The sequence below is a fragment of the Geotrypetes seraphini genome, chromosome 8, assembly GCF_902459505.1.
Source record: "Geotrypetes seraphini chromosome 8, aGeoSer1.1, whole genome shotgun sequence".
Taxonomy (NCBI): domain Eukaryota; kingdom Metazoa; phylum Chordata; class Amphibia; order Gymnophiona; family Dermophiidae; genus Geotrypetes; species Geotrypetes seraphini.
The window spans coordinates 191,752,914-192,233,432 of NC_047091.1; the positions used below are offsets into that span (position 1 = coordinate 191,752,914).

The window sequence follows — 480,519 nt, forward strand, 5'->3', positions numbered from 1 at the left end:
CAGAGCACCGCGCTGATTCGTGTCCCCGTTGTGCGACTCTACAACCGTGGGCTCTTTGTCGAAGGGTGGCCAAGATTCTCCAACTCTTTGGCTCCATGGATCCTGCGGGGCAGGCCTCGAGCTCGACCTCGGCACTCTTGTTGGGCGCCTCAGCCTCGAAGTCCTCGGCCTCAGCTCCCTTGTTGGGGGCCTCGGCCTGAGAAGTCCCCGTTGGCCTCGAAGGTGCCGACTTCGGCACATTCTACTACTCCGGCCTTGGGTAAGTCTCCTCTTTCCTCCTCAGGTTTGGCGGCAAAGAAGCCTTCCTCTGAGTTTCATATTGGCGCCTTCGAGACATCACTCTAAGCATGCCTCCTCACGTAGGGAATACTCTTCCTTGAGGTCGCCCCCAAAGGAGCGCACTGCTGCACCTCCGACCCACCTTTCTTTGGTCTCAGTGTCTATGTTCGAGGACATGCTTAAGGCTATTATTGCCACGCAGTTTTCCTCAGTGGTGAGCCAACTAGTCCCGACCTCGACGCCTGTGGCCTCGGTTTCGACCCAGTTGCAGTCTGCCCAGCCTGAGCATCCCCTCGTTCGGGATCCTCTCTCTCGACGCATTGTCGTGACTCCTTCGTTGAAGTCTCTCCGTTGGTGGATGCTCTTTTCCAATCTTTCCAGAGGTTTTCTGTTCCATGCTCCTCCTCCGCAGAAGGTCCTCACGATGGACTCGTCAACCTATGCTTGGGGGGCTCATCTGGACGGTCTGCGCACCCAGGGTCTTTGGTCCCGTGCTGACCGCCTTTGTCACATCAATCTTCTGGAGCTTCGTGCGATTTTCCTCGCTCTGAAAGCTTTTTGTCACCTTCTCCGCGACTGAGTGGTGCTGGTTCGCACGGACAACCAGGTCGCCATGTATTATATCAACAAGCAGGGGGGCACGGGGTCCAAGTCCCTATGCCAGGACGTGTTGCAGCTCAGGGATTGGGACGTCCGCCGCAACATATTAATTTGTGCTGTCTATATTCAGGGCCAGAGGAACTGTCTGGCGGATAGGTTGAGTCATCTGCAGCCTCATGAGTGGTCTCTCCACTCCGTGACCCTGCGCCAGGTTTTTGTTCGTTGGGGGACTCCGAACGTCGATCTGTTCGCGACCCCCTCAATCACAAGTTGCCCCGCTTCTGCTCCAGGGTTTATTATTATTTTATTTCTTATATACCGCCAAAGCCGTAGTAGTTCGAGGCGGTTTACAATAAAGAAGGGCTGGACAATCAGCGAATAGGTACAATCAGTGAATACAGATATGCGAATAGTTACAATCAGTGAATACAGATATAACAAAGAATCAGCGAATACGATTTACAACAGAGAAGGGCAGGTCAACAGCGAGATGTTACAGTCAGTGAATACAGATACAATAAATATGCGTGTGCGGGGAACGGGAGAAATATGAGGATCGAGGCGGACGCCTTCCTTCTGGATTGGACAAATGCGTTCCTGTATGCGTTCCCTCCATTCTCTCTGATTCTGAAGACTCATCAACCTCAAGTCTTCGCGTGCCACCATGATTCTGATAGCTCCTCGGTGGCCCCGATGACCTTGGTTCTCCCTTCTGTTACAACTCAGTTCCAGGGAGCCTCTTCCTCTGCCTATTTTTCTTCTCTGCTTACGCAGAGTCAGGGTTCTCTGCTTCATCCCAGCCTCCAGTCTCTGCACTTAACGCCTTGGTTCCTCGAGACTTAATTCCCTTGTTCCAGCTCTCCCAGCCTGTCCTGGATGTCCTGGAAGCGTCTCGGAAGGAGTCCACTTGCCAATGTTACCATCAGAAGTGGACCCGCTTTTCTTCCTGGTGTGCTACTTGACAGCTGGAGTCTCTGCCTCCTTGTCTGCTGTCATGGATTATCTATTATCTGCTACACTTATCTGGCACTGGACTCCAGTCCTCTTCGGTTCGAGTCCACCTTAGTGCCATTGCTGCTTTTCATCAGCCGATTGACGGGAAGCCTATCTCTGTTCATCCTGTGGTTTCCCGCTTCATGAAAGGACTTTTCCACGTTCATCCACCCCTTAAACCTCCTCCGGTGGTTTGGGATCTAAACGTGGTCCTTGCACATTTGATGAAACCCCCATTCGAGCGGCTAGCACGGGCTCACTTGAAGTATCTTACTTGGAAGGTTGTGTTCCTTATTGCTCTCACAGTGAGCTTCAAGTCTTGGTTGCGGATCCCTCTTTCATTGTCTTCCATCATGATAAGGTGGTCCTCTGCATCCATCCTAAGTTCTTGCCCAAAATTGTTTCTGATTTTCACATCAACCAATTCATTGTTCTCCCTGTGTTTTTTTCTGAAGCCCCATTATCATCCTGGAGAAGCGGCTCTGCATTCTCTTGATTGTAAGCATGTGCTGGCCTTCTACTTGAGGCGCACCGCTCCTCACCGTACTGCTCCCCAGCTGTTCATCTCTTTCGATCCCAATCGCTTGGGTCACTCTGTTTCTAAGCGGACCATTTCTAACTGGTTGGCCGCTTGTATCTCTTTCTGTTACGCTCAGGCTGGTCTCTCCCTGCCGGGTGAAGTCACGGGCCACGGGCCACAAGGTCAGAGCGATGGTGGCGTCTGTTGCTTTCCTCCGCTCGACTCCCATCAAGTAAAGCTGTCACTTGGTCCTCGGTTCATACGTTCATCTCGCACTACTGTCTGGATGCTTTCTCCAGGCGTAATGGCCGCTTTGGCCAGTCTGTTTTGCAGCATCTGTTCTCCTAAATTGCCAACTTTCCCTCCATCCCATTATGGTTAGCTTGGAGGTCACCCACATGTAGAGAATATGCTGCCTGCTTGTCCTGGGATAAAGCACAGTTACTTACCGTAACAGGTGTTATCCAGGGACAGCAGGCAGATATTCTCGCAACCCACACACCTCCTTTGCTTCTATCTGAACTGAGGACACGCTGAGGAAATGCATGCCCTAGGCAGGGCGGGAGGGGCACGCGTGCATGCACAGGCCAATCGCAAACCTGAAGGTCTTCGAGCAAGTCTGCTTGCGAAAATGACCGCTAGGGGGCTCCGTGGTGACGTCACCCACATGTAGAGAATATCTGCCTGCTGTCCCTGGATAACACCCGTTAAGGTAAGTAACTGTGCTACGTGTGTGCCCACTTTGACCCAGACTGCCCACAAAACAGCTGGCTCCGCTGCTGCTCAGTATCAACAGATCAGCCCAGCCCAAGTGACTTAAGCAGCCACGAGCCTCAGATGAAAATTGACAAACGTGAAGAGTTGAGAATCCGGAGCATTTCTCTGCTCCAATCAGCTCCCTCCCCAGATATAGTCTCAAAGACAGTGAACAATGTATTAGTTTCAAGTCAACCCATTTCTTGGCTAAATCCTGGAAAAGCAGCCCTTTCTTCCCTTGCATCCACCTCTCAGTTTCATGTCTTTTCTACACTAACGACACCTAAGGGATGCAAATGTACTGTATACATTTAATTCAACTGGGAAAAGATATCCAGCATTGGAACTTCTGGCACAGAAACGGTTTTTTGGACCCTTATAAACCTGAGCTCTTGGGGAGAACGGGATGGAAAATAATTCAAACAAATACAAACTGCACACAGAAAACAACACACTTCACCCATTCCCATCCCACCCAAATCCCATCCAATCACACCCACTACTCACCCCAAATTATATATTCAACAAGTAACTATGGGCTCTGTGATGAATTGTGTTCCAAATAGGTGTTCAGGATCCCGATGCACTAAGAGGATTGGTAAGACCGTGTGGGTATTGATGCATAAGAACATAAGAATTGCTGCTGCTGGGTCAGACCAGTGGTCCATTGTGCCCAGCAGTCCGCTCCTGCGGCAGCCCCTACATCAAAGACCAGTGCCATAACTGAGTCTAGCCTTACCTGCGTACGTTCTGGTTCAGCAGGAACTTGTCTAACTTTGTCTTGAATCCCTGGAGGGTGTTTTCCCCTATAACAGCCTCTGGAAGAGCGCTCCAGATTCCTATCACTCTCTGGGTGAAGAAGAACTTCCTTACGTTTGTACGAAATCTATCCCCTTTTAACTTTAGAGAGTGCCTTCTCGTTATCCTTACCTTGGGGAGGGTGAACAACCTGTCTTTATCTACTAAGTTTATTCCCTTCATTATCTTGAATGTTTCGATCATGTTCTCTCTCAATCTCCTCTTTTCAAGGGAGAAGAAGCCCAGTATCTCTAATCTCTCGCTGTATGGCAATTCCTCCAGCCCCTTAACCATTTTATTTGCTCTTCTCTGGACCTGTTTTGAGTAGTACCGTGTCCTTCTTCATAAGAACATAAGAAATTGCCTCCGCTGGGTCAGACCAGAGGTCCATCGCGCCCAGCAGTCTGCTCCCGCAGCGGCCCATCTGGTCCCTGACTTGTAAGGTGATCGTTGTCTAAACCCTTAAATCCCCTTATCCAATCTAAACCCTTAAATCCCCTTATCCTATCTTTCATAACCTATCTCTACCTCTAACTGTATCCCTCAATCCCCTTGTCCTTCAGGAATTTATCCAATCCTTCCTTGAAGCCCGGTAGGGGACTCTGCCCTATCACAACCTCCGGAAGCGCAGTCCAAGTGTCCAGCACCCTCTGAGTGAAAAAGAATTTCCTGGCATTGGTTCTAAACCTGTCCCCTTTCAATTTCTCTGAGTGCCCCTTGTTCTTGTGGTTCCCAACAGGCTGAAGAATCTGTCCCTTTCTACCTTCTCTATGCCTTTCATGATCTTGAAAGTCTCTATCATGTCTCCTCTGAGACTGCGCTTTTCCAGGGAGAAAAGCCCCAGCCTTTCTAACCTGTCTGCGTAAGAAAGGTTTTCCATCCCTTTTATCATTTTCGTCACTCTTCTCTGAACCCTCACAAGTATTGCCATGTCCTTCTTGAGGTACGGTGACCAAAATTGGACACAGTACTCCAGATGCGGGCGCACCATCGCGTGATACAGCGGCATGATGACTTTCTTTGTCCTGGTCATAATACCCCTCTTAATAATACCCAACATTCTGTTTGCTTTCTTTGAGGCTGCTGCACATTGTGCCGTTGATTTCATTGTTGTATCCACCAGCACACCCAGATCTTTTTCAAGGTTACTTTCCCCTAGCACTGATCCCCCCATTTCGTATCTGAACATCGGGTTCTTCTTCCCTATATGCATGACCTTGCATTTGTCTATATTAAAGTTCATTTGCCATTTATTTGCCCACTCTTCCAGTTTGTTTAGGTCCCTTTGTAGGTCTTCACATTCTTCCGTGGTTCTAACTCTGCTACAGAGTTTGGTGTCATCTGCAAATTTTATAACTTCACACTTCGTCCCCACTTCCAGGTCATTTATAAATACATTGAACAGCAGCGATCCGAGCACTGACCCAATGTAATGTAATCTGAACCTCAATTCTGTAACCTGTATTAGCAATTTTCCAATGTAATGCATCCTCCTAGAAATGTCCAGCTCTCTTCCACTGTAATCCGCTTTGAACCGCAAGGTATAAGCGGAATATAAATCACTAATGTAATTTTGACTTGGCCATGAGGTGTCAGGTCAAAACCGCGGAAGACAAAGGCGCGCGCCGACAACTGAGCGTAGTGCGGAGGCGAGTGCCGAAGAAAATAACTGTTTTTAGGGGCTCCGACGGGGGGGTGTTTGGGGGGAACCCCTCACTTTACTTTATACAGATCGCACCGCGTTGTGGAGGGTTTGGGGGGTTGTAACCCCCCACATTTTACTGAAAACTTCACTTTTTCCCTAAAAACAGGGAAAAAGTTAAGTTTACAGTATGAGGGGGGTTACAACCCCCCAAACCACCCACAACGCCGCCGCGATCTGTATTAAGTAAAGTGGGGGGGTTCCCCAACAAAACCCCCCATCGGAGCCCCTAAAAACTGTCATTTTCTTCGGCGCGTGCCAACAACTGAGCGCAAGACGGAGGCGCGTGCCGAAGAAAATGACAGTTTTTAGGGGCTCCGACGGGGGTTTTTGTTGGGGAGCCCCCCCACTTTACTTAATACAGATCGCGGCGGCGTTGTGAGTGGTTTGGGGGATATAACCCCCCTCATTATACTGTAAACTTAACTTTTTCCCTGTTTTTAGGGAAAAAGTGAAGTTTTCAGTAAAATGTGGGGGGTTACAACCCCCCAAAACGCCCCCACAACGCGGCGTGATCTGTATAAAGTGAGGGGTTCCTCCCACACACACCCCCGGCGGAGCCCCTAAAAACAGTTATTTTCTTCGGCGCTCACCTCCGCACTGCGCTCAGTTGTCGGCGCGCGCCTTTGTCTTCGGCGGTTTTGACCTGACACCTCATGGCCAAGTCAAAATTACATTAGTGATTTATATTCCGCTTATACCTTGCGGTTCAAAGCGGATTACAGTGGAAGAGAGCTGGACATTTCTAGGAGGATGCATTACATTGGAAAATTGCTAATACAGGTTACAGAATTGAGGTTCAGATTACATTACATTGGAAATTATTTCTGGTTACGTTACAAAGAAGATTATCCAGTTACCTTACATTACATAGGAAATTACATTACATAGGAAGTTACATTACATAGGAAATTATTTCTGGTTACATTACATAGAGAATTATCTGGTTTCCTAACGATGTTAGGTAGATGGTTTTAATAGGAGATATTAGGAATCAGGTTGATTACTTGGGTTACTGATTACTTTTTTGGGACGTTGAGAAGAAGGTACCAGGGAGTGGACTATACTTGGGAAAGTTATAGAGGGGATAGGAGGAGGGGGAGTTTAAGTAGATTGAATATACTTTTTGAATAGGAGAGTTTTGATTTCTTTATGGAATGCTTTGAGGTCAGATGTTGTGGTTAACAATTTGGAGATGGAGGGTTCGAGTTTTGCTGCTTGTGTTGCTAGGAGGTTATATAGCTTTTTGCGCTGAGTGCCTTTGAGTGTTGGGTAGGAGAATGGGGTCTGTGATCTCCTTGTTCTGGTTGGAAGGATACTATTTAGGCGATTGTTTAGATAGGCGGGAGCCGTACCGTAGATTACTTTGAAGAGTAGACAGTATAGTTTGAATTGAATTCTAGTTTGAATCGGTAGCCAATGTGAGTCTAGGTATGCATTGGTGATGTGATCAAATTTACAGAGAGAATAGATTAGTCTGAAAGCTGTGTTCTGAACGGTCTGTAGTTGTTTGATCATGTTATTGGGGCATGGTAGATAGAGGATATTACAGTAGTCTCCAAGACCTAGAACAAGGGATTGAACTATAATCCTATATTGTTCTTTGTCAAAGAATTTTCTAATTTTTCTTAGATTGCGCATTGTGAAGAATGCTTTTTGGGTAGTTTTGTTGATTTGAGTCCACATTGTACAGCATCTGTCTATCAGCACTCCCAGGATTTTGAGAGAAATCTGTATTGGATATTTGGTTGCTTTAATTTCCAGGTCTGTTATGGATGGATTTTTGTCCGATTCTAGCATTAGGACTTTGGTTTTGTCCGCGTTCAGCTTCAATTTGTGGTTGGTCATCCATTTTTCTACTTCCTCCAATATTATTTCCAGGTGACCTGATGAGGAGAGGTCTTGGGTATTGTAGGGGAGGAGAATGGTTATGTCATCTGCGTAGCTGAAAGATGTTACTTTTAGATTGTCTAAGGTGGTACCGAGGGAGGATATGAAGAGATTAAATAGAATGGGTGATAGTGGAGACCCCTGAGGCACTCCGCAAGGGTTTGACCAAGGGTCTGATTTAGTATCTTTTACCTTAACTCTATAAGTTCTTGTTTTGAGGAATCTTTGGAACCAGTTATAGACCCCGCCAGAGATCCCTATGGCATCTAGTATCTGGAGTAGAATAGTGTGGTCAACTAGATCGAAAGCGGCTGAGAGATCTAGTTGGATTATTAGGATCCTGTGACCTTGGCTGAGGTATTGTCGGGCTATCTCAAGCAGTGTTGCTAGCAGTGTTTCCGTGCTATGATTTGTTCTAAATCCTGATTGAGAGGAGTGTAATAGGTTGTGGTCATCTAAGTAGTTGGTGAGGTATTGTGCCACAAGACCTTCAATCAGTTTGATCTACCAACAATAAAATTTTAAAAACACAAAGCACACTGTATGCAGAGAAAATGTTAATTATCATTTATATTCCGCGGGTTTTCAAAGAGGTCAAGGCAGATGACTTTATGCAATGTCACCTCAGTAACAACTATACAAAAATAGACAAATATACCCCCTTCCCTTTATACTAAACCGTGATAACGGTTTTTAGTGCAGGGAGCTGCACTGAATGCCCCGCACTGCTCTCAATGCTCATAGGCTCCCTGCGCTAAAAAACGCTATTGCGGTTTAGTAAAAGGGGGCCAAAGTGCAAAATATAGACAGCATATATAAATTCTCAAAACGGACACATTTTGATCACTAAATTGAAAATAAAATCATTTTTCCTACCTTTGGTAATTTCATCAGTCTCTGGTTGAACTTTATTCTTCTGACTGTGCATCCAATATTTCTTCCCTTCTTTCAGCCTCCTGTATGCTTCCACTCCTCCAGACCTCATTCCCTCCACAAACTTTTTCTTTATTTCACCCTGTCCCATTTCTTTCTCTCTCCATGCCCCCTTTCTTTCTGTATGTCTGTCTTTCTCTCTCTCTCTCTTCGTGCCCCATTTCTTTCTTTGTTTCACCCTGCCCCCTTCTTTCTTTCTTTCTTTCTCCATGCCCTCTTTCTTTCTCTCTGTCTGTGTTTCTCTCTCTCCGTGCCCCATTTTTTCTTTTTCTTTGTTTCACCCTGCCCTCTTTCTTTCTGGCTTCCTGTTCCCCCCCCCCATTTCTTTCTTTCCCCCTCCCCTCCCCTATGCCACCGCCATTGGGAAAATGCTGCCACCGCCGCTGGGGAATAGGCTGCCACTGCTGCCATCGGGAACAGGCCGGCTCCGAGTTTGCCCTGCTTCTCTTCCCCGCGGGGCCGACCAACTCTTTGCTGCCCAACATCAATTCTAAAGTTGGAGAGGACGTTCCAGGCCAGCCAGGCAGTGATTGGCTGGCCTAGAACGTCCTCTCCGACGTCAGAATTGACATCGGGTGGCGATTGTTGGTCGACCCTGCAGGGAAGAAAAGAAGGGAGAACTCAGCCGGCTTGTTCCCGATGATGGCAGTGGAAGCCTTTCCCTGGCGGCAGCCTATTCCCCGGTGGGTGGGCAGCTGTGCACCCGGGGCGGACCGCCCCCTCACTTGGTACGCCACTGGTCAAGTTGAAGAACGATCATGCCACCATGATCCTGATTGCTCCTCGGTGGCCGAGACAACCTTGGTACTCCCTTCTACTTCAACTCAGCAGCAGGGAGCCATACCTTCTACCAGTTTTTCCTTCTCTGCTTACACAGAGTCAAGGATCTCTGCTTCATCCCAACCTGCAATCTCTACACCTGACAGCTTGGTACCTCTCAACATAACCCCTCTTCAGTTTTCTCATTCTGTAAGAGATGTTTTAGAAGCTTCTAGGAAGCTTACCACTAGATCAGTGGTTCCCAACCCTGTCCTGGAGGAACACCAGGCCAATTGGGTTTTCAGGCTAGCCCTAATGAATATGCATGAAGCAAATTTGCAAGCCTATCACTTCCATCATATGCAAATCTCTCTCATGCATATTCATTAGGGCTAGCCTGAAAACCCGATTGGCCTGGTGTTCCTCCAGGACAGGGTTGGGAATCACTGCACTAGATAATGCTATCACGAAAAATGGACTAGATTTTCTACGTGGAGTTTTTCTCATCATAAGGAGCCTCAGCATTCCTCCTTATCTTCTGTTTTGGACTACCTTTTGCACTTATCCAATTATGGCCTAAAGTCTACAACTATCCGAGTCCATCTCAGTGCAATTGCGGCTTTCCATCAGCCTATTGAGGGGAAACCCCCTCTCTGCTCATCCGGTGGTTTCCAGATTCATGAAACGACTTTTCAATGTCAAATCTCCTCTCAAACCGCCTCCTGTGGTTTGGGACCTCAATGTTGTCCTTGCTCAACTGATGAAGCCTCCATTTGAACCAATTGATAAGGCTCATCTGAAGTATCTCACTTGGAAAGTGGTGTTACTCATAGCCCTCACTTCTGCTCGACGAGTCAGTGAGCTGCAAGCTTTAGTTGCTGATCCACCTTTCACTGTGTTCCATCATGACAAGGTGGTTCTTCGTACTCATCCTAAATTCCTCCCTAAAGTGGTCTCGGAATTTCATCTCAACCAATCCATTGTTCTTCCAGTGTTTTTTCCAAAGCCTCTTCTCATCATGGAGAAGTTGCTCTTCATACTCTGGACTGTAAACGTGCTTTGCCCTGTTTGTCCAAGAAGATATAGAGACTGTTAGAGAGGGTGAGACAGAAGCAAATGGTAAACTAGAGTCACTCTGGATAAAGATTCCTGGACAGAAGGAAGTAGACATACAAATTGGACTTTATTATCAACCCCCGGGACAGACTGAAGAAACAGACCAAGAAATGATGGAGGAAATTAAACGAAGATCTAAATCAGGAAATACGACAATCATGGGAGATTTCAACTTTCCGGGGATCAACTGGAAATTGGCAACATCAAACTGCAGCAGGGAGTTAAAATTCCTTGAATTGTTAGGAGATTGCTTCCTTGAACAAATGGTAGGAGAACCGACAAGAGGAAATGCAATCCTGGACTTGGTCATAAATGGCATTGCTGGTAGGGTAGCAGATATAGAAGTTATGGCCCCGCTAGGGACAAGTGATCACAATATGATCAACTTTACCATTGGCATCGGAAAGGGGAAACCAATTAAGACTGGAACTACGACCTTTAACTTTAAAAGAGGAAATTACGACAGCATGAGAACTATGGTTAGAAAACGGCTCAAGAAGGGCAAAGTAGACATCCAAACAGTTGATCAAGCATGGTCTCTACTGAAAAACACCATCATAGAAGCACAGAATCTTCACATACCAAAGATATCCAAAGGAAGGAGAAAAAAGAACAAAGGAGAACCAGCTTGGTTATCCAAAGAGGTGAAAGATGCAGTGAGGGAGAAGAGGAACTCTTTTAAAAAATGGAAACAGGAGAAAACGACGGAAGCCTGGAACTGTCACAAAATCGACCAAAAAAAGTGTCATAAAGTGGTAAGAGACGCCAAAAAAGGATATGAGGAAAAGATAGCGCATGAAGCCAAAAATTTCAAGCCTTTTTTTAGATATATAAAAGGAAAGAAACCAGGAAGAGAGGCAGTGGGCCCTCTCGACGACCAGGGAAGGAAAGGGTCAATTAAAGAGGACAAACAGGTTGCCGATAGGTTAAATTCATTCTTTGCATCAGTCTTCACAAATGAGGACATTTCAGCAGTACCAACCACAGGGAAGATATTCACCGGGGCCATAGAGGAAAGACTCACAACAGTTAATGTGACGTTGGACATGATACACTTTCAGATTGACAAACTAAAAAGCGACAAATCCCCTGGACCGGATGGAATTCACCCAAGGGTATTAAAGGAACTTAAGGTGGAAATTAGTGAATTATTACAATCCGTAGCTAACATGTCTATTAGAACTGGGCAAATACCAGAAGACTGGAGGATAGCAAATGTCATCCCAATTTTCAAAAAAGGATCAAGAGGCGATCCAGGAAACTACCGACCTGTGAGCCTCACATCGGTTCCAGGGAAGATAATTGAAACACTAATAAAAGATAACATTGTACAACACTTGGAGGATCACAATCTAATAAGGGCTAGTCAACACGGCTTCAGAAAAGGGAAGTCATGTTTGACAAATTTACTACAATTCTTTGAGAAAGTGAACAAACAAATGGACAGGGGAGATCCAGTGGATATAATTTACTTGGACTTCCAGAAAGCGTTTGACAAGGTTCCACATGCAAGGCTTATGAAAAAACTAAGCCATGGAATAGGAGGAGAAGTACACAGATGGATCGGCAATTGGTTAGAAAGCAGAAGGCAGAGGGTTAGAATAAATGGGAAATTCTCGGACTGGGAGAAAGTGACTAGCGGTGTACCTCAGGGCTCGGTTCTTGGGCCTATCTTGTTCAATATTTTTATAAACGACCTAGAAGAGGAAACAACATGTAATATAATAAAGTTTGCGGATGATACAAAACTATGTCGGGCGGTTGGTTCTCAAAGGGACTGCGAGGACCTCCAGAAAGATCTGAACCAGCTGGAAACGTGGGCGACAAAGTGGCAGATGAACTTTAACATAAGCAAATGCAAGGTGATGCATCTAGGAAAGAAAAACAAGGAACATGAGTACAAGATGTTGGGGGTGACATTAGCAAAATGCGAACAAGAAAGAGATTTAGGGGTACTGATTGACAATACCCTAAAGCCATCGGTACAATGTGCGGCGGCGGCGAAGAAAGCAAACAGGATGTTAGGCATAATTAAGAAGGGGATCACGAGTAGATCGGAAGATGTCATAATGCCACTTTATAGAACAATGGTCAGACCGCACTTGGAATATTGTGTCCAACACTGGTGTCCATACCTCAAGAGGGATATAATTCTGTTGGAGAAAGTGCAGAGGCGAGCCACGAAACTCGTCAAAGGAATGGAGCATTTGAGCTACAAAGAACGACTCGGGAAACTGGGACTGTTTACCCTCGAGAAGAGAAGACTGAGAGGGGATTTGATAGAGACTTTTAAAATATTAAAAGGATTTGATAAGATAGACCAAGAAGCAGAAATGCTATCATTTTCAGATGTGACACGGACAAGAGGTCATAGCCTGAAACTGAGTGGTAGCAAGTTTAGGACAAATCTCAGGAAGTTCTGTTTCACTCAGCGAGTGGTGGGTGCTTGGAATGCACTCCCGGAGGAGGTTGTGGCGGAGACTACGATACTGGGATTCAAGCGCAAGTTGGATGCACACCTTCTTTCATATCATATTGAGGGATACGGTAAAGTCGGGTCTCCAAAAAGGAGTACCTAATTTGGCCGCCGCATGTGCGAAACACCGGACTAGATGGACCTCGGTCTGATCCGGTGGGGGCATTTTTTATGTTCTTATGTTATGTTCTATTTGGAACGCACCAAACCACACACAACTCCTCAGCTTTTTGTCTCCTTCGATCCAAATAAGTTGGGACATCCTATTTCTAAGCGTACCATCTCCAGCTGGATGGCTGCTTGTATCTCATTCTGCTATGCCCAGGCTGGATTACCCCTAACCAGTAGAGTCACAGCCCATAAAGTCACAGCAATGGCAGCTTCAGTGGCTTTCCTCAGATCTACACCTATTGAGGAAATTTGTAAGGCTGCTACTTGGTCCTCGGTTCATACTTTCACTTCTCACTCTTGTCTGGATACTTTCTCCAGATGGGATGGACAGTTTGGCCAAACAGTATTACAAAATTTATTCTTAAATTGCCAACTCTCCCACCATCCCATTCTGGTTAGCTTGGAGGTCACCCAAATGTGAGAATAGGCTGCCTGCTTGTCCTGGGATAAAGCACAGTTACTTACCGTAACAGGTGTTATCCAGGGACAGCAGGCAGCTATTCTCACAACCCACCCACCTCCCCTGGTTGGCTTCTCTGCTAGCTATCTGAACTGAGGAGACGCACCCTGCGCTGGGCTGGAAGGCGCATGCGCGGTGCGGTCGACTCGAAACTTCAAGCAAGTCTGCTTGTGAGGCGTCCGCATCCGGGCTCCGTCGATGGCGTCACCCATATGTGAGAATAGCTGCCTGCTGTCCCTGGATAACACCTGTTACGGTAACTGTGCTTTATACACACATTTTGGAGCATGCAACTGCATTGGGGGGGAGAGTAGGTCAGTTGGTTGCTCCTCCTACTGCTAATCATTTTTATAGTGCTATTGGACCCTTGCAGCGCTGTTCACATTATATGCAAGTACTTCCTCTGTCCCTAGAGGGCTCACAACCTGAGGCAGGGAAAGCACACGTGTAGTGGGGAAGTGTACATGTGTGAGGGAAGCCTATGGTCCATTCAGTGGCCAATCCAGGTCACAAGTACCTGACAAGATCACAAAAGAGTAAAACGGGTTTTCTACTGCTTATCCTAGAAAAAACTTGTTTTGTACTTAGAACTCTGCTCAGAGACATGAAGGCTGATTACTCCGCCTCACCCACCAATCATTGCAGTGTTCAAAAAAATGTTTTTATAAGATTTTCAATAAATAAAGTGCTAGCTTTGACAGCTATGCTAACGTTGTAAACGCTTCCAGAAGTTTTGTATTTGTAAAGTGTAACTTAACTTTGACTAGTGACTGGTTCCGACGTGCCACGTTTCGTTGCTGCGTCAGGGAACCGACAATACAGCTAGATTTAAAACTGGAGGTGAAGTCACATGAGATTGAAAAACTGGTTCACTCAACAATACGTTTCTTAAATGTGGATCTTTTAAGAAATTAGCCAAACCTTTTTTAAACGCTTCTAAGCTAACTGCTTTCACCACATTCTTCTTGTGTTTGGGCAGCAGTTCCAGAGACGTTCTCGATCTCTGTTGTTTAGACTTTTACTCAGCGATACATTCAGCATTGCTGGGGTTTCTCAAGATGAGTTGGGAGAAGAGGAAAGGTAAATATTAAACTTTTACCTGCCATTGATTTTTGAAAGTTCATTAGCACTTTGTCCCTGAAACAAAGTCAACAAACCTAAACACTGAGCTGCTGTGTAGGGCTATGAATTTGTCAGCAGACTGGATAAGCCATTTGGCTTTCATCTACTTTCATGTTTGGTGGTTAAACTCAGTTCTGTCATACTAATGTGAGCCCAGCTTTGGGGTAGTTAATGGGCAGTAAATTTACTTCTGCTGGCACTGCAACTGGATTGGGATGTGCACAACAAACATTTTTGGTACAGTTTCTGTTCTTGAGATTGTTCTGCTCAATTGCAGATAGTGGGGCAATTCTGCAGTGGGATTTCCATCCATTTTAATCAGGGCATCTACTCTGCACTGCAGGACATCGAGAATAGCATGAAGGCATCGATGTGGAGCCTTTTCTCTAAAGAGTCTCCCTGGGTACATACTTTTAGGTGTGTGAGCACTCAGACCAGCTACAGACTTTGTGTAAATGTTTACATTGAGATTTGAAGGTGTCTGGGTAATAAAGTACAGTATTCTATAAATTATGGCCATAAGGGGGTGCCCGTGACCATTTCCTGCCCAGGCTCTGCTGCTGTGAAGTGCAAGTTATCAAAGATCTGCATGCTTACAGAATAATATTCAATATAAACGTCATAATTTCATGGTGTAATAATAAAAAACAAAGTCACTTATCTGAAATGTCCGGCATGTTAAGGCCATTTATAGAATAGCTCATAGCTGAAATGATTCTTCTTCACATATGCAATAAACAACCATATAGAGCTATTTTTATCACATGACTCCACCTCTCTTATGGAAACTTCACATCACCATCAGTGGAATGAAGACGCCACGAAGAGGGGCAAAGTGACAGAGTTAATAGGAGACCCCCCAAATCTGGACACAGGACAGGGGTTCAAGAACATCACTTAGAAGGACTGGGGCCCTTTTTCCAAAATGCAACCTAAATGTTCAGCTGTATTCTGTCCTGTAGTCACAACGAAGCATCTAGGACAATAAAAACAGTCGGTTGATCACCTCAAGGCACTGGAAGAGGGGTAGCAAAGCGCCAAGGTTTGGCCATTTGTGCTTGGAGTGGAGGGGCAGTGTCTGTCAAAGATTTGGCTATTGGGGTTCAATGGTTAGGCTAGCATGGAGCTTTTTAAGCTACCTAAGAATAACTACGGTACATTGGGGCCGACTAATGGTCCAGTCTCCTGTTTCCACAGTGGCCAATCCAGGTCACTAGTACCTGGCAGAAACCCAAATGGTAGCAGCATTCTATGCCACCGATCTATGCAGTGGCTTTCCCCATGTCTGTCTCAATAACAGATTATGGACTTTTCCTCCAGGAACTTGTCCAAACCTTTCTTAAAACCAGCTAAGCTATCCGCTCTTCCCACAACCTCTGGCAATGCGTTCCTCTCAACTGAGGAACAATCAGCAAAAGAGGAAGTCCTATATTAGGGGTCAAATGGTCAACAGGAAGCTCACGAGCTGAAACAGAAGCCTATTTGCTGGATTTTGTTCACATTAAATGACATTTTAAAGACAATTACGTGACTACAGATGTACAGTGCGGTGCGGCCTCAGCACCCTGGGGTTGTGGGTTCAAATCCCACGCTGCTCCTTGTGACCCTGGGCAAGTCACTTAATCCTCCATAGTCCCAGGTAGGTTAGATAGGTTGTGAGCCTGCCAGGACAGATAGGGAAAATGCTTGAGTACCTGATTGTAAAACCGCTTAGAAAACCTTGATAGGCGGTATATAAAATCCTAATAAACTTAAACAGTAGCTCAGACTCCTAGGACTCTTAAGAAATTTAAGGCTCATTTTTTAAATTGGCTTTGAAGCTCACTCCGGTGGGAATTCAATGATCCATTAGCGCTTATAATCAGTTTTGGAGACAGATTAAAATGTGTTTTCTATTTAGTATGAGTGGAGCTTGTGTGTGTTTGGCTGGGGGGTTTTCTCTTTATTTTATGGAGTTCCTTTTTCTTTTAATGTAATTTTGTACACTGCCTGAATCCAGACAGGCTCGGTCATATATTACATTTTAATTAATATTACTTAATTTCTACATCTATCAACTGTGATATTTTAAGCAGTTTCTGAAGATAGCTTAAAAGATTCAGCATGCAACACTATAATTTGCTCACTAGTAGTTTGTAATGTTTGTAAAAATAAAAATGTACCCCTAAAATTTATACGCCCTACTATCACTCTATATCCCCAAACCTTGAAAATAGATGGCTAGCTTTGATTCAGTTTGAAGAATACACTTCAGGAGGAAACCTGAGTGGGTCGGAGTCGCCATGGAGGAAACTGGAAGGAATATGCAAATGTAAGTAATCACAAATTCATTCACTCATTTACCCCCACCCCCACCCCCTTTCTTTTTTACAAAACTGTGCAAGAGTTTTTTCCGTGCTGGCTGATGCACTGCTCTGACAGTCCAACAGTTCCTATGAGCATCGGAGCAGCTCAGAGCATTTGGTGCACCGGCCAGCACTAAAAACCTCTTGTGTGGTTTTGTTAAAAGGGGGAAGCCATTTAAGGCAGGTTAAATGCCCACCTTCGGTGCACACATCTCCCCTCTGCTTTTCAAACTCCCCTTCCAGTACTTTTTCATCCTTCTGTTCCTGAATCTGTGCCTGAATGCAGCCCAGCTCACCCTGATTTATTTTATGGTGAAAGTTTCTACGTAGAAGGAGCATCTCCACATGGAAGAGCCTTCTCTTTTGAGAAAACCCCCAGCCTATCTACCCCCAACATGAGAACAATATCGTATCTCAGTGGTTAAAGAAGAAAACCACAAAGCATGATCAGACCTGGGATGGATGGATGGCTCTATGAATCACTCATGATTTTTGTAGATCTTTATCAGGTCCCCTTTTGGTCATCTTTTCTTCATAGTGGAGCCGTTCCATCTCTGTACCTTCTCTAGTTCTGCGTTTTTGGGGTTGGGGGGGTTGAAATGCAGCAACTGGAACTCAAGATGTGGCTTTTTATTTCTTTTGATTCCATCTACCTCCTTATCTGCTGCTGCTACACAGTGAACTGAGGAATTAATATTATCACAAAGACGCCAAGATCCATTTTCTGCTGTGGAACTCATCGGTGTGTACTGATAATTTGGATGTGTTAAATTTCATCTGCCATTATATGCCCAGGCCACAAGGTCCTCCTGTGGTCTGGAGATCTGAATACCTTGCGTGTCACTCCCTTTTCCAGTCATTAGCGAGCATGTTAAACCCCACCACTCCCAGCAGAGCCCTGGGGCACCCTGTCTCCACTTCCTACATCCTATCTATTAACCAGTAGGACTTTTATTTTAAATATCTTTATTAGATTTAAAGTAATAGAGAAGTCATCCCAGTTACAGCTGAGACATTGAGTAGGAATGAATACAGGTGGGTGATTCGGGATTGAGTGACTTTTGTGTGTGCCTTATAGGGCAGTCAAAGAAGGCATCGTCAGTTATCAAAGTTAAATTTAAGAGGGAGAATGTGTGTGTTGTGTGGCAGAAAATTTAGGAGCATGACTTTGAGGGGGATATCGATGCTGAGGCATGGGGTAAAAGTTTGTAGGCCTCTCTCATGTTCTAATTCTGTCATATGTTGTTTGGAATACAGGTTGGCACAGAATTATTCCATGTTGAGCTGACTTATAAAGTTGTTATTCTATGGTCAGCTGCAAAAGAGAAAGGCTAAGTTATTGGGTCTGGCAGAATTAAAGTTGCTTTGCCCTTTCATGCATGGTGGGCTGGGGTCTTCCTTGCACATAAACTAATATGAGGTAGTGTTGGTGGGTTTTGGGCTCCTTTGGATAAGGTTTCCTCACTTGTTATCCCATGACTTTTTCATTTCCTCAGGAGGGCCTTTGTAAAATATAGATAAGTGAGTCAGTATTGCAGCTTGTTTATTCTTACAGGACCCAGAGGAGAGTGTTAGAGCCTGAGGAAAAGTACTTTATCTCTTCAAAGCCTGTGTGCTCAGAGCTCTCATACGATCAGTTCTAATGTATGACAGCGAAGGGTTAATTTTCCCCTCTCTTCTCCTCCCCCTCCCCCCTAATGCAGTTGCCAGGCTCCTCCAGCAGAGGGCGCAGGCAGGGCTCCAATCTGGGCACCTGAGGCTGGACTCACAGCCTGGGGTGAGTCAGGCAACTTCACTAGTGTTCCTCCAGAGCAGAGCCATGGAGAGGGAAAAGCTGCTGGCAGGTAAGTGGCTCTTATACCCAGGGCAGACCCTCACTTTACTGCCCCTTTCAACCCCATTGTGGAGAAATGCTGGAAAGACACAGGATCACTTCAGCACAGAACACTTCTTTTTCTGAGCTGTACCTAGAAGGGAGGCAGAGACTCATTGGTGATAGTGGCTGTTTGAGATGGGTCCAGGTCAAAGGAGTCCGCTTTGGGTGAAGACCTTTTGGATGAAGGGCTGATCCTCATAGGGGGAGTAGCCGCTTCCCTTGTGCCCTCTTTCCCAACACAGAGCAAGCTCCTTCACTGAGTCCAGGGAGAGGTAATTCTTTGGCACCCCCAATCATTTGGAAATGTTGGCTCCTGTGGTCCAGGTTGTGAGGCACAGACTGATCCCGCTCCTATGCTTTGATGGACTTTTTCCTCTTTTTTTCCTCATTGCCAGAGGTTGTGGTAAGAACAGATAGCGTAGCTGGTTTTAAGAAAGGTTTGGACAAGTTCCTGGAGGAAAGACATGGGGGAAGCCACTGCTTGCCCTGGATCAGTAGCATGGAATGTTACTACTCTGAGTTTTGGCCAGGTACTAGGGACCTGGAGTGGTCACAGTGAGAACGGGCTACTGGGCTTGATGGACCGTGGGTCTGACCCAGAAAGGCTATTCTTATGAACTGTGTGACAGAGCCCCCCCCCCCTCCTCACCCTGACACGTCCCAAGTCATACCCTGACTGATATGAAAGATAAATGATTACAGAAGCAAAGAAACATTTCCCCCCTCCCCCCGTGTGAGAGGATCTGAAAAACGAATCGGGTACATTCTGAGGAAGATAAGGCAGGGCTATCCTGACCCCACCACCAGTGGCTACTAATGACTGTTCCGTACATGAGTCTTACATGAATATAAAATGTTCTGCAGTAGATTTCATTGTGGCTATTCTCACCTCCCCCCTTCCCATGACCTTTGTCCTGTCCATTCCCTCCCTCTTCGTGCTGTATCCCTTGATTTCCTTTCCTGTCATTTTCTATTTCCTTTCTGCTTGTATGTTTTGATTGTAAACCACCTAAGCATGTCCGTTTTACTAGAGGAAAGTGAGCCAATAGCTCCATCATGTCACTTGGGACCAGCTGTTCCAAGTTTCCCAGTTTTAGGGGCAGAGTTTAGACCAGTTTTTGATTTGCAACAACCCCATCCTGAATTAAGTGCTTACTTTATGAAATAGCCCCCCCGCCCCCCATGGGGCCTTAGTATAAATGCAAAAGTTGTAGTTAGGTGATAGAAAAGCTGCCCTTTGTCTTTGTGCTTTGGTTGAAAGACTTCATCTCACTATTACATAAATAATAATCCTTTCTTAGGAATATATTTATTCATGGAGTAGGATTAGGGTTACCATATTTGTTCATGCCAAAAAAGAGAACACGTGGCCCCAACCCTGACCCCACACGAACATCCTCTCCTTCAGTGAGCTTGGGGCCATGTCTGGAAGGTCTCCGAACATAGTGATGCAGTCCCGCACTCCTAAATGTGAACAAATTGCCATGTTTTCAAAAACCGCCGGACATCCAGACAAGCCTCTAAAAACCTCAAAGACATGGCCGGGTAAATCCAGACATAGGGTAACCTTAAGTAGGATTCGGGAATTAGTAAGGTCACTAGGCGGCATGATAACCCTTTGCTGGAGGTGAATTATTTCATAGTTTTAAACACATATACTGGGTTTTTTAAAATTTATTTAAAAAATTTATATTCCGCATATCCTGCAATTCTATGCGGAGTACAATAAGACATCCAAATGAGAAATAACAAATTACAACCTTTAAATGTAACACTAAATTGAAGAGAAGCTAGAAACCTCTATGAATACTCATTCAAAACAAAAAACAGGTTTCTGTACCACAACTTAAAAGTTATGTTGAAGTTGAGAGGAAAGGTCTCAGATATCCTGCTGTGTTTAATGGATGAACATTGGGTTGACCAGTGCAGGAAGGATTATCGTTCATCAACCAAAAAAACTCTCACTCATTCGTTTAAGTCATATATATATATACTAGTCTTATAGCCCGTTACATTAACGGGTGCTAGAATATATGTGTGTGTGTGTGTCTCTCTATTTCTTTCTCTCTCTCTCCTTAGCCGCTTTCTTTCTTTCTGTCTTTCTTTTTCCTTGGCTGTCCATCACCACCCCTTGCCTGCTCCCCCTGTCCATTCTCCCTTCCTTTTACCTCCCCTGTGTCCACCACCACCCCTTCACTGCTCTCCTTATGCAGCAGCAGCCCTTCTCCCTTTGTTTTACCTCCCCCCTGTCCAGCAGCACCTTCCTTCTCCTCCTGTCCAACATTAGGCCTCCGTTCCTTTTTCTTCACCCCCCCCTGTCCATCAGCACCTCTTTCCTTCTCCCCCTGTCCAGCAGTAGGCGTCCCTTCCTTTTTCTCCCCCCCTCCTCCTTCTTATCCCTATGATACACTTACCTTGCTCTGCCCCTGATCAGAGGTTCCCGACAGCCGCCCAGTTGCACCCATTGGAAAAGTTCCCTCTCCGGCATCCCGCACACCTCCTGACGCGACTTCCGCTGTCTTTCTTTCTGTCTGTCTCTGTCCCTGGCCCCCTTTGTCTGTTTGTCTTTCTGTGTATCTCCCTCCCCTGTGTCTTTCTTCTTTTCTTTCTGTGTCCCTTCCTCCCTCTGTCTGTCTGTCCGAAGCAGCATTCCCTCCCCCTCCATTTCCCTCCCCCCACACCAGTTCCCTGTGCACCTGCCCCTGTGTCTTTCTTCTTGTCTTTCTGTCTCCCTTCCTCCCTCTGTCTGTCTGTCCAAAGCAGCATTCCTTCCCCCTCCATTTCCCTCCCCCCACACCAGTTCCCTGTGCACCTTCCCCTGTGTCTTTCTTCTTGTAGCGTTTCCTCTACCCCCTTTCCCTTCCCACAGTCGCGACTACAAACGCGAGCCCGAGTCCTTTGCGCCCCCCCTTCCCTTCCGTTACCGCGGGCCCGACTGGCGATTTAAGCAGCGTGTCAGCAGTCTTCACACGCTGCTTCGGGTCCTTCTACTGCCCTGATTTACTCTGGCACGTCCGGAGCAAATCAGGGCAGTAGAAGGGCCCGAAGCAGCGTGTGAAGACTGCTGACACGCTGCTTAAATCGCCAGTCGGGCCCGCGGGAAGGGAAGGGGGGGCGGCAAAGGACTCGGGTCCCGGGCAGCGGAAAGTTGCAGGGCTCCTCGGTGGGGGCGCTGAGTGGCCGCGAACCCTCTCCTTCCAGACCCCCCCCCAGAGGAACGGAGATCGGCGGCTATAGCCACTGGCTTCTGCGTCTTCTATCCACTGCGGCCAACCCTAGCAGAAACAGGAAATAGTTAGAGAGGGCGGGCCGCAGTGGACAGAAGACAGCAAAGCCAGCGTTAGCGCGGTGCAGCGCTTTTCTCTTCATTGAAAAGCGGGTGAGCCGGCGAGAAGGAGGAGGTGGTGGTTTTGGCAGTGAGTGAGGGCAGGAGGGGGGGAGTCGCCGGCTGTGCTTTCCCAATCTGTCCGCCGCATACACACTCTGGCCACGGACCTACAGATCACGGATCAGGGATTACAGATCACGCTGGTCTGAGTGCGCATGCGCGGCTAGCTTTTTATTATATAGGATATATATATATATATATATATATATATATATATATATATAGGTAAGGAGTCTAAGTTCCCCGCTCCTCCCCCTCCTCCCAGCACGAAAAAAACCTGCCACTCCCGATCCAGCCGGGACTCAAAGGGAGAACCATTCCTTCTATTTAACACTCCCAACCAGACAACAAAAATGAAGCTCTCCATGCAAACACACACTCTAGCCACCCTTTTGATAATCCTCCTCATTTCTAGTTGGAAAGCAGCAGCAAACAACTTACCCACCACAACCACATCCTCCAGTACAACCAACTTCCAACTTCCCAACAGAAGAATACTCACATCAAGAAACTCGAACCACCACGCCAGCACTCAACACTCCATCACTGTTACCTGGAGAAGAAGATCAACACTTCCGAAAACAAAATCTCATCTATCTCCCACAACACTCATATACCCGGAAACAACTCACATACCCCAGGCTGACACGACCTCCCTCACATGTGCCTATGTTAACATCAGAGCACTAGGACCCAAAACAGAAAACATAAAAAATTGGATAAAAACAGAAAAACTTGACTGCCTATTCCTCACTGAAACCTGGTTAACCTCAGACACAGACCCTAGAATAAAAGAAGTTTGCCCGCCGGGATACAAAATAACAGTAACCTGCAGAGAAAAAAAAAGAGGAGGAGGACTAGCAATAATATTCAAGAACTCCCTAACTCTAAACATACTTGAAAAAACATCCACTCCGCAAATGGATTTCCTAGCGTGTCACCTCACAAACCCAACACTAAAAAACTCACTAAACTGCTTGCTCTGCTACATAACACCAGGAAACTGGACCACAGTAAAACCTGAATTTGAAAACTTCATCTACCAAAACTCATTAACAGCCGAATATAACCTCATCCTAGGAGACCTAAACCTGCACCTAGAAGACACAACCTCCACACCAGCAAATAACTGTCTATCCTTCCTCAATGCCTTATCCTTCCAGATCCTAAACCCACAAACCACCCATGAAAAAGGTCATCAACTGGACATTGCTGCATTCATGACTCACCAACCATCCAATCCAGCAATCCAAATTCCTAACGGAACATGGTCTCCATCCCTATGGTCAGACCACTACACATACAACTTCAACATCAACTGGACCAAGACCAAACACACACATCAAGCTAAAAAAACCACATATACCACACGCAAACATATCGACCCAACCATTTTTTGGTCAAATGTAGACGAAACTATCCAAGACTGTGACCCAAAAAACTTCATCTCCCACTGGAAAAAAGTGTCCACCAACATCCTTGATGATCTGGCCCCCCTACAAACCAAAACCAGAACCAGCAGGAAATCAGACCAATGGTTTGACAATGAATTGCTCCAACTCAAAAGACAGTGTAGAAGATTAGAAAGAAAATGGAGAAAAAAGAACCAAGATCAAACAAAAATCGACTGGAAAAAAATCAACAAACAATACAAAAATCTACTAAGGGATAAGAGGAAAAGCAACTATACTAATCTCATAGGCACGGAAACCCAAGATTCCAAAAAAATATTCCAAATCCTGAAAGAACTAACAGACACCAAACCATACACAACCACCACGAACACCCCCCCACCATCACCCACCCTCTTAGCAGAACACTTCAAGAACAAAATTACAAACGCCAGAGCCACTCTCATCACTAACCCATCCCATCAAAACACAATCACAATCCACCCTTCAGGAAAAGAGGCAACTGCTGCAGACAGAATTTGGACTCAATTCCCCAACATACAATGGTCAGAATTCAACAAATTATACAAAAAATACAGTCATGCCTCCTGTGACCTCAACCACTGCCCCTCATATCTCCTTACCACCTCTAGTGTAAAATTCCGCACCATAACTCTACAATGGATTCAATTCACGCTCACAGAAGGCACATTCCCTGCTGACCTCAGGGAAATCATCATCACCCCAATCCAAAAAGACCCAAAAGCACCACAAAACCACCCATCTAACTTTAGACCTATAGCCTCAATTCCGCTATATGTCAAAATTATAGAAGGCCTAGTAGCCAAACTCCTCACCAATTACATAGATGACCACAACCTACTCCACCCCATGCAATCAGGATTCAGAACAAACTTCAGTACAGAGACACTACTAGGCTCCCTTATGGATACCGTCAGACAACACCTTAGTACAGGGAAAAAAATGCTGCTCATACAACTGGACCTAACTGCGGCATTCGACTTAGTGGATCACAACATCCTTCTACAGATCTTAGACGCAATAGGCATCTCAGATAAAGTATACTCTTGGTTTGAAGGATTCCTAAAACTCAGAACCTACAGTGTAAAATCTAACAAAGAAAAGTCAGAATCCTGGTCAAACCCTTGCGGCGTACCACAAGGATCTCCACTATCCCCTACCCTCTTCAATCTCTACACTGCTTCTCTAGGAACGCATCTGGACAATCTAGGCATAACCACCTATAGTTATGCCGATGACATCACCATCCTCATCCCATACGATCATTCTAAACCTACCATGACAGACAAACTTCACCAAACACTTGAAACAGTCACAACCTGGATGAAAAACCACAAACTCAAACTCAACCAAGACAAAACCAAATTCATCCTTCTCGAAAATGACAAGGTCCAAACCACAATCAACCTAGATATAAACGCAATCAAATACCCCATCCAAACCACCATAAAACTACTTGGCATGACCATAGACAGACGCGGCACTATGCAACCGCAAATAAATAAAACAATCCAGAAATCATTCGCAATCATGAGAAATCTGAGACAAGTCCGAAAATTCTTTGAAAGAACACAATTCCAACTTATAGTGCAATCCCTAATACTAGGTATATTGGACTACTGCAACATCCTCTTCCTTCCTTGCCCTGCAACGACGATTAGACAACTCCAAACAATCCAAAATACAGCTTTGAGACTCATCTATTCATTGAGAAAACATGATCACATCACTGAAGCCTTCATCAACTCACATTGGCTTCCAATCCAAGAAAGAATCCAATTCAAATTCTACTGCATATTATTTAAAACCCTACACGGAGACAGCCCATCATACTTGAACAATCGCCTCATCCAAGCACCCACTACCAGACACAGAAAAACGCACTCCCCATTCATACCCCCCCCCAATCAAGGAAGTGAAAAGAACAAAACTACACGACGGCCTCCTAGCCACTCGAGCCGCAAGACTGGACAACCAAATCTCCAACCTTCTGATGACCACCCCAGACTATAGGACGTTCAGAAAAGAAATAAAAACCATACTTTTCAAGAAATTCCTGAAGCAGCAATAACATCACGACCTCTTAGTAACTCTAAAACTGACATTAGATCTACCCATTACCGCACTAATAATAACAAAAGAACCTCCACTGTGACCACCTTTTAATTCTTTTACAAACCACCTCACCCACAACAACACGTTAAATGTTTATAAGATCTACAACTTACCTCTCTAGCTAATCATTGTAACTCTGCTTTTTTAAATTAACCTTTTGTAATCCGCCTTGAACCGCAAGGTAATGGCGGAATAGAAATCCCTAATGTAATGTAATGTAATGTAATATATATATTTTTAAAAAACGTACTTAATAGATATATAAATAATGTGAAATCAGCAAAAATGCACTTAATACATTACAGATTTCTATTCCGCCATTACCTTTCGGTTCAAAGCAGATTACAAAAAGAGTTATGGAAGAAGGGTTACAAAGTTAGATCAGAGATCGTTTCCAAGAGAGGGTTAAGTAGGATCAGGGGTTAGGGAGGGGATGGTAAGAAGGAGGTATTTGTGATATTAAGCTTTATTCAGGGATTTCTTGAAGAGTATAGTTTTTATTTCCTTTCTGAACATCTTGTAGTCTGGGGTTGTTATCAATAGATTGGAGATTTGGTTATCTATTTTTGCTGCTTGAGTGGCTAGTAGGCCGTCGTATAGTTTTTTTCCGTTTTACTTCTTTGGGGAGTAAGTGAATGAGGTGTGTGTGTTTCTATGCCTGGTAGAGGTAGTTTGGATGAGGCGGTTGTTTAGGTAGATTGGGCTGTCTCCGTTTATAGTTTTAAATAGTATACAGTAGAATTTAAATTGTATTCTTTCCTGGATAGGAAGCCAGTGTGAATCGATGTATGCCTCAGTAATGTGGTCATGTTTCTTCAATTAGTAGATGAGTCTCAGAGCTGTATTTTGAATTGTTTGTAGTTGTTTAATCATTATTGCAGGGCAGGGGAGGTAGAGGATGTTGCCGTAGTCCAGAATACTTAGGATTTGAGATTGTACTAGGAGCTGAAATTGTGTTCTTTCGAAGAATTTTCGGACTTGTCTAAGGTTTCTCATAACTGCGAAAGATTTCTGTATTGTTTTGTTTATTTGTGGTTGCATGGTGCAAACTCTGTCAATAGTCATACCTAGTAGTTTTAGGGTGGTTTGCATAGGGTAATTGATAGAGTTGATTTCTAAGTTGGTTGTGGTTGGGACTTTGTTATTTTCTAGGAGGATGAATTTAGTTTTGTCTGGGTTGAGTTTCAGTTTGTGGTCTTCCATCCAAGTCGTAACTGTAACTAGAGTTCAGTGAAATATCTTCTAAAGTGCTTTAGTGCATTGAAATGTTATTGACCTGACGGGGCCCATTTCGCCAATCGATAATGGCTTTCTCGGGAGTTTTTTCAAGAAAATGTTGACAGCTAAGACATACACTTTCAAATGGAGCCCTGAACCGAAAATGTCACTTTCCGGTGACTCAAATGTTTAACCACAGACAGGGAGGGCACCTCAAGACAGAGCTGATATCTAGAGCTTAAACTCCGTGCCGGAACGTAAAAGGATTTCTAAAGATCGGAGAACTAAAGGCAAAGGAAAACCGGCATGGCTTACCATACAGGTGAAGGAAGCCATAAAAGAAAAGAAGGACTCTTTCAAAAAATGGAAATGCACAAAGACAACCGAAGCCTGGAACAAACATAAAGATGAACAGAAGAAATGTCACAAGGCGGTGAGGGATGCAAAACAGGACTATGAGGAAAAAATAGCCCGGGAGGCCAAAAACTTCAAGCCCTTCTTTAGATACGTGAAGGGGAAAAAACCTGCAAAAGAGGCAGTGGGACCCCTGGACGACAAGGGAAGAAAAGGGTACATCAAGGAAGATAAACAGATCGCAGACAAACTAAATTCCTTCTTTGCGTCCGTCTTTACGAAGGAGGACACCTCAACAATACCTGAAGCGGAGAAACTGTTTACAGGAGAAATAGAGGACAGCCTCACCACAGTTGAAGTGAGCTTAGATCAGATATACTACCAGATCGACAAACTTAAAAGTGACAAATCCCCTGGACCGGATGAAATTCACCCAAGAGTCTTGAAGGAATTGAAGGTTGAAATCGGAGAGTTATTGCAAAAACTTGCAAACCTGTCAATCAGAACTGGTCAGATACCAGACGACTGGAAGAAAGCGAACGTCACGCCAATTTTCAAAAAAGGATCGAGAGGAGAACCGGGCAATTATAGACCTGTGAGTCTTACGTCTGTCCCAGGCAAGATGATTGAATCACTGATCAAGGATAGCATAGTTCAGCACTTGGACACACACGACTTGATGAAACCCAGTCAACATGGATTCAGGAAAGGGAAATCGTGTTTGACGAATTTACTCCAATTCTTTGAGACCGTGAACGAGCAAATTGATAGTGGAAAGCCGGTGGACATAATATACTTGGACTTCCAGAAAGCGTTCGACAAAGTTCCACACGAAAGACTTCTCAGGAAACTACAAAGCCATGGCATAGAGGGAGATATACAAAGATGGATAGGCAAATGGCTGGATAACAGGAAGCAGAGAGTGGGCATTAATGGGAAGTTCTCCGACTGGGAGATAGTGACTAGTGGTGTACCCCAGGGCTCAGTACTTGGACCGATCCTTTTTAATATTTATATCAATGACTTGGAAAACGAAACATCCAGTGAGATCATCAAGTTTGCAGATGACACAAAACTCTGCCGGGCAATCAGATCGCAGGAGGATAGTGAGGAACTCCAGAGCGATTTGTGTCGGTTAGAAAAATGGGCGGAGAAATGGCAGATGAAGTTCAACGTGGAGAAATGCAAGGTAATGCATTTAGGCAGTAAGAATAAGGAATATGAGTACAGAATGTCAGGTGCAAGTCTGGGAAAAAGTGTACAAGAAAGGGATCTGGGTGTACTGATAGATAGGACCCTGAAGCCGTCAGCACAATGCGCGGCAGCGGCAAAGAAGGCAAATAGAATGTTGGGCATGATAAAGAAAGGAATCTCGAGTAGATCGGAGAAAGTTATAATGCCGCTTTATAGGGCAATGGTCAGACCCCACTTGGAATACTGCGTCCAACATTGGTCTCCCTACCTAAAGAAGGATATAAAACTGCTGGAGAGGGTGCAGAGACGAGCAACCAAACTAGTGAAGGGTATGGAGAAACTGGTATATGAGGATCGACTTAAAACACTGGGATTGTTCTCCCTTGAGAAAAGGAGACTGCGTGGGGATATGATCGAGACCTTCAAAATACTGAAAGGAATCGACAAAATAGAGCAGAGAAGATTATTTACATTGTCCAATTTGACACGGACAAGAGGACATGAAATGAAGCTAAGGGGGGACAAGTTCAGGACTAATATCAGGAAGTTCTGCTTCACACAGAGAGTGGTTGACATCTGGAATACTCTCCCAGGGGAGATTATTGCAGAATCGACAGTCCTAGGCTTCAAAAGCAAACTAGATGCATATCTCCTTGAGAGAGGCATATAAAGATATGGTTGGCTATAAAATAAACCAGGTGTATACCTGGCAGGGCCTCCGCGTGTGCGGATCACCGGACTTGATGGACCGAAGGTCTGATCCAGAGATGGCGCTTCTTATGTTCTTATGTTCTTAAGTGCACCAGTGAACCATCTGTCAAAAGTTTCAAAGTTAAACATAGAATCTTAAACTCGATGCAACCAAAGCAAATCTTTCAAAACTGGTGTAATATGCCACCAGACGAGCAGCGGTGCTTTGAGCAAGTTGTAAGGACCTAAGAACACGTTGAGGTAAACCTAGATACAGAGTATTGCAATAATCCAGCACTATGGTGGTTTTAAAATTATCCTCAGAGATAATCTCTCAATCTACGTAAAATGCGAAGCCGATAGAATACCCCCGAGACCAGTGCTTTTATTTGCGCCTTAAAAGACAATGCGGAATCCAGTATGACAGCCAAATATTTGCATTGCCGCAACACAGGGACAGTAACATTATCTAACATGACCTCAGAGGGAAATGCTTGTAGCTGATTCTGGCGACCGAAACAGAGAATCTCTGTTTTAGAGACATTCTGCTTTAACTGATTGCTATACATCCACCTTTGAATCACCTGAAATGCACTATGAAGCACTCCCAGGGCCTCGGTCAGAGAGCCCTTTCCACTCTGTGTCAAGCAAAATATCAAAAGTAAATTGTATTTTGAGTAGAAACCAATTTATAGCTTCAATAAATAGTGGATGATCAGATGGTCAAGGGGTGAAAAAAACCTATCACAAAAGATATAAAACACATGTATGAAATCCTTAGTAAACTACCTGATGCACTTGTAATAAGGAATCTTTTGATTCTCTGTGTTCAAGATTCCCTATATATGGGGCTGGCTTTTGACCAGAATTTAGAACATGCCTTTCGATATATTAATAAACAATTGTTAAACTCAGCAGAGTAGTGTTTCTTTATTTACCATTCTACAGTCTTTTATTTTAACAAGTGGAGATGGGGACAGGAGGTTGCAGGAACTCTGGACCTAAAATTCAGGGCACAGGCCCCTGGTGCCAATGGCTATCAACATCCCTGGTGAGGGCACAGCAGCAGGAATGAACATTTCTGTCCAAGGAAAAGTAAAACCCAGGACCTGCCAACGTGTCCCTGTGAGCTGGAGCTCTGAGCCAAGTCTTCCCTGACTGCCATAAAAGCAAAGGTCAAAAAGAGCTGGACCTGTTCACCTTGCACTTAAGAACATAAGAATTGCCGCTGCTGGGTCAGACCAGTGGTCCATCGTGCTCAGCAGTCCGCTCACGCTGTGGCCCTCTGGTCAAAGACCAGCGCCCTAACTGAGACTAGCCCTACCTGTGTATGTTCCGGTTCAGCAGGAACTTGTCTAACTTTGTCTTGAATCCCTGGAGGGTGTTTCCCCCATAACAGCCTCCGGAAGAGCATTCCAGCTCTCTACTACTCTCTGAGTGAAGAAGAACTTCTTTACGTTCGTATGGAATCTATCCCCTTTCAACTTTAATAATAATAATAATAATTTATTTCTTATATACCGCCAAAGCCATAATAGTTCTAGGCGGTTTACAATAAAGAAGGGCTGGACAATCAGTGAATGGGTATAATCAGAGGAGGGGGTGGGACCGCGGCAGAGAGAAACATAGAAAGAAACATAGAAAGATGACGGCAGAAAAGGGCTACAGCCCATCAAGTCTGCCCACTCTACTGACCCACCCCATTAAGTCTGAGTGCATATGACTTAGTTCCTTAGCTCGACCTTCGTAGGGATCCCACGTGGATGTCCCATTTATTGTTAAAGTCGAGCACGCTGGTGGCCTTGATCACCTGCACCGGAAGTTTGTTCCAATGATCCACCACCCTTTCTGTGAAGAAGTACTTCCTGGTGTCACTGCTAAATTTCCCTCCTCTAAGTTTAAGTGGGTGCCCCCTTGTGACCGAGGGTCCCTTGGAAACGAATATGTCGTCTTCCAGCTCTACACGACCTGTGACGTATTTAAATGTCTCAATCATGTCACCCCTTTCCCTGCGTTCCTCTAGAGTATAGAGCTGCAATTTGCCCAGTCTTTCTTTGTATGAGAGACCCTTGAGTCCAGAGACCATTCTAGTGGCCATCCGCTGGACCGACTCAGCTCGAAGTACATCTTTACGGTAATGTGGCCTCCAGAATTGCACACAGTATTCCAGATGAGGTCTCACCATGGCTCTGTAAAGTGGCATTATGACTTCAGGTTTGCGACTGACGAAGCTTCTCTTGATACATCCCATCATTTGCTTTGCCTTGGATGAGGCCTTCTCTACTTGTTTGGCAGCCTTCATGTCTGCACTGATGATTACTCCCAAGTCCCGTTCTTCTGAAGTCCTAGCTAGTGCTTCTCCATTCAAGGTGTATGTTCTGCATGGATTTCTGCTGCCGAGATGCATGACCTTACACTTCTTAGCGTTGAAGCCCAGCTGCCATGTCGAGGACCAGTTTTCCAACGTGATCAGATCCTGCGTCATACTATCCTTGAGATTGCTTTCACTTACTATGTTACACAGTTTGGCGTCGTCGGCGAACAGTGCTACTTTACCCTGAAGCCCCCGGGTCAAGTCCCCTATGTTGAAAAGGGATGGTCCCAGGACTGATCCCTGCGGCACTTCGCTAATCACCTCCGATGTCTCAGAGAGGGTGCCGTTGACCACCACCCTCTGAAGTCTTCCACTCAGCCAATCATTGACCCATGCATTTAGTTTCTCACCCAACCCCATCGATTTCATCTTGTTTAATAGTCTACGGTGCGGGACACTGTCGAAAGCTTTACTGAAATCCAAGTACACTATGTCCAGAGACTCTCCCGAGTCTAGTTTTCCTGTCACCCAGTCAAAGAAGCTGATGAGATTGGATTGGCATGACCTGCCCCTAGTGAATCCATGTTGACAGGGATCCCTCAGATTACCCTCATCCAATATCATGTCTAATTTGCCTTTAAGTAGAGTTTCCATGAGTTTACACACTATTGATGTGAGACTCACTGGCCTGTAATTCACAGCCTCTGCTCTGCAACCTTTTTTGTGCAGAGGAACAACGTTGGCTGTTTTCCAGTCCAGGGGGACTCTCCCTGTACTTAGGGAGAGATTGAAGAGCATGGCTAATGGTTTCGCCAGAACATCGCATAGCTCTCTGAGCACTCTTGGATGCAAATTGTCCAGTCCCATGGCTTTGTTCACCTTGAGTCTCGACAGTTCTCTGTAAACATCAGCTGGTGTGAACTCAAAATTCTGGAATGGGTCTTCTATGCTTTGCTTTGCTTCCAGCCGTGGCCCGTGCCCTGATGCCTCGCAGGTGAAGACTGAACAGAAGTAATCATTCAGCAGTTTGGCCTTATCGGAATCTGTTTCCACGTAGTTCCCTTCTGGCGTTCTAAGGCGTACTATCCCGTTTGCGTTCTTTTTTCTGTCGCTAATGTACCTGAAGAAGGATTTGTCCCCTTTCTTAATGTTCTTCGCTAGAGTTTCTTCCATTCGAAGTTTGGCCTCCCTTACTGCTGTTTTGACCGCTGCAGACTTTGTCCTGTATACAATGTTTGCTTCTTTTTCCCCCGTGCGTTTGTATACGAGAAATGCTCTTTTCTTCTCTTTGACGAGGTACGAGACCTCATCAGTGAACCATTGGGGTTTCTTTTTTCTTTGCTGTCTGGTTACCGATTTTATGTAGCGTTTAGTTGCCTCATGAAGGGTCGATTCAAGGTAGACCACATAGTTTCCACATTATCAGTTACTTCTTGAACCTGCAGCATCTGATGGACGAAATCTCCCATGCGTGCAAAGTCAGTGCCTCGGAAATTGAGCACTCTTGTTTTTGTTTGTGATCTAGGGAAGCCTTTCTTAAGGTTAAACCATACCATGTTATGGTCACTGGTGGCTAGCTTTTCTCCCACCGAGACCTCCGAGACGCTTTCCCCGTTCGAGCCTTACTCCCTTCATGGACGTTAATATCCTCCTGCTATCACAGGTTGTTGCTGAGAGTGTGTTCCAGTCTACATCAGGCATGTTGAAGTCTCCTAACAGAACGACGTCCCCCTGTAAGAAGACAGCTCGGAAGACCCGATGGCAGCTTGCAAAGATCGATAACACTAGTGATCTTATGCAGGCTGATTAAATGAGGTAAATCAATGCTGGGAGGACAGGGGGAACATGCAGGCTTACCGGGGAGGGGGGTGCAGGCTTCGGGGGTTGTACAGGCCTTCAGGGGGGACAGGCAGGCCTTGGGTACATACCTTCAGGGGGGGACAGGCAGGCCTTCAGGGGGGGGACCGGCAGGCCTTGGGTGCAGGCCTTCAGGGGGGACAGGCAGGCCTTTGGTACAGGCCTTCAAGGGGGGACAGGCAGACCTTAAGGGGGACAGGCAGGCCTTCAGGGGTGGGGTATAGGCCTTCGGGGGGTGCAGGCTTTCAGGGAAACAGACCTTCAGGGGAATGGGCCCTGGTGTAGAAGTACACGGAGGGAGGGAGGGAGGGAAGGGGGGGTTCAAAGAGACGTGCATATGCCAGACTTTGGGGGGAAGAAATAATGGGTCTAAAAATAGAGGAGAGGGAGAGAGATGATGGGCAATGGGATTTAAGGAGGGAAGGAACAGAAAGGGAAAGAAGTTGGACACAAGGGATGGTGTGGAGGGGGATAGAGATACTGGATAGGAGGGTAGTTGGGAAAAGAAAGGGAGAGATGGTGGACCCTGGGGTGGTTGGGAAGGAAGGATAGATGCTGGATGAAAGGGTAGTTGAGAAAAGGTGAATGTGTGATTGGAGACGAAAAAAAAGGAAAGATGCCAGACTTTGGGGGAGGGAAGAGAAACGGAAGGGGAGGACAGAGATGGCAGATGGATGGTTAGCACAGAGAAAGAAGAATGAAGGAGACCCTGGCAAGCAAGTTATCAGAAGACACCCAGAGTCTGGGACCAACAAAAGGTAGAAAAACTAATTTTATTTTCTGTTTTGTGATTATAATATGTCAGGTTTGAAACGTGTATCCTGCCAGAGCTGGTGTTAGACCGCAAATATGAGCTAGGATTTAACAGAGAGAGGAAAAGTTTTTTTTGTTTGTTTACACCACAGTGCCAATGTGGTTAGGAGAAGACAAACGGGTTGAAGAGGTTATAAAAGTGGTGAAGATGTTATAAAATAAACCCACCAGGATGTTTTAAAAAAACCACCCAATTGGGCAGGAAAATCGAATCGAAAAATCAATTCAATAGGCTGAATCAAATCAAAATTTTTTTTTCCTGAATCGGGCAGCACTACTGTGTATATCCTCTTCTGTAAATACAGATGAAAAAAACGCATTCAGTCTGTCGGCGATTGCCTTAAGAACATAAGACTAGCCTTACTGGGTCAGACCAGTGGTCCATCAAGCCCAGTAGCCCGTTCTCACGGTGGGCAATCCAGGTCACTAGTACCTGGCCAAAACCCAAAGAGTAGCAACATTCCTTGTTACCGATCCAGGGCAAGCAGTGACTTCCCCCATGTCTTTCTCAATAACAGACTATGGACTTTTCCTCCAGGAAATTGCCCAAACCTTTCTTAAAACCAGCAACGCTATCCGCTCTTGCCACAACCTCTGGCAATGCGTTAACTATTCTCTAAGTGAAAAAAAATTTCCTCCTACTGGTTTTAAAAGTATTTCCCTGTAACTTCATCACGAGTCCCCTAGCCTTTGTAATTTTTGACAGAGTGAAAATCGATCCACTTGTACCCGTTCTACTCCACTCAGGATTTTATAGTCTTCAATCATATCTCCCCTCAACTGTCTCTTTTCCAAGCTGAAAAGCCCTAACCGTTTTAGTCTTTCCTCATATGAGAGGAGTTCATCCCCTTTATCATCTTGGTTGCTCTTCTTTGAACCTTTTCTAGTGCCACTATATCTTTCTTGAGATAAGGAGACCAGAATTGAATGCAATACTCCAGATGAGGTCGCACCATGGAGTGATACAGGGGAATTATAACTTTCTTAGTCTTGTTAACCATCCCTTTTTTAATAATTCCGAGCATCCTGTTTGCTTTTTTGGCCGCCGCCACACATTGGGGAGAAGGTTTCATCATATTGTCTACGATGACACCCAGATCGTTTTCTTGGGCACTAACCCCCCAAGGTGGACCCTAGCATCCGGTAACTGTGATTCAGGTTATTCTTCCCAATGTGCATCACATTGCATTTGCCCACATTAAAATTCATTTGCCACTTGGACGCCCTTGTCCCACCGCTTCCTTCGCGGGTTGTTGCACAATTTCCCTTCGCAGGTCATTAATTTAATATATGAAATTATAGCTCACTACTTTGGGCAATCCACTGCATGCCTCAGTAACAGAACTCAGCTGGTCACCTTCATCTCTACATTTCTAGGTCTTTCTCTAGGACAATGTTGTCCAAGTTGGTCCCCCCCCCCCCCTTTGCCAGTCAGGTTTTTGGGATATCTTCAATTAATATGCATAAAAAGATTTGCATATAATGGAGGCAGTCTATGCAAGTCAATTTCATTCCTTGTGGATATCCTGAAAACCTGACTGGCAAGTGTATGGGGGTGGGGGGGAACTCCTGGACCAATTTAGGAAATACTGTTCAAGGAGATTGCTATATGGAAATAGCCCTAGCCTGTTCCTGTGCACTAGCACAGTTGCCTCATCACAGGAAGCCAGGGCTCCTTAAAGGTCGGACTGATTCCTGTTTTGGCCCAGCACTTGATGCTCTGAAAGCTCAAATCATCACAACTGGACTGGCCCACTCCTTCTGCTGCAGCCCTCACCTGGGATGCTGATAGCTATCACCATGTTCTCCCCAGAAATTTGTGCCAGTTGAGTAGCATGAAGAAATAGCCAGATGGGGTCGGGAGAGTCCTGCACAGTATTATCACATTTCTATTGTTAGCTGGGTGGTCAGGTGAAGCCTTTATGGACAGAGAGCCTGCATCCTTAATCTTGGGCCAGTGTGTCTGCAAGCTCCTGTGCCCAGCCCAGCATGCTCAGAGATACCTACGTGAACTCTTATGCACTCCACCTTGTAGAAATCAAAAGTGGCTAATTAAGAGTTTAAATAAAACTAAAAGCCCAAAAGTTGAACATGGACCACTACTGAAGGAAGTCTTGCTCTCCACCTTCTGGATCTCTGTACCTTGGACGTCTGTCAGCAGGGGAAGGCAGTGAGCAGGGCTCATTACTTGTCGCTACCTCCTCTGCCAACTTCCTTCTGAAATCGTTAGTGCAGGAGGCTGGCAGATCTCAAGATAGGGCCCCCAAACAGTTCTGACTTTCAGAGGAAGTGACTGGGGAGGAGAGGGATCAGAATGTTGTGATGCCAGGGTGTGTGTGTAGGGAGGAGGCAAATAAAAGTGCTGAAGCTAACAATGGCCTCCCCTCCCCCACATCATAAAATCCCATGGGTGAATCCATATGAAATACTTATCACTGTGTTATGAGGGGGTGCTGAAAAGTTCTTAGCACTCAGAATTTAGGAAGTCGATCGGGCTATTTTACCACTGTAGCTGAAAAGGGTGTTACCTTATTTCATTAAGTGCCAATTAGCAGAATCATTATGCTATGATTTGTTGTCATTTCAGATCATTGATTGAACCACATCAATGAAAAGTGTGGGAACTTTGAGCTGTCATGAAGTTCCTAATCCTGCAGAAGAAAACTCCAAAGGAAATCCATCAACGTATGATGCAACCATTAAGTGACAAATGCTCATCATACTCCAAAGTGAAGATGTGGTGTGCAAACTTTCAGAATGGAGATTTTGAGACCGAAGTTGCAGCAAGATCTGGTGTAAACTCCTAATTTGACCATGTCCATGACCTGATTTTGGAAGATCAGTGAATATCATTAGAACATATGAATAGCCTTACTGGGTCTGACTAATGATCCATCTAGCATAGTAGCCTGTCCTCACGGTGGCCAATGCAGGTATCATATCGATTTTAGTGGAATATTCTAATGTGTTACTAGATTGGTAGCATGGAATCTTGAGACTATTTGGATTTCTGTCAGGTACTTGTGACTTGGAAACAAGATGGACCATTAGATGGCTATTCTTAGGTTGTTTTGCTATTGAGAGAGACTTAGGGAAGCCACTAGTTGCCCTGGTATCGGTACCATGGAATATTGCTACTATTTGAGTTTCTGCCACATACTTGTGTCCATGATTGGCCACTGTGGAAAAAGGAGACTCAGCTAGATGGACCACTAGTCTGACCCAGTATAGACATGAGAACATAAGAATAGCCTTACTGGGTCAACCCAACGGTCCATCTAGCCCAGTCTCCTGTTTCCACAGTGGCCAACCCAGGTCCCAAGTGCCTGGCAGAAACCCAAAGAGTAGCAACATTCCAGAGCTGAGATTGTGATGTCATAATGCCTCATTCCACCAGTGTCTAAGAGCCAACATCACCAGTGATGTCACAATAGCTTGATTGTCCAATACTTGGGTCACATAAGAATAGCTATATTGTGTCAAACCAATGGTCCATCTAGCGCAGTACCTGACAGAAATCCAAACAGTATCAAGATTCCATGCTACCGATCTAGTAACACATTAGACTATTCAAATAACATAGATATGATACAATACCAGCGAAACATCCAATAAGCACTCATTAGAACATTGGAAGAACATCGATATGATTCTAATACTATTGCTACAATACAATGAAATATCTTACTATGTAGCTGATGCTGGTATATTGAGGGGACAAGATGGGATAAATAAATGGTTGATTAAACTAAAGACAAATTATTTGTACAATTAAACAAGATATAAGGAACTGGTCTAAGTCCAGGAGAGATTAGATTAGATCCCTTGAAGTATTCCTCAACTTTAGGAAAGCAATAAAAACATACCTGTTCCTGTAATTCTCCCTCCCACGACCGATAAATGGATACATGACCTTCAATAGGTGTTACGAAAAATCTGGCTCTGTAACTGACTAATTCAACCAGGGAGTGTGTGGCCAAGTAGTTAAAAGCCACGCCTCTGTTTGTGACCCTGGGCAAGTCACTTAATCCCCCCGTTGCCCCAGGTACATTAGATAGATGGTGAGCCCACCGGGACAGACAGGGAGAACGGTATAGAAAAAATGGAATAAATAAATATATTATGGACATTGATAGTAGATCCCTAGTATGTGATGAGTTAGGATAATAACTTTATATTATGTATTAGGATAAAACTTGTACTGTAAACCTTATACAGTAAGGAAACTATGGCAATTTGTAACCAGGAAAACTGAATATTATGTATATTAATAAGGCTAGGATCAAAACTTGTACTGAAATTGTTCTGAGCTATTTGGGGACAACGGGATAAATTAAAACAAAACAAATCAAAACAATAACTTGTCATCCCGTGTGTTGGAGAAGAGAGTCGTAGTATCGAGTTAGACCTAGTCCCTCAGGGAGTGATGTCCCGAGTTCAGCAGCTTTTTCTTCATGTTTGTTCTTTCTATCTAATTTTCTGGGTTTTTTTCAGCCTTGCTCAGTGAAATAGTAATTTTGGCCCTGTCGGAACTCTGTGCTGCAATACTGATACCTACATCTGCCGACAGTCAAAATACAGAACATCCAAAAATGCCGTTGCCTGCAGTGGAACATACAGCTGTGCCCAGAGGACATCCCAAATCCTTTTTTCCCTATTGGCCTTTGCACATGACATCCAGATCTTCCAGAGATAATGAGACTGACTGGCCCAGACCAGCAGGACCTTCTGAAGTGGAGATCTTAGCCATCGTCATGGGATCTTTCATTCTCACTTTTTTAATCAGTAAGTTCATTTGATTCATCATTATATAGCCCGATATTCATTACATTAGTATATTCCTCCACTGCAGAGCTTACTTCATATACACATTCCTGCCTGGCTTTAAGAATAGTTTGGACAATTTCCTGGAGGAAAAGTCCATAGTCTGTTATTGAGAAAAGACATGGGGAAGCCACTGCTTGCCCTGGATCGCTAGCATGGAATGCTGCTACTCCTTGGGTTTTTTCCACAGTGAGAATGGGCTACTGGGCTTGACAGACCTTTGGTCTGACCCAGTAAGGCTATTCTTATGTTTCTCAGGAAGCCATCATATGTGGCTTTCTTCCCATCTGGTTCTTTGGAGGGAGCCTTCAGGTGTAGCATCTCTCCTTACTGTATCCTATTAACTCTCTCCTGGACCTGCACCCTTCTGGCTGGGTTATCAAGATTATCACAATTATTTGCATGTCGTGGGTCTCCAAAGCCTCCAGGGTAGGGCTGAGATTAGCCACTGTTGGTTGCAGGATACTTGGCTTGATGTACTTTTGGTATGACCCATTGTAACATTTATAATAATGATGACAGATAAAAGATCTGTACGGCCCATTCAGTGTGCCCAACAAGATAAACTCATAAGGTTTGATGTGATACTACATATGCAGGCTTGATTTGTCTTGGCCATTTTCAGGGCACAGACAGACCACAGAAGTCTGCCAGCACTGCTTTGCTTCTCAATTACTAGTATCTCCATCCAATCACTGCTAAACTTGTTTGGTTAAAAACATAACAATAGCCATAATGGTCCATTCTTCTTCCAACAGAGCACAATCCAGGTCACAAGTACATGGTAGAAACCCAAATAGCATTCCATGCAACCGATCTCAGAGCAAGCAGTAGCTTTTTCCATGATTGTCTCAATAGAAGGCTATGGACTTTTCCTCCAGTAACACATCCAAACCTTTTTTAAACCCAGCTACACTAACCACTATCTCCTATTTGTTTAAAAGGTATTTCCATGTAACTTAATTGGGTGTCTCCTAGTCTTTTCCAATTTTTAAAAGAGTAAAAAAAATCAATTCACTTTTACCCATTCTACACCACTCAGGATTTTGTCAACCTGAATCATATCTCCCCTCGGTTGTCTCTTTTCCAAGCTGAAGCGCCCTAACCTCTTTGGTCTTTCCTCATATGAGAGGAGTTCCATTTCTTTTATCATTTTGTTTGATCTTCTTTGAACCTTTTCTAATGCCACTATATTTTTTTGAGAAATGGCAATTAGAATTGAACACAATACTCAAGGTGAGGTTACACCATGGAGTGATACAGAGGTATTATAATCTAACCTAATCTAATCCTTAGGTTTGTATAACGCATCATCTCCACGTTCGTAGAGCTCGACGCGGTTTACAGTAGGAGAAATAGGAATGAACTACAACAGAGGGTTAGAGGTAGAAGTGTGAAGAAAATTTAGAGGACTTGGGATGCCAAGATATAAGAGTTTCCTTGATTCCTAAGTTGGAGGGAGACTTACCTTGAAAAATTCTCAATACTGCATGGATATCAATCAGGATTCTGTACCCACTATAGCACCGAAACAGCCATAGCCTCCATTGTGGATTACATTTCCCGTGTACTCAGCTCAGGAAACTTTGCACTAGTTCTCCAATTCGACCTGAGCAGTGTGATCGACCTGGTAGACCACAACATACTACTAAGCTGCCTAGATGCCATAGGCATCTCTGGCCACATGTTAAATTGGTTCAGAGGCTTCCTGAAAAAAACGATTCTACCAAGTCATCAGTGAACAAGTTACTCTCGATCATGGACCAACTCAAGGCTCCCCTCGATCACCAACCTTGTTCAATCTATACATGTCTTCACTAGGCCATGAACCATCCAAACGAAATCTCCAAACATACATATATGCTGATGACATCACAAACTATCATCCCCTTCTCTACACTATTGACTGAAAAAACCAAAATATTCATTGCCACCCCAACAAACAAATACCATCAATCAGTTTATAAGGGAGAAACTTTCCTATTAACCCCACCATAAAAATCCTAGGAGTGACCTTAGACCACACCAACATCTTAGTAAAAAAATGCTTTTGCCTATTATGGAAACGACGTACAATAAAACCATATTCGATTTCCCATATTTCAGACTGTTAGTACAATCACTGCAACATCATTTACCTAGGATTCTTCAAAAAAACTATCAAATCCAAAACACTGCCATACGACTCATTTTCCAACCTGAAAAAATCCCACCACATCACTCCATATTTAAAAAAAACTGCACTGGCTACCAGTCGAGGCCAGAATAATTTTCAAATTTGGCTGCCTATGCTTCAAAACACTATTCAGTACTGCACCCTCCTATCTTCTGAAACACTTTGTTCTCCAAAATAACTCCGCCTCTCATGCAAAACACTATTATTTGCCTTTCTGAATCCCAAAGGATGCCAATTCAAAAGATTCCTTGACAAGACACTTTCCTTCCAAGCAGTAATCTGGAACAATCCTCTAAGTGACTTACTCCTTAACTCATTGTCATACCAGTCATTCAGAAGATCACTGAAAACCCATTTGACAAATTCATTTAAACTTCCTCAAACCATTTCCTCTACGTCTACTTGCCTGCTCCTGCCTTCTGATATATATAATTATGTTACACGCCTGTTTGTTTATTCCTACTTCATGCTCATGATGTAAGTTCGCTGCATTCCTGCAGCCTCTCTTGTTGCAAACCCTCTTGAACTGAAAAGTATGACGGGATATAAATAAAGCTATTATTATTATTATTGTAGTTCCTTCCTATTTCTCCTACTGTAAACCACGTCGAGCTCTACGAACGTGGAGATGATGCAGTATACAAACCTAAGGATTAGATTAGATTAGATTATTATTATTGTAGCAAACCGCCCAGATAGTTGATTTTTTTAAAAGTAGTCAGTCACAGCTAATTCACTATTGCAATTGCCATTTGCTCAAAATCCAATTTGGTTGTGAATTCTAATAAGTACTGTACTTAAGAGAAAACTTCAAAGGAACTCCCAGTTGGGTGTCAAAGCAATTAGTTCAGATAATTGTTCATAACTGTCTGTGACAAGTGAGGCATTTATGTAAAATATAAAAAAAATTCCAATAACAGTCTCATGGAGAAAGCTAGGGGTAGATGGAGGTGAAGGTGGGGGTTAAATGTTGTCTCTGTGTTCCTATTTCTAATTTGTGATCACTTATTCTGTATGTGTCTACTTGTATGACTTAGAAACCAGTCATTAGAAGGCTAACTCGATCCTCAGATGCACCACTCCACGTTCAATCATGATATGCATTATCTTCACTGGATCAACTTTGGTTTTATTTTGTATTTATTTGTTATATTCTTAATCCTTTTTAAATATTTTCAATGTTTTAAATACTTAATAAATATATAACTTAGTTCTTATGACTTAGCTTTGATGTTAGGGACTTTCTTTCACCAACATGTTTCGCTACAAAAAGCTTTTTCAAGGCTGGGTCCCTGTACGGAAACACAGTATTTTAGCGAAATACACATCATCTAATATTATACAGTGAACTAATAATTGTATATTATCACCTAATGAATTCATTACCTAATAGTAACACATCATCATTCTCGACCACACTTCTCAGTAGATGAAGATGGCAGCAGTTTGGTTTCTCCCCTTTTCATACCTCACATACCGGATCAGCTGAGCGAGATGTGCCTAACATACTGACATCATCACTCAAATGTACTCATTAATCCACAGAGACTTTTTAGAAAATACTAATACTGCTTATCAGATAGAAAAAGAGCTCCCTAAGGATGACATCAAAGAGAACCTTCCCATATAAGCATGTAACATAGTAGATGACGGCAGATAAAGACCCGAATGGTCCATCCAGTCTGCCCAACCTGATTCAATTTAATTTTTTTTTCTTCTTCTTAGCTATTTCTGGGCAAGAATGTAAATATATTTAACATCATATTGCTCTCAAGGTACTCTCAAGGTGGTTTAGATAATTCATAACTCCTATGCTTATATGGGAAGGTTCTCTTTATTAAGTATTTAAAACATTGAAAATATTTAAAAATGATAAGTCAAATAAATAAAAAAATAAAAACAAAGTTGATCCAGTGAAGATAATGCACATCAAGATTAAAGTAATGAAAAAAGTTTGAATGTGGAGTGGTGCATCTGAGGATCGAGTTAGCCTTCTAATGACTGGTTTCTACAGTGGAACAAGTTAAACAGAAGGTCATTTATGAATGTTTATATAGTTTATAGTAAAGAGTGCAGTAATATCAATTATACCTTTTTGCACGCATTTATAGGTTCTGGGCCTGATAATCAGCTCATAAGAGGCAGCACAGCTTCCTCCCAAGTGTCACGGCGATCTTGGATATTCAATGCCAGGGGTGAATCCAGCCCCAGCATTGAATATTCAGAGCAAAGTTCAGTGGCTCATGCTTTTTCATTGGCTGGCCAGTTAAGGCAAAATCTATGTCCCGCTGAATATTGGCAGGTGGCCAGCCAACGGGACTTCGATGGATGGGAGCTGTTCCCAGCCAACTAAATCCCACTTGTTTTATGGATGGTGTATTTTATTTGAGTTCACTGAAATATTTACAGGACTGTTTCATTCAAATTTGCAGAGAGGGAATATTGAGGCCAAAAGGAGAGCCAGTTGGTGGTGGGCAGGGGACATTGAGGCCACACGTTGGGGATTAATGAAGAGGGATAAAGTTTATATCTGGATAGATCACTGAAATAAATCTCAGCCTTTGTTCTTTGGGAAGGACTATGCTAATGTGCATTATATTCTAGTAAATGTTCATCTTTTTTTGCTTTCCTGCAGGTTCCCTTTCTTATCAGTTGATTGTTTTTATAAGAAAGAGACACTTCTTGAAGAGAGACAGCACTGTCTGCATAATCCAGAATGAGATCCACAAATACAACCAGGAATCAGAAACCAAGCTCTAGTGACCAGGCCAGAGAAGAAGACTCATTCCAAGTGTCTATCTCACTTTGCTTCTTTTGATTTTTCTGACCTAGTTCCAAAGTGGATGCTCATAGTTTCATAAAACAGGTACTGGGACTTGAAATCAGGCCCTTTGCATATGATCCAAACCTAGTAATTGGAAATTTTAAATTTCCCAAATTTACACTAAGTTAAAGCTGATAATTTAAAAAGTCTGTATCACATTTATTAACTAAATCAAAAAATACAATTTAATTCCTAACAGACAAATGGGTCCTTCAGTAGAACAATGTTTCATGTCTTAGCCCTAAAGATACAGGCAGTAGGGTTAGGTTAGTGTTACGGAAATGTTTCCAGTCTTCCAAATGGCCCATTTCACCTCCACACATCTTATTCGGCAATCTCCCTTACCAAGGATTTGCAGTACAATCTTGTTAGATGTCCTCTTCCTTAGAACTTCAACTGGACATAGGCCCACCAGCAAATACTGGGCTGCAAGTCCTCTTCCCCCCCCCGCAACTATTCCTGACTTCAGTGAATGCTCTTCTGCCACTCCTCTCTCCCAGTTCTTTCAATCAGTTACAGGCTCTGTGCAGTTTTCCTCTCAACCTTCTTCCAGATGTAAGGAAGTAAAACGTTTAAATGCCAATTTTGGGGGCAAATCATTTTTTGACTGAATTTGTATTTTAGGTTCCACTCTACACTACTTTTTTGCTCTCCACTTCTGGGAAGCAGAAAAAAGTCAAACATTATTTATCAATTCAGTGGCCTCATAGTTCCTCCCTCCTCTGTATGTACATTCCCACCAGGCAGCAGAAGCAATGCAAAGGGAAATAATAATAATAATAATAACTTTATTTTTGTATACAGCAATACCACAAGCAGTTCAGAGCGGTTTAGAGGAAGAGACTGTATATAGTCTATCTCCTACCCCTACCATCACAGTAATGAACAACTAGGACCCCATTTCATAGGAGCCAACTTTTCAAAATGATTTGGGGTGCTCAAAAGCCCTGCCACAGACCCCATCCAAACTCCACCCCCTGACCCCACTCCCATAATAATAGTACTAAGTGTAATGCCATTTTTTCCATTAATTTTTCATATATGCACACAACATAATCTTATTTACAACACAAAGCACACCGTATACTTGTCAATATTCATTCCTACCAGAACACCTCACCTTGGTCACACATAACCCTTATGCAAATACGGAACCACAAACTAAAAGCACTAATATACACAAACGAAACCCTAAGGCGTCAGACTCTACATGTGCTTTGTTACATTCCCTGGTTTTCTCTAAACTTGATTATTGCAATTCCATTCTTATTGGTCTTCCCAATGATCAGCTGCAACAATTACATTTAGTACAAAATACTGCACTAGAACTCCTTTACCACCACTCAACAGCCCCCCCACCCCCACTTACAAAACCACGCAAGAGGTTTTTAGCACCAGCCAGCTGAATGCTCTGCACTTCTCCAACAGGAAGAGGCAAACGGAGCTGCAGTCAACGCAAGGATGAGGCACTGGTGTGAGGAAGCAGGATTCCACTTTGTGTGCAACTGGATGACGTTCTGGGGGAAGAGCAAGCTATACAGGAAGGATGGACTCCATCTCAGCAGAGATGGAACAAAGCTACTTGCAAGCAACATCAAGCAAGAAATTGAAAAATTTCTAAACTAAGAAGGGGAAAGCCGACAGTCGACCAAGAGTCGATGGTTTGGAAAAAGGTATACAAGTCCATGCAAGAAGATTGCAGGGAAGACACACCGGATCATAGGCAAGATAGAAATCCTGACGGATCGACAGGGACGGAAGAGAGGGAGACAGAAGAGGAAAGAAAATGCAAAAAAGTAACAGGCCGCAAACTTAAGTATGTACACGAATGCAAGGAGCCTAAGGAATAAAATGGGGGAATTGGAAGCTTTGGCACAAAAAGATAACCTAGATATCGTCAGCATCACGGAAACATGGTGGAACGAGGAAAACATCTGGGACACTGTGCTACTGGGATACAAGCTATACAGCAGAGACAGAGTAGGACAAAAAGGTGGGGGTATTGCCTGATACATAAAAGATGGAATTGAGTCTACCGGAGAGAACACGTCGGAAATGAAGAATAAGGTAGAGAAACTATGGGCCATAATAGCGGGAACAAATGGAACAGAGACGAAGATCGGCATCTACTACTGACCTCAAGGGCAGTCCAAAAAGACTGATGGAGAAATGACGGATGAGATTAAACATAACTGCAAGAGAGGCAACGCAGTTATCATGGGCGACTTCAATTATCCGGGGATAGATTGGAACCTAGGCACCTCCGGCCGCAGTAGGGAGACCAAGTTCCTGAATGCTGTAGGTGATTGCTTCCTGGAACAACCAGTCAAGGAAAATACGAGAGGAAATGCAATTCTGGATTTAATTCTAAATGGACTATGAGGACCGGCACAAAGTATAGAAATAGAAGGGACGCTAGGAAACGGTGATCACAATATGATCCACTTCAACCTGAACACAAGAACAAAAAATTGAGCCAGAACTATGGCCATGGCACTGAACTTCTGAAAAGGGAACTACAAAGAGATGAGAGTCATGGTGGGGAAGAAGATTAGGAAGAGGATAAGCACTGTAAAAACGCTAGAGCAAGCATGGTCCCTTATTAAGGACACAGTCACCGAGGCACAAAATCTATATATACCGCATATCAACAAGGGTTCCAAGAGGAAAAAGAACAAGGAACCGGCATGGCTCACTGTAGCGGTGAAGGCAGCAATCAGAGACAAAAAGACTTCGTTTAAGGAATGGAAAAGGATGAAAATAGATGAAAACTGGAAAAAGCACAATCATCAAAGCAAGTGCCGTGGTAAGAGGTGTCAAAAGAGACTATGAAGAAAAAATAGCCAAGGAGACAAAAAATTTTAAGATGTTCTTTCGATATATTAAGGGGGAACGACCCGCGAAGGAAGCAGTGGGGCCATTAGATGACCATGGAATAAAGGAGGACAAAGCCATCACTGACAAACTGAACACATTTTTAGCGTCTGTATTTACTGAAGAGGATATATCCAATATACCAAAAGCCGACAGGCTATACACAGGAAACGATGACGGGAAACTGACAGGGTCAATGGTCAGTCTAGAAGAGGTATGCAGGCTTAAAAATGATAAATCCCCAGGACTGGATGGCAAGGTCAATGGTCAGTCTAGAAGAGGTATGATAGGCTTAAAATGATAAAACCCCAGGACCAGATGGCATCCATCCGAGGGTAATCAAGGAACTGAAAGGGGTTATAGCTGAACTGCTTCTACTAATAGCCAATCTGTCGATCAAATTAGTAAGGATTCTGGAAGACTGAAAAGTGGCAAATGTTACACTGATCTTCAAAAAAGGTTCAAGGGGAGATCCTGGAAACTACAGACCAGTAAGTCTGACTTCAATACTGGAAAAGATGGTAGAGGCGCTGATAAAGGACCGCATCATTGATCACCTTGACGGACACAATCTGATGAGGACCAGTCAGCACAGATTCAGCAAAAGAAGATTTGCTTGACAAACTTACTGCACTTCTTTGAGGGAGTAAACAGGCAGATAGACAAGAGTGCCCCAGTTGACATTGTATATCTGGATTTTCAGAAGGCGTCTGACAAGATCCCGCATGAACGACTACTTAAAAAAATTGCGAACCATGGAATCGAGGGTGAAATACTCATGTGGATTAAAAACTGGTTGGCGGATAGGAAACAGAGTGGGAGTAAATGGTCAATTCTCGGACTGGAAAAGCATCATGAGTGGAGTGCTGCAGGGTTTGGTGCTTGGGCCCATGCTCTTCAAGTTATTTATAAACGACCTGGAAATTGGTACGAGCGAGGTGATTAAATTTGCAGATGATACAAAGTTATTCAGAGTAGTGAGGACACAGAAGGATTGCGAAGACCTACAACGGGACATAAACACGTGCGAGGAATGGGCTGCGAAAAGGCAAATGAGCTTCAACGTGGATAAGTGCAAGGTGATGCATGTCGGTAACAAAAATCTTATACACGAATACAGGATGACCGGTGTAGTACTCGGAGAGACCCCCCAAGAAGACTTGGGAGTACTTTTAGACAAGTCAATGAAGCTGTCTGCGCTATGTGCGATGGCGGCAAAAAAGGCGAACAGAATGCTAGGAATGATTAAGAAGGGGATCACAAACAGATCGGAGAATGTTTTCATGCCGCTGTTCTGGGCCATGCTGCGCCCCTACCTGGAATACTGCATCCAACACTGGTCGCTGTACATAAAAAAGGAGATAGTACTACTCCAAAAGGTCCAGAGAAGAGCATCAAAAATGATTAAGGGACTAGAGGAGGCTTGAGAAACTGGGCCTCTTCTCCCTTGAAAAGAGGAGACTGAGAGGGGACATGATCGAAACATTCAAAATAATGAAGGGAGTAGACTTAAGTAGATAAAGACAGGTTGTTCACCCTCTCCAAAGCAGAGAGAACGAGAGGGCACTCTCTAAATTTAAAAGGGGATAGATTCCGTACAAACGTAAGGAAGTTGTTCTTCACCCAGAGAGTGGTGGAAAACTGGAACGCTCTTCCGGAGGCTGTTATAGGGGAAAATACCCTCCAGGGATTCAAGACAAAGTTAGAAAAGTTCCTGCTGAACCAAAATATACGCAGGTAAGGCTAGACTCAGGGCACTGGTCTTTGACCTAAGGGCAGCTGCGGGAGCGGACTGCTGGGCACAATGAACCACTAGTCTGACCCAGCAGCAGCAATTCTTATGTTCTTATGCGCGGCTGGTGCTAAAAACCTATTGCAGGATTTTGTAAAAAGGGGGGAAAAATTTGATCCTGTAAGCCTCCTCTTGAAAGCTGAACATTCCCTTCAAGTACAATATTCTTTCCTTTCAGATTCAGTCATCTAGTCTCCTTTCTTGTTTAGTCTTTTGGTTGTTCCACTTCTTTTTTCCAACAGTTACAGAAATTCATCCTTCTCACTTATGGCCCCAAACTTGTGGAACTCTCTCCCTTTTTATCTCTGTACTTAAAGTTCTTTTTCAAGATTTAAAGCCTTATTAAAAGCCTATTATTTTGCACAAGCCTTTAACGACTAGCTGTTCCTTTCCCTTGATAGGATGCCAACTAAAAATATCCCTATGTTTTGTCCCCCGCCCCTTGGACCCTCAAAAGTTATTGTATTTTTCCCATATTAGTTTTTTTCCAAGTGTTTATTAGTCTTGTATCATTTTTTGTTTTCTTGCAATTTTTGTTTGTTCCCCTCCTTTTTATACTTTTATTGTAAACCACATAGATTTTAAATATTTTTGTATTTGTGGTATATCAAATAAACTGAACAAAAAATGGTCAGAGTCTAGAATCATTGGTCCTTTCCAGGTAGTGGAGTAAAACTCTTTATACATCCAGCTTCTGCAATATCTTATCTTGCTTAGTTGAACCCGTACGATGAAAAGCGGGCAAACAAACTTCTTGGCTGATGTGGAAGACTAACACAACATTCAGTAGAAAGGAAGGTATTATACGCAGTGAAATCCCAACCTCTGTAATCCTGAGGAAGGTCTCTCTGCAGGAAAGAGCCTGCAATTCTGAGACCCATCTTGATGAGACTATTGCCACCAGAAATACAGTCTTCATCGTGAGATCCAGAAGGGACGCCTCTTGGAGAGGCTCCTAAGGAGGCTTTGAAAGGACCTTCAAGACGATATTAAGATTCCAGGACAGAAAAGGCTGGAATAATGGAGGCTGCAACCTGAGTGACCCCTTCAAAAACCAGATCACATTTGGGATGAGATGCCAGCGATAGCTTTCCTCCTTGAGAAACACAAGGGGCCTGCTACGTGAATTATGAGAGACGCCACCACTAAGCCTTTTTCTAGGCCAGCTTGTAAAAATGCCAGGATCATAGCAATTGGTACCTCAAAAGGCTCTACTTGATCTTTGGCCCACCTTAGATTAAGCCACAAACATCGATGGCTTTTTTGCTTGAAGAAGAGTCTAAATGTCAGCTGAATATTGGGCCCTTCATCTCCATTGGGAGACCGTTCTGTAAAAAAAAGTATTTCCTTAGGTTAGTTCTCAGTGTCTCCGCTTTCACCATTATCCTATTACCCTCATTCCAGAGTTTTCTTTCAATTGAAAGATACTCGCCTTGTGTACATCTGTTGTATTTCCCCTCTCCTGTCTTTTTTCCAAAATATACAGACTGTTCCTATATGTTTTATGATAAAGACCAAAGACCATTTTAACTTAAAATGTTTATTTTTCCAAAATATTACCATCAACAAACAGATATCAATTAACAGAGGCAGACGCTGTCCTAATAGTTTTACACATCCTTGTTTTTGCACAGGAGACCTGAAGTTATGATGCCGTTGTACAGAGCCATGGTGAGGCCTCACTTGGAGTACTGTGTTCAGTTTTGGAGACCACACTACTGAAAGGACGTGCTGAGGATCGAGTCGGTTCAGCGAACAGCCACCAGGATGGTCTTGGGGCTCAAGGATCTCACGTATGAAGAAAGATTTAAAAAATTGCAGCTGTACTCACTTGAGGAAAGAAGAGAATGGGGAGATATGATTGAAACATATAAGTACATCACGGGACGCATCGAGTCAGAAGATGATATCTTCTGGCTCATGGGACCCTCGACCACCAGAGGGCATCTGCTGAAAATCAGGGGAGGGAAGTTTCATGGCGACTCCAGGAAGTACTTCTTCACCAAAAGAGTAGTGGATCATTGGAACAGACTCCCACTCCAGGTGATAAAGGCCAGCAGCATGACGGATTTTAAGAGAAAATGGGATACTCATGTGGGATCTTTAAGGGAGTAAATTCAGGGGAGGGGATACTTGGAATGGGCAGACTTGGTGGGCTATAGCCCTTTTCTGCTGCTTTTTTCTATGTTTCTATGTTACTTAACCAGGAGATATAGTAGAAGATCAAAGAATCAACCCTGTGAGTTGCATCAAACATACTAATAAACACTAAACCTAAAAGAGAAAAAAGAATGGGTTCTTGTCTCAGTAAAGCATTTTGTGTAGTGAAGGGGGAGGGGAGGGCAGGAACAAATGACTCCATTTATGTGAAGCCCGTTTCCCGTCAAGAAGTTTGCAGGCACTACCATGCACCTCAATAGTGGAAGCCATTCTCTGGTCCATTTCTCCAGTTTATGCTGCATCCCTCCTTCCACAAGGATGTGTATTTTTTAAATCCAATCCAGTAAAGTGGGGGGGAGAGCTGTCCTTCCGTTTAGTCAAGATAGCTAATCTTGCTGCAAGGAGCATGAAACTGAAAATACTATGATGGTCCAAAAGTAAAACCTCCAGGTCAGCGCTCACATGTAACAATGGTAAAGAACAGGATCTGACCAGACTATTTCCTGGGATTTGAAAATGTAAGGTCCAAAGTTTATTTCAGAAGTCTTTCACTACTGGACAGCCCCACCAGATGTGATGAAATGTTCTCACCTCACCCCATAAAAGCTGCCATACTTGGACAGATCAAAGGTCCTTCAAACCCAGTATCCTGTTTCCAACAGTGGCCAATCCAGGTCACAAGTAGTTGGCAGATCCCAAAAGATTTTATGCTGCTTTTCCTAGAAAAAGACAGTGGCTTTTCCCAAGTCCATCTTAATATTGCTTATCTAAACCCTGCTAAACTAACTGCTTTTACCACATTCCCTGGCAGCTAATTCCAGAGTTTAATTACACATTGAATGAAGGTAATATGTAGAAATAAAACAAAAACAAAGGGGAAAAAATATATTTTTTATTGGACTAACAATGTATTTTTTTTCCTTTATGCTTTTATTTCTACATATTACCTTGAAGAGTGGACTAACACAGACACAATATTTCACATTGAATGAAGAAATAACTTTCTCCAGTTTGTTTTAAATTTACTACTTATAGTAGCCAAAACAAGGAGAAAAATTGCAGATAAAATTTTTACACCTTGACATCGTATCTTTATTGGAGAAAATACAATGTAGCAATCCAAAAACTATGGTTCTCTTGTATGAATACACAGGACCCAACACAGTGTGGGTGTAAATAGTGTGTACATTCAGCAGGGAGTGAATAATTATAAATAAGTGAACAGATGTGAAAAAAACTTGCAACCATGAAGATGGAACCAATCCGCAAAGATTCATAGGTGCAAGTTTTTTCACATCTGTTCACTATTATTTATAATTATTCACTCCCTGCTGAATTTATACACTATTTACACCCATATTACATTTCATATTCTCCCTATCACAATCTTCCCATGTGACCCCTGAGGAAGGAGTGTTTTCCAAAACATGGACCGTGTTGGGTCCTGTGATTTCATATAAGAGAACCATATTTTCTGGAATGCTACATTATATTTTCTCCAATAAAGATAGAATTTTTCTCCTTGTTTTGGTCGTTTGACTTTTTACTGCAGATCGGTTGGATTGTTTTTTGTTTTGGTTTTGCGCATTGATATCTACTTATAGTAGCTTCATAATGGACATCCCTGGTAGGCTTCTCTCCTCCAGTAAAACTGTTCAGTCAGAGGCTCATTTATTCTAAGCCAGGGATCTCAAAGTCCCTCCTTGAGGGCCGCAATCCAGTCGGGTTTTCAGGATTTCCCCAATGAATATGCATTGAAAAGCAGTGCATGCACATAGATCTCATGCGTATTCATTGGGGAAATCCTGAAAACCCGACTGGATTTCGGCCTTCAAGTAGGGACTTTGAGACCCCTGTTCTAAGCCATAGTTCAGTCTGTCCACTCAGACACCAAGAATCACTACTCCGCTCTTATCAAACTCTTTTTCCGCAAGGAAAGGCACCAGAGTCTGCTGGTTAGTATTCAGAGATTGAAATATGTTTAGGACCTGACCCACATTATCAGATATCAACCTTCCACTGATAAAACCTGTTTGATCTTTATGCATGACACAGGCAAGAGAGGGTTCAAGTCAAGTACCATAAATTTCACTAGAAAATTAGCATCCATATTTATTAGATTGATCTGCTAGAGCCATAGTACAGTAAGTTTTCAAAAGAATGGTGATGACTACCTGGAAAAAGGTAGCTAATGTCTTGACAGATTAAACAATCCTATCTAGGACTTTCATCTGAAGATGACAGTTGCTACAGCTTCAAGTCAAGTGGGATAAGCTGAATGTACTTCTAATTTCCCTAAGGAAAAATAAAAATATGACTTCTCTACATCTGCAGTGGGGTACAACAAGTCTATAATCAGTCTGTCCCCCTGACATGGAGTCCATTGGTTCTCTCTACCTAAGGAAGACTTTTTGTGCATTGAAAAGGGAAATGAAATCTAGAGTATGGTAACCAATTGCAACAGCATGGAAATGCAACTGAAATAATATTAATTTCAAATAGCTTTTTATTGTATGTGTGTATCAAAATTGGTTACAGTTCCTATAGAATCAGGCCATATGTTATCATGACATTACATGCTGCATGACATTACATTTCTGTAATAAAACATGACTGTTATTTGCTTCCTTAACTTCAAAAATATTCCCATAGACATGTTGATTATTTTTAATAAAGTGTAGTCTGTTCATGCAGACTATGATACGCTGCCTGTATCTGTGAAATAATGTTGGACATTTCTGATTCTAGTGACCAGAAAAACTGTGTGAAGAAAAAACACAGCGAAAGCTAAGGAGCAATTAAGTTGTCCAAACATCATTCAAACAAAAAGCAACACCTCTTCACTTGATTATTAAAGCAGGCCATCAGCAGATCTAGAAAGTTTTATTGCTTTTTTTTCCAGATATAAAGCAGCCTTGTTAACAAATAGAAGCTGGAGTCAGATTTAATAAGGCCAACCTGTTACATCCCTATTTGTTCCAAAATAATAAAGCAATGAAGTAGTAAGCAACTGTGGGACTTGGGTGAAATCTTGTTCCACCCTTTCCAATATCAATAAATCAAGCCGTTTTCTCCATCCAGCTCATGAACTTTTCCCAGAACTTCCCCCCTTCTGCCCTCGTGTGGCACTGGTCTGCCGAGGCATTCTTTGGCTTGAGCCCTCTCGACTGCTGTTGCGCTCTGTAGATATCTGAGTCCCACTGACAGCCACACTGGGCTTATTTCTTCCTGGATGGGAAAAACAGAATGCTTAGCTTTAATGTCATGTAGGAGTTGCTAGTGTTCCTGGAATGAGTATAATCAATATTTAGTAATCACCAAATTAAAGTATTTGCAGATTAATGTGCTGTGGATTGTTTTAAAAAACAGAAAATAAATAAAACCATCATTAAAACTGTGCCAGTGACATTCTGAGAGAGACATACAAGTCATAGGAGCCCAGGGGCACAACCCATCCATCAAACAGCTGCAGAGAAGAGTTGGAGGACTAAAAGGGAGGATTTTTGTTTTTTAAACACCCACTGATGAACTAAAACCAGCAGAATTTTCAGGAGGCAAAGGATAAGGAAAGAAGCCTCTCTAGATTCTAATGTGTAGGATTTGCAACTCTTTTTTTCATGCTTTGGAGAACCTCAAAGTATGATAATTACATTTTTGCAGTAAGAAGCAAAAACACCTCTGCCTTTCTCCTGCCACTTTTGTTAGCTACGCTGCTGAAGTAGTAAGAACTGCTGCTAAGAATAATGAAAGGAGGAAGGAAAAAAAAATCAAATGGCTAAGAAATTGCAGTCCTGGAAGGCAAATGCTTGTCGCTGGGACTCAATATACTGAGTATTTTACCCCGTCACAAAATGACAAAATCTTTTTAGCTACACTTGATTTTATGCCACAGAATCCTGGAATAATCCTTGAAGAGTCCCCCACTTCAACCTTTACATAGCCACACTTGGCACATGCTTAGACAAACAAGCTATAACGCCATACAGCTACTCAGACGATATCAACATCCTCCTGCCTTTTGACCAAACCACCCCCAACATAACGAACAAACTACACATTGCACTAGAAACAGTGTCAAAATGGATGAGAGACCACAAATTAAAACTGAACCAAGACAAAACCAAATTCTTACTTCTAGAAAGAAACAAAACCTCAACCATAACAAACCTAGGAATAAACTCCCATCACATATCCCCTACAACCCAACCTAAAACTGCTGGGAATAATGATAAACAAAGGCTGCACCGTACAACTTCAAAACAGCAAAATGGTTCAGAAGACATTCGCAACCATGCGCAACTTAAGACAAATCCAAAAATACTTCCAACAACGAACAATTCAAACTCATAGTACACAAGCACTAATCCTAGGACTCCTGGACTACTGTAAAATACTTTACCTGTCATGCCCCGCCCCGCTAAAACAATTACAAACAGTCCAAAATACAGCCTGAAATACATACTCGCTGAAAAAATACATTACCTCAGCTTTCCAAGACTCGCACTTGCTCCCAGTACAAGCACGCATACAACACAAATTCTACTGCACCCCCCCCCCCCCAATCAAAGCCCTAAATGGAAATGGACCAAGCTATCTGAACAACCGCCTAATCAGAAAAAACAAATCCAGACCAAGGAGAACTCAAGCACACTTTACCCACCCCCCAAAGACATGCAAAGCAAAAAAAAAAGATGTCTACTAGCTACCAGAACAGCAAAAATAGACCGCCACCTCTCAAATCTGCTGACCACGATGCCCAACTACAAAACATTCAGGAAAGAACTGAAAACCATACTATTCAAGAAATTTGTCAAATGATCTAACCAAACCATATCGACCCTTCTCAGATCCCGATGCAAACTATAGCTATCAACCTTGTAATCTCCCTGGGAATGCCCAGGCTAATTTCTAGTTGTATACCACCTAGAACTGAAAGGTATTGGCAGGATAGAAGACACTGATGTAATGTAATGTAAAAGGGAAACCAACAGATGGTAAACCTGACAGCTTCTGTATAAGGAAAAGCAGTGGCCTTTCAGAGGGGGGAGGGAACCCCCAAAAGACAAAAATGAATAGATCAATAATCTGGAGTTCTTTCTGATATGAGTGGAGCCCTAAAGCTGAAGTTACAGCAATGCTGACCCAATCCTCTATTTATTATAATGAATTTTGTAACCAGATGCCTAAGTGAGAAACCCAAAAAGGTATCTATTTTATGAAAGGTAACAGGTGCTTATCTGCTTTTATAAGATAAACTCCTAGATCCAGCCCTAATAGAGTGCAACTACCAATATGCAAGCAAAAATTATGGCTTACCTGATCATTTTCTTTCCTTTAGCTCTACCAGACTAGTCTAAGCAAGTGGGTTATATCCATCCACCAGCAGGATGAGACAGAAAAACAAAATAGTTCCAGGTGAATTGCCCCCTTAAGGGAATAGTGCAGCTATAGAATGTTCAGTACATCAAATAACCAAGAAGTGTCAAGATTTTATTGTACGTCCATAATGCATATGTAAAGAAACGTGCATACTTCATAAATGTTTTTAGCAACAAGTAACGTAGATATTCAACTGGCATGCAGAAATTTCACTGAGTGAGGAGAATGTCAAACTATTCTGAAAGCAGAAGCAGTGAATCCTGGAAGGAAACAAAAAAACTGCAATCAGGGAAGGATTTGGGACTAGTTTGATAGGATTAAAGGAAAGAAAATTATTTGGTAAGAAATATTTTTTATTTTTTGCCTGAACTGGTCTGGTATGGATGACAAGTGAAATGTAGCAAAGCAGTACTCCAGAAATGTCCCAAAAACAAGTGGACAAGAGGTTGCAGACCACAAAAAGACTGCAGAAAAATATTTATTGTACAAGAATGGAAGGCTTTGAATAGAGCTTGACTTGGCCAAATGACTACGGCAGGGGCTAAAATAACTATTATAAATATAATAAAATCCACACAATTACATAAATAGTTTAAAAAATGCAGCAAAATAACATGTAAAATATTAGTAACAAAAAACTTCACTAGCCCAACCTTCAACATTGTATATCAGATTAGATCATGCATTTAACAAATCTAAAAAAAATCTTGCATACGCCTAATAATTTACAAAAATGAAGTTTGGCAACAATGAGAAATACATGAAAACAGGAATGCATCAGATCTAACTCAATTCTACTCATAATCTCTCAAACGCTTGTGTCATTGCTATTTAACTTATTGTAACGACGAGCAAGGTGATTATCTCCCCCTTCCCTCCCCTCCCCGTTTTATCAAGCTGCACTAGAGGGTTTTAGTGCGGACTGGAAAGTTAAGTGCTCAGACGCTCATAGGAATTCCACAAGCGTCAGAGCATTTATCGTGCTTGACCGCACTAGAACCTCTAGCGCAGCTTAATAAAGAGAGGGAGGGAGGGGGGTAAATTTGCGGATAACATTCAACTGTTCAAAGTTGATAAAATGCATACAGACTGTGAAAAATTGCAGATGAAATTGAATGTGGACATTGGGAAGAATAACCCAAATCCTAGTTAGCAGATGCTAGGGTCCACGCCCAAATTGCCCAATGTGCGGTAAAGGGATGGTAAACAAGACTAACCCCCTCTTTTACAAAGGGCGCTAAATGCTAACACGTTCATAGACTAACACGCATGTTGGTGGTTAGCGCGCATTAATACGCTTAGCATGTCTTTGTAAAAGGAGCCCTAAGACTGTGTAATGATTGGGTATGTTTCAGGAAACAACTGAAAACTCAATTGTTCGCTGATGCATTTATGTAATATGGATTGACTGTATGTTGGCATAATTTAGCATCATACTGCCTCAATGGGTAAATGAAGGGATGTTGAGAGATAAGTAAGAGTTTTAGTTTCACCGTTCTGCTATGTAGATGTAATTATGTATGCTACTTTGTACATCACTTCGATTGTAAGTGGTTTATAAATCTTTTAAATATATAAATGTTATAATGCCTCTATCACTCCATAGTATGACTTCACCTTGAGTACTGTGTTCAATTCTGGTTGACATATCTCAAAAAAGATATAGTGGAACTAGAAAAGGTTCAAAGAAGAGCGACCAAGATGATAAAGGGGATAGAACTCCTCTCTTATGAGGAAAGACTAAAAAGATAAGGGCTCTTCAGCTTGGAAGAGAAGGCTGAGGGGAGATGATCGAAGTCTACAAAATCTTGAGTGGTATAGAACGGGCACAAGTGGATTGATTTTTTACTTCATCAATTACAAAGATTAGGGGACACTCAAAATTACAGGGAGATACTTTTAAAACCAATAGGAGGAAATATTTCTTCATTCAGTGAATAGTTAAGCTCTGGAATACACTGCCAGAGGATGTGGTAAGAGTGGTTAATGTAGCTGGTTTAAAAAAAGGGTTTGGACAAGTTCCTGGAGGAAACGTCCATAGTCTGCTATTGAGATAGACATGGGGGAAGCCACTACATGCCTTGGATTTGTAATATGGAATGTTGCTACTACTTGGGTTTTTCTAGGTACTTGGGACACTGGGCTAAATGAACCATTGGTCTGACCCAGTTAAGACTAATCTTATGTTTTATAGCAGTGGTCTCAAACTCGCGGCCCAGGGACCACATGCGGCCTGCCAGGTACTATTTTGAGGCCCTCAGTATGATTATCATAATCATAAAAGTAAAATAAAATAGTTTCTTGATCATATGTCTCTTTAGCTATAAATTAAAATATTATTAAGACTTAGCCAAAAGGAAAGATTTATAAACTACTAGTGTTTAAGCCCGTTACATTAACGGGTGCTAGAATAGATGTCTGTCCTTCTTTCTGTCTCTCTCCCTGCCCCTGTCTCTTTCTTCCTTTCTTCCTGTCTCTCTCCCTCCCGCTGTCTGTTTGTCTTTCTTTCCGTCTGTCTCTCTCCCTGGCCTCCTTTGTCTGTCTGTCTGTCTCCCTGCCCCTGTCTCTTTCTTCCTTTCTTTGTCCTCTCCCTCCAGCTATCTTTTTTTCTCTCTCCCTCCCGCTGTCTGTCTTTCTTTCTCTCTGTCTCCCTCCCTGTCTTTTTTCCCCTGGCCCCTTTTGTCTTTCTTTCTGTTTCGCTCTCTAGCCTCCTTTGTCTGTCTTTCTTTCTGTCTCTCTCCCTGCCCGCTGTCTTTCATTCTCATGCGCTGCCTGCCTGTCTTTCTGTCTCTCTCCATGGCCCCCTTCTGTCTCCCCCCAAAGCAAACCAAGATTGCTCCCTGCCCCCCAGTACAACCCTCCCCCAAAGTAAAGCACATTCACTCCCAGGCCCCCTTTCTCTGTCCCCCCCCACTTCCGTGTGCAGCAGCAGCATTTCCCTCCCACCATTCCCTGTGCAGCAGCAGCATTTCCCTCCCCATCCTTCCCTGTGCAGCAGCAGCATTCCCTCCCTCTCCATTTCCCTGTGCAGCAGCAGCATTTCCCTCCCCCACCCCACTTCCCTGTGCTGCAACATTTCCCTCCCACCCTTCCCTGTGCAGCAGCATTTCCCTCCCCCAACTTCCCTATGCAGCAGCAACATTCCCTCCCCATTCATTTCCCTGTGCAGCAGCATTTCTCTCCCCCCACCCCACTTCCCTGTGAAGCAGCAACAGCATTCCCTCCCCCTCCATTTCCCTGTGCAGCAACATTTCCCTACCCCCACCCCACTTCCCTGTGCAGCAGCATTTCTGGCCGGCTCGCTTACCCTTGCTGAAGTTATTTTTTAGTTCGAAGCCACCGCCATGGCTCCTCTCACGATCCGCGCCTGTGTAGGAAGCCTTCTCTCTGACTTGACATCAGAGAGGTTTCCGACGCAGGTGCGGCTCGTGAGAGGAGCCACAGCGGCGGCTTTGAACTTAAAAATAACTTTGGCAAGGGTAAGGGAGCCAGCCAGACCACGAGCCGCAGAACAGTTCCTGGGGGGCCACGAGTTTGACACCGCTGTTAGACGGAGTGAGGGCAGGAGGGGGGAGTCGCTGGCGTGTTACTTGCCTCCGTGTTTGAAAATTGAATTTGGCATGGACCCAGAGACCACAGTGGCAGGGAACACGCCATTCGAAGTGCGCATGCGCGCTTAGGGTTTTATCATACAGGATAAAGAGTTTTATTTCATGCAAAATGGTCATTTCTTTAATAAGACATTAACTATTTTTTTCTGAGGCCTTCCAAGTACCTAGAAATCCAAAATGTGGCCCTGCAAAACGTTTGAGTTTGAGACCACTGGTTTATATCATTCAAACTCTGCACTGTTGCCAGCCTGTAAGCATTCACCATGGCCACACGATCTTGATTCCTATAGACTAAGAGACTTAAAAACATTTTAAACATTCTTTTAATTCATATCATAGGTATTTATGGTACCAAAAACATACATAATTTTATATATATATATTTTTATAACCGGCCTGTTTTGGCAAGAAAAGAAAAACAGACCTAAAGCCCAGCGGACCAGGCACCATAAAGGGTCACCAAGCTCTAACAAATTAATCATTAATTTTAAAGGAACATATTGCTTCAGATGATAACTCCCTGCTCAACTGACTGAGCAGTAATGGCGCTCGTTCACTGTGGGGGACGCTATAATGCTTTAATGGAATGGATAGTGTACAGGATATATTGGTGCAGTATTTTGTGGATTTTTTTCTACATATAACGCCTACTTTTTGTATGGTTCTGGGTAACTCTAGTTAGATACAAGGATATGTGTTAGTTAAGGCCATGCCCAATAGAAGCGTACGAAAATTTGGTACAAATATAAAATTCTGAATATGGATTGCAGCTAAGGGTGGAAAAATACTACAGATTAATATTAAGGAAAAGCATAATAAGATTCTCTTTATGTATTTTGCTGGATTACGTTAGATCATGGAGGAAACCATATTAAGAACTCCATCTTGTATTAATGACTCCATCTTGTTTTCTGTCTTTCTGTGTATCTCTTCTTCTTGGGGTAAAAACATACTGCAGTTTTCCCGCTTAAGAAAAGGCCTGTGATTCTAGTGTTTTTTGTGTGAACAGCTATGCCCAGGGGGAAGAGAAACCTCATGGCTTAAGTATTAACAGATGGTCCAGACATTCCAATGCTGGGTATAGAAAAAAAATATTTCTTGAATAGGGTTTGAATGCAGTATTGCTTAGGAATGAAATATGAGTGTAGCGTGTGGGTGTGAGTGAAGGGATCCCTATGTATGTTAGAATGTGTGAGAATATGTGTGATAGAATGATTTGTATTTAATTACAAATGTTCTACATATATAAGATTCAAGAAACTTTAAGGAGAAATCCTGAGAGGCACATCTAAAATTTGACCTGTCTGACCTTTCAGCTAGCCTACTATAGAAACATGTGAAGGGAAGGCTGTTCAGCCCACAGTAAGGGGGGGTCTGGGTTCTTCTGTTCTTGTGTGTGTTAGTGAAACTTGAAACTGTCAGTTTTTCCAAAGCAAGTTTTCGTCTGACACAGAAAGGCTGTTTGATTTAAACTTTTTGAGACCTACAAAGGGTTCATTGGGTATGTTATAATGTGCATTTAGAAATTGATGTAAATAAAAATATGATTTTAAAAAAACTTGTCTGAGTTTGTAACTATGTAAGAGGAAATTTCTTTGTTCATACCTAAGGACAGCCTCTGTTGGCTGATCGGTTGGCAGGAGTGATGTCATACTGGTCAGTGTGACAGTATAAAAGGAACGCACCAGTATAGACTCTTGGGGGGCCATGTATGCTTCAGGAGAGGTGCAAATTTCACACCTGGCGGAGGTCCCCCATTGCACGAATGCCTAACGAAGGTTGTTTAAGTCAAAACAAATAAAAAATTACCCGACTGGAAAATATTCGTGCAAGTGTCATAATTCTCGGGCAACTAAGGGCAGGGTTTGGTAAGGTCCCTGCTCACTGATTCAGGAGCTTGCTAAGAAGCACCAAGAAAAGGGTATACTGTTCATCCACCAATCACTGAGTGAAAGAACATACTGAACAATCCTTTACGAGGCAATTGATTCACTTGGAACTATTTTATTTCTCTAGCGCCTTCTGCTGGTACATGGACACAATCCACTTGTCTGGACTGGTCTGGTAAGGATGACAAGGAAATTAATATTTAAATTTGTTTATTAATTTTCAGAAAACAGATGGTAAATTTCCATAAAAATGCAATTAAAGCAATATAATTAAAGAGCTACAAACAGATTTCTTTTTCATCACAAATAAGAGAACAATCCTAACCCCCCCATCTCCCATCCCAAAATATGTACTACCACATATACTCCTGCACACCACTACTTTGGGAAATTTTGATCCTTCCCTGGCTCAAACTCCCCATTTATAGTAATGGACAGATATTTGGATTACAATGCACAATTCAGAACTAAAGGGAAAGGGAATAGGACTTGTATACTGCTGTTTTGTGGTTACACATTCAGCACAGTTACTTACCGTAACAGGTGTTATCCAGGGACAGCAGGCAGATATTCTTAACGCATGGGTGACGTCACCGACGGAGCCCCGGTACGGACCTTTTTAACTAGAAAGTTCTAGTTGGCCGCACCGCGCATGCGCGAGTGCCTTCCCGCCCGACGGAGGAGAGCGTGGTCCCCAGTTAAGATAAGCCAGCTAAGAAGCCAACCCGGGGAGGAGGGTGGGACGTAAGAATATCTGCCTGCTGTCCCTGGATAACACCTGTTACGGTAAGTAACTGTGCTTTATCCCAGGACAAGCAGGCAGCATATTCTTAACGCATGGGTGACCTCCAAGCTAACAGAGAGGGAGGAGGGATGGTTGGCCATTAGGAAAATAAATTTTGTAACACAGATTGGCCGAAGTGTCCATCCCGTCTGGAGAAGGCATCCAGACAGTAGTGAGTAGTGAACGTGTGAACTGAGGACCAAGTGGCAGCCTTGCAGATTTCCTCGATGGGCGTGGAACGGAGGAAAGCCACAGAAGCAGCCATAGCTCTGACCCTGTGGGCCGTGACAGCACCTTCCAGTGAGAGACCGGCCCGAGCATAACAGAACGCAATACAGGCAGCAAGCCAGTTGGAAAGCATCCGTTTAGAGACAGGACAACCTAGACGGTTAGGATCGAAGGTCAGAAAGAGCTGAGGGGACGAGCGGTGAGCCCTGGTACGGTCAAGATGAGAATGGGGTTTAGGGAAAAAGACAGGCAACACAATGGACTGGTTGAGGTGAAAAGCCGAGACCACCTTGGGAAGGAATTTAGGATGGGTACGCAGAACCACCTTGTCATGGTGAAAAACAGTGAACGGTGGATCGGCGACCAGTGCATGGATCTCACTAACCCTCCTGGCAGAGGTGATGGCAATGAGGAAAAGCACCTTCCATGTTAGAAGTTTGAGCGAAGTTGTGGCAAGAGGCTCAAAAGGGGGTTTCATGAGGGCTGATAAAACCACATTCAGGTCCCAGACGACAGGAGGAGGCTTCAGAGGTGGATTGACATTGAAGAGGCCTCTCATGAACCGGGAAACCAGTGGATGAGCCGTGAGAGGTTTTCCGAGGATAGGCTCATAAAACGCAGTGATGGCACTGAGGTGGACTCTGATTGAGGTAGACTTGAGGCCAGCGTCGGACAGAGAGAGCAAATAGTCCAGTACAGTTTCCACCGCTAATGAGGTGGGATCGTGATGATGCAATAGACACCAAGAGGAGAACCTGGTCCACTTCTGATGGTAACATTGGAGGATGGCCGGTTTCCTGGAGGCATCCAAAATGCGACGGACAGGCTGAGACAGATTCTCTGGAGAGGTCAGCCCGAGAGAAACCAAGCTGTCAGGTGGAGCGAAGACAGATTGTGATGCAGTAGAGACTGACGTTGCTGTGTAAGTAGAGTAAGAAACACAGGAAGAGGAATGGGCTCCCTGGAGCTGAGCTGAAGCAGGAGGGAGAACCAGTATTGGCGAGGCCACCGAGGAGCGATGAGAATCATGGTGGCCCTGTCCCTGCGGAGTTTGGATAACGTCCGCAACATCAGAGGTAGTGGAGGAAAGGCATAGAGGAACCGATCCGTCCAGTCGAGCAGGAATGCATCTGGGGTCAGACGATGAAGAGAGAAGAATCTGGAACAGAACTGGGGTAGCTGATGGTTGTGAGGCGCTGCAAAGAGGTCCACCTGCGGAGTGCCCCAGCGAGCAAAGATGGAGTGGAGTGTTGAAGGGTCCAGAGTCCACTCGTGAGGTTGAAGGATGCGGCTGAGATTGTCAGCCAGGGAGTTCTGTTCGCCCTGGATATAGACAGCCTTGAGGAAGAGATTGCGGGCCGTGGCCCAGGTCCAGATGCTGAGAGCCTCCTGACAAAGGAGGCGAGATCCAGTGCCGCCTTGCTTGTTTATGTAGTACATGGCGACTTGATTGTCTGTGCACAGGAGAAGGACCTGAGGGCAGAGAAGGTGCTGGAAGGCCTTGAGAGCATAGAACATGGCTCTGAGTTCCAGGAAATTGATGTGATGTTGACGCTCCTGAGGGGTCCAGAGTCCCTGGGTGCGTAGATCTCCCAGGTGAGCTCCCCACACATAGGGGGAGGCATCCGTGGTTATGATCATGGAGTGAGGGGGTAGATGAAAGAGTAGACCCCTGGAAAGATTTGAGGAGTTCAACCACCATTGAAGAGATTGCTGAAGAGACGATGTCACAGAGATGGGATGAGAAAGAAGATCCGTGGTCTGTGACCATTGGTTGGCAAGAGTCCATTGAGGTGTCCTGAGGTGGAGTCGCGCCAGAGGAAGCACATGGACCGTCGAGGCCATGTGGCCCAGGAGGACCATCATCTGTCGGGCAGGAATGGAGTGATGAAGGAGCACCTGACGACAGAGGTGGAGCAGGGTCTGTTGACGGTCGGAGGGGAGAAACGCCCTCATTAGTGTGGTGTCGAGAACTGCTCCAATGAACTGAAGTCGCTGTGTGGGAAGCAGATGCGACTTGGGGTAGTTGATCTCGAACCCCAGGAGATGGAGGAAAGAGATGGTGTGATGAGTGGCTTGTAGCACAAGTGGAGACGTAGGTGCTTTCACCAACCAATCGTCCAAGTAGGGGAACACCTGGAGGTTGTGAGACCTGAGGAAGGCCGCCACCACAATAAGGCACTTGGTGAACACCCTGGGCGATGAAGCGAGGCCAAAAGGTAGCACTTTGTACTGATAGTGACGGTGCTGTATCTGAAACCGTAGGTAGCGACGTGAAGTCGGATTGATTGGGATGTGAGTGTAGGCCTCTTTGAGGTCCAGGGAACATAGCCAGTCGTGTTGAGAGAGAAGAGGGTAAAGCGTGGCAAGGGAGAGCATTCTGAACTTCTCCTTGACCAGACACTTGTTGAGGTCCCTGAGATCGAGGATGGGACGAAGGTCTCCTGTCTTCTTGGGAACCAGGAAGTAGCGGGAGTAGAATCCCTGACCCCTTTGGTCCGGAGGCACTTCTTCGATGGCATTGAGAAGAAGGAGGGATTGGACCTCCCTCAGGAGGAGGGGGGTTTGGGAGGAGTGAGAAGCAGACTCTACGGGAGGATTGTCTGGTGGAAGAGTCTGGAAGTTGAGAGAGTAGCCGTGGCGAATGATGTTGAGGACCCATTGGTCTGATGTGATGACCTCCCAACGGCTGAGGAAGACTTGGAGGAGACCTCCGATAGGCTGAGGAAGAGGCAATGATGATGGGAGACTGGCTATGCCCTGGAGGAAAAAGTCAAAAGGACTGAGATGGTTTTGACGGAGGGAGAGGCTTGGCAGGTTGGTGAGACTGTGAGCGAGCCTGAGATTGATGCTGTTGACGAGGTCGGCGAGGTTGCTGTTGAGGCGGGTTGAGAGGTCTGGCCGAGAACCTGCGCTGGTATGAAGACTGCTGTCTGTAGGTGCGAGCAGGTGGAGTCTTCTTTTTAGGTTTAATCAGAGTGTCCCACCTGGTCTCATGTGCTGAGAGTTTCTGGGTTGTTGAGTCCACGGACTCTCCGAAGAGTTCATCACCCAGACAAGGTGCGTTAGCCAGGCGATCCTGGTGGTTAATGTCCAGGTCAGAGACTCCGAGGAAGGGTCCGGTGGTGTTGATGTCGTCGGGGTCGACTTTTGTGGTGTCGTCGATGTCGCCGCCGGTTCCATGGCAGATCTGGTACCAAACAAAATATTTTGCTGGATCTGCCGATTTTTCAAAGTACGCTTTTTAAGCGTAGCACAGCCGGTGCAGGTGTCAGCCCGATGCTCTGGACCCAAGCACTGGAGGCACCAATTGTGTGGGTCGGTGAGGGAGATCGGGCGTGCACACCGCTGGCACTTCTTAAAACCCGGTTGAGGGGGCATGAAGGGAAACACGGCCTCCGCAAAATCGAACCTGGAGGCCTGTATGGTGGCAACAGGCCCCGCCGGGGCCGGCCTGAAAAAATAAGGAAAACTCGATGAGTTTTTTTTTGAAAACAAAAATAAAGGGAATCCGATAAGAAAAAAGGAAAAAAAGTGAAAAAATACGCGAGCGGGAAGGCAAAAATTAGTTTTTCAACGGCCGTTGAAAACACATGCGTCTTCTTCGCTCCGCGGAAACGAAGAAACTGGGGACCACGCTCTCCTCCGTCGGGCGGGAAGGCACTCGCGTATGCGCGGTGCGGCCAACTAGAACTTTCTAATTAAAAAGGTCCGTACCGGGGCTCCGTCGGTGACATCACCCATGCGTTAAGAATATGCTGCCTGCTTGTCCTGGGATAAAAAGTGGTTTATGTACAGTATATACAGGTATTTATTTCTAACTGGGGAAATGGATTGGGTGACCAACCCAGAATGACACAGGGACAAATTTTTCCCCGTCCCCTCGGTAACTCATTTTTCCATTTCGTCCCTGCGAGTTCTTTTCCTGTCCCTGCCCCATTTCTGCAAGCTCTGTCCTCATCTGTACAAGCCTCAAACACTTTAAAATCATAAGTGTTCAAGGCTTGTGCGGTTAAGGCAGAGCTTACAGGAATGGGACAGGGACAAAACTTGCAGGGACAGGGAAATTGAGTTCCTGCGGGGACGGAAAAAAATTTGCCCAGTGTCATTCTCTAATGTCTATCATTAGGCCATTCCTTACCTGCTCCAAAAGGTGTAAATGTGTGCATGTACTTTCCACATGTATGCTATAAAATATAGGTGTGCCTCTGCTCCACCCAAGCAGGTACACACTTTCTGTGCGTGTACTGTGTGTGTATGCTGGCCTGTGATCCACACAGAATTGTACAAGTAATTGCAGAATATACGTACTTTAATATAATTTAATAAAATATATGCATACATCCCAACTTCACCCCTGCTCCATCCAAGCAAGTACACATACTTTTTACACATGAATGCAGTTGTGAAAATTTATTTTTTTTAAAAAAGCTTCTTTCTGCATATTAAAACAGATATTACACAGGAAAGATTTTTATAAAAACTGCCACCATATTTTTCTCAGACACATTTTATCCACCAATGCATCATTGCATAAAAAATGCACACTTTTTTAAAAATTTACATGTTTTATTTTTTTTTCAAGTATTTCTTTACAATCCTTCAATATAGTCTCCCTGCTTTGTAATGACCAAGTTCCAACATCCGGGAAGCTTCATTATTCCATCCAAGACACCGTTTTTGTTCAGTTGCCGAATGGCTCAGGTACCGGCAGAAAAAAGCTCTTCCTGAGATGCAAAATGATGTCTACGCATAGGTTGTTTCAACTTTGGAAGTCTGGTGGACTCATGTCTGGACTGTAGGGAACATGAGGTAACACCTCCCAGCAGTATTTGCTTAGTTTTTCAATTATGACATTCCCTATGTGCAGACAAGCGTTGTCGTGAACAATGAGTGGCCCAGCCAAGAGCAACTGAGGCTGGGTTTTGTGCATTTTTCTCCACATTTTTTTTGCAAAAAATCACAATAATACACTGCTGTGACACTTCTTCCATATGGAACTTTGTCTGTAATGATGAAGCCTTCATGATCATAAGCAAAAATCATCATTTGTTTGACTTTTGATTGAGCTCGTAGAAATGTTTTGAACTGTGGGGAAGATGGAGCTCTCCACTTGTCATTGAAAAACTACACAAACATGGCTGGGAGGTGTTACCTCGTGCTCCCTACAGTCCAGACATGAGTCCAGACTTTGACCTTTTTCCAAAGTTGAAACAACCTATGTGTGGACATCATTTTGTATCTCTGGAAGAGCTTTTTTCTGCTGGTACCCGAGCCAGTCGGCAACTGAACAAAAAACAGCGTCTTGGATGGAGTAACGAAGCTTCCTGGACATTGAGACTCGGTCATTGCAAAGCAGGGAGGCTATATTGAAGGATTGTAAAGAAATACTTGAAACCCCCCCCCAAAAAAAAAAACCATGTACATTAAAAAAAAGTGTGCATTATTTATGAAATGACCCTTGGACAAATGGACAAATCTACAAATTATACAATAGTGCTTTGAAGCTCTTGCAATTATAATACATACAGAGAAGTCAAGAAAGAATCCACTGTATAAAGTGCAAAGTGCGTGGAGTCCTACCAAGTCACAAATTATTCCTTGGTTAGGAAACCCTATAACAGGGGTGCCCAATACGTTGATCGCGATCGACCGGTCGATCGTTCAGGCAACCCCAGTCGATCGCAGAGCTGGGTTCCCTTCCCTTCTTTTTTTCCCCTCCTGACTGGCCCGCCTCTTGAAGAACGCCGGCCAATCAGAGTGCTGGCAGGGCGGGGTGAAGGTCGGTGGGGGATGAAGCTTAGCACAGTACAGGAGAAAGAAGCCTGTTGAGGTAAGAGCCAAGGACTTCTTAGTGCTGCCTGATTTGAATTCATTCACATCGGGTGAATCGATACGATTTAAAACCTCCCCCCCCAAAATCGGCCTCCCTATTCTGTGATTGACCCTCCCCCTTCGCCCCCTAAAGCAGGATCAGCAGCGCTACCTCTTGCTAGCTGGCCGCCGCCGCTCCTGCTTTAGAGGGTGAAGGGGGAGGGTCAGTCGGGAAGTCAGCTCGTTTAGTCCCCGCCGCGCCCCACCACCCTCCGGGCCCCCCAGGCTGTCGCTGCTGGTGGAGGAGGAAGGAGTCCTCGGTGCAGAGCAGGTGGCTGGAGAGGGTGGCGGAGGGGCGTAACGCGCTCTCGTCCTTCTGGCGGTGGACATGCTTGAAGGAGCGGGGAAGGGAGAAGCAGGAGTAGATGGGCTTGTGCAGGTCGTCGGTTGGGTTTAGGTAGCAATTAGGAGGGGTGCTGGTCGTGTAGCTGCTGGCCGGGGACATGTTGATGTAGTCGGCGTAGGGCAGCTTGCCCTCGCTGCTCTCTACGGAGAGTTTGGGGTTGGCTCCATTGGTACACATCTTGCCGTAGCCGTTGGGAGAGCAGCTGCCGCTGGGTGACATTCGGCTTTCTCTCTGGCCTCCCAGTACTTTAGCAATTCTTGCAGGTTGCCATAGGCCTCAGGAGATGTCTTCCCTCTGCCGCGGTTCTGCCCCTTCTCTGAGTCAGAGGCAGGATCAGGGCAGAGGGAACACAGCTCCTGAGGCCTATGGCAACCTGCAAGGACCACTAAAGTACCAGCGATCCTCTCTGCAGGAATTAGGTAAATGGATGTGGGAGGGCAGGGAGGAACATGCAGGCCTTACGGAGGGGCAGGCCTTCAAGGGGGGTGCAGACCTTCAGGAGGGACAGGAAGGCCTTCAAGGGGTAGTGCAGGCCTTCAGGGGTGGAGTGCAAGCCTTTGGGGGTGGGGGGCCCTGGTGTAGAAGTACACGGAGGGAGGGAGGGAGAGAAGGGGGGTTCAAAGAGACATGCATATGCCGGACTCTGGGGGGAAGAAATAATGGGTCTAAAAACAGAGGAGTGGGAGAGAGATGGTGGATTTAGAGAGGGAAGGAACAGAAAGGGAGAGAAGTTGGACATAAAGGATGGTGTGGAGGGGGGGAAAGAGATACTGGATAGGAAGGTAGTTGGGAAAAGAAAGGGAGAGATGGTGGACCCTGGGGTGGTAGGGAAGGAGGGAGAGATGCTGGATGAAAGGGTAGTTGAGTAAAGGTAGATCTGTGGATGGAGACGAAAAAAAGGAAAGATGCAAGACTTCCAGGTGAGGGAAGGGAAACGGAAGGGGAGGACAGAGAAAGAAGATGGATGGTTAGCACGGAGAAAGAAGGAGACCCTGGCAAGCAAGTTATCAGAAAATAATCAGAGCATGGGACCAACAAGATTTGAATAATGACCAGACAACAAAGGTAGGAAAAATGATTTTATTTTCAATTTAGTGATCAAAATGTGGCTGTTTTGAGAATTTATATCTGCTATCTATATTTTGCACATTGGCCCGCTTTTAGTAAACTGCAATAGCGGTTTTTAGCACAGGGAGCCTATGAGCATCGAGAGCAGTGCAGGGCATTCAGCACAGCTCCCTGTGCTAAAAACCGCTTTGCAGTTTAGTAAAAAGGGAGGGGGTATATTTGTCTATTTTTGTATAGTTGTTACTGAAGTGACATTGCATAAATTCATCTGCCTTGATCTCTTTGAAAAAAAACCCAGAATATAAATGATAATTAACATTTTCTCTGCGTACAGTGTGCTTTGTGTTTTTTAAAATTTTACTGTTGGTAGATCATTTTGACTTGGTCATTTTAAAAGTAGCTCAGAAGCCCGAAAAGTGTGGGCACCCCTGCCCTACAATATTTCTTTCAATAAAATACATTTAGAACACCAAGAGTTCAAAGTATAATGTCACTTTGCTACAGCAATACACAGATTTAACCACAGGATTTTTAATGATGGTTTTGGGTAGTTCAATTTCTAAAATATGGTAGAAATTCATCAATAATATGTCTGCGATTTAGAGAAGAGGAACACAAGCAAAATTAGATGGGAATTTTAAGAAAAATCAGCAACAAGATGCTATTATAGCAGCAGTACTAAACTATGACAGTGCGAGGTGGGGAATAATCTACAGCCAAGCAAGTCAGCAGCCCTGGCATCCCCACAGCTCAAGCCCAAATCAGCCCCAGAAGCACAGCAAGAACTATTAACAGGGTGTTACATAGACTGCAAGAGTAAGGACTCATCTGCAGAAAGGCCAGCTACATACCCTGAGAATCAGAGATGTTCCCTAGAGAGAGATACCCAACTTCGGGAGGAATACCAGGCAATCAAAAAAACACTTAAACCAAGCAAGTTACCCATGCTGTCCTGGCTTTCAAGTGGCATCTCTAGCGCTATCTATGATGAAAGCAGGGATCACTGTCTGGCCAAACTGGGCAGCTCTTATAGATCCATATCCCTTCTAAATAAGAGGGCCGATTGGAAAGTAATAAGACTGTCTCTGGTTTTCTTTCCAAGAAGTAGACGTGGCAACGCTGTGCTTGTTCTTGTGAAGCTGCAGTTGGACAGTGCAAGTCTTCAGTGTTGGGTCTTAGCGAGAGGAAGATATGTCTGAGAGAGTACGCAGCTCGGCTAATTGTTTCACCACCATAACATTTCAAGAGTTTCATTCCTGCTCTTTCCAAAATTCAATCACGTACCTATGGCGTATTCTCTCAGACAGACACGTCTTCCTCATCTGCCATGACGAAACGTAAAGTTCTTCCTCTCGCTGAGATCCAACAATGTGGGATAACTCAGGCTCTTTTCCCTTAGCAGCTCTTATTAGGTTAGATCTCAATATCACGTGTTTAAAATTTCCTTATTTCTGCCGACTGTGATAGGGTGGCAATAATTTGTGGCTCCAAGTGAATAAAGGCAGTCTCTCGAGCTTCTTAATCTCTCTTTAGATTCTTCCACAGCACAGAAGTTAAAGTCTGCATTTCCTTTTTATTTCTATTAGCATTTATACACCCCTTATAGCCTAAGTGGTTTACATTCAGGTACTCAGGTATTTCTCTAATCTAATCTGAATTTCTGTATTGCACTTATCCAGTACAGGTTCAAGGCAATTTACAAGTTAAGAGGCCCATAAGGTACTATGGAGAATGTTAACGTCTCATCAAGGAGTGAAAGCAATTATTCATTGTGGGTAAAAGGGCAAAGGGAGGAAGAGTTTAGATTTGCACAGAGGATAGGGATAGACAGTAGCTGGGAAGGGCAACTGCAGATTCACAAATGAGATAAGGGGCTCATAGCAATCAAGTCAAAAAAGGGTGAAAGAATGGACAAGCAGGTTGAGTTACCGAGTTGTAAGAAATTGATCAAATAAGTACATTTTTAGTCTTTTCTTGAAGGAGAGCTAGTTTGTCTCTCTCCTTATAGATGTGGGGAGGCTATTCCAGGTTCTCATGGCTGTATAAATGATCAGGGTATTGAATATTTGTTATATTTCACTCCTCTGAATGAGGAGATGATCAGTTGATGAGTGCTGTTGATTCTGGAAGATTTGAAGGAGTCGGAGAATAAGTGGATTATTTGTTCAGGAGAGTTGGAGTCAAGGGTGTGGTAGATGTTGCAGGATAGCTTAAACAAAATCTGAGCATTTATGGGTAGCTAGTGAAGCTTGGGATAGTAGGCAGAAACAGGGACATATTTCTTTAAACCAAAGATCAGCCTGATTGCAGTGTTTTGAATCACTTGGAATTTGCACATATTGGAATAGATTAAGCCTGCATAGAGGGAGTTGCAATAGTTGAGTGAGGATGAACATTTGAACCAATATAGCAAAGTGGTTGCTGTAGATTGAAAAATTAGGTTTCTTAACTCTGCTAATCTTCCTTCTTGTAAATCTCCTCTGGAGGCTGAACTCATGGAATCTTGTATCTTCTTTAGCCTCAGCTGCAGGGCTAATAAAACTTGTTCCCTTCCCTCTAGTCCAGTGATGGCTAACCTTTTTGAGCCCGAGTGCCCAAACTGCCGCACAAAACCAAAGAATTTCCTCAAAGTGCCAGCACGTCAATTAAACCTTAATAACAAGATTTTAGTATCTAAAAACTCTTTATAAAGTTGCCTGAACTATGTAACATCATTTTTAAAGCTTGGAATCTTTGTATTGTCAGAGAATCAATTTGATTCACAATCCTTTGGTTTTCATTTCAATTTATTGGCAATTTATAATGTTTTAATGATTTCATTCAATTTAATGAATTTAGGAAGAATTTGATTCAGTTACACAATATATTTTAAATGTATTATTCACATAACATGTCAAATGTATCCTGAGTAAAAAAAAAGATAAACTTCTTAAAACTGTTAACTGTGTCAAGACTCGGTGTGTATTCCCAAAGAGTCTATATATGTTTTTTTGTAAAATTTACAATCAAATTAGAAAATAGTTAAATCATTACATTTCTAATAATATGATGTAAAGAAAACAAAAGAGCTTTCAATTAAACCAACCATTTTTATTGGAAATTCCAGATTGGAATACAACAGGGCCATGTAAAGTCCCTTTTTTAAATAACATCTTTAAATAATATTTAAATAACTTAGAAAGTGTCTTATCTGCAAACTGAAAACACTGCTTCATGTAAACATATGCATTGGGCATGCTCTGAAAAAAATTAATGTGATTTTTGTTGTTGCATGCATGCTGATAACTTGTCAATCCTTGGCTCATAGTGCGTTAATTTCAGAGCAACACATGCAGCACTCATGTCATCCGTTAATCTGTTTCTAGCATCAGATTTTATATGATTCAAAGCCGAAAACAGCTGCTCACAAGCATAGGATGACCCAAACAAAGTAAGAAGAGCAATCCCAGGTGCTTTCATGGACTTAAAATTGTCTGGCAGAGAATTCCACGCTTTTAGGATTTCATTTTCAGAACTGCTAGCAGTGATTTCATTTGTCACCCTTTCACACTCAATATGTTCAAGAGCCGCACGCAGGTCATTGAATTTACTTTTCCAGATAGAGCTTTCTTGAAATTCCAGTAGCTCCATTTCCAAATTTTGAATATCCAACCACTGTAAGCAGGAAAGATCAAGATCTTCAAATGTGGACTTTTCTGGGGAAGTTATAAATGAAAGGGTTGTCTCCATCTTACGGAACTGAGAAAATCTTTTACTAAAATTCTCCTTTGCTTCGGCTACAATGGTGGAATATGCTTTGTGGATTTCCTGGTGTTTTTTATGACTGTCCACAAATGTTGTAGAATTATCCAAATGTATTTTTAGGTTGGGAAAATATTTTAGCTGTCCACTCTCAAGGTCTTTTTCAAAAACATGCAATTTTCTCTCAAAAGCTTTGATGTCACTAAACATGCTTTCTGCTGTTTTTCCCATGCCTTGTAATTTTTTGTTTAGTACATTAAAGTGGTTAGTAAAATCTGTAAAGAACATGAGGTTGGTAAGCCAGGCCATGTTGGTGAGTTGAGGATAGTCTTCCCCCTTTTCGTTCATAAATAGCCTAACTTCTTCCAAGCAGGCCACAAATCTCTCTTAACACTCGTCCTCTGCTCAGCCACCGGACATTATTGTACATCAGTAAAGTGTTATATTGTGTCTGAACCTCATCAAGAAGGGCTTGAAATTGTCAAAAATTAAGAGCACGCGCCATGATGAAGTTCACCATTTTTGTTACATCTTTGAGGACATTGTCAAGTTTTTTGCTGCTTTCTTTGGCACAGAGAGCGTCTTGATGTATTATGCAGTGAAATTGAATCAGTGGATGTTTTGCTTCCTTAGCAAAGAAATGAATGAATCCTGATGTTGTCCCCACCATGCTAGGTGCTCCATCGCTAGTAACTGAAACCACTTTTTCTGGACATGTCTAGTGATGAAAAAGCCTCCATCACAGCATTGTGGATATCTATCCCTTGTGTTCTTCCAGGCAAAGACAGCAGTTTTACCAGCTCTTCTCTCATGATGTCACCAGTAGCATAACGCAAAATGAGCGCTAGTCTTGCATGGTTAGTAATATCTGTACTTTCATCCAAGCACATGGAATAGAAGGGTGCTTTTTGTAAGTCGCAAGTAAGCTGTTGACTAACATCAGCAGCCATTCGCAGAACCCTATCTTTTGCAGTATTTCTGCTTAGCGGCATCTCAGAGATGCGCTGCACAATTTTATCCTTGTTTTGGAAATCATGGAAGAGTGAATTACTCCCAGCCAAAATTGCCTTTTTAATAAAATCTCCATCAGAGAGGGTCTTACCATGTTTTGCCATGCACAGTGAAATTTGAAAGCTGGCAACTGTAAGATGATTAGTTTTTGAAAGATAGTTGCTAAAACTAAGAGACTGGGAGTGATATTTCTTTAATTTTCCTACAAGGAACTCTTTTCTTTGAGCTAAACCAAGTTCAGCAACACTGTTATGGTTGGTCTCAAAGTGACGTTTGACACTTGATGTGCGAGACACAACACTTTCATTACACATAATACACAATGCTTTCCCACTGCGTTTAATCACTCCATATGTCTCTGTCCAGGCCTCTTGGAATGGTCTTTCACTATCTGTTTTTGCTTTTTTTGCTGTACTCATTTTCTTTGTTCAAGACTTCAAGTCTACAAAAAGATAAAATTTGTATAATAAAAAAAATCTAATGAAGTGCTGTATACAAATCCGTCCCCATAAAAAAATATGTGATTGGGGAATTTTACTAATTGTAGACATCCGTTTTGGTCAAAAAATATACTGTCCGGGTGAAAACCGGACTTGTGCAACCTGAGTGTATGGGAAAAGGACTTTTATTTTTCATTATTGGAGCCTTTGTTATTTTATTATGATGTTTACAAAAGCACTGTGAAGGGCCACATATACACTTTACTGTTTTTTGCTATATTGAGTTTTCCATAAGGTACAGCGCAGAGGATTAGTGTGTTGGTTGTTCACAGAGAGCCCAGCCCTCCTCTCAGCTTACTGAACTTCTCTATGCAATCATCATAAGCAGCTTTTTTATTTCCTCGAATTTAGCATGTCCCCCATGGAAGATACAGAGGTTTTTACAGAGGAGCACATTATTAGACACATTAACATCCCCCCATATCCTCACCTCTCTAGCATGGGAGCACTAGGAACTGTTCCTGATTACAGATGTCACATGTGGAGTCACACTACAGCCTCACTGAGTTCCTGTGACAGACTCAGTGTGAAGCTTCTCTTCCTCCCCCCACTTCCCCTTCACACACTGCCTGGCTCATAGGATACTAAGGGGAAGACAGGCAGGCTAAACATCCACTCACAGGACTGCAGCCAGCACAGGAGGATGGGCCGCGGCCCACTGGGACAATGCCCAGTGGGGGGCATTGTCCCAGTCCGGCCCTGTTGCCAGGTGAGCTGCAAAGCAGACACCGGCACACTCGCCTCCCGCCGCGCCGCGTATCTTAATTGCGGACTAGAGAGTTGCGTGGGGACAGAAATCCCACCCGTCCCCGCCAAAGTCTCACCCGTCCCCATGAGGAATCCCACCCGTCCCCGTGAGGAATCCCTCCGTCCCCACCCGTCCCCGTGAGGAATGTCCTCCGTCCCCGCCCATCCCCGTGAGGAATCCACTCCGTCCCCGCCCGTCCCTATAAACTTCAGAAATAGTTATTTCATTTAATTATGCTACTGAATTAAAGGCTCTGGTAGAAACCCATTTACAAATAAGCAAAAAGACTTTATTAATTTGGAAATATTAATTGGGAAGAATACACACTTTGTAAACGGGTTTCTACCAGAGCCTCTTTTGTTTATAAATTTTTATCAACACAACTAATATACTACTTTATCCTGAAGCAAAAAAAAAAAGAAAAAAAAAATAGAATTCTTTTCCTACCTTTGTTGCCTGGTTTCTGCTTTCCTCATGTTCTCATTCAGTTCCTTCCATCCACTGTCTCTCTTCCTTCTGCGTCTTCCATTTGCTCTGTTACTGTGCCTCTCCCTTTCTCCCCCCTTCCAAATTGGTCTTCTTCCTATCTTCTTCCCTCCGCTCCCCCCATAGTCTGGCATCTCTGTCTTCTTCCCTGCCAGCGTCTTCTCCCCATTCTCTCTTTCCCATTTCCTTTCAGCATCCTTCTTCCCCCCATCTTCCCCATGTCCTGTCAGCGTCCTTTTCCCCCCTCGGTCTTCCCCATGGCCTTTCAGCGTCCTTCTCCACCCCCCCCATCTTCCCCATGTCCTTTCAGCGTCCTTCTCCACCCCTTTGTCTTCCCCATGTGCTTTCAGTGTCCTTCTCCCCCCCGACTTCCCCATGTCTTGTCAGCGTCCTTCTCCCCCTTCTGTCTTCCACAAATGCTTTCAGTGTCTTCCCCCCACCCCGTCTTCCCCATGTCCTTTCAGCGTCCTTCTCCACCCCTTTGTCTTCCCCATGTGCTTTCAGCGTCCTTCTCCCCCCCGTCTTCCCCATGTCCTGTCAGCGTCCTTCTCCCCCTTCTGTCTTCCACAAATGCTTTCAGTGTCCTCCCCCCCCGTCTTCCCCATGTCCTGTCAGCGTCCTTCTCCACCCCCCCCATCTTCCCCATGTCCTTTCAGCGTCCTTCTCCACCCCTTTGTCTTCCCCATGTGCTTTCAGTGTCCTTCTCCCCCCCGTCTTCCCCATGTCTTGTCAGCGTCTTTCTCCCCCTTCTGTCTTCCACAAATGCTTTCAGTGTCCTTCCCCCCCCACCCCATCTTCCCCATGGCCTTTCAGCGTCCTTCTCCACCCCTTTTGTCTTCCCCAGTGCTTTCAGAGTCCTTCTCCCCCCTCCTTCTCTCCCGCCCCAGGTGCAGCACAACCGGCCAGGTCCCCTTACTTTTGTGGCGCTTCCCCGATCGACAGACCGACAACAGCTCCGGTCTGACAAACCTCCCTGCCCTTAATCGTGAATCTAAATTTCCTTCTTACAGCTGCTGTAAGAAGGTAATTTAGATTCACGGTTAAGGGCAGGTTGGTTTGTCGGACCAGGGCTGTTGTCGGTCTGTCGGTCGGGGAAGTGCCACAAAAGTAAGGGGACCTGGCCGGCTGTGCTGCACACGGGGCGGGGCGGACCGCCCCCCTCCCTTGGTAGTACAAACACAAGGAACCACGGCCAAAAAAGGCCAATTGTTTGGGGTACTTTTTGTTAGATAAGAAATAGAAATTTGAACATGTACAAATTGCAAAATAGATAAATCCACCTAATATAGATGGGGCCCCACCCAGGAAATTCAGATGGGGCCCTACCCAGGAACTCGGCAACCCTTGAACCCAACCTAAGTGAACATGTATAGAATTCTTACTGAATCTTACCAGTAACTGAACAGGCGATCTGCAAATCGGACAAAACAGATGGGTGGGAGTTCAGCCTCCAGAGGAGATTTACAAGAATGTTGAACAAGGACACTGTAAAAGAGGGCTCAGGATTGAGTGGGAAATTTTTGAAGAAGGACCAAAGGACAAATTGCAGGGGTCTAGGGCACAAATGAAATTGGCAAGCAGGACTAAGAGAGAACAACGGAATCCAGAGGGACAACCAAAAATGGGGAAACAGGCTAAGGACGAAACAGACACTCCACAGGAGGAGGATGACCGAGACAAGGCTTGGGGACTGGCAACTCATGAGGGGGTCGCCAGGAGTGCCAAACCACGAGGAAAACCAGCAAGAAAGGTGAACAACCGGGACTTACATTGCCTATACACTAATGCTAGGAGCCTAGGGGCTAAAATGGGAGAGCTGGAAGTCTTAGCCAGTAAAAAGGGCCTAGACATAATTGGAGTCACAGAAACGTGGTGGACAGATGACAATAAATGGGATGTAGCTTTACCAGGGTTCAAACTCTACAGGAGAGATAGGTCACACAAAAAGGGTGGAGGAATAGCGCTATATATAAAGAATTCCATACCTTCAACCAGGATGGAAACACCAGTAAGGGCGAATGACTTGGAATCACTATGGATTAAGCTATCCGGAGGAACTGAAGCAGACATAAAATTGGGTCTGTACTATCGCCCACCTGGACAAACGGAAGAAATCGACCAGGATCAAGAGGCTGAACTGAGGCAGGTATGCAAAAACGGAAGTGTGGTGGTGATGGGGGACTTCAACTACCCGGGAATAGACTGGAGTATCGGGCACTCAAACAGCATGAGGGAGACCAAATTCCTGGAGGTCATGGAACAGCTGGTCACGGAACCAACACGGGGAGATGGCCACTCTTGAACTAATCCTCAACGGACTAGGGGGACCTGCTAAGGAGGTGGCGGTACTAGCCCCACTAGGAAACAGCGATCACAATACGATCCAGTACAGGCTAGAAATTGGATCAGCAAAGGTGAAAAGAACTACGACGACAGCACTGAACTTCAAGAAAGGGAATTATGATGCTATGAGGAAAATGGTGGGAAAGAAACTCAACGACACCGCAAGGAAGATGGAGTCCGTAGAAAAAGCCTGGACCCTACTTAAGGGCACGGTGCACAAAGCACAAAACCTGTGCGTCCCCAAGTTCAGGAAAGGGTGCAAAAAAAATAGAACAAAAAACCCAGTGTGGATAACAAATGCAGTGAAAAAGGTGATAAGTGACAAGAAGGCATCATTCAAAAAATGGAAAAAGGACCAATCAGAGGACAACCAAAAGGAACATAAAAAACACCAAAAGGAGTGTCACCGAGTGGTTAGGAAAGCAAAAAGAGAATATGAAGAGAGACTGGCGGGGAAGCAACAAACTTCAAATCATTCTTCAGGTACGTCAAGGGGAAGCAACCAGCAAGGGAGGAAGTGGAACCCCTGGATGATGGAGACAGAAAGGGAGTAGTAAAAGAGGAACCAGGAAGTCGAGGTCCCAAAGGACAACCTCCACAGGATCTGAGTTTGGTAGGACATGCCCATGCCACAAAGGAAGTAGCCAACGCAGCTCGCACTCCCGCCGCAGCGAAATCAAAAAGACGCTTCATGACAAAATCCATTCTTCTGTCTTGGACATCATTCAGGACAAGCCCTCCATCTGAGGGCAAAGAGATACATTTAGTGACCTGAGAAACAGCTGAATCCACCTTCGATAGGACTAAATGCTTGGAAAATTCTGATGCCATGGGATACATCTTAGCCATGGCCCTAGCGCACTTCAGGGGACCCTAAGGGGCTTCCCAAATCTCCAAAAGCATTTCCGCCAAGTCCGCGTGGTCTGGAAATGCAGCGGAAAGCAAGGACTTAGAATTCATGACGGAACACTCTGCCTGAACTGCTGAGTCTGAATCAAGTTTCAATGTCTGCAGGGACTCGGAGATAAGATCAGGAAGGAGGCTGGACTTAAAGAGCCTGTGCACCGCCTGATCCTCTCCCAGATTGCGGAAATCAGTGTTCTGAGAATCCCCTAGATCTGCTAAGTTAGCTACATCAGCTGATCCCGCCGAAGAGCCATGCGATAGCAACGGCATATAAATGGACGCAGGCACCGAGGCAAAGGCAGGGAGCTGCCGCTTGTTTTCAGGTGGATCAGCAAGGGAGCAAATGGACATGCTGGAATCCAAAGGCTGAACAGACTGCTGCCCTTTTTTTCCTGAAAGCCTGATACATCATTATCTACAAATTCCAGTGGAAAATAGTCACCGGCGGCAAGAGCCAATCCGCGGGACTCAGATTTGGAATGTTTAGAAGACTTATGAGACTATTCCCTGGAACTGCGCTTGCATTTTGCAAAAGCGCCCTCCTCACCCAATTTTGGTATCCTGGATGCTGGAATTGCATCTCAGGCAGAATTGAAGGATAGTGCGGAATCCATGCACAGTTCACGCCCTCACAGGCTGTGGCGCATGTAATACAAGGTTGCAAATCCGCCAGCCATCTGCCGCATTTACAGCATGAATCCATGCCATCCTGTCCTAAGGTGACAAGTTCAAGTTCAAGTTCAATTTTATTTGATGTATCGCCTATAACAGTTTCTAAGCGATGTACAATAAAATATCATAAATGATAACAAATAGTGTTAAAACAATACTTCTTAAAATTTTTGAAAGGCAAAAATTTATAACATACAATGTTAGAACTTTAAGGAGTTACTTCACAAACTTGATACATTAGGGAAAAAAGGGAAAAAGGGAAAAAGTTACAATATTCTCAATCTAATATGGGAAAAACATTAAAGTTACATACATAAGGAAGGGGCAAAAAATTAAAATTAAAAGATTAAAAATTGAGCTTGAAAAACAAGGAATATATAAACCAAGTATAAAATTAAATGGTAAAAGCATCTTTAAATAAAAAAGTTTTCAAAGATTTTTTAAAAGAATTGAGGTCTTTATCTTTTCTTATGTAAAAGGGCAGGGAAGTTAGGAGCAAAAACGAAGCTTCTAAGTAAAAGCTTCTAAGTAAAAAAAAAAAATATATACTTTTGAAAACTTTAAAGAAAATCCAAGATGGTGGGTGACGATTTTGCCCTAAAACTGCCCGGGAAAAAAAACCTCAGGGAAACTGCAAAAAATGGCGATTTTACAGGTTGGTGAGGGGACCAAGGCATAGAGGGAAACCACCCAAAACTCCGATTTCAGCACCCCCTCCCCCAAAATCGCCCAAACTCTGTGACTCACAGACACCACAGAGAAATGTGCTGCAATGAAAGTCTATGGCAGCCTGCAATATACAGTATAAGCAAGGAGATCAGTACAGTACCTCAGGAGCTGATTAAACTGGATTTTTCAGGTCTTCTAACCACCTCACCTTCTCTGTCACCACAGATCACAACCACCAGGACCCCTCAGGGAAATTAGGGAAGACACGCTGTCCAATTCCAGTGTACCTCCACGGAACCACAGCAGCCTGCGCTCTACCCCTTTGCTGATGAACCAGGGAGAGACGGCTCCCGATCCCAGAGACCCAATCCAATCTGCAGGCTGTATAGAGGGCTTACTGCAGTTTAAACTTACAGAGCACCCTCCAGAAGCAGACAAAACTTACAATGTCTGCGATCTCCCGCCAAAAGATCACTCCCACAGAGTTGATCAGCAGCACTTGGGCAAACCCGCAAAATAAATCAAAGACTAGGAATTGAAAAGAAATCACGAGCAGAAGAGACAGATTTCACCCATGCAGCGAGGCTGCAGGAACAAACTGAGCATGACAGGAAGCTACCAGGCAGATAGCCTAGAGGGGAGGGAACAAGTTTTATTAGCCCTGCAACTGAAGCTAAAGCAGATACAAGATCCCAAGAGTTCAGCCTCCAGAGGGATTGTACAAGAAGTAAGGTCTGATCAGCCTTATTTGCTTTAAGATTTAGAAAGTTGTTTTGATTTTTTACCAGAGGCTGGATATTTGGGTTTCAAAGGAGAGAGTGGAGTCTAACATGGTTCCAAGTACCTTGGACGTTTTTTCCATGTTAAGTGTTGTGTCTGAGGGTAGGGATAGGGTTGTGGGAACAGTCTGTGTGGCAGTGTGAAACCACAGGTAGTTTTGTTTTTGTGGTGTTTAATTTTAGCTTATTGGAGTGTGCCCAAGAATAGATTTTTTTCAATGCCTTTGGACACTTATGGATGCTTTTTTGATATTTCTCCCCATCCTATCATGGTGGACTCACAATTTGACTAACGTATCTGGAGCAATTATATGCAGATAGGATGTTTAGATCATGTCAAGATTTACAGGCTGATTATGCTATCGAATGTAAGGATTTCTATCTTTACTTACAAATAAACGACCTGTCACATCTCAAAACAAGGTTGAACGAGTCTATGACCCCCTCTTTTGAAGAACTTTTCATTAAAATGATATCTCACACCTATATGATATACTAGAAGGTACAGAGCCCTCTATACCTAGGTCATTTTGAATTGGAAATGGGATCTAGGGCATGCATACACAAATCAAGATTAACATAGTACATGACAGCAGACAAAGACCATCTGCCCAATAGTCACATTTTATCAAGGCAATGTTGAACCAGCAATCCAGTATATTATTATATAAAGGTGTTTTGATGGATGAGCACCCAGAGTTTATCGCCTAATCAGATAGAAATGGGGTTACATCTCTTAACTGATGATGCCATCCCTCCCCTGAGAGAAGCATGCAATTTGATAGGGAGGGAGGTAAGTGCTGGAGAGGTTGTGGTCAAGCAGGCATGCTATTTGCAGATTTGGTGGGAATGTAGCTTTACACATGCCTTATGGGATTCTTGTGCTGTCTTATTTACAAATATGTCTAAATCTGTCCTAGCTGGTCCTGCCTTGTTTCTTATAAATGTGCTGCATGGGGGAGTACCACCTAACATTGAAAAAGTACAGCAGTAATTTGCTGAGAGGTGGCCAAAAGCGGAAATGATTCTAATGGATTTTTTGTTGAGAATGAACATTTAATATATATTTTTGAAAAAATCTTTTTGGATATATTTTATTTTACTTTTTTTTTAAATACTGGATTGCACTATAGGGATTTTTTCATATTTGCTGGGAATATCGGACAACAGAACTGTATATTGAACATTGATCACAAAACCCCCCAGGAAAATAGAGTCAATCATCATCAGAGATAAGTGACTTTTTTCATAGTTTTGATATACAGTACTTTTATATATTATATATTGAGTGCGATGATGTGTGGTATTATACTGCTTATCACATGCCGTTGACGGTATACAGTGGTGTTTTTCTACTGAGCACTATCATTATTTAAATGTATTTTTGTGTGTTTGTTTTGATGATAGGATTTCTTTTTAAATTGTGTGTATAGAGGTGAAAAATCCTGCTTACTATATTCTCCCATTTTTTTTTTTTTTTTGTAGTGAACAAAAGCTGAAATGTCCAAAGTTGGACTTAGATGTCCTTTAGAAAATGCCTCTTTTTTTCTGATTTTTATACCATCTGAGTAATTGTGATACACATCTCTCCACTACTAGGCACACTGTGAAATAATGCAAAATCTAAAAAAAATCGTAACTCAACATACATGAATCCTACCTATGAATTGACAGCATTGCAAATATTAAATGGGGTGCCAGAAAACCAATACATCTACTCTGAGTAAAACAGAACAAGTGAGACTTGCTACAGAATCTTATAGAAAAATTACATGCAAAAACAACATACAACACACAAATCGGTCTTCACCAAATGCAGGTCAAGGGATCACAAAATTGAAATACAAATATGAAGATAGAAATTGAACTGGGAAGTCTAAGTCATCAAATTAGGCATGCACCACAACATAGGAGAAATAAAACCAGAAATGCATTTCCAACAAAATACAAGGACATTTGTGATACACATTTTCCAAAGCTAACTTATCCCACCTAATAAAATTTAAAGTAAAACACTATTTTTCTACATTTATCATCTAGGTATTTTAATTTTCCAAGCATGTTGGTCCCAATTTCTCTTTTCTGGTCACTTATCTGTCCTACTAATATAAATATATAACATTAGATCACCAAATACAAGTGTGGAAGGATCATATAATACACAAACCCCCTTCTACTCAAAAAAACACTCCAAAGAAAAGAGAAAATAAAGTGGAAGCAAATAATCAACTTTCTGTCAATGCAAAGGCTTTACAGACATCTAAGCCAACCAATATGAGAGGTTACAAAGGAAAAAGCCTCAGAGCCCCTCCCACAAACACCGTAATGAGTGAAACATTAAGTGGGAAAATATTTCAGGGGTAAAACTCGTCATAGGCATAAAAAATCTTATACATTGGGAGATGTTATAAGCCTTAGGCAATGTCATGAAGAGAAAAAAATGAACTGGTACTTATCCCACATGTTCTTCCTGCATTGCCTAAGGCTTATAACATCTCCCAATGTATAAGGTTTTTTATGCCTATGACGAGTTTTACCCCTGAAATATTTTCCCACTTATGTTTCACTCATTACTGGAAGCTTGACCTACACGGGCCATGTTTCGGTGAAAAATGCCTTCCTCAGAGGTCCTATGTCTGTATCGGGATAGCATTAGGTTCCATGAGAGATGGGAAGCAATGTTAGAATATCAAGCTGAGGAAAAGTCCTTCTGACAAGCCGAAGAGCTTTTTTTTTTTTTTTTCATCCTATGCCCTCTCATTCCAGAGCTTCCTTTCAAATGAAAGAGACTCGACTCATGCACATGTCTTTATCATATCTTCCCTCTCCCGCCTTTCCTCTAAAGTATACATATTGTGATCTTTAAGTCTGTCCCCATATGCCTTATGATGAAGACCACACTCCATTTTAGTAGCCTTCCTCTGGACCTACTCCATCCTTTTTATATCTTTTTGAAGGTGTGGCCTCCAGAATTGCACACAGTCTTCTAAATGAGGTCTTGCCTTTTCCTACTGGCCATACCTCTAGCATCCTTCTAGCTTTCGCTGTTACCTTGTCATCCTGTTTGGCCACCTTAAGATCACATACAATAACATCCAAATCCCGCTCTTCTGTTGTGCACATAAGTTCTTCACCCCCTGAACTGTACCGTTCCTTCAGGTTTTTGCAGCCCAAATGCATGACCTTGCATTTCTTAGCATGAAATTTTAGCTGCCAAATTTCAGACCATTCTTCAGTGCATCTACATTACCGCATACTAACTTGAATGGGCAAGTACCAAGGTATGTGAAACAAACAATGTCCATATATTTGCCTTGTAGGAAGTTAAGATCTGAGACAGCCATGAGGTTGATCATTGACAATGTAAGATATGTGACTACAGGTCAGTTTGTGTTCTCTGTGTGGAATGGACTGCCAGGTAGCTTACGCTTATATGTAAAAGCATAGAAGAGTTTCACAGATTGCTTAAAATTCACTTATTTGTATAGGTTTATCTATTTTTTAATTATGCAAGTCTGGATTGTTAGATGTTGTTTTTATGTGATGCAAATGAGATATGATTTTGTGTGTTTTATTGTAACTCGCTTAGGTTTTAGGCGAGAAAGATAGTTAGTTAGCTATTTAAAAAATAACTAAGTAAATAAATGATGAGTGCAGGGTATCAGTAAGTGCTCCCGAGCTAATGGCAACATTAGCACATGGTCATTCATTCATTAAGGGGTCCTTTTATTAAAGGCACGCTAAATGCTAAGGCATTCAATAAATTCTATAGGCGCCTGCTAAATCGGTTAGCACACCTTAATAAAAGGACCCCTAAATTTAGCATATGGAAAAGTTCTGCATAAGAGCAAGTTAAGGCCACTTTTTAGCAGAATCTAGTAAAAGAATCCCAAGCATTACCACACAAGAGACCTGAATTTTAATCATGTGGAGACACTGAAAAAGGTCTGTACAGGCAGGTTCAGTTAATCTGCTGATACTGTAAACAGTAATTCAGATAACGTATATAAAATAGACACAGACATCTACATATCTAATTTAACAAACTACCTGTTAGCAACACTAAAATATGGATTAAGCAAAGTAAGTTATTTTCTACAATATAAGAGCAAAAAAATCCATGCTAGATCAGGTTCTTTTAATTTTGCAGCAGGACCATAAAAAGCCCAGTTCAAAAGGCACAGAATGGGAGCAAAAAGCTGAAAACAGAACCCAAAGACTGCAATTTAACTACTAGGGGGTGGGGCACAGGTTTTAATTGATATTTATTTTGTAAAACAGAGAGATTTGAAATAGTGCTAAGTTATAATCAGCTGTAAAATGCAATCTGTAACTTTGCCATTCATTGAAATCATTTGTAACGCGATTCCTGCACCAACCCCAGTAGATAAACTAATAAACGCAACCTGCAAAAGGAGAGAACAGGCAGCAAGAAAACTGGAAGGAACCAGGGGGACCTGGAGAGAGAGGTGAGCAAACGTCAGCAGGACTGTAGACTACAATCTTAGAGGCCTTTAGTCTTGGAGGTCGAAGGGCAGAAGAGGAAAAGGAGTGTGTTGAGACCTCTATTTCAAAAGAGAGACACAGAAAGAACATTACAAATACCATAATTCTAACATGAAGCAAACTTTAAGGGTGAATGTTAGCAAATATTCAAAAATTGAAATTCCTACAAAAATGGCTTTGGGCTGATATTTGAAAGCTTGAAAGAATTCATTTTCCTTGCAGTCCAATGAAATGTTTAACATGCAAAATGAAGAAACTTTTCTACCAATCCAGAGATGACTTGAGGCTTCTTTTCTAGCATCACAGGGTGACTTTATAGTGCTTGGATAATTGGAGCGCATACTCTGCCTAGTGGGCAACTAAGATGAACAGTAAGACTAAATCCCCCCTTGATTACTTGATATGCCAATGATGTGCCCCCTCCCCTACCTTTTTGAAGGGTATGGAGTAGTCTTGGGGTATTGAATTAACACTACGGTGTCCGAGGTCTTTCTGGATGGCCAGATGGTCTGCAATATTTTAGTTTGCCACTGCTGGATTTACTCAGCTAGAAGTTTATGTCCACCCAATGGAGGGAAATCCCCAAATTAAGAGCCCTTTAGTGCAGACATGTGCGACTCCAGTCCTTGAGGGCCGGAATCCAATTGGGTTTTCAGGATTTCCCCAATGAATATGCATGAGATCAATTTGCATGCACTGCTTTCAATGCATATTCATTGGGGAAATCCTGAAAACCCAATTGGATTCTGGCCCTCGAGGACCGGAGTTGCCCATGTCTGCCTTAGTGAGTGGACTGCCAGAATTGCTGAATTAAATGAAGAAGTTGCCATAGCTGCTTGCAATTTGCCTGTGCAGATTTTTCAATAGCTGCATTGTGGGTTCTATTTGGAAGGGGAAAGCTCCCAGGATTGGTTTGGAGACCCAGAACTGATTGTAAGGAGGAGAAGGTAAGCAGCTTCCTAATCTTAAACTGTATTACTGAGCAACAAGAAGGTACTGGCAGAAGGTCTGGAGGATACCTGGCTGCAGTTGGAGGCTGCAGGCCTATACCACAGACTCAGAAGTGTTGTTTGCCACAAACAGAGGCTATTCTGCAGCTATGGAGAGTGACCAAGCTGAAAAGGTTTCTGCAATTGCCCTTTGTATGAGGCCACTGTCCAGAAGGGAGGGAAGGAAAAAAGGGTATTTTCAAGACCCAGTTACTCTATTGCATGGGCTGTTTGTGCTGCTGGCAAGCTCCCTTTTCTGAGTGGGGGTGGGGTGAAAAACCCAGTTAATCCATGCATCCATGATGACCATTGCTCAGTATTGGAAGACCAGGTTATTGTTTGCAGCTTGGGAACAATGTTGCTGCCATTGTTAAGATGGAGTGCTTGACCTCTTCAAGAAGGGATGTGTAGGAAAACTTTATTGGAATGGTTGGTGGCTGTCAGTGAGTCAGTGGGAATGTTCAAAGCATACTGCGCTGGGGATCCTTTGGATCAGTGTAAATGTATGTAACATGGATCAGTTAAATAAAATACTTTGTAGTCATATAATTTCGGACAACACAGCATTGGCTATGGTCACTTCTGAATGGAGATGCTTGAACATTGCATGACATTTCCCAGAAGGGTGGAAGAACCAGTGACAACTTTGCCAGCACTACCCAGAACTTAGGGCTCCTTTTACAAAGCCGTGCTAGGGCCTTAACGCCTGGAATAGCGTGCACTAAATTGCCCTGCGCGCTAGCCGCTACCAGATTCTTTTGAGAAGATGCTAGATTTTCGGCACACGGGTGCGTGCGTTAAAACTGCTAGCGCGGCTTTGTAAAAGGAGCCCTAAGTCAAGAATTTAATTTTACTCCTAATTTCATTTTTCCTCCCTGATGGGCATCTATTAACTGGCTCCTGGTTTAGCGACAGAATGGAGAAACTTTCTAATTTTCTTTCCTTAAATCCCTCCAGATCAGTCCAGACAGTTGGGGTTTTCCCCCTCCTGACCAATGACATCACACTGGAAGTATCTTCTGCAGTCCCAATCCAAAAGAGACATCAACAAAGATTTTCTAAATTGAAGGGGTTAAATGATGATGAGAAAAGGAGTAAATCAGATTGAACAAAGTAGCGACTCCCTTAATGCAAGTTCGATTTGTAAGAAAGGGATTGGTTGGCTGAATACCAGCCTGGATGTTTCCTTTTCATGGCAACATGGTTTAATACTTCAGAGAACCTAGTCATCAATGATTTATGTCCATTAGGTTATTAAATGGTCTCCCCCTCTCAGGAGAAGAAAGATGGGGTGTTTTAAATTTTGAGAGAGATTTTTGTAGTAAAAGTTTTAGATTCTTTTATTAATTCTGATTTATTTATTTATTTATTTAAGGGACTTGTAGATCACCTAATAACGAAGCGGATTACAACCATACATACATAAAATATTCAATATAGTATACTTAGAAATTTTCCCTTGCCAATTGAATGTTAAGTCTATCTCCCTTAATTGGGGTTTAAAAAAAAAATTTATTGTCCACCTGGGAGATAAAAATCATTTCTTAGCCAATATCTATCCTTCAGAATTTTATGCACTCAAATAATCTGATTCTAGGTGATATTAATCTTCACATATAGGATAATACTGATGTTGAGATTAAAAAAAAGAGAAATTAGGTTCTACACTTCTCCCTCTGAATGAAGTCTGTTATAAGGGAAAACATTCTCCAGGGCTTCAAGACAAGGTTGGACGAGTTCTTGCTGAACCAGAACGAATGCAGGTTGGGCTGGTCTCGGTTAGGGCACTGGTCTTTGACCTGAGGGCCGCTGCGTGAGCAGACTGCTGGGCAAGATGGACCACTGGTCTGACCCAGCAGCAACAGTTCTTAAGGGCAGAGCCGGCCCGCAAATATGGAAAATTCACAAATAACTTTTGGGGCCGACTCTGACCCACCCCTGCCTCCCTCTTGCGTCCCGGACCTTACCTGATGGTCTAGCGGTGACGTGGGACAGGAGCGATCTTCCTACGCTCCTGCTCCGTGCAGTGCACTTCCGTGAGTTCCCGTTGTAGTCTCGTTAGATCAGGGGAACTCACGACAGCCATTTTTGATGAAGGCTGTGCACGGGGCTGGAGCGTAGGAAGATCGCTCCTGCCCTGCGTCACCGCTAGACCACCAGGCAGCTTTTAAAACTTAAAACATCAGGAGGAAAATAAATTGTGAATAACCGAATTCGCAAGTATTAAACACGAGAATTCGGAGGGAGAAGTGTACCTGCTAATTTTCTCTCTTTTAGACTCTCCAAACCAGTATAGTTCACTGATGGGTAATAGCTCACCATAACCAGTCTGCCGAATAGCCAAGCAGAGCTAAGAAGTGCTAATTATAACAGCACTCCTAGCAGGAATAACAACTAACATAGAGCAATACTGTTGGAAATTGCATAGAAGAAGCCCCTTCAGCAAAAATGACCCCACAGCTTGCCAACTAAGCTAAAGCTGCTATTCTTTTGATCGCCCTGACCCTAAAAAAATACACACTCTTCATGCAAATCCCATAAGAATGTGGAAAAATGCAAGGTAATGCATTTGGGCAGAAAGAACAAGGAGCACGAATATAGCATGTCAGGTGCAACCCTGGGTAAGAGCAAACAAGAAAAGGACCTGGGTGTACTGATAGATAAGACCCTGAAACCGTCAGCACAATGTGCGGCGGCAGAAAAGAAAGCAAATAGAATGGTGGGCATGATAAAGAAGGGAATCACGAGTAGATCGGAGAGGGTCATAATGCCGCTTTATAGAGCAAAGGTCAGACATCACTTGGAATACTGTGTCCAACACAGGTCTCCCTACCTAAAGAAGGATATAAAACTGCTGGAGAGGGTACAGAGGCGAGCAACGAAGCTAGTAAAAGGTACGGAGAACTTGAACTACAAAGAACAACTTAGAAAACTGGGACTGTTCTCCCTTGAGAAGAGGAGACTGCAAGGGGATCTGATTGAGACTTTTAAAATAATAAAAGGAATCGACAAGATAGAGCAGGATAAAAAGTTATTTACGATGTCAAATGTGACTAGGACAAGAGGTCATGGACTGAAGCTGAGGGGGGACAAGCCCAGGACAAATGCCAGGAAGTTCTGCTTCACACAGCGAGTGGTGGACACCTGGAACGCTCTCCCGGTGGAGGTTGCTGCGGAACCCACCGTTCTAGGATTTAAGGGCAAATTAGATGCACACCTCTTCGAAAGATGCATAGAAGGATACGGGTGACTAAGTTTTTGCCAGGTTACACCTGGATGGGCCTCCGCGTAAGCGGATCACCGGACCCGATGGACCTAAGGTCTGATCCGGAGATGGCAGTTCTTATAAGAACAGACAGACAGGGTAGGGTCTGCAGAGTCTAAAAGAAAGAAAATTAGCAGGTAAGAACCTAATTTCTCCTTCTTTAGCATCTCTCCAAACCAGTACAGTTCACTGATGGTGAATACCAAAGCAGTACCTATCATGGATGGGACCCCCCGGAGGGCTGCCACCAGAACACGCTTACCAAACACCGCATCCAATATGCCTGAATGTCTACACGGTAGTGTTGCACAAATGAATGCAGAGAAGACCAAACCACAGCTTTACAGATATCCACTGGAGGAACCAAATAACATTCAGCCCCAGAAGCTGCCTGACCCCGAGTGGAATGAACCTTGAGAAAATCTGGAACTGGTTTCTTCTTCTTTCCCTGACCATCGGAGGCTGGGGGAATCCCTGTGTGGGCGGTGAGGGAAGCCCAGGCTTCTCCACTGTCAGCTGCCAGCACGTGAGGCACTCACAAAAGGGATCCCTGGACACCGGCACCCGAAGCCGATGAGGATTCCCCTTTGCAGTGGCAGGTTTACAGCAAGCACAGGTCGGCTGCATCAACCTCGCGTCTGGAGAACAATGAGTACTTTTTTCCTTTAAAAGTGCTCACTGCACAATACAGGACCAAGCTAAGGGAAAAAGTGCCGGTCAGCAGTAAAAAGCAATAACAATGAACTGAAGGCTCCCTTCAGACCAGCACTGCCTCAGGATTTTTTATTTTTCGGTCAGAACAGACTCTACTGGCTCTCTAAGCCATATGTACAAAATAGTGATGACTGTGGCCATTGTACAAAATAGTGACGTCTGTGGCCATTGTACAAAATAGATGACCATAGAATAAAGGGAGTACTAAAGGAGGACAAAGCCATCGCTGACAAACTGAATACATTTTTTGCGTCTGTACTTACCAAAGAGGATATATCCAATATACCATATGCCAACAGGCTATACACAGGAAATGACGATGGGAAACTGATAGGGTCGACGATGGTCAGTCTAGAAGAGGTATGCAGATAGACTGATAGGCTTAAAAATGATAAATCCCCGGGACCGGATGGCATCAACCCCAAAATAATCAAGGAACTGAAAGGGGTTATAGCAGAACTGCTTCAAGTAATAGCCAATCTGTCGATCAAATCAGGAAAGATTCTGGAAGTCTGGAAAGTGGCAAATGTTACACCGATCTTCAAGAAAGGTTTGAGGGGAGATCCGGGAAACTACAGACCCGCAAGTCTGATACCAGGAAAGATGGTAGAAGCGCTGATAAAGGACTGCATCATCGATCACCTTGACGGACACAAACTGATGAGGATCAGTCAGCAGGACTTCAGCAAAGGAAGATCTTGCTTGACAAACTTATTGCACTTCTTTGCGGGAGTAAATAGGCAGATAGATAAGGGTGACCCAGTCGACATCATATTTCTAGATTTTCAGAAGGCGTTCGACAAGATCCCGCATGAAAGTCTACTTCGAAAAATTGCGAGCCATGGAATCGATGGCGATATACTCACGTGGATTAAAAACTGGTTGGCGGATAGGAAGCAGAGTAGAAAAGCTTCACGAGTGGAAAGCTGCAGGGTTCGGTGCTCATGCCTGTGCTCTTCAACATATTTATAAAAGAAATTGGCACGATGAGAGGTGATTAAATTTTCGGACGATACAAAGTTATTCAGAGTAGTGAGGACACAGAAGAATTGCAAAAACCTATAATGAAACATAAATATACTCGAGGAATGGGCTGAAAAATGGCAAATGAGGTTCAACGTGGATAAGTGCAAGGTGATGCATGTCGGTAACAAAAATCATATGCACAAATACAGGATGTCCGGTGCTACACTTGGAGAGAGCCCCCAAGAAAGAGACTTGGGAGTACTTGTAGACAAGTCAATGAAACCGTCCTTGCAATGTGCGGCGGTGGCGAAAAGGGCAAACAGAATGCTAGGAATGATTAAGAAGGGGATCACAAACAGATCTGAGAAGGTTATCATGCCGCTGTACCAGGTCATGGTATGCTCCCATCTGTAATACTGCGTCCAACACATGAAAAAGGACATAGTACTACTCGAAAGGGTCCAGAGAAGAGTGACAAAAATGGTTAAGGGACTGGAGGAGTTGTTGTACAATGAGAGGCTAGAGAAACTGGGCTTCCTCTCCCTTGAAAAGAAGAGACAGAGGGGACATGATCGAAACATTCAAGATAACGTAGGGAATAGACTTAGTAGATAAAGACAGGTTGTTCACCCTCTCCAAGGTAGGGAGAACGAGATGGCACTCTCTAAAGTTGAAAGGGGATAGATTCCGTACAAATGTAAGGGAGTTCTTCTTCACCCAGAGAGAGGTAGAAATCTGGCACGCTCTTCCAGAGGCTGTTATAGGGAAAAGCACCCTTCAGGGATTCAAGAAAAGGTTGGATAAGTTCCTGCTGGACCAGAACATACGCAGGTAAGGCTAGACTCAAATAGGGCACTGGTGTTTGACCTAAGGGCTGTCGCGTGAACGGACTGCTGGGCACGATGGACCACTGGTCTGACCCAGCAGCAGCAAATCTTATGATCTTATGAGTGCTCCTTGGACCTTTTGCGACTCTCGCATTTCATCTGCACCAGATGCCATTCCTCCAGCTGTCCAATACAGTAAACACAGCACTTAACTGTGACCACTTGGCAGGAGTGGCACTGCACAAAGTCTTTGGCACAGCCATGTGTAATGCAGCCTGAGCCACCGGACAACTCCCCAGCTCTGGTGCAAGCAAATGAGTTTGAGGAGTCTAGCAACTAAGCCTCTACTGCTGTCATTTCTCACCCCCCTCAAATGACTCCTGTGTTTAATAAAAAAAGAAACAACTGGTTTGGCTGTCCATCACAAAATGCTGTTTTCTCTCAAACCCTTAAAAAAATATAAATATATTGAGGATGGTTCCCGGGGCTCTCATGGGACCTCTCCCTCATGTAGGAGAGAAGGACTGGAGGCCAGGCAACCTAGCCAAAGACAAATGAAAATGTCATGGGGTGGAGGAGGAAGATCCGGGTATGACACTCCAATCCAAGATGATCTGAAACTCAGCAGAAGCATTTTTTTCTTAACATTTAAATCTCATAACAATATAATTTTAATCTAGAAATAGCCACATTTGACCTTCCTACTTGACCAACCCAGACTGCACAGGATGCCCATCTACCATCTGCTGAAGACTTGGGACTGCACAGGATACTTAGTGCTTCATTGGCAGCTGCGCCAGACACAGCACCGTTCATGTATACACAGGAATTCGTTTGCTCCACGGCATTATAGGTTTTGTGGTTTTCATCACTCAGGACCCAAGGAAGGTCTTTCTGACCGAAACACGAACCGTGTTGTGTCCCCACCACAATCTCCTTCTGTGTTTCATTTGAGATGACTGCACCTAGTGTACAGATCAGTCTTATGAAGAACTTTGAATAAAGCTTGAAATCAAGATCGTCTCCACAGTCATTGTTTTTGTATTAGTCAATAGCTCCCAGTTTCCATCTGCTGGTAGGAGACAAACCTAACTGTCTGAACTAATCTGGTGAGATAAGGAAAACAAGAGATTAGGTTCTTACCTTGATAATATCTTTTCCAGTAGATAGGGATAGTATGCTGAAGCATACATATTGCAAGCATATTGCAGAAGATATCAATCACAACTTTTCAACTCCTCCTCCATGGTCTCTGCTGCCCCCTTCAATTTTTACCAAGGCTGGCGAGAGCTCTACAGAAGATGACAGGAGAAGGAAGAAAATGAGGTATTCCATGAATCCAGGTGTCTGATCTGCTCAGATGATGTTAAAACAAATTAATGAAGAAGCAGTAATGTAGTTATAACATTAACAAGCCTCTGAGAAGAACAATTAATCCAAGAAAAAACACAAATTACACAAGAAACAAACAGCCTCAATGTTTATGGAGTTCAAACATTCCTCCCTTGTAATCCTATATACAGTCTCTTCCTAATCTAATAATCTGACAGTGAAATCTTAGCTATGGAGCTGACCATTAAACTTGAGTCAGTAAATAGGCGCATCAGATAAATTGCTAGGCGGAAAGGTGGGGTGGGGGGTTCAGCATACCATCCCTATCTACTGGAAAAAATATTATCAAGGTAAGAACCTAATCTTTTTTTCCAGTGCAATAGGGATGGTATGCTGAACCACAGGGATGTACCTAAGCAGTCCCCAAACTCTTGGGTGGGACATATGAGCCTGCTCGTAGTACTGAGGATCCAAAAGTGGTATTCTCCTGTGCTGCAATATCCAACCTGTAGAATTTGGTGAAGAAATGGACAACCAGACTGCTAATCTACAAATCTCCTCGGGTTGGAATTGTCTGAGCGTCTGCTCAAGATGAGGCCAACCCTCTTGTCGAATGCCCCTTCAATGAGACAAATGGCTGTTTGCCGCAACTGATGAATGCAGAGGATATTACTCTATTAATCCATCTAGAGATGGTGGCCTTGAAAGCGGGTCTGCCTCATCTCGCCCAATTGGTTAACATGAAAAGATAAAATAGTAACATAATACCACAGTAGATGATGGCAGATACTCCACCCTACACAATCTGGTTACAGAACCAACTACAGAGACACTACTAGGTTCCCTCCTGGACACAGCCAGACAACACCTCAGCATAGGTAGAAAAATGCTGATTATATAGCTGGATCTCACCGCAGCATTTGACCTGGTTCACCACATCCTACTACAAATACTAGCAATAGGAATCATAGACAAGGTACACACATGGTTTCCAAGTTTCCTACAATCCAGAACTTACAGAGTGAAGTTAAACAAAGAAAAATCAGAACCATGGTCCAACCCCTGCAGCATACCCCAAGGATCTCCACTGTCCCCAACTCTCTTCAATCTCTACATAGCATCCCTTGGTACCTGCCTGAACAAATCAGGCTTAACCTTCTACAGCTTTGCAGACTACATCACCATTCTCCTTCCTTTTGACCAACCAACGTCCTCCATGACAGACACACTACACAGGACAATTGAAACAATTGCAACATGGATTAATAATTGCAAACTGAAACTGAACCCAGACAAGAAAAATGTAAGGTCATGCATATAGGGAAAAGGAACCCGAGGTACAGCTACAAAATGCGGGGAACATTGCTGGGGGAGAGTAATCTTGAAAAAGACTTGGGTGTGCTAGTGGATACAACCATGAAATCATCAGCGCAATGTGCAGCGGCCTCGAAGAAAGCTAACAGAATGCTGGGCATCATTAAGAAGGGAATTACAACCAGGACGAAGGAAGTCATCATGCCACTGTATCGTGCAATGGTGCGCCCGCATCTAGAGTACTGCGTCCAATATTGGTCGCCGTACCTCAAGAAAGACATGGCGATACTTGAGAAGGTCCAGAGAAGAGCTACGAAAATGATAAATAGTATGGAGGACTGTTCATACGCTGACAGGCTGGACAAGCTGGGGCTCTTCTCCCTGGAAAAGAGGAGGCTTAGGGGGGACATGATAGAAACTTTCAAGATCATGAAGGGCATGGAGAAGGTAGACAAGGATAGATTCTTCAAACTACGGGGAACCACAGGCACAAGAGGGCACTCGGAGAAACTGGAAGGGGAGAAGTTTAGAACAAATACCAGGAGGTTCTTCTTCACACAGAGGGTTGTGGACACATGGAACGCGCTCCTGGAGGAAGTGGTCAGGCAGAGTACGCTACGGGGATTCAAAGAGGGATTGGATGGATTCCTGAAGGATAGGGGGATTGAGGGATACAGATAAGGGTAGATAAGAGTATGGAAAGAGTATAGATAAAAACAAGGGGGCTATAGGGCTAAATCAAGATAACATGACAGGTCATGGACCTGATGGGCTGCCGCGGGTGCGGACTGCTGGGCACGATGGATTTCTGGTCTGACCCAGCGGAGGCAAATTCTTATGTTCATTCTCCTCGAAAATAATAAAACCTCAACTATAACAAATCTAGTAATAAACTCAATCACATACCCCATACAACCCACTTTAAAACTTCTAGGAATGACAATAGACAGATGCTGTACCATGCAATCACAAATCAACAAAACAATACAAAATCATTCGCGGTCATGAGAAACTTAAGGCAAGTTTGAAAATTCTTCGACAGAAAACAATACCAGCTCTTGGTCCAGTCCCTAGTCCTAGGTCTTCTAGACTACTGCAACATACTCTATCTCCCCTGCCCCACAACCATGATAAAATAACTACAAACAGTTCAAAACACAGCGCTAAGACTTATCTATTCCCTGAGGAAACATGATCACATCACGGCAGCATACCTCGACTCACACTGGCTCCCAATACAAGCAAGAGTGCAATTCAAATTCTACTGCCTACTATTTAAAGCCATAAATGGAGATAGCCCAGCCTACCTAAACAACCGCCTAATCCAAACTACCTCAACCAGACACAGGAGAACACACAAACCTTTCACGCATCCCCCAGAGACGTCAAACGAAAAAAACCGTACGATGGCCTTCTAGCCACTCAAGCAAAACTAGACTACCAACTCTACAATTTACTGATAACGACTCCAGACTACAAATCATTTAGAAAAGAAATAAAAACCATCCTATTCAAGAAATCCTTGAAGACAAAAACTAACACCACAAGACTCATCCCAATTCTCTAAAGCAACTCACTCTACTCTTCAATTCCTCTGGAAATGGCCAGATAACTTCTTTTGTAATCCGCCTTGAACCACAAGGTATTGGCGAAATAGAAATCAATAATGTAATGTAATAAAGACCCGAATGGTCCATCCAGTCTGCCCAACCTGATTCAATCTAAAAATTTGTTGGGGTTTTTTTTTTCTCTTAGCTATTTCTGGACAATAATCCAAAGCTTTGCCCGGTACTGTTCTTAGGTTTCAACTACTGAAGTCTCCATCAAAGCTCACTCCAGTCCATCTACACCCTTCCAGCCCTTGAAGCCCTCCCCAGCCCATCCTCCATCAAACGGCCATATACAGACACAGACCATGCAAGTCTGCTCAGTACTGGCCTTAGTTCTTCAATATTTACTATTATTTTCTGATTCTAGATCCTGTGTTCATCCCATGCTTTTTTGAACTCAGTCACTGTCTTCATCTCCATCACCTTGGGAGCGCATTACAAGCATCCACCACCCTCTCTGTAAAGAAGAATTTCCTTACATTGCTCTTGAGTCTACCACCCCTCAACCACAAATTATGCGCTCTGGTTTTACCATTTTCTTTTCTCTGGAAAAGATTTTATTCTACGTTAATACCTTTTAAGTATTGGAACATCTGAATCATTTCTCGGGCCACTTTGTCCCCTCTGATTCTAGCAATTCCTTGAGTATTACAGGGTGTGGAACTATAGGAATGCCAGTTTAGGGTTATTCATCGGGGATACGTTTCCCAAAAACAAGCTTTTCATTTTGGGTGTGCCCCTACACTCAAATGTAATAGAACGGACAACTCCCTAGCACATAGCTTATGGTCCTGTCCAAAGATCTGTGCCTTTTGGCTAGATATGCGTTTGTATCTTCAGTCCCTAGTAGGCTATGCCCTCCCTTGTCACCATGAGGGAATTATTTTTCTTGCTAGGGGTTATTTGGAGGGACATTCTGCTGGGGATAATTTTACTCCTTAGGAAAGGCTATGTCCTGGGGAAGAAATGCATTCTAAACCATTGGTTATAGGACTCCCCTATAACTAGAGAAATACCAGTAAATTTCATCTTTTAATGGTTTGGGAATCTGTTGGCCTATTTCTCTAGAAGCTGGAGTAGTAATAACTTTATTCTTTTATACTGCCATAACCAAAAGTTCTGTGCGGTTTACACTAAAAAGAACTGGGCAAGCAGCGAAATACAATAATACAGTAAAAAATACAAATATTTGTAAAATAGAATTTCAGTAATAAACTCACTAAGTAATAAACTTATTGAACAAAATGGTCTTAATTAATTTCCGAAAAATGCAATAGGAGGGAGTGCTAAAGGAGGACAAAGCAATTGCCGACAAACTGAACACATTGTTTGCATCTATATTTACTGAAGAGGATATACACAGCATACCGGAACCATCAGTCTATATGCTGGAAATGAAGACGGGAAACTGACAGGGTTGATGGTCAGTCTAGAAGAGATATGGAGGCAGATCGATAGGCTTAAGAGTGATAAATCCCCGGGACCGGATAGCTTCCATCCGAGGGTCATCAAGGACCTGAAAGGGACTACAGATGAACTGCTTCAACTAATAGCCAATCTGTCGATCAAATCAGGAAAGATTCCCGAAGACTGGAAAGTGGCGAATGTTACGCCAATCTTCAAAAAAGGTTTGAGGGGAGATCCAGGAAACTACAGACCGGTGAGTCTGACCTCAGTACCAGGACAGATGGTAGAGGCGCATCATTGATCTCCTTGACAAACACGGTCTGTTGAGGACCAGCCAGCACGGTTTCAGCAAAGGAAAGATCTTGTTTGACGAACTTGCTGCACTTCTTTGAGGGAGTAAACAGGCAGACAGACAACGGCGACCCGGTCGACATTGTATATCTGGATTTTCAGAAGGCGTTCGACAAGGTTCCACATGAATGATTACTTAGGAAAATTGTGAGCCATGGAATCGAGGGTGAAATACTCACGTGGATTACAAACTAGCTGGAGCATAGGAAACAGAGAGTGGGAGTAAATGGACAATACTTGGACTGGAAGAGCGTCACCAGTGTGGTGCCGCAGGGCTCGGTGCTTGGACCCGTGCTCTTCAACATCTTTATAAATGATCTGGACATAGGTATGACGAGCCAGGTGATTAAATTTGCAGATGATATGAAGTTATTCAGAGTAGTGAAGACGCAAGAGGATTGCGAAGATCTGCAACGTGACATAATCAGGCTCGAGGAATGGGCATCGACATGGCCGATGAGGTTCAACGTGGATAAGTGTAAAGTGATGCATGTCGGTAACAAAAATCTCATGCACAAATACTGGATGTCTGGGGCGGTACTTGGAGAGACAAGTCAATGAAGCCATCCACGCAATGTGCGGCGGCGGCAAAAAGGGCAAACAGAATGCTAGGAATGATAAAGAAGGGGATCACGAACAGATCAGAGAAGGTTATAATGCCGCTGTACCGGACCATGGTGCGCCCTCACCTGGAGTACTGCGACCAGCACTGGTCACCGTACATGAAGAAGGACACGGTACTACTTGAAAGGGTCCAGAGAAGAGTGACTAAGATGGTTAAGGGGTTGGAGGAGCTGCCGTACAGCGAAAGATTAGAGAAACTGGGCCTCTTCTCCATCGAACAGAGGAGATTGAGAGGGGACATGATCGAAACATTCAATGTACCCAGCAGCGGCAAAACAAGGTGTTTTGGAGAAGTTGAAGAGTTTAGAAAAAAAAAAAAAAAAAACATTGGAAATCCAAGATGGCCGCCATGGCAGCGTTTTGGCGCCAAATGACTTCTAAACACTTCAGGGCTTACCAAATAATTACAAAAATAGGATTTTAGAGGGTGGGGACCAGTGTTCCCTCTAAGCGGGCGGGTGTTGTGATCAAACTTTTTTCACTGTGAGCTAAAAATATCGGGCGCCAGCAAGTTATGAGCCAAATAAATATGTTGCTTTCTACCACAGAACTTTCTTACGTTTGTATGGAATCTATCCCCTTTCAACTTTAGAGAGTGCCCTCTCGTTCTCCCTGCCTTAGCTACTAAGTCTATTCCCTTCAGTACCTTGAATGTTTCTATCATGTCCCCTCTCAATCTCCTCTGCTCAAGGGAGAAGAGGCCCAGTTTCTCTAATCTTTCGCTGTACGGCAACTCCTCCAGCCCCTTAACCATTTTAGTTGCTCTTCTCTGGATCCTTTCGAGTAGTACCGTGTCCTTCTTAAAGTACCAGTGCTGGACGCAGTACTCCAGGTGAGGGCGTACCATGGCCCGGTACAGCAGCATGATAACCTTCTCTGTCTCTTCAGTCCAGCATCTGCCCCTTCCATTCACGTCTGTCTTTCCCTGCCATCTCTCCTCCTGCCCCCCCCCACCCCCCAATTTGGTCTAGCATCCATCATCTTCCTTCTGTTCCCCTCATGGTCTGGCATCTCTATCCTTCCCTCCCCCCTGTGGTTTTTAGCATATCTCTCTTCTCATTTCCTCCACTCAGATCTGATCATTCTCTGCTCTCTCTTCCCTTTTCTTCTCTGGTCTTCCTTCTCTATTTTCTGCCTCCATCTAAATTAAATTCTTTCTTACTATTTAGTCCCGTTTCCCTCTTTTCACTGTGTCTACACACAGCTTGTCACCCCTTTCCCTCACCCCTCCATTATCTTACTATTTTCTTCCCCCTTTATTTATCTCCTCCTTCCATCCAGTATGTGTTCTTTCCCCACTTCCATTCAGCATCTGCTCTCCCTTCTCAACTGACATCCATCTGCCTTCTGCTCTCTCTCCCTTCTTCTCACTTCCATCATCTGTCCCCTTCTCTCTCTCTCTCATCTCCTCCATTCCATCATCTGCCCCTTCTCTCTCTCTCTCCCCCCCCCCCAACTTCCATCATCTGCCCCCCTTCCCCTCACCTTTGTGGGTCACTTTCTTTCCCCTGAGGGTGGCTCATGTCACAGGGGAAGCTTTGGCCGAGCAGAACCGCTTGATTGACAGTGGAACTTACTTGATTGATGTCGATGCTGGGGCCCGTTGCCGTTTGAAGGAAAAAAAAAAAGGTGGAAAAAAGGAACCTGTAAAGGTGAGAGGAAGGGAAACCTCCAGGACAGCTGCTTTTTGCCCTCCTTCAGCGGCCCAAGAGTTCAGACCAGCAGCGGCAGCTGTGTATGCTTTTAACTTCAGCACAGAGCTGCCCCTAATCAATAGTTTAGCGCGGTTTCATGAGGCAGCCTCGGGGCCTTTGATAGCCGGCCCGCTTCGATGATGCGATGTGGGCTGGCCTAGCAAAGGCCCCGAGGCTGCCTTATGAAACCGCGCTAAACTATTGATTAGGGGCAGCTCTGTGCCGAAGTTAAAAGCATACACAGCTGCCGCTGCTGGTCTGGAGGTGCGGAGACAAGGCAGGAGGCAAACGCGGTGGAAGGCAGGAGTCCCGGCGAAGGCAGGAGTCCCGGCACAGCGACTGCAACAGGAAGTTGCAAGTCAGCTGACGCCGGCCTTTCGTTGCGGCGGGGACAGAATCCTTCGCGGACCGGCAAGATTTTGTTTGCGGACCGGCGGTTGAAGAACTGTGCTCTACACTGTGTGCGCTGTGACGAGAAACTTGTGCGCTGCGAGGTAATATTTTGTGCGCCAGCGCACCCCAGCGCAGCTTAGCGGGAACACTGGTGGGGACCATGGGTCTAACTGCAGAAATAGTCAAAAAACACTTTTCAAGACCTACCAGATTTTCCCCATAGGCTGTCACAACCTGACTCACAGACCATGTGCTGGAGAAATGGTTGTGCAGCCTGCTTCAACTCTTTTAAAGTGTAGCTGGATCTGGAGAGATTCTTTGCCTCAAGCCACCAATTTAAGCTGTGCAAAAACAAAATCCATCAATATGTCAAAAAAACACTAAAAAAACAAAGAAATAAACAGAGCAGATCAGAGAAATATCTTCATGCTCGCTTCCAGAAGGAAGAACTTAAGGGGACAGCAGAGACCATGGAGAAGGAGGAGGTGTTGGAGTTGAAAAGCTGTGATCGACATTTTATGCAGTATGCTCGTGAGCACAGATGGATAATCCCTATGGTTCAGCATATCAACCCTATTGCACTGGATACATGAGTTAATTTAAGACACCTGTTCAACAAAATTTGTCAGCAGTAGCATATTACAGAGGTAATACCTCAGTCTTGGGAGGTAGAGGCCCAATAGTTGTACTGCATAACTGGCATTCACAGCTGGTACCATAGGGAATGTGGGATTGCGAGTGGCATACCTTACAACATTTAAGAAGGGGAAATTAAAACAGTACTAGAAAAAGTGAAAAAGCAACAGGAAGAAAGAACAAGTTAAGTGTGGGTCCGTTACAGAGAACATGTTTGACAAAAGGCCACAACATGCCAAGAAGATCTGGAAAGGTGCAGTGTTACCTTCATGGCTCTCTCTGTAGGATTTAAAAAAAAAACCCAAACCTACTCTTCTGTATTACACAACTAAAATATTTGTTCTACAGTTTCCTGAACTGCTCGCATTTATATAGATTAATTATTTACTAAAGTATTAAAATTTAGAGAATAACTCTGCAGTGCCTTAATATATCTTTGTATAAAACAGTAATATGAAAACTAATTTTGTTTAAAGGAAATAAGTCAGTATCCTAACCTCTTGTATCTGACAGGGTAACAGGTGGGGCAGCAGTGCTAGTCTCAGAAGTGGTGTCTGCTAATCTGTGTCCAGCACACATAGACTTGAGCATCTGGAAGACTGCCAGAGGTGCCACATTCATCTTCAGTAAATCCACTAAGATTCTGTGAAAGACAGCAAAACAACATTATCACCAAGGAAGACATTCAGTTTCCGGCTAACTCTACGCTGTACAAATGAGTTATATGCATCCAAACTATGTTAACAAGTGATGAAAGCATTTAGAACATGGCTTGTGGAATTCTCGCTTTCCAACCCCTCTGTGTGTGCATTGCTTATCTGTTGTCTGTGTGTGTATGCTGGTGTGTTGGCACATGTGTCCATGTTGGTTTTTTTTTATAGCACAGTTACTTACCGTAACAGGTGTTATCCATGGACAGCAGACAGATATTCTCTACATGTGGGTGATGTCATCCACGGAGCCCCGACGCGGACAGCTTTTCAAGCAAACTTGATTGAAGATTTCAAGTTTGCTGGTGCTGCACCATGCATGTGTGTGCCTTCCTGCTCCACTAGAGGGCGCATCCCCTCCTCGTGGTCTTCAGTTCAGATAGCTAGCAAAGAAGCCAACCGCAGGGAGGTGGGAGGGTTGCGAAAATATCTGCCTGCTGTCCCTGGATAACACCTGGACAAGCAGGCAGCAAATTCTCTACATGTGGGTGACTTCCAAGCTAACCAAAAAAGGACGGAGGGAAGTTGGCAATTCAGGTAAAAAGATTACTAAACTAAACTAAACCTTAGGTTTATATACCACACCATCTCCATAGACGCAGAGCTCGGCACAGTTTACAGGATTTAGGATGAGAAAGGAACTCCAATGGAGGGTTTAAGGATTAGGTGTAAGAGGGTGGGGATGGGTGGGAGAGGCCAAAGAGGGGGAAGTGTTACAGTTTTGAGAATAGCCAAATTTTTAGGTGTTTACGGAAGAGTTGGAAGGAGCTTGAGGTTCGGAGCGGGGAGGTAAGGTTATTCCAGAGCTCAGCGATTCTAAAGGGGAGGCCAAACCGGCCGTCGCTTCTGGACAAAGTATCCAGACAATAGTGAGAGGTGAAGGTATGAACCGAAGACCAAGTGGCGGCCTTACAAATCTCAATTGGCGTGGACCTGAGGAAAGCGACAGAAGCCGCCATCGCTCAGACTTTATGCCCCGTAACCCGACCGCGCAGCGAGAGACCAGCCTGAGCGTAGCAAAAGGAAATACAAGCAGCCAACCAGTTGGACAAGGTGTGCTTGGAAACAGAACGTCCCAACCGATTAGGATCAAAGGATAAGAAAAGTTGAGGAACCCTCCAATGCGACTGGGTGCGTTGAAGATAGAAAGCCAACGCCCGCTTACAGTCAAGACTATGCAAAGCCACCTCCCCAGAATGAGAATGGGGTTTGGGAAAAACACCAGAAGAACAATAGACTGATTAAGATGGAAATCCGAAATCTCCTTAGGCAAGAACTTAGGATGAGTACGCAGGACCACCTTGTCATGATGAAATACAGTAAAAGGCGGGTCCGCCACCAGCGCCTGCAGCTCACTGACTCTGCGAGCAGACGTGAGTGCAAGCAGGAAGATCACTTTCCAAGTAAGGAACTTCAGATGAGCTTTATCCATGGGTTCAAAGGGAGGTTTCATCAACTGAGCAAGAACCACATTAAGATCCCAAACCACAGGTGGAGGCTTGAGGGGAGGATGGACATGCAAGAGACCCCTCATAAAACGAGAAACCACAGGGTGAACAGAAAGCGATTTCCCATCAAGTGGCCGATGAAAGGCAGCAATCGCACCGAGATGAACATGAATCGCATTTGTCTTGAGACCAGATTGAGACAAATGAAGCAAATATTCTAGAACCGAGGACAACGAAGCAGACAGAGGTTCCACATGATGCGAAGCACACCATGTGGCGAAACGAGTCCATTTCTGAGAATAGCACTGCCTCGTAGAAGCCTTCCGAGAAGCCTCAAGGACATCTTGCACTGACCAAGACAACCCAAGAGAAGGGGTTAGGAAGAAAGGAACCAAGCCGTCAGATGCAGAGAATGCAGATTGGGATGCACTGCGAACCCCGACTCTGAGACAGCAGAGAAGGAAAAACAGGCAGAAGTAGAGGGTCCCTGACACTGAGTTGTAGAAGCATGGAGAACCACGGCTGCCGAGGCCACCGAGGAGCAATCAGAATCATGTCGGCATGCACCAACTTGAGAAGCACAAGCATCCTTAAAATCAGAGGGAAAGGCGGAACGACATAAAGGAATCTGCCCTCCCAATCCAAAAGGAACGCATCCGTCTCGAGATGGTCCGGGGAGTACATCCTCGAGCAGAATTGAGACAACTTGTGATTGAGGGGGGAGGCGAACAGATCAACCTGCGGAGTCCCCCAGCGAACGAACACCTGACGCAGAGTCTGGGAATGGAGAGACCACTCGTGCGGCTGCAGAAGGCGACTCAACTTGTCCGCCAGACAGTTGTGCTCCCCCTGGATATAAACCGCATGAAGAAAGATGTTGTGGCGGAATGCCCAATCCCAAAGGCGAAGAGCCTCCTTGCAGAGAGACAGGGAACCTGTGCCCCCTGCTTGTTGACGTAATACATAGCCACCTGGTTGTCCGTGCGCACCAGGACCACCCGGTCCTGAAGCAGATGACGAAAAGCGACCAGGGCAAGGTAAATGGCCCAAAGTTCCAGCAGATTGATGTGACAACAACGACCTTCACTCGACCAAAAGCCCTGAGTCCGTAGACCATCGAGGTGAGCCTCCCCAGGCATACGCCGAAGAGTCCATTGTCAGGTCCTTGTGATGCAGAGGCTCGAGAAAAAGCAACCTTCTGGAAAGATTGGAAGAGTTGGTCCACCAACGGAGCGAGCGTCTCAAGGAAGGAGTCACCGCAATGTGCTGGGAAGCGGAAACCCGGTCCTGCCGTCATTGAGACGCCAAGGTCCACTGAAGATGCAGCCGGGCGAACGGCGTGACATGGATGGTGGAGGCCATGTGACCCAGCAGAATCATCATCTGCCTGGCCAAGACCGAATCTTGCAGGGAAACCGACTGGCTCAGCCGAACCAGAGTGGCCTGACGAGGAGGCAGAAAAGAGCATAGGCGAACCGTGTCCAGCACAGCCCCGATGAACTGTAGAGATTGAGTGGGGCACAGCTGAGATTTTGGGAAGTTGACCTCGAACCCCAGACTTTGGAGGAATAAAATAGTCCGATGGGTCGCTGAAATAACACTCACCCTCGACGGGGCTTTGATCAGCCAGTCGTCGAGGTACGGAAAGACTTGGAGTCCTTGGGACCTGAGGGCCGCAGCCACCACTACGAAACACTTCATGAGGGGACGAAGGGGACGAAGGAAGCCCGAACGGGAGAACCCGATATTGAAGATGCAGGTTCCCCACTTGAAACCGAAGGAACCGGCGACAAGCTGGATGCACCGGAACGTGAGTGTATGCTTCCTTCAGATCGAGGGAACACAACCAGTCCCCCTCGTCCATCAAGGGGTACAGGATGAGGAGCGACAGCATCCGGAACTTCTCCCGAACAAGAAACTTGTTCAGTTTCCGGAGGTCCAGAATAGGCCGGAGGTCCCCGGTCTTTTTGGGGACCAGGAAATAGCGGGAGTAAAACCTCCACCCTGCTGACAAGGGGGAACCTCCTCCACCGCCCGAAGGCGAAGAAGAGCCCGAGCCTCCAGAAGAAGCAACGGAAGCTGCACTCGGTTCGAAGGAGACACGCCAGAAGGACAGTCTGGCGGCAACTCCCGGAAATTTAGAGAATACCCCTCTCTGATCACCGAGAGAACCCAAGCATCCGAGGTGACGCTTTCCCAGACCGGATAAAAGGCGCAGAGGCGGCCCCCAATAGGGAGAGGAACGGGACCCAGCGCGGAGGATGCCAGCCCCCTCCTGGCCATCCCGTCAAAAGGACGGCGCGGGTTTAGTCGCAGCCGGATTCAAAGGGAGCCGTAAGGATTCTCGAGGAGGACAGGGTAGATCCATCTCCTCCAAAAACTCCTTGGTGTACTTGGAGTCGACTATTGGAGCGCCTTCCCCATGTCCTGGACAGGTTATTGAGGCCAACAGCGTGCCTGATTTTAAGGCCAAATGGGATCTATTCACAGTGAAAGGTAGGGGAGGGTCATTGGGGTGGGCAGACTAGATGGGCCGTGGCCCTTATCTGCTGTCTATTTCTATGTTTCTATGACAGACAGTGGGAGGGAGGGAGACAGAAAGACACAGGGGCAGGGAGAGGGACAGAAAGACAGACAGAGAAAGGGGGCCAGAGAGAGAGTCAGCGGGAGAGAGAAAGGGGGCTACTTTGGGGGGAGGGGTGTGCTTGGGGCAAACAGTTTTGCTCTGGGGGGGAAGACAGAAGGGGCCATGGAGAGACAGGGAGAGGGAAAGGGGGCTGCTTTGGGGGGAGGGGTGTGCTGGGGGAGACAGAAGGGGCAATGGAGAGATAGGGAAAGGGGGCTGCTTTGGGGGGAGGTGTGCTGGGGATAGACAGCTTTGCTCTGGGGGGGAAGACAGAAGAGGGCCATGGAGAGACATTTGGGGGGGAGGTGGGTGCTGGGGGCAGACAGCTTTGCTCGGGGGGGGGGGGGAGGGGGAGACAGAAGGACACAGACAGCGGCCAAGGAGAGAGAGATAAAGAAAGACAGACAGACACATCTATTTTAGCACCCGTTAATGTAACGGGCTTAAAGACTAGTAAAAGAATAAAGTTATTATTATTATTACTACTCCGGCTTCTAGAGAAATGGGTCGACAGATTCTCAAACCATTAAAAGATGAAATTTACTGGTATTTCTCCAGTACCAGATAGTGAGTGGGGAGTACTAAAACCAATGGTTTAGAATGCATTTCTTCCCCAGGACATAGCCTTTCCTAAGGAGTAAAATTATCCCCAGCAGAATGTCCCTCCAAATAACCCCTAGCAAGAAAAATAATTCCCTCATGGTGACAAGGAAGGGCTTAGCCTACTAGGGACTGAAGATACAAACGTATATCTAGCCAAAACGCACAGATCTTTGGACAGGACCATAAGCTATGTGCTAGGGAGTTTTCCATTCCGTTACATTTGAGGCATTTAGGTGTAGGGGCACACCCAAAATGAAAAGCTTGCTTTTGGGAAACATATCCCCGATGAATAACTCTAAACTGGCATTCCTATAGTACCACACCCTGTACTACTCAAGGAATTGCTAGAATCAGAGGGGACAAAGGGCGACGAAAATGATAGGAGGCTTGCGCCAGAAGACGTATGAGGAGAGACTGGAAGCCCTAAATATGTATACCCTAGAGGAAAGGAGAGACAGGGGAGATATGATTCAGACGTTCAAATACTTAAAGCAGGGGTGCCCAACGCGTCTATCGCGATCGACCAGTAGCTCAGGAAGGCAACTCGAGTCGATCGCACTCGTGTTGCCGTCCTGATCTACCGGCCGATCAGCCTTCCTCTCCAGTGTTCTCCCTAGGGCCTTTTAGCCACCCAGCTGTCATCTGCCGCTGCTGAACATTAAACCCCCCCCCCCAAAAAACCGGCTTGGAAATTTCAGCCCCTAGCGAACTTATGCTCCGGGCTCTAACGTGTGCGTGCAGGCTTCTCTTCTCTTCCCTCCGAAACCGGAAGTTATGTCCGGGGGGGGGGGGGGGGGGGGAAGAAGGGAAGCCTGCACGCACATGTTGAGAGCCCTGAAGCAAGCGTTCGCTACGGGCTAATGCGGGAGACAGGTTAGTGAAGCATTTGTTCTTCTTCCTGCCGGGTCCTGCCTACTTTCTGTTTCCTTGAAGGCAGGACCCGGCAACAAGGAATGCCCGAAGCAAGTTGTAAGCTTCCCTCCGTTGCTGACCTATGGAAGATAGCTCAGCGATGGAAGGAAGCTTACAATTTGCCTAGCGACTTTGCCGACGGATGTGTGAGCTGGGAGGGAAGGGGCAGCTGGGCGGGGCTGATGCTGTTGATGCTCATCTCGCCGCCCTTGTTCTCGTTGCACGGCCGGTGGCGGAAACAGTGTAGAGCTAGAGCTTGTTGCCGTGGACCGGGAGTGGGTGTTGCTGGCTCAGCGGCGGCAGTTGCATGTGGTTTTTACACGCTACGGCGACAACAGCTCGCTGACAGTGCAAGGCTTTTGGCAGCTCCTGCGCAGCATCAGTTTGGGGCAAGTCAAGTGGAAGAGGATGAGGAAGATGCCCGGCACCGGAGCTGGCACCACGGCAGCCATGGCTCTGGCTGCCCAGCTCCTGTTGCCCACCGCAGCTTGGCTCTGGCAACGCCACAAGCCCCAAACCGCTAACCAGACACAACTATCCCAAGGCCGTTACAGCCGGAGCCCCAGGAGGTGAGACTCCGAGTGCCACTGTGACTAAACTGATTCATTATTTGCCTGTGACTTTCTGGTATTTAGGATTAAGTCTTTCCATTCAATCCTTGACTTTAAACACACAAGTCTGGAAGTCTAAGCACATTTATTTATGTTTATAGGTATTTGGGAACATAAAACATAGTGAAAGCTACTTCCAACTGGTGATAGGACAAAAGCGCACGAGACTTCGGCGCACCCACATTTCAGCACAGACAAATCAGCGCAAGACCCCAGCGCGCCGCCTAAAAAGTTACTTTTAAAGAGCTTACGGGGGTGTGGGGGGGGGAACCTCCCCACTTTACTTCATACTCTTCGTGCTGCCGTTGGAGGGGATGTCGTTATATAGAAAACTGAACTTTTTCCTTAAAAAATCAGAAAAAAGTTAAGTTTACTCTATAATGGAGAGTTCCAACCCCACAACCTCCCCCCAATGGCAGCGCAAACAGTATGAAGTAAAGTGTGTGTGGGGGGGGGGGTGTTTTCCCCACTCACACCCTGCGTCGGAGCTCTATAAAAGTAACTTTTTAGGCGGCGTGATGGAGTCTTGTGCTGATTTGTCTGCGCTGAAATCCTGTGTGTGAATGACTATGAACCGTTGCAACGTTGCCCCCCACCCCCGAAAAAAAAAAAGATATTATTTAATAGAGCTTGAAGAATGTGATCATTTTTAAGTGCCCAATGTGAGCTGTAAACAGTATATAAGCGATATGAGGTTTTAAGGCATTATGGTCTTAGATATGCTGATCTGTTGGAGGCAAGGGATGGCAAAATGTTTTTGTGCTTAGTTTTGTAGTTTATGTGTAGCAGGTTGGTACAGCATGGACAAGGATGCCTGGCGTAGACAAGTGCATTAGACTATGACATCTGTGTTTTGAATGGTGTACAAAGTGGTAATGTGGAAGGATGGGCATGTTTTTTTCTTTTTCTGAGTACCATGAATAGAACTAGTGTGCATCTGTTTTCTCCTTAGTATCCTTTGACTTATTCAAGGAAGGTATCGTTTTCCTAGTATGGTAGTCCTGGGGTTATTGATGCAGTTGCAGTGCTGTAGAGAAACACTGGGGGAGGCTTATCCTTGCTTTTAAAGTTGGACTTATAAATGCATTCTTATTATTTTTGTATGAATAGGATTTTTATCATTTTGACATTGGGGAGGAGTATTTTAAGGGTTGTGTGTCCATGAAAAATGAATGGAAGAAATTGCATTCCAATTAATGGGACTGTTGGTATTTGTTAGACTTAGGGGGGTAAACATTGGTCTCTAGGTGCCTAGTATGGGGTCCCTGCACCAAAGGAGCCCTAAGGCAGGAACTAGTGTAAATTGGCGGGATGCAAAGCGTGAAGTGATTGAACATGAGTTTGCATCGCTCGTTTCCCCGGGTGACCTTTTCCCTCCGCCTTTGCACTCACTTGAACACCTCGTGGTCGAGGCGGATTCCAGCGGCCTGAGCCAGTTCGTAGAGCTCGGCCTCGTCCGCATTCAGCACCTTCTTCTTCTTCAGGGCGTATTTGTGCAACGAAGCGCTGCCCGTCGCCTGCTCGGGGGGCAGCGCCATCGCCCTCGCCCTCGCCCCGCCCCGCCGCTTCCTGTTTCCGGTGGGGCGCGAGAGTCCGACGGTAGCAGAAACAGCCCCATAAGAATAGCCATCTGTCCCAACGTCATCCACGTCCCCTCAGCCATGGACCTTAGTGTTGCTCAGCAGAATTGATGCATTTGCTCAACTGCTTCACATAACTCATTTGGGCCATTAGGCTATTCCACTGGGCCTCATCCATCCCACATTTGGGACAGGCGAGCAAATAAGGGAGTGACAGAGCAAAAAGCAGAAAATGAGGTTCAACCTTTATTTGCTACAACTCACACTTACCCAATGTGGCCTCCTAAGGAATACAATACAATAAAGACACACATTGTATGAAACTAATGAGAATAAAACCATCCATCCCAACAGCTGCTTTTCCATCATTTTCACAAAGAAAAAGGAACTCTTACCATCCCATTTTAACTTTCAATGAGTACAAAATCTGCAACATCAAATTTTAAGACAGCACAAATAGTTGGATCTCATTTCTCATGGCCACATTATCCTCAGTTGTAAAATCATATTTACAGTTTTCAATCTCTTTTCTCATTATCCAGTCAGATTGCTATTTTGTCTCAGTTTTTCCTCTAATGTGCTGCTTCTCCGCGGTCCCTGCTTTCTTCACATTCTGTAGTTCATCACTTCCCAGGTCTCCTTTATTTGTCATTCATCCAACTTCTCTTTGAACCTGATTTGAACAGCAGCAGTAGCAATAATGAGAATATGAAATGAAATGCAGAATACTCTGGTGGTAAAAAGAGGAGACGAAGAGCGTTGCCTTATCTCCCAGAAGTGTGAGTTAGAAAGTCCATGTCTCAGAGCTGGATCACAGGTCTTCACTTTCTGCCACTTGTACATAAGAAGTGGGGAAATGAGAGCCCCTGGAGCTCATGCCTCTGATTGAAGAAGAGAAAAAAAGCAACATGAGATTTGAAGGCATACAACAAATGAAAACCAGTATATTATAGCTAGGTGGAACTAGAGGACACCCCATGAAATATTCAGTTCTTTCTTAAGAAATGTTCACATATCGATGTCAAATTAATTTTTTTTATTTATCTCTGGAAAAGAAAGCAATGTAATTGCAGGTAAACAACATTTTTCTAGATTTACTCAGAATGGGTCACAGTAGTACATTCACAGTGTTTCGGGTACAGGAGTAGTGGTACATTCTATATTATAGGGTAGAAACAATACAAACACATAACGTTTTAGAGGTAATGGTTAACAGTGTGAATACAGTGTACTGGGAGGGCAGAGGGCATTTACAGTAAGGGTAAAGCATCAGGGTATATACATCAGATGTTGAGAGGGGGAGGGTTGGAAGGAGCCTCTCTCTTGGCAGGGGCATTAGGTTTGCAAGGATACCCAATCAGTAGTGGTGGTAGCCGTGATATATAATGCAGACTGGATTATGTCAGGTCATATACTCGGTCAATAGCATCAAGGCCAGGTCCATGAGTTTGGGGCAACAGCAATAGAGAGAGAGAGGGAATGTCCGTAATTGGAGGGTAGAAGGCATTCGTTGCGATCAGCACCTTGTTACTGGTGGTGTGCTGTTGGGTTAGAGTGCAGTTAGGGTTTATTCCCTGTTTCAGTACAGGAGTGCCATGGTTTGAGAACAAGATGGTTTTTATTGCTTTTCAGAAAGGTAGGTCATCTATAGCTCAGATGTCTGGGGGGAGCTGGTTCCATAGTTTTGTCACGGTGTGAGAAAAGGAACATTTCCAGGCGGTTTCCATGTGGAGTTGATGTGCTGGTGGAATGCACAGTCTGTTCGTGGCTTGATCTGAGCGGTCTGGTCAGATGGTAGATAGGGAGTTTTTCAGTTATATATTGAGGGGTCTTGTTGCAAAAGCGTTTGAAGGTGATAGTTAATTGAAGATGATCCATTTCTCTATGGGTAGCCAGTGTGCTTCGGTTAGTGCTGGGGTGTTGGGATCGAAGGAACCGAGGTTTTTCAGTAGCTGAATTGCGGTATTTGGACTCTTTGTAGTTGACATTCTTTCGTAGGGAGGTCGACGTATAAGCTGTTACAGTAGTCCAAGCGCGAAAGCACAAAGGCGTATAGCAATTGGGAGAAGTCCGTTTCTGAGAAGTATTGTTGGATATGCTTTAGCTGGCATACGCGGTAGAAAGATGAGGATACTACCTTGGAGATCTGTGCTGCAAACGAGAGGTTGGCATCTAGGATGATGCCTAGGCTGAATACTTGGTCTTTGGGTATGAAGGTGGTGTTATCCCAGATGAGGAAGGGTCGGGGAGTTGTGTAGCTCTCTCTATGGAACCACAGTAGTTTGGTCTTGGATGGGTTTATTTGAAGTTTCTTTGATGTCATCCATGATTTGATCTCATCTAGGCAGGTTGTCAGCTTTCCAAGATGGGTATCTGTGTTGGACCCAGTGGGATGTGGAGTTGAATATCATCAGTAAACGAATATATGTAGATCCCATCAGCATCACCGATGGATCAAACACTGGCTGGCAGGCAGGAAGCAGAGGGTTGGAGTAAAGGGCCATTACTCAGACTGGCAATGGGTCACGAGCGGAGTTCCACAGGGGTCGGTGCTGGGACCGCTCCTGTTCAAAATATTTATCAACGACCTGGAGACAGGGACGACATGTGGGTTATCAAATTTGCTGATGACACCAAGCTTTGCAGCAGGGTTAGAAACACGGAAGACTGTGAAGTCCTGCAAAGAGACCTAACAAGACTGGAAGAGTGGGCAAAAAAGTGGAAAATGAGTTTTAACATAGAGAAATGTAAGGTCATGCATGTAGGGAAAAAGAACCCGATGTTCAGCTACAAAATGGGGGGATCACTGCTAGGGGTGAGCAACCTTGAAAGAGACCTGGGGGTGATGGTGGACACAACATTGAAAGCATCAACACAGTGCGCGACGGCCTCAAAGAAAGCGAACAGAATGTTGGGTATCATTAAAAAGGGTATTACGACCAGGACGAAGGAAGTCATCATGCCTCTGTATCGTGCAATGGTGCGCCCACATCTGGAGTACTGTGTCCAGTACTGGCCGCCGTACCTCAAGAAGGACATGGCAGTACTAGAGGGGGTCCAGAGGAGCGCAACTAAACTAATAAAAGGTATGGAAAACTTTTCATATGCTGACAGGTTGAAAATGCTGGGGCTCTTCTCCCTGGAAAAGCGGAGACTTAGAGGAGACATGATAGAAACCATCAAAATCCTGAGGGGCATAGAGAAAGTGGACAGGGACAGATTTTTCAGACTGTGGGGAACCACAAATACAAGGGGTCACTCGGAGAAATTGATAGGAGACAGGTTTAGAACAAATGCTAGGAAGTTCTTTTTTACCCAGAGGGTGGTGGACACATGGAACGCGCTTCCAGAGGTTGTGATAGCCCAGAGCACATTGAAGGGTTTCAAGGAAGGTTTAGATAAGTTCCTAAAAGATAAGGGGATTGAGGGTTACAGATAAAAAGAAGAGGTAGGTTACAGAAATGGACAGGAACCACATCACAGGTCATAGACCTGATGGGCCGCCGCGGGAGCGGACCGTTGGGCGCGATGGACCTCTGGTCTGACCCAGTGGTGGCAACTTCTTATGTTCTTGCGGCAATCTCGATCACTGGTTTAAAGTAGAGATTGAAGAGCCATGTGGATAGTGGCATTCCTTGGGATACTCCATATTTTGGAAAAGTTGGAGTTGACAAGTGAGAGTTGGTGAGAATACGTTGTTGTCTGTTTGTCAGGAAGGACTTGAACCAAGATAGTGCTGTGTTGTTTTTTCCGATCTCAGTTAGTCTGGAGGCTGTTATAGGAGAAAACACCCTCCAGGGATTCAAGACAAAGTTAGACAAGTTCCTGCTGAACTGGAACATATGCAGGAAAGTACGCTTGTCTCAGGGCACTGGTCTTTGACCTAAAGGCAGCCACGTGAGCGGACTGCTGGGCAGGATGGACCACTGGTCTGACCCAGCATCGGCAATTCTTATGTTCTTATGAGAGTAGAATGTTGTGATCAAGTGTGTCGAAGGCCGCACTCAAGTCTAATAGAACAAGAGCACATCCATGCCTTTGTCCAAGTAATTCCAACAGTCATCTAATATGTTATGAAACAAAAGATATCCACAAAACTCTGTATTCTGAGGAATAAATTAGGACACCCTAATAGCTAGTGTTACCCCCTTTGCCTGAAATAACTGCAGTTAGACGCTTCTTGTAGCCATCTACCAGTCTCTGACATCGGTCTGAGGAAAGTTTGGCTCACTCCTCAATGCAGAATTCTTTCAGCTGTGAAATGTTTGAGGGGTTTCTTGCATGTACAGTCCGTTTCAAATCACCCCACAGCATCTCAATGGGATAAAGATCAGGGCTTTAACTCAGCCACTCCAGGACTCTCCATTTCTTCATTTTCAGCCAGTCCTTGGTGGATTTACTATTATGTTTTGGGTCATTGTTGTGTTGCAGGGTCCAGTTCTGCTTCAGCTTTAATTTTCTTACAGATGGTCTCACATGTTCCTCAAGCACCCTCTAATACACAGTAGAATACATGGTGTACGCCAAACATGTCCACTTTTCTGGTGTCCAGCTAATTCAGTTTTAGACTCATTTGTCAATAGAACACTATTCCAGAAGTCCTGGTGGTTGTCTACATTCTCTCTGGCAAACTTCAGTCTGGCCTTGATGTTTCGCTTGGAGAGCAAAGGTTTCCTCCTTGCACACCTCCCATGCAAGTTAAATTTGTGCGGTCTCTTTCTGACTGTAGAGGATGTACTTTCACATCAACAGTAGCAAGAATCTGCTGTAGGTCCCGTGATGACATTTTAGGATTTTTGGAGACTTCTTTTAGCATCTTGCGGTCTGCTCTGGGAGTCAATTTGCTTGGACGGCCAAACCTGGGCATGTTGGCATTTGTACACTATTTTCCGAACTGTAGAATGGTTAATGTCAAATACTTTTAAGATCTTTTTAAATCCCTTACCAACCTACAAGCTGCTACAATCTTCTTTCTGAAGGCCTCAGACATTTCTTTTGATTTCACCATGGTGTTCACTCTCACTGTAGCAATCATGAGCACACCAAACTAAATGTCTGAGGTTTAAGTAGGGCAAACCTCCTTCAAAATGCTAACAATGTTCTAATGTGCACCTGATGTGATACGAGCCACTTTAAGTGGGAGGATATGTGGGGGGTGTCCTAATTTATTCCTCAGAATACACATTTCTGTGGATATCTTTTGTTTCATGAGTAAATCAAAGAATATTTTTGTTGTTTACCTGCAATTACATCACTTTCTTTTCCATACATTTTAAAAAAAGATTTGACATCGATATGTGAACATTTCTTAAGAAAGAACTGAATATTTCATAAGGTGTCCTAATTTTTTCACATGACTGTATATTGAGGGTTGAGGATGGTAGATTTATGAGTAATGTTAGGGAATTCTTTTTCACTGAGAGGGTGGTGGATGCATGGAATGTCCTCCTGAGGGAGCTGGTGGAGAGGAAAACTGATGGAATTCAAAAAAGCATGGGATGAACACACATCATCGCTAATTAGAATATGAATGGGCTAACTTTCACGGTTTGAATCCCACATATGAGATGGTTTGGGTAGGCAGGCTCCAGTAGTTGGAACATAAGGTCAATACGGGGTGGACTTCTAAGGTCTATGGCCCAGAAATAAAGAAAAAAGACAATTTCATCATGAAATTGTGATTTCAGGGCAGACTGGATGGACCATTCAGGTCTTTAGCTGCCGTCATTTACTATGTTACTTAAGCAAATATGCTTTTGTGAACCCTCATTTACCATTCCTCTCCTTAGAGATTTCTATTTCACAAATAAGTCACTATGAGGCTCATTTTCAAAACACAAAAAGGGGCAGGAGAATGTGTGTGATGGGGTTTCACCAAAACATCCAAATTGCTATTTTCGAAACCTATTTAGAAACCTGTCTACCATGCTGTTCCTCTGAAGTGTTGGGGATTGTTTTGGGCAGGACTAGGACAGGCTTATGAATTGGATGTTTTTCTGCAATAACAGACTCAAAACACATGTATACTCGTTTTTTTCAGAACTCTGCTTTATTTGTGTGGTGGTTTGACATGCACGTATTTTGGCCTAAGTGGCCTGCCACAATATATTTTGTGGAATAAAGTGTAACACAGGTAAGAACAACAATTCAAAGGACAGTGGGAGAGGCACTGGAATTGACTTTCCTTTAGTGCATTCTCTACTTTCTTTTCCCTGTATGTAATGTGGAATATAAATAATAAACTATCTGCCAGCAGTTTACATTCAGGTACTCAAGTATTTTCCCTGTCTGTCCCGGTGGGCTCACTATCTAATATACCTGGAGCAGTGGAGGATTAAGTGACTTGCCCAGGGTCACAGGGTGCTGAGGTTGTAGCTCTAACCACTATGTCACACTCTCCTTTCATGTTTCTAAGTGCCAAAAAGATGCTCAAACTGACCAGATGACCACTGAAGGGATAAAGGCATAACCCCACCTCACTCCCCCAGTGAATACTGACCACCCCCTCCCACCCCCCAAAGATGTGAAACAGTACTTCTTTATTGTCCCTCCAGACTGGCACAGAAACAGATGGGTTTATGTTTCTCTGCCAGCAGGTGGAGACAGACATTGACTTTTGGCTGTAGTATAAGTAGGCTGTGCAGTCCCAAGTACAATCAGTCTGTTCTGAGTCTCCAGCAGATGGAGGTGGTAAACCTGTACAGTCTCCCTGGTTTAGTGTAGGGCTGTTGGATTTGTTTAGTGGCCTTCTTGTCCCTGTTATGGGTGCAGGATTGAGCTTAGGAGACCCTTTCAGGAGTCCGTCCGACCTCAGGGGTGCCACATTTGACTGGCGGGAGAAAGGAGATATGATAGAGACGTTTAAATACCTACATAATATAAATGTGCATGAGTCAAGTTTCTCATTTGAAAGGAAACTCTGCAATGAGAGGGCATAGGATGAAGTTAAGAGGTGATAGGCTCAGGAGTAACTGAGGAAATACTTTTTTATGGAAAGGGTGGTAGGTGCATGGAACAGTCTCCCGGAAGAGGTGGTGGAGACAGAGACTGTGCCTGAATTCAAGAGGGCCTGGGATAGGCACATGGGATCTCTCAGAGAAAAAGAGATAATGGTTACTGCAGATGGGCAGACTAGATTATCTGCTATCATGTTTCTATGTTTGAGTCCCTCCCCCCCATTTCCCCAAAATTTTTTACCTTAGAGGTGCCTCAGCTATAAGCCTTGCCACTAATATTCAGCTTTGAGAGCCAGTGGGGTCTGCTCACTTTAAATTAAAGTTGTACGGAAAAAAAAATATCCTGAGGCAGTGCCAGTCAGCAGGGAAGTCTAATTGATTTTAATTGCTAACCAGCACTTTGTTTTGTCTTCTAGCAGTTTTCGTAATGAGCTCATTGTGCTCCAGGTGCGCGGTTCATGCCTCACTATCAGTTGGGTTGTTGGGGGGGGGGGTTTTCTTGGGCGTTGGTGAAGAGTTGGTTTGTAAGGGTAAACAGTTGTTTGGCTGGGACTTTCTGTAGGGAGTAGGCTTTCTTTGCTTCTAGGATGGCGGCTTTGTAGATGGTAGATGTGTTTTCCCATTAAGCTTTGGATTCTGAATTTGGGTGTTTGATCCAGTTTCTTTCTGCTTTCCTCAGTGATCTTTTTATGGATTGGAGGTCACTGGTGGAGCAGGTGTTTTGTTGGTGGATAAAGGGACTGGATGTTAGAGTGCCAGGTGGAGGCTGCTAGGTCGATAGAGTGGGGATGTTAGATGTAGGTTTTGTTTAGATTGCAAATGGGATAGGGCCTTTTAGCGGGGCTGGGGTAGTGTTGAGTGGGGGTTGGAACTCAATGAGGTGGTGGTCTGACCATGGGACAGGTGTAGTGGTACAGATTGTTTGCTGGGGCTCTGCAGTCAGGTCCCTGTGGGTGAAGATTAAGTCTAAGGTGTTGCCTGCTGAGTGTGTGGGGGTGGTTACAACTTGGTAGCACAAATCGGATGCCCACAGGGTCCTTCACGCTTATATTCAGCGGACCCAGAAGTTCCATCAGTTGGATCATCTTTTTGTTCTTTTAGACGGTCCTCGTAGGGACAGTGCTTCCAAGGCTACGACTGCATAGTGGATCAAGGAGGCTATTACTTCGGTGTACCTTCTTCAGAAGTAGCCTGTTCCGGATTTTCTCAAAGCTCATTCCACTTGGGGGCAGGCAGCTTCTTGGGCTGAGTCTTTTCTTGTGCCTCTGGTAGATATCTGTAAGGCTATGGTTTGGTCTTCTCTCCATTCCTTTGTTCATCACTACTGTGTGGATGTTCAGGCACGTCAGGAAGTAGTGTTCAGTGAGCATGTGCTTGTGGCGGCCCTTCAGGGATCCCACCATGATGAGTACTACTTTGATATGTTCCATCCATTTCTGTGCCGGCCTGGAGGGGGCGATAAAGAATCAGAAATTAGGTTCTTACCTACTAATTTTCTTTTTTTGTGTCCCTATAGACTGGCAAGACCCCACCCTGTCATTTTTATTCAGTGCTTTTTTCTCAAAGAGTATGTTTTTTTTCGGCGGTATTTTTTTGTCTGGGTTGTTGGGGAAGTTCATAAGAGTAGCGGCGTTTGGTTCATCTGGTGTAGCTGGTGAGCTTTGGGGATATTTTTGAAGGTTCTTCTAATCAATATCCAACATTTTGGATTATTAGTTGCTATTCTTCTGGAGTGATGTTGGCGTTTATAGTTCACAGTTCTTAGTTTCTTAGTTCTGCTTGGCTATTCATTAGACTGATTGTACTTGGGACTGCACAGCCAACTTATACTACAGTCAAAAGTCAGTGTCCAGCTGCTGGCTTAGGAATGTAAACCCATCCATTTCTGTGCTGGTCTGGAGGGACTAAAAGAAAGAAAATTACCTGCCTGTATGACAGCTTCAGATGTTATCACCTTTCGTATTAAATCAGCAAGCAGGTCCCTGGAGTAGCCTAGTGGTCAGTGCACTGGACTGCAGAGATAGCAAGCCAGGCCTATATCCCACTATAACTAGTGGAACGTGTGAGCCACCCAAAACCTATTGTACTTACATATAGATGAGACACAGGCATAAGGGTTATTGTTGTGATGTACAGTTTTTGGGTGGGTTTTGGAGGACTCACCATACAATGTAATGTGAAGTGCACTGCAGTGCTCCCTAAGGTGCCCCATGCTGGTCCCTCCTATGTCCCCATGGCTTGTTTTTTGACTTTTGTTTTGAAAATGGTTCAAAGAGACACACTGAGCACAATAACATCTAAGAAATAGCCATTTTCAAAACAAAATGTTTTCCTGTTTTGAAAATGGTCATGTTCGCTCCTGCAAAACTTCCCAAAAAACCATCCATATATCTTCACTGGATCTTGAAGGGTTATCAGCTGGTACTAAGGCTGGGATTGCTCAATTGTTAGAATGGGATCGGTGTCAATCTCCTGGTTTCATAGAATTCTTTGTATGTTGATACTTGGGAAGAACTGACTCTGTATTGGAAATCTGGCATAGAGAATTGGGCGTTCCACTGAGGATCCTTTGTATGTCACAACTAATTTCACAGATTTCAGGCAGTGTGCAGTGCTGAGTTACAAGAGTGTCAATATCGTGTTTTGCATAGGGTGTATTTCTCCCAAAAACAGAATATAGAAAACATGAAAAAGAATGTGTAAAAGTTAAAAGAATGGTCTAATGTTTGGCAATTAAAATTCAGTGCAAAGGGTGATGCACTTGGGGAGCAGAAATCCAAGGGAGCCAAATGTGTTAGGAAGTGATAGGTTGATATAAGATAGGAAGAGGGCCTTTGGGGTAATAGTGTCTGAGAATCTGAAGGTAACGAAACTGTATAACAAGGTGGTGGCTATACCTAGAATGATGCTAGGCCATATGGAGAGAGGTATAACCAGCAGAAGAAAGGAGGCCCTATACAAGTTGTTGAGTCCTGTTCAGTTTTGGAGGCCATATTTGGCTAAGGATGTAAAAAGATCTCACTGCGCACTTCTTCTCAAAGCAGAGGCTATGCTGGACTATGATGGTTCATCAGACAGAGACTCTAAGGATGAGGAGTCAGATTTGATCCCTTAACTGTCCCAAAGTGAAGCTTCTCTAAGAACATAAGAATAGCCTTACTGGATCAGACCAATGATCCATCAAGCCCAGTAGCCCGTTCTCACGGTGGCCAATCCAGCTCACAGGTACCTGGCCAAAACCCAAGGCGTAGCAATATTCCATGCTACCAGTCATTTCTCCTATTGGGTTACTTTTGAGTTAAAACCAATACAGGACAAGCAGTGGCTTCCCCATGACTTTCTCAATAACAGACTATGGACTTTTCCTCCAGGAAATTGTTCAAACCTTTCTTAAAACCAGCTCTAATGGGAGAAACAGCTTCCCATCCAGAGGACCAGGAGGCTACAGCTATAGATCAGTCCTCTGCTTTACTGAAAATCATTACTGAGTCCCTCCGAATTGAAAATAGACCTTCTGCAAACCTCGTCTTCCCAGTGTTCTCTCTTCTGAGTGGGGTCCGGGCTCAACCCACATCTTCCGTGGCCCTGGGAGACCCCTAAAGGCTGCCTAAGGGTAGCTAAAACGATGGCTAAACTATCCCATGGATCAGGAATTCCAGCAAATGTTTGCTGTGCCAAAGGTGGTCTCCCTGGTAGCCCAGGTGATCAAATGCAATGGTATTAAAGGATCCACAGGACCGCAGAGTGGATATGGTTCTCCCAGAGGTGATTTGAGGCTTTAGCCTTAGGGGTTAAGCGTTCAGCCATGCCTGTCATTCTAGACTAAGAAATGAGAGCCTGATGGACTCTGAGCCCCTGCCTCAGCTTGTGCTGGTGGAAATCGACTATATAATCTGAGTCATGGGGAAAGTCTCAGCATTTTCGATCACCATATGCTTTGGATCAGGTAATGGAAGGGTGATTCGACCTCTAAAGCAATGCTGAGCAAGCTCCCTTTCAGGGGACAGATGTTGTTTAGCAATGGCCTGGATGATCTTATGGCCAGTGTACAAGATCACCTTACAAAATCTTTACCAGACAGCAGACCTTGAGAAGCCAGAGGCCATGGATGGGGGTCCTTTTGTGGCTCCTAGCACTGTCGCCATTATTCCACAGGAGCCTTTACCCAGAGCACCTTTCTGCATTCTAGACAGAAATTCTCCGGTAGCCAGGGTTCAGGTTCCTGCCCCACAGTGCCAGTCAAAAGCTACAATGATGCCAGTCCTCATGCCACTCCTTTGAAAATTGGAGGTCAATTCTCTGACTACCTGGAGGCTTGGAAACAGATAATGTCTGACCGCTGGCTCCTGGACATTATCAGACAGGGTTACAAGATAAGAGCTCACACACCCTCTCTCTGACTAGTTTGTGGACTCACCAGCAGGCCGGCCAGAGAAAGCAAAAAGGATCAGAGCGATGCTACAGAGGTTACTAGATATCAAAGCCATAGAACTAGTTCCTTCAGACAACTCGGGCTCCAGCAGATACTCCATATAATAATAATATATATATATATATATTTTTTTTTTTTTAAATACCTCCACACCATATAGTTCTAGGCAGTTCACATCTAGAACTGTACAATCAGTGAAAATAAATAATATTGGCATAAAAATACATTACAAAATTAAAATATACATATTAAAATATCAATTTGCAAATTTACCAATCAAGATTAAAAACATCAATTTACAAATTTATCAATCAGTTTACAACAGCTTCCTAAAAGACACATAATAATAAGCCTGAGAAATAATAGTACAAATGCCAAAGAAAGGCTGAGAGGAATGGAGGCCCATCCCAGATCTCAAACATGTCAACAAGGCACTGAGGTTTCAAATGGACACCTGCAGTCTGTCATTGCAGTGGTGGAGTCAGGAGAGTTTTTAGCTGCCTTGGATTTGACGAAAGCTTACCTTCACATCCCCATCTTCCCGGAACACAGGAAGTTCCTCAGATTCTATGTGTTGAAAAATCACTTTCAATTCTCAACGCTTCCCTTTGGGCTAGCAACAGCGCCTCGAACCTTCACCAAGGTTGTGATGGTGGCTGCTCATCTCCGCAGGGTTGGCAGGTACACCCGTATGTGGACGATTGGCTCATCAGAGTGCTGTCTTGCTCAGAAGGAGAAAAGGTGGTAGTGGCAGTTGTGTGGGTGCTACAGAATCTGGGATGGACTGTGAACTTTCAAAAGAGCCACCTGGTTCCAACACAGTTCCTGGAATATCTGGGAGTCTTATCAAACACGGCAGAAGGCTGAGTTTTTCTTCCAGAAGCATGCAAACAGAAGCTTTGTGGTCAGATTACAGACCTGTTGACCAAGCCAGAGCCTAGTGCATGGCATTATCTTCTAGTCCTTGGATTAATGGCAGCCATGATCAAGGTGGTGCCCTGGGCAAAGGCACACATGCGCCCCTTCCAGAGCGCATTGCTGACTCGCTGGTCGCCTCAGAGAGACTCCCTGCAAGTTCCACTTCCCTGGACAGCGGCAGCGGTCCCCAGTTGAAGGCAACACAAAGCACAGAAGACTCGTTTCAGAATTTTGAGTTCACACCAGGTGAAGTTTACAGTGAACTGGCAAGACTCAAGGTGAACAAAGCCATGGGACCAGACAATTTGCACCCAAGAATGCTCAGAGAATTGAGCGATGTCCTGGCGAAACCGTTGGCTGAGCTATTCAATCTCTCCCTAAGTAAGGGGAAAGTTCCCCTGGACTGGAAATTAGCTAATGTCGTTCCTCTGCATAAAAAGGGTTGCAGGGCAGAGGCTGCGAATTATAGACCGGTGAGTCTCACATCAATAGTGTGCAAACTCATGGAAACACTAATTAAAAGCAAATTGGACACGATCTTGAATGAAGGGAATCTTCGGGATCCCAGTCAGCATGGATTCACCAAGGGTAGGTCCTGCCAATCCAATCTCATCAGCTTCTTTGACTGGGTAACAATAAAGTTGGACTTGAGAGAGTCTTTGGACGTCGTGTACCTGGACTTCAGGAAAGCTTTTGACAGTGTCCCACACCGCAGGCTGCTAAGCAAGATGGAATCGATGGGGTTAGGAGAGACACTAACTGCATGGGTCAATGATTGGCTGAGTGGCAGACTTCAGAGGGTGGTGGTTAATGGAGGTGACCAGTGGAGTGCCGCAGGGCTCGGTCCTGGGTCCACTCCTTTTCAACATATTCATAGGGGATCTGACTCAAGGGCTTCAAGGTAAAATAACACTATTCGCCGATGACGCCAAACTATGTAATATAGTAAGTGAATGCAGTTTACAGAATTATATGGCGCAGGACCTGCTTACATTGGAAAGTTGGTCCTCAACCTGGCAGCTAGGCTTCAATGCTAAGAAATGTAAGGTCATGCACCTCGGAAGCGGAAATCCATGCAGGACGTACTTCTTGAACGGAGAAACTTTAACTAGGACTTCAGCAGAACGAGATTTAGGAGTAATCATCAGTGCAGACATGAAAACTGCCAATCAAGTGGAGAAGGCTTCATCTAAGGCAAGGCAGATATTGGGTTGTATCAATAGAAGTTTCGTCAGCCGAAAGCCTGAAGTCATAATGCCGTTGTACAGGGCCATGGTGAGACCTCATCTGGAGTACTGTGTGCAATTCTGGAGGCCACATTACAGTAAAGATGTGCGCAGAATTGAATCGGTTCAACGGACGGCCACCAGGATGATCTCGGGGCTCAAGGGTCTCTCGTACGAAGAGAGACTGAACAAATTGCAGCTCTACACTCTTGAGGAACGTAGGAAGAGGGGAGACATGATCGAAACATTTAAGTACCTCACAGGACGTGTCAAAGTGGAAGATGATATTTTCTTTCTCAAGGGACCCTCGGCCACAAGAGGGCACCCGCTCAAACTCAGGGGCGGAAAATTTCATGGCGACACCAGAAAGTATTTCTTCACAGAGAGAGTGGTTGATCATTGGAACAAGCTTCCAGTGCAGGTGATCGAGGCAGACAGCGTGCCAGACTTTAAGAATAAATGGGATACCCATGTGGGATTCCTACGAGGGTCAAGATAAGGAAATTGGGTCATTAGGTCATAGACAGGGGGTGGGTAAGCAGAGTGGGCAGACTTGATGGGCTGTAGCCCTTTTCTGCCGTCATCTTCTATGTTTCTATGTCCAGTCTCTGGCAAAGGGGATCCCACTTTGGATTGATTCATGGGTCATCTTAACAACAGATGCCAGCTTGTTCAGCTGGGGGGCTCCTTGAAATGGTCACTCAGTACAGGACTAGATGCCCTGGTTCAATCTTCGACGATACCAGCAATGCCTTTATGTCAGAAGTTCTTACTTTTTTAAATGACTTGGACATTTACCCATTAATAACCAGTCCTATCCATATTGCTGGTCACACCCTAGATATGGTGCTTACCCAAGAATCCCATAGAAATAACTTTCAAATATCAGCCACTATACAAGTTCTATGGTTGGATCATTTTATAGTTTCCTTTCAACAACAAATCCTAAATCACCACTCCACTTTAAAACCTAAAATAATTACCACTAGGAATTATAATAAGTTAGAAGCTGCAGACATCTCATCTAACTTCAATCTTACTTTAGAAAAATTGTTCCGTCCCACTGTTGACGATAAAATCCTAGTATGGAACCAGTCCATTGTTCAACTCTTAGATTCCATAGCACCAGCAACCACTCTCACGATCTCTCCCCGTAAACAAAAAAATCCATGGTATTCAGCAAACTTGAATCTATTAAAAAAAAAACCCAACTACGCTCCCTTGAACGAAAATGGAGTCATAATAAAACACTCATCAATCTTAATAAATTTAAGGAACAGGCTGCATATTATAGATCTGAAATTAACAGAACCAAAAAAGAATACTATACTAAACAAATTAAGAAGGTTAAAAATTCCTCTACTTTATATACAATAGTTAAATCTCTAACAACAAAGAAAAAAGAAATGAACAAATCCAATCTCTCACCATCAGCACAAGCCCTTGCCACTTATTTCATTGATAAAGTACGGAAAATTAGGACACTTTTTTGCTTACCTCTATTTCTAGCCGTTCAGAAGTTCACGCGGATTCAAATATCTCTATTAACCTGTCCTTTTCAAAATGTTCCCATTTCACTCTTCCTACTTTGGAGGAAATTCAAAGATGCATTAATTCCCTCAACATAAAAGGGACTAGTGCAGAGGTCATTCCTCCTTTCCTTTTAAAATGATGTTTTTTCCATTTTTGGCCCTTACATCAAAGACTTGGTTAACTCCAGTTTATCATCAGGTTCTTTGCCCAAGATCTGGAAACAATCGATCATTTATCCAATCATCAAGGATCAAAAAATTAGCACTCAGGACATGTCAAATTACCAACCTATAGCAAATATACCATTTATGGCAAAACTTACCGAAAAAATAGTTTTTCTTCAAATCTCTGAATCCGTTGAGAAAACAAAAGTACTTCACCCTAACCAAACCGGTTTTTGTCATTACCATTCTACAGAACTTTCCCTGTTAGGACTTACTACTAAAATACTTTACCATCTTGATCATCACCAGTCAGTACTGCTTATCTCCTTAGACCTTTCCTCTGCTTTCGATACCATCAACCATAGCCTGTTACTAACGCGACTTCATGAAATCGGTATATCTGACCAGTTATGGACTGGTTCGTTTCTTATTTTTCAGACAGATCATCTAAGGTTATGTTCAATGGCGCATCGTCCGAACCTTTTACCACCAAACACGGAATCCCACAAGGTTCCATTTTGTCACCATTGCTGTTTAATATCTTTATGTCGCCCCTTCTGACGGTGGGCCAATCTATTGGCTTTACTACGTTTGCTTATGCAGACGATGTGCAATTAATCCATCCTATTGATCTTAACAATATAGAGGAGGTTGTATCCATAAACCATAAATTAGAAAAAATTAAAACATGGTTAAACTCAAACAAATTGTCTCTTAACATCAACAAATCGAAACTTATGATCTTTCTTTTCAAAGAAGGAATAACGCTTCAGGCTCCCCTGAAGTTCGAATCGCTCCCTATCAAAGTTATCCCTACTCTAAAACTGTTAGGAGTCACTTTTGATAGTAAATTTTCTTATCACAATCACATTAGCACGGTTGTTCAGAAATGTTTTTATCGTCTTAGAATGATTCATTCTCTTGCAAAGTTACTAGAGCCAGCTTCTTTGAATACATTGATTCATTCTCTAGTAATTTCTTGCATAGACTACTGTAACGCTCTTTATAAAGGCATTACAAAAAAGGAAATTAGACAGCTTCAGATTGTGCAAAACACAGCTATTAAGATTATTTGTGGCGCTAAGAAATATGATCATGTCTCATCTCTCCTATACAGTGCACATTGGCTACCCGTTGAACATAGAATTAGTTATAAAATCCTACTTTTAACCTTTACAACAAGACTAAACAATCAACCGGAGTTCATTAACAGACTTTTAATTCCTTATAATTCTTTAAAATCACTTCGTTCAATGTTACAAAATCTTCTCGTTATACCTTCTTTAAAATTAATCAACACATTGCGTTCCAATAACTGCTATCACTGCCCCTACTCTCTGGAATTCACTGCCAAATCATTTGCGCAGTGAATCTGAAATAAAACAATTTAAATCAAAATTAAAAACATTTTTGTTCCAGGATGCCTTTGGACAATAACTGTCCTCTTAAGGACAAAAAAACAACAAACAAACAAATTTTATTGCTTTGTACCCTAACCTACTGTATTTTCCTTTTTTTGTTTCGCTTTCTCTTTTACAATTGTAGTTCTTCCCTTTCTCTCATATTGTTTGAAATAAGTCCATTTGTCTTATTATGTGTTTTATTAAGTTGTTTTGGTTTTATCTAGTACCCCTGATTTTGAATCTGTATTTATGTAAATTTTATATTGTACACTGCTTAGAAATTTCATTAAGTAGTTTAAAATTTTTTTTAATAAACTTGTATGTGTTTCCCCCTTTGCCCACGATAGGCTGGGTGATCCGCTAGATAGCTCAGTACCCAAGAACAGTAGTTTTTGTAGCACCAGATTGGCCCAAGTACCTGTGGTATGTGGATCTCATATGACTACAAAAGGAGAGAAGTCTCAGACTCCAAGTGCATCCAGACTTACTCTCGCAGGGGCTGATTGCCCTAGAAGATCTGGGAACTTTGGTCTTATGGCATGGCTCTTATGTGCACAGCACTGGTCTAAGAAGGATACTTAGAAGTAGTCATTGATATTCTGCTTAGAGCCAAAAAGCTGATGATGGTTTCAGCATATGCTAAGGCATGGGAGACGTTTCAGTGCAGGTGCAGCAAAGAAAAGTTAGAGCCGGGCAATGCCCCCTATCTCAACCTTTCTGGCGTTCCCGCAGGAGGGCCTTGACAAGGGATTTGCAGTGAGAGTTCAAGTAGCAAGACTCTCGTTTCCAGAGCCGAGAGAAGAGAGCTTCACCTGGATTAGTCAGATTCTTGAAGGGTGCGCTGAGACTATGGCTTCCAATTCGAGAACTTTCCATCCTGGTACCTTAATATAGTCTTACAGGGACTCAGTGGAGCTCCATATGAGCCCTTACAGGAAACTTCCCTCATTAATCTTAAAGCAGTCTTCTTGGTGGCACTTACTTCTGCCAGTAGAGTCTCGGAATTGCATGCCCTATCATGCATCGAGTTGTTTCTCTGGAGTGACCTTGCGGACAGTTCCCTCCTTTTTGCTGAAGGTAGTTTGAGTGTTTCATGTCAACCAAGAAGTTAAACTGTCCAAGAAAAAGGACAAGGCCTTAAAGGTTTTGGACATCAGAAGAGTACTATTGCATTACCTAGAGGTGACTGAGTTTCATCTCTCAGATCAGCTTTTCATGGTAACCAATCGGGCAAGATGAGGCAGACTCGCTTTGAAAGCTTCCCTCTCCAGATGGATTCATAGCATACATCGGTTGTGGCAAACAACCACCTATCTCCTTGAAGGCGCATTTGACAAGAAGAGTGGCTTTTTCTTGGATGAAAGCAAGAGCGATTCCACCTCAAGTGATTTGTAGGTCCGCGACATGGTCTTGCCTTCATACTTTCACTAAGTTCTACAGGGTGGACGTAGCAGCACAGGCGGATGCCACTTTTGAGTTCTCAGTACTATGTGCACCCTAGACCACCCTAGACCATTGGGACTACTTAGGTATGTACCTATGGTTCAGCATACCATCCCAATTACACTGGAAAAAGAGATTAGGTTCTTACCTTGATAATATCTTTTCCAATAGATAGGGATGGTATGCTGAACGCTTATCTGACAAACCTGCTTTCTGATTCAAGCTTCTAGTCAGCTCCACAGCTAAGAGTTTTCTTGTCAGTCAGACTATTGGATTATGAAGAGTCTGTGTATTGGATTATGAAGAGTCTGTGTACTTAAAAGGGAGGAATGATTGAGCTCCATAAATGTTCAGGCTGTTATATACTTGCTTAACTTGTATTTTTCTTCCATTCATTGTACCTCTCAGAGGCTTTTTAATGTTTTAAATATACTAGGTGCTATTCTGGATTCCTACCTAACTTTTGGAAACCAGATCGACTCTCTGGTCAAAAAATTCTTTTTCAGACTAGGACAATTAAGAGCAATATGATCTGCCTTAATCTAGACCAGCTTTAAAATAGTTGCTCAAGCTATTTCTACTTCCATATTTAAGATTACTGTAATTCTTGGTATTATGGTATCGCAGAAAAGGAATATAAGAGACGTCAATTACTCCAAAATACAGCGGCCAGATTAATTCTCAGAGTAAGCCGATTTGAGAAGCTAGTCCATTAGTAGAAGAGCTATACTGGTTGCCAATAAGGAAGAGTTTATTAAGAGTTTATTTTAAACTTTTTTATACTGTTTACAAAAGACTAAACGATTTACATCAATTAAAACACATATAAGATAAAAACAACTATTGATATAATATTGTACACTTGTTGTATGATGTAAAAATGAATAAAGATTTGGAAAAAAAAAAGATAAAAACAAACTATATCATAAAATATACAATTTAAGATCGCATGCATGTTCTACAAGGCAACATACGGAGAAAACTCTAGTGGACTAATATCTGGTATTAAGGTCACACACTCTTTCCAAAATTCAAGAGCATCCCAGTGCCTCAAACTGCCTTTCCCTTCTCCCCAAGTTCAACAAAAAATGTTTTTTGAATCCACCTTCAAATTTCAGGGACCCAAAGTTTGGAATTACCTATCTTTACGTCTGCATCATGTCCCCACCTACTACAATTTCAGGAAAATGTTAGACATATCACTTCTCTATGTAAACCACATGAGGTTAACCCATTTATGATCTTAGAAAGCTTACTATAACTTCAATTGATTTTATCTGTAATTCTTTTGTAAGCCACATGAATCCTAGTCAAAACTTGCAGGCTATAAGAAATGGTATATATGGTATTACTGTTGTTCAGTGATTGTTTTACAATTCATATGAGCAGATCAGACATTTGGGGTTGGGGAGTTCTCCTGTCTTCTGTATGGCTGTTGCTGGCTTTGGTATGAACTGCAGGGTACAACAGAGACTGGGGAGAAGGAGGAGGAGCTGAAAAGCTGTGACTGACATCTTCTGCAGAATGCTTGCGAGCAGTTTTGAACAACCCTATGGTTCAGTATACCATCCTTATCTAATGGAAAAAATATTACCAAGATAAGAACCTAATCTCTTTTTATGTTTCATAGAATAAAAATATAAGAAAACAACAAACTAAATTGGTATGGTTGTTGGTTCTGTTGTCATAGGCAGCAGGTATGCCGCCCAGAATGCCGCTTAATCAACTTTTTGAGGAATGTGATTTCAGCCACTCTGAAGACTGGGAGGAGATAGGGGCAGAGATTGGTTGCTGTTATGATTCCCTAAACACTAGTTCACAGATGAGAGCTAACCTTTTCTCTGAAGAGACTGCTGTGCTTGCCCCTTAACATGTCTTCCTCCAGGCTGTTCCGATGGCATATGGTGCTTTCTGTCCGTAGCTCTCGCACTTTTCCTTGGAGATGCCGCAGGAGTTTCAGTGCTCCAAAGTCATGTTGCTCTTGTACGGGTGCTATATTTAGATATGGTGCAGAGGTGGAAAATTGCAGAAGACCATCTTTAATCTGATCCTGCTTGAAGAGAAAGAAAGAGAAAAATGTTTAGGTAATTGCTGAAGCTCTTCCCTTTATTATTTCACAGAATGGAGCAACAGACACTAATGATGACGTTATACCAAGAAACCAGGAGCATGAGGCTTGACAATCTTCCCACATGCCAGACACAATGATTGCAGGCTGCAGGGCCACCTAGGCCCCATCCTGAGAAGCATCCTTATAGGGCATGGAGTCTTCCATCAGTCACCCCAAGAGAAATATGTCTGCCCAATGTCCAAGACTGCTTATTCTCCACCCCAAGCAAGAGAAGAGAGTCAAAATGAGATATAGGACCTACTATTATTCAGCCCAGTAGAAGAAAGTGTGGGACACGGAGCCTCTCACAACTCACCATAACAAGAGAATCTGTGAAGGATACAGGGCTGCCTCTCCCTCAGCCTAGGAGAAGAGGGTCAGGGCCAGACACAGGGGCTCCTATCAATCACTCTAGGAGATGAGAATCAGTGTAGGATAACAGGGTCAGTTGAGGACACTGGATCTTCCATCATACATTCCAGTCACAGGAAAAAGAGAATCAAAAGACATGTAAAAAGAAAAAATGATACATTGATAGGAAAAGAAAGAAAATAAGATTAATTGAGATAAAGTGTATGTAGAGTTGAAAGAAGAAGAGCAAAAAGAAGAAAAAAGGAAAGTGAGAAAGATGAACAATCCAGCCAGATACAAAAAGGGTCATTTTATAGATTTGGGGTGGTTTTTTTAGGACTATATGATGCCTTGAGCGAGTGGGATACAGGTCTGTGCCGCTCTGGGGCCCTGCTCCAAAAATCAAAAAAATTTTACCTTCCTACAGCTGGTGAAAATCGGAGGCAGTAAGTCCCCTAAATATATGGATGCTTATCTCACAAAGTCGGGCACCACGATGATGAGCTGCACAAACAAAAATGACAAGGAGAAGCAGTGGCCTGGCGAAGACAAGATGACTGACGCACAGCATCAAGCCCTTTTGGGATTTACTGGAGCTGGGATACACTCAAGTGCCTAGAATAGGACCCTTCTTTGCTCACGGTGTAGCACAGCACTGTAACTGAGGCTCAGTTACTTTCTGGCTGGTGACTGTGTGGGACTGGTTAACATTGGTTTGAGTTTTCTCTTTTGGTTGTACTTTATTATGCATGATAGCAGGGCCCCAATGGCTCACTTAGTGGTTCTCCTCTCTGTTCCTGGAGTTCTCCATGACATAGATTGAATATACATTTTTGGGAGGAAAGGGATATAAAGGGGTGTCAGGGGAGTGGGTTGGGGTAAATAGTACCTGGCCAAAACCCAAGGAGTAGCAATATTCCATGCTATAGATCCAAGGCAAACAGTGGCTTCTCCCATGTTCCTCTCGATAACAGACTGGATTTTTCCTCCAGGAAACTGTCCAAACCTTTCTTAAAACCAGCTATGCTATCTGCTCTTACCACAACCTCTGGCTCGAGATCGGCGTGATGAGTGCACCAAAGGGGATCGACGATGCTTCAGAGTAGAAGATCAATGCTTCGAGGAAGAACATTGATGAGAAGATAAGAACATAAGAATTGCCACTGCTGAGACAGACCAGTGGTCCATCATGCCTAGCAGTCCGCTCACGCGGCGGCCCTCTGATCTAAGACCAGCACCCTAACTGAGACTAGCCCTACCAGCGCACGTTCTTGTTCAGCAGAAACTTGTCTAACTTTGTCTTGAATCCTTGGAGGGTGTTTTCCCCTATAATAGCCTCTGGAAGAGAGTTCCAGCTTTCTACCACTCTCTGGGTGAAGAAGAACTTCCTTACGTTTGTACGGAATCTATCCCCTTTCAACTTTAAAGAGGGCCCTCTTGTTCTCCCTACCTTGGAGAGGGTGAACAACCTGTCCTTATCTACTAAGTCTATCCCCTTCAGTATCTTGAATGTTTCGATCATGTCCCCTCTCAATCTCCTCTATTCGAGGGAGAAGAGGCCCCGTTTCTCTAATCTTTCGCTGTACAGCAGCTCCTCCAGCCCCTTAACCATCTTAGTTGCTCTTCTCTAGACCCTTTCGAGTGGTACCGTGTCCTTCTTCATGTACGACGACCAGTGCTGGACGCAGTACTCCAGGTGAGGGTGTACCATTGGCCCGGTACAATGGCATGATAACCTTCTCTGATCTATTCGTGATCCCCTTCTTTATCATTCCTAGCATTCTGTTTGCCCTTTTTGCTGCCGCCGCACATTGTATGGACGGCTTCATCGACTTGTCGATCAGAACTACCAAGTCCCTTTCCTGGGAGGTCTTTCCAAGTACCGCCCCGGACATCCTGTATTCGTGCATGAGATTTTTGTTACCGACATGCATCACTTTACACTTATCCATGTTGAACCTCATCTGCCATGTCGATGCCCATTCTTCGAGTTTGATTATATCACGTTGCAGATCTTCGCAATCCCCCTGCGTCTTTACTACTCTGAATAACTTTGTATCATTCGTAAATTGAATCACCTCGCTCGTCGTACCTATGCCCAGATCATTTATAAAGATGTTAAAGAGCACGGGTCCAAGCACCGAGCCCTGCGGCACCCCACTGGTGACGCTCTTCCAGTCCGAGTATTGTCCATTTACCCCCACTTTCTGTTTCCTATGCTCCAGCCAGTTTTGAATCCATGTGAGTATTTCACACTCAATTCCATGGCTTGCAATTTTCCGAAGTAGTTGTTTATGCGGAACCTTGTCAAACACCTTCTGAAAATCCAGATATACAATGTCGACCGGATCGCCCTTGTCTATCTGTCTGTTTACTCCCTCAAAGAAGTGCAGCAAGTTCGTCAAACATGATCTGCCTTTGCTAAAACCGTGCTGACTGGTCCTCATCAGCCTGTGTCCGTCAAGGTGATCAATGATTCTGTCTTTTATCAGTGACTCTACTTCTTTCCCGGTACCAAGGTCAGACTCACCGGTCTGTAGTTCCCCGGATCTCCCCTCGAACCTTTCTTGAAGATCGGTGTAACATTCGCCACCTTCCAGTCTTCCGGAATCTTTCCCGATTTGATCGACAGATTGGCTATTAGTTGAAGCAGTTCAGCTATGGTCCCTTTTAGTTCCTTGATGACCCTCGGATGGATGCCATTCAGTCCCGGGGATTTATTGCTCTTAAGCCTATCAATCTGCCTACATACCTCCTCTAGACTGACCGTCAATCCTGTCAGCTTTCCGTCTTTGTTTCCAGCATATAGCTTGATGGGTTCTGGTATGCTGTGTACATCTTCTTCGGTAAATACAGATGCAAAAAATGTGTTCAGTTTGTCAGCGATTGCTTTGTCTCCTTTAGTGCTCCCTTTATTCCATGATCATCCAATGGTCCCACCACTTCCTTTGCGGGTCGTTTCCCCTTAATATATTGAAAGAATGGCTTGAAGTTCTTCGCCTCCTTGGCTATTTTTTCCTCGTAGTCTCTTTTGGCCCCTTTTACCGCCTTATGGCACCTGCGTTGATGTTGTTTGTGCTTGTTCCAGTTTTCATCAATGGAACATCAATTCGAAGAGCGATGACTGGAGAGTGAACGTCGTTGAGTGACAATGCCTCACAGGAGATGGTCGATGCTCCACTGTACAACTGAAACTCATCAGGCCTTGTAATGCTATGCTCAAGCTGGGCTGGTACCGAGGGAGTGGATTGTGTCATAGGCAATAGCTGAAACACACTACCAAACTCCCTCTGGAGTAACTCATCGAGTTGCTCCCGAAACCAAGGCACCAGTACTGAAGGCTGAACAGCCGGTACCAATGGTGCTGCAGATTGCCTCAGTGTGGGTGACCTCGGCGAGGAAACACACCTTGAAGGTGAGATAACCTGCAAAGTTGGAGAGCAGTGGCATTGTTGTTTGGTCTGTATTGACTACGTCGATGCTATAGAGACCTGTGACGCTTGTTGGGAAGCGGATGACTTCTTAGCTGGCTTCCCCGATGCCGGAATGTCCTGTGATGCCAATGTCGATGCTTTCAACATCGAAGGTTTGCACTGAAGAACTGTTCCTGACAGAAAAAAAGGGTGCGAAAGAATTATTTAAGGAATAAATCAAGAAGGTGTTACAGAAGAAAGCCACCAACTTTTGAAAAGGCCAGTAGCAAAACCCGTAACTACCCTTGAAGAAGTTGCCACCACGGAAAAGTTATTTTTATTAAAAAAAAGAAAACCCATCAAAAAACAAAGTAGTAAAAATTAATATAAAAAAAATAAAAGACGCAAAGCAGGAAGGCAACAAAATCTGAACGGAGTTCAGAGAAAAACAAACTTCGCTCCACGGAAAACGAAGAACCGAAGAACACAAGCTGACATCGGGAGGAAGGCACTCGCGCTTGCACAGTGCAGGCAGTGCACAATTTTTCAAACTTAGAAGTGACTGTTCACTTGTCAAACTGTCTTTACCGGGCTCCGTGGGTGATGTCACTCATATGTGAGAATATGCTGCCTGCTTGTCCTAGGACAGGGGTAGGCAATTCCGGTCCTCGAGAGCCAAAGGCAGGTCAGGTTTTCAGGGTATCCACAATAAATATGCATGAGATAGATTTGCATCTCAAGGAGGCAAATCCATCCCATACATATTCATTGTGGATATCCTGAAAACCTGATCTGCCTGTTGCTCTCGAGAACCGGAATTGCCTACCTCTGTCCTAGGATAATTCCTGTTATAGTTTTTACATAGTAATGAGCTGCTTTACATATTTTGTATGTCATTACTATGTATTGTGGGATGATTTATTTAGTGCTGTATTAGGGCAAGAAATCCAGATCTCTAAACTACATTAAGGGGGTAATAATATGAGTTATGTATTATCCTAATTCAGCTTGGCGCCTTTATCTTTTTTTGTGCAGTATAGCTTGGTTGGTTGGTTTTATTAGGATTTATTTAGTACCTTCTTGAAGCAGTTCAACCAAGGTGGTAGACAGCAAGTATTTCACCCTCAGTGAAATTAAGGTTTCAGCCTTCCCTTTCATATTGAAGTATTTAATATGTTCTGAACTTTGCTTGTATGAAAGAAGGTGGTATAGAACTGGAAGTCTTTCTAATTAAGCAAGTTTTTGTTTTACCTGTGAGTATGTTTGGACGCTGGTCTCCAGTCTGTCCATGTTCCTGTGCTTATTGGCATGTTTGTTTTTGGAAAATTGTCTATGGAGAGACACAAAATTTTGTCACACACTGACCATTGAAGAATGTTTATTTCAGTTTCTGGCTGTCCTGAAGTAACTTAGGTGAGGCTAGGAAAACTCCCTCCCTCTCCAACTCAGCAGACATATCTATTGAGACTTCTCATTTCTCTAGGCAGGGCTGCTGCTGCTGCTACATTTTTGGCTACCCTGTCCAAATAATTGTGGGCTGCCTGCTCTTTCACAAGCTTCTCCAAGTGAAGGAGTAGCGTAATGGTTACTCAATCCCCTCTGCAGCTATTTATGACTCTGGGCAACTCACTTAACTTCTGTTGCCCCAGGTATAAAATACAGTCATGTGAAAAAATTAGGACAACCCATGAAATATTCAGTTCTTTCTTAAGAAATGTTCACATATCTATGCAAATATTTTTTTATTTATCTCTGGAAAAGAAAGTGTTGTACTGTATTTGCAGGTAAAACAACAAAATTTTCCTTGATTTACCCATGAAACAAAAGATATCCACAAAAAGGTGCATTCTAACTGAGGAATAAATTAGGACCCCCCACATATCCTCCCACTTGTGGCTCAAATCACACACAGGTGTATCGCATCAGGTGCACATGATTAGAACATTGTTACTCAACATTTTGAAGGAGATTTGCCCTACTTAAACCTCAGATATTTAGTTTGGTGTGCTCATGACTGCTGCAGTGAGAGTGAACACCATGGTGAGATCAAAAGAGCTGTCTGAGACCTTCAGAAAGAAGATTGTAGCAGCTTATAAGTCTGGTAAGGGATTTTAAAAGATATCGAAAGAATTTGACATTAACCATTCCACGGTTCAGAAAATAGTGTACAAGTGGAGGTTTTTCCAAACAACTGCCAACATGCCCAGGTTTGGCCATCCAAGCTAGAGGTCTGCACGGGAACGGGGATCCCCCTGAGGTCAATGGGACTCCCATGGGGACCCCTCCTGGGCCCATGGGACTCCCACGAGGACCCCTCCAATGCATACGGGACTCCCACGGGGATGGAACCAAGGCCTACCTAATGTCAATCCAGTTGAAATTTTCAAGTTGAGACCAGTCCAGGTCCAGCGCTGCGGCGGGAACAGCCATGCTGAGCAGTGAGCTCAGCACATAGGCGCTCAATGTGCCTACGTTCTGAGCTCACTGCGTTGCTGCTGATTAGTCAGGCGGTGTCAAGTGCCCACAGTCTGAACACTGACACAGCCCTCATAGCTACAGCAAAGCCTGGCCAGAAACAGAAGTTCGCCCATCTTCCAGAGCATACAGATCGCTGTGGTGAAGTAATGGACGTGGTGGTAAGGGCTGCAGGCTTAAAGAAAGAAGGAAGCGCAGGATGTGTTGTGTCAGCGGCTGGAGACGGCATCATGTCTGCTAGTGCCGTTTACATATTGGACCTAAAGGGCAAGGTGCCAAAGACCGAAAAATGCAAGTGCACCTAGTATGGTGTGTGTGTGTGTGTGTGTGGGGGGGGGTAATTATGTATACAGGCAGTCTCTGAGTTACAGAGTCTGCTTTTTATGGGGACAAGTAACTTCTATAGGGGACGGAGGGGATTCTTCACGGGGATGGGTGGGATTTCTGTCCCCATGTGACTCTCTAATCCAAGCAAGTTGACCCCCAGAGCAAACCGGAAGATGCTAAAAGAAGTCTCCAAAAACTCTAAAATGTCATCACGGGACCTACAGCAGGCTCTTGCTACTGTTGATATGAAAGTGCATTCCTCTACAATCAGAGACTACACAAATTTAACTTGCATGGGAGGTATATAAGGAGGAAACGTTTGCTCTCTAAGAGAAACATCAAGGCCAGACTGAAGTTTGCCAGAAGAATGAAGACAAACACCAGGACTTCTGGAATAGTGTTCTATGGCCAGATGAGTCTAAAATTGAATTATTTGGATACCAGAAAAGAGAACATGTTTGGCATACACCAAATACAGCTATCCAGGAAAAGAACCTCATAGTAACTGTGAAGCATGGAGGTGGAAGTGTCATGGTTTGGGGATGCTTTGCTGCAGCAGGACCTGGCCAGCTCACCATCATAGATTCCACCATGAATTCTACCGTGTATCAGAGGGTGCTTGAAGAATACGTGAGGCCATCTGTAAGAAAATTAAAGCTGAAGCAGAATTGGACCCTGCAACATGACAGTGACCCAAAACATACCAGTAAATCCACCAAGGACTGGCTGAAAATGAAGAAATGGAGAGTCCTGGAGTGGCCGAGTCAAAGCCCTGATCTTTATCCCACTGAGATGCTGTGGGGTGATTTGATACGGATTGTACATGCAAGAAACCCCTCAAACATCTCAGAGCTGAAAGAATTCTGCATTGAGGAGTGGGCCAAACTTTCCTCAGACCGATGTCAGAGACTGGTAGACAGTTATTTCAGCCAAAGGGGGTGTCCTAATTTATTTCTCAGTTAGAATATACATTTTTGTGGATATCTTTTGTTTCATGAGTAAATCAAGGAAAAATTTTGATGTTTATCTAGAATAACATCACTTTCTTTTCCAGATATAAATAAATAATAAAAAGATTTGACATCGATATGTGAACATTTTCTTAAGAAAGAACTGAATATTTCATGGGGTGTCCTAATTTTTTCACATGAGTATAAGTACCTGTATATAATATGTAAACCGCTTTGATTGTAATCAAAGATAAGACAGTACCTTAAATCCTTTCCCATTTCCATTTTCCCAACTTTAACCCTGGGCATGTCAGAATTTTTATTTACAAGGGTGTTTCAAAAAGTAACAGCAAATTTAATATTTTTAGATACAGGCAGTCCCAGGGTTGAGAATGAGTTCTTTACCTAACTCAGAACTTGTACATTTTAAGATTCTTGCTGCTTACCCCTGCTCCCAGCTGACAAAAGGGCCAACTGTCCCCAGTGTTCCCTCTATGGTACAACATGCACAACCACACACTGTTGTTAATGTGAAAGAGAAGGACCAGATCCAATATCGCTTTTCCCCTTATGGGTTCCATCACCATTTGTTTGAGCAGAGCCTTTTGAAAGGCATCCACAATCTCCCTACTTCTTTCCGATTCCGCTGACGGAACTTTCCAGTCCACATCTGGCAGGTTGAAATCTCCCAACAGCAGCACCTCCTCTTTCTTTCCAAACTTTTGAATATCCAAAATCAGATCCTTATCAATTTGCTGTGATTGAGTGGGAGGTCTGAAGACTACACCCACATAGATAGAAGTTATATCTTCTCTTTTCAGAGCAATCCATATCGCTTCTTCCTCTCCCCAGGTCCCTTGCATTTCGGTCGCTTGGATATTGATCTTTACATAGAGAGCTACTCCTCCACCTTTTTGACCATCTCTGTCCTTCCTAAAAAGATTATATCCCGGTATGTTTGCATCCCATCCATAGGATTCACCGAACCATGCCTTTGTGATAGCAACAATATTCAGATCTGTCTCTAACATCAGGGCTTGCAGATCATGAACTTTGTTGTTTAGATTGCGAGCATTTGTGGTCATCGCTTTCCAGCTATTTTTCAGCCGTAATCTCCTTTTTCGTATAGGTTTTTGTTTCGTTTCACTTTCCGTTGCAATGCTAAGAAGTGAGTTGCTGATATTGTTTACGTTGCATCACATCTTGTCTTTTGCAGGGGGTGGTCTCTATAATTGTCCTCTCAAAGCGGTCTTCAAGGGTCCAAACACATGATAATCAGAGAGAGCAAGATTAGGGCTGAATGGAGGATGCTGTAAGATCTGAAATCTGAATCTCCAAATGGTGTCAAGAGTTGCAGTAGCTGTGTGAGGGTGTGCGTTATCATGAAGAATGCCTTTAGACAAAGTCCTCTGCTACGGCTCTGTATTTTTGGCTTCAGCTCTTCCTTCAATATAGCACTGTAATCAGGCATTATTCACTTTTCCTAATAGTGCTCCAAAATTGGTCCATTCATATCCCATAAGAGAGTGAACAGGACCTTTCCAGCAGAGGGTTGAGACTTTAACTTCTTCTTGACTGGAGATGATGTGTGACACCATTGTAAAGACTGCCTCTTGCTTTCAGGCTCATAGTGATGCACCCAGGTTTTGTCCTCTTCTCCATCATCATTATGCTGTGACAAAATGGCTGTGGAAATCTGCACACAAATCATCTTGTGCTCATCAGTCAGCTCATCAGTCCTAGGCACCCACCATGCACACAACTTGGGATACTTGAGAACCTCCATGACTATGGTATATGTGGAACCAATACTGACATCCAATTCCCTGGCCAGAACTTCTAAAGAAATGTACCTCTTTTCACAAATAATAGCATCAGCACTACCTACCTTCTCATCAATAACAGCCATGCTGGGACAACTGGAGCATTACTCATCAGGGATTGATGTTCGCCCATTTTTACATGCATCTACCCACTCATAGACTCTTCTCTTGCCAATGCAGGCGTCTCCATACTTTTGCAGCATTCTATTAATTTCACAAGGTTTCACACCCTCTGACCACAAAAATCTGATGACTGCTTGCTTCTCCTCTACCGTGCAAACAGTTAAGGGCGTCAATATTTTGTATATGGTGCCCTATCAATTAAGCACACTATGCCATCTATTGGGCAGTTGCTATCCTTCCACTGTGTATGTAAAATTGTAACCTGTTCTGGACTCCTCTGGGAGGCCAGGCTAGAAAATCAACTAAATGAAATAAATAAATAAAACTCTCTCTAATAATGTATTTTCTCTGCGCGGGAGTTTTAAATGTCAGGAGTGTTTGTTTCATGAAATACTGTCAATTTGCTGTTACTTTACTTGTTCTATTCAGCTGTAGGCAGGTTACAGGGTAAAACATACATACCAAACATTTTACAATACAAAAACATGAAATAAATACTAAAAACAAAAAAATAATTTAAAATAAATCATATTTCATCAAATTTAACATGATAATTAAAGTCCGCTGATCTAAGAAAGGATATCTCAAAGAGCTAATCCATAGAAACATAATGGCAGTTAAAGGTCAAATGGCCCATCCATCCACTATCTCCTCCTCTCCCTAAGGGATCCCATGTGCCTGTCTCACACTTTTTTGAATTCAGACACTGTCTACACCACTTCTACTAGGAGATTATTCCACACATCTACCACTCTTTCTGTATAAACTTATTTCCTTAGATTACTCCTTAATGGATACATGGAAAACATTGCGTTATATCAATAATTTAACACCTAATCCATTACATAAATCTACAAATCAATCTTTATGGGTAAACTCCAAGATTCAAATTGGCAGATTTAAAATCGTTTGGAAGCATTGGATTATTGCAGGTATACAAACTTTAGATGATGTTATTTCAAATGGTAAACTGCTTGATTTTTCACAGTTACAACAAAAATTTGGTCTTAATAAATCACAAAGCTATAAATGGTTGCAACTGAAGCAAGCTATTCAGGAGGGGTTCCCTGAATGGAAAATTCTTAATAATCAGTATAGTCTGGAATTTTTATGCTTTCAGGCGGATTTCTTGGGACACCAAGCCGCACAATGGTATAAATTGATATCTGAATATATGAATAAAAAACCAAGGACTGGTCTTAGAGACATTTGGAGCATTGAGATTAAGCATCAAATTTCTGTGTCTCAACGGCCACGAATTTGGTCTTGGAGAATGAGATCTACAGTATCAGCATCTATGAGACAAACTTGGTTCTTTTTGTTACATAGAGCTTTTTGGACCCCTGTTAGATTACAAAAATTAGATAGCTCTAGGTCTAATAGATGCTGGCATTGTAATCTGGAAGCAGGGACTTTGGATCATCTAATATTTTTTTGTCCCTGTATCATGGCCTTTTGGAAATCAATTTGCTCTCAAATTAATTGTTTACTAGAAAGCCATGTAGCTTTATCATATGATACAATTCTGTTTGGGATGTCAATGAGAGCAAAAAGTCAAATTTCACCAAGTAATAACAAGCTTTTATTAATCATGACAGGGGTCGCCATACAAAATATTACCAGTAATTGGAAAAATTATAATAGGCTTAACTACACATTCTGATGGAATTCATTATGTCATATTTATAAAATGGAGAGGTCAATTGCCATACAAAAAGGAAATTTTAATAATTTTAAAAAGATTTGGGGGCCATTAACAAATTATTGTAATGATTAGACATCATTTTCCAATGAAAGTACATTTATACGTAAGGGGAGGGGGGAGGGTAGAAAGTTCTTTTAAAGGTCTTATTATAGATACGAGTACAACATGTATATGATGTTTTGAATCAAATTACTTGTGGAAAGTGTGAGTGGGGAGGGAATAAATTTATTTATGTAAAATCATAATTGAATGAATATCAAGTGATATGTAAAAGTTTAATATGATGTAATATTGTGCACTTGTTGTAAAATGGAAAAATGAATAAAGGGGGGGCGTGGCTTGGAGCTGCACGGAATGGTCGGGTGAAGGGAGAGCTCCCGATGATAACAGACATCTGTTTAATTAAAAAGTTGTAAAAGTGTCGGAAAAGTTTTCAAAAGCCGTTTTATAACCATATTATTGTACAATGGCTTCTGGTAAGCAAAATAAAACAGATTCAGCCATGACAAGTGCAGGTAAACGATCAAAGCCGGAGCTGGTCACGCCGTCGAAGACCCCTTTACCTAAAGAGTGCAAGTGTGAAGAGGAAATCCTTAAAGAGGTTAAAGCTATTAAAGAAATTGTTTTGAATACTAAAACATTAAATGGATTGCAAGAGGAAGTCGCAACACTTAATAAAAGAACGGAGGTTTTAGAAATAAAAGTGAGCAACCTAGAAAAGAATGCTGAGAATTTTGAAAAGGAAAGAAGGCAGTTTAAAATGGACAGAGAAAAAATTTTATTACTCACCAAAGAGCTGGAGGACTGCTCTAATAAAATGAGAAGATCAAATTTGAGGCTGTTGGGTGTACCAGAAGGGGTGGAGAAAGGAAACCCAATTTCCTTTGTAGAAAATTTCCTTATGAAAGTCCTGGCTTTCAAACCTAAATATCCAATTGAAATAAAGCGGGCACATAGGGTGCCTATGAAAAGACCAGACAGTTTTAAAGGTCCACGTCCAATAATTTTTAAGCTGTTTAGATACCAGCATGTTTTAGAAATAATAAGACTAGCGAAAGAGAATCAAAATTTGAAATGCCAGGACGCCAGGGTACATATTGTGCCGGGTTATCAGGAAAGGAGGTAATTAGTGGCCTCTGATCACTCATGAAAGAACATTCCTCCTGGACAGGCTGATCCGGCTGCAGTTTTAATTCCTGCAGAGATTCTGAGATGAGGTCCTCTAGACGAGCAGGTTTGAAGAATCTGTGCACTGTGGGATTGTCAGTTAGGTCCCGGGACTCACACGGATTCTGATCGCGGAGCTCCGCTAAATTTGCCACATCAGTGGCCGGCGCCAAACCTTTCTGAGAAAGCAGAGGGATTGAAAGAGTGACCGACGTAATTGCCCTTATACATAAGAACATAAGCAATGCCTCCACTGGGTCAGACCCGAGGTCTATCGCGCCCAGCAGTCCGCTCACGCGGCGGCCCAACAGGTCCAGGACCTGTGCAGTAGCCCTCTATCTATACCTCTCTATCCCTTTTTCCAGCAGGAAATTGTCCAATCCTTTCTTGAACTCCAGTACCGTACTCTGTCCTATTACGTCCTCTGGAAGCGCATTCCAGGTGTCCACCACACGCTGGGTAAAGAAAAACTTCCTAGCATTCGTTTTGAATCTGTCTCCTTCCAACTTTTCCGAATGCCCTCTTGTTCTTTTATGTTTTGAAAGTTTGAAAAATCTGTCCCTCTCTACTCTCTCTATGCCCTTCATGATCTTGTAGATCTCTATCATGTCTCATCTGAGTCTCCGCTTTTCCAGGGAGAAGAGCCCCAATCTCTCCAATCTTTCAGTGTATGAAAGGTTTTCCATGCCCTTAATCATTCGTGTCGCTCTCCTCTGGACCCTCTCAAGTATTGCCATATCCTTCTTAAGGTACGGTGACCAATACTGAACACAGTACTCCAGGTGCAGGCGCACCATTGCCCGATACAACGGCAGATTGACTTCTCTCGTTCTGGTCGTAATACCCTTCTTAATAATACCCAACATTCTGTTTGCCTTCTTCGCGGCTGCTGCACATTGTGCTGTTGACTTCATTGTTGTGTCCACCAGTACACCCAAATCTCTTTCAAGGTTACTTCCCTCTAATACTAATCCCCCCATTTGGTAGCTGAACATCGGGTTCTTTCTCCCTATATGCATGACCTTGCATTTCCCTACATTGAAGTCCATCTGCCATTTATTCGCCTACTCCTCCTGTTTGTTTAGGTCCCTTTGTAGGTCCTCACACTCTTCCGCATTTTTAACCCTTCTACAGAGTTTAGTTTCATCCGCAAATTTGATAACTTCACACTCCAGGGTCCCCGCTGGGGAACAAAGCAAAAGACTCAGGCTGAACGGCGGCACCCAAAGGACGGCCCAGACGTCAGTGGGGTGACCACAGGCATGGACTTCTTAACTAAGTATACCTGATAGCGCATATTTACAAATTCCGGGGTAAAAAGGTCTCCTGTGGTGAGAGCTACCCTGTGCACCTCAGAATGCTTGGACGATTTATGAGGCTTTTCTCCAGAACCATGCTTTATGTTTCACCGAAACACCACCAGTGCTCTCCTGAGAGCCCCCAGATGCAATTTTCATGGAAACTGGGGCAGAAGGCTCAAGTAGGGTCTCCCTAGATGTGGAAGGCACTGCATCCATGCAAACTTTGCCCCCCCTCGCGGGCCACAGCACATGTGGAACATGGCAGCACATCCGACAGCCTTTCTCTCTCTGCAAATGAGGCATTAATCTGACCCATCCTGACCTGAAGAGGCCATCTGTGAAGTTTAGAGCAAAAATGAAGCTCCTAACTATAAAAAATATAGTTTTATTTAAATTGGGAAAAATACAAGATAGCTGTCAGGGGTGCCAATTTTACAAGAAATAGCCTGGGAATGGAACAGGAATCCCTAAAAAAATAATGGCAATTTTGGAATTTTAGCAGTGGAAAGGGGTAGGGCATACATGGAAACCACCCAAACCCCCTTTTTAAGACCCCCCCCCCAAATCACAAAAACAGGATGTCACTCTGTTACTTACTGTTCCATTGTGCTGAACGGGAAAGAATGCAGGCAATGCTGAAACAGCATATAGGAAGATCTAAAGCCTCTGGATTTCAAATCTTCTGACTGCCCCACTAGCCCTACCATCATGGCCAGTGACCTCTGCCACCCTCGGATAAATTGCACATCCATCTGGCGGAGGCACATTGCCTGGCTCCAGTCCTGGACGTGCCTCCATGGAACTGCTCAGCCTGCACTACACGAACCTGGGGCAACCTAGCTCCTGATTCCAGAGCCACGATTTGACCTGCAGGCTCTCCAGGGGGCTTACTGCAGCGCAGGGAACCACCCAGAAGCAGACGTTCTCCAATGGTCTGAAATCTCCCACTGCACAAGGCAAACCCGTGAAGGAATTACCGAAAAAAATTACTGAAAACTAGCAAAAGAAAAAATGAGCAGAAGAGATAAGCTCCTACAGGCTGGCATGTAGAAAGCAAGGCTGAGGTCCAAGGGGCATGCTCCAGGATATGCTAGCAGAGAGAGGAGTTAAGACTTCAATCATCTGAAGCTTTCTACAGTGCCTGGTGGCTAAAGATGCAGAAAATCCACTGGTCCTGGAATAAAGGGAGATTGTACAAGAATTCTGTCAGTTAGGCACATCCATTTACATCTGCTTTGCGCCAAGCTTAAGTGGTGGCACCTACATTTTGGCTACTGACTCACAAATTTGCTGTTCCAGAATACTACCTTAGCACCTAGATTTTGGGTGCCTAACTTTTAGTGCCCTTCTAGAACTGACCAAGGATAGAACATTTTTCCATCTCCTAACATGCACTGCCTCCCTTCCCAAGTCTGTCCTAAGGGATCCCACAGTTAGTCTGCTTTTCAGGATCGCTGCAATGAATATGCATGAGATAAATCTGAATGCATTGGAGATCTAGCATTTGGAAATCAGTGTGGAGATCCTGAAAACCTGACGGGAAGCCCTAGGAAAAGCAAAGAGCAAAGTACACCAAGAGAGAAGAATTAGTATTAGAAGACACTTCGCTGCAGAGGTATTAATGCTCTGGATCTTCGAGCTGCTAAAGGTCAGAGAGGGAATCTCAGTGTGATTTTAGCACAGAAAAAGGACTATAGGCTGCCCTGAATCCTTTCTTCAGAGTACACCACACATCACTCTGTTGGGATAAATGTGCTATTCTAAAATAATCTAATAATGGAAATGAGAGTAAAACAGCTACAATCAACATAAGAATTGCCATCTCCAGATCAGACCCTGGGTCCATCAAGTCCGGTGATCCGCACACACGGAGGCCCCGCCAGGTCTACCCTGGCATAGTTTTAGTCCCCATATCACTGTAAGCTTCTCAAGGGAGATGTGCATCTAGTTTACCCTTAAATCCTAGAACGGAAAGCAAATTAAGCTAAAACCACACTGAGTGACAACCTGAGCATTTCTGCTGGTAACAGGCTGTTCATTTTCTGTTGCTAGAGATAAAGCTGTTACCAGCTGTCAATGCTCACCCACAGAATGTAAAGCTCGTTACCTGTACAACTTAGTAATGTTAGTCAATAACAACCAAGCCTGTAAAAGTCAGTTACATTTCTGTAAATAGCCAATGCGCCCGAAATGTTTGGGTAATATATTGGATGTATGGTTCTTCAGAACAGCAAGTTACATTTTCTGATCCCCTGAAGATACGGATCCCGTTGGGATCAGGACCCTTTAAGATAAGTCATGCTGTTTTGATATATGGTACACGCATGATAGTTAATATTATAAGGAGGTTTTTTGACCCATGATTGAGGATTTGACCCACTTGCAATCCATCATTTTGGACTTTTGTGTCACTTCAGTTAATCCCGTAATCCTAGGTGACTTCAACATTCATTTTGATGACTCCAAGAATACTTCCACATCAGAAATTCTAACTTTTCTATTAATAACCAATCTCACCCATATCACCGCCATACCCTAGATATAGTATTAACTTCAGTATCCCAATGTAATAGTTTCCAAGCATTTTCTATTGCACCTGTCCCTTGGTCTGACCACTATCTAATTTCATTTCAACAACTAAAATCTAACTACCAAAGTAATATAAAACCTAAAATAATTACCAGCAGGAATTATTACAAGCTGGAAGCTGCAGACATATCTTCCAACTTTTATCTCTCTTTTGAACAACTATCTCGTTCTAATATTGACGAAAAAGTTCAAGCATGGAATCAATCTATTGTCGATCTTTTAAACTCTATTGCACCAGCAGTCACTTTTACTATCTCTCCCCGCAAACAAAAAAACTCGTGGTACTCCTCAAATTTAACCCTACTAAAAAGACAATTACGTTCCTTAGAACGTAAATGGAGGCACAATAAATCACCACACAACTATAACAAATTCAAGGAACACGCCACATACTACAGATCTGAAATCAATAGAACCAAAAAAGACTTTTATACTAAACAAATCAAGAAAGCTAAAAACTCCTCCGCTTTGTACGCAATTGTTAAATCTTTAACTACAAAGAAAAAAGAAACAAACATATCCAGTCCCATTCCCTCAGTGCAAGCTCTCGCCGCTTTCTTCGTTAGTAAGGTTCAGAAAATCAGAGAACCTTACCGCTTAACGCTATTTCATGTTCCTCTGAAGATTCTGTAGGCTCCTCCCCTTCAACTATTCCAAATGTTCTCATTTCACCCCTCCTAGCTTGGAGGAAATACAAAGATGTATTAACACGCTTAACATAAAAGGGACTAGCACAGAAGTCATTCCCCCTTTCCTATTAAAACGATTCTTTCCCATTTTTGGCCCATACATAAAAGATTTGGTTAATTCAAGTTTGTCTTCCGGTTCTTTACCTGAGACCTGGAAACAATCAATTATTCATCCGATTATCAAGGATAAAAAAGTCAGCACTCAAGATTTGTCCAATTATCGCCCCATAGCAAACATACCATTCATGGCTAAACTTACAGAAAAAATAGTCTTCCAGCAACTTTCTGATTTTGTCGAGAAAACCAACATACTTCATCCCAATCAAACTGGCTTTCGTCATTGCCATTCTACGGAACTTTCTCTGCTAGGACTTACCACTAAAATATTATACCATCTCGACCACCATCAATCCGTACTGCTTATTTCTTTAGACCTTTCTTCCGCATTTGATACTATTGATCACAGCCTACTTCTAACTTGTCTCCAGAAAATTGGTATATTGGACCAGGTCATGGACTGGTTTATATCTTACTTTACAGATAGATCCTCTAAAGTTATTTTCAATGGTAACTCATCTGAATCTTTTTCCTCCAAATATGGTATACCGCAGGGTTCTATACTATCGCCACTGCTTTTTAATATTTTCCTATCACCTCTCTTGACAGTTTCTCAATCTATAGGTTTCTTCACATTCGCTTATGCGGACGATATTCAACTGCTTCACCCCATCGATCTCAATAATAAGGAAGTGGTCGCCATTAATCATAAAATAGAAAAAATCAAATCTTGGTTAGATTCAAATAAACTGTCTCTCAATATCAATAAATCTAAACTAATGACCTTTCCGTTTAAAGAAGGAATATCACTTCAAGCCCCTCTGACAATCGAATCATTACCTATCAAAACTGTTCCTACCTTAAAACTATTGGGAGTTACTTTTGACAATAAATTCTCTTATCATTTTCACATTAGTACAGTCGTTCAGAAATGTTTCTACTGACTAAGAATGATACGTTCCCTTGCTAAGCTACTCGAACCAGCTTCACTAAACACTTTAATTCACTCTTTGATAATTTCATGCATAGACTATTGCAACGCTCTGTATAAGGGTATTACAAAAAAGGAGATTGGACGACTACAGATCGTGCAGAACACTGCCATTAAGATTATTAGTGGGGCAAAAAAATACGATCATGTTTCCCCCCTTTTGATTAACGCTCATTGGTTACCAGTCGAGCACAGAATTAGTTATAAAATTCTACTTTTAACATTCATAACTAAACTGAATAATCAACCAGATTTCATTAACAGACTTCTAATTCCATATAGCACATCAAAATCTCTTCGCTCAACTTCCCAGAATCTTTTAGTTATACCTTCTTTAAAATCAATTAATACAATGCGTTCTAACAACTTTGCTGTTACTGCCCCTACTCTATGGAACTCGTTACCTCTCCATTTGTGTTACAAATCCGATCTAAAACAATTTAAAGCAAAATTAAAAACATTTCTATTCCAAGATGCTTTTGGACATCAATTGTCCTTTTAAGGGCAGAATTTAAAAATTAATATGTAAACTTTTGTTATTTTTTACCCAACCTATCTTGTTATCCTTTTTTATTTCACCTTTCCTATAACAATTGTAGTTCTTCCCTACTATCCCACTGTGAGTAGTCTGTATGTCTCATAAAATAATTTGTTACGATTGGATGCTAGTTAGTATCCCTTGTTCTTATACGTTTTTAAGCAATTTTATAAGTTGTTTTTATGTAATTTTATATTGTTAACTGCTTAGAAACCTTTATAATCGGTCAAAAAATATTTTAATAAACTTGAAACTTGATATCCCACTCAATAGGCTTGAATACCAACTTTGAGAGAGTTCAAAGGGAGTTTGAGGTCTTTTTCTCCTTTAAAGTCAGCAAATAATACAAGTACAGTTAAGAACATAAGATTTGCCACTGCTGGGTCAGAACAGTGGTCCATCGTGCCCAGCAGTCTGCTCACGCGGCGGCCCCTACGTCAGTGCCCTATTGGAGTCTAGTCTTGAATCCCTGAAGGGTTCTTTCCCCTATAACAGCCTCAGGAAGAGCGTTCCAGATTTCTACCACTCTCTAGGTGAAGAAGAGGGCATTCTGGTGCTATCTCACTTTTGTAGCAGAAATATGGAAGACCAGAAAGATCTTTCCAGTTGGCCAAGAACCTACTGCTCCATGTAGATTACCACTATCCTCACTCAACTTGGAAATACTCTTATCTTTGTTGCCACATCGCTTTAACCCCCACCTTCATTTTGCTTTTCAGTTTCCCCCTTGCAGCTTCGGGGCCCCTGTTTTTCAAAAAGGTTTGTTTGTTCTTTCCAGTATTTAAATGCCTGTACCATATCCCCCTTCTCCCGTCTCTCTACTGTCCTCCAGGCTCTACATATTTAAATCTTCAAGCCCTCATAACATTTTGGTTGCTTTTCTCTGAACCACTTTAAGTCTTTGGCAAAAGACAGCCTCCAAAATTGAACACAGTACTCCAATTGCAGTACAAAATACAGTGATCAAACTACTTTAAGGCCAAAAAAACCCCATGTGACCATGTTACCCCTCCCCCCCAGTCTGAGCATTGCTTCCCACAAGAACATAAGAATAGCCTTACTGGGTCCATCAAGCCCAGTAGCCCGTTCTCACGGTGGCCAATCCAGGTCTCTAGTACCTGACTAAAACCCAAGGTGTAGCAATATTCCATGCTACCAATCCAGGGCAAGCAGTGTTTTCCCCCATGTCTTTCTCAATAACAGACTATGGACTTTTCCTCCAGGAACTTGTCCAAACCTTTCAAAAACCAGCTTCGCTATCTGCTCTTACCACAACCTCTGGCAATGCGTTCCAGAGCTTAACTATTCTCTGAGTGAAAAAAAATTTCCTCCTATTGGTTTTAAGAGTATTTCCCTGTAACTTCATCCAGTGTCCCCTAGTCTTTGTAATGTTTGACGGAGTGAAAAATCGATCCACTTGTACCCGTTCTACTCCACTCAGGATTTTGTAGACTCCCCTCAGCCGTCTCTTTTCCAAGCTGAAGAGCCCTAACCATTTTAGTCTTTCCTCATACGAGAGGTGTTCCATCCCCTTTACCATCTTGGTCGCTCTTCTTTGAACTTTTTCTAGCGCCGCTATATCTTTCTTGAGATAAGGAGACCAGAATTGAACACAATACTCCCATATCTTACAGAATTCCCTTTTTTATTTCACTAGATTTAACCTATGAGGTATCCACTGCTCCTGGCTGATCTTCTCATTCACTATAAGCCTTGCTGAGCATTTCACTCTTCTAGAAACCAAGGGCCCTTGTATTAAAATGTGGTAAACACAAATGCATGCTTAACATGGGAAAAAAGGCATACAGCAAAATATGTTAAAGCATTTTGTGGTAATTTGGTAGTGTGCGCTAATTGCATACTGTTTAAATTTGAATTTTTTTTTTCCACGATGTAGTATGTCATGGGCAGGGAAGTGGCACAGAAGCATTATCCAACTGGCACATTTGCATTAGCGCAACTAATACTGCTTTAACATGAGAGCACTTAGGGGCTGATTCTATAAACGAGCAACCTGATTGTAGGCAGTGGTAGGTGTTCTACCACTGTCTGGCAGCCAATTGTGACACACATTTTTAGAAAAAATAATCATTGAGGCAGGACGTATTTGCTGCGGGTCTAGGGAGATGGGTAGGGCCTACATTTCAAAAGTTAAAAATAGATGCAGCCAGCTGAGCTAATTGTGGCAAGGGAATCCCCAATCAACTGAGCCAGAAGTCATGCTTCAGAGAGTCTTGCTGGCCCAGCTGATCAGGTGCAAAAATATCCATGCTGCAATCAGCTGAGTCAGCTGCAGCAGAGGACCCCCTGGCATGTACCCCTGAAATCAGCAGAATGCCCCCCTGAACCCCTGATACCCCTGCAATTGTAGCCTGGCAGGAGGGATTGCCCACTCCCTCCTGCCGACACCCTCCCAAAACCTCTGACACCCCCCTCAACTGCTGACACCCCTAAGTCCACCCTGACAACCCTGCAATCAGGCTAAGGTACGATTCTCTAACCGGCGCCTGTGACATGGGTGCCAGTTAGTGAATTGGGGGGGGGGGGGGGGGTTAGGCATCTGTCCATTAGAGCAGATGCGATTCTGTTTAGGACACTGGTACAAGATTCTCAGTCCCTTAGGCAGCCACTGAGACCGGCGTCCTATACAGAATCAGCTCCTTAGTTCTTTCTAAATAGGAGATGGTAAGTGCTCCTGCAATATTTGTTTGCAAGTCCCTCATGCTAATGGAAAAATTAGCATGGTAGTTGTGAAAATCAAATTGAAAAAATCCTTAATCTATAACCATGGTAAATCTGGGCTTGGTGCTTGGAAAAGTCCTGCGTTAGTACGGTATGTGTTGTGCTAAGCTCAAGTTTTGCTGCAGCTTGGTAAAAGGGCCCCACAGAATCATGAAGGCCTATCTATACCATCCATCAACGCTTGGCAGTTGTTCCAATTTATCACCAGATCCGTTGGGCAAACATCCATCACTCCTGTTTCAGTATTTCAGCTCCTACCCTGTGAAATTGATTACTCAATCCAAATCTCCTCTTAAGGCTTTTTATTTCTCAGCCACCTTCCCTTCTTTACTAAGCTAGGCCTCAGCTACCGTTCACATCCTACCTCCTGCCCAGCATTTTTCCTTATGCATAACTGTATCTTTCCCTTTTTGCCTTCTGTTCCTTGTGTCTCATTGGCCTTGTTTGTTTTTCTTATCGTAAACTACCTAGACTTTAAGTATAGGGGGTATATCAGGATCATTATCAACTCCTTCTTTTTACACAAAAACATGACGGTAGAAAAAGGCCAAATGGCCCATCCAGTCTGCCAATTCACAACATCCACTATCTTCTCTCCCTAAGAGATCTCACATGCCTATCCCACGCTATCTTGAATTCAGATACAGTCTTCATTTCCACCACCTCCATTGGGAGACTATTCCACACATCTACCACTCTTTCTGTAAAGAAGTATTTTCTTACATTACTCCTGAGCCTATCACCTCTTAACTTCATTCTGTACCCTCTCCTTCCAGAGTTTTCCTTCATTTGAAAAAGACTCCCCTCGTATTAACGCCACAGAGATATTTAAACGTCACTATCATATCCCCTCCCGTCTTTCCTCCAGAGTATACATATTAAGGTCTCTAAGTCTTTCCCCACTAACCAATTTTGTAGCAGCCCTTTGGACCAACTCCATCCTCTTTATATCTTTTTGAAGGTGGGGTCTCCAAAATTGCATACAATATTCCAAATGGGGCCTCACCAGACTTATACAATGGCATTATCACCTCCCTTTTCCTACTGGCCACTCTTCTCCCTATGCACCCAAGTATATTCCTGGCTTTGACCATCACCTTTTCTACCTGTTTTGCCACCTCAGATCATCAGACACCAATCACCCTCAAGTCCAGCTCTTCTTTTGGAGCTTATCCTGGTGCTTTTGAAGAGGATTGGACATATTTTATAAGTTAATTTTTTCTGCGACATTGCCGGAAGCAGCAGTTGCAGACATCCCGTCACACTTTGGTTGCCATCACTTTTCAAGACCCATTATGAACATTTATACAAACTGAAGAAAAAAGATACGAAGAATGAGTGTGAATGATTTCTGTTTTTCTTGTGTGGAGTTTTTTTTCACAGACCCATGATGATACTGGTTCCAAAGGATGCCTTGTGGGTCCATGAACCAATGTATTGAAGTCTGTTTTTCTCCACGTGGTCTTTTATTATTTATCAAATCTCAGTTATGTTCTAACAGCACATTTTCATTTGATGTAGTTAGGCTCACCAATTGTCAGGTTTGCAAAGCATACAGTTGCCATACTTAGAGCTGTAAAATCCCAGATGCTGGCCCCACCTCTACAAAGCCTCGTCTCTTCTTTCCCGACCTCTGAGCATACGCAAATGCATGTGACATCAGATGTGGCTGGAGCTCGGTACTTTCCAAATTCCAGACAAATTGCCGGGTTTTGGAAAGTCTGCCCAGGCACTCGGACAGTCCAGGTTTTCACAGACGTCTGGTAACCCTAGCTGAACATTCAACTCTCCTGGTACTCAACAAAACACAACAGAAGATCTTTGCATGTTACTGCTCTATCACTGTGACACCCAGTCACTCACTAATTCAGAATGCCTGTCATTTGTTTTGAAGGTCTTTAAGTGTATGGACGCTTTTCGTGGTAATCTGATTTTTACAGCTTGGTTATCCTTAATAGTTAGATCTTGTGAGTATCATCAACCCATCCAGTGAGCAGCCGTGCAGCCACCGAAAAGGCAGTTACCTTTGCTTTACTAACTCTGCCTTGCATCTGTAGGGAAACAAAACAGTTATTTCATTGCATAAACCATACAGATACAAAGATAATCAAGATGGCCCAGTAAAAATCTCTCATGCATCTAAAAACTGCCACATATCCTTCAAAGTTAGTGTATTTAGAGACTATTAAATCTTTACCTCTTGAATTCACGCAGAGACTTGTGCATAGCCCAGGCTGATAAATATACATTCTCTTTGCAAAGGATACCAAAAAACCTGCTCCTCACTAGTAACATGACCCTCTCTATCCCTGAGTCTCATGGTGTCTTGCTAGTAACAAGGCCCTTTCTACAGAGCTATTCACTAGTCCCCGAGTCTTCTGGTGTCTCACTAGTAACAAGGCCTTCTCTTAAGAACTATTCAGTGATCCCTGAGCATTCTGATATGTCACTAGTAAAGAAAAATTAGGTTCTTACCTTGATAATCTTCTGTCTTGTAGATAAGTGTCTCTAGGGTCACTAGATTTGTTGAAGAAAGAAAGATGACACATGGCCCGCCCTATTCTGCCCCTGCCCCGCCCCCTACAAATCTCATTTCTTCTTCCCCAAATCTGGACCACGTCTGGAGGACATCTGAGTATGCGTGTGTGACATTATTGCATCACATCTGCATATTCTTTTTTTTTTTTTTTTATAATCTTTATTCATTTTTAGAACTTACAAGTGCATTTTAACTTGGATACAACACTTGATATTCTGCAATAAAGCACAGTTACTTACCGTAACAGGTGTTATCCAGGGACAGCAGGCAGATATTCTCTACATGTGGGTGACGTCACGGACGGAGCCCCCTAGCGGACGTTTTCGCAAGCAGACTTGCTCGAAGACCTTCAGGCTTGCGATTGACCCGCGCATTAAGTCTTGAGAAACCAAGCTGTTAAGTGCAGAGACTGGAGGTTGGGATGAAGCAGAGAACCCTGACTCTGTGTAAGCAGAGAAGGAAAAAGAGGCAGAGGAAGAGGCTCCCTGGAACTGAGTTGCAAGAGAAGGAAGAACCAAGGTTGTTGGGGCCATCGAGTAGCTATCAGAATCATGGTGGTATGCGAAGACTTGAGCTTGACGAGAGTCTTCAGAATCAGAGGAAATGGAGGGAATGCATACAGGAACTCGTTCGTCCAATCCAGAAGGAAGGCATCCGCCTTGATCCTGAGAGGAGTGTAAACCCTGGAGCAGAAGCGGGGCAACTTGTGATTGAGGGGGTCACGAACAGATCGACCTTCGGAGTCCCCCAACGAGCAAACACCTGACGCAAGGTCACGGAATGGAGGGACCACTCGTGAGGCTGCAGAAGACGACTCAACTTGTCTGCCAGACAGTTCCGCTGGCCCTGAATGTAGACAGCTTGAATGAATATGTTGCGGCGGATGGCCCAATCCCAGAGCCGCAGCGCCTCCTGGCACAGGGACCTGGACCCCGTGCCCCCCTGTTTGTTGATATAATACATGGCGACCTGGTTGTCCGTGCGAACTAGCACCACCCGGTCGCAAAGTAGGTGACAAAAGGCTTTCAGAGCGAGGAAAACTGCTCGAAGCTCCAGAAGATTGATGTAACAAAGGCGGTCGGCAAGGGACCAAAGACCCTGGGTGCGCAGACCGTCCAGATGAGCCCCCCAAGCATAGGTCCACGAGTCTGTCATGAGGACCTTTTGCGGAGGAGGGGCATGAAACAGAACACCTCTGGAAAGATTTGAAGAGAGCATCCACCAACGGAGAGACCTCTTCAACAAAGGAGTCACGACAATGTGTCGGGAGAGAGAATCCCGATCCTGGTTCCATTGGGACGCCAGAGTCCATTGAGGAACACAGAGGTGAAGTCTGGCAAAAGAAGTCACGTGAACTGTGGAGGCCATGTGACCTAGGAGGACCATCATGAGCCAAGCCGGCGACGAGTGCAGATGGATCACCCTTCGGCACAAACGGATTAGGGTCCCCTGACAAGGGCGAGGCAAGAAGGAGCGGAGACGAACCGTGTCCAGGACTGCTCCGATGAACTCGAGAGACTGGGTCGGGCAGAGGTGAGACTTGGGAAAGTTCACATCAAAGCCGAGACTTTGAAGGAGCAAGATGGTCTGACTTGTCACTCGCAGGACTTCGTTGCGAGAAGACGTGTTGATTAACCAGTCGTCGAGGTAGGGAAACACCTGCAGGCCGCGGAGGCGCAGGGCCGCAGCCGCCACAACCAGATATTTAATGAAAACCCTCGGAGAGGCCGCCAGGCCGAAGGGAAGAACACGATACTGGAGATGGAGATTCCCCACCCTGAATCTCAAATACCGGCGAGAGGCCGGGTGTATCGGAATGTGCGTGTATGCCTCCTTGAGGTCCAGCGAGCACAGCCAGTCCCCCTCGTCCAAGAGGGGATACAATGTGGGAAGAGTGAGCATTCTGAATTGTTCCCGGACCAGAAACTTGTTCAGAGCATGGAGGTCCAGGATCGGACGCAGATCCCCGGTCTTCTTGGGTACCAGAAAGTACCAGGAATAAAATCCGGAGTTCCACTGCTCCGAGGGAACCTCCTCGACCGCCCGAAGGCGAAGAAGAGCCTGAGCGTCCTGTAGGAGGAGGGGAAGCTGAGACTGAGCAGAAGGAAACTCTCTTGGAGGCAAGTCCGGGGTACGCGACTGAAGTGGAGGGAGTACCCCTCCCAGATGATAGACAGGACTCAACTGTCGGTAGTAAGACTCTCCCACTGGGTATAGAAATGATGGAGACAACCCCCGATGGGGAGGGGGAAGGCTCCAGGAGGAAGGGAGCCCGAAGGCTTGGACTGGAATTGTCAAAAGGACGGCCCGGTCTTCGCCGAGGTTGGCGGCTGAGTCTTAGGTTGACGTTGGTGCTGCTGCAGGGGCCGTTTCGAAGGAGGCCTAGAGAAAGCGGGAGTGGATTTTTGTGGATACCTCTGGAGAGGGATTTTATATTGACGAGCCGGAGGAGCCTTAGGTTTAAGTTTCACCAGAGACGCGAAGGACCGCTCGTGGTCCGAGAGGCGCTTTGTGGCTGCCTCGATGGAATCATCGAAGAGCTCATGACCCACACACGGGAGATTGGCAAGGCGATCCTGTAGATTCGGATCCATATCCACAATCCGGAGCCAAGCAAGGTGACGCATGGCGATCGAAAAGGCTGTAACTCTTGAGGACAATTCAAAGGCGTCGTAAGAGGCCTGAAACATATAAAAGGTGGAGTTGGGAGAGGGTCTCCTTGAGGAGACGAAACTCCTGACACCGAAGCTCTGACACCGACCTCCCAGAACGAGCAGAGGGCATTTATACAGAACCGGAGGTAGGACGTGAAGATGAAATTGTAGTTAAGGACACGGGACGCCATCATCGAATTCTGATAAAGGCGGTGACCGAATTTGTCCATCGTACGGCCCTCCCTGCCCGGAAGGACGGCAGCGTAAACCTTCGAGGGGTTAGACTTCTTCAAGGAAGACTCAACCACCAAGGATTGGTGGGAAAGCTGAGCACTTTCAAATCCTTTAACCGGGATAATCCGGTAACGGGACTCCAACTTGGAGGGAATAGCCGTGACAGCATATGGTGTCTCCAGGTTCCGGAGAAATGTCTGCCGGAGAACCTGATACAATGGAAGGCGAAGCGCCTCGCGAGGCATATTGTCAACTCCCATTTCCGCCAGGTATTCCTGGATAAAGTGAGAGTCAGATTCATCCTCCGGGGGTGACTCCAACCGAGACCAGGGTGCAGCCGAGAAAGAGGGAGAGACTTCCCTGGAATAGTAAGCCGGAGCCTCAGAGTCCCGTGAACGGGAGACCAAAGAGGGTCGAATAAGGCTTGTAGGGGGCGTCGAGGAACGGCCCTGCGCCAGATGGACCAGGGAAGACCCTGGGGTCTGAAGAAATCGCTGAGGGAGCCTCGGAGAAGACGGGGTATAGGAAAAATCCCCAACTGGCTTTGAAGCAGTCCCTTTAGAAGCCGGCAAGCGCCTCGATGGGGAACAAACACTAGAGTCCAATTCGAAGACAAGTGTCTGGACGGTTTCGAGGTCGGAGACCTGCTCCGACAGGGCGGGGAAGACCGGGGCCTTTTAGAAGAGGCGAGCTGCAGTAGTGGGGGAAAAGTGGCCCCCAGTTTGGACTCCTGAAAAGTCACCGATGACTCAGGAGGGGAAGACTCGCTCGAGGGAATCCGACGAGTCTTATGGTTGAAGCCTCGAGAGATGAGGGGACGCTCAGGCTGGTCAGACCGCGACTGGGTCAAGACCGAGGTCAAAGGCGTCGAAGTTGGGACTAGTTGGCTAACCACCGAGGAAAACTGTGTGATAATAATAGCCTTAAGCATGTCCTCAAACATAGGCACTGAGACCAAAGGTAGGTGGGTCAGAGGTGCAGCAGTGCGCTCCTTAGGGGGCGACCTCGAGGAAGAGTATTCCCTATGTGAGGAGGCACGCTTAGATTGATGTCTCAAAGACGCCGACGAGGTGGCGCTAACATGAGACTCCGAGGTAGGCTTCTTCGCTTGTATACCTGAGGAGGGAAGAGGAGACTTACCCGAAGCCAGAGTAGCAGGGGGGCCGAGGCTGAAGCCTTCGAGGCCGATGGAGACTTCGAGGCCGAGGCGCCCAACGAGGGCGTCGAGGCTGAGCTCGAGGCCAGTCCCGCAGTATCCATGGGGCCAAAGAGTTGGAGAATCTTGACCACCCGTCTACGAAGAGCCCACGGTTATAAAGTCGCACAATGGGGACACGACTTAGCGTGGTGCTCTGCACCCAGGCACTCCACACACCAACGACGAGGATCGGTGATGGAGATAACCCGGTTGCACTTAGTGCAGTGTTTAAATCCGGAACGAGGCCGGGACATAAGAAAAAGGAGAGCCCCAGCCCCGTGAGGCCAGGCAGCCAAAGGAAGACCAGGAACCCGGTCAAAAAAATACGAACTGAAAAAAATGAAAATAAAGAAAATGAAAGACGCAAGCACAGCGACTCAAAAGAAACTAATAAAATAAGCCGCGGTGCAAGAGGGACAATGAGATTACATAGAAACATAGAAATTGACGGCAGAAAAGGGCCATAGCCCATCGAGTCTGCCCATACCAATGACCCACTCCCTGACTTTTACTCCCCTATAGATCCCACTTTTTCTCTTAAAATCTGACACGCTGTTGGCCTCAATCACCTGCTTAGGCAGCTCGTTCCAATGATCAACCACCCTTTCGGTGAAGAAGTACTTCCTAGTATCACCTTGAAATTTCCCTCCCCTGATACTAAGCAGTGTAAAACAACCACACGTTTAACATTTATGGAGCTTGTGCATTCCACAACGTGTGACCTGTTTGTTTCTCTCTCTCACTCTCTCTTTTTTTTTTTTTTTTTTTACAATTACCTAAGAGCTTGTATTCCTTAAATTTGAACCAGTGTGAGTCTAGGTGTGCAGTCGAGATGTGGTCATATTTGTTTAATGAGTAGATCAGTCTGAGGGATGTGTTTTGTACGGTCTGTAATTGTTTTATCATGTCTGCGGGAGTAAAGGATGTTGCAGTAGTCTAGAAGTCCCAGGATTAGGGATTGGACCAGGAGATGGAATTGTTTCCTGTCAAAGAATTTTCGAATTTGCCGTAGGTTGCGCATGACTGCGAAAGATTTCTGGATGATTTTGTTAATTTGTAGTTGCATGGTGCAACATCTGTCTATCATCACCCCAAGAAGTTTGAGGGCAGGTTGTATGGGGTATTTGGTGGTGTTTATTTCTATTTCTGTTGTGATTGTAAGTTGACTTGATGGCCCTGTGATTCCATCTAGAGACAGTAGCTTTAGATGCCGGCTTGCCCAGTTTCTCTTGACTGGTGAGCATGAAGAAATGATCGGAGAGACAAAACTCATTACTCTCCATACATCCAGAAGCATGAGTCTCATCTCTTTCATTTGAAAGGAAGCTCTTGAATGAGAGGGCATAGGATGAAGTTAAGAGGTGTTAGGCTCAGGAGTAATCTAAGGAAATACTTTTTTTACAGAAAGGGTGGTAGAGGTGTGGAACAGTCTCTTGGAAAAGATGGTGGAGAAGAGACTGTGTCTGAATTCAAGAAGGCGTGGGATAAGCATGTGGGAGAGAGAGAAAGAGATAATGGTTACTGCGGATGGACAGACTAGATGGGCCATTTGGCCTTTATCTGCCATCATGTTTCTATGTTTCTTTGACCCTGTGGAGTGAAACGCTGGCAGTCGTACTTTTTTTTTTTTTTTAAATTCTTTATTCATTTTTAAAACTTCAATTGTGCACACTGTAAAACATAAGTTCCAAACAACAAAAACAAAATACAGGGTTATGTTTTACAATACAGAAAATTTGTGTGTTTTTTTTCTTTTTTATTTGCAGCGATTCCTTGATGAAGCTTGGTTGCGAAACAGGGAGCCCTGCTGGAGATTGTGGAGATATACTGCAAGCGGTGAGGAGTTTTTAGCAGTTGTGCTTTTGGCTCATGCTCCACTGTGCAGGTTTTTTCCTGCTTCTACATTCCAGTACTACTATGTTTTCAAAGATAAGTGTGATGTTATTGTGATATACTGCAGAAGTTAATGATATTTAATAATATTGTTCCACTTATCTTGGAGTTTTTGACCAAGGATGTGTCTGCCTGTCTCAAAGTTGGTATTTTGAGTGGCTTGTCTATATGGGTAGTGATTTTTTTGTACCCTTATTAGATACTGAGGTCTTTTCTCCATTTTTGAGGTATGAATGTCTGTAGTGCTGGGTAGATATTTGGATGTAATTTAGGTATATACAGTTTTTTGGACATCCTTTCTTGTTTGGGAATATTGTACCAGGTGACATATTGTGTCAGATGATATGTTGATTGATAGCTACTTGTGTAATTTTGATCTGAATTGTAATAAAAAAGCACAAGGCTTGAAGAGAATCTTTGAGAGAGGTCTGAGAATTCAGTTGCCTTTAAACTGACCAGATCCTAAGACCATTCTTTGGACTCTGGGTTGTTTGTGTTGCTGAAGGAATCACGCAGCTGATAAGAGAAGCAGAGAGCTTTTGAAAAAATGATCACTAAAAATCCAAGATGGCTGCCGCTAAGAACTTTGCACCAAAATCACAATATTTTTTATATAAAGGAAACATTAAAAATAGTGATTTTAGGATTTTTCAGGTGGGGGAACACAGGGGAACATGCAGAAACCTTCAAAACTGTGAAATTCAGACCCCTCGGTTCATCTCACAGGCTGTGCTAGCCTTTATTCACTGTGACCTGTGCTGAAATGCTGGAAATGTGCTGCAGCCTGCCATAGCTCTCTTACAGTAGCTGGAATCAGAGAACCATTGCCTCATGCAGGGAATGCCTGCATGATACTGATCTTCAGGCTGCAGTTAGACTCCAAGCCTGACTGCACCTCCACTCCTGTGGACGAATGTGGTCAGGAATGGGCGGAGGGGCGGAACGCAGCTGGCACCCTGCGATACACCCCCAAGTCTCCAAGGTATGCCCAACAGCCTGCGCCGAACTTTGTCCAGAAGTAGGAGAAACAGGGACAGCCCAAACTCCTCAAAACCAGATGCAGGTACCCACTAGGATTGACCTGTCAGCTGCAGACTGAAGTCTGTGTGTTCTCCAAGCAAGCAGAGCTGAATAATCACTCCTCGCACAAGAAATCCTGATAAAAACGGATGAAAAAACACCAAATAACATAATAAAAAGGAAGGAGCAGAACAAACACACTCCTGCTGGCACGCATGCAGAAGGGAAAACTGTATGTGGAGTTAGAGAGCACACTGAAGTAGAGCAGAGTCACAAAGAAAAAAATCCAAATTGGATTCCTTCTGCATAAGGCACGTGGCCATTGGGATATCACCCACTTGTCTAGAATGTCTTCCTGCTATCCCAGGACCAGAGCATTTAGTGAATGACTTACTTTTCCAGTTCAGCATTAAGCTCTTCCTCAAACTTGCGGGCCAGCTTTCCAGTTGTCTCATCTTTCCATCGTGTCATATTTCTCTGGATGGCTCTCAACTCATTATCCTTGTCACGCAGCAGTTGGCGCAGTGTCTGGTTCTCACTACCCCCAGACTCCCGCAGCTGGTTGCGTTTCAAGGTTGTGATCTCCTCTATATGTTCCTGAAGGAAAAGAACACAGTATTGGGAGAAGTCACATTAAATTCAAAGAATGTTTTCTCTTTTGCAGCCAAAATTGTTGCCACTTTTCACTGTCTCCCACCTAAGTGAGTAGTGAAGAGGTGACAATATCTCATTCCTAGCATTTCTAATGATAGGAAAAGTAAAACTTAAAATGCAGAACCATCAGTATCAAAATTCTTTAAGCTTCTTCTAACTCATAATGGACTAATTCAAAGTTCCTGGGATGCTTGCTAGAATTGATAGAGAAATTTGTAAAATTTTCAGGGTATAAGATAAATTGGAGCAAGTCAGAAATTCTTCCACTTAATGTGCATTGTACCAAAGGCTTGTTTGATTCATTTTTATTTGTATGGAAGGAAGATGGACTAAAGTATTTAAGTATTAGGATAAAAAATACACTTGAAAACACAATGAAAGAGAATGAAAATTTTTTATTAAAAAAAGTATCAGAAATGTGTGAGCAATGGAATCCTTTACATCTTTCTTGGTGGGGGAGAGTCCAAACTATTAAAATGATGATATTGCCTGTGGTTTGTTATCAAATGAGTATGATACCAGTTTTTTCTCAAGGGTCCTTTTATAAAAAGTTAAATGATATTCTTACAAAATTTGTTTGGTTGGGTAAAATGCCTAGAATTGCTTTAGTATCTTTGCAAAAGCCAATTGCGGAGGGTGGGGTAAATTTTCCAAACTTTTATAGGTATCATCAAGCCTATATTTTACGCCAGGGTATGTACTGGGTTCTCCCAGAGCTCATGGAAAATACCCCCGATTGGTTGTATTTGGAATGGCGACTCATGTTTCCTTTACATTTATCTCATGTTCTCAGTGTCAAGATGCCTAGAAAATATAAAGAGAACAGAACATTGATAGATACATGGAAAACATTGCGTTATGTCAGGAATTTAACTCCTGTTTGTAAATCTTTATTCATTTTCATATCTTACAACAAGTGTTATCAAGTGTGTACTCAATGAAATTGTATAGATTTATGTGATACACTTGTTGTTATATGAAAAATGAATAAAAAACTAAAAACAAAAAAAAAACAAGTGTATAATAATCAATCAGAAAAATTTTTAACAAATCACTTGACAATCTTACTTATAATCATTAAAATATAAAATAATCCCTTCCCACTCACCCATCTATTAATAATAAAACAATTAGCAATTATTATATTTCCCAATCCCACCCCACCTATATCTTATATAATACCAAGGTGTTAAGGTGTCTGATCATTAGAATATATAATCAATGGCCCCCAAATCTTTTTAAAATTATGATAATTTCCTTGCTGTATGGCAAGCACCCTTTCCATTTTATAAATATGACATACTGAATTCCACCAAAAGGTATAATTAAGTTTAGTATAATCTTTCCAGTTTCCAGTAATATGTTGAATGGCAACTCCAGTCAATATTAATAAAAGTTTATTATTTGCTGAAATTGGGCTCTTAAATCTCATAGATGTACTAAATAATATAGTTGAAAAAAAAAAAAAAGAAAAAGGAATTGGCTCACAATAAGAATTCTCCCAGAAGGAAAAGATTGAAAGGAAAAAGTATAATTGAAAATTAGATCTAATTTAATAATATTAAACAGGCCTCTGATACAAAAGCCCTTACTACAATGGACATCAGTATGAGCCGTTCAGATAGCACGCAGTGTGTATTTAGGGCTCAGGCAGTGGCTTTCTGATGACTTGCATCAACCAGACAGAGGTCTAGATAAGGACTGCCTCATACATCATGTTGTCCTTTGTTATAGGTGAAAAAAACTCAAACATAAATAAATAAATAAATACCTTTCAACCGTTCACTCCTGGGATAAAGCGGATAGTCTCCCAAGACGTAGTGAAATAAAGTGTCAATGGCATAAAAAGTGCCTGTACAAAGTTTAAAAACAGTGTATCAAAAAGTTAATAGGAAAACGCCCTAGTGAAAAAATGTAAAAGTGTATAAGCAAAATAAAAAACTAGAAAAAGTTCATCAAAGTGTCCAGTGAAAAAATCAATTCCTTCATCATGCAAGTTCATAAATCAAAAATTCACTAAAAAGTTAATGGACTAGATGGTGATAACAGTTCAAGGAATGAAAAAGATACCAACAATTCGTTAAATGAAATTCAATTCAGTCATTAAGAAAAACCTGATGGAATTCATAAGGTTCATACATACTGTGATAATTCAAAAGATCTTAAATGGCATCCATTATAACCAAATTGCACACTAGCCCAGAACTTGAAGGAATAAATACTTAGCTTGACAATAAAAAGCAAAATGTTGCCTAAGACCAGTTTTTCGTTTTTTATTCAAATACCCATACAACAATTTATACCACTGTGCGGCTTGGTGACCCATGAAATCCGCCTGAAAGCACAAGAACTTTCCATTCAGGGAACCCCTCCTGAATAGCCTGCTTCAATTGCAACCACTTAAAATGTTGTGATTTATTTAAACCATATTTATGTTGCAATTGTGAAAAACTAAGCAGTGACCCATTTAGAATAACATCAATGATTAACTTTTCCCATGATAAGATATTTGATTAGAGGGGAAAGGGGTGGGATTTTATTTCTGATTATTACATAATATATCAATAAGAATGATATTAAATTTAGATTTCTTACATAATATTTTAACATTATAGAATACTAATTTTCTAATGAAATGTTAAATTTGATGCTAATATGTGAGTTAATCAAGTGTGTATCTTTAAGTTTTATATGAGTTTATTTGATACACTTGTTGTAACATACAAAAATGAATAAAGAATTATAAAACAAAAAACAGAATAACATCATTTAAAGTCCATATACCTGCAATAATCCAATGCTTCCAAACGATTTTAAATCCGCCTATTTTGATCTTGGAGTTTACCCAAATGCGTTGAACAAAAGATTAAAAATAACATAACCTAAGGATGATTTAAATTAGTTTGCTAAATGTTTTGAAAAAAGATGAATTTTCAATTGAGTTCTAAAGTGCTTGCAAGAGCAAGCACTACGCAACATTGGCTTAAATTTCCTGTCCCAATACACAAATCAACAAATCAATCTTTATGGCTAAACTCCAAGATTCAAATTGGCGGTTTTAAAGTCGTATGGAAGCATTAGATTATTACAGGTATACGGACTTTAGGTGATGTTATTTTAAATGGTAAACTGCTTGATTTTTCACTGCTGCAACATAAATATGGTCTAAACAAACCACAAAACTTTAAATGGTTGCAGCTGAAGCAGGCTATTCAGGAGGGGTTCCCTGAATGGAAAAATCTTAATAATCAGTATAGTCTGGAGTTCTTATGCTTTCAGGCGGATTTCTTGGGACACCAGGCCGCACAGTGGCATAAATTGATATCTGGATTTATGAATAAAAAACCAAAGACTGGTCTTAGAGACATTTGGAGCATTGAGATTAAGCATCAAATTTCTGCATCTCAATGGCCATGAATTTGGTCTTGGAGGATGAAGTGTACAGTGTCAGCATCTATGAGACAAACTTGGTTCTTTTTGTTACATACAGCATTTTGGACCCCAGTTAGATTACAAAAGTTGGATAGCTCTAAGTCTAATAGATGTTGGCATTGTCATCTCGAAGCGGGAACTTTAGATCATTTATTGGCTTTTTGGAAATCGATTTGGGGCCAAATAAATTGTTTGTTGGAAAATCCTGTGGCTCTATCCTATGATACTATATTATTTGGAATGTCAATGAGGAAGAAAAGTCAAATTTCTGCAAAGAATTGTAAGTTATTACTTATTATGACTGGAGTTGCCATTCAACAGATTACATTTAATTGGAAAAATTGGAATAGATTAAATTATAGTTTTTGGTGGAATTCATTATGTCATATGTACAAGATGGAAAGAATGTTAGCCTTGCAGAAAGGTAATTTTAATAACTTTTGGGAGGTTTGGAGGCCATTAATACAATATTGTAATGAGTAGTTATTGGATTATCATTTTTTCCTAATAGGTATAATTGCAAAGTATTGGGGGGGGTGGGATTTCTGATTTGATATTAAATGATTAGATTAATAGGACAGAATATATAATATATTATATGATATATGTACTACATATGAATTAGTAGGGTTGGGAGGGAGGGTTTAAATATTATGATTTAAGTTAAATTGATAGAGACTCAAGTGATATTGTATAAGTTTAAATGTTATTTTATGATACACTTGTTGTAAGATGTAAAATGAATAAAGAAAAGTCAAATTTCATCAAGTAATAATAAACTTTTATTGATAACTAGTGTTTAAGCTCGTTACATTAACGAGTGCTAGAATATATGTCTGTCTGTCTTTCTTTCTTTCTGTGTCTCTCCCTGCCCCTGTCTCTCTCTTCCTATCTTTCTGTCTTTCTCCCTCCCGCTGTCTGTCCTTCTTTCTTTCTGGTTCTCTCTCTGGCACCCTGTCTGTCTGTCTTTCTTTTTTTCTGTCTTTCTCCCTGCCCACTGTCTTTCTGTGTGTCTGTCTTTCGTTCTAATGCACTGCTTGTCTGCCTGTCTTTCTGTCTCCCCTCACCCAAAGCAAACCAAGATTGCTCCCAGGCCCCTTTTCCCTCTCCGTCCCCTCCACTTCCCTGTGCAGCAGCAGCAGCATTTCCCTCCCACCCTTCCCTGTGCAGCAGCAGCATTTCCACCCCCCATACACACACTTCCCAGTGCAGCAGCATTTCCCGGCCTTCCCTGTGCAGAAGCAGCATTTCCCCCCCTCCCACACTGCCCTGTGCAGCAGCAGTATTTCCCACCCTTCCCTGTGCAGAAGCAGCATTTCCCCCCCACACACACACTTCCCTGTGCAGCAGCAGCAGCATTTCCCACCCTTCCTTGTGCAGCAGCAGCATTTCACAGCCTTCCCTGTGCAGAAGCAGCATTCCCACTCCTCACCCCCACACACACACTTTCCTATGCTGCAGTAGCATTTCTCAGTCTTCCCTGTACAGAAGCAGCATTCCCCCCCCACCCCACACACACACTTCCCTGTGCAGCAGCAGCATTTCCCGCGCTCCCTTCCCAGCCGCCGCGTTTAAATTCAGATAAAAGCGCTGCACCGCGCTACCGCTGGCTTCAGCGTCTTCTATCCACTGCGGCCAACCCTAGCGGAAACAGGAAGTAGTTAGAGAGGGTGGGCCGCAATGGAAAGAAGACGGCGAGGCTAGCAGTAGCGCGGTGCTGCGCTTTTCTCTGAATTTTAAATGCTGGTGAGCCAGGGAGAAGGAGGAGGCTTAAAAGTACAGTAGCTGGTTTTGGCGGTGAGTGAGGGTGGGAGGGGGGAGTCGCTGGCTGTGCTGTGTCTCTCTGTGTTCGAATTCGGCAGGAGGGACACAGCACTTGTCAGTGGCCACCGAGGTCGGCAATCGGGGGGAGCGAGGACGCAGCTCAGGAGATTGGGAATGTGTTGGCAGGTGGCGGGGGCCTCCTCCTGCAGGCGCTCGTGTCTCAGGTGTCCGGCTCATCCCGGCAGGGAGAGAGCTTGCCTGCACTTCCTCCCAGCAGCAGTTGGTGAGTGAGGGCGGGAGGATGGGAGTGGCCAGAATGTTCCCTGCCGCCGGGTTCTAAAATGGAACACGGCCACGGATCACACACCACAGCGGCAGGGTACACGCTGTTTTAACAGCGCATGCGCCGGTAACCTTTTATTATATAGGATGACAGGAGTCGCCATTCAACATATCACCAGGAATTGGAAAAATTACACTAGACTTAATTACACCTTCTGGTGGAATTCGTTGTGCCAAATATACAAAATGGAAAGAACAATTGTTATACAAAAAGGGAATTATAATAATTTAAAAAAAAATTGGGAGCCATTAATAACTTATTTTAATGATTAGACGTCATTTTTCACTGAAAGTACATTTATAATTATGAGGGATAGTATATAGTTATATTAAAGGTTTAATCAATTAAATATGAATGTAATGTTTATGATATTTTTTGATTACAATATTTGTGGGAAGGGTGGGTGGTGGAGGGAGTAAGTTTATGTATTTAAGATGATAATAGAAAGAAATTCAAGTGATGTAATATTGTGTACTTGATGTAAGATGAAAAAATGAATAAAGAATTTGGGAAAAAAAAAAGTTCCTGGAATCTAAAAGATAAATTCTGCAATAAACAAAGTAGCAAGAGCCAAAGAGGGAAGCAGGCTGAAAGCTAGGGCAATGTGTATTATGTTAAGTTAATCAGGTTTTCTATTCCGCCTTTTCCTATTCAGTTCAAGGTCAGATTACATTAATCCAGGAAGATACAGACAGGTAGATCAGTATAATTTAAAACTCTGAGGTTACACACATAATATACTAATTGCCCTTTAGTCGCATGGATATGAACCGACAATGTACAGACAACAGTTAAAAGCCAGATATTCGTTGGCACTATATCTTACAGGAAGAACAGAAGTAGCGACATTTTCATAGGAAAGCATTAACAAAAAGTTGCGTTTTAAACATTTTTTTCTTTGTAAATCTTTATTCATTTTCATCTCTTACAAGTGTATAATAATCAATCAAAATAATTTTTACAAATCACTTGACAATCTTACTTATAATAATTAAAGTATAAAAGAATCCCTTCCCACCCATCAACAATAAATCAATGATCAAATATCATATTTCCCAATCCCACCCCACCTATATCTTATATAATAACAAAGTGTAATAGATGCTGGCATTGTAGTTTAGAAGCTGGGATTTTAGATCATTTAATTTTTTTCTGTCCCTTTTGGAAGTTAATTTGGCCCCAAATGAATTCATTGTTAGAAAATCATGTTGCCCTTTCATATGATACTATATTATTTGGTACATCTATGAGATTTAAGAGTCCAATTTCAGCAAATAATAAACTTTTATTAATACTGACAGGGGTTGCCATTCAACATATTACTGGAAATTGGAAGGATTATACTAAACTTAATTTTACCTTTTGGTAGAATTCAGTTTGTCATATTTATATACAGCAAGGAAATTATCATAATTTTAAAAAGATTTGGGGGCCATTGATTACATATTCTAATGATTAGACACCTTAAACACCTTGTTATTATATAAAACATTTTTTTTAAATTGATCTTTCCAACACAAAATCATAATATGCCTGGCAGAGCATTCCAAAGTTTGACACCCGCCAATTGATGCTTCAATAGGCAGGGAAAAACTGGGCAGACTGAGTTTTACCTGTCATCATCTACTGAAGGGGTGCCCAAATGGTCAATCGCGATCGACCAGTAGATCGCAAAGGAAACGCAAGTCGATCACGTTGCCTTTGCAGTCTTTTTCTTCCTGCCTCCCTGAGCCAGGCCAGGTGCGTACTAGTGCCGGACCCACAAGACTTCACCTCCAACGTCATTTCGGAGAGCAAGTTTTGGGCCAGCCAATCGTTGCCTGGCTGGCCTGGAACTTCCTCTCCGACGTTAGAATTGACGTCAGAGGTGAAGGCTTGTACGCCTGGCGCTTGTACGCGCCAGGCCTGGCTCGGAGAAGCAGGGAGAAATCTGCGTGGTGGCTTGGGGGGGATAGAGAAAGAATCGGGAAAGTGGAGGAATCGGCCTGATGGCTTGGGGGGGCAGGGGGAGAGAGAAAGAAAAGGCAGAAATAAAGAGGGGGGCAGGGGAAGAGAGAAAGAAAGACAGGCAGGCAGGGAGGAGAGAGAAAGAAAGGCAGAAATAAAGAGGGGTGCAAGGGGAGAGAGAAAAAGACAGACAGGCAGGCAGGGGGAGAGAGAAAGAAAGGCAGAAATAAAGAAGGGGGCAGGGAGAGAGAAAGGAATGAAGGCAGGCAGGGGGAGAGAGAAAGACAGGCAGGCAGGGGGAGAGAGAAAGAAAGAGAGACAGAAAGAAAAGGGGAGTGGGCAGAAAGAAATAAATATTGGATTTACAGAAGAAGGAAGTGCAACCAGAGACTCATGAAATCACCAGACAAAAAGGTAGGAAAATGATTTTATTTTCAATTTAGTGATCAAAATGTGTCCGTTTTGAGAATTTATATCTGCTGTCTATATTTTGCACTATGGCCCCCTTTTACTAAACCGTGATAGTGTTTTTAGTGCAGGGAGCCTATGAGCGTCGGGAGCTGCGAGGGGCATTCAGCAGAGCTCCCTGCGCTAAAAACAGCTATTGTGGTTTAGTAAAAGGGAAAGAGGGTATATTTGTCTATTTTTGTATAGCTGTTACTGAGGTGAATGCATATTTTAGTCATCTGCCTTGACCTCTGACAAAACCCCCTAATACAAATGATAATTATTACTGGTACAATCCACTGTGTTGGCCCAGTTGGACTACTGTAATTCTATTTATTTGGGTATTAAACAGGGTAGCTTAGATCGTCTCCAGTTAATACAGAATACAGTGGCCAAACTTATTTTTGGAAAGAGAAAGTACGACCATGTTTCCCCATTGGCTTCTGGTCCATCATAGGATACAGTTCAAGTGTGCATGTGTGGTTTTCAAACTCCTTTATGGAATATTTGACTCTTTGATTCCCCTTAGTGGGAATTCCTTTAGATCCTGCTATTCAAGAATTACAACAATTCACAAATTAGCATTTCCTTCTCTGAAAGGCATTAAATGCACTGGGAAGCTTAGCAAATCTTTTACATTTAAATTGGTGAGAATTTGGAATGAACTTCCAGATTCTCTAAGACTGGTAGATCAATTATATTAATTTTGAAAAAGTTTAAAATCCTGGTTGTTTTCACAATAGTTAATTTGATTTTAGCTGTCAAATAGTAATTTTAAGCAATTCAACACTTTTTAAGCAATTCAACACTTTTTTTTTCTGGCAGGATCCCAAAAGAGTAAAATAGATTTCATGCTGTTTATCACAGGAATAAGCATTGTCTCCAAGTCCGTATTAATGATTTATGGACTTTTCTTTCAGGAACTTGTCCAAACGATGTTTAAACCTTGCTAAGCTAATCGTTTATGCCACATTCTGAGGCAACACATTCCAGAGTTTAATTGAGTAAAAGAATATTCTCCAATTTCATTGCATGCTCCCTAGTCCTAGTTCTTTTATGGGAAAAGAAGCAAGTGATTTGACATCTACCTGTTCTAATCCACTCATTTAATTTATTTATTGGGATTTATTAACAGCCTTTATGAAGAGATTCACTAAGGCAATATACAGCAAGTATCTCCCCTCAGCTGTTTCTTCTGAAAGATGAAGGGTCCTAATCTCTTTAGCCTTTCTTCATAGGACAATCCTTTCATCATTTCATCTCCTTTATCATTTTGGTTGGACTTCTCTGTACCTTTCCTAATTGAACCAGAGAGTGGTAGAAATCTGGAACACTCTTCCAGAGACTGTTATAGGGGAAAGCACCCTCCATGGATTCAAGACAAGGTTAGACAAGTTTCTGCTGAACCAGAACGTATGCAGGTAAGGCTAGACTCAAATAGGGCACTGGGCTTTGACCTTAGGGCCGCTGCGTGAGCGGACTGCTGGGCGTGATGAACCACTGGTCTGACCCAGCAGCGGCAATTCTTATGTTCTTATGTTTTCCATCCATCTACTCTAACCAATTTCTGTTTTTATCCCACAGTTTTTACTTGTTATGTTTCATGTTTTAAAGAAATGTAAACCGAGTCAAGCTCCTTAGGGAGGCAGGCAAACAGGAAGCAGGAAAAGAGAAAGAGAGAAAAGCAGATCAGAGAACAGGAGAGGGCAAGAAGGAGCAAGAGAAGGTAGGAGAGAGCAAGGGGCATCGGTGAGAGGTAGCTCCGCCCAACCCTGACATCATCCACCGGAGCTCCTCCTTAAAAGGGGAGAGGCCAACGGAGCTCAGTTAAACAGACTTGGGCAGGCAAGCAGGAGGCAGGAAAAGAGAAGGAGAGAAAACCAGAAGGACAGAAAAACGGAGCGGAAAACAGGAGAGGGGAAGAAGGAGCAGCAGAAGGCAGGAGAGAGCAAGGGGCATCGGTGAGAGGTAGCTCCGCCCAACCCTGACATCATCCACCGGAACTCCTCCTTAAAAGGGGAAATGGCAACGGCGCTCAGCCATTCGGCGCACGTCAAACGCGAGCGTTAAAGGCGCTCGCCTTAGCGAAGGGTCTTAAGGGACGAGCAAAAGAAGAAACACTAAGGAAGGACACCTACACAGGCAAGTACCACAAGGGCAACAGGACAGAAAAGCAGTAGATAAACAAACACAGTAGTAGCAGAGAGCAATCACAGCAAACACAGAGGACACATAGAAGCAACAGGAGTAGCAGGTTTAAAATCAAGAAAAGAACTTCACAGTAACACCAAGGACGCTACATGATTTCCTACACAAGGAGAAGCCACTTCAGACGACAGACCGGCAAGTGGACAGCAATGGATGCAGCAAACAGAAGCAGGATGTTGAGATACCCACTTTTCTGCACTGTTTGCCATATGTATGACTACCTCCCCTCTGGGAGGCGGTCTTATGTATGCACTCAATGCGAGGAACTGGAGGGCCTGAAGAAACAAGTCAGACTCCTGGAGGGCAGAATACTGGAACTAGAAGCACTTCAAGCAGCGGAAGAGGAGGACAGAGAGGCAGAAAACTTCATGACAGAGAAAACCATTGAGGAAGAAGTCAGGGAGTTAGAGAAGTTCATCGAACAGGCATACAGGGAGGCCTTGAAAATCACCAACAACAGTGGAGCTGCCAAGATACATCTACCGTGAGCAAGGACCAGCTGGAGGATAATCACAAGGAAGACGAGTCTGATGCAAGCCAACGCCGGGAAGATGGAAGTGCACAGAGGACATAGACCTACGGCTGGAGAGATGGCCATACACCATCTTGCGGCTAGAGAGGCAAGAGATGATAGAAAGGAAAGCAATCGTTGTTGGGGACTCCATCATCAGACAAATCGACAACCACATAGCGGGAGGAAGACAGAATCAGCTGGTGACCTGCCTACCGTGAGCCAAGGTAGAAGATATAATGAGCCACAATGACAGGATCATCGACAGCGTGGAAGAGGAAGATACGGCAGTGGTGATCCATGTGGGGACAAACAACGTGAACAACAGGAACCACAGCAGGGAAGGAATGAAGGACCAGTTCCAGATGCTAGAAGTGAAGCTGAAGACCAGAATGCTGAGGGTAGCGTTCTCTGAGATCCTGCTGGTATCCAGGGCCGACAAGAAGAGGCAGACGGAGCTGCAGGCAGTCAATGCGTGGATGAGGTACTGGTGTGAGGAAGAAGGATTCCACTAGGTGCACAACTGGAAGATGTTCTGGGGGAAGAGCAAAATATTCAGGAAGGATGGACTCCACCTCAGTGGCAACAGAATGAGGCTGCTTGCAAGCAACATCAAGAGAGAAATTGAGAAGTTTTTAAACTAGGAAGAAGGGGAAAGCCGACAGTCAACCAAGAGTCGATGGTTCGGTAACCGGTATACCCAGAGGATACCGTGCAGGAAGATAGCGGGGAACACTCACCGGATCATTGCCAAGATAGGAATCCTGACAGATCGAAAGGGACACAAGAGGGAAGGAAATACAAGAAAGTAACAGGCCAGAAACTGAAGTTTATGTACACGAACGCAAGGAGCCTAAGGAATAAGATGGGGGAATTGGAAGCTATGACACAAAAAGATAACCTCAACATCATCGGCATCACGGAAACATGGTGGAATGAGGAAAACGTCTGGGACACTGTGCTACTGGGATACAAGTTATAACGCAGAGACAGAGTAGGTCAAAAAGGTGGGGGTATTGCCCTATACGTCAAAGAGGGAATTGAGTCTATCAGAGAGAATACGCTGGAAACGAAAAATAAAGTAGAGTCTCTATGGGTCAAAATTCTGGGAACAAATGGAATGGAAATGAAGATCGGCATCTACTACCAACCCCCAGGGCAGTTCAAAGAAATTGATGGAGAAATGACAGACGAGTTTAAACACAACTGCAAGGGAGGCAATGCAGTTATCATGGGTGACTTCAATTATCTGGAGATAGACTGGAACCTAGGCACCTCCGTCTGCGGTAGGGAGACCAATTTCCTGGATGCTGTAGGCGAATGCTTCCTGGAACAACTTGTCAAGGAAAATACGAGAGGAAATGCAATTCTGAACTTAATTCTAAATGGACTACGAGGACCGACACAAGGTGTAGAAGTAGAAGGGACACTGGGAAGCAGTGATCACAATATGATCCGCTTCAACCTGGACACAGGGGCAAAACATCAATCCAGAACGATGGCCACGGCACTAAACTTCCGAAAAGGGAATTACAAAGGGATGACACTCACGTTGGGGAAGAAGACTAAGAAGAGGATAAGCACTGTAAAAACGCTAGAGCAAGCATAGTCCCTTTTTAAGGACACAGTCACCGAGGCACAAAATCTCTATATATACTGCGTATTAGTGCTGCCCGATTCAGTAAAAAAAATTTTGATGCGATTTGATTCAGCCTATTGAATCGATTTTTCGATTCGATTTGAATTTCCTGCCTAATTGGGTGTTTTTATAAAAACATCCTGGTGAGTTTATTTTATAGCTTCTTCACCCTTTTATAGTCTCTTCACCTCCATCGCCTACAACACACTGATGCTGTGGTGTAAACAAACAAAAAAGACTTTTCCTCTCTCTGTTAAATCCTAGCTCACGTTTGCGGTCTAACACCAGCTCTGGCAGGATACACGTTTCAAATCTGACATATTGTAATCACAAAACAGAAAATAAAATGATTTTTTCTACTTGGAGGATGAGTTGTACAATGTCGGCATCTATGAGACAAACTTGTTTTTTTCTGTTGTACCGAGCTTTCTAGACCCCTGTTCGCTTACAAAAATTAGATAGCTCTAAGTCTAATAGATATTGGCAGTGGCGTACCAAGGGGGGGCAATCCGCCCCGGGTGCAGCCTTAAGGGGGGTGCACAGCCAGCCCGGTCCCTATCGCGCTCCCACCCTCCCAGCGAGAACAGCAAACCTCCCTCCAATAGCGCTGGCTGCTTCGCGGCTTTCTCCTCCCTCTGCCGCGTCACTGATGACATCATCAGTGATGCTTCACTGGCAGAAGAAAGCCGTGAAGCAGCCGACGCTACTGGAGGGAGGTTTGCTGCTCTCGCTGGGAGGGTCGGAAAGATTCACATGGGGGGGAGAGATAGGAGGGTCAGTGGGGTTCGGCTGGGAGTGGGAGAAGCAGTCTGCCTCGGTGCTCCAAGGCCTGGCGCCATTACCTTCTTCGGGTAGCAGCAGCTTTTACAATTCGCTGCTGTTGCTGGCTTCAGGCCTTCCTCTCTGCCGGGTCCTGCCTACTTCCTGTTTTCATGAAGACAGGACCCGACAAAGAGGAAGGCCTGAAGCGGGCAACAGCAGTGAATTGTGAATGCTGCTGCTGCCCGATGAAGTTCAGGACACCAGGCCTTGGGTGACAGAAGGAGGAAAGGGAGCAGAGGGGGAGAGAATTGGGGAGAGTGTTGCTGTACCCAACTGGAGGGAATGAAAGGAGATGCCAGGGCTTGGAGGGAAGAAGAGACGCCAGGGCATGGAGGGAAGGAGGAAGGTATGCGAGATCAAGGGAAAAGGAAGGAGGAGATGTCAGAGCATGGAGGGAGAGGGGGAGATGGAAGAAAAGGAAAAGAGAGAGATGCCAGGAATCAGGGAAGGGATGATGCCAGATCGTGAGGTGGGAAGGAAAGAAAGGATAAGAGAGAGATGCCAGAGCATAAGGGAGGGGGTGGTGACAGAGAGAGAAAAACAGAGAGGTGACAGTGTTGAAATCAATCATGTACAAAGGAGAGAAGAGGCACGGGATAGATAGTTTATGGAAGGAGCATAGAAAGAGGGAAGATGCCATATGGAAGAGATAGAGAGAGAGGGTGCAAACTGGATAGAAAGAGCACAGAGGGCAGTGAATGGAAGGGGCGAGATAGAGGGTGAACAGTAGATGGAAGGGGTAGAGAGAGGGAAACAGACACTGAATGGAAGTGTGGGGGAGAGAAAGGACAGCTGCTGAATGGAAGTGTGAGGGAAAGGGGGAGCAGATGCTGGAAGGAAGTGGGGAGGAGAAAGAAAAAAAGGACACATGCAGGATTGAGGGAAGAGGAGTTAGTTACTGGAAGGGGTGAGGGAAAGAGATGGCAAGCTATAGGAAGACACAGTGAAAGAGGGAAATTGAGGACTGAATAGTAAAAAAGAATTTAGACAGAGGCAAAAAATAAATTGAGAAGGAAGACCAGGGAAGAACAGGAGGAAGGGAGCGGAGAGAGAAATGCCAGAGCAGGGGGGAAGGAGAGGAGACAGATACCAGACCAATGGGGGTGAAAGGAGAGATGGAAGGGGGAGACATACCGTTTCTGGAAGGGGCATAGAAGGAGAGAAGATGCCATATAGGGGAAGATAGACGGCAGACAGTGGATGGAAGGAAGAGAGTTACAAGAAGATGAGGAAAGCAGAAACCACAGAAGACAAAGGTAGAACAAAAATTTTCTATTTATTTATTGCTTTAGGAGACATGTGTCACTGTTTCTGTGATGCACTGTATGCAGAGTCCAGCTTCTTACTGGTTCAATTTAACCTATGCCTATGTATTTCTATTTTATCCCCCCTTTTACAAAACTGTGGAGCGTTTTTTAGCGCCAGCCGTGGTGGTAGCAGCTCTGATGCTCAGAATTCTATGAGCGTCAGAGCTGTTACCACCGTGGCTAAAATCCACACTACAGTTTTGTAAAAGGGGGAGGGATTAGTTTGTGATGACATATTCCATACTAGGTGAAGGTGTTTTCTGTGTTCTGTGTGTTCGAAAGACATGGTTTTCTGTTAGGATTGACGATGTAGGATTGATCTGTACTAGTCTGGCTTGTTTAGTTTTACAATGGGTGTATTGATGTTATACTGCTCACTGCAGTATGTAAGATGCTGCCTTTTCCTAGGTACTCATGTGTGACATGTGGCTTGTTACTAAAAATCATGTTTTTCGTACAGATGGGAGGGGGGTGTCAAAAAATGATGGGCCCCCGGTGTCACATATGCTAGGTACGCCACTGGATGTTGGCATTATCATCTCGAAGCGGGGACTTTAGATCACTTATTGTTCTATTGTCCATTCATTTTGGCTTTTTGGAAATCGATTTGGGGCCAAATAAATTGTTTGTTGGAAAATTATGTGGCTCTATCCTATGATACTATATTATTTGGAATGTCAATGAGGAAGAAAAGTCAAATTTCTGCAAAGAATAATAAGCTATTACTTATTATGACAGGAGTTGCCATTCAGCAGATTACATTTAATTGGAAAAATTGGAATAGATTAAATTATAGTTTTTGGTGGAATTCATTATGTCATATATACAAGATGGAAAGAATATTAGCCTTGCATAAAGGTAATTTTAATAACTTTCAGGAGGTTTGGAGGCCATTAATAGAATATTGTAATGAGTAGTTATTGGACTATCATTTTTTCCTAATAGGTATAATTGCAAAGTATTGGGGGGTGGGATTTCTGATTCGATATTAAATGATTAGATTAATAGAACAGAATATATTATATATTATATGATATATGTACTACATATGAATTAGTAGGGTTGGGAGGGAGGGTTTAAATATTATGATTTAAGTTAAATTGATAGAGACTCAAGTGATATTGTATAAGTTTAAATGTTATTTTGATACACTTGTTGTAAGATGTAAAATGAATAAAGAATTTAAAAAAAAAAATATTTTTTTCTACCTATTGTTATCTGGTCACTATTCAAATCTTGTTGGTCCCAGGCTCTGGTTGTCTTCTGATAACTTGCTTGCCAGGGTCTCCTTCTTTCTTCTTTCTCCGTGCTAATCATCCATCTGCCATCTCTGTCCTCCCCTTCCGTTTCCCTTCCCTAGAGGTTGTCAGCCCTAGCATTGCTAGCAAGCAGCAGTTTTGGTTGCCATAACTAATGTCAGCAAAGCCTATGGGACATTATATCAATCTGACTCTGGAATGTTGATGCAGAATTCTGGGCTCCTGCACAGAATTCACATACATAAATCATCCAGCCAGACTGGATTGTTTATCAAGAAGATAGGCTGCTTGAATGGGACAAAGAAGCCAGAGACTAATCCCATCTACCATGCCTGCAAGTATCACACCCTCCTTATCAATTAAACTAACCATTGTTTCAAACAGTTTACAAATTCTAAACAGAAAGATACTGGGAAATACAATAGTTTCTATGTTCAGAAAAAGATTCCAAGCTATAAAAGCCTCCTCTCTGCAACACACAGGAATCTATCTCTTTCTCTATCTATCTCTCTATCCCTTCTCTCTGTCTCAGGAACCCGAATGCTTAATTGTAATGCTTATGAATATTGCTTTTCTGTAAGCCTATTTCTATAATATATTCTTTATGCAATCATCTCTGGCTGTGTTTCTTATTTGATTCTACTCCTGGTGAATCTTCTGTGAGGGTATTGAACTCGGGACCTGGCATTTTGTAAAGGCGCCTAACATAACCCCTATAACCTAATATTGTGGGGTCCACAACAATCCTTAACCTCACATTGTGGGGGCCACTACAATCCTTACAGAGGTCTGGCATCTTTCCTTTTTTTCGTCTCCATCCACAGATCCACCTTTTCTCAACTACCCTTTCATCCAGCATTTCTCCCTCCTTCCCAACTATCCTCCTATCCAGTATCCCTATCCCCCCTCCACACCATCTCTCCCTTTCTGTTCCTTCCCTCCCTAAATCCCATTGCCCATCATCTCTCTCCCTCTCCTCTATTTTTAGACCCATTATTTCTTCCCAGCATATGTACTTCTCTTTGAACCCCCTTCCCTCCCTCCCTCCGTGTACTTTTATACCAGGGCCCTTCCCCTGAAGGTTTATCCCCCCCTTGAAGGTCAGTCCCCCCCTGAAGGCCTACATCCCACCTCTGAAGGCCTGCACCCAAGGCCTGCCTGTCCCCCCTAAAGGCCTGCACCCAAGTCTTTTCTGTCCCCCCTAAAGGCCTGCAAGCAAGGCCTGCCTGCCCCCCCAAAGGCCTGTACAACCGCCCCCCCACGAAGGACTGCACTCCCCCTGGAAGACCTGTACAACCCCCCCCACGAAGGACTGCACCCCCCCCCCGGAAGGCCTGTACAACCCCCCCAAGAAGGATTGCACCCCCCACCCCCCCCGGAAGGCCTGCGTGTTCTCTCTGGCCTCAATTTACCTAAATCCATCAGCCTGCATAAGATCGCTAGTGCTAGCGATCTTTGCAAGCTACCGTCAGGTCTTCCAAGCTGTCTTCTCTCTGCCACGGTCCTGCCCCTCCTCTGACGTCAGAGAAGGGAGCAGGACCGCGGCAGAGAGAAGACAGATCAGAAGACCCGACGGTAGCTTGCAAAGATTGCTAGCACTAGCGATCTTATGCAGGCTTATGGATTTAAGTAAATTTGATGCCGGGAGGCCAGGGGGGAAGCCGGACACTGTAGCACTTCCCGACTGACCCTTTCCTCTCGCCCTCTAAAGAAGGAGCGGCAGTGGCTGGCCAGCAAGAGCAGTGCTGCCGCTCCTGCTTTATTGGGTGAGGGTCTGAATTGGGAAGCTGATTTTTTATTGTTTTAAATCGATTCGAATTGGTTCACCTGAAGTGAATCGGTAAACTGATTCGAATCGTGAATCGGGCAGCACTACTGCGTATCAACAAGGGATCCAAGAGGAAAAAGAACAAGAAACCAGCGTGGCTCACTGTAGCAGTGAAGGAAGCGATCAGAGACAATAAAACTTTAAGGAATGGAAAAGGTAAAAAAACCGGACGAAAACTGGAAAAAGCACAAACAACCTCAAAGCAGGTGCCATAATGTGGTAAGAGGGGTCAAAAGAGACTATGAGGAAAAAATAGCCAAGGAGGCAAAAAACCTCAAGCCGTTCTTTCGATATATTAAGGGGAAATGACCCGCGAAGGAAGCGGTGAGGCCGTTGTATGGCCATGGAATAAAGGGAGTGCTAAATAAGGACAAAGCCATCGCCTACAAACTGAACACATTTTTTACATCTGTATTTACCGAAGAAGACATACACAACATACCAGAAGCAGACAGGCTAATCGCAGGAAATGAAGATGGGAAACTGACAGGGTTGACGATCAATCTAGAAGAGGTATGCAGGCAGACTGATAGGCTTAAAAATGATAAATCCCTGGGACCGGATGGCATCCATCTGAGGGTAATCAAGGAACAGCTGAACTGCTTCAACTAATAGCCAATCTGTTGATCAAATCGGGAAGGATTCTGGAAGACTGAAAAGTGGCAAATGTTATGCCAATCTTCAAGAAAGGTTCGAGGGGAGATCCGGGAAACTACAGACCGGTGAGTCTGACCTCGGTACCGGGAAAGATGGTAGAGGCGCTGATAAAGGACCACATCATTGATCACCTTGACGGACACGATCTGATGAGGATCAGGCAGCGCGGCTTCAGCAAAGGAAGATCTTGCTTGACGAACTTGCTGCACTTCATTGAAGGAGTAAACAGACAGATAGATAAGGGCGATCTGGTCGACATTGTATATCTGGATTTTCAGAAGGCGTTCGACAAGGTTCCACATGAACGACTACTTCGAAAAATTGCGAGCCATGGAATTGAGGGTGAAATACTCACGTGGATTAAAAACTGGCTGGTGGATAGGAAACAGAAGTGGGGTAAATGGACAATACTCGGACTGGAAAAGCGTGATGAGTGGAGTGCCACAGGGTTCGGTGCTTGGACCCGTGCTCTTCAACATATTTATAAATGACCTGGAAATTAGTACGATGAGTGAGTGAAGTTGTGAAGACGCAAGAAAATTGCAAAGACCTGCAACATAACATAAACACGCTCGAGAAATGGGCTGCGACATGGCAAATGAGGTTTAACGTGGATAAGTGTAAGGTGATGCATGTCGGTAACAAAAATCATATACACGAATACAGGATGTCCAGTGCAGTATTTGGAGAGACCCCTCAGGAAAGAGACTTGGGAGTACTGGTTGACAAGTCAATGAAGCCGTCCGCGCAATGTGCAGCAACAGCGAAAAGGGCAAACAGAATGCTGGGAATGATTAAGGGGATCACAAATAGATCGGAGAACGTTATCATGCCATTGTACTGGGCCATGGTATGCCCTCACCTGGAATACTGTGTCCAGCACTGGTCGCCGTACATGAAGAAGGATACAGTACTACTCGAAAGGGTCCAGAGAAGAGCGACTAAAATAGTTAAGGGGCTGGAGGAGTTGCCATACAGTGAGAAATTGGAGAAACTGGGCCTTTTCTCTCTTGAAAAGAGGAGACTGAGAGGGAACATGATCGAAACATTCAAGATAATGTAGGGAATAAACTTAGCAGATAAAGACAGGTTGTTCACCCTCTCCAAGGCAGGGAGAACGAGAGGGCACTCTCTAAAGTTGAAAGGGGATAGATTCCGTACAAATGTAAGGAAGTTGTTCTTCACCCAGAGAGTGGTAGAAATCTGGAACGCTCTTCCGTAGGCTGTTATAGGGGAAAACACCCTCCAGGGATTCAAGACAAAGTTCGACAAGTTCCTGCTGAACTAGAACATACGCAGGTAAGGCTAGTCTCAGTTAGGACACTGGATTTTGACCTATGGGCCGCCACGTGAGCAGACTGCTGGGCACGATGGACCACTGGTCTAACCCAGCAGTGGCAATTCTTATGTTCTTATGTTTAAGATGGGCCCAGAGCTCACAAATAGCTGTAGAGTCTTCTTTGAGCTGCGATACCGTGTCTTTAACTTTTGCACCAAACAGGCTCTCTCCCAGACAGGGAACGTAAGCCAGATGATCGTGAAGATCATCTCTAAGGCCTTAAGCCACACCATGCAACGGATCATGATGGCTACTGCTGCTGTTCATGATACCATAGGCAATGATGGAGCACTGCTATTTCTATTTATCATTTCTATAGCACTGAAATATGTATGCAGCACTGTATATAGATGGTCCCTTCTCAGAAGAGCTTACAATCTAATTTGGACAGATAGGACATATAGGATTTGGGGAGTCACTGGCAGAGAGAATGATAGGATGGATAAAGTCCCAGACGCCCTTTTTTTGGCATTCCTATTTTGGACATTTACAGCACCAGAACATCCTCACACATTTTTGGACAGGAAACCCTGACATTTTCCCTGCTCTGAAATGGACTTTTTTTGAGACATTTTGAGCCGGATGTTCCAATTCTGACTTGGACATTCTTTCAAAAATGTCCTTCTATGTATCTATTCCCATCAGCCTCCTTTTCTATCTTTAAAGACACAGCTAGCCTGGTGGCTTTTCTCTCTGATGTGGAGAGCCTGACAGCTTATGCCCTTTTAGAGTGACTCTTGTAACTCTCTGATTCTTTATGTGCTCCGGACCATCCCCTCCAGCTCTCTACCCTCAGCTCCTTCAAGTTGGCCCTCTTCTTTAATCCCCCTCTCGATTGGTCTCTGAACAGCTATTCGGTTTTCTTCCAGCACCATATGACTCTTTTGCCATGATGCCCTGATTCTGGTGCCGCACTTTCAGTCCCATTGAGAAGTCTGAGAGTTTAGGAAAAACATGGTTCAAACTTAGCAAGCAAGTGGTTTACCTAGCTTGTGCTGTAGTTGTGAACCTTCAATTTTATTATCCCTGTGAATGGGTTCTATGTCATAATATTGGCTTTTTCACTATATCCGAGTTACTCTTACTTTTCCAACTTAGCAAGCTACATGGTGGAGGACGCCACCCTTTCAATGGCTCCTGGATCTTCTCTAGGTATAAGGTGCTCTGTCCCAGTGTCTAAGGATCAGGTTCGAGAACAGCCAAACTCCAGGGAGCTCATTCACTGTTCTAAAGACAAAGAAGAAATGGTCTCACCTTAACGAGTCTCTCCTTAATGACATCCACAGCCGCCTCCTTCTCCAGGTGAAACTGTTCTCGCTGCTGCTTCAGCTCCTGTTCCTGTGGGGACACAGAGCAGCATGTATTGCCAATGCCTGGACAAAGTGGGGCTATGCAGTATGAGAGTGGGCAGAAAACTGTCAGAACAAGCTACATTCATTTTTTTGTTGCAAGAGGGAGATGCCAGTGGTGATTCATTCAACTGATGCACAACTGTGGCTAGTGGGTTAAAAATTGTCCTCTATGGGATAATTCTAGGATAGCATTCACATGTGAAAGGTATGTACATATTTTTCCTTGTGCGGATATTGTTGATTTGTTTAAAGGAATCTATTTGCATACTTCCGTTTTGAAAATTATCCCAGAAAATGCACGTTTACATTTCAACCAGCTGGGTTAATTTGTGTAGATAGAAGCATATACACATTTACACCCAGGAATGCCTCGGCTCAGTTTGGATAACTGTTGGATAAATGTAAGCCCCTCCCTCATGGGGCTTACATTTATGCAACAAGTGTATGTAAATTTTAGAATATTAGCATGTAACTCACTTAGCATGTAAATGCAAAGGAGTGTGCATAGTGGGAGGCGCATGGCCAGGATCAACATTTACTTATGTAACTTACGGAATACTGTATGTTGCATGTACCCACTATTGCTATGGGGGCTCATAACTGAAACGGAAATACGTCTACAATCCGGCCTAAATCGGCTCTTAGACGATCAGTGAGACAAGTCGTCCCAAGTACCAATAATCGAACCAGGTTTTAGACATATCTAAAAATGACTTAGACCTTCACAGTGCTGCAGTACATCCAGAACAAAAAGGGACATTTTAGTAGGAGTGATGAGGGCGGGATGTGGGCCGTCCTAGACCGAAAGTTTTACAACACTGCCTAGACGGAACTTGGACGTTGTGACTTAGACCATCTAAAACCAGGTCTATGCCACAAGAAGGTGTCCAAAGTGGCCAGATAGCCACAGACCCATACACACTCCATCAGTGATCACTGACCCCCCCACCATAAAAATTGTAATAACAACTTTACATATCTGCCTTCAGAACATCAGCACCTGGCAGCCTGGCATTGGAAAGCCTAGTAGAGCTGCACAGAGGTGGCTTAAGTGGTATGGGGGATGGGCAAGTGAATCATGGAGAGGAGGACCCAGGCCCATAAGCCACTCTAACCACTGCATACATGGTGAAACATGTGCACCCCCCAAAAAAAAACCAAACCCTTATGAACTGCCATATAAATGGCACCTGCAGCCATAAGGGCTATTGGGGTGGTAGACAGGTGGGTCTAGTTGGTTCTGGGGGGTGTTTTGGGGGGCTCACCTTGACCTGCAAGGGAGTTGTGGTGAGATGTTTATGTGGCACCCTTTTTGTGAAGTTCACAGCAGTGCCCTGAAAGGTACCGCACTACTCTGGTGCAATGTTTGGGTGACCAGTCCATCACTTTGCTGACCCCGCCGACGTCCAAAAGGTCTTTTCTAGGCATTTTTGACTTGGACAAATTTTTGGATGAAAATGGGGTATAAGGATGGACGACTTAGCGGTGTGGATGATCAGATGGCTGGACGTACAGTTAGACGATTTTCAGAAAAATGTTGGACGTATTTTTCGAAAATGGACCTTTTCCCATGTCCGACTTTAGGCGACTAGCGACTTAGGCCCAAAATGGACTTAGACGTATCTTTTGATTATGCCCCTCATGGTGTATATGGATGTGCCTAAACGTAGGTGTGCATATAGTGACTTAAACTAGTATTCTAGAATGGAATCTGGGTGCCCAAATCCCATTATAAAATTAATAAACTGAGTGCTCTTGGGATGGGTTCCAAAGTGATGGGCTGGGTCCAGTGGCGTACCTAGGGGGGGGGCGGGCCGCCCCGGGTACCAGCCCTAAGGGGGTGTTCCCGGCCTTGCCGTTCAGTCCCCCGCCACCCCCGAAGGACCGCTCGCCCCCCTGGCCTCCCCGCACCACCTATGAACAGCCGCAGCAGGATCGCGAAGTCAGCGTCAGCATCCCTGCGCTGCTTCCTACGACGCGATCCCGCCTCTCCTCTGACGTCAGAGGAGGGGCGGGACCGTGGCGCAGGAAGCAGCAGGGATCGCTGACGCTGACTTCGCGATCCTGCTGCGGCTGTTCATAGGTGGTGCGGGGAGGCCAGGGGGGCGAGCGGTCCTTCGGGGGTGGCGGGGGACTGAACGGCAAGGGCGGGAACACCCCCTTAGGGCTGGTACCCGACGCTGACTTCGCGATCCTGCTGCGGCTGTTCATAGGTGGTGCGGGGAGGCCAGGGGGGCGAGCGGTCCTTCGGGGTGGGTCGGGGCATCAGGCCTTCAGGGTGGGGCGGGCGGGCAGGCAAGCAGGCTTTCAAGGGGGAGGGGGGTGACAGGCAGGCAGGCAGGCCTTCAAGGGGGGACAGGCCTTCGGGGGGGGGGTGCAGACATTCAAGGGGGTGCAGGCCTTCAAGGGGGGAAAGGCAGGCAGGCCTTCAAGGGGGGGACAGGCCTACAAGGGGGGGGACAGGCCTACAAGGGGGGGGACAGGCCTACAAGGGGGGGGGACAGGCCTTCAAGGGGGGGTGCAGGCCTTCAAGGGGGGGTGCAGGCCTTCAAGGGGGGTGCAGGCCTTCAAGGGGGGAAAGGCAGGCAGGCCTTCAAGGGGGGGACAGGCCTACAAGGGGGGGGACAGGCCTACAAGGGGGGGGACAGGCCTACAAGGGGGGGGGACAGGCCTTCAAGGGGGGGTGCAGGCCTTCAAGGGGGGGTGCAGGCCTTCAAGGGGGGTGCAGGCCTTCAAGGGGGGAGACAGGCCTTCAAGGGGGGGAAAGGCAGGCAGGCAGGCCTTAAAGGGGGGACAGGCCTACAAGGGGGTGGGACAGGCCTTCAAGGGGGGGACAGGCCTTCGGGGGGGTGCAGACCTTCAAGGGAGTGCAGGCCTTCGGGGGGGGTGCAGTCCTTCAGGGGTGGGGTTTAGGCCTTCAGAGGGGGACAGACCTTCGGGTGGGAGGTAAAGTCCTTCGGGGGGTGCAGGTCTTCAGGGGTGGGGTGTAGCCCTTCGGAGGGGGGACAGACCTTCGGGGGAGGGGGGTCCTGGTGTAAAAGTACACAGAGGGAGAGAGGGAAGGGGGGGTTCAAAGATACATGCATATGCCAGACTTTGGGGGTTAGAAATAATGGGTCTAAAAACAGAGGAGTGGGAGAGAGATGGTGCATAATGGGATTTAGGGAGGGAAGGAACAGAAAGGGAGAGAACTTGGAAACAGGGGATGGTGTGGAGGGGGGATAGAGATACTGGATAGGAGGATAGTTGGGAACAGAAAGGGAGAGATGGTGGATCCTGGGGTGGTGGGGAGTTGAGAAAAGGTGAATCTGTGGATGGAGACAAAAAAAAGGAAAGATGCCAGATCTCCGGGAGAGGGAAGGGAAACGGAAGGGGAGAACAGAGATGGCAGACGGATGGTTAGCACGGAGAAAGGAGACCCTGGCAAGCAAGACAACAAGAGCCTGGGACCAACAAGATTTGAATATTGATCAGAGAACAAAAGGTAGAAAAAATAATTTTATTTTCTGTTTTGTGATTACAATATGTTAGATTTGAAAAGTGTACATGAGACAGCTTGAAATGGGAACTTTTCTATTTTTGTGAATGGCAAGGCTGAGTTCAGTTAAAATATATGCTTTATAAGAAAATATAATAATGTGTTTTATAAAGTTTATAAGCATTGCTGGCATACTCGGTGAGGTGTTCCTAGTGTTGGTGGTGGTGGTAGCATGTCAGTGTGTTGAGAGGAAGAGGTAGTCTGGGAAATTCTGCTGAGCAAACTCTGGGCCCATTTCCACCCCCAGTTAGTCCACTCCACTCAACTGGTTCACACACTGAGTGGGTCTTTGGGTGTTATTTCTGGGTAGTTGTTTTAGAATCTCTTCCAGTGGTTTGTCAGTATCTCCTTCTGGTCCAAGGAAGGAAACTTTGTCAACCTTAGCATTGACCTTCAGAATATGTTTGTAACAGCGCTGCTTGTGTGGCATTAGGCTATGTAGTGATCGAAAGAAAAAAACAGACCTTTGCACATTTTTGCACTATATGGTGGGTGTATGAGGAGATTCATTTCCTGCACAGTTAAGTCCATTTTTTCTACTGAATAATAGTATAGGTACAATGAAAGTAAATAGCAAAAATGTTTGAGTAGATAATTAAGGAAATCTTTTTCATATTGCTTGCTTATGGACTGGGAAAAAAGACTGTTCAAGCAAATGTCTCCAGAACTGCTTTAATGGAAAAATGTGATTTTTTTTTTTTAAGTACTTTGTGAAATTTATTGTTGTTGTGAAATTTATTGTTATACTTTGTTTAAACTTAAAAAGCGGTGTCATTAACAGTGAATCTAATCGAAAAATCGATTCAACAGGGTGAATCGGATCGAATGAAATATTTTTCTCTGAATCGGGCAGCACTATTGGCTACCATGAGAATGGGCTACTGGGCATGATGGACCATTGGTGTGACCCAGTTAGGCTATTCTTATGTTATGTTCTCATCTGTAGGGGCCTTTGTTTTCACTTCTTATTTTAATGTATTTTTTTCCTGGGAACTTATCAGTGTTTTTTTTATAATGGGAACAAAAATGGAAGAGAATTAATGTGTGTGGAATGGGGGGGGGTAACTAATTTCTTCAGCTAAATAATTCAATCCACTTCAAACAGACATAGGAGAACTCACGCACCATTCACACACCCTCCAACCAAAAACGTCAAAAGAAAAAAACTGTTCGACAACCTCCTAGCCATTCGAGCTGCAACACTTGACCCCCAACTCTACAACCTATTGACCTCGACCACAAACTACAAAACCTTAAAAAAAGAAATAAAAACCCTTCTATTAAAAAAACACATAAAACCAAACTAACATAATCAGAACTGTCCCAAGCATCACCTGCAACTACTCCATATGTACTTCTGATGTCATGACAATTCAGACATAATTTATGTTATGTTATGTTTGGAATAATGGTTACATAAATGAGGTTCAATAAAAGAAAATTTTCTGTGGGAGCATTTGTTGGAACTTCTGTTATCCTGATTTCTTCTATCTGTGGGCTTTCTTTAGCTAACCTACTTATCTGGGGCTTTCCACTTCTGCAGCTGCCCTTTTCACGGTCCACTTTGCGCTTGCACTCTCTGGGGAGGGGGGGTTGGGTCTGGGCTTGGTGGGGTAGGTGTGTCTGGTAGTTTTGTCTGGGTGGTGGCTGGGTGTTTCTTGGGTGCTTGTTGTGCGGATTGGTGTGTCTGGTGAGCGGTCTGGGTGTTGTTGCTTGTGGGGGTTTTTTTCATTATAAAATATGGCTGAGGGTCTAGTCCGGCTTATTATTCTTGTGGGTTCTGGGGTGGGATTTGTTTGCTTGCCCCAAGTTTTGGCCTTTTGTTGTGTATTGCTATGCCTCTCATTGGCAATTTTCTCTTGGGAGAGGCTTGTTCATGCTTGTTGTTGCTGTTACTCTCATTCTGTGTTCTTTTTGATAATGTATAAGTTTCTGTACAGACCATGGTTGCTTGTCTGGACCTTTTGCCATTCTCAATAAAAATACTTTGGAAAAAAAAAAAAAAAAAAAAAGAAAATTTTCACTGCCTGTTTCTATTCTGACCATTTATTCCATTTCATGGTTATTGCAAAAAAAAAAAAAAAAAAAATTTTACATGAGGGGGGGGGGGGGGGTGTCAAAAAATGATGGGCCCCGGGTGCCACATACCCTAGGTACGCCACTGGCTGGGTCAAGAACTGGTTGAGTGGAAGGCAACAGAGGTCAATGGAGATCGCTCTGAGGAAAGGGATGTTACCAGTAGTGTATTCATGGGCCTGTTCTTTTTAACATTTTTATAAACGATATTGAAGGGTTGTCGGGTAAGATTTGCCTCTTTGCGGATGATGTGAATAACATGAAGAAAAACCTAGCGAAGCTTGAAAAATAGTCTGAAATTTGGCAGCTAAAATTTAATGCTAAGAAATGCATTTGGGCTGCAAAAACCTGAGGGAATGGTACAGTTTAGGGGGTGAAGAACTTATGTGCACAACAGAAGAGCAGGACTTAGGTGTGATTGTATGTGATGATCTTTTTTTTTTTTTTTTCAAATTGTTTATTTGTTTTCAATCTTACATCAAGTGCACAAACAATAAAATAATACAATTAAACACATCACTTGACAATCTTTCTGATTTATCTTACAATACATAAAATTACCACCTTCCTCTCCCATCATTCCTCTATTATTTCCCCAATAAGAAAAATGTAAAATATACCTCCCCCTCCCCCCAATCATTAGACGGTGTATATTACAATAGAAAATGGTGTTTACCCATTACAATAAGAAGTTAATGGCTCCCAAATTTTATTAAATTTCTTATAGCTTCCTTGTTGTATAGCTATTGCTCTATTGTGATGATCTTAAGGTGGCCAAACAGGTTGAAAAGGTGACGGTGAAAGCTAGAAGGATGCTAGGTTGCATAGGGAGAAGTATGGCAAGTAGGAAAAAGGAGGGTTCAGAGGAGAGCGACACGTCTGATAAAAGGGATGGAAAACCTTTCATACGCTGAGAGATTGGAGAAACTGGTCTCTTCCCTGGAGAAGAGGAGACTTAGAGGGGATATGATAGAGACTTACAAGATCATGAAGGGCATAGAGAGAGTAGAGAGGGACAGATTCTTCAAACTTTCGGAAAATAAAAGAACAAGAGGGCATTCAGAAAAGTTGAAAGGGGACAGATTCAAAACGAATGCTAGGAAGTTTTTCTTCACTCAATGTGTGGTGGACACCTGGAATGCGCTTCCAGAGGACGTAATAGGGCAGAGAACGGTACTGGGGTTCAAGAAAGGATTGGACAATTTCTTGTTGGAAAAGGGGATAGAGGGGTATAGATAGAGGATTACTGCACAGGTCCTGGACCTGTTGGGCCACCGCATGAGCGGACTGCTGGGCACGATGGACCTCTGGTCTGACCCAGCGGAGGCATTGCTTATGTTCTCTGTATAAGACTTTGGTGAGACCTCATTTAGAATATTGTGTATAATTCTAGAGGCTGCACCTTCAAAAAGATACAAAAAGGATGGAGTGGGTCCAAAGAAAGGCTACTAAAATGGTATGATAAATAAATGATGTTATTTTAAATGGTAAACTGCTTGATTTTTCACAGTTGCAGCATAAATATGGTCTTAATAAATCACAAAGTTTTAGGTGGCTGCAACTGAAGCAGGCCATTCAGGTAGGGTTCCCTGAATGGAAAAATCTGAATACGCAATATAGTCTGGAATTTCAGGCGGACTTTTTGGGACACCAGGCCGCACAGTGGTATAAAATTATAAGTGAATATGTTAAAAAGAAACCCCAAAATGGTCTTAGAGATATTTGGAGCATTGAGATTAAGCATCAAATTTCAGCATCTCAATGGCCACAAATTTGGTCTTGGAGGATGAGATGTACAGTGTCGGCATCTATGAGACAAACTTGGTTTTTTCTTCTGGACCCCAGTTAGACTACAAAAGTTGAATAGTTCAAAGTCTAATAGATGTTGGCACTGTAATCTTGAAGTAGGGACTTTAGATCATCTTTTGTTTTATTGTCCCTTTATCTTAGCCTTTTGGAACTCTTTTTTTTTTTAAATTTTTTATTCATTTTTCATACTACAACAAGTGTATCATAGAAATTTAAACAATCTCATAAAATATACACTTGATTTTCTTTCATGTACCACTGTAAATACAATATATCATTCTAAATTCATGTACAATAATAACTGAAAATGTATGTATTACATAATATGTATAACAATTGTTACTAAAATTTAAAACCCTCCCTTCCCTCCCCTCCCAATACAAATAACAATTATAATAAAAATATTGACAAATACATATATATTATGAGATAAATAAAATAAAATAATACCCACCCACCTACCCTCCTAACAAATAATTTATTATGGGAAAATGATATCATTCATTACAGAAGTCTGCTAATGGTCCCCAGATTTTCTGAAACTTACCAAAGTAACCTCTCTGTGTTGCTAATGCACGCTCCATTTTATATATATGGCATACGGAATTCCACTAGAAGTTATAATTTAACCTTTGGGAATTCAATTTGGGATCAAGTAAATTGTTTATTGGAAAAGCATGTGGCATAATAATAATAACTTTATTTTGTATACTGCCATACCCAGGGAGTTCTAGGCGGTTCACATCAATTAATTAAGGTTACAAACAATGAAGTCATTGGAGTTAACAGTTTAGGAATGCACAGGTCATTGAAGTTGAAAGGCATATACAAGAGTCAATAGGACAGTAATATTTGTTTACAGGAAAATACAGGTCATTGAAGTTAACAGGTTAGGAGAGTACAATAAGAAGGAGTAGGTGGAGATTCACGTGCATTGAAGGGAGTTGAAGAAGTAGAAGAGGGTGAGTTAAGGGTTCTGTCCGTGGAATAAGTGTGTTTTGAGTTTTTTTCTGAAGTCAAGGTAGGTGGGGGCGTTGAGCACAATTTGGGCTAGCCATGGGTTCAGTTTAGCCACCTGGAAGGAGAAGGTTTTGTCAAGGAACCTTTTGAAATGACAGTTTTATGGAGGGGAAGGCGAACAGATGAATTCTGCGGGAGTTCTTATTGTTGTAATTTAGATTGAAGTGTGGGTTGAGGTAGCTTGAGGATATATTTTAGCTAGATTGTGAGCCTTCGGGACAGCTAGGGAAATCCAAAGTACCATTTTTATTTATTTTATTTTAATGTATCTTTAATCTATCTTCATTGTAAACTGCTTTGAACCTCACGGTATAGCGGTATATAAGAAATAAAATCAAATATACCAAATACTGTTTTGTAGCAGAGGCATGCGAACTTGAATAGGACTCTGGATTTGAATGGTAACCAGTGTGGTTTATGGTAGAAGGGGGTGATGTGTTCCCATTTGTTTAAGCCGAATATAAGGCGGACGGCGGTGTTCTGAATCAGTTTTAGTCTCCTGGTGGTTTTCTTCATGGAGCCCAAATAGATGATGTTGCAGTAATCCAGGATGTTGAGAATGGAGGATTGTACTAACAGGCGAAATGAGTTGTCATCGAAGTATTTTTTTATGATACAGTACTATTTGGTATGTCTATGAGGAAAAAGAGCCAAATATCATCACATAACAATAAACTTTTATTGATAATGACAGGAGTCGCCATTCAGCATATCACAAGTAATTGGAAAAATTACAGTAGACTCAATTACAATTTCTGGTGGAACTCATTATGTCACATATATAAAATGGAAAGAGCAATAGCTATACAACAAGGAAGCTATAAGAAACTTAATAAAATTTGGGAGCCATTAACTTCTTATTGTAATGAGTAAACACCATTTTCTATTGTAATATACACCGTCTAATGATTGGGGGAGGGGGAAGTATATTTTACATTTTTCTTATTGGGGAAATAATAGAGGAATGACGGGAGGGGAGGGTGGTAATTTTATGTATTGTAAGATAAATCAGAAAGATTGTCAGCAATTTTTTACTTTTTATAAGGATTTGTATTCTTCTGAGTCTTATGGAAATAGAGTACAAGATGGTTTAGAATTTTTAAATTTACTTATTGGACCGAAGATTCCTGAACATATAAAAAGAAGTTTAGAAGAACCTATATCTTTAAAAGAATTAGAAATAGCATTGAAATCTCTTGGATCCGCTCCAGGTGGTGATGGGTATACTGTTGAATTTTATAAATCATTTCAAATTACCCTTTTGCCATATTTGTTAAATTTATATCATTATCAATAGAGGTTGTATTACAGGTACTATGGCTGATTCATTGATTATTGTTTTGCCAAAACCAAACAAAGATTCTACTTTGGTTTCAAATTACAGGCTTATTTCATTAATAAATGTGGATGGAAAACTTATTGCTAATTCAATTCAATTTCAATTCTTATATACCGCTAATAACCATGAGGTTTCTAAGCGGTTTACAAAAATGAATGCATTAAAAGATACAATAAATAAAAATAAATAAGATATGTACTTGGAAATTCCCTTACTGTCCCAAAGGCTCACAATCTAACTAAAGTACCTGAAGAGACAATTTATGAAAAATAAAGATAAAATATAAAGACAGAGATAGATATAGAGATAGAGATAGAAATGAATATTTCACCAAGTAATGAATAAATAAATTTAAAGATAGAATTAAAAATAAATAAGTAAAATAAATAAAAAATAGAGATAAAAATTAAGTATCAAGAGAAATAAAAAATATATATTTAAAGTATTCTCCCCTGCTGAATCAATTAGTGCTAAGGTTTTGGCTTTGCGTTTGGCTAAAGCTCTCCCTTTTATTATAGATACTCACCAAACAGGATTCGTTGCAAAGAGACATTCTTCTAATAACACTAGATTGGCTTTTCATTCTCTAAATTTGACAAAAAACATGAATGATCCGGCTTTTTTGATCTCTTTGGATGCAGAAAAAGCCTTTGATCGAGTGGAATGGACTTTTATGTATCAGACTTTAGAGTGGTTTGGTATAGATTCTGGTTTTATTCAAATGATTCAGACATTGTATAGCTCTCCTGGTGCAAGGTTATATATTAACAATAATTTGTCTGATCGGTTTAACTTGCTAAGGGGGGTTAGACAAGGTTGTCCTTTATCTCCTTTGCTTTTTGATGTAGTTCTTGAATAGAGGTCTGCACGGGAACGGGGATCGCGGGGATCCCGCGGGGCCCCACCCCGCCGTGCCGCCGGACCAATCAGCAAGCAAGGCTTTCATCTGTGTACGTGCTGAGCTCACTGCTCAGCATGGCTATTTCCCGCCGCGACGCAGGACTTGTAAGCTGCACGCCTGAAAAAGAAATCATCCTGGCCGGGGTCGGTGTCATGCTCCGGAGCTTCTACAGCCTTCCTATCTCCCTCTCCCTTCTACCTGCTTCTGGCCACACCCCGTGCTCCGCGGCTCTCTTCGGCAACTCAGCAGCAGCGATCGACACAAGCTTCTGATGTCGGGGCGTACCCTCTGCGAGTCCCGCTTGTTTCAACTTCCTTTTTCCACAAAGGCGGGACTCGTAGAGGGAAGGCCTCAATGTCGGCAGCTTGTCTTGATCACCGCTGCTGACGAGTTGCTGAAGAGAGCCGCGGAACAGGGGGGTGTTGCCAGGTGCAGGTAGAAGGGAGAGGGCCAGATGCAGGACTCGTGGGTGAGGGAGGAGAAGAGAGAGAGAAAGAGAGAGGGGAGGGAAACAAAAGGAAATATTTCATACTGGGCTGGGCCAGAGTGGAGGGAAGGTGGAAAGATTCTGGCTACCGGGTGCAGTAACAAAGGAAAAGGGGGGAAAGCTGAAAATGAAGATAGTGACACAAAGAAGAGAAAGAGTAAGCAGGACCTACTGAATAAGGATAGAGATACAGAGGGGACATGAAGAGGAGGCGAAATAGAGACATATAAGTAATGCTGAAAAAGTGGGGGGGGGGGGAGGAGATAAAGACATTGAAAGGGCAAATGGTGAACATGGGGTAAAGACAAGGACAGAGACAAATGAAGATTCTGAAAAAGTGGTGAGATAGGGATATAGGTGAGATGGACACAAAGAAGGGTGATGCTGGAAAATAGGTGGAATGGTAATTCTGACAAACACAGAAGGGAAATGCTGGATCAAGGAGAGATGGGGCTCAGGCTGGATGGAATGAGGAGAAATGCCTTGTTGGCCCGGAACTTCCTCTCCTACGTCAGAATTGACGTCAGGGAGTGGAATGCTGGTCAGCGCGACACTTCTGCAAGGAAAGATTGGGACAGCGGTGGCTTGGGGGCTATTCCCCGATGGCGGTGGCAGCAAACCGAGTGGCTTGGGGGAGGGCATGGAGAAAGAAAGAAAGGGGGCAGACAGGGAGGCAGAAAGAAGGGGGAACAGGGAGATAGAAAGAAAAAGTTGGGGGAGAGAATGAGGTCTGGAGGAGAGGAAACATACAGGAGGCTGAAAGAAAGGAAGAAAGATTGGATGCACAGTCAGAAGAAGAAAGTGCAACCAGAGACTCATGAAATCACCAAACAGCAAAGGTAGGAAAAATGATTTTATTTTCAATTTAGTGATCAAAATGTGTCTGTTTTGAGAATTTATATCTGCTGTCTATATTTTGCACTATGGCTCCCTTTTACTAAACCGCAATATCGTTTTTTAGCACAGGGAGCCTATGAGCATTGAGAGCAGCGCGAGGCATTCAGCGTAACTCCCTGTGCTAAAACCTACTATTGTGGTTTAGTAAAAAGGGAGGGGTGTATTTGTCTATTTTTGTATTTTGTTACCGAGGTGACATTGCATAGAGTCATCTGCCGTGACCTCTTTGAAAAAACCCGGAATATGAATAATTAACATTTTCTCTGCCTTTCATTGTGCTTTGTGTTTTTTTAAAATTTTATTGTTAGTTAAATTTTTATTGTTAGACATTTTGACTTAGTCATTATAAAGTAGCTCGCAAGCCCATAAAGTGTGGGCACCCCTGCTCTTACTCTGGGGCACCAGACCTCCCTCACGGCACACACACGGCAAATGGAAGAAAGAGGAGAATTTTTGGTCGTAGGGAGGAAGGTACAGAATGTGATAGGGAAGAAAAAGATGAGAGTGAGAAATGTGGCAAGGGAACAATGGGACAGATTGAAAGGGATGCAAGAGGGAGGAATATTGGACAGTGGTGAAGGGAATGGAGGGAGAGATGTGGCATAGTGTTGGAGAGGGGTGATAGAAGGAGAAATGTTGGGCATGGGGCTGGTGGGCAGGCACGAAAGATGAGAAAGAGATAAATGCTGGACCATGGTAAGGGGAACCAATGGACAGCAACAGAAGAATTTACAAAAGATGGGAAAGCGGAAAAAAGAAACTGGGATCAACTTTATGGAAAAATAAATCTCCAGACAACGAAGGTAAAAAACGGAATTTATTGACTAAAATATGTTAGCTTTGGGAAATGTATATGGCAGATGTCTTTGTTTTGTGTTCAAAAGAAAAGGAAATGCATTTCTGGTTTTATTTCTACAGTGTTGAAGTACTTGTTGACCCTTGCTGTGACTGGTGGGGATCCCCAAGCACCGCCAGCAGAGGACCTCCTCTAGAGATGGCCAGAACTCCCCTCCACCAAACACAGCAGTCGCTGGCAGCATCCATGAGCCACTGAGGTGCCAGCATCTGTGACTCAGGGACGCTACTGCTGCCTGCCAAGCTTGGCAAAAGGGACCCCCGGCCAACTGCAAAGGAAGTCCTCAGCTGACAGTTTGTGGGTTCTCATCAGCTGAGTATTTATATTTTATATTTACATTAGAGGTTCTGGTAGAAACCCATTTACAAAGTATGTATTCTTCCCAATTAATATTTCCAAATTAATAAAGTCTCTTTGCTTATTTGTAAATGGGTCTCTACCAGAGCCTTTAATTCAGTAGCATAATTAAATAAAATAACTATTTCTGAAGTTTATAGGGAAGGATGGTGACGGAGGGGATTCCTCGCGGGGACGGGTGGGGACGGAGGGGATTCCTCGCGGGGACGGGTGGGGATGGAGGGATTCCTCACGGGGACGGGTGGGGACGGAGGGATTCCTCACGGGGACGGGTGGGGACAGGTGGGATTTTGGCGGGGACTGGTGGGATTTCTGTCCCCGCGCAACTCTCTATTCTTGAACCCTTGTTAATAGCCATTAATCAGGCAAAGGGGATAAAAGGTATTCCATATTCAAATCGGGAATACAAGCTTTCTGCTTATGCGGATGATATATTGCTTTATTTGAGAGACCCAGAAATTACCATTCCATGTTTACTTGAATTAATTGAGAAATTTGGAAAATTTTCTGGTTATAAGATCAATTGGAGTAAGTCTGAAGTTCTTCCACTAAATGTTCATTGTACCAAAGGATTATTTGAATCATTTTCATTTGTTTGGAAAGAAGATGGATTAAAATACTTAGGTATTACCATTAAGAACACATTAGAAGATACAGTAAAAGAGAATGAAAAATTTTTATTAAAGAAAATATCAGAAATGTGTGAGCAATGGAATCCTTTACATCTTTCTTGGTGGGGGAGAATTTAAAACAATTAAAATGATGATATTGCCTGTGGTTTGTTATCAAATGAGTCTGATACCAATTTTTTTTCAGGGGTCATTTTATAAAAAGTTAAATGGTATTCTTACAAAATTTGTTTGGTTGGATAAAAGACCCAGAATAGCTTTAGTATCTTTACAAAAGACAATTGTGGAGGGAGGGGTAAATTTTCCAAATTTTTATAGGCATCATCAAGCCTATATTTTAAGACAGGGTATGTATTGGATCCTCCCAGAGCTCATGGAGAATGCACTGGATTGGCTATATTTAGAATGGCGACTCCTGTTTCCTTTGCATTTGTCTCATCTTATCAGTATAAAATTACCTAGGAAATATAAAGATAATAGAATATTGCTTGATACATGGAGAACTTTAAAATATGTTAGCAATTTATCACCAGATCCAATTTCAAAATCATTAAATCAATCCATTTGGCTTAACTCCAAGATTAAAATTAGCGGTTTTCAAATCGTCTGGAAACATTGGATTATTGCAGGTATACGGACATTAAATGATGTTGTTTCAAATGGTTCATTGCTTAGTTTTTCACAGCTGCAACATAAATTTGGATTAAGTAAATCACAAAATTTTAAGTGGATGCAGTTGAAGCAAGCTATTCAGGAGGGGTTCCCTGAATGGAAAGATCTTAATACTCAGTATAGTTTGGAATTCTTATGCTATCAGGCGGATTTTTCGGGACACCAAGCTGCACTGTGGTATAAATTGTATGGATATTTGAATAAAAAACAAAAAACTGGTCTTAGGGATATTTGGAGTATTGAGATCAAACACCAAATTTCTGCTTCTCAATGGCCACGACTTTGGTCTTGGAGATTAAAAATTACAAGGTCAGCATCTATGAGACAAACTTGTTTCTTTTTGTTACATAGAGCTTTTTGGACCCTAGTTCGCTTACAAAAGTTGGATAGCTCTAGGTCTAATAGATGCTGGCATTGTAATTTAGATGCTGGGACTCTAGATCATTTACTTTTTTTCTGTTCCTTTGTCAATGCCTTTTGGAAGTTAATTTGGCCCCAAATTAATTCAATGTTAGAAAATCATGTTGCCCTTTCATATGATACTATTATTTGGTACATCTATGAGATTCAAGAGTCAAATTTCAACAAATAACAATAAGCTTTTGCTTATACTGACAGGGGTTGCCATTCAACATATTACTGGAAATTGGTGGAATTCAGTGTGTCATATTTATAAAATGGAGAGAATGCTTGCTATACAGCAAGGTAATTACAATAGTTTCAAAAAGATTTGGGGGCCATTGATTACATATTCTAATGATTAGACACCTTGGACACCTTTTTATTACATAGGAATATTTTTAGTGTGGGATTGGGGAGGTATGTCTTGTATTTTAATGGGTTTATTCTGATGAATAGGCTGGGTGTAGGTGGGGTCTCTTTTATATGCATTAAATAATAATAATGTTAAGAATGTCAAGTGATTTTGTACGAATTAATTTTTTTTTTTTTTTTAAATTTTTATTTATAAATTTTCCATTCTTACAATATTTGAATCATAAAAAATATTATTAATTATTACATATCTAGAATATTATCATTAATAATTCATAGTATTTAAAATATATTATGATAAAGATTATACAATAACATAAAAATATAAATCCCTCCCCCTTTTTATATAATATGTTTCCATTAATTAATCAAATCCCACCCTAATCATATATAATTTTTATCATTGTGCTAAGAAAACTAATCATTAGAATAATTTGTCAATGGTTGCCAAATTTTCTTGAAATTAAGAAGATTCCCTTGTTGTAACGCTAATATTTTTTCCATTTTATAAATATGACAGACAGAATTCCACCAGAACGTATAATTTAATTTGGTATAATCTTTCCAATTTTGAGTAATTTGTTGCATGGCGACTCCTGTTAGTATTAGTAATAGCTTATTATTATTTGCTGAAATCGGACTCTTAGTTCTCATTGCAGTGCCAAATAATATGGTGTCATATGAGAGTCCTACATAATTCTCTAGTAACTTATTAATTTGGGGCCAAATTGAATTCCAAAATGCGTTTACACAGGGACAGAAAAAGATTAAATGATCTAACGTCCCTATTTCCAATTTACAATGCCAGCATCTATTAGATCTAGTACTATCTATTTTTTGCAGGCGCGTTGGGGTCCAGAACACTCTATGTAATAAGAACAACCATGTTTGATTCATAGATGCTGACTTTGTAGATCTTAATCTCCAGGACCAAAATCGTGGCCATTGAGACTCAGAAATTGTCTGACCAATCTCAATACTCCAAATATCCCTAAGTCCTGTTTTCTTTTTTTTATTTAAAAATCCGTATATCAATTTGTACCATTTTGCGGCTTGGTGACCCAAAAAATCCGCCTGGAAACATAGAACCTGTAGACTATATTGATTATTTAGATTTTTCCATTCAGGGAACCCTACCTGAATGGCCTGCTTCAATTGCAACCATTTAAAATATTGTGTTTTATTTAATCCAAATTTATTTTGCAATTGTGAAAAACTAAGCAGTGATCCTTCTGATATGATATCATTCAATGTTCGTATTCCTGCATTTATCCATTGTTTCCAGACGATTTTAAATCCGCCAATTCTGATCCTGGAGTTTATCCATATTGATTGATTTAGAGATTTAGCAATAGGTTCTGGTGACAGATTACTGATGTATCTCAATGTTTTCCAAGTGTCAAATAAAATTCTGTGGTCTTTGTATCTTTTAGGCATTGTTATAGTTATTAACTGTTCTGGATATAAAGGGAACAGGAGCCGCCATTCTAAATACAGCCAATCTGGTACATTTTCTAAAAGGTCTGGGAGGATCCAATACATACCCTGTCTTAAAATATAGGCTTGATGATACCTATAAAAATTTGGAAAATTTACCCCCCCTTCCATAATTGGTCTTTGTAATGATACTAAAGCGATTCTTGGTCTTTTCCCACACCAAACAAATTTTGTAAGAACATTGTTAAGTTTTTTATAAAATGACCCCTGAAAAAATATTGGAATCATACTCATTTGGTAACAAACCACAGGCAATATCATCATTTTAATTGTTTGAATTCTTCCCCACCAAGAAAGATGTAATGGATTCCATTGCTCACACATTTCTGTTATTTTTTTCAATAAAAGTTTTTCATTCTCTTTGACTGTATCTTCAATTGTATTTTTGATCATAATTCCTAAGTATTTTATTCCTTCCTCTTTCCAAATAAATGAATATGGGTCAAATAATCCTTTGGTACAATGAACATTTATTGGGAGAATTTCAGATTTGTTCCAATTAATTTTATATCCAGAAAAAGTACCATATTTTTCTATTAAATTAAGTATACATGGAATAGTAGTTTCCGGTTCTCTTAAATATAATAATATATCATCTGCATATGCAGATAATTTAAATTCAAAACTGGTAAATGATATTCCCTTTATCTCCTTAGTTTTGTTTATTGCAATTAATAAAGGTTCTAGGACAATATCAAAAAGTAAAGGAGACAAAGGGCATCCTTGTCTAACTCCCCTATGCAAGTTAAATCTATTTGATAAATTATTGTTAATATATAATCTTGCTCCAGGAGAGCTATACAATGTCTGAATCATTTTAATAAAACCGGATCCTATACCAAACCATTGTAAAGCTTGGTATATAAAATTCCATTCCACTCTATCAAAGGCTTTTTCTGCATCTAAAGATATTAAAAAAGCTGGATCATTTATATTTTTTGCTAAATTTAATGAGTGGAATGCTAATCTAGTATTATTTGATGAATGTCTTTTAGCAATAAATCCTGTTTGATGTACATCAATAATGAAAGGAAGAGCTTTTGTCAATCTTAATGCTAATACTTTAGCCATTAATTTGTTATCCACATTCAATAATGAAATAGGCCTGTAATTTGATACCAGAGTAGGATCTTTGTTTGGTTTTGGTAAGACTATAATTATCGATTCTGCCATAGTACCAGAAATATTTTCATTTTTTATTTGATATTGATACAAATTTAACAGATGTGGTAATATGATATTTTGGAAAAATTTATAAAATTCAACAGTATACCCATCTCCACCTGGAGCGGATCCAACTCTAAGAGACTTCAATGCTGTTTCTAACTCTTTTAAAGATATAGGTTCTTCTAAACTTCCTTTTATATGATCTGGAATATTTGGTCCAATATATGAATTTAAAAAAGTTAATCCGTCTTGTTCTTTATTTTTATAAGAATTGGAAGTATATAATTCTTTATAAAAATCAAGAAATTGTGTTATAATATCTTTTGTGTTGGTATGTGTGTTACCTTGTGTATCTTTGATTGCAATAATCTTAGATTTTCTTTTCTTTACTTTAAGAAAATTTGCTAATAATTTCCCCGCTTTATTTGAATTTCCATAATATTGTACTTGTTTATTGAAAATGTCTTTCCTCACAATTTGAGAAGAAATCTCATTATATTTAACTTTTAATTTTAATATTTCTTGTAATGTATTATTTTCCCATTTCTCAATTAATTTATTTTCTAATAATTTAATTTGTTTTCCTATTTCAAGAAATTGTTTTTTTTTTTGTTTATTAATAAATGTTGAGTATGAAATAATATTTCCTCTCATAGTTGCTTTAAAAGCATCCCATAAGATCTCAGCATTAATAGTATCTGATTCATTAAATTGAAAGAATTCTTGCATTTTTATTTTAAAATCTTCAAGAAATTTTGAATCCGCTAGTAAATCATTATTAAATCTCCATATTGAATCAAAGTTTTCAACATCATAATTTTGAAGATTAATCCACACACCAGCATGATCTGAAATTATAATGGGATCAATTATTGCTTTTAATACACGCTGCGCTATATTATTAGAAACAAATATATAATCAATTCGTGAAAAAGATTTATGGACCTGAGAACAAAAAGAAAATTCCTGTTCATTAAAATGAAGAATTCGCCATATATCTACTAAATCACAAGATAGTATCAAATTATCTAAGCCTAATGATTTCATAACTTTACTTGGTTTTTTATCCAAAATCGGATCCATTACAGCATTGAAATCCCCTGCTACTATTAAATTAGATGTAGCCAGTGGTAAAAGTAATTGTTGAATTTGTTTAAAAAACTCCATTTGATTCGTATTAGGAGCATATAAATTGAATAAATTCAGGGTTGTATTTCCCAGAACCATTTCGATATGTACCCATCTACCTAAGGGATCATAATTAATTAATTTAAAATCTGCATTACATTTTTTGTTTATTAGAACAGCCACTCCAGCTTTTTTCTTTAAAGCCGGTGCAAATAAACATTTAGAAATCCATCCTCCAGATAATTTTTTTGATTCAATTTCCGAAAGATGGGTCTCTTGAATGAAGTAAATGTCCGCATTTTGATTTTTAAGGAACGATAATAATTTCTTCTTCTTAATAGGATGATTTAAACCATTGACATTCAGCGAATACATTTTTATATCCATCTAATTAATAATTATGTTTTAACCATTATTCTATGATAATTTACAAGATTAGTTCCTAGCACATTCAATAAAAATTTATCTCCTATCCCACCCATTATTTTCCCTCCCTCCCCACCCATTATCATATTCTGATTTGGAACACGCATTGGTCATGCAAAACCTAAATCTCCATCCCCAGGCAACTAATAATTCATTATATTATTTAAAAACATATTTCTAAATTCAATACAATCTTTATACTTCCACCCTTATATAATTGAAAATTATATCCATTTAATCTATAAAATTTTATAAATTTACTGAGAATTATATATATTTGATTCATAAAATTAAATTCAATATCATGCATACATGTAATATAATATTCTTAATAAATATACATATTGCAAATATAGCTCTTATTCTCTATATATCTGTTATTCATCATGTAAATTAAATATATCCATTTTTATAAAAATATTAATATTAATAATAATGCATTTCAATCATTTTCTTAGATCATCTTCATAATAAATTAATTTGAATGAATAATTGAATAAAATATACATTTTATATCAATAAATAAGTTTTATAATAAATTCCTATTTTATTAATTATCTACCAATCAATTACTTAATTCCTTATTTTTCCATAATAAGTTAATATGACTGAATAATTGAATTAAATAAAAATTTTATAATAGACACCTATTTTATTAATTAATCCCTTCAATAATCAATTTCTTTTCTTGTATATATTTCATAAAATTATAATCTTCTTACATAGAATTAAAATATTGTTTTTATAATAAATTAATATATTTCATTTTTAAGTCTTATTCTCAATATAACAATAACAAATTTTCCTTTCAATATTTTTAATGATAAATTCATTGTAAAACATTTCATTATTCATTAATCATAATAAGTTAATATGCTTATATAATTGAATAATTCTCTATTTTGATTAAAATATGTATTTTATATAAATATTTTAGTTTTATAATTTATTTATTTATATTTTAATAATTAAATTTTTTTTTTTTTTTTAATTAATATGAATGTGGATGCTAATATTTTATTAATAATTAATTTAATAAAATAATATTATATTATTGCATCCACTATATCAATAAATTATCTTTCCAGTTAGTAATATTTCTTATGTCTTATTATTTTTTTTTTTTTTATTAATATTCTTCTTTATTTTCCCTTTTTTCCATCTTCTTTCTTCATTCTTCTTTCTTCTTTCTTCAGCTGAATTGTTCCTTTTATTCTGTTTTTTATGTAAACATAGGTTCTTTTTGTGTCAAAAATTATTTCAGTTTTGCAGGGTCTTGAAACTATATGGATTTATTTCCACTGGATACTCTCATAGTGGATGGATAATATATTCCATATATGTAACCTTTTTCTTTCAACTGCTGTCTGTATGTGAGGAATTGTTTTCTTATGTTTGCTGTATATTTAGCAAAATCTGGAACTAAAATCAGTTTTGATCCTTTATAATTCAAGTTTTTATTTGCTTTTGCCATTTTTAATATTTCCTGAGCATGTTGGTACCTTAAAACCTTGAATATCAAAGGTCTTGGAGCAGCCTGGTTTACTGGCTTTCTTGTGGGGATTCTGTGGGCTCTTTCAATTTCTAACGGCCATTTTGAATTGAGCTGAAGCAGTTTAGGTAAAAGATTTTCCAAGAATTGTACAGGATCTCCCCCTTCAATATTTTCAGCCAGCCCTAAAATTCTGATGTTCTTTCTTTTTCCTCGGTTTTCCATATCCACCAATTGATTTTTTAAAGCTGCTACTTCTTTTTTATCTTTATCATATTCTTGTGTGAAGGATTCAAATTTCTCCATTTTTTCTTCCATCACTGTCATTCTCAGTCTTTCGGTTTGGATCTCTTGTTTCATGTTGAGAAGTTCTTCTTTAACTTCAGAGATTTTATTGGCATTTTCAGTCAGCATCAGTTTTATTTTGAACAGTTCAGTCATAATATCGGACTTTTCAGTGAGTTCTTCAGTTTCCATCGGGAACGGCACACTCGATGGTGACAGGGGAGTTACTTTTGTTCTTTTTGCTGATATACGAATTAATTGATTGAATATTGTACACTTGTTGCAAGATTTGAAAATGAATAAAGAATATATTAAAAAAAAAGAAAGATTGTCAAGTGATGTGTTTAATTGTATTGGGTTTTTTTTAATTCTTTATTCATTTTATAATTCACAAGTGTACAGTAAATATCAAACAATTAGAATACAATATCACTTGAAAATCTACCATATCATACAACAAAAAGATATAACCCCCACCCCCTCCCACTTCCATATACAACAAAAAATATACCACATGAATATAATATCTTATCAACATCAATTCAAACCAAATAGAGTTTTATAGGTCTCTACAACAGTTGGTTTTGCCACTGGCTGCTTCTAATTTAGTAGTGGCGGGAGATTTTAATGCTGTTATGGATCCTTTAATGGATTAAAATTCTAGTAAAATTATAAAATCATTAGGATTAGATAATTTTGTACAATCTTCTAATTTAAAGGATATATGGCGTATTCTTCATTTTACTGATCGAGAATTTTCGTTTTGTTCTCACGTTCATAAATCTTTTTCGAGAATAGATTATGTTTTCATTTTAATTCTTTATTCATTTTTACATCTTACAAGTGTATTAGAAAATATCATTTGAACTTATATAATAACACTTGATTGGCTTTCATATACAACTTAAATTATATTTAAACCCCCTCCCATCCCTACTAATTCCTATATATTGTATAATATTTCTAATATTCTAAACATTTTATATTAGATCAGAAATCCCTCCCTCCCCATCCCTCACTTTATAATTGTACCAATAAGGGAAAAATGATATTTATTCATCACAATATTCTATTAATGGACCCCCAAACCTCCTGAAATTTATTTATTTTTTTTTTTCTAAGTTTTTTTTATTTATAGAGTGGAATGGATCTTCATGTTTCAGGCAATGGAATGGTTTGGAATAGGATCCGGATTTATACAAACAATAAAAGCATTGTATAGCTCCCCTGCTGCTAGATTATATATCAATAACAATTTTTCAGAAAGATTTATTCTACAAAGGGGGGTTAGACAAGGATGCCCACTATCTCCTTTGCTTTTTGATATCGTTTTAGAACCCTTATTATTAGCTATAGAACAGGTAAGGGAGATACAGGGTATTCCGCATTCAGATAGAGAATATAAATTATCAGCATATGCGGATGATATTTTACTTTATTTGAGAAATCCGGAAACAACTATTCCAAATTTGCTTGAATTAATTGAAAAATTTGGAAAATTTTCAGGTTATAAAATAAACTGGAACAAATCAGAAGTGCTTCCACTCAATGTACATTGTACAAAAAGTTTATTTAACTCATTTTCTTTTATTTGGAAAGAAGAAGGATTAAAATACTTAGGAATTTGGATTACAAAAACTGTGGATGAGACTATGAAAATTAATGAAAAAAATTTATTACAAAAAGTGTCAGAAATGTGTGAACAATGGAATCCTTTATGCATATCTTGGTGGGGGAGAGTGCAAACTGTAAAAATGATGATATTACCAGTAGTTTGTTACCAAATGGGTATGATACCAATTTTTTTTCAGGGGTCTTTTTACAAAAAATTGGATAAGATGTTAACAAAATTTATTTGGCTTGGAAAAACCCCCAGAATTGCTCTAGTATCTTTACAAAGACCAATTGCGGAGGGAGGGGTAAATTTTCCAAATTTTTATAGGTACCATCAAGCCTATATTATGCGTCAGGGTATGTATTGGATCCTCCCAGAGCCCATTGAACATATACCAGATTGGTTCTGGTTAGAATGGAGATTAATGTTTCCTTTACGTCTGAGTCATGTAATCAGTATTCAAATGCCAAGGTTATATAAGGATCACAAAATATTTGTTGATACTTGGAAAACTATAAGATATATAAGTAATCTAACTCCTATTCCAATAACTAAATCAACGACTCAAACAATATGGCTCAATCCAAAGATCAAAGTTGGGGGTTTTAAAATTATCTGGAAACATTGGATGATTGCTGGAATATGTTTTCATTTTAGATAATTTAGTACATCGGGTTACACAAGCCTCCATTGATCCAATCATTTTGTCGGATCATGGGGGTGTGTGGGTTGAATTTGATGTTATTGATAAAGATAATAGTAGACCAATATGGAGATTTGATAATGCATTGCTTGTGGATCCAAAATTTTGTGAAGATTTTCAATTAAAAATTAACGAATATTTTCAAATAAATAATACAGAAGAAATCTCTATAGAAACTTTATGGGATGCTTTTAAGGCAACCATAAGAGGGCAAATTATATCATATTAAGCTTATCTTAAGAAGCAAATAAAAGTTCAATTTTCTATTTTAGAGAAAGAGATTAGAATTTTAGAGGCAAAATTGATTGATAAATGAGAACATTCCACTTTACAAACTCTTTTAAAAACTAAATGCAAATATAATGAGATTTCTTCTAAATTAGTAAGAAATGATATTTTTTTACAGCAAGCTCTGTATTATGGAAGCTCTAATAAGGCGAGAAGATTATTGGCTAATTATCTTAAAGTAAAGAAAAGGAAAACAAAAATTAGTATAACTAAAGATGAAAAAGGGGATACACATTCTCAAATAATTAATAATTGTATTGTTTTATTGTTTGTGCACTTGATGTAAGATTGAAAATGAATAAAGAATTAAAAAGAAAAAAAAATGGTATGAGGTCTTCATCATAAGGCATTTGGGGACAGACTTAAAGATCTCAATTTGTATACTTTGGCGGGAGAGGGGAGATATGATAGACGTTTAAATACCTACGTGAAGTAATAATAATAATTTTTATATACTGCTAAAGTCATGGTGGTTCGAGGCGGTTTACAACAAGAAGAGCTGGACAATCAGCGAAGAATAATTACAGTGGTATCATCAAGTACAAGTGGAGAGGGAAGATACAAGTTGAGTGGGAGTAAGACAGAGTGTAAGACACAGAGAGAGGTGTCACGTAGATGTAGGAAACGTACATGGTAAGGCATTAAGAGATCTTGGTTACAAATCGGTTGAACAGGTTTGTTTTAACTAGTTTTCTAAAGTTAAGATAGGATGAGGCATGCTTAATGATGTTACCCAACCAATCGTTCTGTTGGCCTGCCTGGAAGCACATGAGTCGAGTCTCTTTCATTTGAAAGGAAACTTTGGAATGAGAGGGCATAGGATGAAGTTAAGAGGTGATAGGCTCAGAAGTAATCTGAGGAAATACTTTTTTATGGAAAGGTTGGTAGATGTGTGGAACAGTCTCCCGGAAGAGGTGGTAGAGATAAAGACTGTGTCTGAATTCAAAAGGGCCTGGGATAGGTACATGGGATCTCTCGGAGAAAGAAAGAATTAATGGTTACTGCGGATGGGCAGACTAGATGGGCCATTTGGCCTTTATCTGCCATCATGCTTCTATGTTTCTATATCTGTCCCAGTATGGCAATTCTTATGTTCTTATATGTCTGAGAAGGCCTCATCACTTATAAGAGCTTGTACCAAGGTATATTTTCAACAGAATTCAAATATTAAGTAGGCCAAGTTTAACCTCTTTCAGAGAAGAGACTGGGAGGTGTTAAGTAGTTGGAAAGAATTGAGTGTTGGCATCTTTACCTGCTGTCTAAGAGAACACTGGCAATGCACAGTAAGCTTATACCTCCAGATAAATGGCAGTACGCAAATGTCCTATACCACGTTTTTCCTGTTGAAAACTAGGTGGGTCCTTACAGAATTACCCTCTTATTTGCAGTTTTATCTACAAGATAAATGCAAGCCAGTCCCAGTTTTCAGCTGTACATATGCTGGGATGTGTAGTCCTGCAGAAGAAACAATATCACAAATTATAGAGGAGGGACTGGTTCCAACCCCAGGAGCAGCCCTGCTGCTGCCCAACCGGAGGCCAACATGGCAGCCATTCCTCATGACCTCATTACCTTCTCTCTCTGGATGTGGCAAGCTGTGCGCTTCAGTCCTTCTATCTCTTGCAGCAATTCTTGGATATAATGGTTGATGTTGTCGCTCACTTCATGCATGCTCTGAAACACTTGACTGGGAGACAGTCGTGAGGGACTCCTAGGGAAGATATGTTAAAGCAGCAATTAGCAGAGCTCCAGGCACCAGGGCTAGACTTTAATTATCATCTCAAAGTTTCTGGGAGACCTAATTTGGTATTCATTCAATCCAGTATCCATCCAACATGAAGATGTAACATTTGGTGCAGGAGTGATGGATTCTTTACTGCCTCAGCGCTGCTTCTTGGAATCCTGTCACTTAATCCTCTATTGCCCCAGGTACAAAATAAGTGCCTGTATACTGTATAAGTAAACTGCTTTGAATGTGTAAACAGAAATAGGTGGTATACAAGTCCCCATTCACTTTCCCTTATGCAGAGTATTCCAGGAAAGAACAGGACATGTGATTAGCTGTACCACTGTATTCTGAAATATGTAATTAGCAAACTGATGTCAGAGGAAATATATATGTACGACAGCCTACTAGCAACGCAAACAGCGAAAATAGACCACCACAACTACGTCCGACTACAAAATATTCCGAAGGGAAATTAAAACCCTGCTATTCAGAAAATTTATCAAGAAAAACTAAAACAGAGGGCGTGGCTTGGAAGTGCATGCAGTCGGTCGGGGGAAGGAAGAGCTCCGTGCTGATAGGCTTATTAATGTAAAAATAAGCTTCAAAATACAATTTTTTCTTGTTTAAAAAGTGATGTTTAAGTGTATTATAGCTTCGGGAAAACAATAAAAAATGGATACAGCTGGGACAGGAAGCGCTAAGGTTTGTTTGATTCATTTCCCTTTCTATGGAAAGAGGATGGAATAAAATATTTAGGAATTTGGAAAAAAAATACGCTGGAAGAAACAATGAAAGTGAATAAAAATTTTTTATTAAAGAAGGTAACAGAAATGTGTGAGCAATAGAATCCTTTACATTTATCTTGGTGGGGGAGAATCCAAACGATTAAAATGATGATTTTGCCTGTGATTTGTTATCAAATGGGTATGATACCAGTTTTTTTTCAGGGGTCTTTTTACAAAAAGTTAAATAGTATTCTTACAAAATTTATTTGGCTGGGTAAAATTGTTAGAATTGCTTTAGTGTCTTTACAAAAGCTAATTACAGAGGGAGGGGTAAATTTTCCAATTTTTATAGGTATCATCAAGCCTATATTTTGAGACAGGGTATTTATTGGGTCCTCCCAGAGCTCATCGACAATACTCCAGATTGGTTGTGGTCGGAATGGCGACTCATGTTTTCCTCTGCGATTAAACCATGTTCTTAGTATCAAAATGCCTAGGATATATAAAAAAAACAGAATATTAGTAGATACATGGAAAACCTTAAGGTATGTGAATAATTTAACACATATTCCAATACATAAATCAACAAATCAAACTATATGGCTTAACTCCAAGATTCGAATTGGCGGATTTAAGGTCATCTGGAAGTACTGGGTGATGGCAGGTATACAGATTCTAGATGATGTCATATCTAATGGTAAACTGCTTGATTTTTCACAGTTGCAACATAAATTTGGTCTTAACAAATCACAAAGCTTTAGATGGATGCAACTGTTTATAATCTTTATTCATTTTCTTTTGTTACAACAAGTGTTTCAAATATACTTATTAGAAACTTAAACATATACACTTGATAAACACACTTATTATTATCAAGTTTAACATTTTTTAGAAAATTAATTTTATACAAAATTTATAATATTATGCAGTAGATCTAAATTTATATAATTTCTTTTGAATGTGTTAATCCCCCCTCCCTCCCTCCCATTCAATCAATAATAATATTTAAAAACAACTTTATTTTAAATTCATTCAACATTAATATAGTGTGTAAAAACCAAAAATAAAATCCCACCCCATTCCCCTCTAATCAAATTTCTATCTTGGGAAAAGTTAATCATTCATTACAAAAATCTGTTAATGGTCTCCATATCTTTTGAAATTTATTAATATATCCTTTTTGTGTTGCTATGGTAAGCTCCATTTTATATATGTGACAAACAGAATTCCACCAGAAAGTGTAATTTAACCTGTCATGTCTTTTCCAATTAAATGTGATTTGTTGTATTGCTATTCCAGTTAAAATAAATAAAAGTTTGTTATTACTTGATGATATTTGACTTTTTGTTCTCATTGTTGTTCCAAATAATATAGTATCATATGTCAAGGCTATTGGGTTTTCTAACATCCTATTAATTTGAGGCCAAATTGATTTCCAGAATGTTAAGATGAATGGACAGAAGAATATAAGATGATCTAATGTCCCAATTTCAACATGACAGTGCCAGCATCTATTAGATTTAGAGCTATCAATTCTATGTAAACGTGTAGGGGTCCATAAAGCTCTATGTAAAAGAAAAAACCAAGTTTGTCTCATAGATGCTGATACCGTACATTTTAACCTCCAAGACCAAAGTTGTGGCCATTGAGATGCACTAATTTGATGCTTTATCTCAATGCTCCAAATGTCTCTAAGACCATTTTTTGGTTTTTTATTTATATATCCGGATATTAATTTATACCACTGTGCAGCTTCATGTCCTATTGAGTTTATCTGGAAACACAAGAATTCCAAGCTGTGATAATTAGTAAGATTTTTCCATTCAGGGAACCCTACCTGAATGGATTGCTTCAATTGCAACCATCTAAAATATTGTGTTTTATTAAGATCAAATTTATGTTGCAATTGTGAAAATTCCAGCATTTTACCATTTTTTATTATGTCGTCTAAAATACGAATACCTGCTGTCATCCAGTTTTTCCAGATTATTTTGAAACCGCCTATTTTGATCTTGGGGTTTAACCAAATTGTTGCAGATGGATGCAACTGAAGCAGGCTATTCAGGAGGGGTTCCTGAATGGAAAAATCTTGGTTTGGTTTTAAATTCTTTATTCATTTTTGCATGTTACAACAAGTGTAGCAGTTAAACTCATATGCACTTAAAGAAACACACTTGATTAACTCTCATATATGCTTTAAGTATAAAATCTTAATAATCAGTATAGTCTGGAGTTCTTATGCTTTCAGGCAGATTTCTTGGGACACCAGGCCGCACAGTGGTATAAATTAATAACTGGATATATGAATAAAAAAACAAAGACTGGTCTTAGAGACATCTTGCAGGAGCTGAGGAGCCTGAGAGAGGAGGTAAAGCACTTGAGAAGCATCCGAGAGGACGAGGCCTTCATCGACAGAGTCATCCAGGAGTTCTCCCAGGTCACCGAGCAGGAGCCAGACAAGACCATCCTCAGGATGCCCAAACTGTCCGAACCTGCAACCCTGAAACCAACGATTGGGGTACAAGAAGAGGCTGGAGACGCTGACTCCTGGCAGCTGGTAACTTCCTCCACTGGCAAACGTAGAAGACCTTCCTTTTCATCTTCTTCTGTCTCTTTCTCTCGTTCACAGGGCAGTTTAACATCGACCCCACTAATCACCTTGAGGAACAGATTCTAGCTGTTACAGGAGGAATCTGCCAATGAGGTACAGGAAGTTGTCCACCAGACAATTCCAGTTCCAGAGACAACAGATCAGCTCCCCCCAAAGAAGTGCAGAGTGATAGTCATTGGGGATTCCCTGCTGAGGGGCACCGAGGGACCAATTTGCAGACCAGATATGCAATCAAGAAAGGTTTGCTGTCTGCCAGGAGCCAGGATCTGAGATGTAACCGCCTGCCTAGACAGACTTATCAAGCCCCATGACCACTTCCCCATGCTTCTCATCCACGTTGGAACGAACGACACTGCCAGGAACACCACGGAGAACATATCTGTAGACTTTGGAGCCCTGGGTGAGAAGCTGAGGAGGATGGAAGCGCAGGTGGTCTTCTCCTCGATCCTCCCAGTGAGAGGCAAGGGGAGAGCCAGGGAGGATCGTATCCAGAAGACAAACGACTGGCTGCACGGATGGTGCAGGGAGATGAACTTTGGATTCCTGAACCATGGAGAGGCGCTACAAGGACTACAGGGACCTGACGGACTTCACCTGATCAGAAGGGGAAAGAACGTCTTTGGACACCAACTAGCCCGCCTACTTCGTAGGGCTTTAAATTAGGTAAGTTGGGGGAGGGTACCCACTCACATGCTGGCGCAAGTAACCAACTTGGCGAGGTAAGTTGCCAATCCATTTCTGAGTCCGAGGTAAGTACACACTGCATTTCCGAGTCAGAGGTAAGTACACACATTGCAAACAGTATTATAGAAGTCCAATTAGCTCAAGCAGGAATATCTACACAGGGACATAGCAAACATAAGGTATGGAGGGCTTTGTACGTTAATGCCCACAGTTTGGGCAATAAGATTATGGAATTAGAGACGGAAATGAGGAATGCCGACCTAGATGTGGTGGCGATATCCGAGACTTGGTTCACGGACTCCCATGGGTGGGATATGGCTATACCGGGATACAACTTACTTTGGCGGGACAAAAAGGGCAAAATAGGAGGAGGGGTAGCCAGGGCTGGATTTAGATGAAAAGAGGCCCTAGGCTATTCCACTTATGAGGCCCTTTCACCTCCCATTTTTAAGTTTGTAAATTACATGAGAGATAATAAAATACATCATTACTGTGATATATATCAATATGTTAAATGAAACATGTTATTGGTACTAACCTTTATAAAAAATGTGACACGGATAATAAATAAAAAAAAGTCGAGAACACTTATTTGGACATTTATTCTCAGCACCATATATAGTACTTGTAACAATAACTAATCAAACATAACACACAACATTGCCCCTTCCTATGTCCATAGTGCCCCCAGTGCGTCCTTCCTCACCTCACCCCCACTCCGATGCCCGCCTGCTTCCCATCCCCCTTCCATTGAACACCCCCCCATGTCATCCTGCCTGCCTGCCTTCCATTAAACCCCCCCACCCCCCCTCTGATGCCAGCCTGCCTGCCTCCCATCCCCCTTCCACTGAAACCCCCCACCCCCACCTCCGATGCCAGTCTGGCCTGCCCTGTCCTGACGGATCCACGTTTTGCCTCTCTCCCCGCGGGGCTGGGCTTTGCCCAGCTGTTTCTGGACTGACGTCTTTCCCTCCCCGATCCTCCTCCCAGGGCAAGAAAAAGAAAGGGAGACGTCAAGTTGGCGCCCCGTTGCGGCCGGAGCCGGTTCGGATCCCGAAGCGTAGAATTTCTCCTTATTTTCGGTTTAGTGTTTTAGTGTTTACTGTTTTTAGAATAGTGTAATTTTAATTTTGCTAACAATTTGAATGTAGGCCCTCTTGATCTTGAGGCCCTAGGCTGAAGCCTAGTTAGCCTATAGGAAAATCCAGCCCTGGGGGTAGCACTATACACTAAAGAGGACATCAAAGTTACCAAGATCGCAGATGTCAAGTACACCGGGGAATCCCTCTGGGTGAATTTGGCAAGGGGGAATACCAAATGCCTGTATCTTGGTGTAGTATACAGACCTCCAAGACAACAGGAGGACATGGATATAGAATTAGTCGAAGACATTGAGAATATCACTTGTCATGGAGACACAGTATTGTTAGGAGACTTCAATATGCCTGATGTGGAATGGAACAATCTTTCCACTACGACCAGTGGCAGCAGGAAGCTATTAACCTCTATAAAGGGAGCGAGACTCAGACAAATGGTATTAGAGCCCACTAGGGATCGGGCGATACTAGACCTAATACTCACCAACGGAAAAAGTGTTACAGAGGTAGGCGATACGTTGTCCTCCAGTGACAACATGATATGGTTCAACCTCAGGAAAGGATTCACTAAGTCAAACACATCAACCAAGGTCCTCAACTTTAAGGGCACAAACTTCGAAAGCATGGGAGATTTCTTCCATCGGGCACTGCAAAACCATGCCGAAACAGATAATGTAGAGGTAATGTGGTCAACTCTGAAATCAACCTTACAGGAAGCAACCAACCGCTACGTCAAATCAGTAAGTAAACGGTGAAGAAACAATAGACCACAGTGGTTCTCTGCGGAGATCTCAGACCTCATAAAAAAGAAGAAAAGAGCGTTCATCATCTACAAACAATCAGGGAAGCGAGAATCCAAGGAAGACTATCTGGCTAAGTCAAAAGCGGTCAAAATGGCAGTCAGGGAGGCCAAACTCCGAATGGAGGAGAACCTTGCGAAGAACATCAAGAAGGGCGATAAATCCTTCTTCTGATATATTAGTGACAGAAAAAGAAAAACAGATGGGATAGTACGCCTTAGGAAACCCGACGGGAACTATGTAGAATCGGACTTCGACAAAGCCAAACTTTTAAATGAATACTTCTGCTCGGTCTTTACTTGTGAGGCGACGGGATTCGGCCCTCAGCTGCCGACGAGGGAAAACTTGGAAGACCAGTTTTGAAATTTTGAGTTTACGCCCAGCAGTGTCTACGAGGAGCTATCAAGACTCAAGGTGAACAAAGCTATGGGACCAGACAAACTACACCCCAGGGTGCTCAGGGAGTTGAGTGACAAATTACAGCTATACTCGCTCGAGGAGCGCAGAGAGAGGGGAGACATGATCGAGACGTTCAAGTATCTTACGGGCCGCATCGAGGCGGAGGAAGATATCTTCTTTTTCAAGGGTCCCACGACAACAAGAGGGCATCCGTTGAAAATCAGGGGCGGGAAACTACGAGGTGACACCAGGAAATTCTTTTTCACTGAAAGAGTGGTTGATCGCTGGAATAGTCTTCCACTACAGGTGATTGAGGCCAGCAGCGTGCCTGATTTTAAGGCCAAATGGGATCGGCACATGGGATCTATTCACAGGGCAAAGGTAGGGGAGGGACATTAAGGTGGGCAGACTAGATGGGCCGTGGGCCCTTATCTGCCGTCTATTTCTATGTTTCTATGTTTCTATGACATCCTGGCGGAACTGTTATCCGCTCTTCAATCTTTCCCTAAGTACAGGAAGAGTCCTGTTGGACTGGAAAATGGCTAACGTCATTCCACTCCACAAAAATGGATGCAGGACGGAGGCTGAGAATTATAGACCGGTGAGTCTCACATCGATAGTGAGTAAACTTATGGAAACACTAATCAAACGCCAATTGGATACGATCCTGAATGAGGAGAATCTAAGAGATCCCCATCAACATGGTTTTACGAAGGGAAGGTCCTGCCAATCAAATCTGATCAGCTTCTTTGACTGGGTAACAAGAAAGTTGGATATAGGGGAGTCCCTGGACTTCGTGTACTTGGACTTCAGCAAAGCGTTTGATAGCGTCCCACACCGCAGGTTATTGAGCAAGATTGTTTCGATGGGACTGGGTGAAACATTAACCACATGGGTTAGGGACTGGCTTAGAGGTAGACTTCAGAGGGTAGTGGTAAACGGTACCCTCTCCGATAAAACGGAGGTGATCAGCGAAGTGCCGCAGGGCTCGGTCTTGGGCCCGATCCTATTTAACATCTTCGTAAGAGACTTGGCTGAGGGGCTTCGAGGTAAAATTACATTATTCGCCGATGACGCCAAACTATGCAACATAGTAGGCAACTGCACAACAGATGAAAGCACAGTGCCCGACAAAAGCTCAATGCCCGACAGTATGACGCAGGACCTACTCCTGCTGGAGCATTGGTCAAAGACTTGGCAACTAAGTTTCAATGCCAAAAAATGCAAGGTCATGCACCTTGGCGGCAAAAATCCATGCAGGACTTACCGTATTTTCACGCAGATAACGCGCACCCGTGTAAAACGCGCACACGGGTATAGCGCGCAGAAACCACGATTTTATGTACAAAAACTTTTGTATACCGCGCTCACGGGTATATCGCGCATGCAGCCCGACTGTCCTTTCGCCCGCCCCGACTCTCCTCTGGCCACCCCGACTCTCCTTTCGCCCTCCCCGACTCTCCGTGCGCTGTCCCGACTATCCGTTCACCCTCCCTGACTTTCCGTGCACTGCCCCGCCTCTCCGTGCGCTGTCCCGACTCTCCGTTCACCCTCCCTGACTTTCCGTGCACTGCCCCGACTCTCCGTGCGCTGTCCCGCCTCTCCGTTCACCCTCCCTGACTTTCCGTGCACTGCCCCGCCTCTCCGTGCGCTGTCCCGACTCTCCGTTCACCCGCCCTGACTTTCCGTGCACTGCCCCGGCTCGACAGCCCGGAGCCGGAGCAAAGCCTGAGCTTCCTGAAGAAGAAGGGCGGTCTGGGTTAAGTTGGAAGGATACTCTCTTGGAGGATGTTCCAGAGGAACTTGATGGAACTGAAGAGAGTATCCCTCCCTTACAATGGAAAGGACCCAGAGGTCGGTGGTAATAGTCGTCCATCAATGATAAAAATGATGGAGACAGGGGAGGGCAGAACGATGGTAGTTATGCTCTCTATGAGACAGTCAAAAAGGCTGAGGAGCCTTGGGGACAGCAGAAGTTTGAGGTTTTTGCTGTGGCTTCTGCGAGTGCTGTCTCTTAACAGGCTGACGGATGGTAGGTGCCTGTTTCGGTGGGTAACGCCACTGGTAGATCAAAGGCGGACGTGAAGGACGAGGAGGAGCAGGCTTGGGCTTTGAAAGGAGAATTGACTGGAAAGACTTCTCGTGGTCCAATAGCTTCTTGGTCGCCGCCTCGATGGACTCATCAAAGAGGTCGGCTCCAGCAAACGGGACATTAGCAAGCCTGTCCTGAAGGTTCGGGTCCATATCGATGATCTGAAGCCACGCCAGGCGTCGTATGGCCACTGAACAAGCAACATCTACAACCGCAGTTGGGACAATGAAGCCAGAACCTCCTGGTACTCGAACCGAGCTTGACAGTCCACATAAGGCAGAAACTTTTGCAGAACTGAGAGGAAAAACTCAAAGTAGGTTGCAAAATGAAAACTATAATTGAGGACTCGAGAGGCCATCATTGAGTTCTGGTAGATGTGCCTGCCAAACCTGTCCATGGTCTTGCCCTCCCGGCCAGGAGGAACGGTGGCATAGACCTGGGAGGGATGAGACCGTTTCAACAAGGACTCCACCAAGAAGGACTGATGAGAGAGTTGGGCTCCATCGAATCCTTTATGATGTACCGTGCGGTACCTGGCATCCAATTTCCCGGGAACAGCTGGTATGGAGTAAGGTGTTTCAAAACAGCGCATGAAGGTCTGGTCCAGCAGCTTATGCAGAGGAAGCCGGAGAGACTCAGCAAGCGGTTGAGTTAGATGCATCGTCTCCAGATACTCCTTGGAAAATTTGGACCCCGAGTCCAGGTTAATGTCAAGATCCACAGCCATCTGTCGAAGAAACGAAGAGAAAGACAGCTGGTCAGCATGAGCCGGTCCTCGAGAAGGACTGGAAGATGTCGAGGCCTCTGGATCCAACGAGGCCGGGGATCGGCAGGGAGAAAAAGATCCCACGGTGTCCTCGAGCTCCGGCATAACAGGAGGAGAAAAAGCCGGCGGCAAATATTAGAGGAAAGGCTGCTTCCTACGAGGCGAGGCATGCCTCGATGAATGGCTCGAAAAATGCCTCGAGCGATGGCCAGAACTGTGCCTGGAAGTAGGCCTCGACTGTCGAGGCGAGCGAGGCACCGTCGAGGCTTCCAGCAAGTGGATGGGGCTGGAGGCGGTGGATCGAAGCAGAGGTGGTTGGATGGAAGGAGGCCCTCGCAAAGACTCTACTCCTTGCATCGAGGGAATCGGTTCCAGTGGAGGCATGGGCAAAGACTCTGCTCCTTGCGATGCATGCATCGATGCCAGACCAGACACTCGCAGAGACTCGGCTCCCTGCAGCAAGTGTGTACGTCATGGAGGCACCGGAGGCGGCTCAAACTCGCGGGAGGCCTCCGCGTGCCCAGGCTGAATTTGGGAGAGAAGCTTCGGTCCCATAGTGGTGAAGAGCTCGATGAATTGTTTCTCCAGCAAGGTCTGGAACGAAGCCGGCAAGGAGGGATCCGCATCCGCAATGGGACCTCCTGCACGGGCTTCGCGCTCCCTGGCACCCTGGTGCTTGGACTTAGAAGTCTTGGGCACCTTTAGCACCACGGGGGGAATGGGCTGCTGTGCTACCTGACCTGAAGAGACAGAGGAAGACACCGCAGCAGGCGTCAGAGTCGAAGCCGGCACAAACAAAGCAGGCTTGAGAAGACTCGAGGCTGCAGAGGTGGAAGACGGAAGAGTCGAGGCGGAAGTTGAAGGTGTGGCGCTCATTGATGATGACAACTCCGTCGAAGCCTCCATGCTGAACAGCGACTCCCACAAGATGCAGCGACGCTTGAACGTACGTGCTGTAAGCGTGGAGCAAGGCCGGCACGATTTCGGAAAGTGTTGAGGCCCGAGACACTGAATACAGCGTCGATGAGGGTCCTTCAGCGAAATTGCGCGCTGGCACTTGACGCACTTCTTAAAACCAGTGATAGGCCGGGACGTAGGTCGAAAAAGCTCCGCCGCTTGATCGAAGCCACAGGGCCGCGGCTACGTGGCCTGCCCGGTCGAACGGATGGAAGAAATTTTTTTTTTTTAAACAATAAAACATGATGAAAACCAATGATTATGAGTAAAAAGAACCCAAAACCGCGGAAGATACTTTGCGCAGAGAGTCGAAGACGGACTTCTCGGCTCCGCGGAAAAGTAAGAACTGAGGAGACACGCCCGGTGCATCGGGCAGGAAGGCACTCGCGCATGCGCGGTGTGGGCGACTCGAAACTTCTAAAGTTTCTACAAGCAAGAATGCTTGTGAGACGTCCGCATCGGGGCTCCGTCGGATGACGTCACCCACTAGTGAGAATACCTGCCTGCTTGTCCTGGGATAAGTTAAGCTACCTTGTGGCTTGAACACTTCCCCCCTCAGTAGGGTACGGCTTCTTGGGCCAGCTGCCAGCATCAGAGGAGGTAAGTGCAGCACTTCCCTCTCCCTCCTCTGACACTGAAGCTGCATCCTGCTGGGACCAGGCAATAGCATCAGTGGAAGGAACTGGCTGAGGGCGGGCATGGGCCAGGGCCCTGCCTGACACCCTGAACCCCTCCGATTCCCTCCCTCACTCTCTCCTTGCCTGCCACCTCTGATTCTCACCCATACATCACAGCGGGTCATCAGATCCCCTAAACCATTTTACCTTCCCACTCCCTTTACATCCCTTTATCCCCTCTCTCCCTTCCCTCCACATCACCCACAGCCCCATGAATCTCTGCAGGCTTTCTCCACATCCCAAATAATTCCTTCAGTTACTTTATAATTGTATCACTCACCCCACTATGATGCCCTCAGTTACCTTCTGCTCTCCAGACAGCTCATTGAACCATTTCCACCCCTGCATTTCCCCAGTCACTTTATCTCTTCAACCATCACCACGATGACCCCCTTACTGACACTATCACCGATTCCTCATGGTTTGGGGCTTGGAGGAAAACAGCTATAGCGGTAAGGGAAACCTTATTTCCCTGACTGTTGGTAGCTGGGGAAATCCCTGTGTGGATGGTAGGGGAAGCCTGGGCTTCTCCACTGCCTATAGCCGACAAGTGGTGTATGCACGAAGGGGACCCTGACTGCTGGCACCCGAAGCTGACGAGGATTCCCCCTCGCAGCAGCCGGAGCATTTCGTGCACTCGCCAGACGCATCCACCAATCGTCGGGCACACAATGAACACTTTAACGTGCTCAATGTGAACTGCTAAGGAGACAAAACAAAACTGCCGGTTAGCAATAAAAACCAAAGCTAATTTAAAGCTTCCTTTCAGAGTGGCTTTTTAAACAAAAGTAAAACTTTAATGGACAAAGGAGCAGACACCACCCACTCTGGCAAGGGGGAGGTGGGTAAAATGGTGGGAGGGACGCAGCCGTCCGAGTGTGGCACCCCCGAGATTGGACGGACCCCTAAAAGGGACAACAAAAGACCACTAATCAAATCCGATAGGCCCTAACTAACAAAGGGAAAGGCTGCACAGGCTTCTCACCTCCACCTGCTGGAGACTGAGAACAGACTGATTGTACTTGGGACTGCACAGCCCACTTGTACTACAGCCAAAAGTCAATGTCTCAGTCTACATCTGCTGGTAAACTCATCCGTTTCTGTGCTGGTCTGGAGGGACAATAAAGAAGAAAGACAGTGTGGGTGACGAATCTCTGATGAGACCAGGCTGATCAAAGTAACAAAAACGGAGAGATTCTGGAAAACCGAAAAGAGGTGAGGTGAGAGATGTATCTACTGATGTTGACTGACCTGTGTCTTAGCTGCGACAAACTTGCTGTCCTGGTGCCCTCCAACAGGTTCTGGAGGCGCTGGGCCACAGCATTGACCTCTCGTACCAGAGAGCGTTCTGTCCTCTCGGCCTGAGCTTGTGCCTCCCTCTCTCGGAAAGATGCTTCGCTGTTTTCTGTCCGCAGCCCATGAAGTTCCTCTTCCAGCTGCTGCACTCGCTGTTTCAGCCGCTCGGCCTTCTGGCCTTGCTCCTAAACCCAAAGCCCACAGAGAGAAGGTGAAGATTACAAAAGTTTCATTTAGAGCAACAGAAGTTTTAGTTTGCCCCAGAGCTGAAGAATGTAAGAATAGCCATACTGGGTCAGACTGACAGTGGCTGGCAGAAACCCAAGTCCCATTATTGATCCCAGGGATAAGTCATGGTTTTCCATGTGTCTACCTTAATAACCATTTTTGGACTTTGGCTCCAGGCATTTGTTCAACCTTTTTTTTTTTTTTCTTACTTTAGTTTTATTTTGTTTTACCTGTTATTTTTCACACCAGAACTTAACTGCATGTTTAAAAGAGAATATTTTCTCCTATTTGCTTTAAACGTGCTTCCATGAAAGTTCATGGAGTGTCCCCTAGTCAGAGCAGGTTTTAGACATGCTGGGGCCCAGGGCAGACATGCAGGTGCCCACGAACCCTCCCCCTGATATCCCCACTACCACACATAAACTTTAAATGACTTCTAGACAGACCTTACCAAAGGATCACAAATAGAAATTGAACTGGGAATTCCAACAAATTAAACTCAGCAAGTATTACAACATTGGAGAAATAAAAACAGATATGCACTTCATTTTGTATTGAACACACAAGGATCCCAGGCCCAGGTCCACTAAAAATTAGCCACATCCTTTGCTGTGACCAGTGAGAATCCCAAAACCCTGCCAGTTGAAGAACACCTCCTCCAGTCTGGCAGCCAGTAATCTCCAAGCTCTGCAGCTAGCAGCAATGTCCCTGAGCTGCCACCAGATTGCAGAGCTTGAAGAATTCTGACTGGACTGGAGGAAGAAGTCTTCAGCTGGCAGGGCTTTGGGAAGCTCACCAACTTAGGTATTTATATTTTGCATTTGAGTAGGAGGCATTGGGCATGGTGGGAAGAAAATTTAGTGCCCGCTATTTTATTGGACTAATGCATTTCTCAATTAGCTTTCAGAGGTCAAAAGTTTTGACGGAGATTTCAGCAGTTGGAACCCAAGCACAGTACTGGGTAGAGCTTTGGATTCTTGCCCGGAAATAGCTAAGAAGAAAAAATTAAAAATAATTTAAATTGAATCAGGTTGGGCAGACTGGATCTCGAGCCTAGATCAATCAGGCCTTAGGCTTATCAGATCCGCCCATCCCCCTAAGCCTAAGGCCTGATTGGCCAAGGTTCTAGGTGCCTGGGCCAATCAGGCCTAGGCTGAGCAGGGATGGGCCAGGAAGGGGCGGGCCCACCTCATTTCAACGAGGCAGGCCTGCCGTCTGGACGGCACCAAGACCCGTCCAGCCGGCCAACAATTAAGAGGTTAGTTTGGGGGAGAGATTAGGGGGTCATCGGGGAGTGTTAGTGTGGTGGAGGGGGCGTTAGCGCAGGGGGGGGCCCGGGAGAGATGTCTTCCAGCAGGAGGGGTTGGGCACCTTCCTGCTAGCGATTGGAGGTGTTGGGTGGGCGGAGTTCCGGCAGGAGGGGTTGGGCACCCTCCTGCCGGCAATTGTGGTTGTTGGATGGGCGGCGTTCTGGCAGAAGGGGCTGGGCACCCTCCTGCCGGCAATCAGGGGTGTTGGGAGGACAGCGTTCCGGCAGGAGGGATTGGGCACCCTCCAGCCAGCGGTCAGAGTGGGGGGGGACAGGTGGCTGTTATACTTATTGCAGCAGGGAGGGGTAAATTTCCCAATTTTTATAGGTATCATCAAGCCTATATTATGCGCCAAGGTATGTATTGGGTCCTTCCAGAGCCCATTGAAAATATCCCGGATTGGATATGGTTGGAATGGCGACTCATGATTCCTCTGCGACTTTGCCATGTTTGCCTAGATTATATAAAGAAACAGAATATTAGTTGATACTTGGAAAACTTTAAGATATGTAAATAATCTAACACCTATTCCAATACATAAATCAACAAATCAAACTATTTGGCTAAACTCCAAGATTCAAATTGGCGGTTTTAAAATCATCTGGAAGCATTGGATGATGGCAGGAATACGTATGCTGGAAGATGTGAAAATGGTTGAAAATGTGATGAAGGGTGGGTGGGTGTTTTTTTTTGTTTTTTAGACTATTAGATTTTATGTTTTAGATATTATAGTGCTATATTGGAATTACTTGTATGATATATTTTTGTGCACTTGTTGTTTGATTTGAAAATGAATAAAGATTAAAAAAAAAAAAAGAACATAACATAAGAACATAAGAATTGCCACTGCTGAGTCAGACCAGTGGTCCATCACGCCCAGCAGTCCACTCACGCGGCGGCCCTCTGGTCTAAGACCAGTGCCCTAACTGAGACTAGCCCTACCAGCACACGTTCTTGTTCAGCAGAAACTTGTCTAAACATCTTAATCCATTCATTTATAATAGCGAAAATTGATTACTGTAATGCCCTATTCTTAAACATCACACAAAAAGAAATAAGAAGGATACAAATAATTCAAAATACAGCAATAAAATTAATTTATAATTCTAAAAAATTTGACCATGTGTCTCCACTACTGATAGATGCACACTGGTTACCAGTAAATCATAGGATCTTCTTTAAACTAATGCTCCTAATTTTCAAAACTCTTAACATCCAATGAGCCGCAATTCATCTCCAAATCTCTAATCCCATACAAAACACAGCGATCTCTTCGCTCTACCGATCAATGTTTATTAGCTGTTCCATCTCTAAAAATTATAGGTACTAGAAGAGCAGATATATTTACTGTTGCTGGTCCACAAAGGTGGAATAAACTCCCTCAATTTATTAGAATAGAACAAAATATTACAACATTTAAAAAACTTTTAAAAACATATTTATTTAAAGATGCTTTCGACTTCTAACAGTTCATTTAAATTTCTTACGTTTTAGTATTAATGCTTAAGAAGTGTGCTCGTGCTACCTTGTGCTACCTCTTTTACCCTACCTTTTGTTCTTTCCCTTTATTCTTCCGAAACCCGAAATTGTAACTTTTACCTTTCCCTTACCCCTCAAGTAAGTTTTAATTGTTTTTATGTTATGTTAATATAACTATTATGTTAAGTTTCCAATCTCTTTTTATTATATTATGTACATCGCTTAGAAATTGTAATAGGCGATCCATCAAAAGATTGAATAAACTTGAAACTTTGTCTTGAATCCATGGAGGGTGTTTTCTCCTATAACAGCCCTGCCGTAGTGTTATATGCAATTGAAGCAAGCCATTCAAAAATGAAGCCGCGCAGTGGTATAAATTATTATCTGGCTATGTAAATAAGAAACCCGAAACTGGACTTAGAGATATTTGGAGCATTGAGATTAAGCATCAAATTAATGCATCTCAGTGGCCACGTATTTGGTCCTGGAGTTTGAAGTGTACAATGTCTGCTTCTATGAGGCAAATATGGTTTTTCCTGTTGCATAGAGCACTCTGGACCCCTGTTCGTTTACAAAAATTGAATTACTCTAAGTCTAATAGATGTTGGCATGGTAACCTTGATGCTGGAACTTTAGATCCAGTTGTTTTATTGTCCATTCATTAAAATTTTTTAGATCTCTATTTGGGATCAAATAAATCATTTAATGGAAAATTATGTAGCATTATCATACGACACAATTTTATTTGGCATGCTGATGAGAGCTAAGCCGCTAATAATAATAAGCTTTTGATGATATTGACAGGAGTTGCCATTCAACAAATAACGTATAACTGGAAAGATTGTACAAGGTTGAATTATTGTTTCTGGTGGAATTCAGTATGTCGTGTTTAAAATGGAAAGAGTGTTGGCAGTTCAAAAAGGTTACTATAATAAATTTAAGGATGTGTGAGGGCCATTTTTAAATTATTCTAATGAATAATTTACACTTTTCCCAACTTTAATTCTTACATGTGGATCGGGGGGGGGGGGGGTTGGATTTCTATTAATAATATATATGAATGATAAGATACTATATTCATGTGGTTTATTTTTTGTTGTATATGGAAGTGGGAAGGGGTGGGGGTTATATCTTTTTGTTGTATGATATGGTAGATTTTCAAGTGATATTGTATTCTAATTGTTTGATATTTACTGTACACTTATTGTGAATTATAAAAGGAATAAAGAATTAAAAAAAAAAAAAAGAAAAGAAGCAAGCCATTCAGGCAGGGTTCCCCTGAATGGAAAAATCTCAATAATATAGCTTGGAATTCTTATGCTTTCAGGTAGATTTCATGGGACACCAGGCCGCACAGTGGTATAAATATTATTATTTTTTTTAATTCTTTATTCATTTTTGCATATTACAACAAGTGTATTAGATAAAATCATACAAACTTATAAATACACACTTGATTAAATTTCATGTAACACGTTAAATACATTTCATTACATATTTATATGCTATAATATCTTGAATATTATGTAATACACCTAATAACTAAACAATTATTATTAAAGTAGAAAACCCTCCCATCCCCTCCCTTCCCGTTACAGAATCCCATCCTAATACAGCAAAACTATTGATATATTCATATACATTATGAGATGAATAAAATAATATCCACCCACTTCCCCTCCTATCACATATCTTACTTTGGGAAAATGTTATCATTCATTACAAAAGTCTGTTAATGGCCCCCAGATCTTCTGAAATTTACCAAAATATCCTTTTTATGTTGCTATTGTACGTTCCATTTTATATATATGGCATACAGAATTCCACCAAAAGTTATAATTTAATCTGTCATAATTTTTCCAATTGTATGTTATTTGTTGAATTGCTACTCCAGTCAATATAAATAAAAGTTTGTTATTATTTGACGAAATTTGACTCTTTTCTCTCATTGCCGTGCCGAATAAAATAGTATCATATGTCAAGGCTACCGGATTCTCTAACATCCTATTGATTTGAGGCCAAATTGATTTCCAAAATAATAATATGAATGGACAATAGAATAAAAGATGATCTAATGTCCCAGCTTCAAGATGACAGTGCCAACATCTATTAGACTTAGAGCTATCTAATTTTTGTAAACGAACAGGGGTCCAAAAAGCTCTATGCAAAAGAAAAAAACATGTTTGTCTCATAGATGCTGACACTGTACATCTTAACCTTCAAGACCAAAGTCGTGGCCATTGAGATGCATTAATTTGATGCTTAATCTCAATGTTCCAAATGTCTCTAAGACCGTTTTTTGTTTTTTTTATTTACAAATCCAGATATTAATTTATACCACTGTGGGGGCGTGGCTTCGGCACGAATGAGGATGGCTGTGTAACTGATTTGCTCCGTGCTGTCAGGCTAACTTTTAAAATAATAAAGTGTAAATTTTATTTGAAAGTTGCGTCCGGAAGTATATTTGTTTAAAATATGGCTTTGGGTAAGCAAAACAAGTCTTCGTCGGCGGGAGCAGGCACAGGCAGCGTTAAAAGAACAAAAATGGATTCAACTACCCCCCTGTTAGTGCCGCTGCCGTCAGATGAAGTTGACAATAAAGATTTAATGAGGGAAATTAAGAACATCAGAGATATTGTATTGGAGAATTCAAAAGATATAAAAGAGGTTAAAGGGGAACATAGAAACATAGAATAAGATGGCAGAAAAGGGCCTTTGGCCCAACAAGTCTGCCCACTCAAATAACCCCCCCCCTAAGTTCTTCTGTGAAGTGACCCCACATGTTGATCCCATTTGTTTTTAAAGTCAGTCACGTTACTGGCTTCAACTACTTGAAGTGGAAGATCTTTCTAACGGTCAACCACCCTTTCGATGAAGAAGTACTTCCTAGTGTCACTATGAAATCTCCCGCCTCTGATTTTTAGCGGATGCCCTCTTGTCGCCGTAGGGCCTGTAAGGAAAAGGATGTCTTCTGCCACCTCAATACGACCAGTAACGTATTTGAACGTCTCTATCATGTCACTCCTCTCTCTGCGTTCCTTGAGAAAGTAAAGCTGTAACTTACCTAGACGTTCTTCATATGGGATATCCTCAAGTCCTGAGACCATCTTGGTGGCCAATCGTTGAACTGATTCAATTCTCAGCACATCCTTCCGATAATGTGGCCTCCAAAATTGCAGATGTGGTCTCACCACCGATAATGTGGTTTCCAGTATTCTAGATGTGGTCTCACAATGGACCTGTACAGCGGACTTTCGGCTAACAAAACTCCGGATGCAACCCATGAACCGCTCCATTTAAAAAATATAACAGAGGGATTCCCACCAGAATGTGTAATTTAATCTATCAAATTTTTTGGATGCATTTCTCAACTCTGTTCATTTTTGTTGCATTTACAACTGAAGGAGCCAAAACCTTGAGTTGGCTTATCCAGAAGAAAACCTTTGTATTGACATGTTTACCTTTCAGATGCTCTGTTTATAGCCAGTAATTTTGAAACCATTAAGCCTTTGGTTTGATGCTATGAATCACTCCAGCACAGACACTAATATGTTGTTGAAGATAACTCCAGCAACACCTAAAGAGTTAAAACCATTCAGACAAATTCCAAATGCACAGAAGTGGCGAGTTTGACAAGAAGGCTGGATAAAGTAGATTTAAAACTGGAGTGTGTGGAAAAACGGTTGGAAAACACGGAAGTGAAGTTAGTACAGCACAAGAAAGATTACAGGGATTTTGAACTATTAAAGCAAGAAATTGAGGATCTATCAAACCGTGAGAGGAGGAATAATTTGAGGGTGATCGGGTTACCGGAAGGAATAGAAAAAAATGATCCAATCGGTTTTTTAACTAATTTTTTGCTAAAGATCCTGCTACTTCAGAACAAGTTTCCGTTGGAGCTGGAGAGAGCACATAGGATTCCAGCGAAGAGGCTGAATTCTCAAAAAGGTCCAAGACCATTAATTTTTAAAGTGCTAAGGTATCAGCAGGTTACAGAAATTCTGAATCTAGCAAAAGAGAACATGAACCTTAAATGTCAGGATGCAAAAATATTTATTGTGCCTGATTTCGCCAAAACAACTGCATTTAAAAGAAAGCAGTTGCTTGATTTACGCCCACAATTAAGAGCGCTGGGAGTTCGTTTTGGTTTAGTATATCCAGCAACTATGCAGGTGACATATCAGCACAAAACATTGAGCTTTAATGATGCAGGGAAACTAAAAGAATTCTTGGAAAAATGTGAAACACCTATGAATACCTGAGGGTGAAAAGGAGAAATATTTATTAACTGGTTTTTTTTTCTTTATTAGATTAATGTATTTTATATATTTCTCTTAAAAAAAATGAAACTATCATATTTTTTGAATATGCTATGTTCTGTGGTAAAGTTGCAGTTTGATTCTATGGCTAACATTCTAGTTAGCCTCGTGGTCATTTTTAAATATATGAAGATTCTGCTTCAGTTTGTTCTGCTTCAGCTTGTTTTATAATTTTTGTTTTTCCTGCTCAAAACTCAAGGTTAAGAAACCTGAAATTGTCAGATTGCCTAGGTGTATAGGAAAAGATGGATGCATTTCCTTTTGGAAAGGAGGAAATGTCTGAACATTGATTCAATTTGTAATAGGATTGTCTATGGATTTTTAATATATAGATGAATATCAACAGCATATGTTCTATTTAAGATTTACAGTGCACTAAAGTTGGAATGGATTTTTTTTTATAAAGAACTGTTAATATCCTAATGCAGTGTCACTGTCAAAAGAGGAATGGTTCCTGTAATATGGGGAGATATATTCTACTGTGACATGTTGAATTATAATCAAAAGATACGGCCTGCTTTTTGACAAATGCCAGATGTTTCTCCCTGTGTTTGGAATCATTTATCAGCTAGTTGATTCTATAACAAAAGGAATAAATTAATATACAAATCTGCTGCAGGATGAATTTTGGAATGAAGATTCTACAGAATTAGACTATCCACATAATTGGGTGTGGTAAGAAGTAGCGGACGTCTTGGAATGCTGCATCTGGAAAGTTTATTGAAACTGATATTTTACATGACATTATATAAGAACATAAGAAGTTGCCCCCGCTGAATCAGACCAGAGGTCCATCTTGCTCAGCGGTCCGCTCCCGCGGCGGCCCATGAGGCCTAGTGCCTGAACAGTGGTCCCTGATTAATTTTGTAACTTATCTCTAATCCTATCCCTATAATCTACCTCTACTCTTATCTGTACCCCTCAATCCCTTTGTCTTCCAAGTACCTATCCAAAGCTTCTTTGAACCCCTGTAGCGTGCTCCTGTTTTGAGTAGAGAATGGCACAGGGGAAAAAAATCTGTCCCCTTCACTGCCCCCACTGCATCCACCCTTCCCTCACCACTTCACTGCCCTTCAGCGGTCCAAGAATCTCCCTCCCTCACCTTCGTGGCACTTAAGTAAAAAACACCCACTGAAGTCGGCGAAGCCCGCCTGCCTACAGTCATGTGTGTGGGCAGAAGCCTCTCCGACACATCCGGAAGTTGCATCAGAGGAGAAGCTTCCGTCCACACACATGACTGCAAGCAAGCTTCGCCGGCCTCAATAAGTTTCTCCACCAAAGCGCCACAAAGGTAAGGGGGAGGGAGGTGACCATGGTGCCTTCCCTCCCTTAACTCCTTAACTGCGGGGACAAGGTCATTCACCGCTCCACAGGACGGTGGATGGCCTTGTCCTAGTGCCTGCAATAAGCACTTCCCCCCACCCCCAACGATCGTTTCGGTGGGTTACCTGCAGGTAACTGCCACCGTGTCATTCTCTAATTTTGAATTCAACTCACTGCAGCTCTATGCTACTCTGGGCAAATCACTTAAAACACTTCATTGCCCCAGGTATAGTTATACCTGTCTAAAATATATAAACAGCTTTGATTTTTAATTAAACAAACAGAAGCAGTATATCAAATGTCATCCCCTCTCCCCCTTCTGCTGGAACCAGAACTACTAGTTTCCATTAGATTCTGAATAGGATACTGGACTCAGTGGACTTTAACTCTGGCACAGTAGGGCAACATGTACAGCTTAATTCTACAGAAATAACTTGTTATAGAGTTAATTGGATAGCTCAGTAAGAGCTAACTACTGAAGCATTGCAATATCACCCCACTTAATTTTTCTAGGAAGTGTTTCAATCAGATCATACTATAGTACTATGATTACTAAGCTGGCCTAAATGCCATTTGTGAATCAATAGTGATAGATTTACTTATTACCATGGAGGGGCATAATCAAAAAAAGCGTCTAAGTCCCCTTTTGGCCTAAGTCCCTAAACGTTCAACCCAGAAGCAGGGAAAGTGTCCCTCTGCCTAAACGCCCAATCTCCACTACGTCTAAAAGTACCCCCACAGCACGTCTACACTTTTTAGCCATAATGAAAGAAAAAAACGCCTAAGCCCCAAACGTCCAACAGAAGAGCTTTTAGGCGAAGGAGGAGCCAGTCTTTCGCCTAAAAGCTGGATTCTGTAACCGGTGTCTGTCAAAAACAACACCGGTTACAGAATCCCCCCCCCACAACGATCCAGGCAGGAGGGTGCCCAAGCCCTCCTGCCATGTCAAACCACACCCCCCCTGACAACATTGTGGCAAGAGGGAGCCCAAGCCCTCTTGCCCTGCTGAAGCCGCGACCCCCCAACTCGATCGGGGCAAGAGGGAGCCCAAGCCCTCTTGTCCCGCGGCAGCCACGACCCCCCCTGACTCGATCGGGCCAGGAGGGAGCCCAACCCCTCCTGGCCCAGGCGAACCCCCTACCCCCCGACTCAATCAGGCCAGGAGGGAGTCCAAGCCCTCCTGGCCCAGGCAACCCCCTACCCCCAACCCGGGCCATGTGCCTAAGGCCCCACCCATTCTGATTGGCCCAGGCGCCTTAGGCCCCACCAGTAGGCGGGGCTTTGGTACGGCTGGGCCAATCCAGCCCCATTCTTCTGTGGGCTGCCGGACGGACGGACGGGTTTGGCACCCGTCTGTCCGGCCAACAAAAATAAGGTAAGGGGAAGGGGGGTGGGGGTGAGGGGGGTCGTGGGGTTGGCCAGGGGGGTCGCGGGTCAGCTGGGGGGGCCGATCGGGGGTTCTGGGGGGGCGGATGTTGGGAGGAGGGGGTTCATCGAGGGCAGGAGGGTCTGGAATCCCTCCTGCCCTTAATGTAGTGGGGGGTGGGGGTAGGGGGTAGCCTGGGCCAGGAGGCCTTGGGCTCCCTCCTGGCCCGATCGAGTCGGGGGGTAGGGGGGGTCGCCTGGGCCAGGAGGGGTTGGGCTCCTTCCTGGCCCAATCGAGTCGGGGGGGTCGCGGCTTCAGCAGGGCAAGAGGGCTTGGGCTCCCTCTTGCCCCGATGTTGTTTGGGGGGGGGGAGTGATCCATCGCGGCAGGAAAGATGCCTTTTCTCCCCTACCGCGATGCCATCACTCCTCTACCCGAACTGCCGCGGGTCGCGGCAGTTCGGGTAGAGGAGTGATGGCATCGCGGTAGGGGAGATGAGGCATATCTCCTGCCGCAATGGTTAGGTTGCCGGGCTGCTGAACTGATGGCGCCAGCGGCCCTCAGCTCAGCGGCCCCTTTTTCGGCACTTAGACCTGGTTTTCTTTCGTCTAAGTCAAACAGGTCTAAGTGCCGACTAAACTGTTTTGGTTATAGGTGTTGTACGCCTAGGTGTAGGTCGGCCCACCTTTCGCCCACCGCCCGCCCTTTACCCTCCTCTAAACACACCTCTTTTCTCTCTGTGCGTTTAGAGGCAGGGGAAAGGCCTAAGCTGTTTTTAGATACGTCTAAAAACCAGCTTTGGTTATGGGTACTTGGACAATCAGGCTTTTTAGACGTTTTTTATTTTTTATTATTACCCCCTTAGAGTATTAATTTAATTAAAGGTTCATGTATGTATATTATATTTTTGCTTTAGGGTTATGTTTTAATAAATGGATAAGAGGAAAAAAGGGGATGGGGACCTGATTGTCTATTTAAGAGTAATTGAGAAAATGGGGGGGAAAAAAAAATAACCAAAAACAAATGTTTTATGGCTAGATATATATAACTATACTGATAATATAAGTGCATGAATCAATAGGGGGAATATGGAAAGAATTTTATAATTTTCTTCTTTTCTATGACTTTCTTTCTGTTATTGAAAGACTTATTTATTTTAATAGGATTGCTTGGATGTTAGCCTACAGGTTTTTTTTCTTTTGCTTAGCCTGTATGTTCATTTTGAAGCTTGCATTTAGGATGTGGGAGGATAGGGGGGATAGAGGGAGGGTAGGGAGGGAGTGGGGAGAGAGAGGGGGGATATTTTAGAGGATGGGAATAAGGAAAGGGAATATAGAATGATTTTGGAGTGGATATTATTGAATATTATAATTTATCTTCATAATTACATTACATTAGGGATTTCTATTCCGCCATTACCTTGCAGTTCAAGGCAGATTACAAAAGAATTATCCAAGATGTATTACAACAAGAACTTACAAAAAATAAAAATAAAATTGGTCATTTTCAAAAAGAGTAAGAAATGGGTAAGGTTTGGGATAGTTGGCTTTAGTGAGAGGTGGAGTTTGAGACTTGCGGTATTATTTCTTTTTTCAGAGTTTTCTTGAAGAGTATGGTCTTTATTTGTTTTCTAAAAGTCTTGTAGTCGAGGGATGCTGTCAGTAGATTGGCGATTTCGTTGTCTAGTTTGGCTGCTTGAGTGGCCAGGAGGCCATCATATAGTTTTTTCCATTTGACCTCCTTAATTGGGGGGTATGAGAATGGGGTGTGAGTTTTCCTATGTCTGGTTGCGGTGTTGTAGATGAGGCGGTTATTCAGGTAGTTTAGACTGTCTCCGTATAAAGTCTTAAATAGTAGGCAGTAGAATTTAAATTGTATTCTTGCTGGGATCGGAAGCCAGTGCGATTGGAGATATGCTTCTGTAATGTGATCATGTTTCTTTAATGAGTAGATAAGTCTTAGTGCTGTGTTTTGGATAGTTTGTAGTTGTTTTGTTATGGTTGTAGGGCATGGGAGGTAGAGGATATTACAGTAGTCAAGTAGGCCTAGTATTAAGGACTGAACTATGAGCTGGAATTGAGTTTTCTCGAAGAATTTCCGAACTTGTCTTAAGTTTCTCATGACTAAGAATGACTTTTGTATTGTTTTATTGATTTGCGGTTGCATGGTGCAGCATCTGTCGATAGTATTCCTAGCAGTTTTAGGGTGGTTTGTATGGGGTAGTTGATTGCGTTGATTTCAATGTTGGTTATGGTTGGTATTTTGTTGTTTTCTAGGAGGATGAATTTCATTTTATCTGGGTTCAATTTCAGTTTGTGATCTTTCATCCAGGTTGCTATTGATTTTAGTGTTTGGTATATTGTGTTCATCATGGAGAGTTCAGGTTGATCGAAGGGTATGAGAATGGTAATGTCATCGGCATAGCTGTAGGAGGTTATGCCTTGTTTATCCAGGTGAGAGCTTAGGGAGGCTGTATAGAGATTGAAGAGAGTTGGGGATAGAGGGGATCCTTGGGGAACTCCACAGGGGTTTGACCAAGGTTCAGATTTTTGTTTGTCTGATTTTACTCTATAGGTTCTTGATTTAAGGAATCCTTCAAACCATGTGTATACTTTATCTGTGATACCTATTGTATCCAGGATTTGTAGTAGAATGTTATGGTCCACCAAGTCAAATGCAGCGGTAAGGTCTAGTTGTATGAGCATCATTTTTTTTCCTGTGCTAAGATGTTGTCTGGCTGTGTCCAAGAGAGATCCTAGTAGTGTTTCCATGCTGAAGTTGTTTCTGAAGCCGGATTGTGTGGGATGGAGTATGTTATGGTTTTCTAGGTAATTGGAGAGGAATTTGGCAACTAGTCCTTCTATTATTTTGACGTAGAGTGGAATAGAGGCAATGGGTCTGTAGTTGGCTGTTTGGTCTATCGGTCCTTTGGGGTCTTTGAGGATTGGGATGATGATGATTTCGCTGAGGTTGGTAGGGTAGTGGCCGTTTATTAGTGAGATTTGTATCCAGTTTAGAAGAAGAGCGCGGAATTACGTGCCGGATGTTTTTAGGAGATATGGTGGACAGTTGTTGAAGTCACAGAATGCATGGCTATATTTTTTGTAGTATTTGTTGAATTCAGGCCATTGTATGTTGGGGAATTGAGACCATATTCTATCTGCTGCAGTAGAATCTCTATCTATGGGGAGAATTGTGAATTCGTTAGGATAGGTAGAGGTGTCATTGAGGGTAGCTCTTGCATTGGTAATTTTATTTTGGAAGTGTTCTGCTATTAGAGTGGCTGAGGGGGGGGGTAATATTGTTAGTGGTCAGGTAGGATTTGGTGTCGGTTAGGGTTTTTAGAATTTGGAATAGTTTTTTGGTGTCTTGGGTTTCAGTGCCTATTAGGTTGGTGTAGTGTGCTTTTCTCTTAATAATAATAATATTATGTTCCTCCTCCAGTAGGTCAAAACAAAATAACTCTACTTCAAGATCTCATTTTTGATTTTTGTTCAGCTTCATCGCTTCCTCTAGTCTTAGGAGATTTTAACATCCATTTTGACAATGCTTCAGACACCAATAATCAAGATATATTAAATATGCTTCATTCGGTAAATTTATTTCCAAAAATAATAGGTCCAACTCATTCAGCAAACCATACTTTGGATATGATTTTTTCTCCCAACTCTCAATATATTAACTGCTCAATTCCATTAGTCAATCCTGTACCCTGGTCTGACCACTATTTCATTTCTACTACTATATCATTTTCTAGTTCAATAACACACAAAATGCAAACTGAACCCAAACTAATCTCATATCGTGATCTTGCTAGTTTAGAAGATGCTGACATATCACCTTTTTTTGACGTAGCTACTATTGATGACATGCCTACCTCAATAGAGGATCAACTTTCATACTGGAACTCTTCTCTCTATTTACTCTTAGACACTAAAGCACCAATAATCTTCAAATCTTTATCGGTACGAAAATTATCCAACCCATGGTATACGGCGGAACTATATCTGTTAAAGAAACAACTTCGATCATTAGAAAGAAAATGGCGTCACTCTAAGTCCCAATTAAATCTTCTAAATTTTAAAGAACAAGCAGCCATATACAAATCAAAAATTAATCAGGCAAAGAAAAAATTCTATTCAGAAAAAATTTATAAAGCAAAAAATTCCACTACCCTATTTAACATCTTAAAATCTATCACATCTCGTAATTCAAAAAACACTACAAATCAGATACCCCTCTTGAAAGCACAAGATATTGCGGATGCTTTCAACCAAAAAATCAATAATATTCAAAGTACTTTTTCCTCTAACATAAATAATAGTTCCTTAAGCAAACATTCTGGTGATCACCTTCTAACAGCTAAATGTTCAAACTTTAAACTTCCCACTCTAAAAGATATCAAAACACTTTTTTCTCAAATAAATTTAAAGAGTTCGGGGTCTGAAATTCTTCACCCATTTTACTTAAAAAAATTTTTTCATCTCTTTGGTCCTTTCATTCATACCATTATCCTAAAAAGTCTACAAACTGCTTCAGTTCCTGCCCTCTGGAAAACTGCTACTATCATCCCTTTGCTTAAAGATCACAAAACCAGTAAAAACGACCCTTTAAATTACCGCCCAATTGCAAATATCCCTTTTTTAGCCAAAATGACTGAAAAATTGATATTTAACCAGGTTTCCGATTTTATCGAATCAACCAACGTTATGCATCCTAATCAGACAGGCTTCCGCAAATACCATAATACGGAACACTCTCTAATCGGTCTAACGAATATCATTCACTATTTCCTGGACCATCATAAATCTGTCGCCTTTTTTTCCCTGGATATTTCTGCAGCATTTGATACAATTGACCATGATCTACTTCTCAGTCGGTTAGAATCGATTGGTCTCTGTGATCAAGTCCTTAACTGGTTCACATCATATCTCACTAATCAAACATCTTGTGTCAAATTTAATAAAGAATATTCTGACGCATACACAACGACCTTTGGGATTCCTCAAGGATCTATTTTATCACCCCTTTTATTTAATATTTATCTTGCACCATTATTAAATTTGTGTCAGTCTGTTGGCTTTACTGCCTTTTCATACGCAGACGACATTCAATTAACTCATCCATTCAATCCTGAAAATCAGGAAGACATTAAATCTTTAAATGTAAAACTCGAACTAGTTCAAAATTGGCTTAATAATAATAAATTAGCATTGAATATAAATAAAACAAAAGCAATGATTTTTAATTGGAAAAGAGACATCAGATTAAACTCACCTTTCATCCTTAATAACACGCCAATTGAAATTGTTCCCAAATTAAAAATCTTAGGAGTTATAATTGATGAAAAATTAGAATTTAAAGAGCATATTAACAACATAGTTAAAGTCTGTTTCTATAAATTACGCTTGATCCGATCTATATCTAAATTCCTTGAACCCAAATCTCGCAATATATTAATTCATTCACTAGTAATAGTGAAATTAGACTACTGTAATTCTTTGTTGCTCAATATTACTCAAAAAGAAAAACGACGATTGCAAATCATTCAAAACACTGCTATTAAATTAATCTATGATGCAAGGAAATTCGATCATGTAACTCCATTTTTCATTGACGCTCATTGGCTTCCTATTAATCAGCGCATACAGTTTAAGGTCTTATTACTTATATTTAAAACTTTGATATATAAGGAACCTCAGTGCATATCAAAAATGTTAATTCCCCATTGTTCTACACGTGCACTTAGATCATCTTCTCAAAATCTATTAGTTGTTCCCTCTTTAAAAATAATAGGCACTCGAAGACCAGATATGTTCTCCATAGTGGGTCCCCAATGGTGGAATTCATTGCCTCAATACATAAAAATTGAAAAAGACATTTCTTCCTTCAAAAAATCCCTGAAAACATTCCTTTTTAAAGAGGCTTTTAATATTTAAATTTTATTTTAAATTTTATTTTATTTTACGAATTCTGTTTTTAAGAATCCCCCTGCTCCTCTATTTTTTTCCCTTAAATGTTTTTCTTAATATAACAGATGTAACTTTTCCCCTCCTTTCCGTCCAATTGTTGTTTGTCTTGTCTGACTTCTAATGTTTATATATATTGTATGTTTTTTAACTTAAATTATCTTATTATTATGTACATCGCTTTGTATAAAGATATAGCGATTCATCAAATATTTAATAAACCTTGAACCTTGAAACCTTGAATAACAGTTTATATACCGCAGTACTGTTAAGTTCTATGCGGTTTACAAAAGATTAGTGAAGTACAAGTTGAGTTGACGTACAAGTTGAATTAGCTTAAGGGATGTGGGAACAATAGGGAGAAAGGGCAGGAACATCGTTAGGGAGGGGAAAGAGAGAAGTGGGTCAGCTGTCTAGGTATTTCAGGAATAGGTGAGTTTTGAGGCGTTTCCTGAATACCTCATAAGTGTTAATGGCTTAAACCATCCGATCAAAAGGAAAAAAGTATTGTTATATCTTAAGCAGCAGAATGCAGATGTTTGTTTCCTGCAAGAGACACACTTGTCAGGTGCAGAATCTATGAAGTTATCTGGAAATTGGGTGAAACAATGTTTTTATGCACCTGCGACAAGGAAAAAGGCTGGAGTAGCAATTCTGGTTAATAAAAAGTGTTCTGCAACATTTAAAATGATTAATGCAGATCATCTAGCAAGATGGATGCATGTTGAAATGAGCATGGGCAATACTACTCTGGCGTTGTTCAATGTATATGCCCCTAATTCGAATCAAATTGAATTCTTTAAATCTCTACAACAATTAGTTTTACCACTGGCTACCACTAATTTAGTGGTGGCAGGGGATTTCAATGCTGTTATGGATCCGTTATTGGATAAAAAACCTAGTAGGATTATGAAATCACTAGGGTTAGATAATTTTGTACAATCTTGTAATTTAAAAGATATATGGCGTATTCTTCATTTTAATGATCGGGAATTTTCATTTTGTTCACATGTTCATAAATCTTTCTCTAGAATTGATTATATTTTGTTACTGATCAATTGATACAGCAAGTTACACAAGCTTCCAAAGATCCAATAATATTATCAGATCATGTGTGTGGATAGACTTAAACCTGGTAGATCAGGATAAATCTAAACCTGTTTGGAGATTTGATAATGCATTGCTTGCAGATTCTAAATTTTGTGAAGATTTTCAGGTCAAAATTGATGAATATTTTTTGCTTAATAATTCGGAGGAAATTTCTGTTGAAATTTTATGGGATGCTTTTAAAGCAACCATGAGAGGACAAATTATTTCATTCTCTGTGTGTAATAGGAAACAGCTAAGAAAGCAATTTGTTGCTCTAGAAAAAGAAATTAAAGGATTAGAATTAAAATTGATTGGAAAATGGGAGCAATCTACATTTCAAGATTTATTAAAAGCAAAATGTAAATATAACGAGATTTCCTCTAGATTAGTAAGGAAAGATATTTTTTCTAAGCAAGCATTGTATTATGGTAGTTCAAATAAGGTGGGAAGATTATTGGCAAATTATTTAAAGGCAAAGAAAAGAAAGGGAAAAATATGTGTAATTAAGGATGAGTTAGGCAACTCTCATTCTCAGATTGGAAGTATATAAAAACAATTTCTGAATTATTATAAAACCCTTTATTCTTCTGAGTCTTATTTAGAAAAAGAAAAAGATGGATTGGAATTTTTAAGTTTAATTGAAGGGCCTAAAGTTCCTGATCATATAAAAAGAAGTTTAGAAGAGCCTATATCACTAAAAGAGTTACAAACTTAGAGTTGGGAGCTCCAGGTGGTGATGGATTTACAGTAGAGTTTTATAAATCATTTCAAATTACCCTTTTACCTTATTTATTAAAATTATATCAGACTCAACTAAGTAAAGGTTGTATTTCAGGCACTATGGCAGAGACTTTAACTATCGTTCTACCAAAGCCAAATAGAGATCCTACATTGGTTTCAAATTACAGGCCTATTTCTTTAATAAATGTAGATGGTAAATTATTAGCTAAAATTTTAGCCTTGCGTTTAGCTAAAGCTCTTCCTCATATAATTAGAATGGATCAAACAGGTTTTGTTGCTCACAGACACTCTTCTAATAATACTAGATTGGCATTCCATATGTTATATCTAAACTAAACTAAACTAAACCTTAAGTTTATATACCGCATCATCTCCACGGAAGTAGAGCTCGGCACGGTTTACAAGAACTTAAAAATGAGAAAGGGTAGGAAAAGATTTACATAAGTTTATAAATTGAGTGGAAAAATAAGGGAAAAGAAATTACATGTTAGAGAAGAGCCAGGTTTTTAGTTGCTTGTGGAATAAATGGAGGAAGCTCAGGTTCCGCAGCGGGATAGTAAGGTCATTCCAGAGACCTGTGATTTTGAAAAGAAGTGATTTTCCCAGTTTACCTGCGTGGAGAATATCATCTAACAAAAAAAATTGATGACCCGGCTTTTTCTGTATCCTTAGATGCTGAGAAAGCTTTTGATGGTGTAGAATGGAATTTCATGTATCAAGCTATGAAGTGGTTTGGTATTGGACCCGGATTTGTACAAATGATTCAAGCACTGTATAACTCACCTGTTGCTCGTTTATATATAAATAATACATTTTCTGATTGTTTTAAATTGCAAAGGGGAATTAGACAGGGTTGTCCCTTATCTCCTTTACTTTTTGATATAGTACTTGAACCCTTGTTATTATCTATTCGACAAGTGAAGGACATACAGGGTACTCAATGTTCTGGAGTTGAATATAAGGTATCTGCATATGCAGATGATATATTGCTTCATTTAAGAAATCCGGAAACAACCATTCCATGTTTACTTGAACTGATTGATACATTTGGGAAATTCTCAGGATATAAAATAAATTGGACTAAATCAGAAGTTCTTCCTTTGAATGTACATTGTACAAAGGGGTTATTTGATTCTTTCCCTTTTATTTGGAAGGAGGATGGAATAAAATATTTAGGTATTTGGTTAAAAATACAATTGAAGAGACAGTGAAAGTAAATGAAAAGTTTTTATTACAAAAAGTAACAGAGTTATGTGAGCAATGGAATCATTTGCATTTATCTTGGTGGGGAAGAGTTCAAACTATTAAAATGATGATTTTGCCTGTAGTTTGTTACCAAACGGGTATGATATCAGTGTTTTTTCAGGGGTCTTTTTATAAAAAATTAAATAGTATTCTGGTCAAATTTATTTGGCTGGGTAAAATTGCAAGAATTGCTCTAGTGTCTTTACAAAAGCCAATTAAGGAGGGTGGGGTAAATTTCCCCAACTTTTATAGGTATCACCAATCCTATATTATGCGCCAAGGTATGTATTGGGTCCTCCCAGAGCTTTTGGAACAGCTTCCGGACTGGTTATGGATTGAAAGATCGCTCATGTTTCCACTTAGACTTGGTCTTCTTCTTAGTATCAAAATACCTAGAATACGTAAAGATAATAGAATATTAATGGACACTTGGAAAACTATAAGATTTGTTGATAAATTTACTCCTGTTCCTATTTGAAAATCTACACATCAAACTATTTGGGTAAATTCAAATAGGCGGTTTTAAGATTGTCTGGAAAGATTGGATTAAAGCAGATGTACGTTCCTTAAATCAGTGGTTCCCAACCCTGTCCTGGAGGAACACCAGGCCAATTGGGTTTTCAGGCTAGCCCTAATGAATATGCATGAAGCAAATTTGCATGCCTATCACTTCCATCATATGCAAATCTCTCTCATGCATATTCATTAGGGCTAACCTGAAAACCCGATTGGCCTGGTGTTCCTCCAGGACAGGGTTGGGAATCATTGCCTTAAATGATGTTATTTCTAATGGTAAGCTGCTTGATTTTTCACAATTGCAACATAAATATGGTCTTGATAAAAAACAAAGTTATAAATGGTTGCAATTGAAGCAGGCTATTCAGGCAGGGTTCACTGAATGGAAATCTTTAAATAATCAATTTAGTTTAGAATTCCTATGTTTTCAGGCAGACTTTCTGGGACACCAGGCCGCACAGTGGTATAAAGTATTATCTAATTATATGAATAAAAAATCCAAAAATGGACTTAGGGATATTTGGAGCATTGAGATTAAGCATCAGATTAATGTGTCTCAATGGCCACGTATTTGGTGTTGGAGAATGAAATATACAGTGTCTGCATCTATGAGGCAAACATGGTTTTTCCTGTTGCATAGAGCATTCTGGGCCCTTGTTCGTTTACAAAAATTGGATTGCTCTAAGTCTAATAGATGTTGGCATTGTCATATTGAAATTGGAACTTTAGATCATCTATTATTTCATTGTCCATTCATTAAGGCCTTTTGGTATTCAATTTGGGACCAAGTTAATCTTATGATGGAAAATCATGTGGCACTATCTTATGATACGGTTTTATCTGGAATGAGTATGAGGGCTAAGTGTCAAATTTCTGCTGCTAATAAATAAGCTTTTGATGATCCTTACGGGAGTGGCTATCCAACAGATAACGTATAATTGGAAGAATTGTTCTAGATTAAATTATAGTTTCTGGTGGAATTCCATATGCCATTTATATAAAACTAGTCTTTAAGCCTGTTACATTAACGGGTGCTAGAATATGTGTGTGTCTGTATTTATTTCTTTTTCTCTCTCGCCTTAGTCTGTTTCTGTATTTCTTTCTTTCTTTTTCCTCGGCTGTCCACCACCACCCCTTGCCTGCTCCCCCTGTCCATTCTCCCTTCCTTTTTCTTCCCCTGTGTCCACCACCACCCCTTCACTGGTCCCCTTATCCAGCAGCAGCCCTTCTCCCTTTGTTTTAACTCCCCCCCTGTCCAACAGCACCTCTTTCCTGTTCCCCCTGTCCAGCAGGAGGCCTCTCTTCCTTTTTCTGCCCCCCTCCGTCTAGCAGCACCTCTTTTCTGCTCCCTTTTTCTGCCCCCCTGTCCAGAAGAACCTCTTTTTTGCTCCCCCTGTCCAGCAATAGGCCTCCCTTCCTTTTTTTGCCCCCCATCCATCAGCACTTTTTCCCTTGACAAGCAGTACCTCTTTTCTGTTCCCCCTGTCGAGCAGTAGTCCTCCCTTCCTTTTTCTGCCCCCCCTGTCCATCAGCACCTCTTCCCCTGTCCAGCAGCACCTCTTTTTTGCTCCCCCTGTCCAGCAGTAGGCCTCCCTTCCTTTTTTTGCTCCCCCCCGTCCATCAGCACCTTTTCCCCTGTCCAGCAGTACTTCTTTTCTGTTCCCCCTGTCCAGCAGTAGGCTTCCCTTCCTTTTTCTGCCCCCCTGTCCATCAGCACCTCTTCCCCTGTCCATCAGCACCTATTTTTTGCTCCCCTGTCCAGCAGTAGGCTTCTCTTCCTTTTTTTGTCCTCCATCAGCACCTTTTCCCATGTCCAGCAGTACCTCTTTTCTGCCCCCCCCATCCATCAGCACCTCTTCTCCTGTCCTGCAGCAACCCTTACTTCCTTTATTTTTTGTCTGCCCTCCACCGACATCTGGCTAAAGCCGCCGCGGCCTGCAGGCACCGACAGTCTCTGCAGCCTGCTCCCACTCCCTCCTCGCCGTCGGTTGTGGTGACTCTGTGCTCCGTGCTTAGCTGCGGCGGCCTACAGCTGCTGACAACCACCAAGGCCTGCAGCCGCCGACAGCCACCGTGGTCTACAGCTGCAGTGGCCGACAGCCGCCGGGGCTATTAGGCTTCCACCTCTCACTTTTGCCGGTCTGGTCTGGCCTGCTTGCCTTGCCGTATTTTTTTTTTTAGTTGAAAGACGCGGCGGTGGCTCCTCTCATGATCCCCACCTGCGTCGGAAGTCCGACGCAGGCGGGGATCGTGAGAGTAGCCACCGCTGCGTCTTTCAACTAAAAAATGCAATACGGCAGGGAGCAGGCCAGACCGTAAGCCCCACATGCACACTTCCTATGGGTCGCTACAGCTCACGGAAAACCGGCGCACGCATAGGAAGTGCGCAAGCGCGGCTTACCATTTTATTATATTAGATGGAAAGATTGCTTGCAGTACAAAATGGTTATTTTAATGTTTAAGGATGTGTGAGGGCCATTAATAAGATATTATAATGATTAATGATTACTTGTTTCTTTTCCTTATGGGATATTAATGGAAGAAAGGGGGAGGGTGGGTTAGGATACTTTAATATTAAAAATTGGATATTATTATTGCATATTTTAACATATGGGATATAAAATGAAATAGGTGGGAGGGAGGATAAAGCTCATTTTAATAATTATTGAAATATTGAAATATCAAGTGATGTGATATTTTATTGTTGAAATTTTTATACACTTGATGTTGAAAATAAAATGAATAAAGATTAAAAAAAAAAATAATAATAATAATTTATACCACTGTGCAGCCTGGTGTCCCATAAAATCCATCTGAAAGCATAAGAATTCCAGGCTATGATAATTATTTTTTCCATTCAGGGAACCCTACCTGAATGGCCTGCTTCAATTGCAAACATCTAAAATATTGCAATTTATTAAGACCAAATTTATGTTGCAATCGTGAAAACTCTAGCAGCTTACCATTAGTTATTACATCCTCCAAAGTACGGATTCCTGCCATCATCCAATGCTTCCAGATGATTTTAAAACTGCCAATTTTGATCTTGGGGTTTAGCCAAATCATTTGAGTTGTTCATTTATTTATTGGAATAAGAGTTAGACTACTTATATACCTTAAAGTTTTCCAGGTATCAACAAATATTTTATGCTCTTTATATAACCTTGGCATTTTGATACTAACAACATGACCAAAACGCAAAGGAAACATAAGTCTCCATTCTAGCCAAAACCAATCTGGTATATTATCAATGGGCTCTGGGAGGATCCAATACATACCTTGACGCAAAATATAGGCTTGATGATACCTATAAAAATTAGGAAAATTTACCCCACCCTCCACAATTGGCCTTTGCAAAACACTAAAGCAATTCTAGGAATTTTACACAGCCAAATAAATTTTGTTAGAACCCTATTTAATTTTTTATAAAAAGACCCCTGAAAGAAAACTGGTAACATCCCCATTTGGTAACAAACTACAGGTAAAATCATTGCTCACACATTTCTGTTACCTTCTGCAATAAACATTTTTCATTAATTTTCATTGTATCATCCACTGTTTTTGTAATCCAAATTCCTAAGTATTTTAAACCATCTTCCTTCCAAACGAAAGAAAATGCATCAAATAAACCTTTTGTACAATGTACATTTAGTGGAAGAACTTCTGATTTATTCCAATGTATCTTATAACCTGAAAATTTTCCAAATTTCTCAATCAACTCAAGCAAACATGGAATGGTTGTTTCTGGATTCCTCAAATAAAGCAAGATATCATCCGCATACGCTGATACTTTATACTCTCTATCTGAACACGGAATACCCTGTATCTCCTTCACCTGTTGAATAGCTAATAATAAGGGTTCCAAAACAATAGCAAATAGCAAAGGAGATAAGGGACAACCTTGTCTGATCCCCCTCTGCAAATTAAAACGTTCTGAAAACGTATTATTAATATACTAGTCTTTAAGCCCGTTACATTAACGGGTGCTAGAATAGATAAGAACATAAGAACATAAGAAATGCCTCCGCTGGGTCAGACCTGAGGTCCATCGCGCCCAGCAGTCCGCTCACGCGGCGGCCCAACAGGTCCAGGACCTGTGCAGTAAATTTCTATCTATACCCCTCTATCCCCTTTTCCAGCAGGAATTTGTCCAATCCTTTCTTAAACCCCAGTACCGTACTCTGCCCTATAACGTCCTCTGGAATTGCATTCCAAGTGTCCACCACACGTTGTGTAAAGAACTTCCTAGCATTTGTTTTGAATTTGCCCCCTTTCAACTTTTCCGAATGCCCTCTTGTTTTTTTATTTTCTGAAAGTTTGAAGAATCTGTCCCTCTCTACTCTCTCTATGCCCTTCATGATCTTGTAAGTCTCTATCATATCCCCTCTTAATCTTCTCTTTTCCAGGGAAAAGAGTCCCAGTTTATCCAATCTCTCAGCATATGAAAGGCTTTCCATCCCCTTAATCAGTCTTGTCGCTCTCCTCTGAACTCTCTCGAGTAATGCCATATCCTTCTTAAGGTATGGTGACCAATACTGGACGCAGTACTCAAGATGTGGACGCACCATTGCCCGATACAGCGGCAGGATAACTTCTTTCATTCTGGTTGTAATACCCTTCTTGATTATACCTAGCATTCTATTCGCTCTCTTAGCAGCCGCTGCACACTGTGCTGTCGGCTTCATTGTCATGTCCACCATCACCCCCAAGTCCCTTTCTTGGGTACTCTCATTCAATAACATCCCTCCCATCGCATAATTATACCTCGGGTTTTTGCTTCCCACATGCAATACTTTACACTTCTCAACATTGAATTTCATCTGCCATCTCTCTGCTCATTCCCCTAGTTTGTCCAAGTCTCTTTGCAATTCTTCGCAGTCCTCCTTTGTCCGAGCTCCACTAAATAGTTTGATGTCGTCTGCAAATTTTATTATCTCACACTTCGTCCCTGTTTCTAGATCATTTATGAATACGTTAAAAAGCAGCGGCCCGAGCACCGAGCCCTGCGGAACACCACTCGTGACCTTTCTCCAGTCTGAGTAGTGGCCCTTCACCCTTACCCTCTGTTTCCTACCTTCTAACCAATTTCCGATCCATCTATGCACGTCTCCGTCCACCCCATGGTTCTTCAGTTTCCTGAGTAGACGTTCATGAGGCACCTTGTCAAAGGCTTTCTGGAAATCTAGGTATATGATGTCTATGGGGTCTCCTCTGTCCATCTGTTTGTTAATTCCTTCGAAGAAGTGCAGTAAGTTAGTCAGGCACGACCTTCCCCTGCAGAAACCATGTTGGCTGGTTATCAGAAGTTCGTTTCTTTCAAAATGTTCATCGATGTTTTCTTTTATCAGTGCTTCCACCATTTTCCCCGGAACCGAGGTCAGACTCACCGGTCTGTAGTTTCCCGGGTCACCTCTTGATCCCTTTTTAAAGATGGGCGTAACGTTGGCTATCTTCCAATCCTCCGGAATCACACCTGTTTTCAGAGATAGGTTACAAATTTGCTGCAGTAGTTCCGCTATTTCCTCCTTTAGTTCCTTCAGAACCCTTGGATGGATTCCATCCGGACCTGGCGATTTGTCAGTTTTTAGTTTTTCTATCTGCCTGCATACATCATCAAGGCTCACTTCCATGGATGTTAACTTCTGTGCTTGATTTCCCTTGAAGATTTGTTCAGGTTCCGGTATGTTGGTTGTGTCTTCACTTGTAAATACAGACGAAAAGAACCTGTTAAGTCTTTCTGAGACCTCTTTCTCTTCCCTCACCGCTCCCTTCCGGTCTCCGTCGTCCAGTGGTCCCACCTCCTCCCTAGCTGGCTGTTTCCCTTTAATATATCTAAAGAACGGCTTGAAATTTCGTGCTTCCCTGGCTAGCCTCTCTTCATACTCTTTTTTGGCTTTTCGAACCACATGGTGACATTCTTTTTGATACTTTCTGTGCTCTTTCCAGTTTCCCTCAGATTTGTCCTTTTTCCATTTTCTGAATGAGTTTTTCTTATTGCCTATCGCTTCCTTCACTATTTTAGTTATCCACGCCGGGTCTTTTGTTCGACTCTTGTTGCACCCTTTTCTGAATCTGAGGATATACAGATTTTGCGCCTCGCTCACCGTGTCCTTGAAAAAGGACCAGGCATGTTCTACCGTCTGCCATTTTTTGGAAGTGTTCCTAAGTTTCTTCTTTACCATTCTTCTCATTGCTTCGTAGTTTCCCTTCCTGAAGTTAAAAGTTGTCGCTATGGTTCTCTTTCCTTTCAGTGTTCCTATTTCCACCTTGAACTTGATCATATTATGATCGCTGTTTCCCAATGGTCCCACTACTTCCACTTCCTTTGCAGGTCCCTTTAGCCCATTTAGGATTAGATCCAGAGTGGCATTTCCTCTCGTCGGTTCTCTAACAAGCTGCTCCAAGAAGCAATCTTGTACAGTCTCCAGAAAGTCTGTCTCCCTAGCGCATCTTGAGCTTCCAAGACTCCAGTCTATCCCAGGGTAGTTGAAGTCTCCCATAATAACTGTGTTACCGCTTTTGCATTCTCGCTTCATATCGGCTTCCATTTCTTCATCGATTTCTCCGGTTTGTCCGGGTGGACGATAGTATAGACCTATCTTTATTTCAGGCCCTTTCCTTCCTGGTATTTTAACCCATAGCGATTCTAGTTTGTTGGCCGTCTCTGCTGTGTCCATTCTTGTCGATTGTATGCTTTCTTTTATGTATATTGCTATTCCACCGCCTTTCTGTCCTAATCTGTCTTGGCGATAGAGTTTGTACCCCGGCAGTGCTGTACCCCATCTGCTTTCCTCATTCCACCATGTCTCGGAGATTCCAATGATGTCTATGTTCTCTGCAATGGCCATGGCTTCTAATTCTCCCATTTTGTTTCTTAGGCTCCTTGCATTAGTATATATGCAATTTAGCTCCTGGAATTTTGTTGCCTTCATTTCCTTTCCCTGTGCTTTGGTCTTTAGATTCTTCTCTTTGGTTGCGATCTTTCTAATCTCCTCTCCTTTGTTAGTTGACTCTTGTAATTTGTCCCTTGTTTCATCCCAGCCTTTTTTCTCCTTAGTATCTTCACGAGATACCTTTTTCCCAATCATCGACGCTTGGTCGACTGTCGGCTTTCCCCTTCTTCTTAGTTTAAAGCCTGTTCTATTCCTCTCTTGACGTTGTTTGCTAGAAGTCTAGTTCCCGCCGCGCTCAGGTGCAGTCCATCTCTCCTGTAGAGCTTGCTCTTGCCCCAGAACGTCGTCCAGTTCTTTCTTTCTCTCTCTCCCCTTGGCCGCTGTCTGTCTGTCTATGTTTATTTGTTTTTCTCTCCTTGGACACTGGCTGTCTCTCCTTGGATGCTGGCTGTCTCTCCTTGGACGCTGTCTGTCTGTCTTCCTTTCTGTCTGTCTCTCTGGCCTCTTGTGTGTCATTCTTCATGTCTGTGTCCTTGTGTCATTCCCCCGCCCCCCCCCAGAGCAAAGCTGTCTGCCCCCAGCATACCCCTTCCCCTCTCCCTGTCTCTCCATGGCCCCCTTCTGTCTTCCCCTGCAAAGCAAAGCTGTCTGCCCTCCAGCACACCTTTCCCCCCAAAGTAGCCCCCTTTCCCTCCCCCTGTCTCTCCATGGCCCCCTTCTGTCTCCCCCCCTCCGAGCAAAGCTGTTTGCCCCCCAGCACACCTCTCCAACAAAAGCAGCCCCCTGTATCTGCAGCACCTGCACGACACCCTTCAGCCAATCGTGAGTGCTCAGAGCGTGAGAGGGAGCAGGGCCTAGGTGTATTTTGCGCGGCGGGGGAGGCCCCGACTGCCCCAGCTGCAGCTTCTTCGGCGTCGGTGAGGAAGGAGAGGTTGGGCCGACTCGCCGCAGGGGCTTTGGGGACAGTCTTCTGCGGCTCGAAGCTCTCCTCCCGGCAGCCACTACCAACAGTGCTCCGCACTGCCTTCCTCCCGCCGCCCAGAGTAGATGTCTGTATGTCTGTTTTTTTAAATTTGTCTCTCTCTTCCTGGTCCCCTGTCTGTCCGTCCGTCTTTCTGTCTCCCTGTCCCCCCTGCTTGCCAAAGCAGCCCCCTTTCCCTCTCCCCCTGTTCTGCAATGCCTACCTGCTCCATGTCCCCCTTCTGTTCCTCCCCAACCTGATTGCTGCCTGCCCCCAGCACACCTCTCCCCCCAAAGCAGCCCCCTTTCCCTCTCTCCCTGTTCTGCAATGCCTACCTGCTCCATGGCCCCTTTCTGTTTCCCCCCCCCATGATTGCTGTCTGCACTCAGCACAACCCTCCCACCAAAACAGCCCCCTTTCCTGCCTGCTCCATGGCCCTTCTTTTTCCTCTTCCCCTCCCTCCATCCATGGTTCCTGCCACTGCTGCCGCTCCTGTTCAAAGCGGCCTGCTCAGGTTCGCGGCCGGCTGTAGCGAACCTCACAGGCCGCTATCCACCTCAGTAGCTTGTTCCCTCTGACGCGATCGAACGTTTTAATTTGCAGATAATCTAGCAGCAGGGGAGCTATACAACGTTTGCATTATTTGTATAAATCCTGAACCTATACCAAACCATTCCATTGCCTGACACATGAAGGTCCATTCCACTTGATCAAAGGCCTTCTCTGCATCCAAGGAAACAGAAAAAGCCGGATCTTTCATGGCTTTTGTCAAATATAGCATATGAAATGTCAGTCTAGTATTATGAGATGAATGTCTTTGAGCAACGAATCCTGTTTGATGCATACCTATAATGAAAGGGAGAGCTTTAGCCAATTGTAAAGCTAATGTCTTAGCTAAAAGTTTACCATCTACATTAATTAAAGAAATAAATTGCAATATTTTAGATGGTGGGACACGATCCAAGATGGCTGCTTCAAGTCAGATGCGCTGAGTTGCTCGCGTCGGGCTTGCTTATAAATCAATAATTTCTTCATAATTGAACTCTGGGAAGGGTTTGTGTCTACTTACAATTATGCCCAAGAGAAGAGGACGGAGCGCTGTTGCTGTCTTGCGGCGTCCGGAGGTTCCCTCTCTGGGCAATATCGAGCGGCTTTTGAGGCGAGTGCAGGAGGTTTCTCAAGCGTCGGAGGGCAGCCCGCTGAGGACACAGGGAGGCGAACCCGTAGCTGTTCCTCCAGGGCACGGAAGCCCCAACGTAAGGGAGCCGCCCCCACGCCCTCAGGTTACCAGTTCTCCCAGGGGTGGGGAAACCCCGGAGTTGGAGGTGTTCTCTCCCTCAGAGGCAAGGGTCAATCTGGGAGAAGGTTTGGAGGTTGGGGCTCATGCTCAAGGAGCCCTAACAAATATACCCGAGGAGAATCCAGCTTCACAAGGGGGTAAAATCCAAGAGACAGGCCATGAAGACTTTCTACAGAATGGTGAGCACTCTACTATTTTACAAGCTTCAATTTCATTGGTAAAACCTGAAGTTGTAACCTTAGATTCATTATGGGACCTAATTGCTGGCTTTGTAAAGCTCACTATACCTAAATTTCAATACTTGGAAGGAAAAATTACAGAACATACAAAAGAACTTAAAGACTTAAGAAAAGAACTGTCTGACTCAGATAAAACCATTCAGAAAATTGAAAAGGAAATAACTACATCAAAACAACTTCAAGAGACATTAATTAAAGATAAAACCAACTTGAGAAGGAAAGTTGAAATGCTTGAGAATAATTCTCGTAGTAATAACTTAAGGCTAATTAACTTTCCTAAATTAGAAATGGTAAACCCGAGAGAAATGCTTAAGAGATATTTGATGGAAACTTTAGAAGTATCAGAAGAAATGTTACCACCATTCTCACGTGTCTATTATTTGCCTATGAAAGTTTCTATAAATCAACAAAAAGAATTGGGCCAACAAACTTTAAATATTTCAGAATTATTGGAGACATCTGATAAAGACTTAGCATCACCAGCAAGATAAAACATGGTTATTAAGACTTTACTTTAAAAATAGACAAAAAATTTTTCTTGGTTGTAAAGTTCAGATGTTCCCTGACCTTACAAGGGAGAGACAGAAGCGTCGCCGTGAATTTCTTCTTTTGAAACCTGGGGTTACTTCTCTGGGGGCAACTTTTTATTTGAGACATCCATGTAAATGTATAGTGTGTTACCGTTCTGTTAAATATGTTTTCTTCTAACCATCTCAATTGACAACTTTTGTAGCTACGTCTCGTTTAGATGGAGGATTATCTTGAACCCTAATATAATTAAGAAACCTCATTTTCAGTGCTTTTGCTTTGAACATCTTGCAAAATAATTTCTTTAATTTTATTTTTCGCTAATTTAAAATCTTGGATCCCTTAGGAGGACTTGAGCTTAAATAGTTAAATAATGTTTTCTTATTGGATGTTAAATTACCTCATGATTATTTTGTTATTATGACTATTGCTTTTTGTACAAGTGTTTAGCTTGATTTAAATTGAAAATTTAATAAAGAAATAATAATATAAAAAAAAAATATTTTAGATGGTTGCAATTGAAGCAGGCCATTCAGGTATGGTTCCCTGAATGGAAAAATCTTAATAATTATCACAGCCTGGAATTCTTATGCTTTCAGATAGATTTTATGGGATTATTAATTAATTATGGGGTATAAATTAATATCTGGACTTGTAAATAAAAAACCAAAAACTAGTCTTCGGGACATTTGGAGCATTGAGATCAAGCATCAAATTACTGCGTCTCAATGGACACGAATTTGGTCTTGGAGGATGAGATGTACAGTGTCTGCATCTATGAGACAAACTTGTTTTTTTCTTTTACATAGAGCTTTCTGGACCCCTGTTCGTTTACAAAAATTAGATAGCTCCAAGTCTAATAGATGTTGGCACTGTCATCTTGAGGCTGGGACATTAGATTATTTTTTATTCTATTGTCCATTTATATTAATATTCTGGAAATCGATATGGACCCAAATAAATAGGTTGTTAGAAAATCCGGTGGCCTTGACATATGATACTATTTTATTTGGCATGTCAATGAGAGCGAAAAATCAGATTTCTTCAAACAACAAGCTTTTATTTATTTTGACTGGAGTTGCCATTCAACAGATTACATTCAATTGGAAAAATCAGAATAGATTAAATTACAGTTTCTGGTGGAGTTCTGTATGTCATATATATAAAATGGAAAGAACATTAGCAATACAGAGAGGATATTTTGGTAAATTTCAAGAGGTTTGGGGACCATTAACAAACTTTTGTAATGAGCAATAAACATTTTCCCATAATAAGATAATTGAAATGAGGGGATGGGAATGGGTGGGTGGGATGGTATTTTTTAATATTTTATTAAATCGTATAATGTATAACATAATATATGAATATTTTTGATGTATTAGGGATGGTAAGGGTGGTTAAATTTCATGATTTTCAGATGATATTATAGCAAATCAAGTGATGTTTTACAATTCAAATGTTATTTCCTGTTACACTTGATGTAAGTTATAAAACGAATTCTAAACCATCTTTTTCTTTGTCTAAATAAGGCTCAGAAGAATAAAGAGCTTTATAAAATTTTAAAAACTGTTTTAAAATAGGTTCAACTTGAGCATTAGTATCACCTTTCTCATCCTTAATGGCAATTATTTTTGTCTTCCTTTTTATATGTTGTGAGAGACAATCCGACACTTGAGACCACTGAGAAGCAAGGGTCCACTAAAGAGTGCGAAGATGTAGCCTTGCCAGTGGTGTCACATGGACAGTGAAAGCCATTTGACCTAGAAGAACCATCATGTGCCTGGCAGAGATGGATTGAAAAGGAAGCAATTGCTGACAAAGGTGGATGAGAGTCTGAAGGCGATCTTGAGGAAGAAATGCTCTCATGAGAGTGGTGTCTAGGATTGCCCCAATGAACTGCAAACGTTGAGTTGGAAGAAGATGTGATTGATTTATTTAGATTTATATCCCGTCCTCCCAATAGCTCAGAACGGCCTACAAGCAAACATTCACAGTGACAGGAGTTGCCATTCAACAGATTACATTTAATTGGAAAAATTGGAGCAGATTAAATTAAAGTTTTGGTGGAATTCTTTATGTCATCTTTATAAAATGGAAAGAACATTAGCCACACAGAAAGGATATTTTAGTAAATTTCGAGATGTTTGAGAACCATTAACAGATTATTGTAATGAGTAGTTAACATTTTCCCTTAATAATACAATTGAAATGATGGGATAGGGATAGGGGGTTTTCTGATTCTTTATTAAATGTTTGGATTAATAGGAAAGATTATATTATATAATATATGTGAATGTATATGATATGGGAGGGATAGGAGGGGAGGGGGTTATAATTTCATTAATTTAAGTTGATTGTAATAGAATATCAAGTGATGTTTTTTAAGTTTAAATGTTATTTCTTGATACACTTGTAAGATGAAAAAAATGAATAAAGATTAAACAAAAAACAAAAAAACATTCACAGTGGAGTACATTTGGACAATACAAAGACTATACAGTAATTTAAGTACAAGGACTATACAGCAATTTAAGTAGAGGATCAGAATGGAGAAGAGAGGGTAGAAGGGAGGGGGAGTTTAGGGGGGTGAGGGGTAGATTGCGGTTTTAATTTTAGTTGAAAAGGAGGACCAGTTAGCACGGTTTTAGCAAAGGCAGATCGTGTTTGACGAACTTGCTGCACTTCTTTGAGGGAGTAAACAGACAGATAGACAAGGGCAACCCGGTCGACATTGTATATCTGGATTTTCAAAAGGTGTTTGACAAGGTTCCTCATGAACGACTATTTCGGAAAATTGCAAGCCACGGAATCAAGGGTGAAATTCTCACATGGATTAAAAACTGGCTAGAGCATAGGAAACAGAGAATGGGGATAAATGGACAATACTCGGACTGGAAGAGCCGCAGGGGTGCCGCAGGGCTCAGTGCTTGGATCCATGCTCTTCAACATCTTTATAAATGATCTGGACATTCGTATGATGAGTGAGGTGATTAAATTTGTGGACGATATGAAGTTATTCAGAGTAGTTAAGACACAGGGGAATTGCAAAGATCTGCAATGTGACAATCAGGCTCGAGGAATGGGCATCAACATGGCAGATGAGGTTCAACGTGGAGAATTGTAAAGTGATGCATGTAGGTAACAAAAATCTCATGCATGAATACAGGATGTCCGGGGCGGTACTTGGAGAGAGCTCCCAGGAAAGAGACTTGGGAGTTATGATCGACAAGACAATGAAGCCGTCCACGCAATGTGGGGCGGCAGTGAAAAGGGCGAACAGAATTCTAGGAATGATAAAGAAGGGGATCACGAACAGATCGGAGAAGGTTATTATGCCACTGTTCTGGGCCATGGTGCGCCCTCACCTGGAGTACTGTGTCCAGCACTGGTCGCCGTACATGAAGAAGGACACAATACTACTCGAAAGGGTCCAGAGAAGAGCAACTAAGATGGTTAAGGGACTGTAGGAGTTGCCATACAGTGAAAGATTAGAGAAACTGGGCCTCTTCTCCCTCAAACAGAGGCGATTGAGAGGGCACATGATCAAAACATTCAAGGTACTGAAGGGAATAGACTTATTAGATAAGGACAGGTTGTTCACTCTCTCCAAGGTAGGGAGAATGAGAGGGGATAGATTCCGTACAAACGTAAAGAAGTTCTTCTTCACCCAGAGAATGGTAGAAAACTGGAACGCTCTTCCGGAGTCTGTCATAGGGGAAAACACCCTCCAGGGATTCAAGACAAAGTTAGACAAGTTCCTGCTGAACCGGAATGTGCTAAGGTGGGGCTAGTCTCAGTTAGGGCACTGATCTTTGATCAGAGGGCCGCCGTGTGAGTAGACTGCTAGGCACGATGGACCACTGGTCTGACCTAGTGGCGGCAATTCTTATGTTCTTATGTTTACCGCTTTCCAAAAGGTCATCAATGAGTTCTGTAATGTGATTTGTAAGGGGAGTTGGTTCCAGAGTTGGGGGATGAAGTGGCTGTAGGAGCACCTGCGAGCAGTTTCTGACAGGAAGGACCTTCCTAGGGGGATGCATAGGCGTTTCTCCATTTCCGAGCAGAAGGGGCGGATGGGGGTATACAGGGTTAGCTTGGATTCTATGTAGGTAGGGGTGGTGGCATAAATTATTTTATGTGCTATTACTAGGGCCTTGAATACCCAGAGTTGGTTAATTGGAAGCCAGTGCTCTGTGCGGAGGGCTGGGGAGATGAGATCGCGGTAGTTGAGGCTGTGTAGGAGGTGGATTGCTGCATTTTGTACCCGCTGGAGGCGCTTGAGATCTTTTTTGACTACTCCATTAAATAGGGAGTTGCAGTAATCCATCCTGGAGAGGACATAGGCATAGAGGAGTTGGGCTAGGTCAGGTGTGCAGATGTAGGGTTTGATCCTTGGGGAAGTTGACTTTGAATCCTAGTATCTGAAGAAAAGAAATGGTCTGAGATGCTGCTTGGACCACTTCCTGAGATGAAACAGCCTTGATCAACCAGTCGTCCAGGTTAAGGAAGACTTGAAGGCCGTGTGATCGGAGAGATGCAGCCACTACAATGAGGCACTTCGTGAAGACCCTGGGAGAAGATGCCAGGCCGAAGGGAAGAACCTTGAACTGGTAATGACATCGATTGATTTGGAAACAGAGGTACTTCCTGGAAGCTGGATGAATTGGAATATGTGTGTAGGTTTCCTTGAGATCCAGAGAGCATTGCCAGCCGTTCTGATTGAGGAGAGGATAAAGCAGGGTGAGGAATAACATCTTGAATTTCTCCTTGACTAGAAATTTGTTGAGAGCTCTGAGATCCAGGATGGGTCTCAGTCCTCCGGTCTTCTTGGGGACTAAGAAGTAATGGGAATAGAATCCCTGCTCCTGCTGATTGAGGGGAACTTCTTCAATGGCATTCAGCAGGAGAAGGGATTGAATCTCCTGCAGAAGGAGGACGGTGCAGGGTCCAAAACAGACTCTTTTGGAGGATGGTCTGGTGGCAGGGTGTGAATATTTAGAGTGTAACCTTGATGAATGATGGAGAGGACCCAGAGGTCTGATGTTATGAGCTTCCAGCGAGCTATGAAAGATTGGAGATGGCCTCTGATGGGCTGAGGTAAAGTCTGAAGAATGGTGACGTTGGCTATGCTCTAAAGAAACACGTCAAAAAGGCTTTGTAGACTTTTGGGGGGCAGCCTGTTGTTTTTGCTGTTATTGACATGGTTGCTGTTGTCTCTGTCTCCTAGGTTGAGACGGAGCAGGGGTTGTAGGTTTTGCAGCAAACCTTCTCTGATATGAAGAAGCTGGTCTGAAGGGGCGAGACGGTGGAGGCTTCTTTTTGGACTTTACCAGAGTGTCCCATCTGGTCTCATGGGCAGACAACTTCTGGGTAGCCATGTCCATGGAGGCACCAAAAAGCTTGTCCCCCAGACAAGGTGCATTGGCTAACCTGTCCTGATGATTGACTTCCAGCTCAGAAACTCAAAGCCAGGCCACTGACATTGCCGCAACACATGAGGTAAGTTCAAAGGTATTGTAGAATGAACAAGCCATGTACTTGCGGAGCTGGAGCAGGTCAGAAATGAAATGCTGAAACGCAGGAAGCTTACGTTTTGGGAGATATTTTTGGAACATGGCAACTTGTTTGACTAAATGCTTCACATAAAAGGAGAAATGAAAAGTATAGTTGCCAGACCGGTTGGCTAACATAGCATTCTCGTATAGGCATTTGCCAAACCAGTCCATAGTCTTGCCCTCCCTGTCAGGGGAAACAGAGGCATATACACTAGCCTCTGAAGATTTCTTTAGGGTTGATTCCACCAGGAGAGATTTACGGGTGAGCTGTGGTTTGTCAAACCCAGGGATAGGGACCACTCTATACAGAGAATCCAGCTGGCGGGGAACCACAGGGATGGTAAGTGGCATTTCTAGATTCTTGTAGAAGGTTTCCCATAATATATCATGGAGAGGAAGCTTGAGAAGTTCCTTGGGTGGCTGATCGTAGTCCAAGGCATCCAGGAACTTTTTAGATCTTTTAGAGTCAGCTTCCTACCTGGAGAATGATGATTTTTCAGACACTACAGGAGCCTCTTGAGAAGAGTGGCGAATGGATTCTTCATCTGAGGAACTTTCTTCATCAGATAGAACAGGATCTTGTTCAGAATCTCCCCAGAGGTCTGAATCCTGAGTTGTCCGGGGACAGTGCCGAGTACTCGGTGTTGAAGGCTCGAGATGTTTTAACTTCTTCAGTGCCTTCCCGGACCGCACCGACTTCGATGTCGATTAGTGCGGTGTTGATTTGGCCAGTGCCACCAACGTCGGCAGCGGTGTTGAATCGCCCTCCATTACGACACCGAAGAGGAGGTGCTGCTGAATCAGGCGGTTCTTAAGAGTCCTCTTCTGCAGAGATGAACAGCAGGAACAGGTTTCAGGATGGTATTCAGGCCCCAAGCACTGGAGACACCAGCGATGCGGGTCGGTCACAGAAATGGGGCGAGCACAACGTCCACACTTTTTGAAACCCATCTGCAGGCGGGACATTGAAGGAAAGATGGCCTCGGCTAAATTAAAATCCAAGGCCAAAGTGGTCGAACAGGCCCCGCTGGGCCTAACCCGCGACAGAGAGAAAACAAAAATGTTTACTTTTTTTTTTTTTTAACGAAAAAGAACTTTTAACTAATAAAATAAAAAACCAAAACTGACTGAAAGTCAGAGATCCGCGAGAGCGGGAAGGCAGCAAGAAAAAGTTTCTTTTTTTTTTTATTTTTAAATATTCTTTATTCATTTTATATTTACATAAAGTGTACAGAACATAATAACAGATTAACTTAATACATCACTTGAAATACCACACATGTTCCCAAAATAAAATTTATCCCCTTTCCACCCACCATACTATATCAGTTGATATATACAATATAATAAAATCATTCGTACTCTTCATATCGAATATTAAAAAGTTAACCCCTCCTCCCAAATCTTTCATTTATTTAAAATCAGGGAAAAATGATAACTATTCTTTACAATAATTTATCAATGGCCCCACACATCCTTAAAAAAGTTTCAACGGCCGTTGAAAAAGACGTGTCTTCTTTTTTTTTTTTTTTCAAATTCTTTATTCATTTTTTCATCTTACATCAAGAACACAATAATACATCATTTAAACCTTGTAAACATGGAAACTAAGCAACAGAGGGACCACGCACCCTATGTCGGGCAGGAAGGCACTCGTGCATGCGCGGTTCAGGCTATCGCGATGCACTTTTAAAGTGGTCCATTCCGGGGTTCCGTCGGTGACATCACCCATATGTGAGACTATGCTGTCTGTTTGTCCTGGGATAATGCGATAGTCTCAATGTCTTTGGAAGCTTTCAAGGAGACATCAACAAAAATATATTCAATTTGTGAATAGTGTGATGCAGGATAAACTGTAGTCCCTTGTGGTTTTGTGACACCCCATCAATTAAACTCACGTCTCTATCAAAGTTTCTCAAAGCTCTAGAGTGCTTTGTATCACTATGATCTTTCTGAGTTGTAGCCACTCATTTAATAAAATCTGCACACATGGTATGTTGCTATCCTTTGGGTTTTGACCAAGTACTAGTGACCTGGATTGGCCACTGGGCTTGATGGACCATTGGTCTGACCCAGTAAGGCTATTCTTATGTTCTTAATATAAAGTGCCGGTTCTATGTGATACTGCTAAGTCATTCCTTTCAAAATTAACCACATTACCTCCTCAATCTCCTCTCTATTCCTCTTCATTTCTTGTAGCTTTTCCTCCCTCAGCGCTGTCTGGATCTGCTCCACGACCTCCTGTTTCTCCCGCTGCAGTGCATGGATCTGCTTCTCCTGCTCCTCCAATCTCTGCCACACAAGTGAGGGACATTCTTTGTTACTGAGTTAATCTGGTAAGGTCAGTAGGGATCACGGAGGAATATACAGACAGTTCTCTATTCTCTATGGTATCTCTATCTCTATACCAAGATCTCTGATCCTTTTCCTCTTATCTTAAAAGCATAAAAAAGAACAAAGAGCCCCAAATCTAAACTGTAGTTAAATGGTGGCTTGCAAACAGTGCTAAACATTTAGAAAGGAGTAATTAGGACTTGCCTGCTAATTTTCTTTCCTTTAGTCCCTCTAGTCTGGCACAAATAGGGCTATGTACTTCTACCAATAGATGGAAACTGAGTACTGAATTTCCAAAAACAAACCCTACAAGTCCTCTGAAAGTTAGTTTGCAAATAGCCAAGCAGATTATCCCAGTGAAAGAGAAAAGAAAACATACAGAACCAACACCGCTCTCCTACTACTGTACTCTCTACTCCCCAGTCAAGTTTTCGGTGCTGCTGCTCCAGCTCCAGCACAGTCTGACCAGCCTAGGCTGCTCTGGAAATGGAAACATTACTTCTGGGGAATGCGGGATAGTTAAAGAAACTCACTAAAACCCCCAGGGCCAAAACCGTCTAGGACTGCACAGGATTACCACTGCTACCATCTTGTAGCAGACTTGCATGGTCTGTGTCCCGCATGTGGTAAGAGACCAAGAAGAGTGGCCAAATCCAGCATTGGAAAATGGAGCCCGTAGCCGGACATACTTATATGGTCTGTGTCTGAATTCAAAAAAAAGTGGAAAGGAGGAGATAGTGGATGCTATAGATTGGCAGACTGGAAGGGCCATTTGGCCTTTATGTGCCATCATGTTTCTCTGTTCCTATGTCCTGCACATGGCAAAAGACAAGTAAAGGTTCAACAACTCCAGTGTATTGATACTTTTATTGTATATGAACAAATGACGTTTTGGAGCCACTGCTTGCCTTGGATTGGTAGCATGGAATGTTGCTACTCCATGGGTTTTAGAGATCTGGATTGGCCACCGTGAGAACGGGCTACCGGGCTTGATGGACCATTGGTCTGACACAGTAAGGCTATTCTGATGTTCTTATGGAGCTGTCTTCTTCTCCCAGATACTTATCTCAGACACACTTAATATCAAAGAAATACATTCACAACAAACCGTGCATGGTTATATACTTCTCTTTATTCTCCACTTCTTTCTTGTTAGCTAATATTCTCATACATACTGATAGGAAGAAAAGATATACAAACTAGAGAAAAGCACTAATCATATAGCACAGAAAGGTATCTCAGGACAATTTAGACAAAGCAAAAACAAAGAGAGTTGGGAATCTGTAATCCAGAGCCAGAGACATTTTCTCTGATACAGAAGAACATTGTTCCCCCCTGGGGAGGTGTGTCAAAGAAGGCAAACTCTCTCCTTTGCTGAAAGCAGAAATTAGGTTCTTACCTGCTAATTTTCTTTCTTTTTGTCCCTCCATACCAGTCCAGAACGGATGGGTTTACGCTCCTCTGCCATCAGGGTGGAGTCTAATGACTTTTGGCAGTGGTACAAGTGGGTTGTGCAGTCCTATCTACAATCAATCTGACGAATAGTCAAGAAGAATCTAATAAGGCTGACACATGCCAACATACCAAGTAACACACATCATGTTAGTAGTTTAGCCAAACTAGAAAAATTTAAATGATATAAAGAAGGACCAATGATGAATACACTGCCCCAGTAAGAGTATGAAACCCTTGTGTATGAGGTCCTGTAATAAGGTTTGCTCTATCCTGAAAACCTGACAGGCTTGGGAGCCATCGCTCTAGTTCTTATTCCCTCCAACCTCTCCCCTGCAGCACTGGTCCCGAGAGGAAAAGACGCTGCAGGTAAAGGTCAGTCCAGGGACAGAATATTGCTGGAGGTAAGAGACCAAGGAGTTGATGTTCAAAACCTATTAGCGCTGGGGTAGCTAGTCTCAGTTAGGGCACTGGTCTTTGACCTAAGGGCCGCCACGAGAGCGGACTGCTGGGCATGATGGACCACTGGTCTGACACAGCAGCGGCAATTCTTATGTTCTTATGTGTCCGGATCGGACCTGGAAAAAGTTGGATACTGATTAGAAAAAGAACCTTCAAAAACATCCCCACAGTTCGCCAGCTAAACCAGATGAACCAAATGCTGCTGCTCTTATTATACTCTCCAACAACCAAGACAAAACCAAACTGTACTCTTCACAAAAAAACACTGAACAACATGACAGGGCGGGGTCTGTGCCGGTCTGGAGAGACTAAAAGAAAGAAAATTAGCAGGTAAGAACCTAATTTTTCCTTCTTTAGCATCCCTCCAGAATGGATGGGATGTACCAAAGCAGTACCTATCAGAAGGGCCGCCACAAGCACACGCTCCCCGAACACCGTGTCCACACAGTAGTGATGAAGAAAGGAATGGAGAGAAGACCAAACCGCTGCTTTACAGATATCCACCAGTGGCCGTCTGACCCCGAGTAGAATGAGCTTTGAGAAAATCTGGAACAGGTTTCTTTTGGAGAAGGTACACCGAAGCAATAGCCTCCTTGATCCAGCATGCAATTGTAGTCTTGGAAGCAAATTTCAAGTTTCATTTTAGTTTGATGAACCGCTTATTTAGTTTTACTAAGCGAAATACAACATTAATTTAAAAAAAAAAAAAAAGCATATATTTAAACATATTGTTTAAAATTTTAAATAATGGATTAGACCAACAGACTTACAGACTAATCAATACACAAGGTAAAGAAGGACAGAACTACAATTCAATATTTTAAAGTACAGAAGAGAACCATAAAAGGAGAGAACATTAGGGAGGGAAAAATGGAAACCTGAAAGAAACTAATGTAAAATTTGAACATAATTTAAAGATTAAAAGCATCTTTAAAAAGGAAACTCTTTAAGTTACTTTTAAAATGATTTACGAGCACCTGCCAACATAATAAAAAGATGATCTAACTGCTAGAACTCCTGGGTCTGCAGCGCTGTACACTTTGACATTTATAGATGGTCCCCGAGCTTACAATCTAATTTGGACAGACAGACATCTAATTTGCGCAAGTGTCTCAGCTCCAAAGAGCCCTCCCAGCTACCCAAGACTGGAAGGACAACAGACTAGTTAAGATGAAAAGGCAAAACCACCTTTGAAAGAAAGGAGGGAACCAGCTGCAGCACAACCCGCTCCCTGGAGAACTCCAAGAAGGGAGGCCTACATGAAAAAGCCTGAAGAGTAAGGTCCTTCAACGTGCAGGAGCCAAAAGGCTCAAAAGGAGGACGAACAAGCACAGACAAAACCAGATTGAGATCCAAAACTGGAACCAAAGGACGAGTTGGTGGCTGAATCAATTTTGCTACTCTCAAGAAGCAAACCATATCCGGAGAAAAGGCCAAATGCCGACCATGCAAAAGGAAGGCAAAGCCGCAATCTGTATCCTGAGGGAGGACCATACTAGGCCCCGCTCCAGGCCATTCTACAAAAACTCCAAGATGTGAGGCAAAGACGTATGAAGGGGAACCATGCCAAGCACGGAACCCCACTCCTCAAAAAGACGCTAAATACACACATATGCCCGAGAAGTAGAAAGTCTCCAAGAACCCAAGAGAGTGGAGATCACCTTATCTGAATATCCTTTCTTACTTAGGTGTGCCCATTCAAGAGCCAAACTGTAAGACAAAAGGAACCCGGATCGAACATGGGAATGGGACCCTGAGTCAGAAGGTCGGGCGAGAGGGGCAGCGGAAGAGGATCTGCCACAAGAAGCCAAACCAGATCTGCATACCTCGGGTGCTGGTGACCTGGATTGGCCACCATGAGAATGGGCTATTAGGCTTGATGGACCATTGGTCTGACCCAGTAAGGCTATTCTTATGTTATTATTAATCGACCAGGGTATTTCCACTGGTGACCAGCTGCCCTGAGCCAAGTGACTGATATGTAGAGCTCTCCACCCGAGAAGACTGGCATCCATGAGAAGCACTGACCACTGGGGCTGATCTAGACTCACTCCCTGAACCAGATTGGAAGACTGGAGCCACCAGCGGAGGCTGCTACAAACTAACCCCGAAGAGGGACAGAAGAGTCCAGATTGTGAATCTGCGGTGACCACCGCTGGAGAAGAGCATACTGCAGATGACGCATGTGAGCCCGAGTTCACCTGACCACTTCCAGGGAGGCCGCCATCGACTCCAAGACCTGCAGAAAATCCTTCGCCCAAGGGCGGTGACAATCCATGAGGGAGCGAATCTGCAATACCAGGGCCTTGAGAAGGAAGACACTTCCCAAGCTGTGTTGAAGAGAACTCCGAGATACTCCAAATGCTGAGACGGAGTCAACCGGCCTTTGTACAAGTTGACCACCCAGCCCAACAACTACAGAAACTCCACAACACGAGTCATGACCCAGGAGCTCTCCTGAAACAACTTTGTCTGAATCAACTAGTCATCCAGATAGGGATGAACCAGGATGCCCTCCTTGTGCAAGGCCGTCTCTACCACCACCATCATCATAATCTTGGTGAAGGTCCGTGGAGCCATGGCCAAACCAAAAGGAAGTGCACAAAATTGATAATGCTTTCCCAAAATCGCAAAGCGAAGGAATCTCTGATGGGAGGCCTGAATTGGAACATGCAGGTAGGCTTCTGTCAGATTTAAAAAAATTAGAAATTCCCCAAGCTGGACAGCAGGAATTACGTATCTCAGGATTTCCATACAAAAAGATGGAACCTGGAGTGCCATGTTGCACTTTTCAGATCTAAAATGGGCCGAAAAGACCCCTATTTCTTGGGAATCATGAAGTAAAAGGAGTACCTGCAAGTGTGAATCTCCTGAGTAGGCACTGGTACCACCGCTTTGAGACCTAGCATCCTGAGCAGTGTCTGACAAAATGCCTGTTGCTTCCAAGTTGCCTGACAAGGAAAAGAGAGGAAATGATCTGGCAAGGGCTAGGAAAACTCCAGGTATAGCCGTCCCAAATCACTTCTTTTTTTTTTTTTTTTAATTCTTTATTCATTTTCAAATCAAAACAACAAGTGCACAAAAATACATCATACAAGTACAGTGGTACCTTGGATTACGAGCATAATCCTTCCAGGAACATGCTCGTAATCCAAAATGCTCGTTTATCAAAGCGAGTTTCCCCATAGGAAATAATGGAAACTCGCTTTGATAGGTTCCCACCCTCCACCCCCCCCCCCCCGAGGCCAGCAGCGCAGCTCCCTCCCCCCCCGCGATCCAGCACCTCCCCCACCGCCATCGGGCACCCCCCCTCCGCCACCATCGGGCACCCCCCCGTCGCGACCTGAGGTCCCTCCAACCCACCCGAACCCTCTTCTTACTTTGATGTACTTGCACCTGCACCAGCATATCCTGTGCCCGAAAATTTGCCACCGGTGCTGGGCCTTGAGCATGTGCGCATGCTCAAGGCCTGAGAGTTCACGTTGGACGTGAACTCTCAGGCCTTGGGCACATGCTCAAGGCCCAGCACCGGAGGCAGATTTTCGGGCACCGGCACAGCACAGCACAACACAAGACATGCTTGTGCAGGTGCGGAGGCTACATCAAAGTAAGAAGAGGGTTCGGGTGGGTTGGAGGGACCTCAGGTCGTGGCGGGGGGGGGTGCCCGATGGCAGCGGGGGGGTGGCCGATGGCAGCGGGGGGGTGCTCGATGGCGGCGGGGGGTGCCGGATTGCGGGGGGGAGGGTGCCGGTTCGCAGGGGGGGTGCTCGCAAATCGAGGCGTGCTCGGTTTACGAGGCACCAAGTTTGCAAATGTTTTGCTCATCTTGCAAAACAATGGCAAACCGGTGCACTCGTAAACCGAGGAACCACTGTAATTCCAATATAGCACTACAATATCTAACACACAAAATCTAATAGTGTAATAACCCCACCCACCCTTCCACCCTTCATCACATTTTCAGCTAAAATAGAATATACACATGTTATATACCATATTATAACGTATCTTGTAAAATTTCCCCCCAACTCTACCCTCCCCGTTGAGTGTGCTAAATACAGCTAAGAAAGAAAAGAAAAGGAAAAGAAAAGAACTGATGACTATTCATCGCAATATTTTGCCAATGGCCCCCAAATCTTTACAAAGTTATTATATGTCCTTTTTTGTATGGCTATTGCTCTTTCCATCTTATAAGTATGGCATAATGAATAGAACTTCACGGTATTGCGGTATATAAGCTGTTATTATTATTAAGATTCTTGTCATTTTTCCAATTATTGGTAATATGTTGAATGGCAACCCTTGTCATGACTAATAAAAGTTTGTTATTATACGACGATATTTGACTTTTCTTTCTCATAGCCATTCTGAATAAAACAGTATCATAGGAAAGCGCAACATGGTTTTCCAACAAAGAGTTTACTTGAGACCAGATTGAATTCCAAAATAACTTGTTATAGGGACAATAATAAAGTAGATGTTCTAATGTCCCTGGTTCCAGATTACAGTGACAGCATTTATTGGACTTAGAACTATCTAATTTTTGTAAACGAACAGTGGTCCAAAACGCTCTATGTAACAAAAAGAACCAAGTTTGCCTCATAGATGCGGACACTGTACATCTCATCCTCCAAGACCAAATTCGTGGCCATTGAGATGCAGAAATCTGATGCTTAATCTCAATGCTCCAAATGTCTCTAAGACCACATTTTGGTTTTTTATTCAAGAATCCAGATAATAATTTATACCACAATGCGGCTTGATGTCCTAGGAAGTCTGCTTGGAAGCACAGGAACTCCAGACTATATTGATAAGAGTCTTCCGTTCAGGGAACCCCACCTGAATAGCCTGCTTCAACTGCAACCACTTAAAACTTTGTGATTTAGTAAGACCAAATCTATATTGCAATTGTGAAAATTCAAGCAGTTTACCATCTGAAATAACATCATTCAGAGTTCGAATGCCTGCAATAATCCAGTTCTTTCAAAGGACTTGGGCTCTGCCGATTTTAATCTTGGAGTTTATCCATAAGGATTGATTAGTTGATTTATTAATTGGAATAGGTCTTAAGTTACTAATACATCTCAATGTTTTCCATGTATCCATTAAAATTTTATTCTCTTTATATCTCCTGGGCATATTAATACTTGGCACGTGAACTAAATTTAAAGGGAACAAGAGGTGCCATTCTAAATATAACCAATCCGGGGCATTGTCTATGAGTTCTGGGAGGATCCAATACATACCAAATCACTTCTAAGACTCACTGATCCATTGTGATCTCAGCCCAACCCTGGTAAAACTCTGGCAACCAGGCTCCCACCGGAACCGGGGAAAGACACGTAGTGATTCATTGGGCTGGATGGGAAGAAAAGGAGCCACCGGTGAAGTCCCCATTTTCCCGGCGGGCTCCCCTAAAGCAGAGTCTTCCACTGTGTGTGCACCACATCCCGAATATCTTGATGCATAAGAAAAGAATGTGAGGCCGACCGGATCCCCCAAAGCAGAAGGTCCACAACTCAAGGGGGGTCCTTAGCTTCCTCCTCAAAGCGCAAAACCGAAGACACCTGGCGAATAAACTCCTGCAGCTCTTCCCAGTGAAAAATACGCACAACTGACACATCCTTGCCATCCAGCTCTCCAAAAACCCTCCATCTACATCATCCAACTCCCCTAGAGGATTTTGGGGTCCACCCCAAGGTCCTAGTCCTCATCCGGTGAAACCAGATCAGCCAGAAACAAGTCCTCATCCCAAGACACAAGCAGCTGCTTGGATGATGGCTGGGGAGATTGGACGGAGGCCAATGCTGCAGGAGACTGAACGGGTGTGACCATGGAAGGCAGAGACCCACCAAAGTTTCTCTGTGAAGCAGCAGTCCGGCACCGTGAGAGTGCATCTTTTCCTCTAACATGGGACCACCGGGAAGGGGTCTCAAGGCATTGAAGCCACCAAGAAAACAAACTTTACATAAAAAAATAAGAAATAGAATCAGAGCAACTGCAAAAGACGTCTGCACGGGTTGCTTGCAGAAATTGTAACTGGATATGTTTGCTAGCTCTCAGGCTAAGGGGGTGGAGCATGTGCTCAGAAATGTGTTAGATTTCTGCAACTCCCGGATTGCGGGTTGGGGTTGAACACCTAGCACATGGAATCTGGAAGGGATATAACAGAATGTATGACTAGGATTCCCATAGTGTTAGGCAGAGTCCAAGTGAACCCAGGAATATAGGGATGGCCTCAAAGCCTCCTACTCCTTTCGGGGAGAAGCCAAGGGCTGAACTGGGGAAGCCTGAGACGCAAATAACCCAGGAGGATTTTTTTTGATGTGACAAGAATTTTCAAAATTGTGTTAGAAAAGCTGATTATTTTTCCATTTTTGTTGTTTTGAATTTACAAATGTTTTGAACCTGAGTGTAGGTGTAATATGAACTTTGGTGGAAAGTGCAGAAGTACAAAGCAGAATTTTGTTTGCCTTTGATACTGAAAGCTGGGGAAAATAAATAACTGAAACAGTAGCAGGTAAAGTTCAAGTATGGTTAGATGATCTGATTCAACAATCTGCATCTTATTGCACCTTTAGAAAACTGGTTAAGACCTATTTGTTCAAAAAATTTGTTACTTGATTTTTGACTATGTCATTTTGAAATATTGTACCGCCTTTCTGTGTGCTTTGTATCATCACTGAAATGTCCAGTGCTTTTTTATTCTGTGAACCGCCTGGAACTTTTTGGGTGATGGTGGTATATAAAAATAAAGTTATTATTATTATTAAAATGAAAGTTTCCAGTCCAGCTTGTTTATTCTTGATTTCAAACCCCTACAGCCACTCCAGGATGTTAAAGAGCACGGGTTCAACCATTGAGCCCTGCGGCACCCCACTGGTGACGCTCTTCCAGTCTGAGTATGGTCCATTTATAATAATAATAACAACTTTATTTTTCTATACCGCCATAATCTTACGACTTCGAGGCGGTTCACAATGAAGAAAAGCTGTACAAACAGCGAATTACAGGGTAAGGTAGATAAGAGTACATTGGACGGTCAATGAGAGTACAAGGTGAGATACAGGGTCAGTGAATTACAAGAATCACATTAAGTAGCACTATACAATCAGCGAATTACAGAGCGGATGTGGGTAAGAGAACACTGCGCAGTCAGAGAACTACAAAGTGCAAGAAGGATTAGAAGAAAAAATATACATTGGGTTGTTGGTGATATTACTTGTTTCCATATTATATTAACATGATCGGGCACCAGCGGGGAGTAGGGTAAAAATTGAGGGGGGGACGTTATGGCTGTCAAAGAGTAACCGGTTCCTGTTGAGGTGAAGAAGGAAATTTGGGTGAGGTAAGTGTCTCTAATTGTGGGGGGAAAAGTCTGTCTGGGGTAGGAATTTCTTGAACAAGGTGGTTTTTAATTCTTTCCGAAAAACACTCTCTGTTTCCTATGCTCTAGCCAATTTTTAATCCACGTATTTCCCCCTCGATTCCATGGCTCGCAATTTTCCAAAGTAGTCATTTATGCAGAAGCTTGTCGAACGCCTTCTGAAAATCCAGATATACAATGTAGACCGGATCACCCTTGTCTATCTGTCTGTTTACTCCCTCAAAGAAGTGCAGCAAGTTCATCAGACACAATCTGCCTTTGCTAAAACTGGTCCTCATCAGCCCGTGTCCGTCAAGGTGATCAATGATGCTGTCCTTTATCAGTGACTCTACCATCTTTCCCGGTACCAAGGTCAGACTCACAGGTCTGTAGTTTCCCGGATCTCCCCTCGAACTTTCTTGAAGATCGGCGTAACATTCGCCACCTTCCAGTCTTCCGGAATCTTTCCCGATTTGATCGACAGATTGGCTATTAGTTGAAGCAGTTCAGCTATGGTCCCTTTCAGTTCCTTGATGACCCTTAGATGGATGCCATCCGGTCCCAGGGATTTATTGGTCTTAAGCCTATCAATCTGCCTACACACACCTCTAGACTGACCGTCAATCCTGTCAGCTTTCCGTCTTCGTTTCCAGCATATAGCCTGCTGTGTACATCTTCTTCGGTAAATACAGACGCAAAAAATGTGTTCAGTTTGTCAGCAACTGCTTTGTCCTCTTTTAGCACTCCCTTAATTCCATGGTCATCCAATGGTCCCACCGCTTCCTTCGCGGGTCGTTTCCCCTTAATATATCGAAAGAACAGCTTGAAGTTCTTTGCCTCCTTAGCTATTTTTTCCTCGAAGTCTCTTTTGGCCCCTTTTACCGCCTTATGGCACTTGCGTTGATGTTGTTTGTGCTTGTTTCAGTTTTCGTCCATTTTTTACCTTTTCCATTCCTTAAATGAAGTTTTCATGTCTCTGATCGCTTCCTTCACCTCTACAGTGAGCCACACCAGTTCTTTGTTCTTTTTCCTCTTGGATCCCTTGTTGATACGCGGTATATATAGATTTTGCGCCTCGGTGACTGTGTCCTTAAAAAGGGACCAAGCTTGCTCTAGCGTTTTTATAGTGCTTATCCTCTTCTTAATCTTCTTCCCTACCATGAGTCTCATCCCTTCATAATTTCCTTTTCGGAAGTTCAGTGCTGTGGCTGTCATATTGGACCGATGTTTCTCCCCTGCGTCCAGATCAAAGCGGATCATATTGTGATCGCTGCTTCCCAGCGTCCCTTCTACTTCTACACCTTATGCCGGTCCTTGCAGGCCATTTAGAATTAAGTCCAGAATTGCATTTCCTCTAGTATTTTCCTTGACAAGTTGTTCCAGGAAGCAATCGCCTACACAATCCAAGAACTTGGTCTCCCTAATGCAGCCGGAGGTGCCTAGGTTCCAGTCTATTCCCGGATAGTTGAAGTCACCCATGATAACTGTGTTGCCTCACTCGCAGTTGCATTTAATTTCGTCTGTCATTTCTCCGTCAATTTCTTTGGACTGCCTTGGGGGTCGATAGTAGATGCCGATCTTCGTTTCCAGGCCATTTGTTCCTGGAATTTTGACCCATAGAGACTCTAACTTATCCGTCAGTTGTGGCGTGTTCTCTCCAGTAGATTCAATTTCCTCTTTGACGTATATGGCAACGCCCCCACCTTTTTGAGCCACTCTTTCTCTGCGGTATAGTTTGTATCCCGGTAGAACAGTGTCCCAGACGTTTTCCTCAGTCCACCATGTTTCCGTGATGCCTATGATGTCAACATTATCTTTTTGTGCCATGGCTTCTAATTCGCTTATCTTATTTCTAAGGCTCCTTGTGTTTGTGTACATACATTTGAATTTGCAGCCTGTTCCTTTTTTGCATTTCCTTCCCTCTTGTGTCCTTTTCGATCTGTCTTGCCTGTAATCCGGTGAGTCTTTCCCTCTATCTTCTTGCATGGTAACCTCCTGGTATACCAGTTCCCGAACTATCGACTCTCTCTCTCAGTCGACTGTCGGCTTTCCCCTTCTTCCTAGTTTAAAAACTTCCTTTAATTTTGAGGTGTCCCAGCTCTTTTCAATCTTTCCGTAAATCTTTAAAAACTTTTCTATTTGCTAAACATTTTGAAAATTAATCCTCTTGTATTTTAGCTTAATTTTTAACTTATTGTTAACCGCGTTAAGCTTCCTTTGGTTGAAGACCCGGTATATAAAGTTAAGTTTTAGTTTAGTTTAGTCTCAGTTAGGGCACTGGTCTTTGACCTAAGGGCTGCCGCGGGAACAGACTGCTGGGCACGATGGACCACTGGTCTGACCCAGTAGCGGCAATTCTTAGGTTCTAAATACTTTTAAAACCAATAGGAGGAAATATTTTTCACTCAAGGAATTGTTAAGCTCTGGAACATGTTGCCAGAGGATGTGGTAAGGGCGGATAGCATAGCTGGTTTTAAAAAAGGTTTGGACAAGTTCCTGGAGGAAAAGTCCATAGTCTGTTGTTGAGAAAGACATGGGGGAAGTCACTGCTTGCCCTGGGATAGGTAGCATGGAATATTGCTACTCCTTGGGTTTTGGTCAGGTACTAGTGACCTGGATTGGCCACCATGAGAACGGGCTACTAGGCTTGATGGACCATTGGTCTGACCCAGTAAGGCTATTCTTATCTTTGGCAAATAAGATGGCCAATTTAGAAGAGTAATTTAAGTCTAAATTGACTTTTGTGGAAGAACATAAGAAGCGCCATCTCCGGATCAGACCTTCGGTCCATCAAGTCCGGCGATCCGCACACGCAGAGGCCCTGCCAGGTATACACCTGGCTTATTTTATAGCCAACCATATCTTTATATGCCTCTCTCAAGGAGATATGCATCTAGTTTGCTTTTGAAGCCTAGGACTGTCGATTCCGCAATAATCTCCCCTGGGAGAGTATTCCAGATGTCAACCACTCTCTGTGTGAAGCAGAACTTCCTGATATTAGTCCTGAACTTGCCCCCTCTTAGCTTCATTTCATGTCCTCTTGTCCGTGTCAAATTGGACAATGTAAATAATCTTCTCTGCTCTATTTTGTCGATTCCTTTCAGTATTTTGAAGGTCTCGATCATATCCCCACGCAGTCTCCTTTTCTCAAGGGAGAACAATCCCAGTGTTTTAAGTCGATCCTCATATTCCAGTTTCTCCATGCCCTTCACTAGTTTAGTTGCTCGTCTCTGCACCCTCTCCAGCAGTTTTATATCCTTCTTTAGGTAGGGAGACCAATGTTGGACGCAGTATTCCAAGTGGGGTCTGACCATTGCCCTATAAAGCGGCATTATAACTTTCTCCGATCTACTCGAGATTCCTTTCTTTATCATGCCCAACATTCTATTTGCCTTATTTGCCGCTGCCGCACATTGTGCCGACGGCTTCAGGGTCCTATCCATCAGTACACCCAGATCCCTTTCTTGTTCACTTTTTCCCAGAGTTGCACCTGACATTCTGTACTCGTATTCCTTATTTTTACTGCCTAAATGCATTACCTTGCATTTCTCCGCGTTGAACTTCATATGCCATTTCTCCGCCCATTTTTCTAACCGACACAAATCACTCTGGAGTTCCTCACTGTCCTCCTGCGATCTGATTGCCCGGCAGAGTTTTGTGTCGTCTGCAAACTTGATGATCTCACTGGATGTTCCGTTTTCCAGGTCATTGATATAAATATTAAAAAGGATCGGCCCAAGTACCGAGCCCTGGGATACACCACTAGTCACTTTCTCCCAGTCGGAGAACTTCCCATTAATGCCCACTCTCTGCTTCCTGTTATCCAGCCATTTGCCTATCCATCTTTGTATATCTCCCTCTATGCCATGGCTTTGTAGTTTCCTGAGAAGTCTTTCGTGTGGAACTTTGTCAAATGCTTTCTGGAAGTCCAAGTATATTATGTCCACCGGCTTTCCACTATCAATTTGCTTGTTCATGGTCTCAAAGAATTGGAGTAAATTCGTCAAGCACGATTTCCCTTTCCTGAATCCATGTTGACTGGGTTTCATCAAGTCGTGTGTGTCCAAGTGCTGAACTATGCTATCTTTGATCAGTGATTCAATCATCTTGCCGGGGACAGACGTAAGACTCACAGGTCTATAGTTGCCCGGTTCTCCTCTCGATCCTTTTTTGAAAATTGGTGTGACGTTCGCTATCTTCCAGTCGTCTGGTATCTGTCCAGTTCTGATTGACAGGTTTGCAAGTTTTTGCAATAACTCTCCGATTTCAACCTTCAAGACTCTCGGGTGAATTTCATCCGGTCCAGGGGATTTGTCACTTTTAAGTTTGTCGATCTGGTAGTATATCTGATCTAAGTTCACTTCAACTGTGGTGAGGCTGTCCTCTATTTCTCCTGTAAACAGTTTCTCCGCTTCAGGTATTGTTGCGGTGTCCTCCTTCGTAAAGACGGACGCAAAGAAGGAATTTAGTTTGTCTGCGATTTGTTTATCTTCCTTGATGTACCCTTTTCTTCCCTTGTCGTCCAGGGATCCCACTGCCTCTTTTGCATTGGATAAAACTTTGAATTGGATAAAACTTTGAAAGAGACACAAGTGATTCAGAGGAAATTATTCAGGACTAGTGTTTAAGCCCGTTAGATTAACGGGTGCTAGATGACCACCTCTCCTGCTTTTGAACCTGGGCAGAGGCAGAGCCGGGGCGGGAGGGAGTGACGATGGGAGAGCAATTTCAAAGCCTCGGCAGCGGCGGCTCCTTGACCAATCCGCGCTTACAACGTCCCCACACTCGCGGTCTGGCTGGCTCCCCCACCAAAGCCCTTCGCAGCGGCAGCCCCTCCCGCATCCGTCCCCGCGTCCCAAGCCTCTCCGAAGGCCGGCTCCCACGAAAATGGTGCCCCTCTGTCCAAAGCCGCAGCGGCAGCCTCCCTCAAGACACATTTCAAATCTGACATATTGTAATCACAAAACAGAAAATAAAATTATTTTTCTTACCTTTTGTTGTCTGGTCATTATTCATACCATGTAGGGGTCCCAGGCTATGGTTGGGTTTTGATAACTCGCTTGCCAGGGCCCCTTCTTTCTTCTTCCCTCCCTCCATCCCGGCAGCTGAAGACAGGCACCTCTCCCCAGTGGTCTGAAACAGGTGGGAGCAGTTAGGAGAGGGTCTGAGGGCAAAGAGGGGCTCAACAGCGCACAACCACCTTTCCTTCCCTCCCTCCATCAGGTGCAGTGAATCCACCAATGTTAAAAGGAGCCGCGTCGAAATCGGAGCCCTGCCACTGCCGTAGCACTTTCCCCTCTGCCTTGTCCCGCCCCTTCTCTGACATATGGGACCGCGGCAGAGGGAATGTGTTACGGTGGCGGCAGGGCTCCAATTTCAAAGCAGCTCCTTTTAACATAGGCGGAGCTGAGCTGTACCTGATGGAGGAAGGGAAGGAACGGTGGGGCAAATTTCGGCAACAGCAGGAATTGTTTGGCGGGCCAAGCACCGTGAAACTTTATTTCTTTAGGCAGCCCCGGTTGTTTACTTAGATTCAATGTGAGCCGGGTGAGGAAGGCCGCCGCAGCCTCGCGGCTAGGTAGGGAGACAACAATGGCGCTTATGCTCAAGCCCCCGCCGCAGCTCCTCTCTCAATCCTGGTGCGGTTCGAGAGAGGAATCGTGGTGGCGGCTTGAGCATAAGCGCGATTGTTGTCCTCCTACCTAGCCGCGAGGCTGCGGAGGCCTTCCTCACCTGGCTCTCACGGCTGTCAGCCGGCGAACCCTAATGCTGACATTCAATCCAAGTAAACAACCGGGGCTGCCTAAAGAAACATGATAATCATATTCTGTCCTGAAAGCCCCCGCCGCAGCTCCTCTCTCGATCCTGCTGCAGTTCGAGAGAGGAGCCGTGGCGGCATCTTGAGCATAGTGCACAGTGAGAGCCAGGGGCGCGCATGCGCAGTTGTGTTTCCGCGACGGATCAGGGAACACGACTTTTGAGTGCGCATGCGCGGCCTAGCATTTTATTATATTAGATTGTGAAGGCTTACATTGAAAATATGAACAATTGGAAATATGAACCATTGGCAAATATGAGGAAGTTTAATTTAAGATTTTTAACTTCCCTAGAATGATAGCTATGACACCTAGAGATTTGTTTAAGAAATACTTGGTTGATGTTTTGAAAATACCACCTGAAGTTATACCTCCAATGAATAAGATCTATTATTTACCATCTAAAAAGCGAATTTCCACGAAGAGCATCAAGAAGCTGATTTAGTAATAGTTTCTTCAGTTAATTTGAATATTTCAGAAATATTGAAAACATCATTGGAACATGTGGATACGCAAATCACTCGGCTTGATATTTTTTCCTTTGGCATTGTAGTTTCAACATAGAGCTGAAATGTTTTATGGTCAATAGGTATGGTGTTTTCTGGATGTTTCCAGGGGTTTAGACACAGGAAAGGCGTAAGCAATTCCTTTCTCTCTGGAGCTGAGTATTACAAAATGGTGGGACTTTTTTCCTTTGATTTCTAGTGAAATGTTTCGTAAGAATTAACAATGTGCTTTTTGACTCAAAACAGCCTCAGTCTTTTCTAGATGCTAAATTTCTACTTCAGGCTGATACTGCATTTTGGGTTTAAATGTAAAGCCTGGCTCCATATACCTTTGGAATTTTGTATGCATGATATTTTTATCCCTCACTTGATTTTTCTCCTCTCTCCTGAATCTTGGGGACTAAAGGATATTCTTTCTTCTTTTGATTATATCGTGGAATTATATTCTACTGAATATTACATAACATAACATAAAATAAAAATCCATTTCAATACCGCAATACCTTTTAGTTCTAAGTGGTTTACAAAGTAATTAAGAAAACTGTATATACACAGGTCATAATGCTGTTATACAGATCCTTGGTGAGACCACATCTGGAATACTGTGTACAATTCTGGAGGCCGCATTATCAAAAAGATGTGGTTCAGCGAATGGCCACCAGGATGGTCTCAGGACTCAAGGATCTCCCGTATGAGGAACGACTGGGTAAGCTGCAGCTGTACTCACTCGAGGAACGCAGAGAGAGGGGAGTGTTTTTTCGTTTGTTGTAACTTTTAATGATTTGTTGTAACTTTTAATGATTTCCCCAATTTTTACTATTATTGTACACCGCCTAGAAATTTATATAAGCGGTATAACAAACTTTTTAATAAACTTGGTAAACATGATTGAGACGTTCAAATATGTCACAGGCCGTATCGAGGTGGAAGAGGATCTCTTTTTCCTTAAAGGACCCACGGCAACAAGACGGCATCCGTTGAAAATCAGGGGTGGGAAATTTCATGGCGACACCAGAAAATATTTCTTCTCCGAAAGGGTGGTTGATCGCTGGAATAATCTTCCACAACAGGTAATTGAGGCCAGCAGCATGCCAGGTTTCAAGAAAAGATGGGATTGGCATGTGGGATCTCTTCATGGAGGTAGTGAAGGGGTGGGCCATTAGTGTGGGCAGACTGGATGGGCCGTGGCCCTTTTCTGCCATCATGTTCTATGTTTCTACAGTAGATTATAAACTCTTTTGGAAAATTTATCAAATAAGTAAGTCTTCAACATTTTTCTAAAAACCTGATAAGAACTGGAACCTAATATCAGCTTACTAAAACTCTTGTCCCAAGAAGCCACTTGATAAGCTAAGATTATCTGGAAAAATCGCTTGTAAATAAGAACATAAGAACATAAGCATTGCCTCTGCCAGGTGAGACCAGGGGTCCATCATGCCTAGCAATCCGCTCCCACGGCGGCCCCCCAGGTCCATGACCTGTAAGTTCTCCACCGCCTAAAATGTTTATACCCTAATCCTGTAGTACGCTGTATACTAACCCTCTATCTATACCCTGTAATCCCTTTCTCCTTCAGGAAGTCATCCAATCCCTTTCTGAAACCCAATATTGTTCTCTGTCCTATCACCTCTCCTGGAAGCGCATTCCAGGTGTCCACCACCCTCTAAGTGAAAAAGAACTTCCTAGCATTCGTCTTGAATCTGTCTCCTTTCAGTTTTTCTGAATGCCCTCTTGTTTTGATGACCCTGCTAGCCTGAAGAATCTGTCCCTCTCCACCTTCTCTATGCCTTTCATGATTTTATAAGTCTCTATCATGTCCCCTCTAAGTCTCTGCTTTTCCAGGGTAAAGAGCCCCAGTTTCTCTAGCCTTTCAGTTTATGTTTGTTGCTCTTCTCTGGACCCTCTCGAGTATCGCCATATCTTTCTTAAGGTACGGCGACCAGTATTGGATGCAGTACTCCAGATGCGGGCACACCATCGCTCGATACAGCGGCAGGATAACTTCCTTCGTTCTGGTAGTGATACCCTTTTTGATAATGCCCAACATTCTGTTCGCCTTCTTTGAGGCCGCTGCACATTGTGCCGCTGGCTTCATTGTTGTATCCACCAATACCCCCAAGTCTTTTTCTAGATTGCCCTCCCCCAGTTCCCTCCCTCCCATCGTATAGCTATACATCGGGTTCCCTTTCCCTTTGTGCAATACTTTACATTTCTCTACATTGAAGCTCATCTGCCATCTTTTTACCCACTCACTCAGTTTGTTCAGGTCACTTTGTAGATCTGAACAAGCTGGGTGAGTGGGCAAAAAGATGGCAGATAATAATAATAATAATTTATTGTTTATATACCTCCAAAGCCAAAGTAGTTTGAGGCGGTTTACAATACAAAGAAGAGCTGGACATACAGCGAAAAAACATAGTAACATAGTAGATGACAGCAGATAAAGACCCGAATGGTCCATCCAGTCTGCCCAACCTGATTCAATTTAAATTTTTTTTTTTTTCTTAGCTATTTCTGGGCGAGAATCCAAAGCTTTACCCGGTACTGTGCTTGGGTTCCAACTGCCGAAATCTCTGTTAAGACTTACTCCAGCCCATCTACACCCCCCCAGCCATTGAAGTCCTCCCCTGCCCATCCTCCTCCAAACGGCCATGCACAGACACAGACCGTACAAGTCTGCCCAGTAACTGGCCTAGTTCAATCTTTAATATTATTTTCTGATTCTAAATCCTCTGTGTTCATCCCACGCTTCTTTGAACTCAGTCACAGTTTTACTCTCCACCACCTCTCTCGGGAGCGCATTCCAGGCATCCACCACCCTCTCCGTAAAGTAGAATTTCCTAACATTGCCCCTGAATCTACCACCCCTCAACCTCAAATTATGTCCTCTGGTTTTACCATTTTCCTTTCTCTGGAAAAGATTTTGTTCTACGTTAATACCCTTTAAGTATTTGAACGTCTGAATCATATCTCCCCTGTCTCTCCTTTCCTCTAGGGTATACATATTCAGGGCTTCCAGTCTCTCCTCATACGTCTTCTGGCGCAAGCCTCCTATCATTTTCGTCGCCCTCCTCTGGACCGCCTCAAGTCTTCTTACGTCTTTCGCCAGATACGGTCTCCAAAACTGAACACAATACTCCAAGTGGGGCCTCACCAATGACCTGTACAGGGGCATCAACACCTTCTTCCTTCTACTGACTACGCCTCTCTTTATACAGCCCAGAATCCTTCTGGCAGCAGCCACTGCCTTGTCACACTGTTTTTTTGCCTTTAGATCTTCGGACACTATCACCCCAAGGTCCCTCTCCCCGTCCGTGCATATCAGCTTCTCTCCTCCCAGCATATACGGTTCCTTCCTATTATTAATCCCCAAATGCATTACTCTGCATTTCTTTGCATTGAATTTTAGTTGCCAGGCATTAGACCATTCCTCTAACTTTTGCAGATCCTTTTTCATATTTTCCACTCCCTCTTCGGTGTCTACTCTGTTACAAATCTTGGTATCATCTGCATAAAGGCACACTTTTCCTTCTAACCCTTCAGCAATGTCACTTACATACATATTGAACAGGATTGGCCCCAGCACCGAACCCTGAGGGACTCCACTAGTCACCTTTCCTTCCTTCGAGCGACTTCCATTAACCACCACCCTCTGGCGTCTGTCCGACAGCCAGTTTCTGACCCAGTTCACCACTTTGGGTCCTAACTTCAGCCCTTCAAGTTTGTTCAACAGCCTCCTATGAGGAACTGTATCAAAGGCTTTGCTGAAATCCAAGTAAATTACATCTAGCATATGTCCTCGATCCAGCTCTCTGGTTACCCAATCAAAAAATTCAATCAGGTTCGTTTGGCACGATTTACCTTTTGTAAAGCCATGTTGCCTCGGATCCTGTAACCCATTAGATTCAAGGAAATACACTATCCTTTCTTTCAGCAACACTTCCATTATTTTTCCAACAACTGAAGTGAGGCTCACCGGCCTGTAGTTTCCTGCTTCATCCCTGTGACCACTTTTATGAATAGGGACCACATCCGCTCTCCTCCAATCCCCAGGAATCACTCCCGTCTCCAGAGATTTGTTGAACAAGTCTTTAATAGGACTCGCCAGAACCTCTCTGAGTTCCCTTAGTATCCTGGGATGGATCCCGTCTGGTCCCATCGCTTTGTCCACCTTCAGTTTTTCAAGTTGCTCATAAACACCCTCCTCCGTGAACGGCGCAGAATCTACTCCATTTTCTCGTGTAACTTTGCCGGACAATCTCGGTCCTTCTCCAGGATTTTCTTCTGTGAACACAGAACAGAAGTATTTGTTTAGCACATTTGCTTTCTCCTCATCACTCTCCACATATTTGTTCCCAGCATCTTTTAGCCTAGCAATTCCATTTTTTATCTTCCTCCTTTCACTAATATATCTGAAAAAATTTTTATCTCCCTTTTTTACATTTTTAGCCATTTGTTCTTCCGCCTGTGCCTTCGCCAAACGTATCTCTCTCTTGGCTTCTTTCAGTTTCACCCTGTAGTCCTTTCTGCTCTCCTCTTCTTGGGTTTTTTTATATTTCATGAACGCCAACTCTTTCGCCTTTATTTTCTCAGCCACTAGGTTGGAGAACCATATCGGCTTCCTTTTTCTCTTGTTTTTATTGATTTTCTTCACATAAAGGTCCGTAGCCATTTTTATCGCTCCTTTCAGCTTAGACCACTGTCTTTCCACTTCTCTTATGTCCTCCCATCCTAACAGCTCTTTCTTCAGGTACTTTCCCATTGCATTAAAGTCCGTACGTTTGAAATCTAGGACTTTAAGTATCGTGCGGCCGCTCTCCACTTTAGCCGTTATATCAAACCAAACCGTTTGATGATCGCTACTACCCAGATGAGCACCCACTCGAACATTAGAGATACTCTCTCCATTTGTGAGGACCAGATCCAATATCGCTTTTTCCCTTGTGGGTTCCGTCACCATTTGTCTGAGCAGAGCCTCTTGAAAGGCATCCACAATCTCCCTACTTCTTTCCGATTCCGCAGACGGAACATTCCAGTCCGCATCCGGCAGGTTGAAATCTCCCAACAGCAGAACCTCCTCTTTCCTTCCAAACTTTTGGATATCCACAATCAGATCCTTATCAATTTGCTGCGATTGAGTCGGAGGTCTGTAGACTACACCCACATAGATAGAAGTTCCATCTTCTCTTTTCAGAGCAATCCATATCGCTTCTTCCTCTCCCCAGGTCCCTTGCATTTCGGTCGCTTGGATATTGATCTTTACATAGAGAGCTACTCCTCCACCTTTATGACCATCTCTGTCCTTCCTAAAAAGATTATATCCCGGTATGTTTGCATCCCATCCATGTGATTCACTGAACCATGTCTCTGTGATAGCAACAATATCTAGATCTGCCTCTAATATCAGGGCTTGCAGATCATGAACTTTGTTGCTTAGACTGCGAGCATTTGTGGTCATCGCTTTCCAGCTATTTTTCAGCGATAATCTCCTTTTTCGTATGGATTTTTGTGTCGTTTCACTTTCCGTTGCAATACTAAGAAATGAGTTGCTGATATTACTTATGTTGCAGCCTTTTCTTTTGCCGGGGGTGGTCTCTATAATTGTCCTTCGTACATACACCACCCCCACCTTCTAGTTTAAATGCCTAGAAAAATATTGTCTAAATTTCTCTGCAAGGTTTCTTTTTCCTGCTGTAGTAATATGTAGCCCATCAGTGCAATATAGCTTCTTGTCCTTCCATGTATTTCCCCATCCTCCTATGTACCTGAAGCCTTCTTGATGACACCAGGCTCTGAGCCATCTATTAAAGTCCTCTGTGTTTTTCATTCTTTGCTCTCCTTTTCCATATGCAGGCAGTATTTCAGAAAAAGCTAAAGTCTTTACAAAAGGTTTCATGCCCTCACCAAGCTCCCGAAAAGCTTTCTGTGCTGCAAGTGTGGAGTTGTTGGCCAGGTCATTTGTTCCCAGATGGATAACAACATCAGTGTTAAAATCCTTAGTTTCTTCCTTAATTATAGTCAGTATTTGCCTGGAACTCCTGGTAGCTGAGGATCCTGGAAGACATTTCACTATTTTGGTCTCCTCGCCCTGTGTTCCAAGGTTAATGCCTCTGATGATGGAATCCCCCAACAGTAATAGTTTTCTGTTTTTGGCTTTTTTTATTTGTACTTAGGGTGCTCTTGTTCTCTTGAGTTTCCTTCATTGGTTCCAGTCCCACCTCCCTTCTGTTTTCCTGAGTATCGCAGTGCACTAGTGGAGCGAAGGAATTCTGTAGAGGTAATTTTAGTGAAGGTGGATGTTTCTGTGTTACATGTCGCAGTCTTCCTGAGCCTACTGTGACCCATTTATTCCTGGGCTGTTTTATTCTTTGAGGTAGAGGTTTTAAGTTGGTATGATTTTGTGGAGTGATAGAAGCTGCTTTAATTGTATTCAATTCCTGTTTAAGTTTGCAGAGCTCCTCCTTAATACTGGCAAGTTGAAGACAGATGGGGCAAGCCTTAAGCCTCCAAATAGTATGTCTTGGAATTAAAGCAATGAAGTCATTGAGTACATGGATATTTGTAGAGAATGTGGTAACATTCTAGATGCGGGTTTACAAGAAAAAGTAAGTCTAGGCAATTTACAATGGCGGTTTACAATATAGAAGAGCTGGATATACAGCGAAAAAGCAATGAAGTCTTTGAGTACATGAATAATTGTGCAGAGTATGGTAACATTCTAGAATGCGGGTTAACAGTAAAAGTAATTCGAGGCGATTTACAACAGGAGGAGCAGGTCATACAGTGAGGGAAATAAGCTGTGAAGACTTTGGGAATTCTTGGTCAATAGGAAGTAGATCGAGGCGATTTACAATAAGAAGGGATTGGTCATACAATGAGGAATAAGCAGTGAAAACTTTAGGAATTCTTGGTCAATAGGAAGTAGATCGAGGCGATTTACAATAAGAAGGGATAGGTCATACAGAGAGGGATAAGCAGTGAAGACTTTAGGAATTCTTGGTCACAAATCGGTTGAACAGGTTGATTTAAATAAGTTTTCTGAGGTAGGATGAGGAGTGCATGATGATGCTGCTTAACCAGTCGTTCTGTAGACTTGCTTGGAAGACAAGCGTTCTGTCAAGGAATCTCATTGTATTGGCAGGTTTTTATTGTAGGATGGCTAAACATGCGTGTTCTGCATGTAGGCCTGGTGGAGCAGTCTAGTTTAAAGTGGGAGACCAGGTACAGAGGGGCCAAACCGAGAAAGGATTTGAAACAGAGACAGGCGAATTTGAACAATACTCTTGCCTCCAGGGGCAACCAGTGGAGTTTTTGGTAGATGAGCTTCAATGTAGGAAATGTGACTATAGTAAATTTACGCAATGACAGTTTTCTATCTGCAAATTACTTTGAATAATCCCTGTTTTCTGTATCAAGTGGAAGATTGTTATTTTGCTTGATGGATATTGAAAAATTTAATAAATATCTACGTTTTAAAAAAATGAAATTCATGCATAGCAGGTACAGAATGCATACACTGTGGTGATCAACATTACATGGCTCTGCTGGAGAATCCCTTGAAGCAAAATATAGCTGAAAGAAAACCAAAGGACTATTTTTGAAGAAATAAGGGTCAACTGATGCCGTTTGATCGATTGACATCATTAATATGACCATGACAAAAATAACATTCTGAGCAAATCAAGAGAGAGAAAAGTCCTTGAACTGAAGAAGGCCGCTAAGGGAAAATGCATGACTGTTGGGATCTACAGAAAAACACCAACTGATAGAAGCCTTTTGTGACTGTGATACATAACATTCTGTGGATTCCCAGTACAACATGCCAGAAAGCTTTAGAATCTTAAAAGTCACTGATCCAGCCCAGGTTCCTCCTATATCATCATCATGTGGAAGAAAGTGCCCACATCGGTTTTATCATCCCATCTGGAAAAATTTCTCCTGTTTAACATAGTAATATCACACAAAAACAGGGGAACAACAAAACCACAAGCAAAAATGCCAAAGATGAAAAGAATGGAATTGTCCAAAAAGAATGGAATTGTCCAAAAAGAATGATGTGCACTAAAATAGTGTCCACAAACTTATCTGTAGATGTACAAATCTTTTATTCTTCCAATATCATCATGGTACAATCAATGATTCAATGACTCGACACGTATATGTTTCGGCCAACAGGCCTGCCTCAGGAGTCTACAAATATACACATCTAATATAATAAAACTCTAAGCCACGCATGCGCACTCCCTCTGCGTGCGCCGGTTTTCCGTGAGCTGTAGGGACCCCCAGATAGGAGTGCGCATGCGCGGCTTAGGGTTCTGTTTTTCGGTCTGGCCTGCTCCCTGCTGCTCCTTGCCGTATTGTATTTTTTAGTTGAAAGACGCGGCAGTGGCTCCTCTCATGATCCCCGCCTGTGTTGGACTTCCGACGCAGGTGGGGATCATGAGAGGAGCCGCCGCCACGTCTTTCAACTAAAAAAATACAATACGGCAAGGCGAGCAGGGAGCAGGCCAGACCGAAGCTCCGACTTGAGCTGCCAGTTGGCCGGCTCCCTTGCCAGAGTTATTTTTTCAGTTTAAAGGTGCCGCCATGGCTCCTGTCACCAGTCGCACCTGCTTCAGAGAAGACTTCTAATGCAGGCGGGGATCGTTAGAGGAGCCGCCACGGCACCTTTAAACTGAAAAATAATTCCGGCAAGGGAGTTGGCCAGATCACCATGACAGCCACTCCCCCCCTCCCGCCCTCTCTCTTGGGCTACTCTCTGGGAGCAGGCGAGTGAAGCCCGGTACTTCCGGGTAGCTAAGGGGTGGAGCGCAGTGTGTGCCCAGGGTCCAAGTGGAGAAGCCGGTGCTGGAGCCACTTGCGCACATTAGCGCTGGTTAACACACCCCGGGAAAGGCCTGAAAGCGCCAGGGAGGAGCCACCCCCAAGACAAAGATGCCAGCAGAAATGGAAGTTGGAGTTTGAGCCAGTTAGATATGTGAGGTGATTGCTTAAATCTGAGATTTGAAGACTTGAGACATCTGGAGAACCTAACAGAACTTTTTCTCTCTGCCAATCAGCTCTCCTCCATGGATGGTGCCCAGGTTCTCTCTAACATAACTATACTGGAGGTGGCCAAAAACCGCCTTAAAGCCATACCACTCAGATTGCCAAGCAAGCTTTCAGAAGGTGCTGATGGACAGGGGCGAAAAAAAGAAGGGAGGCCTACTCCTGGACAGAGGGAGCAGGAAGAGGTGCTGATGGACAGGGGGGAGGTAAAACAAAGGGAGAAGGGCTGCTGCTGGATAAGGGGAGAAGTGAAGGGGTGGTGGTAGACACAGGGGAGGTAAAAGGAAGGAAGAATGGACAGGGGGAGCATGCAAGGGGTGGTGGTGGACAGCCAAAAGAAAGACAGAAAGAAAGACAGAAATACAGAAAGCGGCTAAGGAGACAGAGAGAGAAAGAAATAAAGACAGACACACACATATATTCTAGCACCTGTTAATGTAACGGGCTATTCAGTGAGGGTCTGGGCAGGAAGAGCGACAGAAAGAAAAAAAGATAGAAAGAAAGATAGACAGCAGGAGGGAGAAAGAAAGATAGAAAGAAATAAAGAAAGATAGTCAGGGCAGGGAGAGAGACAGAAAGAAAAAAGAAAGACGGGGCAGGGAGAGAGACAGAAAGAAAGAAAGAGACAGGGGGGAGAAAGACAGACACCGGTTAATGTAACGGGCTTAAACACTAGTAAATAGTATAAATACATTAAGTTATTTATACTATTTATGTGTATATTTGTAGACTCCTGAGGCAGGCCTGTTGGCCGAAACATGTACGTGTCGAGTCATTGAATCATTGATTGTACCATGATGATATTGGAAGAATAAAAGATTTGTACATCTACAGATAAGTTTGTGGACACTATTTTAGTGCACATCATTCTTTTTGGACAATTCCATTCTTCTCATCTTTAACATAGTAATATTACATTACATTAGTGATTTTTATTCCGCCATTACCTTGCGGATCAAGGCGGATTACAGAAGAGGATTCCTGGACATGTCCAGAGGTGTTACAGAGTAGAGCGGGTTGCTTCAGAGGATTGAAATGTTTCATACAGTGTTAGTTAGACTTCATGGATTTCTTGAATAGCAGGATTTTTATTTCTTTTCTGGAAGTTTTGTAGTCTGGGGTCGCTATTAGTAGATTGGAGAGTTGGAGATCTAGTTTTGTTGCCTGTGTGGCTAGAAGGCCATCGTACAGTTTTTTCCATTTGATGTCTCTGATTGGAGGGTATGTGAATGGTGTCTGGGTTCTCCTGTGTCTGGTTGTGGTAGTTTGGATTAGGCGGTTGTTCAACTAGGCTGGGCTTTCACCATTTATGGATTTAAATAATAGACAGTAGAATTTAAATAGTATTCTTGCTTGAATTGGGAGCCAGTGTGAGTCGAGGTATGCCTTGGTGATGTAGTCGTGTTTTCTTAGTGAATAGATTAGTCTCAAGGCTGTGTTTTGTATTGTTTTTAGTTGTTTTATCGTTGTTGCAGGGCAGGGGAAATATAGGATGTTGCAGTAGTCAAGGAGACCTAGGACTAGGGACTGGACCATGAGCTAGAACTGTTTTCTGTCGAAGAATTTTCGAACTTGCCTTAGGTTTCTCATGAACGCGAATGATTTCTGTATTGTTTTGTTGATTTGTAGTTGCATGATGCAACATCTGTCTATTGTCATTCCCAGAAGTTTTAGAGTGGGTTGAATGGGGTATGTGATTGAGTTTATTACTAGGTTTGTTATGGTTGGGGGTTTTATTTAGTAAATGATGGCAGCTAAAAACCTGAACGGTCCATCCAGTCTGCCCATTACAAATACATGATTAAATTAACTTGTCTCTTCTTTGATATTTCAGGGTCATAGACTGTAAAGTCCACCTGGTATTGTCCTAGTTTCCAAATGCTAAAGTTGCTGTCCAAGCTCACTCCAACCTATCCAACCATCCTGTTTGCAGGATAGCTACCATAAAGTCTGGCCAGTAACATCCTCATGTTCCAAGTTACTGGAGTTCCCATCGATGCCCTCCCCAGGTCATCCTACACCAAATCATCACATATGGGACACAGACCGTGCAAGTCTATCCTGTATCGGCCATAGTTCTTTAATTTACATCCTTCATTTTCTAATTAGAGATCCACACTTTTTGGAATTCCATCACCGTTTTCCTCTCCACCACTTCCCTTGGGAGGGCATTCCAGGCATCTACCACCCTCTCCATGAAAAAAAATTTCCTAACATTGTTCCTTAGTCTTCCTCCCTGCAACCTCAAATTCCATTTTTTGACTTCTTCCTTTCACTAATATACTTGAAAAAATTTTTGGCTCCCTTTCTTATATTTATAGCCATTTGCTCTTCCGCTGTCTCTTGACTTCTTTCAGTTTCACCTGATATTTCTTTCTGTACTCCTCTTCTTGAGTTTTTTATGCCAATTCTTTTGCCTTTATTTTTTCTGCCACTAGTTTGGAGAACCATATCGGTTCCCTTTTTCTCTTATTTTTATTTATTTTCTTCATATAAAGGTCAGTAGCTCTTTTTATTGCACCTTTCAACTTGGACCACTGTTTTTCCGCTTCTCTTATGTCTTCCCATCCAATCAGCTCTTTCTTCAGGTACTCTCCCATGCTACTAAAGTCCACACGTTTGAAATCCAGGACTTTGAGTTTTGTGTGGCCATCCACTTTGGCCGCTATATCAAACTAAACTGTATGTCTGCGTTTTAATTAGATTATAAGCTCTGTTGAGCAGGGATCGTCTCTTACATATTAATGTACAGAGCTGCGTATGTCTAGCAGTGCTATAGAAATGATAAATAGTAGTAGCAAATGCATATCCCGAGTGCCTCTGAGAATATTTAATGTAGCAATGCATATGGTTCTAGCAATTCATTTATGCAGGATCTAAATGACTGGCTCATTGTCTCCACAGGTACTTCTGAAACTAGTATCCTGCAGCCAGAAAGGAATGAAGGAGCGGATACTCACTGTTTGGAACTCCTCAGACTTGTTTTGCAAAGCCAAAGACACTTTCTTTTCTCTCTCTAGCACTTCCTTCAGCTCAGAAGCAATTTTGTACTTCTCCATTTCCAGCATTTCGTGCTGCATCTGGAGTGCTTTTTTCTTCTCCATTTCCCACTTTCTCTGTTCTCGAAGCAAAACACTCTGAATCTGATAAAAGGAAGATATGGGAGAGAGAGGTTCAGTGCATTAAAAACAGGTTTCAGTGGTGCTGCTCTGCAGAAGTCACTGTCCTTGTGCTCACATTGCACAGAACTCTCCAATATACCTGAAGGTGATGTCACATATGTTTGTGCTTCATACACCCAGACGTAACAAGAGGAGTGGAGGGGGTGGACTGCCCCGGGCACCTCTCCTTCTCTCTGCCCACCCACCTCTTCAAAATCTTTGATGGTAGCGGGCAGCATCTCCTAGTTGTTGGTCATGCCGACCTCAGTTCTCCCCTTGATGTCACTTCCTGGTAATGGAGCCAGGAAGTAACATCAGAGGGAGAATTGAGGCTAGTGCAAGATTTGAAGAGATGGGAGGGAGGTGAGGAGCAGAGGTGCTGGCAGGGGGCAGGAAGGAGAGTGGGAGGGGGGCGCGTGGCAGGGATCATTGCCCCAGGTGCCTCTTTCCCTTGCTACCCCACTGCATACATGATATCCTTAGTATATGTATGATTTGTTTCCATTATCAAGTAACATGAAGTCCCACTATATAATACCTGCCACTACTATGCAATGCTTCAGTTCACTTTCTGTATAATTCTTGAATGCATTCCTTTTCTGTAGCACTGTAGACATCAGCAGCAGGTTCTTTCACATGGAGAACTGCTCACAAGGGAATTGCTGCATGTACGGTATATGACAGGAGTAAACCTGACTTGTTAGGTAAAGCTTAAAGCACTTACATTTTCATAATAAAGTCTATTCTTATCAGTGGCATGCAGTCAGGATCTTCAGTAAAGACCCTGACTGCTAGTTGCTGGCGGCTCGCGCTCAGCTCCTCCTCACCACTGTGCACTGCTCGCTCCTGACTCCTCCTTCTAACCTGTCTGCAGTCTGTTTGCTCCTGGCTCCTCCTCCATGCCTGCCTAGGCAATCCTCAGCATCAGGCAGTCAGGGATTCACTACAGATACAGAATTCCTTGACTGCTGAAGGCTGACCGGCACAGCATGGGCTCATCCTCCATGGCGTTCTGCTGTACTGGAACAGGTTGTGTAGAGGATTCAATATCATGGAGTAAATCCCATAAGTGTTTTATTTTTGTCTCATTGGTTGGGATGACAGAACTTCTGAGCTTGCCCAACCAATCAAATAGGTACAAAAAACAAAAAACAAAAAAAAACCCCGCCTATGGGATTCTCTCAAGGCACTGAATCCCAGACATTACACAGGGACCAGCAACTAGTGACAGTGGAGAACATTGTTGGTTGGCCACACTGAAACTTATAGATCAAGATGTTTTGTTTGTTTTATTTACCAACTGTACTGCTTTTCTTATTCGTTACAACAAAGTGGCAGTTCACTAAAAGGAGCTTTACAAAAGAGTAGGTAAAATCAGAGCCTTTTGGGACATATTTTCGATCTAGTATTTGTTCCAATTGATTTCAATGCTATCTTTGTTATTGAGCTTGAAACTGAGGAGATAACTTGGTCTGATCAAATCAAATAGGAGGTTAGAAAAGCAGAACGATGCTGGAAAAAATGTAGAAATGTTGATGACTTTGAAAGTTATGAGATTCACTTGAAGGAATATCTTCACTTATGTGAAATTGAAAATTTTGTTTATGCTAAGGTTATGGGTTCAAACCCACGCTGCTCCTTGTGACCCTGGCAAGTCACTTAATCCTCCCATTGCCCCAGGTACATTAGATAGATTGTGAGTCCACCGGAACAGACAGGGAAACATTCATGTGACCCGTTCTGAGCTCCCCTGTGAGAACGGTATAGAAAAATTGAATAAATAAATAAACCATTATCTCTATGTATGCTGCTTATTTGGAGCAAAAGCTATGTGTAAAACTGCCCTTAGATGAAGACTAGTACCGAGCTAACTTGCTACAAAGATTGCCCCTTTGTTGGCGAATAAATCCTTTGATACAGGCTTGTTTCCGGATAGTTGTAAAGACCTGTCTTAAAGAAGCCTGACCTTGATAGGCAGCTTATGTCTAGCTATTGACCCTTATCGATTTTGCCCTTCTTAGCTCAAGTAATAGAGAAACTTGCATTGTCTCAGCTAGAAAAATTTATCGATAAAGCTGATTGACTAGACAATTTGGTTTTAGAAAGTTGAAACTACTTCTCGCCACTATCGATGAATTGCATTTGGGTATTGACTAGGGGCATTGCTTCTGTGTCGTTTCTTTAGATATATCGGCTTTGTTAGATTCTCTTAATCACCATGGTTTAATGGAAAGGTTAAAACAGATAGGAGTTGAAGGAAGAGTATATGATTGGTTTGTGTCATTCTTGACTAACAGTTCGTAGCAATGTGAAGTCTCATTGGAGCTAAATTTGCATTATGGAGTGCCGCAGGGCTCAGCCCTATCAGCTACCCTATTTAATGTATATCTTTCTCCCCTCGGCGACCTGTGAAGAGTAAAGGATTTGGGTTGAATATAGGAAAAACAGAAATTATGATTGTTGGAGATGTAGACAACCATCTATGGCCCATTTGATTAGAACTAGTGAGGAAATCAGGGTCCTTGGTGCAATGCTAGATGCTAAACTATCATTTAAAGTTCAGGTTTCCAGAATAGTTCAGTCAGCTTATTTTGCCTTGTATAAATTGTCTCACTTGAAGAATGTGTTAACTAACTGGGACTTTAGACTAGTATTACAAATGATGGTGTTGCAGGTGGATTACTGCAACAGAATCTATTTAGGTTTACTTCTAACATGTATCAAAGCATTAGAAATGATACAGAACTCAGCTGCTCGGTTGTTGATGGGAGTGTCTTGTTATGAACACATTTCTCCCATCTTACAAAAATTACATTGGCTGCCAATACTATTTTGTGTTCAATTTAAGATCTTAAAACTTGTCCAGCAGAGTGTTTATAACAGTGTTCTTCAACCACCGGTCCATGGACCAGTGCCAGTCCACAGAAATTTCCTGCCGGTCTACAGGGCCAGCACACACATCAGGCCCAAAACAGTGTTCTTCAACCGCCGGTCCACAGTGCAATCGATGCGGCGTTGTCTTCGAGCCAGCTCCCTCTTCCTCACTGATTCAGTGCACAAAGCCATGGGCAGTGGCTCCTACAGGCATCCTGCGCCTGAACCGGAAGCCTTCTCGCTGACGCTGCAACGTCAGAGGGAAGGCTTCCAGATGAGGCAAGGGATGTGCAAGGTGCAATTAGTACTATTATGGGGGCAGGATCTGGGGTGGACATTGAATAGAGATGAGCGGGGTCTGGCCCACGACTTAGCCTAGTGTTCTTCAACTGCCGGTCTACAGAATAATTTTTTTATTTCTGCCGGTCCATAGGTGGAAAAAGGTTGGAAAAACACTGGTTTATAACACCTTGCCAAATTATTTGGCTAAATGCCTGATGAAGTACAGCCCACTGAGATCAGAAAACCGTCGGTTACTTGATACAAGAAAAACGAACAGTGTCCAATAAGTGCAAACTAAAAAATCTTGTTTCTCAACCGCTGGGCCAGTATTATGGACAAATCTGATCAATTTCTTTGAGAATGGGATAGAGGGAGTGCGCTAGATATTTATTTATTTATTTATTTATTTATTTATTTATTCAATTTTCTATACCGTCCTCCCATTGGAGCTCAGAACGGTTTTACATGCATTTATTCAGGTACTCAAGCAGTTTTCCCTCTCTGTCCCGGCAGGCTCACAATCTATCTAACGTACCTGGGGCAATGGGGGGATTAAATGACTTGCCCAGGGTCACAAGGAGCAGCGTGGGTTTGAACCTACAACCTCAGGGTGCTGAGGCTGTAGCTTTAACCACTGTGCCACACTCTCCCATATTTAGATTTTAGCAAAGCCTTTGAAAGTGTTCCACACAGACATCTAATAAACTGAATGCCCTGAGGATGGGCCCCAAAGTGACGGGCTGAGTCGGGAATTGGTTGAGTGGAAGACAACTGAGGGTAGTGGTCAATGGAGATTGCTCTGAGGAAAGGGATGTTACCAGTGGTGTGCTTCATGTTTCTGTTCTTGTGCCTATTCTTTTTAACATTTTTATAAGCAATATTGCTGAAGGGCTGTCAGGTAAGATTTGTCTATTTGCGGATGCTACCAAAATTTGTAATAAGAGTAGACACCCCATGTGAATAGCATGAAAAAAGACCTAGCGAAGCTTGAAGAATGGTCTGAAATTTGGCAGCTAAAATTTAATGCTAAGAAATGCAAGATCATGCATTTGGGTTGCAAAATCCCGAAGGAACAGTACAGTTTAGGGCAGGGGTAGGGAACTCCGGTCCTCGAAAGCCATATTCCAGTCGAGTTTTCAGGATTGCCCCAATGAATATGCATGAGATCTATTTGCATGCACTGCTTTCAATGCATATTCATTGGGGCAATCCTGAAAACCCGACTGGAATATGGCTCTCGAGGACCAGAGTTCCCTACCCCTGGTTTAGGGGATGAAGACTTATGTACACGACAAAAGAGCGGAACTTGGGTATGATTGTATATGATGATCTTAAGGTGGCCACATGTTGAAAAGGTGATGGCAAAAGCTAGAAAGATGGTAGGATGTGTAGTGAGAGGAATGGCTAGGAGGAAAAAGGAGGTATTGATGACCCTGTATAAGACTCTGGAAGACCTCATTTAGAATATTGTATACAATTCTGGAGACCACACCTTCAATCATAAAAAGGTTGGAGTTGGTCGAAAGGAAGGCTACTAAAATAGAATGTGGTCTTCATCATAAGGCGTATGAGGACAGACAAAGATCTCAATCTGTATACTTTGGAGGAACGGTAGGAGAGGGGGAGATATGATAGTCGTTTAAATACCTACGTAATGTAAATGCTTATAAGTCGAGTCTCTTTAATTTGAAAGGAAACTCTGCAATGTGAGGACATAGGAAGAAGTTAAGAGGTGACAGGCTCTGGAGTAATCTAAGGAAATACTTTTTTATGGAAAGGGTGGTAGATGTGTGGAACAGTCTCCCGGAAGAGGTAATGGAGACAGAGACTGTGTCTGAATTCAAAAGGGCCTTGGATAGGCACATAGGATCTCTTAGAGAGAGGAAGAAATAATGGTTACTGCGGATGGGCAGACTAGATGGGCCATTTGGCCTTTATCTGCCATCATGTTTCTATATTTCTAATAATACCTGAACAAGATATAGCAAAAAACAAGGCAAAATATACATCTTCTGTGCTGTTTAGTGCTTGTCAGTGCTGTGCACTAAAGACATCAGGCACAGGGGCCCTCATTTGCTGTGCTGCTTCCCACCTTGTCTTTGGCTTCCTGCTTCATGGCATCTTTCTGCACCTGCATTTCCTCTGACAGTTTTATTATTTCAGCATCTTTTGCCTAAGCAGAGAAGTAAAATGGATTATAAGATTTCACCCAAACAAAGAAGGACCAGTGTTCCACAGACAAAATCGAGATGCTAAAACACAAAGAGGAACACAAGTCTCTGGATGTCCAGGAGAAATAATTTATTCAAAACAATCAATTCAAAATCAATGTAGCAGGCAACCTCTAAGGGCGCAGTGGTTAAAGCTACAGCCTCAGCATTGTGGGGTTATGGGTTCAAACCCAGGCTGCTCCTTGTGACCCTGGGCAAGTCACTTAATCCCCCCAATGCCCCAGGTACATTAGAAAGATTGTGAGTCCACCAGGACAGACAGGGAAAAATGCATAAATTCTCCTGGAAGAACGGTATAGAAAATTGAATAAAAAATAAATAAATGAATTAGGTACAAAAATGTGCCATGATAATAATAATAAATTTATTCTTTTATACCGCCATTACCCAAGAGTTCTAGGAGGTTTACAGCGTAAGAAACCGAACAATCAGCGAAGTACATACATATCATAAGATTTAAAAAAAAGCAAGATTAAAATGATAAAGTAATTACAATGTTAAGAAGGCTTAATTATGTGATAAATTTGTCAAACAAAGCAGACTTTACTAATTTTCGAAAAGAACAGTAAGACATGGCTTGATGAAAACATTCACCGAGCCAACATTGAAGTTTGCCTGCCTGATCCGCTCCAGGTGGTGATGGATATACAGTAGAATTTTATAAATCATTTCAAATTAACCTTTTACCACATTTGTTAAAGTTATATCAATATCAACTGACTAAAGGTTGTATTTCAGGTACTATGGCAGATTCGTTGGTTATTGTTTTGCCAAAGCCAAACAGAGGATCCTACTTTGGTTTCAAACTACAGGCCTATTTCATTAATAAATGTGGATGGGAAAATTATTGCCAAATGATTGGCTTTAAGATTGGCAAAAGCTCTCCCTTTTATTATTGATACTCATCAAACAGGATTTGTTGCAAGGAGACATTCTTCTCATAATACTAGATTGGCTTTTCATACTTTAAATTTAACAAAAAATATGAATGATCCAACTTTCTTGGTCTCTCTAGATGCAGAAAAGGCATTTGAGAGAGTGGAGTGAAATTTTATGTATCAAGCATTAGAATGGTTTGGGGTGGGATCTGGTTTTATTCAAATGATTCAGATGCTGTATAGCTCTCCTGGTGCAAGATTATACATTAATAATAGTTTATCAGATAGATTTGACTTGCGAAGGGGTGTTAGACAGGGTTGTCCCTTATCTCCATTGCTCTTTGATATTGTTAATTGCTATTAATCAGGCAAGGGAGATACAGGGTATTCCTTATTCAAATTGGGAATATAAACTCTCTGCTTATGCGGATGATATTCTGCTTTATTTGAGAAATCCAGAGACCACCATTCCATGCTTACTTGAATTGATAGAGAGATTTGGAAAGTTTTCAGGATATAAGATTAATTGGAGTAAGTCTGAAGTTCTCCCGCTCAATGTTCATTGTGCCAAGGGACTATTTGATTCTTTTTCCTTTAGCTGGAAATATGAGGGTTTAAAGTATTTAGGTATCTTTAATAAAAACAATATTGAAGATACAGTAAAGGAGAATGAAAAACTTTTATTGAAAAAAGTAACAGAAATGTGTGAAAAATGGAATCCGTTGCATTTATCATGGTGGGGGAGAGTTCAAACTATAAAAATGATGATATTGTGTGTAGTTTGTTATCAAATGAGTATGATACCGGTTTTTTTCAGGGGTCCTTCTATAAAAAATTGAATGGTATTCTTACAAAATTTGTTTGGTTGGGTAAAAGACCAAGAATTGCATTAGTATCTTTACAAAAATCAATTTCGGAGGGAGGGATAAATTTTCCAAATTTTTATAGGTATCATCAAGCCTATATTCTACGTCAGGGCATGTATTGGATCCTCCCAGAGCTCATGGAGAATGTCCCAGACTGGTTATATTTAGAATGGCGACTCCTGTTTCCTATACATCTGGTGCATTTGATTAGTATAAAAATACCTAAAAGATATAAAGAGAATAAAATATTGGTTGATACCTGGAAAACTTTACATTATATTAGTAATTTGACACCTATTCCAATTTCTAAATCATTACATCAATCCATTTGGCTGAACTCCAAGATTAAAATTGGCGGATGTCAATTCGGCTGGAAGCAATGGGTTAGTGGAGGTATTCGTACTTTGAATGACATTATTTTAAATAGTTCGATGCTTAGTTTTTCACAATTGCAACATAAATATGGTTTAAATAAGACACAAAATTTTAGATGGTTGCAGTTGAAGCAAGCTATTCAGGAGGGGTTCCCTGAACGGAAGAATCTTAATAATCAATATAGTTTAGAAATGCTTTGCTTTCAGGCGGATTTCTTGGGTCACCAAGCCGCACAGTGGTATAAATTACTTAATGAATATCTGAATAAAAAAAAGAAAACTGGGTTGAGGGATATTTGGAGCATTGAGATCAAGCACCAAATTTCTGCATCTCAATGGCCACAAATTTGGTCTTGGAGATTAAAGTCTACAATGTCGGCATCTATGAGGCAAACATGGTTGTTTTTATTGCATAGAGTACTTTGGACCCCAGTTCGTTTACAAAAAGTAGATACTTCTAGGTCTAATAGATGCTGGCATTGTAATAAGGATGCAGGGACTTTAGATCATTTAATTTATTTCTGTCCTTGTATTAATGCCTTTTGGAAATCAATTTGGCCCCAAAATTAATTTGCTATTAGAAAACTTTGTTGCCTTGTCATATGATACAATTTTATTTGGTACTTCAATGAGGTTTAAAAGTCAAATTTCAATGTCTAACAATAAATTACTATTAATATTGACAGGAGTTGCCATTCAACACATCACTAGGAATTGGAAAGACTATACAAGACTCAATTATACCTTTTGGTGGAGTTCAGTACGTTATATGTATAAGATGGAAAGAGTTCTTGCTTTACAGAATGGGAATTATGGTAGATTTAGAAAGATATGGGGGCCATTGATTGAATATTCAAATGATTAGACACCTTTAAATACTTGAAATTTTATAATAAGAAGGGATATAATACATATATGAATGAATTTTATTGATATAGGGAGGGCTGGGATGGGGGGGGTAATTTAAAGTATTTAAGATTTATGGTTAAGAATAAGAACATAAGAAGTTGCCTCCGCTGTGTCAGACCCGAGGTCCATCGTGCCCAGCAGACCGCACCCGCGGCGGCCCATCAGGCCCATGACCTGTAATGTGATCCTTCTCTAATCCCTTTTATCCTTCTATCCATACTCTGTCTAAAACCTCTCTCTACCTCTATCTGTATCCTTCAATCCCCCTATCGTTCAGGAATTTATCCAATCCTTCCTTGAACCCCCGTAGTGTACTCTGTCCTATCACAACCTCCGGAAGCGCATTCCAGGTGTCCACCACCCTCTGTGTAAAAAAGAACTTCCTAGCATTGGTTCTAAAATTGTCCCCTTTCAGCTTCTCTGAGTGCCCCCTTGTGCTTGTGGTTCCCAATAATCTGAAGAATCTGTCCCTTTCCACCCTCTCTATGCCCTTCATGATCTTGAAAGTCTCTATCATGTCTCCTCTGAGTCTCCTCTTTTCAAGGGAGAAGAGCCCCAGCCTTCCCAACCTGTCTGTGTATGAAAGGTTTTCCATACCTGTTATCATTTTCGTCGCTCTTCTCTGGACCCTTTCAAGTATCGCCATGTCCTTCTTGAGGTACGGTGACCAATACTGGACACAGTACTCCAGATGCAGACGAACCATCGCACGATACAGCGGCATGATGACTTCCTTCTTCCTGGTTGTAATGCCCTTCTTAATAATACCCAACATTCTGTTTGCTTTCTTGGAGGCCGCTACACATTGTGCCGTTGGTTTCATTGTAGTATCTACCAGCACACCCAAGTCTTTTTCAAGATTACTATCCCCTAGCACTGACCCCCCCCCCCCCCATTTTGTAGCTGAACATCGGGTTTTTTTCCCCTAAATGCATGACCTTGCATTTCTCTATATTAAAGCGCATTTGCCATTTGCTTGCCCACTCTTCCAGTTTGTTTAGGTCCCTTTGTAGGTCTTTACAATCTTCCGTGGTTCTAACCCTGCTGCAGTTTGGTGTCATCCGCAAATTTTATAACTTCACACTTCGTCCCCGCTTCTAGGTCATTTATGAATACATTGAACAGCAGTGGACAGAGCACCGACCCCTGGGGAACACCGCTCGTGACCTTCCACCAGTCCGAGTAGTGGCCCTTCACTCCAACCCGTTGCTTTCTGTCTGCCAACCAGTGTTTAATCCATCTGTGTACGTCCCCTTCCACCCCGTGGCTCCACAGCTTCCTAAGAAGCCGCTCATGGGGCACCGTGTCAAAGGCCTTTTGGAAGTCTAGATAGATGATGTCTATGGGTTCTCCTTTGTCCATCTGGCTGTTTATCCCTTCAAAGAAGTGCAGTAGGTTTGTTTGGCACGATCTTCCCTTGCAGAAGCCATGTACAAGTGATTTTGTATAGTATAAGATATCATATTGTATACTTGTTAATTGAAGTGAAAATGAATAAAGAATTTTTTAAAAAAAGAAGTTTGCCTGCCTGAAATGCTAAGGTCCTTTCTTTTTTTAAAAAAAATTATTTATTCATTTTCAAACTTTCATCAAGTGTACAGGCATTAAATAAACAACATTAAAGTACAACACTTGCAACTCTTATTACTGTATCTTATAATATGTATAATTATGATTAACCCTCATCCCACCCCCCCTACCCATTATTCTTTTCTGAGATAAACAATAAAATGTGACCCTCCCCCCTCCCAGCATTAGATCTTAAATCTAATACCATTTGGCTTGGGATAGGTAAAGAAATTAGATCTTCTTGCAATCCTTGATGGTCTATAAAATTCAAAGTGAGGGAACAAATAAATTGGAGACTCTCCTGAAATCAGCTTAAAACAAATACAAGAAAACTTAAATAGTATTCTTGCTTCCAACGCTAGCCAATGCAATAATCGATAATATGGACTAATGTGTTCATTTTTCTACAGATCAAATATCAATCGAAACGCAGCATTTTGGACTATTCTCAATCTTCTTAAAATCTTTTGGGAAGATCCTAAATAAATGATGTTACAATAATTCAGACTGGGTAGGATCAATGATTGTACCAGTAATCTAAAAGACACTGGATCAAAGTATTTTTTAATGGTCCATAATTTCCACAATGTATAGAAACATTTTTGCACTACCAAATTTGTATGATTGATCCAAGTTAGTTGGCAGTCAAGCGTGATACCCAAGATTTTTATGGAATTGGTTATTGGATAGACATGTCCATTAAGACAAAGCGATGTTTCTGTTATTTTATCAGTGAGACTCGGACCCTACATGGTCTTTTTTTTCGGCAAGAAATCAGCCTTCCTCAGAGGTCCTTGAAAGACAAAGTGACATTGAAACTTAAATTATAAACCAACAAAAGAATATCAAGAATGAAAGAATAGAATCAGAATAAACATGTATATAAAGATGGAAAATAAAAGAAAGGTTCTTATGGTTTGTTTGTGGAGAGATCTACACTTAGGGCCCAATTCACTAAGCTTACCGATGGGATCGTCATTGGCTGATTTTTGCCGAGCGACTGATACACAACCAAGTTTACATGCAAATGATCTGATCGGATGCACACCCTACAGCAGGGATCTCAAAGTCCCTCCTTGAAGGCCGCAATCCAGTTGGGTTTTCAGGATTTCCCTAATGAATATGCATTGAAAGCTGTGCATGCACATAGATCTCATGCATATTCATTGGGGAAATCCTGAAAACCAGACTTGGTTGCGGCCCTCAAGGAGGGACTTTGAGATCCCTGCCCTACAGCAATCCGATGGATCACTGTAAGAGCGATTGAAACGCATGCGTAGAGTATTCTTGTCAGTTCTTGATGCAATTTACGTCTGCGCTTGTACTTCGCCCTTTACTACGCAGTTCATGGGTGTGGTTTATTTGCATGCATTGGCGCATATTGAATGCGTCAGCCACAAAGCATTGTTGTCGTAAAATATGCAATATAAAGAATAGTAGAAGAGAGATTTCTCTTGTCTTGGGAGTTTTGGGTGGTAGCTGTTGAAGCTGTGGATGGAGCTGGAGTTCGTTGAAGCTGTTGGACGGAGTTCATAGGAGATTTGGAAGGAGCAATCTCGAACTCTTGGATGCAGTTTTATACAGTATAGCAATCCCATGATGCTAAGCGGTTTCTTGTGCCGTGAAGCATGAAGCAGAAAATACGACCCTGTGATGTCATATACATGTGACCATCGAGCCCATAAAGAAGGGGGAGGGGTGGATGCAGTTTACTAATGCTGGCCCTACTAGTTGGATCTGCTCCATGTGGTACTGGTTTTACGGTGGAATTTTATAAATCATTCCAAATTACCCTGCTTCCTTATTTATTAAATTTATAGCAGACTCAACTAACTAAGGGTTGCATTACAGGTACTATGGTGGAATCTTTAACTATAGTTTTACCAAAGCCAAATAGAGATCCTACTCTGGTTTCAAACTACAGGCCTATCTCTTTAATTAATGTGGATGGAAAACTCTTGGCTAAGACCTTAGCTACATGCTTGGCTAAAGCTCTCCCTTTTATTATTGATATGCACCAAACTGGATTTGTTGCTAAAAGACATTCATCAAATAACACTAGATTGGCTTTTCATATGTTAAATTTAACAAAAGCCATGAAGGATCCGGCTTTTTCGGTGTCTTTGGATGCAGAGAAAGCCTTCGATCGGGTGGAATGGACCTTCATATATCAGGCATTGGAATGGTTTGGTATAGGCTCAGGATTTATACAAATGATTCAAACATTGTATAGTTCCCCTGCTGCGACATTGTACATTACCGTATTTTCGCGGATATAACGCGCACCATTGTAAAACGCGCACAGGGGTATAGCGCGCAGAAATCACGATGATATGTACAAAAACTTTTCTATACCGCGCTCAGGCATATAACGCGCATGCTGCCCGACTCTCCTTTCGCCCGCCCTGACTTTCCGTGTGCTGTCCCGACTCTCCGTTCACCCCCCCTGACTTCCGTGCACTGCCCTGACTTTCCGTGCGCTGTCCCGACTCTCCGTTCACCCCCCCTGACTTTCCGTGCACTGTCCTCCCTTGAAGTCCTGTCCCCCCTTGAAGGTCTGTCCCCATCCTGAAAGCCTGATGCCCCCCCCCGACGTCCGATACATCCCCCCCCCCCCGGCAGGACCACTCGCACCCTCACTCCGAAGGACCGCCGACTCCCCAACAATATCGGGCCAGGAGGGAGCCCAAACCCTCCTGGCCACGGCGACCCCCTAACCCCACCCCGCACTACATTACGGGCAGGAGGGATCCCAGGCCCTCCTGCCCTCGACGCAAACCCCCTCCCCCCAACGACCGCCCCCCCCCAAGAACCTCCGCCCGTCCCCCAGCCGACCCGCGACCCCCCTGGCCGACCCCCACGACACCCCCACCCGCCTTCCCCGTACCTTTGTGTAGTTGGGCCAGAAGGGAGCCCAAACCCTCCTGGCCACGGCGACCCCCTAACCCCACCCCGCACTACATTACGGGCAGGAGGGATCCCAGGCCCTCCTGCCCTCGACGCAAACCCCCCTCCCCCCCAGCCGACCCGCGACCCCCCTGGCCGACCCCCACGACCCCCCCCACCCCCCTTCCCCGTACCTTTGGAAGTTGGCCGGACAGACGGGAGCCAAACCCGCCTGTCCGGCAGGCAGCCAACGAAGGAATGAGGCCGGATTGGCCCATCCGTCCTAAAGCTCCGCCTACTGGTGGGGCCTAAGGCGCGTGGGCCAATCAGAATAGGCCCTGGAGCCTTAGGTCCCACCTGGGGGCGCGGCCTGAGGCACATGGGCCAAACCCGACCATGTGTCTCAGGCCGCGCCCCCAGGTGGGACCTAAGGCTCCAGGGCCTATTCTGATTGGCCCACGCGCCTTAGGCCCCACCAGTAGGCGGAGCTTTAGGACGGATGGGCCAATCCGGCCTCATTCCTTCGTTGGCTGCCTGCCGGACAGGCGGGTTTGGCTCCCGTCTGTCCGGCCAACTTCCAAAGGTACGGGGAAGGGGGGTGGGGGGGTCGTGGTGGTCGGCCAGGGGGGTCGCGGGTCGGCTGGGGGGGAGGGGGGTTTGCGTCGAGGGCAGGAGGGCCTGGGATCCCTCCTGCCCGTAATGTAGTGCGGGGTGGGGTTAGGGGGTCGCCGTGGCCAGGAGGGTTTGGGCTCCCTTCTGGCCCAACTACACAAAGGTACGGGGAAGGCGGGTGGGGGTGTCGTGGGGGTCGGCCAGGGGGGTCGCGGGTCGGCTGGGGGACGGGCGGAGGTTCTTGGGGGGGGGCGGTCGTTGGGGGGAGGGGGTTTGCGTCGAGGGCAGGAGGGCCTGGGATCCCTCCTGCCCGTAATGTAGTGCGGGGTGGGGTTAGGGGGTCGCCGTGGCCAGGAGGGTTTGGGCTCCCTCCTGGCCCGATATTGTTGGGGAGTCGGCGGTCCTTCGGGGTGAGGGTGCGAGTGGTCCTGCCGGGGGGGGGATGTATCGGACGTCGGGGAGTCGGCCGGGCAAGAGGGCTTGGGCTCCCTCTTGCTCCGATCGTGGATGCGGGTGCGGGTGGGAGCGCGTGCGAGCGGGTCGTTCGGGGTGGGGGTGCGAGCGGTCCTGAGGGGGGGGTGAATCGGGCGTCGGGCGGGGTGGGAACTATGTTTAAAAACTTTTCTATACCGCGCTCAGGCATATAGCGCGCGAGGGGTATGCGCGGTACGTAAAATCACGTATAACGCGCGCGTTATATCCGCGAAAATACGGTAATAATAATTTATCAGAACGTTTTTACTTAGAGGGGAGTTAGACAAGGCTGTCCACTATCTCCTTTGCTTTTTGATATTGTATTAGAACATTTGTTATTAGCTATTCAACAAATGAAGGAGATACAGGGTATTCCTTATTCAGATCGGGAATATAAGGTCTCTGCTTATGCAGATAATATATTGCTTCATTTGAGAAATCCAGAAACAACCATTCCATGTTTACTTGAATTGATAGAGAAATTTGGTAAATTTTCAGGATATAAGATAAACTGGAGCAAACCAGAAGTTCTTCCACTAAATGTATACTGTACAAAGGGCTTGTTTGATCCATTCCCCTTTCTATGGAAGAAGGATGGAATAAAATATTTAGGTATTAGGATAAAAAATAATCTGGAAGACACAATGAAAGATAATGAAAAAACTTTATTACAGAAGGTAACAGAAATGTGTGAGCAATGGAATCCTTTACATCTTTCTTGGTGGGGGAGAGTTCAAACAATCAAAATGATGATATTACCTGTGGTTTGTTATCAAATGGGTATGATACCAATGTTCTTTCAGGGGTCCTTTTATAAAAAATTAAATCGTATTATTACAAAATTTATTTGGCTGGGTAAAACTCCTAGAATCGTTCTAGTATCTCTACAAAATCCAATTACAGAGGGTGGGGTAAATTTTCCCAACTTTTATAGGTATCATCAAGCCTATATTTTGTGCCAAGGTATGTATTGGGTCCTCCCAGAGCTCATTGATAATGTCCCAGATTGGTTGTGGTTGGAATGGCAACTCATGTTTCCTCTACGCTTATGTGATGTTCTTAGCAATAAAATGCCTAGATTATATAAAGAAAACAGAATACTAATGGATACATGGAAAACTCTGAGATATGACAGTAATTTAACATGTATTCCAATCTATAAATCGACAAATCAAACTATATGGTTAAACTTCAAGATTCAAATTGGCGGATTTAAGGTCATCTGGAAGCATTGGATGATAGCAGGTATATGGATTTTAGGTGATGTTATTTCAAATGGTAAACTGCTTGATTTTTCACAGCTGCAACATAAATATGGTCTAAATAAATCACAAAGCTTTAGATAGTTGCAGCTGAAGCAGGCTATTCAGGCAGGGTTCCTTGAATGGAAAAACCTTAACAATCAATATAGTTTGGAATTTTTATGTTTTCAGGTGGACTTCTTGGGACACCAAGCTGCCCAGTGGTATAAATTGATAAATGGATTTGTAAATAAAAAACCTAAAACAGGACTTAGGGACATTTGGAGCATTGAGATCAAGCATCAAATTACTGCGTCTCAATGGACACGAATTTGGTCTTGGAGGATGAGATGTACAGTGTCTGCATCTATCAGACAAACTTGTTTTTTTCTTTTACATAGAGCTTTCTGGACTCCTGTTCGTTTACAAAAATGAGATAGCTCTAAGTCTAATAGATGTTGGCACTGTCATCTCGAGGCTGGGACATTAGATCATCTTTTATTCTATTGTCCATTTATATTGATATTTTGGAAATCGATATGGATCCAAATAAATAGGTTGTTAGAAAATCTGGTGGCCTTGACATATGATACTATTTTATTTGGCATGTCAATGAGAGCGAAAAGTCAGATTTCTTCAAATAACAACAAGCTTTTATTTATTTTGACTGGAGTTGCCATTCAACAGATTACATTCAATTGGAAAAATCAGAATAGATTAAATTACAGTTTCTGGTGGAGTTCTGAATGTCATATATATATAAAATGGAAAGAACATTAGCAATACAGAGAGGATATTTTGGTAAATTTCAAGAGGTTTGGGGACCATTAACAGACTTTTGTAATGAGCAATAAACATTTTCCCATAATAAGATAATTGAAATGAGGGGATGGGAATGAGTGGGTGGGATGGTATTTTTTAATATTTTATTAAATCATATAGTGTATAATATATGAATATTTATCCCCACAAGAGACTCATTTTCGCTGGATAGTATAATCCATATTTATACCCTTTTTCCTTTAATTGAGGTCTCATTGTGAGGAATTATTTCCTAGTATTTGCTGTATTTTTAGCAAAATCAGGCAAAAACCATATTTTGGACCCTTTGTAGTTTAAATTTTTGTCACGTTTAGCTGCATTTAAAATATCTATTGCCTGTTGATAACGTAACAACTTAAATATTAATGGTCTTGGTCTCCCCTGATTATCCAAACGTTTTATTGGAACCCGGTGTCCACGTTCTATTTCTAAAGGCTGTTTGAAATCTAACTGTAGCAGCTTAGGTAGTAGATTCTCCAGAAACTGTATGGCATTTCCTCCTTCCAAATTTTCATGTAAACCAAAAAGTTTTACATTCTTCCTTCTGCCACGGTTTTCATAATCCTCAAGCTGATTTTTTAATTCTATAATCGCCAAACTGTCACTTTTACATCTTCTCTCTGCACATTCCAAAACCTCCATCTTAGATTCCAACTCTGTGGTTCTTTTATTTGCCAATTCAATTTGCCCATGAATATTTATTATTTCCTCCTCATTTCCGCCATATTACTTGCGTTTTCTTTTAGCATTTGTTTAATCTGCCTTAATTCCCCTATAACAAGCATCAAATTTCTGCATCTCAATGCCCACAAATTTGGCCTTGGAGAATGAGATGTACAGTGTCAGCATCTATGAGACAAACTTGGTTCTTTTTGTTACATAGAGTGTTTTGGACCCCCTGTTCGCTTACAAAAATTAGATAGTTCTAAGTCCAATAGATGCTGGCACTATAATCTGGAACCTGGGACATTAGATCATCTAATTTATTATTGTCCCAATATTAAGATATTTTGGAACTCAATATGGTCTCAAGTAAATGCATTATTGGAAAATCATGTGGCACTCTCTTACGATACAGTGCTATTTGGTATGATGATGAGGAAAAAGAGTCAAATATCACCAGAGAACAACAAGCTTTTATTAGTTATGACAGGGGTTGCCATCCAACATATAACCAACAATTGGAAAAATCACAGCAACCTTAGTTATACTTTTTGGTGGAATACATTATGCCATATATTTAAAATGGAACGAGCAATAGCAATTCAAAGAGGGACATATACTAACTTTATAAAAATTTGGGGGCCATTGACAAAATATTGTGATGAATAGTCATTGAGTCTTCTCTTTTCCTTTTCTTTTTCTTTTTTTAGCACACAAAGGGGGGGAGGGAGTTGGGAATAATTTTATATAATATGTGTGTTTATTCCTAATGAAAATGTGATAAAGGAAGGGTGGTTGGGGGGGGTTATTGCATCACTAAATTTTTATGTGGTAGAGATTAATGTGCTATTGTGGAATAACTTGTATAATATATTCTTTTGTACACTTGCTGTTCAATTTGAAAATGAATAAAGAATTTAAAAAAAAATATATATATGAATATTTTTGATGTATTAGGGATAGAAGGGTGGTTAAATTTCATGATTTTCAGATTATATTATAGCAATTCAAGTGATGTTTTACAATTCAAATGTTATTTCCTGTTACACTTGATGTAAGTTATAAAAACGAATAAAAATTAAAAAAAGAAGTTTTGATCAATAGAAAATAATATTTTATAGGATATATTTGACTGCACATGACATGGTAAGGATGGGAGGGAAGGGATTACATTTTATGTATTAATGTTAAATATTAAAGAAATTCAAGTGATGTATTCAATTTCAATTGTCATTTATTGATGCACTTGTTGTAAGATGTAAAAATGAATAAAGATTTACAAAAAAAAAAAAAAAGAAAGATTTTTGTGTAAGCAGACTACAGGCATGTATCAAACAGAACACTTTAAACACACGTGCTCGCAATGCGCACATGATACAGCATGTAACACAAAAATGAGTTATTTTTAATAGTTGTTTTATATGGGATTGTAACCTCGATACTGATATTTCAGGGCAGAAGAGTCAGCAAGGATGGTGAGCAACTGGTCCTCTTTTTCGATTGGCAAACCCGATCGGTATTTCTTCTGGTTTGTGATTCGATCGCTGCCTACTTTTGCATAGCATTTAATTACTAATCCCCTCATTAGCATGCTCGGATCGGAGATTGGGTGAAACACAATCAAACAGCAGTTTTGTGAATCGAGTCAGGGAAGAGCAGTGCGGGAAATACACTGCCAATTGTGATTATGGGAAAATAAGGTGAGAATTAAGACTAGCTCAGACAAAAAAGACTTGGGACTATGGTGGCAGTTTGTGCGGAAAGACTTAATGGTGGGTGTGCGAAAATATGAATCCTGAGGTGCTAATGTGGAAGAATAGCATCGTCATAAACTTCACTGACCTAATCGGATTGACACCAATGTCACTGAAAAACCTGTATGAGGAAGCTTAAGGAAAAGTACGATATTAGAGGTTTTATTTTGTATAAAGTGTAAAAAACCATAAAGAGCAATGAAAATTAAAAATGAGTTATAAAGCTAGAGACATTAAAATACCCAACGTGTTTGTGACCTATGGGTGCATATATGTACATAATATGTCTGGGATATGAGGGGATACAAGCACCTCAACAAATGGTAAGAATAATGTTGTTGCATAAAACTTAAAACAACTTAAAAAAATTTTTTGACCTGTGGGTTTGCATATATATAAATCATAATACGAACTACCTTAAAACGAAGATTAAAAAAATTAATAAAGGACAAGAACATTAGAGAGAGGAAGAGATAATGGTTACTGCGGATGGGCAGATTGGACGGGCCATTTGGCCTTTATCTGCCATCATGTTTCTATGTGCCCTTTTTACAACGAGATCAAGTATTACATAGGAGATGCTGCACATGCTATTAATCAAAAAGCCAACAAATTAATTGGAACTTAAAGAAAAAAGCCGGAAACAGAGTGATTTTTGAACTGAATACAATGAGTCCCCATGGTCATAATCAGGATTTGGAATTAGTATCTTTCTTATATTCACAAGTATATCCCTTTCATCATCCACATCCTTTTCAAAGTCATATTTTAACATTTTGTTTGTCCAACAGATTATAAAAAGCTGGTATTTATATATTAAGTTTACTGACAACCAAGTGTGGTACATTGAACTATTTTATTTAAAACAATGTAACAGATTTCCCCCCTCCCCTCTCCCGGATGTGCATGTTTATAGGGGAAAATAATACTTAGGCGCTTCAATACTTTGCTAATGGCTCCCAAGTCTCTTGAAATTTCTTAAAATTCCCTTTCTAGATGGCTAATGTTTGCTCCATTTTATACATATGACACAATGAATTCCACCAAAAGCTATAATTGAGCCGGCTCCAATTCTTCCAATTGCTCGTAATTTGTTGGTTTTTAAGTTTCAATGTCACTTTGTCTTTTAAGGACCTCTGAGGAAGGCTGATTTCTCGCCGAAACACGGGCCGTGTAGGGTCTGAGTCTCACTTTTATGAGTATTTACCATCAGTGGCACATTTTGTTCCTAATTCATTTAGAGGTTGCCTGCTACATTGATTTTAAATTGATTTGAATAAATGATTTCTCCTGGACATCCAGAGACTTGTGTTCTTCTTTGTGTTCTAAGATTTCACCAATATCCCTCTGACAGTCCCTTTTCTTTCCATGTCTCTGTCTTACCATTCCCCCCCCACCCCCTCAGTTCTTTCTGTGCATCTTTCTCTATGGATCTAATTCTACACCTGGGCCCCAGGGATGTGTGCTGGGAGCCTAGACCAGGACAGCAACTGTGCGCCCAGATTTCATCACAGACAGGCCTAAAATTTCCACGCCTGCATTTATATCAGTTCAAGAGTTAGTGTATTGTGGTGCCTAAGTGTGGTGGGGACATGTATAACATAACAGTATTTTGAAAGTTTCTCATGTGCTCTGCCATGTATATGATCCCCCCCCTTACATGTGCATGTTATGCCACTCACGTGCACTGTTACAGAGCAGCTCTTAGGGGTCCTACTGGCACTAAGAAGCAACAACTATCATTCTAGGTTTCTAACGTACCCTTCATATCCTGTGTCTTTCGTCCTCTTTTTCCCCTACAGAAACAATCACAGTGTAGAACATGTTTGCTATGTCTTGGTCAGAGATCATGAAAATGTTTTGGAATAAATGTGATTTTTGATACTGAAGTCTGTAGACAGACTGTATCCATTGTATTCTGAATATCCGCACGGCAGCTTTTCTCCCACCCCGGCCTTCGATTTCTAGGTCACGTCAGGCCTGCCTGGTGTCTAGATGAACCTAGGGGCACTTACCCAATGTCCTCGGGTACTGTTAAGGTAAACATTTAGACAAAAATCTGATAGCAAAGAAATTCTACCATCCTGAAAAGTGGTTCTGATTGAGTCTCCTCCTCCTCTCTGTGACAAATACTCACCTCCCGTGATTGCACCAGTCTCTCTATTTCTTTCCTGAAGGAGGTGGCCTGTTCTTTCAACGCATGGTCTTTTAAGTGATCCACAGTCTCTGCAAACTGAAACAAGAATAGCGGCTCAGATCCTGATGCCCTTGAGAATACAGAGCAACTGAAAGCTGCCATATGGCTAGGGTTATATATACAAGTACAGGTGAAGGAGGTCAGCTGCCTCTAAGAAAGCACCTCTGTTAATTCCACCCTATTTCTTACTATGAGAAGAGTATGGGGAAAAGCCCTGCTGAGTCAAAAACACCCAGTAGCTCCCACAAGGAGATTAGTTTCTTATTGGTGCTCCCAAGTCTATTTGAAGTCATGGCTACTTCATGTCATGACAGACTGTACCAGCTCCTGAGATGGGAAACATGTTGCTCTGGACATTTTAAGGGAATTCTATAACTGGGCACATGTGTCAACATGCCAAATACTGGCACTTGTGTGGGTAAGTGCTAGTCTGTAAGGGTGTGTCTAAGTGGACAGCATGAGAAGGACACAGCTGGTGCTACCACTTATGCAACGTACAGGAGCTATCATTTCTCAGCCCTTCAGTTTTTCTTCTTTACAAAGAAAATGATTGTTCTTTCAATGTTAACTAACTTCTGAGATGTATCCAGATTCTGGCCATCCAGCAGATTGCCTGGGGAACAAATGGGAGGGGATGCTAGCTCCACCCCATATATCAGGCCACTTTTTTTTTTTTCTTCCTAAACACCCAGACGGTGCTTATCCACCAGGATTCATTCGACCTTCTTGGTGACATTTCAGAGCCAAATAATCTCCTGCACAAAAATGGTGGCCATTCTCAGATACAAAAACAGGCTTGCAGAAGGCTGATGTCCCTGGCCATGAATCAGTGGGAGCTGCTGCTAACCCGAGGGACTGCAAAAACCTGAAGAACAGTACAGTTTAGGGGGGTGAAGAACTTTTGAGCATGAAAGAGGAGCGGAACTTGGGTATGATAGTATGTGATGATCTAAAGGTGGCCAAACAGGTTGAAAAGACAATGGCGAAAGCTAGAAGGATGCTAGGGTACACAGGAAGAAGTATGGCCAGTAGGAAAAAGGAGTACTGAAGCCCCTGTGTAAGACTCAGGTGAGGCCTCATTTAGAATATTGTTAATTTCAAGTGATATGTAAAAATTTAATATGATGTTATATTGTGTACTTGTTGTAAGATGGAAAAATGAATAAAGAATTTGAAAAAAAAAAAAAAAAGAATATTGTGTACAATTCTGGAGGCCGCACCTTCAAGAAAATATAAAAAGGATGGAGTCGTGATAAGGCGTATGTGGACAGACTTAATGATCTCAATCTGAATACTTTGGAGGAAAGGCGGAACATAAGAATTGGCATACTGGGAGAGACCAAAGGTCCATCAAGTAGCAAAACAGATTTTAAAGTGCGTATACCTGCCTTCATCCAATATTTCCAGATGACCTTAAACGTATCAGACTCTATGGCTAAACTCCAAGATTCAAATTGGCGGTTTTAAGGTCATTTGGAAATATTGGATAAAGGCAGGTATACGCACATTAGATGATGTCATTTCTAATGGTAAACTGCTTGATTTTTCACAATTGCAACATAAATACGGTCTTAATAAATCACAAAATTATAAGTGGTTGCATTTGAAGCAGGGTTCCCTGAATGGAAAAATCTTAGTGATCAGTATAGTTTGCCATTCTTGTGTTTTCAGGTGGACTTTCTGGGACACCAGGCTGCTCAGTGGTACAAACTGATATCTGGATTTATGAATAAGAAACCAAAGATGGGTCTTTGGGACATTTGGAATATTGAGATAAAGCATCAAATTAATGTGTCTAAATGGCCACAAATTTGGTCTTGGAAGATGAGATGTACTTTGTCTGCATCTATGAGACAACCTTGGTTCTTTTTGTTGCATAGAGCATTTTGGACCCCGGTTAATAACATAGTAACACAGTAGATGACGGCAGATAAAGACCCGAATGGTCCATCCAGTCTGCCCAACCTGATTCAATTTAAATTATTATTATTATTTTTTTTTTCTTCTTAGCTATTTCTGGGCGAGAATCCAAAGCTTTACCCGGTACTGTGCTTGGGTTCCAACTGCCGAAATCTCTGTTAAGACTTACTCCAGCCCATCTAAAAGAAGCACACTGGCTCCCTATTTCTCACCGCATCACCTATAAAATTATCTTACTATCTTTCAAAATAAAGCTCTTTCATTTGCCGTTATTTCTTGACAAACTTCTCATTCCCTACAGCTCCTCACGCGCTCTAAGATCAACTCATCAACAACTTCTATTTATCCCCACCATCAAAGACTTCTACAATACACGTAAAGTAAATTTCGCAGTAACTGCCCCTACTCTCTGGAATTCCCTGCCAAAGCAACTCCGTGACGAATCACGACTTGACAAATTTAAAACAGACTTAAAAACGTTTTTATTTCGCGATGCCTTCTCATTAAACTAGAGACATCTTCCCAATTACCAAAAACAAAAAATCTAATAATAACCGCTTTCTTTAAAGCGCCCCTCTCCATCATGTTTTATCCTCACCCTACTATCTCCAATTTCTTCTCAAATATGTAACTTTACCCTCCCTTTTCCTTTTACCCTCACTATCTAGTTCGTCTTGTGATGTTATATGTAGATACACAATGCCTCTTTTTTTTTTTAGTTTTGTATAACTTCTCTTTCTTTTAAACATATTGTTAACCAGCCAGATATTAACTTGATGGTTGGTATATCAAAAGTAATAAAACTTGAAACTTGAAACTTACACCCTCCCAGCCATTGAAGCTCTCCCCTGCCCATCCTCCACCAAACGGCCATACACAGACACAGACCATACAAGTCTGCCCAGTACTGGCCTTAGTTCAATTTTTAATATTATTTTCTGATTCTAGATCCTCTGTGTTCATCCCACGCTTCTTTGAACTCAGTCACAGTTTTACTCTCCACCACCTCTCTCGGGAGCGCATTCCAGGCATCCACCACCCTCTCCGTAAAGTAGAATTTCCTAACATTGCCCCTGAATCTACCACCCCTCAACCTCAAATTATGTCCTCTGGTTTTACCATTTTCCTTTCTCTGGAAAAGATTTTGTTCTACGTTAATACCCTTTAAGTATTTGAACGTCTGAATCATATCTCCCCTGTCTCTCCTTTCCTCTAGGGTATACATATTCAGGGCTTCCAGTTTCTCCTCATACGTCTTCTGGCGCAAGCCTCCTATCATTTTCGTCGCCCTCCTCTGGACCGCCTCAAGTCTTCTTACGTCCTTCGCCAGATACGGTCTCCAAAACTAAACACAATACTCCAAGTGGGGCCTTACCAATGAACTGTACAGGGGCATCAACATCTTCTTCCTTCTACTGACTACGCCTCTCTTTATACAGCCCAGCATCCTTCTGGCAGCAGCCACTGCCTTGTCACACTATTTTTTCGCCTTTAGATCTTTGGACACTATCACCCCAAGGTCCCTCTCCCCGTCTGTGCATATCAGCTTCTCTCCTCCCAGCATATACGGTTCCTTCCTATTATTAATCCCCAAATGCATTACTCTGCATTTCTTTGCATTGAATTTTAGTTGCCAGGTATTAGACCATTCCTCTAACTTTTGCAGATCCTTTTTCATATTTTCCACTCCCTCTTCAGTGTCTACTCTGTTACAAATCTTGGATAGCTCTAATAGATGCTGGGATTGTAATCTGGAAGCAGGGACTTTGGATCATTTAATATTCTATTGTCCCTGTATCATGGCCTTTTGGAAATCAATTTGGTCTCAAATTAATTGTTTATTAGAGAATCATGTAGCATTATCATATGATACAATTCCATTCAGTACTTCAATGAGAATAAAAAGTCAAATTTCATGAAGCAATAATAAACTTTTATTAATTATGACAGGAGTCGCCATACAACATATCACCAAGAATTGGAAAAATTATAGTAGACTTAACTATACTTTTTGGTGGAATTCGTTGTGCCATATTTACAAAATGGAAAGAACAATTGCCATACAAAAAGGAAATTATAATAATCTTAAAAAGATATGAGGGCCATTGACAACTTATTGCAATGATTAGACGCCATTTCCACTGAAAGTACATTTATAATATGGGGAACGGGGTAGTCTAACATTCTATTTAAGGTTTAATCATTAGATAAGAATGTAATATTTATATGAAATTTATGATTAAATATTTGTTGGAAGGGTGAGTGGGGAGGGAATAAATTACATGTATTTAAGATAATAATTGAAAGAAATTCAAATGATGTGTATAAGTTTCAAATTATGTAATATTGTGTACTTGATGTAAGATGAAAAATGAATAAAGACTTTGAAAAAAAAAAAAAGAAGTTAGATAGCTCTAAATCTAATAGATGTTGGCACTGTCATCTCGAAGCTGGGACATTAGATCATTTGTTATTCTATTGTCCATTGATTCTTGCTTTTTGGAAATCAATATGGGGGTCAAATAAATTGTATGTTGGAAAATCCAGTGGCATTATCGTATGATACTGCCATGTCAATGAGGGCTAAGAGTCAAATATCATCTAAGAATAATAGGCTTCTACTTATTATAATAATAATAATAATAACAGTTTATATACCGCAGGACCGTGAAGTTCTATGCGGTTCACAATGATTAAAAGGTATTACAGATTGAGTGGAATAAACAAAGTTCAGAGTTAGTGAATAACAGTTCTAAAGATCATTTCTTGAGGGCTAAGATTGTATAGGTCAGTTACCTAAGTACTTCAGGAACAGATGTGTTTTTAGGCGTTTTCTGAATTCCCTATAAGTAGTAGGCACGAGCAGTTGTTCCAGGTCTTTACCCCATAATGCTGCTTGATGTGAGAAAAGATGTTGGTGATGACTTTTAAATTTAAAACCTCTAATTGGTGGAGAAACAAAGTTTAGATGTGAACTTCTCCTATGTCTGTTGGTTGTGAAAGAGAAAAGGTCTGTTATATATTTAGGGGCTAAGCCGTAAAGTACCTTGAAGCAAAAACAACCAAACTTGAACTTTACACCTGCCTCCATTGGCAGCCAGTGTAGAAGTCGATAGGAAGGTGTTACATGATCAAACTTCTTCAGTCCACAAAGTAGTCTAACCGCTGCATTTTGTACCAGTTGCAATCGCCACATATTCTTCTGGGTGAGTTCCAAGTTGGCGATGTTACAATAATTGAGTTGACTCAGTTTGAAGGATTGTACCAGAATTTTAAATGATGAGACATCGAAGTAAGCTCTGATGGACCGAAGTTTCCAGAGGATGAGAAAGATCTTTCTAATCAAGGAGTCTACCTGGTCTTTCATGGTCCAGTGTTACTCCCAATACCTTCATAATGGGTTGAATGGGATGACTAAGGTTATTGTTGCACAGTGATGCTTTAGTGTCAAGTGGGTGTGGCGATGTTTAGTTTCTGGTGGAACTCTATGTCAAATTTATAAAATGGAAAGAATAGCCACAAAGCAAGGGAACTTTAGAAAATTTCAGGAGATTTGGGAGCCATTAACAAAATATTGTAATGACTGAATATTATATTTCCCCTTAAATATGCATGTCCAAGGTGGGGGGAGGGGTTAGGGGTTTTTGGGTTTGATTGTTAAAGTAATGGTATACAGGAATGGGGTTTATGGTAGGTTTTCTTGAATTTAAAGAATGTTATTGATTAGGAGGGAGGGGGACAAATTCTGATATGGATTTTAACAGAATATTAAGTGTTGTATCTGAGTTTAAAATGTTATATATGCTGTTACACTTATTGTAAGTTTTCAAAAAATGAATAAAGAATTGGAAAAAACAAAACAAAACAGATTTTATGCTGCTTATCCTAGGAAAAAGCAGTGGATTTTCCCAAACCATCTCAATAATGGCCTATGGACTTCGCTCTTAGGAAATTATGCAAACCTTTTTTAAACCTTGCTAAGTTAACTGATTTCACCAAATTCTCCAGCAACAAATTCCAGAGTTTAATTACCCATTGAGTGAATTAATATTTTCTCCAGTCTGTTTTCAATCTACTACTTAGTAGCTTCATCGCATGTCCCCTAGTCCTAGTATTTTTTGAAAGAGTGAACAAGCGATTCACATCTACCCTTTCCACTCCACTCATTATTTTATAGACCCTGAGCCATCTCTTCTCCAAGCTGAAGAGCCTTAGCCGCTTTAGCCTCTCCTCATAGGGAAGTTGTCCCATTCCTTTTATCATTTTTATCACCATTCTCTGTACCTTTTCTAATTCCCCTATATATTTTTTGAGATACGACGACCAGAACTGCAGACAGAATTTGAGGTGCGGCCATACCATAGAGCGATACAAGTTTCCAAGTTTATTAATATCTTTTTATCCCACTCCAAGGGTACTAACCATCTGGGCGGCATACAATCTTAAATGGGTTCCATTACTTACAAGTCACATTACATCAATGTATAAAATAGGTTGTCGAAATACAATTATGATGGAAAAGAAGGGAAGAAAACAGAGTTAGGGTTAAACTTTCCCTGTTTTGCAGAATACTCCCAGAAACTAGCCAACTATCTATCATAAGAGGTATCAGTAAAAAAGGAATGTTTTTAATTCTATTTTAAAATTTATCTACTGTATTTATCATTTGAAGGTTCTCTGGCAAAGAGTTCTAGAGTTGGGGGCCTTTGACTAAGAAAATTGTTGTCCTAGTTTGTTCATGGACAATTTCTTGATGTGATGGAACTATAACATTTCCTAACATTCTATTTGATTTCTTAGCAGCCGCCGCACATTGAGCTGAGGTTTTCAAAGTATCCTCAACATTGACCAGACACCTTAACTACCCCCTTTTTTATTATTGAAGCCGCCACGGTGAAATGCCTTGAGAAAAACAACTCCAAAAACTCCCAGAAGACCGCATACAAGAGAGGTAACTTCCATTACTGGCCCTTACCTATTCGTTAACATACTTTACTTGGCCTCAGCACAATTGTATTTCTCCCCACTACTGTATTGTATTGCTCAACTCCACAGAATTGCTAACCTCCCCCCTTCCTCCTTCTGTATACTTTTAAAACTGCTATCGACTCCACAGCATTACTATAAGCTTCCTCCTCTACACTCTTGCACAATTAAATGGCACTCCTGCACCACAGCCTTATCACTCTTCTGCTCACTTTCTACTTTACCGGCTTAAAAAGTAAGACAACTGCTCAGCCTTTCCTCTTCCCAATCCCCATCCACTACTCCTCAGCTCGCAACTTCATGACCAAACCCCCAATAATGCAACACAGGGTCCTCCAGAACCACTCAGAACCCAAACCACCTGTTATCCCAATCCTCACAATGTCCCGCAGAACCAACAGACCCTACTTCAAAAGAGACCGAGTGCTGAAGAACTGTGCCCTTTCTCACCCCATCACCAAAGTTCCACCAGTTTATTCCAACCTCAGGGGTTGCTACCTGAATATAAGATCCATGAGGAACAAATCCCTACTAATCTATGACTGGCTGACCGACCACAGCCCTGACTTCATACTACTGACAGAGACTTGGCTACTCTCAGACGATGACATCATCATCCAAGAATGCCTACCCTCCAACTACAAAATCCTATCCCTAGCAAGAGAAAGAGGCAGGGGCGGAGGTCTAGCCATAATCTTCAAAGACCATTTAATCTGCACCATGCTAAGCTCTAAATCCTCCACATACCTAGAAATCCTATCCCTAAAGTTAACCTCGGAACCACTAGCCGACGCCCTAACGATCACCCTAGCCTACATCCCCCCTAAAAAATGATCCACAGCGAAAGAGGAATTTTATGAATTCCTATTAACCAACTCACTAACAGGTCCTCTGAACCTCCTTAGTGGACTTAAATTTACACTTAGAACAATCTAACCAACCAGAGATCTCAGAATTCTGGTCCGTTCTAGCCACACTAGACTTTCCCAAACCATCTCCAGTAATAACCCACAAGAAAGGCCACCAATTAGACCTGGTAACTTTATCCTCAAAACACTCGATAAATCCCTACATAAGATGGAGATCAGAAACTTGGTCTGACTCTCTATGGTCAGACCACAAAATATGCAACTTCGAATTAGATTGGCAATTGAAGACAACCTCAACCACAATGAAAGAAAAGATCAGATCCACTCCACTTCACACCAATAGAGGCAAGATTAACCCAACTGAATTCTGGTCACACTATGACATCACTCATAACCAAGATGAGGAAAACAATCAATTTATGTGCTCCTGGATCAAAACCAGCACCCGCATACTAAACAAAATAGCCCCACTGAAAAAAAGAAGGAAGAGACCTAGATACCTAACAGGCTGGTTCGACACAGAGCTCCTAGAGATAAAGAGAGAATTAAGAAAGCTAGAAAGAAAATGGTCAAAACTAGGAACCTCAGAGACTAGAAATGCCTGGCACCAAAAGCTGAAAAGCTATAAAATCTCAGCCAAAGAAAAGAAAAGAACCTTCTATGCCAACATAATTGGTAACACCTCCATAAACAGCAGCAAACTTTTCAGACTGGTCCATGACTTATATGACATTCAATCTCACACAAACCTGACAGAAGAATCCACAGTGACAGCCGACAACCTGGCGGACTTCTTCAACACCAAAGTAAATAACTAAAGACACTCTCTAACAGATTCTCCAGACTCCCACTGGGACTACTCCATTCCACAAGACCTAGTTGCCGCCAAAGCAGACATGAACTGGTCCAACTTTAGTGAGACCGATTGGCAAACATTTAACAAATTCTACAACAAATACGTTAAATCATACTGCAGATTGGACACTTGCCCCCCCAGATGTAATGAAAGCAGCCCCAATCATCTTCAAAGCCAAACTACTCAACTGGGTCAACCTACAACTAACAGCAGGAATATTTCCAAAACACTTAGGTCAAATTGTAATAACACCCATTAAAAAGAACAACAAAGAACCACCCAACAACCTAACCAATTTCAGACCTATCGCAAACATCCCTCTCGCGGTCAAAATAATGGAAGGGATAGTAAATGCTGAACTAAATATATCACCGGCCGTATTGAGGTGGAGGATGATATCTTCTTTTTTAAAGGTCCCTCGGCCACAAGAGGACATCCGCTGAAAATCAGGGGTGGGAAATTTCATGGTGACACCAGGAAGTTCTTCTTCACCGAAAGAGTGGTCGATCGTTGGAATGAACTTCCGCTTCAGGTGATTCAGGCCAGCAGCGTGCCGGATTTTAAAAGGAAATGGGATACACATGTGGGATCTCTAGGGAGGTAATAAAATGTAGAGGGGATACACATGTGGTATCTCTAGGGGGGTAAATTCAGGGGGTGGGGTTGTTAAAGTGGGCAGACTAGATGGGCTATAGCCCTTTTCTGCTGTCATCTTCTATGTTTCTATGTTTCTAAACTCATATTTAGACAAATTCAACTTACTGCACAACAACCAGTCAGGCTTCAGACCTGGTCACAGCACCGAAACAATCATGTACTGACTAAATGTATCTTTATGGTAACCAACCTGTATCCCTTACACTGACAAAATGCACCTTGATAGTAAACCACTTGTATTGTAACCCACTTGCATCCCATGTATTGACAAAATATATCTTTACTGTAACCCACTTGTATCCCATGTACTGACAAAATGAATCTTTAATGTAAACCACTTGCATCCCATGTACTGACTAAACGTATCTTTATTGTAAACCGTTTCTATCCCGTGTACTGTCAAATGTATCTTTATTGTAAACTGCTTCGAACTTCACAGTATAGCGGTATATAAGAAATAAATTATTATTATTATTATATAAGGTTATAAGTAGGGTGGGATTGGGATATATGATATTTGTTTTAACTGGTTTATTACTGAATTATTAAAAAAAACAAACAACTGGTTTATTACTAATGGGTGGGATGGGTGGGGAGGGATTCTTTTATGTTTTGATGATTATAAGTAAGAATGTCAAGTGATTTGTAAAATTTATTTTTGATTGAATATTATACACTTGTAAGATATGAAAACGAATAAAGATTAAAAAAAAACAAAAACCCCACAATGATAGCTACATGGCATAAATGCGCATGAGGCAAATCTCTTTCATTTGAAAGCAAGTTCTGGAATGAGAGGGCATAGGATAAAGTTAAGAGGTGATAGGCTCAAGAATAATCTAAGGAAATACATTTTTACAGAAAGGGTGGTAGATGCCTGGAACAGTCTCTCAAAAGAGGTGGTGGAGTCAGAGACTGTGTCTGAATCCAAGGGACAGGCTTTTCTTATGTTCTTATGATCTTTTAGGAAGAGAAGGAGATAATGGATGCTGTGGATAGTGTGACAAACCTATCATCCACACTAGTTTTGCACCTAATAGGATCCTGTGTAGAAGAGCTGACCAGATTAATTCTGGTGATCAACTTGAGGCTGACCTCCCTTGCCAGAGTGAATGGTCTCAGGTGGGACATAGCTGTTTGGGTGTTCTTTTGAACCTTTAATCTTCATTTTTTTCTTCATTTTTGAAAGCTGGATTTTTGTGGAGTGCTGTATACTTTATTTTTTTGACCATCAAGATCGGAATAAAACTATTATTATGTTTTGGAAGAATTCTGACTGGACTTTGTGTTTTGTTGAGTGATCTACAGACTCAACTGGAAGAAACTAAGGAGGTCCCATGGTTCCCCAAGGAGGTTATGGATGCCTTCCCGACATTTTGGGAGGAGCAAAAGACAGATCCTACCCTGAAAGAGGAATGGTAGTGGGTAGGAAATTGGCACAAAGCGTGTAAGCGCTGGGTGGTGAAACAGGGTTTATTATATAGAGAAGGCCCAAGTAACCTAGGAGGGGAAAAAGAACAACAGTTGCTGATTCCTCAAGGGTTCAGAAAATTGATACTTGCGATAGCCCATGATCACCCTTTATCTGGACATAAGGGAGAAGAAGCCACATTCAAACAAATAGAGAGATGGTTTTTCTGGCCTGGATTAAGGCAGGCCGTTATAAATTTCTGTCAGTCCTGTTCCACGTGCAAAAAACTGTCATTGGTGAAATCGGCCAGGGGACCCCTTTTCCCTGTACCGGTGGTGGAGGAGTCATTGAGGCGTTTGGCCATGGATATCATGGGACCCTTAGAAAAAACACCCAGAGGAAATAATTTCATTTTGGTTCCCTTGGGCTTTTCCTTTAAAGAAGGCCACATCTACTGCCATTATGAAAGAACTATTGGGATTGTTCTGCATGGTGGGGTTCCCACGGGAGATCCTCACTGATCAAGGTAGTCATTTTTTATCTAGTGAGATGAAAATGTTTTGTGAGGGATTTGGCATCCGTCATATTAAAACGTCTGCCTACCACCCTCAAGCTAATGGTATGGTGGAACGTTTTAATCAGACAATTAAGCAGATGCTCAAGAAGGGCACAGAAGAAGACTCTAAGAACTGGGACATGTTTATTCCTTTTGTGCTCTTTGCGGCACGTGAGAAGATACGGGATTCTTTGGGACTTAGTCCTTATGAACTACTGTTTGGGCGCCCACCTAGGGGTGTACTAGATATGCTGAAGGATAAGTGGGTTTTTCCTGAGGAATCAGGGAGTAATGTGATCACTTATTTAGCACAGCTTAAGGATAAGTTGCAGAGATCCATTGAATTGAGGAAAGACAACTTAGAGTGGAGTCAGAAATAGCAAAAGACTTATTATGATAGAAGGGCGAGGGCACGTCAATTACAGATAGGAGACCAAGTCCTTATATTAGTGCCCACTGACCCCCACAAGTTCCTAGCACAATGGAAGGGTCCGGCCACCATTGTGGAAATGGTAGGTGAGGTAGATTATCGGGGTCAAGGATGATAAGGGGAGACTATAGACTTACCATATCAACCTATTGAAACCCTGGAAAGACCGAGACTGTTGTGGCTTTGGTGGCACAACAGGGGCAGGAAGATGACCTGGAACCACAGGTAACGGACTTCAGTTCTGAGGGTGAAATAAATGTAGGGACAGCCCTCACACAGATACAAGTCCGTCAAGTGAAGGAAGTAGTCTGACCGTTTGGGGATGTGTTTTCTGCTGTTCCAGGGAAAACTGGGGTAGTTTCCCATGATATTGTAACAGTACCAGGGAAGGTGGTACGGGTACCCCCCTATAGACTGTCAGAGGAAAAGAAAGCATTGGTGGAGGAGTTGGTACAAGAGATGCTAACTTTGGGGGTTATAGAAGCCTTGCAAAGCCCATGGTGTAGCCCTATGGTCACTGTGCCTAAAGCTGATGGGACATAGCGTTTTTGTATTGATTTTCGCCAGGTAAATGAAGTGTCCCAATTCGACGCATTCCTGATGCAAAGGGTAGATGAATTGCTGGATAGATTAGGGTCAGCCCAGTTTTTGACTACCATTGACCTGGCAGATCCCACTTACCGAGTCTGCTCGGCCTAAAACAGCATTCATCATGCCATGGGGCCTATTCCAATTTAAGTGAATGCCATTTGGTCTTCATGGGGCGGCTGCTACCGCAAACGCCTAGTCCGCGAGGTGCTTAGGGACCACCATGCGTACACGGACGCTTACATTAGAAACATAGTGATCCATTGGTTACATGGGAACAGCATTTGAAACAGCTTACGGCTGTCCTAGGCGCTCTGAGGAGGGCTGGCCTCACAATAAATCCTAAAAAGTGTTTTAGGCCAACAAGAAGTAAAATACTTGGGATATATTGTTGGAAAGGGACAGATAAAGCCTATCGTAGATAAGGTGCTGTGTATTCGGGGGTACCCTTGTCCTAACAACAAAAAACAACTCAAGGCTTTCTTAGGACTGGTAGGGTATTACAGGAGGTTTATTCCTTACTTTTCGTCACGGGCAGGACCCCTGACTGAGCCCAGAGACACTATGTTGGGATGATGTAAGTAGATAGGCTTTTCAAAGGTTAAGGGCCAGCTTGTGTGAGCGGCCCGTGCTCAAGGCTATTGATTTTGAACAATCATTAATTTTACAAACATGCCTCAAGTATGGGCTTAGGAGTAGTCCAAAGTCAGGAAAGCCAAGGGTTAGAACATCCCATTCTGTACCTTAGTTGTAAACTCCATCCAAATGAGCGGAACTATGTGACAGTGGAGCAGGAGTGCTTAGCTGTTAAGTAGGCTGTTCAAACTTTAGAACATTACCTACAGGACAGGGAGTTTACGCTGGTTACGGACCACGCGGCCTTGAAATGGTTAAATACCATGCAGAGCAATAATGCTAGACTGACCCGACGGTATTTAGCTCTTCAAGCATTCAAATTTAAGGTGGCTCACCGGCCGGGTAAATTAAACACCAATGTGGATATTTTGTCCCGTATTCTAGAGAACATGGGGACTCCTCAGGGTACAAGTGAGGGTCAGCCTTTAAGGGTGGGGGAATGTGAAAAACCTAGCACCCGCACTAGTTTTGCACCTAACAGGATCCTGTGCAGAAGAGCTGACCAGATTAATTCTGGTGACCAACTTGAGGCTGACCTCCCTTGCTCATATGATCAAAGCAGTGGTGATCTGGATCAGGGGCAGGCAGACTTGCAACATGGGCATCCAGTCCATACGTCAGCTAGGGCAGCCAAAGATAAGTTAGCTGAGCCTAGAAAACCCAGGCAAAACAGGCAAGGGAAGCCTGCAGTGGAACCAAAGCCCATCCCCCTCTACAGACTGAAGGGGATTGACTGTAGGCTGATTAAAGGCAGGCTGAAGCAAGCAGTAGGGTGAGGAGAGAGTGACGAGGCTGAGTCACTCCAGCAGCCCAGAGCAGAGCAAGAGCCTTGGGACAAGGAAGCAGTGACTGAGGTCCCAGACTGGCCTATGCAGGAGGTGGAAGAAAGTCATCCCACTTCTACCTGCCAGTTTCCAGAGTGGGTGGAAGGAATGGAAGTGCAGGAAGCTGGCTCCATTACAGAGTCAGGCACAGCCCATGGACATTAATTAAAAGTGAGTAGCTGGAAAAGCAGCCAGTGGTTTTTTTTCCTCACTCTTTGAGCAGGGAATACTTTATGTTCTGCTCCTTGTCATTGAAGCTAAAACTTTAGGTTAACTGAGGAGGTTACTTATCTGAGGGATTTACTGCTGTGACCATATGAAGTTTGGGCTAAAGTATATTAAACTGTATGAATGTGCTATAATTCTAAACCTCCCTGTGTGTGCCGTGGCTGGGAGGGTAATTATAGAATCTCTCTCAGCTGTGCTGCCTACTGAGAAATAACTGAAGCACTCAGCAGCCTTAGAAAACGGTCTTGTGGTTAGCTGCCCAGGGAAAACATGAACTGCCTGTGGTTATAAATTATGATTGGACTTTATATATATCTGCTATGGAAATCTCCTCCATGTCTCAACCCACTGCTACAAGAGAAAAGTTTAGTTTTTTTGAAATATGAGCCTAGTCTCTTAACTGAGCCAGAGTGAATGGTCTCAGGTGGGACAAAGCTGTTTGGGTGTTCTTTTGAACCTTTAATCTTCATTTTTTTCTTCATTTTTGAAAACTGGATTTTTGTGAAGTGCTGCATGCATGGCTTGTATACTTTATTCTTTTGACCATCAAGGTCAGAATAAAACTATTATTATGTTTTGGAAGAATTCTGACAGGACTTTGTGTTTTGTTGAGTGATTGCAGCCAATACTTACCTTCTTCTCCCAGGCCTAGGCGGTTGCCTAGGGCCCAGGCAAAGACCTGAAGTTACCCCTGGTGGTAGGGGACACGCCAGAGCATAGATTTTGTTACAAGACCACTCCGCTCTGAGGGGTGCTTGTGACAATGGGCAGCCTGGATGGGCCATTTGGCCTTTATCTGCCGTCATATTTCCATATGAATTGGATGGTAGGCTTGACTGGTGATTTTACAAGTAGGCTTGTATATCCCTTGTCAACCACCATCCCGGTTAAAGCTAAGTATTGACCTAATAACTCTTCAGTAATATTTATTATTTTAAGTATAAGAGTAAATTAAAATAATTCATTCTAAGATGATATACTAGTTTTGTACCAATACCGACCCAGTGACGATCAGGTGCATAAAGCCAGGGGATATTATCTTTTGATTCCCTGGTAGCATCTCTGAGGGCCGAGAAGAACTATTATTACAAAAAATTTTTCATACAAGGTATTTAGGGTGGCTTAGAACACCACCTACAGCTATATTTGTCATATTTCTATAGCCATAAAGCTCTATGAGCTCACAATGCAATTGTTAAGAGCCTTAGCCTATAGGGAGAGGAGGAGGGAGAAATTAGGCTCTTACCTGCTAATTTTCTTTCTTTGAGTCCCTCCAGACTTGCACAGAATGGATGGGTTTATGCTCCTCTGCCAGTAGGTAGAAACTGAGAACACATTGACTTTTGGCAGTAGTACAAGTGGACTGTGCAGTCCCATCAATGAGCAGTCTGATAAATAGGCAAGAGGGAACTAAGAACTTAAAAACGGTGAACTATTAATGTACCAACTCCACTCTTTAATAGAGAAAACAAAGTAGTTGTCTGGAGTAGACATGGAGACACTGTTGGATACAGATTAGAAAAAACACCTTCAAAGTGTCCCCACGGTTCGCCAGCTAAACCAGACGAACCAAACATCACTGCTCTCACTACACTTCCCAAAAACTAAGAAAAGATACTGCAGAAAAACCATACTCTTCATGAAAAACACCAAATAAATTGTTTGTTAGAAAATCCTGTGGCATTATCTGTGCTATTTGGCATGTCAATGAGAGCTAAAAGCCAAATATCATCTAAGAACAGACTTTTATTGATAATGACAGGAGTAGCCATACAACAAATTACGAGCAATTGGAAGAATTGGAGCCGGCTTAATTATAGTTTTTGGTGGAATTGTGTCATATATATAAAATGGAACTAACATTAGCCATTCAGAAAGGGAATTTTAACAAATTTCAGAAGACTTGGGAGCCATTGGCAAAGTATTGTAGCGTCTAAGTATTATTTTCCCCTATAAACATGCATATCCGGGAGGGGGGCAATCTGTTAGGATAATGAATTTAAATATAATGTACTGAGGTTTATTATATGAATTTTATGTTTGGCATTATGATTGTTTAGGAGGGAGGGGGACTAATTCTGAAATGGATATTAATGATATATTAAGTGTGATATTGAAGTATAAAATGTTCTATTTATTATACATATTGTAAGTTTGAAAATAATAAAGAATTGGGAAAAGAAAAGAAAAAAAAAGAAAAACACCAAATAAAATGACAGGGCGGGGTCTGTGCCAGTCTGGAGGGACTAAAAGAAAGAAAATTAGTAGGTAAGAACCTAATTTTTCTTTCTTTATCATCCTTCCAGACCGGCACAAAGAAAGGAAGTATGCTTGAGACATTTAAATATCACTGCAACATAAATGCACAGGAAGTGGGTATCTTTCAAATGAAACATAGCTCTAGAACGAGAGGGCATAAGTTGAAGGGGATAGACTCAAAAATACAAAAATACTTCTTCACGGAAAGGGCTATAAATGCATGGAATTATCTCCCAGTGGAGGTAGTCACGACAAGAACTGTATTTGAACTCAAGAAAGCATGGGACAGGCATGCAGGATCTCTTAGGGAAAAGGAAGAGATGGTGGATGATATGGTGGGCCATATGGCCTTTATCTGCTGTTTCTAATGCAAATGCAAGCAGTGTCTCACTTCTGGCTCACCACACAATTGTTTCCCACGTACTCACCTTTATAGGACCCCCAGGGACCCCTGAAGAAGACTTTTTGTCAAAACGCGGACCGTGTTGGGTCCTGTATCCCTAGTGGACTAGGTCTTTTAAGGCTCTTATGTGGATGATTTATTTTTATGTGGATGAAATTATTGTATATGGATGATTTCAATGTACCTTTGGAACTTTGACACTTTCAAATAAAGTCCATTTAGGAACATCGTCATTTTACAGAGTTTTTTTGGGTTTCTAATACACCCCCTGCTCAACCAAGACTCAGGAGCATCCATCACAAGCCATTTAAGAAGCTGTTTGTAAGTCCATCAGCATCTGCTAGAGAAAGAGAACTACTGAGGAGCTTATGCTGCTTGGTGCTCTTATATGGGAGAGCTCTGGGGTCCTGTTCTCTGCTTCCATCTGCTGGTGTGGATGCTAAGGAAATGTTCAATAAATTCATCATAGAGCAGAGGATATACCCACAATACAAAGTCATTTCTCAGAAGGTATCTGAAAAGAACTCTTGTTTTTGTTCAAAATCCTTTGTCCATCCATATATGTGAGAGGAGTTCTATAGAAAGGTCACAATAAAGCAAGTCTACAGCAAAAATTAAGAATTAAAACACCAATAAAACAGAAACTGACCATCCTGTTTTCCAGGGCCAGGGTTTTCTGGTCCTTGCAGCTGTCTGTTTGGGTGTCCCATCTGCAGTTTGTAGTGCAGTCTGGGCTTCTGTGCAGGAATGTCTCTGGTTCATCATCGCTGGCATCTTCATCAGAGCTTCGGTGCCTGACGAAAGATGGACCAGACTCAGGTTAGACTCAGCTGTCCAGGGTTCATTGGTATATTTCTGGATAATAAAAACCAGTCGGGCATTATGCCTACCTCATCCAGGTTAACCTAAACAGGCTGATCTTCCCACTTTGTGTACAAAGATGTGGTCATAAACCAGCGGCCCAAATAAATGGATATTCAGTGGTGGTTCTGGACTGTGCTAGCACTGAATATGAAGAAGGAGTGGTGAGCACTGCCACTCCTAACATCGGCATGGAATATTGCCACTAACCCTCTCATTCTACACAGTGTGCCAACAGGGTGGTAAAATGGCCCTTTAAAGTCCCTGCATCTAATAAATAATAATAATAATTTTATTCTTATATACTGCCATACCGAAAAAGTTCTAGGTGGTTCACAACAAGGTGAGCTAATACATGGGATACAGATAAATACAAATTAGAATAATGGAGTTAAAAACAGATAAAGACAGAAAACATTTACAATATAATGCAGAAAATACCGGCATGGCAGGGAAAGAAGTAATACATAGAACGGATCAAATACATCAAGTTGAATATAAGGAACTTGATTGATAAAATGAAGCAGAATGCCTATCAAAGAGTTGAGTCAATTTTCTAAAAGCAACACCACAGAAAGGAAGTGCATATATAATCTAGTAAAGTGTTTTTCAACCTTTTTACACCTATGGACCGGCAGAAATAAAAGAATTATTCTGTGGACCGGCATTGGTCTGTTGACCAGCGGTTGAAGAACACTGGGCTAAGTTGTAGGCCAGACTCCACCCATCTCTATCCAATGTCCACCCCAGACCCCGCCTCCATAATACTAATTGCACCTTGCACGTCCCGTGCCTCATCTGGAAGCCTTCCCTCTGAAGTTGCAACGTCAGAGAGAAGGCTTCTGGTTCAGGCACAGGATGCCCGTAGGAGCCACTGCCTGTGGCTTTGTGCACTGAATCAGTTAGGAAGAGGGAGCTGGCTCGAAGATAACGCCGCATCGATTGCACCGTGGACACTGTTTTGGGCCTGATGCACGTGCTGGCCCTGTGGACTGGCAGGACATTTTTGTGGACCGGCACTGGTCCATGGACCAGCGGTTGAAGAACACTGGGCTAAGTTGTGGGCCAGACCCCACCCAGACCCCGCCTCCCTAATACTAATTGCACCTTGCACGTCCCGTGCCTCATCTGGAAGCCTTCCCTCTGACGTTGCAACGTCAGAGAGAAGGCTTCCGGTTCAAGCGCAGGATGCCCGTAGGAGTCACTGCCTGTGGCTTTGTGCACTGAATCAGTTAGGAAGATGGAGCTGGCTCGAAGATAATGCCACATTGATCGCACCGTGGACCGGCGGTTGAAGAACACTGATCTAGTACACTTGGTGCCTCTGCTTTAGCATGTTCTGTTTCAGTGCATTGCTTTCTTGAATACTGTCCATTAGGCGCCTGACTGCTGTATTGAGACACCTAGTAACCCACATTAAAACAGATTGGGTGCACAAAGTGGCTGCCCCAGAATACTAGCTTGGTGTCTAAATTATGGGCCCATAGACAGGCAGAGCCAAGGGAAATAGTGCTTTGGCACAGAGAAATTGGAACAAAAACTTCACGAATGCAACCTCAGCTAGAAGACTTTGGAAAAGTACTGAGTGTTCCCTGTAGCACCAAAACAATAACTCTGAATCAAAGTTCTAGATGTGACTATTTTAAAAACCTCCAAATCAAAGCTAAAACGGCAAAATTGTTTTGGAGGTTGATCTATGAAGGTCAACACTAGAGTCTGGGTTCTAGGGACTAGGAAAGCACAGCTCCTGCTGACTCTCTCCATTTCCTAGAGAAGGGTACATTTTTCAATTCTCTCTTCTCCTTTCATTCATTCTCTTCTTTTATTCTCTTTGCTATACATTTGTAATTTGATTGTTCTATAATAGTAGAGAAAATGTCCATTTATGAAACTGCAAAACATTTATCTTGTTTTTTTGAAAATGACCATTTCTAGATGTGTTCGCCCTTACTGCATCTATCTTTTTTGATCATTTTCAAAAACCAAAACGTCCAAGTTCAAAACGCACAAAAGGAAAGATTACGTTCTTACTTGAATAATCTTCTTTCCAGTAGAAGGGTACATTAGTATTGACAAATGGTTCTTTTCCCAAACCTGCAAGTATTGCAAAAGGCATCATCTACATTTTTCAACTCCTCCTTATGTCACTGGGTGGAGCTCAGCCCTTCAGTTCATACCAAAGCAAAGGATAACCCCTAATAAGGAGAAATAACAAGAAAGGCACGGGGAACTCTCCAACAATTCAAGTCTATTCTGTTCTGCAAGAAAAAACATTTAATTAAACATGAGATATATAGCTTAAACAGGGTGGAACCAAGTAAGCCACCTACTGGAGTGCAATCATCACTAACATTTATGCAACTCTTGTCATATTCTTCTAAAGATTTTGTGATAGCACTAACAGCCAATTCTTCTTCAAAGAAGACCCGAAGGACAGTAAAGAACTTTATATTGTCTTGGTAGTACAGAGACAAGCATCTGGAGACAGCTATATATGTCTGATAGAAAGGAGGCTATAGTACAATCTGACAAGGTGAGCCGCCAAGACTATTGTACCCTTCTACTGGAAAGAAGATTATTGAGGTAAGAACTTAATCTTTCCTTCTAGTGCAAAGGATATAGTAGTCTTAATTAATTAATTGTTAGTATTTATATACCACTTATAGCCTAAATCAGGGGTGCCCACAATTTTTGGGCTTGCGAGCTACTTTTAAAATGACCAAGTCAAAATGATCTACCAACAATAAAATTAAAAAAAACACAAAGCACACTGTACGCAGAGAAAATATTAATTATCATTTATATTCCGGGGTTTTTTCAAAGAGGTTAAGGCAGATGACTTTATGCAATGTCACCTCAGTAACAACTATACAAAAATAGATAAATATACCCCCTCCCATTTTTACTAAACCACAATAGTGGTTTTTAGCACAGGGAGCTGCGCTGAATGCCCTGCGCTGCTCTCGACGCTCCTTGCGCTAAAAAACACTATTGTGGTTTAGTAAAAGGGGGCCATAGTGCAAAATATAGACAGCAGATATAAATTCTCAAAACGGACACATTTTGATCACTAAATTGAAAATAAAATCATTTTTCATACCTTTATTGTCTGGTGATTTCAAGAGTCTCTGGTTGCACTTTCTGCTTCTGACTGTGCAACTAATATTTCTTCCCTTCTTTCAGCCTCCTGCATGCTTCCTCTCCTCCAGACCTCATTCCCTCCCCCCCAGACCTCATTCCCTCCCCCAACTTTTTCTTCTTTTCTCCCTGCCCCCTCCTTTCTTTCTGTCTGTCTGTCTTTTTCCATGCCCCCTTTCTTTCTATCTTTCTTTCTGTCTCCCTGTCCCCCTTTTCTTTCTTTATTTCTGTTTCCCTTCTTTCTTTCTCTCTCCATGCTCCATTTCTTTCTGTCTCTCTGTCCCCCCTTTTTTTCTTTCTGTTTCACTTCTTTCTGTCTCCCTGCCTGCCCCTTTCTTTCTTTGTCTTTCTTTCAACCTCCCCTCCCCTAAGCCACCGCCATCGGGGAACAGGCCCCCAAGCTGCCCGCCACCGAGTTGTGAGCTGTCCCTGCTTTCCAACGCGGTAAACAGAAGCGCCGGGCCAACCAGCCTTCCACCCGATGTCAATTCTGATGTTGGAGAGGAAGTTCCAGGCCAGCCAGGCAGTGATTGGCTGGACCGGAACTTCCTCTCTGATGTTCAAGTTCAAGTTCAAGTTCACTTTATTTTTGATGAATCGCCTATTTAAAACATTCTAAGCGATGTACAATTAAAAAAACAAATTGTAAGAGAACATACAATCATATTAGTAATACATTAATAACAGCAAAATAAATATTTGTTAAATAATTACATAAAACAGAAAAAATCTCTATACATAATGTTAAAAACAAACATGAAAAGAGGGAAAGGGGGGAAAAAGTTACAAATTTTTCTCTTAATGGAGGAAAAAACATATATTAGGGGAAAAAAAACAAAGGGAGGGGAAAAAAAAAAAAAAAAAAAAAAAAAGAGATTAATTAATCGATAAAGGCATCATTGAATAAGAAAGTTTTTAAAAGTTTTTTAAAAGAGACAAGATCTCTTTCCTTTCTAATAAAAATGTCAGAATCGACGTCGGGAGGGGGGGAGATGGTTGGCCCGGCGCTTCTGTTTACTGAGTCGGGAAAGCAAATGTCCATGGAGAAGCAGGTAGAATGCGAAGGCAACGCGAGTCTATCACAGAGCCCGGGATGGGCTCCGTGATCGACTCGTGTTGCCTTCACAATCTACTGGTAGGTCGCGATCGACCTTTTGGGCACCTCTGGCCTAAATGGTTTACATTCAGGTACTCAAGCATTTTTCCCTATCTGTTCCAGTGGGCTCACACTCTGTCTAATGTACCTGGGAAAATGGGGGATTGAGTGACTTGCCCAGGGTCACAAGGAATAGCATGGGGTTTGAACCCACAACCTCAGGGTGCTGAGGCTGTGGTTCTAACCACTGTGCCACACACTCCTCACAAATGGGATGTACCAAATCAATTCCCCGAGTCTAGAGTGGGGCAGATGAGCCTGCTGCAAGCACTGAGGACCCAAAGACAGTGTCCATTTATGCTGCCAGGTCCAGACTATACACTTTGTAAAAGTATGAAGGATGGACCATGTAGCTGTCCTATAAACCTCCTCAGATGGAACTGCCTGAGACTCTGTCAAAGACCAGGTCACGTTTCTGGTGGAAAGAACTTTCAAAGAGATCAGTGGCTGTCTATCACAGCCAATACATGCAAACGAAATGACCATGCGAATCCATGTGGAAATGGGAAAAGCCTGCCTCAAAAGCTTCCATCTACTAAGGTTGGTTAACACAAAAAGATGATCCAAAAGATGAAATTATTTGTAACCTTGAAATAACAGAGAACAACTCTCCTCACAACTAGGATCAATGAAAACGGTCCTTTTTCTACCTGCCTGAGGCATGGAACACAGGAAACCAGAACTGACGTGGAAAGCCGAGACCACCTTGGCTAGAAAGGAAGGCATACTGCATAGAGATATCAATGTAAATCTGAGGAATGGCTCTTTGTATGACAGAGCCTGAAACACCGAAATTCTTTCTGATTAGGCAATGGTTACTAGGAAAACTGCCTTGATGGAACAATCTCTCAGTGATGCTTTTCATAAGGGTTCATATGGCACTTTACATAGGACCCCTTAAACCTATAATATTTCACACAGAAAATGGTTGTCACGTGGAGAATGTAGTCACAACTCTCCCTTAAGAAATCTGGTTATAATAGGAAAGCCAAAGATGATTTCTCCATTCGAGCTCTAAGCATGAGAGGCTTGCTACCTAAACTTTGAGAAAACCAACCGCCAGACCTTTTTCAAGACCGTTGTGAAGAAACAACAGGACTAGTTATCTGAGCCTCATATGGCTGCACTTCATGAGTCATACACCAATGCTGAAAATCTTTCCAAGGCTTAGTAAAAGCTGGGATCGTAGTTGACTTCTTGCATAAGAACATAAGAATAGCATTGGGTCAGACCAATAGTCCATCAAGCCCAGTAGCCCGTTCTCAAGGTGGCCAATCCAGGTCACTAGTACCTTAGAAAGGTAGTTATGACTACCTCTGAATATCATAAGAACAGCCCTACTGAGTCAGACCAATGGTCCATCAAGCCCAGTAGCCCATCCTTACGGTGGCCAATCCAGATCACCAATACCTCACAAAACCCCAAAGAGTAGCAACATTCCTTGCTACTGATCCAGGGCAAGCAGTGGCCTCCCCCATGTCTCTCTTAATATCAGATTATGGACTTTTCCTCCAGGAAATTGTCCAAACCTTTCTTAAAACCGTACTGTGCTAGGGCTGTGCACTCAAGAGCCATGCCATGCACCAAAAGTGGGCGCCGATCAAAAGATTAGGTTCTTACCTTTGCTAATCTTCTTTCTTGTAAATCCACACTTTATTCCAGGACCAGTGGGTTATTTCCCTTCACCTGTCAAGACTTTGTAGGAAGCCTCAAATTTCAGAGGCTTAAACCCCTTCCCCTCTTACCTCATCACTGTTCCTGTGAACATCAGTTAGTCTTAAAGCAGCTAGGAACTTCTGTAGAGTATAAGAACAAGAGAGAAAGGGGAACAGGGAGTGTGAGACACAGTGGTAAAAGTTGTAGGTTCAAACCCATGCTGCTCCTTGTGACCCTGGGCAAGTCACTTAATCCCCCCATTGCCTCAGGTACATTAGATAGATTGTGAGCCTGCGGGGACAGATCCTGTAAAACTTGAACCTATACGAGGATCAGGTAGCAGTCTTGCAAATATCATCCCCAGAGAAACAGCCAACGACTCTGCCCAAGAGGATGAAGCATCTCTGGTAGAATGAGCCTGCACTATGAGGGGGGGGGCTTCTTTCCAGCCGTCCCATAAACCGCAGAAATGGCCATATAGATCCACCTGGAAACAGGTGGTCAGAGGCAAAACTTGTTGGTGACCTCCAGGTACCACAATAAGATCCTGCGCACATCCAAAAACCGCAACACCCAGTCCTGCTCCCTTTAACCAGAGGAAGCAAAAGCAGGAAGGCGGACTTCTTGATTTACATGGAAAGTGGAAACCACTTTGGGAAAAAAGGAAGGAACAGGAACAGCATCACCCCGGAATATGTAATACGCAGAAAAGGATCCCAGCAGGAAAGAGCCTGAAGCTCCAAAATCCTACGGGCTGAGGTAATAGCCACCAGGAAGACCGTCTTGATTGTGAGATCCATAAAGGCCACCTGATCCATTTGTAATGCCTGCTCCAGTGGCTCAAATGGCAAGCGAGCCAAAGAACTGAGAACCAGGTTAAGATTCCAAGTCGGACAGGGAAGTTGCAATGGAGGCCTAAGCCGCAGAGCACCCTGCAGAAAATGAGCCACATCTGGATGAGATGCCAAAGTACCCCTCAGAGGAGGGACCATACACGAAAGACCGGCAATCTGCACCCAGAATTAATCTACTGCTAGGCTCTTCTTCAGGCCATCCTGCAAGAACTCCAGGACCCAAGGAACCAATGGAGCAGCTGGGTCCACCTGTCACAGGCCACACCAGGCCTGATAACATCTCCAAGCCTTTGCATAGGCAGCCATTATGGATTTCCTTTTGCTATATAGCAACGTGGCAATCACAGGTGAAGAAGCTAGTAAAGGATGCGCACTCAAGGGCCATGCCATAAGACCAAAGTGGTCTGCATCATGATTAGATCCTGTGTGAGGAGGGGAGAATGACTAGGTACCCAGAGCCCCTAATTCTGCTGAATCCAAACCAATCGGGTGTGACAAGGATCACCAGACCTCTGTGAGCCACTATCTATCTCGGTATACAATAAAAATCAATACTCCACTCATATGAAACGATCTATATTCTGTCACTCATTCTTATATTCTTCTTAAACAAGTTAATTAATCAAGCGTTGACTATTTTTTAAGCATTTTTTTAAAAGCACAGTTTATGCAGGAAAAGGCCTCAGAGTTAAGGAGTACTACGCTTATAATCTCATCGACATTCACTGTCAGCGTAGATATAGTCCGAATGTATACTCCATACTACAATCACTGGCCAAAAACCTGCTTAGTGCATTTTTACTATTAGCCTTTAATTTATAACTCTTTAACTATTTTATCTTTTTTTCTTAATTATAACTTGTGATTAATATATTCAACACTGGAGCTCTGAATACAGACCACTTCACAGTTTGAAAAACTAGCAGAGGTTTACTTATCTTTAGTGTTTGTAGTTGTTCAGTCTTCAATCATAGATTTCATTTACTGTGTGCCACCACAAACTACCGGAACCAGGACCGGAGCTGTTCCCTACTCTTGGAGATGGAACTGGAACCGACGCGGCCGGCATTTCGTGGACCGCTAGTTTGTCCACTCCATCAGGGCCAATTTTAGGGCACAATAGTACTGACTCCTTATCTTCTGTCAGAAATTTTTTAAGAATACTGTATAAGAATGAGTGACAGAATATAGATCGTTTCATACTAGTGGAGTATTGATTTTTATTGTATACTGACTACCAATACCACTCAGTTATAATTTCCTGAAGCTTTGCCACTATCTATCTCAACAGATGTCCTATCATGGGCCACGGAGAGAAGACATATAGTAGACCTTCCCATGGCCAGGGCTGCACCAGCACATCCAGGCCTTTGCTGCTGGCCTCGCAACAGAACTGATTTGCTTTCTTGTTGGCTGCAGTTGCCATGAGATCGAATGTGGGATGCCCCCACTGATCTAATATGCAATCGAACACTCTTTGAGATAGAGACCACTCTCCAGGATCCAGAGTCTGATGACTGATAAAATCTGCTTGAACACTGTCCACGCCTGCCACATTCACCGCTGACAACACACATTCAAGCCATCGCTTACAGTTCAAGATCTGATTGCTGACCTACAAGTGTGTTCATTCTACTACTACTACTATTAATTATTTCTATAGCGCTACCAGACGCACAAAGAGTAAGAAAACTGTCCCTGCTCGAAAGAGCTTACAATCTAAACAGGCAAGACAGACAAACAGGATGTCATGGATACAGTTAAGGGGAATGGTTAATCTGCTGGCTGGGTTGGAGGGCAGAGGAGTAGGGTTAAGGATTGAAAGCTATATCAAAAAGGTGGGTTTTCAGTCTGCTTTTAAACAAGGGAAGGGGCTTGACGGACAAATTCGGGTAATTTATTCCAGGCATAGGGGGCAGCTAGATGAAAGGAGCGAAGTCTGGAATTGGCAGTGGAGGAGAAGGGTAACATTAAGAGTGACATATCTGAGGGACGGAGTTCTCTGGGAGGTGTATAAGGAAAGAGAGGCAAGCTGCCCCTCAATATATCTCCTCCCTTCTCTCTATTTGATCACAGTGACAATTACTTAATCCAGAATATTTCTAATTATTATTTCAAGATTGAAAGGACTTCCTGAAATGTGCTCCGAGTGAGATGGCAACGTAAAACTTTATTCACTCAGATTATTAGTTGTTCTCTTTCCTACATCTCACTTTATATATTGTATAACTTCCCATGTACCTCTTAGCTGTTTTCTTTCCAGTAACAATGTAACCTTCCTACTAATATATTGTACCTCCCTTCTATATATTGTATCAGTTCCCCATGTTGCTACATTGCCTTGAACCAGATCTGGAAAAGTATGATTAAGAAGTCCTGATTTGATTAGATTTCAGGAAGAGATAAGGTGACCATATGTCCCGTTTTGAACGCGACAATCCCGTTTTCGGATCCCCTGTCCCGTTGTTCCCACACAGCTTCAGGACGCCAAAATGTCCCGTTTTTAGGGACAGCGTCCCGAAGCTGTGCGCGGGGACAACGGGACAGGCAATCGCTTCCTGTCCCTCCCCTGCCGCACAAAAAAAAAAAAAAGCCTCCCTCCAGGCCTGATTTAAACTTCTCCCCTGGTCCACAGCTGCTGCTCATCTGCTGCCACTACTCGCACCCGGAAGCCTTCTTCCCGACGTCAATTCTGACGTCGGAGAGGACATTCCAGGCAGAGAGTTGTGAATGCTTCGCTGGCGATGGCTATGTGAGACCCAGGAGGGGGAGGGGGGGAGAAAGAATGATAAATGCTGCCGATGGCTGTGTGAGACCGGGGGGGGGGGGAGGTTTCTCACCATGGATCTATATAACGCCATTATAACTTCGGTCTTCCAACTGACGAAGTTTCTTCGGATACAACCCATCATTTGTTTAGCCTTGGATGAAGCTTTCTCCACTTGATTGGCAGACTTCATGACTTCGCTAATGATTACTCCCAAGTCCCGTTCTGCTGTAGTTCTTGCTAAGATCTCACCATTTAGGGTGTAAGTTCTGCATGGATTTCTGTTGCCAAGGTGCATGACCTTATACTTTTTGGCATTAAAACTTAGTTGCCAAGTTGAGGACCAATGTTCCAGTAAGAGTAGGTCCTGCGTCATGCAGTCAGGCACTGTGCATTTGCCTACTATTTTGCATAGTTTGGTGTCATCAGCGAATAATGCAATTTTCCCTTGAAGCGCTTGAGCCTTACGAAGATATTAAATAGGATCGGACCCAAGACCGAACCCTGCGGCACTCCACTGATCACTTCTGACGTTTCGAAGAGAGTACCATTCACCACCACCCTCTGAAGTCTACCACTGAGCCAGTCTTTTACCCATGCAGTTAACGTTTCTCCTAATCCCATTGAACTCATCTTGCTCAATAACCTGCGGTGTGGGACACTATCAAAAGCCTTACTGAAGTCCAAGTACATGACGTCCAGGGACTCCCCCGTGTCCAGCTTTTTTGTTACCCAGTCAAAAACATAGAAACATAGAAAGATGATGGCAGAAAAGGGCTACAGCCCATCAAGTCTGCCCACTCTACTGACCCACCCCATTAAGTCTGAGTGCTGATGACTTAGTTCCTTAGCTCGACCCTCGTAGGGATCCCACGTGGATGTCCCATTTATTCTTAAAGTCGAGCACGCTGGTGGCCTTGATCACCTGCACCGGAAGTTTGTTCCAGTGATCCACCACCCTTTCTGTGAAGAAGTACTTCCTGGTGTCACCATTAAATTTCCCTCCTCTGAGTTTGAGCGGGTGCCCCCTTGTGACCGAGGGTCCTTTGGGAAAGAAGATGTCGTCTTCCACCTCGACACGTCCTGTGACGTATTTAAATGTCTCAATCATGTCACCCCTTTCCCTGCGCTCCTCTAGAGTATAGAGCTGCAATTTGCCCAGTCTTTCTTCGTATGAGAGACCCTTGAGTCCGGAGACCATTCTAGTGGCCATCCGCTGGACCGACTCGGCTCGAAGCACATCTTTACGGTAATGTGGCCTCCAGAATTGCACACAGTACTCCAGATGAGGTCTCACCATGGTTCTGTAAAGTGGCATTATGACTTCAGGCTTCTCTTGATACATCCCATCATTTGCCTTGCCTTGGATGAGGCCTTCTCTACTTGTTTGGCAGCCTTCATGTCTGCATTGATGATTACTCCCAAGTCCCGTTCTTCTGAAGTCCTAGCTAGTGCTTCTCCATTCAAGGTGTATGTTCTGCATGGATTTCTGCTGCCGAGATGCATGACCTTACACTTCTTAGCGTTGAAGCCCAGCTGCAATGTTGAGGACCAGTTTTCCAACATGATCAGATCCTGCATCATACTACCCTTGAGACTGCTTTCACTTACTATATTACACAGTTTGGCGTCGTCGGCGAACAGTGCTACTTTACCCTGAAGCCCCCGGGTCAAGTCCCTTATGAATATGTTGAAAAGAGATGGTCCCAGGACTGATCCTTGCGGCACTCCGCAAGTCACCTCCGATGTCTCAGAGAGGGTGCCGTTGACCACCACCCTCTGAAGTCTTCCACTCAGCCAATCATTGACCCATGCAGTTAGTTTCTCACCTAACCCCATTGATTTCATCTTGTTTAATAGTCTACGGTGCGGGACACTGTCAAAAGCTTTACTGAAATCCAAGTACACCACGTTCAGAGACTCTCCCGAGTCTAACTTTCCTGTCACCCAGTCAAAGAAGCTGATAAGATTGGATTGGCATGACCTGCCCCTAGTGAATCCATGTTGACACACTGCATTGTTTGACTTCATTACTCTCTGGCTCACCTCTACTTAGTTTAATCTTCTGTTTTTGAACTGCTACCTCCGATTGAACTAATAATAACTTATTTTACTTTATTTAATTTAAGTTTTAACAGCTTCAACTCTACCAGCCTTCTCGTTCCTCTAAGAGACCGCCGCCGCGAAGTGGCGGCGCGGACGACTCCTCCCACTTCTTCTCACCGGTAGCACCGCCTATATATTTCTCTGTCTTGCGGCGCACGCTACACTGCATTGTTTGACTTCATTACTCTCTGGCTCACCTCTACTTAGTTTAATCTTCTGTTTTTGAACTGCTACCTCCGATTGAACTAATAATAACTATATTTTACTTATTTTACTTTATTTAATTTAAGTTTTAACAGCTTCAACTCTACCAGTTAAGTAACTATTGCCAACTTACAAGTTTATATGTATATTCTGTTTTAACTATTGCCAGTATACATGTTTTATCAACTATAATTCTTTTATTAGTTAATATTTCTCTTGCTATAATACTTTTATATTGTTTCATTCGTCGTATTTGTCTTTCATTTTACCTTTTCTTGCTAGTCACTCTTGTTACCACTTTACTCCTCTAATGTTTCTCCCCTTTGATTCCAACAGGCCTTCTCGTTCCTCTAAGAGACCGCCGCCGCGAAGCGGCGGCGCGGACGACTCCTCCCACTTCTTCTCACCGGTAGCACCGCCTATATATTTCTCTGTCTTGCGGCGCTCCTTCATGCAGCTCCTTCAAACTCTATCCTCTTTCCTACACTGCTTATCTACAATTAAACAACTCTCAAGCCTTTTTCCATCCTACTTACTCCTATTTCTCACAAGCTATTTATTAATTTCTCCCCTTGTAATCCACCATTTTCCCCATTTTTCTCTTTCTACTTCTCCGTCCATCCCTCCCAATACAATGTCCTCTATCCCCTCTTTCTGGGGCCATCGACCACACAAACACTCACCTCCTGTAACATCTACTATCATCCGACCCAGGCACAATATCTCCATACCATTACATTCCACCAACATTTCCAACCCTAAACAAAATAACCCCTCCTCTAAACTTCACTCAGGCCTGATTAATGTACGTTCCATCAAAAATAAATACCATTTAATACATGACATTATCATACAACATAATCTTCAATTATTATGTCTCACAGAAATTTGGCTATCACTGGGAGAAGATGCCTACATCACTCAAGCCTGCCCCCCCAACTATAAAGCAATTTTTCAACCCCGGCCAAACAAAAAAAAAGGAGGTGGCTTAGCTGTCATCTACCATAATTCCATTCTTCTTCAGTCAAATATTACCTACCCACTCTCCAATCCTCTAATCGAAACTCTCCATTTCTCCCTTAAACACTGTTCTTCTCTCAATTTCCTCTTGATCTATCTACCCCCACCTGTATCTAAACTCTCACTCTCTGCCCTTACCTCCACCCTATCTGACTTTAATATTGCCTATCCCGAATCTATAATACTCGGAGATTTCAATATACATTTTAACTCTCCTAACCACTACAATACCTCTGAACTGTTAACATTGCTTTCTGATCTATCGCTCTCTCCACATATCAACACGCCTACACACTCCGCTGGAAACACACTTGATATGATCCTAAGTTCTAACTCTATCAATCATCTCCTCAACAATTTCATCCAGTACCATGGTCAGATCATACTCTGATCACTTGGCAACTAAAACTACCATTACTTCCCCAGCACGATCAACAAATACCTAATATTCCTTTTACTCGAGACATTAACAAAATAACACTTCCGACCATTCAGTCTTCCTTCGACATAAATCTCAAAGACTTTTCTTCGCTTTCACTCTCTGAACAATTCTCCCTTTGGGAAACACATACATCCTCCTTATTAGATTCTCTAGCACCCAAATCCGAACATAAAACCACCAACAATCAATCTTCCAAAATAAAAAAAACAAAAACCCACCACCCCTGGTACAACGAAAAACTAGCCCTTCTCCGCAAACAATTGCGTTCAGCAGAAAATAAATGGCGTAAGACACGCTTTAACAATCACCTCATTCATTACAAAGAAAAAGCATCCTTCTATAAAAAAACTATCCAACAAACTAAAAAAGATTATTATGCTAAGCTCATTTCATCTACCCGTAATTCCTCTACTCTTTTCAGTCTTGCACAGTCGCTCTCTAAATATTCTAAAAAAAAACAAAACCCACCTACTTCAACCCTACCTTCAGCAGCGGAACTTTCACAATACTTTGATACTAAAATCAAAGATATCAGATCACTATTAGGTTCGACATCTCCTACACTTTCTGTTCAAACTTCAGCTGACTCAACTCTACTTCCCTTTAGCTCCTTCAACAGCTTCAAAATGCCCACTTTATCTCAACTATCTCTCAATTTACAATCTCTTAATCCCACTAATAACCCCTTGGAAAGCATCCCTCCGATACTCCTTAAAAAATTCTACTCCTTCTTCGGCCCATACCTTTGGGAAATGATTTCCAAATCTCTTTCCGAGAACTTGGTCCCGATCGCCTGGAAAACAGCTCTCATCTTCCCTAAACTCAAACAAAATAATACTGATCCCACCCTATCTAAAAATTACAGACCTATAGCTAATTTACCCTTAGTTTCTAAACTTACAGAAAAAATTATTCATTCGCAATTAACTGATTTTTTCGAAAAAACCCATGCACTACATCCATGTCAAACCGGTTTTCGCTCTTCACACTCCACAGAACTATCACTCTTAGGACTTATCTCAACCATACACTATTACCAGGATCATCAGAAATCTACTATTTTAATTTCCCTCGACCTGTCCGCGGCCTTTGACACTATCGATCACTCCCTTCTTCTCCTCAGATTAAAAGACTGTGGTATAACCGGAAGTGCCCTCTCTTGGTTTACATCCTATTTCCACGAACGTTGCTCTAAAGTTCAAGCAAAAAACGAAACTGCTCCTACCATACCCCAAACATTCGGAATTCCTCAAGGTTCAATCTTATCTCCTCTACTTTTCAACTTATTCCTATCCCCACTTCTTACTCTGGCTCAATCCATAGGATTTACTATTTACGCTTATGCCGACGACATCCAACTCCTTCATCCTATCAATACTACCGTGTCCCGGTGCCTCACAGGTGAAGACTGAGCAGAAGTATTCATTCAGTAGTTCGGCTTTATCGGAATCTGCTTCCACATAACTTCTGTCCGGTCTTCTAAGGCGTACTATCCCGCCTGTGTTCCTTTTTCTGTCACTAATATACCTGAAGAAGGATTTGTCCCCCTTTTTAATGTTTTTTGCCAGAGTTTCTTCCACTCGAAGTTTTGCCTCCCTAACTGCCATTTTGACCGCTGTAGACCTGGTCCTATATTCTACTTTTGCCTCTCTTTTCTCCGTGCGCTTGTAGGAGAGAAACGCTTTTTTCTTCTCCTTAATGAGGTGTGAGATCTCCGTGGTGAACCATTGGGGTTTATTATTTCTTTGTCGTTTATTTACTGATTTTATGAAGCGGCTAGTTGCTTCATGTATGGTTGATTTCAGTGTTAACCACTTAGCTTCTACATCATCGGTCTCCGCTTGGTCCTGCAGCGTCTGATGGACGAAATCTCCCATGCGTGCGAAGTCTGTGCCCCGGAAATTGAGTACCTTTGTTTTCGTGTTTGATCTAGGGAAGCCTTTCCTAAGGTTGAATCATACTATGTTGTGGTCGCTGGAGGCTAGCGTATCTCCTACTGAGACCTCTGAGACGCTTTCCCCGTTGGTGAGTACCAGGTCGAGGATCGCCTGGGCCCTAGTGGGCTCCGTTACCATTTGTTTGAGACGTGCTCCCTTTATGGAGGTTAAGAGCCTCCTGCTACCGCTGGTTGTCGCTGAAAATGAGTTCCAATCTGCATCAGGCATATTGAAGTCCCCTAGCAGTACAGCTTCTCCTCGTAGAGTGATATTCTCTATGTCTTCAATTAATTCTGCGTCCATGTCTTCCAGTTGTCTTGGAGGTCTGTATACCACACCTAGATACAGGCATTTTTCTCTGCCTCTTGCCAGGTTTACCCAGAGGGACTCCCCGGTGTAATTGACATCTGTGATCCTGGTGGTTTTGATGTCCTCTTTAATGTATAGAGCTACCCCCCTCCTAACCTGCCCTCTCTGTCCTGACGAAGTAGATTGTAGCCCGGTATAGCCATATCCCACCCATGTGAGTCCATGAACTAATTTTCAGATATTGCCACCACATCTAGGTTGGCATTCCTTATTTCAGCCTCCAAAGGCCCTGGCAATTGCCCACAAGAGAATTCATTCCACCACCCCTCCTACATAAAATCCAAGCTTCCCATCTACAACCCCACTCGCACCCTCCGCTCAAAATCGGAGATACGCCTATGCATCCCCCCCGGAAGGTCCCTCCTCACAGAAACTGCCCGCAAACGATCCTACAGCCACTTCATTCCACACCTCTGGAACCAACTCCCTCCCCAACTCAGACAACAGAACTCACTATTAACATTCCGCAAATTGGTAAAGACCCTCCTCTTCAACTAAAGATCACCTCTGTCTCTCCCCCCCCTTAAGCACCCCCTCTCCTCTCTCCTATCTTCTCCCTAAATTTCAGTACAGTCGTCTCTTAGTCTATCCTCTGACAAACTGTACCTAATTTCACATAACTGTACTTAAACTACACAACTACCTAATCTCACATAACTGTACTTAAACTAAAATACTTATAATTGAACTCTACTCTTAAATTGCTGTATTGCCTGTATTTAAATCACATCTCAGTCTTGTAAATCCAATCATTCAAACCTGTTGCACTTCTTATATGTCTAATTACCCTCCATTGTGTATGTTCACTTGTAGACCGTTCTGAGCTACTGGGAGGACGGGATAAAAATCTAAATAAATAAATAAATAAATAAAATAAATTCTAGAATTTTGTTACTAAACTGTGTGCATTGACATACATGGCCCTCCATATCTTGTGTTTGCTAAGTCCCTGTGAGGCGTATCCTACCCTAGTCGGTGTGACTCCCAAAGAACTGTTTGCAATGTGGGTACTTACCTTGGACATGGAAGCGGAGTTTCGACTCACCTCATCAGGATAATTCCTTTCTGCACTAATATGTGAATGGATACCCTCCCCCGACTTACCTAGTTTAAAGCCCTGTGAAGCAGGTGGGTAGTCGGTGTCCGAAGACGTTCTTACCCCTACTGGTCAGATGGAGTCCGTCTGGTCCCTGAAGTCCTTGTAGCACTTCCCCATGGTTTAGGAATCCGAAGTTCATATCCCGGCACCATCCCTGTAGCCACTCGTTCGTCCTCAGGATAAGTTCATCTCTGGCTCTTCCCTTGCCTCTAACTGGGAGGATCGATGAGAAAACCACCTGTGCTCCTGTCCGCTTCAGCCTCTCACCCAGTGCTCCAAAGTCTCTGGTGATGGTCTCCGGTGTGTTCCTGGCAGTGTCGTTGGTTCCTATGTGGACAAGAAGCATAGGAAAGTGGTCTCGGGGCGTGAGTAGTCTATCCAGACTGGCGGTGACATCTCGTATCCTGGCTCCAGGCAGACAGCAGACCTCCCTAGATTGCATATCCGGTCTGCAAATTGGTCCCTCGGTGCCCCTCAGCATGGAATCCCCGATGACTATTACTCTGCGCTTCTTTGGGGGGAGCCGGTCAGTTGTCCCTGGAGATGGAGCTGTGTGTTGGGCTTGCTCCTGTTCCTCATCGGCAGTTCCTTCCTGAAGAATCTGGAATCTGTTCCGCAGGGCGAGTTGAGGGGTTGATGTATAGCTGCCCTGTTTGAAAGAAGAAGGAGAAGATGAAGAGATTGAAAAAGGGGGGGGGTGTCTCCTATGTTTGCCCGTGGAGGAGGTCACCAGCTGCCAGGAGTCAGTGCCGCTAGCCATTTCCTGTATCCCAATTGTTGGTTTCAAAGCTGATGATTTGGGTGTCTCGAGGATGGACTTGTCATGGGCCTGCTCGGTGATTTGGGACAGCTCCTGGACGACTCCGTCGATGTAGGCCTCGTCCTCTCGGATGCTTCTCAGGTGTATCACCTCCTCCCTGAGGCTCCTTAGTTCCTGCATGAGATCTCCATCCAGCTGCGCAGCCTCCTCTGTCTGTGTAGAGACTGTAGTGTAGCGCTGGGGGATGGTCTCGGTCTGCACAGAGACCTCTGTCCACCGTCCTGGGTCTTCCTCCTTCTGCACGCAGTCCGTGGTCGCAATTTTTGCTGCAGTGAAAAGGACAAACAGAATGCTAGGAATGATTAAGAAGGGGATGACAAACAGATCAGAGAAGGTTATCATGCCATTGTAGTGGGCCATGGTATGCCCTCACCTGAAATACTATGTACAGCACTGGTTGCCGTAAGAAGGACACAGTACTACTTGAAAGGGTCCAGAGAAGAGCAATTAAAATGGTTAAGGGACTGGAAGAATTGTCGTACAGTGAGAGATTAGAGAAACTGGGCTCTTCTCCTTTGAAAAGAGGAGACTGAGAGGGGACATGATCGAAACATTAATGAAGGGAATAGACTTAGTAGATAAAGACAGGTTGTTCACCCTCTCCAAGGTAGAGAGAACGAGAGGGCACTCTCTAAAGTTAAAAAGGGATAGATTCCGTACAAACATAAGGAAGAGCGACTAAAATGGTTAAGGGGCTGGAGGAGCTGCCGTACAGCGAAAGATTAGAGAAACTGGGCCTCTTCTCCCTCGAAAAGAGGAGATTGAGAGGGGACATGATTGAAACATTCAAGGTACTGAAGGGGGATAGACTTAGTGCAGGGGTGTCCAATGTCGGTCCTCGAGGGCCGCAATCCAGTCGGGTTTTCAGGATTTCCCCAATGAATATGCATGAGATCTATTTGCATGCACTGCTTTCAATGCATATTCATTGGGGAAATCCTGAAAACCCGACTGGATTGCGGCCCTCGAGGACCGACATTGGACACCCCTGACTTAGTAGATAAGGACAGGTTGTTCACCCTCTCCAAGGCAGGGAGAACAAGAACAAGAGGGCACTCTAAAGTTGAAAGGGGATAGATTCCATACAAACGTAAGGAAGTTCTTCTTCACCCAGAGAGTGGTAAAAAACTGGAACGCTCTTTCGAAGGCTGTCATAGGGGAAAACACCCTCCAGGGATTCAAGACAAAGTTAGACAAATTCCTGCTGAACCAGAACGTAAGGAGGTAAGGCTAGTCTCAGTTAGGGCACTGGTCTATGACCTAAGGGCTGCCGCTTGAGCGGACTGCTGGGCATGATGGACCACTCGTCTGACCCAGCAGTGGCAATTCTTATGTTCTTGAACATTTATCATATTATAGAGCTGCTGAGTCAGTGGATGCCTGAAAGAAGCCAGCTGAAAATCCTAAAGCTCTTTTTCCCTTTTTGGAAAGCCCTTTGATATATTTTGTTTTGAGAGTTTGATTTTTCCTTTTATTCTGTTTCCTTGAAGGAAGTATATGTTTTGTGATCCATAATAAAAGCTTGGAAACTGAAGCCATTCTGGCAATTGTGCTTTATTACCAAGAGGAAAAGGTTACTTACCAATGTCATCTTGTAGACCACAATAAACCTGGTAAAAAGAGAGCTGAAAGCTCCCCACGTTATAGGGGAAAACAACCTGAGAGCTGTGGGAGACTCTCCCACATCTTCCTCAGTGAAGACCAAGGCCTTGTCTTCCCCGAGAGCCCCTTTTATCCTTCAGTCATTTAGCTGTCCAACCAATTCTCTTCCCGGCTTCTTGCTTTTAATAAACCTAAAAGAATATTTTATTGTGCGTTTTTGCTTCCAGCGCAATCTTCTTTTCAAGATATCTCTTCGCTTTCCTTCGCATTTCACTTGACATTCCTTGTGCTATTTATAATTATTTTCAGTCGGATCTTTCTTCTACTTTCTGAAGGATTCACTTTTAGCTCTAATAGCTTCCTTTACCTCACTCGTTAACCACGCCGGCTGCTGTTTGGTCTTCCTTCCTCCTTTTTTAAAACATGGAACATATCTAGTCTGAGCTTCCAGGATGGTATTTTTAAACAACACGATCTGCTGGGAAGAAAACAGAAGACGCAGTGGATGGAGCTACAGCCTCAGCACCTGTGGGGTTGTGTGACCCTCGGCAAGTCACTCAGTCCTCCATAGCCCCAGGTACGTTAGAAAGAATGTGAGCCCACCAGACAGACAGGGAAAATGCTTGAGTACCTGATTGTAAAACCACTTAGATAACCTTGATAGGCAGTATATAAAAACCTAATAAACTTGAAACTTGCTCCCTAACTGGTATAGGTTTTAGCAGATTCTTTGAAGAGAAAAAAAAATGAAATTACTGAGAGATCATAATGTTCTTGGTAGCATAACTCTGGAAAAGAGTGGGGAAGGAACAGGAGATAGGATGGAAGAATGTGAGCCAGTTACAGAGATACAGGTAAAGATGATGCTAAGTGGGATGAAAACTGATCTTCCTTCTTTAGACACCTGTCCAATATATTTGATGAGAGATCTAGAAGGATAAACACTAACCCTTCTGATAGACTTTATTAATCATTCACTTGAGCAAGGGCTAGTTTCCAGTAAATGGAAATACAGTCAAACCTCGGTTTACGAGTGCACCAATTTGCGAGTGTTTTGCAAGATGAGCAAAACATTCGCAAAATCGGCGCCTCGGAAACCAAGTTTGACTCGGTTTACGAGCACCCCCCCCCCCCCCGGTGATCCAGCATCCCCCCAGCTTGTGTCATTCCCCCCCCCTACGATCCTACATCCCCCCTCCGAGCACCGCAACGACATTGCTTACCCCGATTGGGCACTGGCACCAGCACCAGCACCAATGCACAGGAGGTGCCGGTGCCCGAAGATTCTCCCTCTTCTGGCCTGGGGTGGGCTGGGTGGTGCGACAGAGATCCTCCCTCTTCCCTGTGCTGGGCTGGACTGGGCTTTGAGCATTTGCGCATGCTCAAAGCCTTCTGGTCTCGCTCTCTCCGAGATTCTCAGATTCAGAATCATGATTCAGAAGACACTTGAATACTGAGATTGTCCTGGCAGAAGAGCAAGATTCTGTTTTCAAGCACCACGTGAAGGGAGAGGACGTACTACAGGGGTGTCTTAACCTCTCAGCAGCATTTGACCTGGTTCAGCAAGCACTGTAATGCAGGGAAGTAGGTTTGAGGGGAAGGGTCCTAGCATGGATAGAATAATTCCTATCCAATAGGATGTCGAGAGTTGAATGGCAGGGGTTTAACAGCGAATGGAGAGAAATGAATATAGGAGTCCCCCAGGGGTTGGCAATATCCTCCATGAGGTTCAATATATTCCAAAAACCATTGGGGGAATTTATTAGAAAGTTGGACTGGGAATGTTAAATATATGCGGATGATATTCAACTGATCATTCCATTGGCTGAACCAGAGGTGGTGACTAAAATGATTAAGTCGGGACTGGAGAAAATATTTGGATGGTTTCAGGCCAATGGACTGGTAGGAAATAAAGAAAAATGGAATTATTGCTCACTAATAAATGGGGAGGGCAGAGTCCTAGATATCTGTTAACGCTGCATGGAAATGTAGTAGAGTCTTCCACAGATGGGGTGAGAAACCTGGGTGTGTGGTTGGACCCCAGTCTTGATATGTCAACTCACTTGCCATTAGTAAACATGCCAACTTAACTTTTCCACCCGTAAAAGGATGTAAATTTAAAAAATACCATCACCATCTCTTATCTTATCAGGCAGCATCCTGCAACAAAGACTTAAATTCCTTAATTATGACTTCCAGCATTTACTTAGATTTCAGGAGGCATTTGAAAACATATCTGTTCACCAAGTATACAGGAAACCAAGTTACTCTATTCAATTGTAATATCTTTCTCTTTTGTAAACCGCATGGAGCTTCACGGTCCTGCGGTATACAAGTAGAATGTTATGTTATGTTGTTGTAAAAAAATGCATATGGAAAATTGTACTGGATTAGAGGTCTGAAACCGTATCTTTCCTTTCAGGCAATCACCAATGTCGTCTCATTAGTTCTCTCTGTTTTGATTACTGTAATGCTGCCCTGCTGGGACTACCCAAGTGTATGATCAGACAAATCCAAACAGTGCAAAACGCAGTGGCAAGATTTTTTCTGGGAAAATCCTGGCAGACGAGCACCACTCCATTTCTATAAAAAAGCTGCATTGGCTCCCAGTCGAGAGCAGGGTGAAATGCAAGATCATGTTGCTATTAGAACCTCAATATCTGCTCACCAGATTGCACAAATACGTGCCACCTCAGTCCCTACATTTGGGCCATGAGCCATTGTTGAAAATACCTTCTTACAATGATATTAAATGTCATTTCTGTTAGTTTTGGATTGTATCGATTTGGTTTTTTTTACCTGGTCTATTTGGACGAAAGGCTTTTGTCATTTTTTGATCATTATTGCTGGTCTGTCATGTTTTGACCGTTAACGGTAGAATGCCGACAACCTACCTGTCTGCAGTGTAGAGGTCTTCTGGAGGATCACATCTATCTGGTTGCTGTTGTCTGTCCGGCATGCAGGATGGTGTGCGCGCATATATTTTCCTGCTGCAAAAGGCTGCTATTAACAAGGCATGGCATTGGTCCCCGCCCATCATACTGAGGCGGAGCCTGCTTCAGAGACGTCCCTCTGGGAGGACCTGATGTCGGAAGATTGGGGATGCGGCTGAGGCCGACTGATGTTTGATGTCGGAGGGGCTGCTGTCAGCGTTTGGGGCCTTGCCAGAAAATCTTATACCTTAAACTGTCTCTTGTCATCGTTGTGGTAAGGATGACTTGGGGTTTGCCACTTTGGGTTCATCATTCCTCTGGTAATTCTCACATGGAGTGGAGGTGATTGTGGTGCTCTATTTAGACTGAACTAAAGTTTTGCTCTTTTTTTCCCTACAGGCTGGAATAATATTTTATGTTAAATTTTTGTATTTTTCTTTTCTCTGTCTTAATTTCTTCCTGTTACTGTATTTTACACTATATCATTTATTGTACACTATTCTTCTTAGATTTAGGGGTCCTTTTACTAAGGCGTGCTAAATGCTAACGTGTCCATAGGATATAATGGATGCGTTAGCGCGCGCTAAGACACACTAGTGCACCTTAGTAAATGTATATCTTTTTGGTGCAGGCTGTAATCTGGGGTCGTCTTTCCTGTCAGCTGTCTTTTGGTGTTGGAAGTATTCTGGAGTGATATGAATCCTGCAATTGGAGGCGTCGGTTGGCCTGCCTTATCTGGAGTTTGGAAAGGATTGGGACTGAGTCTTTGTTAATTCCCTTTCGATCTTTGACATTGGATGTTTTTTCGGGGTATTATAGTTAGCGTGGGAGCCTGTTTTGGGGACAGTGAGGGAAGTTTAATAGCACCTATTCTTATTTTAATGGCTGTGAACTTCTCTGAGGTATTGGCGGTATACAAATAAAGATTGTATTGTATGAGCATATAAGGAGAAGAATGTTCTCAGTGATGGCTCCAGTGTGGTGGAAGCAAAACCGGAAGATAACACTATTTATAGAAGGTATTAGAAGGGATAGTGTTGTTCATATTGTAAATGTCTTATGGATGTTCTTACCAAAATTAAGGTTGATTATGTTGAAATTGAATTTTACTGTTCCTAATTTATGGATGCTTAAGTGTAAACCACTTTGAATTGACTGTCGGGTCATTACAAGCGGTTTACAAATATTCAATAAAGATAAATATTTTATTTTTCTAACATCTTGTTCCCGGTCTACTACTACTATTTATCATTTCTACAGTGCTGAAAGGCATATGCACCACTGTACATTTTAACATGCAACAGATGGTCCCTGCCCAGAAGAGCTTACAGCACATATAGAGTTGGGAGTTTCTTGCAGAAAGACTGATAGGATGGACATAGGTATCTTATGGTGATTGGGAGTTAGGAGTTAAAAGCAGCCTTGAAAAAAATGGGCTTGGATTTGAATACTGCTAGAGATGGAGCTTGACATTTTGACTCAGGCACTCTGTTCCAGGCATACAGCGCAGCAAGATAGAAGGGACAGAGTCTGGAGTTGGCAGTGGAAGAGAAGGGTACGGAATAGAGGGACTTACTTACCTGATGAAAGGAGTTTCCAGGGCCTCCTGTCCATTTCCTCTTTTCTTTGTCACTGCTTGCCCTACATCCATCAAATCTGTCTAGTTTGTTAGTTCTTCTCCTCCCCTCCATCTGTGTGCATCTCCTTCTCTCTTCCCTTCCCCTCCTCCATGCAAGCGCATCTCCTCCTCTATGCACATTTTCTCATCTCCTCTAGTCCTCTCAATCCAGCATTGCCCCTTTGTTTCCCTACCCTTTCTGTTGTGTCTAGCATTACCTCTGTATCACTGTCCTTATACTCCCTCCTCATCCAACATCTTTTTGAAGCATTTCTATCCCTCCCTGTGCCTGGCTTTTTTCTTCCCTTCCACCTGTAGTCATACCAGGCCAACATCGCCTCTCTCTGGTCCTTTCCTACTATTCCCAACCCCACAATCCTACAAACTTGCATACTTGTACCAGCAGTTATTAAACCAGACTGCCTCTGGCTGACTTCAAGGCTGTATCTCATCCACACGATACCAGGGCGTTGTGGCAAAGGGAAGATTCCTAGGGTTGGCTGGAGGCAGCCTGCTTAATCACAGCCACATGAGTCTGTAAGATTGCAGGATGGGGGTAGGGGCTGGGAGAGAAAGATGCTAAACCTTCAGGGAAGGAGTGAGGGAAGCAAGAGAGAAGGAGATGCCCAATGCTTGGAGAAAGCATTTATGGCAGAGTTCTTCAATGCTAGGCCAGCGTCCTGCATGCAGCAGCAAAAACCAACAATAATAACAACACACAACTCAGAATGACAGCCTTGCATCAGGTTCTGAATTAAAGAAAACTGTATTTTGCTAATTGTGACTGTTATTTGAAGATTTTTTTATGCTGTATTGTCTATTCCCTATGTTCATCTTACTCGTGAATAATAATCAATTTATATACCGCAGGGCCATAAAGTTCTATGTGGTTTAAGAGAAGAAATTAGATAATCAAGTAATTAGAAATAATACTATAATGTTTTGATGGTTCATTACAATATCCTTGTTTAAGTGTTTCAAGAACAAATATGTCTTTAAATGTCTCCTAAATTGCACATAAGAATCAGAAAGCATAATTAGATGTTCCAGGTCCTTACCCCATATTGCTGTATATTACCTTGGATAAATTTCTTCAAAAAGGCAGCAAATAAATCCAAACAAACAGCTAGAGAGAGTCAAGATGAATCAATAAGTAGACAGAGCCATTTCTCACCTCAGAGATTCCTTCCTGTTAGCAAGAGGCCCTCTAGTGGTGTAGCCTGGAACAGAAAGACATGCTCTCTAAGACAGATTGCTGCTTTCCCTCCTCCCAAGAGATGCTTTGAAACGCTACCATGACAGACTCCTTTGCTCATATTACAAAAAAAATTTTAAACCCTTCTTAGGGCCACACTTATAAAATAAGCTTCCTCCACTCTTCAGATACTTTTTGGTATAATGCCTGCATGAGACTGGACATAAGAATTAACATATCTTAAAAAAAATAATAATAATAATTATTATAAATGTATTTATTCAACCAAAAACAAGTTCAAGCATGTAAAACAAATATCAAAGAAAAGACATAAACAAAACAAATTTTCTATTCAAGTCCACATTATTAGGGCTATTTATCTCATAGAAGGTGTCACAAAAATTCAATATCTAACAAATGTCACTTATTATCAACCTCTGTATTAGATTCAAGAACATTATCAAATCTAGATTTATCTTGAAGAAAATTTTCCAACTGAGACAGATCAACAAAAACATACTTGTTACTACCATGAGATATTAAACATTTGCATGGGAATTTGAAGAAAAAAGTAGCTCCCACAGCCAAGAGACTGTCTTCTCCTAAATTGTGTTTGTTTGGAGACATCTGGGAAAACATTTAATTGTTGCCCACAAAACAAGGCCTGTTATTTGGATAGCTTGCTTTTCCAATTCAGATTTAAATGTAACCAACAATGTTCCTCTTTTAGCTACATAATCTTTAAACGACTCTAGAAATTGAGAGATGTTCAAAGTATCAGGCGATACTAATTGATCTATCCCTCCTTCTTCAGTAATGCCCTTTGAGCTCTTAGGAATGTAATATAAATTATCAGGTATAAAACCATTCACCTGAGCATATTGAAGAATATCTTTCATATACATTCTCAATAGCTCCAACGGTGCTAGGTAATGAGATATCTAGATTTCATAGCATTTTCCATTTTTTCCATCTGAAAATGTAAGTATTATCTTTCATATTAGATGTTACACATGATTGTAATACAGAAACAGAATTATCCAACCAACCATTTTTTAAACCCTGCTAGGTTAACTGTTTTTACCACATTCTCTGTTAAACATAGTAACATAGTAGATGACGACAGATAAAGACCCGAATGGTCCATCCAGTCTGCCCAACCTGATTCAATTTAAATTTTTAAAATTTTTTTCTTCTTAGCTATTTCTGGGCAAGAATCCAAAGCTCTACCCGGTACTGTGCTTGGGTTCCAACTGCCAAAATCTCTGTCAAAACCTATTCCAGCCCATCTACACCCTCCCAGCCATTGAAGCCCTCCCCTGCCCATCCTCCTCCAAACGGCCATACACAGACACAGACCGTACAAGTCTGCCCAGTAACTGGCCTAGTTCAATCTTTAATGTTATTTTCTGATTCTAAATCTTCTGTGTTCATCCCACGCTTCTTTGAACTCAGTCACAGTTTTACTCTCCACCACCTCTCTCGGGAGCGCATTCCAGGCATCCACCACCCTCTCCGTAAAGTAGAATTTTCTAACATTGCCCCTGAATCTACCACCCCTCAACCTCAAATTATGTCCTCTGGTTTTACTATTTTCCTTTCTCTGGAAAAGATTTTGTTCTACGTTAATACCCTTCAAGTATTTGAACGTCTGAATCATTCCAGATTTTAATTACACATTGAGTGAAGAAATATTTTCTCTGGTTTATTTTAAATCTATTTCTTAGTAGCTTCATCACATGCCCCCTAGTCCTAGCATTTTTGGAAAGAGTAAACAAGTGATTCACATCTACCCTTTCCACTCCACTCAGTATTTTTTAGACCTTAATCATATCACCCCTGAGCCCCGGATATGTGATGAAGACCTACTTGTTCAGCTGACTGTGCTATGTTCATAACATAAGTATAATTTTTCAATGCCATTAGTATGTAAATGGTGGCAGTCGGAAAATTGCCCTTCCTCAATAGGGCTCATATTCTACATTTAAGAGGATGGAGAGGTCCAAAATCTCACTATTGTGTATTGGTGTGATGCCTGGATGAGGTTCTGATGAGGAACAGCACAATCTGCCCATAATTTACTAATATTCCTCACACTTATGCAGGAGGAATAAGCATAAACATTGCCATCCAACATATTACTAATAATTGAAAAGATCATAGTAGGCTGAATTTTAATTTTTGGTGGAATTCATTATGTCACATATATAGAATGGAAAGATCAATAGCGATACAAAATGGAAATTATAATAATTTTATTAAAATTTGGGAGCCATTAACGTCTTTTTGTCATGATTAAATGCCATTTTTCTATTAGTTATACACCATATAGTTTGGGGAGGGGGGAGGGGTACAAATATAGGTTTCTTATTATGAATGAAGGGCTTTGAGGGAGGGTGGGGAGAGGGTTACATTTGTATTTTTAGATTATAATGATAAGATATGTAAGTGCTCTGATTAATTGTGTTTATTATGATTGTTGTACACTTGATGAAAGTTTTGAAAATGAATAAAGAATTATTTAAAAAAAACAAATTCTACTGCCTATTATTCAAAGCATTAAATGGCTCTTCCCCCTCCTACCTAAACAACCGCTTAAACCAGATCCTCACCTCAAGACAAAGAAGAACCCTGAACCCTTTTGCCTTCCCTTCACTCAAGGGCACTCAGCGCAAGAAGATGTTTGACAACCTTCTGGCAAAGCAAGCAGCAAAACTCAACCATTCCATCTCCAACCTGCTGACGGTAACGGGCGACCTCAAAACCCTGCTTTTCAAAAAATTCATCCAAATATCTTAACTCCCCCTTCCCCCTCCTCCCAGTTAAATTCTCCCCTAAAACCTCCACTTAGAAAATCTCTTCCTCCCCAAAACACCTACCAAGTATACAGATCCCTGAAATGTAATGTAATCTTCTTATTTGTACTCTAACTGTAATCTATTTGTTATATCACACAGTAACGTACTGTCAATTTACCATCCAATTTGTAAGTTCCTTCGGAATCTATCCAGCTATCTCTCCTCTGTTGTAACCAAAAAAACAACAATAAAAAAAAAACACGTTGTATCTTCACTGGAAATGTCCAATCAGCTCTTTTGTAATCTGCCTTGAACTTCAAGGTATAGGTGGAATAGAAATCCCTAATGTAATGTAATGTAACCTTGTCGAACACGTTCTGGAAGTCCAAGTATATTATGTCCACTGGTTCTCCACTATCATTTTTTTGTTTACGATCTCAAAAAATTGAAGTAAATTCGTCAAACATGATTTCCCTTTCCTGAAGCCATATTGACTGGCTCTCATCAGGTCGTGTATATCCAGGACCGCCATCAGGGCAGTACCACCAGTCCTGCATTCAGGGGCCCGGAGCTGACAGGGGGCCCGGGCTCCCCCAGGATCCTAGGCCACAGTCTAGGGGGAGGGGCAGTCAGCCCCACGTGGACAGGAGAAAGCTGGACGGGGGACCCGCGGAATTCAATACATCTCGAGCCGCGAGGCTCGTCTTCTGTTCCTGCCTGCCCTGCCGTTCACATATAGCCGATCGCAAGTGTTCTCCGATGTCAGCGCTGACGTCGGAGGGAGAGCTTAAGCAAAGCCTGCCCTCCGACGTCAGCGCTGACGTCGGAGAATATTTCCGGTCGGCTATTTGTGCGCGGCAGGGCAGGCAGGAAACAGAAGACAAGCATCGCGGCTTGAGCTTCGTTTTGCTGAGAAAGTTGCAAAGATGGGCTGGGAGGCAAACGCGGAAAACAAAAGGGGGGAGGGAGTGCGTTTTGGACACAAGGCATGAACTTGGGAGAGAGGAAGGGAGGGAAAGAGACGCTGAAGTGGGGGATAGAATGGGTTTTTGGACACAGAAGGCATGGACTTGGGAGAGAGGAAGGGAGGGAAAGAGATGCTGAGGTGAGGGAGGGAATGGGTTTTTGGACACAGAAGGCATGGACTTGGGAGAGAAGAAGGGAGGGAAAGAGATGCTGAGGTGGGGGAGAGAATGGGTTTTTGGACACAGAAGGCATGGACTTGGGAGAGGAAGGGAGGGAAAGAGATGCTGAGGTGGGGGAGGGAATGGGTTTTTGGACACAGAAGGCATGGACTTGGGAGAGAAGAAGGGAGGGAAAGAGATGCTGAGGTGGGGGAGGGAATGCGTTTTTGGACACAGAAGGCATGAACTTGGGAGAGAGGAAGGGAGGGAAAGAGATGGTTGTGTACACAGGGGAATAGAAGAAAGGAGAATTTTTGGTCATAGGGAGGGAGTGAGGTACAGATAGTGGTATACTAGAGTGGGGGGGCGGTCCGCCCCGCCCCTGGTTTACGTCCCAAGGGGGTGCACAGCTGGCCACCCTCCAGTGTTCTCCCTAGGCCACTTGAGTGCCACCGCCGCCATCGGGAACAGGCCTGCGCCAAGTTCTCCCTGCTTTTCCCTGTGGGGCCGACCAACTCTTGCCACTCGCGTCAATTCTGATGTTGGAGAGGACGTTCTGGGCCAGCCAATCGCTGCCTGGCTGGCCTAGAACGTCCTCTCCGACGTTAGAATTGACGTCGGGTGGCGAGAGTTGGTCGGCCTCGCGGGGAAGAGAAGCAGGGCGAACTCGGCGCTGGCCTGTTCCCGATGGCGGCAGTGGCAGCCTATTCCCCAGTGGCGGTGGCAGCATTTTCCCAATGGTGGTGGCATAGGGGAGGGCAGGGAGAAAGAAAGAAAGGGGGGACAGGAAGCCTGAAAGAAAGAAAGGGGGCAGGGTGAAACAAAGAAAAATGGGGCACGGAAAGAGAGAGAGAGAAAGACAGACATACAGAACGAAAGAGGGTGTGGAGAGAGAAAGAAGGGGGCAGGGTGAGAGAGAGAAAAACAGACATACAGAAAGAAAGGGGGTATGGAGAGAGAGAAAAAGAAAGAAGGGGCAGGGTGAAACAAAGAAAAAGTTTGGGGAGGGAATGAGGTCTGGAGGAGTGGAAGCATACAGGAGGCTGAAAGAAGGGAAGAAATATTGGATGCACAGTCAGAAGAATAAAGTGCAACTAGAGACTGATGAAATTACCAAAGGTAGGAAAAATGGTTTTATTTTCAATTTAGTGATCAAAATGTGTCTGCTTTGAGAATTTATATATGCTGTCTATATTTTGCACTATGGCTCCCTTTTACTAAACTGCAATAATGTTTTTTAGTGCAGGGAGCCTATGAGCGTTGAGAGCAGCATGGGGCATTCAGTGCAGCTCCCTGCGCTAAAAACCGCTATCACGTTTTAGTAAAAAGGGAGGGGAATATTTGTCTATTTTTGTATAGTTGTTACTGAGGTGACATTGCATAAAGTCATCTGCCTTGACCTCTTTGAAAACCTGCGGAATATAAATGATAATTAACATTTTCTCTGCGTACAGCGTGCTTTGTGTTTTTAAAATTTTATTGTTGGTAGATCATTTTGACTTGGCCACAAAGGTAAGGGGGAGGGAGGGAGGGGAACTGCTGAAAGACATCGAGTAATCCTTGAAGGCTTGACTGTGCAGGGAATTATTTTTGTAAAATCATGTTTTGTTATGTGACTGGCATTATTTAGACTTTAATTTCTATGAATGAATAGAATGAAAATGATATAAATTACTTGCTTGTTTTTATGTGCGTGTGCTGAAGGAAAGTGGAGCCTGAGGACGCTGAAGGGAAATGGGGAAGAGAGAATGGGGAGAAGACACTGATTTATAAATTGACAATTGTACAGAATATTGTTTCTTTTTTATATTCATCCATAGCTGCATGTTAATGATGGGCTCATATGCACTTATTTATCATCATAACATATACATCATCATTAACATGCAGCTGTGGATGTGTAAGGACAGGCTGAGGAGGATGGATGGGAAGGAAGTAAGGTGCACATATCAACATATCATACATTTTTAACATGCATGATGCAGCTATAGGCAAGCAGAGGAGGATGGGATCATACAGATGTGTATGTTCAGATATGCGCTCAGATGTGTAGTTTTTTCTGATATATTTATTAAGCTTACAGTATTTATAAAAACACATTTAATACTTGTTACAAAAAATATTGTGCAATTGTGATCTACTTCTGGCCTACAAAGGTCAAAAGAAATCCTTAACTGAGATTTTACATTCAAAAGTGAAATATAGCTACTAGCACTATTATTTATTAGTTATTTATTATGCAGATGTTTGTTAGTTTGTTATTAGTTCAGTATTAGACATATGTTAGTTTAGAATAGATAGGTATAGATTAGTTTAGGATAGGTTAGGGCCCTGATGAAAGAGTCTACCTTGACGTGGTTGCAGGCTTACAAATCTTTTGGTCAAAGAGTGCGGCGAAAGAGAAAAGTATGTGTGTATTCGGCCCATGGAAGAAGGGGGGGTCGGAGGGGGGGAAGGGGTGCGTGGGGGGCCCAATAGGATTGCTCAGTAAGGGGCCCAGAAATTTCTGTTGGCGCCCCTGTGTATATCCAAATGCTGGACTATGCTATCTTTAATAAGTGCTTCAACCATCTTTCCAGGGACAGATCTCACAGGTCTGTAGTTGCCCGGTTCTCCTCTTGATCCTTTTTTGAAAATCGGCATGACATTCGCTATCTTCCAGTCGTCCAGTATCTGTCCAGTTCTAATTGACAGGTTGGCAAGTTTTTGCAAAAGCTCTCCAATTTCAACCTTCAGTTCTTTTAAGACTCTTGGGTGAATTCCATCAGGTCCAGGGGATTTGTCGCTTTTAAGATTGTCATCTGGTAGTATATCTGGTCCAAGTCCACTTTCACTGTGGTGAGGCTGTCCTCTATTACTCCTTTGAACACTTTCACCGCTTCTGGTATTGTTGTGGTGTCCTCCTTTATATATATCCTCTATAATAAAACCCTAAGCGCGCATGCGCATTTAGGACAGCGTGTTCCCTGACAGTGTGATGTGTCCCTCCATGCCGAATTCCATTTTCGAACACGGAGGCAGGGAACACGCCGATGACTCTCCCCTCCCACCCTCACTCACTGTAAGGCCCCAAAATTTGCCGCTGCTGCTCTTCTTCAAAACAGCCTGCTGAGGATCGCCAGCTGGATGTAGCGAACCTCGCAGGCCGCTCTCCACCTTGGTAGCACGTTCCCTCTGATGCGATACCGTACGTCAGAGGAGGGGCGGGATTGCATCAGAGGGAACGTGCTACCGAGGTGGAGAGCGGCCTGTGAAGTTCGCTACAGCTGGCCGGCGATCATCAGCAGGCTGCTTTGAAGAGGAGCAGCAGCGGCAGCAGTGGTTCGTGCTGGTGGGCCAGAAGAGAGCAGGAAGCTGGGTTTGGGAGCAATACAGGCAGGCAGGGGGCCAGGGCGAGATGGAAAGGGGGCTGCTTTGGGGAAGGGGCGTGCTGGGGGGCAGACAGCAATCATGCTTTGCTCTGGGAGAGGGGGTACAGAAGGGGGCCACGGAGCAGGCAGGCATGGCACAACAGGGGGCTGGGGTAGAGGGACAGGCGGCTGCTTTTGGGGGATGGGTGTGCTGGGGGCCAGACAGCAATCATGCTTTGCTCTGGGAGGGGGGGAAACAGAAGGGAGATATGCAGCAGGCAGGAATGGCACAACAGGGGGCAAGGGGGAGAGGGAAAGGGAAAGGGGAATGACACAGACAGGGGGCTAGGAAGAGACACAGACAGAAAGAATGACAGACAAACAGGGGGCCAGAGAGACAGCTAGAAAGGAAGACAGACAGCGTCCAAGGAGAGAGAAAGAAAGAAAGAGAGACACATACATCTATTCTAACACCCATTAATGTAACTGGCTTAAAGACTAGTGTATATATAGATAGATAGATATAAGTTGACACCCTTTATTTTAGCCATTTGTTCTTCCATCAGAGCCTTTTCCAGCCATATTTCTCACTTTACAGGGAGGGTTGATGGGTGGGGGAGGGAGGGAAATGTACTTTGAGGAGTTGAATTATTTAATTATAATATTGAAATCACATCATATGTATTATTGTATTCATAATTAAGATGAGGATGGGAGTAAATGACTGTTTAATATAATAATTGTATAGTTATTAGTATTTATGATTTACCAATTGTATTGCACTATCAAAGTTTGAAAATCAATAAAGATTTAAACACAGCTTTGTCTGGTAATCTCTTCTGTATTTTTCATCTTGCATTCTTTTGTATTACACAAACTCTACATCAGGTCCCAATTTTGTTAATAACAGACTCTTAGTCCACTCCTGATGATGGACTTCAGGTCGTTACAATACCCAGGTCCTGGTGGGTGGCACAATAATGTGTCCCATCTGCCAACTGTCTTAGTTCTTTTACTTAATTGCCCAATAGTTGCACAATGGACTGTTGCCTCTGCCACTGTTCTAGAGTCTGCGCAAACCACCCCTCCATAGTTTCTTGTTGGGCTTGTAGTTGTTTGGTCATCCATTTCAGGCTTGCTTCAATGGCCATTTTCCCTGCCACAGTGCAGTGGGTATTTTCACTAACATTATCTCTTCCATTACTCAGAATCCAGACACCAATTTATGTGGACGGTCGATTGGTCCAGTCTTCTTTTTGGGTGATTCTTCTCGTTGTTTCAGGTTCTTCCTTAGTCTGGGGATCTTGTGAAGGGCTTCCCAAGTGGCTTAGAGTGAGGTTATTTATTTATTTAATTCAATTTCTATCCCATCCTCCCAGTAGCTCAGAATGGGTTACAAGCCAACATCCTCAGTGGATTACATTGGACAGACAAATGACAATACTGCAACTTAAGCACAAGTTTGGAAGAACAGTGATTTGAAGACGGCTTGGAGGGGATTATTTAAGGGACAACATTGGGTAGAAGGGTTGGCAATGAAGTATCTTAAGTCCAAACTTTGGAAGAGTAGTGACTTATTGTGTGCTGGGAGGGGGGGGGGCGGGTATTCAGAGGGAATTCTTGGGGAGAGCACAGGGAAAGGGTCTGAGAGATTAGCAAAAGGAGGTTGGTAGCGGAGGGGTTAGAGGAATTGATTACAGCTGGAATATTAGTTGAAGAGGAGGGTCTTCACCGCTCTCCGGAAGGTCATCAATGAGTTTTGCAATCTGATTTGCGGGGGGAGTTGGTTCCAGAGTTGAGGGATGAAGTGGACCCTCTCCTGACTGGGATACATTCAAGGACTCCTTCCTTCGTTCCTTCATTGGGCTAAGGCAGGGGTAGACAATTCCGGTCCTCGAGAGCCAGAGCCAGTCCAGGTTTTCAGGATATCCACAATGAATATGTATGAGATGAATTTGCATGCACTGCCTCCTTGAGATGCAAATCTATCTCATGCATATTTATTGTGGATATCCTGAAAACCTGATCTAGCTCCGGTTCTTGAGGACCGGAATTGCCTACCCCTGGGCTAAGGCTTGTGTCTGTATAAATTTCTTTTCTCATCTCCAGTCACATCTTTTCCTTGTTTTACATCTTATGTAAATGATGTGCAAATTAGAATTCTCTTTGCTTTGCTCTTATGGGTCCCACTTGAACCTTGCTGGTCTTAGCATATTGTCTTTCCTTGAGGGTTGCAGATCTATTGGTCCTTTGTGATGGAATGTATACCCCAACATATTATTCAAAACCCAGCATGCAATGAGAAGACACGGCATTAGTTGCGTGCCCCAGGACTCATAATATCTTGCAAATCCCTCCGAGCACAAGAGGCCAATCTCTGTCTGCTAACTGAACAACTGCATTTAGCAGGGGAAGTAGTAATGCTCTACATCTATATGAGCAGCAACTGCAGGTTATCCCTGCTCTTCAGCAGTTCCTCCCCCAAATTACCTCTTTTGCTGGCCATTGCTTTATGGATATGAGCTCGTACTTTTTCTGTTCTCACAGAATCTAGATCACTGTCGATGACAACACCATCAAAACTCATCACAGGGACACCTGCAAAAAGGCAAAACAGTTCAGACAGAAATATGATTTCCATCAGAGAACAATAAAATCGTAAATTCAGCCGGCGGTGGTGAGCCATGTCTGGTTTATGTAGCAGTAGCTGCCGCATAGACACTTAAGCTGATATTCAGCACTTAAGCTACATTTATGCAATCACTTTGGACAGTTAAGTACTGAATATCAACCCTGAACCAGCAAGGCCAAGTGCTGACTCGGCCCCAGCATGCCCCCCTCCCAAATAGCTGCTTTTCAGTGGTGATAACCAGTTATGTGCTGCTGAAAATTAGCTGATGGCCCTGAATAAGCGATTTTACCAGTTAGTGGCCATTGAAATCATTTTGAATATCAACCAGATAGTAAATGATGACATATCAAAAGAAAATGGGCCACTTGCGATTCATCTATTCATATGTAATTTGTATATATCCAATACTTACGGTAATCCATCACCCAAGACTCTTTCTAATGTCTATTCATTTTGTAAGGATCCCTATGGTCACCAAGGTTAGAAAGGTTGGTGTAAAACTGCTCAAATAAGATTTAGAATCACAAAATTTAATCTTCCAAAGCCCAGATATTACATATGACCAATGAAATGTCAAGACTTTGTCTATGAGAAGAGGATATATGAGGAAAAAGCTAAAACAAAACCCTAGAGATAGCACAAAGAAAGAGCAGAAATATATGTCAGAATGGAATAGATACTGCACCATTCATGGAAGAGAATGTCTGCAAATAACTTGGGACCAGATCAGATATATCCCAGGATAACCGAACCCTGGAGAAGAGAGAGCTAGAGGAACTAACAGAAGTAAGCAGGCAGAAGGGGGAGATAGAAGAGGAAAGTAAAAGCCAGAAAGGAGCCAGGAGAGGAGGTAAAGAGGAGCAGGAAGCCAGAGGCAGCGGCGAGAGTAAGTTCCGCCTACCCCCTCCGCGTCGGAGGATCATTATCCGAACTCCCCCTTAAAAGGGGAGGAGCCAATGGCGCGCAGCCATTCGGTGTGCGGCGAAGGCAAACAGCAAAGGCGCTCGCCTTAGCGAGAGCGCCTTTGCGAAGAGCCTCAAGAAGAGCCGAGTCAGTATACCAAACGACACCAGGGAAGAACAAGGACAGCAAGGTATGGACGACAACAAATAACAACTAAATAACCAAACAAGTATAAAAAGCAAAAACAGAGTACACGGAGAGGGAACATACATACTTACGAAACACCAGCAGGAATAGGGAAGTAGCAAATAGCAGGCACAGGAGAGAACACACACACAACAAGCAAAAAAGGTACTAGCGCAATAACAAAGAGCACTTCAGAAAGGCGGACAGCAATGGAAGCAGAAGGAATCCAGAGGATGAGCTTTCCAGTGTACTGCATGGACTGCCATATGTACGATTACCTCCCCTCGGGGAGGCAGTAGTATGTATGCAGTCGATATCAGGAACTGAAAAGCTTGAAGAAGGAAGTTAGTCGACTGAAGTACAGGATTCAGGAACTGGGGGGACTTTACATCATAGGGGACCCAGTCAGGACAACCGAAGACCCTATGAGAGAGAGTCACATCGAGGAACAAGTCAGGGAGCTCAAGAGGTTTATTGAGGAGGCTTACAGGAGGGTGGAAGAACAAGAACAGCATAGGGAAGATGAAGATACACCCAAATGGAATGGAGAACAGGAGCAATCTGACTTCAAGGAAGAAGAAGCCCATAGAGGTATCCCGCGGAAGAGGAGGCAAGGTCTGGCCGATGCCTAGAAGAGGAAGCAGTGAAGCACACCGAGGACACAGACCTGCGGCCGGAGCGAAAACTGAAAAGAGGAAAGTCTGCGATCCTAGTGGGAGACTCAATCCTAAGGCAAGTAGATAGCCACATAGCAGGAGGGAGAGAGGATCGACTAGTGACCTGCCTCCCAGGAGCAAGAACAAAAGACATCGTCGACAGAATTGAAAGGATCCTAGAAGGAGCAGAGACGGAAGAGACTACAGTGATGATCCACATCGGGACAAATGATGTCAGCAGGAGAGACTACAGAAGAAGCACGCTGATAGAACAGTTCAAGATTCTGGGAAGGAAGTTGAAGATGAGGACTCAGAAGACAGCGTTTTCAGAGATCCTACCAGTACCGAGGGCAGATGTGAAGAGGCATACGGAACTGCAATCAATAAATGCATGGATGAGGAGATGGTGTGAAGAAGAGAGGTTCCACTTCATGAGGAACTGGACAATGTTCTGGGGCAAGAACAAGCTCTTCAGGAGAGATGGACTACACCTGAGTGTGGCGGGAACAAGACTTCTAGCAAACAACATCAGGAGAGGAATAGAACAGGCTTTAAACTAAGAAGAAGGGGAAAGCCGACAGTCAACCAAGTGTCGATGATTCGGAAAAGGTATCCCGAGAAGATACTGAGAGGTAAAAATGCAGGGAAGACACAACCGGCAAAAAACAAGAGTTGACAGATCAAGAGGATGATAAAAAAGAATGTAGCACAGGAAATGAAAATGTAGAGCAAGCCTGGTCATTATTCAAGGACACAGTGAGCGAGTCGCAAAACCTGTATATCTCCAGATTTAGAAAAGGATGCAAAAAGAACCGAACAAAAGACCCGGCGTGCATAACTAAAGAAGTGAAGAAAGCAATAAGATACAAGAAATATTCATTCCAGATATGGAAAAAGGACCAAACCGGGGAGAACTGGAAAGAGCACAGGAAGCATCAAAAAGAATGTCACCTCATAGTCAGAAGAGCAAAAAGAGAATATGAAGAGAAGCTAGCCAGGGAAGCGCGAGATTTCAAACTGTTCTTCAGATATGTTAAAGGGAAGCAACCGGCAAGGGAGGAGGTGGGACCGCTGGATGATGGAAATAGGAAAGGAGTGGTGAAGGAAGAAAAAGAAGTAGCGGATAGACTAAACATGTTCTTTTCGTCAGTATTTACAAAAGAGGATACATCCAACATGCCGGAACCTGAAAAATATTCACAGGAGATCAAGCAGAAAAATTTACATCAATGGAGGTAAACCTCGAGGACGTACATAAGCAGATAGATAGATTAAAAAGTGACAAATCTCCGGGCCCGGACAGAATCCACCCTAGGGTTTTGAAGGAACTAAAGGAGGAAATAGCAGAACTACTACAGCGGGTTTGTAACCTATCCTTGAAAACAGGCGTGATCCCGGAGAATTGGATGATAGCTAATGTTATGCCCATCTTTAAAAAAGCATCGAGAGGTGACCCGGGGAACTACAGACTGGTAAGTCGGACCTTGGTTCTGGGGAAATGGCAGAAGCGCTGATAAAAGAAAGCATTGATGAACATCTAGACAGAACAAACTGATGAAAACAAGCCAGCACGGCTTCTGCAAGGGAAGATCGTTCCTAACAAACTTATTGCACTTCTTCGAAAGAATTAACAAACAAATGGACAAAGGGGACCCAATAGACATCGTATACTTGGATTTCCAAAAGGCCTTTGACAAGGTACCCTTTGAACACCTACTTCGGAAACTGAAGAACCATGGGGTGGAAGGATACATTCATAGATGGATCAAAAATTGGTTGGCAGGTAGGAAGCAAAGGGTAGGAGTGAAGGGCCACTACTCTGACTGGAGGAGGGTCACGAGTAGTATTCCACAGGGGTCAGTACTCGGACCGCTGCTGTTCAATATATTTATAAACGATCTAGAAACAGGGACGAAGTGCGAAGTAATAAAATTCGCAGATGACACCAAACTATTTAGTGGAATTGGGACTAAAGAGGACTGTGAGGAATTACAAAAGGACCTGAATACGCTAGAAGAGTGGGCGATGAGATGGCAGATGAAGTTTAATGTAGAGAAATGTAAACTCTTGCATGTAGGGAACAGAAACCCGAAGTACAGCTATTCGATGGGAGGGCTGGTAATGGGTGAAAGTACACAAGAAAAGGACTTGGGGGTAATAGTGGACAACACAATGAAGCCATCAGCACAGTGCATAGCGGCCTCTAAGAAGGCAAATAGAATGCTGGGTATTATCAAAAAAGGCATTAAAACAAGATTGAAAGAAGTCATCCTGCTGTTGTATCGGACAATGGTGCACCTGCATCTGGAGTACTGCGTCCAATATTGGTTGCTGTACCTTAAGAAGGATATGGTGATACTCGAGAGGGTTCAGAAAAGAGCGACGCGATTGATAAGAGGTATGGAAAACCTTTCATATGCTGAAAGATTAGAGAAACTGGGGTTCTTTTCCCTGGAAAAGCAGAGACTTAGAGGGGACATGATAGAGGCTTACAAGATCATGAAGGGCATAGAGAAAGTGGAGAGGGACAGATTCTTCAAACTTTCAGAAACTACAAGAACGAGAGGGCATACGGAAAAATTAAGAGGGGACAGATTCAGAACCAATGCTAGGAAGTTCTTCTTCACCCAAAGGGTGGTGGATGCCTGGAATGCGCTTCCAGAGGGTGTGATAGGACAAGGTACGGTATCAGGGTTCAAGAAAGGATTGGATGAATTCCTGAAGAAAAAAGGGATAGAAGGGTATAGATAAAGATCACTATACAGGTCCTGGACCTGATGGGCCGCCGCGTGAGCGGACTGCTGGGCAGGATGGACCCCTGGTCTGACCCAGCATAGGCACTGCCTATGTTCTTATGGTACTGGATTTGAGATTTCTCAGTAGAAGCTCAAGGTGTCTTGTCCCCGAGGGCTCACAGTCTTACATTTGTACCTATAACAAACCCAAAATCCAACAAAAACCCATAAAGGTATGAAAAAGAGTTAGATAAAAACACACAGTCCAGCATAGGAAGGTGAAAATCACTTTATTCAAACACGCCAGTCACAGCTACATTCCAGCAACTGACTAAAATCAACATAAAAGCTTCAATAACAAATATATAAACAAACCATATATTAAAAAAAAAATCATACTGCATTTAAAGTTCCAGTCATGGCACATGGGCTTCTCATGCCATTGATAGTTTCACTACCAGCAGTCCCTCTTACAATCAGTCTTTACGAAAGCAACTAGGCTGAACAAGCACGAACATCTCCACACTTACATGGAGAAGACAACATAAGAGACCAAAATCGGACCATGTTGGATACCGATTTGAAAAAGAACACAGTTTGCCAGCTAAACCAGCCAAACCAAATGCCGCTGCTCAGTGGCATACCTGGCATGTGTGACACCCAGGGCCCATCATTTTTTGGCACTCCCCCCATCTGTACGAAAAACATGATTTTTAGTAACAAACCACATGTCACACATGAGTACCTAGGAAAAGGCAGCATCTTACATACTGCAATGAGAAGTACAACAGCAATACACCCATTGTAAAACTAAATAAGCCAGACTAGTACAAACCAATCCTGCAGTCAATCCTAACAGAAAACCATGTCTTACGAACACACAGTACACAGAAAACAGCTTTGCCTAGTATGGAATGTCATTACAAACTTACCCCTCCCCCTTTTACAAAACTGTAGTGTGGATTTTAGCCACGGTGGTAACACGGTGGTAGACATTGAGCTCCCCAACCAAGGAGAATGGCATCCGTGAGAAGCATTGTCAACTGGGGCTGATCAAGACTCAGTCCCTGAATCAGATTGGAAGACTGGAGCCACCATTTTTATCACATTTTCCACAAAGACAGGGGCGATTTCTTGAGCACATTCCATTAAGGTTCAGCCAACTATTTTTGAGGTATTAGTTACATAAAAATGTTTTCTTAGCCAAGACATTATGCTTACAGAACTAAGGCAAAGAAAAAAATATACGAGGGGCCACTGAAAAGTTAGGCTGTGCCAAATTAAGCCACTGAGCAGAACCGGAGACTCAGATCGTGAATCTGTGGTGACCACTGCCAAAGAAGCGCATACTGAAGAAGACGCATGTGAGCCTGAGCCCACAATACCACCTTCAAGGAGACCACCATGGATCCCAAGATCTGCAGAAAGTCCTGTGCCAGTGGACATCGGCAATCCATCAGAGAGCGAATCTGCACACCCTGGCCTTCAGAAGAAAAACTCTCCCCAAACTGGTGTCAAAAAGCATGTTGAGATACTCCAAGTGCTGAGATGGAGTCAACCAACTCTTGACCAGGGACTAGAGAAACTCCACAACTTGAGCCATGACCCGGTAACTCTCCTGCAACCACTTTGCTCGAATCAACCAATCATCCAAATAGGGGTGCACCAGAATGCTCTCCTTGCACAAGGCAGCTGCCACCACAGCCATAATTTTGGTGAAGGTGCATGTCACAGTAGCTAGACCAAAGGGAAGCGCACAAAACTGTTAATGCTCTCCCAAAATCACAAAGCAAAGGAAGCATTGATGAGAGGCCCGATGTGAACATGCAGATAGGCTTCTGTCAGGTCGAGAGAAGTCAAATTTCCCAGGCTGAACAGCCAGAATTACCAATTTTGGGGTTTCCATGCACAAAGACAAAACCCGGAGAGCTCTGTTGACACCATTGAGATCCAAAATGGGCAGAAAAGACCCCTCTTTCTTGGGCACCACGAAATGGAGAACCTGCTGATGCGAATCTCCTGAGGAAGCACTGGGACTACCGCTTTGAGGTCCAGCAACCTAAGCAGTTCTGCCAAAAAGTCCTTCCAAGTTGCAAAAGGGGACCGACTGGAACCAGGGGGAATCTTTGTAAATTCTGATATAGTAAAAAATTGATCCACTTGTACCCGTTCTACAACACTCAGGATTTTATAGACTTCAATCATATCTCCTCTCAGCCGTCTCTTTTCCAAGCTGACCGTTTTAGTTTTTCCTCATACAAGAGGAGTTCCATCCCCTTTATCATCTTGATTGCTCTTCTTTGAACCTTTTCTAGTGCCACTATATCTTTCTTGAGATAAGGAGACCAGAATTGAATGCAATACTACATAAGAACATAAGCATTGCCTCTGCCGGGTCAGACCAGGGGTCCATCATGCCCGGCAGTCCACTCCCGCAGTGGGCCCCCAGGTCCATGACCTGTAAGTGATCCTTTACCTAAATCGTGTATTCCCTATTCATTTAGTGTTCTGTATAGTTACCCTCTATCTGTATCCTTCAATCCTCTGCACCTTCATGAAGTCATCCAATCCCTTTTTGAAACTCAATATTGTACTCTGACCTATCACCTCCTCTGGGAGCGCATTCCAGGTGTCCACCACCCTCTGAGTGAAGAAAAACTTCCTAGCATTCATTTTGAAACTGTCTGCTTTCAACTTTTCTGAATGCCCTCTTGTTTTTGTTGTCCCCGCTAGTCTGAAGAATCTGTCCCTCTCCACCTTCTCTATGCCTTTCATGATTTTATACGTCTCAATCATGTCCCTTCTAAGTCTCCGCTTTTCCAGGGTAAAGAGCCCCAGCTTCTCCAGCCTTTCAACATACGAAAGGTTTTCCATGCTCTTTATCATCCTAGTCGCTCTTCTCTGGACCCTCTCGAGTATCGCCATATCATTCTTAAGATACGGCGACCAGTATTGGACGCAGTACTCCAGATGCGGGCGCACCATCGCTCGATACAGTGGTAGGATAACTTCCTTCATTCTGGTAGTGATACCCTTTTTGATAATGCCCAACATTCTGTTCGCTTTCTTTGAGGCCGCTGCATATTGTGCCGCCGGCTTCATTGTTTTGTCCACCAAAACCCCCAAGTCTCTTTCTAGGTTGCCTTTTCCTAGAACCCTCCCTCCCATCGTATAGCTGTACATCGGGTTCCCTTTCCCTATATGCAAGATTTTACATTTCTCTACATTGAAGCTCATCTGCCATCTTTCTGCCTACTCGCTCAGTCTGTTCAGGTCTCTTTGTAGATCTTTGCATTCCTCAACAGTTCTGACCCTGCTGGAGAGTTTTGTGTTGTCCGCGAATTTTATAACTTCGCACTTCGTCCCTGTTTCCAGGTCATTTATGAATATATTGAACAGCAGCAGTCCCAACACTGACTCCCGTGGGACACCACTTGTGACCCCTTTCCAGCCAGAGTAGTGTCCCTTTACTCCTACCCTCTGTTTCCTGTCCGCCAGCCAATTCCTGATCCATCTGTGCACGTCCCCTACCACCCCGTGGCTCCACAGTTTTCTTAGTAGGCGCTCATGAGGTACCTTGTCGAAGGCTTTTTGGAAATCCAGATATACGATGTCTATGGGGTCACCCTTGTCCAATTGTTCGCTTATCCCCTCAAAGAAATGAAGTAGGTTCGTTTGGCATGATCTTCCTTTACAGAAACCATGCTGGCTTGTTCTCATCAGATTATTTCTTTCTAAATGCTCATTGATACTTTCCTTGATCAATGATTCGGCCATCTTCCCGGGACTGAGGTCAGGCTCACCGGTCTGTAGTTCCCTGGGTCGCATCTCGAGCCTTTTTTGAAGATAGGTGTAACATTTGCTATCCTCCAGTCCTCCGGGATTACCCCTGTACTCAAGGATAGGTTACAAATCTTCCGCAGTAACTCCACTGTTTCATCCCTGAGCTCTTTCAGTATTCTCGGGTGGATTCCGTCTGGGCCCGGAGATTTGTCAGATTTTAATAATAATAATAACAATTTATATACCGCAGTACCGTGAAGTTCTATGCAGTTTACAAAAGATTCAAAGAAGGATACAAATTGAATGAACTTAAAAGAGGTGAAAGATAGTGGTTAATAGGTCAAGAGAACCGTTATTGAGGAGAAAGAGATGTACAGGTCAGCTGTCTAGATACTTCAGGAACAGATGTGTTTTTAGGCGCTTCCTGAATTCCTCATAAGTAGTGGGTGAAAGCAATTGTTCTAGAACTTTACCCCATAATGCTGCCTGATGTGAGAGAAGGTGATCATGGTGTCTTTTCAGTTTACATCCTCTAACTGGGGGAGAAACGAATTTCGAATGTGAGCTTCTCTTGTGTCTGTTGGCTGAGAAGGAGAAAAGGTCAGTTATGTATTTAGGGGCTAGTTCATATAGCACTTTAATCTATCTATCTGCTTGAGAACGTCTTCGAGGCTTACCTCCATGCATGATAATTTTCCCTCTTGATCTCCCTTGAATATTTTTTCCGGTTCCGGCATGTTGGATGTGTCTTCTCTTGTAAAGACCGACGAGAAGAACATGTTTAGTCTGTCAGCCACCTCTTTTTCCTCCTTCACTACTCCCTTCCTGTCTCCCTCATCCAGAGATCCCACCTCCTCCCTCGCTGGCTGCTTTCCTTTCACATATCGGAAGAATGGTTTAAAATTTTGTGCTTCCTTGGCTAGTTTCTCTTCGTATTCTTTCTTTGCTTTTCTGACCACTTGGTGACATTCTTTTTGTTGCTTTCTGTGCTCTTTCCAATTTTCTACGGTTTTGTCCTTTTGCCACTTCCAAAATGATCTCTTCTTGTTTCCTATCACTTGCTTAACTTCATTGGTCATCCATGCCGGGTCTTTCTTTTGATTCTTTTTGCATCCTTTTCTAAATCTGGGTATATACAGGTTTTGCGCCTCGTTTACCGTGTCTTTGAATAAGGACCAGGCTTGCTCCACAGTCTACGATTTCTTGGAGCTGTTTTTGAGTTTTTTTCTCATCATTTGTCTTATGGCATCATAGTTCCCTTTCCTGAAGTTAAACGTTGTTGCATTGGTTCTCTTTCCCTTTGGTAATCCTACTTTCATTTTGAACTGGATCATGTTGTGGTCACTGTTACCTAATGGTCCCACTACTTCCACTCCTTTTGCAGGTCCCTTCAGCCCGTTGAGGATTAGATCCAGAATCGCTGACCCTCTTGTTGGTTCCTTGACAAGTTGTTCCATGAAGCAATCCTGTACAGCCTCCAGGAACTTCGTTTCCTTCGTACATTTTGAAATTCCAAGACTCCAGATAGTTGAAATCTCCCATAACTATGGTGTTAGTGTTCTTGCATTCCCGCCTCAATTCGGCTTTCATTTCTGTATCATTTGCTTCAGTTTGCCCAGGTGGACAGTAGTACAGTCCCAACTTTATCTTGGTTCCGTTTATTCCTGGTATTTTAACCCATAGTGATTCCAGTTGGTCATTGGTCACTGCTGCATCCACACTGGTCGAATAAATGGTGTCCTTAATGTATAGTGCTATTCCTCCTTCTTTTTTAAAAAATCTTTATTCATTTTATATTTTATATCAAGTGCACAGAAAATATCAACAATTAAATTAATACATCACTTGAAATTCCACAAAATTTTCTCCTTAAATAAGATTTATCCCCATCCCCCCACCATACTAATATCAAATAATATATATAATATAATATAATAAATTCTGTCCTTCCCTTCATATCAAATAATGAAAATAAAAAACCCACCTCCCACTCCATACATTCATTTATGTTAAACAGGGAAAAATTATATCTATTCATTACAATAATTTATTAATGGCCCCCACACATCTTTAAATTTATTAAAATATCCTTTTTGAACAGCTAACACTCTTTCCATTTTATACAAGTGACACACTGAACTCCACCAAAAACTATAATTCAATCTTTTCCAATCTTTCCAATTATACGTTATTTGTTGAATGGCAACTCCTGTCAGAATCATTAAAAGTTTGTTATTATTGGAAGATATTTGGCTCTTAACTCTCATAGACATGCCAAATAAAACTGTGTCATAAGACAATACCACATGATTTTCTAACAAACAATTTATTTGACTCCAAATCGACTTCCAAAAAGCCATAATAAATGGACAATAAAACAATAGATGGTCTAAAGTTCCAGCATCGAGATGACAATGCCAACATCTATTAGACTTAGAGCAACCCAATTTTTGTAAACAAACAGGGGTCCAGAATGCAATATGCAACAGGAAAAACCATGTTTGCCTCATAGATGCAGACATTGTACATTTCTTCCTCCAAGACCAAATTCGTGGCCATTGAGATGCAGTAATTTGATGCTTAATCTCAATGCTCCAAATATCTCTAAGTCCAGTTTTTATTTTTTTATTCATATATCCAGATATTAATTTGTACCACTGTGCGGCCTGGTGCCCTAGGAAGTCTGCCTGAAAGCATAAGAATTCTAAACTAAATTGATTATTAAGAGATTTCCATTCAGGGAACCCTGCCTGAATAGCCTGCTTAGTTGCAACCATTTATAACTTTGTTTTTTATCAAGGCCAAATTTTTGTTGCAACTGTGAAAAATCAAGCAGTTTACCATTAGATATAACATCATCTAACGTGTGTATACCTGATTTTATCCAATACTTCCAGACAATCCGAAAACCGCCAATTTGAATCTTGGAGTTCAGCCATATAGCACAGTTACTTACTGTAACAGGTGTTATCCAGGGACAGCAGGCAGATATTCTTGACTGATGGGTGACGGCACCGACGGAGCCCCAGTACGGACAATTTTAGAGTGATTGCACTCTAAGAACTTGGAAAGTTCTAGTAGGCCGCACCGCGCACGCACGAGTGCCTTCCCGCCCGACAGAGGCGCGCGGTCCCCAGTTAGGATAAGCCAGCTAAGAAGCCAACCCGGGGAGGTGGGTGGGACGCAAGAATATCTGCCTGCTGTCCCTGGATAACACCTGTTATGGTAAGTAACTGTGCTTTATCCCAGGACAAGCAGGCAGCATATTCTTGACTGATGGGTGACCTCCAAGCTAACAAAAAGAGGGATGGAGGGAAGGTTGGCCATTAGGAAAACAAATTTTGCAAAACAGATTGGCCGAAGTGTCCATCCCGTCTGGAGAATGCATCCAGATAATAATGAGCTGTAAAAGTATGAACTGAGGACCAAGTAGCAGCCTTGCAAATTTCCTCAATAGGAGTGGAACGGAGGAAAGCTACAGATGCTGCCATCGCTCGGACTCTATGGGCCGTGATAGAACCTTCCAGTGTCAGTCCAGTCTGAGCATAACAGAATGAAATGCACGCTGCCAGCCAATTAGACAACGTACGTTTAGAAACAGGACGTCCCAATTTATTCGGATCAAAGGACAGAAAGAGTTGGGGAACTGATCTGTGGGGTTTCGTATGCTCTAGATATTAAGCTAGAGCCCTCTTACAATCCAAAGTATGCAGAGCCTGTTCCCCAGAATGAGAGTAAGGTTTCGGAAAGAAGACAGGCAGAACAATGGATTGGTTGAGATGGAATTCAGAGACAACCTTAGGGAGAAACTTTGGATGTGTACGCAGAACCACCTTGTCATGATGAAAGACCGTAAAAGGTGGATCTGCAACTAGTGCATGTAGCTCACTGACCCTCCTGGCAGAGGTAAGAGCAATAAGGAAAAGTACTTTCCAAGTGAGAAACTTGAAAGGAGTGGTAGCCAAAGGTTCAAATGGAGGCTTCATTAAGGCGGAAAGAACCACATTGAGATCCCAGATAACAGGAGGGGCTTTAAGAGGTGGTTTCACATTGAAAAGACCCCGCATGAACCTGGACACCAGGGGATGAATTGAGAGAAGTTTTCCATGAACCGGCTCATGAAAAGCAGCAATGGCACTGAGGTGGACTCTGATGGAAGTAGACTTAAGACCAGAGTCAGACAAAGAAAGCAGATAATCCAACAATGTCTCCACTGCCAGGGAAGTGGGATCAAGATGATGAAGAAGACACCAGGAAGAAAATCGTTTCCACTTCTGATGGTAACATTGCAGAGTGGCTGATTTCCTGGAGGCATCTAGAATGGAACGAATGGGCTGAGATAAAAGAGTATCATGAGAAGTCAGCCCAAGAGATACCAAGCTGTCAGGTGCAGAGACTGGAGGTTGGGATGTAGAAGGGTCTCCTGATGCTGTGTAAGCAGAGAAGGAAACAGTGGAAGAAGAAAAGGTTCCCTGGAACTGAGTTGAAGTAGAAGGGAGAACCAATGTTGCCTGGGCCACCTCGGAGCAATCAGAATCATGGTGGCTCGTTCCCTCTTGAGCTTGAACAAGGTTCTCAACATGAGAGGCAGAGGAGGGAAAGCGTACAGGAACAGATTGGACCAGTCGAGGAGAAATGCATCCGCTGCCAGACGGTGAAGAGAGTAAAGTCTGGAGCAAAAAAGGGGCAGCTGGTGATTGTGAGGAGCTGCAAAAAGGTCTATCTGAGGAGTGCCCCATTGAGCGAAGATGGACTGTAGAGTGAAAGGATCGAGTGCCCACTCGTGAGGCTGGAGAATTCTGCTGAGCTTGTCCGCTAAGGAATTCTTTTCTCCCTGAATGTAGATAGCTTTCAGGAATAGATGGTGATTTTTGGCCCAAGTCCAGATCTTCTGGGCTTCCTGGCACAAGAGGCGAGAGCCTGTCCCACCCTGTTTGTTGATGTAGTACATTGCAACTTGATTGTCTGTGCACAGCAGGAGGACTTGAGGAAAGAGAAGATGTTGGAAGGCCTTGAGGGCATAAAACATCGCTCTGAGTTCCAGGAAATTGATGTGATGCTTCATTTCCTGAGCTGTCCAAAGTCCTTGAGTTTGGAACTCGTTCAAATGAGCTCCCCAGGCATAAGGGGAGGCATCGGTGGTGATGATAAGTTGATGAGGAGGTAGATGGAAGAGAAGACCTCTGGAGAGATTTGAGAATATCAACCACCATTGTAGAGTCTGACGAAGAGATGATGTCACAGATATGTGACGTGAGCAAGGATCCATCGCTTGGGACCACTGGGTAGCTAGGGTCCACTGAGGAGTGCGCAGGTGAAGACGTGCGAAGGGTGTGACATGAACTGTGGAGGCCATGTGACCCAAGAGTATCATCATGTGCTTGGCAGAGATGGAATGTTGTGGAAGCACCTGCTGACATAGAGATTGAAGCGTTTGAAGATGGTTGGATGGCAGGAACGCTCTCATGAGGACTGTGTCCAAGACAGCTCCGATGAATTGAAGTCTCTGAGTGGGGATGAGATGAGATTTGGGTAGATTGATCTCGAACCCCAGAAGTTGAAGAAACAGGATGGTTTGGTTGGTGGCCAGGAGAACAGTCTGAGATGAATTGGCCTTGATTAACCAGTCGTCCAGGTAAGGAAAGACCTGAAGGTGGTGAGAGCGTAGAAAGGCAGCCACCACAATCAGACATTTGGTGAACACTCTTGGAGAGGAGGCAAGACCGAAGGGCAGCACCTTGTATTGGTAATGACAACGATTGATCATGAAGCGTAGGTACTGTCTGGAGGCCAGATTGACCGGTATATGAGTGTATGCTTCTTTGAGATCGAGGGAACATAGCCAGTCGCCTTGATTGAGAAGAGGGTAAAGAGTGGCCAGAGAAAGCATTCTGAATTTCTCTTTGACCAAGCATTTGTTTAGATCGCGAAGATCTAGGATGGGTCTGAGATCTCCTGTCATTTTGGGAAATAGAAAATAATGGGAATTAGAATCCTTGCCCCTTTTGATCTAGAGGAACTTCCTCTATGGCGTTCAGAAGGAAGAGGGATTGAACCTCTTGAAGAAGGAGGGAAGACTGAGGAGTGTTCAAAGCAGATCTTTTGGTAGACCTTGAGCAGGAAGAGTCTGAAAGTTGAGAGAGTAGCCGTGGTGGATGATGTTGAGGACCCACTGGTCCGAGGTGATGGTTTCCCAACGGCTTATGAAATGAGTAAGGCGTCCTCCTATAGGCAGCGGAAGATGGGCAGATGGAGGGATACTGGCTATGTCCTGGAGAACCAAGTCAAAAGGGTTGTGAAGGTTTTTGTGGAGGAGGAGGCTTCACCTGTTGTTGCTGCTGTGTAGGTCTAGTGTTTTGCCTTTGTTGTTGCCTCTGACGCCTGGGTTGTTGAGCTGCCGGTGGCAAAGGACGAGCCACAAATCGACGCTGGTAGGCCGATTGCTGACGAAAAGGCCTGGTAGGTGGGGTCTTCTTTTTTGTTTTGAGGAGAGTATCCCACCTACTTTCATGAGCCAAAAGCTTTTGAGTAGTGGAGTCCATGGATTCTCCAAACAGCTCATCCCCCAGGCAAGGTGCATTAGCCAGTCGATCCTGATGATTGACATCAAGTTCTGACACTCTGAGCCATGCCAGTCGGCACATGGCCACCGACATAGCTGTGGCCCGAGAGGTCAGCTCAAAGGTGTCATAGATCGACCTGACCATGAACTTTCGAAGTTGTAAGAGCGATGAAGAAGTTTGGCAAAAGGCAGATTTTTTACGGTCAGGGAGGTACTTCTCAAAAGCAGTCAGATTTTGTATGAGATGCTTGAGATAGAATGAGAAGTGGAAAGCGTAATTCCCTGACCTGTTGGCTAACATCGCATTCTGGTACAACCTCTTGCCAAATTTGTCCATGGCTTTACCTTCTCTGCCAGGAGGGACTGAGGCGTATACACTAGCTCCCGTGGATTTCTTTAGAGTGGATTCCACTAATAGAGACTCATGTGGGAGCTGTGGTTTGTCAAACCCAGGAATCGGGATGACTTTATATAAGGAGTCTAACTTGCGGGGGGCTCCAGGTATGGTCAAAGGTGTCTTTAAATTCTTGTAAAACGTCTCTCTCAAGATGTCATGGAGAGGTAATTTGAGATATTCCCTTGGAGGTTGGTCAAAATCCAGTGCATCAAGAAAAGCTTTGGATTTCTTTGACTCAGCCTCCAAGGGAATAGAGAGAGAGTCACACATCTCTTTTAAAAAAGATGAGAAAGAGGTTACATCTGGTCTAGAGGATGGGTCTAAAGCAGAAGGATCCTCATCACCAGATGAACATTCCCCTTCAGAGAGAAGAGGGTCCTCTGAGTCACCCCACAGATCAGGATCCCGAACCTGAAAACTGCGGTCTCGAGATTCCGGTGTGGAGGGTTCCAGGTGTCGGGATTTGCGTGCCGACTTACCTGACCTCATAGAAACGGTACCGGGAGACATTAAGGGCTGCATCGGTGCCGAAGTCTGAACAGCCTGGTGTTGAGCTCTCGGTTCCGGTGCGAGGACTGGCATGGAGACCGAGGAAGCAGAATGTAGCGGTACCGACAAAGTGGATGCTGAAAGAAGGGGCTGCTCCACTGTCAGTACCGGTGGCTCAGACCGGACCGGGACCGGAAGGCTCGGTGCTAAAAGTGCAGGAAGGAGTTGTTGCAACTGTTCCTTAAGCTGCACCTGCAGGACAGTGGCGATCCGCTCGTCCAGCGAAGGCACCGGTACCGCCTTTTTCTTCTGCGGTACCTGCGGTGCCGCTCTACGCCCCGAGGATGAGGAACCCGAGGTCGAGGGGCTCACTTCTATTGGGGCGGAGCGCTTCCGTGGGCGCCTCGAGGTCGGCAGGACTGGGCTCGCTGCTACTGAGACCGGAGGATGCTCCAACGAGGAAGGCTTCTTAGCCGGCTTACCCGAGGAATGCGACGCCGACGCGGTATCGCACGGTGTCGACGAGGTGGGTGCCGACTGAGACGGGGCCGATGTCGGTGCCGGTGCCGCAGAGTCAGACATCTCGGCACCAAACAATAATTGCTGCTGGATCTGCCGATTTTTCAGAGTTCTCTTTTTTAAAGTCGCACAGCGGGTGCAGGTAGACGCTCGATGGTCAGGACCAAGACACTGTAGACACCAGTTGGTGGGTCAGTGAGTGAAATTGGTCGTGCACACCGCTGGCACTTCTTAAACCCGGGTTGAGGGGGCATGAAGGTAAAAACGGCTTCTGCCAAATCGAAGGCCGAGGCCTCGATGGTGGCAACAGGCCCCGCCGGGGCGAAATTGAAGAAGTGAAAAAAAAACAAAGTTTTTTTTTTTTTTTAAAGAAAATAAAATAAAATAAAATAAAGGAAATAATATTTCCTTAAGGGTTTACGCGAGCGGGAAGGCGATATGAAAAAAGTCTTCAACAGCCGTTGAAGAAAACGCGTCTTCTTAGCTCCGCGGAAACTAAGAAACTGGGGTCCGCGCGCCTCTGTCGGGCAGGAAGGCACTCGCGCGTGCGCGGTGCGGCCTACTAGAACTTTCCAAGTTCTTAGAGTGCAATCACTCTAAAATTGTCCGTACCGGGGCTCCGTCGGTGCCGTCACCCATTAGTCAAGAATATGCTGCCTGCTTGTCCTGGGATAAAGTTTGGTTTGTAGATTTTTGAATTGGAATAGGTGTTAAATTATTGACATATCATACAGTTTTCCATGTATCTATTAATATTCTGTTTTCTTTATGTAATCTAGGCATTTTGATACTAAGAAATGACCAAGCCTAATGGGAAACATGAGCTGCCATTCCAACCACAACCAATTTGGAAGCTTTTCCATGAGCTCTGGGAGGACCCAATACATACCCTGGCGCATAATATAGGCTTGATGATACCTATAAAAATTGGGAAAATTTACCCCACCCTCCACAATTGTTTTTTGTAAAGTCACTAAGGCAATTCTAGCAATTTTACCCAGCTAAATAAATTTTGTAAGAATACTATTTAATTTTTTATAAAAAGACCCCTGAAAAAAAAATGGTATCATACCCATTTGATAACAAACAACAGGCAATATCATCATCGTAATAGTTTGGACTCTCCCCCACCAAGACAGATATAAAGGATTCCATTGCTCACACAATTCTGTTACCTTTTTCAATAAAGATTTTTCATTTACCTTCATTGTATCTTCTAGAGTGGTTTTTATCCAAATACCTAAATATTTGATGCCTTCCTCTTTCCAGATAAAGGGAAATGAATCAAATAGACCTTTTACACAATGTACATTTAGAGGAAGAACTTCTGATTTATACGAGTTTATTTTATATCCTGAAAATTTCCCAAATTTTCCAATCAATTCAAGCAGACATGGAATGGTTGTTTCAGGATTCCTCAAATAAAGTAATATATCATCTGCATAAGCAGAGACCTTATATTCTCTACCAGAACGCGGAATACCCTGTATCTCCTTCACTTGTTGAACAGATAATAATAAGGGTTCTAGTACTAGATCAAAAAGTAAAGGAGACAAGGGACAACCTTGCCTAACTCCCCTTTGTAAATTAAATTTCTGGGCCACCAGGCCACGCAGTGGTACAGTTATTAGTGAATTGGTTAATAAAAAGCCTAAAAATGGTCTTAGGGATATTTGCAGCATTGAGATTAAGCATCAGATTTCAGCATCTCAATGGCCACAAATTTGGTCTTGGAGAATAAGATGTACATTGTCAACATCTATGAGGCAAACTTGGTTTTTTCTTTTGCATAGAGCATTTTGGACCCCAATTAGATTACAAAAGTTGAATAGTTCACTATCTAATAGATGCTGGCATTGTAATCTTGATGTAGGGACCTTGGATCATCTTTTATTTTATTGTTCCTATATCTTGGCCTTTTGGAAATCGACCTGGGATCAAATAAATTGTTTGTTAGAAAATCCTGTAGCGTTAACTTATGATACTGCGATATTTGGCATGTCTATGAGAAAAAAAAGTCAGATATCGGCGAATAATAACAAACTTTTATTGATCATGATAGGAGTTGCCATTCAACATATTACTAATAATTGGAAAGATCATAGCAGACTTAACTTTAATTTTTGGTGGAATTCGCTATGTCATTTATATAACATGGAACGTTCAATAGCAGTACAAAAAGCACAGTTACTTACCGTAACAGGTGTTATCCAGGGACAGCAGGCATATATTCTCACATGTGGGTGACGTCATCTACGGAGCCCCAGCGCGGACAGCTTTTCAAGCAAACTTGATTGAAGTTTCAAGTTTGCTACACTGCACCACGCATGTGCATGCCTTCTTGCCCACTAGAGGGCGCATCCCCACCTCGTGGTCCTCAGTTCCATAACCAGCAAAGAAGCCATCCCCGGGGAGGAGGGCGGGTTGTGAGAATATATGCCTGCTGTCCCTGGATAACACCTGTTACGGTAAGTAACTGTGCTTTATCCCAGGACAAGCAGGCATGATATTCTCACATGTGGGTGACCTCCAAGCCAACCAAAAAAGGGCAGGTGGGAGGATGGCAATTTAGGAAAACAGGTTACGTAACACCGACTGGCCAAACCGGCCGTCGCTTCTGGACAAAGTGTCCAGACAGTAGTGGGAGGTGAACGTATGAACCGAAGACCAAGTGGCAGCTTTACATATATCCTCCACAGGAGTAGATCGGAGGAAAGCAATAGAAGCTGCCATAGTCCGGACCTTATGCCCCATGACTCGACCATGGAGCGTGAGACCAGCCTGAGCGTAGCAAAAAGAAATACAAGCAGCCAACCAGTTGGACAAGGTGCGCTTGGAAACAGGATGTCCCAACCGATTAGGATCAAAGGACAAAAACAATTGAGGAACCTTCCGATGAGACTTGGTACGTTGGAGATAAAAGGCCAACGCCCTATTACAGTCAAGTGTGTGAAGCGCCGCCTCCCAGGATGAGAGTGGGGCTTCGGGAAGAACACCGGAAGAACAATGGACTGATTGAGGTGGAAATCAGACACAACCTTAGGTAAAAATTTAGGATGGGTGTGAAGAACCACTTTGTCATGATGAAACACAGTAAAAGGTGGATCCGCAACCAAAGCCTGCAGCTCACTAATCCGACGAGCGGATGTGAGCGCAAGCAAAAAGACCACCTTCCAAGTGAGAAACTTAAGATGAGATTTGTCGATAGGCTCAAAAGGAGGCTTCATCAGTTGAGCTAATACCACATTAAGATCCCAAACTACAGGAGGAGGTTTCAGAGGAGGATGAACATTCACGAGACCCCTCATTAAACGAGTTACCAGAGGATGAAGAGAAAGAGACCGACCCTCGATATGCCGATGGAACGCCGCAATGGCACTGAGATGCACCCGAATGGAAGTCGTCTTCAGCCCAGACTTAGACAGATGCAACAAATATTCCAGCACTGAAGACACTGGAACCGAACTCGGGTCCAGATGGTTCGAGGAGCACCAGGATGAAAATCTGGTCCACTTCTGGGAATAACAAAGCCTAGTCGAGACCTTGCGCGAGGCTTCCAAAATCTTCCTCACCGACTGGGAAACAGGAACCGAAGTCAAGGGGAAAGGAACCAAGCGGTCAGATGTAAAGACTGAAGATTGGGATGTAACAGCGAATCCCGACTCTGAGACAGCAGAGAGGGAAAAACAGGCAGAAGCAGAGGTTCCCTTACACTGAGTTGAAGGAGCAGGGAGAACCAGTGCTGTCTGGGCCAACGAGGCGCAATGAGAATCATAGTGGCCCTGGTCGATTTGAGATGTACCAACGTTCTCAAGATCAGAGGAAAAGGAGGAAACGCATAAAGGAACCTCCCCTCCCAGTCGAGAAGGAAGGCATCGGCCTCGAGACGGTCCCGGGAGTACATCCGAGAACAATACAGTTTGTGAGTCTCCGGGGAGGCAAACAGATCCACCTGAGGAGTCCCCCAGCGGTCGAAGACCTCGCGTAGAACCCGGGAGTTCAGCGACCACTCGTGCGGCTGGAGAAGACGACTGAGTTTGTCTGCCAGACAGTTCCTCTCTCCCTGAATGTAAACCGCACGCAGGAATATGTTCTGGGAGACCGCCCATTCCCAAAGGCGCAGGGCTTCCCGGCACAGAGACCAAGAGCCCGTTCCGCCCTGTTTGTTTACATAATACATTGCCACCTGGTTGTCCATCCGCACGAGGACTACCTGATCGTGTAGCAAGTGGCAGAACGCTCGAGCCGCCAGAAAAATGGCCCGAAGCTCCAACACATTGATGTGACAAAGACGGTCCTCTGCCGACCATAGACCCTGAGTCCACAGACCGTCGAGATGAGCCCCCCACGCGTACTCCGAGGAGTCCGTGGTCAGGACCTTGCGATGCGGAGGAACGAGAAAGAGCAAACCCCCGGAAAGATTGGAAGAGTTGGTCCACCAACGGAGCAAGCGTCTCAAAGAAGGAGTCACCGTTATTGGACGAGATACTGGGTCGCGATCCTGACGCCACTGCGAGGCCAAGGTCCACTGAGGAAGCCTCAGATGCAAGCGGGCGAACGGAGTAACGTGGACCGTCGATGCCATGTGGCCCAGAAGAACCATCATGCGCTGAGCCGATACTACAGGCATCAGCGAGACCTGACGACTCAATCGAAGTAGGGCCTCCAACTGAGGAGGGGGGAGGAACGAACGAAGGCGAACCGTGTCCAGCACGGCTCCAATAAACTGAAGGGATTGAGTCGGGCACAAATGAGACTTGGGAAAGTTCACTTCGAACCCCAGACGTTGAAGGAAGATGATAGTCTGTTGGGTCGCTGAGATAACCCCCTCCCTGGTCGACGCTTTGATCAGCCAATCGTCCAGGTAGGGAAAGACCTGTAGCCCCCGAGATCTCAGGGCTGCAGCGACAACCACCATACACTTCATGAAGACTCAAGGGGACGAAGCCAGTCCGAAGGGGAGGACCCGGTATTGAAGGTGCAACTCCCCCACTTGAAACCGTAAGAATTTGCGGAAGGCGGGATGCACCGGAACATGAGTATATGCTTCCTTTAAGTCTAGGGAGCACATCCAATCCCCTTCCTCCAAAAGAGGATACAACACCGGAAGCGACAACATACGGAACTTCTCCCGGACTAGGAACTTGTTGAGCTTCCGAAGGTCCAAAATGGGGCGTAAGTCCCCTGTCTTCTTTGGGACCAAAAAGTAACGGGAGTAAAAACCCCGCCCCCGTTGGTCGGGGGGTACAGGTTCCACCGCCCGAAGGCTCAACAAGGCCCTCGCTTCCGCGAGAAGAAGGGGAAGTTGGGTTTGGCTGAATGGGTAAGCAGCCGGCGGATGTTCCGGCGGCGTGATCAAGAAATTGAGCGAGTAGCCCTCGGAGATAATCCGGAGTAGCCCTCGGAGATAATCCGGAGCACCCAAGCATCTGATGTAATCCTGGTCCAGGCCGCAGAAAAGGCTCGGAGTCGACCCCCTATAGGAAGGGGGTTCGGCGAGAGCGCGGAGGGGGCCCGCCCCCATCCGCACATCCCGTCAAAAGGACGGCGCCGGCTTGGGCGTCCCCTGTGCCTGAGGTTTTTGTTGGCCTCCCCTGCCCTGCTGCGGTGGGCGGCGGGGCGGAGGCCTAGAGAAGGCCGGCGTTGACTTCTGGGGGTATCGCCACGGGGGAGGCCGAAAGGGCTTCTGCGGCGGGTCCCTGAGGTTTAGGACGGACCAAGGAGGCAAGAGAGCGCTCCTGTTCCGACAGACGTTTGGTCGCCGCCTCCAGGGACTCATCAAATAATTCAGAGCCAACACAGGGTAGATTGGCCAGACGTTCCTGCAAGTTCGGGTCCATGTCCAGGGTACGTAGCCAAGCCAGCTGGCGCATCGCCACGGCAAAGGCGGATACCCTGGAGGCCAGTTCAAATGCGTCGTAGACAGCGTGAAACAGGTATAGACGCAGCTGAGATAAGTTGGACATGAACGTGGCAAAACCCTCCTTGTGGGAATCCGGCATAACCCCTTGATAACGGGGCAAGTCCTTGACCATGCCTCGAAGATAAGAGGAGAACGTAAAGGCATAATTAAGGACCCTGGTAGCCATCAATGAATTGGAATAGAGGTGACGACCAAACTTGTCCAAGGTCTGCCCCTCCCGTCCGGGCGGGACCGCCGCCGAAACCTTAGCGGGCTGCGACTTTTTCAGCGCTGACTCCACCAGCAACGACTGGTGAGACAGTTGTGCCTTATCGAAGCCCTTCCATGGTATGGTCCGGTATTTGGACTCCATCTTAGAAGGCACCGCTGTGACTGTAAGAGGGGAGTCTAAATTTCTCAGGAAGGTCTGGTGGAGGACCTTATTGAGAGGCAGACGAGGAGTTTCTCTCGGGGGAGTGGGCAGGTCTTGTTCCTCCAAAAACTCCTTCGTATACTGAGACCCAGCCAGCAAGTCCAGGTCCAAGGCCCGCGCCATATCCTGCACAAATTTTGAAAAGGAAGAGGGCCTCGCTGGCGGGGAAGGAGTACGCGAGGTCCGAGCCGCCAAGAAAGAGGGGGAGGCCTCGCGGGAATACCGAGGCTCCCTACCAGACCCCGATCCCCAGGAGGCCGTGCCGAGGGACCTCGAAGGGGTCGGGGACCGCCTATGCCCCGAGGAGCCCTTGGGGGAAGTCCCCAGGGTATGAGGAACCGAGGTCCTTCCCCTGCGCCTCGGCGAGGAGTCTCTCTAACCCCTTCCCCCAGGGGTGCGGAAGAGCCTCGGATTGTCGAGGCGGAGCTCCGAGACACGCAATGTCTCACCCCCGGTCGGCGAGGAACGACCGCGTCTCCGAGGGGAAGCGCGAGAACGCTTAGGTTTCCTCGGCCGACGCCTCGTCCGAGGCCGACCCGAGGGCGAAGAGCCCCGGGAGGACCTCGAGGAAGAGGACGTGGAAGAGATCCTCCGAACCCGACGCACCCTGTCCCGAGGCCTGACACTCCTCTCAGGCTGGTCAACCGAGGTCGAGGTCGAGGGCAAGGTCGGGGTCAAGGACGGCCGACCCCCGGGGACCGAAGCCGAAGGCACCGAGACCGAGGCCACCGACGCCGGGGCAGTCGAGGCCGGAGCAGTCGAGGCCAAAGCCTGCTGCAGGTGCGCGAGGGCCCCGGACAGCTCCGAGGCAATCAGCGCTCGGAGCAAGTCCTGGAAGACCGGAACCCCCATCATGGCAGGCAGGTCCAGGGCCGAGGAGTGCTCCCTGGAGGGCGACCTCGGTCTCGAGTATTCCCTCGGGGCACTGGGCTTTGCAACTCGGGGCGGGGCAGAGGACGACCCACCCGCAGTCGAGGAGCCCGAGGATGGCTTCTTCGCTGACCCTGGCGTCGAGGAAGGAAGAGAGGACTTACCCGAAGCAGGCTTGGTCGAGGCAGCAGGTTTGGAAGAAGTCGAGGGTCGAGGCGAGGTCGGGGGACCTGAGGCCGAGGTCGAGGCCGGGGCCGAAGCCGAGGCCGACGTCGAGGCCTTCCCCGCTGTGGGGTCCGCAGAGAAGAGCTCCGCCATCCGGGCACGGCGTCGGCGGAGAGCTCTAGACTGAAAAGTTGAGCACCTATCACAGGAGTCGGTAGGATGCTCAGGACCCAAACACACCAAGCACCACCGGTGAGGATCGGTAATTGAGAGCAACCGATCGCACCAGGTGCACTTTTTAAAGCCCGTCAAGGGACGGGACATGGACACAAAACCCGGCCGGGAACGAACGAGGTCCCGCGGCCGCGGCTACCGGGAGCCCCTGGAGCTGAACCAAAATACTTTTTTTTCTTTTTTTTTTTTCGACGAAAACTAAAAGAAAAGAAAGAAAGAAAAGCAAATCAAGCACAGCGACCGTGAAATAACGCACAGCCGCGGTGTCAGAAGGCTAAATTCGAAGAGCACAATTTCCACAGGGCTTCTGGCTCCGCGGAAAAAACTGAACTGAGGACCACGAGGTGGGGATGCGCCCTCTAGTGGGCAAGAAGGCATGCACATGCGTGGTGCAGCATAGCAAACTTGAAACTTCAATCAAGTTTGCTTGAAAAGCTGTCCGCGCTGGGGCTCCGTAGATGACGTCACCCACATGTGAGAATATCATGCCTGCTTGTCCTGGGATAATGGAAATTATAAAAGTTTTATTAAAATATGGGAGCCATTAACATTGTTTTGTAATGAATAGATACCATTTTTCTTTTAAAGATGCACCATTTAAGGAAGGGAGGGGGGAGGGGTTGTTTGGACAAAGTGTTGAAATAAAATAATTAATAGGGATGGAGGGTAGGGTAAGGATTTCTTTTATGTTAATAGAGTACTGTATAATGATAAGTTTTTCAAGTGTTTAACTAAGTGTTGATTCTTATGATTCTTGTACACTTGATGAGAGGTTAAAAATGAATAAAGAAAAATAGTGTGGGGAGGGAGGATGGATTATGGGTTTATATATATATATATATATATATACAATTGTTATTGTCTTGATGGATTTATCAAGTGTTGTTTCTGAGACTATGTATGGTTTTTCTTGTTCACTTGTTGAATGATTAAAAAGGAATAAAGAATTAAAAAAAAAAAAAAAAAGTAAAGGAGACAAGGGACATCCTTGCCTAATCCCCCTTTGCAAATTGAAACTCTCCCCAAAAATTATTATTAATATATAATCTAGCAACAGGGGAGCTATACAATGTTTGGTCATTTGTATAAATCCTGAACCTATATCAAACCAATCCATTGCTTGATACATGAAGGTCCACTCTACCCTGTCAAAGGCCTTCTTTGCATCCAAGGATACAGAGAAAGCCGGATCTTTCATGGCTTTCGTTAAACACAACATATGAAAAGCCAATCTGGTATTATTTGAAGAGTGTCTCTGAGCAACAAAACCTGTTTGGTGCATACCAATTATAGAAGGGAGAGCCTTGGCCAAACGTAAAGCCAAAAGTTTAGCCAACATTTTCCCATCTACATTAATTAAATAATTAGGCCTGTAATTTTAAATCAATGTGGGATCTTTATTTGGCTTCGGCAAAAAAAACAGTTAATGATTCTGCCATAGTACCTGAAATACAACCTTTTCTTTCCGATGTGTCTTGTCTCTTCGGTAGAGCTTGTACCCTGGCAGTACAATAAGAACATAAGAAGTTGCCTCCACTGGGTCAGACCAGAGGTCCATCACACCCAGCGGTCCGCTCCTGCGGCGGCCCATCAGGCCTATGACCTGTGAAGTGGTCCCTGACTATTCCTATAACCTACCTCTACTTCTATCTGTACCCCTCAATCCCCTTATTCTTTAGGAAACTATCTAAACCTTCCTTGAACCCCTGTAGCGTGCTCTGGCCTATCACAACCTCCGGAAGTGCGTTCCATGTGTTCACCACCCTCTGGGTAAAAAAGAACTTCCTAGCGTTTGTTCTAAACCTGTCCCCTTTCAATTTCTCCGAGTGCCCCCTTGTACTTGTGGTTCCCCACAGTCTGAAGAATCTGTCCCTGTCTACCTTCTCTATGCCCTTCAGGATTTTGAAGGTTTCTATCATGTCTCCTCTAAGTCTCCACTTTTCCAGAGAGAATAGCCCCAGCATTTCCAACCTGTCAGCGTAAGAAAAATTTTCCATACCTTTTATCAGTTTAGTTGCTCTTCTCTGAACTCCCTCAAGTACTGCCATATCCTTCTTGAGGTACGGCGACCAGTACTGGACACAGTACTCCAGATGTGGGCGCACCATTGCACGATACAGTGGCATGATGACTTCCTACGTCCTGGTCGTGATACCCTTTTTAATGATACCCAACATTCTGTTCGCTTTCTTTGAGGCTTTCGCACACTGTGCTGATGCTTTCAATGTTGTGTCCACCATCACCCCCAGGTCTCTTTCAAGGTTGCTTACCCCTAGCAATGATCCCCCCATTTTGTAGCTGAACATCGGGTTCTTTTTCCCTACATGTATGACCTTGCATTTCTCTATGTTAAAGCTCATTTGCCACTTTTTTGCCCACTCTTCCAGCCTCGTTAGGTCCCTTTGCAGGTCTTCGCAGTCTTCCGCGGTTCTAACCCTGCTGCAGAGTTTGGTGTCATCCGCAAATTTAATAACCTCACATTTTGTTCCCACCTCCAGGTCGTTAATAAATATATTGAACAGGAGCAGTTCCAGCACCGACCCCTGTGGAACTCCGCTCTTGAGCCATTGCCAGTCTGAGTAATGGCCCTTTACTCCAACCCTCTGTTTCCTGCCTGCCAGCCAGTGTTTGATCCATCGGTAGACATCCCCTTGCACCCCGTGGTTCCACAGCTTCTTAAGCAACCGTTCGTGGGTTACCTTGTCGAAGGCTTTTTGGAAGTCAAGGTAAATGATGTCTATGGATTCCCCTTTATCCATCTGGCTGTTTATTCCCTCAAAGAAGTACAGTAAGTTCATGAGGCACGACCTTCCCTTGAAGAAGCCGTGCTGGCTCGCCTTCAGCTGTCCATTGTTTTCTATGTGTTCGCAGATGCTGTCCTTAACCAGTGCTTCCATCATCTTTCCCGGAATCGAGGTCAAGCTCACCGGCCTGTAGTTTCCCGGGTCACCCCTTGAATGTCCCATTTATGTTCCTCGTTCCACCATGTTTCTGTGATTCCTATGATGTCTAGGCTCTCATTTTTGGCCTTGACTTCTAATTCCCCCATTTTGGTTTTTAGGCTCCTTGCATTAGTGTACATGCAGTTCAAGTCCTGGTACTTACTTTTCCTTGATATTTTCCCTTGCGTTTCATTTTTCTTTCTGTCCCCTTCCTGACTCCTGATTTTTGTCTCTTTTGTCTTCCCCTTGTGGTATGTTCCTATTGTCCTCCTCTTGTTCCTTCCCTCTGTCCTGTTCCATTTCGACTTCCCCTTGTAGTATGCTCCTCCTATCCTCCTCTTGCTTCGTCTGGCTCCCTTGTTTTTTTTCTAGCTCCTGTTGTATGTCATTTGTGTCTTCCCAGAATTTTTCCCACTCAGTATCTTCTCGGGATACTGATTTCTGAACCATCGACATCAGGTCGACTGTCCCCTTCTACTTAGTTTAAAGCTTGCTCTATTGCCTTTCTGAAGTTATTTGCTAGTTGTCTAGTTCCTGCCGTGCTCAGGTGTAGTCCATTTCTCTTGAAGAGCTTGTTCTTGCCTTAGAATGTTGTCTAGTTCCTCACGAAGAGAAATCCCTCTTCCTCACACCATCTCCTCATCCACACATTAATTGATTGTAGTTCTGTCTGACTCTTTGCTTCTGCCCTCGGTACTGGCAGGATCTCCGAGAAGGCTTTCCTTTGGGTCCTCATCTTCAGCTTCCTCCCAGGTGAAGTCACATTATTAAGTGATACAAAGGTATTATAATATTCTTAGTCTTGTTTACCATACCTTTTCTAATAATTCCTAGCATCTTATTTGCTTTCTTGGCCATCACCACATATTGGGCGGAAAGTTTAATTGTATTGTCTACACTGACATCTAGATCTTTTTCTTGAGCGCTAAGCCCCAAGGTGGATCCTAGAATCTGGTAACTTTTAAGCACCTGGTCATGTTTATAGGAGAAGAGAGGAATTTTGATGGTGGGGGGAAGGGTTGGTTTTCTCTTCTTTGACCGGTGTTAGGCATCTACTGATGAAACAATAGTGGATGCCCTTAGAGGAGAACACTGAAAATATGTGTGTGGGGGGGGATAGTTGGGAGAATTTTCTGTTTGATTGCAATTCTTCTTTGTAATATTTCAAATGCTTCAGAAATAAAGGAAGGCAGCATGCAGAAGAGAAGGTGGTCAGGCCACAGGATCAGGGAGGAAGGTGTAAGGTGAGGGAAGCTGAGGGTAAGAGTGGAAAGAACTAAGGCCCCGATTCTAGAAAGTCTGCTTAAAGTTATACAATCACACTTAGGCAGCACTCAACATCCTAACATTTAGGCATCCCCAATTTATGCCAGGGATTTCTTTGCCTAAAGTTAAGACACTGATATCAGAGCTTAATGGCATTTAATTCACAAAGAGGCATCTAACTCAAAAACACGCCCATGATCCCCCCTAACGATGCCCATTTTCAGTCTAGGTGCTTTGGGCTAGGTGCCTACTTTTTATAGAATCAAGTTAGGCTTGGTGTCCCAAAAAATCCGCCTGAAAACAGAGAACCTGCAAGCTATATTGAGTATTAAGACCCTTCCATTCAGGGAACCCTACCTGAATGGCCTGCTTCAATTGCATCCATTTAAAATATTGTGTTTTATTTAAGCCAAATTTATGTTGCAATTGTGAAAAACTAAGCAGTGATCCTTCTGAAATGACATCATTCAATGTCCATATACCTGCAATTATCCACTGTTTCCAGATGATCTTAAATCCGCCAATCTTGATCCTGGAGTTTTACCCAAATGAACTTAGGGACATTTGGAGTATTGAGATTGGACAGACAATTTCTGTGTCTCAATTGCCACGATTTTGGTCCTGGAGATTAAGGTCTACAAAGTCAGCATCTATGAGTCAAACGTGGATGTTTTTGTTACATCGAGTTTTATGGACCCCTACGCGTTTACAAAAGATAGATAGCACTAGATCCAATAGATGCTGGCATTGTAGATTAGAAGTTGGGACGTTAGATCATTTAATTTATTTTTGTCCCTGTGTAAATGCTTTTTGGAAACTAATTTGGCCCAAAATTAATAAATTATTAGAGAACCATGTAGGACTCTCATATGACACTATATTATTTGGTACAGCAATGAGAACTCAGAGTCCGATTTCTGCAAATAATAACAAGTTATTATTAATATTGACAGGGGTCGCCATGCAACAAATTACTCAAAACTGGAAAGATTATACTAAATTAAATTATACATTTTGGTGGAATTCAGTTTGTCATATATATATAAGATGGAAAAGATATTAGCATTACAACAAGGGAATCTTTATAATTAAAAAAAAATATGGGAACCATTGACTAATTACTCTAATGATCAGATATCTTAGCACATGGGTAGCAGACAGGTGGGGATGGGGTGGGAAATGTATATCATATGGAATTAGGAATATTGATAAAAAGGGGGGTATTTATTTTATTTTACAAGAATATTTGACTGTAAATACAAGTGATTTATGAAAGATGTTTGTATTATGTTTAATTCACTTGTACGAATTCAAAAATGAATAAAAAAATTAAAAAAATTATTATTATTTTTTTTTTAATTCTTTATTCATTTTTAATCTTTCAACAAGTGTACAATAAGAGTGATACATAGATTTACAAACACTTGATAAATCTATCAAGATAATAACAAATGTATATATACCTAAAACCCCTCTCCCCCCTCCCATTCCATACTTTCTTAATTAAATCATTCTTTTTCATATTTTCTTTTAACCTATTTCTTCATTTATACATTCCCTCCCCTTTCCCCTCCATTCTAATTTTCAACTGAGTCCAATTAAAGCTGATTGTGAGGTCAAAATTGATCAATGTATTCCTTAAATGCATTTATTACTATCTTTTTACGACTTCTTTCCTCATTACGATCCTTTAAGCTGGTTGGCCTGTAAACTCCTCCTTCTTCCTTTTCTTTATCGTATGCATTTAATTTGTTAACTTCAATGACTGCATTGTTTGTAATTCGATTAACTGATGTGAACCGCCTAGAACTCCTCGGGTATGGCGGTATACAAAAATACAATTATTATTATTATTATTAATTAAGGGCTCCTTTTACTAAGGTGCACAAGCGTTTTTAGCGTATGCAGGATATTACCGCGCGCTACGCGGCTAGAACTAACACCAGCTCAATGCTAGCATTAGCGTCTAGTGCGTGCGGCAATGTAGCGCATGCTATTCTGCGCATTAATGCCCTAACGCAGCTTCGTAAAAGGAGCCCTAAGCCAATATCGGCGGACTTTATAGAACCAGGGTCTATGTTTCAAAATGAGTCGAGAGTGGGCACAACATGAAAGGAGACATAATTCAAGATGAGAGGTGGAGAGAAGAAGGTGAGATTCATAGTGTGAGGAGAGATTTTCTGATACGGCTGAGACAGCTTTGCTTACCAGCCACATGTTTATGCCCAAGAATTGCTGCAGGGCTGAAGGTTCCCTGTTTCTGGGATGACTCGATGGATCTGATTTCCAGAACAGGTCCTGGGAAGTAAAATAGAAAGGGTCACTTTATTTCCTTTTTTTTTGTCACGTAACTGCCACCAAAGCAATGCAGTGACAGACCATACAGATATATCAGCAGTAGAAATCAGTGTGAAGATTAGTTGCATAAATTCTAAATATAGATAATGGATTTACATATATCAAGTGCAATTTTCAAAAGCCACTCAGGCCCCGATTCACTAAAGTCAGTGATCGTCCATTCACAAAATGGCCCACCGCGTGTTTTGTTTTTGTTTATTAAAAACTTTCTATACCGCATAACGGCCTAAAAAAGGATCCAAGCAGTGTACAATACATAACATATATTCATCAAGAAAGGAACTCCATTTAAAAATAGGATAGAGAAGAGTAAAAGCAAAAGTTAACTTTTTTTTTTTCTAAAATACTAAGCAATCAACATCTTCATGCAATTTAGTAAAACCCCATGTAAAATAGCCAAGCGATTGATTCACTTACATTGCTTAGCTATTTTCCGATCCTAAAATCCCAACTGTGTTACCAAGTCTCAGCCTCAAAAAAATATCCAATCTAAATCAAAAATGTGTATAGAACAGATGGTCATCGAATTCAATCCCAAAACAGTAAGGGTCATCAATGCTCTTCAAACTATTAGTTCTCAGTTTCATTTGCTATTATTAGTTTTCTAGTAACCACAACTTCCCTTTTAAACACTTTGGCTAGCAGTTTTTAGCGCCAGGAGCCTTGCGCTGCTCCCAATGCTCATAGGAACTCTGTGAGCGTCAAACTGCTAGCGCTAGGGGCTATTTGTTTCTATTTAGGAATGAACATGTCATAGATGCTAAATGACAGATCGTAGGACCTCTTATATATAATTTCAGGCACTATGTTACATATGTGTTTACAGAAGAGTCCTCAGCCTATGTGGTAGCGACTAGAGCTTTAGGTAGCTCATTATAGAATTACCCCTTGGTGACCACCCTGGGGGTAACATTTTGAACAAGAAGACTTGTATTGCAGGGTGAAGCAAAGCGCGTACTTCTTACAATTTAGAAGTGATTTATTGCATTTGATATACCGCTTGCACTGGTGTATTAAGCGGTTTACAATGCTACAAACAAAAAAGAGTTACAATAGAACATCCTATTAACTGAAGGTGTGTGAAACAGAACCATTACAATATTTCAATCGATCCTCTTGTAATAATAATAACTTTATTCTTATATATCGCCATACCCAGCGAGTTCTAGGCGGTTTACATCAATTAGCAAATGATCTGCATTGACAAGCAGATTTACAACAAATTACAAGCAGATTAACGATATATTACAACAATTTACAGCAGTCAGCAATGAAATTACAGCGATTTACACCAGTCTGCGAAGAGGGGAAGATTTACAACAATTTAACAGAAATTGCAGCTTTGATCGAACTAGACAAGGGAAGTAGAGAGTGGGAAGAAGGGAGGGTCTGGTGGTGGAGGAAGGGGGCAGGGGTGGGGTGAATGGAATATTAAGGGTCGTGTTAAGTTTTTAGTAGTTTTCTGAAGGCAAGGTAAGTGGGGGCCTCGAGTATCATCTGGGCTAGCCATGGGTTCGACTTGGCTGCTTGGAAGGCGAAAGTTCTATCGAGGAATCTTTTGAGAGGACAGTGTTTTGGCGAAGGGAAGGCGAACAGTTGAATTCTGCGTGATGTCCTGTTGTTGCAATAGAGGTTAAAGTGGGTATTTTTGTAACTTGGAGAAGAGCCGTTAACCGATTTGTAGCAGAAGCATGCAAATTTAAAAAGAACTCTAGATTCAAATGGCAGCCATTGTAGTTGGTGGTAGAAAGGGGTGACATGTACCCATTTCTTTAGGCCAAAGATGAGGCGCACTGCGGTATTTTGGATTATTTTTAGTCTCCTGGTAGTTTTCTTTGTGGCGTTAAGGAAGATGATATTGCAGTAGTCGAGAATGCTGAGGATGGAGGATTGTACAAGTAGGCGGAAAGCAGTGTCATTGAAGTATTTTTTTATGGTGCGAAGTTTCCAAAGTACCGAGAAGCTTTTCCTAATGATGAGGTCGGTATGGTTTTCTAGGGATAGGTTTTTGTCCAGCGTGACTCCCAGAATTTTTATGGTCGGATTGAGGGGGAAGGTCATTCCTTTTAGTTGAATTGTTGTTTCCTTGATTTTATCTTTGGGGGAGGCTAGGAAAAATTTTGATTTGTCGGGGTTTAATTTCAGTCTGAATGAAAGCATCCAGAGTTCTATCTGGTTGAGAATGTTTGTGATGTGGTCGAGTAGTTCTTGTGAAAAGTTGGTTAGTGGGATGGCTATTGTGATATCGTCTGCATAAATGAAGAATTTGAGATTTAGGTTATAAGAACATAAGAAGTTGCCTCCACTGGGTCAGACCAGAGGTCCATCCTGCCCAGCGGTCCGCTCCCGCGGCGGCCCATCAGGTCCGCGACCTGTGAAGTGGTTTCTGACCATTTCTGTAACCTACCTCAAGTTCTATCTGTACCCCTCTATCCCCTTTTCCTTCAGGAACCTATCCAAACCCTCCTTGAACCTCTGTACAGATTTCTGGCCTATCACATCCTCCGGAAGCGCGTTCCATGTGTCCACAACCCTCTGGGTAAAAAAGAACTTCCTAGCATTTGTTCTAAACCTATCCCCCTTCAATTTCTCCGAGTGACCCCTAGTGTTTGTGGCTCCCCTCAGTTTGAAGAATCTGTCCCTATTCACTTTCTCTATGCCCTTTAGGATTTTGAAGGTTTCTATCATGTCCCCTCTAAGTCTCCTTTTCTCCAGGGAGAACAGCCCCAGCATTTTTAACCTGTCAGCGTATGAAAAATTTTCCATACCTTTTATCAGTTTAGTTGCTCTCCTCTGCACTCCCTCTAGTACCGCCATGTCCTTCTTTAGGTACGGCGACCAGTATTGAACACAGTACTCCAGGTGCGGGCGCACCATTGCGCGATACAGCGGCATGATGACTTCCTTCGTCCTGGTTGTGATACCTTTTTTGATGATGCCCAGCATTCTGTTTGCCTTCTTTGAGGCTGTCGCACACTGCACCGATGGTTTCAGTGATGTGTCGACCATCACCCCCAGGTCCCTATCAAGGTTACTCACCCCTAGAAGTGTTCCCCCCATTTTGTAGCTGAACATCGGGTTCTTTTTCCCTACATGCATGACCTTGCATTTCTCCACGTTAAAACTCATTTGCCACTTTTTTACCCAGTCTTCCAATCTCGTTAGGTCCCTTTGCAGGTCTTTACAGTCTTCCGTGTTTCTAACCCTGCTGCAGAGTTTGGTGTCATCAGCAAATTTGATAACCTCACATTTTGTCCCCGTCTCCAGATCGTTAATAAATATATTGAATAATAGAGGTCCCAGCACCGACCCCTGTGGAACTCCGCTCGTGACCCATTGCCAGTCTGAGTATTGGCCCTTTACTCCAACCCTCTGTTTCCTGCCTGCCAACCAGTGTTTGATCCATCGGTGGATATCCCCTTGCACCCCGTGGTTCCACAGCTTTTTAAGTAGCCGTTCGTGAGGTACCTTGTCGAAGGCTTTTTGGAAGTCAAGGTAAATGATGTCTATGGATTCCCCCTTATCCATCTGGCTGTTTATTCCCTCAAAGAAGTACAGCAAGTTCGTGAGACATGACCTTCCCTGGCAGAAGCCATGCTGGCTCGCCTTCAGTTGTCCATTGTTTTCTATGTGTTCGCAGATTGTGTCCTTTACCATTGCTTCCATCATCTTTCCCGGAACCGAGGTCAAGCTCACAGGTCTGTAGTTTCCCGGGTCACCCCTTGATCCCTTTTTAAAGATGGGCGTGACATTTGCTATTTTCCAGTCCTCTGGAATCTCCCCAGTTTTTAGGGAGAGGTTACATATTTGGCGAAGTGTCTCTGCTATTTCGTTTCTCAGTTCTTTTAGTACCCTTGGGTGGATGCCGTCCGGGCCCGGTGATTTGTCACTCTTTAGTCTGTCTATCTGCCTGAGGACATCCTCTTTGCTTACCTCTAGTTGTACCAGCCTTTCGTCGTGTTCTCCGCTTATAATCACCTCGGGTTCTGGGATATTGGATGTATCCTCTCTGGTGAAGACTGACGAGAAGAATTTGTTTAACCTGTCAGCTATCTCTTTTTCCTCCTTTATCGCTCCTTTCCTGTCTCCGTCGTCCAGTGGTCCCACTTCCTCTCTGGCTGGCTGTTTCCCTTTCACATACCTGAAGAAGGGTTTGAAGTTTCTTGCTTCTCCTGCCAGTCTTTCCTCATATTCTCTCTTTGCTTTCTTGACCTCTTGATGGCATTCTTTCTGGTGTCTTTTGTGCTCTTCTTGGTTTTCCTTTGTTGGTTCCTTTTTCCATTTTTTGAAGGATGATTTCTTGTTGCTTATCGCCTTTTTAACTGCAGTAGTTATCCATGCTGGGTTTCTAGTTCGATTTTTTTTGCACCCTTTCCTAAACCTTGGGACGTACAGGTCTTGCGCCTCGAGCACTGTGCCTTTAAGCAGTGTCCAGGCTTCCTTTACGGTCTTCACTTTCCCTGAGCTGTTGCTGAGCTTTTTTCCCACCATTTTCCTCATGTCTTTGTAGTTTCCTTTTCTGAAGTTGAGTGCTGTCGTTGTGGTTCTTTTCGCCTTTGATGTTCCCATGTTTAATTTGTACTGGATCATGTTGTGATCGCTGTTCCCTAATGGTGCTATTACCACCACTTCCTTTGCGGGTCCTTCTAGCCCGTTGAGGATTAGGTCTAGAGTGGCATCCCCTCGTGTTGGTTCCGTGACCAGCTGCTCCATGAAACAGTCCCTTATTGCCTCTAGGAATTTAGTTTCTCTCGTGCAATTTGAGAGCCCAATGTCCCAGTCTATTCCCGGATAGTTGAAATCCCCCATGACCACCACCCTTCCACTTTTGCACACCTGCCTCAGTTCGGCCTCCAGGTCCAGGTCGTTTGCTTCTGGCTGTCCTGGTGGGCGATAGTACAGTCCCAATTTGATGTCAGCTCCTTCCCCTCCTGTGAGTTTAACCCATAGTGACTCCAGACTGTCTGCCCTTATTGTTGTTTCTGTTCTGGATGAAGGAATGGAGTCCTTTATATACAGTGCTATTCCTCCCCCCTTCTTGTGGGCCCTGTCCCTCCTGTAGAGTTTGTACCCTGGCAGGGCCACATCCCATTTGTTGTCCTCTGACCACCATGTCTCTGTGACTCCTATTATGTCTAGGTCCTTATTTCTGGCTATAACTTCTAGCTCCCCCATTTTAGTCCTTAGGCTCCTAGCATTTGTATATAGGCAATTTAAGTCCCAGTTTGTTACCTTTTCTTTTGGATCTACTCTTGATTTGATGCCCTTGCTGGTCTCCTCACGGGCTGCCTCCTCACGGTCTGCCTCCTGTGGTGTGTCTATCCTGTCCTCTGCCCTCTTCTTTGTTCTTTGATAGCCCTCTGGTTCCAGCTGTTTCCTCCTTGTCTTACTCTTTTGCTCTGATTTCCTCTCGGGTCCCTGCACTGCATCTTTGGGTTTATATCCATAAAGTGCCCATTTTGTCTCTAGTCCACTATCACCCTTTCCTGTTTCAGTATCCTTGTTTGATACCGTGGTCCGATGTGTCGAGGTCAGATCGACTGTCGGCTTTCCCCTTGTTATCAGTTTAAAGCCATGTCTATGCAGGTCTGGAAGTTTCGTGCCAGCATCCTCGTCCCAGCCGTGCTCAAATGCAGTCCATCTCTCCTGTAGAGCTTATTTTTCCCCAGGAAGGTTGACCAGTTCCGTACAAAGAGGAAACCCTCCTCATCACACCATCGCCTCAGCCATCCATTTGTTGCTTGCAGCTCGGTCTGCCTCCTCGCATCTGCCCTTGGTACTGGCAGGATCTCTGAAAAGGCTATCTTCCCTGTCCTCAGCTTCAGCTTCCTCCCCAGGATCTTAAACTGCTCGGTCAGCGTAGTCATGTTGAGATTCCTTCTGCTGACGTCATTTGTTCCGACGTGGATTATCACTGCTGTTTCCTCTGTCTCAGCTCCCTCCATGATTCTCTCGATTCTGTCAGAGATGTCCTTTGTCCTCGCCCCTGGGAGACATGTCACTAGGCGATCCGTTCTGCCTCCTGCTATGTGACTGTCCACCTCTCTCAGGATTGAGTCACCCACCACGATAGCAGATTTTCCTCTCCTCAGCTTCCTCCTGGGTCGCAGGTCTGTGTCAATGATTGGGTCCTCCAATCCTTCCTTCTCCTGATTTGTTCCTCCTCTAGGTTCCTCTCCCTCGGCTCCTGGTGGGTCCTGGTGGGTCTCGGTGGCTCCTGGCGGGTCCTGTCCTCCATCCTGGTGGGTCCCGGTGGCTCCTGGCGGGTCATGTCCTCCATCCTGTCGTTCCCTTCTGAAGAGCGGGTGGTCCTGTGTTTCTACCATCCTGCAGGCCTCCTCGATGAATCTTTCGAGCTCTCTGACCTGTTCGTTGATGTGGTGTTCTCTGGTGGTGTCCTCAGTTGGTTCAAGTTCCCTTGGTTCCTCTATGGAGCAGAGTCCTTCTAGCTCCTGTACTTTGATCTGCAGTCTCCCGACCTCCTTCTTTAGGCTAGCCAGTTCCTGACATCAACCGCATATGTAGGCCTGCCTCCCAGAAGGGAGGTAGTCATACATGTGACAATCAATGCAGTATACTGGAAAGCTTCGTTGGCCTTCTGCTGCCTCCATTTTTCCTTCCTTGCGATTTAAGTTCCTTGGTGTGCTGGAGTGTGCCTGACGTGTAGCTAAGTGGAGAATTAGAGAGAGAAAAAAAATAATGAGTATAGAAGAAAAGGATATTTTTTTTTTTTTTTTATTAGAAGTCATTTAAGAAGATTGAAGATTGAAATTGCTGCTGAGCAGCCTGGACTCCTGGCTCCTTCTCTCGGCTCCTTCGCAAAGGCGCCCTCGCTAAGGCGAGCGCCTTTGCCGCTCGCCTTCGCCGCGCGCCGAACGGCCGCGCGCCGTTGGCACGCCCCTTTTAAGGGGGAGCCTGGGCACTGAAGCGACCTCTGACGCGGTGGGGGTGGGCGGAGCTTTCTCTCGCCGCTACCCCGATCAGTCCTCCACCCCTCCTGGCTGTATCCTGTCCTCTGCCTCGCTGCTCGTTGTTTCTCCCTCTCAGCCCTGGCTTCCTGATTTCTGCCTCCCGATCCTGCTTGCTATCCTGTAAGTAAGAAGAAGCAGTTAGAACTCTGCCGCGGTCTGCCTCGTGCTCAGGCTTCCTGCCTTTTAAGGGGGAGCCTGGGCACTGAAGCGACCTCTGACGTAAGAGTTTAACTAGGGAGGCTAGGTATATGTTGAATAGGATGGGGGATAGGGGGGAGCCCTGCGGGACCCCACAGGTGTTGTCTCAGCAGTAAGAGAAAGAGTTATTCTTGAATACCTTGTATGATCTATTTTGTAGGAACCCCTGAAACCAGTTGAGGACCTGGTCTGAGATGCCAATGTGAGCTAGGCATTCAAGGAGAATGGTGTGGTCGACCAGGTCAAAAGCACTGCTCAGGTCGAGTTGTATGATCAGGGCACTTGAGCCCTGACTGAAGAGCGTGTGGAGGTGGTCGAGAAGGGAGGCTATGATGGTTTCAGTGCTGTGGTCTGCACGAAATCCTGATTGGTTGTCACATAGAATGTTGAATTTTTCAAGGTATGCGGAAAGTTCCGCCTTTACCATCCCTTCCGCTATTTTGGTAAATAGGGGGATGCTGGCGATCGGCCTATAGTTAGATGGGGAGTTAGGTGGTTCTTTCGCGTTCTTTAAAATTGGGGTAATCATTATATGACCTTGCTCCGACGGGAAGTTTCCTGTGGATAGTAGGAAATTAACCCATGTCATTTTTGCTTTGAAGTGGGGGGAGGGGGGGCAGTTTTCATGATATTTGGTGGGCATGTGTCCAGATGGCAGTAGGAGTGTGTATACTTGTTGTAGTAAGTATTGAAGGTTTGCCAATCGGTTAATGCGAATTGTTTCCAGCTAAGGTCGACTCTGGCTCCAGGATCTGGGTTTGATAGATTCGTGTCTGTGAGGATGGGGAAGAGCTCGAGGGGGTTGGGACTGGCGGGTAGAGTTGTTCTTAATTTTTGGATCTTGGTATTGAAGAAGTCGGCAAGGGTGTTGGCGGTTAAGGTGGATTCTTCGTGTAGGTTTGTTCAGGTTTCTATGTTGTATAGATCGTTGACCAGTCTGAAGAGGTTACTGCTATTGGATTTAGGATTACCGATTTTGAGGGAGTAGAAATTTTTTCTTTTTTCACTTGTGAGGGTTTTGTTCTGTTTTAATTTTTGTCTCCAGGCCAATCTGTGTTCTAGGGTTCCGGATTTTTGCCATAATCTTTCAGCTTTTCTGAGATCCTTCTTGCAGTACAGTGGGTACGAGTGACATGGATATGTTTATATAGGCCAGAGTATGAGAAAAGAAGAAGAAGAAGGGGGGGGGGTAAGGAAGCTGATTCTCCTGTCTACATTGGGTGCATTCTCAGAGAAGTCCATAGTGCTGTGGAAAGGAGAAATTAGGTTCTTACCTGCTAATTTTCTTTTTTTTAGACTCTCCAGACTGGTACAGTTCACTGATGGGTAATAGCTCACCATGACCAGCAGGTGGAAACTGAGACAAAACTTTGGCTGTAATACAGTGGTCTCAAACTCAAACCTTTTGTAGGGCCACATTTTGGATTTGTAGGTACTTGGAGGGCCTCAGAAAAAAATAATGTCTTATTAAAGAAATAGCAATTTTGCATGAGGTAAAACTCTTTATAGTTTATAAATCTTTCCTTTTGGCTAAGTCTTAATAATAATATTGAAAATGATAGCTAAAGAGACAGATGACCAAGAAACTGTTTTAGTTTACTTTTGTGGTTATGATAAACATACTGAGGGCCTCAAAATAGTACCTGGCGGGCCGCATGTGGCTCCCGGGCCACGAGTTTGAGACCACTGCTGTAATACTACTAGCTGTGCTTCCTTCTAGTCTAACCAATCTGACGAATAGCCAAGCAGAACTAAGAAGTGCTAATTATAACAGTAACAACATTCCTAACAAGAATAACAACTTTTTTTTCCCAATTCTTTATTCATTTTTAACATACTTACAATAAGTGTAACAGAATTTATAGCATTTTAAACACAAATACAAAACTTAATGTTCCGTTAAAACACAGAATTTATCCCCCCTACTTAATTACATTCTTTAAATTCAAGAAAAACCTATCATAAACCTTATTCCTATATACAGTACTTTATTTAATGTTCAAATCAAAAAACCCTTCCCTCCCTCCCCCCATCTTGGCTGTGCATTTTTAAGGGGAAAAGAAATATTCAATCATTACAATATTTTGTTAATGGCTCCCAAATCTCCTGAAATTTCCTAAAAATCTCCTTCTGTACAGCTATTGTCCTTTCCATTTTATAAATGCGACATAATGAGTTCCACCAAAAACTGTAATTAAGTCTTTTCCAGTTTTTCCAGTTACTCGTGAACTTTTGTATGGCAACCCCTGTCATAAGTAGAAGCCTATTATTTTTAGCTGATATTTGGAATAACAACTAACATAGAGCAATTCTGTTGGAAATTGCATAGAAGAAGCCCCTTCAGCAAAAAGTCCTCACAGCTCACCAGTTACGCCAGATGAGCCAAAGCCGCTGTTCTTTTGATTTCCCCAACCCTATAAAAATACTAGAACCCGTAGAAAAAAAAACCACACTCTTCATGTGAATCTCGTAAGAACAACAAACAAATAGACAGGTAAGAAGGCTGCGAGACCGAGACACCACCTGGACATTCTCCACTCCTGCTATGTGGGAAGCCGAGATGTCCTGAAGATGAGTCTCTGCAAACACCATGAGCAGAGCAGCCTCCTGCGCTACCAGACGACTCGTGGTTCCCCCCTGATGACTTCTCAGAGTAAATATCCAAAAGGGAGGTTAGATGAAATTCAGATGCAATAAAGTAAATGCATTTATACCAGTGGTCTCAAACTCAAACCCTTTTCAGGGCCACATTTTGGATTTGTAGGTACTTGGAGGGCAGCAGAAAAAATAGTTAATGTCTTATTAAAGAAACTAGTCTTTAAGCCCGTTACATTAACGGGTGCTAGAATAGATATCTGTCTGTCTTTTTCTCTCTTTTTCCTTGGCTACTGTCTGGCTGTCTGGTTTTTTTTTTGTCTCTATCTCTTTTGTCGCTGTCTGTCTCTCTGGCCCCCTGTCTGTTTGTCATTCTTTCAGTCTGTGTCTCTCCCTGGCCCCCTGCCTGCCTATCTCTCTCTGTTGCGCCATGCCTGCCTGTCTCTCAGTGGCCCCCCGTCTGTTTCCCTCCCCAGAGCAAACCAAGATTACTGTCTGCCCCCCAGCACACCCCTCCCCCCAAAGCAGCCAACTTTCCCTCTCCCTCTCAACTTCCCTGTGCAGCAGTAGCAGCATTTTTTGGCTTCCTTTACACCGGACGGCTCGCAGCACCCACAGGAGACAAACCACCGCTGAAACCGCATACCGCAGCCACATGCACCACATGCCATGGCCACGGCCGCATGCCACAGCCCCGGAGGCACACATCACGGAGGCAGGGATCATGCCATTTCAACTGCGCATGTGCGGGTAAGGGTTTTACTATAGAGGATGACAATTTTGCATGAGGTAAAATTCTTTATAGTTTATAAATCTCTCCTCCCCCCCCTTCGAAGGCCTGCATGTTCTCCCCTTCTTTGCAGTGTCCTCCAGCTTCCCCCCTGGCCTCCCGGTCTTAGTTTCAGCTAATTACCGCAGCCTGCAGAGAGGATCGCTGGTGCTGTAGTGTTCCTTGCAGGCTGCCATCGGCCTCCACAGCACATTCCTTCTGCTGCCGGCCCGCCCCTCCTCTGACATCAGGGGCAGGATCGCGGCAGAGGGAACGTGCTGCTCAGGACAATGGCAGCCTGCGAGGATTGCTACAGCACCGGCAATTCTCTCTTCAGGCTGCGGTAATTATCTGAAGGTAAGTGCAGGAGGCCAAGGGGGAAGCTGTAGGATGCTGCAAAGAGCGGGCAGCACTAATACAGACTGCGGGCCGCAAAATAGTACCTGGCGGGACACATGTGGCCCCTGGGCCGTGAGTTTGAGACCACTGATTTATACATACTTTCAGATATGTGTAATCCGACCAAGAGCCGTGGCTCCTATAGCCGAACCCACCGTCCCATCACTGTGTATGACTATAATGCTAATAATATTAGGGTGCTTCTTAAATAATAAAAGTATTTTTCAGTGGCAATAAAGGAAAAACAATTCCTACTTAACTTAAAGAGGTGTTAGTAGGTCCTGACATGGGCCATGTTTCGAGGGTCTTTTTCAAGGAACCCACACATTTTGGTATTTATTATTTATTTTTTTCTTTTCATCTTTTTCACTCATTCTTTATTCATATGTTTTTCTTTCCTTTTTTCAGTTTTTCGATCTCAGTATTTTTGCACTGTTAACCTAGTTTCTCTATATTCTGCTCCCCTTGGTGGCACAGTACTGTGCTTGGGTTCCAACTGCCGAAATCTCTATTAAGACTTTCTCCAGCCCATCTACACCCTCCCAGCCATTGAAGCCCTCCCCAGCCCATCCACCACCAAACGGCCATACACAGACGCAGACCGTGCAAGTCTGCCCAGTACTGGCCTTAGTTCAATATTTAATATTATTTTCTGATTCTAGATCCTCTGTGTTCATCCCACGCTTCTTTGAACTCAGTCACAGTTTTACTCTCCACCACCTCTCTCGGGAGCGCATTCCAGGCATCCACTACCCTCTCCGTAAAGTAGAATTTCCTAACATTGTCCCTGAATCTACCACCCCTCAACCTCAAATTATGTCCTCTGGTTTTACCATTTTCCTTTCTCTGGAAAAGATTTTGTTCTACGTTAATACCCTTTAAGTATTTGAACGTCTGAATCATATCTCCCCTGTCTCTCCTTTCCTCTAGGGTATACATATTCAGGGCTTCCAGTCTCTCCTCATACGTCTTCTGGCGCAAGCCTCCTATCATTTTCATTGCCCTCCTCTGGACTGCCTCAAGTCTTCTTACATCCTTCGCCAGATACGGTCTCCAAAATTGAACACAATACTCCAAGTGGGGCCTTACCAATGACCTGTACAGGGGCATCAACACCTTCTTCCTTCTACTGACTACGCTTCTCTTTATACAGCCCAGCATCCTTCTGGCAGCAGCTACTGCCTTGTCACACTGTTTTTTCACCTTTAGATCTTCGGACACTATCACCCCAAGGTCCCTCTCCCCGTCCGTGCATATCAGCTTCTCTCCTCCCAGCATATATGGTTCCTTCCTGTTATTAATCCCCAAATGCATTACTCTGCATTTCTTTGAATTGAATTTTAGCTGCCAGGCATTAGACCATTCCTCTAACTTTTGCAGATCCTTTTTCATATTTTCCACTCCCTCTTCGGTGTCTACTCTGTTACAAATCTTGGTATCATCTGCAAAAAGGCACACTTTTCCTTCTATCCCTTCAGCAATGTCACTCACAAACATATTGAACAGGATTGGCCCCAGCACTGATCCCTGAGGGACTCCACTACTCACCTTTCCTTCCTTCGAGCGACTTCCATTAACCACCACCCTCTGGCATCTGTCCGACAGCCAGTGTCTGACCCAGTTCACCACTTTGGGTCCTAACTTCAGCCCTTCAAGTTTGTTCAACAGCCTCCTATGAGGAACTGTATCAAAGGCTTTGCTGAAATCCAAGTAAATTACATCTAGCATATGTCCTCGATCCAGCTCTCTGGTCACCCAATCAAAAAATTCAATCAGGTTCGTTTGGCACAATTTACCTTTTGTAAAGCCATGTTGCTCGGATCCTGTAACCCATTAGATTCAAGGAAGTACACTATCCTTTCTTTCAGCAAAACTTCCATTATTTTTCCAACAACTGAAGTGAGGCTCACCGGCCTGTAGTTTCCTGCTTCATTCCTGTGACCACTTTTATGAATAGGGACCATATCCGCTCTCCTCCAATCCCCAGGAATCACTCCCGTCTCCAGAGATTTGTTGAACAAGTCTTTAATAGGACTCGCCAGAACCTCTCTGAGCTCCCTTAGTATCCTGGGATGGATCCCGTCTGGTCCCATCGCTTTGTCCACCTTCAGTTTTTCAAGTTGCTCATAAACACCCTCCTCCGTGAATGGCGCAGAATCTACTCCATTTTCTCGTGTAACTTTGCTAGACAATCTCGGTCCTTCTCCAGGATTTTCTTCTGTGAACACAGAACAGAAGTATTTGTTTAGCACATTCGCTTTCTCCTCATCACTTTCCACATATTGGTTCCCAGCATCTTTTAGCCTAGCAATTCCATTTTTCATCTTCCTCCTTTCACTAATATATCTGAAAAAATTTTTGTCTTCCTTTTTTACATTTTTAGCCATTTGTTCTTCCGCCTGTGCTTTCGCCAGACGTATCGCTCTCTTGGCTTCTTTCAGTTTCACCCTGTAGTCCTTTCTGCTCTCCTCTTCTTGGTTTTTTTTATATTTCACGAACGCCAACTCTTTCGCCTTTATTTTCTCAGCCACTAGGTTAGAGAACCATATCGGCTTCCTTTTTCTCTTGTTTTTATTGATTTTCTTCATATAAAAGTCCGTAGCCATTTTTATCGCTCCTTTCAGCTTAGACCACTGTCTTTCTACTTCTCTTATGTCCTCCCATCCTAACAGCTCTTTCTTCAGGTACTCTCCCATAGCATTAAAGTCCGTACGTTTGAAATCTAGGACTTTAAGTATCGTGCGGCTGCTCTCCACTTTAGCCATTATATCAAACCAAACCTTTTGATGATCGCTACTTCCCAGGTGAGCACCCACTCGAACATTAGAGATACTCTCTCCATTTGTGAGGACCAGATCCAATATCGCTTTTTCCCTTGTGGGTTCCGTCACCATTTGTCTGAGCAGAGCCTCTTGAAAGGCATCCACAATCTCCCTACTTCTTTCCGATTCTGCAGATGGAACATTCCAGTCCGCATCCGGCAGGTTGAAATCTCCCAACAGCAGAACCTCCTCTTTCCTTCCAAACTTTTGGATATCTACAATCAGATCCTTATCAATTTGCTGCGATTGAGTCGGAGGTCTGTAGACTACACCCACGTAGACTAGAAGTTCCATCTTCTCTTTTCAGAGCAATCCATATCACTTCTTCCTCTCCCCAGGTCCCTTGCATTTCGGTCGCTTGGATATTGATCTTTACATAGAGAGCTACTCCTCCACCTTTTTGACCATCTCTGTCCTTCCTAAAAAGATTATATCCCGGTATGTTTGCATCCCATCCATGTGATTCACTGAACCATGTCTCTGTGATAGCGACAATATCTAGATCTGCCTCTAACATCAGGGCTTGCAGATCATGAACTTTGTTGCTTAGACTGCGAGCATTTGTGGTCATCGCTTTCCAGCTATTTTTCAGTGATAATCTCCTTTTTCGTATGGATTTTTGTTTCGTTTCACTTTCCGTTGCAATACTAAGAAATGAGTTGCTGATATTGCTTATGTTGCTTATGTGGCCTTTCTTTAGTATGACCACTTGTTTAACAATTTTTCCAGTCGGCCCGTTTTTTCACAAGATGTATCAGTGCAGCTCAGCTGATCTGTACGTAGTTCCGTTTTTCCGTTTTTCACGGCACTATGTCATTTTTGCCCTTGACATTTAAACTCGGCGTTTGTTTGCCGCCATACCTTTGAAGGCTTAGAAGTGACTTTTTCAACTTATGGCAAGTACCTTTTCCTGTGTTGATATTTAGAGCTTCCTTTTTAGACAATGATATGTAAACATTTTGTATTAACCTTAAAACCTTGTTTGTTTTTTATCTTTTTTCACTCTAGTAAAAAAAATTTTCGCCCACATCTCCTAGCAACTATTTCTTTGGCATTTGAAACTACCAACACCTCTTTTGGGTTCCTTGAAAAAGACTCTTGAAACATGGCCCATGTTGGGACCTACTAACACCTCTTTAAGTTAAGTAGGAATTGTTTTTCCTTTATTGCCACTGAAAAATACTTTTATTATTTAAGAAGCACCCTAATATTATTAGCATTATAGTCATACACAGTGATGGGATGGTGGGTTCGGCTATAGGAGCCACGGCTCTTGGTCGGATTACACATATCTGAGTGTATGTATAAATGCATTTGTACTTTATTGCATCTGAATTTCATCTAACCTCCCTTTTGGATATTTACTCTGAGAAGTCATTGAGTTTGACCTCTCAGCCCTACATTCTTTTAGAGCGTTTTCCTCACCACCTACTATTTTTGACTTAATCCCCCCTGATGACTGACATAAGCCACCGGCATGGCATTGTCCGAGAGAACCTGAACAGACTTGCCCATCAACAACATCTGCAATGCTAGCAACGCCAGCTGGAAGGCTCTAGTCTTCAGAACATTGATCGACCAACACGCCTCCTCCAGAGACCAGCTGCTCTGAGCTGAGCGACCGAAACATTGAGCTCCCTAATCGAGGAGACTGGTGTCTGTGAGAAGCACTGTCCATTGGGGCTGATCCAGACTCTCTCTCTGCACCAGATTGGAAGACTGTAGCCACCAACGGAGACTGCGACAAACTAACCACCGAAGAGGAACAGGAGAGTCCAAATCACACCCCTGGGTTGACCACCACTGAAGCAGAGCATGCTGAAGCAGGCGCATGTGACCTGGGGATGGAGTTACCTACCTTGGAGTTTGAACGTGTGCATCGAGCTCTGGGTCCAGACAGGCCTCATGATATTGTAGCATGCTTTCTTCTTTTCCCACTGAAAGAGCTGGTCTTACAAGCTGCGTGCAAACTGGGCTCCATCACTATGGAAGGAGTGAAGGTGGAATTATTTGCAGACATTTCGGCAACTACATTGCAACGTCGTAGAGAGTGCCGTGATATTACTCACTGTCTGCAGGAAAACAACATTCGCTGTAAATGGTACTATCCTTTCGGCTTGTCGTTTGTGGTGGACAATAAGCTACAGAAAGTTTCCACCGCTATTGAAGCTCAGCAAATACTTGTGCGAACCAAGCTTTGGACTGGTGATGGTGAGAAGCAACGCCATGGAAATTCTACTTTTTGATGCGTGGCCCACAGGGACAATGTTGGCATAGGGTGGATAATAAGAAGCATCTACAACGCTATCCAGATCAACATTCTGGGCCTGTGGATGATCCTCAACCTGCTACATGACTTTGTGGTGACTGCTCCAGTGGCGACTATGTTGTTTTCCATTTTGGAACTTTCTTTTGGTTTTGCTAGTTGTGACGTTTGGGTTGGTTTTTTTTTTTTTTCCTTCTACATATACTGGGTTTTATGGTGTAATATCTAGCCTGGGACTGTCTTGCTAGGCTGGAAGCGATATCTCCTGAAGTCTGGCCCAGTTGTTAGTGGCCAGGTTTTCTTTGGAAGGGGTGGGGGGTTGATTGGGTGGCTTTGTAAGGGAGTGGGGGGAAACATGAGAGAGCTGTATTTTGGGGCTATGAGTACTTATGCGATTATTGGGTATATTGCGGGGAGGGTAGGCAACGATAGCTGGTTGGTGAAAGTGGGGGTTCAGCGAGTTTGTGTGATTGCACAGCATTTTTCTTTTTTCTCTCTTTGAGTTATGGCTTCTAGGTCTCAAACTTGTTTATCTATGAATGTGAGAGGTTTAAACTCCCCTCAGAAGCGTCAACTCTTTTTTAAGGAGGCTGAAAGGGCGTATATTTTGGTAGGGTTTATACAAGAGACACATTTGTTGCCTAGTTATGAGAAATATTTTCATCATAAGCAATATTCCCAAATATATTTTGCTTCTAATAAAGTCCGGTCCAAAACTAATGAGGTGGCGATTTTGCTTGCTAATTCTCTTTCTGCTAAAGTAGATGAGGTGGCTAGAGACAGGAAGGGTCGTTATCTTTTCTTAAAAATACACTTGGGTGGGAAACTTTATACTTTATTGAATGTTTATGCCCCTAACACTGAACAAGGTCCATTTTTTTTTTTTAAATAAATTTTGTGATCTTCTTCACTCGGGCAGAGAGGACATGGATAGAGGGGGGGGGGGACTTTAATTTGACTCTTAATCTAGAATGGGATAATTCCAGCCGCCCTGTAGTTTATAGCAAACGACATAGGAAACAGTTGAAACAGTTTTAGACAGCTTGGGACTTAATTGATGTGTGGCGCTTTCAATATCCCTTGGATAGGAACCATACTTACTATTCTAGGCTAGATTTTTGGCTAAGTAAGGATCTTGTTCCACAGGTGGGTGCCTTCTTTATTGTATCCTGGACCTAGTCTGATCATGCTCCTGTTAGCCTTTCAGTTCAACTTTTACCGACTGATCGGGGACTTAAATATTGGAAGTTAGATGATAGTTTGTTATTGGATCCCCAACATGTACAGCAGATAGGGAAATCTCTCCAGGAATATTTACAGTTTAATGTTTCTAATGACACCTCGCCGGCGATTATTTGGGAGGCCTTGAAGAAAGTCTTACATGGGAAGCTTATAGCTTTAGATTCCCACGTTTATAAAGATATAGAGAAGCAGAGATCTGAGATATTGTCTCAGATATACCACTTGAAAGACATGCATAAAAAGCAGCCATCGGCTCGAGAAGTAGAATTGCATCTTAAACAACTACACTTGGAGTTACAAACCTTAGATTTGGCAGTCATCAGTGTAAAGCTTCAATTTCTCCATCAAGAATATTTTGAGATGGCCAATAGAGCTAGCAAGTTATTGGCCCATAAATTGCGTTAGAACTTTGCTTAACTTTATTACCCAGATTATTGATCATTAGGGGTCGCAGTGTACATCTTCCGCTCAGATTCAGAATGCGTTTACGCATTATTATAAAGTTTTGTATACCCCTGAGCGGGAGGTGTCCATGGACGCCATTGATCAATTCTTAGCTACAGTGGAGCTGCCTAAATTGTCGGTGGGTGAAGTGAATCAGCTGTCTCTACCTATTACTGCTGAGGAGATTCTTTGGGCTATTGGAGACTTGAAGGTGGGAAAAGCGCCAAGGCTTGATGGTTATTCCACTAAGTTCTATAAGGTTTTTAAACACTATCTTGTTAAGCCCTTGGCGGCTTTTCTCAATAGCTTGGAGGAGGGAGCTGTATTGCCACATTCTTGGCGCCTAGCAGGGATTACCTTATTCTTAAAACCTGGTAAATATCCTAAGCACTGTAGTTCCTATCGTCCTATTTCTCTTTTGGGACTAGATTATAAAATTTTCACAAAAATTTTAGCAGCCAGATTACAACGGTATATGCACCAGTTGATTAAGGATGATCAGGCTGGATTTGTTCGCAGTAGGCAGACATTTGATAATATTAGGCGGGTTTGTCATTTGTTATGGCAGACACAACACTTGGGCGAGTCGGAGTTGATTCTGAATATAGATGCAGCAAAGGCCTTTGATAGGGTCTATTGGCCTTATGTATTTCAGTTATTGGAGCATATGGGCTTTGCAGGCTCTTATTTGAAGTGGCTGCGGGTTCTTTATACGGACCCATTGGCTTGTCTTCGAATTAATGGAACTTACTCAGATAGTTTTCAGCTCCACCGCGGAACACGCCAGGGATGTGCTCTTTGCACTGGCTATGGAGCCTCTGGCGGAGCTGGTGCGTAGTAATCTTGATATTCATGGCATTCAGTGTGGTAGAACAGAGCATAAAATTTTACTTTTTGCAGACGATGTTCTATTTACTTTGTCCCAACCTTGTGAGTTTGTGGTGGCGGTGACCCAACAATTAGATCTTTTGGGGCAGATGTTGGGTTTTAAAATTAATGGTGCTAAATCAGAGATCTTGGAGCTTTCTCTTACAGCTGTGGAGCAGTCTTTTCTTGTTGCAGCCTTCCCCTATAGTTGGGCCTCCCATTCGGTGAGTTATTTGGGTATTCATTTGACTAAGTCTGGCAGGATTGTATACAGCGAATTATCCTGGCTTGCTGATGCAGTTATTGGCTGACTTGGATAGATGGAAACACTTGCAGGTTTCCTGGTTGGGTAGAGTCCATGACATAAAAATGACAGTTCTTCCCAAGCTCTTATATCTTTTTTCTGCTCTGCCTATTCCAATCCCGCTTGTTTTTTTAAGCGATTGGAGAGAAGAGTTTTCTCCTATATTTGGAATAATAAACCCCCGCGGGTACAGCGCAAGATGCTTTATCAACGTAGGCATAGAGGCACTCCCTTAAGACTTGCTGTTGCATTCAAGCTAAGTACTCTTATAAATTATGGATAGAAACTAAAATAAAGGAACGTATTGAGACAATAAATAGGAAATACATTGAAAAAAGTATAAAATTAAAATAAAAAAAGTTGATCCAATGAAGATCGGGTTCAATGATGCATATCATATGAACCGATGGGGTAGCGTAACCCTCTGAGGATCACTATCATGGTAAACTGATTCTAAAAAGTACTGGAAGTTTTTGCTGTTGAAGTTATTACATTAGATTCCAGTTATTGGATAGCCTAATACAATATTGCAATTATCAACGTAGGCAACATGGGGGGGATGGCGGTAACCCAATTCCGTCTCTATTATCAAGCAGCACAATTGCAGTTTTTAACCGGTTGGCATTGGAATGCTCGGAAAATTTGGGTGCGTCTTGAACAAGTGCTTTTAACCAAAGCACCACTTTGGGTGATTCTGTGGTTGCCCCCGGCTATTTTACGGGACTTAGCATCTTCAGCTAATCCTATTCTTGGTCATGTACTTCTTTTGTAGGTTAAGGTACGTGTTTGTTTACTGGGCTCTCGAGAATACTTTCATGGCACAGCTATAGAATATGCTCTGCACTTTGTTCCGGGAGAAATTGATAGGGTGTTTTTTCATTGGGCTCAGCAGGGACTGCGGTCTTTGGGACAGCTTTTGCAGGATGGGGACTTGGAGTCCTTTTCCCATTTGGAAGCGGAATATGGGTTGGAGGCCCAGGATCTTTTCCATTATGTCCAATTACGAACCTTTTTCCGTCGGAAGGTGCTACCGGAATTGGGGCAGTCACCCACTTTGTTGGAACAGGCCATTTTATGGGGCTCATGATGTGGGACAGTTACTAGATTCTATATTGTATTATTGCAATCTGTCCCTATCCCGTTCAAGTATCAATCTGCCTGGGAGCAAGTCCTAGGAGTGGCTTACGAACCCAAGGTGTGGGATCAATGGTTGGGTTTATTGCTGTGTGTTTCTATTTCTAGCAATATGGTAGAAAATGGCTATAAAATGCTATACCAGTGGTATTATACCCCTGTACGTTTGCAAGCAATATTTGGTAAGGGAGACAATGTGGGGACCCTGGTCCTTTTTTACACATATGGTGCCATTATCCTAAGGCACAACGATATTGGGATTTGGTGGTCGGTTTCATTTCAGATGTATTAGGGTTACGGGTCAGCAAAACTATTGCTTGTTGTTTACTTAATGTAGCGCTCACCATTCTCTTTCTGCGGCATAGGAAATGGATAGCCTTAGTGATGACAGCAGATCGCCTGCTTTTAGCTGCAGCTTGGAAACAGACAGATTTGCCTCCAGACTGACAGCTTTGCGTAGAAATCGCTTGACGTCCTTTCCTTTATATAATTTTTATTCATTTTACAACTTACATCAAGTGTATCAAGAAATAACATTTGAATTGAAAAAACATCACTTGTATTACTATTATTATCATCAACTGACATTCATGAAAGTTAACCTCCCCTCCCATCCCTATCACATCAAAAATATTCATTTATATTATATTATACAATATACATTCTATTAATATATCAAAAAATCATCCTTCCCACCCATTCCCATCCCTTCATTTCAATTATCTTATGAAGGGAAAATGTTTACTACTCATTACAAAAGTCTGTTAATGGTCCCCAAACATCTCAAAATTTACCAAAATATCCTCTCTGTGTGGCTAACGTTCTTTCCATTTTATAAATATGACATACAGAACTCCACCAAAAACTGTAATTTAATCTACTCTGGTTTTTCCAATTGAATGTAATATGTTGAATGGCAATTCCAGTCAGAATAAGTAGAAGCTTATTGTTTTTTGAAGAAATCTGACTTTTCGTTCTCATCGACATGCCAAATAAAATAGTATCATATGTCAAGGCTACCGGATTTTCTAACAACCTATTTATTTGGCCCCAAATTGATTTCCAAAAAGCCAAAATACTTGGACAATAAAATAATAAATGATCTAAAGTCCCAGCTTCAAGATGACAATGCCAACATCTATTAGACTTAGAGCTATCTAATTGTTGTAAACGAACAGGGGTCCAGAAAGCTCTATGTAACAGAAAAAAACAAGTTTGTCTCATAGATGCAGATACTGTACATCTCATCCTCCAAGACCAAATTAGTGACCATTGAGACGCAGTAATTCGATGCTTAATCTCAATGCTCCAAATGTCCCCAAGACCAGTTTTTGATTTTTTAATCAAATATCCAGATATTAATTTATACCACTGAGCAGCCTGGTGCCCCAGAAAATCCATCTGAAAGCATAAGAATTCCAAGCTATATTGATTAGTGTGATTTTTCCATTCAGGGAACCCTACCTGAATGGCCTGCTTCAGTTGCAACTATCTAAAACTTTGTGATTTACTAAGACCAAATTTATGTTGCAACTGTGAAAACTCAAGCAACTTACCATTCGACAAAATGTCTTCTAATGTACGTATACCTGCCATCATCCAATGCTTTCAGATGATCTTAAAACCACCAATTTGAATCTTGGAGTTTAGCCAAATAGTTTGATTTGTTGATTTGTGAATTGGAATAGGTGTTAGATTATTTACATATCTTAAGGTTTTCCATGTATCAACTAATATTTTGTTTTTTTAATATAGCCTAGACATCTTGATACTAAGAACATGGCAAAGTCACAGAGGAAACATAAGTCGCCATTCCAACCATATCCAATCCGGGATATTATCAATGGGCTCTGGGAGGACCCAATACCTTGGTGCATAATATAGGCTTGATGATACCTATAAAAATTTGGAAAATTTACCCCTCCCTCCGTAATTGGCTTTTGTAAAGACACTAAAGCAATTCTAGCAATTTTACCTAGCCAAATAAATTTTGTTAGAATACTATTTAACTTTTTGTAAAAAGACCCCTGGAAAAAAACTGGTATCATACCCATTTGGTAACAAACCACAGGCAAGAACATAATTTTAACAGTTTATACTCTCCCCCACCAAGATAAATGTAAAGGATTCCATTGCTCACACATTTCTGTTACCTTCTGTAAAAAATATTTTTCATTTATCTTCATTGTCTCTTCCAGTGTATTTTTTATCCAAATGCCTAAATATTTTATTCCATCCTCTTTCCAAAGAAAGGAAAATGAGTCAAACAAACCTTTTGCACAATGTACATTAAGAGGAAGAATTTCAGATTTAATCCAATTAATCTTGTATAGAATATTAATTTGTAATGAAATGTTGTACTTAAAGTGTTATATGAGAGTTAATCAAGTGTGTATTTATAAGTTCATATGATTTTACCTACTACACTTGTAGTAGTATGCAAAAATGAATAAAGAATTCAAAAACAAACAAAACAAATCTTGTATCCTGAAAATTTTCCAAATTTTTCTATTAGTTCAAGTAAGCATGGAATGGTTGTTTCAGGATTTCTCAAATGAGGCAGTATATCATCTGCATAAGCAGAGACCTTGTATTCCCTTTCTGAATAGGGAATACCCTGTATCTCCTTCACTTGCTGAATAGCTAATAACAAGGGTTCCAATACAATATCAAAAAGCAAAGGAGACAAAGGATATCCTTGCCTAACTCCCCTCTGCAGAATGAAACGTTCTGAGATATTATTATTAATATACAATCTAGCAGCAGGGGAGCTATACAACATTTGAATCATTTGTATAAATCCTGAGCCTATACCAAACCACTCCATTGCTTGGTACATGAAGGTCCATTCTACTCGATCGAAGGCCTTCTCTGCATCCAAGGATACAGAAAAAGCCGGATCTTTCATGGCTTTTGTTAAATATAACATATGAAAAGCCAACCTAGTGTTATTAAATGAATGTCTCTGAGCAAATAACCCTGTTTGGTGCATACCAATAATAAACGGGAGAGCCTTAGCCAAACGTTCAGCCAATGTCTTAGCTAAAAGTTTCCATCTACATTAATTAACGAAATAGGCCTGTAAGTTGAAACCAAAGTGGGATCTTTATTTGGCTTTGGCAAAACTATAGTTACAGATTCCGCCATAGTGCCTATAATACAACCCTTATTTAGTTGAGTCTGATATAAATTTAATAGATAAGGCAATAGGGTATTTTGAAATGTTTTATAAAACTCTACCGTAAAACCATCACCACCTGGAGCAGATCCAACTCTAAGGGATTTCAATGCTGTTTGCAATTCTTTTAGTAATATAGGCTCATCTAAACTTCTTTTTATATGTTCAGGAATTTTAGGTTCCTCTATTAGTTTTAAAAACTCTAATCCATCTTTTCCTTTGTCTAAATAAGGCTCAGAAATATAAAGTGCTTTATAATAATTTAAAAATTGTTTTAAAATAGGTTCAACTTGAGTGTAAATATTACCTTTTTCATCCTTAATGGCAATTATTTTTGTCTTCCTTTTTTTTTGGCCTTACGATAATTTGCCAATAATCTTCCAGCCTTATTTGAATTTCCATAATACAAAGCTTGTTTAGAGAATAAATCTTTACATTTAGCTTTTAAAAGAGCCTGCAACGTAGAATACTCCCACTTATCAATAAATTTTGATTCCAAAAGTTTAATTTCTTGTTCCAATTCGGAATATTGTCTTTTGATCTGCTTCTTAAGATATGACGAAAAAGAGATAATTTGACCTCTTATGGTAGCTTTAAAAGCATCCCATAAAGTTTCCATATCTTCTGTTGTATTAAGTTGGAAATAATCATTTATTTTTAATTGAAAGTCCTCACAAAATGTTGAATCAACAAGCAATGTATTATCAAATCTCCATATAGGTCTACTATTATCTTGATCTACAATTTTGAGTTCAATCCATACCCCTCCATGATCAGACAAAATAATTGGATCTATGGAGGCTTGTGTTACCTGTTGTACCAATTGACTTGAAACAAAAATGTAATCTATTCTTGAAAAAGATTTATGAACATGGGAGCAAAATGAAAATTCCCGACAATCAAAATGAAGTAGTCGCCAAATATCTTTCAAATCACAAGACTGCAAAATTATCTAATCCTAATGATTTCATGATTTTGCTAGGTTTTTTATCCATCAAAGGATCCATAACAGCATTAAAATCCCCAGCCACCACTAATTTAGATGCAGCCAATGGTAGTATCAATTGTTGTAGAGTCTTGAAAAATTCATTTTGGCTCGAATTAGGGGCATATACATTGAAGAGCACCATGGTATTTCCCATGCTCATTTCCACATATATCTATCTTCCTAAGGGGTCTGAAGCCTTTGATTTAAACAAAGCATTACATTTCCTATTCACTAAAATAGCAACACCAGCTTTTTTACCAACAGCAGGGGAAAAAAAAAACAGTGCTTGACCCAGTCAAAAAATCTGGTCTGCTTATACCTCCTGGAGGGATTCGTTCCCTCCTGGAGATGTTTGACCGTGCCTGTTTGTGTTTTAACTACCTTCAATAATACCTTTTTCTTTTTTATTAGGAATCTCATGATGCATTCCCTGGTTTTGGGGTGGAGGGGAGGGTTGGGTCGGGAGATGTTTGGAGTGGGGGTGGGGATGGGTGAGGTTTTTTCTTTAGGGGTAGGCGAGTTTCATTGGGCCATATGCTGAAGAGTTACAGTGTATCTTTTTGTTTGATTGCTTAGCCCCTGAGGTTGCATCCTTGGGAATTGATTTGTATTGATGTTTGCTACTGTTGGTTTGTTTATTTGATAATAGTAATAAAATAAAACTTTTTAAAAAAAGTTGTTAACTTTACCAAAAAAGCTAAATGGCACCACAGACGGGGACTGGAAGGCCACTAAACAAATTCTAACAGCCCTACACTAAACCAGGGAAGATTGCACAGACTTACCACCTCCACCTGCTGGAGACTAAGCACAGACTGAGTGTACTTCGGACTGCACGGCCCACTTGTACTACAGCCAAAAGTTTCTGTCTCAGTCTCCATGGAGAGCTATTACCCATCAGTGAGCTGTGCCGGTCTAGAGAGACGCTTAAGAAAACTTTACCCAAAGAGCTAAATGGCTGCTTCACTGTGCTTGCCCTCAGGATCTTTTGCTCCAGTACATCTATCAGAGCATCTTCCGAAGTTTCTCCAAATAGGAGCTCCCTTAGTTAAAATCATTACTGCTATTCTATGAAATCTCTTAAACATCTGCAGTGGGCTCAAGACTTACTTGAAGCTATTGTGCCAGGTCTTCTTTTGTCTGGGAGGTGAAAGCATGCGGAGTTGACACTTAGTCCCTCTCTCTGATAACTGTTAGCATCTGGCAGCTCGCATCTGTCCAAATGACACGGCCAAACAGCCTGCTCAGGGAAATAACAATCTGAGGCTTCTTCTGTCTTAGGATGGTGAGGGTTGGCAGCTAAGTTGGAGCAGATTCCATGGGTGCTCTTCAGAGCTATACACCAATGTTTTGGAGCATTATTTTCTGCTTCAAGTGCCAGTGCATGGGCATTCTCTGTGCTCATTACTACATCTGTATTACTACCTAATATTTCAGAACTTGTCTTATGCTCTCCATGCTCTTTTAAGCTGCTCTTTCTCACAGAAGGTTCTTCTTGGTGGCTATAGCCAGTCTCTGATTTTAAAGAATGGATGTGACAACATGGGTTGGAGCTAAATGAAGATAGGCCAGGATTATGGACTTGGGAGGCATCCAGGGGTTGTGACATGAAGCTCAGAGGAGCAGACACTTCTATTGAAGCCCTGGAAAATACCTCATAATTCTTGCTGTTCTGCAGGTGAGCTTCACTATTTTCACAAACCTCTTTCTTCTGGAATTCTAGTGTCTTATGTTCTTCTGCTTGACTGTCAGAGAGAATATGGTTACTGTTAACTGCAGCACTGGATTTTTCTGCATTCTGATTCTGACTGAGCCTAGATATCCTCCCTCCCAAAGATTCTAGGCTGTTGGTCCTGTATACAGTATCTAGAGCCATAGGTTCTTCATTACTAACAGTCAGTGCTATCTGAAAATCATCTTCCAGCTGCTGCAAAATATTTTGCCCTTGGATTGTGTTCAAAATCCACGTGTCTTCTGCAGGCAGAGAGGGCCTCAGGCATCTGCTTAGGTCTTGTGGTAGTTTCTCTTCAGGTTCACATTCTTGCAGAATATCGTCGCTGTCAATAGCATGTTCTATTGGATCCACCATTCCTTCCTTAAATTTAGCCACAAAGTCTTCAGTGCAAATGCTCTCCACAGATTGGGAGTCACTTTGATATTCCAGGCTCTCTGCCTGCTCTGAGCCCAAGAGATGTTTCAGCCTCCACTTATACTGTTCCTTCTTAGAATCGCTGTTTTCTCTGTCTCCACAAACACCAAAGGATATGCTGGTTCTGGCTTCAACAGAAGAGCTTTCAGGGCGTCCTCTCATTTCTGCACATTGGAGGGAAGTCAATGAAAATAAAATACAATACCAATGAGTAATTTCCTAATAATATCTGAGCACGAATAATAAGGCATAGAGCATAAATCTGTATTTCTGTTACTCTTCTGCCTGAAATAAAACTAATACTGAGCCAATGGGTCTATTACATATACACATGTAGCCTAAACCCACAGAAAGGACAAAATCATCTCCTCAGCAGAAGAGGCCTGTAAGACCCAATATAGGCGGGAGCTCCTGAGAAGACTCAGTCAAAATGGTGGCGTTTCCCACCAAAGAAGAAAAGTCCACCGAAACAGGCATCCCTGAGGCCGAGGACACTGAAGAGGCCTGAAAAAGCAAAGCCGCAGTAAGGGAATCCCAAGCACCTTTGGCTGTTAGGGAAGCCCGGTCTTCCCCACTGCTGGCAACCACAACAGCTGGGGAATCCGCAACACAGTTGGTGGTTAGGGAAGCTCGGGCCTCCCCACCATTCATGGCTGCCGGGGAAACCCTCGAGCCAGCCAGCAACGAAGCTAGTGAGGGTTCCCTTTCCGGCTGCAAATAAAAACAACAAAGGCCAGCCACATTAAGCCCTTGGCGAGAACACAATGAGCACTTTTTCAACTTGTGAGAAGTGCTCACTGTGAACCACGAGGCAGGCTGAATGAAACCAGCAGCTGAATGGGAGAAAATAATATGAACAAACACAGCCCCTGCAAACCAGCACAGAAAGAAAACCACTGCCTCGGGTGTTTTTTTTTTTTTTTTAATGAAACTTTAAATTAAATGGAGCAGAGCCCACAGGCACTCAAAACTGTAGTCTTTGCCCCTTGGCAAGGCGTACAATTGAGGCTCCTCTAGAGAAAAAAGTGGGGAAATGGGGGAGGAACTTGACCACCCACGAGACCCCAGCTCAGTCTGACAAGAAAAAAGGGCAAATAAAATGGCCTCTGCCTAACCTTTCCAACAGACCCTGCCAAGGCCTAAATGTAGAAGACTGCACAGGCTTACCACTCCACCTGCTGGAGACCGAGAACTGACTAATTCTATGAGGGAATGCACAGCCCATTTGTACTGTAAGAATTCAATGTGTTCTCGGTCTCCACCTGCTGGCAGAGGAGCATAAACCCATCTGTCTGTGCCGGTCAGGAGGGACATTTTATCAAGACAAATTGAAGCTCTTAAACATGACACATTCAAATGCTTGTTTTCCTGAAAGAAATGTTCCCCTGCCAGAATTCAAGCAGAGGGACTTATTAAATATACTTCTTACCTGGCAGATGAGAGAGGTGAGATGTATAATGGCAGCAGATGCCTTCTTTACCATTGCCGGTAGGATCTCTCACTTTTGAGCTCTGTGTCTGTAATACAGAAGAGGCAGGATTGACACTGGTACCACTCTACACCCTTAATATACTCTAATATGCTTCTAACTACCCAACTAATGCTAAAATGCCCTCATTTACCCAACCTTAAGATCTCGACAACACTTTGGTAATTCTTATGTAACTCTTATGACATCTCTTATGCTATTCCTGTAAACGTTTATGTAAACTTTTATGTAATCTCTGAAAACTTTTATGTAATCCGCCTTGAACTGCAAAGTATTGGTGGAATAGAAATCACTAATGTAATGTTCTAACTCTTTATTCATTTTCAAATATTACAACAAGTGTATAATAAACAATCAGAAAAATTTTAACTAATCACTTGACAATCTTACTTATATTCCCCCAATATATAGATATAAAAGAGTCCCATCCCACCCACCCATACATTAATAACAAACAGTTATCAATTATTACCTTTCACAATCCCACCCCCCCTATATCTTATCTAATACTAAGGAGTTTAAAAGATGTCTGATCATTAGAATAAATAATCAATGGCCCCCAAATCTTTTTAAACTTATTATAATTTCCTTGTTGCATGGCAAGCACCCTTTCCATTTAATATATATGGCATACTAAATTCCACCAAAAAGTATAATTAAGTTTAGTGTAATCTTTCCAATTTCCAGTAATCTGCTGAATGGCAATCCCTGTCAATATCAATTTGCAGAAATTGGGCTTTTAAATCTCATTGATGTACCAAATAATATAGTCAAAACTACTGTCTCAGTACAAGCTGAATATCTTCAAAAAGTCATAAGCCACACAAAATGATATTCAAAATTTCAAATACCAGGAACTAAGTACTAATACTCTTCAATACAGGACAGCAGAAGAGACCTCAGTGTTTCTCAGGAGTATCCTGTGAAACTATCTATGGCAATAAATATAGAGAAATACATCCCTGTCATAGAGAAATACATCCCTGGTCTCAGCTATTTCAACTGCCTGATCAAACTTCCTTCTCACTTATTATCACTCTTTTGTTTTTCAAAACCTTAGGTTGTTTATGAGATAGAAAGATAGAGAATCTTAATATATATTACACTTTATTCTTTTAGATAATCCCCTGATGCAGCCGTAGGGCGAAACAGGGCCTGTCGGGATATCGTTGAAAGCAAGAGGTTGACTCTGGAAAAGGAGACCGACTTCTTTAAGCGAGATAGTTATTCTACCTCGCTCCTTTTTAAACTGCATTCTGCGGTGATTTTACATTACCAGAAGAAACAATTAAGATAAGTGCTACCTCTTCTCTATATTTTGATTATCTTCGATAATATTTTGAAAAACAAAAGAGTGATAATAAGTGAGAAGGAAGTTTGATCAGGCAGTTGAAATAGCTGAGACCAGGGATGTATTTCTCTATGACAGGGATGTATTTCTCTATATTTATTGCCATAGATAGTTTCACAGGATACTCCTGAGAAACACTGAGGTCTCTTCTGCTGTCCTGTATTGAAGAGTATTAGTACTTAGTTCCTGGTATTTGAAATTTTGAATATCATTTTGTGTGGCCAAATAATATAGTGTCATATGAAAGAGCAACATGATTTTCCAACAATGAATTAATTTGGGACCAAATTAACTTCCAAAAGGCATTTATATAGGGACAGAAAAATATTAAATGGTCCAATGTCCCAGCTTCTAAACCACAATGCCAGCATCTATTGGACCTAGAGCTATCCAACTTCTGTAAACGAACTGGGGTCCAAAAAGCTCTATGCAACAAAAAAAACCAATTCTGTCTCATAGATGCTGCCCTTGTAGTTTTTATTCTCCAATGTAATGTAATGTAAAGACAGGACAGACTGATCCATGTTTGGATGGACTTGAGGTCTCGAGTCTGCAGGCAGAGGGCTCAGACTAGGCCTGAATAAATTTCTCCTAAAACTTTAAAACCAGTTAGCAAGCCTGAACAAAGCCTAAAGGTGGGTGGAGAGAAGGACTGGCATCTGGTGTGCAGTGACCCTGTATGTATTTTAGCAGTTTTAAATAGTGCCTCACAGAGATGCCCTCAAGTTCATCACAGTACCATAGGAACTGGCAAATACCTCACATAGGGTGACGAAAAGAGGACTGGCATAGATGTTGAGAGAGGAGATTGCTTACCTCAAAGCAGGAGAATCTGGGATCAGAGAGATCAGCAAACAGAATTACACTGAGTAAGAGAAGAGTCATATTAATGGAGGAAAAGGCACAGCTGCCTTGAATGTGATTCTTTAGGAACTAGGCCTAGGACCAACCACAGCATTTTTAGATAGCTGAAGTGAGGGGCAGGTAGTCGAGGCTTTGTAAATGAGGAACAAGAGTTTCAGTGCTGCACAAAACCAGCATTTCTCCAATGTTTTGGTTCACATATTATTCACAGCTAGGTAGATAGTGGCCGAGTAGTAGTGAGAAATTTGAAACACTGAGCTCTGCCAGCTAACTCCAATAGAAGATTGGGTTTGTACCTTCAATAATCTTCTTTCTGTTAGTCCCTGGAGGATTCCATACGCTAGGTGTTCAATCCCAACCCACAGTCCGGGTCTGAGCACATGCTCTACCCCTTTAGCCTGAGAGCCATATCTAGTTAAGTCCCAAAACCAAGCAACATATCTGAACAAATCCAGGACAAGGGGGTAAGGGGAGAATCCCCATCAACACAAGTAATTCATGAACTGGTTTGCTCTGCAAAATATTAACAAGTGATAACAGGCACAAAGGCAAGTCAGAAAAACATTGAGGAACAATGAAGCACCTGCAGAAACTCCTCCCAGGATCTGCCAACTGGCTAGAAAAGCTTCAAACCTGTAATGAGAGTGACCGAGGCAGAAAGGAGCAGGCTACCCCAAACAATTGAGTGAAGACAAAGAGGGCGGGTCGTACAGAAAGAAGGTTATCAAAGGTATAAACCTAATCTTCCATATTGTTATGTCCCAAAGTCACGGTATCTAGGGAGGGACAGAAGAGCCTGCCCCGAAAACGGCATCAGAATGCACTGCCACAACAACTCGGTAAGACTGGGTAAAAGTATGAAGAGGACCAAGAAGCAGCCCTGCCAATTTCATTAAAATGAATCACGTGAGAAAGCAAGGACTACCCTTGAATGTGATTGTTTTCTCTTCTCTGCTGCTTGTGAACTATAATCATAGTAGAATTTTCAGTATATTAATGATTACTATTTCTTTATTAGATGATTTTCTTTTTCCTGTATCAAAGTTGTGTTCTTTGATGTGAAAATATTCATTCAACAGATTACATTTAATTGGAAAAATTGGAGCAGATTATATTACAGTTTTTGGTGGAATTCTTTATGTCATCTATATAAAATGGAAAGAACATTAGCCACACAGAAATGATATTTTAGTACATTTCGAGATGTTTGGGGACCATTAACAGATTATTGTAATGAGTAGTTAACATTTTCCCTTAATAATACAATTGAAATGATGGGATAGGGATGGGGGGCTTCTGATTCTTTATTAAATGTTTGGATTAATAGGAAAGATGATATTGTATAATATATGTGAATGTATAATGATATGGGAGGGATAGGAGGGGAGGGGGTTATAATTTCATTAATTTAAGTTGATTGTAATAGAATATCAAGTGATGTTTATAAGTTCAAATGTTATTTCTTGATACACTTGTTGTAAGATGAAAAAATGAATAAAAATTTTTTTGAAAATATAAATAAATAAATAAAAAAGAACATTGGCGACTTCAGCCCCATGAGCTGCCGAAAAAGAGAGAAGATGCGCTTCTGCCCAGTGGAACGCCACCGATCTTTCTGGCCCATGAGAGAGAGAGCGCGAGAGCACTAGAGCTCCCTCTTGATGTTCATATGCCACCACTGTGGCGTTGAAGAGCGAGTAGCGCCAGCTGCATTTCCCGAAGCTCCAGACAATAGGTCAACCAATGTTGCAGACCGGGAGTCCACTGTCCCTGAATGAAGCGGGTTCCACATTGAATCCGCAAATCCAACAAGCTGGTATCCATTCGAAGAGTCATCCACTCAGAAATCTGAAGAAGCCAATCCTGGCCGAGAGCCACCCCCTGAAGCCACCAGCTCAAATTGCTGCTAGCTGGCTCCGTCCAGGGGAAACTCAGTGATCACCAAGATAGGAGGCACATGAGCACTCTGGCTCAGGGGATCGCCTCCAAGGAGGCTGCCCAACACCCCAGAACCTGCAGATAGAGAGCAGGATGGTGTTGACGAAGGTTCTGTCTACTTGCCCTGGAGACGAAGAGAAGCCCCAGAAACTCCAGGGACTGGGAGGATGAACTTGTCAACACCTGCAGCAGAGACACCTAAAACCTCTTCCCTCTTTATTTATTGTTATGTTTTTCTTTTTGCTTTCCCTGTTATATTTTGATTTGTATCTCGCTTAGAAATTGGATAAGCGACTGAATCAAATTTTAATAAAAACTTGAAAACTTGGAAGGGCAAAATTTTAAAAAACCATCTAAGTCCCCCTTTGGCCTAAACACTGAAAGTAGAAGCAGGGAAAATGTCCATTCTCAAAAAAAAAAAAACCAACGTCCAAAAGGAGGGTTTTTTAAAAAAAATTCTTTATTCATTTTACAACTTGCATCAAGTGTATAAATAATTGACAAATAAAATTGAATGCATCACTTGAATATCTATCATTTAACATTAATACATAAGATTTTATCCCATCCCTTCCAACCCTCCCATAACATATGCAATCATATATGTCATACAGATATGATTTCCTAATGAATTAAACAACAAATGGAAAAAAATTGTATCTATTCATTACAATAACTTGTCAATGGGCCCCAGATCTCTTTAAATTTCTTATAATTCCCTCTTTTTATAGCAATTGCTCTTTCCATTTTATAGATGTGACACAACAAATTCCACCAGAAACAATAATTGAGTCTACTTTTTTTGATAATGGCCTGCCTCTACGTTCAGCTGTTTAAACGCCCAGACCACCACCACGTCTACACTAACATACAATCAACAAAAAAAAAAAGCCTATGTCCCAAACGCCCAACACAAGAGCTTTTAGGCAAAGGAGGGGCCAGTCCTCCGCCTAAAAGCTGGATTCTATAACTGGTGTTTATCAAAAAGAACACTGGTAACAGAATCCACCCCCCAACGATTGTGGCAGGAGAGATAGCCAATCTATCTTGCCATGATCCACCCTCCCCATCACGATCGGGGCTGGAGGGAGCCCAAGACCTCCTGCCCTGGCGAAACCCCCACCCCACACCTCCATTAAGATACGGGCAGGAAGGATCCCAGGAGGGATGGGGGTTTCACCAGGGCAGGAGGTCTTGGGCTCCCTCTTGCCTGGATCGAATCAGGGGGTGGGGGTGGGGAGTGGGGGGTGATGGATCGCAGCAGGAGAGATTGGCTATATCTCCTGCCATGATAGCGATCACCCCTGTACCCACCTAGGGCATCTCTCCTGCCGCAGGTCGCGGCAGTTCGGGTAGAGGGGTGATCACCATCGAGGCAGGGGAAATGAGCCATCTCTCCTGCCATGATGGTTGTGGTGGGGGGTGGGCAGGTTGCCGGGGCCGCTGAGCTGATCACAATCAGGTCAGCGTCCCCTTTTTCGGCACTTATACCTGTTTTGACTTGGTCTAAGTCAAAACATATAAGTGCCAACTAGGCAACCTGCCTAAACTTTTGGTTATACCTGCTGTATGCCTATGTCTAGGTTGGCCCACCTCCCGCCCTTTCCCCTCCTCTAAAAACGCCTCTTTTCACTCTATGCGTTTAGAGGCAGGGGAAAGGCCTGAGCTGGTTTTAGATACATCTAAAACCAGCTTTGGTTATGGGTACTTGTTTTTTTTTTTTTTTTTATATATATATCTTTATTCATTTTTAATCTTTCAACAAGTGTACATATTAAAACCATACAAATTCTTGAAAACATTACTTGTAAATCAATCAAGAAAAACAACAATTGTATATATATAAACATAAAAAACACCCCCTCCCCATTATTATTATTATTATTATTAATAATCACAATAGCTTAAGAACCCTTCCCCCTCTCTACTATTCATGGTGTATATTTCAGTAGAGTAACTGGTGTTTAATCATCACAAAAAGATGTCAATGGCCCCCATATTTTATTAAATGTCTTCTAATTTCCATTTTGTACAGCTATTGATCTTTCCATTTTGAATATATGACATAATGAGTTCCACCAAAAGGTGAAATTAAGTTTACTGCAATCCTTCCAATTGTTGGTGATATGTTGAATCTTATGATACAATATTATTTGGAACAGCTATGAGAAAAAAGAGTCCGATATCATCATTTAACAATAAACTTTTATTAATCATGACTGGTTATGGATACTTGGACGATCGTCCAAGTACCCATTTAGGCAACTTTTTAGACGTTTTTTTCTTTAATTATGAGCCCCTTGATGTTTTTCTCGAAGGCATTTTAGTTAGATCGTGAGGCAACAGTGAGGGTAGCTACATTGACTAATTACTCTAATGATCAGATATCTTAGCACATGGGTAGTATATATGTGGGGTTGGGATAGGGTTGGGGAGGGGATTGTATATCATATGGAATAGAAATATTGATTAAAAAGGGGGTATTTATTTTTTCATATAAGAATATTTGATTGTAAATACAAGTGATATATGAAAATTGTTTTTATTATGTTTAATGCACTTGTTGTAAGAATCAAAAATGAATAAAGATTTACAAAAAAAAAAAGTGAGGGTATCTACAATACATGTAAAGTAGATTTAGCACTGTGAATGTAACCCATTCTGAGCTCTTAGGGCAAGACGGGATATAAATCTAAATAGTGTGAGTGTGTGGTGCAGTGGTTAGAGGTACAGCCTTAGCACCCTGAGGTTGTGGGTTAAAATCCCACGCCATTCCCTGTGACCCTGGGCAAGTCACTTAATCCTAACTTTTCACTGTAGAGATACAGAGGAGACATTCTTATTCATGCCTGAGAGACATTCTGTGTCTTCCTACAGTGCACTCACTCTCTCCAGCTGGGCTGGACTTTCTACCTGGACACGAGCAGGGTTAATCTCCTTTTCCCTACGAGGCATGCAGGCTAAGAACATAAGAATTGCCACTGCTGAGTCAGACCAGTGGTCCATCATGCCCAGCAGTCCGCTCACGCGGCGGCCCTCTGTTCTAAGACCAGCACCCTAACTGAGACTAGCCCTACCAGCGCACGTTCTTGTTCAACAGAAACTTGTCTAACTTTGTCTTGAATCCTTGGAGGGTGTTTTCCCCTATAACAGCCTCTGGAAGAGCGTTCCAGCTTTCTACCACTCTCTGGGTGGAGAAGAACTTCCTTACGTTTGTACGGAATCTATCCCCTTTCAACTTTAGAGAGTGCCCTCTTGTTCTCTCTACCTTGGAGAGGGTGAACAACCTGTCCTTATCTACTAAGTCTATCCCCTTCAGTACCTTGAATGTTTTGATCATGTCCCCTCTCAATCTCCTCTGTTCGAGAGAGAAGAGGTCCAGTTTCTCTAATCTTTCGCTGTACGGCAGCTCCTCCAGCCCCTTAACCATCTTAGTCGCTCTTCTCTGGACCCTTTAGAGTAGTATCGTGTCTTTCTTCAGGTACGGAGACCAGTGCTGGACGCAGTACTCCAGATGAGGGCATACCATAGCCCGGTACAGCGGCATGATAACCTTCTCTGATCTGTTCATGATCCCCTTCTTTATCATTCCTAGCATTCTGTTTGCCCTTTTTGCTGCCACCGCACATTGTGTGGACGGCTTCATTGACTTGTCGATCAGAACTCCCAAGTCCCTTTCCTGGGAGGTCTCTCCAAGTACCGCCCCGGACATCCTGTATTCGTGCATGAGATTTTTGTTACCGACATGCATCACTTTACACTTATCCATGTTGAACCTCATCTATCATGTCGATGCCCATTTAATTACTTAGTTGCTATGGCAATCACTTCACAGCTGGGCACTTGCCCGGAGTCCTGAAACCAGGAAACTCTGGGTTTAAACTGGCTAGAAGTACAGCCTAGCGTTTGGTTCAGCTGTGAGAATGTCCTGAAGAGGAGATTACTGTGTCTTTCACAAATTGCAGCAAACCAGCATGTGAAACTGCAGTACAGGATTACTTTCCTTGATAACTCCCACAGTCATTAGCTCAAAGAGCAAACAGAAAAATACAGCCAGAAAGAAAACCCTTTTCACAGACCTTTTCCCAGTGTGTTCAGCTCTCCATTTCCTCTGGCCAGCTTTCCTGCATAGCCCTACTTTCCTCCAACACCATTGGCTCTGGGGGAAGGAATTCTGTAGCCAAATTACCAGCCTGTTCCTCAGTCATCCCCCAGTCAGTGCTGAGGAACTTCTCTGCAGGGTCTGAGGCAAGCTCAGCCCCGTTCTGCCTCTGCTCTTCTGCCAAGCCTCGTTCTGCTCCTCCTCCTTCCTCCCCTTGCTCTCTGATGAGCCTGGCTTTAAGCTGAGGGAAAGAACCACTCCCCCTTGGCTTTGGATGGGGAAAGGGAATTCCTTCCTCAGTCCATGCCGTTTTTTCTGAGGAGAAACTGCTTGTGAGCTTTCTGCCTTACAGGTATCGGACAATAGCAAGGCAGATTCTTCCTGCCTGGCTTTGGGACTGCTTCAGGTAAGTCTAAGCCTTCCTGTTCTATTTCCATTTCTTCATTGTCACTCATGGGCACTGACCTGGTCAGACCTTCTGCACTGGGGTTTGTATACTTTCCTTCCTTTCCCTGTGGCAAACCTTGGGAAAGACATCCGTTTGTCACACCTGGGATGTATTTTGTCTGGTCCCATGGCTTTGTTCACTTTGAGTTTTGAAAGTTCATGGTAGACGCTGTTGGACGTAAACTCAAAATCTCGAAACGGGTCTTCTGAGCATTCCCTTGTCTACAGCTTCGGACCGGATCCCGGCTCCTCGCAGGTAAAGACTGAGCAGAAGTACTTATTTAGTTCGGCTTTATCGGAGTCCGATTCTACATGATTCCCATCTGATTTCTTAAGGCGCACTATCCCATCTGTGTTCCTTTTTCTGTCACTAATATATCTGAAGAAGGATTTATCCCCTTTTTTAATGTTCTTTGCTAGATTCTCTTCCATCTGGAGTTTGGCCTCTCTGACTGCTGTTTTGACAGCTCTAGACTTGGCCAGATAGTCTTCCTTAGTCTCTTGCTTTCCTTATTGTCTGCAGGAGATAAATGTTTTTTTCTTCTTTTTTACGAGGTCCGAGATCTCCACAGAGAACCACTGAGGTTTATTGTTTCTCCGCCGTTTACTTACTGTTTTATATAGAGGTTGGTTGCTTCGTGTAGGGTAGATTTCAGAGCTGACCACATTACCTCTACATTATCTGTTGTGGCCTGGTTTTGCAGCGCCCGATAGACAAAATCTCCCATGTTTTTGAAGTTGATGCTCTTAAAGTTGAGGACTTTTGTGGATGTGTTTGATCTAGTGAAACCTTTCCTGAGGTGAAACCATACCATGTTGTGGTCGCTGGAGGCCAACGTATCAAGTTCAAGTTCAAGTTTATTTATTCTTAATGAATCGCCTATTTTAAATTACTAGGCGATGTACAATACAGTTAAACATACAGTTAAAACATAGGTGATAATATATAAACTAATTTTTGTTATACAATAAAAATAAACATACAAGAATACATACATGATAAGAAAATAATAGTTTTGGGCGAAAAACGTACATGAGTAGTGAGGATAGATAGGGGAGAAATTACAATGTTTAGACAGGAAAGAAAGAGTTACAACAATGGGAAAAACAAATGGGAGGGAAGTATAAGCTTGCCGGAAATAAAAAAAGGGATATAATATTAAGAATCATAGGCATCTTTAAAGAAAAATGTTTTTAGTGTTTTTTTAAATACTGTTAGATCTTTTAATTCTCTAATGTGTTGAGGTAAGAGATTCCAAGATTGAGGGGCCATAATGGAGAACATGTCATTTCGTCTGGTACCGATAACCTTCAATGAGGGGACCGAGAGGAGGTTAGAAGAGGTGGAACGGAGTGATCTTGTAGTATTATAGGGGATTAACCATCTATTGACAAATTGTGGCTCATTAAAATTTATGGTTTTAAAAACTAAGAGTAATAGTTTAAACGTAATGCGATGACTTATCGGGAGCCATTAGCAGGGGAGTGACATGGTCGTATTTTTTAGCGTTATAAATTAGTTTCACGGCAGTATTCTGAATTAATTGCAGCCTTCTTTTTTCTTTTTGTGTGATGTTAATGAGAAGGGAATTACAGTAGTCTAGTTTGGAGATTATTAAAGAATGGATAAGAATATTAGTGGATTCGGGTTGTAGGAACTTGGAAAGCGAACGGATTAGACGTAATTTATAAAAACATGTTTTAACGGTATTACTGAAATGATCATGATAAGTAAGTTTGTCATCTATCAAAATGCCTAAAATTTTTATAGTGGTAACCAGTTCTAATACAGTATTGTTAATGGAGATTGGAGAAATGAATTTTGTGTCTCTTTTCCAAGAAAAGAGCATTGTTTTTGTTAGATTTAAGGCCAATTTGTTTGTGGAAAGCCAATCTTGTATCGAGAGCAGTTTATTATTGATACATGTGATATCGTCCAAGCTTTCTGGATCTAAGGGATGAATAAGTTGTATATCATCAGCATATGCAAAAGCTGTAAAACCTAAAGACTGAGTTAAGTTTAGAAGAGGAGAGAGGAATATATTGAAAAGAAGGGGGGATAGAATTGAACCTTGTGGAATGCCGTAATTTAAGGAATAACTTTTAGTAGTGAGATCGTTAAAGCTAATGACAGAAGAGCGGTTTGTAAGAAAAGATGAGAACCAATCTAAAACTTGGTCTTTGATTCCAATTGAATCTAGACGATCTAATAATAGATCATGGTCTATAGTATCGAAAGCTGCTGTTAGATCTAAGGAGATTAAAATTACCGATTTATGGTGATCTAGAAAGTAGTGGATGTTGTTGGTCAGCCCTATCATAGTGTATTCAGTACTGTGGTATTTACGAAACCCGGTTTGGTGTGGGTGAAGAACATTAGTTGTTTCGATGAAATCTGAGAGTTGTTCAAATACTATTCTCTCCGTAAGTTTTGCCATAAAAGGAATGTTTGCAATGGGACGATAATTGGAGACTACTTCTGGAGAGACTTTATGATCTTTCAAAATCGGAAAGGTTATGGATTTTTTCCATTCCTGGGGAAGAGAGGCTGTAGATAAACTGTTTTGTATTAAAGATAGAATGAAAGGACCCAAACATGAAAATAATTTTTTAAGATAGTAAGGTGGTATTGTTTCTTCACGAATTCCCTTTAGGTTAATTTTACTTAGACTAAATTCGATATCATTAATTGTTGGGATTTTAAATTTTGAACATTTGGATGTCGGAATATGTAAAGAATTATCATTATCTGAAGGTTGAAAAGGGGGACTTGGCTGAAAAGTATTTCGAACGAGATCTAGTTTAGTGGAAAGATGATCCGCGATATCTTGAGGTGAAAGAGAACATTTTTGAGCAGTATTGTTTTTAGCTAAAGGGGAAACGGATTTCACTAAAGAGTATAAAGCCGATGGATTTTTTGCTTCAATGATTTTTTTATTATAGTAATTATTTTTGGCTTGATTGATTTTATATTTGTAAAAGGATGCGTGTTCTTTGTAATGTTGTAAGTTTCTAATGGATTTATCTTTTCTCCATTTTCTTTCCAATGATCTCTGCTGTTGTTTTAGAAGTGAAAGTTCTTCTGTATACCAAGGATGTAATATTTTACGGAATGTGGGAGTTTTAGAAATTAGAGGAGCTTTGGTATTAACGAGATCTTTTAGTGTAGAATCTGAAACCTCTGTGACACTGTCTCCGTTGGTGAGTACTAGGTCCAGTATCGCCTGATCCCTTGTGGGCTCTAATACCATCTGTTTGAGTTGTGCTCCCCTTATGGAGGTTAGTAGCCTTTTGCTGCCGCTGGATGCAGTCCTTCACCACCTCTATAGAACTCCCTCTCCATTCCCCCTTTCCCTATCAACCTTCACTTATTCTTCCAGCTACTATCTTCAGCCCCTTTCTCTCACATGCCCCCTTTTGTAGCCCCATTCTCTTTTTATAGCCCCTAACCCCCTTCTCATACCTGCTCTTCCAGCCCTCAGTTCCAGCCCCAGTCTCCTTATCACACCTGTCTTCCTTTTCAGCCCCCCAATCCAGACCTAGACCCCTTCTCTCACAACTCACCTTTTGCAGTCCCGAGCTCCATCCCTCTTCTCTGAACTGTCTTATTTAACAGCCTCCTTTCCCAAGAACCCCCCTTTAAAGCCTCCTTCCCCCACATGTCCCCTTTTTTCAGCCGTTTTTTAGCTCCCCCAACCCCTTTCTCCCATCTTTTCCCTTTCAGCCTCAGCCCCAGCCCCCTTTTCTCACATGTCCCTTTTGCAGCCCCCTTCTCTTATACATCCCCATTGTCAGCTCCCAGCTCCTTTCTCTAACATGTTCCCTTTTTACAATACCGACCCCAGCTCCAGCCCCCTTCTCCTACCTACCCTTTTTTTAAACCCCTACTAAGGTATTATTATTATAGATAAGGTTGGTTTGTTTTTTTTCTTTCTTTTTATAAATTCTTTATTCATTTTTAAAACACACACAAGATGGAAGTGTGATCGCGACGCTCCTCTTACCTGGGCAACGGTTTAATAAGTTAATGATCATTCTTATCGTCTTTTCGGCTTTGAAGTGCCAGATAGAGGTGTAGGATCATGGCGTGTACACGGCAATCTAAAACCGAAACTGGAGGGACAGCTAAGCGCCACAAGCAGGATCAGATTACACCGACTAAATTTCCGTTTCCGGGAGACGCAACGGAAGAATTGAGTAAAGCCGAAGTTATGGGTGAATTGAGGCAGATCAAACAGATGTTACAAGACAATGCTAATAATATGGCTGAAATGAAGGAAGAAATAGTAAATATTCATCGCCAAATGGAATTAGCAAATAAAATATCCACTGAATTAGAAACAAAAATGGAAGTTTTAGAACGTGCTGAGAGGAGATGTAAGAATGACAGTTTAGCGATTACAGAGTTAAAAAATCAGCTGAAGGATTATGAGAATCGCGACAGAAGAAAGAATGTTAAAGTTTTTGGTTTAGCAGAAAATTTGGAAGGAGGTAATGCGATTCAATTTTTAGAAAATCTGCTGCCTAAACTGTTACAGTTGAATTTCAAACACCCTATTGAAATAGAACGTGCACACCGGATTCCGGTAAAACGCACGGCTAATCAAGGGAGACCGAGACCTTTAATTTTTAAGTTATTATGTTATCAACAGACAATAGATATTTTAAATGCAGCAAAAAGTGACAAGAATTTCAACTATAAAGGATCCAAAATATGGTTTTTGCCTGATTTTGCTAAGAATACAGCAAATATAAGGAAACAATTCCTTGCAATGAAACCTCAATTAAAAGAAAAAGGATATAAATATGGCTTATACTATCTGGCAAAAATGAGAGTCTCTAGCGGTGATAAGTCTTTTTATTTTGATGACCCGGAGAAGTTAAAGAATTTTCTCTCAAAATCGGAGCCCATGTTTTTTTAGAGAACTAATTGATGAATAAACTTTATGATCTTGGATAGGTGATAATATAATAAACAAAGCATGGAGGTAACTAAGTTCCTGGAAGACTTCTCAAGAAGAAGAAATGGATAATCTAATATAATAAAATGCTAGGCCGCGCATGCGCACTAAAAAAAACGTGTTCCCTGATCCGTCGCGAAAACACGAGTGCGCATGCGCGCGTTTTACGTCATCACCTACTCTCCGCCACTGATCACTGTCATCACCTGCTCTCCACCTCGCGCCACCGATCACTGGTCCTCCTGCACCATGCCACACCAGGCATGTCCGCAGCCGGCCTCGAGCTCCTGGGGGCCGGCGGCGCAAGCCGCCCGGCGGTGCTGTGCTGAGGTCCCGCCTCCCACTTCCGCACTACATGGCGCCGCCAGACCTGGCCCTACACTGAGATCCGCGATCGGGTTGCCATGGAAACCCCGCCACAGCCTCGCAGCTAGGTAGGGGGACAACAATCGCGCTTATGTTCAAGCCGCCGCCATGACTCCCCTCTCGAACCGCACCAGGATCGAGAGAGGAGCTGCGGCGGGGGCTTGAGCATAAGCGCCATTATTGTCCCCCTACCTAGCCGCGAGGCTGCGGCGGCCTTCCTCACCCGGCTCACATTGAATCCAAGTAAACAACCGGGGCTGCCTAAAGAAACAAAGTTTCACGATGCTTGGCCCGCCAAACAATTCCTGCCGTTGCCGAAATTTGCCCCACCGTTCCTTCCCTTCCTCAATCAGGTACAGTTCAGCTCCGCCTATGTTAAAAGGAGCTCCTTTGAAATTGGAGCCCTGCCGCCACCGTAACACATTCCCTCTGCCGCGGTCCCATATGTCAGAGAAGGGGCGGGACAAGGCAGAGGGGAAAGTGCTACGGCAGTGGCAGGGCTCCGATTTCGACGCGGCTCCTTTTAACATTGGTGGATTCACTGCACCTGATGGAGGGAGGGAAGGAAAGGTGGTTGGGCGCTGTTGAGCCCCTCTTTAGCCTCAGACTCTCTCCTAACTGCTCCCTCCTGTCTCAGATCACTGGGGGGAGGTGCCTGTCTTCAGCTGCTGGGATGGAGGGAGGGAAGAAGAAAGAAGGGGCCCTGGCAAGCCAGTTATCAAAAGCCAACCATAGCCTGGGACCCCTACATGATATGAATAATGACCAGACAACAAAAGGTAAGAAAAATAATTTTATTTTCTGTTTTGTGATTACAATATGTCAGATTTGAAATGTGTCTTGAGGGAGGCTGACGCCGCGGCTTTGGACAGAGGGGTACCATTTTCGTGGGAGCCGGCCTTCGGAGAGGCTTGGGACGCGGGGACGGATGCGGGAGGGGCTGCCGCTGCGAAGGGCTTTGGTGGGGGAGCCAGCCAAACCGCAAGTGTGGGGATGTTGTAAGCGCAGATTGGTCAAGGAGCCGCCGCTGCTGAAGCTTTGAAATTGCTCTCCCACCGTCACTCCCTCCCACCCCGGCTCTGCCTCTGCCCCTGCCCAGCTTCAAAAGCAGGAGACATCTAGCACCCGTTAATCTAACGGGCTTAAACACTAGTAAAGGAAAATAAAAGGAAAGAGACGTGTAGAAACAAAAGAATATTGATTTATCTACAGATCTGATCCATATTGGTCTTGGATATTTAAAAAAAAAAAAAAGGATTTTATCATCTTAGTGAGAGTGGATATGAATATGGTACGTGACTGATTTGGGATATATCACAACTAATTTTACTTTTGAGTTTTCCAAAATTACATTATTGAAGAATTTAAAGTAAATCTCATGGTCTTTCAAGGTTTGGATTTATTGACAGTGAAGAAATATTTTATGACTCTTAAAACTTATCTTTGACAGTTAAATACTTGAAAGAAGAATTGGAAAATAAAAAGAAAATGACATCATACGTGTTTTGGGTTGACATATATGTTTATTCTATCAGTTACCAGAATTCTTTTAAGTGAAAATTGGTTTACATGTATATCGATCTCAAAACTCAATTAACTCAAAGAACTTAAAATAAATAAGAAGATTTTAATGGTGTTGCACAATAGAAAGATTGGATTGGTGGAGTGGAGCTTCGATTCTTCAAGATTTGACTTTGAATTTCTTTTATGTTATGGATGGTCAAAAATAATGTTGATATAGATTTGTTTGGGATAACTATATGATAAAATGTTATATTAGTGAAGAATATTAGATATAATAACTTATTTATTTTAATATTTAATTATTTATTTATGAATTATAGTAAAATATACAGGTATGAATTATGTCAGGTATTATGGGATTAATTTTAATGAGTATATATTATATCTGATTATATTAAAAGGATTTTTAAGTAAAAATAATATTTTGGATAAATAGATTTTGGAAATAATTAAATAATTAGATGAATGTATGGAAAGTATGGAATGTGTGGTGAGTGGATGTTGGTTATAATAATTTTTAGGAATGGATGGATACTTTATTTTATAAATATTGTAAAATATGACATTGTAATTGCTTATAATTAAGTTATATTAAGAATATTGGAATGAATTTTTCTATATAGAGAGAGATAATTGAAGTTTAATATATATATATAAGGATAATATGAATGAATTTGGGGTATAGATAGATACTATTTGTAATGGTAAGACTAATTAAGAGATAGGGTATTAATTTCTTGTTTTTTACATTCATATTGAATTGTTAATTCCATTCTTTTAGTGGCATATCAATTAATTATTGAATTTTGTTAAAAATTTGAGTTAGAGTTAATGTAATGAAATATTTATTTCTACCATTTATTTATTTTACTAGTGTTTAAGCCCGTTACATTAACAGGTGCTAGAATATATACCTGTCTGTCTTTCTTTCTTTATGTCTCTCTCCATGCTCCTGTCTCTTTCTTCCTTTCTTTCTATCTCTCTCCCTCCTGCTATTTTTCTCTCTCTCTCCCTGGTACCCTTTGTCTGTCTTTCTTTCTGTCTGTCTCCCCCCACCCCACTTTCCTTTGCAGAAGCAGCAGTGATATTCAGTGTTCCCGCTAAGCTGCGTTGGCCTGCGCTCGCGCACAAAATATTACATCGCAGCGCAAAGTTTCTCTTCACAGCGCACACACGCGTCGGTAAGGTAAGGGGACGCATTGGGGGGATTGCACTTCCCCACAATTGCCATGCTTCGGTTCCTCTTCTTCCTTCCTTCCTCCCCCCCCCGCGGGACCCTGCGGCACCATCAACTCTTACTCCCTCTAATGTCGGCCCTGCAGCTCCAGACTTCCTCGCACCTTCTCCCCTCCCCCTTTGGATCGCTATTATTTTAAATGTTATAGCCGCGGAGCTGTATCCATCAGTGGAGATGTCTAACCTCGGCCTGCCCCGGAACTCTTACTGCAGCAGACGCCCGTCTAGGCAGGAACAGAAAGTCACTGTTGCAGTAAGAGTTCCGGGGCAGGCCGAGGTTAGACATCTCCACTGATGGATACAGCTCCGCGGCTATAACATTTAAAATAATAGCGATCCAAAGGGGGAGGGGAGAAGGTGCGAGGAAGTCTGGAGCTGCAGGGCCGACATTAGAGGGAGTAAGAGTTGATGGTGCCGCAGGGTCCCGCGGGGGGGGGGAGGAAGGAAGGAAGAAGAGGAACCGAAGCATGGCAATTGTGGGGAAGTGCAATCCCCCCAATGCGTCCCTGTGAAGTAGTAGCAGCATTCCCCCCACCCCCATTCCCTTCTCTCCCCCCCACTTTCCTTTGCAGAAGCAGCAGTGATATTTCCCTTCCCCTCCAGATCCCTGTGAAATAGTAGCAGCATTTCCCCCCCACCCCCATTTCTCCCCCCCACTTTCCTTTGCAGAAGCAGCAGCGGTATTTCCCTTCCCCTCCAGGTCCCTGTGAAGTAGTAGCAGCATTCCCCCCCACCCCCCATTCCCTTCCCCCCCCACTTTCCTTTGCAGAAGCAGCAGTGATATTTCCCTTCCCCTCCAGATCCCTGTGAAGTAGTAGCAGCATTTTCCCCTACCTACCCCCCATTCCCTTCTCTCCCCACCCCACTTTCCTTTGCAGAAGCAGCAGCGGTATTTCCCTTCCCCTCCAGGTCCCTTCTGAAGCAGTAGCAGCATTTCCCCCACCCCCCATTCCCTTCTCTTACCGTGAGCTGCCCTGCTCCGTTTGGCCCCTCCTCCTTCCCTTCCTGCAGGCTTGCCTGGCGCGACTGAAATTTTTTTTTCGGCGGCTTTTCCCGTGGTGGCCGATCCTCCTGTAAAGAGCAACCTGCGATGGTGTCCGGCTTTAGTGAACCTCACAGGCTGCTCTCCAACTCGGTAGCACGTTCCCTCTGACGTGCTACCGAGGTTGGAGAGCGGCCTGCGAGGTTCGCAAAAGCCGGACACCATCGCAGGCTGCTCTTTACAGGAGGATCAGCAGCAGCAGCGGTGGCGGCGAGTTAGGGTGAGAGGTGTGTTCCCTGTTGAGGACGCGGGCAGGGAGAGAGCTTGCCTGGCTTCCATGGTGAGTGAGGGCGGGAGGAGGGGAGTGGCTGGGGACCCGCGCATGCGCACTCCTGCAAAGCCACGGACCTATATCTCACGGAACAGGGATTACAGATGACGCAAGTCTGAGTGCGCATGCGCAGCTAGCGTTTTATTATTTTAGATTTTATTGATTGAAGAGTAAAGTGATCAAATATTTAATGAACAAATAGATATAAGTAAGAATATAGTTTGCCTGGGATGGGAGGGGGCTTTGGGATTATAATTCCAATGTGTGTTCTTAGGCAGTCAATATATAGGGGGTTGGGGAGGGAGAAGGGTAAAATTTTTGTTTCAAAGGAGAGTAGCTAGGGAAAAGATTATTTTATTTTTTGTTTTACAAAGGGGGAGGGGGGAGAGGGATTACTGAGTGTGCTAAAAAGGGAATTTTTTCAGGTTTTAGAATCAGTAATAAGGATGATGATGTCTATGTGTATGTTTCTTTTTTTTTTGTAAATCTTTATTCATTTTTGAATCTTACAACAAGTGCATTAAACATAATAAAAACAATTTTCATATATCACTTGTATTTACAATCAAATATTCTTATATGAAAAAATAAATACCCCCTTTTTTATCAATATTCTTATTCCATATGATATACAATCCCCTCCCCAACCCTATCCCAACCCCACATATATACTACCCATGTGCTATGTGTATTTGTTTGATTACTCATTATATTTTTATTCATCATGATGTCTTTTAAGGTTTTCTCTATTAATGTTAATGGCCTAAATCATCAAATCAAAAGGAAAAAAATATTGTCCTTTTTAAAAAAACAGAACACGGACGTATATTATATACAGGAGACTCATTTAAATTTGATGGAATCACAGAAATTGGAAGGAGGGTGGGTGAAGAAATGTTTTTTTGCTCCAGCTACTGGTAAAAAAGCAGGGGCAGCAATTCTCATTAATAAAAAATGTAATGCCAATTTTAATTTAGTTAACTCGGATCCGCAGGGCAGATGGTTACATGTAGATATGAGTATGGGAAATAATACCTTGATATTGTTTAATGTGTATGCCCCTAATTCGAATCAACAGGATTTCTTTAAAACTTTACAAAAATTGTTACTCCCACTGGCTGCTTCTAATTTAATAGTGCTATGATGGATCCTTTAATTGATAAAAAACCAAGTAAAAATATAAAATCATTAGGGTTAGACAATTTGGTTTAGTCATGTGATTTAAAAGATATCTGGCGTATTCTTCATTTTAATGATCAGGAATTTTCATTTTGTTCACAGGTGCATAAATCTTTTTCAAGAATTGATTATTTTTTTGTTCCAACTCACAAAGTTCAACATGTGATTAAAGCCTCTACTGATCCAATTATTATTTCTGATCATGCAGTAATATGGATTGAATTACAACTAGATCAGATAGAGTATAGCAGACCTCTATGGAGATTCGATAATGCATTGCTTATGGATGACAAATTCCTGAGGGATTTTAATGTACAAATTAGTGAATTTTTTCAATTCAATTTGACAGAGGATATATCTATGGAAAATTTATGGGATGCCTTCAAGGCTACTATGAGAGGTGTTATTATCTCATATTCTGCTTAAAACATCTTAAAACTAAATTTTTGGATTTGGAAAAAGAAATTAAATTATTAGAATCTAAATTGATAAATAAATGGGAACATGATACATTGCAAGTTCTTTTAAAAGTGAATGGTAAATATAATGAATTAGCTTCAAAAATGATAAGGAAAGATTTGTTTGCCAAACAGACAATATATTATGGAAATTCGTAGTGTTCCCTCTAAGCTGAGCAGGTGTCCTCCAGCTGCATTGCTACCACTAGGGGGTGGAATATTTTCAGTCGCTAAGGACAGGTATGTTCCCTGGAGTCCTGCAGAACTTGCCTGTCCCTCACAATTGAAAAATGTGACAGTAAAACAGCACCCTCTATTGGTGAGACTGTGGGTGGAGGACTCCTGCTCAGCTTAGAGGGAACAGTGCGACGGTAAGGCGGGGAGTTTATTGGCAAATTACCTTAAAGCAAAGAAAAGAAGAAATAATATTAATGCAATAAAGGATGATAAAGGTATTATAAATAATCAAATTGGACAAATATTAAAGCAATTTCTAAAGTTTTATAAAGACCTATATTCTTCTGAGCCTTATGTAGAAAGGGAAAAGGATGGATTGGAATTTTTGAATTTAATCACTGGACCGAAGGTTCCTGAGCATATAAAACGGAGTTTAGAAGAGCCTATATCTCTAAAAGAATTAGAAACAGCGTTGAAGTCTCTTAGAGTTGGATCCGCTCCAGGTGGGGATGGTTTTACGGTAGAATTTTATAGATCATTTCAAAATGTCCTAACTCCCCATTTGTTAAATTTATATCAGTCACAACTAATTAATGGTTGTATTAAGGGTACTATGGCTGAATCATTAATAATAGTTTTGCCTAAGCCAAATAGAGATCCCACTTTGGTTTCAAATTACAGGCCTATTTCACTAATCAATGTGGATGGTAAACTTTTGGCCAAGATTTTGGCTTTGCGATTATCAAAGGCTCTCCCTTTTATTATTGATATGCACCAAACTGGTTTTGTAGCTAAGAGACATTCCTCTAATAACTCTAGATTAGTGTTACATATGTTAAATTTATCTAAAAATTTGGATGATCCGGCTTTTGCTGTTTCATTGGATGCAGAGAAAGCTTTCGATAGGGTTGAATGGAGTTTTATGTATCAAGCACTAGATTGGTTTGGTATAGGTTCTGGATTCATACAAATGATTAAAACTTTCTATAGCTTCCCGGTGGCAAGATTAAATGTTAATAATAAGTTATCTGAGTGTTTTCAGTTGCAGAGGGGAGTTAGACAAGGATGTCCTTTATCACCTTTGCTATTTGATATAGTATTAGAACCCTTATTGTTAGCTATTCAACAAGCAAAAGGAATACTTGGTATTCCTTATTCTGATAGGGAATACAAGATTTCAGCATATGCAGATGATATTCTGCTTTATTTGAGGAATCCGGGGACCACCATTCCATGATTGTTGGAATTAATTGATACATTTGGTAAATTTTCAGGTTATAAAATTAATTGGAGTAAGTCAGAACTTTTTTTACCTTTACATGTCTATTGTTCGAAAGGATTATTTGATTCTTTTCCATTCATATGGAAAGAAGATGGATTAAAATATTTAGGTATTCAAATTAAAAATACTATTGAAGATAGAGTGAAAGAGAATGAAAAAATTTTATTGAAAAGAGTTACGGAGTTATGTGAGCAATGGAATCCTTTACATCTTTCTTGGTGGGGGAGAGTTCAAACTATTAAAATGATGATTTTGCCTGTGGTTTGTTATCAAATGAGTATGATACCAATTTTTTTTCAAGGGTCCTTTTAATAAAAAGCTTAATGGTATACTTACGAAATTTCTTTGGCTTGGTAAAATGCCCAGAATTGCTTTAGTATCCTTACAAAGGCCAATTGAGGAGGGTGGGGTAAATTTTCCAAATTTTTATAGGTATCATCAAGCCTATATTTTACGTCAAGGTATGTATTGGATCCTCCCAGAACTCATAGATAATGCCCCGGATTGGTTGTATTTTTTCTTTTTAATCCTTTATTAATTTTATTATATGCACACTCGGGGGGGGGGGAGGGAGGATTTGGGGAGGGAAAATTTTTATAATTATGTTCAGAATAATAGTACATTATATTATATATAGAATATTTGGTGAAGGTTGGGTGGGTAGGGGTGTTTCATTAAAGATCTATTAGATTTTCTGCGTTAGTTTGTATAGTGCTATATTGGATTTAATGTATGATACATTTTTGTGCACTTGTTGTTTGATTGAAAAATGAATAAAGAATTAAAAAAAAAAACAACCCACATACAATAAGTGAAATACAGAATAAATTAATCATTTTACAATATAGACATCACTTAAATTTTTCAATATTCATACATATTAATATCCTCCCCTCCCCCCATCAAAACTTTTCCAACAAATTTTTCCAACCTTGTTTACCTCCCACCCCATTCCCCCTCCCTGGATGTGCATATTATCTAATAACAAACCATAACTATAGAGATTCTACAAAGGACTTTTTTCTTTCAATCTTACAGTTCTTTTCTTAAACTCTCCAGTGAATAACTCATCTCAGTTTCTTCAGCAGTACTGCTCCCAGAGATCATCTTTTCCACTTCACCCGAGCCCGCTGTCCCGGTGCAGCAGTAACCAGCATGGTGAGAAAGAAAAAAGCCCGCACCCTCTGCCCGGGTTTGTGCAGAGCCTGCACCTGGGTGCCCACACCACCCTCCACTTTCTCTTCCCCCATCACCCGGATCTCCGCGCCCTCTCCTCCCCCTCCCATTGCCGGGGTGCCTGCAGCACCCCCTTCTGTCCAGCTCTCCCCAACGCTCGCCCCTCTCCCTGTCCTCCTGCTCCAGGGTGCTCGAGTCCCCCCCCGGCACCCCTCTCCCTTCCTCGGGTTTTTCATTCTTTCTCAGCGCCAGCTCAGTCCGTGCAGGGGATCACTCACACCCCTCTCCCGCAGGCTTCTTCAGGGTCCTAAACCTTGTGTACCTGGTGCTCCCTTTTGTTTCCCCCTTCTCTCTCTATCTCTCTGATCAGTGGTTCTATTGTACTGCGCTTGTAGAGGCACGGTGTTACAATCCTTGGGGGTGCCCAAGCACCAACAGAGCTAGTGCCTATGCCTACGAGGTATAAATGCGCAGCATGCAGCTTTCTTGCAATGGAAAGGAGGATCTGGAATTAGGGGTCAGAGAATGCAAGTGATAGCAGATAGATTCAGGAGGAGGATTTATTTCTTTGTGGAAATGGTGGAACAGCCTCTTGTGGGGGCGATAGAGAGAACAGTGTCTAAATTCAAGAAAGCACAGGACAAGCACAGAGGGGTGTCTGAGGGCAAGAAAGGGACTGCAGAGCTCTATGGTCTTTTTTGGCTGTCACGTTCTATGCTTTTCTCTTTCTCTGAAATTGCCTGTGGAGCAGGTCCCAAGGACAGGTCCCAAGCCCTGGCCTTGAGCATAAGAATGGGGGATCCCTCACCCTCACCAACTGTCTTCATATCTACATCTGGAGTAAGATGTAAAGCCCTTGTCTGTGTACCTGTAGCTGGTTCAGTTGAGCATCGATGGCATCTAACAAGTAATCACAGTGGTCTCTTGGTTGGGATTGCAGGTCCCCTATCTTCAGACCTAGGTATAATGCCAAAGAAACAGAAATGTAATTCCATCCATGCAAAAATTATCTTATCTCTAGCAGTGAAAAGCTGTTGATAAAAATTGCACATGACGTTCCCAAGAAAACAAAGCACAGCTCCCACCTCCAACCCCCATCCTGGAGGAGGGGCAGAGGATAAGAAAAGGAGAGACCACAAAGAAGGAGATGTCTGAAGTCAGTTGCTCACTCAGATTCACATAGTCATCCTCAGCATCTTTGACTGTGCTTCCCTCTCCAGGATCCACATCCGTCATGGTGCCAGACCCTAAACATGAAAGCAAGGCAAGCAGTAGTTAGAGCATGCTCAGTCCACATCCATTAACTCACTGGGGACATACAAAAGTCCTTGGGAAGAGGGGCCAATTTTCCGACAACCAGTGTACACTTCTCCCTCTGTATTCGCGAAGGTTAGGGGCAGAACAGCTCCACGAATATGGAAAAACCACAAATAACTTTTTATATGTTATTTGCAGTTTTTTTGTAACAACCACCGTTAATATAATGAAATCGCAAATAACAAGAGGCACACTGATTCTCCTTCAAATTAAGTGACTTCCTTTTTAGCCTTGTAGTGCTGGAAAAGTGCCGCCTTGTAGAAATAATTATGAACTCTGGCAATCACCCACCCGAGGACTGTGGCGACTTTTCTCCCGCCGGCTCAGTCAATGTGTGCACACCAACTTAAGAAGGCCCATACCCTCCAGCAAAGGTAACTCCGTCTGCAACCAGCGCTCCAATTCAGAGATTAGGCGGGAGTCGGCAACTGATTCCAGGACGCCCACAAACCTGATTTTTGAGATCCTCTAACTTTGCGGCTTGAATGTAATTGTGTACGAAGTTCCTCGAGATCTGATGAGGTTGATGTAGTCATCTCCTCCACCGTTGCCACCCTAGTCTCCAGCTCCGTAGTGCCCTGAGACAACTCAGCCAGAAGCGATTTTCTCTGTGAAAGCTGGTAAGTGCCAAAATTTTTATCGATACTGTACAGTACTTTACTCACGGATGATGTAATTTGGGGGAGAAGCCAGCACGCCAAAAAATCGTGAATAGTTGAAACCGCGAATACGGAGGGAGAAATGTACTCTGATAATTGAAAATCAACTTTTTCCCTGGCCAGCTATGCACTGAAACAAAGTCCAAACCATCCTCTCTCCAAAAATAATTTAATCCACACCCTCTTTTTTTAAAAAAAAACAAAAAACAAACAACTTTTAAATAGAGGAAGGAGGCGAGAGAATATTCAATTAGCAACTGTAACCCAAGGGCAGCTGAAGGCTCTCTCATGCTCACTCTCTGGGCCTCGGTGCCAGTGCCGAGATCACATCTAAGATGAGGAAGAAATGTGGACACCTTAGATCAGAAAAGGTCCACTTTAAAGGAAATAAATAGAAAGAGAAGAAAAGAAAGGAAATTAAGGTCATCCCCTTTTTTGACAAGCTTTCACAGGCAAAGCCCTTTTCTTCGGTTTAGAAAGCTTGTCAAAAACAAACTGAGTCCACTAAAAAGTTTCATCTTGTTTTCTTTTTTTTCCCAAATCTTTATTCATTTTTTCATCTTGCATCAAGTACACCATATTATACCAATTGAATCATATACATTACTTGAAATTTTCATATATCATCATAAAATACATAAAAATATCTCCCTCCCCATCCACCCTTTTCACAATATTATAATCAAAAATAACATACATGTATTGTATTAAAAAATATTGATAAAACCTATAATATAACTATAAAACCACCCCATTCCCATAATTATAATTGTACTTTCAGTGTAAAAAGGCGTCTAATCATTACAATAAGTTATCAATGGCCCCCAAATCTTTTTTAAAGTATTATAATTCCCTTTTTGTATGGCAATTACTCTTTCCATTTTGTATATATGGCACAATGAATTCCACCAGAAGGTGTAGTTTAGTCTAGTGTAATTTTTCCAATTTCTAGTGATATGTTGAATGGCGACTCCAGTCATTATTAATAAAAGTTTATTATTGTTTGATGAAATTTGACTTTTTATTCTCACTGATGTTCCAAATAGAATTGTATCATATGATAGAGCTACATGGTTTTCTAATAAACAGTTAATTTGAGACCAAATTGATTTCCAAAAGGCCATGATACAGGGACAAAAGTATATTAAATGATCTAGAGCACAGTTCTTCAACCGCCGGTCCGCGGACTGGTGCCGGTCCGCAAAAAAATGTTGCCAGTCTGCGAAGGATTCGGGTCCCCGCCGCAGCAAAAAGTGCAACTTCCTGTTGCTGTCGCTATGCCGGCACTCCTGCCTTCCACCTCCTACTCCTGCCGCGTATGTCTCCGCACCCCCAGACAAGCAGGGGCAGCTCTGTGTGCTTTTAACTTTGGCACACAGCTGCCCCTAAGCAGTATTTTAGCCGTGGTTTCATGAGGCAGCCTTAGGGCCTTTGGTAGGCCAGCCCACATGGCATCATCGAAGCGGGCCAGCCTACCAAAGGCCCCGAGGCTGTCTCATGAAACCGCAGCTGTGTGCCGAAGTTAAAAGCACACAGAGCTGCCGCTAGCCTACATAGAGGAAACATTTGCTGGAGAGGGAAGGAGGGAAGGGAGTAGGGGTGCTCCTGGACAAAGGAGGGGAAAGGGCTACTGCTGACAGGGGAGAAGGGAAAGGGAAGGGACGAGAATTACTGTTGGATAAGGGGAGGAGGAAAGGGAGAAGGGGTACTCCTGGACAAGGGAGGGGAAAGGGCTACTGCTGACAGGGGAGAAGGGAAAGGGAAGGGACGAGAATTACTGTTGGATAGGGGGAGGAGGAAAGGGAGAAGGGGTACTCCTGGACAAGGGAGGGAAAGGGGCTACTGCTGACAGGGGAGAACGGAAAGGGAAAGGACGAGAGTTACTGTTGGATAAAAGGAGGAGGAAAGGGAGAAGGGGTACTCCTGGACAAGGGAGGGGAAGGGGCTACTGCTGACAGGGGAGGAGGAACATTGGAAGGAAACAGCTGGCAGGGAGATTAGAGGAGGGGAAGGAGTCAGGATGGAATGGAGAGATCAGATGAGGGAAAGGGGAGAGACAGAGGAATGACAAAGTAGAAAGAGATTGATGCTGGGAAAGGGGTCAGATGAAAAATAAGGAAAAGGGACAAAGATGCTAGATCTGGTGTAGGAGAGAGGGGCATAGAAAGAACGCAGATCTCATATGGAAGGGGGAGGGGTATAGGGCAGACAGTGGATGGAAGAGGCAGATGCTGGATTGAAGAGACAGAGGGCAGACGCTGGATGGAAGAGAGTGAAAAGAAGATGAAAGCAGAAACCAGAGACGACAAAAAGTAGAAAAAAATAATTTTATTTCTATCTTGTGATTAGAATATATAAGATTTAAAATATGTATCCTGCTAGAGCTGATGTTAGACATAACTGGGGGTGCAAAGCCCAGGCAGTGCGTCTTTAGCTTCCAGCTGGCTTAGGGCTCTCTCTGACCAGGAGGCAGTTGCCCTAGTTCCACTCCCCTAACACCATTCCTGCCATGTGTGACTGTGGTATTCTGTTAGCATGATATTTGTGTAGCATTCTGTAATAATTTGGCTTATTCAGTTTTCTTGATAGTAGAGGGGATATATGTGAAGGGGAAGGGAGACGGGGTTTTTGTTGATCCTTGCCCTGTATTATTTATATTTATAAAATGACAATTGTACAGAATATTGTTTCTTTTTATACTTTAATAAAATATGTTCAATATAAAATCATAACTATTTGAGGCTTGTGCGGATGGGATCAGATGGTTAACGGGACCGAGTTCGCGGGGATGGGGCAGCAATGGGGTTTTAAAAAATTTCAGTCTTATTAGTTTGCCGGTCCACGAAATAATTCTTTTATTTCCGCCGGTCCATAGGTGTAAAAAGGTTGAAGAACACTGATCTAGAGACCCTGCTTCCAGATTACAATGCCAGCATCTATTAGACTTAGAGCTATCCAACTTTTGTAATCTAACTGGGGTCCAAAATGCTCTATGTAACAAAAAGAACCAAGTTTGTCTCATAGATGCAGACACTGTACATCTCATTCTCCAAGACCAAATTCGTGGCCATTGAGATACAGAAATTTGATGCTTAATCTCAATGCTCCAAATGTCTCTAAGACCAGTCTTTGTTTTTTTATTTATAAATCCAGATATCAATTTATACCACTCTGCAGCCTGGTGACCCAAGAAATCCGTCTGAAAGCATAAGAATTCCAGACTATACTGATTGTTAAGATTTTTCCATTCAGGGAACCCCTCCTGAATAGCCTGCTTCAGTTGCAACCATTTAAAACTATGTGATTTGTTAAGACCATATTTATGTTGCAACTGTGAAAAATCAAGCAGTTTACCATTTAAAATAACATCACCTAGAGGCCGTATACCTGCAATAATCCAATGCTTTCATACAATTTTAAAACCGCCAACTTGAATCTTGGAGTTTAGCCATAAAGATTGATAAGTTGATTTGTGTATTGGGTTTGGAGTTAAATTGCTGACAAAATGTAATGTTTTCCATGTATCCATCAATATTCTGTTCTCTTTATATTTTCTAGGCATTGTAACACTAAGAAAATGAGACAAATTTATAGGAAACCTTGTTTTCTTTTCTTTCTCTTTATTACCTTAGGTCAGAGAAGAAGAGATTCTCCCTCCATTTTTATATTTGTTATAAGACTGATCAATGCTCCCTCTAAGGACTGGTGGCTTGGTGGGGGCGCCTTTTTTTCCTGTCAGCGACAGGAAAAAAACAACCAACCATTTCTAGATTTATAAGCATTTTTGTGAGTGATTGCTCATGTGCTCCACTTGGGAACAGAGGACAGCAATATCTGCATTCTGTGTTCAGAATAAGTCTCTGCTCGTAAGCTGACCCAGTATACAAGGAAGTAATGGAGGCAGGACCTGCTTGTCACAGAGCTCCCAAATGACCCAGTTCTAGGATGGAGACTTTTTAGCCAGTCCCAATGCCATGTGGCACCTACTAAAACCAGTGCAACAGGACAAGAGTTGCCAGAAATCCCTCCTGGAACTGTCCATCATTATATTTTAAAAGAATTATTTCATGCCCTGCTTAGGCTGGATGTGGGAGGTTCCAAGGGAAAGGTGAGATAAAAGGGTTCAGTGGCAGCAAAGGGAGAGCACTGGTTCCCCAGGCTGGGCTTAACCCGAGGCTCAGCTTATTTACAAAATAAACTGTCCTGATAGCAATTAGTTAACTATTGTAAACCAAGTCGAGCTTTCTTAGAATGATGACTGGGTATATAAAGCCAAGCCAAGCCTTAGATTAGATTAGAATTAGCTAGATCTCTGCATTCTTCCCAAGAGCCTTTATCCAAACTTCTCACTGAAATGGTATTTAATCAGAAGCGTTACCTGCCTTGGCTAGAGCTGACCCAAGACTGGAGATAACTCTCGGATTTGTGGTATCTAAATTTTTTAAAAATAAAAATAAGTAAATAAAGGAAAAGTGTTGTTTAAGCCAATAAGAACATAAGAGTTGCCACATTGGGACAGACCGAAGGTCCATCAAGCCCAGTATCCTATTTCCAACAGTGGCCAACCCAGGTCCCAAGTACCAGGCAGAAACCCAAAGAGTAGCAACATTCCAGAGCTGAGATTGTGGCGTCAAAATGCCTCATTCGAACAATGCCTAAGAGCTAGTCTCATCAATGATATCACAATGGCTTCATTGTCATATGCTTGGATCACATAAGAACATAAGAGCCCATAAGAGTCATTTGGGACAGACCGAAGGTCCATCAAGCTCAGTATCCTGCTTTCAACAGTGGCTAACCCAGGTTCCAAGTACCAGGCAGAAACCCAAAGAGTAGCAACATTCCAGAGCTGAGATTGTGGCGTCAAAATGCCTCATTCGAACAATGCCTAAGAGCTAGTCTCATCAATGATATCACAATGGCTTCATTGTCATATGCTTGGATCACATAAGAACATAAGAGCCCATAAGAGTCATTTGGGACAGACCGAAGGTCCATCAAGCTCAGTATCCTGTTTTCAACAGTGGCTAACCCAGGTCCCAAGTACCAGGCAGAAACCCAAAGAGTAGCAACATTCCAGAGCTGAGATTGTGTCATCAAAATGCCTCATTCAAACAATGCCTAAGAACTAGTCTCATCAATGATATCACAATGGCTTCATTGTCATATGCTTGGATCACATAAGAACATAAGAGCCCATAAGAGTCATTTGGGACAGACCGAAGGTCCATCAAGCTCAGTATCCTGTTTTCAACAGTGGCCAACCCAGGTTCCAAGTACCAGGCAGAAACCCAAAGAGTAGCAACATTCCAGAGCTGAGATTGTGGCGTCAAAATGCCTCATTCGAACAATGCCTAAGAGCTAGTCTCATCAATGATATCACAATGGCTTCATTGTCATATGCTTGGATCACATAAGAACATAAGAGCCCATAAGAGTCATTTGGGACAGACCGAAGGTCCATCAAGCTCAGTATCCTGCTTTCAACAGTGGCTAACCCAGGTTCCAAGTACCAGGCAGAAACCCAAAGAGTAGCAACATTCCAGAGCTGAGATTGTGGCGTCAAAATGCCTCATTCAAACAATGCCTAAGAACTAGTCTCATCAATGATATCACAATGGCTTCATTGTCATATGCTTGGATCACATAAGAGCCCATAAGAGTCATTTGGGACAGACCGAAGGTCCATCAAGCTCAGTATCCTGTTTTCAACAGTGGCTAACCCAGGTCCCAAGTACCAGACAGAAACCCAAAGAGTAGCAACATTCCAGAGCTGAGATTGTGATTTCATAATGCCTCATTCCATCAGTGCCTAAGAGCCAACCTCAGCAGTGATGTCACAATGGCTTGACTGTCCTATAATTGGCTCACATAAGAACATAAGAATTGCTATACTGGGACAGACAGAAGGTCCTTCAAGTCCAGTATCCTGTTTCCAACAATGGCCAACTCAGATCCCAAGTAGTAAAACAGATTTTATACTGCTTATCCACAGCATCAGGCAAGAGGAGTAGCAGAAGCAAGGAGGAAAGCAGGAGCAAGGGAGAAAAGCACTTTTAAAAGCAGAAACGAGCAGAGGAGAGAGACAGAGAAGAGCAGGAGGCTAGGGGCAGGGCGAGAGTTAGCTCCGCCCACCCCCCACCGCGTCAGAAGAGTCAGCAACCGAACTCCCCCCTAAAAGGGGGCGGAGCCAACGGCGAACGCGGTGCACAGCATCAGGCAAGAGGAGTAGCAGAAGCAAGGAGGAAAGCGGGAGCAAGGGAGAAAAGCATTTTTAAAAGCAGAAACGAGCAGAGGAGGGAGACAGAGAAGAGCAGGAAGCTAGGGGCAGGGCGAGAGTTAGCTCCGCCCATCCCCACCACGTCAGAAGAGTCAGCAACCGAACTCCCCCCTAAAAGGGGGCGGAGCCAATGGCACTCGGCGAAGGCGAGCGGCAAAGGCGCTCGCCTTAGCGAGAGCGCCTTTGCGAAGGGCCTCAAGAAGGGCCAAGTCACTACACCCAAGAGCACAGGGAAGGACTGAAAGGTAAGGAAGCGGCAAGCACAGAAGGTAAGGAAAAAGCAGGCACAGAAGGGACGAACACACACAAGCAGCAGTAAGGTAAGGAAGAGAAAAGACAGCACACACAAGAAGGCAGCAAGGCAAGAAGCAGATACAGAAGGAACAACCACACACAAGCAAGTTAGGCAAGGTTGTGCAAAGGCAGCAGGCACAGAAGGAACAAACACACAAGCAAAAGTAAGGAAAGGTAGAGCGTATGCAGCCCACACAAAAGAAGAAGGCAGCAAGGCAAGAAGCAGGTGCAGAAGGAAGCAGGCACAGAAGGAGCACGTAAACTTAACTGTTTTCTTAAAGCAGTAACCCCGATGGAAGCAGAAGGTAACCAGAAGATGAGCTTTCCAGTGTTCTGCACAGACTGTCATATGTATGACTACCTCCCCTCGGGGAGACGGTCATACGTATGCAGTCGGTGTCAGGAGCTGAAAAGCTTGAAGAAAGAAGTCAAGCGACTTGAGGACAAGATACAGGAGCTAGAAGGACTTTGCACCATTGAGGACCCTACCAGGGCATTTGAAGACTTCAGGAGTGAGAGACACATTGAGGAGGAAGTCAGGGAACTCGAGGAATTAATTGAGGAAGCATACAGGAGGAAGGTGGAAGAGAACGAACTCCAGATGAGAGATGAAGTTACACCAACACCAACATGGAAGGGGGAGCAAGAAGCAGGTGACCTCAAAGAAGACACCCACAGAGGAATACCGCACGAGGGGGAAGAATTGGCTAGTCGATGCCGAGAAGAAGAGAGAACGAAGCAAACCGAGGACATTGACCTGAGACCGAAACGAAAATTGAAGAAGGGAAAGTCAGCGATCCTGGTGGGAGACTCGATACCAAGGCATGTGGACAGCCACATAGCAGGAGGAAGAGAGGATCGACTGGTGACCTGCCTCCCAGGAGCGAGAACCGAGGACATCATGGACAAAATTGGGAAGATCCTGGAAGGAGCGGAGACGGAAGAGACCGCAGTAATGATCCACATAGGGATGAATGATGTCAGCAGGAGAGACTACAGAAAAGGCACGCTGATAGAACAGTTCAAGATTCTGGGAAGGAAGCTGAAGATGAGGACCCAGAAGATAGCATTCTCAGAGATCCTGCCGGTACCGAAGGCAGATGTGAAAAGACAGGAGGAACTACAATCAATAAATGTGTGGATGAGGAGATGGTGTGAGGAAGAAGGGTTCCACTTCGTGAGGAACTGGATAACGTTCTGGGGCAAGAGCAAGCTCTACAGGAGAGATGGACTGCACCTGAGTGCGGCGGGAACAAGACTTCTAGCAAACAATGTCAAGAGAGGAATAGAACAGGCTTTAAACTAAGAAGAAGGGGAAAGCCGACAGTCGACCAAGCGTCGACGATTCAGAAGAAGGAATCCCGACCTGCGATCCAAGATGGCCGACGGTCCCGGACGCTGAGTAGCACGCCGGAGAAGACTGATTGAAAAATTTTCTTTTCGGAGCGATTACTTATTTGAGATGCCGAAGAGGAGAGGCCGCAGTGCCGCTGGAGCCTCGCGGCGTTCAGTGGTCCCCTCGTTCGGCAATATCGAAGAGCTCCTGCGTCGGATGCAGGATATCCCGGCAGCGTCGGCATCCCTCCCGCTGGAGACGCCTCAGAGGGGCGGAAATGAGGTGATCTCCTTGGGGCTAGAGACTACGCTGAGCCCCGACGCTAGGGCACCTCCCCCACCTCCTCAGGTTACCAGCTCCCCACGAGTGGAGGAGCTGTCGGAAGAAGGCAAGCACCTATCCTCGGAGGCTAGGAAGAACAGAGAGGGGAGCGTGGAGATGGACTCCCTGAGTTTTCAGGTGAGTCCAAGAAGCACCGAGGATCTGGAAACATCAGGGATAATTTCAGTCCAGCAGAAGGATTGCCAGAAACAGCTGTTAACCGGTGAAACTATTCAAACTTTTAATCTTTCATATGTTATTGAAAAACCCAGAGAAGTAACACTGGACTCAATCTGGGATTTAGTTGCTGACCTAGCCAAGTCTGTTAAGCCCCAGCTTTTGCAGCTGGAAAATAAAATTACTCTTCAAGAAACTGAGATAAAAAATATAAAAGTTGAAATTGATGAATCCAAGAATTCTATTGCGAATATACAACAGGAGTTAAAAGCATCAAAACAACTCAGTGAAGCAATAGTAAAAGATAATACAAATTTGCGTAGAAAACTGGAAACTTTGGAGAACTTTTCTCGTAATAATAATCTCCGACTGATTAATTTTCCTAGGATAGCCTCGGTGACACCTAGGGATATGTTGAAATGTTATATGTTGGAGATTTTGGGTATTCCAGAGGATGCATTACCACCACTTACTCAAGTATATTACCTACCAATGAAAGCTATTAAATCACCATCTAAACAACAGGAGGATAATCAACCACTTAATGTTTCAGAAATCTTGGAACTTTCGGATAGAGAGATTGCATCTCCGGCAACATTGCTTCTTACTGTGGCTCTTGCACCAGATAAAAACTGGTTGCTTAGATTGTTCTTTAGAAATAAAATGAAAGAATTTCTTGGACATAAAATATTAATGTTTCCAGATTTGGCACGGGAAACTCAGAGAAGGAGGCGAGAGTTTCTTTTGATGAAGCCAGGTGTTACATCTCTTGGAGGGACTTTTTTTCTACGACACCCTTGTAAATGTGTAATACAATACCATATGAAGAAATATGTATTCTTTGAGCCATTCCAGTTGACAGCCTTTCTGGCAGGAACTCGACTGGATGAAGGGAAAACAAAGTGAAGTGCAATTGAATAAATGATATCCTTCCTCAGCCAAGGGATCTTGTTTTCCTAATATTTGATTTGATATTTGTTAGCATTTGTTAATATGTCCGCCTTATCCTTCTTGGATCTAATTTTGAGGACTTGAGCTGAATTTAAGCTAAACATTTATTTTATTTCATTTCATTTGATTACTATGTATTTTGCTTTTGTGTATTATTTTCCTGCTTTTCTTCAACTTTCTGTACAAGTGGATACTTGATTTATAAAATGTAAAATTTGATAAATAAAATAAAAAAAAAAAAGAAGGTATCCCATGAAGATACCAAGGGAAAAAAAGGCTGGGAAGACAGGAGACAACTAACCCAGAAGTGGAGGTTAGAAAGATTGTAACAAAAGAGAAGACACTAAAAACTGAAGCACAGGGAAAGGAAATGAAGACGACAAAATGCCAGGATCTAAATTGCATATATACTAATGCAAGGATCCTAAGAAACAAAATGGGGGAACTAGAAGCCGTGGCCAATGCAGAGGACATAGACATCATTGGAATCTCTGAAACATGGTGGAATGAGGAAAACAAATGGGATACAGCACTGCCGGGGTACAAGCTCTATTGCCAGGACAGGTCAGGACAGAAAGGAGGAGGAATAGCCCTATACATAAAAGAAAGCATACAATCGACAAGAACGGACACAGCGGAGACGACCAACAAACTGGAATCGCTATGGGTTAAAATACCAGGTAGGAAAGGGCATGGAATAAAGATGGGCCTATACTATCGTCCACCCGGGCAAACCGGAGATATCGATAAAGAAATGGATGCCGAGTTGAAGCGAGAATGCAAAAGCGGTTACACGGTTATTATGGGAGACTTCAACTACCCCGGGATAGACTGGAGTTTTGGAAGCTCAAGATGCGCTAGGGAGACAGAATTCCTGGAGGCTATACAAGATTGCTTCATGGAGCAGCTTGTTAGAGAACCGACGAGAGGAAATGCCACTCTGGATTTAATCCTAAATGGACTAAGGGGACCTGCAAAGGAAGTGGAAGTAGTTGGACCGTTGGGAAACAGCGATCATAACATGATCAAGTTCAAGGTTGAAGTAGGAATACCAAACGGAAAGAGAACCATAGCGACATCTTTCAACTTCAGGAAAGGAAACTATGAAGCAATGAGGGAAATGGTAAGGAAGAAACTTAGGAACACTTCCAAGAAATGCAAACAGTAGAACATGCCTGGTCTTTTTTCAAGGACACGGTGAGCAAGGCGCAAAATCTGTACATCCCCAGATTCAGAAAGGGGTACAAAAAGAGTCAAACAAAAGACCCGGTATGAATGACTAAAATAGTGAAGGAAGCGATAGGCAATAAGAAAAATTCATTCAGGAAATGGAAAAAGGACAAAACTGAAGGGAACCAGAAGGAGCACAGGAAGTATCAAAAAGAATGTCACCTTGTGGTTCGAAAAGCCAAAAGAGAGTATGAAGAGAGGCTAGCCAGGGAGGCACAAAATTTCAAACCGTTCTTCAGATATGTTAAAGGGAAACAGCCAGCTAGGGAGGAGGTGGGACCGCTGGACGAAGGAGACAGGAAGGGAGTGGTGAAGGAGGAGAAAAAAGTGGCAGAAAGACTTAACATGTTCTTTTCGTCTGTATTTACAAACGAAGACACAACCAACATACCAGAACCTGAGTAATTCTTCAATGGAAATAAAGCAGAAAAATTAACATCCATGGAAGTGAGCCTTGATGATGTACACAGGCAGATAGAAAAAACTTAAAACTGACAAATCCCCAGGTCCGGATGGAATCCATCCAAGGGTTTTGAAGGAATTAAAGGAGGAGACAGCAGAACTACTGCAGCAAATCTGCAACCTATCCCTGAAAACAGGCCTGATCCTGGAAGATTGGAAGATAGCCAACGTCACGCCCATCTTTAAAAAGGGATCAAGAGGTGACCCGGGAAACTTCAGACCGGTGAGTCTGACCTCGGTTCCGGGGAAAATGGCGGAAGCACTGATAAAAGAAAACATCGATGAACATTTGGAAAGAAACGAACTTCTGATAACAAGCCAACATGGTTTCCGCAGGGGGAGATCATGCCTAACTAACTTATTGCACTTCTTCGAAGGAATTAACAAACGGATGGACAGAGGAGACCCCATAGACATCATATACCTTGATTTCCAAAAAGCCTTTGACAAGGTGCCTCACGAGTGTCTACTCCGGAAACTGAAGAACCATGGGGTGCACGTAGACATACATAGATGGATCAGAAACTGGTTGGCGGGTAGGAAACAGAGGGTAGGGGTGAAGGGCCACTACTCGGACTGGATGAGAGTCACGAGTGAAGTTTCGCAGGGCTTGGTGCTCGGGCTGCTGCTATTTAATATATTCATAAATGATCTAGAAACAGGGACAAAGTGTGAGATAATAAAATTTGCGGACGATACAAAACTATTTAGTGGAGCTGGGACTAAAGAGGAATGCGAAGAATTGCAAAGGGACTTGAACAAACTAGGGGAATGGGCGGCGAGATGGCAGATGAAGTTCAACGTTGAGAAATGTAAAGTATTGCATGTGGGAAACAGAAACCCGAGGTACAGCTATACGATGGGAGGGATGTTATTGAATGAGAGTATCCAAGAAAGTGACTTGGGGGTAATGGTGGACATGACAATGAAGCCGACGGCACAGTGCGCAGCGGCCGCTAAGAAAAAAAAAAGAATGCTAGGTATAATCAAGAAGGGTATTACAACCAGGACGAAAGAAGTTATCCTGCCATTGTATCGGGCGATGGTGCGCCCGCATCTGGAATACTGCGTCCAATATTGGTCGCCGTACCTTAAGAAGGATATGGCGTTACTCGAGAGGGTTCAGAGGAGAGCGACACGTCTGATAAAAGGGATGGAAAACCTCTCATACGTTGAGAGATTGGAGAAACTGGGTCTATTTTCCCTGGAGAAGAGGAGGCTTAGAGGGGATATGATAGAGACTTTTAAGATCATGAAGGGCATAGAGAGAGTAGAGAGGGACAGATTCTTCAAACTTTTGAAAAATAAAAGAACAAGAGGGCATTCGGAAAAGTTGAAAGGGGACAGATTCAAAACGAATACTAGGAAGTTCTTCTTTACCCAACGAGTGGTGAACACCTGGAATGCGCTTCCAGAGGGCGTAATAGGGCAGAATACAGTACTGGGGTTTAAGAAAGGATTGGACAATTTCTTGCTGGAAAAGGGGATAGAGGGGTATAGATAGAGGATTACTGCACAGGTCCTGGACCTGTTGGGCCACCGCATGAGCGGACTGCTGGGCACGATGGACCTCAGGTCTGACCCAGCAGAGGCATTGCTTATGTTCTTATGAATAAGCAGTGGATTTCCCCAAGCTATCTCAATAATGGTTTATGGACCTCTCTTTTAGGAATTTATCCAAACCTTTTTTAAACCCCGCTGAAATAACTGATTTCACCACATCCTCCTGCAACAAATTCCACAAATTTAATTACACACAGTCTGACAAAATATTTTCCCTGGTTTCCATGGCTTGTTCCCTAGTGTTAGGGCTCCTTTTATTAAGGTGAGCTAGCATTTTTAGCACACGCAGCAGATTAGCGCGTGCTAACCCTGTGCTACGTGGCTAGAACTAACGCCAGCTCAATGCTGGCATTAGCATCTAGCGCGTGCGGTATTCCGCACGTTAAAGCCCTAACGCAGCTTAGTAAATGGAGCCCTTAGTATTTTTGGAAAGCGTAAACAATCTGCCTCATGTTATCCATTCAGTTGTCTAAGGTATCATAAGCTTTTCCAAAGAGGTGGATTTTAAGGGCTGATCAAAATTCTAAAAAGGACAAGTTCAAAGAGAGGAGAGCAGCACAGAAAAAGCGCAGACTAGGGGGAGGCGATAGTCATGTAAAGCGCATAAGTCTTTTAAAATGCGTTTCAGAAATGCCTTGTGTTTTACTTTCGTGGGAAAGGAGAATAATCTCTCTGTTTCTGCATTTCCCCAGAGGAGAGAGCCAAATTAGTTACCTGTAGCAGGATAAAAGTCCTCACGGAGCCCTTGTCACGAAAGTGTCCCAAGTTCAGATTTCAATGTGTCTATGTACCATCTCCCACTTGTTGCTGCTGTACAGACCCTTCCTCCAAGCCATAATATGGCTTGGAGCTGAAGACTCCTCCTGGGGGTAGTGAGTGGGTATATGAGGAAAACACCTGCTACAGGTAAGTAACTTGCTTTTCTCCAAAGACAAGTGGGACAGCAGATCCTCGTAGACGGGACTTCCTAGCTACAGGCTGCCTCTAAAATAGAAGGAAAAATAGGAAAATGCTGCAGCCGCTTTTGCTCTCCCCTGGATTATTCCACCCCACCCCACATACCCCCCCTCCCTCAGCTCAGGGGACTATTCCACCCTCCCTCACCACATCACTCTCTCCTCCTGCACCCCATCAGCTCTGCTTTTGCTCTCCCCAGGATTATTCCACTCAACCTCACCCCACAACCCCCCTCCCTCAGCTCAGGGAACTATTCCACCTTCCCTCACCACATCACTCTCTCCTCCTGCACCCCATCAGCTCTGCTTTTGCTCTCCCAAGTCACTAATCTTAAGCATACTGGACTATTGTAACATCATATACCTGGGATCTTATAAAAACACCATCAAACGTTTAAGAATAGTTCAAAATGCTGCCGTCCGCCTCATCTTCGGCCTCAAAAAATATGACCACATTAGCCCCTATTACACTAAACTCCACTGGCTGCCAGTGGAGGCAAGAATCATCTTTAAATTCACCTGCCTCTGCTACAAAACCTTAGCAGGCTCTTCACCAATCTACCTGTCTGATCACCTTGAAATTGCAGGCCCCTCTCGTACACGAAACACCTACCTGTTTTCCTTTCCTTCCCTGAAGGGCTGCCTCTACAAGAAATTTCTTGACAGATCCCTAGCATTCCAAGCGGGCAAATGGAACAAATGCCTCTCAGCCCTCATCTCCAATTCCCCCACCTACCAAATGTTCAGGAAATCAATCAAATCCTACCTGTTTGACAAATTCCTCTAACTTCTCCCCACCTCTTCCTTGACCTCCTCCTCTGACCTCGACTTCCCTCCAGACTCTCCGACTCCTCCAATCTTGTCAGCCACTAAATGGCTTAACAAAATGGATCACTCTATCCAACTAATTACTCTGTCTTCGTTACTCCCCATACCAAATGACTCTGCTCTGCCTTATCGAAACCGCAGTTTGTATCTACGCCGTAGGTAACACCGCTCTATGTAACTTCTCTGCAAATGTAACCTAGCTATAAAATAACTTCACCGTAAATGTAACATCGCCAAAAATGTAAACGTAGCATTGTGAAAATGTAACTTCGCTGTAAATGTACAGTCTCTTCATCTGTAAACCGCATAGAACTTCCACGGTAATGCGGTATACAAGAAAGCACAGTTACTTACCGTAACAGTTGTTATCCAGGGACAGCAGGCAGATATTCCCACATATGGGTGACGTCACCGACGGAGCCCCGCAGCGGACAGCCTCGAAAGCAAACTTGCTTGAAGATCTCGAACTTTCGAGTGCTGCACCGCGCCTGCGCGCGTGCCTTCCCGCCCGAACTAGGGGGCGCATCTCCTGAGAGGATCCTCAGTTCAGATACCTAGCCAAGAAGCCAACCAGGGGAGGTGGGAGGGTTGTGGGAATATCTGCCTGCTGTCCCTGGATAACAACTGTTACGGTAAGTAACTGTGCTTTATCCCAGGACAAGCAGGCAGCATATTCCCACATATGGGTGACCTCCAAGCTAAGTAAAAAGGGATGGAGGGAAGTTGGCAATTTACGAAAAAAGATTTTGCAAAACAGATTGGCCAAAATGGCCATCCCTCCTGGATAAAGTATCCAGACAATAATGAGAGGTGAAAGTATGAACCGAGGACCAAGTGGCAGCCTTGCAGATTTCCTCAATAGGAGTTGATCGGAGGAAAGCTACAGATGCCGCCATAGCTCTAACTTTATGGCCCGTCACTCGACCTTGTAGAGGAAGACCAGCCTGAGCATAACAAAAAGAAATGCAAGCAGCCATCCAGTTGGAGATGGTACGCTTCGATATAGGACGACCCAACCTGTTTGGATCAAAGGATATGAAAAGTTGAGGAGACGTTCTGTGAATCTGAGTGCGTTGCAGGTAGAAAGCCAAAGCACGTTTACAGTCCAAGGTATGAAGGGCCGCCTCTCCTGGGTGAGAGTGAGGCTTTGGAAAAAATACAGGTAGAACAATAGACTGATTAATGTGAAATTCTGAAACGACTTTAGGTAAGAATTTAGGATGAGTACGGAGAACAACCTTGTCATGGTGAAAAACTGTGAAAGGTGGATCAGCCACAAGCGCTTGTAACTCACTGACACGACGAGCAGAAGTGAGAGCAATCAGGAACACAGCTTTCCAAGTGAGATACTTGAGATGAGCTTTGTCAAGTGGTTCAAAAGGAGATTTCATAAGTTGAGCTAAAACAACATTGAGATCCCAAACCACAGGAGGTGGTTTAAGAGGAGGATGTAGATTAAGAAGTCCTTTCATAAAACGAGAAATCATAGGATGTGCAGAAAGGGATTTTCCATCCAAAGGTTGATGAAAAGCAGCTATAGCACTAAGATGGACTCGGATAGATGTAGTTTGAAGTCCAGATTGTGATAAATGAAGTAAATAGTCCAGAACTGATGTCAATGAAGCAGATCTGGGTGGTAAATTATGTGTAGAACACCAAGCAGAGAATCTTGTCCACTTTTGACCATAACATTGCCTAGTGGATGGTTTTCTGGAAGCAAGTAAAATATCTTGTACAGACGGAGAGAATTGAGAAAAGTCTGTTAAAGAGAAAGGTACCAAGCTGTCAAATGTAGAGACTGTAGATTGGGATGAAGCGTGAGTAGAGAAGGAAATATTGGCAGAAGTAGAGGCTCCCTGGTGCTGAGTTGAAGTAGAAGGGAGAACCAAGGTTGTCTGGGCCACCGAGGAGCTATCAGAATCATGGTGGCATGGTCTGATTTCAACTTGACTAGAGTCTTGAGAATCAGAGGAAACGGAGGAAAAGCATAAAGGAACTGATTCCTCCAGTCCAGTAGAAACGCATCCGCTTCGAGACGTTGAGGAGTATAGATGCGGGAGCAAAATTGAGGCAGTTTGAAGTTGAGAGGTGACGCAAACAGATCTATCTGCGGAGTCCCCCATCGAGCAAAAATTTGGCGAAGAGTAGGAGAATTGATTGTCCATTCGTGAGGTTGTAGAAGACGACTCAATTTGTCCGCCAAATAGTTGTGTTGACCCTGAATGTAAACTGCTCTGATGAAGATGTTGTGGAGAATCGCCCACTGCCACAATTTCAGAGCCTCTTGACAGAGGGAGTGAGATCCCGTCCCTCCCTGTTTGTTTACATAATACATGGCTACTTGGTTGTCGGTACGTACTAGAATCACCATGTCGTGAAGAAGATGCTGAAAAGCTTTGAGAGCATAGAATATCGCTCTGAGTTCCAACAGATTTATAGGACACCTCCGGTCTGCTTGGGTCCAGAGCCCTTGAGTGCAAAGACCGTCTACATGGGCTCCCCATGCATACATTGACGAGTCGGTTGTGAGGACCTTCTGATGAGGAAGAGGGTAAAACATTAAACCTCTTGAAAGATTCAAAGAGAGCATCCACCAACGGAGAGACTTCTTTAATGAAGGAGTGATGGAAATTAGTCGAGTTGGTGGATCCACTGATTGTTGCCATTGAGATGCCAGTGTCCATTGAGGAATGCGAAGATGAAGCCTGGCAAAAGGAACCACATGAACTGTAGAGGCCATGTAACCGAGCAGAACCATCATTTTCCTTGCTGGAACAGTGGAAAGTTGGAAGAATTGCTGAGAAATTTGAAGGAGTGCATCCTGACGTGGTTGAGGAAGGTATGCTCTCATATTGATAGTGTCCAGAGTCGCTCCTATGAACTGGAGAGACTGAGAAGGAATCAGTTGAGATTTGGGAAAATTGATGTGAAATCCCAGACTTTGAAGAAAGAGAATAGTCTGTTGGGTCGCTACAATAACCCCTGAAAGAGAGGGAGCCTTGATGAGCCAGTCGTCTAGGTATGGAAATACTTGGAGACCCTGGTTGCGAAGAGCTGCCGCTACAACCACAAGGCATTTTGTGAAAACCCTGGGGGAAGAAGCCAGTCCGAAGGGGAGAACTCTGTACTGAAGATGAAGATTTCCTACTTGGAATCTGAGGTACTTGCGAAAAGCTGGATGAATGGGGATATGAGTATAGGCCTCTTTGAGATCGAGGGAGCACATCCAATCCCCTTGATCCATCAAGGAATATAGAGTTGGCAGAGTGAGCATTCGAAATTTCTCTTTGACTAGAAATTTGTTGAGAGCTCTGAGATCCATAATCGGTCGCAAATCCCCCGTCTTTTTGGGAACTAGAAAATAACGGGAGTAGAATCCCGAGTTCCTTTGGGAGAGAGGAACTTCCTCCACTGCTCGCAGGAGAAGAAGAGCCCGAGCTTCTTGAAGAAGAAGAGGAAGATGCGACTGATTTGAAAGACACTCTCTTGGATGGCGATCTGGAGGCACCTGAAGGAGTCGAAGAGAGTATCCCTCTCTGATAATGGTAAGTACCCAGAGATCTGATGTTATGAGCTCCCATTGATGATAAAAATTGGACAGGCGACCCCCTATGGGGAGGGGAGAATTTGGAAATAGAGAAATTTGAATGCTCAAGTTGAGATTGTCAAAAAGACTGAGCAGGCTTAGTGTTAGCAGGGGTCTGTGACTTTTGTTGTCGTTGTTGTGGAGGAGGCCGACGAGCAGGAGGTCTAGAAAAAGCAGGAGTTGTTTTCTGTGGATAGCGACGTGGAGTTTGTTTGAAACCTCTAGTTGGTACAGGTTTAGGTTTTGGACGGATGAGGGAAGCAAAAGAGCGCTCATGTTCTGAAAGACGCTTTGTAGCTGCCTCAATAGAGTCATCGAATAATTCATTTCCTTGACAAGGAAGATTAGCCAATCTATCCTGAAGGTTAGGATCCATGTCCACTATCCGTAACCATGCTAATCTACGCATGGCTACTGCAAATGCCGAGACTCTAGACGAGAGTTCAAAGGCATCATAGGAAGCTTGTAGCATAAATAGTCTCAATTGAGAAAGAGTCTTAAGGATATATTTAAATTCTGATAGACGATTGGTAGAGATATCCGGGTAAAAGGTAGACAGAATCTTTAAAAAATGATTGAAATAGGACGTAAAAATGTAATTATAATTCAGAACTCTATTTGCCATCATAGAATTCTGGTATAAACGTCGACCAAATTTATCCATGGTACGGCCTTCCCTACCAGGAGGAACTGAAGCATAAATTTTGGAGGGATGTGCTTTCTTCAATGATGACTCTACCACTAGAGATTGATGAGAAAGTTGAGACTTTTCATATCCTTTAGATGGAACCGTTCTGTAACGAGATTCCAATTTAGATGGGATGGCAGTGATAGAATAAGGAGTCTCCATATTGCGAGTGAAGGTTTGCTGGAGAACAGGAGTCATAGGCAATCTGAGTGACTCTTTAGGAGGATGGGGAAGCTCCATATCCGCCAAGTACTCAGGAGTATATTTAGAGTCTGAATGAAGGTCTAGCTTGAGAGCTTGGCCCATATCAAAAATAAATTTGGCAAAAGAAACTGATTTTGGGTCAGATGATTCTTCAGGAGAGCCACTGCGAGATTTATGTTGTACTGAGTAGGATGGAGAATTTTCTCTAGTGTATGTGGAAATGTCCGATTCCATACGCATAGTAGGAGAAGAAGCTGTACTGTGAAGTGGAGTAAGAGAATGTTTCCTCTTCAGACTCCTGGATGGAGAAGTACCCGGTGTACGTGGTACAGAATGAGTCGAGGTGTGTGGAGAACTGTCTCGACGGACTGGCTTCGATGGGGTTCTGGATCGAGAAGGGCTTCGAGTGGAGGCTCGATGTCGAGATCCCTGCTTCGTCTTCGAAGAACGAGACAAAGAAGCCTCGGTATCCAACGTCGAAGACTCCCTCCGAAGCTTGGAGGCAACATGTCTCGAGTGCTTCGACCGATGCTTCGGAGGAGGTGAGTCCGGAGACGACTCCGATGAAGAAATGTTTTTCGGTGTCCGGGATCGGCTTCGGGAGACTGGAAGCTCCGGTTGAGTAACAGGCTGGTCAGCCCGAGGCAAGGTCGAGGACGGGACCAGTTGAGCCACTAAAGAAGTAATTTGAGTGGTGAGGATAGATTTTAACATATCCTCTAGCATCGGCACCGAGACAGAAGGTTCTGACCTCGTATGTGCAGCAGTACGCTCCGAAGAGGGCGACCTCGAAGGTGAGTATTCCCTTATCTTGGAGGTACGCTTTGAAAGTGGTCGCGCCGAGGACTCTGGTGGCTTCTTGGATACGGCACCTGAAAGAGAACTCGGAGACTTACCCCCCGTAGAAGGCTTCGTGGAAGACGTCGTCTTCGAGGCAACCGAAGTAGAAGAGGTCGAGGCCTTCGAGACCGAAACTCCAGCCGGAGTCTGGGTCGAGGCCTTCGAGACCACAGGTGTCGAGGTCGTCGGAGTCGAGGCCTTCGAGACCGGTGCAGCCGCCACGGTCGAGGCCGGCTCCGAAGATTGCTCCATACCGAAAAGTTGAAAAAATTGAGCACAACGCCGCCGAAAAGCTCGTGGAGTGAGGGTAAAGCAGCGATGACAATCTTCTGGGGAATGAGAGGAACCCAGGCACTGTAAACAACGGCAGTGGGGATCGGTGACCGAAATCACCCGATTACACTGTCGACAACGTTTAAACCCGGTAAGAGGCCGGGACATGGAAAAAACAAAGTCCGTGTCGAACGAAGGAGCCTAGGCCTAGGCCCAAAGCTCGACGGCCGAACTGAAAAGGAAAAAAGAATATACTTTTTTTTTTTTTTTAAACACGAAAAAGAAAGATAAAATTAACACAGCGACCGACTTTAAATTAAAAGAAACAGCCGCGGTGATGAGAAGGCAATTTCGCTGCAGAGAAAGAAAACGTGTCTTCTTGTCTCCGCGGAAATAAACGAACTGAGGATCCTCTCAGGAGATGCGCCCCCTAGTTCGGGCGGGAAGGCACGCGCGCAGGCGCGGTGCAGCACTCGAAAGTTCGAGATCTTCAAGCAAGTTTGCTTTCGAGGCTGTCCGCTGCGGGGCTCCGTCGGTGACGTCACCCATATGTGGGAATATGCTGCCTGCTTGTCCTGGGATAATAAAGTTATTATTATTATTCCACCCCACATCTCCCCCCTCCTTCAGCTCAGGGGACTATTCTACCCTCCGTCACCACATCACTCTCTCCTCTTGCACCACATCAGCTCCACTTTTGCTCTCCCCAGGATTATTCCACCCCACTCCACATCTCCTCCTCCCTCAGCTCAGGGGACTATTCCACCCTCAAGTTTTATTAGGATTTTATATACCGCCTATCAGGGTTATCTAAGCGGTTTTACAATCAGATACTCAAGCATTTTCCCTATCTGTCCCAGTGGGCTCACAATCTATCTAATGTACCTGGGGCTATGGAGGATTAAGTGACTTGCCCAGGATCACAAGGAGCAGACAAACTAAATTCCTTCTTTGCCTCCGTCTTTACGAAGGAGGACACCTCAACAATACCTGAAGCGGAGAAACTGTTTACAGGAGAAATAGAGGACAGCCTCACCACAGTTGAAGTGAACTTGGATCAGATATACTACCAGATCGACAAACTTAAAAGTGACAAATCCCCTGGACCGGATGAAATTCACCCGAGAGTCTTGAAGGAATTGAAGGTTGAAATCGGAGAGTTATTGCAAAAACTTGCAAACCTGTCAATCAGAACAGGTCAGATACCAGACGACTGGAAGAAAGCAAACGTCACACCAATTTTCAAAAAAGGATCGAGAGGAGAACCGGGCAACTATAGACCTGTGAGTCTTACGTCTGTCCCCGGCAAGATGATTGAATCACTGATCAAGGATAGCATTGTTCAGCACTTGGACACACACGACTTGATGAAACCCAGTCAACATGGATTCAGGAAAGGGAAATCGTGTTTGACGAATTTACTCCAATTCTTTGAGACCGTGAACGAGCAAATTGATAGTGGAAAGCCGGTGGACATAATATACTTGGATTTCCAGAAAGCGTTCGACAAAGTTCCACACGAAAGACTTCTCAGGAAACTACAAAGCCATGGCATAGAGGGAGATATACAAAGATGGATAGGCAAATGGCTGGAAAACCGAAAGCAGAGAGTGGGCATAAATGGGAAGTTCTCTGACTGGGAGAAAGTGACTAGTGGTGTACCCCAGGGCTCGGTACTTGGGCCGATCCTTTTTAATATTTATATCAATGACTTGGAAAACGGAACATCCAGTGAGATCATCAAGTTTGCAGACGACACAAAACTCTGCCGGGCAATCAGATCGCAGGAGGATAGTGAGGAACTCCAGAGCGATTTGTGTCGGTTAGAAAAATGGGCGGAGAAATGGCAAATGAGGTTCAACGTGGAGAAATGCAAGGTAATGCATTTAGGCAGTAAGAATAAGGAATACGAGTACAAAATGACAGGTGCAACTCTGGGAAAAAGTGAACAAGAAAGAGACCTGGGTGTACTGATAGATAGGACCCTGAAGCCGTCGGCACAATGCGCGGCAGCGGCAAAGAAGGCAAATAGAATGTTGGGCATGATAAAGAAAGGAATCTCGAGTAGATCGGAGAAAGTAATAATGCCGCTTTATAGGACAATGGTCAGACCTCACTTGGAATACTGCGTCCAACATTGGTCTCCCTACCTAAAGAAGGATATAAAACTGCTGGAGAGGGTGCAGAGACGAGCAACTAAACTAGTGAAGGGTATGGAGAAACTGGAATATGAGGATCGACTTAAAACACTGGGATTGTTCTCCCTTGAGAAAAGGAGACTGCGTGGGGATATGATCGAGACCTTCAAAATACTGAAAGGAATCGACAAAATAGAGCAGAGAAGATTATTTACATTGTCCAATTTGACACGGACAAGAGGACATGAAATGAAGCTAAGGGGGGACAAGTTCAGGACTAATGTCAGGAAGTTCTGCTTCACACAGAGAGTGGTGGACATCTGGAATACTCTCCCAGGGGAGATTATTGCGGAATCGACAGTCCTAGGCTTCAAAAGCAAACTAGATGCATATCTCCTTGAGAAAGGCATATAAAGATAGGGTGGCTATAAAATAAACCAGGTGTATACCTGGCGGGGCCTCCGCGTGTGCGGATCGCCGGACTTGATGGACCGAAGGTCTGATCCGGAGATGGCGCTTCTTATGTTCTTATGTTCTTATGTTCCCAGGGTTCTGAGGCTGTAGCTTCAACCACTGTGTCACACACTCCTCACCATATCACTCTCTCCTCCTGCACCCATCAGCTCCGCTTTTGCTCTCCCAAGGATTCTTCCACCTGACCCCACATCTACCCCTCCCTCAGCTCAGGGAACTATTCCCCCCTCCCTCACCACATCACTCACTCCTCCTGCACCCCATCAGCTCTGCTTTTCCTCTCCCCAGGATTATTCCACCTGACCACACCTCACATCCCCCCTCCCTCAGCTCAGGGAACTATTCCCCCCTCCCTCACCACATCACTCACTCCTCCTGCACCCCATCAGCTTCGCTTTTCCTCTCCCCAGGATTATTCCACCCCACCCCACCCCACATCTACCCCTCCCTCAGCTCAGGGAACTATTCCACCCTCCCTCACCACATCACTCTCTCCTCAGGCACCCCATCAGCTCTGCTTTTCCTCTCCCCAGGATTATTCCACCTGACCCCACCTCACATCCCCCCTCCCTCAGCTCAGGGAACTATTCCCCCCTCCCTCACCACATCACTCACTCCTCCTGCACCCCATCAGCTCTGCTTTTCCTCTCCCCAGGATTATTCCACCTGACCCCACCTCACATCCCCCCCTCCCTCAGCTCAGGGAACTATTCCCCCCTCCCTCACCACATCACTCACTCCTCCTGCACCCCATCAGCTCTGTTTTTCCTCTCCCCAGGATTATTCCACCTGACCACACCTCACATCCCCCCTCCCTCAGCTCAGGGAACTATTCCCCCCTCCCTCACCACATCACTCACTCCTCATGCACCCCATCAGCTTCGCTTTTCCTCTCCCCAGGATTATTCCACTCAACCTCACCCCACATCCCCCCTCCCTCAGCTCAGGGGACTATTCCACCCTCCCTCACCACATCACTCACTCCTCATGCACCCCATCAGCTTCGCTTTTCCTCTCCCCAGGATTATTCCACTCAACCTCACCCCACATCCCCCCTCCCTCAGCTCAGGGGACTATTCCACCCTCCCTCACCACATCACTCACTCCTCATGCACCCCATCAGCTTCGCTTTTCCTCTCCCCAGGATTATTCCACTCAACCTCACCCCACATCCCCCCTCCCTCAGCTCAGGGGACTATTCCACCCTCCCTCACCACATCACTCACTCCTCCTGCACCCCATCAGCTTCGCTTTTCCTCACCCCAGGATTATTCCACTCAACCTCACCCCACATCCCCCCTCCCTCAGCTCAGGGGACTATTCCACCCTCCCTCACCACATCACTCACTCTTCCTGCACCCCATCAGCTCTGCTTTTCCTCTCCCCAGGATTATTCCACCTGACCACACCTCACATCCCCCCTCCCTCAGCTCAGGGAACTATTCCCCCCTCCCTCACCACATCACTCACTCCTCCTGCACCCCATCAGCTTCGCTTTTCCTCTCCCCAGGATTATTCCACCCCCACCCCACCCCACATCTACCCCTCCCTCAGCTCAGGGAACTATTCCACCCTCCCTCACCACATCACTCTCTCCTCAGGCACCCCATCAGCTCTGCTTTTCCTCTCCCCAGGATTATTCCACCTGACCCCACCTCACATCCCCCCTCCCTCAGCTCAGGGAACTATTCCCCCCTCCCTCACCACATCACTCACTCCTCCTGCACCCCATCAGCTCTGCTTTTCCTCTCCCCAGGATTATTCCACCTGACCCCACCTCACATCCCCCCTCCCTCAGCTCAGGGAAATATTCCCCCCTCCCTCACCACATCACTCACTCCTCCTGCACCCCATCAGCTCTGTTTTTCCTCTCCCCAGGATTATTCCACCTGACCCCACCTCACATCCCCCCTCCCTCAGCTCAGGGAACTATTCCACCCTCCCTCACCACATCACTCACTCCTCCTGCACCCCATCAGCTCTGCTTTTCCTCTCCCCAGGATTATTCCACCTGACCACACCTCACATCCCCCCTCCCTCAGCTCAGGGAACTATTCCCCCCTCCCTCACCACATCACTCACTCCTCATGCACCCCATCAGCTTCGCTTTTCCTCTCCCCAGGATTATTCCACTCAACCTCACCCCACATCCCCCCTCCCTCAGCTCAGGGGACTATTCCACCCTCCCTCACCACATCACTCACTCCTCATGCACCCCATCAGCTTCGCTTTTCCTCTCCCCAGGATTATTCCACCTGACCCCACCTCACATCCCCCCTCCCTCAGCTCAGGGAACTATTCCACCCTCCCTCACCACATCACTCACTCCTCCTGCACCCCATCAGCTCTGCTTTTCCTCTCCCCAGGATTATTCCACCTGACCACACCTCACATCCCCCCTCCCTCAGCTCAGGGAACTATTCCCCCCTCCCTCACCACATCACTCACTCCTCATGCACCCCATCAGCTTCGCTTTTCCTCTCCCCAGGATTATTCCACTCAACCTCACCCCACATCCCCCCTCCCTCAGCTCAGGGGACTATTCCACCCTCCCTCACCACATCACTCACTCCTCATGCACCCCATCAGCTTCGCTTTTCCTCTCCCCAGGATTATTCCACTCAACCTCACCCCACATCCCCCCTCCCTCAGCTCAGGGGACTATTCCACCCTCCCTCACCACATCACTCACTCCTCATGCACCCCATCAGCTTCGCTTTTCCTCTCCCCAGGATTATTCCACTCAACCTCACCCCACATCCCCCCTCCCTCAGCTCAGGGGACTATTCCACCCTCCCTCACCACATCACTCACTCCTCCTGCACCCCATCAGCTTCGCTTTTCCTCTCCCCAGGATTATTCCACTCAACCTCACCCCACATCCCCCCTCCCTCAGCTCAGGGGACTATTCCACCCTCCCTCACCACATCACTCACTCCTCCTGCACCCCATCAGCTTCGCTTTTCCTCTCCCCAGGTTTATTCCACTCAACCTCACCCCACATCCCCCCTCCCTCAGCTCAGGGGACTATTCCACCCTCCCTCACCACATCACTCACTCCTCATGCACCCCATCAGCTTCGCTTTTCCTCTCCCCAGGATTATTCCACCCGACCTCACCCCACACCCCCCCTCCCTCAGCTCAGGGGACTATTCCACCCTCCCTCACCACATCACTCACTCCTCATGCACCCCATCAGCTTCGCTTTTCCTCTCCCCAGGATTATTCCACTCAACCTCACCCCACATCCCCCCTCCCTCAGCTCAGGGGACTATTCCACCCTCCCTCACCACATCACTCACTCCTCCTGCACCCCATCAGCTTCGCTTTTCCTCTCCCCAGGATTATTCCACTCAACCTCACCCCACATCCCCCCTCCCTCAGCTCAGGGGACTATTCCACCCTCCCTCACCACATCACTCACTCCTCCTGCACCCCATCAGCTTCGCTTTTCCTCTCCCCAGGATTATTCCACTCAACCTCACCCCACATCCCCCCTCCCTCAGCTCAGGGGACTATTCCACCCTCCCTCACCACATCACTCACTCCTCATGCACCCCATCAGCTTCGCTTTTCCTCTCCCCAGGATTATTCCACTCAACCTCACCCCACATCCCCCCTCCCTCAGCTCAGGGGACTATTCCACCCTCCCTCACCACCTCACTCACTCCTCATGCACCCCATCAGCTTCGCTTTTCCTCTCCCCAGGATTATTCCACCTGACCCCACCTCACATCCCCCCTCCCTCAGCTCAGGGAACTATTCCACCCTCCCTCACCACATCACTCACTCCTCATGCACCCCATCAGCTCCGCTTTTCCTCTCCCCAGGATTATTCCACTCAACCTCACCCCACATCCCCCCTCCCTCAGCTCAGGGGACTATTCCACCCTCCCTCACCACATCACTCACTCCTCATGCACCCCATCAGCTTCGCTTTTCCTCTCCCCAGGATTATTCCACTCAACCTCACCCCACATCCCCCCTCCCTCAGCTCAGGGGACTATTCCACCCTCCCTCACCACATCACTCACTCCTCATGCACCCCATCAGCTTCGCTTTTCCTCTCCCCAGGATTATTCCACTCAACCTCACCCCACATCCCCCCTCCCTCAGCTCAGGGGACTATTCCACCCACCCTCACCACCTCACTCACTCCTCATGCACCCCATCAGCTTCGCTTTTCCTCTCCCCAGGATTATTCCACCTGACCCCACCTCACATCCCCCCTCCCTCAGCTCAGGGAACTATTCCACCCTCCCTCACCACATCACTCACTCCTCCTGCACCCCATCAGCTTCGCTTTTCCTCTCCCCAGGATTATTCCACTCAACCTCACCCCACATCCCCCCTCCCTCAGCTCAGGGGACTATTCCCCCCTCCCTCACCACATCACTCACTCCTCATGCACCCCATCAGCTTCGCTTTTCCTCTCCCCAGGATTATTCCACTCAACCTCACCCCACATCCCCCCTCCCTCAGCTCAGGGGACTATTCCACCCTCCCTCACCACATCACTCACTCCTCATGCACCCCATCAGCTTCGCTTTTCCTCTCCCCAGGATTATTCCACTCAACCTCACCCCACATCCCCCCTCCCTCAGCTCAGGGGACTATTCCACCCTCCCTCACCACCTCACTCACTCCTCATGCACCCCATCAGCTTCGCTTTTCCTCTCCCCAGGATTATTCCACCTGACCCCACCTCACATCCCCCCTCCCTCAGCTCAGGGAACTATTCCACCCTCCCTCACCACATCACTCACTCCTCATGCACCCCATCAGCTCCGCTTTTCCTCTCCCCAGGATTATTCCACTCAACCTCACCCCACATCCCCCCTCCCTCAGCTCAGGGGACTATTCCACCCTCCCTCACCACATCACTCACTCCTCATGCACCCCATCAGCTTCGCTTTTCCTCTCCCCAGGATTATTCCACTCAACCTCACCCCACATCCCCCCTCCCTCAGCTCAGGGGACTATTCCACCCTCCCTCACCACATCACTCACTCCTCATGCACCCCATCAGCTTCGCTTTTCCTCTCCCCAGGATTATTCCACTCAACCTCACCCCACATCCCCCCTCCCTCAGCTCAGGGGACTATTCCTCCCTCCCTCACCACCTCACTCACTCCTCATGCACCCCCTCCGCTTCGCTTTTCCTCTCCCCAGGATTATTCCACCTGACCCCACCTCACATCCCCCCTCCCTCAGCTCAGGGAACTATTCCACCCTCCCTCACCACATCACTCACTCCTCCTGCACCCCATCAGCTTCGCTTTTCCTCTCCCCAGGATTATTCCACTCAACCTCACCCCACATCCCCCCTCCCTCAGCTCAGGGGACTATTCCACCCTCCCTCACCACATCACTCACTCCTCATGCACCCCATCAGCTTCGCTTTTCCTCTCCCCAGGATTATTCCACTCAACCTCACCCCACATCCCCCCTCCCTCAGCTCAGGGAACTATTCCACCCTCCCTCACCACATCACTCACTCCTCATGCACCCCATCAGCTTCGCTTTTCCTCTCCCCAGGATTATTCCACTCAACCTCACCCCACATCCCCCCTCCCTCAGCTCAGGGGACTATTCCACCCTCCCTCACCACCTCACTCACTCCTCATGCACCCCATCAGCTTCGCTTTTCCTCTCCCCAGGATTATTCCACCTGACCCCACCTCACATCCCCCCTCCCTCAGCTCAGGGAACTATTCCACCCTCCCTCACCACATCACTCACTCCTCATGCACCCCATCAGCTCCGCTTTTCCTCTCCCCAGGATTATTCCACTCAACCTCACCCCACATCCCCCCTCCCTCAGCTCAGGGGACTATTCCCCCCTCCCTCACCACATCACTCACTCCTCATGCACCCCATCAGCTTCGCTTTTCCTCTCCCCAGGATTATTCCACTCAACCTCACCCCACATCCCCCCTCCCTCAGCTCAGGGGACTATTCCACCCTCCCTCACCACATCACTCACTCCTCATGCACCCCATCAGCTTCGCTTTTCCTCTCCCCAGGATTATTCCACTCAACCTCACCCCACATCCCCCCTCCCTCAGCTCAGGGGACTATTCCACCCTCCCTCACCACCTCACTCCCTCCTCCTGCACCCCATCAGCTTCGCTTTTCCTCTCCCCAGGATTATTCCACCTGACCCCACCTCACATCCCCCCTCCCTCAGCTCAGGGAACTATTCCACCCTCCCTCACCACATCACTCACTCCTCCTGCACCCCATCAGCTTCGCTTTTCCTCTCCCCAGGATTATTCCACTCAACCTCACCCCACATCCCCCCTCCCTCAGCTCAGGGGACTATTCCACCCTCCCTCACCACATCACTCACTCCTCATGCACCCCATCAGCTTCGCTTTTCCTCTCCCCAGGATTATTCCACTCAACCTCACCCCACATCCCCCCTCCCTCAGCTCAGGGGACTATTCCACCCTCCCTCACCACCTCACTCACTCCTCCTGCACCCCATCAGCTTCGCTTTTCCTCTCCCCAGGATTATTCCACCTGACCCCACCTCACATCCCCCCTCCCTCAGCTCAGGGAACTATTCCACCCTCCCTCACCACATCACTCACTCCTCATGCACCCCATCAGCTCCGCTTTTCCTCTCCCCAGGATTATTCCACTCAACCTCACCCCACATCCCCCCTCCCTCAGCTCAGGGGACTATTCCACCCTCCCTCACCACATCACTCACTCCTCATGCACCCCATCAGCTTCGCTTTTCCTCTCCCCAGGATTATTCCACTCAACCTCACCCCACATCCCCCCTCCCTCAGCTCAGGGGACTATTCCACCCTCCCTCACCACATCACTCACTCCTCATGCACCCCATCAGCTTCGCTTTTCCTCTCCCCAGGATTATTCCACTCAACCTCACCCCACATCCCCCCTCCCTCAGCTCAGGGGACTATTCCACCCTCCCTCACCACCTCACTCACTCCTCATGCACCCCATCAGCTTCGCTTTTCCTCTCCCCAGGATTATTCCACCTGACCCCACCTCACATCCCCCCTCCCTCAGCTCAGGGAACTATTCCACCCTCCCTCACCACATCACTCACTCCTCCTGCACCCCATCAGCTTCGCTTTTCCTCTCCCCAGGATTATTCCACTCAACCTCACCCCACATCCCCCCTCCCTCAGCTCAGGGGACTATTCCACCCTCCCTCACCACATCACTCACTCCTCATGCACCCCATCAGCTTCGCTTTTCCTCTCCCCAGGATTATTCCACCCAACCTCACCCCACATCCCCCCTCCCTCAGCTCAGGGGACTATTCCACACTCCCTCACCACATCACTCACTCCTCATGCACCCCATCAGCTTCGCTTTTCCTCTCCCCAGGATTATTCCACTCAACCTCACCCCACATCCCCCCTCCCTCAGCTCAGGGGACTATTCCACCCTCCCTCACCACCTCACTCACTCCTCCTGCACCCCATCAGCTTCGCTTTTCCTCTCCCCAGGATTATTCCACCTGACCCCACCTCACATCCCCCCTCCCTCAGCTCAGGGGACTATTCCACCCTCCCTCACCACATCACTCACTCCTCATGCACCCCATCAGCTTCGCTTTTCCTCTCCCCAGGATTATTCCACTCAACCTCACCCCACATCCCCCCTCCCTCAGCTCAGGGGACTATTCCACCCTCCCTCACCACCTCACTCACTCCTCATGCACCCCATCAGCTTCGCTTTTCCTCTCCCCAGGATTATTCCACCTGACCCCACCTCACATCCCCCCTCCCTCAGCTCAGGGGACTATTCCACCCTCCCTCACCACATCACTCACTCCTCATGCACCCCATCAGCTTCGCTTTTCCTCTCCCCAGGATTATTCCACTCAACCTCACCCCACATCCCCCCTCCCTCAGCTCAGGGGACTATTCCACCCTCCCTCACCACCTCACTCACTCCTCATGCACCCCATCAGCTTCGCTTTTCCTCTCCCCAGGATTATTCCACCTGACCCCACCTCACATCCCCCCTCCCTCAGCTCAGGGGACTATTCCACCCTCCCTCACCACATCACTCACTCCTCATGCACCCCATCAGCTTCGCTTTTCCTCTCCCCAGGATTATTCCACTCAACCTCACCCCACATCCCCCCTCCCTCAGCTCAGGGAACTATTCCCCCCTCCCTCACCACATCACTCACTCCTCCTGCACCCCATCAGCTTCGCTTTTCCTCTCCCCAGGATTATTCCACCTGACCCCACCTCACATCCCCCCTCCCTCAGCTCAGGGAACTATTCCCCCCTCCCTCACCACATCACTCACTCCTCATGCACCCCATCAGCTCCGCTTTTCCTCTCCCCAGGATTATTCCACCTGACCCCACCTCACATCCCCCCTCCCTCAGCTCAGGGAACTATTCCCCCCTCCCTCACCACATCACTCACTCCTCATGCACCCCATCAGCTCCGCTTTTCCTCTCCCCAGGATTATTCCACCTGACCCCACCTCACATCCCCCCTCCCTCAGCTCAGGGAACTATTCCCCCCTCCCTCACCACATCACTCACTCCTCATGCACCCCATCAGCTCCGCTTTTCCTCTCCCCAGGATTATTCCACCTGACCCCACCTCACATCCCCCCTCCCTCAGCTCAGGGAACTATTCCCCCCTCCCTCACCACATCACTCTCTCCTCCTGCACCCCATCAGCTCCGCTTTTCCTCTCCCCAGGATTATTCCACCTGACCCCACCTCACATCCCCCCTCCCTCAGCTCAGGGAACTATTCCCCCCTCCCTCACCACATCACTCACTCCTCCTGCACCCCATCAGCTTCGCTTTTCCTCTCCCCAGGATTATTCCACCTGACCCCACCTCACATCCCCCCTCCCTCAGCTCAGGGGACTATTCCACCCTCCCTCACCACATCAGGTCCCCTTTTGCTCTCCCCAGGATTATTCCACCCTCCTTCCACCCCACTCACATGGATTTTTCACTCGCTCCGGACTCAAAAACGGTTCAACTCCACGTAACTGACAGCCCTTCAACGGCATTACTTAGCAACCGCTCAACGCCGGAAATCCCAGATATAGTTGCCCGGCAACCGTGGAACGCCAGGAAGACTCGCTCTTTATGATTGGTCACATTTTCTTGGTAACGACGTGAGGCAGGCCGGTGGGATCCAAATTGGCCTAGTTTTAAAGACCGGCGAGGGCAATTTCTTGGCCTTGGAGGGTTGCGGGGTTTTTGGGTGGCTTAAAAAATCAACTAATGAATGTTCAGAGTGCGGGCCTGTCGCTGTGTCAAGCCTCATTCTGGTGCTCCCATAGCCTCTCGCGTTCTCTTTCAAGCCTCATTCTGGTGCTCCCATAGCCTCTCGCGGTCTCTTTCAAGCCTCATTTTGGTGCTCCCATAGCCGCTCGCGTTCTCTTTCAAGCCTCATTCTGGTGCTTCCATAGCCGCTCTCGTTCTCTTTCAAGCCTCATTCTGGTGCTCCCATAGCCTCTCGCGTTCTCTTTCAAGCCTCATTCTGGTGCTCCCATAGCCTCTCGCGGTCTCTTTCAAGCCTCATTTTGGTGCTCCCATAGCCGCTCGCGTTCTCTTTCAAGCCTCATTCTGGTGCTCCCATAGCCGCTCTCGTTCTCTTTCAAGCCTCATTCTGGTGCTCCCATAGCCTCTCGCGGTCTCTTTCAAGCCTCATTCTGGTGCTCCCATAGCCTCTTTCAAGTCTCAATCTGGTGTCCCAATAGCTTCTCGCGGTCTCTTTCAAGCCTCATTCTGGTGCTCCCATAGCCTCTTTCAAGTCTCAATCTGGTGTCCCAATAGCTTCTCGCGGTCTCTTTCAAGCCTCATTCTGGTGCTCCCATAGCCTCTTTCAAGTCTCAATCTGGTGTCCCAATAGCTTCTCGCGGCCTCTTTCAAGCCTCATTCTGGTGCTCCCATAGCCTCTTTCAAGTCTCAATCTGGTGTCCCAATAGCTTCTCGCGGCCTCTTTCAAGCCTCATTCTGGTGTCCCAATAGCTTCTCGCGTTCATTGTCAGGCCTCATTCTTGTGCTCCAATAACCGCTTTGTTTCAAGCCTCATTCTGGTGCTCGACTAGCCTCGCCCTCGGTGCGTTTCAAGCCTCAGGCTGGCACCAGCGTCTTTCGGCTGTGTTGGGATGGTGGTGGCATTTTTCTAATTTAGTGCTTTGCTCGCCAGGGTCTGTTCTTTGTCCCGTCTTCTCCGTTGTTTCTTTCACGTCTCCATCCACCTTTTTTTCTCTTATTCTCCTCCACCTTTACGTCAGCACAAAATACCATACATATGACTACAGCGTAATAAAAAGAAGCCCTGACACAGTTGTCATTTGTCAGCTCAGGGAACTATTCCACCCTCCCTCACCACATCACTCACTCCTCATGCACCCCATCAGGTCCCCTTTTCCTCTCCCCAGGATTCTTCCACCTGACCCCACCTCACATCCCCCCTCCCTCAGCTCAGGGAACTATTCCACCCTCCCTCACCCCATCACTCTCTCCTCATGCACCCCATCAGGTCCCCTTTTCCTCTCCCCAGGATTATTCCACCCCAACCCACCTCACATCTCCCCCTCCCTCAGCTCAGGGGACTATTCCACCCTCCCTCACCACATCACTCTCTCCTCATGCACCCCATCAGCTCTGCTTTTCCTCTCCCCAGGATTCTTCCACCTGACCCCACCTCACATCCCCCCTCCCTCAGCTCAGGGAACTATTCCACCCTCCCTCACCCCATCACTCTCTCCTCCTGCACCCCATCAGCTCCGCTTTTGCTCTCCCCAGGATTATTCCACCCCAACCCACCTCACATCTCCCCCTCCCTCAGCTCAGGGAACTATTCCACCCTCCCTCACCACATCACTCTCTCCTCATGCACCCCATCAGCTCTGCTTTTCCTCTCCCCAGGATTATTCCACCTGACCCCACCTCACATCTCCCCCTCCCTCAGCTCAGGGAACTATTCCACCCTCCCTCACCACATCACTCACTCCTCCTGCACCCCATCAGGTCCCCTTTTCCTCTCCCCAGGATTCTTCCACCTGACCCCCACCCCACATCCCCCCTCCCTCAGCTCAGGGATCTATTCCACCCTCCCTCACCCCATCACTCTCTCCTCCTGCACCCCATCAGCTTCGCTTTTCCTCTCCCCAGGATTATTCCACCCCAACCCACCTCACATCCCCCCTCCCTCAGCTCAGGGGACTATTCCACCCTCCCTCACCACATCACTCTCTCCTCATGCACCCCATCAGCTCTGCTTTTCCTCTCCCCAGGATTATTCCACCCCAACCCACCTCACATCTCCCCCTCCCTCAGCTCAGGGAACTATTCCACCCTCCCTCACCACATCACTCTCTCCTCATGCACCCCATCAGCTCTGCTTTTCCTCTCCCCAGGATTATTCCACCTGACCCCACCTCACATCTCCCCCTCCCTCAGCTCAGGGAACTATTCCACCCTCCCTCACCACATCACTCACTCCTCCTGCACCCCATCAGGTCCCCTTTTCCTCTCCCCAGGATTCTTCCACCTGACCCCACCTCACATCCCCCCTCCCTCAGCTCAGGGATCTATTCCACCCTCCCTCACCCCATCACTCTCTCCTCCTGCACCCCATCAGCTTCGCTTTTCCTCTCCCCAGGATTATTCCACCCCAACCCACCTCACATCCCCCCTCCCTCAGCTCAGGGGACTATTCCACCCTCCCTCACCACATCACTCACTCCTCCTGCACCCCATCAGCTCTGCTTTTCCTCTCCCCAGGATTATTCCACCTGACCCCACCTCACATCCCCCCTCCCTCAGCTCAGGGGACTATTCCACCCTCCCTCACGACATCACTCTCTCCTCCTGCACCCCATCAGCTTCGCTTTTCCTCTCCCCAGGATTATTCCACTCAACCTCACCCCACATCCCCCCTCCCTCAGCTCAGGGAACTATTCCACCCTCCCTCACCACCTCACTCTCTCCTCATGCACCCCATCAGCTCCGCTTTTCCTCTCCCCAGGATTATTCCACCTGACCCCACCTCACATCCCCCCTCCCTCAGCTCAGGGAACTATTCCACCCTCCCTCACCACATCACTCTCTCCTCCTGCACCCCATCAGCTCCGCTTTTCCTCTCCCCAGGATTATTCCACCTGACCCCACCTCACATCCCCCCTCCCTCAGCTCAGGAAACTATTCCACCCTCCCTCACCACATCACTCTCTCCTCATGCACCCCATCAGCTTCGCTTTTCCTCTCCCCAGGATTATTCCACCTGACCACACCTCACATCCCCCCTCCCTCATCTCAGGGAACTATTCCACCCTCCCTCACCACATCACTCACTCCTCATGCACCCCATCAGCTTCGCTTTTTCTCTCCCCAGGATTATTCCACCTGACCACACCTCACATCCCCCCTCCCTCAGCTCAGGGAACTATTCCACCCTCCCTCACCACATCACTCACTCCTCATGCACCCCATCAGCTTCGCTTTTCCTCTCCCCAGGATTATTCCACCCCACCCCACATCTCCCCCTCCCTCAGCTCAGGGGACTATTCCACCCTCCCTCACCACCTCACTCTCTCCTCCTGCACCCCATCAGCTTCGCTTTTCCTCGCCCCAGGATTATTCCACCCCACCCCACATCTACCCCTCCCTCCGCTCAGGGGACTATTCCACCCTCCCTGACCACTCAATGAAACATAGGCGACTAAGGCAGTTAGTTTATTACATCTCTTCTGCTGAGGAAGGGGGATTTAAAGCCTCAAAGCCCAGTGAGCTCGGTGTAGCTCAGGGGTAGGGAACTCTGGTCCTCATATTCCAGTCGGGTTTTCAGGATTTTCTCAATATGCTTGAGATCTATTTGCATGCACTGCTTTCAATGCATATTCATTGGGGAAATCCTGAAAATCCAACTGGAATATGGCTCTCAAGGACTGGAATTCCCTACCCCTGGTGTAGCTGGTCAATCCCTCCTATCTGTGCTCTTCTCTTCAACTGCTAACTCCAGACTCCTTTCTGCCTTGCTGCACCATAAGGCTGTGAACAAGCTACCCCCATCCCCATGGCAGGCTTCAGATCTGCAAAAAAACAAAAACAACGTACAAGATGCAGGCACTGTTTATTTCAAACTCTAATGGTATATACAACCTTATACCGTGTCGGGGCCCTTGGTTGGTAATAAGGTTGTATATACCATTAGAGTTTGAAATAAACAGTGCCTGCATCTTGTACACAGTCTGCAGTTGTTTTTGCTTTTCACTTAGATTTGCTGCAGCTCCTGTTGGATTTTTCTCTTGTTTGTGAGGCAATGTTCAAGTCCCATTTAAAAGCCCACCTCTTTGAGAGTGATTTTGACTCCTGACTCCTCACACTTTGGGTTCTGCATCCCCTACCCTCTATGTCGTGTCTGTCTATCCAAGTTAGATTGTAAGCTCTTCCATGCAGTGACCATCTATAAATGTCAAAAGGTACAGCGCTGCATACACCTTTCAGTGCTATGTAAGTGATAAGAAGTAGTAGTAGGCTTTGGAAATTCCGCTGGGCACCTAAACAGTTCTCTAAAAACAGGACATGGCCCAGCTTTCCTGGACATCTGGTAACCCTAGTGTGTCTCCCACATCCACATTTAAGTTTTGTAATATTGCTGTTGCTTTCTGCGCAATTTTCTACTCTGCATTATCACTTGGGGCCGGTGTTGAAAATTTTACAGTCATTGCCTGGCCGGTTCCTGAAGAAGGGGTTTTTCATCCCCAAAATGGAGTCCCGTTGGACGAATTCCATCTTGGCTGGCTACTTTTTTTGACATACTGGAGAAGCTAAGTACTCCTTAATTGATTCTGTCTACACTTGTGCCTGCTTAGTTGATTTTGGTTGTTCATTTTCCCCCCGAATGAGGGGTAGAGACAGTTTTTACAATCACAGTATAATTATTGATATTGAAGGTTCACTTTTAGTACACTGGTTTGTATACTAGTTTATCACATTTAATAAGGTTAGCCCAGGGATGTTTTCACAGTTAATACCCTTTCTAGGTTTATTTCTGTGACAGCTGAAACCTCAGGGGGCCACTTCCCCAGGTGAGCTGTGTGACTGAGGACTTTTCCTTTACTATAAATTTGATCTTATTTGTGCTGAGTTGTTTTGAGCTGTCTCTCCCTCTCATTCTGTTAATTTTTGGGGTGGGGGAAATTTCTATTTTATTTGGCTTTCTGCATTTAGGCATGTCCACTTACGCTTGCCATCAACTTGACAGACACAGGCATTTCTATATATAGGTGCACTGATGTAAGTCTATGCAAGTATTCTATAAGGGAATCTGGATGTCTAGATGATGCTATAGATGTTCCCTATGCTTAGGGGTACCAGATGTCCAGATTTCCCCTGCTATGCCCTTCTTTTGAGGACATGTCCGGGGGTCCGGATGGCTTTTTAAAACCTGGCACTTTATCCAGGTTTTGAAAAGCGGTGTTGAGCAGAACTAGGTAGGCCTGGGGGTGGGGCTAGTGGGAAAATCTGGCAATCCTATCTATGCTGCTCTCCTTTACATTGGTGCATAGAAAAGTTACTTGCCACACATTAAATATGTGCACCAATTAGGAGGTGGTAAGTGCACAAGTAACAGTGCAACCTGTAATTCATGCCCATTCCCCACTCCATAATACCGCATGCAGTTAGCAAGTGAATTAGTGTGTAACAGTTCCTGCACTTGTGAACTAACAGCATATCTTAATTCACATGCTAACTGCTTAGCACACTTCAGTCAATATGCCTCATAGGCTCTGTGAGCGAGTCTATAGAATATTGCCCATTTCCCTTAAGAATACTCCCTCACAGTCAGGACCACCTTAAGAGGAAGTGACATAGGAGGGGTGGAACTAGGAGGAGAGCTGTCAAGAAGTATAAAAGGAGGGGCCAAAGTTGTGTTACAGAGGCCCAGGGTATGCCTTTAGTTCCTATGTGTAGCTGCCCTAATCTAACCTGGCTCAGGTAACCCAAAACTTAACTGGAATACTTGTCAGAAGGGTTACCAGATGTCCGGGGAAACCCAGACATGTCCTCTTTTTAGAGGACAGTCTGGGTACCCAGATGGACTTTCCAAACTCAGCATTTTGTCTGGGTTTTGGAAAGCCCTGCCACATCTGGAGGGCCTCTGAACATGCGCAGATGATATCATATGCATCTGCGTATGCTTGGAGGACCTCCAGACCTGGCAGGAAAGAAGAGACGAGACTTGTGGGAGCAGGACTGGGGGCAGAACAGGGCAGAGTTTGAGGTAGAATGGGTGGGGCCTCATCTCTGGGATTTTACCATTTTAAATATGGAAACCCTACTTGTGAGAATCCCGTTCTTGATATCTGGAGTATCCGAGAGACAGTATAAACTATAGTTTGAGCTGGTGTTGGGACCGCTCCTGTTCAATATATTTATAGATGATCTGGAGACAGGGACGAAATGTGAGGTTATCAAATTTGCAGATGACACCAAACTCTGCAGCAGGGTTAGAACCACGGAAGACTGTGAAAACCTGCAAAGGGACCTAACGAAGCTGGAAGAGTGGGCCAAAAAGTGGCAGATGCGTTTTAATATAGAGAAATGCAAGGTCATGCATGTTGGGAAAAAGAACCCGATGTTCAGCTATACAATGGGGGGAACATTGCTAGATGTAAGTACCCTTGAAAGAGACCTGGGTGTGCTGGTGGATACAACAATGAAAGCATCAGCACAATGCGCGACAGCCTCAAAGAAAGCAAACAGAATGCTGGGTATCATCAAGAAGGGTATCACGACCAGGACAAAGGAAGTCATCATGCCACTGTACCGTGCAATGGTGCGCCCGCATCTGGAGTACTGTGTCCAGTATTGGTCGCCGTACCTCAAGAAGGACATAGCATTGCTTGAGGGGGTCCAGAGAAGAGCGACGAAAATGGTAAGAGGTATGGAAAACCTTTCATATGCCGACAGGCTAGAACAGCTGGGGCTGTT

The 480,519-nt window shown here is 43.4% G+C and overlaps 2 protein-coding genes across 12 annotated transcripts; both read right to left on the reverse strand.

Moving 5' to 3' along the window:
* Positions 1-53,310: 53,310 nt before the first annotated feature.
* MZT2B (mitotic spindle organizing protein 2B) lies at positions 53,311-110,971 on the reverse strand. Of its 3 annotated transcripts, none has more exons than XM_033956929.1 (4): positions 110,787-110,971; positions 102,982-103,127; positions 86,314-86,421; positions 53,311-54,050 (listed from the first exon to the last, which is right to left on the reverse strand). In XM_033956929.1, exons 1-4 carry the CDS (start codon positions 110,930-110,932, stop codon positions 53,905-53,907), a joined length of 546 nt encoding a protein of 181 aa, XP_033812820.1. In that variant the 5' UTR covers positions 110,933-110,971; the 3' UTR covers positions 53,311-53,904. The 3 variants fall into 3 exon arrangements, with proteins under 3 accessions (XP_033812820.1, XP_033812819.1, XP_033812821.1); XM_033956928.1 differs by having other exon boundaries at positions 86,263-86,421; XM_033956930.1 differs by lacking the exon at positions 86,314-86,421.
* A 236-nt stretch (positions 110,972-111,207) lies between these two features.
* On the reverse strand, positions 111,208-473,878 carry LOC117365440. Of its 9 annotated transcripts, none has more exons than XM_033955903.1 (22): positions 473,507-473,878; positions 441,137-441,214; positions 440,836-440,924; positions 417,534-417,621; positions 415,066-416,268; positions 389,629-389,718; positions 359,237-359,344; positions 349,454-349,499; positions 324,347-324,491; positions 307,015-307,110; positions 291,691-291,771; positions 286,242-286,424; positions 258,458-258,589; positions 221,192-221,421; positions 208,976-209,114; positions 183,350-183,433; positions 162,333-162,535; positions 154,425-154,451; positions 136,175-136,253; positions 130,884-131,099; positions 119,106-119,376; positions 111,208-111,855 (listed from the first exon to the last, which is right to left on the reverse strand). In XM_033955903.1, the coding sequence occupies exons 1-21, from the start codon at positions 473,574-473,576 to the stop codon at positions 119,290-119,292; spliced, it is 3,474 nt and encodes a 1,157-aa protein (XP_033811794.1). In that variant the 5' UTR covers positions 473,577-473,878; the 3' UTR covers positions 111,208-111,855; positions 119,106-119,289. The 9 variants fall into 9 exon arrangements, with proteins under 9 accessions (XP_033811794.1, XP_033811792.1, XP_033811798.1 ...); XM_033955901.1 differs by having other exon boundaries at positions 130,884-131,102; XM_033955907.1 differs by lacking the exon at positions 258,458-258,589 and having other exon boundaries at positions 130,884-131,102.
* Between the last annotated feature and the right edge of the window lie 6,641 nt (positions 473,879-480,519).

Excerpts from the sequence above, each read along its gene's own strand:
- MZT2B (XM_033956928.1), bottom strand. The coding sequence starts at position 110,932 with ATGGCGCTGCCCCCCGAGCAGGCGACGGGCAGCGCTTCGTTGCACAAA. Across the intron at positions 103,128-110,786 it reads CTCGACCACGAGGTGTTCAA|AATCTTAGTGGATTTACTGA; the intron begins GTGAGTGCAAAG and ends TGTCTTTCACAG. Across the intron at positions 54,051-86,262 it reads CCTGTTCTCTCCTTTTGCAG|GAAGAAATAAGCCCAGTGTG; the intron begins GTTGCGTTTATT and ends TTTCCCATCCAG.
- LOC117365440 (XM_033955901.1), bottom strand. The coding sequence starts at position 473,576 with ATGCCGTTGAAGGGCTGTCAGTTACGTGGAGTTGAACCGTTTTTGAGT. Across the intron at positions 154,452-162,332 it reads CTTAATGCTGAACTGGAAAA|ATGCAAGGCAGAGTTAGTAA; the intron begins GTAAGTCATTCA and ends GTTTCCCTACAG. Across the intron at positions 131,103-136,174 it reads GCGTCCAAACATACTCACAG|CAGGATCAGATTAAAGATGG; the intron begins GTAAAACAAAAA and ends TTTCTCTTCAAG.